At 43.1% G+C, this 569,238-nt stretch overlaps 10 protein-coding genes, 1 long non-coding RNA gene, 2 other non-coding genes and 1 pseudogene across 39 annotated transcripts; 8 read left to right on the top strand and 6 right to left on the bottom strand.

Annotated features, from left to right (window-relative positions):
- Positions 1-16,572: 16,572 nt before the first annotated feature.
- On the top strand, positions 16,573-47,396 carry LOC116938631 (E3 ubiquitin-protein ligase MARCHF9-like). 4 transcript variants are annotated; one of them, XM_032946011.2, is made up of 5 exons: positions 16,577-17,447; positions 27,877-28,032; positions 31,161-31,353; positions 38,057-38,094; positions 41,820-42,009. In XM_032946011.2, exons 1-5 carry the CDS (start codon positions 16,962-16,964, stop codon positions 41,877-41,879), a joined length of 933 nt encoding a protein of 310 aa, XP_032801902.2. In that variant the 5' UTR covers positions 16,577-16,961; the 3' UTR covers positions 41,880-42,009. The 4 variants fall into 4 exon arrangements, with proteins under 4 accessions (XP_032801898.2, XP_032801897.2, XP_032801902.2 ...); XM_032946007.2 differs by lacking the exon at positions 41,820-42,009 and having other exon boundaries at positions 16,573-17,414; positions 35,376-38,094; XM_032946006.2 differs by lacking the exon at positions 41,820-42,009 and having other exon boundaries at positions 16,573-17,447; positions 35,376-38,094.
- An 8,091-nt stretch (positions 47,397-55,487) lies between these two features.
- Positions 55,488-55,595, top strand: LOC116938898 (U6 spliceosomal RNA). The gene has a single exon (XR_004402342.2). It is a non-coding gene; the product is annotated as a U6 spliceosomal RNA (small nuclear RNA).
- Positions 55,596-82,679: 27,084 nt separating this feature from the next.
- Positions 82,680-104,629, top strand: LOC116938632 (uncharacterized). Its single transcript, XM_032946012.2, has 3 exons — positions 82,680-83,117; positions 97,208-98,548; positions 99,625-104,629. Exons 1-3 carry the CDS (start codon positions 83,075-83,077, stop codon positions 100,383-100,385), a joined length of 2,145 nt encoding a protein of 714 aa, XP_032801903.2. The 5' UTR covers positions 82,680-83,074; the 3' UTR covers positions 100,386-104,629.
- Positions 104,630-110,144: 5,515 nt separating this feature from the next.
- On the bottom strand, positions 110,145-116,074 carry TMEM169 (transmembrane protein 169). Of its 8 annotated transcripts, none has more exons than XM_032946013.2 (4): positions 115,703-116,074; positions 114,359-114,425; positions 113,535-113,863; positions 110,145-112,770 (listed from the first exon to the last, which is right to left on the bottom strand). In XM_032946013.2, the coding sequence occupies exons 3-4, from the start codon at positions 113,847-113,849 to the stop codon at positions 111,958-111,960; spliced, it is 1,128 nt and encodes a 375-aa protein (XP_032801904.1). In that variant the 5' UTR covers positions 113,850-113,863; positions 114,359-114,425; positions 115,703-116,074; the 3' UTR covers positions 110,145-111,957. The 8 variants fall into 8 exon arrangements, with proteins under 8 accessions (XP_032801904.1, XP_032801906.1, XP_032801910.1 ...); XM_032946015.2 differs by having other exon boundaries at positions 114,359-114,422; XM_032946019.2 differs by having other exon boundaries at positions 114,359-114,422; positions 115,708-116,074.
- A 3,008-nt stretch (positions 116,075-119,082) lies between these two features.
- PECR (peroxisomal trans-2-enoyl-CoA reductase) lies at positions 119,083-132,660 on the top strand. Of its 2 annotated transcripts, none has more exons than XM_032946027.2 (9): positions 119,083-119,282; positions 122,813-122,921; positions 127,406-127,539; positions 129,000-129,165; positions 129,681-129,762; positions 130,035-130,131; positions 130,802-130,912; positions 131,160-131,271; positions 131,806-132,660. In XM_032946027.2, exons 2-9 carry the CDS (start codon positions 122,819-122,821, stop codon positions 131,889-131,891), a joined length of 891 nt encoding a protein of 296 aa, XP_032801918.1. In that variant the 5' UTR covers positions 119,083-119,282; positions 122,813-122,818; the 3' UTR covers positions 131,892-132,660. The 2 variants fall into 2 exon arrangements, with proteins under 2 accessions (XP_032801918.1, XP_032801919.1); XM_032946028.2 differs by having other exon boundaries at positions 119,268-119,396.
- Positions 125,497-125,603, top strand: LOC116938896 (U6 spliceosomal RNA). Its single transcript, XR_004402340.1, has one exon. It is a non-coding gene; the product is annotated as a U6 spliceosomal RNA (small nuclear RNA).
- Positions 131,312-139,716, bottom strand: LOC116938636 (reticulophagy regulator 3-like). Of its 2 annotated transcripts, none has more exons than XM_032946025.2 (9): positions 139,246-139,716; positions 137,376-137,497; positions 137,248-137,278; positions 136,144-136,270; positions 135,968-136,052; positions 135,639-135,776; positions 135,354-135,433; positions 135,045-135,180; positions 131,312-134,702 (listed from the first exon to the last, which is right to left on the bottom strand). In XM_032946025.2, the coding sequence occupies exons 1-9, from the start codon at positions 139,419-139,421 to the stop codon at positions 133,879-133,881; spliced, it is 1,719 nt and encodes a 572-aa protein (XP_032801916.2). In that variant the 5' UTR covers positions 139,422-139,716; the 3' UTR covers positions 131,312-133,878. The 2 variants fall into 2 exon arrangements, with proteins under 2 accessions (XP_032801916.2, XP_032801917.1); XM_032946026.2 differs by lacking the exon at positions 139,246-139,716 and adding an exon at positions 137,683-139,052.
- Positions 139,717-143,920: 4,204 nt separating this feature from the next.
- LOC116938635 (unconventional myosin-X-like) lies at positions 143,921-219,584 on the bottom strand. Its single transcript, XM_032946023.2, has 41 exons — positions 219,142-219,584; positions 196,606-196,704; positions 188,840-188,998; positions 187,884-188,071; positions 184,962-185,099; positions 182,164-182,288; positions 181,596-181,609; positions 180,193-180,277; positions 179,878-179,981; positions 179,007-179,136; positions 177,758-177,876; positions 176,151-176,297; positions 175,509-175,609; positions 175,057-175,123; positions 174,438-174,530; positions 173,818-173,886; positions 172,635-172,717; positions 171,875-171,983; positions 170,803-170,883; positions 165,293-165,417; positions 164,613-164,727; positions 163,531-163,637; positions 161,983-162,216; positions 161,477-161,507; positions 160,454-161,356; positions 160,231-160,351; positions 159,432-159,675; positions 157,887-157,982; positions 157,010-157,103; positions 156,381-156,436; positions 155,211-155,353; positions 153,556-153,765; positions 152,348-152,505; positions 150,918-151,041; positions 149,941-150,238; positions 149,275-149,482; positions 148,415-148,551; positions 147,784-147,931; positions 146,712-147,317; positions 145,848-146,039; positions 143,921-145,263 (listed from the first exon to the last, which is right to left on the bottom strand). The coding sequence occupies exons 1-41, from the start codon at positions 219,160-219,162 to the stop codon at positions 145,147-145,149; spliced, it is 6,399 nt and encodes a 2,132-aa protein (XP_032801914.2). The 5' UTR covers positions 219,163-219,584; the 3' UTR covers positions 143,921-145,146.
- On the top strand, positions 145,260-147,899 carry LOC142908011 (uncharacterized). The gene is made up of 2 exons (XR_012931551.1): positions 145,260-145,892; positions 146,673-147,899. It is a non-coding gene; the product is annotated as an uncharacterized LOC142908011 (long non-coding RNA).
- Positions 219,585-222,966: 3,382 nt separating the features above from the next.
- On the bottom strand, positions 222,967-242,728 carry LOC116938639 (mitochondrial potassium channel ATP-binding subunit). Its single transcript, XM_032946037.2, has 16 exons — positions 242,120-242,728; positions 240,696-241,029; positions 240,015-240,170; positions 239,710-239,804; positions 239,325-239,430; positions 239,044-239,205; positions 238,267-238,352; positions 238,080-238,177; positions 237,811-237,916; positions 236,282-236,315; positions 235,631-235,767; positions 235,408-235,502; positions 235,136-235,269; positions 233,535-233,682; positions 232,490-232,740; positions 222,967-232,084 (listed from the first exon to the last, which is right to left on the bottom strand). The coding sequence occupies exons 1-16, from the start codon at positions 242,221-242,223 to the stop codon at positions 232,001-232,003; spliced, it is 2,130 nt and encodes a 709-aa protein (XP_032801928.1). The 5' UTR covers positions 242,224-242,728; the 3' UTR covers positions 222,967-232,000.
- A 460-nt stretch (positions 242,729-243,188) lies between these two features.
- Positions 243,189-263,618, top strand: LOC116938638 (autophagy-related protein 9A-like). Of its 6 annotated transcripts, XM_076057978.1 has the most exons (17): positions 243,192-243,780; positions 247,362-247,503; positions 249,205-249,252; positions 251,307-251,367; positions 251,480-251,629; positions 253,680-253,821; positions 255,063-255,470; positions 256,559-256,722; positions 257,329-257,505; positions 257,618-257,771; positions 257,945-258,124; positions 258,322-258,546; positions 259,064-259,353; positions 260,090-260,216; positions 260,554-260,911; positions 261,206-261,360; positions 261,626-263,618. In XM_076057978.1, the coding sequence occupies exons 2-17, from the start codon at positions 247,398-247,400 to the stop codon at positions 261,629-261,631; spliced, it is 2,751 nt and encodes a 916-aa protein (XP_075914093.1). In that variant the 5' UTR covers positions 243,192-243,780; positions 247,362-247,397; the 3' UTR covers positions 261,632-263,618. The 6 variants fall into 6 exon arrangements, with proteins under 6 accessions (XP_075914085.1, XP_075914076.1, XP_075914073.1 ...); XM_076057970.1 differs by having other exon boundaries at positions 243,189-243,372; positions 247,392-247,503; positions 261,206-263,618; XM_076057961.1 differs by having other exon boundaries at positions 243,189-243,372; positions 261,206-263,618.
- On the bottom strand, positions 262,977-285,019 carry LOC116938641 (SWI/SNF-related matrix-associated actin-dependent regulator of chromatin subfamily D member 1-like). 4 transcript variants are annotated; one of them, XM_032946049.2, is made up of 13 exons: positions 284,627-285,019; positions 274,553-274,809; positions 273,725-273,767; positions 271,697-271,819; positions 270,081-270,203; positions 269,668-269,784; positions 267,396-267,497; positions 266,495-266,656; positions 265,975-266,072; positions 265,737-265,875; positions 265,220-265,342; positions 264,818-264,919; positions 262,977-263,493 (listed from the first exon to the last, which is right to left on the bottom strand). In XM_032946049.2, exons 1-13 carry the CDS (start codon positions 284,636-284,638, stop codon positions 263,440-263,442), a joined length of 1,455 nt encoding a protein of 484 aa, XP_032801940.2. In that variant the 5' UTR covers positions 284,639-285,019; the 3' UTR covers positions 262,977-263,439. The 4 variants fall into 4 exon arrangements, with proteins under 4 accessions (XP_032801940.2, XP_032801939.2, XP_075914169.1 ...); XM_032946048.2 differs by having other exon boundaries at positions 284,917-284,973; XM_076058054.1 differs by having other exon boundaries at positions 265,737-265,872; positions 284,917-284,973.
- On the top strand, positions 283,631-559,667 carry LOC116938640 (acid-sensing ion channel 1-like). 7 transcript variants are annotated; one of them, XM_032946045.2, is made up of 11 exons: positions 283,631-283,839; positions 364,495-365,183; positions 539,653-539,803; positions 542,293-542,420; positions 546,235-546,385; positions 549,182-549,238; positions 550,033-550,186; positions 550,962-551,053; positions 551,515-551,594; positions 551,985-552,047; positions 552,830-559,667. In XM_032946045.2, the coding sequence occupies exons 2-11, from the start codon at positions 364,623-364,625 to the stop codon at positions 552,935-552,937; spliced, it is 1,545 nt and encodes a 514-aa protein (XP_032801936.1). In that variant the 5' UTR covers positions 283,631-283,839; positions 364,495-364,622; the 3' UTR covers positions 552,938-559,667. The 7 variants fall into 7 exon arrangements, with proteins under 7 accessions (XP_032801936.1, XP_032801934.1, XP_032801933.1 ...); XM_032946043.2 differs by lacking the exons at positions 283,631-283,839; positions 542,293-542,420 and adding exons at positions 341,548-341,738; positions 540,444-540,571; XM_032946042.2 differs by lacking the exon at positions 283,631-283,839 and adding an exon at positions 341,549-341,738.
- On the bottom strand, positions 422,981-423,455 carry LOC116938865 (large ribosomal subunit protein uL23 pseudogene; annotated as a pseudogene).
- Positions 559,668-569,238: the final 9,571 nt, after the last annotated feature.

The following is a 569,238-nucleotide window of genomic DNA, read 5'->3' as shown; positions in this document are numbered from 1 at the left end:
ACCGGTGGTGGGTGAGTGTAGACACCCTGCACCGGTGGTGATGTGCACGCACTCCCTACAATCATATGCATTATACCAGTGGTGAAGAGCAGACGTCGCCTGTTATGTTTCCTTTGAAGGCCACGATGTTATTGACGAACCTTTTGAGAGTTTGCTTGTGATTTGTGCTCGTGCATCTATTAACGTGGCATCACCAAATAGATTATTTTATTGTCAAACACGCTCACAATCACCACCGCGGCCCCCCCCCCCCCCTAAGCCACGTGTGCTACAGATGGACAACATATCATTATTAGGAACCTGGGCACACACGTTTTCCCATCTCGCGAATTGCCAAGCGACAACGTGAATCCGCCGAGGCCCCGTTGGCTGGAAATCACAAACATGTCTGGGTCACCACTGGGTGTCACTTGCTGCCACTTGCAAGTCAACTTTTCACTCAGCCCCTGCCGCGTAAAGTCACTTGCCGCAGAGAATTCTCCTTCGCTCAGTTATGTGTTGATGCCTATGACCGGTGGTGGACTTTGAGTGTCCTACTTGACACTTTGAGTGTCCTACTTGACAATCAAAGTGTCAAGTAGGACACTACTTGACACATAGATTCGAAGCTTTCGTGACTGTATCTTTCTGTTTGTCTATGTGTGTGTCTCTCTCTCTCTCTCTGTGTCTCTATGTGTGTCCCTCTCTGCGTGTGTGTCTGTGTATGTGTCTCCGTGTCTGTGTTATGTCTCCCTCTCAAATGTAGCAATCTTTGGAAGAACGTAATCAACCAGGTCGGGTGTTGACTGTTGTGTTAGCCGACTCTCTGTGTTGTATTGCATTTTATTTCTAACCTATTCTCATATTTTTGGTACTAGCAAAGGAGGTCCCATGACATATTTCTAAGTTTATTATGTTTGTTTTCTCATTCATTCTTACATGATGATGGTTGCTTGTGTTGCAATCGAAACGGCGTATTCTATTATTATTTAATTTATTTTCTTTCTACGTGACTTTACCGAAAGTTCCAAGGAGAAATGATCAGATAGCAAAGTATTTCAGTGTCATGATATGCAGTCGGTGAAACCTACAGCTTGCAGTGTATCACCCTGTATCAGACAACAAGATGGCATCACTAAACAATTTTAAGTAAATTTTTAGAAGTCGTTAGCCACCCTAGGGACACGCATACTGTATGTATATTCCCCGTCAAGATTGCTGTGTTGATGGCGAATGGACGCAACAATAGAGACGATCTGTAGTCCACTCTTCCCAGTGCTTTGTGCGTAACATTGACCTCTGAGGAGCACATCTTGCCTCAAGTAATCAACACATTACCCAGGCATTCAAGTACTGTAGTCTCCACGAAACCGGCGACCAAGTAGAAGACCTATGAGCAGGTAGTGAGATACTGAGGGAAGATCTTGGAGGTCCGTATATCTACCGTGTAGCAGCTGGCTGTAGAATCTGGAATCGGGTGGTAGAAAGCGTTACTGAGGTGTGGTGGTATCTCAAATGGCTTTGGCAACGAATACTTCTTAAAAGATGTCTCGTCGCATACCAATGCAACCTGACATTTTAAAATTTCAGAGCTATAATAAGCCAAATGTATGGCTGTAGAACTTTCTTTCGCACAGTACGTAGCCAACCAAGGACAACAAATGAAGTGAATACAGTAGAGTACCCACATTTAATATGATGGGGTTCACTTTACAGTCAGTGGAGGTCGGGCCTGTGGCTCCTAACTCGCAACATTTGTGAACCCATTTTAATCACAGCGCGAGCTCAGTGCCCTAACCCCAAGGCCACGGAGCCACCTCCAGATACTCAGATCTTAAATTAATTACACCATGTGGCTCGCCGCATCTGCCCGTGCGGAAATTGTGAAATGCACGATTTATTGGTCTTCCAAAATGTCCCATTCGTTCTGTTTAAACGCCAGATGTGACGATGACGATGAGAGATTTGTGGTTAAACCAGATCTGGCCTGCAGTGACGTTAAACAGTCGTGAACAGCAGGATTTGTGCTTTTGTCTTCGAGCAAAATTCACAGGCTGGAAGTTGAGTTAACCCTTTTCTGTCAGCCTCGGGGCGAGAGACCCACATCACTCGAACACTGCGATGTGTTTTCGGGTTGTACCGCGTGTTGTTTCTGCACGACGTCCGACGTTTATCGCTCAGTACCTGAAGAAGCTTCTCAGCACTTGGAAACGATACGTCGGACATCATGCTTGACAGCACGCGGTACAACCCGAAATCACATTCAAGAGCTTCACAGAACAACAGCGAGAAACTCTGCAATAGTACACATTGATCTGATAACCAACGAATTGTAAGTAAGCCGAACGTAGTATTTAATCGCAGCCTTTACAGTATGTTACATAGCCTGTAGTATACAGCATGCCAACTAGACAAGGACACCGCATTCACCCTTTCCAGTTCGCAAGGTGAAGCAAATATTGATTTTTATTCACCTAGATTTTTCATTATCATTACCATTACCGTTCACTTGTGTAAACAGATCATTTCTAGGTTGACAGAAAAAAACGTGCAGGCTTTCCGACAGTCTGATGTGGCCATTATTAACACGTACAATAAATTAAACATAGCATCTGCGTGCGATTAACTGTCAACAGGAAAACGCGAATGCACGCCTAAATAATTCAAAGGTAAATCGTGAGAAAATCATCTTATCCAGGGAAGACTACCAGTCTCAGAACTCATTTCAGGAATCTCCCAGATTGTAATATTTCCACCTCCATTAAGGAGTGTTTTAATTGATCACAGTGGGGTTAATTTCAAGTGATCAATCGAAACGACATCACATTGAGAGAGAAAGAGGATAACGTGGATCATATAATATACGTAGGCGAATGACATCATTCAAACTTTTGATTTAAAGCTTTCGTGACTGCAGAGATTCATATTCTTGGTTCTTTCGGTAAAGTCACGTAGAAGGGAAACAATAAAATAAGAAAAATATAAAACAATAAATTCTCACGACGTTTCGACTGCAAACCACAACAAGAAAATTTGAAAAAGTGAATTTTATTGTTTTATATTTTTATTATTTTATTGTTTCCCTTCTACGTGACTTTACCGAAAGAACCAAGAATATCATTCAAACTGTTAAGTAAAGTCGTTCTTTGGCAGGACACGCCAATGAACAGAGAAGGTGACTTATGGTCAAGAATAACGATGGGGAGCAGCAACCACGGAATGGAAAACTTCCGAGAGTGATGTCCACCGCGGAGATGGAGCGATGAAATGAGCTCGTGTGCGAGTGTCAGGTGGTTTGCAAGAGTTGGCGGTAGCTAGGGGAGGCTTTCCTCCAGTAGAGGCGTGACCATTTCCAATGATGATGATAATGATTATTCAAACAACTCGACATTTTAAATCATAATGGGTGTCAGTGGCCATCAACCAATTTCAAAACATTGTTCAAGTGGCTCAGGGTCCCCGAAGTTTGTGATTATATAACCGTTACACAGACACAATTCAAACCATTGCACATGAAAGCGATTGTTCTTCAGGCGTGCCTCCTCCTGCACGACATTTATACAAGGTGTAGTGTAATAGCGCCGTCTGTTGTCCAGCAATGGAACTGCGGTGGACGGAGTCGTACACACGCCGGTGACCACTTACGCGGGTGTGTCAGTAGGGCGGAGGAACTTGGGCAAGGGTCACAGAGACCCTGTCTGGAAGCCTCTGGAACCCGCTAGTGGGTTCGAGAAGGGAGGCGCGGCCAGGGCGGAGCCAGGCCGCGCTGAGTAGATTAAAAGCAGCGGAGAGCGAGAGCTCCGGGCTGCCGGATCTGGGAAGTGAACTCGTCTCGTCGTCGCTGTCGTCTTCGCCACTTTCATGGCTGCCGCCTTCGCTAGATAATTGCGTGGCCGGATAGTTGTTGGCTGTCTCGGTCGATGCCGTCAGTGTAACACGGTCAGGGTTGTGTCTAGGCTGGGCTATACGACTTGGGAGAAGCGAGGGTGAACCTGTGGAACTTAAAGAAGGTGCCTCCTCAAGAATCCTGTCTCCCGCTCCGTTGACACCACAAGCATCAAAATGCATGCTCTGGCTAAAAAAACAATGTCACTGTGTATCCGTGAATGGGTGAAATTGCGGCAGACAATAACAGCAGCGTGCTTATACAGTGATGAGCAGCCCACATATGAGCACGCTGACAGCGAGTCAGTCTCAATGGCACGGACGCTTTTTTCACTCTGTGTGGGTGCCTGGGAAGATGAGATCGCCCTCCTTCCCCAGAGATCTCTGCGGACCGTGTTGGAGATATGGCCGATAGTGTCTATGCATCTCTCCTTGTACTATATTTACCTAATCTCCACTAATCATACGAGCAAATGAGCTCACGAACCCGACCCAAGCACCATCACACTACCTTTGACTCTAATAAGCCCCCACTCTACTTTACCACTGGCTGCAACTAGCGCTACCAACACGGCTCTAGCTCTATCCCTAACCACGCTCAAAGTTATTTCCTGCTTAAATGAGCATTGAGGTGGTGCTCATACCCCGATTACAGCCCTGAGCCAATCGCGGAAATTCAAGATGCTAGAGCCATAGGACCACCACTGTTGACTTCCCCAATGAATTAGTACTCATTGCATCGACCCCAGAGGAATGATGGGCTAAATCAACCCCCCAACCAGGGTTTAAACTCGCAACCTTCCGATTGCGAGCCGCTTGCTTGACCGCTCAGTCACCTGGCCAGATCCAAACCACACGAGCCAAGCCCTAAGCATAATCACACTATCCAACTACACTATAGCTCTACCCCTAAGCATAACCACACTATCCAACCACACGCTATAGCTCTACCCCAAAGTATAATCACACTATCCAACCAGACATGAGCACTGAATCGAATTTTATACACGGTTGCGACTTTTTCAATATTTTATTCTTGATACATTTTGCTCATCGATCATGTGTCGGGCAGTAACCATTGGTGTTGTGAGTGGTGGACAATCTACATTACTTTGATGGGGCCCAGTCTGTCTGCAAAAGTTGACTCTCAATGATGCAGCCTTATTAAGTGACTCGCCTTTTATTGCTCCTGAAAGAATGTGGATGATGACAGATTATTTATTTATGATGATTTTGATCATTATTGATTATATTTATGATGGATGGGTGATTTTAGGATGATGATAATCATGATTGATTGATGGGATGTTAATGATGTATGATGTAATGAATGGATAGGGGTGATGATTATAGATAACTGCTTGATGATAATTTTTGTCTGAAAGTTAACACTAAGATATTACATTTCACTCGTGTAGGAATGTGAATAAAAGCAAGCGTTAACCAAATGCAAAACACGAAATGTTGTTCCCAAAAGTGTACTGCCATTAGCCTTGGCAAGATATATGCAATGTGTAAACTTTGGTTTATATTTAACAATAACATTAATTTACTAAGAGCAAACGTTTTAATCTACTATTTCACATGGCGAAATAAGGGTAAAATTGTCAGATTCACATCTTCATAAAAGTTGCATTTATGTCAGATTTTTTCGGGTGAAAATATGCCAATGTCTCCATGACTAACACTGGGGAAGGTCTTCTCAGCGGTGTAATGCGTTTCAGCTGTTCCACCACGTTACTATGAATGTCCTGAGCCAGGGGTAGAAAATCCTCATTCCCATGATGGGCAGGGCCATATTGAATTTGATTGGGGCCCAGAGGCTCTTATACTTTTCGGAGCCTCTTTTTGTACATTCAAATATTTTTCCCCTTTCCTCTTTTACCCCCACCCATACCTGATGCCATAAATGCCACTGCTATTCACTGTGGTTATGTAAATTGTAAAACTAAATTCAATTGTATACAAATACACCTATTTTAATGTGGGGTCATAGCTGATAGGAAACACATAATGATGAGATGGTTTTCATTACCAAGTTACCTATACGATTCACAGCGCTAAAGTATTGCGTTTCAATCATTAAAAACAGCCATACAGAATTTGGCCAGTCTCTTAAAAACGGAGGTGCTAGACTTCAACCCCTAAAAACCCTGCCCTCATCTGGCCCTGATGACGATGGGAACCAGTCTATCTATAGGACGACTTCTACCATTGATTTTGCACTAAGTGGTACTCACATAAATGACTCCAGGTGAATGATGGGCCGAGTCGTATGCCGACTGGGATTTGACCAGGACATTCTTTTTTATTGTGGTTGGAGCACTCTGATGACAGCACGCGGCTGGATATACAGACATATATTCCAAGTAGTGCTTTGTGACGATGTCGCCAATTATGAATGCACTCCAATTTGGAACAAGCGTGTGCAGCACCATTCAAACACGTTGGGAGGGAAATGTCATTTTTAAAATTGCATGTCCAGCTGCCTGCATTATTAAAACGAAAATTACTTAAATCTTTCGATATTTCAGCCTCACACCTTAAATAAAATGTTGAATTAATTGTGATGGCAGGTTATGAAAAAGCACAATTTTGGAATTACTCTCCTGCTTTCTTCTTTTTCAAACACTGTGTTTTAATGTAAAAAGACTGATAATCAAGCATTATGTGTAGGTGCTAGGTGGTTTGAGGGATGGTGATAGCTTTAATGACTCAAAAAGGGACGATAGGCTGAGTTGACCCTCAACCACGATTTTAACTCGCAAGAAGTAGTTCTATGATATCCACTTCCGTGGATACTTCGTCTCGTGCATTTGAGCTGCATGTGTCCGGGTTGGCGTCGTGGGAAAAAAAAACGTGCTCGGTACACTACATCCAGTATACGTATCACTTACAAGTCAACCGTGCCTACTCCAGGCGACCAGTGGATCCAGAAACTATTAAATTAGACATTAAGCCGTGGTCCGGTGGCATGACGCCGATAGCACAATCAATATATAATTGGGGGAAATTGTTTGAAGGATTGTAAGCCGAGTGCTCCCAACACAGCACCTCCCGACCGAATCTTACAAGATATATGTAATGGTGTAGCCCTGCAATTTCTTGTTCACGCCACGAGTGGTAGCGATATCTAGATCGTCGCTCTAAAGGATATTTGACCTACCACTGCTACACCCACACTTCACTCCACCACACGTGCCTTCAAAACGGCTAACGGTGGTGTACCCATTTATACAGCTGAGTGGACAGAGGCGGGGACATTTAAGACACTTGACCATTACATCAACTGATTTGAGATGCTTAGACAGTCCCTTTGTCGTGATAATAATGTTTTGCGCTGGGAGAAACCCTACGCAAATGATAGAATGCCACTCAACTGGTCGTAAATTGGTCAGAAACATTTTTGCATGTAAATAGGCATCTCGCTGTCTGCTGCTGAGTGTCACGCAGAGTCCCATCTCTAAGTGAACCACAAACCTCACCTCCGAGCTCACGGTGTTCAGCACGTGCTTTTTGAGCATGCGTTGTGATACGATTGCAATGCTCTGAGTGATACGTTTGTTGTGACCCAGAAATATTCGCCTCGCAAAGGCCACGACTGTGCGCAGGAAGCATAATAATCACCATCAGCCATAATCTATTTACGACTGGATGAAGGCTCCCCCACATCGTCTGCATCCCTCACGGCCAATCCATCTGGCTCGTGCTCACACGCGCCGATCTAAATCGCTTCCGTCTCGGCCGTGTGCGTTTCTCTGGCTGCCATTCCGTCATCAGCCTCGTCCATCGACCAGCATCGCTCATTGCCATTACGTGTCTCTCCCAAAGCCCACTTAAGCATCGCAGTCAATATGACGTCCATAATTCGCGTTTGTTCCCTGATCCATATGTTCCTATTTCCGTCTCGCGGTGTCATTCGAAGCGAGATATTTCCACGACGCTTCTTTGCGCACTTTGGGTGGGAATTACAGAGCCAAATTACAAATTTGGCCACACCGCAATTTAGCCAAGGCACACGGACAATGAGTGGGGCATTACAGGTGATTACGGGCTACGATTATTACACATTGACGGCTCAAAAGGACAAGGCAATTTAATCGGCGCGGTCCTATTACCCATTTACATGCAGCTGCCTCGTTTCTCGGCTGCTTTCCCCGGCCGCCTCTCATCATCCCACGCCCCCCCCCCCCACCGCCTGACTGCTCCATATAAATAGATGCCCCCCACCCCATCCTGCTGCTAGATTTATTAAGTAAATGCAGGCACGAGGACTGACGCACAGCCAGATAGACCAGAGGTGACTGCACACCAGGCGGAGGTAGATGGGGAGCTCGCCACGGTGCCCGTCAGATTTCGTCTCGTGCGCAAGGCGGGCTGGAGGGGGGGGGATTGGCTTTGATGTTCATGGTGACCCCCGCGTTCTTCGGCGATGGTCGTGAGACAGGTCGCGAGTTTTAAATCTTGGCTAGGGTCCGACCGATGGTCAGATTTCACCATCGTCGTCGTCATCTTGTTCAACATCGATGTTTTCGTCGTCGGTCGTCATCTTCTTCAACATCGATGTCGTCATCTTCAACATCGATGTCGTCGTCATCGTCTTCAACATCGATGTCGTCGTCGTGATCTTCTTCAACATCGATGTCGTCGTCATCGTCTGCAACATCGATGTCGTCGTCGTCATCTTCTTCAATCAACATCGATGTCGTCATCTTCAACATCGATGTCGTCATCTTCAACATCGATGTCGTCATCTTCAACATCGATGTCGTCGTCATCTTCAACATCGATGTCGTCGTCATCGTCTTCAACATCGATGTCGTCGTCGTCATCGTCTTCAATATCGATGTCGTCGTCATCGTCTTCAACATCGATGTCGTCGTCATCGTCTTCAACATCGATGTCGTCGTCGTGATCTTCTTCAATAAACATCGATGTCGTTGTAATCGTCTTCTTCAACATCGATGTCGTCGTCATAATCGTATTCATCATCTTTGTCGTGATCGATATCGATTATCGCAATCGTCAATTATTGGCAGGAAATCACAGTTGTGCTAAACAATTAAATGAAGGAAATTGATGAACAAATACCATTTTAGTATACTTTCAATTGTGTTGTAAGAATTATGACCCTTTTATATTTATTAGGAGCTGAATGCGAGATTATTTTTAGGGCACCGTTCTTTTTCAATGATTCCCCGGCACCTTTGAGTCTCTTGGAACCCTACACCATTGCTTGCTTTACTTAAGGCAAGTGACACCACGGGACAATTTAACCATATCGCTTCCGAGGGTGAATCGCTACATGCCCGGTGCGGATGATGGATGTCAGGGAGGAGTGGTGGATGGGAAGTTGTAGTTGAAGGATGCTTTATGGACAAACTATGTAGCAGCAACAGTGAGTCTATATAGCAACGGGGAAGGCTGCCTCCTATACCTCATCGACTTCACGCCTCCGTATGGATTAAATACGACCTAGAAAATCCATTCACCCAAACATAACCGAGCGCTCATGTGTGCATGTGTGTGTGTCATGGAGCGATAGTGTAGCGCGTTTGATTTCCGGCCAAAGAGGCTACCCATCAATGGTGATTATATTATCTGAATCGGTCGTGGGCCTCCCCTAGGTCTACTCAGCCTCGTGCGAGTACCTGGCGCAGTATGTAAACATCACCACTGGTGACACAAACGTGTGAGGCGAAAGAATAGATGCGCAGTCAACTAATGAGTGGCAATTTATCACGCTCGCCTATGCGAGCTGTGTATGCATTGATCGCAAAATGCACCAATTAAGGCGGTCGTGTGCACGCGGGATAGTCTCACGCAGGTTCTCATTACTCTCAATTAAGCCTCTGTTGTACCTGCGATGCGAGTATCGACGATGTGCGATAGGTTGCTTTCAGGAAATGGCCATTGCCCATGACGTCCCATATTTATAAATAGAGTATATTTTTAGGGCAGTGTTATTGACAAATTTGTCTTTAGTTTGTGTTATGTGTGCTTGTACAGCACAACCAACGCAGTATCGCATGTATTGTTTTATTTTAATTACGTGCGAGAATGAAAAAAGCATTTTAATATTTACATAACGCTGGTTAACACTCAGCAATATCTATCTTATGAACTAGCATACGAATTCCCGTAATCGCCCATTGTCTCTCCACTGCCGGATAAATGCCTCCCCACACATTCGCCATTCTCTCACGATCTAGTGCTGCGTCCATCAATTCCACTCGCTCCTACATACGAGCTGATCGAATCCCGCTCCAAGTCGGGCGAGAAATCTCCTTTGGCTGCCATTCCAATACCAGCCTCGATCCAGTCCTGCTATACCACCATACTGCCTGGCACATGAACGGATTACGGATTTCATCGCTCCATCGATACACCGGTCCTTCTTGGACGCGTTCTCCTCTTCGGACTGCCATTCCGCCACCAGTGTCGTTTATCGGAAATTATTACTCACGTCTAGCGACATATCCCCATGAGAATGCTGCTGTATTAAGCTTAGACACAATGTACCTAACCGCCGCCCCCCCCCCCCCCTGCCGATGGCTCGCTTTTGAAATGCAGGGATGTTCTATTAAAGTTCACGGCGGCACGGGGAACGCGCGCCGCTTTGAGAACGCCGCGTGCCTGGCACAGACGCGCAGAAGGAAACCCATTCATCATCGCGAGGACTACGAAGCTTTGCTACCACGCGGTGCGGCGGTGTTTACGCAGAGTTTGAGTTAGAATGGAGCCAATCTCGGTTGAGACTCAACTTGCGTATATGCCGTGTGTGTGTGTGCGCCAATCATTGTTGAGGCTATATCCCCAAGTAATCATTCATCTTTCAACACTAAGCACCATTAATCATCGATTTGAATATAAATCGTCAATCAAACCATCATTAACATTATCAATCGTCATAAATCATCATCAATCATTTGTCAACAAAATGTATGAATTACAATAATTAATAATTAATCGTCGTCATCATCGATTAGAAATCCATTGTCGATCCACTGCTCAATACGACTTATTTAACACTATTCGCTCACTCTTGAAGAGAGAACGACTTAAAGGCGTGAGGAATCACACACACGCGGGAAAGGCAGCCAGGCAGTGAGCCGATGCCAACAGTTGCCCAAGCTCTGCGATCCTCTACATATGAAGATGTTTTCAGCCAATTGATGAAACCGGAGCACAGTGGAAAAACTCACGAATGCGAGGGGGAAACACTATCCCATACAAATTGAACAAATAGCGTCCACATTTCTGTCCGGTACCGCCTTCTCAGGGCTCACGGGAATGGAGGTTCGAAACACGTGTGTGATCCACCAGCCCTGCCCACCAAGGTGCCGGATTACAGGCCACGTCGTGCATAGTCACAATGGTGTTTTCATTCATCACGGTCCTCCGATGCATCAACACAGCTTGCTCCTATAGGGTTCGAACCGATCTCATCGCTTCATCTCCGCGATGGGTCGCGCTTACAAGCCACAGTATTTGTATCGTTGATATAGAGTACACTTTTACACCCTCTTATGTGTGTTTTATATTGCATTAATTTGGGAATTAAAACGCTTAACTTGCGGAGATTGAGCATTCTCGACAGAAATGTTCAATTTCGTAGATGTCGATCGATATGTTTTTTATCGGATCTAAAGTATGGGCACTGTCCAAAACGTCGCCCAATATATATTTATTTAAAGGCAGTGTTATTGACGAATGTGTTGAGTTTGCTGTCAATTGATTAGCTTGAGTGTGTGACGACTGTTTAGGGAGTCATCTAAACACAAGTGTTTGATCGCAACACTTGCTGCTCCAGTTTCTGATAAAGATGCCGGGAAGGGATATCGGGGGAGGAGGCAGGGATGATGTAGGGGAGCGAGGTGGTGGGAGTTTAAGTTGGTGAAGATACCAGCTGGAGCCCACGATTGGAGTTGATTCTTGATGTGAAGTCTATCTTAACACTCTCCTACATATATCTCACAGGCGTCGACTGCTCGCCCGGGACACTGAGAATTGTGTCAATTCTGGAAATCCACAGGTCTCCTTTGCACATCCACTCTCATCATTGGCACTCTAATTGATGGGCGGATAAGGCGAATCATGATCGTCGTGACTGCTTGTGAAGTCCACTCGGCGTGGCGCTGCGTGTACCGCCTTCAGATGTCTCTAATAGACACCTCCCCTCTCCCTGTCCCCCCACCTGACACCTCATTCACTAATGCGGGGCTCGACCCCCCCCCCCACTCCCCGGGCTGATATTGAAGGCGGTAGTGCCCACGCGTGCAAGTGAGTATTATGAGGGCACAGCTGTTGAGTGTTATGCCCAATGGATTAAAGGACAATATAGAGAGAGAGTAGTAAGGGTGTTACGGAGGGAGGGGAGCGGTGGGAGAGTGCGAGGGAGAGCGGGCACCCTGTGTCGATGTGCGTAACGCCATCACCGAGGAGCGGGCACCCCAGGGTCGTTCTCTCCCAACTCCACTGCTACTGGCACCCACAGACCTCCACCCATTAACACCCTGACCCTCCCCGCCCCTACCGCCCATTGATAGTCTCGACGGTTTTAGAAAGACTGTCTCGGTGTCCTGAAACATTTCTCTAAAATCGGAACTGTCGTAGTCTTTTTTTTATGTGATGGTCTCATAGGAGCGGGGATAACCGAGTAGCAGCCGAGGTAAACAGCGTAGTGGCCGAGGCGACGTTTCGGGCAATGGCCCTTTGTCATCGAGTCGAGTTTTTATTAGTTCGTTTATGCGTGTCCTTGTGCAACAATGCCAACAACACATCATCACCAAATAGCGATTAGCGGCCAGAGAGAGAGAGAGAGAGTGACCGTCGAGACCCCTCTGTGTGGACGGGGGCTAGTGGTTCGGTGGGCGTGGTTATGTAAATGTAGGCGGGGAGGGGGAGGCGGTTGTCGGCTCACCGCCACGGGTGTCCCAGTTGAGCCCTCCCCAAGACACGTGGTCGACTTCTTACCCTGGTTCCTGTAGTACTGGACTCTAGTATTGGACTGGAGTCTCGACGAGAACCTCGCTGTGCCACTGAGCAGTGTCGCCTCCCTTCGCAACTTATGGCTAAAAAGGTGATGAAGAAAATTACACATTTTGCCTGCTTTTCAACATTGCTCCGGTTTTGCTGAAACACCAAATCAACGTGGCGTGTTTTCCCACGTGACGACTTGATTTTAATTGGCTCTGTCGGGTGGCGGAGGGTATACCCGGAAATTTACATTATACAGGGTGGGCTATAAGTAACTACCTGATTTGAACTACCGGTATTGTGTTAAATTACTTTGTAACATGTGTTTTTGTAGAAATAAAGTAGAAGCCTGGGAGTTTATGATGAACCGGTATACACCTCAGCAGCGTGCAAGAATAGTTGACATGTATTTCAGAAACAATTGTTCAATTATTTCAACACAGAGAGACTATTGCAGATATTTTAAGACCCGAACGGCTCCAACTCGGCACTGCATTGGGGCGTTGATTTGCCGATATTGGGTAACCAGGTACAACGGTGGATGCAAAGCGTTGTTGTTGGCAGACCTCGAACCGGTCGATCTCCGACTTCGCCAGCTGTTTTGAGGAGAGTGATGGAACATGCCGTTGAAAGAGCACGGATTTGTCCAACGCAACGCAGGCGGTCATTTCCAAGATATTATTTTTCACACTTAATTATATCGAATCTGCACGAATTATATATATTTATTATCATTTAGAGTTTGTGTTTTTATTGTTTGTTTTTCTAAAGTTATGGGCAAAACAAATCAGGTAGTTAATTATGGGCCACCCTGTACATAGATCTCAACCCAAAATAAACTAATCATACTCTTTGGTTCTTTCGGTAAAGTCACGTGGGTAGAAAAATAAAATAAATCACGACGTTTCGGGCGCAACACAAGCGTCCATCATCAGGTGGGAAAGCATGGTCTGCTGCTTTCAGTCTGCCTCAGCAGCAGACCATGCTTTCCCACCTGATGATGGACGCTTGTGTTGCGCCCGAAACGTCGTGATTTATTTTATTTTTCTACCCACGTGACTTTACCGAAAGAACCAAAGAGTATGGATTCCTGCAGTCACGAAAGCTTCAAATCAAGGTTAAACTATTCATGCATCGTAATATATTGGTCGTGAAATCCTACGTGGGATTTTTTTTTCCTCTGCTCAGCTCAGTTGTTTGGATGAAGGCGTGGGCGGCGGGGAGGAGAAGAGAGGGACAGGCGTGGGTAGCCTAAACACCGCCGACTCGGTACTGGAAGCCAAACTAAACCGGCAGTGTTTCACCGACACCGTGACGCGGGGGCCCGGGGCCCGGGGCGGTCGCCTCGATTCACCGTACCTGGGGGACGGCTCTGATTGGGGGGGGCGGGGGGGGGGTCTCACAGTGTGGGAGTGAGTGGGGAGCGGGGTCGAAGCAGGGCGGCTGTGAGTGCACGGCTGGTGGGGGGGTGGAGGTCGCTCTGCTCGCGCGATGCACGCGACTGTTGAATTACAGCGTGTGTTTGTGTGTGTGTGTAAACTATTGACAACGCATCCATGAGAAGAACACATGAAATGTGTGCACTGTGCGTGGAGGAGACACGCCGCCGTGTCTGTACGTGTGCGCGCGTCTGTGCTCGCGGGCTGCTGTGCTATAGGGTGTGGCAATGAGCGTAATGCTTCACGCTAGAATAACGAAGTATTCACCATTATTATCGTCGTCGTCATCATGAGTGAAACGGTTCATGCTGCAGTGATATTATACATATGCCATACGCATCACCACCATCGTAGTTATTATAATGAGTGCAATGTTTCATGCTGCAGTATGGGATATATTTGCCGTAATCCCGGTCATCACCGTCATTGCAATGGGTGTAATGTTGCTCGCTGCAGACAGGGGCATGAGATGTGATGTCGCCGCCGTCACCGCCCCTCACGTAGTCTGTAGAGAGTAGATCATCGGGGTATGGACAGTAAAAAATCATGATCATTAAAGACCCCCCCCCAACCCTCAACATACAATGCATCTTTTAATTTAAAGCTTTCGTGACTGCAGGGATTAATATTCTTGGTTCTTTCGGTAAAGTCACGTAGAAGGGAAACAATAAAATAATTAAAATATAAAACAATAAAATTCTCACGACGTTTCGACTGCAACACAAGCAATCATCATCAGGTGTGAAAACCACAACAAGAAAATTTGAAAAAAGTGGCGGTTATTTTTAACAGGAAAGCTACCCATACGGATGCTCACCTGAAACCGGATTCCCACACCACCATCCATCCCAGAATAATTCCCTCATCAATACTCTGCACCATAGAGCCCAATGCATATCCGACCAGGAACATATAGCCAGTGAACTCAAGCACGTACACCAAGCTCTTAAGGCTAATGGTTATGCCGACTACACAATCCGCAAAGCTATCACTCCAACCATGAAGAAGGACCCTCTTGATGAGCCTTTCAAAACCATCACTTTACCCTACATTGCGGGGATCACAAAAAAGATCTCCAAAATCTTGAATAAACACAAGATCCAGGTCCGATTCAACACATTGCATAAAATCCGTGATCTGGTTCCGTCTGTAAAAGATGTGATTCCGGAGATACAATACCCTGGTGTCTACAAACTATGTTGCCTCTGTGGTAGTAGTTACATTGGAGAAACCAAACGACATGTCTCGGACCGCATTCGTGAACACAAAGCAGACCTGAAACACGGTAGGACCAACACCTCGGCCGTGGCAGATCACTGTTATAATTCAGTAGGCTCACATGACATTGACTTCTCCAAGACAGAGGTTCTTTGCAAGCCATCTGGCTACCATGAGAGATTCGTTCATGAGGCTATCCACATATACAAACACAGAGACAATTTAAACCGAGAAGATGGATTCTGGTTTAGCAATCATTGGAAGGATTTGATAAACCATTTCGGGTCTTAATTGATTGATCACGATTAAGGTGGCTTTCAGACCGCATCCATTATTTTTTCGTCTCCCCCCTCCTCTTTTCCGAACATAGATGGACTCGTCCATCTGATCAAACTGCCAAATCGCTCTCCGTGGTGCTAACGTTAAAAATAACCGCCACTTTTTTCAAAATTTCTTGTTGTGGTTTTCACACCTGATGATGATTGCTTGTGTTGCAGTCGAAACGTCGTGAGAATTTTATTGTTTTATATTTTAATTATTTTATTGTTTCCCTTCTACGTGACTTTACCGAAAGAATCAAGAATATACATTGCATCATCAAAGATCCATGCTGATCGCGGGCACCTATTAAGTCCGGTATCACACCTACCCACTGCCACCGCGACTGTCATCATCCTTACCATTATTGTCAATCACCATCAATCATTAGTCGTCGCTACCATAAACACCACCTACCATATATTATGTCATCAAGTGCCAGCTAAAAATAAGAAAGTCAAGATTGAGTCTGGTAGACGTCATCACCATCGTCTTCCATCTTCAGCGACATCAGTCTTGCCCTCCATCATCACCACCACCACCACCACCGGTCGATAATCAGGAAGCAGGTGTCTTTATAGGCGGTGTGGATTGTGCGCCGTGTGTGCTCAGAACGGAAGGGGTCGTTGTGGCGGCGGGTTCAGGGATGAGTGGGGCGCGCGGTGGGTGGTGGCCCAGCATGGGAGGGTGCGAGCGAGATGGGGAGGGCAGGACGAGTGGTGGGACCCTAGATTGGGGGGGGGGGGGGGGCGAGGAATAAACACAGGAGCGGGATTCGAAGAGGAGGAGGAGTAGGAGGAAGGGGAGCGGCACGTGCCCGCAGCGGTCGGTCGCCCCAGCTCGCGGTGACGTCAGCGACGACCTGACAGAGCGTGCACGCGCGCACCACCACCACCACCACCCCCTCCGTCTCCCTCCCCCGTCTCCTCCCCGGCAATCGGCATCATCAGCGGCAGCAGCAGCAGTACCCAGCGTGGACGCAGCAGCAGCACCGGCCCCGCGCTGCCCGGCGCGAGAGAATCGGGCACACCCAGGGGTTTCTGGGATTTGGGAATTGGGATAAGGGATTGGGGGGGGGGGTAAGCGGGATACGGGAACGGCAGGGAAGGGAGATCCGGCTGGTTTAGAAGCGGCCCGCCGGTGATGCTGCGCCGTGGATACTGCGAGGACGCTGAGACTTGCTGCTGCGGCGGCGTTGGTGGGGGGGGAGGAGGAGGAGGTGGTGGTGGTGCTCTGGGCAACTTCAAGACTCTGCTGTTGCCCCCCAAGCGTTCAGTCAGCGCCGCCATGAGCGACCAGAGCGGATACGAGGACAGCGACAGCAGCAGCGTGGGGGGAGGTCGTCAGTTGACGGGAAAACAGCAGCAGCAGCAGCAAAGCCATGGTGCCGGGAGTCAGTGTGGAGCACAGGCACAGTACACAGACTACCGCGTGCAGCGTGGCGCCGAACCTGCAGCTGCTGAAGCTGCTGGACAGCAGCAAGAGGAGGAGGGCGCCACGGCCAAGGAGCGGCACGGGGATGCCGAGTCGCTCAACAGCGGCAACACGGGCACGCGCACGCCACTGTGCAGGATATGCTTCCAGGGTCCCGAGAAGGTGAGCAGCGGTGATGAGGAGACAGACAGACAGGTACACGCACGCACGCACAAACATACACGTACATAAACACACAGACAAAGATCCCCCGTATTGCCTGCCACAGACTGTTGGGGCAAGCGCCGTTTGCGACCACTTATGATGACTGGCACGGCACACAACGGCGTTGGTGACCAGCACCACGCCCGGCCGCCTTTGTCTCCCTAGTGCCAATGTTTACACATCGCACCAGGTACTCATTTGAGGCTGAGTCGATAATCTGAACCATGATCGGTTCAGATAATCATCACTGGTATTGGCCGTGAGCGGGAATCGAACTCGGGTCGCCGGTTCCAGAGCGCAGCACACTGAGCGCTGCACTACCGCTCCCCACAAAAATAGACAAGCACACATACACACGCTGCACGCACACGGACACGCACGCACATAACAAACAAAAGATCCCCGGTATAGCCTGAAACAGGCTGTAGGGGCAAGTGCTGTTAGTGAGCACCTATAAAGGCCGGCACGGCACACGAGGGGGTGGGTGACCAACACCACACCAGGCCACCTTTGTATCCCCAGTGGCGATGTTTTTACGCACTGCACCGGGTACTCATTTGAGGCTGAGTCGACCTAGGGGAGGCCCAGGACCGGTTCAGATAATCGTCACAGGTGTGGGCCGTGAGCGGGAATCGAACCCCGGTCGCCAGGTCCGTAGCGCAGCGCGTTACCGCTCCCCACACGCACACAAGTACACACACAAACACGTTCATGAACAGACACGCATCAGTGGCATAGCAGCACGGTTGGCACGGTGCAGACGACACAATGGGGCTCCCTGCCCAATAGCTCCTGCGAACCGCGTGCCCCTGTGGGCGCCATGGGCTTCGTGCGGTGCAGCGTTCGCACATCCGATAGCTACGCGACTGTCACGCGTCCACATACAAACACGCGCACACGCTCGTCACGCGCACACGCTGGTCACGCGTGCACGCCTCTCTATCGAAAATAAAAAGAGAGTCGCAAAAATGCCCCCAACGTAGTCGAGGCAAACTGTTGGGGGCAGGTGCCGTTAGCGAGCGCCTGTTACGGCCGGAAAAGGGCGCACAAGAGGAGGTGGTGTGGCCCGCACCACGCCCGGCTGCCTCTGTCTCCATACTAACCGGCGTTTATATACGTCACCAGACACTCATTTAAGGTCAAGTCGACCTAGGTGAGGTTCATATATCCCGGGCTGTGTGGGAGTCGAACTCCGGTGGCCGGATTTGTAGGGCAGTGCGCGAACCACTGTGCCACCGTTCCCCACAAATGTACATACACACAGACGGACATGCACACACAAATGATCACAATTTCAAAGATTACCTGCATAGCCTATACAGGCTGTTGGGGCAAGTGCTGTTAGGAAGCAGCTATGAAGCCCGAAACGGAGGGAGTGATTTGGCCAGGACCACGCCGAACCACCTTTGTCTCCCTAGTGATGCTTAAGCATCGCACCATGCTGAGTCCACCTAGGGGAGGCCCAGGACTGGTTCAGACAATCGTTACTGGAATTGGCCGTGACAGCACTAACTGCCCCGCCATAGAAATACCCTCGACAAAAACAAAGACGCACATGCATACGTGCGTACATACATGCAGCCACACACACGCCCACACAGAGATGCACATACGTAGGCAGTCACGTGTAAAACACACGTGTGTGTAAAACACACGTGGGCAGTCTCCCACACACCTAACGGTTCCCGCGATGTGCCATGCCGGGGTCATTGTAACTATATTTTATCGTGACCCCTACTTTAATGGCCACACAATATACAGAAAGTACGTGCCACTTATTTAGAAAACGACACGAAACAGGATGTTCCACGGGCGCTAAAATGCGACCGCATCTTACTCAAGACGCTGCGGCACAACAGAAGAACGTGCACATCCCGGGATCTTGTTGGGACGATTGTTTGATTTGATTTTGATGGAGAGGGGGGGGGGTGTTCTGGACAGGAGGGCAAGAGGGGAAGAACCAAACATCACCGCTGTGAGAGGGGAAATAGAGAGGGGAAAGAGAGACACGCAGACAGGTGGACAGGTAGACATGGTCAGGCGTGGGCAGTGTCGAGCCTGGTCTTGAAAAGGAGGTAGAGTCGAAAGGTAAGGGACTTGTGATTTAAAGATCAACCAAATGGAGTGTAAATCACACGGATTTTGTCTGCTGTTTACAATTGCCTGCAATAGTTTCCCATCGGTTTAACGGCACACGCCACGAGAGGCGAATTATTTGGTTCGCTGATGATGGGGATCTTTTATTTGGAAGTATTTAGCACAAGACTAAAAGCAATACAGAATTCGAGACTGGCCCTGTCTCATGAGTGAAACCAATACATATCCCGTGGACGTTTTGTGTGGCCCACGTTAGACATTTTTATTTTTTGGCATTTTTCAATTTGCGGTATATTCATATCGTCATCAACAGCCGTGATCAATCCACTGCTGGATGAAGACCTCCCAAATCCATCACCAACGTGACCTCAATGTAGCCCAGTATTTTAGCGTCAAGTTTAATCTTTCTAAGCCTTTTTAGAGTATCATTAGATTTATTCATCAGCCACTCACGATTGTCTGTACGAATTATATGTGAATGACGGCTGCTATACGTACATCACACGCGCATATCTCCCCAACGTAATGGTGGTTGACGGGACTGCAAGTCGCGGCAGCTTCTGGGAGAGGGGTGTTGACTTTGTATTCGATTTCCTTGGGGGATAGTGCAGCCGCTCTATAGCCCGTCCTGCACAGCACTGCACTAAAACAGCGAGCGCTTTAATGCTGGCCTACATGTATATGTAACAGATTCAATGTGTGTGTGTGTGTGTGTTTTTTATGCTGAAAGATATATGCAATACATGTGACCTGTACACCACCACGCAGGCAGGACAATAGTGTCCAAGGCTGTCCCTCGTCTAAGCATGCATTCATCAGGGCCAACACAATGATGAATGCTTACAAGGATGCACTTTAATGCTTCTCATGTGCTATATGCACATATGCTTCTTATATTTCAGGGACGCATACATACTGTACATACATGAATTAATTAATTAATGCAGACTTCACATGCTCCATGCATGCATTCATTCGTACATGAATGAATAATACATGCTCACTTTCCATCCATACATTATTTCATACATGTACTCATACAAACATGCATCTCACGTATATCCCTTACTTCCAATTTCAGGATCTCAGTCAGGAGATTTCTCTGAATGAGAACATCTAATTTCTCCCTTGCTCCGTCTGGAGAGGTCGCCTCCGCGCAGTTGACCTCTGCACTCCCTCTCTGCGCGCCCCATTCACATTCCCCGCGTCTGCTTTCGCAAGAGACGCATTTTCTGCGCGTGTTGTTTTTCAAAGTCTGGATCATGCTGTCGTCGTGTAATGGTTAGGACACTGAACTTTCCAGTAAAAATGGGCAGGCTAACTCCCACCTCTTCCAAATACTTCTGGCCAGCGTGCAAGAGTAGGCCAAGGTAATTATATTTAGTCTCTCTTCAGCTCCCTATAGTGAAGGCATTTCCGCACCTGCACATTGAGCCCGTCCAAGCCCACAGCTTGCATTGCACGCGGGTTGAACGCTCTCAGGTGCTTTCCTGGCTGATTTACGATGCTCGTGTGTGTAACGGGCATGAGCTGTGTGTGTGTGTGAGAGATGTGGTGGAGCACTGCCGTAGTGCGAAGCACGCTGTGCTACGAACCCAGCCACACATGACTTCGATTCCTGAACATAGCGAACATCAGTGGCGATTATCGGATCGGATCCGGAGCTTCCCCGAGTGTCCACCGACTTCACCCTTAAAATTAGCACCTGGTGCATGTGTGTAAACAAAGCACTGGGGAGACAAAGGCGTTCGGGCGTGATGCTTACTACACTATCCCTTCGTGCACCGTACCGGCATTAACAAGCGCTTGCTAACAGCACTTGATTTAACAGCCTCTGACGGCTATACGAGGGATCTTTGGTGAATCTTTGTTGCATGCGCGGATGATTGTCTCTCATAGGGGTCATTTCCCACAGCTTCAAAATGACATTCACGCACTACAGCTAATGTGGGCTTGGCCCTGTATTGGAGAGAGAGAGAGGCAGGGAGGGTGCCCGTTCTGGGTAAACAGCAATTTGGCACAGGAACGATTGCAGGTGTTGCATCTGCCATTAATTTCAGCCAGTTAAGCCAATAACATCAGGGGTAGAGCCTTTGACGTAACCTTGTACCAAACCAGCGAGCCTTCCCATAGTTCACGTGGCCTCAGACTGCACCTAGCCTGGCACAAGCGCCGTGGTGACGTCGACCCGGGTTGTTGCGTTTGGAGGGCAGAGATGCCAGTTGGAGCAGGCACACGGGCAGATGAGCCACGCAGCGTGAGTTCACACGTAGAGGAAGAGAGCCACGGACGCCATCGTGCACGTGGATTTGGCTGCGTCACCGAGGTGAGAGCGCCGAAAATCTCCACCTGTGAGCTGCAGATGTCACCCAGGGCGGACGCAGACTCGCAAAACAAAAAAAAGACAAAGATATCCCGTATAGTCTTTTACAGACGGTTGGGGCAAGTGCTTGTTATAGCGAGCACCGAGTAAGACCGGAACGGCACACGAGGGCGTGGGTGGCCAGCACTACGCCCGGCCGCCTTTGTCTCTCCGATGCTGATGTTTACAAACTGAATCAGGTAGGTACTCGCTTGAGGCTGAGTCGACCTAGGGGAGGCCCAGGATCGGTTTAGATATGTCACCGATGTTGGCTGTGAGTGGGAATCGATCCCGCGTCGCCAGGTGCGTAGCACAGTGCGCACACAGACACAAAGGCACACACACACACACGTACACACTGACACGCAGACACACACACGCGCACAGACAGATACAATGAAGAAAACAAAGACCGTCCATAATGCTTACATAGACGGTTGGACATGTTCTCTTGACGAGCACTTAATTAAGGCCGGAAGAGCGCACGACGTGATGGAGTGGCTAGATATACGCGCGGCCGCCTTTGTCTCCCTAAGTGTTGATGTTTATACGCCGTTGATGTTCATTATGGCGAGGCTCAGGACCGATTCAAATATCACTCACCACTGATGTTAGCAGTGGCTTCGAAATGGAATTCAGGCTGCTGGATTCGTAGCGCAGTGCGCTGACCACTGTCACCGCTTCCCATTCACTCACTCACCCAAAAGACACGGAGCCCCATTTAACCTTGCAGTGAGTTTGTTGTTGGCGATCGCCCACGGCTCACGAGCTGGGTGACGGAGCCAGCACAACACAATCGTGGCCCCCTTTGTTTCCTGACGGCTGATGGATTGTACAAAGAACACAATGCAGGCTCTCATCATATTGTGTTGTGCATTCGTGGTCGAATTGATATCGTGGAGGTGCACATCGGATTCAGATAACCAGATAACACCATAATATTAGTGCACACAGGGACAACGATCTCCACCCCCCCCCCCCCCCCGTATAACCTTAACAGACTGTTGGGGCAAGTGCCATTGGCGAGCACCTATTAAGGCCGGCACGACACACGAGGGGAGGGGGGGGGGGCGGTGGCCAGTACCAGCCCGCCGTTTACGCATCGCGCCGAGTAATAATTTAATCGGCCTCGCGGCCAGTTAAAATATTCGACACGTGTCGGTCGTGAGTGGGAATCAAACTCAGGTCGCCGGTTTCTTAGCGCAGTAAGCCGCGCACATTCGCATACACGCGCTCTCGCTGTGTAACAGGATTAGTTGATGGGATATCGGTCACTTAATCGTGTGACCCGCTGATTGACGCGGGATCACGAAATGGCTAATTATTAAAATGCCAGCCTCCTGCACTATACGCCGCATGCATTATACATGAGGCACTTAGCGCGCAAAAAAACACCACACACAGCGCGGGCAGCAGACAGCCAGACAGACAGCAGCAGCAGCGAATGGCTAATACGGTATCCGCCCCTAACCACCTGGCTATGTGAACGAGTCAATGACTTTATGCAAAATGAGACGTGGGAGAGGAGAGGGATGTGAAAATACCCGCCCGGGCTGTCCCGGCGAGCGATTTTATTTATAATTGTTGTTGTTGTTGTTGTTATAATCGCACGAAAGGTAGAAGCGCCCCGCACGCTTTGGTAGATATTGGGGTTTGTCTGCTCGGCTCTTCCAGAGACGGAGAGATGCGCCAAGCATCTCGCCTGTGCTTTTCACCGCCGGTTGCACTCGTGCGTGGCCACGTTCCGCACAGACCGGCAAAGGCGCCGCTCAGCACTGTCGAGGGGGGTTGGGGCGGGGGGGGGGTCACGCTGCCGCCTGAAAGGTCACCGTCGCTAAATTGTCAAAATCGAAGCAAAAAGTTGCTGCTGGGGCGGTGCCCGGCGTCGCAGCAGTTGGGGTGGGGCGGGGGAGGGCGCGCTGGGATGTTGAGCAGCTTGCCGAAGTGTGCAGCTACAAAGCGAATGTGAATTGGCATCGGTCGAGAGAGGCCGCATGGAGACCGATGTGACGGTGGTTTTGTGCGAGGAGACGCACCGTTGCTTGGCTGTGTGTGTGTGCCTGCACGACTGGTGCAGGCACACACACACACTCGTTTCAATGCAACTGGTGGATGAGGACCTCCGCCCACGCCATGCAGGTCGCCGGGGGTTATCTGACCATACTTGACCAAGCTGGTCAGTGTGGGTTTGGTGAAGGTGCAGGCGAGCATAGAATGTGTGGGGCATAGCAATACCGTAACATGCCGGCTGTATAAGCCCCCTGCTTATTAGAAATCATTTGCACAAGCCGCTGACCTTTTCTATGCTTGTTTATTTTCTCTCTCCCAGTTCTCCCCCCTTGAGAGACGTATGGTCTCTTGGGCTTGCACCTGGTTGTTATAAAGGACATCTGTCTTTATCACCCGTCGGGTTAAAATATATATTGAAAATCTGTACAGCTGCTTAGGCTCCTATTACTAACACAGTAATAGCTAATGAGTGACATTTATTTTGGACAGAATGTGCTGTCGTTACAATCACAGGGATTAAAGCACGTGCATTAAATGGGATTTCTCGTATAATAATATGGGCTGACATAAGTGGCACATGGCTATTTAATATAATCTGTGATACCGATACAATCATTTCGCATCATCCTTGAATCATTGACCCAACTAAAACCACATCGTATTCACTGAGCTTTATTTCTTTTACATGTTGTTAATGTGTTTAAGCACGCACCGAATAAAATGGGAGAAAATACTTATGGAAGAAGCCAAGTGATTTCTCCGGCTTGCCAATGAAGACCCGTGGAGTGACTATCAATTCATGCGTATGCCACACGTACTGCCCAAGCCACTGCTGGATGAGGGCCTCCTCACGCCGTGCAGCTCGTGACAGTTATTGTTCATTCGTCACCACTCGAGTTAGCGCGGGTTGGGCGAAGTGGGTCCAGGTCGGGAATCGAACGTAAGTGGGCCGGTTTAAATTAGCGCAGTCGCCCCTTAACCACCGCGCGCCACCGCTCCATCTCCTGTGGGATAGTACGGTACAACAATGGATGTTGTTCCATTGTCAACTGCTATTCAATGTATGCATGCTAAACAAAATTCGTTATCATTTCACTTAGCGATTCTGTACGTAGACCTGCAGGCTACAGCAGGTGCAAACAGTTCCCCCTATTACTGAAACCGATCTTACTTAACTTACATACTGTGTTTGGTCCCTGCAGCATCAATAATTCATGGCCCTTGAGCTCTGGGCGACGTTCGTGTCTCCCTGTGCTTATTACAACACCGCCTGTTAGAGCAATGTCTCTAACGCCCTTAGAGCCCGAATGAGTTGTCCATTAAGTCGCGTAGGAGAGTTCAAATTGTAATCCACTTCGTTAGTGTTTATCGATTAATCTAGCATATTTAAAACAGGGCTTCCTTGATATTCTGCCTCCCGAAAGCGGAAAACCCCGAACAAGCCACGCCCAGTGTCACGCAGCCGATCATACTGCGATGGCAACGCCAAGATCTGCCCATCACCTCCCGTCCAGCAGCACTTAGAAATCGAGCGGATACTTTTTCCCAACTATTTTAGTTTAAACCATGTATCGAGTAATCGATTGTTTAAATAATCTGACATCTCACCTCCAATTTAGCATGTAATGCCCTTGCAGCAGGAGCAGCAACTCAAAAGGTGGACCCGTGTAGCTTTGTGCCAATTATTGTTCTGTGGCAGACTGAAACCGCACCTGCTCCTTGCAGCTCTGTTCGGTACGCAGGATTTCAGCCCAGGCGAACGCGATGTCTTGGGACTAATCCAGTCGAGGTGTGTCTACCTGCTCAAACGAGCAACGGAACGTTTAGACACTCATTCACATGAGCTGCCCTGATCCAAACGTAGACATTCTACATTATCATGACGGGAGACAGTCATTCCATTGTACTCCAGCTGGAGGCTTTAAAACAATGCTGTACTCTCGGCGGAGTAGCTATCGAGCGTGCAGGCAGTGTGACTGCACTGGCCTCCACGGTTCAGAGGTGCGGGGGGAGGCCCAGACGGGGGGGGGGGGGGGTTAATTGGATAGGGCCCCCCTCTTGAATATTTGTACCACAGCCGCCGCCAGACACACTGCGTCGAGTTGATGCTCAACTGGGATTTGAATTTCGTTCACTGTGTGATTATGTACACACACACATGCGATCAATATATAGATACCCAGGTGTAATAACAAGGATATAGAAAACAACGTTTTCATTAAAAACATTTTCACGTCTCTCACCAATCTCAATACACTTGTATTGAATTTTTGAACACGCTCCCGATTCGCTTTGTCTAACATAGCCGGTCGGATTTGCTGACAGTATCCAATGGTGTGGAGGCTAATTTAAGCGATTAGTGAGTTATCTATAAATGGATCATCCTACGTGTGTATCATTGGAAGCGATCGTGCAGTGGTTAGCGCTTTACACTATGAACCCGGCGACCCGAGTTTGATTCCCGCCGACAGCTAATATTGGCGACAAATATCTGCACCGGGAAATAAGCATTACGTTGGTTGACTCAGCCTTCAATAAGCATCTACGTTTCGGTGTGTGAAACATATCAGCATTGGGGAGACAAAGGCGGCCGGGCATAGTGCTGGCCACCCACCTCCTCCATGTGCCCTGCCGGCCTTCATAGATTCTGACTAGCAGCACTTTCCCCAACAGTCTTATACGGTATATGGGGTTTCTTTGTCTTTGTGTGAATATATACTGTGTAATGAAAGTGGCTCTCAGGAGTTTTCAGGGACTCATAACGAGCTTGGGGAGCGATGGAGAGCTTCCAAATGCAGGTCATGGACGTGTTTCAGGATCCGGCTAAGGGACCTTGATCTCACTGTCTGGGGCCCGTCCACCACCACTTGTGGTTTCATCAGCCTCAATTTATCCACCATCCTTGCCAATCACCAGGAGCTCCTCACCTGTGGGCCCTGACCCAGAAAAGTGCTGAGAGGTCGAGTGCAGAGGAAGTGATGCGATTCGCTGGGAATTGAATCACCATCGTTGAGAGTAAACAAGGCGGACGATAACTTGGTAATTCATAATTGGTAGGTAATTTCAACGCTTTATGTATATTTAAAAACAATTATGCGCGGGGCGGGGGAGGTCTATGAAGGATGAGGAATGTTTTATGTGCTCTACGCTGACAATATCTTTTTTTAAATAGAGGAAATATTAATTTTGTCCATGTGTATATAGTGTACAGCACTACATCAACGCCTATGAGAAAATCGCCTGCAATGCTCCCGATCTTGTCAGATCTTGGAAGCTAAGCAGATTTAAACCTGGATCTTGCTTGAATGGGTGACTACCGTGCACAGATTGTCAAAGCGCTTTTGGGAGGCTACGTTTTGGGCAGTTGAAGGCAGTGCAGCAACAACAACAACAAAAACATTGTTGTACCGTATGTCTATGCCTTCACGTCCGTGCGTTTCACCTTTACCAACCTGCACTGACCAGCGTGGCAAAGTATGACCACAAAATAACACCCACAACCCACATGGCACGGGGAGGCCCTCATCCAGCAGTGGGTTGACAAAAGGGCTGTCATATGTACAGGTCTACAAAGACAAAGATCCACCGTATAGCCTTAAGAGACTGTTGGGGCAAGTGCTGTTAGAGAGCACCTATGAAGGCCGACAAAGGCACACGAAGGGGTGGGTGGCCAGCACCACGCCCGACCGCCTTTGTCTCCCTGGTGGTAATGTTTACACATCGCATCAGGTACTCATTTGAGGCCGAGTCGACCTAGGGGAGGGCCAGGACCGATTCAAATAATTGATCACCGTTGTTGGCCGTGAGTGGGAATCAAAACTCGTGTCGCCTGGTTCGTAGCGCAGCGCGCTTTAACCGTTGCACTACCATTCCCCCATACAGGTCTACACGCACGTGGCGAGGCTGTGCCGGAGATGTGCGCGTGATGCTGTGTGTATGTGCGACTGGCAGGGCGAGCTGCTCAATCCGTGCCGGTGCAATGGCTCTGTGCGGTGGACTCACCAGCCGTGCCTGCTCACGTGGATCAGTGAGCGCGGGTCATGGTCCTGTGAACTGTGCTACTACAAGTTCCGCGTGCGGCCCGTCAACACCAAGCACCCGACACAGGTGTGTGTTTTGCGCACACGCAGACACCTCGGTCATCGGCTTATGTGGCCCATGGAAAACCTGCTTAGGGGCCGTCCATAAATTACGTCATGCACCTCGGGGTGGGGGGGAGGGGGTCAGACATTTGTGACGATGTGTGACGATGAGGGGGGGGGGGGAGTTTGAGAAATGTGACGTCACATCAAAATGTGCAACTTTAAATAAATATAGACAACACGTTCTACTTAATTAAATGAACTTTAAAAACAAAAAAATCTCTCCTACAACATCAGAGTGCAGCGCTACATTAAATACGCACTACAATGACAATAGTTTAAAGCGATTTGAACTATGTTTATTTTTTTGGGGGGGGCAGAGCTTTGTGACGTCATATTTGAGGGGGGGTCTGAATTTTTGTGACGCCGTGTGACGAAGGGTGGGGGGGGGGGGGTCAAAAATCGTCCAAAATCGCGTTACATCGTTTATGGACGGCCCCTTAAAACATATGAAGAAAGGCTATACTTTGTTATGAAGAAGGGCTATTTCCCAAAACGTTGCATGCTATACATTTTTCCTTTTAAGGATGTGTGTTATTGACGAATGTGTTCAATGTGTTCATTCTTTTGGGGTTATTTGTGCTTGTGTACCACTGCCGACGCATTGTGACCAAATAATTTGCTTAAACAAAATGCTGCTGGCAAACATTGGTCGAGAAGGCCAAGAGGTTGATGACCCTAAAAAGTTCTTGTCACGTGGTAAAGCAGACCATTGTTTGTCCTTTTTTTCCATTTTTTATTACCCACAACCCACCAAGATGGAGCACAATAAGGTTGTGCAATGCAGGGCTCGATGAGCTGCAGGTGTGGCACGGGCACCATGGCACAGCAGAGGGCGTGTTTCTGCCCGAACACCGAATTCCGTTGACACGACGTCCCTCGTCGTTGTTTCCAGACAACCGAAAGAAACGAGCGCCGATTTTTTTAAAATATTGCTTTACGAGGCACATGAACCGGTTAATCCAGTGGCGGCGCCAAGGCTTTAGCAAACTAAGTAAGAGCTTAGGGCCCCAACAAAGCTCCATTGCAAATCTTAGCAAAGATAACCATGTAACATTACAAATGATAATTTCCGACATTACTATTTTGTCTGTCTCTCTCTCTCTAGTATCTCATCTCACTATATCCCTAGGTATTGTCTACATCTCTTCTGTTATCTCACGAATTTATAATCTATAGGGGGATGTGGGACACGCATTATTTATGCTCAGGGCCCCCAATGGGACAGCAGCATCACTCTCAGTTGAGCTGCATTACAGATCAACCAAAAAGCGTCATGTGCCCATTCATACAAAGTTTAACTACCATTGCTATAAACAATCAACTTTACACATACAGGCCCCTTTGTCAATCCACTGTTGGATCAGGGGCTTTGCCACGCCATGCAAGCAGTGAGGGTTCTTTGACCATACTTCACCACGCTGGTCAGTGTGTGATGGTGAAGGTAGTGGGGACGTGCAGAACAAGAATTCGCTGCAATGTCCTCTCCTGCCTACAATACCTATTGAACCCGTCTCTGCGCATGGTGGGCACCCACGATGCAGGTTCAACCCTGCTTCACTTCCGAGGTATGAACGAATCGTGCGCATTGTAGGTTATTTTGTCAACAGGAGAGAATAAATCATCCATTAATGGAATTGGCCAAGCATCCCGATCCAGAGCCCTCATAAAAAAAATTGGCCGAATCCACATTAGGCTTTTCTACAAAAATATTTTCTATTACATTTTATTTATTTCTGTACAAAATTAATCAGTTAAAACAATCTATAGATCCCCTCCTACGCGTAAAGTTGCCACATGGGCCACCCATTATGGCAAAACTACCGACACCCTAATTTCAACAACAAAAACTATTAAAAACAAGTGCAGCATCTTGGCTGCACTTAGCAGTCGACGTTAATTACCTACTTACCACTAAGCTTTCCCCTTGGACAATCCTGATTGTTTAGTGGACCAATTGCACACAGTACAGGGCGATTAATACTCATAAATGGTACATTCCCTTTACAAAGACACTGCGACCAATTTACGATAAAAAGACTCCAGCCTCTGAGATAACAGCTGGCACCATCACAGCAGGACATACCAGTGCACGCCTCTGATCGAGAACATTGGAGGCAAGGATTGGTGAACCACGAAGATATTTATTCGACACCCAAGCCCACTGGGCTGTGAGGATGCCTGTGGGATAGCAATACTTAGTGGGTTCCTGAACCCGTCTGTGTATATTTTGTGTGTGCATCCCCTTGTATGAACAATGGGTTTTGTCTGCGTGTCTCTGGTTTTCTACCACTTGGAACATTCCTTAAAATAGAAATTAGCCAAACATTTGAATGCAGGACCCTCCTGAAAAAAATGAGATTCTTGAGACTCATTGGTATTTTCTTTGGATAAATTGCATTGCTCTTTTATCTCTATTCATTGGTTGCATCTGTACCCAGAAAATTAAGGGGCACAAGATGTTGTAATGGCACAGTTCGTGTGGCATCACGTTACGTAGATTCTATGCCAATGGAACATGGGCATGAGCAGTCACTGCGCACAAAAATACCAAGACCAATATTCCCCATGTAGCCTTTACCAGACTTTTGGGGCAAGTGCTGTAAGTGAGCATATGTTAAGGTCTGGACGGCAACAGGACAGGATAGTGCGGCCAGGACCACACTTGGCCACATTTGATGTTTATACACCACACCAGGTACTCATTTAAGGCGAAGACAACCTATGGGAGGCTCAGAAATCTTTTAGATATCGCTCGCCACTGATTTTAGCCATGGCCAGGAATTGAACTCGGGTCACTGGGTTAATAACGTAGTGCGCTAACCACTGCACCACCACTTTCAGCATACACACCAAGTATTGCAATAACACAGCCTACAGGGGATTCCAAAGACTGTGTCTCAGGGTTCATTATTAATGCCTGTGACTCAATAAGCCAGCGTGATGTTCGAACAGCACCGGAAAGCCACCTCGAATCGTTGCTATTACGATCATCATAAACACAGCCCACCTTACCACTGATGGCCGTTTAACCCCCCCTCCCCCCATCACTTGATCCGTGACCCTTCGTGCCACCCCCGTCCCCCCCGTTAGTGGCAAGGGGTGTCGCTCTCGCCCATCGAGCGGGTTCAGGCCGCCGCGGTGTCCCTGGGGTGCCTCTTCCTGCTCGCGAGCCTCGTGTGGCTCGTGTGGTCAGGCCTGAGCCCTGCCGCTACGTGGCAGCGCCGTGACGTCCTATTCCAGATTTGCTACGCGCTCTACGGCCTCATGGACATCGTCTGCATCGGTGAGTGCCCGCACGGCCTGGCCACGAATCGGCGTTGACGGGGCGTCCCTCGTGGGTTGCTCCTCGATGGGGATGATTCATAATGGCCATGTCAGCAGCAGCACCGAGATCCTGGGTTTGAATTTGGGTTTTGGCCATATGTGATTAATCTTGGTTGTCGCGTGTAGGGTCATGGTTAGGTGATGGTCTATGTCTGTGTCCACTCATCAATGCTGGAACAACAAACTTAGCAGAATGAATACTGCCATTTGCTTTGATTGCCTAGAGATAAGCACCTCTATGGCAGGGCATGAAAATGTGCACCATACGTAGTGTGGGTAAGATATTTTGGAAGGAACCTCAAAAATGAATTAACAACGAATCACATTCATCATTCGCTCTTCCTTCCCTCCGTAGTAGTTCTGCCATGTTATCCTTCCAATGTCTATACTCTTTGGTTTTTTCGGTAAAGTCACGTAGGTAGAAAATAATAAATCACGACGTTTTGATCGCAACACAAGCAACTGTCATCAGTTGAGATCAACGCAGCTGGAGAAATTATCCTTCCGATGTCGTTCTGCAACAAGGGGTGACTTTACATTGATTTCTGCTGGAGTTACCAATAAATGTTGCTTCTTCTGGTGGACACATTTGGAGAAAAAGGGAAAACTTGTTTGCATGTAATAGAGGCTTCTATGGACCGCCAGCGGGGCAACTGATGACCCCACCTGGCTCTACCCCAGCACGTCCCCGGGTCAGGTTAACACGACGGCTCAGTTTCACTCTTGCAAGGGGGACCTGGTCAACAGTGGTTAGGTACAAGCAGTATTTATTTTTATTACAGCAATTGATTATCATCAGTAGCAGCAACAGCCATGAACTATTCACTGCTGGATGAAGGCCTCCATAAATAGTCACCATTTCAGTCTCACGATGCAACAATCCATGCATCACCTACACACAACCTGATTTCGTCACTCCATCTCCACGGTGGACATATATTTCTATTGGCTGCCACTGTCATTATTCTCGACCTTCAATCGTCATCCCCTGTAGTGATGTGACTTGGCAAAGCCCACTTGCTTTTCACAGCCAATATGATGTCTCCAACTTGTGTATGCTGTGTGTATGTTCTCTACTCCCTGTGCTACTTGCTGTTAAACGACCACGCATTGTTATTACGATAGCGTGCGCACGCTTGCGTTCATTCTCTTCACCTCATTTCCCCGGTGGGTTGTTGCAGAATGCTTTGATAGAGAGGTCGCTGTGGGGTCAGGGTCGCCGTGGTGCAGGTGGAGGTTAAAGGGAGATTAAACCGGCCACGGAAGGTCAGAGGTTCACTTGGGCGAGCCCCCCCCCACCACTCCCCCGGCGGTTGGTAATTAACGACCAGAGTCCAGCGTGTTGACGCATCATCGGAGCGATCGGCCGATAGATCTGCAGTTGTGTGTGCAACACCGAGACCATGATCATCCACACAGTGAGGTATAGGTGTATGAGGGATGAGTTTTAGATTTTACATTTTCGAATATCAAATATATTTAGGATTTGTTTGACCAAATCTGATATTTTATAGAGTATTTTAAGATTGAACTAATTTAATGTATTGTATACACTTACATAGGTGATAATTAACTTTACATATTTAACAAAGTCTCATCAGTAAAGCAATATTGTTAATATAAACATATCTATAGTCTATAGTATGTGCAAGTGAAATCGTGTTTTGTCAAATGTATGTCACGTGACATCGCTTTTTGTGGTAAAATTACATAAGTGGCGACATGTTAGGTTTTTGGATGATACGAACATTTCCCTTGGAGGTCCACTTTTCACATTTTTCCTATTAAACTGAGAATTGGGAACACATCGCTGAGGTGTGAAGCCTCGTCTACGTGAAGACTGTATAATGACCAACGGGTTATTCTTACATACTGCTCGACAAGCGCAGTTAGTGAGACTTTTAGAGTTGGCATGATACATGAGATGTTGATTTGGCCAGCAACACACCCGTTTAACCTTTGGATCCCCAGTGCTGATTACAATCTCAACTGGATTATTGCTTGAGACTGGGTCGAGCGGTGCTCAGGCAGGGTTTTTATTCCGATTGCCAATCTATGCATCATGGCACAGAATTGAACATGCATCAACAAGGTCATCGTGCATTTCTCTAAAAACACATCCACCGCATGTGGGCACAACACAGATCCCCCATGAGAGCCTCTAGGCTGCTGGGGCAAGTGCTGTTGGTGAGCACATGTGAAGGGGTGGTGTGACCAGCACCACTCTCGGCCCTCTTTATATCCCCAGTGACAATGATCATACACCACACTAGATACCAGGACCAGTTTAGATATTCGTCACTGATGTTGGCCATAAGCGGGAATCAAACTTGCATTGCTGGGTTTGCACCACAGTGGTTTAACCACTACCCCATACATACACGTAACCACACACACACACTCTCTCGTGCGTGAAATACATAATTCATCATTAGCTTTGGCTACACAGTGCAGCTGCTTTCCCTGGTCAGGTCTTGCCCTTGTGAGCATCAATGGGCATATTTTTTGCGTTTGCTGCTACACATCAAATATTTACGATAACCACTGCGGCGTACGGCTCACGGCGCATGGCTCACGTTCAGCGAAAGTCCAATCAATGGCTCGCAGCTCCGATACGCAATCGAACCAATTTCATAACACCCCTCCCCATCCCCACGGAGCCCAATTTGAAAGCGTCCCGTTTAGTATGCACTCATTTATGCATCGGAGCGCATGTTGTAATTTACCAGCTAATAACACCGCGGCTGTCCTATTAAAGCCCCTCTTTCTTATTATTTCCTGGATAAAATCCAATATTGCCCCGTCCGTGTTGCGTTCCCAGAGGCAGTGTAACTATCGACTGTGCGGTGGACTCGAAAAATGTGGATGTAAAATAATTATAAAAAAAGAGTGAGGTGAAATGCAGGTGGTATTTCACCGCTGCTTGTTCCGTTTTTTTTTCACGCCGTCTGTGGCTGTTTATGCGTAATTTGCCCCGAAGGCATCCGTGGGAAAAACTTTAATTATTCTCCACCGTTAGTGAATGATGTCGTCCACGCACACAGGCTATGTATGTACTACGTGCAGCAATTGAGCCCACCGATCGTTCATTTGACCTTAACCTTGGACCTCACGACGATGAGCTTGGATAGGAAGGCAAATCCGTTGTCTCATCTTAAACGCACAAGGCAGTTCCATTTCAGCCTCGTAAGGGATCATCAGCAGGCCAAATGCCTCTCCCAAGAACCGGTGCTCAAAGATTTGTCTGTACAATATTGGTCTGGGGAGTAAAACCTGCCCGGTAAATGCATGTTTATTATAGCTGCTCGCTCACACAACATTACCATAGCATTAACATATATTTGCTCCTTCCAAGAATACGATGCATGTTTTGTTTTAAAATACATTTTATCTCCCGTTCACAATAATCCTGTTCTGTTTATCCGGTTGTGATGGGTCATGTCTTTAATCCAGCACTCTCAAGGTAAGGTTTGGTGGTTCTTGAGATACTCCAAAGCCGACTGGGATGGTGGGATGTGAGGTGACACAAGATATTGCAGTAAAGAAAGTGGGTTCAGGATCCCGTCCGTGGGGACGTATTATTGGGAGTGTCACCACCACATACGCTTGGTTGGCTTGCTCTGCGTATTCCAGTTTAAAGCCACTACACCCAGCGCTGTGTTTCTCTAGCAACATAAAATGTCAACTCGCTTCATTCAGAAATATTGAATTATGAAATCCACGCATTGCTCGCGTCGATTCGTACCGAGATCCCCGTGTCCCAGGCTGTGCCACTCGCACTCTAGGATGTGTTGGTGAGAAAAAGCATTTTAAATCATGGTGAGGAGTGCTCCAGTGACGTTGCCTTAGCGCTCCTTCATGTGATTTTGAAGTATTCCCTCCGGGGTGGATAATACGAGTGGCTATTTTATTTTGCAAATGGACAGTGGTGGTCTTAAGAAAAGCGACATACCACACCCCCCCCCCCCCCCCCCACCATAGGAACGAGGAATTTCCCACCGCCAGTTCGGGACTTTAAAACGGAAGATGAGTGCCGCCAACACCACAGCTGCTGGCGAGAAGAGACCCAGCGCACGCACACGGCGCACGCGCTCTCAGGCCTGCACGACGAATTTCTTTCGCAAAATATTGTTGCAGCCGCAAGTTGTTTTTCATCTCGGCATGGTTATATAAGAGCCAAGTATCCACTCGTAGATGCACACATTCTCAATCATGTTCATCCCAGGAGGAGCGTGGATACAGGTGCTGTGAATTGCAATCGCTGCAGTACAGAGAACTTCTGCTGCTGTTCACATTTATTTAGAGGCTTCATCTCTCTTCCACATAAGATTACTGCAATTATTTCAGTCCGAGACCACTCGATGCACATGTATACACAAGAAGATGTCAAACGAAACAGAATAGGAAACCCAGCATGGCAAGAAAACACCACTCTTACACACTGTAATGAATGTGCCCAATATGTGGTGTCACCACAATACAAATAGCACGCTGAGATACCTTTTGCGAATTGCGTATATAACAATGCCTTTTTATAATGTTGTTTTCCTACCCTGCACACTTCCCCCAACTAGTTGTACTGGCACTTCAGTCCGAGAAAGTAGTGCACCAGTGCTGCCAATGGCTGCCCTCTTTTTTGCCAGAGTGGCACTTGCAGAACTCACGGATGACAAGACGAAGTTAAATCAATCCATCAAACATCATTTAAGTTGCACGAGAGACGTGCAACACGCACACGCCGTCTCTCCGGGCACTTTTCTCGTGCACGTGCCGAAGTCGACTTCACGAACTGACGTCTCGCCGGTTGCCCGACGCGCTTTATATCCCCGTTCGTGCCGTTATCGCACGTCGACAGTAAGCAAACGCGATCCTGTACTGACGACGCGTCGCTCAGATTACGCGGAAATTGCTCGTGCGTGGCGGGATTCGCACATTACAGCTCGCCGCCGGCACAAGCCACCCTTCCACGGCCATCCTTCGCCCCCCACCCCTACTAAGTCATAGGGCCATCATCATCATCATCACTTACCGCCGCACAACCACGCGGGGCACTCATTACTCCTCCACTGCACGAATAGTCATCTCCGTTTCCGTCGCGCATGATTAATTAACCGCCTTTGCACAGGACCATCGCCTGTCCCAGAGATGCTCGCTATTCCATGAATCAATACATCATCATCATCATCATCGGCTCGCTCGTATTTTTTTCCGCCATTAGATGTAAAGAGCATTTGTCGCTGGCTGCTTAATGCGCGGGACGAGATATTGACTCGCCAGGAACAGCCACATCCCCTCGTGCCAAGTTCCCAACCAAAGCAGTTGAGAAGCCACGAACCACACTGAACAAATAGGTCACAATCATCATTCAAAACTGCCTTGTAAACTCGGACAGTCGCTGAAAATTTACGCGATCTCTTCACATTATGGAAGCTACGCACGCTTGAGCCAGGATAGTGCTGGGATGTACGACTGCCATGTGTATAAACAGGCGTTATAGAGGCCTTCTGGGCTGTGTGGTGGGCAGTACTGAGCAGTGAAGAAACATCAACTGTTGTATTGTACTTCTATAGTTCCACATCTCTGCTCCTCGCCTTCATCGACCCACATTGATCGGCATGGTCAAGTATGGTCAAATAACCCCCACGACCCAGATAGGCATGGGGAGGCCCTCATCCACCAGTGGATTGACCAAGGGTTCTTCATGTACACACCTCTGAAAGTGTCATAGCCTGATAAAATCAGCCAATCGTAGATTATTCCGCTGTGAGGCCGAGTTTTTACTCGTGTTTTTCTCGACTGCCACCAGTTACTCAAAAGTTGTGAATTCCATTTTACCTTAACAATAAATTAAAGTATCCTTAAAACATGTCCCCCCCCCGCCCTTTGTGCTTTCATTACTTGATAATTATCAATGTGTCTCTTCGCTGCCTTGGCCCAGACTCTATCTTTGTTAATTATTCACACGTTGATTATGGAGAATGTTATTATTAACTCCCCTAGGCACGTTCATTAGGGCGGCGACGCGGCCCAGCTGCAAGCGCGTTCGCCGCCTTTTGCAGAGCTTCACGGTTCGAATCCGGTGGCCGCCCTGAGTGCAATAACCATAATAATAATAATACGACACGCCATCAGCTTTACAGTGGACGTTGAAGGTTCTGCGATGCCAGCGACATTATATATATTAAAAAATGTATTACCCGCAAATTACTCAACTAATGCCTGGCAAAATGAATGCACCGGGTCGCTCTTGAAAATGAAGCCTTCTTGATCTCTTCAGTTGTTATTTGGTTTAGCGAAATAAACTAACCGATTTGTCATGCATTCATGCAGTGCAGAATTGTACACGGGTCAGCCATCCACAAAAACAAACACGTTAAATAACGTGTCGTCACATAAAAATATACTTAAGGCCATTGGATCATTGGTTTTCCAGACCAATATTATTTTTCATAATTTATATAAGAAAACCAGCTTTGGCCCAGTTTCGACCTTGACCTTCCGTGTCCCAGGCTTGTTCAACAAATTCTGCTGGGGTACTGGATGCTCAATAATTCACATCTTCAAATATGTAGAAAAAACTATAGGATTCCCGATTTTTTATTCCGATTGTGTTACTGTCATTATGTCTCTTGATTCATATATTTCTGTTTGGATCTCTGTAGGAGCAGTGCATAACCAAGTATTTGAATGGCCCCAGAAGGTAATGTCAGATAACTACTCCTTAAATCACTTATATGAGGCACATTATCCACACTCGGAGAACACATTTGAATGCCCTGCGCATATTCTTTTGTTACCAGTCGATCATGTCTATCAAACTGAAAACCTTAAGTGTCAAAGCCACGTTAAGTGAAAAACCAAATAGAATGTTAGAGGGTTTTATTCCGTCGTCGGTCAGCAAGCCGAGACAATTAACTCGCTACGCCTGATAACTGGTTTAAATCACGCGTGGCTGTCCAGATTCAAACCCAGCATCTCAGCAGCGCTGGCTCAGTGCTGTGACCTCAGTCACCCATCCACATCTCAAATATTTGTTTTTATTTTCTGCCTTTTAAAGAGCTGAATATAAAATTGTTCCAACTGTTTGCACACATTGATGTTGATTCTAGGAGGTTGACACAAAATCGTGGGATAATCTCCGTCGCTCCACCAATGTGAGGCTGTTACCTCCGGGTATAAATCACATGTGGCAGCAGTGGAAAGCATTCGGAAACTCATTCTCGTGGTTTTGTTGTCCTTGTCAAGAGGGCTGTATTGATGCATGATAATCACGTGTCCTCTCTGGTAAACATCGTTATGATGACATCAGACCTCGAGGGCAGCCCGATGCCAACGAGGTGCGATGTATAGCTGCTGGTGTGAATCACTAATTTATTCCTCCAGAAAATGCACGCGGTGTTGTTGCTTCGCGCGTTCACATGTCAGGGACTTATTTTGGTTATTGTGTTAATTTATTATTTCCATCGGCCAGAGAGCAGACACAAGCCCACCAGCGTGACCTGGAACACGTGCAGGCATATGCACGCTCCATCGCGCCTACGCTATCTGTATTCACCGAGGTGACGAATGACAGAAGTACGAGACATTTATTTCACCCGGTAAAAGCTGCTTGGGTTGATAAAAAAACGATATTGGTCCTTTCGGTAAAATCACGTAGAAGGGAAGCAATTAAATAATAAAAATATAAAACAATAAAATTCTCACGACGTTTCGACTGCAACACAAGCAATCATCATCAGGTGTGAAAACCACAGCAAGAAAATTTGAAAAAACCCCCCTTTGTTCTGCGGGTTCCGTGATGCCGCATCGAGACCCAACGCGTGGTCGTGTTTGTACCGCAGCGGCGGAAGCGGGTTCTCACTCGCAGCGCCGTCTCCAGCCACTACTCATCACTCCTCCATGCACGTACCACCATTTTGACTTTCATTTTGCCACGTGTGAAAGTTCATTGATATTCACGAAATATCATCAACACGGGGCTCGAGTATTTGTAGTTATGCAGAGAAGAGTCTAACCCTTTATCGTTTTAAAGTCGGAGCGTATCTCCGCTGATAGTCGTGTATGTTAGAGATCCTAAGCCAGTGTAGGAAATTTCACATTACCGTGGCTAAAGTCAAGATATATAAGACGGAAACCGCTGCCACAAAGCAGAGCTATTTTTTAATTGATGGTAGTCTGATTAGTTCACCAGTCAGTATTTTAAACTTGAGGTTGAGTCAAGCGCTCGAACCACAGCGCCATTCGGCAGGCTACAACATTTATTTTAAAATTTGGGCAGTGGCAATTGACAATCGGGCAACGGCTGTGAATGACAATGCATCGATTATCTTAACGCGCGATTTTGCAGCGCAAAAATTACCGGACGGAAATAGGACTCAAACTGCAGCGCCGTGCGAATTTTGGTTTGCGGCCAATTCATCGACCTTTCCCCATTTCATCCGCCCGAGTGAACGGCGTATGTTGTGAAACGCATCGGTGAAGGATGGACCAGGAGGCTAAGGATGCGAAATATGAGAGTCCCTCGACCCATGCAGCATCATTCAATTAAACCCCCTTAGGAGGGAAGTACGCAACTCCTGTAGATAGCGAGCGAATGGGGCGATGGGAGAGGAGGGAGAGAGGTGAAGAGGGGGGAGCTTCTGTGAGCCACTGCACTCATCCTTAAACCCAAATGAACGGCTCATGCAAGGTCGAAATCAGTGCACAGTTTGTTTGCTTACACAAATGCCGATTGATGACTGGTCTGCAAAGTCAATCGGCTCACGGATCCAATTGTGTTTGTTATTTACATGGATACACAGAATGGAGATTTACTTATCTATGGTCTCTCGCGGAAGTCGATTTGTCATCCTTCGCATTTCCCCTCCTCTCCCCCAACAACAACCATCAAATATCCATTAGCACGGGGAGGTGAGTGGTGGTGGTTGGGAGGGCTGTCTCCAACCCCCAGATCGGCACGGATGCCGATGCCACCACCACGTTCTGTTTGTAATGAGTGCACCCACCGGACGCACACGCTTTCTCAAATAGGTTTCCCATTCATAAAAGACGGAGATCCCTCCATACTGCTATACAGAATACTTCATAAAATGCTCTTAGCGAGGACCTATTAATGCTGAAACACGTGGCATACGAAGGCGTAGTGGGGCGGGGGGGGCTATAACAACGATAACCTCAGCCAAGCTGAACCCGATAAGGCAAGCGGTGCCGTGTACCCGTGGTCGTGGCGGCGGCGAGAGCCGTCGAGAACCTCCATGAATCTTTAAAAATGGGCCCAGCGTCTCTGACCGATGGGGCCAAATCGTAAGCGCTGCGCTCAGCAAATCTCGCCGTGCCGATTGTGTTCAGTGGCGGGAGACTGTTGCTCTCCTTTGCGGTTTCTTGAACGGCACGGGGCACGAGGAAACGGGAAAAAAAAACCAAACCAATAGTGTAGCGGTTAGCACACTGCCTTCACAAACCCAGCGACCAGAGTTTGATTGCCACTCACAACCAAAATCAGTGACAAATATCTGAACCTGATTTGTGGGCTCCCCTAGGTCGACTCAGCCTTAAATTGATCCCTGGTGCTTTGTGTAAAACATCAGCACTGGGAGACAAAGGTGGCCGAGCGTGGTGCTGGCCTGCAGCACCGACAACATACATCTCACGCAGCCTAACACATGGCGAACCGGTTGCAAGCGGCACGAGGGGTTCTGGTTAAATAAGTTTCAAATTTCTATATGAAATGAAAGAGAAATGTCTGTAAATATTTATATTAAATAGACAAACATCCCCCCTCCCCAATAACCTACACAGGCAGCAAGTGCTGTTAGAGAGCACGGTGGGTGGCACGAGAGGACAGGTGGCCAGCACCACGCTCGGCCACCTTTGTCTCCCAGTGCTGATGTTTTACACAAAGCACCAGGGATAAATTTAAGGCTGAGTCAACCTAGGGGAGCCCACAAATCAGGTTCAGATATTCGTCGCTGATTTTGGCTGTGAGTGGCAATCAAACTCTGGTCGCCGGGTTTGTGAAGGCAGTGTGCTAACCGCTACACTATTGCTCCCTCAATGTTTTACATACATACACACTTCGGCACCATTATGCTTAAACTGTGTGGGCTTAAATAATACGGATAAATGAGAGCGTCGTGTCGCAGCGATTACGAACCCGACGACCTACGTACGCGAGTTCGATTCCCGGCCATGAATAACATCAGTGACGAGCGATATCTGAACCGTTCCTGGGTACATCCCATGCTGACTAGTGTGGCAAAGTACGGTCAAACAACCTTCACCATCGACACGGCATGAAGAGCCCTTCATCTGGCAGCAGATTAACAAAGTAGATTTTTTCGTGATTTTAAATGATGAAACTCATCCACGTACACACGTTTTTCCACCTTCCCCCCAACCTCCATCCCCCCCCACCCTTCCCCCAAGGCCTCCTGGTTCACGAAGGCCCTGCCGTGTACCGCATCCTCAAGCGGTGGCGTGCCGTGAACCAGCGCTGGCGCGTGCTCAACTACCAGAAGAACGTGGACAAGCTGGGCAAGACGGGCCCAGGCCGGGCCTCGGCTGGCTCCTCCGTGCTCTCGCCCCTGCGCTTCCACTTCGGCGTGCTGTTCCTGCACCTGCTGGATCGGTTCGGATCGGGTCAGGAGGGCACGGAGGCGGGCGGCGTCACCCCAGAGCTCGTCATGAGGGTCACGACTGTTTGAGCCGTGCAGTGCCGGGCGCACGGAGCTGGGTGGCGGTGCACCGCGAATCGTGGCTGCAGTAGGATGAGACTTCAGCGGCCAACGGAGGAGTTATTGGAAGAAAAAAAAAACTTGCGGACAGATCAACGCGGATTTTTATGAAAGTACTATTGTGATTGTTATTATTGCCATCAGGATTTTATAGGCGAGGTGGCGGACGGGCGTGCGAGTGCCGCTGGGTGGTCGGGGCGGGGGGGGGGTCATCAAAGGAACGATGAAAATTGAAAATGCGCGACCCCTTGGGCCCAGGTCTCCATGTGGTCGCGCTGTCAACAAGGCACCTTACACCTCAATCCACTGCTGGAACTCCAGGAGCGAGACCAGAGCCGCTTTGGGCTCGCTCCGCCAACCACGAGAAGGTGATTGGCTTTGACGATCGCGCACGCTCGTGGTGTCCCCAGCGGACGATTGGAGGCGACTTGAATTTTAATGTCCCGAACGCGTGCAATGGCACTTTTAAAAGCTCTCCGAATCATCCTCGCAGCAGCACCCGACGGCAGCCTCTTCTGATGTCGCGTACGACTTTACAGAGGGGGGTGGCAGGGGGCGGGGGAGGCGGTTGGTGAGACAAACAACAGCGTGCATTGCAAGTTGTGCACCGGCACTTTTCAAGTTTATATTAAATCGTGCAAGTCACGGAGAAAAGCACGCACACGCATACCACATAATATTTCATTTGCCCTTTGTTTTGTATTCTTCCACGCTACTGAATAACCAAATATTACAAACAGTATGCAACGTGTGTACACACACCGCACGTGCGTCTGATTAAGAAATTCAGATGCGCACTACCGACTATCATTTATTGATTGCACAGTTGTTGAATTTCACAGACGAGAGAAAAAACCCCCAAAGCCGATGACTCCGTCTCTTGTGCAGACAATGCTTTACCGTTGATGGTTTTGCGCAAGTCCACGCGCTAGGCAGTGGTTCTACGGGAAGGGATTACACTCATGCACCCACACGCTGAGCTGGCAGACACCGCTCTTGCTCGGGGCAGAGGCGGATGTGTGCGAAATCCATCTGTGCTTCTACACAATCCCTGGCTTTTCCTGAGTGCGGGGGAAGGGGGACCCGGAGGATGGGGCTTGCGGGGCTAAAATCTGTACGACGCGGGAAATAGATGGGGAGGGGGATAGGAGAGGAAACACCCTGGATGGTATGAGCCAGGGATTTGCGGGTTTAGGAATGGAGGGCATGGTGAACTGTTACAAATAGTGCGACACTGCGGCAGCCCAGCCGCCAAACTCATTCCTAACCCCAACCCCAGACCCCGAAACCAACCACAACACCTGTGAAACACCATCCCTTCCTCTCTCATGCCCGCTTGTGTCGTATTCATTTACACGTCAACTACCCACGCCCCAAAACCAATTCTGATAGTTTTATTTTTCACTCCGCTATAATAGCGCCCAATTGGGTACACGAACAAAATCCAAAACCATCCCGACCCAGTGTCACTCAGCCGTGGTCAGTAGCGGCAAAGTGTGATGCGGCATTAACAAATCCGTGCATCGTGCCATCTCCAATGAATACACGTGGGTGAGAGAAGGGCTCAACTGTCCCAGCTGTATTCACGTGCCACACCGCTGCCTTACAGGCCCCGGCATTGACCCTGCTGCACCAGCACTATTTCAGTCCACGACTGTATGAGGGGCCTCCCCCGCCCCCACGCCATGGTGGGTTGTGAGGTCTATTCGACCATACTTCACCACGCTGGTCGGTGCAGGCGGCGGGGGACCATTTACGTGGGAGCTACTCTCCCCATGGTGACATTGCTGCCCGGTAGCAGCCGAGAGCACCTGTGTTCTGCATGGTGGTCGCTCATCGCAAGCACGAGTCAGGGGCTCAACCCTTGCCTCGCTTTTGGACGTGTGACAAAATCGGGCAATTTGGGCAAAAGGGATGGATCGTGTGCTGATGAATTTTGCCCCCCCCCCCCCCGTTATGACAGTATAGAAATTGCTTCATATTATATTATTTATCGAATTCCCAGCATCAGCAGCTACGGCGGAGCAATGAATGTGAACGCCTGGAGACACCCCATGTTTTATTCATCGGCCGTGTGCGAATCACCGAGAAACACTCGCCGGAGATGAGTGGACACGCGGACAACCACAACTTCACATTCTCCATATTTTTATTTCAAGTAATTCCTCCGTCTCACCGAAAAAGATACCCCCCCCCCACCTTCCACCCCATGAATGAATTGTATTAGAGTGATTGGCATGGCAGTCAGAAAAATGTACAGTATATATGTATACAGTGTACGCTTATGATCAAGTGTACCTTGAATGTGCCTGATATCGTCGGATCACGGAAGCTAAGCAGGTTGGATCTGGTTAGTGGCACTTGGATGGGTGACCACCAGGGTGTGCAAGGTGTTATCGTTGGGATGCAAGGTGGCCAGGGGATGGCAGTGCCGAGTATCGCCCCAGAATTTGCGTGGCGCGGTTTCTAAAAAAGGTACTACATTTTTCTGGAGTAATTGGCCAAACATCGCATTTATAGATTTGAGACGCAGCGAGGCATTGTTGGGTAGACAATTGGATTTGGCATCGTGCAGTGAAGCATCGCCGAGTCTTAAAGCGTCTCAGAAGGGTTCCAGTCTGGATATCTGGCCAATGTATTATTGAAGGAGCGTTTAAGTTGATAACGTTCAAAATGTGCACGCAGACTCTTACTTACGGTGGACGTTTCTTCCTGCAGTTGCCACTCTGTCGTGAGGTTCTACCACTGGCCATCAATTTCTGCCGACATATCCTGCCCAAGTCCACATTTCTTAACGGACACGGGACGCATTTGAACTTGCCATTTGTTTTCTCATCCATGCATTCCTCTTCCTGCCTCTCAGTGCAAACCCAAGCGTGCACCTCTTCCATGCGCCGTTCGTGTTTAAGTCACGGCGCCAATGCCTGCGATCCACTCAATGTCCGCGCGGCTGGAATGGGTTGGTCCCCCCCCCCCGCCCTTCCCCCCGTCCTTCCCTTCTTACCTAGGCCGTCAGCGATATACGAGCGGGGGTGGGAACATGCCGCTCTGCATGCCAAGTGTTCACCCGGGGGATGCTGCCATGGAGAAATGGATACACCATAGTTACGTCGATCGGCAGGTGGCTCGTGATGGGGTGAAGAAGCGCGGGTGAGATGCAGCGTGAGTGAGAGACGACAGGGGCTGCACCTTGTATTGAGCTGTTTTTCCAGTAGAGCGTCGTTGAAGTCTGGAGATTATTCAATTGGTAGTCGGGCACGGCGTGAGTGGCCAGCACCACGCTATGCTGCCTTCGTCTCCGTAGTGGCGATGTTTACACACCGTTATAGATACTCATTTGAGGCTGTGTCGACCTAGTGGAAGCCCAAGACCCATTTAGATAATGGGCACTGGTCCAGAACACACACGCGAGGGAATGAGGCAGAAGGTATACTTCACAGACTCAGCAAATTAAAGCCGTGGGACTCATCCATCGCCGTATACTGGCATCGCTCGGCCACCGCAGCCTCATCACGCCTCCTCCGACATCCAAACACCCGCGCTCGAGTTCTCACGTAATTCATCACCCGCCCCCGCTTAAGCAACACACGATGTACGGTCGGACGCGTCGTGGTTTGCCCGCAGCGCACACGTGGAGGAGAGGGAGGAGTGGTGGGGTACGGCCACACGCTGTGCGCGATTTGAGTACAGAGCTCCCAATATTCTGTCTGTCTGCAGGCAGTTTGTCATTCGGTACACGTATTAAAGTCCTTTTGTAAATTCCACTACTGGTTGATGATCTCCACACGCTGTTCGAGCATACCGTGGTCAGTGCGATGTTGGTCGAGGCGGGGACCAGAAGTACGGTTCAGAAAAAAAATGATGCTTCAATATCTGCCACTGACCACCACGTGGCCCTGCAGCAGCCTATAACACCTGGTTACGCATGGTAGTCGCCCAGCCAATGCTCGGTTACCAACGATATCCAGGCTCACTTTAACTTCGCTTCCGATATCTGACGAGATCGGACGGATTCCTGGGGATTTTATAACAAAGGCTCTTTCACAGTGCCATTCATTAATGAATAGGAGCGTGTGAAATTGTCATTATCACGTGTAAATGGAGAACGATTCTAAACGCGCATGGGTGGATATGGGCGTTATCTGGATATTTGCGCTCAGAGCTGCCCGGATCGGGAATGGTGTCCTCAAAGCGGTTTCACACTAACTGGATAACACAAAACCATTGCAGGCATATTTGACAAGCAGATGAAAACCTAATAACATTTCAGGCCACGACACACAACACTGGCAAATTTAGTCCAATTGCTATCGTTCATGTGCGTCGTACCATTTTTCTATTCCGTACCACGGAGAATTTCGTCAGAGCCAGAGTTGCCTGAAGTAAATGCGTAGCGGGTGAAAATTGCGCTAAAATTGCCCCAGTGTATCACGGGTTGAAATACTATTAAAGGCCAAATTGGCAATTGCGTTAAAATTTGTTTTTATCGTATTGTTGTGTCCTGTTGGGTAATTCCGTTTGTGTTGACCTATATAAGTAGTTGTTTTAAATTACATTCCCAGCCCTTTTGTTAACCCATTGTTGAACGAAACCCTCCCCACGCGGTGTCAATTATGGAGGTTGTTTGACCATAACCCTTCACCGCGCTCTCCGGTGAAGGCGGCGGGTGGAAGATTGGTGGGGGGATCGAACTCAGGTATTTGGGTTCAAAGCGGAGTGCACTAACCATTGCGCCGTCACTCTGCCCCATCGTAATTCTGCACTGTAAAACCCTGTTGTCAATATACTGTTGTCAATATACTGTTGTCAATATACTGTTGTCAATATACTGTTGTATGTACGTATGTTGAACTTCTTTAGCACCGCAGGTGCTAAGCAGGTGGTGGTCAGTGCGGGCTGGTGAAGCCATGGTAAGTCATGCATAACACATCGCTGCCGTTTATGTGCAATCGGTAAACCCTTAGCGATGAAAGATTCATGCTCGTGGTAAGTTGTAGCACAAGAACCCTTCTGATTACGTTCGGTAAAAAAAAAATCCACGGATCTGCACAAGAGACAATGCCGAAACCCAGCGATTCCAATCGTCACCAAATGCAAATACTATGCCAACGTTCCTTCCCCAAACGAGTTCATTGATGACTTATTTACAATTGCTGTTATCGAATTGCCATTTCAGAGATTTGCGAGTGCTAATTACATAAGTTCTTTAATAATTCTATACATGTAAGACTCATGTGCTTTAATTATAAAAAAAAATATCTTTTCAAAACTTTGCGCGATCGATCTTCTCTGTGTGTTGATGTTGGGATGTGTGATCGTCAAATCTTCTCAACCCGGGCCAAACGAGACGGGACCGGTCCCGCCCTCCTCCGCGCTCGCCGCGGGACCCAACCTTAATTAATCAATTACCATATAAGGCAGACGAAAATTATATCGTGCGCGCGCTGGATATCATCTGCATATATATTGGAGAGACAGTGATGGATGAGGGCTTTGGCTGTGAAGCATCCGTGGGCGGGGGTAGTTGGGGGGGTGGAGGTGAGGGTGGCAAGATGGGGGGAGAGGCTGGCCCAGGCTTTACAACATTGACGAAAATGCTAAATCCCATTGGTCCATTGAAAATAATGATATTTGATAATCCTTTATCAATTCAGTTCCGGGTGAAAATCTCCCCGTGCCTTGTCAGTCACAGGGGTTGATTGAACATACTTCACGCTGGTCGGCCTAGGTTGGTAAAGGGGGAGGTTAAAACCTCGGACCCGATCGGAGATCGGTGGCGAGATAATCGAATTCAGGTAGCCGGGTTCGTAGCGCAGAGGCAAATACACTGCGCCACCGCTCCACTGATGCATCAACTGATTGTCGTTAATTCATGTTTGGTTTATTTAACTTGACTTCTAACGCTGAACGACGCCCTGCCCTAAGCAAATACGAAATTATAGGTTTGGTTTGATTTGCCAAGTTCGTGTTTCCCAGTGGTGTTGATGCCTCGACACCTCGGTGATAATATTAGTGCACACTAAATACGAATCAAATACCCAGGACAGATTCCATGTCCAACAGTGTCCTGTTCCTTTGGAATATTTGGCCAATTCCACGAGTGAGTGTTTGGATTCAAGTGGCAGGAAAGTGACGTTGCCCGGATACAATCCACGATGTATAAACGAGGCGACAGCACAGATTCAGTCCACAGACACACCTAACTCATCATTTAATATATGAGGGATCTGCGGAAGGTGGATGGGCCCATTCTTGTTCCGCTCCCTCGCGATCATATCGCAGCCCTCGCAGCCCGGTATGCAATGGTAGTCACCCAATATACAAAGCACTAACCAAGGCTCAGCCGTCCTTAGCTTCCAAGCTTTGGACGCGAATGCGCACACCGAGGGGCATGGGGGGGGGGGGGGTCTCATAAAGGAACTTATATCGCGAACATGAGCGTCGGGTAACGCTGAGCTGAGCGCAGAGAAGCCCATGGTGATTACACGGAGTAAACGCGCGGGGTGGGGAGGGGGCAATCGACCGTGGGCGCCCGCCGCTCTCCTCTCCCTCCGCGGGACCCTCTCCGCCCCCCACCGCCCCGCCTGCCCACCACCGCCCTTGCAAATCTCGGAAGTGGAATCCGCATTTCATAAAGCCGCTCGAAATTAGGTTGCCAAGTTGGGTGCACCGTCGTGAATATTAAACCATCGACATATCATACTTATTCAATTTGCGGTTCTCTCTCTCTCTCGCTCTCTCTTTAGACGGTGCCCAATTTGCTCCCAGCGTAGGGGGCGACTGCTCAATAGGAGTCGTCCCCCCCGCACCCCCGGCTCGGCACAAATGAGAGCAGTGGGACATGATGGATACACAGTGCCGATGAACCCTGGAGGCTCGTGAAGGCAAACAATGCGATTTGCCCACCTCGTCAAAACTCATGGAGAGAAGATTGTCTTCTTCCTTTCTTACTTTTACAGTCACTACCATCAACACCATCATCGTCATCGTGACCCAGCCACGCAAGCAACATTTTTTTTTATGGACAAAGCCATCTACATTCATATTCTTTGGGTCTTTCGGTAAAGCCACGTAGATAGAAAAAAAAATTTCAATCAAAATCACGACATTTCGATTGCAACACAAGCAATCGTCTTCAGGTAAAAAAGAAGACGATTGCTGTGTAGCGATCGAAACGTCGTGATTTTGATTGTATTATTTTTTCTATCTACGTGGCTTTACCGAAAGACCCAAAGAATATGAATTCCTGCAGTCTCGAAAGCTTTAAGCCATCTGCATTCCTTCATTATCACTTCATTAAAATCCTGCATCCTCATTATTACCTACATTCCTACATCATTTCATGAAAATCTTACATCACCATCACCCACATTGCTTATTTCTTGACAACTGCTTTTTGTGTTTAGTTTGTTGTCCTTCCACGGCACCCTCCGATTAGCACGTTTGGCTACATATGGTGCCAAAGATGTTCATACATCAAAATCCTACATCATTATTACCTACATTCCTACATCATACATCATTATTACCTACATTCCTACATCATCCTTGCCAACGGTGCCCCTACACATTGCTCTATCGTAATCTTTTAAACAATGATCGTCAATCTCGCGCCCAATCACGTGTGCGCGCGCGTGTCTTCGTTTCCTTTCACTGCGACGAAGCGACGCATCTCTCAGGCGGATTAGCGATATCGGTTTGCCAGCTTCCTTAATTTCAGCAGCGGCGGTGGCCACACGAGCACGGGGAGGGGAAAAACCCCGAATTGAGAAGCTTTGGGGGGGGGGGGGGGTGGGTGGAGGGTGGATGGAGCCAAGAGCGATAGAGGCCACCGCTAATGGCCAGGGCTCAGTGCGGCCTCGGGGCACGGCTCGCGTGTCGCTTGACTAATGCGCTCATTTGCGCGCAAAGCGGAGCCGGCAGACACGTTCATTAGGCGGTACACGAACCGTACTTATCGGCGTCTCGCCACCGCGACCCCTTCTCCCCCCTCCCCCTTCATTGCTGCTCCCCAGCCACCCTCTTCCCTCTGCCGCAGACCCACACGCCTCCCCCTAACTCTCCCTCGCCGAGCATCAACCTGCAGTCTCGTGGGGTCATCCTCTTGGGTGCGAAAAACCCTCCCATAGACCAGATTATTTCACGTTCGATTTTTTTTGGCGAAAATACTCCGAAAGCGGTGGAGCCGCCGTTCTGTTACTCCAGACATCAACAATGGTTTAGTCCAGCGGACCTTTTGGCTTTCCAGCCCAATATTATCCACCAACTTTTTTTTTTACACACGTGAACTCAAGTTGTGCGTTGACATTCCGGGTTTCATCAGCAGTCAAGCTTGAAAACCAATAGGTCGATGGACTAAAGCTATATTGTATTAGAATGTGGAGACAACAAAACGGGTAGATCTGTTTATATGTGTCAATATACAAGTCATTCATCCCCGAGCCATGCGGATACTGTCCTTGGTGGCCATGGGTAGTTCTCATAGCCCTCCGCTGAACCCAGGTCGGTGGACAATAAGAGGAGTTTTTTGGGGTGAGATTGCGTAGATGTGTCGTTAAACCCGCCACCACCCGACACAGGTTTGTCACGTAAAACAAAACTTGCCAATGTGGTTACTAGTTCAGCACACCGGTGTTTGAATCGAAGAACATGCATCTCTACTTACGGGCACTATTGTGAGCTAAATCATCTATTAGTTATCGATCATTGTACGCAGAGCGGGGATGCACGCCGCGTGATATTATACGATGTCTATGTCTATTTAGCATATCCCCTCCCCCCCCATTTCCAGTTCCCAGTCCTCCCTCCACCACCCACTACCACCCCCGCATATCTTTACGCGTTTCGCCGCTTCTTATGACAAATAGCCTCGCTGTGCAGTGAGCGGAGATGCCCCCGTGTCCCTGGTGGCAGGAAATCAGAGCCGGCACTCAACGCGAGCTCCGGGCACGGGCCATCACGAATACCGCCGCCGTCTCCAAGCCGTGCTGACCGATTATATTATTCATCTCGTTTTCGCCACCGTATCGTTTCTACAGGTTCTGTTTGCGCCATCATCGTCGTCGTCATTAGCCGCGGTCAATCCACTGCCGGATGCTGGCCACGCCAAGCTGTCGCCATATTCGCTTTGGTCACTCCGTTGGTCTAAACGTCACATTAACAGATCGTGTGTATAAAAAAATACAAACAATTGGGTCTTACAAGCACGGTTATACGGAGCCTAAACATCTAATCGCGAGCCTGATAATGTATGTTAATCGATGGCTGTCATCGTATCTCTATTGTTCACCTGCCAAATCCTAGGCTTTTATCCATCGAGTCACAGCAGTTGCCCTGGCGCACCTCCGATTAGCACGGTTGGCTATGTACGGTGTGAAAGAAGTTCAACATACATACTGGGTTCGCTGTAGTGGCGGCGCGAGGCATAAGCAAGCCAAGCAAAGGCTTAGGACCGCATGAGCTAATTATCATGAAAAGACAATGCATCTCCATCACGTCTGCATTTCCCTTCTCATCTCACCGAATCTCTATTGATCTCTACATTTATCTCATCTCATGGAAACCCACAATATATAATATATATCATCAATCTTCTCTGGCACCTCACTAGAATTGTGTACATTTAAAGAGTTCCACTAAAATAATTTTCTGCGGAAGGCCCCCGATGGGCCAACAGCACTGCCACCACCATCGGTTTCCTGTGAGATTTGCACTTTGCAAAAGTGACACTTTGTTCCACGATTAATAATATGATAAAATGTGAGGTTTATTCGAGTGAAAAAGTGATTTTTTTTGCTCTCGAAAAAAGGACAGATAAAAATTACTTCTTTAAAATGATGTATCTAAGAAGGACACTTACAAGGTATTACCTTTTTATGAATAAAATGTGCGATAACGAATTAAACGATAATAAGGACATTTTGTATTCGTAGTTGTGAGTCATCTCGTTCCTCTAATTGGAAACCCAATTATGACACTGCAGTTGTGCGAGGGAGCATCAACCGCTTCATGCTTTAGGAGGAGGAGGTCCACTCCCAACCACAGAAGCAGCATTTCAAGTCAATATTCACCCATCATTACCATGTCCTGTACAGCCCGGCAAAGCACCCATTGAGAGTCAAGGTCTCTTGAGGAAGAGCCCAGTTAAAAGCAAGTGCTGCTCTGTAGCACATTACACACAGGACAGCACGAAACAAGCACCACTGTGCAAGAATGAGACGCTATTGATGAACAAAAAAACACAACAAAAACACACTTTTTTATTTCAAGCTTTCGTGACTGCAGGGATTCATATTCTTGGTTCTTTGGGTAAAGTCACCACGTAGAAGGGAAACAATAAAATAATAAAAATATTTAACAAAATTCTCTCGACTTTTCGACTGCTTGCTTGTGTTGCAGTCGAAACGTCGTGAGAATTTTTTTAAAATATTTTTATTATTTTATTGTTTCCCTTCTACGTGACTTTACCGAAAGAACCAAGAATAACAGAAACACAGTTTTTTTAAAGGCATCATATTGATTACTAAGAAATAGAACGCGAAATAATAATTAGCGTCGTGGCAGAAAAGCAAAGTCACAAAATAATTAAATAAACAATAGACCTGCATATACATTAGCGCTCCCGAAAAAAGAGATTTTTGTTACACATCCCATCAGCTACGAGGCCTTCTGGGAACGCATAACTTGAACGGTTTTCATTCAAGACAAGTCAAATCGGCAGCCAGGCCTTGCTTGAACCAATGCCGGTGAACTGCCTGATGTTATTATAGTCAAGGACTGAAGTGCGAGTGAGCAGAGATGGCCTCACCAGAACGGGGCGATCACCGGTACCTACCAAGGAGATGGAGCGATGAGACCAGCTCGTGTGCAGGTGTTGGCTGGATGGATTATTACAATATGGGGAATGGTGAGGGATGGTGACAGATTGTGGAGGTCTTCATAGATCAGCGGATCTTGGCCGAGGACGATCACACAAGAAAGTACGGTATATATCTTTAGTTTAATATAGGATTTTTGAAAGCGTATACAAATCTGGCACAGCAAAATAGGCATTCTAAACATTCGCCACATTCCGAGTAAAAGATGGCACTTACAAATTCTCCCTCGATTGTCCCCCCTGATTGCCGTCTCTCTCGTCGACTGTAGTTGCTGGAGACTCACGTTGCTTGCAACCTCAATACGGGGGTTGGGGGGGGGGGGTCTCCACGCCGAGATGAAGGTCTCGGCGGGACACGGTTGAAGAACCCCGCGTGATTTATGGCGCAGGGAGCAATTTGTTTTACTTCATGTTATTTATGGTTATTAATTCCGGGCCAGGGTCAAGAAGGTGACCTTGGCCCCGCCTATTAAGAGGTTTGGTTCTTTTGCTTGCTATCGAGGCCACAGTGTTTACAAAAAACGATTAGGAAAATAACGAGAACAGAAACCAGCGAACAACCCGACAATCACTGAAGACTTAATCGGAATCATTGACGACGTAACCATCGGAACAGCAAAACGGGAAATCGGATTGAAAATTCACAATTAAGTAAGACGGTGACGGCTTGGGGAAGACTTTATTCAGCAGTGGATTGATCATGGCTGATGATGAAAATGCATAGATCCACACAGGGGCGGATGGATGATCTTAATGCATAATTTTACGAAAGAAATACACATTTATTCAACCACACGTTTCTCGTCGTCATTTTGTTGCAATGCGACATCGCGGTTTCAAGTGTTTCCGAATTGTTCCTTAAGCAGCGACATTCCTCGATTCGCGGAGGGCACGCTTTGACTCGACAAACGTACATACCCCACGGTGGCTAGGAGATGTTAACTACCTCACCTGGTATACAGGAGGTCGTGGGTTCGATCCCGACCCTGACGCCTGCTGCTGCTGCTGTATATTTGGAGTTTTCATGTTTCTCTCTCTCTCTCATCATCATCACGGTGGCTAGGAGATGTTAACTACCTCGCCTGGTACACAGGAGGTCGTGGGTTCGATCCCGACCCTGACGCCTGCTGCTGCTGTATATTTGGAGTGTTCATGTTTCTCCCCGTGGTCGCGTAGATTTTTTCCTCCGTATCTTCCGGTTTCCATCTCTACATTCAGAATCATGGCGTTTCGAGCATTTGGCTGCTATAAATTTCCACTTGATAAGCCACTTCGTTGAGCTATCATTTGTGGTCAGGTCGCATCTGAAAGAGCAATTTCGTTCGGTGGGCCTTACCTGCTGAAATAAAAAGTAGTTTTCGTTTTCAATTTCCGACAAGGGCACACGTTGCTCTGTCGTGCACGAATTATTGCAAGTGCATTTTAAGGGCTTCTAGCGTGTGCTAACGTCCGAGACCACCTTACGAGATGATTTCTTAATTCCTCCGAGCCAAGTGCGTGAGTCGCTTCCAGCGAATGCGAACTCGGTGGCATTTCGTCCCGAATGTGCGCAAGGCGGGGCACGTCGGATGGATTCGGCGTGCGGGTGGTGTTGGGGGAACACGTGTTCATTACTTACGCGTGCATCCACACGCGTACACAATTACATACGCGCGCGTAAATACGTTCGTACACACACAAAGTCACCCACACACCCATCCACACTTGCACAATCACCCACCAACATTCAATCCCCACCCACCAGCATGCATCTTCCTGTACCTATGTATATTATTGGGCCAAGTTCTATATATAAAAAAGACCGGCACGGAGCACGCAGTGGATAATGTGGCCAGTACCACGCCCGGCAGCCTTCGTTTGCCCAAGGATAATATTTACACACCGGCTTCGTAGCCGAGTGCGCCAACCAACACGCTACCGCTCCTCACCGCAAAGGCTTGCCCACATCCACACACGAGCACGCGTTTCTAACGACACATCGCACGCGTGCACACGCCGGATGATCAAGGCGACCCGGGCATGCAGAGCCATGAATCGGGATGCAAATTATTAACTTCGTGTCTCTAAATGCGAGCGAGCGTAGTGGCCGAGCAAGCCCTCCCACCCCCCTTTTGCGGCGCGCGTTCTCTGCGTTCTGCGGCTGAGGCCGGGGACTCTGGATATTGATTGACACCGTCTCCCGGACTCTCCAGCCAGGAGTCCGTCCCGAGGGAGCAATCCGCGGGCTCATTACAGGACGGAGCCATTAGCCGCATCTGCCGTGCGCCGCAGCCGAACGCCCACCCCGCGCAGTTTACGCGAAGGGCCGTGAACAAAAAAATCAAATATGCAGACATTTCCATCACGTGAACACGTTTAATCCGTTAACCTGCGGGCATTCCAGTCAACCCATGCGTTTCTTCTGTTTTTCCTTCCAGAAGTATTTAAGCAGACAAACTGTGTACAGGCTTCGATTTTTAAGACGCTAGTCAGCTGTGTCAAAATCTATTTCCTCCGGCAGTACAAATACTCAAATTGGAACGATGCAGAAAAGATGAGCATGGTTCCTGCTCAAGGACGACACGCAAACATCGTGACGTGTTAAATATTCTCACCGTACCTCCGATTAGCACAGTTGGCTACGTAGGGTGCGAAAGAAGTTCGACGAACACATTTGGGCTCCATCAGCACAGGGCAGCAAAAGTGTACACAATTTCTCACGCGTTAATACATTAACCCCCTTCCCGTAACAACGTAGCAGTGATTTTAACAATTTCACACCGACTGGCGTGATAAAGTATGGCGAAATAACCTCCGTGATTGACACGGCATGGGCAGTGCCTCCATCCAACCGCGGTCTGACAAAGGGATGGAATCATGGTGAATACACTGCGGGTGCATCAACCATGAAATACGAGTCCGTCCTTCTTCACAGTGACCTTTTAAATATCACGTGACGTCTTTCGAAGTCGGTGTGATTGTCCTCATATTATATATTTAAAAAAAATCCTCGCAATTTCATTAAGTGGAAGAAAAAACAACCTGGCAATCGTCGCCCCCTACTGCGAAAACCGAGCAGATGCCCTCCCTTAAATAGTCGATGGGTTTTTTTTCTGGGTAAATAAGTACGTATACTAAAGAACATACACTCATCAAGATCACTGTGGCCTTAATCGGAAAATATATTATAGGCGACGTTTTGGGCAATGTCCCTTCTGCACAGCACAAGGAGATGTCAGTGAATAAGAGTTGGAGAGTGGATAATAAGAGTTACACTTTATACCTTGTGGCCTGATGAAAATTAACGTTTTTTATTTTATGTAAGACCGGTTTTTAAAATTTGGTACGTGAAGTTACCTAAAATAGCACCGATTGGGCAAAAGACAACTCCTTAAATAAAAGTTATTACTCATTGATACTGAAATTCGAAAATGTTGCTATCACACGATTGTGGGAAGATTTGTTCACGCAAGCACAAGGCACACTCTCCATTTATTTAGCAATGCAATGCTGGGGACCGATAGTAAAAGCTAATAATTACTCAGATTTTTGTTACAAGTATAATTAATAACGCTTTTAATTAGTTTTGGGATCGGCTGGCGTTTAGAGCTTCATCTACAACGGTCTTTACCGGTGGTGGGCACACACATTAACACATTAAACACATCATGGGACCTTCAATGCCAGTACCAAAATATGAGAATAGGTTTTCTCCTTTTTTCACATATAAACACATTAAGACCGCAGTCACTTCCGTCTTTTGTATCCACCTTTCAGGTGATGAATATCGTTAACAGTACGCACAGACGTTACAATGCACAGCAAAAGTAAATCCAGAGAACATACTTGAGAGAATGTCATCCATGGTGAATAAATCCACGACGCACTTATTGAGCAACCTATGTACAACCACGCGACTATTATGCGTTTTGTAATATAATCGGAGCTATTTTACAAGAGGTGACCGTAAGACCGTGGGTGGAGCAACTCTCAACAATCTTACGTTGTCTTTTACACAATCTAACCTAATTATGCAAGTGTTAGACATGAATAAGCTATACCGTTGGTATAATTACGCATGTCTGTCCCATGGTCGCTATGAACTCGTACTGCGGTGAGTTTCAGTGTAGACCACTCTATCCGCACGCTACGGCTACTACTCTGGCTGCAGGCCGCTTATCTGTGGCTGCCCCGCCAAGGCCATAACTCTCACTGGCCCTGGCTAAACCATTGCGTGACCTCCGGTCATCCTTGGAGCCGCTTTTGGCTAATCATCGAACAAAGATGGGTCACTGCATCGCGCGCTTTCAGATGCGCATGTGCGCCCGTCTGGAACGTTCTTTCTTCCGATATTAGGAAGCCACTGGAGATATGCAATTTTAAATCTTGATTGAAAACGAATTTCTTTGTAACTGCTTTATGTTTAGATTGTTGTCCTTCCCCCGCACCGATTAGCACGGTTAGCTACGTACAATGCGAACGAAGTTCAACAAACAGTACCTACACAATCTCCATTTCCCGTGCCCTTTTTCTACTTTCCGCTCTCTCTCTCCTGCGCTTTCCTCTCCTTCTCTGCCACTTCTCTTGTTCTTGGCCGCTCCGATTATTGCAGTCAGTGTTCAGTACCGGTGTGTACGCACTGCCAATCTGCGTTGGACACCCGTCGCCGTACATAGCCCCGATCGCCAAAAATCCCCCCACTACCCCCGAATATGATTTGCACGTCCAAAGTGCGGCGCTTCCAAACTCACGACTCGCCGTCTCTTCAGCCAATGGTTCTCCTAGAATCTCACTCTCAGCTAAGTGGACATCCTGTGATCATACCCTGCAAACTGCAGACTTCAGTTTCCTTCTCTCTATGTTTCACAGATTTTCCCCGATTGGACGCCATTCGGATCCTGGAAATTTAACACGAGGCATTTCGCATGGTCACCTTAAACGCGTTTTAATTGGCTGCGGGATGTCCTCCCCACGCCCGCGTAACACACCAAGCACCACGTGATGAGCGCCGGACGTGAGCCCTTCAAAACGCACCGTCATCTCCCCTCGCATTAACATCCCCATTAACTCGTCATCGTGATTATCCTCGTCACAACCCTCAATTCCACCAGCGTTCAGGTTGCAGCACGTCAATATAAGAGAGTGGAGAGGCCCCTTGCAGTGCGATAAGTGGCTGAGCGAATTACAATTCAAAACAATTGTTAAATGTCGAAATAATTCCCCTCTTTTTAGTGCGGGGAAGATGGTTGTAGTGACAAATTGTCCGTTGCCATTTTTTCCAGGTGGTAGTTCTCGTAACTGTGGACTGTTCCCTTACTGCTTGAGTAAAACTATTTTTGCAAACACAATGGGCATATGTAAACACAGCACAAAGAGTCCATTCTAGACAGAACGATTTACCACCAGCCAAGATGGTATTTGGAGGCCGCTATAGGAGGGTATGAGGGTTGGAGAATCAACCAAAGGCCAATTCCATCAGGGACCCTTGGCCAGGGCCGTTAGCCCCATCCTCCCATCACCATTCGGCGCACCAATGTGCGGTGTTGTTTGTCAGGCAATCGCAGCATTACTCCACATAACACCGCAACCGTACATGTAATATTTAATCCCCGTATCACCATCATATTTTTATTCGTAAGAAAAGTCAATTTAGGGCGGCCCAGTGGGAAGGGGGGGCAAAAGGCGCAATTTGCCATGGGCCTCACAAAAGAGGACCTCACAAACAAGGTCTGTTTGTTGCTTATGAATAATGACCCTCACGTGACATTGACTGGTGCCTCAAGGGAACTTTGCTCAGTCCCGGGTTCTATTTTATCAATGATTGAACGCATCAGAACACTTGAGCGTGCGTTAAGTAACAAAAGACAACGCTCCATTCCCATATTTGCCTCTCCATATAATAGCATTCTCTACACATACCATCAGCCACACTGCCTTCTGTTATTATCTTCTCAGCAGCATTGGGTTTGATACAGGCAATATGTGGACCGTTTTTTTACACACTTATCCGAATCAAGCTTCGGATAATTAAACTAACGCTGGTGAACTTCTCAATGTTTAAAGGCAAGGACCCTTTGATAGAAATGGGTCCTAGTTTGAAGAAAAACGACATAATTCACGACATTAATTGATCGTCCTCGCGGAGAATGCTAGTACAATAAATTATGCAATGTAAGGCATTAAAGGCGTTTCAGTCGTAAACGCCACTTGCTTAAAACTGAACCGCACCTCAAGCTACGCTAATGACATCTCATTGAGACGCCCCGCTCTCCGTCAGCCCCTCGCCCCACTCCCATCTGTCAGATCCACGCTCCTTCCTCCCGTTCCCACATCTCCTCCCACCGGCTCCCTCTCTTCCCGCAATCTGCTGCGCCGCTCACGGGCAATGCACCCTGCCGTGCGCGTCTCACGAAACTCGCCGAGGACAGCAATTGCAATCAAAACCCCAAGGAGAGAATACGCACACCACGAATGCAATCTCAGCCAAGAGTTCCATAAAAAAAAAACTTGTGCACCACAAACTTAGAAAGGCATCTTACAAACAAGTGACATCGATTGAAAGACTGCACACGAATTCGAGATTGGGGCCTCATTGTGCAGGATAAAAACACATTTTTTGCAGACACCGCCAATAAAATATCGTACGGTAATAGGCGAGAGAAAACAATGTTATTTCAAGGTCTCAATCCACACGCCTCCAACCGAACTCATTGCACATTCTATTTTGTTTCGCTACTCGAAAGACAAAGGAGCCATGACTATTCACGATTTTCAACCTCTCGGCAAATCTCGACAAAAGAACGAGAGCCGCTATACATAAGTGGTGTAACGTCGTACTCAATTGGTAAATGTTGTGGATTCACTCTTCAAACACACCGGTGGGCTGAAGAAGTAACTATTTGGCGTTTTGTTTACGTGACAAATCCCTTACTGATTGGCCGTGTCGGGTGGCGGAGGGTTTCGACATTTATGCTTACGCGATCTAACCCAAAAACCTTTATTATGAATAATATTGGTCGCGAAAACCTACGTGTTAAGCTGTGTAATCGCCTTGTACGTTGAGTACCGTTTGTCAACGATCAGTCAAAATAACAAGAGTGGAACGCAATCGAGAGGACGCCAACCGAAGAGATGGAGCAAATGAATTAAAATCCAGATTTATTTTTTCCTTTTTAGAACTGAATTTTGTGTTTAGTTTGTTGGCCTTCCCCCGCACCTACGACTAGCACGGTTGTCTACGTACGGTGCGCGAAATAAATTCAACATACATACAATTGGCTCGTGCGGAGGTGCGAAAGTACATTAGTACATCGCAGGTTCGCGACAGTGGCGGCTGCTTTGAATGACCATGAATGGTGCCAACGATGAACATGTTGGAGTGTGGAGGCACAGAGAGTTGTGAGCGCCAGGATATCAATTACCACGAGAGCTTGGGGTGGTGGTGTTGGGGGAATGAATGGCGGCTGCAAATGATTAATTGCCGGTGATGTCACTGTCACGGTGGCTCAAAAAAAAGGTGTGGTAATTAGGCACTTTATAAAACGTGCAACAAAAACATTACCCGTCTCGCGGGAAACCTCGTGGGGTGTTCTAGTTAACGAGACTGGGGCTCATTCCACGATCTGTAAGTGAGCACACATTAAGGGACTGCGCTGGCAGTGTATCACAAGCACAATTAAAGTCACTTTCGGCACAACTTCCATTGTGGAAGAACATTTAGAGCTCAACTTTTTGGGCAATGGCTCTGCTTTATTCCACTCTTAAGGAGACATTGCATGAGCCGTGAGATTATTTTAAAAAAATGCCAATTGAATAAAATATTAACCCGCACCGACCAGCGGTGCCGAGGTACAGTGAGGGAAACAAATATTTGGATCCCCTGCTGATTTTGTATGTTTGCCCACTGACAAAGAAATGATCAGTCTATATTTTTAATGGTAGGTTTATTTGAACAGTGAGAGATAGAATAACAACAACAAAAATCCAGAAAAATGCATGTCAAAAATGTTATAAATTGATTTGCATTTTAATGAGGGAAATAAGTATTTGACCCCTCTGCAAAACATAACTTAGTACTTGGTGGCAAAACCCTTGTTGGAGGTCAGACGTTTCTTGTAGTTGTCCACCAGGTTTGCACACATCTCAGGAGGGATTTTGTCCCACTCCTCTCTGCAGATCTTCTCCAAGTCATTAAGGTTTCGAGGCTGACGTTTGGCAACTCGAACCTTTCAGCTCCCTCCACATATTTTCTATGGGATTAAGGTCTGGAGACTGGCTAGGCCACTCCAGGACCTTAATGTGCTTCTTCTTGAGCCACTCCTTTGTTGCCTTGGCCGTGTGTTTTGGGTCATTGTCATGCTGGAATACCCATCCACGACCCATTTTCAATGCCCTGGCTGAGGGAAGGAGGTTCTCACCCAATATTTGACGGTACATGGCCCCGTCCATCGTCCCTTTGATGCGGTGAAGTTGTCCTGTCCCCTTAGCAGAAAAACACCCCCAAAGCATAATGTTTCCACCTCCATGTTTGACGGTGGGGATGGTGTTCTTGGGGTCATAGGCAGCATTCCTCCTCCTCCTCCAAACACGGCGAGTTGAGTTGATGCCAAAGAGCTCCATTCTGGTCTCATCTCACCACAGCACTTTCACCCATTTGTCCTCTGAATAATTCAGATGGTCATTGGCAAACTTCAGACGGGCATGTATATGTGCTTTCTTTAGCAGGGGGACCTTGCGGGCGCTGCTCGATTTCAGTCCTTCACGGCGTAGTGTGTTACCAATTGTTTTCTTGGTAACTATGGTCCCAGCTGCCGTGAGATCATTGACAAGATCCTCCCGTGTAGTTTTGGGCTGATTCCTCACCGTTCTCATGATCATTGCAACTCCACGAGGTGAGATGTTGCATGGAGCCCCAGGCCGAGGGAGATTGACAGTGCTTTTGTGTTTCTTCCATTTGCGAATAATCAATCGCACCAACTGTTGTCACCTTCTCACCAAGCTGCTTGGCAATGGTCTTGTAGCCCATTACAGCCTTGTGTAGGTCTACAATCTTGTCCCTGACATCCTTGGAGAGCTCTTTGGTCTTGGCCATGGTGGAGAGTTTGGAATCTGATTGATTGATTGCTTCTGTGGACAGGTGTCTTTTATACAGGTAACACGCTGAGATTAGGAGCACTCCCTTTAAGAGTGTGCTCCTAATCTCAGCTCGTTACCTGTATAAAAAAACCTGGGAGCCAGAAATCTTTCTGATTGAGAGGGGGTCAAATACTTATTTCCCTCATTCAAATGCAAATCAATTTATAACATTTTTGACATGCGTTTTTCTGGATTGTTGTTGTTAGTCCGTCTCTCACTGTTCAAATAAACCTACCATTAAAATTATTGACTGATCATTTCTTTGTCAGTGGGCAAACGTACAAAATCAGCAGGGAATCAAATACTTTTTCTCTCACTGTAATGGTCAAACAACCCGCACGACGTACAGCCATTGGCTCAGCCTAGATCCAGCACTGGATGGAATGGCTGTACATTGAATTGGCTGCATTTTCAAATATATTATTTTTACAAAATTCATTCCGAGTAATATTAAAATATACGAGCCTGGGGCTGCTTGCATAAACTCCCTCCGGTGACACTTCGCGAAGGTTGCCATGTAAATCCGTGTGAGCAACACAGAAATTTCAAGGATGTTTATGCTTCTGGCCCACGGATCCTAAACCAGCGGTACGGATGAATAAATGTATTGCACCACCGCTCGTTCTATCGCTCAAGCGCGTAGCCAGCGAGTGGATTGGGGGATGGGTTCTCGTTGCTTGGGCCGTGCGCTGTTCTATATTCGGGAAATCGACAGCGCATTCTCGGAAAGCCTCTCACTCCGGCCGACCCATTTCCGTCCATCCGATCAATACCGACTCTGGTCGTGCGCGCGTGCGGATGTCGCTTTCATGGCCTCGACCGCCCCTGTTGGGTGGCGAATGCCGCGCGCATTGCAGAGGGCAGGGGAGGAGAGAGACGTTCTTTGAAATGTCCACTCCTCCCCCAGGACTTCCATGCACACCAATTTAACCGTGTGGTAAACACACTTTCAGTCAAGAAATACGTCGTTACCCGATTGGCTAATGTAAGGTAAAACATTTAGATGAATTTAGATTTTTTTGTTCAACATTGTCCCGTTACAAAGGCAACAATATCCCACTCGCTTTAGGAAAATCAGGGCCAAGTCACCCGGAACGCACTCCCAATCGTTCGATAATTATGATTATAATCAGACGCGAAGCAGGGTCGAGCCTGGTTGTACTAAGATTGGTGACAACCACGCACAGAAAAATAATATAACTATGCAATTAGTCTTCTCTGCACAGCCTGGTTTAGTGTGGTCAACAACCAAATAGTGAAGGGAGTCACTCATACAACAATGCATTCAGGGAACACCTGTACGTGTATTTTAAATAAAAGCACAGCTTGCATTCATAGTATACAGAATGTCTGTCCAGGTTTAAGATGGTGCCATCATTGAGAAAAAAAGGTGCCTGGAATTAAGGTTGCACAGAGCATTGTACACCCAGTAAAAAAAAAACACGGAAAGTTGGGCTTGAGGTTTAACAGCATACTAACATTTGTCCCAGTTAAACCTGCAACGATGGACCAATCGTCTTTAAAATGTCTGAATTTCCTGAATGGGGCGGTATGGTCCTCTGGGATTGCAATTTCAGTGAGCATTGGCAAAGTGTTTATTTCACTCTCTAGGTCAATGCTGCTGAAAATGTCAAACTCATTCATCCGAGAAATATTTACCTCAGAGCAATACTGCACTGGGATGTGTGGCCAAAGTATTCTGCACTTGGAGGAAACCAAAGTGCCATAGAACCGGTTGATGAACTCACTACTGTTCTAGCATCTCACCAACAAGTGCACTTAGCACGCATCTTTTATGCAAGCCCACTAATCCACACTAAAGATTTCGACATACGAACTTGCGTATTACACAACATACACAGGTTAGACAATTCCGTTACGAGAAGCCATGGCAAAGGGTTAGGGCAATGAGGGAATTTCAGCCAGAGAAGCTGGAGGGATGAAATTACTTGACATGCAGATGCTATGTGGATTATTTACATCGCAGGGTCATGGAAAAATGGTGATATTTAGAGGGTCTTCGTCCAGCAGTGGCTTGTTCAGGTCCGAATAAACACATTAAAAAACGCGTACAATATGAGTCGCTTAAATTACTTGATACACTAGTAAAGAAAACAGGTTTTACCAAAAGATATCCCGAAACTAGCTGACCATTGTTTAAATAACACTTACTTCTTATGGAGAGGTGATTTCTTTAAACAAAAGGAAGGAGCCGCAATAGGCTCTCCTTTATCTCCTGTTCTCGCAAATCTGTATATGGAAAACTTTGAAACAAGAGCACTTGCCTCAAGTACATTAAAACCATATTTTTAGTTTAGATATGTTGATGACACTTTTGTTGTCTGGCCACATGGTAAAGATGCACTTAATGATTTTTTTAAATCATCTCAATGTGCAAAACCCAGCCATCCAGTTCACCATGGAAATGGAGGTGAATAACACACTCCAGTTCCTAGATATTTTGCTTGGACATGGCCTAAACGGTAAAATAACACAGCGTTGACAGAAAGCAAACACACTGATGCCTATCTGAATGCAGATTCACATAATCACCCAGCTCAGAAATCCTCTCTTATCAAGACACTCATACGTCGGGCTAAAACAGTGTCAGATGGTGAAAGTCTAGTGAGAGATTAATAACGTTAAAGAAGCACTACGACAGAATGGCTACAATAATGCTCAAATTAACAGAGCACTGAATGCCAAATCACGATCGCAAAGCAACACTGCTGAAAGCGATCAGATTGTTAAAACTATTAAAATCCCATATATCTCTGGAGTAACTGATAAATTAGCCCGTGTTTTGCAAAAGCAAAACATTACAGTAAGATTTGGTACAGTACACAAAATTCTAAAACTAGTATCTTGCACTAAAGACGAATTGCCTAAATTACTAACAGAAGGTGTATATCGGATTGTTTATGTGGCAGATGCTATATTGGACAGACGGAACGTAACATCAGCATAAGACTAAAAGAACACCAAAAAAATATTAAATTATCTCAAACACAACTGGCGGCAGTGGCAGAGCATGCTTGTCAACAAGGACACTCAATTGATTTTGATAACGTTGAAGTGTTGTGTAAAACTAATTATTACTGGGCAAGACTAATCAGAGAATCCATTAAAATTGAGAGAAATACAAATAACTTTAATCGCTCTGACAGCCTACAGGCTTAGTGCGGCCTGGAAGCGTATTATTATTATTTTTGAAAATATTACAATTACAATTCCTTATAGGGGGAACAAATACTAATTTATAACAATTCACTGATTACTAATCTATTATATAACTACAATACCCTCCCCCTCTCCGTCTCAAATCACTGCACCAGATTGGGTTAAATGATGACGTCACGGTGCTGCTCTATTTAAGACCGGGAGCAAGTGGAGGGCTTCACCATTCTGGCAAATTGCCCGTTGATGCTGGATGTAATTACCAGCGAAACGTCGTACTCAAAATTGTAAATGATGTTGATTCACTCTTTAACACACCGGTGGGCTAAAGTATTGAACTATTTGTCTTTTGTAAGCGTGACACATTTTTTTACTGTTTCGCCGTGTCGGGTGGTGGAGGGTTACGACACATTTATAAATAACTCGATCTAACCCAAAAACCTTTATTATGAATACAAACATCCATGGAGTCGGTTACAGTGGATATTATTCTTGCATGCCAATGATAAATATAGTTTGTAAAGTTTTTTTATGCACAAGCATATTCTAATCGGATCGTAATAAATCAAATGCTTGATGCGAGGGCAAGGTGCATCTATATCGTACACGGGTTTCCTCAAAATAAGCTTCTGCTAGGAAATTCCAAAGATAGGACATGGAGGATGGGAGGCAAGGTCTGGATCACAAAGCGGACAAATGTGAGGATAAACGAATCAGAAATAGGCTTTGTTCATGGACTAACCCCATGACATTCTGCAACAGAAGATAAATTGTTGGGGAATTCTTTTCAATGCTTGTAATTTTCTTGATTGAAGATCGCCATTTCAAAATTCAATTGGGGGGGGGGGGGGGGGGGGATGGACACTTGAATTCCGAGGTATATGCTAACAGTTACTTTAGCGGAGGCGGCAAAATGCAATTCGTCAGTCCTCGCAGGGCTCCACAAGCATGTATGTTTGTCTTTTGATTTAAAGCTTTCGTGACTGCAGTGATTCATATTCTTGGTTCTTTCGGTAAAGTCACGTTGAAGGGAAACAATAAAATAATAAAATATTGTTATATATTTTATTGTTATATATTTTATCATTTTATTGTTTCCCTTCAACGTGACTTTACCGAAAGAACCAAGAATATGTATGTTTGTCGTTAATTTAGGACATTGCATGGCATTCTGCCCCAGACCTTTAGGAAATTCTGGGCAGCCCCGTGGACTCAGAATGGTGATGCATGCTCAAACATCTCCATATAGCTCAGTGGGCCTTAGCTAGTAAAATAACATTTGTTTAATTGCAAAAACGATATCCAAGGTACCATGTTGTAGTCAATTAATGTTATTTCAAGTGTTGCAATAGTACCTCCGATTAGCACGGTTGGCTATGTACGGTGCGAAAGACGTTAATACATTTAACAATTTTTAAAACACAGACCTGTTAAAAGGCAAAAAAAAATACTACAACCACTTTACAACTTTTGATTTGTCAGTTTTTTGCGATGTCTGCACATTAAAATATTATTCAGGGCATAAAAAGCAATTATATGATGCAAGAGACAGGTGACAAACACAAATAGCACACAGGAGGCGTTTTGAATAGAACGCAAATGGTAGTGGATCGCAACAAGACATTTTAAATTAGGATCCATCAAATGTGTTACAACAATTCAAGCGTGACGTCAATCCTCATGGTGAGAGATGACCTTCTGGTAAATGACGTCGTGTAGCTGGCACCGTCGAGATCAATGTTCAAATCTGCACAGCTGCCCAATTAAACAAAAAAAACTCGGTCTGACGTTGTAACAAATTAAGTCTCGGGTCTGGCCACTGCACAAACATAACCATGTGTTGGCACTTAACATTTGATTTAATTATCAAGAATTAAATTTGTGACTGCAAGGAAACACATTATATCTGTAGACGGGTCCGTGGGAAAACGCAGCTTCCAAGTGTGGATAAGAGGTCACTCGAGAATTGGATTTCATCTCTGCGACATCACCTGGAAAAAGACCACGGGGCCGTTGTAAGCGCTGAAAGAAGGTTCCGAATGGTTTCATCTCATGACAATAGTACAAACTGCAAAAAAAAGGGGCGGGGGGGGGGTAAGAAGTGAAGTTCAAGAGATTCATGGTCTTGGGTACAAGTTTATTCAATATTGTGTTGTTATTAAAGTTTCATCTTAGGTTTGCTCCACGAGGCTGAACATAGGATTTTAAAGCATAAATCATAGGTATCGTAAATACTTTGTTTCATTTAAATTACGAGCATCAACATCTGTATCGCCAAGCACATACAATACTTGCACAATGGTGGTATTCCAGTGAACATTTAATGGAATGTGACAAAACTACATTAGTAACAAAGACAAAGACAAAGATCCCCTGTATAGCCTTAACAGACTGTAGGGGCAAGTGCTGTTAGCAAGCACCTATGAAGGCCAGAACGGTACAGGAGGGGGTGGGTGGCCAGCACCACGCCCGACCACCTTAGTCTCCCCAGTGGCAATGTTTTTATCCACCGCACCAGGTACTCATTTGAGGCTGAGTCGACCTAGGGGAGGCCCAGGAGCGGTTCAGATAATCGTCACTGGTGTTGGCCGTGAGCGGGAATCGAACCCGGGTCGCCAGGTTCATAGTGCAGCGCGCTAACCGCTACACTACCGTTCCCCATAATTAGTAACAATACACATGATAACATGCATTGAAAAATATTAACCTAACACCATCTCCTAGACTCGAGGCAATACCATCGTACACACGAGAATGTGGGTGTAACATTTAAAAGGTCATTCAAGATTGAAAATATGCCTGATTTTCCAAAGATTGGCAGAAAGAGGCATTTTCACCATTTATATTAAAATTGGCCAGGTACTTCCAATTAGCAAAGACAAACCCTCTTAGAAAGTGGGTCTTAGACTCAGAGGACCGAGTTTACAGAAACATGTAATGCTGGATATTAAAGTGAAACGTCCAATGTATATAAGGGAATGCCTCGGGTAGCCACGCTTTCACTGCAGCTAGACGGCCATGAGCACAAACATTGCCCTCAACAGCAAAGTTACGGCCAAGCCAATTGAGGGGGCGATACAAAACAAAACTTATGCAACGATTTTCCTGTCCAAAATTTTTAAAGCTGATTGTGGTTGTGCACTCTTGACTGAATCCAGTGAGATTTAATGATGAATAGTAGCACCCTCTGGTGGATGCGGGAAGGGGGGGAGGGGGTCCTGTGAACCGGTCACAGACATCTTGAACTCTTTCCCACCGTACGTAGCCGCCAACTGTGCCAATTGGAGGTGCATGAAAACAAATGCGGTGATTTCTCTCCTACTGCGGTGATTTCTCTCCTACTCGCTCTCTCCTACTCGCTAACATTAGTTGCCCCGCCCATCTCTAAACGTTTATAAACAGCCTGCCTCAGCAGATTTCCCTCTCTTTCACCCGTGTTGCGATCGAAATGTCGTGATTTTGATTTGTTATTTTTTTTCTATCTACGTGGCTTTACCGAAAGACCCAAAGAATATAAAATAAATATGATTAAAATAAAACAAGTTATATTCTAAAAAACTTTACAGAATTGAAGACGCCCAAGAGAAGCGATGAAATCTCACTTGCCTGGATTGTGTACACCTAGTCTAAGAAAAGAAAACAGGGTAAGTAATTTAAGGACAAAAACTAGCATAATTTTTTTCAAGGAAACGTAAACAAATAGCATGCGTTTTTTTATTCGACTGTGACATGGAAGGAACTTGGCTGAGTGTCGTAGCTAGCAGTGGTGGTGCACATTACGGAACCCGTCTAAAAAAGATACGGATCCTATCATTAAACTATTGCAGACTTAAATCACTAACTTCCTTAATTCCATGCCAATAATCTACACATTTACAAGAACTCCCCCCCCCCACCAAGCAAAGAACTGCCCCCCCCCCATACTAATTTACTACAACGGCATGTCTTTTTTGGCCGACACAATGGGCCCAAATAGGACAAAGCCATAAAAACAGGCAGAAGTACACACCACTTCCAATATCATGACTGTTACTGCACAAAAGGCTGTGCAAAGCAGAACACCAGCGTCCGCACGCCCCGAGGCGAAAGGACGAAGTAAAGCTGACGGATACTTTAGGACAATCTGACTATAAGGGGGTGGGGGTGCAGTCCACTACCAAACGCCGATGAGAAGTTGCCAGGCCTTGTCATTACAGCGATCGAGATGGAGAGCACACACATCACCACCAAACGCTCCAGGACCGTCTCAATCGCTACACCGCACACAAAGCCACCAAAACAGCACATTGCCAACAAATTCGCGTATCTTTCAAACCTGGTTTAAAAAAATATCAGGTTGGACATCAAATACAATCAATTTCCAACGTGTAACCTAAAGACGATATAGAGATATAACAGGTGGTTTGTCAAGGAAAAAGCACTCCTTTAGGGTTTAAAAAATCGATATTGGGTAGTTCAACTTTTGACAATTGTGTTTTGGATGCGTTATATGATCGTAAAGCGATGTGTTAAACAAGTCTGCCGAAGTCGGACAAGGGTCACGCCAATTACGCAGCCGTCTTTAGGCTGGACAGAGTAGTTACACTAAACTACGATCTGCAAAATAAAAGGGTGCTCCTGATAGTGCGCTAAATGGCTACTCATGGGAAATTAAGGACTGGCAATCCTCAGCAAAAATATCCGCTGAACCAAAAACATCGACCTACATACACCCACAATTCCACCACAGCAACAAACACGTAGGCACTGGGGGGGGGGGGGGACTTAATGCCGAAAAACTTCCGGAGGCTGTTTGTGCCACGAGTGCAAAGTCAACGACGAAGATCGGCAGCCAGCGACAGTTCTACAACACGAGAGACCGCGCTCAAATCACATCAAGAAACAACGGGTGGCCTTTTCAGCGAAACCCACATGCGCTACATACAGTGAGGGAAAAAAGTATTTAATCCCCTGCTAATTTTGTACGTTTGCCCACTGACAAAGAAATGGTCATTCATAATTTTAATGGTAGGTTTATTTGAACAGTGAGAGACGGAATAACAACAACAAAAATCCAGAAAAACGCATGTCAAAAATGTTATATATTGATTTGCATTTTAATGAAGGAAATAAGTATTTGACCCCCTCTCAATCAGAAAGATTTCTAGCTCCCAGGTGTCTTTTATACAGGTAACGAGCTGAGATTAGGAGCACACTCTTAAAGGGAGTACTCCTAATCTCAGCTTGTTACCTGTATAAAAGACACCTGTCCACAGAAGCAATCAATCAATCAGATTCCAAACTCTCCACCATGGCCAAGAACAAAGAGCTCTCCAAGGATGTCAGGGACAAGATTGTAGACCTACACAAGGCTGGAATGGGCTACAAGACCATTGCCAAGCAGCTTGGTGAGAAGGTGACAACAGTTGGTGCGATGATTCGCAAATGGAAGAAACACAAAATAACTGTCAATCTCCCTCGGCCTGGTGCTCCATGCAAGATCTCACCTCGTGGAGTTGCAATGATCATGAGAACGGTGAGGAATCAGCCCAGAACTACACGGGAGGATCTTGTCAATGATCTCACGGCAGCTGGGACCATAGTCACCAAGAAAACACACTACGCCGTGAAGGACTGAAATCCTGCAGCGCCCGCAAGGTCCCCCTGCTCAAGAAAGCACATATGCATGCCCGTCTGAAGTTTGCCAATGAACATCTGATAGATTCAGAGGACAACTGGGTGAAAGTGTTGTGGTCAGATGAGACCAAAATGGAGCTCTTTGGCATCAACTCAACTCGCCGTGTTTGGAGGAGGAATGCTACCTATGACCCCAAGAACACCATCCCCACCGTCAAACATGGAGGTGGAAACATTATGCTTTGGGGGTGTTTTTCTGCTAAGGGGACAGGACAACTTCACCGCATCAAAGGGACGATGGACGGGGCCATGTACCGTCAAATCTTGGGTGAGAACTTCCTTCCCTCAGCCAAGGCATTGAAAATGGGCCGTGGATGGGTATTCCAGCATGACAATGACCCAAAACACACGGCCAAGGCAACAAAGGAGTGGCTCAAGAAGAAGCACATTAAGGTCCTGGAGTGGCCTAGCCAGTCTCCAGACCTTAATCCCATAGAAAATCTGTGGATGGAGCTGAAGGTTCGAGTTGCCAAACGTCAGCCTCGAAACCTTAATGACTTGGAGAAGACCTGCAAAGAGGAGTGGGACAAAATCCCTCCTGAGATGTGTGCAAACCTGGTGGCCAACTACAAGAAACGTCTGACCTCTGTGATTGCCAACAAGCGTTTTGCCACCAAGTACTAAGTCATGTTTTGCAGAGGGGTCAAATACTTATTTCCCTCATTAAAATGCAAATCAATTTATAACATTTTTGACATGCGTTTTTCTGGATTTTGTTGTTGTTATTCTGTCTCTCACTGTTCAAATAAACCTACCATTATAATATTAGACTGATCATTTCTTTGTCAGTGGGCAAACGTACAAAATCAGCAGGGGATCAAATACTTTTTTCCCTCACTGTAACCAACGCACGCAAGGCCAATTTGTGGCAAAGCCAATTTTGCGCAAAACCAACTGCAGTTGTTTTATAATTGCGAAAGCGCGGTCTGTAACAAGCGACGCAGTTTCTGATAAAGTTCTCGTGACCGAAAACTCATCTCGCTCTTCTTTCCTGCAGCTTGCTAGACCCCAGGGGTTGGTGGTCGAGGATTGAGCAATTACCCCCCCCCACCCCCACCAGTTGTGTAGTGTGGAGGAGCATACGCTTGGATCGTGCTGGGCTCTTCTTGGAAGCAAGTAAAACGGGGAAAAAGTTGCAGGCCGTCAACTTGGTGCCTTGTCAATAGCTGGGAACGACAATTTGTGCAGCAGTCACTTGGCAGGCAATGCAATTGTGCCATTGAGGTTATGCACCTGTAGGATTCTTTGGGTTCAATGTTATTGTCAGAGGCTTAGGGGCTCAACCAAGTTTGAGGCTTGTCTAGGTTCAGCATTAGTGTATAAACTCAAATTCAGTACAACTGTCCTGCCTAAGAAGACTCGACTTGTCTTGGATTATACATTTGAAACTAGAGCAGAATCGCTTTGCTTTTAATTTTAAAAAAATTCGGACAAAGAAAACTCAATGCTTCTGCCCCGGTTAGCATTCGCTTGGGGAAGGAGGGAGGGAAGGCAAATGACATGCAGCAAGAGGTCAACCCCAGTTGAAACTTTGTCTCAAGGTCAGCACGCTGCCAAAATGCGCTGCTTTGAATTCAAATACCCCTGATATCACATCACCCATGTCATACAAGTGGCTTTTGAGTTCGAAGTTTTTCAGGCGGCACAAAAAGCAGTTAAGTTTTTTTCTGAAAGCTTCCACATGAACTACAAAATGGCGCGTGCATGTGTGTTGTGAATGTTTGGTAAAAAAAACGTTGCATTCAGGTGGCTTTCCGTGAAGGGGTGTGGAACGACTCCAACCAAAACCTTTTTGGGAGCCGTTCCACACCCCAGCCTTTCCGGAGGAGTTGCCGCCGCAAAAATCACGTCGGAACATACGATTAGGAATTACAGAATACATGATTCAAGCTTTTGCCCTGCTATGTTTCGTTATACCACCCTCATCTATGGTGGTTCACCATCCTCTCTATTTCCTTCACAGCGGGTAGGTCACGCAATAACCAACAAAACAGAGTTCATATCACTGGCGGTCAATCTGGCCATCCTTATGGTTAATTAGGAAATGGCCAAAAAAAATCGAGTTCATAGCACAAGGTGGTCAATTTGGCCATCCTATGGGTAACCGGGAAATTGCCAGTAAATCCCGTTCATAGCACCAAGCGACCAATGTGGCAGCTTTGGAGTTCAGGAAAAGCCACATGAACATGCCAACCGGAGTGCACACGAATCAAAACAGTGGAACAAGTACTAATGCGACTATGGATACAGGTACTTGAGCTTTTAAAATACAACATTATTAAATGGTAAGATCCAGAGCTCCGAATTAAAAGCAATCCAGCGGTGCAAACACGACACTTGGTTAAGAAACAGCATGAACATGTATTAGAGGGCCTCTTTATATGATGCATGATGCCCTCAGCAGCATGCTAGCCTTGCACAACCTGCTTAGTCTTGTAAAAATACCAAGGCGAAAGATGAAAACTAAGGTGCACATTTCAAAACATGCTGCTAGATATGAGAATAGATTTTCCCCTTTTTCTAGCAACAAAACAGGTTCTCTGATAATATATGCATCGTCTCTCAAAGACAATGCATATATAATCAGAGTATGTTTTTTTGTTTGCATTTTGACCACAAGTATTGTGGTTAATGCAGACATTATTCCTTGCAAAAGGTTTCAGTTTGGTGTTTTAACATCTTAACAAAGCTGTTTTGTTGCCAAAAAAAGGGGAAAACCTCTTCTCATATTTTTGTAGTGTTCGATTTCACTCGGACAAATTTTGTCTTTCTTCGAACGCCGCTTTATTTACAACTCTCTGCATGTCCTCAATACTTCACAACATCCATGTCGCCACGGCTCGCTTGCCGTGCTTCACTCGACTCGCTCGCCACCTTTGTCTCTCCACTCCCCACTATCACTGCGCTTACTCCACCGCTAACCACTTCGTCTCCGCTCTCCGCTATCACCGTCACTATGCTCTCTCCACTGCTAACCACTTCGTCTCTGCTCTCCGCTATCACCGTCGCTATGCTCTCTCCACTGCTAACTTCTTCTCTTCTTCAGCTCCGCTATCGTTACGCTCTCTCTACTGCTAGCTGCTTCTCTTCTTCAGCTCCGCTATCGTTACGTCCTCTCTTGTTCTAACTCTGTCTCCAAACTCTCCAACCAATCAACTCCCCAGCGAACTCCGTCTACCCCTTCGTCTCTTCAGCTGCTCCACGTCTTGCCTTCTCCAGCCCCCAACTCCAACTCCCATGCAATCACACTGTTTGCACTACGCACCTTCCTAGTCCACTACATTTTGATACTGGCAAAGGAGGCCCCATGATGCTGCTAGATGGTTCACATTCACCTCCCACAACTACAGAAAGAACATTGGATGTAACCGTAAAAACCCACCACAAATGCGCACGTTAGACTGGAGTTTTTACCATTTTGGGTCTCGTAAGACAGCCCCCCCACCCCACGACCACGCCCCCGGATTCTATTTGTACAAAAATTAAGACTCCAATGGTTTCTACAAATACAAGCTGCGGACGAACGCACCAAACGAGACAAACGCGGCGAACGCTCGATGTGGCCGTCCATCCGGTAAAAAAAAAATCGGCAATGGACCAGCAAATAAATCTCATTGCACAAACGATTGGAGCAAGCCTTGCGGTTAAATCAGGCAAGCCGGATAAAACGGGCCGGAGGGGCGACGTGAGAGATTTTAAGTCCCGGCCGGCACACGCACACCCAAGACATGGACACAAAACCACACTAAAAAACAACTTACCAGAAAACGCATTAGAAGTAACGTTAGGTCGCACGAGAAATTTTCGAGTCCCCATAAAGCCCCGAGAACGGAAAGAATGTCCAGCAATACGCAAATTACATGCGCTAAATTAACTTAGCACCAAGCGTGTTCAAATGGCCATTGAAACAAGGACGGCAAGGCTGGCATGCGGCAAGAGTATTGTAGCCTGTGGAGAAGAAAATTGTTCAATGGAACAATGTAAAAAATTGGTTCATTTTAAAGTCATTGTTGATCCACCGCTGGATGAGTTTCCACACCGGCACATTTTTTAAATACCTGAAAAAAACTTGCCAAAAGTTCACATGTTAGGTTAGAGCTCATAATCTGGGGCCCCAGAATTGTCAAAGCTAAACGTTGAAGCACACTTCGGAAAACAAAAAAAAACGATGTTTGGTTCTTGTACAGAACAGTTTTAATATTTTTTTGTAGTTTGACGTCATTGCTACTCATTTTGCGATCGCATTTTTAAAAAAAGTACTCGGCACTAAGTATTTCCTTTTTTTTTGCAAATCCGTGGCTCTTGCTAAAATCAGATTTTTTTATTGCACGGTGAAGATATTTCAGGACGTTCATTTTGCGTTTGGACATTGCAGTTTATTTCGATGTCGCAGTTTCAATTCCATGGCGCTCCATCGCTTGATTTCATCACCAGGAGACAAGTTTCTATTTCAGTAAATGTTCCACCCCTCAGTTTCCGTTTGAAGCCATCAGAGCATTCGTGAATTTCGGGTCGTGTGAAAAAAAAAAGTCGAACATTGCCACCCCTTTCCAGACCCAAAAAAATATCCACCCTGCGTATCAACAGCCGTGTTAAAACAAATTACAAACGGCAAGGCGTTTACTGTTCACAGGACTCGGGGCCACGTGGTTACCAACCGCGCAGATTTCAAGCAAACGCACACGTATCTCGTTCCATTTGTGTTCAATTTTACAAAGAACACCAACAGATTCCAAAACACCCATTCCAACCGCTTACACATTTTACTCTATTCATTTACTTGCATTCAACGACTATTTTTTCTCCCCCATTGAATAGCGTGACTTCATGGATTATTCAACGAGAGAATAAAGGATTCGCAATGTACAATATTTACTTCCAACATGAAATAGATTCCTGTGAAAAATTCCTAAGCGCAATAACCTTTCCGAAGCGCATATTCGCGCGTTCAATCGGGACTTCGTCTTCGTAGAGCTGGGGAAAGCAGTTATAGTTTGATGTTAGCAATCAATTAAACGACTTCAGGGCAAGGCAGGGTTAATGGTTGCGCTGCCACAGGGAACGGATCAGGGGGACAAGCAGATCGCACATGAAACAAGTTTCACAGAACAATTAAAACCCACTCATCGCACACGCCAAATCACAAAAAGTCATTTCTTAAGATACACGGCGCGGACCGAAACAACAACGCGCACAACGGGTACAAATATCCTGGGCCGTGCTCGCTATCACGAGAGGCACGTGGTATACACAGAGGCGGCAGATTGACGATTAAGCATATGAAGTCCGCTCCATTGTGGAGCCTTAGTGTTACGCATTAGAGTGGTTTGTACGATATATCTCCTTAAATCGAGACAATGAAATTTAAGAGCGAGCGCTCAGTGTGAATGTAAACACGTATTCCCACGTTACGTTAACAGCGTCGACTGCTTAGTGCGTCACGTGGGACGTGTTGAACAATTGCATAGGGAATGCAGCGTGGAACGAGTTAATTTGTATTTGAATGGGAAGTAAATTGATGAACGGGGGGAGACGGAGCGTGTCGCGGGAGCTCGAGGTTTGGGAAGACCTGATTCGTAACGTGTCCCTATCACAAACAGGTGAATTGTCTGCAGGGTTAGTCGAGTGTACAGCGATAATGGACCCCTCGTGTTATGCGGAATATTAACCTGCTTGCATGGATGGGGGGCGTGGACTCGATAACCAGGTGAGAGCCCATTCTAGACAAAACGTCTGCGTTGCAAGGCAGAACTGCAGCGTTAACAAATAGATTCCGACGCAAAGTATAATTTCAGACAACAACAACAAAACCCCAGCGAGACGACTAAGTGCGTATGTGAAGGACGTCTTCATTTCATCAGGAGCGGAGGGGCTGGGTGCGGTCCTAAGCCGCGTTCCTCACGACCTGTGGCAGCCTCCTCACGCCCCACGCCACCCCCATGGCACGAGCGCGCTCCCCCCTCCCCCATCCCCCCCTCCCCTATCCCCCCTCCCCCATCTCCCCCTCCCCCCTTCCCCATTCCCCCCTCCCGAATCCCCCCCTCCCCCCTCCCCTATCCCCCCCTCCCCCATCTCCCCCTCCCCCCTCCCCCATCTCCCCCTCCCCCATCTCCCCCTCCCCCATTCCCCCCTCCCGAATCCCCCCCCTTCCCCCTACCCCCTCCACTATCCCCCCCTCCCCCATCTCCCCCTCCCCCCTCCCCCATCTCCCCCTCCCCCATCTCCCCCTCCCCCCTTCCCCATTCCCCCCCCTCCCGAATCCCCCCCCTTCCCCATCCCCCCTCCCCCATACCCCCCTCCCACATCCCCCCTCCCACATCCCCCCCTCCCCCCATCCCCACCTCCCCCATACCCCCCTCCCTCATCCCCCACCCTCCGTCCCTCCCCTAGCGGCGACTAAAATCGAACGGTGAACCCCCTGCAAGAGGCTCCACCGCGGTGCCGTGTCCACGCCGCCTCGGTGGATTGGACGTGGCTAATTAAATACGGAACTGAAGACATTCTCTGGGTCTGTATAAGTGGCTTTACCGAAAGACCCAAAGAATATGAATTCCTGCAGTCACGAAAGCTTTAAATCAATAATCATACTGAAGACAATAATGGTGTCTAATATTGTAAAGGGGGATAGGGGGCAGCTATGGGGCGCGTTGGTGCGGTGGAGGGGATGGGGGGGGGGGTAGCTGCGACATCAGCCACCGTGCTCGTAATCGCCACCACTTACGACTTCGGCATTGCGTCACTGCAGCTCTCCGAGTGCAGGCGACATGAAGGGCACTTGACCGATACTTCTTCGTCAGCACTGCGGTGTCGTAGGGCACTCACGCGTGCGTGGCCCCCCTCCGCGTGTTGAGAGCGAGGCCTTCACGCGTTGAGGAATCGCGCTTTGTAAGGAAGGACGCAGAAGGGTAAAACCTATTACTATAAGGACGCAGAAATTGTATACCTCCGTGACGTCACTTTGCAAGAAATAGGAGCACGTGGGGCTGAAGTAGGATTTTTAATAGTCGAATAAAAGTGAATAATCCGTCTCAACCAATAATTATACATTGCCGGTCTGATGAATAATGTGAACAGGTGACACATATTACACGTAAAAAAAACTCCATGAAAATCATCCATCCGATCCTGTGTGGTTTTATAGACTCATCCATCACGAGCCATGTTCAGTCCACTGCTGAATGCAAATCTCTCGCGATGCAACAACAATCCATGAGTGACGCCACACTGGCTGATCTCACCGCTCCATCTGCTGTGTGAAGCTCTCCCATTCTCAGGAAATCGTGGCGCGAGATGTAAGTCTATTCGCTGCTGTAATTTGCATAGCGAGTATAGGCAGCGCAGTCCGTACGTCTGTGTGTGTGTTTACCTCGTCACGAGGAGGCTCGTGGACGACGCTCCTGGGCAGTTGCAGGCAGTCGCCCTTCAACAACAGTGGAGGGCAGAGGAGCGACGCTCACAACCACGAGTGGAGCACCGTGCGTCTAAAACGCAGCAGATTGGCACAGTGGAGAGCACAGGTCGTGAATATGTCATTCATCTCAGTCAGCCCATGGCACTTGGCTTTGTCTCATAACCTCCTGCTAGCGGGGCTTCGACAATTCACGTGGCCTCAATGTGCACCGAGTCTGGCCTCAAGCGCCGTGGTGACGTCGCCACCATTTAGTGGCGAACGGCGTTTGCCGTGTATCACTGCGTTACAATTCCAATAACCTGCGTTCGATTCCAGGTCGTGGATAGACCCGATGGTCAGTGGTAATTGAGCTTGCCCTGGGCTTCTCACAGGTCGGCTCAGTCTTCAAATGAGCACCAGGTGCGGGGAGTTTGTGCATTCACGTGTGCTATCCAGTACAACGCATATTGCAAAATCGTATTAACTCCAAATGGCAAATGATCCGAATGTATTCGCCACATAACGTCAGGTCTGCCTTTAAAAAAAAGATGCTCTCAGTCCCAATTCGATTTCAGTTGGTTTAAGTTGGGGGCTCATCGTGGTCAGCTGTAGTCAATCCACTACTGGATGAAGAGACTAATGCTACTGGCTTGAAGAGGGCTTGAAGAGTCCTTTATTGACACAATGTACAATGCCATCATGGAAACCTCAACAAACGCTTAGCGCGCGCGGATTGCTTTTAATAAACTATGTTAATCCACTCCACAGCCTTATGGAAATGCGTTTGTGCTCTCCCTTTGTGCGTCCCGAGGGCTAGAGACACGCTAGCGACGATAAATCGCATTAATAGATTTAGAGCGAAGGGACTCTGTGGAGGCTGGTCCTGCGTGTCTTCTTTTTGGTTTTGCCAAAATCTATACTCATGGAGACTCATGCCACAGAGACGCCACATGCATCATTTACGGCCACTGCTAAATCCGTAGGCTTTTGCGACCAATATTATCCATAAAACAGGGGGGGGGGGGGGGGTTTGGGGTTAGATCGCGTAAATATATAAATCTGTCGTTAAACCCGCCACCACCTGACACAGCCGATTAGTAAGGTTTGTCACGTAAACAGAACATGCCAATTCGTTACTAGTAGAAGCACACCGGTGTGTTGGAGAGCAAAGACAAAACATTTACAATCTGAGTACGACGTTTCGCAAGTAATTACAACTAACTTCATCAGGCGACGCCCATTTATTTGCGTTCAATCTCAGTGTCGCGACTTCGGCAGCTGGAATGCGCATCACGTCGGGAGTGATTAGAGCAACGGCCTCCGGAAGTCAACTTCTCAGAAGTAGTTCTAATGTGGGCCGTGTCTCTAATGTGGGGTGACGCTACGCTGGTATTTTCTTTGCCAGAATTCCAAATGGTATTCATGGTTTTTCGTGTCGTAAGATGACGTAAATAACACACATGTGTATGGGACACCTGGTCCGATGGGAGAGGTAACTACAACAACACAGACGCACAGTGTAAATTTTACTATATTAGAAAAAAACAAGTTTTAATGGATGGCGGGATAGAGGGATGGACGGACGCGTCCAAAGGAAGTGCGGACTACTCGCCAGAATTATACAGAAACACTAAAGATAAAACATTATATTTGATTTATTAAAGCGGGATTTGGACATTCATAACGTTAAACCCAAACTTAAAAATATCATAATTGAGATTAAACAGGTTTTCAAACCATGTTTCACAAACGCCATCATAATGTCGAAGGTATGAGTATACAATATAGCAGGTGGTCGAGATTAACGAAGGAGTGGCAGCCAAGGAAGGGCCTCGGCCGAGAAGATGGCAATCAGTGGAGATGGAGCGGTGAATTCAGCTCTAGATGGATCGTTGCATTGCAGGGACCGTAAGGGGAAGCCTTCACACAGCAGTAGATAGACCACGAATCGTGATCATGATGATGATGAACTGTGTAGATGTCGGAAAAGACGCGGGAGTACATTGAGCGGTTTTAATAGAGGCCTGTAATTATTTCCACCCTTCCCCCTCGTCCTTTTGTGCTGCACTGTCAGTGTTACGATTCGTTATTGTGTAACAATTACAAAGTGTTCATGTGTTATGTTTCTTGAATGTGTGTTACATGCATTTAATGTCTTACGAACATGTCTGCTGGCAGTGAAAGTATACTTTGCACAACGTGTATATTCACGATTACGATCTCATAAAGGGACAGCGTGTTTATAGCCCGAATCAATTATTTGTTATGGGGGTGTTCATGTACCCCCTGCCCTGAAGAAGAACCCTTGCCCGTAACGTCGACCTGCTTAACACATCTTCTTACCAGCCGTCGCGATGGAATATGGTCAGTAAAATAATACAATCACACACATCGCTCTGTTTCACTGAGAAAAAAAAAACACATCTCATAACTTGTTGGTATATCACCATTCCGTTATTTTTGGGGCAACGATATCCACCAGAATTTGAAGATGCCGGTACAACGTTGCTGTGTTTCACTGAATGGGCCCATGGTTTTCTTGGAAAGCCTCTTGTAAATAACATCAGGCGACCCAACAGCATCTGACTAACATTGCTGATGAGACTTGGAACGTTGAAACCTGGCTCATCAACGTTTGTTTACGATGCCCATCTTTGTTCGTGACTCGGCATCAAATGGGAGAATATGGAAAGCATTGCTCCACACTTAACCAACATGTCGTTTCATTTTCACGTGACGCAACATCAGTCTGCTCACAAATGTCGTATGCACTTTCCATTATTGAATTAACATCTGTCAACTGTAACTCGGCGACCTCTAATGACGACGGCGCTCAGGTGTCCCCATTAACCAATTCTGATACTTTCTGTGAACGATGAAAAACTCACCAGAGACGAAAGTGCACATAGGCTCGACGCAAATACGAGCATTAAAACGGGCACGAGGTGCCAGATGTGCGATTGGGCCCATAAACTCGGTCCGCTCGGCATGTCGTGCATGCCGAGTGTACTGTGTTTGTTGAAGGACAATAAACTACACACAAAGAGCAGTGACATCACCATACCGTTTGTATAATTATAGTGCACAATAACAACTGCTTTTTTAGACCACCCAACAATCACTTGATGGTTTCTTCGGAGGAATCCAGATCGGAGGACGACGAGTCACAAATCTTAAGTATGCCGATTACATCATTTTGCTAGCCGGTCCGAGGTGGAGTTGCAGGAGTTGACAGATCGCTTAGATCGGGTCAGTCGCAAGTTTAACCTCCTCATCAATGTGGACAAGACCAAAGTGATGGTCAGTGATGGAGGAACCTGCAATATCTGGATACAAGGCACCCAGCTGGAGCAAGTGAACAACTTTCCATATCTTGGATCGGTCATCACTGAAGATGCAAAGTGTTCAAAATAATTTCGAGCTAAACTGAGTAGAGGTCAGGCGATTGGGTCATCCCTGAAGAAAATGTGGACAAGTCACAGCATCCCCATGGAAACGAAGATCAGGCTTCTGCATGCCCTTGTGGTGGCCAGTTGCTACGTATGGTTGTGAAAGTTGGACAATCAGGAAGAACGACGAGGCACGAATACACGCCTTTTAAATTGACTCGGGCGGATTAACACTGCATGTATCGTGGAGTGAAAAGAAAACAAATGAATGGGTTCTGGAGAAAGTTGGGGTTGAATGAAAACTTAGAGATGATGAGAAAAAATGGAACTTGTTTTGGGAAAGCAGATCATGCAAGGCACAATACCCGGTTCACGCGCGCGAGTAAGACCAACGGTGACATGGATGGATAACACCCAAAGCATGGACGAGGCTCACGCTGGAGCAGACAATGAGGATAGCAGAAGACAGAAGACAGTGGCGAAGCATTGCCCATGGTGCGGCCAGGCCTCGGATCGAGGATGGCCGAAGACAAGAACAATCAGAATTGTGACTTTTTAATTACAATCATTCTGGGAGTACACATTTTTTTGCGTGTCATAACGGTACATCTATATGTCTTGAAATGACCGTTTGCGTGCACCAGTAATCTTAAAGTGTTCTCACGCAAGACTTCCCCTGCCAACCAGTTCCGCAGGTGACCTCTCTTCGTTCCACGCGAACTCCGGGAGAGCGCTCGCAGCGTCGACGCCGAGGACAGAAAAACGCCCGGCCCGGCCCTGCCCGGCCTTGGAAGGAAGGAGTTGAGATGCAGTCCCCCCCCCTGCACTACAATGAGACATTATTCCGTGCAGCCGCTCACAAAGGGGTGCAACACCCAACCCCACTATCTCCCCTCCCTCCCTCTCTCCCCCGCTCTCCATCGCGACCAACAACCAACCAGCCAGCATCCTCCCCCACCCACCTCTTCACTCTCCCGCCACACAAAACTTAGAAGTCTTTTTTTTTTAAACTGCGACGCTTAAGTGAGCTCCAACTTGATTTGGTAGATTAAGAGGATAAATCGTTTCCCTGAGCTCCAGTGAAGGCACGACGTGGGGAGCTCGTGCCTTCAAGAGCCGAGTGTACACAGTGACATTGCGGGGTTGCGCAGCAGTTTGCGTTTGCGGAGGGTGATTGACGAAAAAGTTCGGATTGTGTCGTGCCAAGTGCGCCAACGCACACGTAGCAGCTCTCGATCCTGCAGTGGCCCTGCCTGTGCGCACTGCACCCGGGATTGGCGGTGAACCCGTCTGCTGGAGGTGCGGGGCATGCGGGATGCGTGGGAATGGGGGCCGTGGGAACGAAGCCGCGAGCCCCGAAGTCAAGAGGTGAGCGTTCTTGCACACCAGCTCGCTCGACCCACATACATACATTGCACACGCATACATTAATGAGCAAATGTAAATGTGCACATATATACGCGCACTTGCGATGCAAAAAAAAAATCTCCGTTTCGCTCTCCCGGAATGACAGCTGCAACGAGAGCCACGTCTCTGAAGTCCCCTCGCTTGTATCCACTCAGCAGTGTAAATGGATACAACCCACAACCTGTCGGCAAGCCGCGTACGGTGGGGTAAAATGTGGGTTCTCCCACCTCTTCCAAGACGTCTGGCCAGCAGCATGGAAGAGCAGGCAAAAATACCCTCTGAAAGGGTCTCTCCGGAGCTCCCTCGAGTAGAGACCCTTCCGCCAGCAGTGGCGCAAGCAAGCAATTGCAGGGCTGCTCCTTTACCTTTGCGGCGAGATAGCGAAGTCTCCGTTACCAATGAACGGAGAAGCCTTTCGAAGGCGATGCGTCACTGAACTGTGCCTTACTGACCGCTGCGCCATCAACAGCGAGGCTTTAACACAGACGCCCTATGAACCGTTTGCAATCAGTGGACATTATTCGCTCTGGCAAAACGATCCCAACTAAGGACATTGACAAAGGAGGTGATATTGAAGCGGAAGCAGCGTGGAGAGGAACGTTCTTCAAAGGAAACTGAGAGACCTGGAGATGAGCGCGTGAATCGGGGAACAAACGCAAATCAGAGACACCGGATTGACTGTTCAGAAAAGTAAGCGGGCTTGGGCAGGATGACGGCCGACGGACGAGACTGGTGACTGAGTGGTGCAGCCAAAGTAGGACGCGCGCCCGTGAGATACGACTACCGCGGAGATGGAGCGAAGAGTGAAACTCGCATGCTAGTCTAAGATACACTGTGCGTTATCGCAGAACCGCGAGAGATGGCGACGTCGCTGCGAGGTCTTCATCTAGCAGTGGATAGACCACGGCTCATGACGATAATGACGATGGACGTGAGTGGATGTCGAATGGGACAATTGCATCGTGAGAGAGAACGTAATTTATGACTTACTGTATCCAGGAAAGCTACACTTAGGACTCGTGTCCAAGAGGGTCCTGCATTGTGTGTTTATATTTTAAGATGTTTTCAGCCCATTCATGAGTGTTTATTTATACAAGTGGGAGGAAACCGGAGCACCCAGAGAAAACCCACGCGCTCAAGGGGGCAATACGACATCCCCGTACAGATGGGAACAGATGGCGATTTGTTCACTTGCTCTCCTGCCTTCTGCTGGCGAGCCAGGGTACGGCACACCGACGCACACGTGATGACAGCCTCGCAACATTTGTGCGATCCACCAACCCTCGCCTCCACAGTGCTCAATTATATACCGCACATAGCCACTACCGCCGCACAGCAAGTGCATTTATTGACGTGTGAAGGCACAGACCGGAGCACTGCTTATCCACGGCAACGCATCATGAGTGCGAGTACGAAAGGGAGGATCGAGTCTGGGGTGCGAAAGCAGCAGAGCCGTGCGGACCACCGGCCTGTCGAGACACAACCTGCCCCGCCGCGCCGCACAATAAACAGCCGTGATCGCCGGCCCGGGTTTAATTTGTCCAATAATTGATGATGGATTGACCGAGAAACATCAAGGAATTCGCCTCCCATAGACTGACTGCCCCCCCCCCCCAACCACTGCCACACACCCAACCAAAGCCGTCTGTATCCAAGGCTCACGCCCACTCACCAGCCCCACCACGCACTCTCACCCCCTCCGCACTTGCTCTCTTTAAAGTTGAATCTGCATCTCCCCTTCGACGACATCTCGCCCACCACTCTCCCCTGTACCCTTCGTTCGATCCACACCACGCTGTCGTGCATTCAATCTTCCTCTCTTGAGTCACACAACTTCTTTCTGAAACACACCACTCCCCACGCCAGCCATTCTATCTATACCATAACAACCTCTCCCACACTACTCTATCCAAGCTACACCCCCACCTCGCCACAACCTTTTATAAGCCAGCCCACCGACCCGCCCCTCCTCGTCGAAGCGTGAGACGCGAGTGAGGCGTGAGAGAGAGGAGGGCAAGAGAGGGTGAGAGACGTCCAGTTGCGAGCGGGTCACGGCCCCTTGGGAAAGTGAGCGCGCCACAGCCGGAAATTAATGAAGCCCTTCGTGTTGCTACCAGGGTTACCACCTGTCCTGGTTTTCCCAGGTATCTGTCTTGGGGAAATCGGATATATGTCATGGGACATATGTAAGTTTTCCCAGGACTTTAAAAAGGTCAGGTTTTTTGTCAGTTGAGTAATAACACACAACTCAAGACGTTGCACGTACATGTAGTTTCCCCCTCTTAATGTATTGCGGGATGGTCTTCCGTTTTTCTTTTGTGCGCCAGAGGTGGCAATCACTGGCCATAATCAGGCAGGTGTTACATAATCTTTAACCTTTTTTTTGTTGCCATTAAACAAAACACGGAAGCAATGGACTGCGTGGGCAGCAATGCACAAGCCCGTTTAAATCCCCACGTTGGCAATTAACACAAATAATTATTAAAAGGTAACGTTTCAGACAATTGCCCTTCAGAATAGAGAGAAAGGGCAGAGAGTTTGTGTGACTTGTAGTGGTGTGGTAGGATACTGCCGCCACTTGTAGATCCAAATCACCCTTGCAAACTGAACTTGGTGTCTCGGGGCGTTTGGCTGGAAACGCTATCATTGTGGTTGGACGATCACATAAGTGCATTGAACCGAATGGAAGGATTCATTAAAGCGGAATGTGAGGAACATTTGATGGGATAAATAGCGGCATTAACCTAGATGGAGAACGGATAAACCCTCTCAGATTCGCGAAATTATTACTATAGAAAGAGGACTGCAAAATAAAAGTGACGCACAGGCAATTCGCTAATCTAGAATAAATAACTGTTGGTGGATCACGACTAAAAAGCAAAGCAGGATATATGTATGATGAAAACAATAAGACTATCATATTATTATATTTTTCATCATTTGTATACTGGCAAAAAGGTCACATAGATATAACTGCTCAACTTCAGCTATTGATTCGCTGATACTTGCATTGCTTTTGTACTGTTCGCCTTTTGGCGTTTTCTGGTCAAAAACTGGTGAGACAAGGCCATACATAAGTCTATATCTGGTGTAGGCTAATCAGATTCAAAGACAATGTATACATTGCCAGAAAGGTTAAAGTCTCTTCTTATTTTTCTCATCAGAAAAAAAGTGTTCAGTTCGTGCACATTACTCGCAGTGGCGATATGTTATCTCCATCGCCTGCTATGCAGGATGTCGTGGCTTACATCTCGGCCCTGACTCCTGTATATTTGGAGTTCGCGCGTTCTTTCCCAGTGGTCGCATGGATGTTTCTCCAGGTCCTTAGGGTTTGCCCTCCACATTTATGCATTCAAATACTATAAATTCCCAAATTCAAGCCACATCCATCAGCTGTCGTGTGCGGCCAGATCGCCTCTGCAAAAGAGATAATTCTGTAGCTCAGTGGGTTTTACCTGGTAAATTAAATGGTTTAGTGTATTAAATATGGATTTAAAAAACATTGACACTGACAAAGGAAATGTAACAACAGCGAAAACGTGCACAAAAGAAACACGGAGAGATGCTAGCTGGGATTTGCACTGAGAGACGGAAAAGGAACACATTGATCAAGGAACAAAGGCACATTTTAGGACATCGTATTGGCTGGTGAAAAAAGTTCATTGGGCTTGTGAAGGACACGTCGCTTGAAAGAATTATAGCCGATGGACGAGACAGGTGATAGAATGGTAACCAAAAGAGAACATTGGCTCGAGCATACGACCACCACGGAGATGGAGCGATAAGATCAGTGAATATCAATGAGCGAGAAGGGCTGTCACCGCCAGACCGCGAGTAATGGCAATGGCGTGAAGAGGTCTTCATCTAGCCGTGGATAGACCATGGCTGCTGACGATGGGCGATGATGTGCGTCTCTTCCTGAAACAAACGGTGGAAATTTCACGTTCCTATGACGGGAGCCAGTCTCTCCAAAAGACCACCTAACTGTTGGCGTCTCACAGAGTGTGGGTTATTTATTTATTTATTTGATCAACCCCGACTCGACGACGGGCTGGGTCGACCTAAATCTACGCGAAATCATACGGAGTTGTCAGAATTTCACACATGTCTTCTTCGGAGGACGCATTCCAAATGGAAAGTGACAAAAAAAATAAACAATTGAGAATTCGGCTCCGCATGTGCTGCTCAACTATGCGTGAAGGAACGCGCGCTTGGGTCTTGCATTCAGACTGCCGCTGGAGGGTAAGGGCGGGGGAGGGACAACAGTGGGGGTGAGGAGGAGGAGGAGGAGAGGGGGTGAGAGAGTGAGTGGGTTGGGTGGGTTGAGATTGTGGGGGAAGGGGGGAGTGGGGGGGCGAGCTTCATTTAGCGAGAATAATTAGCAAGCGGCATCACGCAGGTGCGCGTATCTGACATTACGATACCCGCGGCATCGTAATGTCAGATCGTTATGTAGTCAGGTTACAATGCTGAGGTCTGGTGCATACGAAAGTGGGTGCGGTGAGAGTGCGTCCGTGAGTAACCGAGTGCCCACACGTACAGTCCGCACGAGTGTGTGGGATTCTATTTTGTATGTTTTTCTGAATTACAATGTGTTTTCCCTTCCTATTACGCGGTACAATGGGGTGGAGCGGTGGCGCAGTGGTTAGCGTGCTGCGCTGTGAAACTCGGCGTTTGATTTCCGACTACGGATGACAGGAGTGGCGAGTGATATCTGAACCGGTTCTTGGCACCCCTTTCACCAAGTCCGGTTAAAAAGAATCTCCATGACAAACGTGGCGTGGAGAGGCATTCATTAATTGGTGGATTGACAATGGCTGGAATAACAATAATATTGACAATAATATGCGCGTGTGTTGGCTCGTGGTGGGGTGCGGTGGTTAGCGCACTGTGCTATGAAGCTGGCGTACTGAGTTCGATTCCCGCTCACGGCCACCACCGGTGACGATTATCTCAACCGGCTCTGGGCATCCCCTAGGTCGACTCAGCCTCAATTGAGTACCTCGTGCTTTGTGTAAAAAAAACATTGTCACTAGGAAGACAAAGGCGGCCGGGCGTGGTGTTAGCCAACCACTCCCTCGTGTGCTGTGCCGGCCTTTATAGGTGCTCGCTAACAGCACTTTCCCCAAGAGTCTGTTAAGGCTACATGGGGGATCTTTGTCTTTTTTTATATATGAAATTGGAGTGAGCAGAGAAACTTCACGCGTACCGGGGGCTACAGCTCCAAGCTGCACACGGGTACATCAATAATACACTTTTGTTTTGACATCTCCTGGCCACCTCGCAGTCCCAAGAGTAATCAATCTCCCAACTAAATGCGAGGCAGGCTGAAAACCTGCTTAACTTCCCCGATCTGACAAGGTCGGGCGCAGTCAGTGCGGTTTGATCGTAGGCGTGACGCATGCGTATTGAAGTAAAATGAAGAGGGATTTGTTTCGGAGGGGAGGAGGTGAGAGGCAGAATGCAGAGCAGGGAGGCAGACGAGAGAGCACGCTAAAGTGAAGGTGGAAATGATGACAATTCAAAGAGACAAACAGTTAGGATAAGGCTTTGCATTTATTGTGGGCTTAGATGTCTCAGAAACTTTAAAGCGCCAACTATTTCGATTCCTTGCTGCAGTGTAGCCAAGCGGATCCACACGAGCCTCAAAACTCATTTTTCAGGAGAGTCTTGCATTAATATAAATTGCGAATTCATTTATAAAATTTGTATTGCGTTGTGTGTGGGCGGGAAACCGCAGTACCCCAAGAATACCCCACCAGTCATACGATGTGACCGTCCGAAGCGGACGGGTTTCACGAAGCCACGTGTGGCCACTACCATATCCTGGTCACCTCGCAACCCACCGGGGTTTCATAAGTTACAGAAATCTCAGTGTGATCCGCCAACCTTTGGCTCCAAAGCGCTGGATCACTGCCGAGCCCCGCTACGAATGTGACGTCCGCTTTACACGCGGTCGTGGCGCCTGGTGGAGGGCGGTGACGTCGTGAATAGCGCACAGCGCGACGAACCCGGCCACTCCTCGAGTTCGATTCCTGAACAGGGCCAACATCGGTGACTTATATCGGAGCTGGCTCTCGGTCTTCCACAGGTCAACTTAGCCTGGTGTGGTGTCGAAACATCAGAACTGGTGAGACACAGACCGCCGGTGGTGGCCACACCACCCCCTCGCGCGCCATTCCAGCCTGAACGTGGTCTTTGCTAACAACACTTGACCCAACAGTCCATTACGTCTTTATACGGGGTAGCGGTGGGGTCGAGGGCTGGCTATGTTTGTGGTCTCGCTAATGTGCCCTTAATGGAAGTGCGAATTCACACCTCACGCTGATTCTTGCGGCAGTGTTGTTAAATTTAAAACCGGGCTTCTTTCGTAATGCTCGCGACACTACACATGCGCTGCCCACACACGCAACGCGGATTTACCAATGCAATCGTGAGCGTCAGGCTTTTATTTCTAATTAAATGTGTCGAGGTGCCCCCCTCTCACACGGCGTGCATTGGGCGTAGTGGCGCACATTTAATTGAGATACAGCGCTTCGGAGGCAGGAGTTCGTGGATCACGAAGAGATGTGTGTCAAACTCCTTATCCTGCTATGAAACGAGGTGACAGAGGAGATGACAGTGCAGCTAAATCCCACTCACTCCCTGTCCCAGAACCCCACTCACTCCCTGTCCCAGAACCCCACTCACTCCCTGTCCCAGAACCCCACTCACTCCCTGTCCCAGAACCCCACTCACTCCCTCCCCTAGAACCCCACTCAATCCCTGTCCCAGAACCCCACTCACTCCCTGTCCCAGAACCCCACTCACTCCCTCCCCTAGAACCCCACTCAATCCCTGTCCCAGAACCCCACTCACTCCCTGTCCCAGAACCCCACTCACTCCCTCCCCTAGAACCCCACTCACTCCCTGTCCCAGAAGCCCACTCACTCCCTGTCCCAGAACCCCACTCACTCCCTGTCCCAGAACCCCACTCACTCCCTCCCCTAGAACCCCACTCAATCCCTGTCCCAGAACCCCACTCACTCCCTGTCCCAGAACCCCACTCACTCCCTCCCCTAGAACCCCACTCAATCCCTGTCCCAGAACCCCACTCACTCCCTGTCCCAGAACCCCACTCACTCCCTCCCCTAGAACCCCACTCACTCCCTGTCCCAGAACCCCACTCACTCCCTGTCCCAGAAGCCCACTCACTCCCTCCCCTAGAACCCCACTCACTTCCTGTCCCAGAACCCCACTCACTCCCTGTCCCAGAACCCCACTCACTCCCTCCCCTAGAACCCCACTCAATCCCTGTCCCAGAACCCCACTCACTCCCTGTCCCAGAACCCCACTCACTCCCTCCCCTAGAACCCCACTCACTCCCTGTCCCAGAAGCCCACTCACTCCCTCCCCTAGAACCCCACTCACTCCCTGTCCCAGAACCCCACTCACTCCCTCCCTGAGAACCCCACTCACTCCCTCCCCTAGAACCCCACTCACTCCCTCCCCTAGAACCCCACTCACTCCCTCTCCCAGAACCCCATTCACTCCCTGTCCCAGAAGCCCACTCACTCCCTCCCTGAGAACTCCACTCACTCCCTCCCTTAGAACCCCACTCACTCCCTGTCCCAGAACCCCACTCACTCCCTCCCTGAGAACCCCACTCACTCCCTCCCCTAGAAACCCACTCACTCCCTCCCCTAGAAACCCACTCACTCCCTCCCCCAGAACCCCATTCACTCCCTGTCCCAGAAGCCCACTCACTCCCTCCCCTAGAACCCCACTCACTCCCTCCCCTAGAACCCACTCACTCCCTCCCCTAGAAACCCACTCACTCCCTCCCCCAGAACCCCACTCACTCCCTCCCCCAGAACCCCACTCACTCCCTCCCCTAGAACCCCACTCACTCCCTCCCCCAGAACCCACTCACTCCCTCCCTGAGAACTCCACTCACTCCCTCCCCCAGAACCCCACTCACTCCCTCCCCTAGAACCCCACTGACTCCCTCCCCTAGAACCCCACTCACTCCCTCTCCCAGAACCCAACTCACTCCCTCCCTGAGAACCCCACTCACTCCCTCCCTGAGAACCCCACTCACTCCCTCCCCCAGAAACCCACTCACTCCCTCCCTCCCCTAGAACCCCACTCACTCCCTCCCCTAGAACCCCACTCACTCCCTCTCCCAGAACCCCACTCACTCCCTCCCTGAGAACCCCACTCACTCCCTCCCTGAGAACCCCACTCACTCCCTCCCCCAGAACCCCACTCACTCCCTCCCCTACAACCCCACTCACTCCCTCCCCAAGAACCCCACTCACTCCCTCTCCCAGAACCCCACTCACTCCCTCCCCCAGAACCCCACTCACTCCCTCCCCTAGAACCCCACTCACTCCCTCCCCTAGAACCCCACTCACTCCCTCCCCTAGAACCCCACTCACTCCCTCCCCCAGAACCCCACTCACTCCCTCCCCTTGAACCCCACTCACTCCCTCCCCCAGAACCCCACTCACTCTCTCCCCGAGAACCCCACTCACTCCCTGTCCCAGAACCCCACTCACTCCCTCCCCTAGAACCCCACTCACTCCCTCCCCTAGAACCCCACTTAATCCCTGTCCCAGAACCCCACTCACTCCCTGTCCCAGAACCCCACTCACTCCCTGTTCCAGAACCCCACTCACTCCCTGTACCAGAACCCCACTCACTCCCTCCCCCAGAACCCCACTCACTCCCTCCCCCAGAACCCCACTCACTCCCTCCCCTAGAACCCCACTCACTCCCTGTCCCAGAACCCCACTCACTCCCTCCCCTAGAACCCCACTTAATCCCTGTCCCAGAACCCCACTCACTCCGTGTCCCAGAACCCCACGCACTCCCTCCCCCAGAACCCCACTCACTCCCTGTCCCAGAACCCCACTCACTCCCTGCCCCAGAACCCCACTCACTCCCTCCCTGAGAACCCCATTCACTCCCTGTCCCAGAACCCCACTCACTCCCTCCCCCAGAACCCCACTCCCTCCCCCAGAACCCCACTCACTCCCTCCCCCAGAACCCCACTCACTTCCTCCCCCAGAACCCCACTCACTCCCTGTCCCAGAACCTCACTCACTCCCTGTCCCAGAACCCCACTCACTCCCTCCCCCAGAACCCCACTCACTCCCTCCCCCAGAACCCCACTCACTGCCTCCCCTAGAACCCCACTCACTCCCTCCCCTAGAACCCCACTCACTCCCTGTCCCAGAACCCCACTCACTCCCTCCCCCAGAACCCCACTCACTCCCTCCCCTAGAACCCCACTTAATCCCTGTCCCAGAACCCCACTCACTCCCTCCCCCAGAACCCCACTCACTCCCTCCCCCAGAACCCCACTCACTACCTCCCCTACAACTCCACTCACTCCCTGTCCCAGAACCCCACTCACTTCCTCCCCCAGAACCCCACTCACTCCCTCCCCCAGAACCCCACTCACTCCCTGTCCCAGAACCCCACTCACTCCCTCGCCCAGAACCCCACTCACTCCCTCCCCCAGAACCCCACTCACTCCCTCACCCAGAACCCCACTCACTCCCTCCCCTAGAACCCCACTTACTCCCTCCCCCAGAACCCCACTCACTCCCTCCCCCAGAACCCCACTCACTCCCTCCCCTAGAACCCCACTTACTCCCTCCCCCAGAACCCCACTCTCTCCCTGTCCCAGAACCCCACTGACTCCCTCCCCTAGAACCCCACTCACTCCCTGTCCCAGAACCCCACTCACTCTCTCCCCCAGAACCCCACTCACTCCCTGTCCCAGAACCCCACTCACTCCCTCCCCCAGAACCCCACTCACTCCCTGTCCCAGAACCCCACTCACTCCCTCCCCCAGAACCCCACGCACTCCCTGTCCCAAGTCTACCACTTACTCTCTGTCCCAGAACCGCACTCACTCCCTCACCCAGAACCCCACTCACTCCCTGTCCCAGAACCCCACTCACTCCCTGTTCCAGAACCCCACTCACTCCCTCCCCCAGAACCCCACTCACTCCCTGTCCCAGAACCCCACTCACTCCCTCCCCCAGAACCCCACTCACTCCCTCCCCCAGAACCCCACGCACTCCCTACCCCAAGTCTACCACTTACTCCCTCCCCCAGAACCCCACTCACTCCCTGTCCCCCAGAACCCCACGCACTCCCTCCCCCAGAACCCCACTCACTCCCTCCCCCAGAACCACACTCACTCCCTCCCCCAGAACCCCACTTACTCCCTGTCCCAGAACCCCACTCACTCCCTCCCCCAGAACCCCACTCACTCCCTCCCCCAGAACCCCACTCACTCCCTGTCCCAGAACCGCACTCACTCCCTCCTTGAGAACCCCACTCACTCTCTCCCCCAGAACCCCACGCACTCCCTGTCCCAGAACCCCACTCACTCGCTCCCCTAGAACCCCACTCACTCTCTCCCCCAGAACCCCACTCACTCACTCCCCTAGAACCCCAATCACTCCCTCTCCCAGAACCCCACTCACTCCTTCCCTGAGAACCCCACTCACTCCCTCCCCCAGAACCCCACTCACTCCCTCCCCTAGAACCCCACTCACTCCCTGTCCCAGAACCCCACTCACTCCCTCCCCCAGAACCCCATTCACTCCCTCCCCTAGAACCCCACTCACTCCCTCCCCCAGAACCCCACTCAGTCCCTCCCCTACAACCCCACTCACTCCCTCCCCTAGAACCCCACTTAATCCCTGTCCCAGAACCCCACTCACTCCCTGTCCCAGAACCCCACTCACTCCCTGTCCCAGAACCCCACTCACTCCCTGTCCCAGAACCCCACGCACTCCCTGTTCCAGAACCCCACGCACTCCCTGTCCCAGAACCCCACTCACTCCCTCCCCCAGAACCCCACTCACTCTATGCCCCAAGTCCACCACTTACTCCACCCCCTGATGGGAGACGTTATGGGATGAGGGACAAAAGAGCAGTGAGCGTTAAGATTCAGGCCGCTCTCTGGGACAGAGGAAGCTCGTTCGCTGCGTGAATGCCAATGAAGTTGGGACAGCACCGTTTGCACCCCCACCTCCAGCACCCGCCGCCTCCACCCCCAAGCCCCTGAGCGGCCCCACCTCTCTCCCTGCCTCTGCCACGAATGGGATCTCGCGCAGGCCTCTGGTGTCTGCGGAGTCCAGTGGCGCGATGTCTGCGTTCGCTTGAGAAGCGACGGCGTGATTTGCAGTTAGTAGTGTGCAACGGCGCTTCGATTTATTAACTAAACTAAGATGGCGTTGCATCGCATAAATACCGATTATTTTCACATGCTGATTGTACTCGTGCGGCTCTGTTGTTTATCCACTGTTGGATGCGGGCTCCCCATGGCAGTGCATGCTGGTCGTAGGGGTTATTCGACCATACTCCCCCACGCTGATCAGTGCGGGTTGGTGAAGACGGGCAGTATAGACGTGGGTGGGGGTCTAGGAGTACTGAACCATCACGCTGGGTGATGGTGCATTCTGCTGCTATTCACCAAGACTCTGGAGAATGTCGTGAGAAATGCATGTAATGTGTGGGCTGTTCTTTTGAAATGTCCCCTGCGAACCACTGATATTTAACTTCAACCCGGGCCAAACAGATGGGCGAGCAATAAAACATAAAGTTAATCAACCTCCTGAATTAAGTCCGAGGACTGCTGGCCATGGGGCGTCACAGTAGGGAGATGTTAACTATTCTAGATTTGAAGATGTTAACTACCTCGCCAGCGATAGAGGAGGTCCTGGGTTCGATCCCGAGACCCTGACTCCTGTATATTTGGAGTTTGCATGCTTCTCTTCCCGTGGTCGCATGAATTTGTATCTAGGTCCTGCGGTTTTCCCTTCCACATTTAGAAATACGCTTTATACATTTCCACATGATAATCCACTTCGTTGAGCTATCACTTGTGGTCAGGTCGCTTCTAAAAAAAAGCGATATGTATAGCTCAGTGGGCCCTACCTGGTGAAATAAAAATAGTAAATAAAGTCACGTGCCGTGTAGATTTATAACTATTTAGGGGGAGGGGTTATGAATGTACGTGTACTGCCCGTTCGTCAATCCACTGCTGGTTGAGGGCCTCCCAACGCCTCACGGCTCGTGAGGGTTGCTTGACCACATTTCACTATTCTCACGGCATTTCGTTGTGAGTGCATAATTTCGTCAGCATTTTTGTTCAACACAAACAAACACTGGACTGATTTTGACACACACTGTCTCATCAGCAGAGTCGGGCTGATTAGTTATGTTTGAATCCCTGCTGAGCGTCTGATGGGGTCGGGCTCATCCGAGGTGATTTGGTCACACTTAGGCTGTGGGGATGATAACATAAAATGCCCGCCCACCTATCCAGACCCCCCCTACAATGTGGAGACATTTTACGAGCACCCCTTGACTGCCGACACAATAGCGCGCCTGTCTCACAGCCCAGCGGCTGTTTTCGTGTGTGGAGGAATATAGACTCGCCGCGCTTTATGAACGTGAACCTAGCAAGCAAATGTCAATCTGTCGCCGCTCCTGCGAGCAGGCGGAGTAGTTAATGCGTCCTCTATTATTCAGCCAGGCGAAAGACCATTGAGATTTATTATCTTTTGGCTTAGGAAAACACGTGTGGAGTGATACGAGTCTATATTCAATTCAGTGGATTGACAAGGGGCTGTAAATTATTACTGTTAATTTTTACATTTTAAACGGAGCTGGCCCAGGTGGCGCTCCATCAGATCGTATTGACTCGCAAATGGGAAAATTGTGAGTTCAAACTCTCGTCGGGAGTCAACCTCAACTCAGCCCCATCATCTCTCTGTGGTCGGTAAAAAAATATATGTGCCACCTTTGGCGAGTTATAACGTGGATTTCCTATGGCTATAGTCTGGTTCCTGCCGTATGAATGCGGAATGTCCACCACCGGATCAAGACCACCAACAAACATGACCATCCCCCAAGACTCGCTTGGAAACACGAGGCCACTTTGAATTGTAAATGTTTCTCATTACGGCACGCCCCCAGTTACATGTGTTTTGCTGTTACCAGGTTGCAATGGTGTAACCAGGTCCCCGTCGATAAATAAGAATGTATTACCCAATGGGTTAAACCTGTGCCAAAATAAAACCTTCAACCCAAACGCAACGAACGATGCGTGACTCTGAACATGTCGAGGGTGCACGTCTTTCATATGCCCACTGCGTAAATGTTCCCGCATTGTCGGGGGCCCGTTTAACGCATGGAAGGCGCTATAAATATGAGCACGATTATGATGTTCAGCCAACACCGCCTGCGCTTGCATCGCATGCAACAACCAGAGCCGCCGGAGGCGTTGCGCTCACAAGACGCTCGCACTGCCGCTGTGTTTTTAGCCAATGGATCAATTGATGGCCCCGACGCCATCCGAGGAGTAACTTCTCAAAAGATGACCTTGGTGCGATTCAGCGAGGCGCGCTGTGAGTGATCGCGCCTATTGTGAGCAACTGGGACCACGAGCAGAGTTTAATCGCCCGTTACGACCATGTACCGCATCCAGCCTTGCAGACTGAGACCACGCATTAATCACCGATAGGAGGAGGGGGGGGCGAGGAAGAGAACGACGAGGAGCATTGTTGAGGTGGAGAATGTTTCCTGCATACTGGTCTATATTCTGCCTGTGACAGCTGGGGGGTGGGGGGGGGATGAGAGATTAAGGGTGGGGGGTAATGGAACGAATGAATTTAATTTCTTATGCAAATTTGAACTTCGCACTAAGCACCCGTGTAATCTGCGCACAATGTGCGCCCTGATGGGGGTCGTTTATTTTAAGCCACTTTACATGCGCGAAACGCTTCAATTGCGGATGTCGAGCGCCTGAATGGATGTAAATATCTGGCCGAGTGAAAACGGAAAAGGAGATAAAGCAGTAGAAAAGAGAACAACCAATCTACCACCTCAAATACACCTCGTGTGGTCGACTTGTGCGTGACCACGGACATGGTGAATGTGTCTCCATGAGACATCATGCCTCCACGTCTGGGAATTAGGCGTGCGCGCGTTGGCGGGTGACTTTGACGACGCCTTGCATGTCGCGTGGCTCTCGCCCACAGATTCCAGGAGGCGCAGGGACGAGGTGAGACCCCGTATCTCGGCCCCGCTGGCCTTCCTCTCCTCGCTCCCCGTGAGCGCCGAGGCCGCCCTCCTCCAAACCGCATCCCCGGGTAGTGGAGGGACCCCTCCGAGTTGCGGACCCTGCGCTCGCCCCCTGTCCACTCCCGAGCCTAGCAGCACAACTCGGGATGACTTCGACGGCGCTTATGACGGAGACGGCGACGACGATGACTGCGATGATGATGACTGTGACGATGATGACGACGACGATGATGATGATGATGAAGAAGACAGCGGTGGGGGTCCCAGATCGTTATTGGGGGACCTCCTATCCCCCACCGAGCGCATCCCAGACGTGGTGTGGACGCGCGTGTTCGCCCTCCTGCGCGCGCGCGACCTGTGCGCGTGTGCGCGCGTCTGCAGCCGCTGGCACCGCCTGGCCTGGCAGCCGGCACTGTGGTGCCACGTGGCCCTGGACGGGACCGTGCCGAATGCGGACCTGGCCCTGGAGGCCATCGCTGCGAACCTACGGGGCGCGGATGGGGAGGGCTTTGCGCCCGCGGAATCCGCTCCGCTCCCCACCCGTGGTCGAGCCGTGGTCCCGGCACCGCTGAGCGAAGCGGTGGTGGCGGCGCGTGGTGCGGGCAGGAGAGCGAGCTCCCACGACGCGTACGGAGCGGTCATCAGGGCCTGGCCCGACGAGACGCGGCGAGGGGGCCAAGGGGGGCGAGGGGAGCTGTCCCCTAACTGGAGCTCGGCGACTTTGGGCGGCTTCTACCGAAACTCGGCGCACACCCTTACCATGCCTCGCAAGAGCACCGGAGTACGGAGGAACTTCAGCCACGGGGACTTCTCTTGTTGTGGGGACCCAAGATTCAACAACAAAAGCCATGCCACCACCGGTCCGACTACTGCCACCACCGACACCATCACCACCGGCGCCTTCGCAACTGCATCCGCCACGCTGCAGGGCCGCAGGCGCCGAGTAAACCACGGAGACTCCCTCTCCCTGAGCTCCCCTCCAGCACACAGGGGCTGGGACTGTTGGACGCGGGGCAGCAGCGATCGGTGGCTTCCCCGCGTGTCCGCCCACCTCGGGGACGAGGAGGCGTGGAACGACACGGCCGCGTGGAGCGCCCGCCAAGAGCTGGCGCTGAGCGGCCCGCGGGTGCTGGTCCTCAGCGGGTGCGCGTCGCTCACGGACGCGGGGCTGCGAACCGTGGCCTCGAGGTGCAGCGACCTGCGCCGCCTGGAAGTGTCGGGCTGCGGCGGCATTACGGAGGAGGGACTGCGGGAGGTGGTGCTGCAGTGCCGGAGCCTGCACCATCTCGACGCTTCTGGTAACGGGGGATGTCGTAACTTTAATAAGTATCAGGGCTTAATTTCAGCCGGAGCTGTCCGGGGCTGAGTACCTGAAAATATTTTTGGCGAGATCCCAGGGGTGGGGGTTTGGGCTGCGGTTGTGTCACCCCAGAAATATTGCATGAGAAATGAAGTCCTGATCATCATCATTCTATCTCCCTTAACCGCAAAGGTCGTGGGGGTGCCACTGATGGCTTGTCTGTTAACTCCCTCCACTTTTTTCCTAACCTTCGCCGTCTTTGTTAGGTGCTGTGTCGACTTCTCTGTTCATGTTATCGGATTTTTTATCCAATTTAATCTATGGTGTATAGTGCAGTTTCGGACTCTCATCCTCTGTCTCTGTGGCCCCGATTTATGTGTTATGAAGGGCCATTGACCGAAACGTCGCCTATTATATATTTTCCTTTTCAGATATAGCCGTGTTATTTAGTGGCCATCTCGTAGCTCATGCCTACAATGCTTGGTATTCCCAGGAAGTTACCCATCCAAGTACAGTACTAACCAGGCTCAATCGCCTACTTAGCTTCCGAGATCTGACGAGGTCCGATGCATTAATGATCTGAATGGTTCCTACCGTGATGCGCAGAGGTGAAGAGCGGATGTTTAGGTCATCGCTTCCACACGTGGCAGGATAAACGGATACGTGTGGATGCCCTAACTGTTCGTTGCAATTAAATCATGTGTTTGCATGGGAGCTTTTACCCTGTTTATTGCACTGTGTGAATATAGAATGTGTTAGGTGAGTGAACATTTACACATTGGGAGCTGATAAAAGGCACAACGCTCCCGCTTATTTCATGATAGTGATTTAGATTAAATAAATGCATGGTATATAATAATAGAATATACATATCACTCATGCTAAATTGCTTAAACATTAATTGGCCACCTAATGGAACACTTTCCTATGAATGACACAATATCTATTTTTTGAAAGAGACATCTTGCCTCAATGGGCTCTCGCCTATGTATAGAGGTCATCTGCTTTCCTGAACAGTTTATCTATGAAGTTCGGAATCCTCTTTCGTTCGAAATCCTCTTTCATTCGCTCCAGACTGCCCTTGCGTCTGTGGCCTGGGCCTCCACACCAGGGCCGACCACATGGCTCTGAGGGCGCTGCCGGCCGTTTCCTGCGGCGCCTCCCTCTCGCTACGGCGCCTGGACCTGAGCGGCTGCCCATCCCTGGAGGCGGCTGCCCTGCGCTCCCTGGCCGTGCACTGCCCGAACCTCACGCACCTCTACGTGCGGCGGTGCCCTGCTCTGGGAGACGGTGCGCTGCGCGCACTCGCCAGGGGCTGCCCTCGCCTGCGTGCCATCAGCTTCAGCGACTGCCCTTTGCCGTCCGACCTCGGGTTGCGGGAGGTGGCTGCCGCGCTGGGCGCCCGCCTGGCTTACCTGGGCGCGGCGCACTGCGGCCGCATCACGGACGGCGGCATGCGCCACCTGGGCCAGAGGTGTCCGGCGCTGCGCTACGTGAACGTGCGCGGCTGCGAGGCGGTGACGGACGCCGGGGTGGGATCTCTGGCCCGGGGCTGCCTGGCGCTGGCCGCGCTCGACGTGGGCTCCTGTCCGCGAGTCTCCGACCTGGGGCTCGTGACGCTGGCGGCCAGGCAGCCCGGCTTGCGCTGCGTGGGTCTTCGCGGCTGCGGAGCCGTGAGCGGCGCGGGGCTGCGCGCCCTGGCCGACGGCTGCCCGCAGCTGCGGCGCCTCTCCGTGCAGGGCTGCGACGTGGCGACCGCGGAGTCGCTGCGCTACGTGCGGCGGCGGTGCCCGGCCTGCGTCATCGAGCACACGAACCCCGACTTTGAGTCGTGATGCGTGGAGGGGGAGGGAGGTTGCGTGTGGCACGGTTTGAGAGACACGGGGGTCCTGTGCCTCTCACCGCAACCCGTGTTGAGATGTTGGGATGGACTGCAGAGAGAGTGTCTGTGCCCGGTGCGTGCTGTTGGCGAGCGCGTGTTGAGGCCGTGTCGCGCGATAGGAATTCCCCCAATGGCATTTCGTCTGCCCGGATAACCTTCCCCCGCATTTTTGGCAGATCTTACTTCTCCCGCATGATTGGCTCACCATTGGTCCTGTGCGCTGATAACAATTTGGAGTGGATTGAACCCTAACTCTTGTGAGAACATGGGGACATCGAATCCTATTCCGAACCCCCCTCCCTTGGTGCTTTCATCGCACACAACTGCAAGGGACATGGGCGTTCATACGATTATGCATATAAACATCTTGGGTTGTAAAAGAGATGTCGTACTCACTGAAAAATACGTTTATTTTATAACCTATTTAACTATATTTTAAAAAATCACGTCAGTAAGCTGTTGTGGCATCATGAAGAGTCTGTGCCAGGCTAAGTGCCCTTTGAGGTTGCGTGAAATTACAAAGGCTCGCTGTCATGTGGTCACGGGATTGACCCATGCAGGTGTTAAAGAGCAACTGGCAGATGCATCACGCCTACCACACACACATTTGCATGCACACGAATATCTGCACTCACTAAACTGCACACACTCCATATTGAGGTGATGGACATAGACACGTGTAACTAACCTACTTTATATTTCAAATATCATCAAGGATACTGCCTGCTCAATATATTCTTTTCACTAAGCTCCTTTGAATTTGACAGCTGTAAATTGATATCCGACTTGAAGTAATGGGATATAATTCAGACGACACGGGCACGGGTGGGAAATGTTTTAATGTTATTTAGCATTCTGAAGTCACAAGCCGCATTCCATCTATTAATTACATCTCTTGAAAGGAAACATCCGTGATATTTTGTATGATTCTCACGAAGGATGCCTGTGGTTTTACGAGTCGCAAAACAATACTGTTAATTCTGTGCAGTATTTTAGATTAGGGTTTTATCTCAAAAGGGCCATATACTGTCGTTGTTATCCGAGGGAGATTAATGTCATTAATAATATACATGTACAAGGATCATCTTTAACATAAGATACACGTACTGTATATAATTTTCGGGTAACTTTTCAGTTGACACTAATGTTTAGGTGATATTATTATGACGTAGCTTAAACACATACAACGTTGCTCGTATGTCTTAAAATTAGATGTTACGCGTTACGAACACACGTGCGTGGGTGGCAAGCGATGTTAGTTTAAATATAACCAACTGTTGGAAGGAGGCCTCCCCACGCCGTGTGTCAGTCACGGGTCAAATTTGGCCATACTTCACCAAGCTGGTCAGCAAGGATTGCTGAAGGAAGACGCAGAACTGATTGGGCTGTCACTCGCTACTGATGATATCAGTGGAAGTTATTCATGTCAAAGCGGTTCAGTCAAATAATTGAATTAACACGTACGCTTCCGTTCGATATCTGCACGTAAAAAACGAGGTATATATTTTAGCCGATTGGCCTATTGGTCTCTCGAACTTATGTTCACGAACAGCATTTGTTTAAGCACACAATCTCTGGAGCGATACTGTTCTTCTGTGGCTTATCGGTAGAGTCAGGGGTGCTAAACAAATGCTGCTGGATGGCAGCTGAATCTGATTTATGCGTTACTTATTTATTGTATACATCATAGTTAAACAAAATCAATGTTATATGCAACACAGGCGTTTTGAATACTACACACTGCCGTATAAATAGCTAACAGTGGTACGCTGAACATGTTCCTGTTGAAAGCACCGATTACGGATGCGTATTTTATGCAGCCACCAACAATGAGATACGCAGTTTATATGTTAATGGGAACAATGCAATTCATCAGCTGGTCATATAACATTGAAGGTGTTAATTAGGGGTGTAACGATTCATTAATATAACTCCTCACCCTCGTTCGATTTAGTGTCGTCTCCTTAATATTTCTCTTAGTTGCTGTCTCGTTTGCGGTTTTACTCGCCCCATTAGCCTAAATGTAACAACGACAATTTGTTTTTGAAATCTAAAAGTATCGATTTTTGGACGTGGAGGAATTCGACGCGCGTGTCGTGAGACTTAAACGTCGCTTGTTAATCGATGATTCTTGCATTGTTACCGTTTCTCGGTGTTCGCATGAGAGAGACAACATTTGCAACAACGAGATTGCTGAGGCTTGCATCACGTGACAGTGAGGGACGTCGACGCCTTTGAGCAGGCATTCATCCAGCCGTGGATAGATAATGACTGGTGATATTTTGTGACATATATAAACAATAAAACGGCTAATCTGGTATGTGTCCGGATATCTCCTTCTACTCGACCATTGCCACCCATTTTAACCATTGAGTTATTTGAAAAGCAAATGATTTGTAGTCTTTGCTTACCGAACATTTACAATGACTCTGCGCGTGATGTTGGCAATATTTGTTTTAAACATACAACGGACAGGTGTACATACCGTTGGTGTCTCTTTTGTAATTGTTACATTGGCCTCGCGAACCTACCGTTTAACGCAATCGTGTTAGATGTGTATTATTACAGTATATTATACTCAACAAATACTGGCTCGAGTTACGTAATTAAAATTAATCAGACGTATCAACTTAAAAGCATCACATCACTGGTTAGTGAATAAACTCCCTCGAAGTAATAATGGATAACCATTTATCTCAACGGGCTGCCAACGAGTGTAATATGAATGCATAGAGGGTAATGCACATGGCAGCTTAAATGCAAATACAAGCGTCTACGGGGTCGAGCGGTGGCACAGTGGTTAGCGCACTGCACTACGAACACAGATTACCGGCTACGGATAACATCAGTGGCGTGTGATGTTTTGACTGATCCTGAGACCACTGCTTACCAGTGCGGTGAAGGAAGGTCGAAAAACGCCCGAGAGCGACATGGCGTCCAGCAATGGATTGACAAAGGACCGCACACTATTATTTGTCTTTTGATGAGCAATATACACATGACAGATGTGAGCTTTTAGCTCGTTTAAATATAGATGCACGCTTCTCCTTATCAGGCCAGACTTACAAGTGCAAATTTATGCAAAATGTATAGTGTGGGGGCTTCCTGTGGCGAGATGTTAACTCTCTACCCTACTAGACAGGAGATCGTGGTTTCGATCCAGGGCCTGACGCCTGTATATTTGGAGTTTGTATGTTCTCCCCGTGGTCGCGTGGATTTTTCTCCGGATCCTCTGGGTTTTCCCTCCAAATTTAGAATCAACATCACGCATTTAGAGTATTTGGCTGCTATTGATCTTCACATGATAAGCCACTTTGTTGAGCGATCGTTTGTTGCCAGATCGCTGCTGAAAAAATGGCTATATAGCTCAGTGTGCCTTACCTGCTAAAATAAAAAATATATAGTTTAATAGTTTATATCCGTGACCTCCTAAGTGACCCGAAGGAAATCACAATTGCCCTGTTCTCAACCACCGTGTCCCATCAAGACCCGTTCTGAACCACGCTCTCCCATCAACACAACCGTTAAAGGTCCCTCGCGAGTGGCTGACCTTATCCTTGGGCGATGTGAAGTTTTATTCGTATAATTGGACATAATAAAGCATACATCGCGCATCATATATCAAATCAGATGTGTATATTGCACACACACTGCTTGAAATGGAGGGAGGATATAATTCACAATTAGGTACATTATTGTGATTTCGTTGGGACGAACATTTGTTACTATCATCATCATCAGTCATGATCTATCTACTGTTGGATGAAGGCTTGCCCAAGCCTGTGACAAACATTTTGAGCGATGTTTACGCACCGGCCCATCTCATTTAAGGTTAATTCGACCTTGGATAGTCCCAAGAAAGGACCGGTTTGTATAATCACCGTCGCTGTGAATATAATTCAGGTCACGGGGTTCACACACACACATCGTTAAATGCGTACATGCGTGCATGCTTAAATTAGATTGTTGAATACTATGGCGGTCGGCTACGGTTCAGATCATATACATATTTAAATCTCTTTTGTAAGTGCTGCGTATTAAAAAATATTCGATAATTTAGAAAATATTTGCCTTCGTAATTGCCTTCGTAATTGCTTCATTATCTGATGCTGTTGTTAATGCATTGTACTGGGGGGTGTCCTTGTATACTATCACCACAATGCCTTAAATTTAATTAATAAATACAACCCTTATTGAGAGGAGTCTGTCGAGGAGATGGATCGATGAAATCAGCTCGTGTGCAGGTGTAATGGGGATCCTGCCATCGCAGGATCGTGACAAATGGCGACGGCTTGGTGAGGCCTACATCCAGCAGTGGATTGATCATGGCTGGTAATAATGGGACCCCTTTTAATCCTTCACGATTACGAGCGCTATCCGACATAGTATGTTAAGAGCGCTCTGTTGAGATTTTCTTGTACAAATTTAAGCAGGCGCTTTACGCGTGAATAAATTCTCGATAATGAAGGTAAATCCAGAGCATCATGTCCCTTGCTGTGTGAACCTCACAGCAGCGGTGGTAAGATGCATCTGATGAGAGCGCCACGACATACCCCCAGACGTCTAGCAATGTATGAATTGCTCTACGGTGGCGACACTTTGCTTCCACGTGCATGTGTCAGGACCACATTTTTTTATGATTATGATGATGATGTAATTGCTTTGCTCGCGCCGCTGCTGGTAGAAGGGTCCGCCACTCTAGAGACCCATATTGAGCCCCTGTAAATTATATTTGGCCTACTCTTTCACGCTCACGAGACGTCTCGGCAGAGGTGGCAGTACTCACACCTTACCGCACCACTCAAGTCGTCAAACAGCATCATATTTTTGATCAACGTCCTGGAATCTTTCACATCCGATGCATCCCAGATATGCTCTTACAGGCTCATCATCACGAAACCCAGAATCTGGCGTCAGATCTTCCTTTGGTCGCAGACCTCTGGGTGCCACTCCAGTGCTTGTCTCGTAACATAGTCCAACCACCACCCTGCACACGTGTCCCCACTCATCGCAACATCCTCTTCCTGATTACACCTCTGTTGCTTTTCTCCCACGCTCTATTTACAACTATCAAGTCGCTCCACTGTTTCTCGTATAACATCCACATAACACGCTCCGTCTGTTATGCAGTCTGCAGGTTGATTGCATGAATCGCCACAGTGGGTGATTCATGCAAGCGGAAATTGGATTTTGCTTAGATTGACAAACTAAGTGGAATGCACTTACGGTGTTTGATGCGGCGGGTATGATTTGCATCGTGTGCGTGCGGGGTTCGTCGTGGCTCATTGGTGCAGCGCATCAGGCTTTTCCTGCGGACCAGAAAATAATACGACTAACATCAAATAACTTTAAATAAATAAAAAAGCAGATGTAGATTGGGTACATTCTCAGATGCGTCCTCTGGTCTAACACCGTTTTGAGACGAGGCTTAAAAGAAAGCTGTCTCTGGTGTGGACCAATCAGTTTCAAAGACAATGCATATATTATCAGAGTATGATTTTTGTTTGCGTTCTGACCACAAGTATTGTGGTTAATGCAGACATGATTCCTTGTAAAAGGTTTCAGTTTGGCGTTTTGACATTTCAACACCTGTTTTGTTGCTAGAAAAAAAAGGGGGAAACATATTCTCACGATCAAAACAAATCAAACAATTCACGGGGACATTTTATTTTGTGCTTAGCCGAGTCGTAAGTTTAGAGGAATCTGACCTGAGTACTAGATTAATTGAGGGCTGTTTGAGTTGAGAGCTACTTCAGTTGAGGGCGAGTGGAGTTGAATGCTGGTTGAGTTGAGGGCTGGTTGAGTTGAATGCTTGTTGATTTGAATGCTGGTTGGATTGAGGGCCGGTTGGCTTGAGGACCGGTTGGGTTGATGGCTGGTCGAATTGGGTTGGCTGGTAATGTTTGTCGCGTGTTTTAACGCGCGCCGCAGCTGGGTTGCGCTGTCCTCTTCCTGCAATCCTGGCTGTGGGCGCTTTGGCCAGGAGTTGCCTTTTCACATTGGGGCCGCATTATCGTGAGCCAAGCGCCTTGGCGTTAGAGATTATTGTAAGAGATTTAGACAGAACAATGGCATTCCCCCGTAACAAACAAAGCCGCTTGTTCGTGACCCCATTTTAGTTCCATTCAGTTCCATTTATTTGGTATAGCCCTGTGAGCCATTCGGCTCTTGAAGCGGGTGCAACCGCAACAAACAAAAAACATGAACAAGAAAACATCTTAAAGTGATTATGTGACTGTGCAAACAGAAAATCCAGGAAAAAAAACATCAAAATATTCCTGAAATAGCACCGTACACCAACGCTGTGTGCAAAAATCCCAGTGGGATGCAAGTCAAACAACAACAACAACCACAAGACAACTAAGATTAAGGCCACCAGTCTAAATCCGTACTACAATAAACAAAAACATGGCCAAACCAAAAAACTTTTCAAAATCACCAAAATAAAAGACATAAATGCAATGTAACAGTGATCATAGGGACTGTGACTGAATTTTTAACAATAAACTACATAAATAACATGTAATACCAAACCTTAGAGCCATAGCTGGCTGCATGAGTCACTCCACAACAACAGGAGCATCAGTCGGAGTATCACATTTTTCAATGCACCTTTAAGATAAGCACACTAAATCAAAATACAGATAATACTTTGCAGCGGTCAGCCGGAGCGAAACATTTTATTTTAGGCCACTGAATAGCAGTGACAGCTAGGGGTGTACAACTCCTCCAGAGCAGTTTTGAGTGAAGATCTCATAGGTAGTGATTCAAGTTGCAGTTTATTGGCAATAGTATTCCAGACCCTGGGGGCATCAATAGCAAAGGCCTTTCGGTTTTTGTACGGCAATAGGAAATGTGAAGCTGGTAAATGAGCGAAGATCTGAGGTAAAATTTGTTCTTTAAAACAGAGAGGAGATCCAGTAGGTAGTCTGCGGATTTTTTTGTAAGTACATCGTGAATAAATAAGATCTGGTGCACAAGCCGTCGAACATTAAGAGATGTTAAGTTTGACCCAATGTAGAGATCACAGTGGTGAGTCCTATATGGGCAGTTCAATGCAAATCTTAAGGCAGAGTGATAGATGGAATCAAGCTTCTTCAGTACAGTACTTGGGGCTGATTTATACACGATGTCATAGTCAAGTAGAGGCAGTATGGTAGCTTATATCAATTCCAAACGGAACATTTGGGGGAAGCAGTGCTTGTGTCGATACAGAAAACCAATTTTTATTTTTGTCTTTTTACCAATATCATCAATGTGATCTTCAAAATTCAGTTTTGAAGCCAGGATGACCCCAAGATGCTTATAGATCTTGATTTGCTCTATTTGATCATTATTTAAGGAATGTAATTGGGGAAAAATAACTTCCTGCTTGAGTCCCGGTGAGAAGCATAGCACCTTGGTTTTGGAGGTATTCAGGACTAGTTTAAGAGCAACTAGCTGATGTTGTAGTTTGTTGAAATCACCCTGGAGCTTAGCAATCACGTCATCCGGAGAGCGGCCAGCAGTAATCAGTATCGTGTCATCTGGTTTAGCGCCTCGCCCACACATCTCTCGTAGCCTGTGGTGCACGCCAAAGAGGGAGGTGCATTTATTTGGTCAGTGTTATTATAATGACTCTCCTCATTACAGCTCATGAACCATTGGGATTGGTAGGTTCCACCCGGAGTGGCAAATGCTACGACTGTGTCCTTCCCCCGCACCTCCGATTAACACGGTTGGCCACATACGGTGCGAAACAAACTTACATACTGTTGTAGCCTTCACAAAAAGTCAGTTTAACACGTAGGCTTTCGCGACCAATATTATTCATAATAAAGGTTTTTGGGTTAGATCGCGTTTATTTATAAATGTGTCGTAACCCTCCACCACCCGACACGGCCAATCAGCAAAAAAAGTGTCACGTTGACAAAAGACAAATAATTCACTACTTCAGCCCACCGGTGTGTTGAAGAGTTAATCCACATTTACGCTAGCTTAAGTATCAATCTTAAGCTAGCGTATATTCTATATGTTATATAAATACTTAATTTCTACGTTAATATCCTGTAGATGTTCAATATCGCATTTCCAAACCAAAACGATACTCTCTGTCAAACGTACTGTGTGATACCCTTCTTCGACATTTTTCTCATAAGCAGCTGCCACGGTCACCATATATATTTGTGATAGAGATAAAATGCTTCAAGAAAATCATTGTTAGCATTGGCCACACTGGGTGGTACCGATAACATATTTTTACAGCAATGGCCCAATGACCTTTACCTGTACACACTTTAATTGCTCTCACCTGTACCTGGTACGGTGCTGGCTCTCTCTTCCCTATGTTTATCTTTTTCCTGAAGTTCACCATGCTATTGGTTGACTTCTCTCTTGGCCCCTGCAGCCTCTCTATATAATAATGTACGGCCCTTTGTCAATCCATTGTTGGATGAAGGCCTTGCCACGCCGATCAGGTCGTGGGGTTTTATGTGACCATACTTCACCACACTGGTCTGAACGGGTTACTATAGGAGGCAAGGGCTATACGAGCGATCAGTCGCCACATTTTATTGGACTAGGAATCGAAATTAAATTTCAAGATTGCAGTGCATTAACCACTGTGCCACCACTCGACCACCTCATTGAAAATCTTAAAATGTTTTAAGAAATAACCTCCTCTCCTCCAAACCCCCTAGGTGTCTTCCTTCTGATTTGTGGTCTGTCCTTCTGATTCGTTGTGTCTGGAGATGGGGCACATTTAGAAGCTTAATGGATACAAATTGTATTGTATAGTGTAATGTTTGTGGTCATGTGGATATCCTGGGACCTGCCGTGAGAATGCATAATATCCACCATTTTTTAAAGGTAGCCAATGGACATGGGTGTTGCACCAATGCTTATCTGAGGAAGGACACATTTTATTGCGAGAAAAACATTATTTGATGACATCAGACATAGAGATGGACATTGTTTCGAGACATATTTCATGGAGGATTGTTGGTGGCTCATTGTGGAAGGGGCCGACCAGCAAGAGCATGGAATGATTGTGGGAAATCAATAGTTGAGTGCCAAAACCCTATAATTGATTGAGAAGACATCTGAAACATCTGCTAGGATATCACTAATGTTAAGATTTAAATACATGGATTTAACATAAAAATGCAACTTATACTATAATTGTGAACGATAAAATATGCTGATTTCGTGATTGCCTGAATTGAGACAAAGCTGGTTTGGCAAGTGGAAAATGTATTGAAAAGTCATGGCTAGAAATGTCCTACAATACTGCTCACAGGTTTAAAAACTAAATAATTGCTTCATCTAAATTAACGTGTATAAAAAGGTGACTGGTAAAGTTGCGAGAAGGAATGACAGTGGAAAGTCAGTAACAATGACGGAGTGGCAGCCAAGGAATGGAATGCATATAAACGGGCGTTCGCCGAGATGAGCTACGAAATCAGGTCGTGCGCAGGTGCAAGGTGGACTATATCACAGAATTGCGAGAGATGGGGATGGCTTGGAAAGGCCTTCGTTGAGCAATGTATTGTCCATAGCTGATGATAAACTAAGCGTGAACGATTACACTTTCCATTGGTTTGAAAAATTGCCATGATTTGGTTCCTTATTCCATTCAATAATCTATTAATATATGGATTGGTAAAATTTCACAGATTCAGTGTATATAGATTACATACATATATTCATATCAAGCACAAGTACTGTACAATAATTAGGTATGTCAACAAATATTTATTTTATTGGTTCACATTGCACTGTAAACAGAACGCACATAAGGAATACTAGAAACCGACAGTTGGGTCATTAAAACAGACACCTGTGCGTAACTCAACTCAGGAGACACTGATGTAATGAAGACAGCACGCTCACGACACGAAAGCCAAAAAAGGCCATGCTAACTCCAAGCATTGGGGGGCGAGGTGACGCGGTACTTGGGTCCATTCATCAACTCGTGCACACAGCCTGTTAAATAAAATGAGGGCATTACACCATACTAATTCACTTCATCCTCGTGTATGCCCGTCCCATGCGACTTCAATTACAACCTGGATTTTTCCAATTAGGACCTCTAGTCGGCTTGTGTAGAGAAGCTTACGAAAAAAATGCAATCGGTGTATTGCACAGCACCATAAGTCTTAAAAAGCCTTTGGGTGTAAGATCCAGAATCCACCGTTGACAACGCAGCTGCAATTTTTCTAAACAAACCGAATGCCAGGTATTGTAATTTACTCTGACGTCATTACGCAGAACACTTGCTCTCGTATTTTTTTACAATAGAAGACGACTCGAGAATTAACTACGATTGCTTTGTTTTTTTTTGTCGGGAGGTATCTCAGCGCTTGCACGCTGTACCGCGAGAGAAAACGGTGGTAATTTGTATGCGGTAATATACTGATAACGTGCATTTTTGGCACAATCACAAAGTGTGAATAGATTACAAACAAGCTCTTGGGTGACGCACCGAGGACAATGACCACATTGGTACTGCAAACCACAAGAGAATTCGCAGGATCGCGGCGCCCATGACGTCAACAAAACAAACGCACTTCACAGCGCGAGTCACAAAACATAGTAGTCATATCTGGGTACAATTTGAACATAAGGCTGTACACTTTAATGTGTCAACAATATTTCTGTAAAATTTAATTTAAAAAAGCGAGTTCCAAAGCACCGCATTAAGGTATAAATATCAAATTTGTTGCCTTTGATTACAAAAATGTTCCATATTTAGAAAACATTTCTTTTCATCCTGTTTAAAGGTCGTTTTAAAAGGGTTTAGGGTTATAAATATTGCAACAGCTCCTACTTCATAAACAGGACCCTGTTTTGTTGATTAGAAGTTCATAAAAAAAGAGATCAATACAGCCCTGTGCAGAACACTCATCACACACGGCATTAGCATTAGTTAGCTTCATCTGCGCGAATCGACAGTAGTTCACGCTGGGAGGATGTACCTGTCGCTTGTGCTGGGAGTTAACTTCACTTGAAAGAGCAATTGGAAAACACGTACAAGCGCCACTTGACGAGAGGCCCTGCCAGATACTTAACACTCGCCCACAAGCGATTAAAATTAGGCTATATGACACTACAGATCGTTAAAACATGACTGTCATTAACAATGGATTAAAGAACTTAGGGCGTTTCTTTTTCCCCAATAGTATTTCTTAGTTTAGTATTTTAAAAAACACGTGAGAACCTTGCATCACACACATTTGTAAATATATTCAATTTGCTGTCCAATGTGCATTCTAGGGGTCATACCATGTTTTGTTCAGCAAGATGTCCGACATTTCACTCCGATCCACCCACAACCTGAGCTTAACTGAAACTGGAGAATCTTCAATTTAAGTTAGAGGTGAGCTCAGTTGAGTTTCTAAAGAGGCTCACAAGACACTGAGTGAGAGGTCGGACATCATGCCGAACGGCACGCGGTAGACAACCCGAAACCACACTAGAGAGCTGTACAGCACAACCGCAAAAAACCTATGCAGATGTTCCATTTGGTCACGTGTGCAAGCGCGTTTTCACACGGAAGACATTTGAATGCCTTGAGCGAACGGCCTCCGCACGGCGCCACTGTCCACGTCGCTATCGTCGCCACCGCCGCCACCGTGGCCGGACGGTGCCGCGCCGGACTCGATGAGCTCCACGATGCTGTAGGGAGCGCACTCCTCCAGGCCGAGGTGCGAGCACAGCCAACCAAAGAAGCCCTTCTCGGGGTCGCTGACGGCCCCCCACCAGGCCGTGAAGGACCATGACAGCTGCGCCACGGCCGCGTATGCCGCCAGCGAGAGACTCGTCACCGCAATGAGCAGAGGGTAGAGCAGCATCAGCAGCGGGCACAGCGTGACCTTGTGCCAGAAGGTTCGCTGCTCATTGTACACGAGGAAGACGTTGTACCAGGTGATGGTGCCGTAGTAGAAGGCCACGACCAGCGATGCGACAAAGGCGAACGGCAGGCACAGCAGGCTCCACAGGCTGGCGTGTGGCCCGTGGTTCAAGCCGCACCGGCAGCGCGAGTGGCACCTGTTCCGTTCGACCCCGTGCGTCTGAGCTGGCGTTGTCGTCGGGGCGTTTGTGCCGCTGCCACCGCTGCCTGTGACCGGCGCCTGGGGAGGTCCACAGCCCAGCTCGAGCAGCTCCTTTTCGGTAAGGCTCAGGTGGATGTCGACGAGCTGGCCTTTCTTCTTGCCGCGCGTGATGGTGCCTGTCAGCGTCACATAGTGGCCGTCGGCGCGGTCCCACGGGGCGCCGGGGACAAGCGCCGGGGGGAAGTGACGAGTTTCTCCCGCGGATTCCAAGCACACGTCCTCCACCTCGGCCCTGCCGCTCTGCTCCTGTGATGCAGGCGGACGTACGTCCCTTTGTTACAGTCATGTAGCATGTCAAAGCAACATTGAGGACAAATGGAAGAGTGATCTCAAGCAGAGTTCAGATTTTCAATTTTGTTTAATTTAATTAATGTATGTTATCTATCATGCATTGTTTTTGAACATTGTATTTAGTCTGAAATCACTTCCTTGCCGAATAATTATCCCAAATATCCTTTGTTCTGGCACTTCAAGATGTACTCCATGTAAATGACGATGGAGTTTTTTTTTCTTCAGAATGACAAGTTACGTTAATGGTTAATATACTTCAGTGGTGAACGTGGAGAGTATAGAAGTACAGTAATTGATATTCCATAATTCAGGTTTTTTTGGGTTAGATCGCGTAAATATATAAATGTGTCGTTAAACCCGCCACCATCCAACACAGTCAATTAGTAGGTTCGTCACGTAAACAGAACATGCCAATTTGTTACTACCGCACCGGTGTTTTGGAGAGCAAAGCCACATTTACAATCTGATTGATATTGCTGCACTATCCTCTGCTGCCCCCAACGTAGTCCCACAGTGGCCTACAACACCTGTTTTATGCGTGTTGGTTGCCCATCCAAATGCTGTCTCGGCTCAGCTCTCCTTAGCTTCCAAAATACAACAAAATTGGGTATAATCAGGGTGATTGTGGTCATAAGCAAACGGTGACGTACTAAAATAAGCAACACGGAAGTGGCAATCCTTCGCGAATGGCAGTTCAAACATCAAGAAGTCGCCGTCACCTGCACATTCTCGTCGCCGTTCTCCTTCTCCTCCGTGCGGAAGATGATAACCGACTCGGGCCGCGGCTCCCTTTTCTTGCGGCGCTTGCGCTTCTCGGCAGTGCTGCTCGTGCTGGCGCTCTCCCCATCGGTGCCACTGGGCACGTCGCGACTTGAAACCTCGCTTTTGTGCGCTGCCCGCCGCTTCTCCTTTGGCTGATGTTGCTTCGCCAATGCCGGCCGCTCGGACTCCCCTTGCTCCGCTCTGCCCGCCATCTCTGCCGTATGATTTTCCTCCTCCTCCTGTGCCGATGGGTGCCACCGTCGTTCCAACATGCACGCCCGTGGAGCTGCGAACACCAAAAGTGAAAAGCTAAGTAATAAGTTGTAAAAGGGAGGAAGAGCTAATTGTTACATTGTGCAGCGCACTAGCCAAGCAAATATAGGCTTTGGATAAATATAATTTGTGGGCTGGTTCTAAGTGGCAGGTCGCATGTGGCCGCAGGTTGTAGGAAATGACATTGTAGTAAATGACGTCGCATGCCATAGGCTCCCCACCACTGCGTTGGCCGAATGAGTTATCAAGCAATGATTTGCACTTCTCTGATGCAATAAATTATCACATTTCAGACCTACAATTGAATAAAAACGTTAGTAGTTTTCTACATACCATCTCATTTAAACTGTTGCACGTTATCCCTGTTCATTGAATTTGCATACACAATTGCAATAGTCGATGTAGACACTTATGATTCGATGCATGTACCGCGAGCATACGAAACGATGTTTAATTGATTAATCAGTACAACTCCATCCATAACCCAAACCTACCACTGGGTTCTCACCTTGGTACTCAGTACTCGGCAGACTCTCTCACCAGACCATTTCCTCCTCACGTTCGCCGCATCACTGCTGCCCGACAAAAAAAAAGCAGGTATAATCAACATTGTCAACCATGATCAATCCACTTCTGGATGAAGACCTCCCCAAGCCCCCTCCCATCTCTCACGAACCTTTGATGTAACAATTCCATCAAACACCTGCACAAGAACCGATTTCATCGCGGCGGACAGCCTCTCGTGCGTGTTCTGTCCCCCGGCTGCTACTCAATCCCCTCAATACACCGGCCATCAATCCCTTCTCGTAGCGCGTCCTGTCCAAGTCCACACACCTTTCTTAATAATCAATATGATGAGTCTAACTTGCGTATGTTCTCTAAATCCATGTGTTCCACTTCCCGTGTCTAATTCCAAGCGTGAACCCTCTCCATGTTGTTGTGCACACTTTGCAGCTTTTGTTTAATTTTCTCTGTTAATGTCAACGTTTCCTATGCATGTCACAGCAGGTAACCGAGTGCCTTTTGGGAAACAAAAAAGCAAACGTATTGAGACAAACAAAATATCTGTCTCTTCGCGCACACAAGCATCCCACATGAATACTCCACACAACAGCCGTTAACAAGGTAGTCGACCAATGTGCAGGAGACGTCCAGCAGCAACAGCACTGAACCGTGAGGGACGGGCGACTGCATACGGGAGGCCTTCCTTCATCCAGCAGTGGATAAGACAACGGCCGGTGATGATGGATGGCAGGCCGACATTGTTTACGTACGTATCGAACTTCTTTCGCGCCGTACGTAGCCAACCGTGCCAAATGGGTTGGCGAGCTGATGGAACACGACAACAGGACAGAGAGATGGCAGCTTCGGGAATAACCCCTGGAGAGAACGAAAATAGAACTCCCCGCAACGCCGCCTCGCCTTGCTCGGGAAACAAAGAAACGAGAAACGACGAGGAGGAGGAGACGTCAAGGAGGAGTCAAGGAGGAGGTTCCACCATTGATGTGAGGCGTCTTCACAGCGACGCTGTATTAACATGGACCCAGGCTCGTTCGCTCGTCTTTACAAAAATCACCCAAATCCGTGTTAATTATTAACACACACACACGCCCGTAACATATATTTGTTACTGTACTCTACAGTCCAACAAATCAGCACGCGCGTAGGCGGATCGTTTGCATCGCCGGATCGTGATACATTACGACGGCTTGAGGAGGGCGTCGATTGCAGCAGCGGATTGATCATGGCTGATGATGATGATAACTACAACAACGGGATCGCACGGTCCCACCCCTTCAGCCCCCTCCGCATCACCCCTGCAGATCTCCACCCTCGCTCACACGCATCATACCTCACCGCCTCCTCACCGCCTGCGAGACCGGAGCTCGGCTTGCAGCAGCAGCAGCAGACGACGACGACTGGAGAGAGCGAGGCCGACGCCGGATCGCGGGGGAGCAAGGGAGCAAGGGTCCGGTAGTCGAGGCGGAGGAAGTGGCCCCCGCGTGGCGACCCCCGGGGTCACCGAGTCCGAAGGCCGGGGGTCACCGAGTCCGAAGGCCGGGGTCACCGAGTCCGAAGGCCTGCGACCTCCCCAGCCCGGCTCGGCTTCACTGCCGGGACCCGGGCGGACCCCGTCGCTCCCGCTCCTTCCTCTTCCTCCGCACGTGCGGAGCCCTCTCGCCACACAGACACACACTGCCAGGGGCGCCCCAGTGCGCATGCGTGCCGGATGATGTAATGACACAAATGTAGCGGAGCTAGCGGACGCGTCTGGGTGGTGCGGGCGGAGTGGGTTTGGGGTCAACGCGGGTCACGTCGCGCCCTCCTCCACCCAACATCGACTCATCCCACACCGCCCAGTGCCGGATTATCCTCGTAGCAAAAGTGGCTACATATGTAGTAGTAGCTACGGGCCCCGCACTTTCAAGCTAAATGCTTTCAAGCTCTCAATTCCGGTTCAGCGATTCTGCACTTGCTCTATTACTGTAGTACTATACTGCCTTCAACTTTTATGAACGACTGGGTGTTTAAGGTTAGCGATTTGCCGTATTATCGGTCTGTATAGCAAATGAAAAAATACAATTACTTTACTATCCAAGTTAGAAATGTGTGTTAATATTTGTGTGTTTGTTTTGATTTAGGGCCTCTTTATAACATATGCTACAGGCCCCGCACTGGCTTAATCCGGCAATGACCCCCCACGATTGCAATATTGTAAGCAGTGTTCTCTCATAGCTGTCAACCCATACGGTTGACAGTTTCAAAGACAATGCATCATATTATCAGAGCATGTCTGTTTGCATGTTCTACGTGTGGTTGATGCAGAGACGATTCCTTGCAAAAAGGTTTATATTTGGTGTTTGAACATCAGTCATTGTGACCTTTTCCAGTACCAAAAATGACAATAGGTTTTCCCCTTTCTTTGGCAACAAAACAGGTGTTAAGATGTTAAAACACCAAACTGAAACCTTTTACAAGGAATCATGTCTGCATTAACCACAATACTTGTGGTCAGAATGCAAACAAAAAACGTACTCTGATAATATATGCATTGTCTTTGAAATTGATTGGTCCACACCAGAGACAGCTTTCTTTTGAGCCTCGTCTCTTTTGGCGTCCTCTGGTCTAACACCGTTTTGAGACGAGGCTCAAAAGAAAGATGTCTCTGGTGTGGGCCATTCAGTTTCAAAGACAATGCATATATTATCAGAGTATGTTTTTTGTTGCATTCTGACCACAAGTACAGTGAGGGAAAAAGTATTTGATCCCCTGCTGATTTTGTACGTTTGCCCACTGACAAAGAAATGATCAGTCTATAATTTTAATGGTAGGTTTATTTGAACAGTGAGAGACAGAACAACAACAAAAAAGTCCAGAAAAACGCATGTCAAAAATGTTATAAATTGATTTGCATTTTAATGAGGGAAATAAGTATTTGACCCCTCTGCAAAACATGACTTAGTACTTGGTGGCAAAACCCTTGTTGGCAATCACAGAGGTCAGACGTTTCTTGTAGTTGGCCACCAGGTTTGCACACATCTCAGGAGGGATTTTGTCCCACTCCTCTTTGCAGATCTTCTCCAAGTCATTAAGGTTTCGAGGCTGACGTTTGGCAACTCGAACCTTCAGCTCCCTCCACAGATTTTCTATGGGATTTAGGTCTGGAGACTGGCTAGGCCACTCCAGGACCTTAATGTGCTTTTTCTTGAGCCACTCCTTTGTTGCCTTGGCCGTGTGTTTTGGGTCATTGTCATGCTGGAATACCCATCCACGACCCATTTTCAATGCCCTGGCTGAGGGAAGGAGGTTCTCACCCAAGATTTGACGGTACATGGCCCCGTCCATCGTCCCTTTGATGCGGTGAAGTTGTCATGTCCCCTTAGCAGAAAAACACCCCCAAAGCATAATGTTTCCACTTCCATGTTTGACGGTGGGGATGGTGTTCTTGGGGTCATAGGCAGCATTCCTCCTCCTTCAAACACGGCGAGTTGAGTTGATGCCAAAGAGCTCCATTTTCGTCTCATCTGACCACAACACTTTCACCCAGTTGTCCTCTGAATCATTCAGATGTTCATTGGCAAACTTCAGACGGGCATGTATATGTGCTTTCTTGAACAGGGGGACCTTGCGGGCGCTGCAGGATTTCAGTCCTTCACGGCGTAGTGTGTTACCAATTGTTTTCTTGGTGACTATGGTCCCAGCTGCCTTGAGATCATTGACAAGATCCTCCCGTGTAGTTCTGGGCTGATTCCTTACCGTTCTCATAATCATTGCAACTCCACGAGGTGAGATCTTGCATGGAGCCCCATGCCGAGGGAGATTGACAGTTCTTTTGTGTTTCTTCCATTTGCAAATAATCCCACCAACTGTTGTCACCTTCTCACCAAGCTGCTTTGCAATGGTCTTGTAGCCCATTCCAGCCTTGTGTGGGTCTACAATCTTGTCCCTGACATCCTTGGAGAGCTCTTTGGTCTTGGCCATGGTGGAGAGTTTGGAATCTGATTGATTGATTGCTTCTGTGGACAGGTGTCTGTTATACAGGTAACAAACTGAGATTAGGAGCACTCCCTTTAAGAGTGTGCTCCTAATCTCAGCTCGTTACCTGTATAAAAGACACCTGGGAGCCAGAAATCTTTCTGATTGAGAGGGGGTCAAATACGTATTTCCCTCATTCAAATGCAAATCAATTTATAACATTTTTCACATGCGTTTTTCTGGATTTTTTGTTGTTATTCTGTCTCTCACTGTTCAAATAAACCTACCATTAAAATTATTGACTGATCATTTCTTTGTCAGTGGGCAAACGTACAAAATCAGCAGGGGATCAAATACTTTTTCCCTCACTGTATTGTGGTTAATGCAGACATGATTCCTTGTAAAAGGTTTCAGTTTGGTGTTTTAACATCTTAACACCTGTTTTGTTACCAGAAAAAAGGGGAAACCCTATTCTTCTATTATGGCCATCCTAACACCTGTTTTATTGCCAGAACGGGTGAAACCTATTATTTTTTAAACATGTTAATGTAAGATCGAGGACGTTTTCCGCGTTGCATGAAACACGGGCATTTATCACACAAGCGAATGCCATTTTAAAGGGATTTAAGGGGCACAACGTGTCTGTCTACGGGGAGTTTCATCAAGCCGCCAAACTTCCATCGATTCTCTGCTTTGACACCAGCGAGGGGCGGAACCGATGACGAGTTAGGAGTGGCTACGAGTTGGGCGGCTCGGCCACTTCCCGAGCCAAGCCACCCCCCGTGTCACTTGGTGCCCAAGCCACCCCACCGTGTCACTTGGTGCCCAAGCCACCCTCCGTGTCACTTGGTGCCCAAGCCACCCCCCCGTGTCACTTGGTGCCCAAGCCACCCCTACCCGCCCCGTGTCACTTGGTGCCCCGTGGTGGACTTTGTTCAGCGCAGTCGGGTGCCTGAGTGAGTAGTGTTTGTGTGAGGCCAGGGCTTCTGTGCTAGCGAGCAGCGTCTGAGCGCTCCGTGTTGACAGGGTGCCGTCTTGAGTTGAGTGGTGCGTCTCCGAGTGACTGTTCGGTCGGTGAGTCGGTGCTCAGTGAGCGAGTGCTGAGCGAGTGTGGTCTAAATGAGTGAGTGCTAGGTGAGTAATGAATGAGACAGTGAGTGCTTAGTGGTGTCTGAGTGCTAAGTGTCCGAGTGCGGTAAGCGAGTGCTAAGTGAGTCCTTTCTGAGTGAGTAAGCAGTGTCTGAGTGTGAAGTGGTGCCTGAGTGAGTGCTAAGTGAGTTGTGTCTGAGTGAGTGCTGAGTTAGTGGTGTCTAAGTGAGTGCTGAGTGAGTGGTGTCTAAGTGAGTGCTGAGTGAGTGGTGTCTAAGTGAGTGCTGAGTGAATGGTGTCTAAGTGAGTGCTGAGTGAGTGGTGTCTAAGTGAGTGCTGAGTGAGTGGTGTCTAAGTGAGTACTGAGTGAGTGGTGTCTAAGTGAGTGATGAGTTAGTGGTGTCTAAGTGAGTGGTGTCTAAGTGAGTGCTGAGTGTGTGGTGTCTAAGTGAGTACTGAGTGAGTGGTGTCTGAGTGAGTGCTGAGTGAGTGGTGTCTAAGTGAGTGCTGAGTGAGTGGTGTCTGAGTGAGTGCTGAGTGAGTGGTGTCTAAGTGAGTGCTAAGTGAGTTGTTTCTGAGTGAGTGGTGTCTAAGTGAGTGCTGAGTGAGTGGTGTCTAAGTGAATGCTGAGTTAGTGGTGTCTAAGTGATTGCTGAGTGAGTGGTGTCTAAGTGAGTAGTGTCTGAGTGGAGTGGTATCTAAGTGAGTGCTGAGTTAGTGGTGTCTAAGTGAGTGCTGAGTGAGTGGTGTCTAAGTGAGTGGTGTCTGAGTTAGTGGTGTCTAAGTGAGTGCTGAGTTAGTGGTGTCTAAGTGAGTGCTGAGTGAGTGATGTCTAAGTGAGTTCTGAGTGAGTGGTGTCTAAGTGAGTGCTAAGTTAGTTGTGTCTGAGTGAGTGCTGAGTGAGTGGTGTCTAAGTGAGTGCTGAGTGAGTGGTGTCTAAGTGAGTGCTGAGTTAGTGGTGTCTAAGTGAGTGCTGAGTGAGTGGTGTCTGAGTGAGTGCTGAGAGAGTGGTGTCTAAGTGAGTGCTGAGTGAGTGGTGTCTAAGTGAGTACTGAGTGAGTGGTGTCTAAGTGAGTGATGAGTTAGTGGTGTCTAAGTGAGTGGTGTCTAAGTGAGTGCTGAGTGAGTGGTGTCTAAGTGAGTACTGAGTGAGTGGTGTCTGAGTGAGTGCTGAGTGAGTGGTGTCTAAGTGAGTGCTGAGTGAGTGGTGTGAGTGCTGAGTGAGTGGTGTCTAAGTGAGTGCTGAGTGAGTGGTGTCTAAGTGAGTGCTGAGTTAGTGGTGTCTAAGTGAGTGCTGAGTGAGTGCTGAGTGAATGGTGTCTGAGTGAGTGGTGTCTGAGTGAGTGCTGAGTGAGTGGTGTCTAAGTGAGTGCTGAGTGAGTGGTGTCTAAGTGAGTGCTGAGTTAGTGGTGTCTAAGTGAGTGCTGAGTGAGTGCTGAGTGAGTGGTGTCTAAGTGAGTGGTGTCTGAGTTAGTGGTGTCTAAGTGAGTGCTGAGTTAGTGGTGTCTAAGTGAGTGCTGAGTGAGTGATGTCTAAGTGAGTTCTGAGTGAGTGGTGTCTAAGTGAGTGCTAAGTTAGTTGTGTCTGAGTGAGTGCTGAGTGAGTGGTGTCTAAGTGAGTGCTGAGTGAGTGGTGTCTAAGTGAGTGCTGAGTTAGTGGTGTCTAAGTGAGTGCTGAGTTAGTGGTGTCTAAGTGAGTGCTGAGTGAGTGGTGTCTGAGTGAGTGCTGAGAGAGTGGTGTCTAAGTGAGTGCTGAGTGAGTGGTGTCTAAGTGAGTGCTGAGTGAGTGGTGTCTAAGTGAGTGCTGAGTTAGTGGTGTCTAAGTGAGTGCTGAGTGAGTGCTGAGTGAGTGGTGTCTAAGTGAGTGGTGTCTGAGTTAGTGGTGTCTAAGTGAGTGCTGAGTTAGTGGTGTCTAAGTGAGTGCTGAGTGAGTGATGTCTAAGTGAGTTCTGAGTGAGTGGTGTCTAAGTGAGTGCTAAGTTAGTTGTGTCTGAGTGAGTGCTGAGTGAGTGGTGTCTAAGTGAGTGCTGAGTGAGTGGTGTCTAAGTGAGTGCTGAGTTAGTGGTGTCTAAGTGAGTGCTGAGTGAGTGGTGTCTGAGTGAGTGCTGAGAGAGTGGTGTCTAAGTGAGTGCTGAGTGAGTGGTGTCTAAGTGAGTACTGAGTGAGTGGTGTCTGAGTGAGTGCTGAGTGAGTGGTGTCTAAGTGAGTGCTGAGTGAGTGGTGTCTAAGTGAGTGCTGAGTTAGTGGTGTCTAAGTGAGTGCTGAGTGAGTGCTGAGTGAGTGGTGTCTGAGTGAGTGGTGTCTAAGTGAGTGCTGAGTGAGTGGTGTCTAAGTGAGTGGTGTCTGAGTGAGTGCTGAGTGAGTGGTGTCTGAGTGAGTGAAGACTAAGTGAGTGCTGAGTGAGTGGTGTCTAAGTGAGTGGTGTCTAAGTGAGTGGTGTCTGAGTGAGTGCTGAGTGAGTTGTGTCTAAGTGAGTGCTGAGTGAGTGGTGTCTGAGTGAGTGGTGTCTAAGTGAGTGCTGAGTGAGTGGTGTCTAAGTGAGTACTGAGTGAGTGGTGTCTGAGTGAGTGGTGTCTAAGTGAGTGCTGAGTGAGTGGTGTCTAAGTGAGTGCTGAGTTAGTGGTGTCTAAGTGAGTGCTGAGTGAGTGCTGAGTGAGTGGTGTCTGAGTGAGTGGTGTCTAAGTGAGTGCTGAGTGAGTGGTGTCTAAGTGAGTGGTGTCTGAGTGAGTGCTGAGTGAGTGGTGTCTGAGTGAGTGATGTCTAAGTGAGTGCTGAGTGAGTGGTGTCTAAGTGAGTGGTGTCTAAGTGAGTGGTGTCTAAGTGAGTGGTGTCTGAGTGAGTGCTGAGTGAGTGGTGTCTGAGTGAGTGCTGAGTGAGTTGTGTCTAAGTGAGTGGTGTCTGAGTTAGTGGTGTCTAAGTGAGTGGTGTCTGAGTGGTGTCTAAGTGAGTGGTGTCTGAGTGAGTGCTGAGTGAGTTGTGTCTAAGTGAGTGCTGAGTGAGTGGTGTCTGAGTGAGTGGTGTCTAAGTGAGTGGTGTCTAAGTGAGTGGTGAGTGAGTGGTGTCTAAGTGAGTGGTGTCTAAGTGAGTGCTGAGTGAGTGGTGTCTAAGTGAGTGGTGTCTGAGTTAGTGGTGTCTAAGTGAGTGCTGAGTGAGTGATGTCTGAGTGAGTGCTGAGTTAGTGGTGTCTAAGTGAGTGGTGAGTGAGTGATATCTAAGTGAGTGATGAGTGAGTGATGTCTAAGTGAGTGCTGAGTGAGTGATGTCTGAGTGAGTGCTGAGTTAGTGGTGTCTAAGTGAGTGCTGAGTTAGTGGTGTCTAAGTGAATGCTGAGTTAGTGTTGTCTGAGTGAGTGCTGAGTGAGTGGTGTCTAAGTGAGTACTGTATTGTCCTCGCTGCAGGTAACCATGTCTGTATTCCGAGCCGGGCTGTTCAGCAACAAAGTTGCGATCGTAACTGGCGGAGGAACCGGCATCGGGAAGGCGATAGCAGCTGAGCTGGTGTCCCTGGGTGAGCCTGCACGATCACCATGACAACACGTGTTTTCTATTGCACAAACCGAGCTGCTTCGGGGCCGTGCCGAGCCAGCCCAGCATGGTTGTGGAGGCAGCATGTTATTTTCCCACTAGCAGAAGCCGAGTCTCACGCACGGATTCTGAGCCCTCACAGTGGACAGACCGACAACACAACGCAATGAACGCGTCATTAGAGCCGCCCCTGATCCTACTTGGTCCCAAGCCAGATTCAGATGTACGTATTGTGAGGCTAGTGCAGCACGGTTTGGTTCCGGCTCAGCACTGGAAAACCACTCGTGTCCGCCAGGGCAACGCAATGGCTCGGCTCGGATGCGTCATTGAAAAAACCAAAAGCATGCACATGGACAATTAATCGGTTGCACCCGATTCAAAAGCCGAATGGCTCACAGGGCTATACCAAATAAATGAACTATGAACTATGAGTAACATGGACGGATATGGATGAATGGTGACGCCGCCACTGTTCACCCAGACGAGATATAATTTCACAAAGGCGATTGCCGCCACCTGCTGGGAACATCTGCTCTTGGCTCTGTGCACTGCTTGTGCATGGGCGACAATGCCCCCAAACTCCAGGAGATCAGCCACCCTTGGGAAGTTGCGGTGTGTCCTTCAAACGAATGCTTCCTCGCAGTAGCGTAGGGGCAGGGGGTGCCTTGCTCCCCCCCCCACCCTCCTGGTGGCCAAAGCTACGAGTTGGGGCCTCCTCGACAACTAACCATGAGTATGAAAAAATATATATCTAAGAATAGGTTTTACCCTTTCTGGCAATAAAACAGGCATTAAGATGTTCAAACACCAACTATAAACCTTTTGCAAGGAATCACGCCTGCATGAACCACACACAGTACTTGTGGTGAACATGCAAACAACCTATGCATTGTCTTTGAAACTGATTGGTCTACACCAGAGACAGCCGTATTTCGGGCCGAGCCTCACCGGTGTCAGACCAGAGAACGCCAAAAGGCGTTCTCATACTTTGATACTGGCAAAAAAGGTCCCATTTTGTAACTACCACGAGATACAGTGAGGGAAAAAAAGTATTTGATCCCCTGCTGATTTTGTACGTTTGCCCACTGACAAAGAAATGATCAGTCTATAATTTTAATGGTAGGCTTATTTGAACGGTGAGAGACAGAATAACAACACAAAAATCCAGAAAAGCGCATGTCAAAAATGTTATAAATTGATTTGCATTTTAATGAGGGAAATAAGTATTTGACCCCCTCTCAATCAGAAAGATTTTTGGCTCCCAGGTGTCTTTTATACAGGTAACGAGCTGAGATTAGGAGCACACTCTTGAAGGGAGTGCTCCGAATCTCAGCTTGTTACCCGTATAAAAGACACCTGTCCACAGAAACAATCAATCAATCATAATCCAAACTCCCCACCATGGCCAAGACCAAAGAGCTCTCCAAGGATGTCAGGGACAAGATTGTAGACCTACACAAGGCTGGAATGGGCTACAAGACCATTGCCAAGCAGCTTGGTGAGAAGGTGACAACAGTTGGTGCGATTATCCGCAAATGTAAGAAACACAAAAGAACTGTCAATTTTGATTTAAAGCTTTCGTGACTACAGTAATTCATATTCTTAGCTCTGTCGGTAAAGTCACGGTTTGCAAACCGACACACCTGATGACGACCGTTTGTGTTATGGTCGAAACGTCGTGATAATTTTTTTGTTTTATATATATTTTATTGTTTCCCTTCAACGTTAATTTACCGAAAGAGCTAAGAATAAGAACTGTCAATCTCCCTCGGCCTGGGGCTCCATGCAAGATCTCACCTCGTGGAGTTGCAATGATCATGAGAACGGTGAGGAATCAGCCCGGAACTACACGGGAGGATCTTGTCAATGATCTCAAGGCAGCTGGGACCATAGTCACCAAGAAAACAATTGGTAACACACTACGGTGAGGCTCGGACCTAAAGACGGCTGTCTCTGGAATTTGTATGGTATAAAACTCGACATTTAATAAACGCATTTAACGTCCTCAATTATCGATAGAATTAAATAATTTGCAATATTTCGATTTAAAGCTTTCGTGACTGCAGGGATTCATCTTCTTGGTTCTTTCGGTAAAGTCACGTGACTTTACCGAAAGAACCAATAAGATAATTTGTAATAGTTTTAACGTACGTTGGAAGGACATATTAAACTAATATAATAAACTTTTGATAATCGAGGACATTAAATCAACAGGTATTCAACTAAAGTGTACATTTATGAAACATGCCGCATTTACTGTCGATTAGCAATCGACAACAGCGCCACCTTTAGGCCATGAACGCAATCCGTCCACGTGGACCCATAATGCATTTCACTCAGCTATCGCGCAAGTTCGCAAATAAAACCCTTCAAATATTTCTCTAATAACGATTTTTTTTCGTGCACAATATTCACAGACGCTATTGCTTAACTATTATGATGTTTGTAATATTTTAACGCGTAATTGTTAATACATTAATTACTTTTGTGGGGCCCATGGTGTAAAGCACATCGCAAAAAGGTTGGTATAAATAGTGGACGTTGCCTAGTATGCTTCTGTACTTGCTCCGGCAGTACATATACTAAAATTGGAACGATACAGAGAAGATTAGCATGGCCCCTGCGCAAGGATGACACGCAAATTCGTGAAGCGTTCCATATTTTATTACCTCGTAATTCAGCCTTTGTGCACGTTTTGGTTTATTTTAATTAGATCAAAATTACATCGTATGTCCGCAATGTTGGAGAAAAACATTGCCCCACATCGTGGAATTATTTTTGGTTTGGAATGCTCATGTCATCATCATTAGTGATGATCTCTCTACTGCTGGATGAAGGTGTTTGCCCAGGCGCACCTAATTTTCTAAACAGTCCGTATTTTGTATTGTCAGGGGCCGTCTATGAATGACGTCACGCACCTATGGTGGGGGGGGGGGACATTTGTGACGATGTGTGACGAGGGGGGGTGGGTTTGAGAAATGTGACGTCACATCAAAATGCACAACTTTAAATAAAATAAATATAGACAACACGTTCTACTTATATTCTTGGTTCTTTCGGTAAAGTCACGTAGAAGGGAAACAAAAAAATAATAAAAATATAAAACAATACAATTCTCACGACGTTTCGACTGCAACACAAGCAATCATCATCAGGTGTGAAAACCACAGCGAGAAAATTTTTGAAAAAAGTGTCGGTTTAAGAATATGAATCCCTGCAGTCACGAAAGCTTTAAATCAAAACGTTCTACTTAATTAAATATACCTTTTTATCCATGTTTTCTCCTACAACATCAGAGTACATCGCTACATTAAATACGCACTACAATGACAATAGTTTAAAGCGATTTGAAGCATGTTTTATTTCAAAATGGAAATATGTTTTTTTTGGGGGGGGGGGTGCAGAGCTTTGTGACGTCATATTTGAGGGAGGGGGGGTCTGACTTTTTGTGACGCCGTGTGACGAGGGGGGGGGTCAAAAATCGTCCAAAATAGCGTGACGTCATTTATGGTCGGCCCTGAAGCCCTTCATCGACCAGTGGATTGATAACGTGTGATGATGATGATGAAAGCTCTACATACGCGCTGTGCATTAGAAATAGCGCCACCTTCAGGCCTTCTAGCACAAACCGTAATGCATTGCGACTCTGGACTGCACGGTCGTCACAGAGCGCAAATGAAACCCTTCAAACATCGTTACACGTTACCCTCTAATACCAACTTTTTTTTTAATCAGGGAAAAACGTTGAACGATAACGCTCGCATGTATAATATTTAAATCGTATCATACTGGTAGGAACGAAGTTGTAAACTGAGTGTACCAGCCTGCAATAGATTAATGTGTCCGTCCCATTTCAATACTTTAACGAAGTGAAATCTCGTGCTGTTGGGTGTAAAATCAGCAATAGACAGCGCAGAGACTTGTCCTACCAGCCCACCCTGCAGGGACCTGTTATATATGTCTGCTTTAGAGTATTTATTCGCCTGCTATAAAAAAAAAAACACGCGATAAGCCACTTCGTTGAGCTACCATTTGTGACCAGGTCGTTTCTGAGAAAGAGCTATATAGCTCATTGGGCCTTACTGGGTACAATAAAAAAAAATGTTTTGTTTAAATCGTTTTATGTACAGCCCGTTTGTCAGTCCATGATTGCTGGATGAGGGCCTCCACCCATATTATACCTTACCACGTTGGTCAGTGCAGGTTGGTGAAGATTACAGAACATCAATGGATTTTGCTGCACTACCCTCTACTGCCCCTGTTTTATGTGTATGTACATGATGATCTCTCATCTAAGCACTATCCTGACTCAACCCTGCTTAGCTTGTGACAAATGATGAAATCGGGCCACATTCCTTTATCCCCATACTATACACATCAGTATCCAGAGATATGTATACATTTTCCTGCAGTGAGCATATATTTTAAGTTTGTTGCTGTGGGTGTGCGGTGCCATGTGTTGGGCAGGATGCAGCGTCGTGATCGCGTCAAGGAAGATGGAGCGGCTGCAGAAGGCGGCACAGGAGCTCTGTGCCTGCATCCCTCCCAGCAGTCCGGCCCGTGTCACTGCCGTGCAGTGCAACATCCGTCAAGAGCAAGAGGTATTAACCAGATCCGCCAGCCAGATCCCTTAACCAAATACACCAAGCAAATCCCTCAACTAGATCATTCAAAAAAATATCCCTTCACCAATCCACCAACTAAGTCCACAACAAAATCCCACAAGCAGTTCACTTCACCAAATCCATCAATCAAATCCCCCCACAATATCCCCTGACCAGATCCCCCAACCAGATCCCCCAACCAAATCCACCAACCAGTTTCCTTAACTAGATCCCACAACCATATACGGACATATATTTATCTTATTATCAGCTATTATACATAATTTATTCAGTGATCTTGAGAACTCGCTCAAGATAACCACCATGGAAATGCAGTGAAGAGAAAACTCACGTACAAGAGCAAGATTATGGCATCCTGAGATTTGTGAGTGATGAATAGACCATGGTTACCGCTGCTGATGATGAAGTATCCCATTCTCAAATCACCTCAATTATAGCACTTCCCTGATGGCAAAACATATGTCGTGATATGCGGTCATACTGCCTGTATTTGTTCGAGGTATTGCAAATTATACCTGCAGATGTCCAATTATACTATGTAACATGATTTTTGTTCCTGGGTAGTAAGTCTTATTTTTTAATTGCTTATTCCTCAAAAGTATAGAAAATGGCTATTATTCCCCACAAACTTTGCTTTTGTGACCAGGACTTTATGTGAAGGAAAGACACAAATGCACACCACGTTTTCTCATTGAAACATAGGTACATTTAAAAACATCACTGTCCTGGTCACAAAAGCAAAGTTTTGAGGCATAAGCAATTAGGAAATAACACTTACTATCCAGGAACAAAAAAAAATGTGTTACACAGTGTTATTAATGGAGTGGATTATTAACTTTGCTTTTGTGTCCTGGTCATAAAAGCAAAGTTTGTGGGGAATAATAGCCATGTTCTGTACTTTTGAGGCATAAGCAATTAGAAAATAACACTTACTACCCAGGAACAAAAAATATATTTTTGTTACACAGTATATAATTATCATTCAGCACAGCGGCAGGTCAGGAGCAGGTGTTTTTGAACTGGAACAATTAGTCAATTAATCGAAAAAAAATTGTAATCTACAACATATTGTGGTTAATTATTCAACGCTTTATTATTGGCGGCCACCCCTATATCCAGCTTCAGGAAGGCAGGAAACCCCCGACAAGCCATGATCATCATGAAGTGGCTGGTGATGTTGATGGCATCACCAAGCCCTGCCCATTCACCTCTCTTCCAGCGGCACACATGGGAACAGAGTCGTCCGCACTTGCTTAAATAAATACACTTGAAGATATGATACTTATTTCTAGCTACTCAATTCGTCAAGTAAGCATACCCATAATCGGTAGCGCAATCGATTATTTCAATTATATGATATCCCAGCTCTCATTTGTTTTTATTGAATATGCATCTTGGCCAAGAAGTGTTAAAAATGGAACTCTCGTGACCAACAGGTACGGGGTTTGATGAGCACTACCCTGGAGAGGTATGGAAAGATCGACTTCCTGGTGAACAACGGCGGTGGGCAGTTCCCCAGTCCGGCTGAGGGCATCAGCACCAAGGGTTGGCACGCCGTCATCGAGACGAACCTCACCGGCACCTTCCTGTGCTGCCGCGAGGGTGAGCGTCGCCTCGGCCATCAGCCTCAGTTCTACAACTTCACGACAACTTCCTCTCTATATTGCGTTATTATACACAGTAGTCTCCAGCTCACCGTTTTTTTTATTGGTGGCAAGAAAAAGGGAACTCATCCAATACCAAACGAGGAAATGACCCAAGATCAATTGGAGACAATCGTGATAACATGGACATTGCAATGAAAATATCGATGTTAATACAAGGGGCATTCGAGGGCAACATATTTGTCTAGCAGAGAAGATCAATGAGCACAATAGTATAGAAGAGGTATTTATATGGTCATTCCCACTACATTGAGGAATATATTTTCCAGAAGTTTATCACTTTGGTTTCACATGAAGTTTCATCACCAACATAAGGCAAGGTTTTAGTGAACATGGCTTTCACCTAAGTCCATCATTATCCATAATTTATGTGAATGTCAACGTGTTTACAGCACTTGAACACCATTTCCTTATATTGGCTTCTCTGCTAATTTGTCGTTTTGTGTGGTGCAGTGTACAACTTGTGGATGAAAGATCACGGTGGAGTCATCGTAAATATAATTGCTGACATGTGGAGAGGGTTTCCGGGAATGTCGTGAGTGCATTTCATTCCTTGCCGATGCAGTCGTGTGTACAGGATAAATTTATTCCCACCAGTTTTAACGTTTTCTGTAACTTTCTAAAGTAATGATGCTATCTAGCCAGTAAATCTTCACCAAGTCTCATGACACTTTCAGGAGGGTGCTGCATTACCATTCTTGACCAATTCCCCGTTTCAAGGAGTGTTTTGTATTTGGGAGGAAACTTTAGTACCTGGATAAAACCCAATAGAATAACAATTAACGTGCACCACCCTCGTGCTGCCAGGCACACGGGCGCGGCACGAGCAGGGGTTGACAACCTCACAAAGAGCCTGGCCATCGAGTGGGCGAGCAGCGGCGTCCGCATCAATGCTGTTGCACCGGTACGATCACAGCCTGTTGTCATATTCTCGTGGTTCCAGCCAGCATGGTGCAGCAGTTAGAGCGGATTTTAAAAGTGTGTGGTTCAAATCCTATGGATGGAGGCTTCTCCATACCAGGTTCGTCATGGGGTATATTTGACTATATTTGACCATGGTCGTTGAAGGAGGGGAAGACAGACGTTCTGATATCACTTGCCACATATATTCACTGAGAATAAAGCTCAGGTCGCCAGGTTCTTTTCCCAGTGCACCAACCACTATGCCATTGCTGCACATTTTATCATTCCATCTCGGAAAGCAGCACCGTCTCTCAACATTCTATGTCAGGACATTCGTGCAATGGAGAGTTTAGCCAAATCCATTTAGTATTGGAATACCATTTTGTAATGTCAGCAGTGTTTGTTCTGTGGATAAACGTTCCCTTGCTATAGGAATGTGATTTCTTGGTATAGAGAAGCCTACGTAACTTTACCGAAAGAACCAGAGTAAGGAATGTGATTCTTTAACCACTGGTTTGGGAGTGCAAATGGGAGATTAGCCTACCCCATGGTAATTTTATTTTAAAACATAATTTCTTGGCCTGCCCTTCAAGCAGTATTTTATAGAAATGTTAAATTCGATGTATTATTTACATTTCCAGTAAAGTGATTGTTGTCTATTTCTCTGGCAGGGAACAATATTTTCCCAAACTGCATCTGAAAATTATAAGCATTTGTCAAAATCTCCATTTGATATGATGAAGCCAAGGATCCCTGCCAAGAGGCTTGGTTTGCCGGAGGAGGTATGTCACTAAATGAACTAATTGACAAACACGCACCTTTCAGGTTAAGTTACTTTGCTTTTAACGAAGCATATTTGAATACTGTAATGCACGTATCCAACAAGTATATCTGCTTGTAGAAGCAGGCCACCTGTACTAACTCCCAACGCATGTTCTTATTTCCTGCTTATACATTTTTGAAAAAGTATATAAAACAATTGAAAAAAACTCCGTTTTCAGAGTAGTCACAATTTGTATTCTTGGCCAGGTGTCGCCAGTCGTTTGCTTCCTGTTGTCACCTGCTGCATCCTTCATCACTGGGGAGACGGTGAAGGTGGATGCAGCACAGAGCCTATACCAGTCTCCGTGGGATATTCCAGGTGTGTGAAGGTGATATCAAACACACGCAGCTGCACAAGCTGTGGAGCAGCAAATTGCAATTTTATGTAATGAATGCTTTAACATCGCTATTTTGCTTTACATATATTTTAACCAATATTACCTGGCTGGAAATGTTATGTACATTTTATTTTAAATAAATATAGACTAAACTAAGAGGGGCTACAGAAACAAGCAATGCAACGCTTCAATGGCAATCAAGCTACCCATACACCATAAGGCAATGTTTAATAAGTCTGATTATGCTCCAGCACCACTTACAGCAAAGTTTATTTTTGCTGACTAGAAATACCTTTTCATTGACACTTATAAAACTGGACTAATTCATTTTAAGCTTTTCTTAAAGTGCAGGGTAGGCAATATAACTGAAAAAAGCAAGTCACAGGTGACAGAATAAAGCACTCGCACACAAGTCACAAACCACCATCGCAAAGCAGTAATAATCAGCAAATGCAGGCCACTGATCTTGTCCACTGCAAAACCATTGTAATGTCATATTTTTATCCCACTTACAGATCACGAGAAGATGCCCGCACCAAAAATAGATGTGTCTGCAAAGGATTCCGAGGGGCATGCGAAAGTGCCCCCATCCAAACTGTAATATTGATCTTGGGAATTGTGTGGTTAAAAGTGTCAGGCCTTGTTTTTGCTGAAGTGGACGCTATTGTGTCAATTTAGATAAAATCAGCACTGCTGTAAACCTGGCCACGCACCTGGTGCCAGATACAAGCTTAAAATACCTGCTATTTAGAATCAAAATAATAAAGCACATGGTGCCAGATACAAGCTTAAATAACTGCTAATTCGAATTTAAAATAAAGCTCATTTAAAAACACAAGTATATAAGTGTAGGTGAGAAAATGCATTATGCAGTATAGGATACGTATGCATTTACAATGCATTATGTACACATTTCAAAGAAAATTTAGTGGTTAACCTGTGAAGTTTGCAATGAACCGAGTGGATGTGTGGTACAAGTCATCATATTGTACAAGACATTGTGATGTTCGTAATTTGTTATATCATTAAACACGTATATATTCATCACGAGCAATAGTTACATCTGATTGAATTTAACCACATTATGCAACAGGGTTACATGAGGTCACGGAAAGACATGCATACACCACGCTGAAAAATTGTAATGCTCAATTATTCTGCAAGGCTATCAAAACGTGTACAGTATACGCAAAATCGCGTTCTGATAAGAATGCAATTGTTTTTAAACAAAATCAAATAGCGGCAAAATAAGCATTATGACAGAAGCACATGTGACTTGGATGTTTAATGCAATTCTCAAAGAACATACATTAACAATGGTCAAATTGACTGGGACTGTTGTTTTACAATAAATGTAACAATCACTCTTGTTTTGCTTCCTGTTACACAATGTTATTCACAATGGGCACATTGCACCACAACAAATATAATAAAAGTATGGTCTACAGGAGCGTTCTTCAACTATATCTTCGAGCGGGCCACAAAACAACTAGCATGTGCTGGCAGGCCACATGCAAATCTTATCAGTGTCACCTATACATAAATTACGATGTCACTTGGCATTGACATAATACCCATACATCAGCAATGATGTTTCTCTTGTTAGATGAAGGCCTACCCTTACACCCCCCAGACATCGCTGTCTCTTGGTCATGCAATGCAACAATCCATCTAAATCCTGAACACGAGACAATCTCATCACTCTATTTCCACGGTGGTCATGCGCTGGGGGTGTTTTCACTCCTTTGGCTGCCACTCCATCGCTACGGCCAACCACTGGCCATTAACCCTTATTGCGACATATTATGCCCAAGTCCACTTACTTTTCTTAACAGTCAATATGTAGTCTTCAACTTGCAGTCTCTCACCATTCCACGTGTTCTTTTTTTCTGTTTCTCAGTTTAATTCCCAGCATGCTTCTCAAGCTTCTTTGTGTACTTTCAGCTTTTGTTAAATTGTCTTTCGTCAGTGACCGAGTTTCTGATGTATCCTGTACTAGGGATGACTGTACCTCTGGTCTCCAGATCGATCATCTCCATCTAGTTTATCTTGCAGTCATCTCACTCAACTTATTTTTTGTCTACAGTTCTCATCTCCATCTCCTGTTTATTATTTAGCTATTATTTCACCAATTTGTGTATCCGTCTCAGCAGGCCAGAGCTCAGTGGGCCACTCCAAGAGCAATGTAGCCCGCAGATCGGCAGTTGAAGAACACTGGTCGAGTGCACCCATGAATTGCCACTATTTTAAAATAAAAATACTAGCCACTGTCAAGTGCAATGTTTTGTCCAATCGCAATTGAAAAAAATGCTATTATACACACAATTATACACAATAGATCTAAGCAATATGTTTTTGTTAATACTTTGAGCACATTAATCCAGAAACGTGTTGTCATTAATTTGTTCAGAAGCTGCATTCAAGTGAAAGGCAAGTCCAGTGATCGTGACCATTTCCACTGCTAACCTTGCAGTTGCCGATAGTGTCATGATAAAATACGGCGAGTCACAACAGAGAAAAATAAGAGATAAACAGCCTATTCTGGACTATGATGAGCAGCAGTCAACTAGCGCGGGGAACTTAGTGCCTTAATGCCGCTTGCGAAGCAGCTTGGAGAGGAAGCCTGAGCTCTGGCCGCGAGTCTGAGCACTGCCTCCCGAGGCGCGCCCTTCCCGGCCGTGCTGCCCATCCGTGTCAGAGCGATCCAGTTCTGTCTGGTCCAGTAGCTCAAACCCGTCATTTATCTCCTCCGCCTCTTCGTCCGTGTCCGCATAAAAGCTCTCTGCATCAGCGGCAGTCATGGGCACGCGCTCCGCAGCCACAGCAACTGCTGCCCGAGTGTGGTGCCGCCGGTTTCCCTTCTCAGCTCTGAGAGCGGCGGTTTGCCGAGACCTGCCTGCCGATGCCGCCTGGTTTTGGGATGTTGCCAAGCGGGAGTTGGATGAGGTTGAGTCGGATGATGTAAGTGCCGACAGGGTGTTCCTCACCATAGCCGTGAAGGCCGCATTTACAATTTCGTTCGCTAGGTTCCCGCTATTCCCACCCATAAACATTGAACTGTGCTGCTCCTCCTCACAGTCTGCCATGCTTGAACCATCGTCGGCAGGCAGGAAGACGTCCTCGGGCATCCTGTCTCCCAAAAAGTCATCGGGAGAGGGCAACCCACTCATGGACATCTCACTATTGATAGCGTCGGTGTCCGAGTCATAGAAGTCTTCGTTGTCGGCTGGGAGGCTTTGGCGTAGGGAGTTCGGGCGTGGACGACTGGGCCGTGTCTCCAGGATGCTGGGAATTCCCAAGGTGTCATCATCGTCGCTGTCCAGGCCTACGCCACCTCGCTCTGACGGGAAGGCGGCCAGGTCACGCGCAAACGTGTCTTCCAGGTCACTGTGCTGGCTGTGATGCTCCATGTCTAGAAACACCAAAATTTGGGCATGCCTTCCTTATTACATTCGTAGTTTGTCTTCTATTACATTGGTAAATGTTCTGGCCGTGACAGAAAGTTAGAAGGTTTGTTTGATCATGTGCAAAGCCCAAGCAGCAATATTTAATGTTGTTACTTATTTGATGATTATCAGTAATATTTTGTACACCTATATATAGTATGACAATTTTTTAAAGAATTTTTAAATACTTTTTGTATATTAAGCTCTTTTAAATTTGTAGGCATAACATTATACATACCATCATCTCACCATCCGCCAAAAGTGGAAATGTAAGTGTGAATATAAAATTAAACACAAAAGCTATGCACCATCCGAGCCGTCTGTAAGCTGCGGCGTTCCTCCCCTCATCAGACCCAGTCCTACGGCCTCGCGGTATGATGCCTCGTCATCCGATGGCTCAGACTCAGACAGTGCCAGCGCCTCTTCCGCTGTGGCAGGGTCCAGCTATGCTCCAGGTAGGGGTGGTACAGGAAATGCAGCACAGTAGTTACAGATAAAAGTTGGTTTCACACCTGAATGTAGTTTCAAACTCGTTTAACATTTTTCGGTTATTATTTGTATTATATTAAATGTGATTTTTATATTTGAAACAGCTAAATATCAAGTGGTGTAATTACCTTTGGGTAAAAAGCAGCCAATTCATCTTCACTGTCAGTTTCCACCTCATCTTCATCCAATGTTCCTTTTTCATCTTCTCCTTTTATTTTAAAACATAAGAGAATAAAAAAATTGCAACAATAAGTATGTAACAAAAAAGTTCCTATTGCTCCAAAGAATTCTGCGATGATTGGCATCTCATGATAGTGATTCAAGACTCCCTACCAGCAGACAGTGCTTTATATTAACAAGCAGCAACAAAAATATATGTAAACACGGAGCAGATGGTAATCATGCCAGCTCACTTCTTCCCCCTGCAGATCTACGAGCGATTAGCGCCTGTCGGCTGTAATCCAGCATGTGAAGAAGTCCATCAAACAGGTGGCGTATCTTGTGTCCTATGCCGTAGTATGAAGCCAATGGCCAGAGAAGGGCTGCCAGTACTATGCGAACAGCAAAAAAGGAACATTTGATTACAATTATCTTGCAGATGATCACAAAATATAATATGAACAGTGACATCGGTGTGTTCGTTATGGGAAACCATTTACAATTGAGCAAGGATTCCAAGTAAAAAATATTAATGGTAATATATTATTTAATGGCCTTTTGTGGTTGGTACTAGCATACTTACAGATGAGGTAGCAGACTACAATACCAGGCACACGGCGTCCAACATCAGCCAGCACAGCACAGCAGATGCAAACTATCAGGCAGAACTGTGTCAGAAAACAAAGACAGACGAAACAATCAGCATCAACTCAATTCGTTTACTATGCCAGTAGTGCGATGGGGAAAATGTGTGCTTACCTTTCCACGATTTTCTCTTTTAAAAGCGAGTATATTGTGCAGGTAGGTAAGGAGGGAGATCCAAGTCTCAGCCAGCCGACGGCACAGCTCCGGTACACTCAGCAGATCAGGGTGAACTACTGTCCAGCTGTGCGCATACAAGTGAACACACACACACATCCATCCACTCACTAAAAACTTTAACCCCTATAAGCTGGGTCACATGAGTTCTCACATCACAGGCAGTTTACCATAAGACAGGAGGCCCAACATATCACACTTTATGGTAGCTAATGGTATAAGCACAAGACTTTTATGAAAACATAAGTACCGTATGATAAAAATGTATAGGGTAAAATAATCATGAGTGCACCATCTTAAATAACTTTACATAGCAAAATAAACGTCATGCAACAGCTACAAAATATCATTGTGATGACAAATTCCGAACATCAAATTCAACAACTGTCATGTTCAAACATGTTTTTTTTCCTGCCGTGGCAGTGCTATAGTAACCATTTTTCCCACAGGTAGCAAATGCCCCCTTCTCCACCCCCAACCTCTGCGTCAGCAATGCCCGGGGCCACAATGCAACCTGATCCACATAGCACTTAGGATTCTGGAAAGCTTGCTATCAAGAGTTAAACATGAAAATATGCTCGTTATACAAATACTGCGCTTTACAAAACTGATCTCACGGGATTCTTTGAACGAAGACCTGAAACATGACCGTTTTAGCGAGCACGTGCTTAACAAATCTCTTCAACTTGCCCAGTAATGGGAGCGTTTCTTTAAATAAGTTCTGAGTATACTTTACAATATGGCAGCTAGCCAGGGTGAGAACTTGAACAACACCTGATCACATCCTCGTCTAGGCTAAAAATGACAAACAGCACAACTTAAACTGGAAGCTAATAAATCTAAAACATTAATAAGTAGTGACTACACAATTCTAAGACCTCAATTATTTTTTTCTTAAAATTAAAAGTAGAGTATTTGTGACTGACACCATAATTTAAACTTACAATGCGTATTTTGACAGCATTTCTTCTTGCGGTATTTTATTAGTTTATATTAAGTTAAGCAAGAGGTAGTTCTAAATGTGAAGTTTGCATAATTAAATACCTTTCACTTGGTGAGTCATCTCTGTGTCTCCCTGAAAAAAAGAACATGATAATATAACAAGGGAAAACAAATACGATGTGTGATATACAGGATATTTTTCATGTGACTTAACGTTACCGAGTACGTACCAAAGATGCTGGGTATTTTAAGCCACTTTCTATATTTCCATGACTCTATAGATATCAGCAGCAGCAGAAATGACGCCAGTACAAAGTATGGCCTGAATGTGAGCGTCATCTTGGATATACCCCTGGAAAATATAGAAACATCAAACATTGTGTTAATGCATAATGTCAATAACATGCACTGTCTGTGCACAGTAATTGGTCGCATTCATTTTATTCCTCCATGCAGTGACACACCCGTTAAGTGGGACTTAAATATAAATAGTTACAAACTAAATATAAATAGTTACAAACGAAAATTATAATTTACATTTGAGTGGTTAGGGGTTATTTGACCATCACTCCATGCAGGTTGAAGTGGGGGGAGAAGGTTGACCCAGGGCCCAGCTCAGATATCACTTGACACTGATGTTTGCCATCGCCTACAATGGAATTCACGTAGCAGGGTTCAGAGCACAGCACAGAATAATATTTTAAAGTTCACGGATTCAAAAAGTTCACGTGAGTCATTGTATTAAACCGTATATATATAAAGACACGTTACACTGTGCCGTCACGCCACTTCACGGTTAACTATTGACTTTCGAGAGCACCACTACAATGTACAGCCCAGGCAGGTACTTGTTCCATTGACCATACTTCTGCGCTGCCCGAGCACGTCTGAGATTCCAGCTGTGCTGCCAATGGGTTCCCAACACCGACATAAGTGGGGGTGGTTTATCATGAGACCTATCAAAGTGTCAAGTGGAACCGTGTCCTGGTTTATCGCATATCCACAGGAACTGAAGCCCAACTAGAATGCTGCGTTTCATCATCGGCCACGATCAATCCACTGCTGGACTAAGGTTTATTACTTTCGTACAACATTAAATAGTTTTTTTATGCCTAGCATAACGTTATGCGGATGGCCGAATACAACACCATATATGGTCATTTGAAGTACTGTATATTGGTATATTAAAAATATATTATTCAACCGGCCACTATGTGTGCGTTTGGAACTTTAAATGATTCATAGTAGTCTACTGTACATAATTTAATGTTATCATCACAAACCACACCGCCGCAATGACAGCGGTGTTGGTGTTTACCTGCAAAACCACTCCACCGCAATCGCTAAGCGTGTAGTAGATACCTGTCCAACCCATACGGTGTACTCCCCCATTCTTGTACAGGGAAATTGAGTGTTCAGGTTCATACGACGCAAAGCCGTTTCAATACGGGCAACAACATTTATGTTTGTCTATTTGTTTGTGTTTCTCCCTTGTGATGGGACCAATGAGGTCTGAATTTGTCCGTAATAAGGCAGGGCACTGATAAAGGGGTTGACAGGTTTGGTATTAATCAATGCGTGGGAGAAAACCTGTACCATAACGTCGCAACGCATTTATTTTATATCTAAAAAAAACAATACTACGGGGAGGTGGACGTCCCGATCGTGTCGCATTACATCATTATTCCACGTCGACAACCTCAATGTTGTTGGCCGTGCCGACACTGGCGGCACACGAAACAACCATCGTTGCTGTACAGTACACACACAAGCGCGTTGTAAAATAACCGGCTCGCGGACATCAACGGCAACCCACACTCCCCGACTCGAATACGTTCACAAGTGAAGCAAACACAACGCAACACATTGTCGTTGTCGTCCCTCACTCCAACTCGGCTTTAACCTCCACCGCCCTTAAGACAGCGGTGAGGCGAGGTGGTGTTGGGTGGTTGGGGGGGGGTGGCGTCAGGCCTAGCGCAGGCGGTCGCGGACTCACCGCGACCAAAAGCGGCAGGGCGCTCAGGAAAGCCCTCCTGACATAAAAAAAAAACACAGTCGCGTGGTGGTGGCGAGTTTGGGGAGGCCGACGGCGGGACCCACCAGAAGAGGCCGTGCAGGGCGAAGAGCAGCAGGGCGCTGTGTCGTGGCCTGTGCCACAGCAGCACGCTCTGCGCGTACAGCACCGCGCGCTCGCGTGGGCCCAGCGCGCCCAGCAGAGCCGCCTCCAGCGCCGACACGGTGGCGGGGCCCGCGGCGTCCGCTTGCTCGCTCGCCATGACGATCCTCCCCTTCTTCTGCCCTCCTCCTCCTTTCTCTCCTCGTCCTCCTGCTTCTCTCCACTCCTGACCTCCCTCCTACTCCCCTCTCCTTCTTCCTCCCAGCTCTCCTACTCCCTGCTGTCCACGCCTCGGCCCTCCTCTCCCTCTCTCTCTCCGCCCTCCTACTTCGCCGCCTCTCTCCTTCTCTGTCACCTCCCCTGTTGTTATTCTCCCCCACCCCTCACCGGGTCTGCTCCACCTCCGCCGTTCAAGTTGTCCGCCCGACTCCGGTATTCTCGGGTTCCTCCTCTCTTGTCCGCCCGCTCGGCCCCCCTCGCCCCCCGCTACATTCCGCGGTCCCCACCACCACCACCACCCAAGGACAGACGACCCAGCTTCCTACCCCGTATTGCTACTTCTTGTCCGGTCGATTAGGCCTATCGACGACGACGACGCGGTTTCGATCACTTACTGTGTCCAATCGCGGTTCGATTGCTCGTTCGCAACGATCGAATAACGCGGACGTTTAGTTTGCGGATGCGGTTACCGCACGCCCGGGGATTCGCCTCTGCGCCCACGTGTGCCGCTGGACGGGAGGTGACGGGTCGGCCGCGCCCCACCCCCCTCCTGGGCGTGGCTTTGCGGCTTGCAGGGGGTTTCCGGCCTTCAACAACAGACCACATGTGAATGCGCCCGACCGTTCGTGCTCGTGACTCAAGTGTCGAGGCCACGGAAAAAGTCGTCGATTTTAATTTTCAGTCGGTTAATCAACTTGATCGACGTAACCAACCCCCAGCTCTATAAAATAGTAATCGGAGATACGATCGAATGTTGTGTTTATTACCATGGGGGGGAGGGGGGGGTGTGTGCACCGAGGCCCATTGAAACCTCGTGAGCAGGGACATTTAAAATATATAATTGACGTCACTGGACATCAAACCCATACATTTAACAGAGTACCATCTAACATGGAATTTGGCCAAAGTTCCCGATGCAAGCTCCCTCCTTAAAAAAGTGTGGATTTCCAGGATCAATTAATTACAAAAGAAAATGACGGTACATAGGGCAATGTCTCCTGTAAGTGCTAAATCCACCCTGTTATCCAATCATTTGCACAAATAGGAAGAAACAACACGTAAATGGTGGCAAGTTCACCCTGATAGGTGAGCCTTGTCTTGAGAAATTAGCCTTGGAATGCTCAATACCTTAACCTTGAGGCTGGCTTGACATGTTATCTGGTCTCAAACCTTAACCTTACGAGTGTGGCCTCAGTCCATAGACTCGGCGGCTTAAGAGGCACTCGCCTCGACTTGGCCCTTGCCTTATGGGTCCCTGCCCTTGAATCCAATACTTAAAAAGGTATAATCTAGAAGTTGTCTTCTGGCTGCGTTAAATTAATTCTATTCTTAGTCTTCGCGAGACTAAGACGAGTGGCGCAGAAGCTGCGGCAAATTGACCGTATTCATGATTTTGGAGTAATTTTGTGCGTGATGTAAATAGAACATGCCCCTGGTGGCCCCCACAACATCAGAGACGTTTGTCTATACTTTTCAAGTACAGTGCAGTTTTGTATTGCACACATGTCAATGCATAAAGTCCGAAATTGTGCATGGTGAACACTTAATATTATACAAGCCAAACTTGATTTGAAGCTTTCGTGCCTGCAGGAATTACTTTTTGGTACTTTCGGTAAAGTCACGTAGAAAGAAAACACATTTAATAAGTCTCTGTGTTGTCTCTCTGCTTGTGTGTTTGTCTCTGTCAAATTTAGCAATCTTTGGAAGAACGTAATCAACCAGGTAAGGTGCTGACTGTGTTGGATTGCATTGTATTTCTAAGTTCACGAGGTTTCTTTTCTGATGACGATTGTATTGCAATCGAAACGTATTCTATTAATTAATTTTCTTTCTACGTGACTTTACCGAAAGAACCAAAGAGTAATTATACAAGCCATTTAAAAAAAAATCTATCGGGCAAAATCTGTTTAATCCTGATCGATATAAAAAACCCATTAATGGAATTGACCAGATACGCTAATGCAGGGCCCTCAAAAGCGCTTTGAGACTCACTTCCCTCGATGAATCTAAATCATTACTAGAGTATTATTTAAATTGTTGATTCATTCACAATTCACCATTGGATCCTCCTTTGCCAGTAGCAAAATATGATAATTGTTTTTTTTACCCTTTTATCTGGAAACAACACTGACATCTTTTGGCGTCATCTGGTCCAACACCATGTGAGACGAGGCTCTAAGAAAAGCTGTCTCGGGTGTGGACCAATCAATTTCAAGGACAGTGCATACATTAAAAGAGTTGTTTTTTGTTTGCATTCCGACCGCAGGTATTGTGGTCAATGCAAACATGACTCCTTGTAAAAAAGGTGTCAGTTTTGTTGCCAGATAAAAGGGTAAATAAACAATTATAATTTCACAATTCCTTAACAAAAGTTCCATTAAATTTTGATTTAAAGCTTTCGTGACTGCAGTAATTCATATTCTTAGTTTTTTCGGTAAAGTCACGTTGAAGAGAAACAACAAAATAACAAAATATATATAAAACAATAAAAAATTCTCACGACGTTTCGACCATAACTCAAACGGTCATCATCAGGTGTGTCGGTTTGCATAAATTTATTTTGAAAACGGCATATTTATTTATTTATTTATATAAAAAAATAACGTTTGCGTCACGCGCACCGATTGGCAGTTTGCCCAGGACTAGTCCATCTATTTTTTGAAAAGAGGAGGGGGGAGACGAAATTTGTTTTTATGTATGCTGTCTGAAAGCCACTGTAAGCGTGAACAATCAATCAAGAACTGAAATGATTTATCAAATCTTTCCAATGATTGCTAAGATAGAATCCATCTTCTTGGTTGAAATTGTCTCTGTGTTTGTATATGTGGATAGCCTCATGAACGAATCTCTCATGGAAGCCAGATGGCTTACAAAGAACCTCCGTCTTGGAAAAGTCAATGGCATGTGAGCCTACTGAATTAGAACAATGATCTGCTACGGCCGAGGTGTTGGTCCTACCGTGTTTTAGGTCTGCTTTATGTTCACGAATGCGGTCCGAGATATGGCGTTTGGTTTCTCCAATGTAACTACTACCACAGAGGCAACTTAGTTTGTAGACACCAGGGTATTGTATGTCCGGAATCACATCTTTTACAGACGGAACCAGATCACGGATTTTATGTAATGTGTTGAAACGGACCTGGATCTTGTGTTTATTCAAGATTTTGGAGATCTTTTTTGTGATCCCAGCAATGTAGGGTAAAGTGATGGTTTTGAAAGGCTCCTCAAGAGGGTTCTTCTTCATGGTTTGAGTGATAGCTTTGCGGATTGTATAGTCGGAGTAACCATTAGCCCTAAGAGCTTGGTGTACGTGCAGTAGTTCACTGCTTATGTGTTCCTGGTCGGATATGCATTGGGCTCTATGATACAGAGTCTTGATGAGAGAATTCTTCTGTGATGGATGGTGGTGGGAATCCGGTTTCAGATAAGCATCCGTATGGGTAGCTTTCCTGTAGACAGAGTGGCTCATTGAACCATCAGGTCTCTTTTTAATTAGGACATCCAAAAAAGGTATCTTTTTTGGATGACATTGGAGAAACCAAACGCCATATCTCGGACCGCATTCGTGAACATAAAGCAGACCTAAAACACGGTAGGACCAACACCTCGGCCGTAGCAGATCATTGTTCTAATTCAGTAGGCTCACATGCCATTGACTTTTCCAAGACGGAGGTTCTTTGTAAGCCATCTGGCTTCCATGAGAGATTCGTTCATGAGGCTATCCACATATACAAACACAGAGACAATTTCAACCGAGAAGATGGATTCTATCTTAGCAATCATTGGAAAGATTTGATAAATCATTTCAGTTCTTGATTGATTGTTCACGCTTACAGTGGCTTTCAGACAGCATACATAAAAACAAATTTCGTCTCCCCCCTCCTCTTTTCAAAAAATAGATGGACTAGTCCTGGGCAAACTGCCAATCGGTGCACGTGACGCAAACGTTATTTTTTTATATATAAATAAATAAATATGCCGTTTTCGAAATAAATGTATGCAAACCGACACACCTGATGATGACCGTTTGAGTTATGGTCGAAACGTCGTGAGAATTTTTTATTGTTTTATATATATTTTGTTATTTTGTTGTTTCTCTTCAACGTGACTTTACCGAAAAAACTAAGAATAAAAAAGTTCCATTGTCTGCCTTTTTGAATGGGAAATTATGCAACGTTTAAAATTTAGTGCTTTTAAAATGTAAAGTGATGGGGTGACTTTTTACAAATGCTACATTTATAGTTTTAACAACACCAAAACGATGGCTGAAAATTCATTACCACCATTATACATTAACACGGAACGCCTCATATATGGAAAATATTTAACCTCTTTCAGATTACTGAAACAGTTTTTTCTGATTGTGTTTTGAACAATTACTAAAACGGGAAAAGTGTCGAAAATATTAAAGTAAAAAAGTCACACTCATGCAACCCAAAACATCTTCAGAACTTTGTAAACTTTATTGTAATGTTTTAAAAGAGCTTAAAAAAAAACATTTGATAAATTAGTATACATAGGCAATGTACAGGTAAAATATTCACAGGTCACTCGGCGGGGATATGATGAATTCAAGTCTGTTTTGGAAATATGCGTGTAGCAGTGACCATCTTGAGTACGAGTTTGTGCTTGAAAGTAAAGAGACACGTGAAAATATACTGGCAAGTGATAACAAGTTAGGCAAATTATACGAATTCCCTTAAGCGGTAAATCATGAGAGTATGATTTTGCATAGACAACAAACTATGTTTTTTATGATTGTGTTTTATTTGAGCATAACCGCCAAAACATAATATATTACTTCCCAAAGTGTCTGCCATACTGTCTATAAAACACATTTGTCCACAGGTAGTGAATCAAGTAATTCAACTTAACATGCCTGAGGGTTTCAATTAAACATTTTGGTCATTACCCACACTCACTGCACACCGGATGAGGAATGTGCACATTGTGGTCAGTAATTAAAACAGAGCAGCGTAATATACAGTAAATAAAAACCTAAATATGATTTTCTTAAAATTATTTGAAGGAATTAAAAAGCAACCATTTGTAATGATCTCTCTACCATCGAAATTGTTTACATTAACACTGCTTGTTTTAAAAACCCGATGCTAACTTGAGTAAAAGCCGGGTCATGTATAAAAAAGTTTAAAAAAGGACATTTCTGGCTGGAAAAAAAAATTAAGATAGATATCTAAAAGTTGTGCAAATCTTAACAGCATAAAAATAACACTATATATGCAGGGTTAGCACTCACTGACAGTTTTGGGAAACTTGCACTACAGGCAGTGATAGATACTGTAAAAAGGCAATTCAAACCTTTTAATTCAAGTTAACATGTTAAACTGGGTAAGCCGCTGTAAGTTGTGTATTGCCTGTCGGAGCAGAATAACCCATGCATTTACATAAAAGACCACATAGGAATCTCAGTGTTGCCTGTACCTGTTGTAACAACCCAACAATCACTTGGCATGTGTGCTAGGGTCAATCCGTGCCTGGTGTGATGCGGACAGCAAAGAGTAAAAAAAAACGTCAGAGCACAGCCTTGGAGAGGATGTGAGTATGACACTGCATTCCAAGTACCCCCGGCCCCCTGGGATCTCTAGGATGTTTCTGAACTTCCAATCGCCCTATGGGAAACGTTCTTTCCACACACTCGGCAGGCCTCATCTTGTCCTGACGATGGGGCCTGTGCTGCTGCGGCTGCTGAGAGAGTGGCGGCTGTAGCGCTTGTGCACGATGCTGTTGATGTATGCCTTCATGAGCTTGGCGACCTCCAACACCTGTGGTGAGACAAACATCAAACGTGGAGCAGGCTCAGTGGCGACGTGACAGGAGCATCGCTAAAGTGTGACCAATTGATTGCCCGCGGTGGTTCTTTGCATATCAATGCGCTATTTAAAAACTACCACGGGCTGTGAAGCAGTTGTATAAATAATAATTAACAATCTATTTTTATGTTCCAAGGAGTCAATAAGAGTCTTGTGGATGGTGGAATTTGTTGGTGTTGTGTCTACACAGGTGTATGTACATTTGAGAGACACGAAAAACTTTTGGTGTTTTTTTTAGATGACAAGTTTAGGCACACATAGCTATATGATATATACATAAAACCCTGAACATTATTTTATCCAGCAGATTAATTCAAGGAAAGGCCATTCTTAATACATTTGGCTGGGAAGGATATTTTATTGACTTGTATTGTAGTTAAACTATGGTTGATCTCGTTAGCGATCGGAGCTAATTATTTTACATGTGTCTGTGATTTCTGCCGCACGCTTTTAGCGTTTGACAAATGAACTGCGCCGCAGAGGTGCTGCACCGACGATGGACAGATCCCCCGCTCTATGGCCAAGCGCTCACTCACCTGGATGGTCTCGAAGAGCATCTCACGGCCCTCCAGCACAATCCGGTAAGAGCTGGACTGTGGGGCCCCGAACGACAGGATCTGCTCGTAGGTGAAGGACTCCAGGGGCCGTGGCTCGCCCCTCTTGTGCACCGCCACGCCGTCCTTGCCCACGGCCAGCCACAGCTCCTTGGGGAATCCGCCCTCCTTGCTCTGCAACAAAGTGGGGGAGGGGGGAGGGGGGGGGGCGTGGAAACGCGCAGAAAAACCTGTAGATGATGCGGCTCAACCGGGTTTAAATTGCGTGTGTCTGGAAAAGGGTACCGGCAACAATTTTATTTTCAAAGAATAAAATCGTCATTTGCAACATTTTACAACGCTTTTCCAATTTCACTTGCTATTGCTGTAATTGTGTACAGTAGTTACATGTATACAATTTTATCAAAAAGGACACGTATAAATGAAAATGTTTCAACAAAAAATGGTGACCAGCCTAATTTTGTGCTTACTAAAATAAAATACAGTTTAATTATCAGCATCTATTGAAGCTTGGAATGGTGGCAAAGTGGTATGCACACTGTGCAGAAAACCGAGTTATTCGAGTTAGATTTCTGGCCATGGTTCGACGTCAGTATTGAGTGAAATCTAAACTTGGTCCTGGCCTCTCTTTTACCAACCCACACCAACTAGCTTGTGAAGTATGGTCAAACAACCACAACGACTGATGTGACATGGGGAGAATTTAATCGAAAAGTGGATTTACAAATGGCTGTTTACGATGACTAATTATCAATTAAGATCACAGTACATTTATCGTATATTAACTAGTTCTAAATTATTCCATAGGGAGCAGACCTGCATATGGAAATGAGTGGCGAGTCTCACCTCCACATCAAAGAGGGTGGAGCCGTACCCCGCCCACTCTTGGACGATGGCCATGTAGCGTGCCATAGCTTGCTCCTGCCCCAGGCCTCGCAGCTGCTGCCACTTGTCGAGGATTCCGGCACGGGCCGCCTGGATCTCCTCCTTCACCCACAGCTCCAGCAGCTGGTCCTGCCCTCCTCCAGCGCCCGGCGTGGCGTGCGATGCCCCGCCGCTGCCTGGCGACCCGCTCCCAGAACCGTCGCGCTCTTTGTCTGCCTCCACCTCGAACGACGGCGCCTTCTGCCTGCGCAGCGTCCGCCGCAGTGTGCCCTCCAGGAAGCCCGTGAGCCGCCGCTCGCCCGCTCCGCTCGAGGGCGACGCGGGGCTGCCCGGGCTGCTTGCGCCAGTGGCCAGCGGACTCGCTCCCATGCCGGCGGGCGTTTTGGTGGCAGCGGTGATACGCGAGCGAAGCCGGCCTACGGGGTAGACGCTGTCGAGTCCCGGCGGTTGGGGGAAGCTCGCTTGATTGCTGTTGTCACCGAGAATGTACTGGAGGCGCAGGGCAGCCAGCTGCTGCAAGGTCTCTTCGGGTGCCGGGAAGTGTCCTCGCACGAGACCTTCGTGCGCCTGAAAGTGGAAGGGAGTGTTTGCACAGTCACACATAGTCACTTTAAGATGTTTTCTTGTTCATGTTTTTGTTTTTTGTATGTTGCGGTTGCACCCGATTCAAGAGCCGAATGGCTCACAGGGCTATACCAAATAAAGGGAACTATGAACTATCACGGGAATCACATAACTGCGTAGCTGATTGCTCTTTTGTTAACCACCACCCTTGGTTAAGATGCGTTGTTTCAGTTGTAATTGCGGTATATTGAACACCTGTGTTAATGAGTATGGCTGTGCAATGATTTACAAGAGTAGGCCATAATGTGAGCTTGTATCAGAGTTCAAATATGAGTTTAGCTACGTTACCTCTCTGTAACCAATATTGCACATCATATTTGCTTCAGGCGTTGAACTTAAAACGAAACCACTAATTTACGCATGCGTCACATGAGGCGAGTCCCCGTGGGGTCGCTGACACCAACGTCACCTGCTCGAACATGAAGGCGAACTCGACGCTGTCGCTCGGAACGTGCCCCGTGTCCAGAAAGCAGTAGAGCTTGAAATAAAGACGCCAGGAGTTGCTGCTGCTGCCATCATCCATCATCACCTCTTCTGTCTCGTTCTCTGCTCCCATCCTGGCACACCGAGCATAAGGGGACATTATTAGCGATGATGCCACTTTCGCTTGAAAAGTACTGAAGAATGGGGTTCAGAACATCCTGCAGCATGGCCCTATTTAGAGGTATGCACACAAAAACTCGGGGGGGGGGGGGGGCACGACTCAGTCAATGATAAACTAACTTTGAACACATTTTAAATGATTAACAGAATGAGTAATGGTCCTATGTACTTTTGTTTACCTATGTATATGACAGTCTGCGACACCCATGGCTTAAATGTACTTATTTTCACTGTAACAACTTAGAAGGGGGGCTGGGTCTTAAGCACGGGGGCTCAGCCCCCTCTAACCCGCCACCCCACTACTACGGAGCTAGTTCCAGAGCTCATTCAATACAAGAAAACCTCAAATACGTTTGTCAATACCACTGCCAACGCAGCATCGCAAAGTAATTTAGTTGGGGAGTTGCTTTGCGAGATTGCTGGAGCACACAGCATACTTCTCGAACTTGGCGAGCACGTCAACCACGATGGTGCGGTTCTCCAGGGCTTTTTCCATTTTCCCTCGGCGCTCAAAGAGTGAGAATGTGTTCCTGCTGCCCTCCATGGCCAGGCCACGCATCAGCTTGGCAACCACCTGCATGGGACCACGATGGGGCGGGCAGCGATGTACGGAGATGGTTGGGGTTGGGACAGGAATAAAAATAACATTTAGTCGAACAGTAGGAAGTAAAAAAAAATTGTACAGCCAACCCATAAAGTGCCCATTTCATGAAATTATGTAATTTTAATAAAGGTAAAAGTAAATACTGATAGTTCTATATGCAACTTTTCTATAATTTCTGGGTTTAAATAGTAATTTAAGTTTAATAAGAACAAAACTATTGTTATTAATACCGGAAAATGCCCATAATATGTCAGCTTATGCCCCCCAAAAAGACTCCATTTGCACCTCCCCCCCTCATATTTCTGAGATTTTTTCCTAATTTTACCAACTGTCAGAATACTGAGGAATAAGAAGACAGTTAAGAAGTTCGTAAATCCACGTAAGATTGCCGTGGTTAATAATTTCAGTCAAAGGTCGTAGGTCACTGCACTTTACGCTCTGTAACGTAAATTAATCAAGTCAGTCCTTTTGACTTAGAAACTGACTGAGATAAACAAAGTTGTTTTTCTTTACGTGGATACCATCTATTATACGTAGGTTTTAACGGTTGTGCTGTATCGCTCTCTGATACATCTTCAAGTTTTACCCCGTCTTTGCTTGGCATGATGGTTGCCGTATTGCGCCACGTGCCAAACAATGCGTGGTACAACCCAAAAGCATTTAGACATCACGTGAACAGGCGGGTTTTCCCACCTCGCCGGCGGTGGTGTGTGAGTCGATGGTGATTTTGCAGGAGCCCCCGCCGTGGCAGTAGATGGTGGTGGTCATCTCTTGCCGGCTCACGATAGCCTGGATCTCCTCTTGTGACGGAATGAATTCCCGCAACTTTGTCTTCTTCAGCGAGTCCAGGATGAAGGAGGCGTACTGTTCAGTCTCCGTGCCGGGGAACCGATCCTTTACTCTGTGGAGACAAGGGGCTCTCTATAAGGCCGATTTATTTATTTCCCTTGGCAATGCTTAATTATCCTAGTACACAATGGATGTATACAGATATACAAGGGTATCTATTTATGATATAAAACTCAGCGCCACTGTCAGGACTAGACATTACAATAAATGTGCCTGGAGAGGATCGTGAAGCGACACAAAAGTGGGTGGAAAAAGGAGCGGGAAAGATTCAAAATCAGGTGGAGAGATGTGGCGGGAAAAGATTTAGGCGAAGAGCGCATTGATATTGGTTACAGAAAGAGAACCATGGGCGAAATTAATTCTGCCCTATTGTTGCCAACGTATGTCGATGGTGATAAGAATTTATATTGGGAGATTTGAGCCTCCAGTAAGGGTTGGAGAGGGGGGCGGGCGAGGAGGAGGAGGAGGAGGAGGGGCTCACAGCCCCCTCCGGCCGATCGCTCGCAGCACCTCTTCAGGTGGAAGCGGACGTATCGCAAGACGGCGCGGCCCGGTGGGAACGTGCAGCTCAAGCAGGCGAACAGGTGCCACGTGCGGAGGCCGCCGGTGCCGAGCGGCTGGGGCGCGAAGCTCGTCTGCTTGACGAGCTGGCAGTAGAGCTCGTCGTGCAGCGGGCGCAGGTCGTGGCACGTCTGCAGCACCCCCTGGTAGATGGGCAGCGGCTCGGGCACAGCGTCGAGGCCCTGCAGCGTGTGGAAGACGCGCACCGCCTCCTCCTGCAGCGTCGTGTAGCCGCGCTCCTTGGGCACTGCTCTCCCGCCCGCCGGGTGCGGCGCCACCGGCACACGGACACCGAGGATCAACGCGGCCGCTCATGGTTTGGTATTTTTTTAAAGCGTATTTCGTTGGGTGCATCGTCGATTTCACTGTTATTAAAATCTGGAGTCACTATATACATGCTGGATATAGTTAAAGGCATCACATTCTGGGAAAAGTAAGCCGCTTGCATTTATCATTGGTGTGGGTTTATGTACAAATTTGTAGATTCGTTTTGTTTTATACAAACTTTATCAGTAGCACCACGTGTCTAAACTAGACAGTAACGACATGTGACACAAAGTAAGGACAATCTAACAACAACAAAAACTTCCATTTTACATCACGTCTAGATGGAACCTACATCTCAAAAGCGCCTAACAACTCTGAACGAATATACAAGGGAACAAAGGAAGGTGGAGGCGGAGAGGACAGGAAACATGGCTAAGAGCAACGCGAGTGACACCGTGATACAGGTCGGGACAAGGGAACCAGAGCCCAGGATGAACCTCAAGTCCCATGATCAGCTGGGGCAGCATCACCACCCACAAGATCATAATCATCAACAACATTATCATCCAGCAGCTCGGGACACAGCTTGGTGGCACTGCACCTCTGTGGATGCTGCTTCACCAACGGCGCATTTTGAGGGTGGGGGGCCTCAAACTCACGGTTGGGGCTGACGTCGCCGTATGGCAGTGGCAGCAGCGGCGAGCGAAGCGGGTGTTGGCTGTAGCGCAGGATCGGGTTCCGCTTGTAAATCTGATCCACCACCTCTGCACTACACATGTTCTCCTGCACCAGCGGGAAGAGCGCCATTACATAACACTGCGGTGTACTGTGCATACGTGAACGTGTCTGTCAGGAGGTCATGGAACAGACCGAGGTGCCATGGGTGCCAGTCACCTCAGTCAATCAACCCACGGCACCTGGGTCTGTAACGTGACCTGCCAGGGGGGCATTTAAAGTGCACCTAGCATGGCACAAGCGCCTTTTTGACGTCACTGCCACTTAGTGGTGAACGGCGGCTTATTGTTGTGTCTGTGTAAACAAGGTGTATATATGGCTATGGATGACATCGGGGTGAGCGAGGTGCAGGGTGTATAAAACATCAGCACTGGGAGAGAAGTAGCCCATATGGCTAAATGGGGACCCCTTTGTCTTTGTATGCATATCATCTGAAGATGGCCTGGGCCCCCCGAGGTCAACTCAGCCTTAAACGGGTAACCGATTGAGCGGTGTCGTCATCTGCACTTGTGGTAAAGCACGATTGTTCTCTACAGGGAAGTAGTGCAATACAATTCAAAGCGAAACTGGTTTTCAATGTCTCTGGTTGCTATTTGTGTTAAGACACATCCTTATTTAGACTATGGGGTGTTAGGAATGGTAACAATGTCTGAGCAGCGTACAAAATGAATGTTGAATCCTTAAAAAAATAATCAGATGGAGGCTTCCCCATGGCATGGAGGTTGTTTGACCATACTTCTGGCCACAAATTATAGCTTCACGAAGTAGCTTATCATTTGGATATTTATAAGAACCAAACAATCTTAAAGTACGTTTCTAAATGTGGAGGGAAAAACCGAAGGACCCGGAGAAAAAATGCACGTGACCACGGGGAGAACATGCAAACTCCAAATATACACGCCTCAGTGTCAGGATTGAACTCACGACCTCCTGTATACCAGGAAAGGTAATTATGAACCTCTTTGCCACTTCACCACGCTGGCCAGTGTGAGTGGGTGAAGAGGAGGCATTGACCGATTTAGATATCGCTCTCTAATGACAATAGCCGTGGTTGGGAATTTAATGTTGCCAGATTTATCGTGCAGTTCTCTAACCGCTGCGTGACCACTCTGCACCCACTTCTCCCTCCCACCACCCACTACATTTTAGGCATAGCCCAACTTCCTATACAAGTAAATAAACATTTGAAAACAAACTTAAAAGCAACATAAACTTGGATGCTTACATTTGTGGTTCGACCGAAACAAAAATGCAAAAATCAATGGCAGGAAGTGCGTTGAGTTGTGGCCAAAGAAGATGGCCACGCTTTGGAGTGTGGAACATGAAGCGGAGGGGGCGTGGGGAGAGCCGCCACCTTAATGTCCTGGATGAGCTGCTGAGTGGGCGTCTCGATGGGAGTCTTGGAGTCGATGACGGTCTGCACAGCGCTCGCCCAGCGCGACGCCTCCGACAGCAGCTTTGTGTAAAGGTGGTACGAGTGCTTGCGTCCATGCACCGTAATGCTCCAGTAGCCTGGAGGAAGGACAGCATGGACAGCGGCCGTGCTCGGACATTTAAAACGACGACATTGAGATGAACCGGGCAGGGACACACGGCTAGCTTCGATGGGATCGTGGGGTTGACAAACACAGCTCTGCTCCCGGGGTAATATAGAATGTTTGTGTGCAGAGCATGTGACGGTGTTACGTGTGTCGGCAACAATGGTAAAAGAAAATCGAAGTGTAAATTTCTATTCGCACCCGATTCAGACAGATACGATTTCTAACTAAATAAAATCAGGCATGGAGTGACACTTGCTTTAGTAGCAGAAAAGCACTTCTTAATAGGCATGTAATGATGCATGGATAATCATTGATTCTTATGCTCATGATATATCTATTCAATTATGTATGTGATGATGATTTAATAAATGTCCAAATTAGAATAATTTGCTAACGTGTGTTGTGATTAAATTAATATAGGAAACAGAACTCTAAAATGAGAAGTAATAAATGTGCCACAATGCAAACTAGAAAACAAAATCGATGGGACAATAAATACTCGATTCTTAAATGTAATAGCGACCACGAATGGTGACAATACCTCGAATCACTGGGGGTGTGAACGGCCCTACCTTTCTGACACATTTAATTCCACTATAAACATCCAAAACTTTTCAGCTAATTTCCATAGCCGTCCCTTGTCATAACGTGCACAGCTCCACTGCTCCGGAGGGTTTTTCCTACAAAAAATCTTTGCCCTGTGAGCACCGCTCTGCACTGTGGTAGTGGCCGTCCACTGGTTGCGTGTCTCACGCTGTGCTTCTTAATTACAACCGGAATGGTCCAGAATGCTGTTCTGGGAATTACTTTGGCATGCCACATCTGTGTCAACTTACTTCGTACTAATTTTTTAGAATTCCGCTCACAGGATCACAGGATTACAGGACACGACAATACAGGATTATTACGGATAGGCTTACCTTGTACTCTCGTGGTGGTGCATTACGACAATGATCCGTACCCCAAGCAGAGCTCGGCAGCATTCCGGATAATATCGAGCGAAGAATCAAGCCCTACTCACCCGTTTCCTTGAAGGTCCTCTCGTCGGCCTGCGTGATGCAGCACAGGCTGTTGAGCACCAGCGTGCCCAGCTTTGTGGTGCCGCGCTCCGAACTCCGGTAGTAGTCGAGCGAGTTGTGCGTCAGCACCACCCAGCGCTTCTTAAGCCGCTGCGTGAGCGCCGACCTCACGGTGCCCTTGCTTGAGCCCTTCACCTCCTTGTGCAGCCACCCTGGTGGGGCACACACGGAACGCAGCAACCACAATGCACGTGGTTATTACGCAGCAAACTCTCCATTGTGTCGGGTAATGGGATGGAGGGGATGGCCCGGATTAAAACAAAAGCAATGACAATGTCAAATGTGTTTAGTTACTGCTATATATATAAAAAAAAAATAGTGATTGTATGCCTTTGTATCGTGCGGGTGGAGATGTAGAATGTGTTGTTCTGTTTTTCATTGCTAATGAAATGTAACCGGTTTACTTGCCAAACTGTTTGCGGTCTTTAGGGAACCAAGTCAATGACCTTCGAAAAGCGAGAAGCTGCTAATAATTATATAATAGACCCAGTGTGCACTTAACAGGTGCGAATTAGCAAGTTTAATCTGCAATCTGGATAATCCACTCACAGCTAATGGACAGTTAACTGCACTCCTTGTGCGGACACACACAAAAAGGTTCCACGTTTAGCCATATGGATGATTGTGGTAAGTGCTGTTAACGAGCACTTATTAATGCTGGCATGGTGTTTGAAGTGGTGGTGTGGTCAGCTCCATGCCTGGTTACCTAAGTTAAGGCTGTCTTGACCTAGACACGTGCTGATACTACTACTTACTACTGATCTCATCTGTGGCCGGGAATCAAACTCTGGTCACCATATTTATAGCTAAATGCGCAAGTACTATCACAAACCAACAGGAATCATACGATCGTACATTTTCCGACAATTCCTCCGTGCTTATCCATAGTTTCGTTTGGCTTTATTTCTATTCATTTTCGGAACTTAGATTGAATGTTACTCATTGGAATTTCACACGCAGCTTAGATAGCACTGGGGTAATATAAAACCAGCAGACGGGGCTCAAGAAGGCAAAAGCTTTCGCAACATGGAATACCCACACAGCTGCAGGCAGCTGTGCAAGTTGAGAATTTCAAAGAATTTCAGAAATCATTGTGAGCTATTTGAGACTTCACTTCAAGTTTTTGGCTGTTGACATTGTTGTGTGTCACTACAAAGTGTCAAGAATACCTCCCAAGAATGTTCAGGTAGGTGTGCGTGCGTGCGTGTATATGTATGCTGTGTGCATATGTATGTGTGTGCGCGTATCTTAGTGTGCATATCTGTGCATTTATGTGTATGTGTGCGTGAGAGTGTGCAAATATGTGCACGCTTCTACATGTTTATGTGTGCGTATTAGCAAGCATGCATACGTTCACGCGTGTGTATGTATACGTGTAAACATCGCCACTGGGGTAGACAAAGGCGGCCGGGCGTGGCGCTGGCCACCCACCCCCTCGTGTGCCGTTCCGGCCATCATCGGTGCTCGCTAACAGCACTTGCCCCTACAGTCTGTTAAGGCCACACGGGGGAATCTCTGTCTTTGTACGTGCGTGTATGTGCACGGATGTACGTGTCTGTGCGTGCTGCCGTGTGCGCGCGCCATTTCATCGCAACACCTCGTACGATGAACTCCTGTCCCTCGACGCGCGCATCGCCCTTGCTGCGCTGTAGCAGCGCGATCCAGTGGTGCATCTCCTCTGCCGTGTCGGTGTTGCACTGCAGCACGCGGTTCGCCGTGATGATCACAAACGAGTTTTGTCTGAATGCGCGCCACATCAGAACATCGGAGGACGATCGCAGCGTCAGAAAGTGTACTAACGAGAGGCGGCCATTCCGTACATCCAGCTCGTTACTGGCAACAAACTAGACAAGCTAGAAGGCAGCCAGAAATCGGCTCCAACAATTGCCTAAGCTCTGTGGTCTGACAGTAGGTGGTGCGGGGGGGGGGGGGGGAAGGGGATACACTGGTTCTGTGGAATCACAAATTAGTATTTATATTTCGTAAAAAAAAAAAGACATTTAAAAATTTTGGTAAATTTAGACCATGACGCGGTCAAGCAATGCTAGAGACATCAAGATTTTTTTTTTTATTTACCATCCGCTGTGAAGCAGGTTAATATACCCGCAGATACATGCAACTATAAAAGACAAAGATCCCCCGTATAGCTTGAACAGACTGTTGGGGCAGTGCTGTTAGCGAGTACCTATGAAGGCCAGCATGCCACACGAGGGGGTGGGTGGCCAGCACCGCGCCGGGCCGCCTTTGTCTCCCCAGTAGCAATGTTCACACGCCGCACCAGGTACTCATTTGAGGCGGAGTCAAACTAGGGGAAGCCCAGGACCGGTTCATATAATCGTCACTGGTGTTGGCCGTGAGCGGGAATTGAACCCGGGTCGCCAGGTTTGCAGTGCAGCGCGCTAACCACTACGCTACAGCACGCGCACACACACACACAGGCTCGATTGTACAGGTGTACATACATAAGCTCTCCAGACGGTCCATCTATGCTCCCCACCTTCACTATACTACACTGACGAGCATTGTGAAGTACGGTCAAATAACCCCCGTGACTGAGACTGCGTTGAAAATACAGCGCGTCACTGTCACTCGTGCCATTGGACTACCTGGGACACAGTCGAGGTATGTATCAAAATAAGCACAGTTTGTTTTTGGGGTAGTCTTCATTTCATATGAAACATGTCATTTATTTAATCACTACTGTGGGCAATCAGCCACAGCTATGAACTACCACCACACACTCAAGACAACAGAATATTGTACAAACCTGTCTGGATTGTCAGAGGCGCAGGCTGCATCTATTAAACCAACATCCAAGGTTCCCTGAAACATTATAGAGGACAAAGAAACAAGTGTTATTTAAGAGGCAATATGATCGTATTCAAATTCTCTTGTATCGTATTCGTTTAATAATTGATCATTGAGAAGTTCAAGTCTATTTAATTGTCAGCTGGAAGTGTGAGTGGGACAGGTGTGAGGAATAGGCAGGGCTATGGGGCTGTCAGTTGATGAAATGAGTGGCGAATACAGGCTAAGCGAGGCAGTGAGGTACTTACCAAACATGCTCATCTAAGTGGGAGCCAATATTTAAACTATTTTGCACCATACAAATTTTCAAAGCCAAACATCAAACTGTAAAAAAGTTTTTAAAAATCCACAGGCCACTACTTAAATCGGTCAGGTTGTAAAGTGTGGAAGTGTACTAGGGCTGTTTAACACGTAGGCTTATGGATGTACTGGGGCTCTCAGGCCAGAGGGGTCCATGGGCCAGGGGGGCTCGGACATTGGGTTATGAAAAGGGAGGGAGATCGGGCAGGGGAAATAACCAACTTAATTCATTGCATCAGGACCTAGAGAAACCATGCTCCACCACCACTGGCAAGGCGATGTGCTCACCACAGCGTTCTTGGGGTTGGCCATCTCGTCGTGCATGGTCTGCAGCTCCTGCTCGGAAGCGCCGTGCACGCGGCTCATAGCGCTGAACCACTCACTGTGCTCGACCGAACACACACACACAGACAGACACAGGGCCACATGGTCACGTCGTGAGACATCCAGCAGCGGCAAACAACCACAGACACATCTGGCAGTGACTCATCACAGGCAATGCCAGCAGCTGCCATGGATTTTCTGAAGACGGCATTTCTTTGAAATGAAAAAATTACATGGACAAAGGTACTCGTAGGCGGCTGGGCGTGGTGTTGGACACCCACACCTTCTTCGTGAGCCGCGCTGGCCTTCATCGATGCTCGCTGACACCACTTGCTCCTACAGTCTTGTTAAGGCTATACGGGAGATCATTATCTTTATATATATACACACACATCACCATAGGCCAATAGGTGCCTGCTAACAGCACTTGTCACAACAGTCCATTAAAGGCTCACTATTTAGCAATTGCCCAAACAGCCGAGGTAGGTTACACAGAGGATTTTCGTCTTTGTACGATGTGTATATGTGTGAAGACGAAATAGAGAAATTTAAAAAAACATTTTTGTAAGTGTTTCAAAGCTCTCTTATTATTCAATTCCACTTACATAATTGGCACTTATTATTGAAATAAAACTCATAAGTACTGCATTATATAACCAGCGGGAGCTGATTTCTTTATTACAGCACCTCATTGCATAACCTTTTTACTATGGTTGCATTTGTCTTGTAATTCTGTTCCCACAAAATAGCTCACATGCAAAGGAACACATTTACGGCATGTGTGCATGTGTCATGTGAGATATTTACATATACACTCACAACATTCCTTCCGGCGTCTCACCTGGCATCTTCAGGAGACTCGGCAATGAGGTGGTACGTCCGCTCTTTCATCACCACGTTGATTCCGTTCTCCTTGTCTGTGTTGTCAATAATTTCTCTGCCAGGGCAACAGCAGCCACAGGACGTGCAGGCAGCAATGGATATTTTTTTTACCATATTTCACCATACCGTCCATAATATAGGTTTTTTTGTGTTAGATCGCGTAAATATATGTGTCTTTAAAACCCGCCACCACCCGACACAGCCAACTAGTAAGGGTTGTCACGTAAACAGAACATCCCAATTCGTCACTAGTACAGCACACCGGTGTGTTGGAGAGCCAAGCCAAAACAAACAAAAAACTCTATTATGGATGATATAGGTCGCGAAAGCCGACGTGTTAAATTCACCATACCGGTCAGTGAAGCAAGAGGGCAGTACAGAACAATAGGTTGCAATGCACCTAACCTCTTCTGCCCACAGTGCCTATAACACCTGATTTATGCACGGTGGTCACCCATCCGAGCACTAACCAGGCTCAAAGCTGCTTGGCTTTCATTGGATGATATTGGGGTTATTTCGGGCGATGTGGTCACAGCATTAGCACGATAGACGTACATCTCCTCGCCACTGGTTTCATATCATGCACCACCGGCTCATTGTGGAAGTGGAGCACACGGGGTTTAGATCGGAATTAGAGCTCACCAAAACAATCGCTTTATCGTCGTGACCTTAAGACTGCATTGAGCTAAACTATGCTGTTCTATTCCTGAACAAAGACTTTCATACACAATGGGAGGAACGAGCCCATGCACATAATACACCCCATTTAAGGTTGACGTATGTGAGCACAAGTGGCGTGAAGAATGTGCAGGGCCACTGCGGCTGTGAGTGGAGGGAATGAGAGGCCCAGGTGAGCCAAGTGAGGTCAACGCTCACCACACCAGACCCGATACAAACCGGAATGCTCCGATTCTCACTAATCTTGTTCACATAGCCTTGAGCGCAGTGATGTAGTGGGGTTGGCATGGACTCTGGTGTAAAGAATGAAATGGCACCCCCCATCCAATTTCCCATCCTCTTCGGTTCATGGGCCCCTGTGCAGTTGCACCATCTGCACACTCGACAGCTACGCCACTGCTGGAGACGGGCCCTAAATCACTCGTCACACCCGGGTGAACTTTCCTTCTGTTCATCTCCGCTTGTTTCGCTCGACAAAACATCGTGCTATTTCGTTGGCGTTGGTGCATAGAGCCACAAACAAGAAGAGCTCGGGAAAATGGTCAACACACTTCCTAAAAGAGGGAAAGTAAACAAGTACATATAAATAAAATTGGCGACATTGCAGGAAATGTCCCTTCTCCATGGCTCTGGATCTCTGTGCTATGGGGGGTCATTTCCCCAGAACGTCACCTATTCGATACGTCTTCTTCTTTATTCCACATTTGTTTGGAGCTCTGGCCGGAGTCTGTGTGGTTCCATTTCTCCTCGTGCTCCCAACGAGCGTGGATGTTTTGTCGAGCATCAGCCCCCCCCCCCGGTGGAAACGCGGCCGAGCTGTCCTCACCTGGCCGAGCGAACGTCGAGGACGCCCTTGAGCTTCTCCTCGCTGTCGCTCTCGAAGTACATGAGCTTGGCGTCGCGCAGCACGAACCAGCGGCGCTTCCAGTTCCGGCGCGACAGCGTGGAGGTGCCGCCGCCCTTCTTGTGGAGCCAGCCGGCCTTGAGGGCCTCCTGCTTGGCGCGGAACCACATGAAGGTGTCGTCCTTGAGCACGCACCAGCGCCGCTTCCACATGTTCATCATGCCCACTGCAGGGCGGCAGCGCACGCACGTGCAAAGACAAAGATCCCCCATACTCCGATTAGCACGGTTGGCTACGTAGGGTGCGAAAGACGTTCAACGTACAGTACATGCATCTATAGCCTTAATAGACTGTTGGGGCCTGTGCTGTTATTGAGCACCTATAAAGGCCGGCACAGCACACGAGAGGGTGGTTGGTCAACACCACGCCCAGCCGCCTTTGTCTGCCGAGTGGCGATGTTTACACACAGCACCAGGTACTCATGTGAGGCTGAGTCGACCTTGGGAAGGCCCATGACCAGTTCAAATATTTTCAACTCATGGATCGTAAGCGCGACTCAAACTCGGGTGGCTGGGTTCATAGCGCAGCGCGCTAACCGCTGCACCACACACATACACACACGAACACATGCGGAAAAACACAGATGTGACCGCCACATGATCATCACAAGGATATCATGGGAGGGAGTGGAAAGAAGCAAATGTTCTTTGAGTGAGGTGAATTTTTGGTTGTATATCTTTGGAAATCCTAGCAATGTTCGTCAGCTGGTCTCGCAGCCCACCTTTGATGTGGAGGTAGCTATGGAAGTAAGGCGTGCCCAGGGAGCTGTAGATGGTTTCCCGACGGGACGCCAGATCCTCCTCATCAAACCCTCGGTCGAAATCTTCATCGCTCTCTCCCACCTGACCACAACAACAAAAACAAGACCACATCCGTGCTCACACGACCATCGTACGGAACGCAGTGCCATCGAAGGAGCAGAACGTGGCGGCGTGTGTGCTCACCGACAACTGGGGCCCGTCCAGCGAGCCGTAGGGGTAGGCCGAGCCGTTGTACGTGTTTACGGAGTAGCGGAACTCGCGCTCGGGCGACAGTGGCTGCCGGCTGGTGCGGCGCATCCTGACCGTCTCGGTGCCGGTGACGGAGGCCGTGTCCTCGCCCTCCAGGTCAAACTCCTCGAGCAGCGGAGCGTCATACACAGGCTCCTCCTGCGCCTCTGCCACGGCGGCGTCGGGCGCCGTCCTGCCCGCCAGCTGGTCCTCCTCGAACGACTCGTCGCTCGTGTGAATTCCGCTCGTGCGCTGGTCGTACGAGCCCTTGCTGCCCACGACCCCCTCGCCGCTGGTGCCGTCGCCCCCTTCGCCGAGCTCCCCGACGGCGCCGCCGGCGCCCGTGCCACGGCTGCCCGGTCGCGATGAGCCCCTGTGGTGCTCTTCGGCACCGCCGCCGACGAAGCCTTCGTCGTCCTCCTCTTCGGGCGCCTTGCCCCGACTCTCAGGCCTTGGCGGCCCCTCCAGCGAGCCGCCGCTGCTCCGGCTGAGGGCACCGCCCTCGCTGTCGTAGCCCTCGCCGAAGTCGAGCGACTCGAGGAAGTCTTGGGCGGCGCACGCGGCCTCCTGCTCCAGCCGACGGATTGCCTGCTCACGAGCCAGCCACTCGCCCTCCGCCTCGGAGCCCAGTTCTGTGGGCGATGGCCGGGCGAGCGGGTCCTTGGCCGGGGCGGCGGCATCAACCGCCGCCAGCTGCAGCTGCCGGAGCTCGTCGATCTCGCGCTCCAGCCGCTGTATCACCAGCAGCTGCTCCGTCTCCTGCATCGGGTCCGACCCCGCAGTTGTTGGGTTTTCGCCGTCGGTCGCGCCAGCGGCTGCGGCCATCGTGGCTTTTTTCCGCATTTCCTCTTCCTCCTGCTGAAGACGTAAGCATGAAGACGCATTGCACACCAGCTGTGAGTTGTGTCATGCGCTGCAAAGGCTTTAGTGTGTTTATTTTTAATGGAAAAGGTGCGAATAGGTCATGTGGATAAATACCTTCTGAGCCAGCTCTGCTTCTAGTTTTCGCCTGCAAAGTGACAAATATTTTTAGACAATGTGAATTGTGACGCATAATGTATTTCATGAGCTAAGCAATTTTAAAAACCGTCTTTAATTGTATCGATGAGCCCCCTTTGTCACGTGTTTTTTTTCTCCATTTTAATCCCTGGAGGTGTCATGTAGCGAGTTGAATACTACATTTGGATCTCTCGCAAAGCAGTGCAGCCCCTCGTTGGCGAATGGCTCACACAGTAGGGGAGTGTGGCCCGCTCTGAATACCTCTGCCACAAAAAGTCATCTTCAGCGCGAGAAAGTAAATCCAACGTTTTATTTTTGAGAGCTGGAATTTAGCCAAACCAAGTACAAAACCATAGTTCACGGGATGTTTCCTTTCTGCTTTCATTCAGTAATTTTGTCACCACGCCGAGACCATCAGCTCAACAGAACCTGGGCAGCTAAAGCCCAGACTCGAACCCCAACATCCGAGCGGTGCGAATCCTCACTGCTCCTCCTCCATCCTCCTCAGCTCCTCCTCCCTCCTCCTGCGCTCCTCCTCCTCGCGCCTACGCTTCTCCTCCAGCAGAGCCCGGTAGAGGCGGCGGGCCAGCGCGCTGCGCCGGTGCTTCTGCAGCGTGATGGCGCTCGCCCGCAGCCTGGAGAAGCGGCGCTGGCACGAGCGGCAGCGGAACCACGCCTGCACGGCCACGGCGCACGCACGCAGCCGGCGGAAACGCTTCCTGCTCCACGGCAAGCACGACACACGCACATAACACCGTGAACATTTTTTTTATTTTATTTTACCAGATAAGGCCCACTGAGCTATATAGCTCTTTTTCAGAAGCAACCTGGCCACAAATGATAGCTCAACAAAGTGGCTTACTGTGGGGATACGTATAGCAGCCAAATACTCTTAACCTGGAGTGCATGCACACCCTGGGGGTGCAAGATGCCCTTTCTTGGGGTGTGAGACATGCCAGATTTTTGTCAGAAGGTAAATCGTCTATACACAAATTAAGCACGGGCACGTAAACACAACTACTTTGTTTCATCAAACCTATGTAGTTATTGTTTTAACGATTGAGAATCAAAGGGGTGCAAGGCTGCGGTAAAGGTGAAGAACGACTGCTCTAAACGCATGTTTCTAAATGTGGAGGCAAGAACCGGAGGACCACGTGACCACGGGGAGAACATGGAAACTCCAAATATACAACAGGCGTCAGGGGTCGGCATCGATCCCATGAACTCCTGTAAACCAGGCGAGGTAGTTAACATTTCGACAACGTGGCGCCCCTTACATGATATAGAGGTTCACAATGCACGCACAACTATGCGCATGCACATTACACGTTGCACACTCACATGATCGCATGAACATAATGTGTACACTCAGATATACACGATGCACGTGTATATACACACATGCGCTTGCACATGCCAAGCACATGTAATCCACACGCTTGTATATGGTACACAAAAAATGCCCGCACATGACGTATGTTATTGCGCTGTGCTGAAATGTGCGCGTTTAAAGTTCTTTGTTTGACATTTGGGAGCTGAAGGACATGTTAAGGATGCGGCTAATCATTTAATCTTAACGTAAATATACAAAAGGTGATTTTAAAAGTCTATTCGTATCGAGGAAGTAACCATAACCACAATGCACTGCATATGGACATGTAACATCCACTAAATAGTGATAAATGCGGGGCATAAATGCCGTGACATTTTCCATTTGCTGTCGATCTATATCACATTAATCCAACATATGAACGCTCCAAGGCATTATTTACACTCGGAATTAATTTGAATTCGATAAACCTCCTCTGGACGGAGCTCCCAGCACGTGGAGAGCAATACCGCACTGTGGCGAACAATGTGCGGTTCAACATGGGAAACGCTTTGGAGTGCCGCACAGCGCAACCGAGATCCACCTGCACAGTGGAGGCAGCAGACAAGCAACAGGAAAAAAAGGCAGCGCAAACATGTTCACATGCAGCCCTGCGACTTCTATCCACTGCTGACCCCTGCCCTTTGACCTACAATCCGCTGACCTTGCGAGGTAGGCGAGCACATGCGCGCGGATGAGAGTGGCGGATTTGTGCAGCTCGGTGTCGCGCAGCTTCTCCAGGTTCTGCTCCAGCGTGTCGCGTAGGAACACCTGGCGAGACGACACGCGCACGGCTCGCGAGCGTCACCCCGTGCACCATCATGGCGGATTCCCAAAATCCCCCAGCCCCGTAATCGAGATCACGCCGCCCCAGCGCTACGCTCGCTCCGTTGGCTCCCAATCCAAATCCCAGACGCATTTCACGCTGGCAACGTCTTCAAGATCATCCATGGATGCGCCCCTGCGTACTACTCCCCCCCTCTCATCCGTCTACTCCCTTTCACGCACTCTCCTTCCTATCCCTCGCATCTCCCTAGTACTCCCGTCCATGCGCTATTATACTCGTCCCATTCTCATCTCGCTCTTCTGTCTTTTATGCACTCTCTTGCCCCGGCAACCAACGCCTGCAGTTGAAGCTCCCCGTCAATCTTCGCCCAGTGGGAGATCACTCATTCTCCTCTGCTGCCCCCAGGGTCTGGAACTCCCCAGTCATCCGTGCTGTCAAATCCCTTGCTACGATTCAAGTCCACGTTCAAGACTTTCTTGTTTTGGTTGCCTACGACTTACTGCCTCTCCCCTCATGCAATGAACGCGCCCACTGTTTCTCTACAGCGTCTGCTGCATATGCGGTCGCTTTAGATACTACGATACTATAACAGCCAGAATGCATTGCAGGGTACCTGCAATGCATTGATAAACCAGAGGTGACAGAAGAGCGCCCCCTCCTGTTTCAACGCAAGAACAGGAGCCCCAATGCCGACGAACTTCGTGCAAGTCTCAATATCTCACCCACGCATACATTACACAGGCCTAGCATTGCGGTTTTCAATGTTCCACGGATCATGTTTCATAAAATCCTCAACGTCTCCATGGAATAATGAATAATACATTAATGAACTCGGCGAAGCAAAAAAAAATGCGGCAAAGCAGCTCGTCACAGGATGTGCTCACAGTTAAATTGATGCCGTTGAAAAATACAAACAGAAAGAAGTCGGCCATCAGCGCAGCATCTCTCGTCTTACGCACCTTGGTTCTCCCGAGCTGCCAGGCAGCATTCTTCGCGTCGTACACGCGGAGGAGCGCGATGCACTTGCCCTTGGGGTCGTCGGGCACCTCGCGGTTCCCAAGCAGCACCTTGTACCTGCGGCGGCGAAGGTGCCAGGAGAGTGGGAAGCGGTAACGGAGGCAGAGAGGCGCGGGTTTGCACGACACTACACGTGCGGGCGCAGCATGGAGGTGCGATGACGATGGTGGTGCAGGAGATGGTGTTTGCATAGTGTTGGTTGTGGTGCCTCACACCTTGTCGATGCAATGCTGGTGCACCGCTGGGTGCGGTGTTAGAGATTTCATCGTTGAAATATCAGTGAGGTAGCTGGCAGCGATGTTGATGATTTTGTTCGTGCGGTGCCAGCTTGGGGTCAACGTGGCGTGAGTGCGGCGTCGACAATGGCGTTAGTGTGGTGTCGTCGACGATTTTGCCGGCGAGCGAGCGGGTATCGTCCATGTCGTGTCAGGTACTGCAATGGTGCAGTTCCGGCAATGGGCACCACTGTGGTGTCAGCGCTGCGTCCACTTGATGCGGGCCGAGCGTCAACGTGGCGGAGATTTTCTCGGTGTCGCGTCTTTGTTGCCATGTCTGTGCGATGTAGGAGTGGAACTGGCGCGGCGTCAGGCCGGTAGCGCCGTCGTGTTTTCGGCGCCGGTACCTGCTGTAGAAATCTTGGAAGGGTCGGCGCACTGGGTAGCCGGCGCGGCGAATACGTACGGTCTCCAGCATGCCCGAGTAGCGCAGCTGGTTCAGCACCACCACGTGCTCAAACCGCTGGGCCAGCTGCAGGCGGGGATCGGCGGGGCGAGACGCAAGATTGCGCACAGAAATGTTTGTTTTTATGTTTGCCTTGCTAGCAACAGCGACAATGTAATGTTATTTACAGTCCCATGCATAGAAAATATTGTCTGCTATTTGGTGTTTAAAACGATCCCAGATAAAATAGTAAGAACGTTTATTACGGCTCTCAGAAGTGCAACCTTTTAAGCGAAAGTGTTTTCTTCTAAAAAAAAACCCAGCATTTAGTTGAACAAAAAGAGCAACCGTATAATTTTAGTATTTGATTGAACACTTTTTCCAAAAACAAAGAAAGTTGCATTGTCACAAAATAAGTGGCATGCAGTTACAATAAATGCAACGGAATTAAATTCATCGAATTAAATGACAATGAATGCAAGCTATAAATACAATAGAAACACTGCATGTTGCTCTTTGTTTTTTTCGGTAAAGTCACGTAGAAATAATAAAAAATAAAATTATATAATAGCATACGACGTTTCGATCGCAACACAAGCAATCATCATCAGGTAGAGGAAACACATAACCACAGATATATATATACTTAAGTAGGGGGAATTAACACAGATATACCAGGGGATACAAAGAGACGGAACATCACACTAAATCAAACAGGGTTTAGCAAAATTTGGAAACTATATAAAGCAACACAAACGGTCGGTTAAAACACAATTAACGCATGGTTTGGTTGAATACGCTGTTTCAAAGATTGTTAAATTGTAAGTTAAGTGTGAAACTTGTTGCATTTAACATACTGAGTTCATATTGCTAAATATAAGCGCAGCACTGTGAACATTTAATAACATCGAATAAATGCTGCAATTACAACACTGATCATGTACTTTAAGACAGAAAACAGCCACGATGATGAATGAATATGAAGAGAGTCATTTCTGCCAGGACTTTTGGAATAAATCACCCACACCCAGCCCCGGCAGCCATTTCCACAGTAAGCGGCCAGGTGACTCATCGGCAGCATCTTACAGGACTTCATGTTTTTGTAATGACTCAAAACATACACTCTGCCACACAGCTTGTTCTGTGACGTGACCTACATTCGACTGGCTAAGACATAGTGCACAAAAGAACCATCTTACGCGCCATAAAATTAGAACGCACCACATATACTTGGCAAATATCAATAGCTCATTTATGATATACCGCATTTTTTTTCCTCCAGGTTATACTGTGTTTGTTATGGCATGTTGTCCGTCGTTATGCTCCACATGCTGGGGGGCTTCTTGAGGAATGGAATTCAGAAACTGAAGAAGTAGCTGAAGAAGCTACCAGCATGTGGAGCAAAACGCCGGACATCATACCGAATAGCACGAGGCACAACCCGAGAACATATCAGAGAGCTTTACAGTAAAACCGCGGTTAAAATGTCGCAGCAGATTGCAATGCGACACAAAATTAACGCGGTTAAAAACGTTCCCGTAGCTTCAGTCAGATACCTGCTGATAGTACTCAAGAACAATTACCGGCTTCTGTTTCACTCACGTAACTCGAGAACGGACACACAGCAGTCGGCGCAACTCCTGCCTGTAGCATCGGGTCGAGAGGATGCACGGCGCTGACCGTCACGCTCATGTTTATGAGCGAGAGCTTGTAAATAACTCGCGCCGCGACTTTATAGCAGCGCGGCAGAGCTGTGCACTGGCAAAAGGAGCCGTGGGGCTAGGAGGGGCGAGAGGGTGCAGTCTGAGAGCGCGGATTCATTTGCACCGCAAAACCCAGGGTTGCAATAATAATTTCAGCCAGTAACGTGCCACACGGCATTCGCTCACTCCGAAGAGAGAGGACGACTTGTGGGCATGAGGAACCACAGACAGGTGGGAAGGCCGCAAGCCAGGTGATGAGCCAGAGCCAACAATTGTCAAACTTTGTGGTCCCCTATATATTTAGATGTGTGCAGCCAATTCATGAGTGTTTACATGTGGGAGGTAACCGGAGCACTCAGAGAAAACCGACGGAAAAGGTGGAGTCCACACTTTTGCTCAACTGTCTTCTTCTAAAAAAGTCAGGGTATGGCACCTCGACGCCCACGGGAAAAGAGTTTCACAACATGTTTGATCCACCGAGCCTTCGGCCTCCACAGCGCTGGATCACAGGTGCGCGGCGCAACCTAAGCAACCTGTGCTATTTCGCCAAGAGAGCCCACATCACTCATTGCCGCGCCATTTGGTTGTTGCACGCGTGCTTGACAGGAATTGAATATGCAGCACCTGAAGATGTTCCGAGCACGTGGAGTGAAACGTGAGAAATCACGCCGGACAATAATCGGTACAACCCGAAAACACAGCTGAGAGCTGTGCGGTGCAACCGCAAATAAACAAAACCGATGCACTAAGGGAGCCCATGATGTGCAAATCTTGGTACAGTCCACAATAAAATACATTAACACATTTTGACCAGAGGGTCCCTTGCAGGAAGGCTGGCTCTGACCTCGTGCGATGCCGATCAGCACCACGCTGGGTTCTTGGCATTGCGCACTTGTGGGCGAACAAGTGCGTAATGAGCCCATGCTGTCTGAAGTAAGCAGTGATCACATGTTATTTTTTTAATTATCTATAAATGGGAAGCTGCCTTTCATTACATCAGTCTGTGTAGCAATTTCTTGCGGTTGGCTTAAAAAGAGATTAATTCATGACTCGGGTTTCACCGATGTCATTTTTCACCGACGTCAGTTCGGAAAGGGTCCACCATGAGTTGAAATTGGTTGTGCTTAAAATTGTATGGAAACTCTTACAAATACAGTTTTGTTACATTCATAACTTCCTTCAGATTTTCACATTCGGCATACTCAAATGAAACTACCACAACATGGACATGTGAGGAAAAATGACATTATTATTTTACATGACTTTTAAATGGTCATATTTCCCCCCCACAGATCAAACCAAGACTGCACATGGAAAGATCCTGTCGATACAGTATTTCATATTAAATGGGGGGGGGAGGTAATCCCCAAAATTAACCTCCAGGAAGAGAGAGAACGAATACTGAATACTGTGCAAAGAGAGAGAACAACACAGACAAGGAGGAAAGTGCAGCCACGTGGTCAGCCGGTATCAAATTCCCCCCACGGAGCTTTGCGGTCCCCTATATGAACCTTATGGCGGTAGCCCCCGGGGTATCATAGTACCCCGACTCTCGCATAATGTCCGTGATGCAGTCATTATTAGTCTGTTGATGGTCGACGATGCGGCAATCGACTCATCTCGACGAGCTGTACACGATGCACTATTCAAAGTTGCATTTTTCGATAACAGATTTTTTTTATGCTAATGTTTGGCGTTTCGACATCGCGGAGTAGCACTGATTTCAGATTGATTGGCACCCCAGTCGCGCAGTGAAGTACATCCCTGGAAAAAAAATAGTGTCCTAGAAATAAAATATTTAATTGCCTCGGCCATTTAGTATGATTTGGTACCCCGGGGTACTGCCATAAGGATCATATATTAAGGTTTTACCGGACATTGAAGAGGTGCCAGCCTACTCTTTGTTTTTTTCGGTAAAGTCACGTAGGTAAAATAAAAATAAAATAAATGAAAACAACTAAATTAAATCACGACGTTTCGGAGGCAACACAAGCTTCCGTCTTCAGGTGGAACAGTCACAGCAGAATAGCTGTATCAAGTGGAGAGCTCTGAGACAACCGAGATTATATACAGGTTAAGGGGGGGGGAGGAGCCAGAAAGGGACGTGGGTGGGGGGGAGGGCTGAGTTAAGCCGCCTTTTGTTATGCTGCAGGGGGTTCAGGGGAAGAGTTGCACAAGTACACACAACCCACTGAAAGCAATGTAAATGGCTGTACAATTATAAGGCAGCTAAAGTTTGACTTGGTTTATAAAATCTTTTCAATGGTTGCTCAATTTGAAACCATCCTCTCGGTTGAAGTTGTGTCTATGATTGTATATCTGGATCGCTTCATGGACAAATCTTTGGTAATAACCGGGAGGTTTGCAGAGCACTTTGGTATCGGAGAAAACAATGTCATGAGAACCCGCTGTGTTGAAACAATGATCAGCCACGGCCGAAGAATTCGTGCTGCCGTGTTTCAAATCTGATTTGTTCTCGCGAATTCGGTCAGAAATATGTCATTTCGTCTCCCCGATATAGCAGTCACTGCAGGTACAACTCAATTTGTAAACACCGGGGTACTGTAAGTCAGGAATGACATCCTTTACGGATGGGATCAGAGCACGGATTTTGTGTACTGTATTGAACCAGACCTGGATCTTGTGTTTGTTTAGAATTTTGGAAATCTTTTTGGTAACGCCTGCAGCCATCAACCATTGAAAAGATTACTCATTGTTTTTTTCGGTAAAGTCACGTATGTAGAAATACAATAAAATTATATTAAAACAAAAAACATTCACGACATTTCGATCACAACGCAAGCGAACTTCATCAGGTGTCAAGAACAAATCACGGAGGTAAATACAACAAAAAGATGAGAGACGAGAATTCAACAAACCTGAAAAAACATTATGTGAAGCACATCCAGTCAGGCCAACAACACAGTTAGACACTTCCTGGCGGACCACGAATTTCAGAGGAGTGTAAATTTCGTGTTCAACCTTTGGATTGCACATACCAGCATAGATAAAATGAAAAATACGAGGTACACGGTCAGTAGAAATACATATACAAGTCCACCAAGAGGTAAGGAGGAAAGACGGACAGGGAGGCAGAGAGAGAGGGGGGGGGGGGTCGGAGGGATGAACAGAAGCTTAAAAAGGAAATACGGTTGGAGGGGGGGAGGGGCCAGAGCGAGAGCGGCAGCTCAAACACGCACATCTTACACATACAAAACGGCAGCTCAAAAAAGGACCACCTCTTCTACATACGTGACTTTACCGAAAAAACCAATGAGTAATTTTATGCAGTCACGAAAGCTTTAATACTTTATCATTGAAAAGATGTTATAAACCAAGTCAAACTTTAGCTGCCTTATAATTGTACAGCCATTTCCATTGCTTTCAGTAGGTTGTATGTACTCGTGCATGTCTTCCCCCCGAACCCCCTGCAGCATAACAAAAGGCGGCTTAACTCAGCCCTCCCCCCCACCCACGTCCCTTTCTGGCTCCTCCCCCCCCCCTTAACCTGTATATAATTTTGGTTGTCTCAGAGCTCTCCACTTGATACAGCTATTCTGCTGTGACTGTTCCACCTGAAGACGGAAGCTTGTGTTGCCTCCGAAGCGTCGTGATTTAATTTATTTTTTTCATTTATTTTATTTTTATTTTACCTACGTGACTTTACCGAAAAAACCAAAGAGTATTAATCCTTGCAGTCACGAAAGCTTCAAATATATAATTAGGTGGCAGCCTCTGCGAAAAGGCACAGCCTGCCATAGAGTCTCACCTTCTTCATGTTGGGCTTTATGCAACGCACAAAGAATGGGTTGGAAGTACTCAGGCTCGCCATCAGCGAGTGCAGAGAGTCCTGGAGAAGAGGACATGCGGAGTCCGGGGCGAACGCACACAAAACATGAGCACGAGAACAGATACTCCATTTCACACTTGCAGTGGCAATAAACCATGCAGCTCCGCATGGAGACTTCCTAAGCTACTGCTGTGAGCAAGCAATCCTGAGCCGTCGTTTCGAAATAATGACCTGGCAATGATGTCACCCAGATAATAGAGGCAAGTTGGGAAATCAATTATCCAATTGTGTGCCACTGACTGTTTAATTAAAAAGCACAGCTCTACAAAGTGTTTTTTACCACTGATGTTCTTAAAGCAAAGTAATCATGTCTTATTCAAGCAGTTGCACTCATTAAAGAATTAACTCTGAGTTGGTCTTTCCTCATTTTTATACCAATTGTGTTTTCAGTGGTATCATGGCAATTAATGTTGATGGCTCGCTCACTATGTGCTCCTCATCTACCCCCGAGGGAAAATTTGCCAAGTCGAGCCGCAAGTGGGTTATAAACCTGCAACCTTCTGATTGTGAGTCAATAGTTTTAACCACAGTGTCCCCTAGGCCAGATGTACATTGAGGCAAAATTTAAACTTACTACGCTTAGAACAGAAAGAGTCGGAATTAGAATTTCAATTACCTTTTGCAGCCCACACATTAACACACACTCTCACTTAGGTCCTTGCAGTAACAGAAGCGACTGAGTGCAATCAAATTAGAAACACAGTGGTACTGATTCTTGTGGCCAACATGCTCGCAATGATGGATAAATATCGTTTGTGATCTGTTTCTAATGCACCTTATGTCGTTAATGGCCATGTAAAATGAAGTCGCAGGCTGCGTGTATGTACGCTGAACTTCTTTTGCACCGTATGTCGCCAACCGTGCTAATCGGAGGGCTGTAGGTTCTCCACGTTTGGCTTCAACGCTGCAACGAAACGCTTTAAAAACTCGTATTCGGACGGCGCTTGCAAGGCCCAAAGTTCAGCACGTAAAAAAGGGCCGTGGACATCACCTTGAACTGGGAACTGACGGTCGGCCGTCGCTGCTTGGCTCCCGCCTTCAGGGTCTCCTCGCCTCCCCCGCCGCTCACGCGCTCAAACAGGTCGTAGATGAAGTCGATTCTGCACAAAGAGGCGGCGCAGAGTGAGGAGTCGCCACACTGCCAGCCCGGCCGCCGGGCAAATTTAAACCCAAACCTGTTTGTTTTTTCTGTGTTATTATTTCCTTGGCGAGAGATTAAGAGCAAAAACGCACGGTTCACATAATCACCTACTGTACCCATGACTTCATCGTGCAGCCAAAGCACTCAAACTACTTTGTTTCCTTGCTGATACAGACTTCACTTCCAAACGCACTTAAACAATTGACAACATCAAGATTACTTTCAATTGTGCACTTATAATGATTGTACTGTTGTTATTTCCATACGTTAATTTACATCGATGGTTTAAATTAAAAGATATCAGTCCGGGTTAACGCTTAACAAAAGTACAAAACAATTTAATGCCCAGGCATGCCCGTTCAGAATAAAAGATCTGTTCAAGCTTATGGTAGTGAACCGTTTATGAAAATATAATTATTTTAATCACCACTATAATAGCAGACTCCATTCTCCACGGTTCGTGGAATTTTGAACGTTACAGCTGATGAAACTCATACTGGCAGTTAAAGGCAGTGAGATGGCCACCCTAATAAGCTAGAAGACAGGAAAGAAAGGGGAGGACAGGGTGAGCGAGGACGGAGACACGTGTTTGGCTGGGAGGGACTCTCACCCACTCTCCCGCAAGACGTTCAGGAGGTCGTCTCGGAATGTGTCTCTGTTTTTCTCCAGGAAGCCCCTCACATCATACAGCACCTTGTGACCATGAATGCAAATATACAGCGGATGAGTGAGAGATACATGACCAGCACGATCTGAGATATATGATCACCATCACGACCCAAGCTTCATTTAACCCCGCCGCTCGGTTCAAGTCAATGTTGTTTAACCCATGCGACAAATCAAGAGATCAGGAGGATTCTCATTTGCAAGTGTAACCTGGGTCACCAACATGAACAAAGAAATAATAAAAAAACTAAGCACAACAATGAAGCGAATAGAAAATCGGAGACAAAATAACCGATTATAAATTCTTGAAACAATAACTGTGTTACAGAAGAAATTGAAAACAGTGCACAAACATAATCGATATTCAGAAAAAGTATAGCAGCGAAAGTTGACATGGACAAATTACTTTAAAAAATATTCCAAGTTAATTTTTTTTAAACGAACATTAAAATGTATTTAAGGTAATTATTGCACAACTCTATCAACAGACAAGGGTATATGTCTTTTATATCATACCCCCATCACTCCTAGCGCAACAGGTCAGACCCCAACTACCAGCGCGACGGACTCATGACTATCATGTGCCACTGCAAAAGCCACCATCCCAGTGCTGCCATGAGCCGTAAGCAAAAGCTTTAGGGGCCCTGGATTCATGCAGAAAATATCCATTGATGAAATATCAGCTTGAATTCGGATACAATGAACATAAAGAAGCCAATTAACATGAGAAAGCAAGTTAACCTATCTCATATTTATCTTGTTTACAGCTCTCTTCTCTCATATTCCTATATTTGTATCTCATCTCGATCTCTCTTAACTCATCTTATTACATCGCTATCTTTTGCCCACATGTTTCTCATCTCATTGCAGATCTCTTGCCATCTCTTCCGTCATCTCACTCGGCATTTATAAAATGAAAGGGTCCCCCCCCTCCCCATCCACACATTATTGCTGCTTAGGGCCTCCTATGGGCCAGCAGCACCACTGCAACACACCTTCCTTTGTGACGTTACAAAATGAAAATTAGATCAATAACGTTTTCATGAACCAGAGCGCGGCGCGGTCACGTAGGACTCAATGAAACGCGCACGAGGCAGGCTAAGTGGCCACTGCACAAGGCGTTGTACCTCTCCGGCGTAATGCTTGATGCCGAACTGGTGGTCGGCCACTCTTGGCTTCGTGTAAAATTGGTTCGTCTATCGAGAGAGGAAAAAAAAAGATTGGCAAAATCATTACAGCGGTCCGCAATGATGAAAGTGGAAAGTGGATTTTTTCACTCATGACAAATGTAATCCGTGAAACAAAGGAAGCTGTCACACTTCTGCAAACAGCCGCAGGGGTTTGCAATGGTAGGAAAAGCCCAGCACACACATGCGTACACACGCACATAATTCGAATAACAAGAAAACAGTTTATATTTTATCATGATCATTTGCGCGAGGGGAAAGGCAAGAGTAAGAAAATGCTCGAAGGCATGGCTGTCATTTATTTTGCCCCCCCTTGAGGATTTTGACTTCAACCTTTGACCTTGCCTGTTAAAAGGGACTTTTCCAGACCCGCAGACCCACTGAAGTGGAGACTGCGGTTTCTCACCATTTTCATTCAGGACGCTATCTCCAGACATCAAATCGTAAAAGAAAGATGACCCGTGAGCCACAGGGCTTCGTTGTCTCTTGTTGGAGAACGGTTGCTGGAAAGAGAGATGAGGCTTCGGGAAATATGGAGAGAGGGGCATGTGTGACCTCACCGCGTGCTGACCGTGCAGCTTCTCCAGCATGGTGAAGTCTGTGCCCTTGGGGAAGCGGCTCTCCTCATTAATCAGTGCCAGCATGCCCAGTTTCTGTTCCGACAAGTGCAACAAAGACACAGATCGTTGCATCAAACAGTGCGGGTGTCAGATATTTCACTACCAAAGCGTTACATTATGTGGGATGTGCTTAAAATCCATTTTGACACATGGGTCAGAAACATGCACATCGGGCCTGACAAAGAAAGTATGCAAAGAAATGTCGAGAGGTGCAAGCTTAGGATTATATCGAAAGACGGAAAGAGGAACGCATGGGTCAGACAATAACTAAAATTGCAGATATTACATTAACTGTTAAAAAAATCAAGTGGACTTGGGTAAGACTCATTGCTCGAAGGGATGATGGCTGATGGACCGAGACTGGTGATGGAATGGCAGCTAAAGGAGAGAAAACACTGAAGACAGTGACCAATACAGAGATGGAGTGATGAGATGAGTTCATGTGCAGGTGTATACTGTGACCACTAAGGACCATGACGGAGAGCGACAACGTGCAAGAGGCATTAATCTACCAGTGGATAGAAAATAGTGATCATGAGTATGATCAAAGCAGTCAAACCTTTTCAATCAAATCCAGGCACTCTCCATTATCCATCCAGTTTATGTCCTCCCAAATGATCCCTTCCCTGGAACATGGCACACATTTCCCATTTAGAAAAGAAACACTTATACAGTCACGGCTCAACCTAAGTGCAAATTTCACATGCGGCATTGACTATTCCAGGTGTAGTGGTAGTTGTGATTCACCACCCTGCTCCCCTCCCCGCCGCCCCCGAAAGATTTTATGAATCGTTGCGGTGCGGTATCACGATTTGATCTGAGAATTGATTTTTATTGTTTACATTGTGACGAATGTAAGCGGCCACTAACGGCTGCCAGTGGTTACATGGCAGCCATTTTGTACAATTTTTACACATGCGATTCAGTGACCTGAATAATTGACCGACATGCACCGTTGTGCTCCCTCAGTGATTGTGTGCCAGCACACATTAGATGTGCTGGCGACTGCACCTGTTGTACTCCAGCTGCTCCAGGGAGAAAATGTGCTTGTTGAAGTACTCCTGTAGCTTCTCATTGGCGTAGTTGATGTTGAACTGCTCAAAACGATTCACCTGTCGGTGGGGAGGCACGCGAGAAGAGACAGAGCCACGCACATCGATAAGATAGAGATGTATGGACGTTGAACTTCTTTCGCATCGTACGCAGCCAATCGCGTTAACTGGAGGTGCGGGGGGAAGGACAACAAACTAACACAAAAAGCAGTTCTGAAAAAAATTAGTTTTCAATCTAGATTTAAAAGTGCATAGCTCGGTGGATTCCTAATATCGGAAGGAAGAGCATTGCAGATGGCCGCTGAGGCACATGTGAAAGCGCGCGATGCAGTGACCATGTTTGTTCAATGGCCAGCCAAAAGCCGCTGCTGTGAGGATGACCGGAGTTCACGTGATGGTTCATGCTCTTCGGAAATGTAGTGAGATAACATTTGCATTTAATTTGCATAAACAAAACATCATCATTTGCTCTCAATGCTTGCATCGTGAGCGTAAGATCCGTGAATTGATGATTCGTGACATGCGTTGGATGTCATGGCCCCCTTTGCTTGTAAACGCCTCTCACGTGCCAAGCCGTGTAACGATCTCACAGGTGTCGAACCTCAAAGTTCTCAAATCCAAAAATGTCGAGGATGCCGATGGACTTGAAGTTGTCATTGCCCTTAATGCGACCGTTGATCTTCTGGATGATCCAGGAGAAGCACTGTGAGTAAAGTGCCATGGCCATGGAGTTTCTCGAATCCTCGGCCTGCAATTCCAACAGGAATGTATGGGGAGAGGCATAAGCATACAGGGACATACCGCACAACACACACAGATGCACGATGGCGTAAGCAATGCTACCTAACCTCCTGGTGCTGGTTTGGCCAGGACAGTCCAGAAACACTGTCGCAGTCTACCGAAGCATTTACAAGAAATCACGATTTTGTCCAAGTTTAACCTTTTCTGGCTTCATGCTCGACTCACGATTTCGGGCAAAGGGGACCTATGAGCACTGAGTGGCGTCAATGGGCGAGGCTACGGATCGAGTGAGTGTGGCTATGTGAACCTGGGAGGGGCTGACAGAGGGAGTCGCTGGCGGCACACTATGTGTCCCGGTTGAGCCTCCCAGAAACACGGTAGCATCGTAGATATGATCAAGCGTGAGAAGGCCGCTGCTTGGCATTTGCTGGCTGAGCTGTTTATTTTTCATACTCTACGGATATTATGGACTGTGTTTGTAGTTTTTCTATTCATGAAAATGCTCTCTCTTGCTGTATCTTGAAATCTGCTCACTCGGCAAGGCCACATTAACCTCTTATGAAAGCCACACCCAAAGAAATCCTGAAATAGCATCCATGCAGCACATATGCCAAGATTAGAGCAGCTGGCCTTTCTTGTTAACACTTTAAGCTGAACAATTATTTATTCCGCATTAGAAAAGCTTATGGAAACAAAACGAATTCCAATAAAAAAAATCAGCATTTTAGTGGCCTGCAGATATTGTAATTTCCAGGTCACGGAGAATTGCAGCACAGCTGGAAACACAGCCGATGTCGTGTGCAACTCAAATGCGACTGGTTATGTTGTGTTTGAATGAGCTCCCCCAGTGGTGGTGCTAGCCCATTGGGGACCCCAAGTAAAAACATATTTTTTGCGGGGGAACGGGACCCTGCTTTGAATTCACAAAATCCTCGTGAGACGGCAAAAGAGAAAGACAAGAGATAGGGATTTAGTGACATAAGAGAAATTTAGTTGAACATAGAGATGTAGTGAGATAAGAGAAATTTAGCTGAACATAGAGATGTAGTGAGATAAGAGAAATTTAGTTGAATATAGAGATGTAGTGAGATAAGAGAAATTTAGCTGAACATAGAGATGTAGTGAGATAAGATAAATTTAGCTGAATATAGAGATGTAGTGATATAAGAGAAATGTAGTTGAACATAGAGATGTAGGAAGATGAGAGATGCAGACAAGCTAGGAACGAGAGATGTTAATTTGTCATTTAGGTTAATTGGCTTGTTATGCTTTTTATAATTTAAATTTCAGCTGACATGTGATCCACCCGTATTGTTTTCACGAATCCCAGACCCTCTGCACCGCTTAGTGCCAGACGCTTTTGCTTGGTTTGCTAACACAGAGCGCCGCCGCTGAAGCTCCTCCCTGGAGCAGGCATCGGCACGAGCAGCTGAGCGAGCCGCCCTCACCTGCGCGAGCCGCCCTCACCTGCTCGATGGTAAGCGGGGTGCTGATCTCCTCGCCCCGCAGGATCATGGAGCGCTGCGTCAGCACCTCGGAGAGCTGCAGCGAGTCGAGGCCGAGCAGCTCGGACACCACGCTCACCACTACGACGCCAAGTGAGCAAAACGGAAAGGCACGGTTACATTGGCGGCAGCAGCAGAAATCGCATCAGCACCACCAGGAGTATCACCAGCATCACCAGCAGCAGTGACATCGTCAGCACAAGCAGCAGTACCAGCAGCAGCAACAACAGCATTAGCACAAGCAGCAGCACCAGAATCACACGCAGCAGCAACATCAGCAGCACCAGCAGATTTAGAAGCCAGAAGCACCAACAGTAATTCGCCAGTGTCCATCACTTACACTGCACGCACACTCACATACGTAAATACAAGGATAAATAAAAAAGACACAAAGTTCCCCCTTGTAGTCAGCACTTGTTTAGGCTCAAATGGCATACAAAAAGGCAGTGTGGTGAGCACCATTACACGGCCACTTTCACCTCCCCAGGAGTCATGTTTACACCCTGCGCCAGCAAGTCACATTTAAGGCTGAGTCCACTGAGGGGAGGCTCAGGATCAGTACAGATACCACTTGGAAGTGATGTTAGCCATAACCAAAGTTAAATCACAGGGTTTGTAGCACAGTGTGCTAACCGCGACACCACAGCGACACCCCACTATATAATATATCCCTACTTTATAGAATATACATACACGTATGTTAATGTAATCATATAACAGTAATTTTATCTGTATACCGACAACTTTAACCAGGAATACAAATTACGTTGCTATGCTTGTAGCACAGCCTGCTAACCACTGCTTGCATTTGTCTCTGACAAATACAAATAAAAAGATCTCCTGCATAGCCTTAACAGTCTAGTGGGGCAAGTGTTGTTCGCAAACACCTATGAAAGCTGGCATGGCAGACGACGGGGTGGGTGGCCCAGCAACACAACTGGTCACTTTTGTCTTCCTAGTGGCGAAATTTACACATCACATCGGGTACTCATTTGAGGCCGAGTCAAACTCAGAGAAGCCCAGAACCGGTTCAGATAATCGTCATTTGCCACTAAGTGACGGTGACATCACCACAGCGCTTGTGCCATGCTATGTGCACTTTAAGGCCACGTGAAGTGTCGAACGCCCGCTGACAGGAGGTCATGGGACAGACCACCTGTGTCCCCTATTGTGCATATTACACGCAATCACGATAACCCGGCTTGTATTACCGTCCTTGTTGGAAATCTGAGCACCTCCGGCCGTCACAAACTCGATGTTTCCGAGCTGCAGCACCCCGGAGAGCAGCTTGAGCACCTCCCGCACCTCCTCCTTGACGAAGGCCATCACCTGCATGGCCGTCTGTCGGGAAACGTGCGGAGAGAAACGGGCGAATGTTGAGCGAACGTCAGCGCAGGTGGCGAGTCAAGCGCACCCCACGAGGCACGGTCCCACCAAGTTGCAGCAGCGTCACCGCCAACACCACACCGTGCTGGACATAAAGCACACACCCCCCTCCCCCCCCCCATGGGAGCAAGGCCAGCTGAGCTCATTTTCGAAGTAGTGTGCCTGTTATCAAAAGTTGTCCCTAACCTTCCTGCCAAAAGGAGTAGTGTGTGCGAGTGTGTCAGAATAAAAATATGTATTTATACTGGAGGAATCCAATGAGCTATGAAGCTCGTTTTCACAGATACTCAGTAGGGGCGGGTCAGAACGTTACTTGTTCTTAACATCAGAGCTGTGCTTATAAGAGGTGTGCTTATATCCAGCTGCCACTGTACTTAAAGTATAACCTTACACCTGGAATAAGCATCACATGAATGTAGCATGCAGTGCCCATTGTCAATACACTGGTGGGAGGAGACCTTTCTCGAGCTGTTGCCATCTCTCATGGTCTAGTTCACTTGGCGCCTGCAAAGGAGCCGGTTTCATTGCTCCATCTGCATCTCTGAGGCGGACGTTCTCCGACCTCGGTAAATGGTTACTCGCCTCAAAGAAATGGGGCACGTTTCTTAGCATGCTCTCCGGCACCGACACATTAAATGGTTTGAGGCATCCACACGCTCACACAGTGCGATGGCCAGAGTAGAGAGATTCACTCACCATGACTTTCTCAAAAGACTTCACATCATCACACGCATCGTCAGAGATGCATCCCGATTGAGCCAGGTACTTATAGCTGTTAGGCTCCGATAGGCAGAGCGATTCTGGAATCGGGGCACAAATAAACACAGGATCATACAAACAAAAACCGTGCACCGAAACATGAACTCTTCCGTTTAAGCAAATTAAATCCACTGCAAGTTTACATTCAAATGCTCGTGACTGTTTTACGAGGCAACATTAGTGCCATTACTTATTCATATATGTGCCACAGTGAAATAACTAAAAGCCCCCACTCATCATCACCATCCCCACCTTTCTGCTCAGCCGTGGTTCCCGCGAGCAGCGCATAGAAAACATGAAAATTCCTCTCCCCAGGGTTTTGCCGCACCACTCGGTTCTGTAACAACAAGCGGCACAACAACCACAACAATCGCCGTTCGTCACTAAGAGACGGTGACATCACCACGGCGCTTGTGCCAGGCTAAGTGTATTCTGAGGCCAAGTGAAGTGATGAAGACTCGCTGGCAGGAGGTCACGGAAAAGACCCAGGTGCCATGGCTTGACTGCCTGAGATGACAATGCATAATGTATGTTGGACTTCTTTCGCACCGTACGACGCCAACCGTGCTAATTGGAGGTGCGGACAAGCTGCACAGCCACACACATGTCCTTCGTACATTAACAAAGACAAAGATCCCCTGTATAGCCTTTACATACTTTTGAGGCAAGTGCTGTTCGTGAGCAACTATGAAGGCTGGCACAGCACACAAGTAGGTGGCCAGCACCACACCCAACGGCCTTTGTATCCCCATTGGTGATGTTTACATGTCACACCAGGAGTCACACAGAGCACTCACACTACAACATCTGGCCAGGTTGGCTTAGCGGTAATGTGTGCGGATTGTGAATGAAAAGTAAAAAAAAACAATGATGAAAAAAGCTCACGAGCTGATTTGGGAATGCACAACCCATTGCCACAGTGATCACTATATGGGGCAGTATGAAACTGGGGCTGTCTAGCGTCCAACGTTTTAGTGCAGCATGGAGACAGCTAACAAGCAAAGCAACATTGCTTTGCACATTGTTCTATTTTTGAGCGATTGTAATTTTCCCGTTTTTTGTCAACATTCGAAGGTCCCTAATAGACCCCTTTTAAATACGCGACACGGTATATATCAACCCACGTTATTTCGAGAACAAACTTAGTGTCCGTATGTTGTTGTGGGTGTGCTTGTGTGGGGAGCCGTGGCGCAGTGGTTGTTGAACTGTGCTACGAACCCAACGATCCGAGTTCTATTCTCGCTCATGGCCAAGATTGGTGACAATTACCTGAACCGGTGCTGGGCGTCCCCTAGTTCGACTAAGCCATCTTTGATTAACTGCTGCGGTGTGTAAATATCAGCACTGGGGAGACAAAGGTGGCCGGGTGTAGTGCTGGCCACCCATCTCCTTCGTGTGCTGTGCCAGCCTTAATAGGTGTTCGCTAATAGCACTTGCCCCAAGAGTCTGTTAAGGCTGTATGGGGGAAGTTTGTCTTTGTATAAATTCATGTAAAAGAAAATTCCTTTGTTTGCAAGACACACAGCATACTAACCTCACATGACGAGTCTCAAACATTTCAGTCAATCAATATTTGGTTAAGATTGAAGATCACTCTGGCATTTATTGTCGGCATTGGCATTCAAGTCTCATTCTGAAGGCACTTGTGATCTTACCTTCTCCAGCAAGTCTGATATATGGTCGATGTTAAAGATAGGTCAGAGGTCAGCAGAGGCACACAAATGATTTATGATATATGGTTACGTTATGTCCAGGCTTGAAATTTCTCCAATTTTTTTGTGGTCAAAATGAGCAAGGGCCAATTTGCCTTTAAAGCTATAATGGAGGACATAAGGAAGCTCAAGGTCCAATACAGCGATTTCAAAATAATGACCATATTTTACTCCCCCACCAATGGTTACTAATGAATACAACTCCTCACAAATTCTTCAAATCCACTCTTGCATTATACTCCACTGAACCACGTTATGAAAACATTTCACGCATCCACTGGTGGATGAAGGACAGCCTAAGATGAGTTTAGAGATCAGCTGCCATGAATGTCAGCAGCTTCTGTGAAGTAATCTCAGGCCGTTGGGCTCGCTTGCAGCGCAGTGCGCAAACCACTGGGCCATTCTATTTTTTCACCAATGTAATTGTATCCCTGAAAGCAGGGGGCAGGGGGCTTGTGACGGAGACTGGGTCATCATCTCGTTGCCCGGCCTCTGCACGCATAAAGGATACAGTCGAGGATGCGGCCGCCCTGGATGAAGCCCTGCTGCGAGAAGTGTAGCTGGATGAACTTGCCGAAGCGGCTCGAGTTGTTGTTGTACACGGTCTTCGCGTTGCCAAACGCCTCCATTATGGGACTGAGAGAGACAGGCAAACCAACAACAACAACAAAAATATGAGTGTATTGCATTTGAAGAGGAGAGGTTGCAAACTCACCTTGTTCAAAGCTAAACACAAACACACAATGTTACCCGGTGTTGGTCAAATATCTAAATTGTTGACAGGAAAGTCTCAATTTGGATTACACACAGCAACATTAACCCTCTTCTGTGAAGCTTTGGCGGGACCCTGCAAAAAGAGTCTTGAGAATCGGGCAGGCTTTCCTGGGTAAACAAATGTAACTGTAAAAAAACAGTAATATATCTCAAGCACACACTTATGTGTGTAGTTTTGTGTGTTAGTTTACTGACGCGTTCTCTGAGCCATGTACCTGTGCGAGGTGTGATCCACTAACAAATGATGATGATGAATAATAATTACGTCATAATAATAAAACTGTACTCCAACTATAATAAAGTAACTTATTTGAACATAACCCTGAGAATTAACGATGTTTTAAGGAGGGCTTCATCCAGTAGTGATTCAAACATGGCTGTGGTGATTATAATTCATCGACGAATGCGTCGCTGAGTCTCAAGGCTCTTTTTAGGAGGGTCCTACTGTTGAATGTTTTTTTTGTAATACACATACAAATGGGACAACATCCAAAGGATCTGTGCATACTAGCCTTTTACCCGTCCAAGGACGGGTGTATTGCAGTAAATATGAAACTTGCAAGCGAAAAGCACAGACCGCGACGTGATATTCATTGCATCAATTCGTGTGCAATTTGTAAGGGCGCGGTGACAGACTTATTTCATTTTAAGGTTATAATCCCTTGTTCATCATGACGTCCTTTTTACTTCTATGTCTCAACAGCGTCACGGAGATCGCGTGACGTGAGGGTTCTGTCTTAGTAGTGAGGGTTGTGAGTTGACGCTGAGGAGGGGGGAGGAGGCGCCTCGACCCCCCATGTGGAGTGACGTCACCCTTTAATTCTTATTAATGGAGGGGGGTGTACATTTGGAGGACCTATACCGGTTCATGATTATTAATGAGGGGGTCTGGTCGACGAGGAGTGACGTCACGCACGGGACACAAGACATTATTGGGTAAATATATTAGTAAATTCGTAAAAAAATCTACCCGCTGTGCTACCATCTCCTGGCCACCTCACAGTCCAGCAGATTTTGGAGTTTCACAAATCTATGCATAATCCACCAACCCTGTCCTCCAAAGCGCTGGATCACAGGCACGTGGCATCACGCTCAGCAACAACAACTGCGGTATCACCACCACCACCATGGCCCACCTTTGCGGCCTGCAAACCTTGTTGTTTATTTCATATCTCAATGTCCTGTTCAGGCCAAATTAAATAATGATGGAGAATAATTGGGCTGTTTATTACATCTTTCCCAAGGCCAAGATACATTATGTTGTAAAATTATTGAATAGTATATCGTTAATGAGTTTGTGATATTTTAATGCAATTCTGAAGGCAATGGGCGAATCAATCCTTAGTTTGAATTACAAAGAGCCCTTGTAGTACAGTATTGGATATCCTCGGCTTCACGTGCATGACCATCCCTCGTGCACATGGAATGAGATTGCATCTGCGTTGCATTCATCTTCCCTCACCATCGCTGTCAAATATTACTCCGATTGAACCACTAGGAAACTTGAATGCCAATATTTTATAAATTCACAATGCAGATAACTACAGTGATTACTGGAAGAATATTGCATTACTATCCCCCCTCAAATGCTTTAAAAAAAAAATAAACTGGATTAATTTATTTAGACAATTTCAATTTAGATGCTTTTGGCAATCCATTTAGCTTATCTAATATCTCTCTTCATAGTACATGTCATTGAAATCATATCCCCAATTGTTACATTCGTACCAACTCACATTTATTGCTTTAATTTAGCATTTACACGTGTTTGTGCTTCTACTTTTCGATGCACCTGCTTTTGTATGCTTTTAAAACCCAAGTCTCGCTTGAAATAGAGACCTGCAATCTCTCTAGGCTCTCACCTGGTTAGACATCCTACCTGTCTCGAGGTTGCTGTTGTAGATGAAATAATGGCCAAAGACTCGTGTCATATCGGTTATGTAATCATGTTACCTCTTAAATTGATTCAGCGATGCATCATTCCATCCCTAGAATGTACCGATGCATTCTACATAAATGAGTGCCGCTGACAGAAGCTGCCCTCACAACCGCAAAGGGGATACCCCGTCCGACGTCATTAAATGTTTCAAATCTGCAAGGAGTGACGACCATAGGTGGCAGGTTAAATTATTATTTGAAGGGGAGGGGAGGGGGGGGAATGCTAAAATACAATTTTGGAGTGCTGAAATGGATGTTTAATAAATATTTTTAAATAACGAATGAATATAAAAAAAAGTATCATGTTTTCAGACAAAACTAGTGTTCAAAAACGGGAGAGCGCACGGTTGCCATTAGTAGAGCCCCGTAGCTCTACTAACGGCAAGGGAGAGAGCGCACGCGTTCACCGATTGCATTGGTTAACCACGTGCTGTGCCGGTGGTGACCCTGCGCACTCTCTCTCTCACCGAGTCGGGCTTCCAGAGATTGAACCATATGGGGTTGTGGTTAGAACAATGCAAGCTGGCAGATAGGCTTGAGGAGCCTGGCCCTGTTAGCCCTTGGCCACAGCCGCCGCCCGTGGTCGACACGGCTTACCTGCTTTCGAGAATGGCCGTCTCCACGTTGGTGTTCGTGGGGCCAGACTGCGCCGCCTTCCCCGCTCCCTGGCTCGTCTCCGACAGGAAGTTGAGGATGAGCTTTGTGCTCTCCGTCTTCCCGGCACCACTCTCCCCACTGGAAGCAAAACGAGTTGGACGGTCATCAGCGAGATTGCTCTGGCTGCTAGCCATGCACGGGGCTAACAAAACTTAAGAGGAGACAACCCCCCCCCCCCCCCCCCATATGGGGGTGGTGGTGAGTTCACCGGCACGTGGGCGGGAGGCGCATAAACCCGCTACTAAATCGATGCCACTTTCCCTCTACCTAATTCAGCCCCAATAGGGGCAATGAGATTACACCTTCGATTAATTCCATCAATTTCTCAAAGCTAAAGATCTGCACATGGAGATTACTGGTAATTGTGACAATGACTGATATACCACCTGTACGCAAAGCTACCATTTCCCAAAGCTTTTCATTCATCGTTTGCACGTTATGTCCCCATTTGGTATGTTATAAAACATCTGGTGAACCATCAAATATTTTCCAAGGTAAGTAACATTTTTATACAAATTTCGTGTCCAATAGGATACTTCATGATGATATGTCTCCTAAAGGTGGCAATGGCACTAATGATGGTGTCAGCGCTATAGTACCATCTGTTGACATGCACCAATCACAACTCGAGCTCATTAAACTTTAACATCGCCGCACTCCTCCGGGTGCCAACTGGCCGTTGCTGCGCATCCTTTCCCTGTGCTGCCGTTAATCTCCTTAAATATTTCATGTATAAGCCCAACGTAACACAAGTGGCCCCAGAGAATTGGCTAAATCTGCTCGTAATGGATGGCAGTTTTCCTGTCTCACGCACGCACACGTGCAAGTGCATAGCTGTATCCACTCAAGCACACACATACATATACATTCTCTGGCGTTATCAGTTGTCAGAGTGGCTATTATTTCCATTAGTGGCTCTACTTTCAGATGCGCATAGACTTCACGTGTCAGAGGGTATGGGTCAGCCTCATATTAATATGTCAAACATGGACCCTAACAGCATTGCAAACAGGGGAAATGCCAATACTAGTTTTTTTGCTGTCTAATGTGATCACAAAATTACCATCAGCAAAGCAATTTTTTTAGCCAAGTGCACAATTTGCTCAACATATTATGCTCATTGTTTTAAGCAATTATGGGATTTTTTTACTTCATTCAAACGTCAAAAAATAATGACCTGTGTTTTCGGCAAAGTGAACTATGGATTATTTTTATGTGCTATGAAGAAGGTCCATTGCCTACAACGTCATCTACTATATTTTTAAGGCCACGATGTTTTTCATGAAGGAGTTTACATTGCCTTTGTGTGGGTTATTAATTAACAAAACTGTTATGTAACCTAACAAGTTTAATATACATATAACAGCCCTGGCATAAAGAGAGTGCTTTCTCTGAATTTATTAAACACAAACTTAAGTAAATTATCACGTGGTTATTTCAAAATCAACAGCATAACTGCCATACTAATCATACATCAAAACAAAGATTCCTTATATAGTCTATTAAGACTGTTGAGTCAAGGGCTGTCAGTGAGCACGTATTAAGGCCAGGATTGCACCAAAGGGCGGTCGTGTTAGTAGTATGCCTATCCACCTTTGTTTCCACAGTCCTGATATTTACACACCGAACCAGGTACTGAGTTAAGTTGACCTTGGGGAGGTCCAAGACAAGTTCTGACAGCACTCACTCATGATGTTAGCCACGGCCAGGAATTGAACTCAGGTTCCTCGGTTTGTAGCTCAGCGTGCTAACCATTAGGCTACCACTCCCTTCATCACACACTTCCACATATATACATTTCCAGAACCCTGTAATCTAAGTAATCACCAAGCTTAAGTCTAGATTAAAAATGTATGCGTACTGTGAACTGCAAACGACGTGAAATATTATTTGTAGAGAAGACAAATATAAGTGTATATTGATTAGGGCCATTAAATACCACAGTCAAATGCATTTGCACAACTTAGACCGATGCAATGCATGCACATTACACAGACATGCATAACGGAAAGTGGGAGAGTGCATACATAAGGACAATTCAAAATAGCAAGGTTGGAATGATTCACAAATTCCCATGATTCAGCGATGAGCCCATTAAGTTATCTCCAAGGACCGTCTGTTTAACACAAAATGTTACGGCAGTGGCAGGCAATATGCGCCTTTTATGGCCTGCAGTGTGGAGAGAGCAGGTGGGAGGGGTAACTGGAGGTAGCAGGTGAGCAGGTGGACGGAGCAGGGAGGAGGTGGAGTTAGCAGGTAGAGTCAGGGCTGGAAATGAGAAGAAATTAGTGGGGGATCGCGTAAATTATTCACCCCCCCACCCCCAGAAGGAGGAGCTTTGCTCCATGTGGGTCTCTGTGCGTCTGTGGGTAGCGGTAGTGTAGCGGTTAGCGCGCTGCACTACGAACCCGGTGACACGAGTTCGATTCCCACTCACGGCCAACACCAGTGACAATTATCTGAAACGGTCCTGGGCCTCCTCCCCTAGGTCGACTCAGCCTCAAATGAGTGCCTGGTGCAGTGTGTAAACATCACCACTAGCGAGACAAAGGCGATCGGGCATGGTGCTGGCCACCCACCTCCTCGTGTACCGTGCCGGCCTTCATAGGTGCTCGCTAACAGCACTTGCCCCAGCAGTCTGTTAAGGTTATACGGGGGATCTTTGTCTTTGTGTCTGGGGGGGAGGGTTCCAGTCCATTTCCACCACTGGGTAAAGTTAATCAGGTGGATTTATCAGGTAGAAGAGAGCAGGTGTAGGGAGACAGGTGGGGGAGCAGTTGGAGGTAGCACATCAGTTCAGCAGGTGGAGGGGATGCGCCGGAGGGCAGCGTGCACAATCCCCCGCCCATTTCTGCTGCCCACCTTATGAGCACGCACTGGCTGTCCAGCCGCTTCCACAGGCAGCGGTAGCACTCGTTGGCTATGGCATAGATGTGGGGTGGCAGTTCGCCCAGGAGGTTCTGGGCGTAGCGGCCCACGGCCGCCTTGTCGTAGAGGCCGTCGATCAGCCTGTACGGGTTCACCGCCGCCAGGATGGAACCAATGTACGTCTGCAGCACCGAAGAGGAGGGGCAGATGTTGGAGGCCGGAAAACAACAGTGTGCACAGAGTTGGCTTTTTTCTCTCTCTCTCTCTCCGTGGGAACCGCCTGAGTAATGAGATTAATCAGAAGGCTTAAAAAAAAGAGAGACTGATGTTCCTTCCTCATTTCGTGGGCAGCAGCGATGCTTCTCTTTCGTAATAGCGTTTGGTCATTCTTCTGTATATCGGCTATAAATCTCTGCAGTGAACTAGTGCGTACAGTTGTTTATGAGGAGTTACAAGCATCGAATTTGAAGCGCTTCTTAAATGTGCATTGCAATGAAGTGTGCATCAAGTTTAATTACCGCGTGTCTCCGATAAGTTAAGATTAGTTAACGTTCACTGCAAGCCATGTTAAAACAAGCCATGCAGTCATATCAAGGCAAACACAGGGGTGAATAACCTCTCACTCTATCAGCCAAATGAATTATTTTCTGGCTGTATTCATAATTAGTGATAATCAACTGCAGTAAAGTAACCAAAACTGGGTCACTTTAAGCCTTGGAGCATGTACGACAAAGCAACTCCAAATATCAGTCCACTGTGCTCGTGTAAACCCAGATGCTTCATTCCCTTTCTCGGCCTGTGCCTCTAAAGAAGCCCCACAGGAAATCTCAGAGCAGTTATGTCCACGAGGGGATGGATGACTATTGTGTGACTTGAGCTTTACTGGGCTTTCCAGGTATCTGGCTACTGCAGGGGGGGGGGGGGGAAGAAAAAGAGATAAAACTACATACGTAGATTTTGTTGTCGTGGAAGCGCAGGTGCAGGTTGTGCATGATGGCGCCCTCGTGCAGGTCGGCCAGGGCGCTCATGTCCTCCACGCCCTCTATGCTGCTGCTGTGCATCGGTGACACCTTGTCGTGAGACAGCGCGGCCTGCGGGAGGCAGAACGCCTGTCGGGGGGCGGGGGGGGGGAGGTCATGATGATTGGGGAAGGTCAGGGATTTACACGTTGCACAGGGAAGCGATGCTCTTAGATGTTGTTGCCGTTACCTTTTCTTACGTTGCTCATCCATGCGTGTGTGGCAAAACATTTTAGTTCCTAGATTTGAAGCTTTCGTGACTGCAAGGATCCATACTCTTTGGTTCTATTCGGTAAAGTCACTTAGGTAAAAAATAAAATAACAAAAATCACGACGTTTCGGCCACAACACAAGTGGCCTTCATCAGGTGAAGGGACCGTGCTGTCATGAGGACGCTGTCCTCACTTTACCGAATAGAACCAAAGAGTATAAAACATTTTAGCTTCCCACTAATTGCCAAAACAAAAACAACAACAACAACAACAGATAAATCAACAAAACTACCCACAATATTAAAGATATACTATATAATTGGGTTATTATGAATTCAAAGCAGCGATATCTGCTCTTAAGCAGATATATTTGCTGTGAATTCACCGCCACTGCCCGGAGCATCGACAATTGTCGATCTTTTTCCTCTCCAGGGCAGTGCTTTTGACGACTTGTGCCGAGTTCACACACGCTTGGCTCACACGGCGGACCTGCCGCTGTTCCCTCGCAACAGGGACAGACCGTCTCTCGTGCTCTGCCGTCACGTTAAAATATGCATTAAAGAGATGGTTCCAGTAAGCGTACTTTATTTGTGTAAATAAAATAACGTTGTGATATTAAAGCCACGGCTGAACAAAAAAAAGCAGCATTAAGATATGCAAGTGTCCCGCCAATTATATGATGGTATCATTCAGATATTGTTTTTGTACTGTACATAGTCAAAAGCCAGATAATTATTTAAACAACAAAAAAACCCACAGATATTTATCCATTTATTAAATACACAGGCGAGCGATGGCATAGTCGTTAGCGCACTGCACCTGGTCACCTGAGTTCGATTCCTGGCCACCGATAACATGAGCAACGACAGTGACATCTGAAGCAGTCATTTGTCTGCCCCATACGCCAACCAGCACTGGCCAATGTCAAGTTCGGGCAAATCAACTCCACAGCCGACACAATTTATGAAGCAATTAATCCACCAGGAGATTAACAAAAGGACTGTAGAATTTAAACATAGTTACATTAAAGACCACTAATAATAATTTTGCAGAAGGGTATTGTTTAACGTGTAGCTTCTATATAAAAGCAAATATGAGAGAGCTTTAATTTTGAAGTCTGCGAATGTCAGCATCAGTGCTATGGCATCTGAAGATATGAGAAGCAAGCGGCGTGAGGAGGAGGAGGAGGAAAACTGCACCGCCAGCAGAGGACAAGGTTGGCTGCTTCGCTTGCTTCGTGGTTCTTAAGCCAGCCCAGCACCCGCAGCACCTCCCTACTGGCTCCCCCGACTCCTTGGGGACTACAATCCGATCCATTAGATGGGGGATATCTCATCGCTCGTCCAAAGGTTGGGGAGGAAAGGTGAGGGATACGCAGGGCTCAATATCACTCATCTCGCAGGGGGGGAGGGGGGGGGCTCTCTCAGCAAATGTAACGGCAAGCAAAAGATAAGGCAATAAAACCAGCGCTTTGAACGTGCAACGAGCGCTCTCTCCAAACAGCCAGCCGTGGAAATGTGCCCATCGGCCCGTTGCAAGGGCAGTATGAATACAACTCACTCTGATGTAAACATTGGGTAAGGATTTACCGCGTGGCGCTACGCAACAAGTCGTACGGCTTATTTAGTTATTTCAACGGTTGTTCGCAAATCTTCAGGTCGAGGCATGAAAGCCTTTTGCGATGGAGAGCTGAGATGACAATATACACCGCAGATTACAGCAAACATAATAAAATAAGACTTGCACGTGTTAAGCATCGCAATGTATCTCACGTTGCTGCATGACAAAGGAGACATGCCTGAACGTCGTTGGTTATTTCGGACAATTATCAGCAGCAAATGAAACAAGTGGTTGGTACGCAAATTTTGAAATTGACAATAAATCATGCAGCAAAGAGCGTGGTCAGAACCGTTTAAAATATTGAATTTTGGAATAACCGATGGTAGGCGGCGCATCATTAGCGAAGGACGGGGTATTGATGCATTCATGATACATCCCATTAGGTACAGTGCATGACAGTGCCTTATTGAGCAGTGTGGCTCAGGAGACGGCTGTGGGAGGCACTCAAGGTAATCGGCCAACACCCCGCGCTGCTCTCGGTGCACAGCTGCGCTGCAGACGCTCCCAATATCCACAGCTCCCATTAAAAATTAACAGAAGAACGACACAACTAGAGGCCGCCGATTGGTGGGAAAGCAACGTGAACAAACTGCGTCACCTGTGGACAAAGCAGCTCATCTCTGCGATTGCGACTTAAACGCATCGACTGACAAGCCCTTTATTTCAATATTCCTTTATCCTTCCCGCAGTGGCCAAAACCACATATCGGGCTACAACGCAACAAGAATGGTCATCGTTGCATTGCATGGCCCCACGGGAAAAGTGCCTTACGCCCCACAGTATTCCTGAGAGCCGCACGGCGTAGAGAATGGATTGACAAAAGAACTGCATATGTAGACGTACGTATGTTGGGGGTGCAGGCCCACACCTCTCTCCCCGGGTTAATTTGACTATCGCGTGTCAGAGCCACGCTGCCATTTCAGAGGAGCTGCTGCAGGGCAGTGAACGAGTGGGCCACTGTGTATCCCGGAACTACCCTGGCGCAGGTCCACACCATCGCCAATGTGCTATTCACATGAGTCAGCCATGTGCTCTTCATGAGTCAGCCGTGCACAGGCTGCATTGGCTGCATTGGCAAGAGGTGCGATTGGATTGGCGAGTACGGGATTGATATTCCGTTGTCAATTCACTGCTGGATGTCTCTCCAGGTTGTGTTGGTCATGGGGGTGGTTTGCCCAATCTTCATCATGCTGGTTAGTACAGGCTGGTGAAAGAGGGAAGCCTAAGATTGGGTCTGGTATCACTTGCCACTGATGTTAGCCATAGCTAAGGATCTAACTGAGGTCTCAGAGTAAAAAGTGCAGTGTGCGAACCACTGCACCACCACTCCACCATGACCACTTAACCTGGGTTAAAATTATGCAGATAATTATTTTTTACACATGGTAGTTATATTTGGCTTTGAAAAATATGTTTAATGTATGTGTGCCTGTTTTCTAAACTTGAAATCCCTTTACAAAAAAAATAAAAAAAAAATTCATTAAAACAAAAAAAATGACGAGTGACATTGTTGACATCAAGAGAAATTGATGCAAAATCACGGATGAGCCAGGGAGCGATGGCTCTTGTTGGGGCAAAATTTTATTTTGTACGAAACTCTTGAGAAACACAAAGCCACATGGCTCTCAAGCACACGTGACTCGCATGCACACGATGTGACACCCGCACTTCCCAAAGACCAACGCAAATATCCCTCGTATAGCCTGATCAGACTGTTGGGGCAAGCGCTGTTATAGAACACCTATGACGGCCCGCACAGCAGACGAAGGGGTGGGTGGCCACCACCACACCCTGCTGTCTTTCTCTCCCGAGTGCTGTTCCTTTATACATCGCACCAAGTACTCATTTGAGGATGCGTCGATCTAGGGGAGGCCCAGGACCGGTTCAGATAATCGCCACTGGTGTTGTTGGCCATAGGAGGGGAATCGAACTCGGGTCGTTGAGTTTCTAGCGCTGCACGCTAGCCGCTCCCCCATTTCCCACATGCACACACACACAGGTCGCACCCACTCAAGAGCATTCACTGCGCCTGCTTGAAGGCTTCCGAATGTTTAAAGAGAGACTATAGCTGCCCCTAAAGCCCCTGGCAAGTAAAGTATTTTTGTGTAATTCCATTCCATAATTGAAACCAGAAAGCAAGACTATATATTGATTAGAGTATTGTAAAGAAGAACCAATTGTGTAAAGAGTTTAAAGCTATCCTCCGGGAGTGAGGATTCACGTTCCTTAATCAATTTAGTGATGGTAATTTTAAGTAGTGTATTGCATGAATCTCACTGCAGCATTTAGCAATGTTGGTACAGTGTATTCCTATTTCAATATTTTCACTCCCATTAAGCGTCATTATAAATTCTCGGCATTATTGATTCATTGCTTCCTCAATTATGTATGATGTATACAACTTCTATAAGGCGAATAGAATGGTCACGCAACATTTCCTTTTACGCACATGGACAGGCAGGCAAATAGACGTAACTAATGATTCCTTCCATAAATGCTGCATTAACTGTTTTTGGTTATTTTTCACTCAAGTGCCATTGCATTAAATGACAGTACCGAATATTTCAATAATGTTTAATTTGGAGACCTCAAAACCATATACACATTGAGATTAGAATAGGGCTACAAAAGAGGCTACACGTGCAGCAAACACAACGGTCTGGTTATCTTCAAAAAGACAACAGGAATCTTTGGCAGATGTGAACAGCCAAGCCCTTGCATGTGTTGAAATGTGTGGCTCAGGGTTTTGTAAACGATGACTCAGACTAGAGACGGTGCTTTCATATTATCATATCTTCGTCTTCATTATCACCATCCATAAGCAATCCACTGCTGGATGAAGGCCTCCCCAAGTGACTGCCATCAAACTTGGCTTTGCGATTTAACAATCCATCTAGCACCTCAGCTCGTGCATTATGATAAATGTATTTGTTATGATATAGGTTACATTTAAAATAAAAATAACTATAACTATCAGCCCTTCATCAATCCATTGCAAGATGAAGGCTTCCCAACACTGTGTTGATCACGGAAATTAGTTTTGACCATACTTCGCCATGTCAGTGCAGGTTTGTTAAGGGAGTGCTCAGAACCGGTTCGGACATCGCCCGTCACTCAAGGCAGCTTTTGCCAAGAATCAAACTCAGTTCACGGGGGTTCCCATTGCGGTACGCTAACTACCATGCCACATCGCTCCACCCCAGCATACATATACGTTTTCGAATAATGAGAGGGCTTCATAATTCTGGACAACGCGTGGCATTGAGATGCCCTCATGTGACTGGTCAAATGTTGCAAACAACAAAAAATAATCACAATTGTTTATTGTCCAGGAATTCCAGAGCGAGGGCCCCGAGTTGGTTTCCCATGGATGCAGAATATTGCAACTGTACATGGAACGGACGAGGAAGCTTCACCCCAGCATATCAGCCACGGTGCACTCCTGTGACCACGTGACCTGCCATGGAATTTCCGGCCACAAGCCCAGGTGGGATTGAGATCCACCATCAGCAAATCACATTTCTGTGCCGTGGTCGCAAGAGCCATATGGAATGAAAGGCAGCAGGGTTGAATGTAGAGTTCTGCAGCGGATTTCGTTCATGACCTAGGCGAATTACTAAATGATGTATGGATCAAGGATGGCCTGTGATCCCCGTTGCACGTTAAATAAAACAAGCATTTTGCTTTTTTGAATACGGTTACTCGATCAAGTCTTCCCTTACAAGAACATCCTTTATTGTTGAGGTTTCCACATGAGGCTTCTACTGGCTTTATAAACTTGAAAGCATTTATGCTCTGCATTATCCCTTGTCTACGTTGCATAAAAGGCAACATGCTACAATTGGCTGCGTGTAATTAAGCGTTTGTTTAATATCTTGAAATGTAATGTTGCAGATTATTTTGAATTAATCTCAAAATATAAAACTTCAAAAGTATTTAAAATAAACAGTTATGCAGTTATACTCTATCTTAACAATCATCTTCATATGCTCAGAATGTATTTTTCAGAACAAATATGTTCACTACCAGGAAACTGGCATCGTTTAAATCACTACACATCTGCGGCCACAGCCACCATGATACATTCCTTCTAACATTATATAAATATATCACATACTTCGTGGTTTAACCATGCATTAAATGTTAAACAAAACCCACGTTTAGAACTTTGCCGAGGCAGACTCAGATAGCACCAACTTGACTCACAATTGAGGGCACTCTTACCAAAGCACAAGCGCTGCAAAGCATTTTCAAGTACGGACAATGAGGAACGGCAATCAAACGGTAATCCACATTAGCTCAAATGACAAAAAAGTCGTTTCCGCTTGTGACTTGTGGCTTCTGGCATGGATCATCGTCCTCAAAATCAGGAGCAGGTGTCCCGCGGACCCAGACAGCATGTGTGGTTTAATCGCTCGAGTGAGACGCTGCCCGTCATTTCATCTCCCTCTACAGACACAAGATAGCAGCGCTGAAAGGCAGTAAGTGGACGGCTGCCACGCTGATATATTTCACTGTGGGAGGCGTGTGAAATGTTTTGTACGCATTGTGCTACATGACATAAATAGGCCAAAAAGGGATCTAGTTCTTTTTGAAAAAGGGAAAATTACTAAAAGTTACAACCTGCAGCTGTACGTATTCTTGGTGGCACCAATTACTGCAAAGATAAAACCAATTTTTTTTCATCGGATCCAAAAACCCACGAGTGAACTTTTTGTAATCCTCGTGTGATATTCTTTCATACAATATCCAACGAACAGAGCGAGACAAAGCTACAAGCGTGTGACTGGGTTAGTGAAAATTGTACGCGACAGACAAACACGCATTCATCATATGCATCTGCAAATGCACGAGGTGCTGTGAACGACACCCACGTCCACAGAGCCTTAACGGGGCAAGGTGGCAGAGGCTCGGGCTCATCCACCTATTACTCTCATGCATTAAGAGGTGCAGAACAATGCAGACAATTACATGGTCACAGGAGTCAGTTATAAATCTGGCACCATGCAATGATGTTGTAGCACTAGGGCACTTGTTGCTAAATTATGCTGTTTAAGAGGCTTCGTAATATTCGATGGATGTGACAAATTGGGGAGGTCTTTATGAAGCAGTGGATTCATCATAGCTGCTGATGATAATTAAAATATACATACAGCAATGAATTCACAGCGGATACAGCTGAACGTTTTAGAGTTTTCAAATAATATTAATATGTGTAATTATACACGCAAATATGCTGAAGGCACATGATGGCATCTTTATTTTTAAAAACTAAACAAAACAGATCTGCCAACGGACTTCCAGATAATTTACTTCTGCTGATTAAAACACGGGATGAACAAATGTCCTTATATCTGGGATCATTGAACCAGTCGCACAAGTTAACCCCAAAGCAAAGTGTAGTTAAAAATTCTAAACACTTAAAAAAGCAGAGCATTCTTCTACTGCCTCCAGTTAATTAAACCTGACTTAGCAGATCAGCTTTGGTGCCTAAATAGTTGCCTTAAAATGGAGACCGGAGTAAATGCGTCCTCTGTTTTTCTGTGTGCAGGACTACGTGCCTGACGTTACCATGTTGTATAAAAACAGACAATTCCAAGAGCATGAGCAGTTGACGTCATCATAATACAGTACGCTCATTTTAACACAATCATTGCCATCCATTGTCACCAGAAACTTGGTACCAGACACAAAAAGTGACAGACTCATGTACTTCCAATGAAAACAGTCTTTTTTTTAAAAAAAAAATGTGTTTTATGAACAATGATTGGTTAACAGAGCACACACCCTCAGGCAGTCAGTCATGTGACCTCTCTATCTGCGATCTCAGTTGACTTGGTGCTGGTAAGGCATTGAGGCACCCACCTGCCCATAGTCGCTGGTGAGCTCGACGGTGCCAGCTCTTGAGGGGCCCACCGTGCATGGTAGCATCTGGTCCCCGTCCCGCAGCCACACACGGGCGCCCTGGCAAGGAGATGGCACATGGGGCAAGCATGGGGTGAGCACAGGGTGAGGATGGGGGTGAGAATGTGGGACACGGCACCAGCCATTGCAGAGCACTGCTCACTTTTGGGGTGACCACTCGGGCATGATGAGAATGGATGTAACATCTATCAGATAGTGTGCATACTCCTCGGCAGTATATTGCCTCTGTTTGAGTCTTTAAATAGCTTGTACAATGTTATGCCATTGTCCCAAACACCTTTTTTTCAGGAGTTGAGACTCGGAAGTCTAGTCAAACACTTTCATGCGTGATCTTTGCCCATAGTTTAATAAATTCAAAGGTGGCAACTCTAGTTGCTCACCTTCGTTAAACTCCAACCAGGCCTCACTAATGCTGCGTCCACAGAACCGCTCTTTGTGGTAGTTAAACGTTAATTCCATGAATGTTACATCAGCTATGGCACAAACAAGCAGACGGATTGTTATCTTGTTTAAACGCATGCGGGATTTTTACGTTGCCTGCAACTGCGCCGTACATTTTTTGTTTATCTCACGAGACGATAATACGTTGGGCTGTTTTTTTTATGAGCAACATAATGCATTGGTTTATGTAATGATGCTGGGTAACACACGTTTCGCAGCGGGAGAGGGCCTTGATGTTTAATCCATTCTAATGGGCTTTATTTCTTTGTAACCTTCTGTCAATGCATGAATGGAGGAAGGCCTTCCCATGCTGTGTCGGTTGTGGAGGTTATTTGACCATACTTCACCATGCTGGTCAATGTGGGTTGTTGGTAATAGGTTGGGATGGGGCAGTGGTGGTGGGGGGGGAGGGGATGGAGGTGTGGGGGTACCAGGACCAGTTCAGATATCACTCACCAATGATGTTCGTCATGGCCGGAAATCAAACTTAGGTCGCTGGGTTCGTGACACATTGCACTAAACCACTTCGGGTACCACTCGACAATGGTTTATAGTTAATTGGACGAAACATTTTTCACTGTTATGTTTTCATTAGCATTCCCGTATATAGCAGCTAGAGTGAATGTGTGAATGACATAATATGTGAATGTCTTCAGTGCTTTCAGCCAGAACTGTGTGGGTTGGCGACCCAGAAAATATTTCCCCACCCAGCACGCCACGTGTTGCCCTCTCCCAGCCTACGAGCAACCTAGGAAACGTGCCGTGCAAAATTAACCTGCAGGTGTAGTTGTTGAATGACGGTCGTCTGACAAAATAAAATCGAGTATACAACAAACATCACACATTACATTGTTATATTACGCTTACAATAATGCGGCATCTCATAAATAAATAGCTGGTGGTGTGCATGATAACTGGACATAGCTCATCGGATTCCTCCAGTATAAATAAAGATTATGATTATATAAACATCGCACATTTATAACGGTAAGAGGTGAAGTAAAAATGTAATCCAAATGTATTTTAGACCACCGAAAAAAAAAACAAGAGCGGCCATATTATTCACGAGCCAGCACTTCTGGCAACGCTGTGTCAGAAAATATATGACGAGGCCAGCGGATGCCTCCCTCGACTGTAAGAGTCAACTCGTGCAGTGCAGAGCATTTCCCCTTCGCTGGGAGGCTGTCTCGAAGACTCGCCACCCAGAATTGTGTCACTCCAGCTAGTCTCTCTGTCATGGCAGTGACATCACTTCTGCTGTGCATTTTTGTTGCAGGAACGCTTTCTATGCTGGGTGGCAGCTGCTTGTTTCGTTAAATGTCGTGGATAAAAAAAACACTGCACGGATGGAGCAGTCAATTACATATATATGTCGCAGTCTACTCTTCCCCTACTGCCGGACGCCTTGGAATAGGTGGCGGTTACCCACACTTTACCCCACCACAAAAGACCTCCCAATCGATTAAATGCGGTATACTTATTTACACTGCTGGATGGACAGAAGCAGTGGTGGTGGTGATGGATTAAAAAAAAAATTACCATTGTAATTAAACCGATGTGCAATCACACCCCATGGCAGCATCTCAGGATCAGTCAATATATTTCAGTAGAAAAGTGTTCTGGTGAGTAACCGAGGTAGGAAACATTAGAGTGTAAAAATCGACTGCAATGGAAAGAGGATATAAGGGCATAAGGCCACGTTGCTCATTATAGTAACTGTGAACAATTAAGAGTATTAAAATACAAATAAAAAAACCAATTGCACTTCCTGCCTTTGTAGAATAATAATCGTGCAAAATGAAGTTAAAATAAACTATCATTCACACAGGGCGATTACAGTCTGTTTATGACATCAAAATAAAACAAGGAGTAATATGACAGCTAATTGCTGCTAAATTACTGATGTGTGCAAAAATTCCGAATTCGGACAATTCGTTGAGTAAAAATAAACATAATAAACACTTAATGTTATGCTCACAGAGTGCTGAATGTAATTTTCTCAGAAATGTGGCAGATTGTTTTTGGGAACCTCAGGGTGTAACTGTACAGTAATAATACAGATACGCATTATAGCAAATTATTGTATTACTGCATAGGTTACTCTGTTGCACAGTACAGCTCTCCGATGTGTTTTTGAGTTGTACCACGTGTTAGTCGAGCAGAATGAATTTCCATCTTTAGGAACTTAATTTTCTTGAAAAAGCTCCCAGCACATGGAGTGAAATGTTGGACATCATACCACGTGGTTACAACTCGAAAACACATCACAGAGCTTAGTTATTTTAACGGTGAAACTTATTTTTTTCTCTCATTTATTGTATTAGATATGTTATTGTTATTACTGAATTAGATATATATCTTAACCTCTTTGTCCAAATAAAGTAACAATAGTATTAATAATGCAATTGGAGTACAGTACTTTGAAAACATGGATTTAAACAAAAGAAGGTTTGTTGCCAAAACCACTTGAGGAAAGTTGGACGGATCCCTTTGGCTGCCTGACATCACTTTCGGAGGCAATGATAATCATAGATGCTGATAAAAGGGAGAGTTTGGGATAAAGGTGGTTTGGTTGCTCAAATGCCCATGCCAGGTACACGTTTCTCCAAATTCTTAACAAACATGCTCCGTTGGTTAGATTTAAAACTAAAGGCAACCGCCCACTATGGTATGATCCTTTGATTACAAAGCTCATGAAAACTAGGGACAAGGCTTGGGCATGTGCTCAGAAAAGTAATTTGGTAAATGACTGGCTAGAATACAGGATTTTAAGGAATAGATGCGTAAAAAAAATACGGCATGCAAAAAATGCCTATTTTTCCTCCACTCTCCTGGAATCACATGGAAATGCCAGGATTTTTTGGAAAACAATCAAATCTATCAAAAAGGCATCCAAAACAGAAAATCTGCCCGTTGAGCTTCACCGAAATGGGGAATATTTTTCAGATCCGAAAAAAATAGTTGACAATTTTAACCTTCATTTTTCTGAAGCTGGTAATCTTTTTGATAATGTATTGGGAGTCACCCCTGCTCCTGCAAATTCCTACACCCCTGTCCAAACATTAAACAAATTTAGTTTCCAACCAATCCACGAAAGTAATGTTCTGAAACAACTGTCCTACCTCAAAGGGTCCTCCTCTACCGGAGCAGATAGTTTTCCCGTCTTTGCTCTACTAACTGTTGGTCACCTAATATACAAACCTATAGCCCATATTTTCAACCTGTCCATCAAAGAAGCATCAGTTCCTCTAGAATGGCAACATTCCTATGTCCGTCCACTTCACAAAGGGGGCCCTAAAGATGATCCCAATAACTACCGACCTATCTCAATTTTGTCCCCATTGATGGAAATTTTAGAAAAATGATTGAACTACCAAATTAGCAGTTTCCTGTCCACCAACAATCTACTACATCTAAAACAATCTTGGTTCTGGAAAAAATACAGCACCACATCTGCTGCATTAGACTCTTTGAATCAAATTTACAATAGCCTTGATAATAAGCAGTACTGTGCCTGTCTTTTTCTTGACCTGTCCAAAGCTTTTGATACAGTTGACCACAACACCCTGCTTAGTAAACTAAGTTGCCTCGGTTTTTCCGAAAACACAGTACAATGGTTAAAAAATTACCTCTTTTCTCGCACCCAAACTGTATTCACAGATGGTTGGAGGTCAAACAGTGTTAAGATAACAAAAGGGGTTCCACAGGGTTCCATCCTTGGCCCCCTCTTGTTCTCTCTTTATGTCAATGACTTGGGCACTGAATTGGATCATTCCAGGGTAAATCTTTTTGCAGATGACACGATACTGATTACTGCTGGCCGCTCTCCGGATGACGTGATTGCCAAGCTCCAGGGTGATTTCAACAAACTACAACATCAGCTAGTTTATCTTAAACTAGTCCTGAATACCTCCAAAACCAAGGTGCTATGTTTCTCTCCGGGACTAAAGCAGGAAGTTATTTTTCCCCAATTACATTCCTTGAATAATTATCAAATAGAGCAAGTCAAGATCTATAAGTATCTTGGGGTCATCCTGGATTCAAAACTTAGTTTTGAAGATCACATTGATTATATTGGTAAAAAGACAAAAATAAAAATTGGTTTTCTGTATCGACACAAGCACTGCTTCCCCCCAATGTTCCGTTTGGAATTGATAAAAGCTACCATACTGCCTCTACTTGACTACTGTGACATCGTGTATAAATCAGCCCCAAGTACTGTACTGAAGAAGCTTGATTCCATCTATCACTCGGCCTTAAGATTTGCATTGAACTGCCCATATAGGACTCACCACTGTGATCTCTACATTGGGTCAAACTTAACATCTCTTAATGTTCGACGGCTTGTGCACCAGATCTTATTTATTCACGGTGTACTTACAAAAAATTCCGCAGACTACCTACTGGATCTCCTCTCTGTTTCAAAGAACAAATTTGACCTCAGGTCTTTGCTCATTTACCAGCTTCACATTCCCTATTGCCGTACAAAACTGGAGGAAGGGCCTTTGCTATTGATGCCCCCAGGGTCTGGAATGCTATTGCCAATAAACTGCAACTTGAATCACTACCTATGAGATCTTCACTCAAAACTGCTCTAGAGGAGTTGTACACCCCTAACTGCCACTGCTATTCAGTGGCCTAAAATATGGCTCTAGATTTTGGTGTTATAATTTATTTATGTAATTTATTGTTAAAAATTCGGTCACAGTCCCTATGATCACTGTTACATTGGATTTATGGCTTTTATTTTGGTGATTTCGAAAAGTTTTTTTTGTTTTGGCCATGTTTTCTTTATTGTAGTACGGAGTTAGACTGATGGCGTTAATCTTAGTTGTCTTGTGGTTGTTGTTGTTATTTGACTTGCATCCCACTGGGATTTTTGCACACAGTGTTGGTGTACGGTGCTATTTCAGGAATATTTTGATATTTTTTTCCTGTATTTTCTGTTTGCACAGTCACATAATCACTTTAAGATGTTTTCTTGTTCATGTTTTTTGTTTGTTGCGGTTGCACCCGATTCAAGAGCCGAATGGCTCACAGGGCTATACCAAATAAATGAACTATGAACTATGTCGTGGCAATGAGCCAGCAACCTCTGTGATCTTCGGTTTAGATTCAGGGAGCGAACTGTGCTTGAGCCAGGGCTATCGAGCCAGTTGATGGTCTCAGCCACCAACATTCTGGTTGTATTGATATGCTACGAAAACACCCCTTTGCTGGGCATATTAAAGGTACGCACCGATTGCTGAAGGAAAGGCCTGAGCAAAATGAATTTAGAAGTAATTCCGTGACGTCATTTTCAATCTCCGACACAAGGTTGCACAATGATAGCTGTGCCAGTTCCAAAAGTGAATTTCTTCATCTCATTACATGACACCTATAAATACAATGGGGTTTGTACAATTTGGGGGGAAAAAAACATCTATCTTTTATTGGAAGACATGGCAGTTGGAAAGAAACTTAGGTTACCAGGGCATATGACCAGGCCACGAACCCTCACTGATCGCCCTATAAAGATGTGTAGTTCAACAATGTGACATGATGTCAATGTAATGATATATCATAATACTGTGTACACAAACCTTCTTTTATATATAAATCATAGAGTTCTATGCAGTGTAAATATCGTATACAGGGCAGCTTACTATGAATGTGTTTTTATTTAAAAAAAAATATGCCAACATGTGGAAGCTGCTGCTGCTGCATGATGCGCTGGTCGTTCTGCCCTGGATTTAATGGTTCTTTCAATCCCAGTGATTATTATGGCACACAGTTTGTGTACTGCGGTGAACTAGAATAAGGTCAAAACTGCGTTAACATGTGATGATGCCTATAAGATTTACTGTATGCATGCATACATGACCATTTACAAATTGATACACAATCTGGCCAGGTAAAACACATCAATACAACACTCATTTGAATGTATACAGCATTTAAATGCCACCGCATCTCAATGCACTGTAGGAAAAGGAAGACATTTGTGTTATGAGATTGTGGGGAAGAGGAAGGGGTTTTTTTAAGTGAAAGGGGGAAGTAAGTGGGAAGACAGTACAGGGAGAGAAGAATTGTGTACGGAAAAAGATGTAAGAATATATGAAAGCAGTCATTGTTGAAGGAAAAAAGGAAGGCCTTAAGCCTGGATTTGAATGGAGGGATCGAGTCAGCAGTGTAGACAACCAGAGAGGAAGGGGCCTCCCATTGAGCAGAGGTTGGCTGGATGGATTTGACAGGAGATATTCGTTGTTGGAGTAGAGGAGATGTGGAGAATAGGGTGAGAGAAGAGGGGACAGGTGGGCAGAGTTAAATACATGGTGATTCTTCAATATGGTGATGTTGTAGTTGACTAGGGACTGAATCGGGTCTCATGAGAGGAATATGAGAACTGATGTGATCTGGTCTCGATTATGGTTGCGGGTGATACGTTTTACGGTGGAATTCTGGATAATATGGAGTTTGAAGGTGAGGAATTTGAGGAGGCTGTATGTAGTGGGGAGAGTTGCAGTAGTAAAGGAGACAGGTGATGAAGGCTTGGATAGAGCTCTTTATCTACAGAGGGAGTAAGAGAATGGTGGGTGTAGGGATATCTCACAGGTGTATAAAGTATGTTGAACATATTTCATACCGTACATAGCCAACCGTGTTAATCGGAGGTGGAGGTAAGAGGTCCTGCAGAGTTGAGTTGTGAGAGGAGAAATAGTATTCACCATTTAGGATGACACCCAGGTTTTAGAAAATTTTGGCAAGTTTAACACCAGTGTTTCGGAGGAGTACGTTGTAGGTGGAGTCTTTATTAAGGACTGATTTCCGGCCAATGATGAAGACTCGTGCTTTTGGTGCATTGAACGCGATAACGCCAGAGCTTATCCACAACGCAGTGTAAAAGAATGGACAGCGATTAGGCTGGATATGTAAAGCTGTGTGCCATCAGTATAGAAATTAGGATCAATATTACCAAACAGAAGAAAGTATGATTGAGGATATCCATATGCAAACACAGACGATCACACAACTCACATCGATGTGATTGCACACACACACCAAGGCTCACACTGACAGAAGACGTGAGAGAAGAGCCACAAGCATTTTCACAAATAGACACATTTACCCCTGTGGTCACAATTTTCAGAAATAAAAACCCCTGCTGGCAAGTAGAGGTCTAATGCAATGGACTGCAGGGCAGTGATAAGAGCCTGGATATGGTACAGTGAGGGAAAAAAGTATTTGATCCCCTGCTGATTTTGTACGTTTGCCCACTGACAAAGAAATGATCAGTCTATAATTTTAATGGTATGTTTATTTGAACAATTAGAGACAGAATAACAACACAAAAATCCAGAGAAACGCATGTCAAAAATTTTAGAAATTGATTTGCATTTTAATGAGGGAAATAAGTATTTGACCCCTCTGCAAAACATGACTTACTACTTGGTGGCAAAACCCTTGTTGGCAATCACAGAGGTCAGACGTTTCTTGTAGTTGGCCACTGGGTTTGCACACATCTCAGGAGGGATTCTGTCCCACTCCTCTTTGCAGATCTTCTCCAAGTCATTAAGGTTTCGAGGCTGACGTTTGGCAACTCGAACCTTCAGCTCCCTCCACAGATTTTCTATGGGATTAAGGTCTGGAGACTGGCTAGGCCACTCCAGGACCTTAATGTGCTTCTTCTTGAGCCACTCCTTTGTTGCCTTGGCCGTGTGTTTTGGGTCATTGTCATGCTGGAATACCCATCCACGACCCATTTTCAATGCCCTGGCTGAGGGAAGGAGGATCTCACCCAAGATTTGACGGTACATGGTCGGTCCATCGTCCCTTTGATGCGGTGAAGTTGTCCTGTCTCCTTAGCAGAAAAATACCCCCAAAGCATAATGTTTCCACCTCCATGTTTGACGGTGGGGATGGTATTCTTGGGGTCATAGGCAGTATTCCTCCTCCTCCAAACACGGCGAGTTGAGTTGATGCCAAAGAGCTCCATTTTGGTCTCATCTGACCACAACACATTCACCCAGTTGTCCTCTGAATCATTGAAATGTTCATTGGCAAACTTCAGACGGGCATGTATATGCGCTTTCTTGAGCAAGGGGACCTTGCGGGCGCTGCAGGATTTCAGTCCTTCACGGCGTAGTGTTACCAATTGTTTTCTTGGTGACTATGGTCCCAGCTGCCTTGAGATCATTGACAAGATCCTCCCGTGTAGTTCTGCGCTGATTCCTCAACGTTCTCATGATCATTGCAACTCCACGAGGTGAAATCTTGCATGGAGCCCCAGGGCAAGGGAGATTGACAGTTCTTTTGTGCTTCTTCCATTTGCGAATAATCGCACCAAATGTTGTCATCTTCTCACCAAGCTGATTGGCAATGGTCTTGTAGCCCATTCCAGCCTTGTGTAGGTCTACAATCTTGTCCCTGACATCCTTGGATAGTTCTTTGGTCTTGGCCATGGTGGAGAGTTTGGAATCTGATTGATTGATTGCTTCTGTGGACAGGTGTCTTTTATACAGGTAACAAGCTGAGATTAGGAGCACTCCCTTTAAGAGTGTGCACTCCCTTTAAGAGTGTGCTCCTAATCTCAGCTCGTTATCTGTATAAAAGACACCTGGGAGCCAGAAATCTATCCGATTGAGAGGGGGTCAAATACTTATTTCCCTCATTACAATGCAAATCAATTTATAACATTTTTGACACGCGTTTTTCTGGATTTTGTTGTTGTTATTCTGTCTCTCACTGTTCAAATAAACCTACCATTAAAATTATTGACTGATCATTTCTTTGTCAGTGGGCAAACATACAAAATCAGCAGGGGATCAAATACTGTTTTCCCTCACTGTATCTATTCCGTGCTCCGATTCATAAAAGATAACCGCAAAATAATATGCACTGTATTTGTGTTTTGATGACGTTCTGTAAATGCTGCGTTTTTATGTTATGTGCCAATCCCCTTGTGAATGTGTTTCATGTATAAATACTGTGATGAAATATTTTACTTCCATGTAAAAAATAGTCGCTTTATATGCCACTGTAGTTTGCAGTGAACATCTACCAATTAGGAACACTTGCTCAACGCACCATTCACCAAATCGTACAATATCTGTATGGGGATGGAGCTGTTGCAGAGTCGGTAGTTCACTGCACGATGAACCCGTTGAACAGAGTTCAATTCCCCCACCATGGCTAAGCATCAGTGGTGAGTGATATCTGATCCGGTCCTGGCTCCACCTTTCCCCTTCTCCAACCCGCAGACTGCTAAATTTATCCAATTAATTCCAGATCACAGCACAGTACTTACACCATCATACATATAAGGTCGTTTAACTGCGCTGAATGTGGATGTTGGTCATGTGTTTGATGTTTTCTGTAAGTTAGCTTTTATATAGATTATAAATTCATAATTGGATCACTTCCATATAAACTGAACTTTCATGTCAGAGGTAAACAGTTGAATGCGAGTCTACAATAAGAAGACTTAAAAGCAGAGAAAATGTACAATGTTATAAAAAATATATATAAGCTTCATCTAATTTTCTCCCACGAGAACTTGAGCATTTTTGTTCAGAGCAAAGTGAAGGATGCACGCCGATGTGCCGGGGAACCCGCATTCTGTGAAATCGCCAAATCCAGAAACGGCTTATATCTGCCAACCACAAGTGCAGCCAGCCTCAGCTGTTTGCGTTGATATTGCTAAACTCACAGCAACTATGGTTGACACTGATATGTCCATTTTACGGTAAAAATTGTGGGCGGGTCTTGTCACATTGGTCAGTAATTTTATTTCGGCTAAGGCCCGTTGAGCTTAAGAAGCTCTTTTCCATGGTGACCCAGCCAAAGTGGCTGAGCACGTTACACGGGAAAGAAAAGTTTACAGCGTTTTATCGAACAAACGATACAACGGTGCAAGCACATTACATGCAAAGGCAGGATTTACAGAGCTTGCATAGAATCAAAACATGGCCAGTTTATAAACAGGACTAATACATCATAAGAATAATAATAATAATAGATGATGATAATAATATAAATAAGCCAAACTATGTACATTGGAAATCTAGCATTGAGCACTGTAAGAGAGAAAAATGAAATTTTCATTCATTTGATTCTGTAAATATGTTTACATGTAACAATTGAATAATGAGCAAAAAAATGCTGCACTGACACTCGTAAGCATTTTGCGCTGATAAACAGGTAGAAAAGAGGATTTGAGTGCCTCTCACATCTGCCCAGACATTCTCAACTTATATCCAATGTCAACGCGATGCACGTCACCAACTTAACTATAAACCACGTGTTTTTTGCGCCCGTCTGGGTTTTGGCTGTGATAAGTTATAAATGCATATCAATCCACAGCCATTTCCCACCCACACCAAACCCACCGAAAGGGAAGTTGATAACACCGTATGGTGCAAAGGATAAACTGCTGTTGTTTTATGATGCCAATACAGCATAAACGATAGCTACTACTGCAATTATTATATTTTAACAGAGTAAAACAAATACAGTACATGCATTTTTACCTTTGCAAAGTGCATCGCATCATATAAAAAATACACCCAAAGAGAAACACTTTAATCTAAATTATAGATCGTTACTTAAAATTTATATTAAAGTAATTTTAGCATACAAATGTTAATTTACAGTGAAAGAGTGCAATTGGCATCCAGTGCCAACACATTTATAACAACGGTGCCATTGAACAGACACAATGTAAGTCTCGAGTCATGATGGAAAAAGGAAATCAATCTCTCCACCATTTACCACTCCATTAAAACAAATATGACAATAAAGTGTTGAACAGTAGTGGCATCCAGCGATATCCCAGGAAATTTTGCACCCCTTGCAACCAAAAGCCATTTCACCAAAATGACTGCAGTTTGTTGAATTGACAAATTATGCTTGTGGATCTTCCTTAAGGAACAAATTACTGGCTTCCAAAGTTTAACAGTTTTATATGTGTCAAAATATATATTTAGAACAATGCGTGCAAAACATATACAGTAGCTTGTAGCTGAATGTGGGCAATGCACAAGGACTTTTTGGAATTCTCCATCACGGGCACTGCACGTGATTAATAAAACATTCACAACGGTCATCTGAAAATCGAACATCCTTTACCTGGAAAAGTTTGGCATAAAAATAAAGTGCTTTGAATTAATTATGAAAGTGGGATCAGCAAACACAGCTGGGCCAGAAGGACACTGCCATGCGCATACTCAGCAGTCGTTCCTGCATTTTCAGAGCTGCTTTGAAGGGATAATATGAGCTATTAACAAAATGTATATTTTATTAAACACAAAAGAAAAAAAGATGGCAAACTCTCTCCACAATATAAACATTTATAGCACCATACTTATTATTGTTATTGGAATAAATTACCCGGAATATTCCCAATCTCCTCAAATGTCATTCCTGTACTGTACTAACATATAACCCACATATCTATGCGCCCCCACCTCCACCAACCCACACTGACCTCTGAATGCTCAAATAACCTCCATGACCAGCATGGTGTGGGGAGGCCCTCATTCAGCAGTGGATAGAATTGTACCGTTATTTCAGCTGGAGTGGTGGAGGAGTGGGCTGCGCATTTTTCTATGAACCTTGCGACGCGAGTATGGATTCCCAGCCCCTGTTAACATCGGGGCCGAGCGAAACAGTGTCTGAACTTGTCCTGGTGCCCCCCTCCATCCCCAACTAGCCATAGTGGTGAAGGTGAAACACACCTGATGGCCAACACTAGGAAAGCCTTTATCCAGTAGCAGATTTCTAATGGATATACAGTAAACGATTAGTACAGTGCAATGTGTATACGCTGCAAGCACACCTTACCATGCGCAGTTCTGATATAAGTAATACAGTACATCCTCACATTATTTCAGTGCCTCCATCTTTTTGTTATAGAGGCACCCAAAATCACCCCACTGGCCCCCACGGGTGCCACCCCCCGCCACCCATCAGCGCCACTCATGGCACTTTAAAATCTTGGGGCGTTGTTGTGTATTCTTGTGTTTTGTCGCTGCAACGTGGCACTGACGTTCCCCATGCACATTTTTAAAATGTATCATGCACGGTATCCATGTGAGGGCCTACCCCCCTACCATTTCCCAGTAGGCTATGGCCTCCCCATCTCCTGGGAGGCGTGATCCATGGGTTGAAAACCACTGCATTACACAAATGGGGTTAAAGTCAATGTTTGTATACAAGCTCACTCATAATATAAGCACACACGGCCTCGTTGCCACAGTGTGCTTATATCCAGCTTCTGCTATGGTATTTTTGTAAAATATCATTCATTTTTGTACATTGGGAACATACTACTGTGCAGTTTTACATTTCTTCCTTGGCAAGTTAGTTCTGCATGGTATAGTACTTTCATTATTGTAATGTATATGCCTTTAAAGTGTCTTGTATAACAACATCCTCTGTTTATATATATGAACTCCACATTATACATACATTTTTATTCAAAATCTATTTGTCCTACTGCTGAAAAAATGCAATGGTGGTAACATTCCATATCCAATGCTAGCAATGTAGTGTATAAAGAACAAACATTGTTTTATATCTGATATTGCACAGAGTTGTTTATAATTTAAATAACAGACGTCTTCATCCATTACAAGTGACGAGCCTATGTTAGGAGTCTGGAACCGGAACCAGCATTGTTTGGTATCCCTATCAAGAAGGAGACAAGGATCAAAACAATGTGCCAACAGCCAAAGTAGCAGCACATGGCAGCTAGCCATACAAATCAGCAGAGATAAACATAAGAGAAAGTACACACCCGGCCCTCTGTGTCAAAAAGAAAAAAAAAGCAGCTGGCTGAGCCCGGCTGCATTAAAGAAAGGAAATCTGGTTTGCCATTCCACTGGTTAAGGGCATCACTGGCGCAGCAGCAGCCCTACCACTGTGCCTGCGTGTGGCGGATGGGGGTTCATAAGAAATGCTTCACTTGGCACAATGCAAGGAGATGCGCTCCCTCTCCGATACCCAACACAACGTCTGTGTCATTTCCCCAACCCATGTTTATTTCCCCTAAAGCTCCGCAGAAAACTGCTGAAAGGAACACTGCGCAATTTGCTTAGTCTACAGGACAGTTGTTGATGATACACTTGGCAGAGCAGCAGCGTTCCAGTCATAAAATCGTCGGTTTCATTCCCGGCCGTATTGACTCAGCTCATCAACCCATGGGAGTGAATGAAATTCCCGTCATGTGGTTAGTGGACATGTGACGATGCCATAGATTAATTGGATTAAAATATATTCTTAAGATCATGACTCGTGTCTGAAATAATTTACAATGTTCAGTATGCTCATCGTTTTCTGTTACATTTAGGATAACAGTGTACAAAATAGTACAACCGAGAATAACAAATATGAGCGAGATGGGAAATATAATGTAAATAAAAGATCATTGATTTTAGTTTACTCAACTGTGACCCTGAATGATGAAAATTCATAGAACTGCTGGGAATGGAGATAGAGGAGGACGACATTTTACTTGCCTAACCATTGAAGCACTTCATATGAAATCGTGGAAGAGTTACTTGTCCCTACCAATACAAATTCAATGAATTATATGGATTCATGCGAAATAAGAGCCATTGAAAAAAATATGCATGTTAGAGATTCACCAGCAGAGCACACTTACCTGACACCCCGACAGTTAGATTAAATGTTTACAGAGCGCATTTTTTTTATTTACTCAGTGAATGATAAATCACAAAAAATCTCTCTTTAGTTTCAAGGCATTTGTGGAAATGAGAGGTTTCTATGAAAGATGTTTTTTTGCCTACCCTCTCATGTCGTTCCGCTCCCATTACAGCGACCTCGCGTTATGTTTATCCACTGACAAGGGACGCGAGTTTTTCATTCGAGATTCATTCAGCACTGGCATAAACATGACCCCGGTGGGTACCTCCCCAGTGCACGAGGCTAATTGTCTCTGGCTGACACGCTTATCAGGAGCCATGTGGCAGGAGAAATCTGAGCTGTTTGAAAAGCCACTTGGTGCATCATCATTGTTCTAGGATTTTCTCTTTTTGGCAATTAGCTGGAAGATTTTGTAACCTTTTTGTTTTGTTATAGACTATATTTTCCAAAGAAAGACAACAAAGAGTTATGCTTTTGGGGGGTAGGGGAGGTTGAGTAGTGGCAAAGCGGCGAACGCGATGCGGTATGAACCCAGAGAACTGAATTTGGTTCCCAATGGTATCTAAAATCAGTGGGGTTTGATATCTGAAATGGTCCTCCCTGGGTCCCCCCCCATTCACAAACATGCATTGACCAGCGTGGTGAAGTATGGTCAAACAACCCCCATGAATGATGCGGCATGGGGGGCCCTCATCTAGCAGTTGATCGACAAAGGGCTGGGAATTACCAACGTATTATGAAAGCGTATTTGACGCAATTTGTGATTTCACGCACGTGTTATCACGTTAAACAGAAACCTGCCTGACAAGTCCGTTAGAATAAAATTAGCGGAAAAAATTAGATTATCGACTTGTCATGATCAATATCATTCTATTGAAATAGCAATGGTTTGTGCATGGAATACAGAGCATGGAATTATTCAGCCGCTGTCACAGGTCTGCTAAGTGAATGGGGACAAAGGCCTGAGACACTCACCGGCTCTCCGAGTGAGAGCCGGTGAGCAGCCTTTTCTCCTATGAATGCTCTAAGCAAAAGCAATCGCAAACCCTGGGCAGAACTCTCATAAAACCACAACTAACTTCCCATTTTCCATAAAATAAATAGTTTTCCACAAAAACAAGGCTTGTGAAATATTAATTGTAAATATCTATTTTTTTTCTCCCACTCTAGTAAAAAAATTGCGGAATAATTTTAACATGTGACGGCGTACAAGAGTAAAATAAGAAAATAGAATATATTCCAATGCGAATAAAATTTTGAACTTGTACACCATTTGTGGGTGTGTCATATACAAGTAGTTTCTCTGTACAGTATTGTAATGTTATAATTTAAATTATTCCAAAGCATTAAAATGTATGCTTGACAATCATCATTCTCTGTGATCTATCCGCTATTGGATGAAGGTCTTGCAAAGCCGTCAGCATCCCTCAATGAAACAAAGATCTCCCGTATATCCTTAACAGACTTTCGGGGCGAAATGTTGTTAGCGAGCACCTATGAAGGCCGGGACAGTACACAGAGGGGTGGGTGGCCAGCATCACGCCTTTGTCACACACCACACCAGGTACTAATTTGAGGCTGAGTCGACATAGGGGAGACCCAGGACCGGTTCAGATAAATCGTCACTGGTGATGGCCGTGTGAATCGAACTCGGGACGCCAGGTTCGTAGTGCAGCGCGCTAACTACAACACTACCGTTCACCACCACAATCCATCTGGCTCCTGCACAGCTGATCTCGTCCTCTTGGGCATGTTCCCTCCTTTGGCTGTTATTGTAAAGCAGCGTTTTTTTTTTACAAAAGCAGCCAAAGGACTACTTTACAATACTCTCATGTAAATATTTTAGTCTGGACACAGAACATATTGTTAAGTCCTACATTCATCCTCAAATACATGCGAGTTTATTGGACCGAGCATCCGATTAACACTTTGCTTAGAGACAAGAGGCAAAACACGGGCATTTACAGCTCAAGTCAGCGGCTCACAAGTTTCCACACCGTGCCACCAAAAGGACTATCCGGAGGGGGTCTAAGTCTGGCCGTCACCTATCAATCACCCAAGGCAGCAGACGAGCATGGCTCCACACGTGGGGGCTCCCATTGAAGTGGCGGCACCACAGATGGCACGCCAAATGTCACTGGCCTCTGTGAATAAAAAAAATATAAAACAGCGCCGCTTGCTCCCTCTCTGGCCTGTTGCCAGCAGCTAATGGTTATGGACTCCTTTTCAAAGGACATTGCACCTTTTATTAAATTCCAACAAAGCTTTGTTTGCTGTTTACACAAACCCCGCTAATTTTGTTTTTGTTTCTTATATTCCCCACATTGAAACGCCAGACTCTCTGTTTTTCGGAGGTTTGCTGGAAGGAAACACCCTCAGCCTCCATCATCACCCTGCTGCTCCTCCTCAAGCAACTGTACTAACGTGGTTATTTCATTCGGCTGATCTCAGACCACCAGCTGTCGGGCTGAGAGTGCAGTCATTAAAATGAATTAGAGAGGCAGGGGCTGCACTACTGGCTTTAATCTAGTTAACAAATGGCACGGTCACAAGACTAAAGTGCAATTGCACGGCCAATGACAAAAGACAGTATATACTACAAGATCATGTGAGTATTTTGTTCATCCTTGCTACGGATACAGTCAAATTATGTTGCCAAGGGTTATAAGTTCCATTCGTGTGAATCACGGTGTCTAGCAACACCGATGTAACTTGACAGAATTTGCTTAACGCAGCATTTAAATATTATTCAACAAGAAGGAAGACCAAGCTCGTAATTTGTTTAATCATATGCAGTAATGGGTGCACCACAGTTCGTCGATCAGCAGGTCGTGTGTGGTGGGGTAAAGTGTGGGTACTCCCACCTTGCCCAAGATGTATGGTCAGCATGAAAGAGTAGGCCAAAATACCCTCTTACAGGGGGTGGGGGGCTCTCTTGACTTGACGCAAGCCATAAATTGTAGAGCTGCACTTTTACCTTAATACAGTAATCACTTTTCATTCTGTGCAAAACTAAGTTGTGATGTGGTAAAATCACCTTGTTAAAAATACTGTAAACAATATTGTGTTGACGTGTGTTTGTACGAGCGGTGCAGTTTTACTATACAGTAAGGTAAAAGGCTCTTTTTTTGGGTGACGTAATCTGCATAGACCTATTGTTCTCAATCCGGGCTGTGTTACAGAAAATGGTTGAAAGATCAAAGATCAAACACGTTTTGGTTTGCTACTGTAACGTACGCTTTTTGGGATTGTGGCTTCCGAATAACACGGATGCGATTGTCAGCCGTGATGCAATTACGCAATTACACGTGCCATTTGGGCAATGAAGCATTGGCAGCACTGATCAACGTAGAAGGGACCACATGAGTCACAAGAAAAATGGTAAAAATGTCACTTCTCAAATTACTATCCGGATGCTGATCGCAACTGGGATGCAATAAATAAATTAGGGCGTACAATCAGGCTCGGAGCAATACACTTTCACGTGAGCATGCAGATTCCCAATGTACTGTATGTGTCCTTTTCATACACATTACAAGAGGGAAAAATGTAACGATGATGCTAAATGTCGCTATACGCAGCAATAATAGTTATGTGCAAATCAATAAGATAATCCATGTGCCTTAACATTTAGGATAGAAAGCATTTAAGCATTCAAAATATGAGGCAACCATGTCGCACGAATGTAAAATCAGCATATTGCAGCTTCCCAATGCACACACATAAAGTGTTTAATTCAGTAATGGGCTGTATTTTGCAAGCTGAGAGCCCATTGAGCCAACAGTCTCATTTGCATACGCGGGGGTCTAATGACTCAAGTGTAAGACGATGCCTGCATTCCCCACATTCGCCAATGAGCCGAAGAGCATTTAAAAAAAAAACAGTGTTGGCATCTGCAAACACCAGTCAATTCCCCCATGCCCAGGGGAGTGTGGATGGAGTCGAGAGGCAGGATGGAATAAGAGGGTGGGAGGAGCAAATCAATCGAGTGCCATAAATTCTTGGTTTATATTTAAAAGCTAAAACCCAGGTTTTGGGTTAAAAAAGTCCAGAGGTGGCGGTGGGAGGCTCCCGTGTGGCCTCTCACTTGGACGCTGTTGAATTTGCGAGGCAACGCTACCGTGAATCACTGCCCACCGAAGCCTCGTTAACCAGACTCAGATGGTGCGCAGCCTCAACACTTGGCATTTGCGGAATTATATTTTCACAGAGCCCATTGGGTCCCATTAAGCAAAGCTGTGCACATTTCAATTATCTAAAGTGTATTTTTAACCCCCCCCCCCCCCCCCAGAACAGAAACGCCGGGCAGTAAAATAATGAGTACTGTTATGTTGACTTAACATAACAGTACTCATTGCAAAATGCTACATTTTGTAAATGTAATTAAAGATGTTTTCTCCGTACAGAATTATTAGTGAGTTTCAAACAAACATCCGTAAAAATATGCAGACAAAGTATGTAAGCACAGTGCTCCTATATTACTTGATTTGAATCAGTGATTGATAAAAAACGTGGTTTATAGTAAATGTAGCTTGTGCATCTCGTGATGCTACATTTTCAAAATAAAAAAATTTGGATTAATTTTTCTCCGCTCAATAATTTTCAACTAAAATGAGCACATTTGTTCAGGCATTATTCAGTCATCCGGAAAATATCCCTGCCATATAAATACATACTCTGTGGGTCTTTCGGTGAATTACTGCAGTCACGAAAGCTTTAAGTCAACATATAAATACATATAGTATTTGTCTATATTGTTTTATTACGCTTACCCATTCACACATTTCCTGCTCAGCTGTTCAAAAGAATATCCATTATGTTATAATATCAACACATGTTAGCTCATAGCAAGTTAATACATTGTAATGTGTAGATACTTGTATAAAAAAATATAGTGTACATTGCTAAGGGTGTGGAACCAGTTCCAAAGTCAATAAATCAAGACTTTTGGCCCCACTTTGTCCAGGATCCGGTAATATGGAAGGAAATGGTAGCTGATCTCAACAAAGACAGGAAAACAACTCACAGCAGCCACGGTGGATTTCAAACAACCCGCAGCAGATGCTGCAGCATGAGCTGTCAACTCCGTCATGATCCCCCCCCCACCTCGTGACGTGGCGCAAGGATAATACCGCTGCAGTGATCACGCCCGTCCGTCTGTGCGAAACCCGCGTCAATTGCGCCTTGTGTGTCTGTCTCAGTGCCAAAACGGGGACCCTGTCCTTCTGTCTGCGTCATTGCCAGCATCATCCCGGCCTCCAGTCTCCACGCCCCAACTCCCTGCCGAGTTCCAATAGCGACACCGCAATGATCGCCGTTCTCGCACCACCCACGTGCCCCCACGACTCCCGTGTTTAAAAAGTCAACAACCCAGCTGTAGTCACCAATGTCTCACCCACACTTCCTGCCTCCGGTGAGACAGCGGCTCGACCCAGACTCTCAACGCCACGCTTTCGTCTGAAATGTTAAACCCAGGCTCGCGGAAACCGTATACTTTTTTTTAGGTTCAGCCTTTCCACCCCAACCATCTAAAGTCCGCGCCAGTCAATAAGTTACTTGCTGTAACGACTGTGGGCGTTTAAATTAAGGCGGGATATGGAACACCGCGCTGTGAACACTCTTAACCGTGATGTACATTTTCGTCGTTTAATAAGTTACTCAATGATGTATACAGTTTAACACAGACTACTGTGGAAAATATGCATGTGTCTCTGTGTCCAGAGTACTATTCAAAGTGTCATAGGTAATGGTACTGAGTCAATGGTGGAAATTCCACATTCCTAAGAGGGTAAACCAGACTATCCATGAGGATCACATTGGACCCTCCACAAAGTGGAATGTAACTACAGTAATTTGAAAGAAGATGTATGAGGTATGATTGGCTGAGTAAAAATTCGACGAATACACCACAAGAATAACATGTACTGTATGTATATTGACCGATACAGGTTAGGCAATGTTAGGTATTGGATTGTGCCAATTATATTGGTTTAACACGTAGGCTTTCGCGACCAATACCATCCATAATACAGTTTTTTGGGGGTTAGATCGCGTAAGATCTCTCTGTCTCTCTCTGTGAGTCTCTCTCTCTGTGAGTCTCTCTGTGAGTCTCTCTGTAAGTCTCTCTATCCCTCAGCCTCTCGACTGCTTTCTCTCTGTGAGTCTCTCTCTGTGAGACACTCTGTGAGTCTCTCTCTGTGAGTCTCTCTGTGAGTCTCTCTCTGTGAGCCTCTCTGTGAGTCTCTCTCTGTGAGTCTCTCTGTGAGACTCTCTCTGTGAGTCTCTCTGTGAGTCTCTCTCTGTGAGTCTCTCTGTGAGTCTCTCTGTAAGTCTCTCTCTGTGAGTCTCTCTCTGTGAGTCTCTCTCTGTGAGTCTCTCTCTCTGTGAGTCTCTCTCTCTGTGAGTCTCTCTGTGAGTCTCCCTCTGTGAGTCTCTCTGTGAGTAAATTTACGCGATCTAAACCCAAAAAACGTTCATTTACGCGATCTAACCCAAAATAACGGTAGTATGGATATTATAATATTGCAGCTGTATGGTGCATATTAGTACAATATATAACTAGAAGGCGATATCAAGTTTCACCTAAGTTGATTGTCACACTCCATGGGATGCTAATCACAAAGTGCACTCAATGCACTTTATAACTTTGGACTGACCCTGCGCTGAGTGAAACCCATAACTTCCCAGCTGTAAGTTTTCGGGCCCCAAATTCCAAAATGCTGGTTCATAATTTTTCTTGCTATAGTCATGGACCCGACTTTTATTTGTGCTACATTATTTTAAGCTTTTTGCAGCCCATTTCGAGCATCATACGTATTTACATCAGTTACTCAGCCACAATTGTTTTTTTATGTATCAGATATCAATATTGCCCGAGACAAGTATGGTATATCTGTTGTAATATCCATCACAGTTACACAATGTATATCAATGCATCTACTGCGACATGGACACACTCTGGCATTGGACAAGCAACATCTTTGAATTACAGTATACAAATGTTCGTGTTGTATAGGCTAGCAGATTAGTTTAAACTTGCTTGCTATCCGCTGTCAAGATTCCTCGAGGCCATCATAATCAACCATCAATTCGCTGCTAGATGAAGGCCTCTCCACGCCGTCACAATCTCTCACAATCCTGAGATGTAATAAATCCACCGAGCCCATGCACTTCAGCTCGTCTCATCGCTCGACATTCAAGGCTGACGTCCTCTCGGAGGGTTTCAACCCCTCGGCTGCCACTACGTCATTATTCATGACCACGGCTACAATCCCTTCAAGGGATGTCCTGCCCAAGCCCATTTGCACTTCTTAACAGTTTGAAGTTTGTAATTCACCAACCATTTGTTCCCGAATTCATGCAATCCTCTTTTTGTCTCTCCGTGTATTCCCAAACAAGCACATCTCCATGCTTCTGTGCAAACTTTTTAAGTTTTTGTTCCTTGTTCTTCATTAATGACCATGTTTCGGACCCACGTCTTAGCAGGTAGTATGTATTGATTACAAACTTGAGGTCGTATACGTTCAAAATATTAAAGATAGGGCATTATATGAATTAATTGAATGAGTATCCATCATATAGAGGCGAGTATTAAATTCGGCACAAACTCTTCTACCACCCACCTTCCGTCTCCATGAGTGCTGTGTTGACTTACAATCAATCCATTGGCACTGAGCGCCACTTTTATTTAGTGCGAGACTGAAAATACAATTGGTTACATCGGTCTACATTACACGCTTGTTTGATTGAACAATCCTAACCTTAACACGATAGGCATATAGGGAAGTGGATAATATTTGAAGCATCATAAACAGTATTTTCAAGTCGAAACATCTCCTGCGATTTTGCAACCAACACCATGGCCGTCTTTGGATCACGTGTCTGCTCTTTTTAGGAAGTGAGAATCTAGATTGATCATGGTTGCTGAATATGATGATGAATCATAGCGGTAAATATGGACCTGCAGTAGATCACGAGTACTATACCATGTATGAACATAATCACTGATCTCACCGGACACAGAATGCGAGGCATTTTAGTAAGGAGGCGTTAATACACCAACGCAGCCCGGCCAACGCGTCAAGTATTCCTCGCTCGAGTAGTCACCCAACTCTATCGAACAACAGCACCTAATAAAAATCAAGTAAGACCCCCCCCCCTCCCCCCATTCATCATTAGCACTGCTTAATAAACATATACTGTATATACAACAGGCTGACGATTCTGGCAATTATCTTTCTTCAGTTCTTAATCCGGTGCACCACTACCAGCGCAGTCATTCAATTAATCGTTTCATTATCAGCAACACCAGCAGCATCAACACACAACAGCAGCCACCACGAGGAGCCGAGTGCTCTCAATCCCCAGGTGTATGTGGAAGAGGCAGCTCACCTCTCGCAAGACGCAATCCATCCCTGCGCGCTTCACCGCTCCTCCTCCACTTTACTCCGCTGGCTCACAGCGCGGACATCACCGCCGGTGCCGGCGTTTGCGTCCGCTGGATGATAACACGAGCAGCAGCAGCAGCAGATCACGCCGAGTGACGTCGAGCGGTCCAAACCCCCCCCCCTCCGAATCCTCGAACCAACCGTCCAGAGCCCAGGGAAGCTGCTCTTCTCTTCCTCTTGGTCCAGCTGTTAATCCCGATGGACGAGTGGAACAGGCAAAGGAGGATTCTCTCGTGCCGCCGGTAGCCGGCGTGTGCGCGTGTGTGGTGGGGGGGGGTATAGAGCAACGCACGCGGCTTGCGCGTTGTGGGGAAGGGCTTGGAGCGTTCTCGCCAATGGACGGGGCATTTGCCACCCACCCACCTCCTCCTCACCACATTGCACCCCGCACGCCCGCCCGCCCGCCCACTCGCTGTGACGCACGGCCCAATCCTCACACCCCCCCACCTCTCTCTCGGCCCTCGCAGCAAGACTTTTAAAACCTCACTCTGGCGTAAATCGAGAGCAAGAGGCGAGGAGAGCGGGGTAGGCGTGCGCCTTTGTGGTTTAAATTGGAAACAGCACAAGAGCACGGTCAGAATGATATTTTCCACAAAACATTTTTTTGCGGGGGTGGGTGGTGTTATTTGGCCATACTTCGCTTCGCTTGCCACGACGGGATTGGTGAAGGCAGGCAGCGTCAAGCACGCCGTCAACATTGATTTCCAGCTCAAATGAGCATTGAGGCGCTGCTCATTTCCTGTGTTTACAGCCCTGAACCAGTGGTGGAATTTCCACATTCCTGCGGCATGGGTAAACCTATACATAGGACAGCCACTCTCGAATTTCGCCAAGAAGTTGTACTTGTTTCGTTTTACTATACCCCCTCCCCCCCCGTCAATGATGATGGGCTGAGTCAACCGCCAACCACGATTTGAAGCCACAACCTTCCGATTGCGAGGTGCTCGCTCCACCGTTGAGCCACAGGGCTGCCCAAAAGCAGCCTATAACGTCTGTAATAATGCATGGTGGTCTCCCATCCAAGGACAATGCAGGCTCATCCCACTCGCCCCGGCGCTCAATCCAATCCATGGCCCCGATGAACTTTCGCGGATGACTCGACACTGACGCAACATAAGCAGATCTCTCCGTTATGTTGTCTCCACAAACATACAAACAAATGTATTTTAGTCCATTAGCCTATTGTGCTCTCCAATACCCATATCATCAGGGCAGGGAGGGGAGGCATTTGTGTGTCTTGTGTTTTAAATTGGAACCAGCGCAGCATTGGTAGCTCGGGCACAAGAATGTGAGTGCGGTTATGGGAACGCATTGCTCAATACCCGTGGGCGCTGTAAGGAGAAGACATATTGTTTCGACTACTATCGTATAACGTGCTATATTAATCATTTGCCTTTTATTTATTTTAATAACTTTTAGTCAGCAAACACTTATGGCATAACTATTCATATTTATGAACGTCGGGAAGAGCCATTGCACATTGGTCCCAATTTAATACACGGCCACGGATGATGCGTTATGGACAAGCTACCTCGTTAGGATGAATTGTGCAGCCCTTTGCAAGTCCACTGCTGGATGAAGCCACCCCACGCTGTGTCCGTCATGAGGGTTGTTTGACCATACTTCACCACGCTGGTCAATGCGTGTTGATGAAGGTACGCAACAACGTAGCCAGGCAACAGCCTATAGCACCTGCAATGCATGGTGGTTTCCCAATTCAATAACTTTTCAGGGCTCGGATAACACATGATAGGTATAATAATTACAAAGCAGTTACTGGAAGCTGACTGAATTGCAGGCAATGCTTCTCCAATTGCGTTACTTCCAGGCTCCACCATTCTGATTATAGGAGGAAGATGAAGGTTGCGAAAGAAGTTTAACACACATACGCAAACCGCATGTGCGTCAACGTAGACCTGTGGCCACAATTTCTCATCATCAGCCATGTTCACTCCACTTCTGGATGACAGCCTATGCCCTAATCAACCCGCCGCCGTCTCTCAAGATGCTGCGATGTAATAATTCACCCAAAAGTTTAAAGAGCTCCACAAAACACGAGCCGAGCGTACGTGTTTATAGTTTTTTGTTACCCAACATAAGAGAAGGAATAACTCGTTTTTTATATAGATATTTATCAACAGAAAACAACACTCAACACGCTTGTCAATAACACTGCGCTAAAATAAAACTTCCATGGTATACTGGACTGCCATGGCCAACTGAACTCCCATGGTAAACTTTATTTCCATGGTCAGGGGTCGGAAACAAAAATAACAAGAAGAGCAATTTTTTTCGAATTCGGTAACCCCCCCTCCCCCCTCAATATTTCAATAGCCGCAATGCGTGCACTTAAGGGGCCGTCCATAAATGACGTCACGCGATTTTGGACGACTTTTTAACCCCCCCCCCCTCGTCACGCGGCGTAACAAAAAGTCAGACCCCCCCTCAAATATGACGTCACAAAGCTCTGCCCCCCCCCTCCTAAAAAAATATAAAACATGCTTCAAATCGCTTTAAACTATTGTCATTGTAGTGCGTATTTAATGTGGCGCTGCACTCCGATGTTGTAGGAGAAAACATTTATTAAAAAGTCTATTTAATTAAGTAGAACGTGTTGTCTATATTTATTTAAAGTTGCGCATTATGATGTGACGTCACAATTCTCACCCCCCCCCCCTCGTCACACATCGTCACACATCGTCACAAATATCTGACCCCTCCCCCCCTCAGGTGCGTGACGTCATTTATGGACGGCCCCTCATTGCAAAAGAACCGTTTAGTTCAATGGACATGACCAGCTGAAATAAAGTATGAGTCTGAAGTGGAAGTGTTTATAGTTGTAGAAGGCCTCGCGATACATGCAAATTCCTTGCCGCTGCGATGAGAACGTGTTACATAAGAGACGCATACCCAGGAAAACCTCACGGAGAACCTACAGGAGGAACTTCCTGCTTGGGATGTAGGGGCAGTTTCTAGTTGCCAGATTGCCTATTTTACACAAATATATCATAGAACTTGTCTATACCCATATCACGCGTAATGCGTCCGAACTCGTTAGATCTCCAAAGATTATTACATCGCAGTATCTTAACAGATGACGGCGGATGGGTTAGGGCATTAGGCCCTCATCCAGAAGTAGAGTGAACATGGCTGATGATGGGAAATTGTAGCCGCAGGTCTCCGTTGACGCACATGCGGTTTGCAAGTTGGTGAGGTATGATCATGTAACCCCCCACGGCCGCACGGCATGGAGAGGCCCTCATCCACACGTGGATTGACAACGGGCGGTTCACACAGACAGACAGGAACTGGCGTCGGTGTGCTGTGTGATTAACGCGTTAATTATAACTGTAATTGGATGGAATCCGTTACGTGTGACCTACGGTACATTGACTTCAATCCCATTAATCAACATCATCGGTCACGATCTATCCACTGCAAAAGGAATGTCTTCCCTGCCCACCCCCTCCCAAGCTGTTGCCATGTGTCACACGATCTAACAAAGCAATTAAATTGAATGTTAAGAAAAGCGTGCTCGGTTGGGCAGGGCCCATTGGAAGAAGGGATAATTGCGTACGGACGAGTAAAACGACTTTGTGGCATGGCAACGAAAGAAGGGAAAACGCTCGAGAGGACGCGACATCCCCCGCGGAGATGGAACGATGAAATGAGCTCGTATGCAGCAGGGGCGAGATGGATTGTTAACTAATTCATTGCGTCCTAACACATCGCACTCGCGACAGAATACAGAGGACACGTTGCACGTTGATCATGTTCTCGAGTATTTATTGGGGAAGGGATCTGAGCATTTTATATCGGTCAATATCGATTTCCAAACCAAGTGTGTGTCGAATAAACGACATGCATTCAAACAATGCGAGACAACAGCCATTCCAGCGTATGTCTACAGAAACACTTCGCTAAATGTGCTTCTTAGGGACCGCGATGTGATCTCCTCCCAGTTGTTTGTACATCCTCCTCCATCCCCATTCCTCCCCTGCATTCGCATCAGGAGCCAACCCTTGAGCCCGGCCACACGGCGCTGGGTAATCCCTGCCCCTTAGACCAATCGCCCCATGTAATGGGCTACAGCGGTGTTCGGTTACGGGCAATCAGCGTTACCAGCAGGAATCCGCCCTTTAATCGTGTCGACTTTGGCGGGGGTGCCATGGCAACAGAGCTAATGGGTAGATTTATCTCGAGTGTAAAGACATCTTATATATTTTGTGTTTACGGACGAGCTCACTGCGGGGTGGGTTGGGTGTGGATTTGTCGCCGTTATCTTTGCATCCACGGATTAATTTCTTACGAAATGTGTTTTTTTTCCTGGTCGCTTGTTGACCTGAAGGTGGCACTTGACCAGCAGCCACAGCCGGCTATTAGCGATGTGGTGGGCCGGGTGTGGGTTTTTTGAAATGAGGAACTTATTTCGTACCGTACGTATCCAACCGTGCCAATCGGAGGTGCGGATCACCGATCCGGACCCGACATAAATGTATCACTACTGACGCCTATCGTGTGGTGGTGATGATGATGATGATAGCATCGCTTGATTGGCAGACACTGAAAGATGCTAGAGGAACTTGCTATCAGACCCTGTGAGCTGGGGCTCGGTGTTTAAAGTGACGCGTTACATTAATCAGGGCTTCAAGTGTAACATGGGCACGAAAAACAACGGACACATTCTGCCTTAAAACAGTATATAAAACGTGACCTTCTTCCCTGCAGTTTCTCGTCATGGTCCTTGCCCTAAACATCACTTTCCTACACTATATATATTATGCTATAAGGCAGTGCGAATGTCAAAATAGTTGAAGTTATGTACGTATGTGTGCCTGTGCATCGCACAAACAACGCAAGGCCGTCAGTCGTGTTTGATATTTGTGTTGCTATTGTGTTGTGCATGACAACGTTGTTTCGGTGTGCGTGGTCCTGTGGCATTAGCTACTCGTCAGTGGTGCAAGGTCTATTGTTGTTATCGCACTCCTTCTGGAGTGTGCAGGTACCAGGCTGGTCCAGATGTCTTGTGACCCCGAAATAATTGACCCCAAAACATCGTTTTTCCTCTACATATTCATTTCTGTTTTGAATACAACTTACTGTACTTTAACAATATTAAGTTCTAGAGAATGAAATGTGGGTCTCGAGACATCTAGACTACCTTTGTACATGGTGTGGATTTGTATTAGCGTGTGCATCCACCGGTTTTATCTGTGAGAGAGGCGAGGGGGGGTCTCGTGATAAGTGGGGTAGCAGGCGCAAGCCTTGGCGGGGCAGATGCGTTGAGAAGCTGTGGTCACAGCACGCGGTATGCACAATGCACGAAGCAGGGTTAGCCCCACGCAAACTCTCAATACACATCCACAGCCCTTTTTTTAATCCACTTCTGGATGAAGGCCTCCGCACATGTGAGGGTCATTGAAAGTTGTTTAGTCACAGAGTATTTCAATCTGGTCACCGCGGGTTGGTGAAGGGGTAAGTGGAGGCAGGTTGACATTTTATTCGCCACTGAGTTTAGCCGTGGCCGGGGATCGAACTCAGGTTCAGAGTGCAGTGACGCTAACCACTGGTTTGCCGATGGAGAGAAGGTTCAAGTCTCGTCCCTGCGTCGGCTAATGTCGCAAATGGGCACGGGTTCATTTTGGGTACGGGTGTATCCGCGTTCATGGAATATACAGGGTGTTTCAAATGGACGGAACCAATTTCAAAGCAGTATATTTCACGATGGCAACCTGGTACAATTACACAAAAAGTTACAAACGGTTTAATGAGTTATCAAGTTTTACTAACCATTTTATAAATGCTCTATGCGCCCTCCACCAGCTGTACGGACAACATCGAGACGATAGTTGAATTCGTCACAAACGCCTCTCTTCTCACGTTTCCCTCTAAAGTGCGTGGTCGCCCTGTGCTCTTCCCCTTACATAAACAGCCTGTTTCCTCAAATTGTCGGTACCAACGACGAATGCTCTTTGACATTGGCGGATCAATGCCAAAACGCCGTTGAAACGCACGCTGCACTACAATTACGGATTCAGTCTTTCTGAACTGCAGAACGCAAAACACCTTGTGTTGCGGGGTCACCACCTTGCAAATGACTGAGGCTAGGGGCTGTTTGTGCGCTGGGTGAGGCATCTAGCGGCAATCAATTGAAACTCTGTGGCCCGCCCTTTCAAGTGGTCAGTTTCATTCATGGGCGGTTCGTGGTTGCAGAGATATAGCGATTTCAAATCGGGTCCATCTTTTTCAAACAGCCTGTATTATTAATAACCTCTCCTCCACATACAATAGACACTGCCAGAGAGCCTGCCGCACGCCTGGATTCTCAGTCCAAGGGTGGGGTTAAAGAAAACAGGAAGGTAAGCTGTCAGTGGGAAGATGCTCATTTCTCTTGCCAGTGACCAGTGACCAAGCCATTCCGAAAATACTCGGAATTCCTTTATCTTTCTCACACACACGCGCGCTAAAACGCGGAAATGTCTTCAAGCAACCATCTCAATGGTATGTAAATACTATTCTATTTTACTGAATATATACATCTTCTGTATACTTCTTCTTACTTTTATGATAATTATTACGCTTGTAATTATTACGTTTGTAATTATTATACATGTATAACAATGTTTATTTTTGGGATGATTCAGTGGTGTAATGGACTGGACTTGCCAATTCGATCGCCTGTCGCGACAGTTGATACAATGCATGTTTTGTTAAATCCACCGGTCTGTCCACCCAGAAGTATACATGGATAGACCAGTTAATAGATCTGAAGGTCGCGTGTTGTTACGCGCAAATCTTCCAAGAGTCGGCCAAGCAACCCTCTGGAGGGGCTCTCGAGAGCTCCCTCGTTTGGAGGCCCATCCACCAGCAGTGGCATGAGCGAGCAATTGCAGGGCTGCGCCTTTGACCTTTATTATAATAATATGAAGTGGTTTTCGCATGCACTGCCGTTTTGTGATGGAATGCTTAACACTGGTCCACGGTTGAGAAAAATCATCTGAATCACGCGGCTACTTAACCCGGCCCATTCACTCAGCCAACACAATGGGAACCGCGAGTCTCTTTCCAGACACACGCACGCGTATCAATCTCGGCAGTGTTTTGGGAGTAACATCTTACGGCCAGTTATATTCATGTGTATGTGCGAATAATAACCACTTCGTGAAATGTGTGTGTGTGCGTGCTCGATGAAAGGTTGCTCTGGCACCCCGTGGCTTTACCCAGAGCTGCTTGCTGATGAAACAGCTGGGCCAAATTGATGGCGGCTTAAGATAAAGCCAGTATAAACACCACTGCTGTGGGTCTGAATTTCCATACATATTGCGTGTTATGCAATTTAAACATATTTTTGTCAAAAAAATGTGTATGGAAGGAAAAAAAACATTACACTTCGTAAATAACGGCAGTCATTTCACCGAGTTCACTGAAAAAAAACACACAAAGCTCCACGAACATGTAGCGAGTAATTACATACGTTTAAACGCATTTACAATTAAATGTCGCAGTAGGAACAACATGTTGCTTTGATTTGAAATTTTTTTAAATGAAGCCATGTATTACGGGAATTGAAACGTAAATTATTCCACACATACAGAACTTTGGAAGAAATTCGGACTTTTGAATGTAACATGTTTTAAAATATAAAAGTATAAACAAGGTTTATAGCGCACAATTATTCCTTGTTACCTTTTTAACCTATTTCTGTTTTGAAATTTAGCCATTGTTGTTACCCAATTGTATTGCAATTATGCTGTCAGCATCATGTCAGGAGACAGAATCCATTCAGAAATCCTGCAGTGTGACCACGTCAAGCAATGGCTACAGTATATATTTTTTTCAAAGGGCTTATAAATAAAAAAACTCAATTGAAGTTCCCTTTTTATAATTTACATAGTTGAGGTCACACTTTCCCACACTACTGAGAGACTGGCGGATGGGAATCAAACTGTTATATTTAATTATTATAGCGTGAAACCAAATTTTATGTTTTGTGCAGTCATTGGTGACCGGGAATAGACTATCATCTCGCTACACTTGAGTTGTCCTTCCCGAAACACCGATGAGTTCAAAGTACACATACTTGAGAGCGTCGCTTTAATCATGGGTGGCTGAAACATAGATTCGAACCCAGGTGTTGATCCAGTATTCTAACATATAAAAACTTCCAGCTTTTCTCAGAAAGTGATTCTTACATTTTTAATAAAATTGAATGTATATTTTAAAATATATACTTCCAAGTCCGGTTAGCACTAGGGGAGGGGTTCTGGGGTGGGCCCTGTCACCCCCGAATCTCCCTTTGACCCACTTTATTTTACCAGGTAAGGCCCATCGAGCTATATAGCTTTTTCAGAAGCGGCCTGGCCACATTATAACGAAGTGGCTTCTCACGTGGAAAGTTATAGCGGCCAAATACTCTAAACGCATGTTTCTAAATGTGGAGGGAAAAAACTGGACCCGGAAAAAATCCACATGACCACGGGGAGAAAGACATGCAAACTTCAAATATACAGACGTCAGGGTCGAGATCGAACCTCCAAGCTCATGCATACCAGGCGAGGTAGTTCACATCTCGCAACCGTGGCTCCCAAGTGGTGTGTCACTGTTATGGTTGCTCCACACACAACAGCTCCACTGCCCACCTCGGCATCCGAGACGAGCTGGAGCCGGGCCTGCTTCCACGTGTTTTGTAAGTAAAGCCGAGTAGATTACTTTAACAAATGCCCTTTCATGTTAAAACTACAGTACTTGGTATTTGGTGGCTTGCTGAGCCGAATGGCAACACTATGGTAAGGACACAAGTTGTGTACATTTTCAGTATGCAGTATGTGAATTAAAAACCACATGATTTGCTTTGTCAGGTCAGTTGCAGAAACAGGAAACTGAATATAAGTTCCTTCATATGCGTACGAAGCGCAACATATTACAACAGCACTGTGGTTAGGGCATGGCAAGGTCAGTCATGCCAGATGGTTGCAAACGGTTTCATATCTATACAAGTTGTTTTTGTCGCTCAGATGCTATCCAACTACTAAATGCCTGAATACAAACATTTTAGTGTCGTGCTTCCACTGAACTATATGCAATTTATTTTTTATGAAACGTTTGCTTCATCAATCACACAAGGTTTGAGATATTTTTGTAAAATAAACCCAATTCGGTACTGCGTGTTTTCCCGAATGGAATGGAGACTCAACATATTTGCAGATTGACATTGACCAACCTGTTTTGTGATCATTTTTCTTGCATGTTATATATTTGCATATGACCAAATTACCTGTAATTTGCCCTATTTCTTCAGATCTCAGGTCAGTTGATTTTAGCCTGGGCAGTACTTTAACGGGCAACCACCACACACAACAGGTTATAATATGGAAATATTGTACAGCGAATCCATTGTTGGTCCTCTTATGTTCCCCGTGTCTTATTCACCAATCCGCACAGACCAGCTTGGTTAAATAACGCCCATGGCCCAGGTAGGTCCTCATCTAGCAGTGGACTGAGAAAGAGCTGTACGAATGACTTTCATTTTCTCAACCCATGTTTATAAAACTGTTAATGGGCACTTTCCAACTGTATCCACTGCACGTGCTTTAACTGATATAATAAAAAATGTCACTCGAATGCCATCATATGAAACGCCCTTCCACATCCACCAGCTCTACAGGAATATGCTACATGAAGGAAAATGTACTTAGTTGATTAAGATAAGAGTTTTTCACTTTTAAGGAAACAACTTGGCAGTCTTCACGACATTACTATAGATACGATCTACAAGCATTTGCACAATGATATTTGACAAAGGGATGTATTTCTGATGGGCCATACGGGGAATAATTTTTTCACTTAATGATTCGAGAAAAAAACAAGCCTGGGATTTGCAGTGTTCATAAGCGATACCCCAAGTACCCCAAATACCCCAAATGTAGTAATTAATAGGGGAAACTAAATTAACACATTTAATGTAAAATCTTGTTAAGTGCCGAGGCCTATGAATCACCCAGAATTCACCCCAGTCATATCTCGGAAGCTAAGCATCGTTGAGCCTGGAAAGTGCTTTGATGGATGCCCACCATGTGCAAGATATTGGTGTAATAAGCATTATGGGCAGTAGAGAGCAGTGTAGACAAATCCATAGTTGTACTGCACTCCAGCCATCTTCGACTAACCCACACTAACCAGTGTGGTGAAGTATGGTAAAATATCTCTTACAACCTACATCCAGTAGTGGACTGGCAACACAGACTGTACATGTACATGCAATTGCAGAGACAAGAAAACGCTTAACTTCGAACAGTGATCCGAGAACACTCTATAAGAACAAGATGGCAATGAGCCCGAGCAAATAATCGAAACTACAATTGCAGGAAATACTTTTAACTCTTCTTTCAGCACACTTGAAGCATATATAGTAGAAAGAATGCACATAGCGCAGCATTAACCAGCACCGCTGCCTCATTACGTAAACCACAAATTGGCTTGGAAGCTGGGGATGGGTAGGAATGTATGTATGATAAAAAACATCTGGTAGGGAATGCATGTTAAAGTTTGAGTTGACAACCTCTTACGGGAATATTAACAGGGGTAGCAGTGAATGCTGTGTAGTGTGTACTTTTTATTTTACTTTCACAAATTACACTTATTATCATCCATTTCTAGATGTCCCACTAAAATGAGCAATTAGGAAAACAGTTTCATTTGGAAGCCTATATACGTCTTCAACAAATCTCAATCCACTTATCAAGTTCATGATGCACATAGACATGGCGCCATCGTTTCGACAATATTTCATTACTTGTTAAGAATAAAGCTCATTAGAAATCACTGGGGTATATATAAAATGGATCGCCCTGCAAGGCACCCAACCGAAATGTTTCACTGGCAAAAAAGATGTGTGCCCTCTACTGGGGGTAAGCGAGTAGAGGCGGTGAATGTTTCGGTTTCACGCTAAAACATTTCTCACAAAAAAACAGCCACAAACATCGCCGAGAGAGACACGAGCCAAAGCTCAATGGGTGAAAATTAACAGTGCCTCCCTTGTCAATATGCATGCTCGTAGGCTGGCTGGGTCACAAGACCAAATTGATTTAAAGGTGTTCAACTGTAACTATTAAATTGTTTAATTTCATTTCCGAAATTAAAAACTTTTAAACGGTGCACGCCTTTGATCATTTTATTTTCACAGTAAAACTGTTAACGTTAGCATAATAAATTGAAAAATCATATTATATTTCACCATTACACACAGACAACTAATATTTGTTGTCTCGAATGGCCACATTTTTTTCCAAGTTCGCACAATTCTTCAACACATTGTGTTGTATTAATGTCCTTAATTCAGTATTATAGTACCTCGTACATCATCTGAAATGTTGCATTGATTTTATACATATATACAGTACTAGGATGGCCATAAAAAAGGAAGAATTCCACATCATATTTGCTTATTTAAGTACAGATCAGAAACAATGTTTTCTAATTGGTCACAGTCCTGATTCCTGGTCCATGCATGTGCAAATATATCAACAGATAATTAATATGGATTGTGTCAAACAGTTCTGAAAAAAAACCCTTTTACAGTATTCCATTAAAAGTACAATTGTGGTGGCATATTCATTTCTCAAACATTGCACTGCATTCCACTGTGCTTAGGTGACTCATACAGCATCATTGTCAATCCCAGTTTTTTTTAATGGAAGACAGAAGAATTGGGTGCAAGTTGATTTGAAAGCCGACTGACAAATAAAGATTCTGATTGACGCTGGTTTAACTTAAAACAGCAATAGGACAGACACCACCACCTTCTGGTGATATGAGTGCACAGCAGCAACATTTTTCACAAGTCATTACAGAGCTCACAAATCTTGCTTTAAAGCTTTCGTGACTGCAGGAATTCATATTCTTTGGGTCTTTCGGTCAAGTCACGTAGATAGGTTCAAAGAAAATAACCCAAAAAACTACGACGTTCCCATCCTACCACCGCACCGATGTTAGTTATTTTCGGCTCTCCCGATTTTACATAGCTCTCAGGGAGAGGTTACATTTCTCACACTTACACAGCCACCTATAGGTTGCAGCTCTGCGATCTGCCATTAACATGCTTATATCTCACATTAACATAGCCACCTCAGCGCGCTCGCCGTGGAGACCGCTCACCGATCTTACATTAACATGTTGTTACCTGGCAGCCCTTAAATTGGTGGAAAAACCCACCACCGTCGCGGTCGCCGTCCACCACTACATTAACTTTAGCTGCCCCGCCCATGCTGCTGACATTTGGGCTACACCCATTTCAAACCTTTATAAACAGGTCCCTGCAGGGTGGGCTGGTAGGACAAGTCTCTGCGCTGTCTATTGCTGATTTTACACCCAACAGCACGAGATTTCACTTCGTTAAAGTATTGAAAGGGGACGGACGGACACATTAATCTATTGCAGGCTGGTACACTCAGTTTACAACTTCGTTCCTACCAGTAACAGTTTGCCTTTAGAAGCTAAACCCCTTTTCCTGATGACGACTGCTTGTGTTGCGATCGAAACGTCGTAGTTTTTTGTTATTTTCTTTGAACCTATCTACGTGACTTTACCGAAAGACCCAAATAATACAGAGCTCCTTTTACATTTAATTAAAATCAGTCTTGTAAAACATATGACCCACTCAAAAGGGTTAACATTATGGCATCCAATAGAAGTACTGCTTTTGCATTGATTTCCCTGCCAATGGCAACACAGTACCACAGTAAAAGCCATGACGCAGGCCGTGGACTTGCTGCTCCCCTTCTTCCACGGTGGAATAATCCACCACGTTACTTGTGTTGCTCCATGTTTTGTCGTCTGATGAGCTCCGCATAAAGGCCCCCTTTCTTCAGTAACTCAGCATGGGTTCCCATCTGTCAGTTACAAGACAGTCACGTTTATTTCACGGCAATTAAGTATCTACTTGATACTATCACAGGGCAATGCAACCCCACATTCGAGAGAAGTAGATATCACAGAACAACTTTGGAGATCTTTTCAAGTGACATTTGAACCAATAAATAAACATTTTCAGAGTTGGAGTATTCAGTAAAAAACTACATTTCAAGTGATTTTTACTTTACACACATTGTGAACTGCGCCGAAACCGTCAACTCACTACACTTGAAAACTCCGTTACATCGCTGACCCTTAATTCAAATGTATGAGCTCAGCGGTCAGCTCAGCCCTCCGACCCCCTGAACAACCTGACCTCTCTCCTCCAAGTGTTCCCATTTTGGAAAGAGACGGGACCACGAGCGAGACGGCCTCCTCCTCACCTCCTGCACCGTTCCACCGGCCACCACGCAGATGAGGTTGGCGCCAGCGACCGTGCTGAGGCGGTGCGCAATGACAAGCACGGTGCGGCCGTGCGCGGCACGCTCCAGCGCCTCCTGCACGGCGCCCTCGGCTTCGGCGTCCAGCGCGCTCGTTGCCTCGTCTAGCACCAGCACCGCGGGCTGCTTGATGAGCGCACGCGCGATGGCCACCCGCTGCTTCTGCCCGCCCGACAGCGTGGCGCCGCGCTCGCCTGAGAGTGGCACCGCCGCAAAACGATGGCTCGTGAGCACAATTTAGAGGAAGAGGCATTTCAAGGGATGAGCGGCCCTCATCTTATCGATACGTAATCTAAGCAGTGGGCTGTCCAACATGGGCTTGAGGCTTCGTTTATCAGAAAGGACGTCGTAGTTGCGTCATGGCCTAGCACGTTTGACACGTGTTGAAGAAGTTCGAGGTTTGAGGCGAATGGCCGCCCTGGTTAATACTGCGGATGTAATTTTACATACTCGGGCTCTACATCACTGATGGATGAAGGCCACCCCATGGCATGTCGGTCATAGTCATGGGGGTTGTCTGGCCATATTTTACCATGCTAAAGTTGTTGTCATTAACCCTCCACCTCCTGACAACATTGTCACGTACACAAAGCGGTAATATGTGCCCATGTATTGATAACATTCCAACCAATGAAGTTGGACTTTTCACTCAAACTGCTTTCAGCTTTAGCATGAAACAACCATGGGGCCTAACTACAAACTACAAAACAAATACGGATATTTGTACAGTATTGGCGAAGAAAGCCTATGTTTTAAATTCACCATGCTATTAGTGCGAGTGGGTGAATAGGGGAGGCCTCGAACTGGTTCAGATATCATTCACCACTGATGTTAGCCATGGCTGTGAATTGAACTTCGGTCACTGGGCACGTAGCCTGGTGCGCTAACCACTGTATCACCGCTCCAAGACCAGAAAAATAATACCATGTAAGCAGGCCAGATCTTTACATGTGGCAAATTCTGAAGTCATCGATCGCAGCGTTCTCACCAACAACAGTGTTGTATCCGTCAGGGAAGCTCCTGATGAAATCGTCGGCATTCGCGAGCCGAGCTGCAGCATAAACCTCATCGTCTGTGGCTCCGGGCTTCCCAAAGCGAATGTTCTCAATGATGGTCGTGCCGAACAGCACAGGCTCCTAAAGGGTGAAACATGCAAGACGACGGTCAGTCTGCTACTCTGTCAAGCAGCACAGGCGGGATGACAGTGTGCCAAACAGCAGCGGGGCTCCTGGAAAGCAAGACACATAGGACCATAGATCTGCTGCTATAGGCTCACGAAACTTCTGTCACCTTGCACACATTAAGAGTTACAAGCAAGCTGCATCAATCAGGCGTGTAATTATTTAATCCCCCAATACCGATTTTATGTACTGCCACAATCTGGGGGTCACGATTTGATTTTCAAAAATCTATTATTTAACTATACTGTCTTAATTGTACAGTCTAACCTAGACTGTCATACACTGTAGTGCCTGCATCCTTTGTATGCAACATTTCATCTCGTGTTTTGCTTTTATTGTTTAATTGTACTGTCTCTACCGTCTGATTGCGTGCTGCTGATACTGTCTCATTTGTACAGTTTCATTTATGTACCATGTCTCATTTGTTCTGTTTGTCTTGCCAAATTTGCACAGTCTGGTTTATACATGAGCAGTCTCGATTATTGATATCTTTAGCATAAAGGTAAATTCAGCAACAATGTGCATTTTAATCAATGAACCATTGCATACTTACTGTGGTGTAAATGGCCGATAACTACCTATCAGTTACATCATGGGACCTCATTTGCCAGTACCAAAATATGAGAATAGGTGTTACCCTTGTTTCTGGCAACAAAACAGGCGTTAAGATGTTAAACACCAAACTGAAACCATTTACAAGGAATCATGTCTGCATTAACCACAATACTTGTGGTCAGAATGCAAACAAAAAACGTACTCTGATAATATATGCATTGTCTTTGAAACTGATTGGTCCACACCAGGTCCACACCAGAGACAGCTTTCTTTTGAGCCTAGTCCCAAACGGTGTTAGACCAGAGGACATCAAAAGGCATACAGCACAAAGACAATGCCACTATCAGAGTAATGAGGGCTCGGGATGAGCATCTACATCATGGGACCTCCTTTGCCAGTACCAAAATATGAGAATAGGTTTTCCCCTTGTGCATATATTATCAGAGTATGTTTTTTGTTTGCATTCTAACCACAAGTATTGTGGTTAATGCAGACATGATTCCTTGTAAAAGGTTTCAGTTTGGTGTTTTAACATCCTAACACCTGTTTTGTTGCCAGAAACAAGGGGGAAACCTATTCTCATACCTATCAGGTATTTGTGCAGAATAAATAACAATGAGGTGAATATCCCATTTAACTAAGAAGGAGGAGAAAACATGTCTAAGAGGCCAACTGCCGTGTAGACAGAGCAATAAGATCAGTTCATAAGCAGAAGTGAGATTGATGGTATCTGCACTGGACCAGGACAGATTGCGATGGTGTGGAGCGCTGTTGACGCATGACGATGAATGTCCCAGCATGCATTCGTCATATCTATCCCTGGAAACTGTGGTTATATTTTTGTTGCCGTTACTTGGTTGATGAAGCCGATAACTCGGCCCCGTAACCAGGAGGGGTCGAGAGTGCGAAGGTCCTTCCCGTCCAGTGTGATCGAACCACTCGCTGGGTCGTAAAACCGCTCCAGAAGCGCTGCGACTGTCGACTTTCCTACGGTCAACGCACAAACATCACAACAATTGGCTCTGTCAAAAAACAGCGGAGCTGGGAGATTCAGCACCTCAATTATTTTTAGTCGTTTTATTTCAGCCAAAATGTACACATGCGAACACTGCGTTGATCACTCACCTCCTCCAGACAACCCCACAATGGCAATAGTCTGGGAGGGAGGAAGGTTCAGGCTGAAATTGTGCAGGACCACCTGCCCTGGCCGTGTTGGGTAGCTGTGTTCATCGCACGTAGGATGCAACAAAACCCCAAAACACTTAAGTCACACACCGTAATTTGAGGTGTGCAAGGCAGTAAATATAGGGCCGCAAGAACACGCATGCGTGTGGGTGGAAGTGCAAACCTGAACGTGACGTTGTTGAAGCGCACGTGGCCGAGGAAGGAGTGGTGGGGAATGATGCCACCACCTCGGACTGGGATGGAGGGCTCAAGCTCCATGTACTCAAACAAGCGAGCGCCTGCGCTGAGCCCTCGCACCATCTTAAAACAAACAGCCGCATAAGCCCTTCACACGATGATGGTACCACAATGACCAAAACACGCTCGGCTCCTTTTAAAGGTCAGAGCACTGAGCTGGCACCGCGGAGATCCTCCGTACACATCTGAGGAGTCGCCCATAATTAAACAAGGTTTCAAGGGTACCGAGTTTGAGGTCTCAGCCTGATGACTGCAAATAACCATCATTATAATTGGGTCTGCAATTCATTTAGCTACATTTCAGCTGTGAGAATTAAAAATATTGCTGTGACTGTCATGCAACAAATATTTATCTCTTTAACAGGGTGCATAGGAAAGTGTGTCCCCCTACTGTGTGAAACATTGGTTATTTGAAGATAAACAGGCAGCTATTTGATATCTACTTCCATGGGTTATTTTTTTCACATGAAGGATGCACTGTCCTGCGAGAGATCCAAACAAATACTTTGTCTCATGCCACAACGCCGATAGCAAAATTATGATACATAAAAAAAACACATGTTATGTTGACACATACCTGTCCAAAGAGAATGGATACGCTAGCCATTGACCTGCAAATAAAACAATCTATTTAGCAATGGGGGTTGAAGTAAATACTATATCACTCTACCAAAAGGTAAATGCATGAATCGCTTAAAACTTTCGTGACTGCAGGAATTCATATTCTTTGGTTCTTTCGGTAAAGTCACGTAGATAGAAAAATAATAAAAATAAAGTGAATAAAAATATTAACATTGACAGAAAAAATTTCTACATCTGATTGGGAACAAGTAGATAACATGTCAGCTAAATGTAAAGATAACCTGATTTCCAAGTTCAACCTCCATTGCAAGAAGAAGCCAGATCCACACATTTAAAAGTTAGACGTTGACAAGATTGTTATTAATCCGAGTAATAGCCCAATTTCCGATGGTCTAAAGTCGGTTTTGGCTAAAGGGTTGAACTTCACAGTCACCCCCAAACACATACCGTTATTGCCCAGGTCGATGTAGCTCTTAAGGGTTTGGGACACATCGCTGCAGACGTGAAATGATCTGAAATCGCTGCAACCCTCAAAAGCGCTAATATACCAGTCAGCAAAATCAGTAAGGATGAGCGTTTTGAGTTCTCATTTGAAAAAAGAGGGGTGATATCGTCATCCTCTCAGCCGACAAGGGCAATGCCATGGTCATCATGGACAAAACCGTGCACAATCACAAAATTCAGGACCTACTTAATGATGGTAGCTACACAAAAATTAAAAGAGATCCTACCAACAGCCTCGTTACAAAAACGAACAGTATCATCACTGAATTGGCTTCATTAATTGAACAGACCAAACGGTTTTCCTTAAAACCTTCTGCTGCTCGACCACCCAGATTATATGGCTTACCAAAAATCCATAAAGAATTACAATACCCCCCCCTCCGCCTCTGGTCTCTGCACCTGATTGGGTTAAATGATGACGTCACCCTGCTGCTCTACTTAAAACCAGGATCAAGTGGAGGGCTTCACTATTCTGTCAAATTGCCCGATGATGCTAGATGTAATTACAAGCAAAAACGTCGTACTCAAAAATAGTAAATGTTGTGGATTCACTCTTCAACACATCGGTGGGCTAAAGTAGTAAACTATTTGTCTTTTGTCAAAGTGACACATTTTTTACTTTATTGGCCGTGTCGGGTGGTGGAGGGTTACGACACATTAAAAAAGTAACGCGAACCCACAAACCGTTATTATGAATAATATTGGTGGCGAAAGCCTACGTGCTAAACTTAATAACCATTGCTATAGTGTACATTATAGACTGCCAGTACACTCACCAAACTTAATAACCAGGCTACAGTCCACATTAGAGATTGCCAGTACACTCACTCTGATTAAGAACCAGGCTACAGCCTACATTAGTGTTTTTTAATATTTTAAAAATGTATTTTAATAATTTTATTCACATTATTTTTATTATAATTTTTCTATCTACGTGACTTTACCGAAAGAACCAAAGAATATACATTAATCACAACTGTGAAATATATCGATAAAAAATATAAAGAGATTACAAGGTACCGTTGCACAGTCTGGGAAGCAACCAAAAACGACATGAGTTCTCCAGGAGAGAGCTCCTCTCCAGCCATGAGTGAGCCACCAACAAAAATGGTGCCCAGTACAATGCCTGACGAAGCATGGAAGTTTTACAAAGTGTGTTACTGAAAACAAACACATTAGTGGTGCAAAAAAAAAAATTGCATAACATTAAGTTCAACTTCTTTCGCACCACATGTAGCCAACCCCCCCCCCCCCAACATTAATTGTCTGGTGTGCTACAATATACTCACAATTAAGAACAATATTGGAGAGGCCTTGAAATATTGCTATTCCAATCCCTAAATCCTCATTCATTTTGCATGATTTATCCACTTCAACTGCATACTGCCTACAAAGACAAATGGAGACAAGTGAGCATATGAAATTTGAAGATGGTTAAAAAAATGTTAATGCTGAGGAACAAACAGCAAGCCTTACTCAGACTTGCTATCTTCCATAGCAAAGGCTCTCACAGTCCGCACATTGCCCAAGGTTTCATCTGCTACTCCAGTTGCCTTGGAAATCTGCAACACAGTAGAAGAAAATTACCTGTACGCAGATTATAACATGTACTGCTAATTTAGTGCACACAAAGGACAGGAGGTACAAGAATAATATGCATGCATAATTTGCGTTGATTACCATATTAATAACCCACCAGCCAATGGATACTCATTGTCATTTATATGCATTCATTAATCGCATGTGAAAGGGCTTACAAATTTGGCTGTCCACCTGATGATGCTGGTTGTAATTACTGGCGAAACGTCATACTCAGATTATAAATGTTGTGGATTTGCACTCCAACACACCGGTGTGCTGTACTCGTAAAGAATTGACATGTTCTGTTTTCGTGACAAAACCTTACTAATTGCCTGTGTCGGGTGGTGGCAGGTTTAACAACACATTTATATTACCGCGACCTAACCCAAAAAACCTATATTATGGACAGTACAAGAAACATGCAATAATTTGCAACTACAAACAATAAAAAAACGTGACTTATTATATTGACATACGCTAATAACATTTTAATGTATGTATTTATGGGGTAGAGCCTCACTAAGCTTCAAGACTCTTATATTATATGCGAGCATCACACTGCTCAGAATCCCAGCAAGGACTATAGGAAGAACACAAACTCAAATTTACGGGAAGCACCATATTTAAAAATGTGTATTTAATCTGTTGTAAATACATTTTGTTAATACAGACCTGTTCTTGTGCTCGCCTGGAGAGTTTACGCAGGAATGAACCAATTAAAGCTCCACCACCAACCATCGCTGTCATCACCACCACCATTAAGCCCGTGAGCTTGGGGGAGATCAGATACAATGAGGCCACGCAGCCAACAGTCTGTGTCACACTGCGGAGACCCTATAGGAGACAGATGCAACAGAAAGCATGACATCAAACAGTACACACGAGTCCCATAAAACTGCAATTAGAAAGTAAGACAAGTCATGAATGCAAAAGTACAATTAAGCAGACTTTACTTGGGAAATGACAAGTTTGAAGGATGACTTAAACTCTTGGACATCCGAGGTGAGTCGGTTTACAAGGTGGCCTGTCCGGTTAGCATCGAAAAATGCCACATCCTGCCTGCAAAATCAAACATTCGCTCATTCAAAACCTTTATAAAATGAGATATTACAAACATAATACAATAGCGTTGCTCTAAAAGTAATTCCTGAAAATCAATGAAGAAAATCAAACAAGTTACGAGCGTGGCGTACGTAAAACATGGTCATTGAAACATTGGTGATATAGCAGTGGCTGTAGTGTATGCATTCAAATGTTAATCACAGGTGTCCAAAACAAAAAGTAACATTGTGAGAGACAGCTTATGTTAACAATAAGTAAATAGATAAACAAACACACCTGATAAGTGCCTCAAATAGGCTTTTCCTCATAGAGGCTGCAATCCTCTCACCAACTTGGGAGAGCAGTGCAATGTATCCAAAGGTCAGTGCTCCCTATATGCAACAGACATGAATCTGTCATATAAAGGGACTGCAAACAACATTTCCTGACAACGTATAATTAGAAACATTACACAAATTTGATTAAAGAGTGAATATATCATCTAACCAACTGCACGGCATTTTGTACACAAGTGCAGAGCCGATAATGTTTTATTACCACATGTATATCCCGATTGTTGCTAATACAATTCAAGCATTTACCTGGAAGCCGTACATGACCAGAAGGCGAGTGGCTGGCAGCCTCATGTCTGCGAGGTAGTCCCCTGCTTGCTCCTGCACGTAACGAGACACCACGTTCACCAGCTCCCCCAGCAGCATGGGGATCTTAATGTTCAAAATGGCAGCACCAAATGCCAGCTGAAAAAAAACACATAAACATGATTAAAATCAAATAATAATAGAATACGACGTTTCGGTTGCAACACAAGCAACCATCATCAGGTAAGAATGAATGACAAAACACAGACACGGGGAATAGGATAGGCAGACACATGCAGAGAGAGACACACACAAAGAGACACACTGTCACTCTGTGTGTGCCTATGCTGTTCCCCGTGTCTGTGTTTTATCATTCATTCCTACCTGATGGTTGCTTGTGTTGCAACTGAAACGTAGTACTCTATTATTAGATTTTATTTTCTACGTGCCTTTACCGAAAGAACCAAAGAGTCATTCCTGCAGTCACGAAAGCTTCGAATCTAGTATAAACATTATTCTCATTGTATTGAAATGTTTCATTCCTATTGCAAAACGAGTACATGAATGACATTGCTAATAACATATTTTCCTTAATTTGTGTTCAATCTGTTCACCATTGGCTTGGGGCACTTCGCTTTATTATAAGGAAATAATTAGCAATACATGTTTTGCAAAACTACTCACCACAACAGCTAAAGCCAATGCCAGTATCTCCTTATTCAAGAACTTCCAGAAGAGTTTCCAGTTGAAGGATGGCTCGCTGTTGTTATTCACATGTATGTTGCTCTTGTTATTGTTAATGTCCACATCACAGTGAACTGTGCGACCACACAGTCTCAGCCCCACTACAAGCGAAGCACTCCCAGTGAAAAACACGGCCCGATAGGAAGATGATACCGCAGAGCGCCCGGCAGCTCTGCCCACTCTGGCCACACTTGTCCCCAACAATCGGCTCCAGGTGCGTATGGCACTGTCCAACGTGCCATTCTTGCCTAAGGCAGAGGAGCCCAGAGGCCATCTGAAAAGCGAGTTGCGGGACAACACAGCAAATTAAATTTCGTACATTCACGTGCGTGTATTTAAGTACAAAAGCATGCAAGTTATGTCAATAACAAATGGCAGATGGTCAACAATAGTGAAGTGGCAGCCAAGGAATGGAATGCATCCACGAGAAAATTAAGTGATGAAATCAGTGTGTGCAGGTGTTAGATGGATTATTGTGTCACTGAAGAGTGGAAGATGGAGAAGCCTTAGGGAGGCATCCATCCGGAATTGGATTGATGACCATGACCTTTATTTATCAAAATGGGGCCAATTGAGATCAAGTTATTTTAAAAGGAGAGCTGCCTCTTAAAATAGCAAAATAGATACAAGTTACAATAATGTATTAGTTGCTATATACCACGAGAAAACGCCAACATTAAGAGCAATTAAAACAACAATTACGTTGATATGAATTGTTGCAAAGTTGGATTACATTCTACCAGTGTTGAAGCATTGGGCTGAAAGCTCTCTTTTAACTTACTCGACCTCAGCATCGGCACGTAGGGGCTGTTCCTGGTGCTGAAAGGGAGCGCTTTTGAGTGCCATTGTTGCTGAAACGCCACTTACGTTATTACCAGTTGTGACAAAACGGAATGCTTTCGCAAGTCTTAATTTCCTCTCCATTAACATGGGAAGTGCCATGGCTTAGTGGTCGCGCACTTGCCGTTTTTTACGGAAGATAACGCTTCTATTCCAGCGACCGCCCTGGTTATTACTGCGGGTGTTAATAAGCATAAAACATGCGCACCATCTGCTTCACGGTGGACGTTAATAATCCCATGATGTAATTCGCAAAAGTAGGCTATTGTGTGCCGGCGTCATGGTCCAAGTTTGAAAAAAAAAAATACTCGAAAATTACTCAATCGGAATTATGCACAGCAATCATTGCAAAAAATTGGCAGGGCCTTCCTGAAAATTAGTCATGAGGCTCAATGGGACTTTTCTAGGTAAATAAAAGCATTATAAAAACATAAACATCAAGCCATACATCTTTGCGCTGTGGCTAATTCTACAACAGATTTAAACGACTGCCTAGGGGTGAAGGGGGAGGGGGGACATCTCACCGGTGAGCGACAGCGCCTCCTCGAGCCGCCCCACGGGCTGTCAGCTGTGCGGCCCCGCGAAGGGTGGAGACGCTCGCGCGCAACGTTGCTGTCAAAAGGTACATCGCGTCCGCTGGAACCCAATTAAACCTTCACCGATGACATTGGCAGGACAGTAATATAGTAACACTACCCTGGTTTCAGTGACCCCTTCAAGTGCTCCAATGGGGGCTATTCATGCTGTGCTTTCCAAGCCTATTGGGACCCAGTCCAAAAACCTCACGCACTAAAGTTTCAGTCTCTAATACGTTAACAATAAAATAACCCCCCCCCCCACACACAACTACAAAGCAAGTTTTAAACTTCAGCCGTCATTCATCACTGAGGCGACGGTGTGTGTGCCACCACTGCCAGCGGCTTTGTGCACTTCAACGAGTGCACATGTTTCGAACACACACACACTGCACGCGTATGGCGTCTAAATAAACGAGAGAGAGCTCAGCAAACGCAGCAGCGACAATGACTCCTCCAACAACCTCACCGCGCGCACATGGGCGCGGCCATGTTCGTGACAGTGAGGGGTGGGGTGGAGGTAGCTGGCGATGGACGTCACGTCCGGTACGAGGGGGTTGGGATAGCCGGTGATGGACGTCACGTCCGGGAGAGAGGAAGGGTTGGAGCCGGCGATGGACGTCATTTCCGGTAAGAGGGAGTGTGGGGGGTGGTAGCCGACGATGGACGTCACATCGGGTACGTGGGGGGGGGGGTGGTGGGAAGCCGGTGAAGGACGTCATGTCCGGTACGAGGGGGGGGATGGTCGCCGGGGTAACCGGCGGTGTGCGTCACGTCCGGTACGGTCGGGGTTGATAAATTTGTTTTCATATTCTTTGGGTTTTTCGGTAAAGCCACATAGATAGAAAAATAATAATAGAAATATCCCGACGTTTCGATGGCAACACGAGCAATCGTCGTGAGGTGAAAAAAAAAATCTAGCGGGGAGAGCTGCTGAAGCAGGGACGTTATTGTACAGGTCTTGTTGTGGCGACAAACGCGCGCGCGTAGTGACGTCACGTCCGACTGTGTGACGTCACGGGTAGGCGGGCTCTCCGCGTCAGTTCGCGGCCGTCTGTTTACCGGACCGCTCGCTGCTCTGTGACGGCGGCAGCGGCGGCGGCGGCGGCTTCTCGCAATTCGCCGCGCGTTTAAATAAAAAAAATATATAACAACGCACGAAGCCAATCTAGACGGACTCCTAATGCGTTTTAAAACAACAGGTACATACAACAGAAATGTACGAAATACCACGTAGCGTTTAGAGTCATCGATGAAGCCGAGTAGTTTCGTCGAAGGGAAGAGAGGCGGCGGCTGCTGCTGTGTTTTTTTGACAGCTTGACGCGGTGTCGAGGTTTAAGAAGGGGGTGGGGGGGGTATCGGGACGACCGTCATCGGCCGCGTAGGAATCGCGAGCGCTCGCCTCATTGTTTAGTGCGGAGCGCGCGTGGTTGACGACAGCGGCGGCGGTGGTGGCCTCCCCTACGGGCTGACGCTGCGGGGAGGGTTGAGTTATAGTGGCCGTGCGTGCGGTCGGCTCCCGTGTTTTTTGTAGTTTTCCGGTGGCAGTCGTCTTGACGTCAGCGGGTTTCTGCGAGCAAAGTCAACTCCATGGCCGTTGCCTGACCCAGGTGAGTTGTGTGTCTGTACTGGTACAGTAATTAATTTGGCAAGGTCTCTTTAACAGGGTGATGAGAGAGGAAGGTGCCTGACGTGCCGCTATTTTGCCAGGGTGAGAGATAGATCCATTTGCTGGGTTTGTTGAAGGGATTTTAGGGGACCGTGGCCAGGGACCGGTCGATATCTCACTCGCAACAGATGTTCGCCTTGGCTGGTTACGAACTTGGGTTTCAGGGCTCGTAGGACATTGTGCTCACCACCGCGACGCCGCTCCACTCCTCTGCCCTCCCCCCATCGTTTGTGGTCTTGTTTTTTAAGCGGATAAGAGGGATGAGGAAGGGGTATTACATACAGTCTTTATTCAACCAGTTGCTGAGAGGTTAATCCTAACGCTTGTCTAACCAGGTGTGAGGTGGAATATTGATGGCGCTTGCCTACGTAGTTAATAGAGGACATCCGTTTACATTAGGCCCTTTTTTTAATTGTGTGAGGAAATACATTGTCATGGCACTCGTCTGATCCTATGAGAGTTAAGGCCCGGAGGCATATGTCTTAGCAAGCTGAGCGGTAGAATCAATTGGTTCTGGTAATCGTAGACTTAATTGATATGTATTGTGCATTGTTCATATGTAACTATGTGGCAGGTGAGGCAACGATGCCATTTGTCTTACCAGACGAGAGGGGGCATGTTTATGGCTCTCTTTGTTTGACAAAGACGCAAGGCCAAAAACAAATTGTTTTCATTCCGTAGATGTGTATTTAGGCTATGTGTCCGAGACTGACACAAATTTGAAGCTTTGTTTAACAAAAACACACCCAACGTATTGTCTGTTGTGGTCCCATAACGTTCTCGTCATACAATTTCAGTTATGTATTCGGGAGTGACGTTGCATTGTCATGATTATAGTGCTATGAAAGCACATGTGACGTAATTTTCCATAGCAAACCTTCAAATGCGTACCTGGCAGCCCACAACACACATCCTAGGTAGACATCTACAAGCTAAGAGCTGTTTGGTGTTGTGTATGCTTCGAAGGAGGTAAGGTTGGTGAAACATTTACTATCTAGGCCTTTGTTCATGTGAGTGTTGGGTGGCACACACTGGCCCAGCTCGCCACTATCCTTTCACCGGGCAAAGAGAGCCCATTGATGTGGTCACTCTTGTAAGGGAAACCTGAGTGACTTGTTAGGCAGGGAGATTTGTGTGAATCTGTATAGCGTAGCTATTGGCCATCTGCTGTGCCCAAAAGCCGACACTGGCTGACTAAGCTTGTAAGCTAATTGTTTTTGGCCGCGGCAGTCTCATTTCATTGGCCCCTCCAGCTGATGGACAACACGACAGCGTAAAAATACCGTACAACCACCTCACTCTGACAGTACAGTATGTGACGGACAGTGAGAGTGCTGTATTGCTCTTGAGTCTTCGTTCGCTAAAATGTGGGCGTTGACCTGGAAGGAAGCACAGGACTTTGGTATGCCTGCTAATGTCCGAATGGTCAAACAAAGTTGACGGTTTTGGGGTCATGGTAATGGGAACAGCTTCCTGTGGCTGCAGGTCTGCCGCCTGTCAGAAGGTTACTCTGGTAGCAGCTCGACCAGCGACTCTTCTTTGTCACTGAAAGGCCGCTACGACTATTCTTAGTCACTGTAACAAACCGAAACAATGGACTTGTGGTCAACGCTTCCCTTTTTAAAAGTACAGTTTTTTCCCATTGATAACTACGAGAGGTTTTTCTTAGACAAAAGTTGATGCTGGTAGATCGCAATCCCAACGTGTAATTCGTAAAGTCATGATGCTCAATTTCGTTTGTTGGAAAGGTGACGAGGTTTAGAAATGGAATGTGGCTGTCTTGCAACCCTGTACAGAAGAGGTGGAATCCTCTCCTCAAGCGTCTGTCTCTTGTCTTGTACAGAAGAGGTGGAATCCTCTCCTAAAGCGTCTGTCTCTTGTCTTGTACAGAAGAGGTGGAATCCTCTCCTCAAGCGTCTGTCTCTTGTCTTGTACAGAAGAGGTGGAATCCTCTCCTAAAGCGTTTGTCTCTTGTCTTGTACAGAAGAGGTGGAATCCTCTCCTAAAGCGTCTGTCTCTTGTCTTGTACAGAAGAGGTGGAATCCTCTCCTCAAGCGTCTGTCTCTTGTCTTGTACAGAAGAGGTGGAATCCTCTCCTAAAGCGTTTGGCTCTTGCCTCGTGGCGTAAACACTGTAGAACAAAACGTCACCTTCCTGTTTACGTTCGCACCCCATATAGTGAGCAGTGTAAATGTGTGCTTTACAGCAGGCTGGAAAACCGGAGAGCTGACATTTGAGTCACGCAGCTAATGTGAAAGCCATACCAGGGTTAATGGTTTTGTTGAGAGAGTATAAACGACCTTAAAAAGCATTTGTTATTACGTGTACAGTATACGAAGTGTATATATTTACTTGCAGAGTTTTGATGCCAATGAAGGATAATGCATGACTGTTTTCATATGTTTTAAAATATATATACATTTCTGTGCAGTGAACCATTTTAACGATGAATTATTTCGAATTTAAAATGTGGGCTTATTTACATAATGGGTTACACAAACTAGGCAAGTTTGTCAAGTGTTGCGGTGATTCATAGCCTGCGAGTGGAGCAGTGCCACAGTGTTTAACGCATTGTACAGTGCTATGAGTCCGGGTCTCTTTGAGTGTGGTTCCCTGCCTTGGCCAACAGTGGCGAGAGAGAGAGAGTCGAACTGTTCCTGACCCCCGCTTCACCAAATTGCTCTGACAATCGTGAAGTATGGTAAAATACCCCCCCATGAATGACAGCGGTAGCGGCCTTCATCCAGCATCTGATTTGCATTTCTTCCTTCATTGGGCCCTGTCACGCCAAAATCGGGTTGCTGTTTGTGGAGTTTCTGTTTCCCCGCCGTTGTCATCGGCGTCTTGTTCCGAGCTCGCGTTGAGTTGTAATAAAAATACAAAAAACATATTAATTGTAAGATGAAGTGAACAAAAATGATTGAGAAAATAAGTTTATCAGCATTCCACCTAATACATCTGATAAATTATTGGTTTGTTGGTAATAATAACCAGGGTATAGAATCACGCTTATTTTGTCTTATAAATTTAAGATGTTTCCATAAAGTTTCAAATGTATGACCTGTGGATTTAAAAAAAATTTGGGATAGTAATAGCACATGAGCTAAAAAAAGTTTAATATGGCATGTAGAGCAACTTTAATATGTAAATATGTAGTAATGTTTACCGCTTCTTGTCATTCCATTTCTGAATGAAGACCTCCCCCACGCCGTGTCGGTCATAGGGTTGTTTCACCATACTTCGTCATGCTCGTTTCTGCGGGTTAGTCAAGGAGGCCCTTAGGACCGGTTCATATATCATCTCGCCACTGATGTCAGCTGTGTCCAAGAATCAAACTCGGGTTCGCGGGTTCAGAACGCATTGTACTAACCATTGTAAGTTGGTATGTAAAGCATAGCATATATATCTATGAAAGCATCTATTAAATGAAGTAAACATGTCATGCAAAAATAGCAATGCAGTAATGGAATACGAGCGATATTAATATGTGCAGGGTTATGCACCGACCGGCATCTGCTGTAGACATGTAAAGACGCGCGCTGATCGATCCAGACAGAGATGGCGGAAGCGGAAACAGGCTATCGCAGGCTGGACTCTTACGATGATGAAGAGTCCCCGAACCATGAGCGGGAGGTTCTCGTGCACGTTCCCGAGGGCAGCAAAGGTACACGTTTTTCACTCGCTGTTTAATTGCCTGATTGAATTGAGTTAATGCTTTGTTTTAACGTGAATGTTTTTTTTTAAACTTGAAAGGAAACGGAGATGTAAAATACTTACAAACATGTGTTCCTGGCTTGCTGCCTCACTTGCACTGTCCCTTAGACTTATGGCTCAGGTCGTATTGTAAAGTTAACGTTTTTGAGAAATGTGTTAGCTGTTTTGTATTTTACGGTGCACATAATAGACGATGCCAAGAGATGCACCATTTGGTGACTTGACTAACGAGATAAAACACATGTCATACAAAACCCGAGCTTACTCAGTGTTTTGAACCTACATTTTCAGATTGTATTCATAATTATTTACTTCAGAAGTATAAAACTGTAGTCATGTGGTTTCTTGTGCCCCTGAAGGTCAACATGTGTTTTTTTGTCACTGCTTCGTATTCATCTGCAAGGATTAAAAGCCCCATAATGATATGCGGTACAAACATAACGAGAAATATCACCCTGAATGTTGTAGCTTATGATAAACATTGTTACGTACCCTGATGTCATTTAGAAAGCTATTGATTTAATGGAAATTTGTACAGTAGCTTTGCTTACATAGAACATTGGGTTCTAAAAAAAATATTTTTAAAAGTGATGCGTGTCATGTGAGTGGTGTCCTGTTATGTGCTATTTTAAGGAAGTAATCTATAAGGAGGTGACTTTGTAAACGGCATGGTAGGGAAATTTTAGTAACTGTCTTACATTTACATTTTAATGCAGGTGTCCCTCGCATAAAGCGTGACACGCATTCCTGAAAAACGGCACGTTAGTCAAATCGCGCTGGATGAAGCCTATTTTTCCATGTGAAAACGGGGGGTGTGTTACCAAAAATATAATTTAATTATTTTACCCCTGAATTTACCACGCACGTATACATTTAATACGTAATAATAATATAAAAAAATACTTAAGAAGTTTATAACAAATAAGATTAAAAAGGTTACTTATTATAAAAGTTACTGAACGCTTCTGTGAGCAGCAGACAATGCAAACAAAGTTAGCAAATTTAAAATGGCTATGCCCAGCCCTGTGACGTGATGACGCCATCAGAAATATATTTTTTTACCTTGAAATTTTCTAATTGAAACTATATATTGTTATATTAAATTAACATTTTTTTGAGCATATAACTATGAAAACGCATCGCGTAAGTATGTGAAGTATGACCCTAATAGATGAATTGCGTACCTGCGAAATTTGCGCTATTGGGGGAGCGTGTTACGCAAGTAACGCCTATGTAATTGCTGTGGAAAATTATTTGTTTGTTTTTAAATAACTGCTTGTTTCATGTGTATGTTTATATTAATGTTAGCTGGTTTTTTATTATATTCTTTGGGTCTTTCGGTAAAGTCACGTAGATAGGTTCAAAGAAATTTTTTAAAAAATATTAATGTTTATATGAGATTAATGTTATCTGGATGAGTAATTAGACGTTCTGCTTGGCTGTATACTGATATTCTGCTTCTAAGCGTAAAATGTCAGATATATTATCGAAGCACATTCATGAACTTAACCTTTATCTACTAAAATGCACTCTAAATAGTAATTTAATAAATTGGAATTATATATAGCAATGATATGACTTTGTTTTTAAAAGTTGATAAATGTAATATATATTAATAATGCTCTAAAAGTATATATTTTTATTATTTCAGCCCGGTGGAACCACATTGAAAACTTGGACTACTTCTTCACAAGAATATCCTTTTTATGTGGCGGAATTCTAATATTTAAGTGTTTTTAATCTTTCAGGAATGGTGTCATGTAAGGATGATAGGACCAGCAATCTTTTAGAATGTAATTCATTGATCCCTATTGCTTTGTCTTTTAACTGCATTAAAACCTTCTGGCAGCTGGGGATGTACATTATGTCAACTACTGGAAAACGAGGTCACATCCTCCTGTTGTTATGCCCCTAAAGGTCTGGTTCTCTGAACAACCTGTGCATTTGACAATTGCCACTTGTCTGCTGTATTAGAAACAAATACGGTGAATTGCAGTGTTACCATGAGGGCACTCGTGATTTGTATGTGTCGGCAGCGGTGGTGACTCCTTTATTAAAATACATTGAATCTGGAATTATATAGCATCTCCATGTAATTGTACCTCAAGATGGCATTATTGAATGCTTTGCATGGGGGTGAGAACTAACAAGCTGTTTGTTGCAATTTTTAAAATATATATTTATGTTGTCGCTAATGTAAATCTTATGTAGCTCATAATCATTTTCCTTAAGAATGCCAGGCCAGTTTTCTGACACACTGAGATCTCGCTTTCCTCTTAGTGACAGTAGAGAAACGTGTTGATATATTTGTTTTTGCCTGTTCTTTTTTATCCACAATGTTATCAAGTAATTTATCAACAATGTTATATAAATATATGAAAATGTTGAGATATTTTACATTTATAAATACTATATAAAATATATACATTTTCCCATTGGTGAGGCTGATTTTAATTTCTCAGCTAATATATTATTTTTATTTGGGAATGTAGTGAATATGTACTTTTTGTTGTTGCAACATTTAACTTTTTCAATTAATACTACTTTGGTATACGAATAATAGCCTTTTACACATAATCATTTAAAATGGTGCAGGCTTCCCAATTTTTGACTTAACTTTCGTGACTGCAGGAATTCATATTCTTGGTTCTTTCGGTGAAGTCACGTAGATAAAAAAATAAAAATAATAAAATTAAGAATACAAATAAATTGAAAATAATAAAAGCAAAAAAATCCACGACGTTTCGATCGCAACACAAGCGGTCTTCATCAGGCGGAAAAAGACCGCTTGTGTTGCGATCGAAACGTCGTGGGTTTTTCGCGTTTGTTATTTTCAATTTATTTTTAATTTGAATTTTATTTTATTCTTTTTATTTTCTATCTACGTGACATTACCGAAAGAACCAAGAATAAGACTTCCCAATGTTGCCGTTTCTGGAAAACCTTGTGGTAGTTGTGAGTATCATATGTACAATCTCTTCCAGGAAATGTCCTAAATTGTTTGTAGGTCACTGAACTCCCAACCTTCCGAATTTTTTCAAAGGTTTGCAGTTACTCTCTAACCAGCTATTGTAATTGGATCCCGATTTTTGAGCCTGTGTATACATCGAAATGCAAATTTGCACATTGATGTTTATGTTTGTGAAGATGATTATCTTACGTTTTGGCACTGCTGACTGTACAGTAATTTTTCCATCGTCACGTGTAGAAATGTAATATATTCCACACCATTTTATCTTTGTTTTACCTCCATTGAGATAGTTGTTTAGTTCGGCACATTTCCTAGAAGAGATTTGTTTGGGTTTTGGGAGCTTCCCATCAGGTATGACATTCAGGGCTCTGTTTAAAACAACTACTGTTTTACTTCACAGTAACTTTCGTTCAATGTTATATACACTGTCAGACTCACTCTGAAAATGTAGTTTTTTGGGCAAATAAATCAGTATAATGTCTAGTGACAAAATCAGATATATCTAGCATTCTGACCTTGTACTTTTTGCTCAAACAATTAATCATTAAACATTATTGATAGAGCATAGTATTTATAATAAAGTTATCATCCATAAAGGGGGGATAGTATGATGACTTATAACCCCTGTTCACATTTGATGGTTAAACAGTAAACCATGAAAGGCTGTTATGGTGACACGTTTGTTAATTTTATTGCTGAAGCTTTTGTGTTGAACTCTTAACTTTAACTTGACAACACATTGATTGTTCCCCTCCTTTTCCTTAATTAAATGTATTACATATATCATTTCCACCAGAAACATGGTTTTGCCTGCATGATGCTAGCAGAATTCTTTGAATTGGTGTAAGTATATATTTTTTCAAAATTATTTCGTTGATACAAATGTGAATACTGTGTTAAGCATATATAGTCTTTCCTGTTGATCTCACGTCTGGATCACACATTTGTTTTACAGACAATTCCTCTTTGTTGTGACCTTCACCACGTTTCTGATCAACTGTGTGGACTACGATATCCTCTTTGCCAATAAGCAAGTACATCCACAACCCAGCAGAAAAGTGACTCTCTACGATGCTTTGCTTTCCAGTGAAAAATGTACCGAGAGGTAGGAATGTCTATTTAAAGTCTTGACCTTCACACATGCTTTCAGTACAATTCAGGTTTGCCAAGAGCTCAAATCGAGTGGCCAAGTATAATGATGTACGTATAATGTAAACTTCTGAATGATTCAATGCTCTGACTAATACTAAAGACAGGTACTCTGAGATGTGTTTCCAAGAAAGGTGCTGAACATAAGTCCTTATTGTATTGTATGTTAATTAAGGGAATATACACAATTAAGTGGTGAGTGATAAACTGCATGATTTACAATACTTTTAATACACAGTCTTATACCTTTGAAACATTGCTCTTGATTATAGTGTATTATATGACACATTACTATTACGTGAATGAGTCCATCAAAACCACATGACATTTTGTGAACCACTGTGCCAAAATAATTGGCAGCTGTGTTTTGAATATGCTTTTTTTTCTTGAACTTGGGTTGGTATACCTGTGGTATTTACAAAACTATTCTTCTGTCTTTTAGCATTGCCTACAGTTTAATACTTATTTCTACCCGGGGGGGGAAGTTTTTTTTTGAAAGACCATTCACTTAAAGATATTTTGTTTCTGGCGCACAATCGCTCTGTTCAGATGGCAATTATCAGGCTGTCACATTCACAACAATATTACAAAGTATTATATTGCCTTCAGATAAAAGCGTTATTCAACCAAAAATACAAACACTCTTCATGCATTGAATCAATGCTAAAACTGAAATTTGTGCTCTGCCTCATAATTTGAAGGTTTGCATTCGAAGTTAATCTTTCGAATCTGCTCATGAAAGTGTGAAATTACCTTTGTGAAGTAGATTAAATGTATCTCAGTGTGTAGCACATTTCACGTTCTGAAAAGGAAATAATTTGCACTAATGTATTAATTAGCCAAACGTTGTTTGTAAGTGGAGTTTGAGAATGTAAGTTGGTGACTGTTGTGTTGTTATTTTCATGCCTTTCATTATTTTTTGCTAAAATATATTTTTGTCATTGTGAGATGAACAGCATGAACTACATCGTTCTCAGTTGTTTGTTGCCAGTTGGTTTATTGATTCAGAGGGCATCCAATATTTGGTAAAAAAATGTCTGAAAGTACTTTTGAACTATTTCACATTTAAAACATGCTAATATTTTTTCATTACGAAAATATATTCAACTAAATGAAGGATTTTATAATTTGTGCATTGCCAAGTTGGACTGAAGTATCTCCGTTTCACACCAGTCAAGATGTGTATTCTTGGTGCCACCAGTTAGGTGACAGCCACTATGAGGATATGTGCGAGCAATTATGAACTAGCACCTGTTTTGACCTGGGGGGGGGGAGGGAGCGTGGGGTAAATTCTAGCCCCTGCGTCAATTTATATTGAGAAAAGCACAGACAGGCTGTTGCCATGCGTTGGTCACATTTTGTTTTGAAAATGTGTGTGCGTGGCAAGGACAAAATTAGGAGTGAGTCACATGCTTTGCTCACGTGTTTCATTTTCCCAGTGCAAACCTTGGGACATACACAGGTGCTGTTAACACCATATGGTGTTAATGTTTACAGAATTGTCATCAGTATTAGATGCGTGGAATTAAGTATGCAGTTATAATTTCTAAACAGCTATTTCAAATAATTTTAACATGAACAAAGTCTGGAACCCATGACACTGAGTAAGCACTGTACACAATCTGTTATTCATTAAAGATAGATTTGGCACATGTTTATTTATGTGTAACATCACATATGTGTGTTTTTTATACTATGTTAGGTAAGGGATAATTGTACTAATTGTCAGCTCTAATTGGTGTTGACATATAAAAAAAAATGTTTTATAAACTGCTAAAAGTATGGCAGTTTATGAAGTGGATACCTTTTATAATATAGAATCATTCAATGGGAGCTAGATATGTATATCTGTAATTACATGTGTTTTGGTCTTTAACGAAGGGATTCAATAATACTGTTGATGAAAAACAACTCCAAATCTTAAACTGCTTTGCAGTTGTAAACACATAAAAACCTGCACATGTCAAGAGGCGGTAATCTGCTCCCTTCGTCTGATGCATGAGCAGGATTCGTGGAAACAGTTGGATCATCTTCCTGATAGTGATGGCAGGGACATTCTGGCTGTATCGTCTCATCAAGGTCATCTACAACTTCTCCAGCTATTTAGAGATCCGTGCTTTCTACATTAACGCTCTCAAGATCCCCATGGTTAGTGGGCACATGCAGTGGGTGCCTTGAGAAAATGTGTGGAACACCTGTGACACTTTTCACCGTGTATATATTGTTTATGTATGTACGTTGCTATGAGCTGACTTGTTTTAAAAGTTATAATAGAAATGACAATGAGACGAAACTGATATATTGCATATGCCTTTAACATTTTTAGATAATGTGGTGCAGTATAAACATGGTTTTGGTATTTGTTTTTGGTCATGGCATTTAAAGTAATATATTTTGGATATTTATTACATTCCCATAGTGTAACTTTGGTAAGATCAGGCATATTTAATATAGAGAGCAATATGTATAAATGGAACAAGAGGGTATGTTTTAAACTGAATAGATCTGAGGATTTCCCTAAAAGAACACGATGCCACTTTATTATGTGTTGTGTATGGCAACCATGTAGCTCATTGATGAAGCATATATTTATGACCTCTATTTGACAATACCTGAGTTTAACACGTAGGCTTTCGCGGCCAATATCCATAATACAAATCTTTTTTTTGGGTCAGATCGTGTAAATATGTGTCATTAAACCGCCACCACCTGACAGTTAACTAGTAAGGTTTGTCATGTAAACAGAACATGCCAATTCATTACTAGTACAGCACACCGGTGTGTTGGAGAGCAAAGCAATAAAACCTGTATTATGAATATCTGAAAGGTTCCACCTCTTACCCAGAAATACTGTATTGTGATTGCACTTATTTACAGTGGTAAAAACATGAAAATACCCACTGAACACGAAAGCAGATCATTTTGATTTCCAATAAGCTTGGAAACATCAAGGCTCATGCTTAGTCCACCCCCTACTGGCAAGATTTGGAAATGTTTTTAAAGATAATTTGCAAACGTGGATTAATGAAGGTGAACGTTCGGTGGCACAGTAGTTAATTCATTGCACTAGGAACTTAGCATCCTGAGTTTGGTTCCCAGCCATGGCAAACATGAGTGACGATGTATAGCTGAACTTCATTAACCTACACTGACGCATGATTAAGTATGGTAATACAACCCCTGTGATTGACACAGCGTTGGAGGGGCCTTCCGGTATTGAAATGACCAAAGGCTGAATATCTATCCTAAGGATCTCTACCATCCAGATTTTTGCTACTACACACTGAATTTGTGAGACGTTACACAAAATTCCCTTCACCATGAAATCACCAGAGAAGAATTGTCATGTAAATATGGAGTTGTGCATTTTCGTGTGGTGGCGCGTACAGGCAGAGCTTCAGAACTTCTCGTGGCAGGAGGTTCAGGAGCGTGTGCTGGCAGTGCAGAAAGAGCAGCAAATGTGCATCCACAAGCGCGAGCTCACCGAGCTCGACATGCACCATCGTATCCTGCGCTTCAAGAACTATCTGGTGGCCATGGTCAACAAATCGCTGCTGCCCGTGCGTGTCCGCGTGCCCTTCGCCGGCGAGAGCGCCCTCCTCACGCAGGGCCTCAAATACAACCTGGAAATGCTGCTCTTCTGGGGCCCTGGCGCGCCATTCCAGAGTGCCTGGAGCCTTCGGCCCGAGTACAAGCGGGCTGGCTGCCGGCTGGAGCTGGCTGAGCGACTAGGCCGCACTATCTTGCTCGTTGGCCTTGCCAACCTCGTCCTCTGCCCCTTAGTCGTCGTCTGGCAGGTACCGTGAGTGCGACATTCCATATAGTGCGCTGCCAGTGCTGTAGTCGCACGTCAGAAATGCATTTTCCACAAACACTGCCCATTAAAAAGATTGTAAGCCAACACTTTTGCAAATGCAAAACGTTGCATGAATATCAGAACGCCTGATAAATTAATACAGTAGACTCTCAATTATCCACGTGCGGGTTTATCTGATTTGTGGATTAACCGCCGCACTTCAGATTTTGGCATGAATGACTCGTGGATTTTCCCTCAAGCCCAAATTAATAATCTAAAAACAGTTATACATTGTTAGTCTTAGAAATGTTGTTTACACGTGACATGCTTAAACTAAACAAATATGTGCTCCGGTTAAAACGAAAATTCACGTGATCGCCTCTGCAGTACAATAGTTGCATATCTTTACAAGTGGAGGGAGTTTTATTTTTATTGCCGTGGCACTGCTATCGCTGAGTACGCGCATCGATCGCTCGATTTTTTTGCCAATTTTAGTTTTATATTCTTGGTTCTTTCGGTAAAGTCACGTAGAAGGGAAACAATAAAATAATAAAAATATAAAACAATAAAATTCTCACGACGTTTCGACTGCAACACAAGCAATCATCATCAGGTGTGAAAACCACAGCAAGAAAATGTTCTTGCTGTGGTTTTACCGAAAGAACCAAGAATATGAATCCCTGCAGTCACGAAAGCTTTAAATAAAATTTTTAGTTTTGTTCATTAACAAGCAAAATTTTCTTAACTTAAACATAATTTAGACCAATATTAGTGTTTTTTGGCGTAGAGATCTGCGGAAATTTTCTATTTTTAGATTATCCGCATTTTTTTATTTCTGCGGCAGTCCTCTCCATCATTGGTGCGAATAATCGAGAGTCGACTGTGATCATATTGCCAATTTCATATAATCCGTTTTTTTGCAAGCGATCTTTTTAACTGCATTTATATAATTTTTCATTGAAATCATGTTCTGGAAAAATGTATCAATGTAAGATTATTGAACATATTTTAATTATTCACTGCTGTATATGAGGTTCTTTGTGTACAGTATATGGAATCTATCATTTATGAATGGGGTTCTCTGGCCAGGTGTTGCATGCCTTCTTCCGGTATGCGGAAGTGCTGAAGCGCGAGCCCGGTAGCCTGGGTGCGCGCCGCTGGTCCCTGTATGGGCAGCTCTACCTGCGCCACCTCAATGAGCTGGACCACGAGCTGCGTGCGCGGCTGGGACGTGGATACCGCCACGCCGCCAGGTGCTTGTGCCGCACGTTAACCACATACCTGTTAACCCATACGATTTGCCCGTGTTCGTGTACAGGGAAATTTGAGTTTTCAGGTTCATACGGCGTACAGCCGTTGCAATATGGGCAACATTTTTTTTGCCTTTTGTGTTTCTCCCTTGTGATTGGACTTTGTAGGATGAACGTTGAGATTTATAAGGGCACGGGGTGACCAATAAGATCTGAATTGGTCTGTAAATAAGGTAGGCACTGATAAGGGGTTGACAGTTATGGAACCACTACTGCGCTGAAGTCGGATAGTAAGGGCTCCCTACAGCTCTTCGCATTCTTAAAGCAGGATACAGCTGCGGGTTTTGAATTGTGGCAGTAAAGGATGCAAATGCTAGTGGGTGTTTGGGATACTTGCAGTGCCTGCAATTGATAGGTTATTTATGCATGACAGGCCAGCATCCTTGAGCTAAATATTTTGTGTAATCCATGAGGATTCAATGAAATTCTTGCACTGTTAATCAAGTTCGGTAATTGCCTTGTTAATAAAATTGTCTCACTGCTTATTGTAAAGTTTAAAGTGCAGAATCCTTCCGTTCAAGGGGCTTCTCTCTTGATGTGTGGGGATAGGTACATGGACTCGTTTACGGCACCTATGATGGCTGTGCTTGCCAAGAACGTGACGTTTTTTGCCGGCTCATTATTGGCTGTGCTGCTGGCGCTTACGGTGTATGATGAGGATGTGCTGTCCGTGGAACACGTGTTGACCGCTATCACGGCACTGGGTGTACTGCTCACCGTCTGCCGGTAAGTGAGCACGATTTCTTCCCAAATGTGATCCCTCATTTTTTTCCGTATCTAGACAATTAGAATATTTTTCTAACCACCCCCTCGATATGTTCTGTGATCCTTTCCAAAGGGCATTTATTCCAGATGAACACCTGGTGTGGAACCCTGAACACCTGCTACAGGCAGTTCTTGCTCACATCCACTATATGCCCGAGCACTGGAAGGGCATAGCCCACAAGACAGAAACCAGAGATGAGTTTTCTCAACTTTTCCAGTACAAGGCAGTAAGTACTACAAGAGCCACAATGCATGTTTATGTATACCCTGATGTGTATATAGCGTGTTTTTATTTCCCTGATTGCTATGGTTATATTTTACAGTGAGTAAACAATTAACAACAAGAGTAAACAATTATGGCTGGTAATTGAGAAACTTTTTGCGTCCAAAATGCTAATAGGCATTCATCATGGAAGAGCTGCTGAGCCCCATCATCACACCCTTCATCCTCATATTTGGTGTGAGGCCAAAGGCCCTGGAGATTGTCGACTTCTTCCGAAACTTCACTGTGGAGGTGGTGGGCGTGGGCGATGTCTGCTCCTTTGCACAGATGGACATCCGCCGGCATGGCAACCCCACGGTCTGTGGATTCATCCTTGTCCTTTGTCGTCGTGTGATAATTACCCAATTTTATCTTTTTCATATGAATGCTAAACTTTAATTAATTTAAGTGGCTTAACAATTTTAGAGTCTCAGAATTAATTAATAAGCCAAATATCAATCCATTGCGTTAACTTAACTTGGTAATTACATTTTTCTCTCCCTTTTAAAATACAGTGGATGTCAGCAGGGCAGACAGAAGCATCCTATTATCAACAAGCCGAAGACGGGAAGACGGAGCTCTCTCTTGTTCACTTCGCTATCTCGAATCCCCGCTGGCGCCCACCACGGGGCAGCAATGTGTATCTCAACCAGCTGAGAGAGCAAGTGCAGCGTGACAGCACTGCCAATCCGCAGCCCCTGCTTTTCAGCTCATTGCAAACTATCGAGTCGCAATCAGGGGTCAGTAACATTTGAAACGGTGCATGCACAACAAGATAATGCTTTAGTGCTATGTTTTGCTGCCTTAGGTGGTATACATTTCTGCTTTGACCCATGGACTGTCTTTTCTTCTTTGGTGACCGCTGTTATTAATCTTGATGACGGACCATTATCCAAAAATTTTGACATTGCTTGTTAAGAAAAGTGGGCTTGGGCAGGCCGCATTACAAGATTTGGTAGCCGATAGATGAAACTGATGGAACACTTGTAATACTAAAAGTACAGGTTTTTTTTCTGCATGAGGTTTTTTCAGTGTTAAAGAGAACTTTATAATCACCAGCATAATCTGCTTTATGTGCACTCTCAAGTTACTGTGCAAATCAGATTGAACACGTGGTGTGGCTTTATCAGTTTGGGGTCATGGTGTACTTTAAAGTATTTCTATTCCGTGTCTTATTACTTAGTTTTTACTGCATTCATGATTGAATTCAAGTCGGGAACATTGTGCTTCTCTTTTACGTTTCGGTGTTCTGTGCAGCCATACGGCTTGCTGGGCAGCATGTTGGGAGGCCCTTCCTCGCTGACGGCATACCGATCGACACGCGACGCCACCTGCAGTCTTCCTGAAATGTCTGCGGCTACGGCTGCTGCCACAGCACTTATGTCGCTCTCCATGCCATCTGCGTCCCTCACTCCGGGGCCCAGGGAGGAGCTCGCCGAGATGCCAGATTCCACCCCTGGAAATACCACTGTGACCGCACGCCCCGGCTCATCCACTGGCGCTGTGGGGGGCATGTCCATGAGCACCGGTGGTAGAGGAAAAGTCAGGTATACAGCATAGTTTCATAATGAAAACTTTATCACGGTAGTAAATGTCCGGTATCAGTTTTAGATTTGACAGGTCCTTATCTTCATGTGAATATAATGCAGACTGCTTTGACAGAGACCAACCTTGTCATAAGACATCAGCTCTTGTTTGAACCTTAGTATTGTCCAACAAAAAAACATGCTCTGGTAGTATACGCACTCTCTCTGGTGTGGACCAATCAGTTTCAAAGACAATGCATATACTACCAGAGCATGTTTTTTTTGTTTGCATGTTCACCACAAGTATATGTGGTTAATGCAGACATGATTCCTTGCAAAAGGTTTCAGTTTCGTGTTTTAACATCTTAACACCTGTTTCATTGCCAGTAAGGGTAAAAGCCTATTGTTATATGTTGATACTGGAAAGAGGTCCCAAGATTAATGGTAAAAATTTGGAAAAACTCAAATGTACCCACAAATTGGGATTACACATAGCAATCAAAGCCCCCTGCTGGCAGACTAATGCCGTTTTTAGGCCAAGTGCCTCAGCAACCTTGTCACTTGGGGTGCACTTTCAAATATTTGAGATTGCATGCAAATTCTTTCTCGCTTGTATAGTGTTCCAAAATATGCCATTGTGTAAAGAGCACCCCATGAAAAACAAATACACTCAGAATTGTAGGAAAATGTTTCATAGTCGTGTCTCATGTATCATCAATGCATTGTTGAATTTAATGTGTTTTGGACACTGTTGCAGTTTCGGAGGAACGGATTTCCGTTCCAGCAGTGTAGGCAGCAGCTTCAGGGAAGGTCCTTCACAAAGCAGCATATTATCAGAGTTTGCTTCGGCCGAAATGAGCCTGCACGCGATCTACATGCATGAGGTATCTTACTAGATTTTGTGCCATACAATATCCATACCTTTATTAGACATGGGGCATTTAAACGAAAAGCATATTTGAGTAATTACGTTTTGTTAAATTATTTTGTGCAAACGTTGAAATGATAAAGTAACACAAACTGCTATATATGTATTATGTTCCCAAGAAAGTTTGTATGTTAAACAGTATTCCTTTGAATAAATGTGTAAACAACAAAGTTTGGTATATTGAACAATAATAAAATGGGTTTCCAACATTTTTGACAGAAATAGTTATGCTTATCAGGATGCTAGTATTGACGTATTTGCTGAAAACTGTCTCATGGTGTTTCTGTAACCAGGCACGTAGGAATTATGCGACAAGCGACGCCCAGGCTCGGTACCACTGGCAGCAGCCTGAGAACAATGGAGACGATGACACAATGGACGAGGTCAACGCCCTGTCTGGTTTCAGGGAGTCAAGTTTGCAGCTGCACAACACTGGCTCGAACTCTGGTTCGCACTCAAGCTCAGTTTTGGGCTCGGGCCAAAGAGAGACGTATGTGTCTCCTTCTGCAAGCATAGGCCACTCTGGGGACTATATGCCACCCAACATTGGCTCCTTGCAGGACACTCACGGCGACAGCCTGGGGCTAATGGTGACAAGAGAGAACACAGAACTAGGTGCGTTCCCCTTTCGGCACTACGGTGGCACATCAGGTGAGCACTCGAAACTTCACCCGTTGTCTTTTTCCAAGAATGACCAGTACTAATAAAAAAATCTTTGAATACATTAGAATTCCATTACAGTATCATGCAACACCTTTCGTTTAACAATTTTGAGTGCCTTATTCTTACGTGGTAAAATAACTTAAACCATATTTTGGAAAACATTGTTACTGACGGAATTGTCTTTTTGCCTAAATTTATTGAGAAATGTGCAAACCAATGCTAGTTTTCTTCATGGTTGTGTCAATGGCTTGTGCTGCTACACTTTCATGTTGACCCCTAAAGCATCGGAAAATATGCTGCAGCCCGAGCAAGGCTCTCCCAGGTTTGGGTTAATGCCCATGGGCGGCTGGCAGGAGGACATGGCTGGATTGGGGACCATTGACCCACATGGGGGTGTGCCCAGCTGCATGTCTCCCAACCCGCAACAGATCAACGAGGTTGCTTACACTTTCCACTCGCTGTTCCTTAACACTTGATATGAGTTTATAGTTCATTACTAATGCAGGTAACAAAGTATATAAGGATAAACATGTCTTGCCTGTATAAAAACTTTGCATTAAAAATTTAAAACCAGGTACGTTTTTTTATTCCTTTGTTAAAAAAGTAGAGGTTTTGTCAACGTTGACCTTTTTTTGCATATTTAGTTTCTCAAAGCAATATTTTAACTTTGAAATGACATGAACCAATGTCTTTCCATCACAGAATTAAATGAACGGCTGCTCCTGGAAAAAATGGAAGTGAGCTCTACAATTACTGGCATCTCATTTGGCCAGCAGTGGCAAAAGGGTGTGTGCATCCTGTGCAATGGTGATTGTGCTCAATGTAACAAAACAAGTACTGCATGTACTGTGTTTAATTTAAATGGAAATGTCTGCATCATTTACTGCAATTGATGTCCACTGTGTAATTGAAAAAAATGACTGTGTTCCTTAGAGCTTTAAAAACACATCTCTTTAACCTGCGTAGGCATTTAACTTTTCTTACGTACTTTAATTTGTTGATATGAAAATGTATTAAAACATTAATGCATGCTTAGATTGCAAGTTTATATTGAAAACTTAACAGTTTTTGAATCGGTGGTCAAAAGCCACATTCTCTACATTAATGCTGCAGTAAAAGGTAAAAACACGGTTGTGAATTTACCGATAGACAAATGTGGTAACAGATGCTGCAGCATTTTCTTCCTGGCAAAAACTGGCCAACAAACATATTTTATAAATGTAACCATTGAAACCTAGGTTATTACCCGAGCTGTAAATAATTACCGCTTAGATGTTAACTATTCGAATGTAAGTCTCACGCATCCACTTTTTACTTTCTGCAAGTATACCGAGAACAACATGGTCATTATTTTAATTGTATTTTTTTTAACAGTTTTAATACTTAAGTGTTAAGATGTGTTGTGCTATGTACAACATACACAAATACAACGATGGTGTAATACTAATACATGCAATCTGAAAAGAAATTATTTTCTGAAAGTTACCTATTAATGATATATTTATGGTGCTCATATGCTAAGCTTAAAACCGTTTCTGATCTCTGTTCAGTTGTAAGACAGCACTTCCCCAAAAGCTCATCCCACCGGGTGGCGGTGTTTGACCTTTAAGCCGTCTGATCCATGCCATTGCTTATGAATACATGTACTTTGTGCGTGCGTGTGTTTAAAAGGACAAGTTACCCAGGTAATGAAAAGTTATAATGATGAATATGTAAAATACGTGTGTAAAAATTACTCTGCGTATGCAAGTTATGGTGGAAGCTTGCATACACTGCCATGTAGTGGAATTTTAAGGCTGTTATTCCACTGCCTGTAAACATGGGCTCAGTTTGACACTTTTTTTAATTGTACAAGAAACGCTAATATAAGAATGTAATATAAACATTTTCAAATAGATTTTTTTTCATAGCGATGCACTGTTAAATTGTAAGATATTTAATAAATTAATATAAAACCATTGCCCGTTTTGTAAACTTGACTGCAAATGACGTGTTCATGTTTTGTTGATGCAAGAAAATAATAATTTTATTCTTCACTTTCTGAACACCTGTGGACATTAAAAAAAGCTTTATTTCCATCAGTTTATCGGCATTCAAAGTGCACCACAAATATTGTGCCTTGGTCCCTTAACGTCAGATAAAAAACACTGATTTAAACATAGATGCGCTATTATAAAGATATTGCAAATGGCTTGCAAAAAGCTCACAGAGGCTACACAATACAAATGTTATAAAGCAGTACAAACTTTACGGCAGTTAAAGCAGTGCATGTTTTCAAGCAGATATACACTACACGGATGCTGTTAATAATTACTATATTAAAATAAATCACATTACTTTTTTTGAGTGAAAAAAAATCATCCCGAAGCTTTGCTTGGGAGGCTCAATATTAATACTAGGTTTCACGTTTTAAATGTAATAAGCAATTTGGTTTTTAACCACGTGTGGGCATACGCGCATGTGCATTGGACGAATACTGTGCAGGGAATGGCTGTGGCTGGCCAAACTTGATGCAGTTAGGTGTTACGGATGCCAAGGGCTTGTTCCAGCTCCTGTCTGCGCTGCTGCACCTATAAGTACAACACATGCAAGCAACAAATTGTGCACCTAAGGACATTCAAGTACATTGTATATGATCTTGCATTATGGTTCCAACTCGTGTATTCGTGAATAAATGTGCTGCCAGTTACAAATACTTCCAAGTGTTAATGGCAATTATTCTGAATACTTGGACCAATGACATTGAGCGTAATGTTAGTCTATATGTTATAAATCATTAACACTTATATCTGTAAACCTTCGAAGTTGTGAAAATGCTGTTTGCCGCAAGACTGCACGAAATTAGATGAGCGGGTTAATGTTTTAAGTGAAGAACAATTTGGGCGGGAGGGAGTAGGATGGTTTTGGCTACCCATTTCCAGGAAATAATTTGCAGCAATGTCTAGTAGCATGAATGCAGCAGTTTACATTGTATTGTCTGCCATTTAAACAGCGACACCATAGACTACTGGTAACTTAATCACGAATTAACATCATTCCACAAACAATATAATGCAGCATGTCATGCTTTGCAGACTATTAAACATAAAATTGAAACATTTAATGTGACTCATGTCAGCCAATTCAAGGATAACATGAAATGTGCACCTTACCTCAAGACGGTTTATAATAGTGTGAATCATTTCACCATTGTTATTTAAAAGACAACATGTTTACTCGCATGCTTTGAGTTAATAAAGCAAGATCTGGAATCGTATATTTTCACATTACAAAATTATAAATGAACAAATAATAGCAACTGAAGGCTATTAAAATGGCTTATTATTAGGTATACTATTCATGGCAAGGAAATATTAACTTGGAACATTGATACAGCCTGATATTGTCAATATGAGATGAACAAATGCTGCAGACATGCAGAAATGCATTGAATAAGGTTGGATATTTGGGGAAATCCTTTTTGCTAAATTAGATTGTTTTTATTCCATTACAATGATGGGAGATTTAAAGAACAAACGCATATTTACTTATTCACAAGTGAGTAATTGTGGGTTAGGTTTATTTGATCTGCCACAGTCATCAAGGAAGATGAGTTTAACCCAGTAATACATTGACATGTTTGGACCACAAATTTACTGGACTGGCCATGTAATTATGTTTTAAGGTAACATCATGCAGGACAGCTTTCTGAAGTAGAATCTGTTTAAATACAATTAAATTCATGAAGATTGTTGGCTGTAGGTTGCCTTTAAGGGGATCAAGCTGCTGGCGATTATGATTAAAGTGATGAGAAGGCATCTAATATTGCCTTGTCAATAACAGCATTGATTTAAATTATTAAACAGGCAAGCTGAATTGAAAGTGAATTTCACTGTAGGCAGAATCATGTTTAACCTTGGAATAGAAGTAGCGACAGACAGCCTCCTGCGACCACGGCTGAAAGTAAAACTCAGCACGCCGTTCCTCCTCAGGGTTCCCCACAACATCTGTCATAGTCTGCAGGAGGAATATAAAACAGGAAGTAAAATTGCAATGCACAAACAGACAATCAGCACTCCATCAGATGGGAGGCACAGCCTGCTGCTTCTGCAAATACCCTCGTACATTTGCATTTTATTGTTCTACATTATTAAATATGGAATTTTCAAAGTAGAAGAAATGCAATGTTAATAATACTTTTGTAGCAATGTTAATTATTTTAAAAAGGAACACTTGGATACAATCATTACTACAGCAGGTGCACTGTTAATCCTGTTTTATTATGAACTGTTTCATGTGAGCCAAGAGGGCTCCTACTTTGAGGTCGCGGCTCTGTGACTGCAGCCAGTCGTTGATGAAACCCTGTGGGTCTTGTGCGAAGCCAAGCATGAACTCGCGATGGATCTTGAGCTGATTGATCGTTTCAATTGTCTCGTGGATCTGCAGAAGCAACACATGAGCAGGCCGTACACATCGGCTGATCTTGTCTGGAACAAAGAATTCATTATTGTGATTCTGAAATTTTCAATGGCTGCTTTTTCATAAAAAAAAAAATTAGAGACTTTAGGCAATGTGTGGAAAGTGAAAATATGCCAATTAGAAAAACATGCTATTTCAATAGTACACTCTAAACTGTTCCATTAATTTCAGTAAAATCAACATGAAAACATGTATGACTTTATTTTGACTTATACAAAACTGGTGCTAAAATATGGAAATGAAACAATACTTATGGATTCATTAAGAAAGGGAAAGCATGGAGGATGATAAAAGCCATAATAATCTGCAAGGTGGCTAGGCACGTTCATGCTGGGCAAGTGCAGTTGGTTGATACCTTGTTATCAAGGGCGGCGATCTCCTGCTGGCTTGCTGTCGACAGCAAAAATGAGTTCATCTGAGCCTTCAGCATGTCATCCACCTCCACATCCACGTCATAACATGCTGTCTTCTTCTGGTCATTCGGGTCAACACTGCTGACAATATCGCATCATACATTTAGAATCGACTTGTTATATCAATGTAAATGCAGTATACCTGATACTATCAAGTTCGGGACCTGACTCGCGCACTACCTGATTGTGTGGTTGATGACAATGGGATCTGGAGGCATCAGGAGTCCATGAAGCCGTTGAGGAATCTCAGAGAATTTCATCCTCGGACAGTCAAAAATCTGGGCAGTGTACAATTTTTTAGAAACAAGTTAATTCAACTTACAATTTACACCCAGCCATCGTCCTCTGATCTTCCATGAACATGCTAATTTATCTCACATTAACATCAATAGCCCCGCCCACTTTGTTTATGGCCCTTCGGCTACACCCATTTCAAACCTTTAAAACAGTCTGCCTCAGCAGCTTTCCTCTGTTTTTTTCAGCTTGATGACTGCTTGCATTGCGATTGAAACATAGTTTTTGGTATTTTTTATTATTTTCTTTGAACCTATCTACGTGACTTTACCGAAATACCCAAAGAATACAATTTTACACCTGTAAGTAAATGCACACCACTTTGTAATGTTATTACGTGGCAGTGGGCACTATATCGATGCAGCATGTGGTGAGATGGGCACCATTGGGGTTCCCGGTTGCAGACCTGCTGGAAGTAGGAGTCACAGTTGATGTACTCGCGCTCATGAGAGTCCTGCAGGCGATGTGTCTTAATATACTGCCACAGTGCCTGGATGATGGCGGGCCGAGTCTGGGTGTGGATGCCCAGCAAGCGAGCCAGGTGTGAGTTTAGCTTAAACTGTGGGGGCTGTGGAACACGGCAGTGGAGACAAGCAAAGTTCATTTGCAATACACTGAAAAAACAAACATTCGGTATGGATTACATTAAGAAATTACAAGACTTTTTCACAATAAAATCAGGACAGTAGATTGGTACAATGTTGCACTTAAATGCACCCTTTGTGACATGCACTTTTAGCTTGCTTTTAAGTACACCACATTAACTGTTTAAGACAACATAAAAGGTTTACATTTTCATTCAACCTATATTTTACCAGCAACCATGTCCACAAACTATCCAACTTGGAGGCAGTTCAACACTGTTGATTGTAATTTTAAGTTGTCATCACTGACATAAAAATTGTACATATACAGTATCAAAATGCTACGAATGCATTTTTAGATGCCATACAGGGTAAATGTCTCAAAAGCCAATGAAAAATATTAACGAAAAAAACGAAAAACGCAGGTTGGGAAGACTGAGCAGTGGTATGACACTGCACAAAATCAATCTCAACCACCATAATCCCACGCAGATTGTGAATTGGACTGAAACATCATTAGAGATTGATGCAACATCTCTTATGCTACCAGGAGAAGGAAATGGGTGGGGCAAAGGGTGGGAGAAATTACAAATGCCATTATGTAACCATTGAACTTAAAACGCGGGGAGGGAAATCAGCATGACCCAATATGAGAATCAGAATCAAGGGTAGCAGAGGAGAAGGAGCAACCTCTCAATGTTATAATCAGACTCCTGGCCATACCTGATAATCCAGCATGAGAAGCACTTTGCAACGAACGTTGACGTCACCTGGACGCTTCACCTGGAATCCGTCTGTCTCCTGGGTGGAGGATGTGCGGTGCCACTGGAACAGAGGAACAGTTAAAAAATCATACATCTCCCACCACAACACAAACCATTAATATCTGCTGGAAATTATAATTTAGTTTTCAGCATATGTATATGTCCAAACTTACGGTAATGTGTACCCAAGATTAGACTGCAAGTACTGTGAATGGACCTGTTGCAGAGGTCCACTGTTTGAATCCAGCAGGCCGCCCTGGTTATTACTGAGTGTACGGACTATAAAATGTGCTTTCTGGTTCAAAATTGACGTTAAAGATCTCCTGGCATCATTTGGAATGAGTAGACCATTGTGTGCTGGAATCATGGTCCAAATAAAAAGTATATACAAATTTACAATTACACATTGCAATCAACGCCCCAATTGGCAGACTAATGCAGGCCAGGTGCATTAGTCTGCCAATAGTGCCTTTTAAACTACTTGCATCACAATAATTCATATTATAAAACGCAGTGTGTGCACGTCTTGATTTTAATGTTTTTTTTCACACAAGATCTGTGCGTTATTCCGCCTATAGGGAAACATCAATAGCAGGAGTATTGTGGAGGCTTTGGCAGTAAGATGCAGTGTGCTTTCAAAGGAGTTATGCAAAACTATCACTGTTACTACTACCACTGTTGCTACAATAACGATTGCTGCTGCAGAATCTTGTGCAATGAACAAAACTATTCAGTATATAAAAACAGGAAGTCACTGCACCACAAACAGTTATTCTGCTGTCAGTTGACTGGTATTTTACTAAATCTGCTATTAATAACATACTAAATTATATATTAAATTACAAGAACACAATGGGTATACGCTGCAAAGCTTAGCAGTGTTCATTGGAGCGCTGTCTTTCTGACAGTTCTGTTTCTTCACCTGAGGAAGGCTACTCGTGTTGTGGCCAAAACGTCGTGAGAATTTAATTTGTATTATTTTATTATTTCCCTTCTACGTGACTTTACCGAAAGAACCAAGAAGATAGTTACTACTGGCCAAGACTAAGATAACCTATCGAAATTAAGAGAAATTAAAATTGTAACGTTTGGATAGCTACAGGCTTAGTGCTGCTTGGAAGCAAATAATCAAATAATACATTGTGCGAATGCATGCCTATACAGCTCGGCAGACATCAATGGGGATTACCTGTACGGAATCACAGGTACTGCTATTTTAATGCATGCAAACGACAGGAGGTACAAGAGCAATGTGCATGCATAATGTACGTGGATTACCATATGAATAACCCAACGGCAATGGATACCCATTGTAATTTATATCCACTCATTAACCCCCCCCCCCCCATTCGCACGTGAAAGGCTCACAAGTGACGTCCTCACATCTATCCCTCTATTTAAGGAACAAAACAGGAGGATTTCTCCACAAATCTGGTTGTCCCCCTAATTGTTGTAATTGCTGGCGAAATTTTGTACTCCGATTGTAAATTGTGAATTTGCTCTCCAACACACCAGTGGGCTGTACTAGTAACGAATTGGCATATTCTGTTTATGTGACAAACCTTACTAATTGGCTGTGTCGGGTGGAGGCGGATTTAATGAAATTTATGCGATCTAACCCAAAAAACTATATCATGTTGTGCAGTGTTATATATCTTGGGAATGCTGTGCCTATGAATGTTCCTGACAATCTAATAATTGACTTAACTCGCATTCGTCAATAACACTACATTAAAAAGTAAAAACGTATTATTAAATATATACAAAAATATACGATTTGGAAATGGTCATTCTTCACACTATGAAGGGTTATTTTCCAAAACATTGCCAATTATATATTCTTCCTTTTTAAGGCAACGATGTGCATCACTTCCAATGCAGTATCACCAAATAATTTTCTGAACAATTAACTTCAGTTCCTCATATAAAAAAACAAATCCAAGATGTTCATTCTAGTTGTATCATCCTTCAGAGACGCCGCGATGGTACCAAATCACACGGCAGTACAAATGGAATGAATAAATGCATCAGCTTCCCAGTAAAACCATGGATGAAAAACATGTCTGAAAAGAACATTTTTGCAATCGTGTGTGCAGCTGGCTGAAGCACCCACGTAATTGCATGGCACAATTTCGAACAAGAGAAAGGCATTTGTAACAGACAGGTGCTGTGTGGTGGAATGGTTCGATTCAGTAGGTGTCATGTCCCATCACACTACAGAAAATGTTTACCTCCACCAGATGGTTGTCAGGTCCATAAAGGTCTTTGTCTAGCTCAATAACTAGACTCTTGAAGAAAGATGAGAATTTTCTCTTCTGCTTGTTGGCATCAAACTTGGAAGAGGCAGGCTGACAGCAGAAATATGCAACACAATGCAATGAATGCATGACACATTTTACAATTCAAGCAATAGAAAGTGTATTATTAAATCAGCACAGAGCTTGAGGGCACAATGATGCAATATGAATTGCAGTAATGTATTTAAATTCTTATTGCATTTTTCCAGTGTGTTCTTCTGCTTGTTGGCATGTTTACAACAAAAAATACCTTGACAAATTATAAATATGCAACAATTGGCCTTATAAATGTAATAAAGTTTGTCTCATATAGTTCAATTTTTAATGAAACAAGCAATAACCCTCACATCATCCAGCAGTCGTCCTTCCACACGTAGTTCCCATGATGCCACACTGCCTTCCTCATCGTCTGCATCTGGCTTAGCTGGGTTGAACGTGTTCGAGATGAAAACCCGCAGCTTGCGCTTTTGCTGCCAACACAATACACACATGTCAGAATCATCACCCCTCTCTTGCTTTAGTCCCACCTTTTGCTGTAGCGGAAACCTTCCCGATTAGTTTGCATCAGAAAGGAAATCCTGGAACACTCGGCAGGTGAGCAAACTCAATATTTCACACATTCCTCTTTAAAATTACTCATGTAATTTGGAATTATTGCTTGGTTCAGTGGCTGAACTAGTTTATGCAATATTATCTCCCTTAATGTATACTGTTTAAAATTATTTTCAAAAGTGAAAATTTAAAACGATATCCTGGCCAAAAGGAAGCAGTGCCACACATCACCCTGTGACTGCAGCTGAATATAAGTTATTATAACCAGTGCTCACCTGAGAATTGCTTTAGAGAATAGGCTATAACTAGATAGATTAAAATGACAAGACATGCTGCCAACAAAGCTGGAAAACATACGTAATAAACAAAAGTTATTTCAGAAATGCCTTTATTTTCACGAGCAAACTCGAGCATTTTCTGAATCCCAATCCTTTTTAATAATAACAATTTTAAATACAAGGCATACATTAGGGAAAAGCGTTTACAATTTATATATTTTTTAAATATTAAAATTAACAGGAATTGAGTGTGGGTAATAAAGTTTTAGGATTTAATAAAGTCAAAATACATTAGCCCTCGGACCTGAAGAGAAACCTAAATACATTGCAATATAAATATACATTTTCCAGAGTCTACATATTTCGACCGGATGAAGAATGGGTTAAGGACCTCACACTCGTGCCGTTTTTTTGTTGAAAATTTAATTTGCCGCTCAGCTGCCAGACAACGGGGACCGTTTTATAAAATCTCCTTATAGGCAGGGAGAATGGTGCAGGCGGTGGGGCGGTGAGGGAGATGGGGGGGGGGGCGCCCGTATGTGACGAAGCGCTTGAGTGGGAAGGCGAGCGAGCGAGCGTGCGCACACTAGCGCCACTGGGCCACGACGCGGCGGTGCGAGCTGTCAGGGAGATAGATGGCAGCTCCATCATACATCTGCCAGTGGGACTGCGCATCTCCCTTTATACACCCACCCGGATAAACAACAACAAGCGTGCCCGCCCATCCTGCGCAGCCGCCCGCATCTGCCGCATATGGCACCCGCAGCCACGCTCTATTTCTACACCTTTCAAAGCACCGCGTTGAGGTGAAAGCATCCACCAGTGCCATACGACTTTCCACGCCAATCACGACACTTTTGTATTCGTGGAGCAATTTCACTCAGTGTAAAGCAGTCTGTAAGGACAGCAGGACTTTGTGGAACTTTTCAAAAATAACAATTCTGCATTTTGTTTAAAGCTGATGGGATTAAGAACACAATATAAAACTTTTGGACCTTACACAATTGCATTCTTTTTTACTTTGTATACAAACGTGTTATGAAATGAAAAAAAATCGTAATTCCATTTCACATACCATGCAGCACAATAATAAAAAGCAAGAAGCATGGGCAATTTCATATCCAAGGCAACACCTTCATTGGCCTCTTGAGAGCTTCCTGGATGTCCAGACGTTTGCGCATGATGGTCTGGTCCAGCTTGCGCTCAAAAGCCAGCAGGTCCATGTAAGCCTGTGACTCGGGAACAAGCTCCCGCACCTGGATGTGGATGCGCACATGCCCGCCCACGCACTCAACCGGGCTCGCCGATGAAAACATCTGCCGCGCTAAATGCATATTTTATTAATTGTTCTGGTAATATTTTGAAAATGGCTACTATATAAGCTATCAATACGTTGCACGTATCTGCTTAAGGTCAGCTCACAAAATGGTCAGCAAAGAGAACCATGTTTGTTAAGTGCAAGACATTTGGTTATTTATTAAGAGGGCTTCCAATTACCATCTTGCTTTTCATACGAGCAAGTTAGATATTTAAATTATTATATTCCATGCCGAGTTTGTATTAAACATTTTTTTGTTTAGAGAAATTTAAAATATATACTTTTTTCTACACAGACCTCCAGGTGTTGTCAGCTATGTGAATTAATCTGTATTCTCAACCTGTTATTTTAAGTAAGCGGCTACAGAAATAAGGTGCACGAGGCAAATCCTTAACAAACTTTTGGATGAATGAAGCTCATTGAGCTCCCATGATTGCACAAGAGTTGAGGGGCGCACGGGAAAACATTCCAGTTATTATTCCAAGGGCGCTCTCTATTGAAAAGCTCAGAAATCTTTTATAACGTGTATCGAATTAACTTGAATAGTAGCAGAAGAAGAGGGATTGAATAATGAATTTTAAAGGGAAAAGCAGAGCTCAGGAATGTAAAGATATCTACTTTCTCAGCGCACGGACCACACAGTGTGCAAAAAAAAATCTTTTATTCCTCTTTCTCAGAACTGAAATCGTCTGCAGACACTGCTGCCATGCATGCTCATACTGAAAAACCCACAAAGAAAAAAGGTTTTATTTATTCAACAGCTCTGTGGACGGCTCCTCTGGAATAACCAAATCCGAGGGACCATCCCCTGTCACCACACTCCTTTAATCGGATACGCATTTCACTGGCTTGCTTTTCACTGCAGCAATCAGCAACGTTAAGTCTCTTTGGATGGTGGAGAATTTCATTTTTCCCAAGTCACGATCTCATCCCAGCTAGTTACCCGCCCTTCCCCCCCCCCCACAGCTCCTCACCACAAGCCAAAGCCAACCCAACCCGTGCTTATAAGATTGTAACACTCGGCTGCCCCAGTCGCCTTCATCTCGGTCTGCGTGTAATCGTGCCGACAATGTGATGAACTGCAGCACCGGTCCCAGCCGCATCGCCGACAGCCTGAGAATTTTCTGGTCCTTAAGAAGCTGGCAATTTTTTTTCCTTTTCCTCCCCTTCCCATCCATCCAACCCACCCCTCTTCCCGTGGCCGGAGGATTTCAGGCTCTGTGAAGTGCAGCTTCTGAGCTCAGATTACGCAGACGATTTGCATAATCAATGCACTTTAACTCCAAGGCTGTAGAGGTGTTTATTTAAATTTTGTGAAATGCCCTTAAAACCAAAAAGTAATCTTTGCTATATTGCACCCGTAAAATAATTGTGCAGTGGAAAATCTTATTTAATATTTACAAGTGCACATTTAGTTTTACCTTTGTCATTTTTCATCACCGATAAAAATACGGAAAATATTTGGGGTTTTTTTTTTGCATATAAAAACGTGTTTATTTCACATAAACTGTGAAAACACCTCTGGATATAAAGGTTACGGGAGCTTTGCTTCAGTAAGCCACGTTCTGAACATTTCAGAGTTTCAGAATATTACTTATTGTTATTTAAGGTTTCTTTTTTTTTTGAGCCTCAGACTTGAGCGGCCAGGTTCCAAAAAGGACATCTTCTTGAGGAATGTAGAAATAAACTCAGAATGCCACAGAGCAAAAGGGACCACTGTTTGTGCTGCCATTCGGGAGCTGGACAGGCTCTCGTTATGAATAGGGGGCGAGTATATTTATAGTGAGTCGTAAAGAAAATGGAGGTGGTGGGGTGTACAGTAGGTGGGAAAAGCCGACCTTACCCTCTGCGGCAGAATCTTATCAGCCATCTTTTTCTTCTTGGTGCTGAGAAAAAGGAAAAAAAACGGTAGGAACAGGGAGAAAATATCAGTCACCACGGCAACCACAGAGCAGACACGAGCCATCCATCTGCTAAATTTTAGTCGACACATTTTGTGCAATTCTGCTTCTCCCCACCCATTGCCCCAACCCTCTGCCCAAAACCCTCCCCTCGCCCCCCTGCAACAATCTTCCTTTATACAGCAAAGAAATGTAGCTAGTCACGCACTGCAGAGACAAAAATAATGAGCTTTAGCTCCTTGTGCTAGCGAAGCTGCATCAGAGTAAAGAAAACCTGCAAAAGATGCATTTTTCGGGTAAACCTGTTCCAATTTTGTGCTGGAAATTACATAACACTACTCCGCAGTAATTTTCTACCTGCTGTGCGCTTTTTGAAAGACCCACCAAAGTGAAGCACACAGGCAAATTGCAGCGGCAATTTTTTTTTCCAGCATCCGATCGCAATACGTGGATACAATATTTTATCAAACTGTTCCACCATTCACGCAGTGATGGAGTTGCTATATTTATAGAGAACAGAACGCACACACACTTCTTGATAGTAATGGGATTCATTTCAGGTAAAGCACAGGCAGTTGCCAGTGGGAAAAAAACAAACTAATTGATCAACCCATAATATAGAACACAAAACACCTCAAAATTTAATGTCCCTATGGTGCATTCATAAATACATTTATTCTTGAATAACAAACACATGTATAAAAAGATAATCATAACAATAGCACTGATATAAGCACATCACATTGTAAAATTATTTATCGAGGCTTTACCTGCGGCTGCGGCTCTGTGCCTGTTGCTGCTGCTGCTGCTGCTGCGACTGCTGCTGCTGCGATTGCTGCTGCTGCTGGGACTGCTGTCCCGGCTGCTGCGTGAGCGGCTGAGTAGCCGGCCGCTTGCGAGAGGGCTCCATGACGGACTGAAGCATGCCCGTGCGCACCGCCCCACTCCCTCCGTATGGGGGGCCTGACGGAGGACCCATAGGTGTCCCCTGAGGAGCCAGCCGGCTGCCTGCCGGCATCCCCGCCCGCTTGTGAAGGTTGAGCACGTGCGCACGCACCCAACCACATGCACACACGCACGCAGACACACATACGGAGGGAAAAAAAGCAATAAATACATGTGATGCACAGCTGCACTGCACTCAGTGTGGCTTGGCATATTAACACTGCAAATAACCAAGCGAAATGCCTCTAGATGTTTTTTTCATATATTAAATTCCCTACAACAACATGTTTTTCCTGCATTTCTTAGGTATGGAATTGCCCAGACTCTTTCTACTCTTTGCCGCAAAGCAAAACAAACACCTTATTCAAACAAGCAGAGCTATACAGCATGACTTTCATTCCAAAGCCTCTTGACATAAAACGTGCATGCAAACCCACATTTTCTGCCCCCATAGATGAGAACAGATGATTATGAATGTGATTTTTCAAAATACTTTCAATGACAACCGTTACTTATATTTATCACAGAAATGAATTAAAATGGCATAAGTGCAAGCACCTTTATAATGGCAAATGGAGAAGACAGCTGTTGGGACCGTAATTGCTTTAATGTCAAGTTTGGTTTACTCCAAGCATCTAACAAATTCATCAACAGGGTAAAACCAACACTTTAGGAGTATTAAAAAAATTATGGAAGATGGTCACATCGCAGTTATCCATATCCCATTTCGTTCAGCCTCACTTTCAAATTACAATGTACCTTCATGGGCTCAGATTGCTCTGCATCACAGCGCAGTAGATACCATACAGGGCACAAAGCCTATTCAAAATTTTGACCCATAACTCGTAACCTGAGCAGGTGGCCGAGCCACTGTAGGATTTGTAAACCTCAAATCACTGAGTACCAAGCAGAGGGACAGCTGGCATGCAATTATTTTAAGTGCCTGCTTCATCACTAGCCAGGCAACCAAACGCCTAACAAACTGAGCGTGGCACTCAAAACACAAAACCACTGCGCCCTACAGACTCGGCCGACATATTCGGTAATTCCAAGACAAGAGAAGTGCCTCTTGTGCACGACGACAATGTGCTACACATCGACAGTTGAATGAATAAATTATTTAAACCTCTCTATTCTTTATGCAAGCATGGCAACAGAATATGCAGTGTGTTACCGGAGCATGCAAAGGGAAGTTAATGGGTATGGGGGTTGGGTTGGGGGTAACAAGGGCAGATTTTTTTTTGGAGGAATGAATTAAAGCGGAGGTAATTGTGGTCAGTTCGTCGACAGTCAATGAAAGCGGTACGCATCCCTCCCAATCGCTTTGGCTGTAGACTTGGAGCGAATCCAAACATCAGAAAAAGGGGGTATTGGGGGAGGCAGTAAGAATGGCTTGCACAAAAAAATAGGGCCGGGCATCACAATGCATCTAAAACCCTTCCCAAAAGAGGGTAATAAATGAAACCGAAAGCTCTCCGTGGGATTTATCCCAAGTTTGTTCTGGCCTCCCATGTACTTACGTGATGAGGTTTTGTAATCAAGAAAGTGTTATTTTTTAAAAATAATTTTCCAAACTACTTGAGAAGCCCCATTAATGTAAATCTGCATTACTTTTAAGCAAAGGAAAAACTTTCGACATCTCGTCACTTCCATGGAGAAACTCCTGTTTAGCTGGGAAAGCTGCAATGCTACACAGTCACTTTAAAAGCAGCTTTGCCGTGTTTCACTCTTCCCTCAGTGTAATATGGCAACTGTAAACATGGTGCGAATTGGCAAAAATAATTTACATTCCCAATGGTAATTAGCAATGCGTTTATCCAATTATTTTTCAAATTAGTGGCTTCTTTAACACCTGCCCAGCTGCAGTCTGCCTATCGCAGTCCATCAGGCATATGCTTACATCGGCTCCTACTGTACATGTGCCTAATCTCTGCAGGCAGGCTCCCATGGGAATGGGATGGCGGCAAAGCCATTATGGAAAGCTGCCGCCACCCCACAGGGCTCTGCCTGGGACTTAAATTGGATTCTCCGTATTGATAGATTGCCCGGCCATCAATTGTGGCCGCCTGGGACCAGCCACCTGCACTTGGCTTTAAAAAAACCCTGAAATGAAATTCTTACAGTAAAATCCTGCCAATCGTGACGATGAGCAATTCTTACCACTTTACGTTTGTGGCAGAGGCGGCGAATACTTTTCTGAAGTGTTGTGAACACAGATGTGTGGGACATCTGAAATGCCACAAGGCTTGGTTGATCCATAGCAGCTTGCATTTGTTTTTGTGAAAATTGCTTTTTTGTAAAAGTAGTTTCAAAAGTTAGAATTTCAGACACAGTTACAATGCATTTCTCAAACTGCACAATGTATTTGGGTAGATGCAGAGTTATGCAGGCCTGATGTCAAGATTTTATTACATTTCATCCATTTTGAAACTACTTTTTCATTATCACCACATTATTACTTTTTACAGTTTACATAATTTACGAAACACTAATGGCACATTTTTATTTTAGTGCAATATGTTACATACATAGCACCAGAAGGCATAGTAATTTAAGGTGAGCAGCACAACTGCTGACAGAATTTTTATGAAACTTTAATGGACACACTATACCTCAAATGGCAGTGGCTGTAATGTCCGCATTGGAATTCCACATGCATCTGATTCCAACTGCACACATTTTTATTTCACATCTTATATTCCTGCTGAGCCGCGGAATGCTATTTCTATCCATTTATATTAGCATTCATTTTAGTACGATTCTCCTTCCTATTATTACTTATACTTAGTTCCTATGGCAACCTGTGCGTCATTACTTCTCAAAAGGGCAATTTTGCACCAGATTCCCATTTCTTTCCAGCCCATTACTGTGTCTCGAACACTGTACATTAGTGTGCGTGCATGTAGCGCCGTACAGCTGCAGTGCTCCCATTCAGTGGCGCGTCCCGCACGCGGGTGCGCTTCGACACAAGTGCACGTGCAGGGGAGGCTCATGCGCACGTGAAGCAAAATAACGAAAAGGCAAAATTTCGGGTTTCCACGGAGTCATCTACCTTCTATTAAATGTGCGCAACAGACAAGACAACGGACACTTGGGTTGAGGGCTCGCTCACAAACGTCGCAGCGAATGCCAGCTCAAATGCAAAGCCATCATGATATTAAAAGTGCCCCGCTCCTACACCGTCCCCACATCTACTGTTTTACGCACAAAGAGAAAGGATTAATTTGAATTACTGTACAGTATATTGCATCGCTTTCACTCACTACGCGCTTGCCAGCGACGAAAGAGCATTAGGGCTGGGGTAGCGGTAAAAATATAGATCTGCATATTCATGACAAGAAAGCTATGCCTAATAGAAATACATCACAGTTCTGTATTTCATCTCAGCAGTATAAATGTAATTTTCTCAATACATTTTGGCGAGCATGTGGGCCTTGTTATTTATTTAATGTAACACTTTATTACCAGTGGCTGAGGCATTTAGAAACACCAGAGCAGCCTTGACATACCCTATTAATACTGTTATGCAGAAGCCCAAACTTACAACGCAGCTGGCATTTTAATTTGCTCACTCGCACGTAATAAGCTCTACGATCATAAAGTGGACTCGTAACAAAAATAATCAGAAATCAGCCATACGTGAAAATTAACTTTTTAGAATGACATTGCCGCTTTGAATACTCAATGTGCGCACATTTACAGACATGGTTTTATAATTCCCAGTGCTCCCAAGTGCCAATGAGAATCGCTGGGATTACAAAGCCCCATTTCATTGCCGTGAATTTCACGTGTCAATACGAAAACGACCTCACGTGGCAGCTACAGAAACTGGAAGGGTACAGTGTAAATTACAAAGCTACACAGACAACGGCAAACCTGAATCAAGCACTTTACTGTACATGTGAACAAATCTGCAGCGACCTGAATTGACCACGGATGGCCAATTAAGGTGTACTAGTAGTTGTATGTCCCCGCTGGGGTTAAACAGCTTCAGCAATGCACTCGTAACACTTCAAATGCAAGTGTGCATACGGTGCACAGTATGTCAACATTGTGAAGTGGAGCACGCTTTGAAAAGGGGTTTTGGTCGACGGGGAAACATACGTGCAATTATAACCTTTTTCACGGAATTGAAGTTCATAAGCCACTTTGATGAGTTGCCTGCCAAAAAAAAGTGACAAAAAGTGACCCGATTGAGCAGAATTATTAAATAAACTTTTGAGCAAAATGACAGCTTTCTTAGATTAACGGTTCAGGGTATTGAAATAAATCTAAACACGTTTTATTGATTGGTAATGAGTACTCTTGCAAACATTGACATAATAATCTGAAATCATTGTTGCCACGCAAATGGTATTTTACTTTGAAAAATATGTTAAAAGCTGAATGTGTGCGAGTGCACGAGTCATATGCAACGGAATTTGTTTTTTTAAGCCCAATGAGGTTTGCATACTTTTATTTATACTGTGCTGTATTCTGCTTGGAGATTGTGTTTTTTCCCCCTTATATATAGTTTAATGGTGCAGTATTTATAAATGTTTCAGATTAATATTGAGGCATACATGAGGCCAATTGCAGAAACGAGGCTCCTGACCTATTTAAAGGATTACAGACATTGCCAGAATGTGATTACTGTACTCAGAATTTCAAGCCGAGTGCATCAGACATTGCATTGGAGGCTCTGTATTATAGCTTTGCCTAAAAAAATACAATTCAGGACACAAAAGCTCTAAGCTTTAGCAGCATTTAAATGTAACTAAAGCAGCATTGTGACCTGACAGCCACATTACCATCTCCTTTGTTGACATCCTTTCCAATAGCTATAGCCCAGTTGTCAGGAAAGAACCTTTACCCCCAGCACATTTGCATTTCCAGCAGCCAAGAAAACATTAAAAAAGTACTTTTTCGCATAACAGTGTGAATGAAACATGAGGGTTATAAACTGGCCTTTTATTTTCAAACAACTTATATGTAGTAATATGAATCATGCTGCCGAGAACAAAGAGATTCTCGATTCAAATTCAATTGTGAAGGCTCTAGGTCAGCAGTTCCAAACCTGTGGTCCGCGGACCCCTGGTGGACACGCGAAGCTACTACAGGGGGTCTGCGGAAAAGAAGACAAATAATAACATCCTCACCACCAAGGGAGATGTACAATTTCAAATAACTAGCAGAATGCGGTGGTCCGTGAAATCTTTGTAGGGGTTACAAAGGTGTGCGCAAACTCTAACAACCGATGCTCTGGGTGGGTAATGGAACCGCCTCGCGTGTCCACCAGAGGGCGCCGATGAACGGTCCTGGGCTTAACACAGCCTTTTACCAAACAATTGATGAATTCGGAGGCTTTGTTGCAGGGCACGGGTTTTTCTATGCATTTTTGATGAGTCACATGCATGCTACCCCATTATGTAGTGCAATACGCCTAGTTATGACATGACCACAATGTCCTGCTTGTGAGCAAGACGAGTATAATGTGCACTTTTTTTCTGTGAAAGGCAGAGAGCCGACCACATGTTAAAGCAGCTTACAAAGCTACATTTTAACTTTTGCACAACTCAATGAAAACGATTATCATTTGCTCTTACCCTGGTGCTGTGGGCAGTTACAACTCCTTATTTAGGAGTTAGTACCGCAGGTACAGAACAGTGTAGCACTCCACATGTAACATGCAACTGGTATCAGGCTCGCAGAGTTGGCGAGAAAAAAATTACACGAACAGGACTTCCTGCCTGCCAGGTCATTTCAGACGGCCGTTTTTCCAAAAGCCAATCTAAAAAAGGGGCCAGAACAGGGATTGTACAGCGCAAATAAAATTTTAGCTGTTTAACGTGAATTTTACAGACGGTCAAGTTAATCTATAATGCAAAGCCCTTTTTCACATGCTATTGCTTAACACTGTAATGCACCTTTTCCCGGTCCATATTCCAGCCCCCTACAAGGCTAATAATTATATGAACCAATGCCAAGCTTATATTTACGTATGAACGTGCTCACAAACCTTTTGCAAGCTTAAGCAAACAAACTGCAGAAACCTAAATAGACGAGCAATAGGAATAAACAATGGCTGTCCGAAGTACAGTATTGTATGTCAAATTTGGCACGTGACCAGAAACCATGCATACCATATGGCTGTTTGGTCAGTTATATATGTGTAATTTCACGTGACTATACAGTCGTTCCAGTGAACATTAAAACAATCAATATTTTGACACGATAACCCTTATACCGTACTTTTTCCCACTGGAAATGACAAATTTTCATGGAATTATCCTTAAATATCGTGATGTTAATCCTATTTGTATTGCACATGATTGTAAAAACATCAGCCAAGATATAGTTATGTAATTAAACATGAGCAACCTGACTGAAAGTAAGCTTTGTAATTGGCCAGTTCCACAAATTAGGCAACCTCAATCACCATTTTAAAATAATCTAATGCATATTGGATGTAATTTTTAAGGCAATTATCTACAGCTTTATACAATATTTTGGAATAAATCAATGGTTTGTCACATGCAGTATGTGAAATTGAATGCACCATCACCATCTCAGTGTGGATAATAGATCAGTCAGTTCGTTGCAGTCCATCCGACACCATCATGTTTTTATGAGAGTTTCTCCCTTTATTTGTGTGGACAAGTTACAATATACTTTGCCCAAATAAAACAGCACTTGATTATATTCATGATTACTCACATCTATAAAGTGCCCACAATAAATGCTTTAAATTGTGGAACAGCCCAATTGTTATGTATGTGGCTAACAGAATGTGAAAAAATTGTCGTCTAAAATGGTACATTAAAAGTTATTCCTGAGAGGATAATTTTTAAAATGCTCAATACAGTTCAGGTATCTGATAATCTTGGGTTAGCAATCTCATGAGTCCAATCGATTGGCTGCTTGTGGTCACTTGATCAGATTACTGAAGGAGGCAACTTTAAAATGTTTTCCATTGAGATGGTCAGGTGGCTCAGAGGTCAAAGGTCAGAGCACTGAGCTGACACTACTCAGATCCTGGGTTTCAATCCAGGCAGCCAGCTATGATTAAAATGGGTTCTCAATAATAGAGGTGATGGTCTCAGCCGGTCACCAATGGCTGTATGAAAATAAAACCGATCACATTAAATTTGCTTGTGTACATATTCTGGCTAAATTCCAGCTGGCAAACATGATTACAGTATTTTATGGGCGAGTGACAAAGTGCTGTTTCTCATGTCTGGACCAGAGGTCACATGAGACTTCAGAGGTACCTCTGTGGTATCTGCTTCTGTGGGTCATTCTCTAACATTAAGGGTTACACTGTTTTGCGAGAGCTCAATATTGTGCCATCGGTATCATGGATATAACATCAACATGACATCGATAGCACAATTGTGGAAAAAGAAATGGCAAAATTTGCAAATCTATCAATTTGTACAATGGTTCACATTACCTGTTTTAAAGTTGTGTAAATGTACCACACTAATCGTTATATCACGAATATAATCCATTTGTAACACAGTAATGCAGTATCTCATTCTCAGACTAAAAATATGCAGCGTGTCGCCGACTTTACTGCAGACAGGTATTGTTATATGCAAAGTGCAATATTGCTATAAACCATATTTCCTGCCGCAAGTGCATCCACGTGTTCTCCATACTTTGCTGTAGAAAATAAGTCGCAGCTTACTTGACAACTTCTATGGTAACTATGAAGGGCAATGGTATGCCTGTAACTAATGTTCAAATCCGACAATGACAGCATCATTTAAGGGGCCGTTCATAAATGACGTCACGCGATTTTGGACGATTTTTGCTCCCCCCCCCCTTCATCACACGACGTCACAAAAAGTCAGACCCCCCCCTCAAATATGACGTCACAAAGCTCTGCCCCCCCCAAAAAAACATGCTTCAAATCGCTTTAAACTATGTGCGTATTTAATGTGGCGCTGCACTCTGATGTAGGAGAAAAAAAATATTAAAAAGTCTATTTCATTAAGTAGAACGTGTTGTCTATATTTATTTAAAGTTGCGCATTTTGATGTGACGTCACATTTCTCACCCCCCCCCCCGTCACACATCGTCACAAATGTCTGACCCCCCCCCCCCCCAGGTGCGTGACGTCATTTATGGACGGCCCCTAATGTCATTACGTTATAAATATCATTTTTGTAAATAAGCTACCCTATAATACAGCAAAGTACAGTAGGACCAAGGATTGTGCAGACTCTGCATAGACACACTTATCTAAATTAAAAGTCTAGTAATATATACCGAATGTCTTTGCAATCAGAATACAAGTTGACACTGGGCCTTAATAGGGGGATTGAACTGCATGCCATTGATGGTAAATGGTGACAAATCAGCACCGTAATAATGACCACAGTAAAAAAAACTGGCGACACCAATGCCTAAATTAACAATAAACCCAACAAAGGCAAGCATTTACAACCCATTAATGCTCCGACGTAAAAACAAAAAAACCCATCACCCCACATAAAACAGCAATTCCCGTAACCAATGCCGCACACCCAAATGACAAGGTCTATATAAGAGTAGCCCACATACACACAAATAACCCAGCTGATGTGGCCTGTGGGCATCAAGCGCTACTTGATGCCAATCACACGTGGTGGTTTGATAGGGGAGGGGGGGGGGTCGTGATTGCGTCACAGAGGAAGCTTCCTCACGTCACACACAACCCGCTGGTTCCGCACAAACCCCCCACCCCCCCTGCATGCACACATGCTCAAAAGCAAACCATTTTGAGAGGAAGTTATTTACACGATTTAACAACAGCCAAAATATGCGAATTGTCACATTTGAGAATTTTTTTGGGGGGGGGGGGGGGGTGGTGGTGGCGGGGGGCACGTTCAGCGCCGCCTTCCGTTTTCATTCCACGTAGACAAATCCACGACGATATTGTGTGGGCCAAGGCAAGCGCAGCTACAGCTCACCAACACGTGGGGGCTGTAATCACGAAGAGGTGGAGCCGCGGGCACACATCTCACATTATCATCATCATCACCACCATCACGCCACGTCCTTAACCCCCACTGTACTGGCCACTGTACACCCGGTGGGTCACCGACGTCCTCATCCTCACAACGCGGCAATCCCCACCACCAAATCGGTACGAATCGCAGCGACAGCCCCCCCCCACCACCTCCGGCACCCCCAAAACAACACTAATAATAATAGACTGTAACATAATGGTATCGTTATTTGTGAATTACACCCGTCGTGCGATTCGGTGGGATGCAACAACGTGGACATTGCCCTGCTGCACCACGCATAACCGCAATAACACGGCGTACTATATGATTACAGCGTACGCGTTATTAGATGAATCACACAGTAGTACAAAGTCTCAACTCCACGCAGTCAACGCTATCCGCGAAACAGCTACAAACGAGGAGTTTCGCGTGCGGCGAACACCACCACCAACACCACCACCACCAACACCACCACCAACAACACCACCAACACCACCACTAACAACACCACCACTAACAACAACACCACCACCAACAACACCACCACACCGCCACCACCACTAACAACACCACCAACACTACCACCACCACACCACCACCACTAACAACACCAACACCACCACCAACACTACCACCACACCACCACCACCAACAACACCACCACCACCACTAACAACACCACCAACACTACCACCACCACCACCAACAACACTACCACTAACACCACCACTACTACCACTACGGCACAACGCGTGCGGGCGTACGAAATGTGTGGCTGCCTCTGGAATTTCTATTGTGTAGCAAGGATGTATATATAACTGCGTTGCTGCATATAGCAGCAGCATCAACACAAATGAACACACACTCACACACACGGTGACAATAAGCCTGCCCTCCATCATCCAGCAGCGCCGTGCCCGTTACCTTTTTCTCCATGGGGGGGGTGGTAACGCCGGGGGGGCCACCTCGCTCGGCCCGTGTTTTAATCGGCGAGGGGAGGACGGTGCTGGGGGTGGGAGAACATCACAGGGAAAGGATGGAGGGAGAAAGGAGGAGGTGGTGGTGGTGGATGGGGAGGCGATATACTGCGCTAAGGAGACGGAGGAGAGGGGAGGCGGGGAGGGTTGTGGGTGGGGGGGGGTAAAAAAACCCAGACGAAACGGGAGAGAAAGACGGAGCCACTAGCGACGCCACTACCACTGAACTGTCATCACCATCATCATCAGCACCACCACCACCATCAGCACCACCACCATCAGCAGCAGCAGCACGAGCAGCAGCAGCAGCCACGGCTCCCTGCCCCTTTCTCTCAATGCGCAAGGGGCTCTCACGCAACGCTCACGTGTGCGCCTGCGTCGTAGCAGAAGAGAAAAAAAAGTACTACATATACAGTAGTGTGTGTGTGGGGGGGTGAGGCAGGATGGTTGAGGGTGACCGTGGTGAATGAAATGAGGTGGGGGGGGGAAGAGAGATTTTCCAAACGCTTACACCCCCCCCCTCTCTCTCTTTAGCTTCCAAACCACGAACCTTGCGAATAAAAACACACCAACCACCAAAGTGCGCCGACTTCAAGGCAATCGATGTGCTTGGCGTCGTGTAAATATGATGATGAACCGGGAGCAACATCGATTAATCGGGCTCTATCGTTATTGGGGTAACGGGTTGTTGTACACGTGTGTACACGTGTGTGTGTGTACACGTGTGTGTGTGTGTACACGTGTGTGTGTGTGTACACGTGTGTATGTGTGTACACGTGTGTATGTGTGTACACGTGTGTATGTGTGTACACGTGTGTATGTGTGTACACGTGTGTATGTGTGTACACGTGTGTATGTGTGTACACGTGTGTATGTGTGTACACGTGTGTGTGTGTGTACACGTGTGTATGTGTGTGTGTACACGTGTGTATGTGTGTGTGTACACGTGTGTATGTGTGTGTGTACACGTGTGTATGTGTGTGTGTACACGTGTGTATGTGTGTGTGTACACGTGTGTATGTGTGTGTGTACACGTGTGTATGTGTGTGTGTACACGTGTGTATGTGTGTGTGTACACGTGTGTATGTGTGTGTGTACACGTGTGTATGTGTGTGTGTACACGTGTGTATGTGTGTGTGTACACGTGTGTATGTGTGTGTGTACACGTGTGTGTTGTTGTACCCTCGCTGTGTCCACGTCGTCGCACAATGGCAACAACCGCACCGCGTAGCAATGCGCAGGGAATATGAAGAAGCAAAAGAAACACAACCGAGGTTTTGAATCGGCTCTTTGTTTTCAGTTAATATTCTTTACTGTAACGGTGTCGGCGAATAGCGGTGAGTGGCAGCAACGGATATGGTTAATAACACTGTAGGCAATGTATACTGTAGGATCATTACGGGGGGTTACGTTGCGATAGGCCCCAAGCCCACACGTTGTCCAAGGCCCCGTATTGCAATGCCCGCGTAGTTTGACTCTCAATCGAAAGTATTTCTACTTGTTCTTGCCGAGTGTGTGTACGTGTGTACGTGTGTGTTCGCATTGTGTGCACATGCCGCGGCGAGTGTACAGAGAGGAGGGCCTCGGGAGGGGTGGTGGTGGTGGTGGAGGGGTGCCTTTAAGACGACTCGCAAAGCCACGGGTTACATTGCATCGCACAATCTCTCTCTCTCGCTGTCTTCACGACATCTAATATTGATATTAGAACGCAGATTTTGTTTTTAAACACAACAAAAAACCCGTAACAAACGCGAGAGGGTTATAAGAGAGGAGTGTGGGATGAAGATCGAGACACATAACAACAACAAAACTCCGCCGACAGCAGCAGCAGCAGCACCTCCTCCTCCTCCCTCCCCCATCCACGGTTCAGCATTCCCCGCACATCCACGCAATGGTCGTGGGGGGGGTTACCATGGCGAAAGTTGACACACAGGAAGGTGGGAAAAGTTGAGAGGAGCGGGGAGGGCGCGCGACTCACGGGGTAGGCGGCGGCGGCAGCGGCGGCAGGGGGCGCGGGGCCGGGCGACCGCTACAGAGGCTGGGGGCCCAGGAGCGGACTCGCCGGGTGGCTGTGGCCGCTCACCGCGGGGCTCGTCGCAAAGCCACGCGTCGCCATTTTTCAGAAACACAACAACAACAAAAACACCAGCACCACGATGGCGTGGTCCAGCACAACACGGTTCAGCCAGACACACACACACACCACAGGGCCAGCCAGCCACACACACCACAGGGCCAGCCAGCCACACACACACACACCACAGGGCCAGCCAGCCACACACACCACAGGGCCAGCCACACACACCACAGGGCCAGCCAGCCAGCCACACACACCACAGGGCCAGCCACACACACACACCACAGGGCCAGCCAGCCACACACACACACCACAGGGCCAGCCAGCCAGACACACACCACAGGGCCAGCCAGCCACACACACCACAGGGCCAGCCAGCCACACACACCACAGGGCCAGCCAGCCACACACACCACAGGGCCAGCCAGCCACACACACCACAGGGCCAGCCAGCCACACACACCACAGGGCCAGCCAGCCACACACACACCACAGGGCCAGCCAGCCACACACCACAGGGCCAGCCAGCCACACACACCACAGGGCCAGCCAGCCACACACACACACACCACAGGGCCAGCCATCCACACACACACCACAGGGCCAGCTAGCCAGCCACAGCCCAACCTACTGTCTTGCACGCTTGTCCAGACTGCTGATGATCATGCAAATTATAACCCCTCCGACCCCCCCCCCCGGCTGGTAATTTGTAATTAATATGGACGGGTTTTAATTTGTATTAATATGACTGACGAGTTGTAATGAAAGTGATTGGTGGGAGGGTGCATGGGTTTGGGAGGGGGGGGGATGTTGGGGAGGAAATCAAAATGGGCATAAATTAAGATATGTGGAGGTTTATGACGTTGGAGCAGATATGTGTGGAGTGGGATGTGATGTTTATTGGAGGTGACTTATTTGGTACGAGCCGTGTGTGGGATTATTTAGAGGTAGAGTATTTGCCAACTGTGCCTTTTTTTGCAACCGATTTCAGCAAGGGCTGGTTCAAGCCAAGCCCTATTGCCCATGGAAGCCATTTGGTACTGTAATCTAGTCCTATACATATAATAGCAGGCTAATACGCCTATATTTAATATCCTACACCAAGTGTGGCGGTAAAAGCTCGGCTTATTATTTCCACTGGGTTGTATTGTTTGTTGTACAATAACCACTGCAGTTGAAATTACAAGTCTCAAAATTACAATTACATTGCGACATAATTCCATTCCCACGCATCACCCCTCATCCTAGTTGGCTGCTGTGTGCCTTCAAACATCGTGAATGGTGCTTTATAACTGAATTGGGTCGTATCAATAAAGTGGTGGATCACATTTGATTTTGTTTCCAAAAAATGTGGACATGACTAGTTTATTCTGTGCTCTGATTTTCGACAAGTCACATGTTGACATCTGGAATTTGATGGCTGTCGTGATTTATTTTTCCAAATGTCCATTCTGAATTTAAACAATCCACAGAAATGAATTTTTTTGTTATCATAACCATGTTAAGATGAAACGTAACGAAATATATACATAAATGCTTCTGTAAGAAAACATTGTTGTGGCACAGTGCTGTTAAGCCACATATGTGGGAGATTAAAACACCCCACTGTGAGAAAATATCTTAAGATATTACTGAAATTCTATATTTGCAGGATAAAGCCAATTGTAGACAAAACTATTTTATTTGTAACTACTGTACTGTACAGTATTCGGAGATGTAGGTATTTTCTAAATAAGACCGTATCCATGATATGTAAAGCTTATATTGAAGCTCAATTTTATATACAGTATTGTGGCATATTTCAACACTTTAGTTCTACATTGCACTACAGCATGTTGGGTGGTTTGTATTGAAAACGTATAACAGGAAGTGAATCATTGTTCTCTGGATGTCAGTGCCTATGTTGATTGAACATTTTTAATTAATTTTATGAGTAGAGAATGTCTCGTTTAACTGTATATTTTGGTTTACATGCAGTTTTCGATATTCGCCATGGTAAATATTTCTTTCCATGGCTTGCCCATAAGCCAGAGGAGCTTGTGGTTATATAAGCTTGTTGCTTATAACCACATTTTGTTGTAAACATTCTGAGCCTGCAGGACTGGGGCGTCCTCTGCTGTCAATTGTTGTGTTCTTAGCTGGATAAAACGGAGTTCAGGTGAAGTGGAAAATCAAGAAAATAATTCCCTCAGGATCAATGATAAGTACAGTACTGTATTATAGTTAACGAATCAAGTTCCGTGGTATTGTTGATGTTCAGGTATACATTTAAAAAAGCTATCTATCTGTAAGCACAATACTGTATGGCCATTTTACATGATGGAAGCCCATGGACTATATTTCAAAACTATTCGATTACAATGAGTTTGCAATAAATTAACTGGATACACAGACATATAGATACTCATAATAAAGGTTTTTGGGTTAGATCGCGTTATTTATAAATGTGTCGTAACTCTCCACCACCCGACACGGCCAATCAGCAAAAAAAGTGTCACGTTGACAAAAGACAAATAATTCACTACTTTAGCCCACCGGTGTGTTGAAGAGTGAATCCACAACATTTACAGTTTGAGTACGACGATATAGATACTATTGACATTAATAGGGCTGCTCTTAAGAATGAGACATCCACGCTTTTACCATCCTCATACACTATCCACAGCTGCAATTAAAAAAGGAAGCCTCGAATTTGCATATGTTCTCTGATCCACGTATTCCACTTTCAGTCTCTCGGTTTAATTCCCAGAATGCATCTCCACGTTTCTTTACGTACTTTTCTAATGTTTTTTTATGTTCATCAGAGTCCACGTTTCCTATCCATATGTCATGCCAGGAAATATGCACTGACTGCACACTTTATTTTATTTATTTTGGTACACTGTATTGGTATGTTTCTTTTCATGATCAAATTATGATAATCCAGGTTCACTTTCAATAATTCACCAAGACATGATATTTATCTCGAGCCTTCTATGTAATGTTTTTAATTATACCGTGTAGCTTATTATCATTGCTTGTTATAATGGTTGTCTTCAGCGAATCACTACAGGTATGCGTTCTTAAAAAAAACACATGTTAAATGAAATTTCGTAAATCAGAATGGCTTTTCCCATTAATTTAATTAAAAAAAATCATCAGGGAAGTGTTTTAAATAGTCATTCCAACTATACTCCTAACCTAACAAATATACACCTATATCACTTTTGACAATACAGAAATGAAAATAAATAACATAAGTCATGTAAAATCAGTGAATACACAATACATTTAATAAGTAGGTTATTTTGAATATGTATTTACAAAATACATCATCAATGTACATTGTCATTTCATATTGTTTGCTGATATTTTGTTCCACTGTATGTGCAATATTGTTTGGTGATGGTCTGAGAATGCTATGCTTGTCATGGGCAGAATATGTAAAATAATATGTATTACGTGCCCATATTTTATTCAACAAATGTGTTATGTATGCATGAATTAATATTGCATAACATTCCACTCTATATTGATTCCCTTCTCTGACAATTCAATAAATAGTTGCAATGAAAAAATCTATGACTTAAAGCTTTCGTGACTGCAGAAATCTATGTTTTACATTGCAGTGGGTTTCGCGGCCTCTAGTGGCAAGAACGGTTATTCAAACCCATTACATACAACATACAAAATATGAACATAAAATTTCATTTTTTATAACGAGTTGCGGATCTAAATGTATTTAATTGATTAATCAATGCCTTGTTGCAACCTCACTAACTATATGTTGTATGGCATGGCTGACTGAAAAGCAAATATTCCAAAATACAAGTCAACACGGTACCATTGTAAAAGTAAGTTATTGTTACCGAAACATTTTCTGGATTCACTTGTTTATTTGCCAAGAACATGGAGAGATAGTTGGTGGCTAAAACCAAGACTGCGCTCTAAAAAGTAATTCCAGTATTGTAGGTTCCACTGCCAATATACCATGCATCTATCACTTGCAGTCGCCTCCCAAGGGCCTCTGGAAATACATTATCTTGATCTTCATGGTCTCCATCTGCACGGATAGTCACACCCAGAAAGTAAGACTTTCATGTGCAAAGGTTTTCTGTGGATGTGCTGGGCTGCCAGGTGGTGCAAAGGCCGAGTTATCAATGAATACATTTGACCGTATATCCGAATTAGCAGCATAAAATTGTTAATTTATAAATATACTGCACAAGTGGTATGTGGTTATGGCTACCACATTTCTGGGAGGCTCAACAGGGACATTTAGTGGGCTGACAGCCTCTCCCACTGTCAGACCCACTTATGTTTACATAGCCATGCCCACTAAATAATTAGCCTTATCTACCCACGCAGTGAGTGACCTCACTCGTTATGACCCTGTCCCCACCTACTGCTCGACCCCGTCCACGACTCAGGTAGTCCCGGCTTTTTGTTCGCATCATGAGTAAAGTATGAGGATATACACTGTAGTGGTAATGTAGCTATTAGCTCACCAACCTGCTCCAGTTCTGTTGACAGCTTTGTTTCTTGTCACATGTTAGCGTGCAAAAAAATTGTCATGTATCACTATTGCCAACGTGTTATATATGGCTCAGGCAGGGATAGCAAAAGTTACTCGTGAAATTTCTACCTGGGCACTTCAATGGTTTTGGATGTATATTTTAGGCACATCTAAGATGTAGATAATCGTTAGTACTGCACTGTATACTTATGAAATGGCTTTTTATTCCGGGATAGTATGATAACCATTCGCATAGAATCAAATTATATACGTTTAAATTCACCTTTCCTGATAAGGAAGAAATGCTATGGTGTCGGACATACTGTACAGTACTCCAATTAACTGATGATTTCAACCAAGCTGGAATGATGGTGCATTCAGTTTCATGAATGTCAACCCAATTTTGTATTCCATATGTTTCCTAAAACTAGATACATAAAAATTACAGACAATCCCCGGGTTACGGAAGGATTCGTTTCCCGAGAACGATCCGTAACCCGGATTTTCCTTACGTCGGACACTGAACAATTTTACTCCCCAAATCAAGATAAATTCCATTCACCTTAATCCTAGTGAAACTCGAGTGAGACTTAAGGCTGCCCTCCTTACACTTCGCTCCAGGGTATCCCTCCGCGACCTCACCGCGCTGCACTACTCGCGTGTACGTAACGCAAACAAAAATTCCATGTATTGATTTTTTTGTAACATGATATATGGGAGGACTTCCTTAAGTCGGGTCTCGCGCAACCCGGAGACTGTCTGCATACCCCAGATGCATTGTTTGGATGAGTTTGAAATGTTTACTGCTGTGAGTGATGGGAAGTCATGGGAAAATGTTTTTTTTGGGGCAAAAAAACGGCAATGTAACGAAATATCGTACAGCAAATATAGTACAACAATCTTCTATGGGCAGCTGAAGAAAGGACACCTAAGATTGCAATCAGTGTGGGAAACTGATGTCTGAATTCGGTGGTTGGCCCTCAGCATGCAGATATGCTGATTAAATGTCAACTTCATTTATTGCCCTATATTTAGAAAATCAATACAACACCCCTTGCTATGTGCTTCATGATTTAGAGGTGCACGTGGGAATGCTACATTGAACTTCAAAATACATTAATTCTGCGTTTCTTATTAAAGCAACATATTACATTATGGTGGCATTTTAAAATGTATCACGTAATATTTAGAATATATGCAGGATTTGCTATCACTAACAGTTCCATCACATGTGCAGTTACTTTGATGTATATGTAATATACATTTACATGTACATTACTTATACATATTTTTTTGTAAAAAAAACAGTAAGATTAATTATATAACCTTGTAAATACAGTATTACACACAATATTCTACATAAAGTTAAATTAAAATGATAACGCATGCTTGTATGGTTATGTGATAGACTAATGGAGTAAAAAAGTGATATGTAGAAACGTTACATTAATTTAAGTCAAATAAATATTTCACCAATCTATGTTAAATGTATATGTTGCGTATAAAACAATATAATGCATAATGTGCAGAACAAAGTGATACCAAATGCGCAATACTGTAATGGCAAACACAGCAACAGTTACTAAGCTTCCCACCAGATGGAGATACTGTCCCACATCTCATCGGTCGCGTGGTTATTCAATCCGATTTCTGAAAAAATAGCACCATTAAGCATCAAGCAGTACACATCATTTCCGTTATTGGCCAGGATGTGGTTGAATGTGAAATGTTCTATTCACCATAATCATGATGATAATCTCATCATAATTTGCCTTGAACTAAATGACCCTGCATGTACCAGCTGATGTCATGTCTCGCACATCTGATTTGCACGTTGGCTATGTACGGTGCAAAAGAAGTTCAACATACATCTCAGAAGCCAAACAGGGTTTTCAGGGCTAGTAATTGATTGGGAGTCTTCCTGGTAATATCAGGTTTTGGCCTGAGAGGTGACCAGAAGAACATTGGATTCTTACATCTAGGCCCGGTTTTGAGTGTTCCCCCCTCTGTCTTCCTATTTCACACCTGTATCTTCGTCTGTCCCCGTGTCTGACCTGTGTCTGTGTGTATCCCAGTTTTTTCCATGTCTCAATCTGAATTTGACACGTATTCTTTTTTTAATTACACAGTAGTACAATAGTCAACCTGTATCTAATTCGTAATTATGTTGCTTAATCTTTTTATATTTATGCTGTGATCATTCTCAATATAAACTGCCCGAGCCGAGTTGCGCTGCAGGGAATTTAGTGTTCAACTTGAATGTCCAATTCGATTCATCATGTGACACCGTTGTTTTGATTTGTATTCACTTCATTGTTGTAATTTATTTCATTTACTTTACTTTGATAATTTTGGTGACCCAAGGTCGCTCTTGCAAATGAGACTATCCTGATCTCTTGAGTTATCACGTATGTGGGCTGTTCTCTAACACAAATGGGTTCACCGCTCTGTAAGATATACCAAATATCATTTTGTCACATGACATGACGTTGATTGAAAATATTGAATACAATTGATTTTAAACCAAATCAGTTGTTTATGGTGAATCATTACTATCACATTTCACCTTCCTTCAGTGGCACGTGGCCTGACTGCATATCATTTGGCAATTTAAAGTATTGTACCGAAAACAAAATGCACGACAGTAATTCAAATACATATTGCATAGAATAAAAAAGATCGGTTTGTTGATAATTTTTGAACAGAAAAAGTAAGATTAATTCATTATGGCAACTTAATTAATTAGTTCCCCCCATTATTTGGAGAATTGCAGACTGGTAGTCATTTTTATAATGGATTAATGTGATCTAATTTACTGCTTAAGCACACCTTTGTGCAATGATATCAGACTGATGTTATGGGTGAGTCGTGTTGAGCTGTCTGGGTGAGAAATCCCGCTTACTCTAAAACATGCAGACATTATTCACGTTGAACAGGTTGCAGTGAAATCTATGTTAGGCATTTACCTGTTAACCGTATGCCTAATAACTCTTCCTTTTTATTCGTCTTGGGTTGCAGGTGCACCTGGATGTATACGTATAACATGTATATATTCATGTTATTTTTACCAAGGCTGAATGTAACATCATTACAATCCAGATGCCACCGGTTTGATTCCATCTCCCCAGTGCAGCAGTTGAAACAGGGGAGTAAGTTCCTAAAACACCCATGCCTCTGGCCACACACCAGTAGCTATCAGTACACCACAGTTTAACTGGCAGTCACATGTGGTGGGGGTAAAGTGTGTGTAAGCCCACCTCTTCCAAGAGGTCTGGTCAACGTGGAAGAATAAACCAAATACCCTCTAGAGTTCCCTCTAGTGGAGGCCTTTCCCTACCGTAGTGGCACATGCAAGCAAATGCAGGGTTTGTGCATTTACCCTTTAGTTGAGAAACAAGGGCGAATGTGACGGGAGGCCGTCGTTCTGTGTGTATATTCATGCATGCCGGTTAAGGCATTCGTTACTTAATTCCACTGGAAATTATGCTCGTTTCCTGACTTTCAGAACCAGTAATTGATTCTGAAAACAGTTCCCACTTTACCAGTTATCGTTAAACATTTTAACGCATACTCTTTGGTTCTTTCGGCAAAGTCACGTAGGTATAAAATAAAATAAATCACGACGTTTCGGGCGCAACACAAGCGTCCGTCATCAGGTGTGATGACGGACGCCCGAAACGTCGCGGCCTATTTATTTATTTATTTTCTACCTACGTGACTTTACTGAAAGAACCAAAGAGTATGGATTCCTGCAGTCACGAAAGCTTCAAATAATTTTAACGCAATTACTGTTACAGAATAACTCCTCTTATCTCCAGCTCCGAAACTGTAGGGTCCGAGAACACTTGTATTGACTTTACCATAAAGTAGTACTCTACATACTGTATCCTCCCAAGAGGGATGAAGAGTCAAGTCGACCAGGGGCCAGAATTAGAACTCGGAACAACTGGAAAGATTAGTTGGTGAGTCGCTAATTAAAATCAACTACCGTATTTTCCCGCATATAACCCGCAGAGGCATATACCCCGCAAAAATAGCGTTTTGTGTAAAACAAATTTCAGATAGCCCGCACCTCCATATACCCCGCATGCATTCATATATGTAACGTCGTTACCGCAGCTTAATTCCATCATATTCATACGAAGTTTACATTTGTAATACATTCCACTATCAATTGTTAACATTAAAATCATAACGTGCACAAAGAAAACAAACTAACCGGAAATGAGTGAACTTAAAACAGTAAATAAGTAATAAAAGTAAATATCCAATAAATAAGTAACAGAACTGGTAGATAAGTACAGTTCTAGCACTGGTAGAGTGCGCACTGCGCAGATAAAAAGCGGCATTACGGTAACGCCGTCGCCTCGCCCCCCCACCTCTCCCTCCCCCCTAGCCCGCACCTCCATATACCCCGCAGGGTCTTGTTTTGTTTGTAAAAAATGGTATACCCCGCGGGTTATATGCGGGAAAATACGGTACTTTTATTGTGGATTACTCAGACCGCTTTAAAAATTCCGGCTGTCCCATATTTTGCCTCCCGAAGGTGGAAACCCCCTACAAACCACGCCCAGAGCGACGGGGATTACGATGACCCACATCTAAAAACACAGTTATACTTTTTTTACAACTATTATACGTTCCTGTTATCCGATGAGTAGAATAATCGAACCGGTGTTTTGTAGAGGAATCAATAGTCATATCCCAATTCCACTCATAGCCTTTTGCAAGCCACCCACTCTACCGCTGCGCCACCTGGTGGATACAATAACAACTACAACATCAATACAATTATTTAATTCTAGATTTAAAGCTTTCGTGAGTGCAAGGATCCATACTCTTTGGTTCTATTGGGTAAAGTCACGTAGGTAAAAAATAAAATAACAAAAATCACGACGTTTCGGCCACAACACAAGCGGCCTTCATCAGGTGAAGGGACGAGACTGTCTGGAGGACAGCGCTGGAGTGAAAAAAGCCACGCTCAGATCACGACCTTTAAGCTGTGTGAGAAGAAACAAAGCGCCTTGACAAAGGAATTAGCATATAATTTAGCATTGAAATGGCTGAGTGATTAGCTTGTGACTGGTCACAGAAATGGCTATGTTAAAGTTAAAGCATACACCTCCGCAGAGGCACCCCTTGACAAAGGAATTTGCATAGAATTTAGCATTGAAATAGCTGAGTGATTAGCTTGTAACTGGTCACAGAAATAGCTATGTTAAAGTCAGAGCATATACATTCACCGAGGCACCTAGTACAAATCAAACAGGAGAATTTAGCGAAACACAACCACGCTCAGACCGCGGGCCTTTAAGCTGTGTGCGAGCAAACAAGGTGTCCTGACAAAGAAATTAGCATAAAAATTAGCATTTGATTGGCCGATTTTAGAAAAGAGGTGGTGTATGTGCCGGTGGACTTGCCGTTTAGCGCGGGGAGGGGGGGTGGGAGTTTACCTATTGATGGTGTGAAAAGGGAATTTATAAGAGCTCCGAAAGTTTGGGGTACCACTACTTGAAAAATATACTGTACCATTGAAATTAGTTTAATGTCTAGTTCGATTTAGAACATCTTTCCAATGGTTGCTTAATTTGAAACCATCTTCTCGGTTGAAATTGTGTCTGTGTTTGTAGATCTGAATTGCCTCGTGAACAAATCTCTGATAAAAACCCGTGGGTTTGCAAAGAACCTTGGTATCGGAGAAAATTATATCGTGATCACCCACAGCGTTGTAACAGTGATCAGCCACGGCAGAAGAATTCGTTTTGCCGTGTTTCAAATCTGATTTGTGCTCGCGAATTCGGTCAGAGACATGTCGCTTTGTCTCCCCGATATAGCAATCACCGCAGGTACAACTCAATTTGTAAACCCCCGGGTACTGTAAGTTAGGAATGACATCCTTCATGGATGGGATCAGATCACGAATTTTGTGTACTGTATTGAACCGGACCTGGATCTTGTGTGTGTTTAGAATTTTGGAAATCTTTTTAGTAACGCCTGCTATATATGGTAGTGTGATGGTTTTGACCGGAGTATCAAGTGGTTGTTTCTGTATGGAGGGAGAAACAGCTTGGCGGATGGTACGGTCAGAGTAACTCTGCCTTTTGAGGGCCAGGTGTACATGTTTTAATTCACTGGTCAGGTGGTGTTGGTCCGAAATGCAATGTGCCCTATGGTATACAGTTTTGATGAGAGAATTCTTTTGGGCTGGGTGGTGGGAATCAGGTTTCAAGTAGGAATCTGTGTAGGTCGGTTTCCTGTAGACAGAATGCCCCAATGAGCCATCAGGTCTCCTCTCAAACAGAACATCTAAGAATGGTAGCTTGCCATTTTTCTCCACTTCCATGGTGAATTTGATGGCAGGATGTCTGGAATTGATGTGGTGTAGGAAAAGGTTCAGAGTTGGGAGGCCATGTGGCCAAATGACGAAAGTGTCATCCACATATCTCTTCCACAGCATATTCTTGGTTCTTTCGGTAAAATCACGTCGATATAAGATATTAAATAAATAAACACATTTCATCTAAAATAATAAAAGCAAAAAAATTATGCTATTTTTTGAAAATAAAGTATTTCCCCCCAAGCAATTCGCACCAAGTATTTTACCACACAAGCTTGACCCTTGCCTACCTTGTTTCCAAAAGTTCAGTGAGATTAGCATCGGAAATTTCTTCCATTCAGCTTCAAGACCAAGCAGAAAAAATGTGTTCCATCTACATTGTATAAAGTACCTATGGCATTCTTTGACGAGAGAATGCAAAGATAGCTTTTGACCTTGGTTACAATGAAAGACTGCATCGGGAAAAAATATTTTCAATAAAACCACAATGTGTTGTGCAGTTTCCTTTTGATATGTTTTGTCCATAAGTGGCTTGCATTGTTGGTCTATGTGTTATGATGAGTATGGATGTTTCAATGGTTTTCCCAGGTGTAGGAAAGGCCATTTGTATGAAAATGGTTACAGGACGTTTTGTTTTCTTCAATTGCAAGCGATGGCTAATGCACTGCACTGTGAACTCAACTAGTCAAGTTTTATTCCTGGCCGTTGCTACCGCTGCGATAACCATTGGATAATTATTGTCTGTTTAGAATAGTTCTAAGTAAAATTAAGTGCCATTGAGGCTTTTAAAATCTAATTATGGCATCAAACCAAAAACTATTTAGTTCAACTCAACCTGAAGTATGTGTGTTCATTAAATGGCGTTAAAATAAAAATTGGGTCTTGTGCTTAAACGTGCCAATTGTATAACTGGCCTCAAGGCGCAGTGTTTTGTATAACACAGCAGGGTGTACCATCTGGTTAAAGCAATCCGTGACCAGAATTTCTTTCCTGTCTTGTGCCATATCTCCACGCCTGACCCAGTGGTTAAGTCAAGTGAACCTAAGTTCACACGTTGCTTGTTAAGCAAACAATATAGTAGATGAGCGCGATATAATCTTTCTAATACCCTTGCCCTACGCGCAGCTTTGTCAAAATTCAATTCCAGCAATAATGGGTATGATATTAAATTGTGAAGACAAGTTTTCGAGGAACAAAATAGATTATATTTCTTTGTGAAATGCTTGGCATCTTTTGCTAAAATCACAACTTATAGTAAAAAAAAAACTATTTTCATACTTTTTTATTGTTTTGATTACTAGAAATTTTAATAGACATATGTAGAAGTAATACTGTATGAACACCATGTCAGTATTACGTTTAATTTTAATCATACATATGCATTCATTTACCGATAATAGCTGCTCTTGATACTCAGCAGGAAGATAAAACGTGTCAAGATATACATCTCAAATTATAATTAATCTCATTATCATTATACTCTTTGGTTCTTTCGGTAAAGTCACGTAGGTCGACAAAATAATAGATCGCGACGTTTCGATCGCCACATAAGCAATCGTCCTCAGGTGGGATAGAGAAACAGGCTGCTGAAACAAGTCCTTATATTTTTATTTAAAGCTTTCGTGACTGCAGTAATTCATATTCTTAGCTCTTTCAGTAAAGCCACGTTGAAGGGAAACAATAAAATAATAAAATATGTATAAAACAATAAAAATTCTCACGACGTTTCGACCATAACACAAACGGGTCATCATCCGTTGGTTTTTCACACCTGATGATGACCGTTTGTGTTATGGTCGAAACGTCGTGAGAATTTTTTTTATTGTTTTATATATATACTTTATTATTTTATTGTTTCCCTTCAACGTGACTTTACCGAAAGAGCTAAGAATAAGTCCTTATATATATAGAGAGCCGAGAAGGGGGGGGGGGGGGGGGTAGGAGTTGCCGCATCTGGCAAGAGGGTGGGGGCTAGAGATTGTGCCTAAGCGAGTGAGAAATCCAAAGATGAGAACCGAGATGGGAAGGGGGGGGGGGGCTGATGCGAGAGCTGCGAGAGCCGAGGGGGTGCCCGTTGTCTCGTGACAGATTCGCATGTCAATGTTAAACGAACCAACGGCAACGGCGGCTTAGCTAGTGAGACATCCAACGGCACTTCGTGTGAATGTTCTCTCGTCGTTAAGTAGATGGCCCTGCTTGGGGGATCGAGATCAGGCGACACGGAGCTGCTGGCCGTGCGAGAAGACCGCCGTCTGCAGATCGATACCAACGTGATCGAACGTCTGTCCGTGCGCCTCCGTCGTTCATGCAGGGGGCACGTGGAGGTCTGCAGCGCCCCCTGCATGAAAACGACGGAAAGTGCAGCGTTCGTCACAGATAAAGTTGTGAACTTGTGAATATTCAGTTTCATTTATTTGGTATAGCCCTGTGAGCCATTCGGCTCTTGAATCGGGTGCAACCGCAACAAACAAAAAACATGAACAAGAAAACATCTTAAAGTGACTATGCGCAAACAGAAAAATCCAGGGAAAAAAACAGCAAAATATTCCTGAAAAAGCACTGTACACCAACGCTGTGTGCAAAAAATCCCAGTGGGACGCAAGTCAGACAACAACAACAACAACCACAAGACAACTTAAATTAAAGCCATCAGTCTAACTCCGTACTACAACAAACATGGCCAAACCAAAAAACGTTTTCGAAATCACCAACAGTGTAAAGCCATAAAAGCAATGTAAGTGATCATAGGAACTGTGACCGAAATTTCACAATAAACGACATAAACAACATGTACCACCAAACCCTGTAGCCACAGCTGGCTGCATGAGTCACTCCACAACAGCAGGAGCATCAGTAGGAGTATCAAACATTTTTCAATGCACCTTTAAAGATCAGCACACTAAATCAAAACACAAGAGCATACTTTGCAGCGGTCATCCGGAGCGAAACTATATGTCTGTTCGAAAAGTTTAGCATACTTCCCGACATGCCACAAACTTGAAATTTTGCATGTGGGTAGCTTCCAGACTGTACACAATGCAAAAAAAAAAATATAAAAAATACTTTTGTATTTTGGGGGGGGGGGGGGGTGCAATAATGGATATATTTAGCACGGAAAGTGAGCGTTGACGTCACGCAGTGTGCCTGCTGACGCCACGTCACCCCCCCCACCCTCCGCGTAGGCCGTGTATCAATCCAAGACAAGGATCCAAGATCTTGGGCGAAGCCGGGTAGTAAAGCGAGTAAGAGTTTATATATATTACTACTCGGAGCCAAGAATGTGTGTGTCCCGCCTTTGTGACGTCATTCCACATGAGGCCCACCCCCCTCATTAATATTCATGAGTGGGTGGATTTTTACACGAACGCAGAGGAAGTTCGAGCTGAATTAAATAATTTATTACGCAAAGTCGCTTCAAATATGACGTTTCTTTACAGAAAGTGACGGTAAAAAATAAATATACGCAGCACAGTGCTACATCCGTGCGTGACGTCACTGCAAAAGAGCCCCCCCCCCCCTTCATTAATATTCATGCCCGCGTGTAAATTTACACCAACGCACAAGAAGGTCGCGCACTCCACATGCCGCGCCCCTCCACAATAACCATGAGGGGGTGACGTCACTCCACATGCCGCACCCCTCCACAATAACCATAAGGGGGTGACGTCACTCCACATGCCGCACCCCTCCACAATAGTCATGAGGGGGTGACGTCACTCCACATGCCGCACCCCTCCACAATAACCATGAGGGGGTGACGTCACTCCACATGCCGCACCCCTCCACAATAACCATGAGGGGGTGACGTCACTCCACATGCCGCACCCCTCCACAATAACCATGAGGGGGTGACGTCACTCCACATGCCACACCCCTCTACAATAACCATGAGGGGGTGACGTCACTCCACATGCCGCACCCCTCTACAATAACCATGAGGGGGTGACGTCACTCCACATGCCGTACCCCTCCACAATAACCATGAGGGGTGACGTCACTCCACATGCCGCACCCCTCCACAATAACCATGAGGGGGTGACGTCACTCCACATGCCGCACCCCTCCACAATAACCATGAGGGGGTGACGTCACTCCACATGCCGCACCCCTCCACAATAACCATGAGGGGGTGACGTCACTCCACATGCCGCACCCCTCCACAATAACAATGAGGGGTTGACGTCACTCCACATGCCGCACCCCTCCACAATAACCATGAGGGGGTGACGTCACTCCAAATGCCGCACCCCTCCACAATAACCATGAGGGGGTGACGTCACTCCAAATGCCGCACCCCTCCACAATAACCATGAGGGGGTGACGTCACTCCACATGGGGCAAACCCCCCCCCCCCCTCATTAATAATCATGAGCTGAACAATTTTTCTATTGAACAATTCACATTTACTGCAATATAATATTGGTCGCGAAAGCCTACGTGTTAAACTATACTGTATTTATTTAACATTTAAAATAGATGAGTTAAATATTGCTTTCTAACTTTCCTTTTCACATTACAAACAGGTCGACAAAGTAATATATGTGTGTCCTTGATCAATACAGCAAGTACCACAAAAATAGCCTATTTTGCATTATAATATTTATGCTATTATGTGATGTGATCACGTAATACCTGGCTAAGCACTTTTCCTACAATGGTTAATGTTAGCACAACATTAATTCTAATTACGTGATGTAATCACGTAGTGAATCTCGATTGAAAACTCATTTCTTTAGAAGTGCTTTTTGGCTTTAGTTTGTTATCCTCTCTCACCTCCGATTAGCACGGTTGGCTACATACGGTGCTAAAGAAGTTCAACATAATACCTAATGACCTTTAACATCAAATTTAGGAGGCATTGCCCACAATAAAAGTACTGTACATTGATTTAGAATCTACAGTGACAAAAGCATCAGTTTCACCATTAAGATATGATGCTGATTTTCCTTATATAAGTTTTTGAGAGCCACACGTAAACTCTAATGATACTACTAAATACGGGTTGTTTTCTTTTTACCATATCCATTATTTTGTGCTCATGAACTGATACTTTTTAGCCATTGTCCGGTTACTTGAAATTCCCTGGCTTGCATTGGATCATAATGATTTAGATTTCATCACTGTTGAATTGGCTTCCCTTTGTTTTTAGGCATTACACATTTCTTAAATGATGAAAATTGTATCCCTTAAGTTTTGTTAAAATTATAACTAAAATGTGTTTCTCAGAAGAAATTATAGAAATAAATGTCAGCTTAAATCATGTTTTTGGGTAAAATCAAGATTTGAAAAAGTTAATTGTTGAACCATATAGGCTGCTCAAATATACAGTATTGATTGACGAATGAGATTGCATCGAGTCTCCTGGGATATACTGGGAATCGTGGGTAGCCAGTGCATTCACGTGCCATGTAAACACCATCTTGGCGCTGAGATGTCCACAATTAGATGTGACATTGTGACCATTTAATTCAGTGATTACACAAATAAAGAGTGCTTTTAAGACCAAAACTGCATTGAATTTGAAATTTGTAGGAGGTAATGAGATTGTGTTATTGTGATGCATGAAAAGTAGTGTTTTTGTAATGTCAGTCCCAAACACAATTCGCGTTTTACACGTGCAAAATTATGTTACATACACCACTACATAGCAGATATATCCAAACACCACTCCCATGAGATTTTGTTTTGGATACATTCCAACACACTTAAATTGGTATGCCAATTTGTAATAACAGGTGAATTGTTATTTTTTCATATTGAACTCAGGTAAAATCTCTATCTGCTTGGCTTGGGGCAGGATGTGTGTTTCCCATTAATTCCTGATAGCTTCCGACACAGCATTAACACGACATCCTTCGTGCCAGTACAGCTAAGCTCAAGCACCATAGTATAGCAAGTCAGTAACTCTTACACTGGCTTGTCCAGAATATAAATAGGATTGCTTAAATTGAGGATATGAGAACCACCATTCTCACATAAAATAAATACAAATAAGGTTTCGAGACACGTATCCTCTCACCTTTGTGAGTTACTTTTGTTCAAGCTTGACATTTTGCAAAAAAGGTAAATTAACAATTAAATTCCTGGCAGTTGTGAGCTTGAAAATACACATTCAAGAATGTAGGTGTATCGTAAAGTTCAAACCAGGGGTGTGCTTTGTTACAATTATTGTTAAAGGCCACATTCCCACGTCCATTCTGCCTTTGTATATTCTTGAGAGCCTTTCAAGTGGCCACATTTGGAATTCAAATGCACACTGGGTTGCATTTACTAACCCATATATTCCTTATATTTATCATTGTCATTGAATGCATGTGGAATCAACTCAGAAAGCTGATACAGCAGTCTGAATTGGAATTTCTCTTATCACTGAGATGTCAAAGGCTGGACTGATAAAAAAGTACACAATTTATTAAATAAATAACACAAAATTGCACAGAATGATTTTAAACTGCAATCCACCTGCCACCATGCATTTACATTCCATTCATTTGGGCCCTCTTGTTGGTTTTGTACTTTTGTACATTATGGACCTCAGAGGTAGGCGACTGATTTCCATCCAGTAGCAGAGTGCGGTTAGCATAGGCCCTCATGCAAGGAATGAAATGGGGTCCCCTGTCCAATTTCCTACCTCTTCATAGCTGGCGACTGGGCCTCTCTGGCCAGAGGCCCTGGTCAAATGTACCACCTGTAAACTCGATAGCTATACCGCTGGGCAAGTCGTGTATGGTTGGGAACAGTTAGATGAAGTGTGTGCAATTTTATGAAAGGATCTGCATGTCTGCCAGCATGGCTATATTTCATCGCAGGCACCCACCGCAGGCACCCACACCTTAATTTACAATGTACAAGCATTTGATGACATTTGCAAGTACATTCATAAATAACGATATACCGTATTTCACAAAGAACATTAATTGAAGAGATGTCAAAAATCTGTAATAGCTAGGGATGCTCATGCATACACTGGCATGTGTGCGTGCATTGTGAAAAAACACTGGCTACACCTCTGGGAAGCAATTGTGGCCTGGAAAACATGTCTTTATCTGCCTAGCAAAATGTAATTCACTGTGTCGTCAGATAAATATGTTTTGTGTTTAAAGGAATATGCAAATCATCTTTACCTTAGGCAATTTTCAACATGAACGCATGCATTATAAAAAAAAACTTCCGAAAAATACAATTTTCTGCTAGAAAAAATATACAAATCTCTCAAAAACGGACTGAAGAGTATTGTGGGATAACTTTAAGCAGAAACCATTTTGATTAAGCCATATTCTCAGGGTTTAAGGGCATGGTTTAAAATGTCTGCAAATTATCTTGTGAAAAAAGCGAGCCATACTTTATTACAGTGCAGTAGAATGGCAAAAACCTTAGCGACATGCAGTTCCATTCCCTTGAGGATTTCTTTAAAACGAAGCCAACCAAGTAAAACAGTTTTCTAATAACCACAGATTCCCTAAACAAAAAAAATAATTTCGCAAAATGTTCTGTACCAATGAAGCATCATGCTGAAATTGATTAAAATTCCGCTTCCACCATTTGCAACACCCACACGTGATATTGCTGATGTTTTTCGCATGATATGCACAGAATATCCAAAAGATTGCTTGAATATGTAACATAGATGATAAAATTGGCTGGGAGAGCATTTTATTAATAATTTTTAAATTCATCATTCCTCTTGTAAAGTAAAAAATTATATTGTAATAAATGTTTGGTTAACATACCATTATCACTCAATCTTATACCTTGTTTTAATTTGCAGGGGGACTAAATGGCACTTACGTGGATGTTGAATGCAGGAGGGAAAGGAAAAAGCTTATTCAGAATTTTTGCCACACCAATGCAATGCCAACTGCTCATGGTTTGTCCGTAAAGTTATTCTATTCTTGCATATGGTAGCAATATGTTCAGGAGCTAAATATACATGTCCATGTCTGATATTAATGACAAGGCTTAAGGAGAGAGTTCATGTAGTTTTGCTATTCCTCCTCATTTGAAGGAGCGCAGACTGCAGTGGTTTACTAGATGGTCCATAGTAATTTAAAGTAATTTAAGAGTAAGCATACATGAGGAATTTTCTTCTGCAAGAGGGTGCCTATTTATTCCACAATTATCTGTATTTTTTTTTACAGCAGTGTTCATTCCCTTAAAGCTGCCTTGCAGTTAATAAGCCTTAGGACTACAACATAATATATGACTCTTGTACCAGTATAAGGGCACTAAACCTTTTGGATGTCAGACATTTGGAAATCATGATTACTGATATGTAATTTATATTGTCTTTTAATAGTGGTTAGGACACTGCACTACAAAGCTGGCGAGTGATATTTTAAACCTGGCGAGTGATATTTTAAAACCAGTCTCTGATAAAACCCTCGTGATTGACATGGTGTGGGGAGGTTTTTATCCAGCAGTGGACTAATAATATAAATTAATGTAATAATTACATTCGAATAAAGGATATCCTACAAATGAGGGAGGGGTTAGCATTTATTGATGCATTTAGCTTACTACATTTAATATGCAGTGTTTGGAAATTTAAGTGCAACATATTTTGGTACTTGGCAATGCCGCCCAGAAGGACCTTGCACAAAAGAGGGCGCTATACCGAGCCTGGTTTTTGTTGTTGCTATGAATAAGGGGGCTCCTCGTGGCATCTTTTCTGGGCCATCAGCTCCAAGCTTTACGGTACCCTCTTGGCGGTCCTGGTACTGGGATCCTATATTATCCACCACTTACTAGCTTGTGAACCTTCATCATTCGATGAGTAAGATGGCACATCTGAGCACGCATTAATATTAATGGTAAAGACTTTTTTTAAAAAAACTCAAATTTCCAAGCTAAAGCCCAGTGAACTATTAGCTCGGTTTCAGAGCTGACCTGGCTAAACATGATAACTCATCGAAGTGGCTTATATCATTTGTGCCGATTTATAATGGCCAAATAATAGAAACACATTTATACATGTGGAGGGTAAAACGAGAGAACCCAGAGAAAAATCCATATGACCATGGGGAGAGAATACACGAACTTCAAATACAGGCGTCAGTGTCAGGATCAAAACCATGCACTCCTCCATACCAGATGGCGGAGAGACCATCGTGCCACTTTGGCACCACCACGGTAAAAGTGCATCTCTGCAATTTCTCGTTCATGCCACTGCTCATGGAAGGGCCTCCACTCGAGGGAGCTCTGGAGATCCCCTTCTGGAGGGTATTTTGTCTATCCTTCCACTCTTGCCAAACGCCTTGGAAGAGATGGAAGTACTCACACTTTATTCCACCATATGTGACCTGCCAATTGATGAACTTTCATGATATGTACCGTGCTTTTTACTTTGCGACTTGAAAGGCAAATATCATGCAGGGTGATGGCTTCATTTATAGTGAAGATGAATCTATTAATCGCACTTTGGATAATTTTCACCTCAATAATTGCACCGATGCTTGCTCATTACTAGATCTATATTACAGTTTGAGGATTCATAGTACGTTGTTTTGGGTCACGTGATTCTGCGTGTCAATTTTTCATGGTGCAGTGTGCTTTTGTAAGTTTTGTTGATGTGAAGTGCTCCATGAATATCATCTGATGAAGAAGGCGTTGCGGTTTTTAAAAGCCAGGCTGAAAGACACGTATTGTTTTTATAATCTCTTTGATCAACGTTGAACTAATGTGTATGCTTCGTATTGTTTCGTGTAACTTACATTTAAAAAAAAATAATGTAAAATTTTACTTGCATAATATCGAATAACGTTTAACTAATTGATTTATTGACAAATGGCTTCCTAATCTGTCTAATTATATGTTTTAAAAGGTAAAGGGGCAGCCATGAATTTTCTTAATCATGCCACTGCCTGTAGAAGGGCCTCGACTAGAAGTTACCAGAGAACCCATCTATGAGGTATTTTGGCCGATTCCTCAATGGCAATTATCGACTATAAATACTCCGAATAGCCTTACAATAATATTAATTTCCCATGCCGTGTTGGTCATGGTGGTTGTTTTTTTTCCACCACGCTGGCTCGTGCAGTTTGGTGAAGTAGGAGGCGAGGCCCGTTTCACATATCACTCGCCACGGATGCTCGCCATGACCGAGAATCAAATATATTGCGGTGCAATAACTGCCCCACCCATAAATAAATTGAATAAAATATATGTATACTAATACTTCCAGTGGCTGTACATAAAGGTGGACTGCTTGATTAATGAGATGTCAATGCTACACGGGATGCATTTTTTTTTTTCAAACTTCAAACATATCTGTCTGGTATTTTTAGGACTTTGCTGTACATATTTTATTTGAAACATGGTTGTGTATAACAAACTTTGACTCTGACATAGCCTTTAGCAAAACAAATGTATCCGTTTTTTCCAATTAAATTATTCCTTTTCAACATTCCCAAATAAAGGTTTGATGACACTCAACTATTAAGATGTATTTTTTAGGTAATTTAAGTGGTAATAACTAGATAGGCATGTAATGATATATAAAGTCAAGAATAAAAATTCGATTATAATATCCTTTGGTTCTTTCGGTAAAGTCATGTAGTTAGAAGAAAAATAATAATAAAAAATAAAGTGAATACAAATAAATGTATTTTTTAATTAAAAATAATAAAGAAAACCCACTAATGTAGACTGTAGCCTGGTTCTTAATCGGAGTGAGTGTACTGGTAGTCTATAATGTAGACTGTAGCCTGGTTTTTAAGCTGGTGAGTGCATTGGCAGTCTATGATGTAGACTGTAGCAATGGTTATTAAACTGAGTGAGCGTACTGGCAGTCTATAATGTAGACTGTAGCCTGGTTCTTAACCTGAATGAGCGTACTGGCAGTCTATATTGTAGACTTATTCTTGGTTCTTTCAGTAATTTTAATATATTAAAACATATATTAATAAAAACAAAAACCACGACGTTTCTATCGCAACACGAGCGGTCGTCATCAGGAAAAGGGGGGTTAGCCTCTAAAGGCAAACTGTTTATGAGGGTTTAGAGATGGGTGTAGCCCAAATGTGTCAGCAGCATGGGCGGGCAGCTAATGTTAATGTAGGAGAAAGCAATGCCAACGCAGTGGGTCTACACCAGACATTGGCAGAGTATGGTCCCCGGGCCGCATACGGCCCGTTGGGCTTTTTAATCCGGCCCGCCAAACTTGCCCAAATATTATTATTAAATTACATTTTACCTTTCTCCTGTAATGCCCCCATTTCCCCATTAGATGGCGCACTTTGACCGGGAGTGTGGTGTATAGGGCTCGAAAGGGCACATGATCTCGCAATGCATTGTGGGCCGTCAGCGCCATTTTCAGGGTTTGTTTACATTGCTGAGTTAGATACGGTGCTCCCTTCACTTTTTCGCTGTGCCCTGTGAGCCCTTCTGTAAAATGAGCAGATCAAGGAAACAAAAAGTGGACAATGAGTGCTGAGTGTTTAACACGGAGTGGACAACAAAATACTTTTTCACTGAAGTCCAATCGAAGGCTGTATGCCTGATATGCCGAGAAACTGTCGTAGTCTTCAAGGAGTACAACATCAGCCGTCACTTTGCTACGAAACATGCTAACTACGCTAGCAAGCAGTCAACGCAAGAACGGGCGGCTATCGCTCAGAGGTTGGCGGCTAATTTACAGACTCATCAACATTTTTTTCACCGACAAACTGCGATTCAAGAGTCAACTACCAAGGCAAGTTTTTTGGTGGCATTCGAAATAGCAAAGGCTAGCAAGCCTTTCTCCGAAGGCGAGTTTGTAAAAGAATGCATGGTACAAACATCAGACATCTTGTGTCGGGAGATCAAAAGCAAATTTGAAAAAGTCAGTTTATCACGCAGGACTGTGACTGCCGTGTGGAACTGATTGATGAAAATATAGCCAGCCAATTAAACAAAAAGTCTGATTCCTTTGAGTTATATTCACTAGCACTGGATGAAAGTATGGACGTAAAAGACACTGCTCAGCTCCTCATTTTTATCCGAGGCATTGACGACAGTTTTGCGATAACAGAGGAGTTTTTGACCATGGATTCCCTGAAAGGAACAACACGGGGCGAGGACTTGTATAACCAGGTGTCTGCTGTCATAGAAAGAATAAAGCTACCTTGGAGTAAACTTGTCAATGTCACAACGGATGGATCGCCAAATTTAACTGGAAAAAATGTTGGGCTGCTGAAAAGAATCCAGAATAAAGTGAAAGAGGAAAACCCTGACCAGGATCTTATTTTCCTTCACTGCATCATCCATCAGGAATCCCTGTGTAAGTCTGTATTGCAGCTTAATCATGTCGTGAATCCAGCAGTAAAACTTGTAAGCTTTATACGAGCAAGGGGACTTCAGCACCGTCAGTTTATTACGTTCCTGGAGGAAACTGATGCGGATCATCAGGACTTGCTGTACCACTCTCGTGTCCGCTGGTTAAGTTTTGGGGAAAGTGTTACAACGAGTGTGGGAGCTGAAAGAGGACATCATCGTATTTTTGGAGTTGATGGGGAAATTTGACGAATTCCCTGAGCTAAGCGACATGAACTGGCTTTGTGACTTTGCATTTGTTGTGGACATATTTTCACACATGAATGAGCTGAATGTGAAACTGCAGGGGAAAGATCAGTTTGTTCACGACACGTACAAACATGTGAAACCCTTCAAATCCAAGCTCACTTTGTTCTCCAGACAAATTGCGAACAAATCTTTCGCTCATTTCCCCACACTTGCCATGCAGGAAGAGGCACCACAATACGCAAAAAAATACAGCAAATCACTTGAGGACCTGCACGGAGAATTCTGCCGTAGGTTCTCTGATTTCGAAAACATTGAACAGTCACTTCAGCTGGTGTCCTGTCCCCTGTCACAAGACTCTGAAACAGTACCACAGGAGCTGCAGTTGGAACTGATAGATCTTCAGTATGACTCCGTCCTAAAGGAGAAGTTCAACTCTGTTAAACTGAATTACTTTTATGCTTTACTTAACAGAGCCACGTTTCCAAACCTCCGGAGGACTGCACAGAAGATGCTGACTTTGTTTGGCTCGACTTATGTGTGTGAGCAGACATTCAGCGTTATGAAGGCCAACAAAGCCCGTCACAGATCAAACTTAACGGATCAGCACCTCAGATCTATCCTGAGAATTGCCACAACCAAAATAACTCCAGACTTGGATGCACTGGCAAAAATGGGAGATCAACAACACTGTTCCCACTGAAACTGAAAGTGATGATGTGTTGCTGCAGTGAGGTTGGAGCCAAATCTCCGACACACAGCCTGCGTGGCTACTCTAACCTGTTAATGTAGATAATAAAGAAGTTCAAGTGAGGTCATTGGTTTGGGCGCAGGCCACAGATGTTTTCATGATGTTTGATCAGTAACGTTACGACATGTTTTTTTATTGTTCATGTTTGTGCAATTTGTTAAAATGCCTTGCAAATAAATGCTTTGCTACCTGTAAAAGGCCAAATCCTTTAATGTAATGATTTTTACACGTCATTTATATTAGTTCACACATACACTCCATCCATCTGTTCCTGGCCCGGCCCCTCTGTCAAATTTTAGAACCCATTGTGGCCCACGAGTCAAAAAATTTGCCCACCCCTGGTCTACACCAAAGGGCCGCCAGGCAATCATTGCGCCTCGCTCCACATACCCACACTGCTGATGGTGGAGGTTGACAAGAAAATACAACTGAAGTCATGACCCAAAGTGGTTGATGACATCTTTCCAATGATTGCTGAGTTTATAACCATCCTCTCGGTTGAAATTGTGTCTGTGTCTGTATATATGGATGGCTTCATGAACGAATCTTTGTTAATAACCAGTAGGCTTGCAAAGTACCATCATCGTCTTAGAGAAATCAATTTGTGTGAGACAGCCGCATTAAAATAATGATCAGCCACGGTAGAAGTATTGGTCCTACCGTGTTACAAATCTGCCTTATGCTCACGAACACGGTCCGAGACATGTCACTTAGTTTTCCCAATGTAACTTGTGAACATAATGTTCACAAGACTTGCATCAGATTTTGCATGCAAGAATGTATTCTGTAAATGCCATGCTAACTATATGTACATGTTGTGTTATAGGCTATTGGAACGAACAAGACAAGGCAAATCAAACAAACAAGTATGAATTACACGCAAAATACAATTCTTGAGTGGAAGCTTGTCCCCAAATTGTGACAATCGTATTGTATGTAGCGGGAAGTGGGGGTGGGGTCAGTGAGATTGGGGGGAGGGGTGAATTCTTACAAGTCAAGCCATAATAGCAAACTCGACCATTTTTATGATATTGAGTACGGCAAAAAAATGCATATTTATTACACTGATGTTAGTGTTTGGAGTAATGTTAGTGGTAGGAATAATGGTATATTAATTTGCCATTTTTGTTATTACGAAACGTAATTCGTTTTTTTACGTTACGAAACGGCTTTCCCAGCGAAATGCAACAAATTTTACATATTGAATAGATGTATGTTGTATTTCTTTTGCATACGCGTATAAAGTTACACGTGTAAAAGTCAAAATGAAGGACTACCATGAAATGACAGTACTTGCTCATGCCACTATGGGAAGGAAAGGCCTCCACAATAGAGAGCTCTAGAGAACCTCTCTAGAGGGCATTTTGGGATACTCTTCCACGCTGGCCCTGGCGTCTGTGAAGAGGTGGGAGCTGCCACACTTTGCCCTACCACACGCGACCTGCTGGCGATGGACTGTGGCGTAAGCATTTATACTGGCTGGCTGGACAAAGACGGGGAGATTAAAGAAACTGCCCATTGTTTCAACTGCCACATCAGGAGACTGCAAGTCGAGCGTGTGAACCATTTCACCATGGCAGCATAGCACGTGTGTACGTATTGTTAATTAACTTTGACCCTTGAATTAAATTACTCACTCATTATTTTCTGACGTTATTTTTTTATGAACAATGCATGTGTATGTGCTCTAAGTTATATAACATTTTATTATTATCACCGCCAGTGGCATATACAATTAGTGCACGAGCTAGCTATCAATTGCTTTCAGTGTCAGACCCACAGTGGATCCCGTCATCGAAATTAAATGGTTGCAATGATCTGATAATTCACATTTTATCATGATTATGTGCATGAACAATTTATATATGTACGATAAGTCTCATGAGTCTGTCATTTTTCAGTGACATTTTAACAAGATTTGGAAAAGGAAAAAATATTCCTCGGTCGATTCGGAAGACACACATTGTGCATTGCATACACACATTGTGCATTGCATACACATTTAGTTAATAGGTCCACTATTTTTGTTTGCACAATTGCTCCTGCTCAAAGTTATACAAATATGGATTTTTTCTCATTATTTAAAAAAAAGGTTTTAATCTTGGAATGCTTTATTTGTATCTGCTGTATGCAAATGTGTATAAAGTGACTAATGTGTCTAAAGTGGATGATTTCAAAGCAGTGTACAGTACTTGTTATGATGTATTGATCATAAACATGGACTGTGACAGAGAAAATATAACAACTGCTGAAAATGGACAAAGAAGTATGGCGAGGTGTATGTTTGGAATTGCAATGAGTGGCAGAAAGAGGTAAACATGAATCTGAGAACATACATAACCTCAAGACACCATATAAGACTGTTAAGAAGGTAAGTGGGCTTGGGTAGGTCATGTCACTAAAAGGGATGATGTCCGGTGGTCGAGACGAATGATGGAGTGGCAGCCAAAGGAAGCAACATGATGGAGTTATGAGATTAGCTCGTGTGAAGGAGCTAGATGTATCGTTTCATCACATGACTGTGAGAGATGGATGTGGCTTAGGGAATTATTCATTCAGCAGTAGATAGATCAAGGCTGATGATGATAAAAAAAATAAACAAACTTTACTACATTATCCATTAACTCCAGAAATTTTAGAAATGTTTTATTTCTTGGATATTTTGAATTTCAACATAGCCCAGACCTTCATTATTTAAAAAGTCATTTATAGCGTGATATCTATGTTGTATAAAAGAGACTATAAATAATTGAAGATGCATACAGAGACTGACACCAAATTCATAATTCTGTGCCTTGATCTGGAATGACCAAACCACAGTGCAGACGGGATTTTTTGCAGGGTTTGAGATGAGTGTCTCTAGGCTTTGTAAAAGCTTCCCAGAGGAAATCCTTGTGGTGGCCATCACTGCAGCGTTGGTGTACCCATGCTTTCCTGCTATTATTGATTTTCACTCAAAACATCCATTGACATTAATCCACGTGGACACAAGGAAACCACGTTCAAACAGAGCCTGCCACTCCTCTTGAAAAAACATTTATTGGATCTCTTTACATGCTATCGCACCTCCGATTAGCACGGTTGGCTACGTATGGTGCGAAAGAAGTTCAACATATATACACATACATACTTCTGACACTGAGCATGATAGAGAACTTGCAGGTAGGAAACATGGCAATGTTGTTTCTGTTGAGGAGTCATTCCGAAGACAGAGCACTTTAACATTCACAACTGGCAGTGGTGATGCACATTTCCATCCTCAGATTCAGGACAGCTGTCGTTTTAAGAATCAGTTATTTATTGCACAGGGCATAGTTTTCGCCAAACAGCAGTTCTGATAATATGTTTGCATCGCCTTATTTGAAAAATTTCAAAGGCAAATGCATTAATAATTAAATATAAATATAAATGGTTAACTGGACTCTTTGAAGTATGTTATCCATGTGAGTTAAGAATTTTCAACCTGGGAATGTGTGAGGTTTGAATGATTACATTGGGTTCAGGTCAGGGTGACCACTATTGCCATTTTAAACTCAAGGTCCCTTGAGTGAGGTGTGGTGGCAATGTACTCCTGTCATCCAATAGTTTTGGATGCATGGGTTTGGTGGATCCGATAGTCCACCTGTGTGAAACCTTGATTGTTATCCCCTGTAATGTGTCAGTTTTCGCTGGGTACTCTGGTTTCCTTTCACCTTGCCCTCATCTTCCTTTTATGTTATAATTTCCCATCTTATATATCACAATCCAATATCGAAACATATAATATGATGACTCTACTCTTTGGTTCTTTTGGTAAAGTCACGTAGAAAATAAAATCAAATAATAATAGAATACGACGTTTCGGTTGCAACACAAGCAACCATCATCAGGTAAGAAATGAATGGTGAAACACAAACACGGAAACAACACAGGCAGACACACATGCAGAGAGAGGCACACACAAAGACACACCGAGCGAGACACACACCAAGGCAAACAGAAGGACAACGACTCTGTGGCGAGGCCTTAAATAGAGAGAGGGGTGGGGGGCCGGGGCAGAGAGAGGACTGCAGAGGCGGACACACAAGGGGACCAGCAGACAAACGAGAGGAGCAGCGTGGAATTCCGGACCACAGTAGCCAGAGGAGAGACAATGGTTTAGAGCAAGAAAATCGAAAGTTTGAAAAAGCAAATTTAGTCAAATTAGAGAGTGTAATGTAATGCAACACAGAGGGTCGGTTAGCACACAGTTAACGCATAGCCTGGTTGATGAACGTTCTTCCAAAGATTGTTAAATTAGAATTAAAGTGTGAGTTGTGAGTGGTAAAGTGTGAGTTGTGAGTAACAAAGTGTGAGTTGTGAGTAAACCCTCCGAGTAGAGGTGGTTCAATATAGATTCGAAGCTTTCGTGACTGCAAGAATTACTCTTTGGTTCTTTCGGGAAAGTCAGGTAGAAAATAAAATCTAATAATAGAATACGACGTTTTGGTTGCAACACAAGTAGTTTGTCTTGGTGTGTGTCTCGCTCTTTGTGTCTTTGTGTGTGCCTCTTTCTGCATGTGTGTCTGCCTATGTTGTTTCCATGTTTGTGTTTCATCATTCATCCTTACCTGATGATGGTTGCTTGTGTTGCAACCGAAACGTCGTATTCTATTATTGTTTGATTTTATTTTCTACGTGACTTTACCGAAAGAACCAAAGAGTAGAGTCATCATATTATATGTTTCGATATTGGATTGTGATATATAAGATGGGAAATTATAACATAAAAGGAAGATGAGGGCAAGGTGAAAGGAAACCAGAGTACCCAGCGAAAACTGACACATTAAAGGGGATAATACTCAAGGTTTCACACAGGCGGACTCACAACCCATTTTCTATACTAACATCTGCTAAGACGAAGGTACTTTGCAAGCCCACTGGCAATCAACAAAGATTAGTTCATGAAACCATCCATTGAAATGGGCGTAAAGTTTGAAAGGGGCGTAACGCACAACTAACATCGGAAGGTGGTAGGATGGGATCATAGCTAATTATGACTTAAACTGGTTGATAACGTCCTTCCAATGATTGCTCAGTTTATACCCATCTTCTCGGTTGACATTGTGTCTGTGTCTATATATAAATGGATGGCTTCATGAACGATTTTTTGTTGATAGCCAGTGGGCTTGCAAAGTACCTTTGTCTTAGAGAAATCAATTTCGTGAGCCCACCACATTAAAACAATGATCAACCATGGCCGAGGTATTGGTCCTACCGTGTTTCAGATCTGCCTTATGTTCACGAACATGGTCCGAGACATTTTGCTTAGTTTCCCCAATGTAACTACTGCCGCAGACACAGCTTAGTTTGTAGACGCCGGGTGTTGCATGTCAGGGATCACATCCTTCACAGATGGGATCAGATCACGAATTTTAAGTACTATGTTAAATCGAACCTGGATCTTATGTTTGCTCATGATTTTGGAAATATTTTTAGTGACCCCTGCTATATATGGCAAGGTGATGGTTTTGATTGGGTCCTCAGATTGTTGTTTCCCAACAGTTGGGGTGATAGCTTTACGGATTGTGTAGTCTGAATATCGATTCATCTTGAGAGCTTGGTGTACATGTTCCAGTTCACTGGCTAGGTGATGACGGTCGGAAATACATCAAGCTCTATGGTGTAGAGTTTTAAAGAAGGAATTCTTCTGGGATGGATGGTGGTGGGAGTCAGGTTTTAGGTAGGCATCCGTATGGGTGGCTTTCCTGTAGACAGAATGTTCCATTGAGCCATCTGGTCTCTTTTCAATTAAAACATCCAAGAATGGTAACTTGCCATCCTTTTCCACCTCCATGGTGAATTTGATGGCTGGGTGTATGGAATTGATGTGGTTGAGGAATTGGTTCAGAGCTGGTCGACCATGTGACGAACGTGTCATCTACGTACCTCTTCTCTTTCACAAGCACGGACGTAGAGTGGATGCCTGGATGGCATCTGTCTCAACATTTTCCATGAAAACAGTTTCCCTTGGAAGCTAACCCCCCCCTTTTACTGAAGACGATCGCTTGCGTTGCGATCGAAACGTCGTAGTTTTCTGTTATTTTCTTTGAACCTATCTACGTGAGTTTAGAGAACGACTCAAGAATATGAATATATAATATGATGTCCACTCAATATTTTACTCTAACACAGCTGATAGGGAGTATAACGTGAAGGTGCAGCCCTGTCATCACTTTGCTTGGTTACGGTACTCACACCACTGTTGGCAGACCGGCCTCCACTAGAAAGCGCTATAGAGTGTATTTGATCTATTCTTACACGTGTTGAGGAGTAGCCTGATGACGTCATGGGGTAGTGGGATGACGTCATTTGACAGGGATTGTAAAGGGGTACTTAAGGGGGACCCCTTGACGTCTGCGGCGGCGGTCGTCGTGGGAGCCCGGGCTGTGGAGCGGCTGAGGCAGGTCTCTCCCGCTCGTGACCGGACGGAGTTGGCTGAACCCCCGTCCGGGTTGTACGAGTGGGAGAGCCGTACGAGATAGCCGATGGGTAAAGGCTCGAGAAAGTCCGTGAGAGCCGGCTAGGGAGAAGTGGGGTGCTGCTGCTCTAACTCGGTCGGGCGGTGATGGCTGAACCCCCGCCCAGACTCGAGTGAGGGAGCCCAAGGGAATAGCCGAGGCTTAGGGACAGGAGTCGAGCCGAGGTCCAAGGGAAGGGCCGAGTGTAGTGTGCACCTACCACTGGTGTGAGTTAGTGTGATTATTAACAGTGTTAATAAACCGGCGTAAGCCCTTGCAAGAAACTCCGAGTCCGCGTGGTTCTACACCTCAACGCATGCTGATGAGAGGCGTATTTTGCATGCGATGGGCATACACACATGATACCCAACCACACGGCATTTGCCAATCAACGAAACTAAGGTGTACCGATTATACTTACAGGGAGTGTGTGAACGTGAATAACGGGTGCCACGGTAGCGAGATGTTGACTATCTCACCTGATTTCCAGGGGTCGTAGGTTCAATCCCGATTCTGACAGCTGTATATATGGAGCTTGCACATTCTCCCTGTCCTCGAGTGGACTTTTCTCCGGATCCTCCGGTTTTTCCTCTCCACATTTAGAAACATGCGTTTAGAGTATTTGCTATAAATTTCCACGTGATAGGCCACTTCGTTGAGCTATCATTTGTGGCCACGTCGCTTTTAAAAAAAAGAGCTATATTGCTCATTGGGCCTTACTTGGTAATTAAAAAAAATTTGTTTAGTTTAGTTTACAAGTCGTATGTGTGTGTGTTGTGGGAGAAAAAGGTGGCCGGGTGTGGTGTTGGCAACACCAACCCCCTGTTCACCGTGCAGGCCATTATAGGTGTTTGCTAACAGCACTTGTACCAACCGTCTGGTAAAGGCTATACGGGGGGGATCTTTGTATAGGTGTGAATGTTGATACAGTTGTATTTTTTTTGTTTACAGATGCTGAATAAAAAATAGCGAACATTAAAATGGTACAGTTTTTTAAAAGTGTGGTATGTGTACTTAGCGCCTGAAAAAAACACTACAAATAAAGTTTGTTAAAGCATACATAGTTATTCATATAAAAGTATACGATTGAAGAAACATTATTTAACATATTCGTTCCCCCCAACAAATTATCACTGAGTGTGCTTCATCTGCAGTAGAAATGCCATCTCATTAGAAAATGTTGTTGCAATTCACCAAGAATTATGTACGATGAAACGATATTTCATGGGCAACATGAGAATATGAAAATTATTTAGCTGCCTCGTAAATTACATTATGGGGGAAAAGTGAATATACACTTCACGTGCATTGTATTACTTGCGCATCCTCTACTTCCAATCACAAAGATGTCAAAATGCGCAGGTGTCTCATCAAAATACAGGCTATTAACGATATTGGAATTCTAAGACTACAACATAACATCGCCTTCTGTCTGATGGACGGGCGGTCGTGCAATAAAGTATAATTCTTCCCACTTATGAGGGCCTCAAGTCACAGCGATTTGATGGATTAGGCAAGGTGACCGCTTGTATAATGAGATGTTCTCTAGACAGTAACACAAAGGAAATGATTAGCCACTCAAATCCTTGCTTGTCAAATGAGCTGGACTGGCGTGCGTGCCCCGAAGAAGGACAAAGCAGGTATTGCTATTTCTTATTAACCTTTGAACTACCAATGCCTACCACAATATGCGCTGCTTGGGATTCCTCTGCCAACTTTACGATGACATACAAAACCCATGCCTTTGAGTGAAACCCAAAGATATGATTTCAGTAATTATTTGTGGGAGCTGCATGCAGATTAAAAAAATACATTCCATTGCATTAGCACCATTGTCGTCTGTAATGGAAATAAGCTGATTGCGAGCATTATTAGAATGGCTCATGAAAACCATTTCTAAATTCTGTATCATATTTTTCCTTAGAAATGTGACCTGTGTGGAATTGAATATTTTTTGTCAAGTTTGAACAGGTTTTATAAATGTTAAAATGTGCAGATTTAATTTTCACAAAATTTCTGCCGGTGTGAAGACTGCCAAATGTTAGAGTGTAGCAAATTCATGAATAGTCACAAATGAAATATTTGAGATTTGTGACCTCACGACCATCATTATTGTCACATGCAAACATGTGTCATGTCTAATATGTGTACACTGAAAAATAAAATGTGGAGTGTGTAATAAGGGTAATGATGCAAATTATTTACCTAGGAATAACTACCTGAGTTTCAAGAAGATTATTTCAGGAAGGTCTTGCATTGTGATGTGTGGCTGATGATTGAGTTATTTAAGTAAATCCTCCTACCGAAAACACTGAAAATGGCATAATAATACTTAACAATGTAGTATGTTAAATTTCGATTTAAAGCTTTCGTGACTGCAGGTATTCATATTTTTGGTTCTTTCGGTAAAGTCACGTAGAAGGGAAACAGTGTTTTATATTTTTATTATTTTATTGTTTCCCTTCTACGTGACTTTACCGAAAGAACCAAGAATATAATGTAGTATTTTATCTGAACATAAATAAATGGTTAGATGAGTGTTGGGGTTAGCCTTTGTTAATAAACCATATACAATGCATTGTTTAAATGTCATTATTTACTTACACATGAAGACAAAGACCTACCATTAGCCTGCAATGTGTTGCTGCTTGAATATATAAAGAAAATACATGTACTGTATATATATGCCCCAGAATGTTTTTAATGATATTTTTTTCGTAAATTAAACCTAACTTAAAAGATCTGTCAAAGTCATAGCAATTGCATGCAAGTAATTTTCATGGTTAAAGGGGTTACAATATGACAGTCACTGCATATTGAGGTTCTTAAAGGGTCAGATGAACCATTATTGTGAAAGTAGTTTTATGACATGTCAGATGATCTCATTTATGAAATCCTGTGTAGGTAAAGATATTGTGTGGTAGTTGCACCCACAGCAATTGATCATGTATGACAGTTAATGCAGCGACTTCTCATAAGGCTCCACTTTAAGCTAAGAATATGCTCTGCTTATCAAAACTAAGCCATGGTATTTCAATACCTGTAATAAAACTAGAGCCGGAGCTTATACTGGGGGTTGACGTTAGATTATTGTCTTTGAATTTTTTTCCCACCTGGCATATTCTTATTTTCTCTTCATTACAGTCATTAATGTCACATAATAGTTATTCATTTTCCTATGCAGAGGATATTTGGGTTAAAATAATGTTAAGTAAAATCAATCACTCAATGACTTCAAACAATATTTTAAGTAATCAAATACTTTATCTACAATACATTTTCTCTTAAAGGGGTGCTTGGTTAAAACAGTAAAAAGAAAATGCCTTTGGAATATGTAATGAAATATTTAAGAAAAAAATGTTGTCTTATTCACAGCATCGCCATGTGCATGTCCCCCCAGGTTCAGTGTATGAGGACGCACACACGGATACGTAGAATGTAATTTCAGAGGAAACTAATACAAATCAGACAAAAAACATTGACCGTTAAGGAAAGACAATGGGCTTGAACAGGATACACTGCTAGAATGGATAATAGCTGATGGAAGACACTGGGGACGGAATGGCAGCCAAAGGAGGGAATGTACCCGAGAGGGTGAACGCTGTGGGACATGGAGCGACGTGATCAGCTCATGTGCAGACGCTAGATAGATTGTGGCATCACGTGATCATGAAGGGTAGTGGTGGTGTGTGCAGACCTTTATCCAGCAGTGGACAGACAATATCCGATAATGATGAAGCAGATATGCATTGGTTTATTTATTGAAATGTATCAAACATAACCTATACGCTTCAGTATTGCAAGTTATGTAATTGAAGCCCCCTCACTGTTCATGTATTTGTTCATGTACATACATTCGTTCATTTTAAACATGTGGTAAGCATTTGTTAACTAATTCTCACCAGGTTGTGTTTACACTGACAAAGTGCCCCGTGCTGTGTTGAGTATTTCCTGGTGCGTGTGAAATACTGCATTTTCCAGCTTCTGAACCTGGCTGGCGCCTCGAGGGTGGATACGAAATCAATGTTGAATTGGGAATGATTTACAGTGATTCATAACCACTAATTAAAAAAAACATTTGAAACCTAACAATCACACTCTTGAACCGTTATAATTAGCTCATTCTGCTGGAAGAATGTGACACGTGCATGTTGTTGGCAGCAAGAGTATGACTTGCGCTGTGAGATGACGGACTGAAATGATCCTGGCAGAGAACCCCTAACACCCTCCATTGGCTGCAGGCATTTAGCCACTCCGCCTCAGTTGGTAGCCGGCGTTTCATAAATTCTGCAGCTTCTTGCGGCTTTGTTGTGGTGGTGAACGATGGCTTTGCCGCAAGAGTTAAAATCATGTCGTTTTGTTGCTTTTGGAGAAAATCGAGGTTTTTGGAAGGCCTTTAGGATTCCAACAAAGAGGAATTGATCTTACCCAGGGCATCAAGGAGGCTTCGCACACCGGGGGGCATGGTCGTGTTTGAGCACTCGGTGAGATCATGAAATGTGTACTGTATGAAAACGTGTGCTTGCATGCTGAAACAGGTTGGGGCATGTAATCAGGTATTACAAAAGGGCACATTAGTGGGTGTGATTAGTAGGTTTACCACATCAATGTTTGTGACTGTGTAATGGTTCAGTTTCACTCATATCGGCACAACCAGAGGTGTGTGCATGATTTACCACGTCATTCCATTATCATTTCATGTTTTAGTCCCAGCAATGTACTCAACATATTTTAATTAGTACCACATTCAAGTTCGATAAATATATTTTGTTGGTAATGTTTATTATTATTGTTATTATTAAGAGTCTCAAGACTCTATTTAAGAAGGGTCCTGCTAAGTTTGTACAGTGCCAGGTTGATGTTGCTATGCATGATCCCAATTAAGTAATTTTGCAATAATTATTTGAGCATTGGGATGTTTGGCCAATACCAGTTACATTTTTTTTACTTTTGGAGGAAACCGGAGGACAGGAATCTCAGTCGGGAGTCGAACTCAGATGCTTCTTGCTCGAGGCACAAATGTAACCCACCGCACCACCCTTTCTGACATGGTTTCCAAAAAGCGCCTTGAAGGATTGGTATGCCATCATTTTTCTTGCTCTTTTTAATAAGCGCTCCCTAAATAGACACTAAGCACACGCCGTTCAGGTGAAGCCATGCTTGATGCTTTTTCTCATTATAGCTCAGATCAGGTTCCCTTTGCGCTGTGCGGTCAAAGCGTCACGCTGTTCATGAATGTCTTCCTGAGATGGAACATTGAATGCACCTTTGGATACCATTTAAACATTTTTTGTGCCTGCCTCAGTAGTGTACTAATGCTGCAAGATATTGAACATGCATGATATAGCCACGAGTAAGCCACTTGTGAGTTTTATTCATGCTGCTTATCACATGCAACTGTTTTATGTAAATTGCTATCATCGTCATGTGCAGCAATGCCTCTCATTAGTCTAATAACAATTATAGCCCTTTGTTAATTCCCTTTGAGATGAAGGCCTCCCCATGTTAGATCACAGGGGTTGTTTTACCATACTTCACCACGCTGGTTGGTATGGATTGAAGCAAGGGTGTGCGCAGGACCGGTTCAGATATCGCCTGCAGTGCCTACACCACTGGACCACTGCTCAACCCCTGCAAAGGGCTGACCCGTCTTAGATATGCTCTGTGTCCGTCGCAAGTGTCATGCCTTGAATACGTCAGATCAGGCCACTTGTCGGCATTGGGCCGTGTCTAACTACTAATGCCACATTTAACTCCTCCATCACTGTCGATGCTTTGCCAGTTCCCAAAAACCGATCTGGTTTCTCCAGATTTTGTTATCCCGTGTGGTTATAATCCCGCCATGCCCAAGTCTTTTCTCCAGGCGGTCTCTCCAGCTTATGTTTGGTCAACCGCTCGATGTTTTGGCTCAGGAGATACCACTTGTATATTCACTTTGCCAATCTATCTTCCATCCGTAATACATGGCCTGCCCACTTCATCCATCTTTTCCTGATGGCACTGCTTAGCTGTGCTTGCTAAGTAATTTTTTGCCTGATTGTAGTATTTGCGCCTTTTCCTTTGTGTGTTATTCGTCAAATTCACCAAAGCCCATTTGTTTTCACACAAATGCAATCATTTTTCATTGGGTGTTAGGCTCCATAATCCACTGCCATATATATTAATACGAGTACAACAGATGCTTTATGTATTCACAATTTTACATCTAAATTCACATTTTAGCATGTAGTACTGAGGTATTTAAACAAAAACATCTTCATTGGTGGATCTCCCTCTCTTTCTTTTTGGGTAGCTCTGGACGACATGTGATATGTGAGATAAGTAAATATCCACATACAATTTGTCGTGCATATTTGCGCCCTGCTTAAATTGCACTTTCTTGTACTTTGCATCGAGGTTCTTGGCTCTGGCCGTCAAGTATGCTAGCTACACTAAGAATTCGTTAATGACATTGAGTGATGAATTACTGCATTTACATGAAATATTAAAAAGAAAATCACCTCATGTGCAGAATTGAAAACTTTGCCTTTTAATTTGAATTTTGCCTTCTCTTCTGGAAATCTTTCATATCATATCAAGCATATTTACTTTTGTTATCTTGTTCCATTTAACCTTTTCCACCACCTTCACTTTGTCCTCATTCTGTCTTTTACAGTAATTCAAATATTTCTGCTCGAAGCCAGCGCGTCTGGCTGCGTTCGCATGCGCAAGCCCCATTACGTAGTTCAATGTCCCCTTTTGTTGACTCCGCTAACGTATGTTTCCATTTGGGATTCGTTATTTGGAATCGCAAGCAATAGCACGCCCGGGGTGAGCAATGGCAGTGAGGAACCGAGAGGTCCTCTGTAGCTGAAATGCCAGTTATCTTTCCGGCGCAGGTGTGCATGCGGCACACAAGGCTGGTGGTGGACGATGCTGCGAAGCCACGGCGCTTCCTTCACCGTTGCCCTCACAGCGAGACATGGTTTGATGACACAGGCGAAGGTGGGTGGATTAACATGTAGCCCGGGCAGCCTGCCGGACAGAATCTGCTCTATGGGATAAGAGCTCATTCCCTTTGGGAGGATGAAAGCAGTGTTACATCTTGGCACAGGAATATAGGATTAAGAGATTTTAGGAAACCAATTATAGTTCTGTTACAAGTTAAGGTTTCTTAACATGGTCAGTTGGTCATTGTAAACATGACAATGTGAGGTACTGAACTTTACACAGTAGCATATTTTTTTCTGAATGTTAGCAACTTAATACCAGCATACTCGATTATATTGATTTCCTGTTTGTCTCATTGCAGGTTATTATGCAACGCTTCTATTTATTTGTTTATTATTTTAATGTGCTGCATTCAAATGTGTTTGTGAGAATTGCGCGCATGCAATATGTACAGAGAAGACTGACAACATGTGCATTTATTTTTCATTCGTGCTTTCGATTGAATGCAGTAGACAATTCCCCCAACCACCCTGCAATTTATTTATGTCTGACATTTTCAACTAACGTGTGTTTACCCAAGAAAGTGTGCGGAGAGCTTTGAGCAGGAAGGTGGTTGAAACACAATGGCTTCTCAGCTTGCACCAATATTGGAGGGGAGGCTTCTAAATGTTGTTTTGTTGGAATTTTTACTCCCAGAAGTGGTGGCCGGGTGCACATATGAGTATCAGTTTAACACGTAGGCTTTCGCGACCAATATTATTCATAATAAAGGTTTTTGGGTTAGATCGCGTTATTTATAAATGTGTCGTAACCCTCCACATTACAATTCCTTATAGGGGAAACACATACTAATAAACGGATTACTAACATAGCATATAATAATCACTAACACACATTACAACTAATTACTAATCTACAACTCATTACTAATCATAACCATTGACTGATTACTAATCGGTTATATAATTACAATACCCCCCCTCCGCCTCTAATCACTGCACCTGATATGAGTTAAAATGATGACGTCACCCTGCTGCTCTATTTAAGACCGGGAGCAAGCGAGGGCTTTACCATTCTGGCGAATTGCCCGATGATGCTGGATGTAATTACCAGCGAAACGTCGTACTCAAACTGTAAATGTTGTGGATTCACTCTTCAACACACCGGTGGGCTAAAGTAGTGAATTATTTGTCTTTTGTCAACGTGACACTTTTTTTTGCTGATTGGCCGTGTCGGGTGGTGGAGGGTTACGACACATTTATAAATAACGCGATCTAACCCAAAAACCTTTATTATGAACATATGAGTATCGTTTGTTATATTTTACTTTCACAGTAATTTATGTGATATTGTAAACAAATGCTTTTATTTACACACGACTACAGATTATTTTGATCGGCAATCATCCAGGAAACACAATGCATCTATTTTTTTAAACACAAAGGGTGGAAATTACATGAGCGATTGGTAACGTCCACATGTTACCACAGCCGAGTACAGAATAGATGTTGAGCGAGATTGCATCGCCATCATTATCAGCAACCATGATCCGCTGCTAGTTGAAGGCTGCCTCGCATAACTTCGTTTGGTGACGTGTCCCGCCCAAGCCCGTAGTAGATTTGATGTCTCTAACTCTGCATTTGCAAAACATCTACCGATATCTGATCAATAATTGTGTTCTCCTTGTTCGCAATAATGTACTCCCTGCTTTTTTTTTATTTAAAGCTTTCGTGACTGCAGGGATTCATATTCTTGGTTCTTTTGGTAAAGTCACGTAGAAGGGAAACAATAAAATAATAAAAATATAAAACAATGAATGTTGTCTGATGTTTTATATTTTTATTATTTTATTGTTTCCCTTCTACGTAACTTTACCGAAAGAACCAAGAATATGAATCCCTGCAGTCACGAAAGCTCTAAATCAAAAATGAATGTGTTGTCTGTATTTTTTAATTGAAACTCAGCTTGATAAAAAAAATAGAATGTAATGTGTATTTTAATTATATAGTTTGAGCAGTTGCTCCGCACAGACCCATATGTCTTAATTATCATAATCATCACACTCCATATATCCAGGAATTGCCGAAGTTTATTGATACACATCTCACCATACTTTCCAATGTTCCTGTCTCTTCTCTGTCTCCATCACTTTCCACTTCTGTCCCTTTTTTACTAGAATGTTGATACTCCTACTGATGCTCCTGCTGTTGTGGAGTGACTCATGCAGCCAGCTATGGCTCCAGGGTTTTAGTGATACATGTTATGTCGTTTATTGTGAAATTTCGGTCACAGTTCCTATGATCACTGTTACATTGCTTTTATGGCTTTATTTTGGTGATTTCGAAAAGTTGTTTGGTTTGGCCATGTTTGTTTGTTTTAGTACGGAGTTAGACTGATGGCTTTAATCTAAGTTGTCTTGTGGTTGTTGTTTGAGTTGCATTCCACTGGGATTTTTGCACACAGCGTTGGTGTACGGTGCTTTTTCTGGAAGATTTTTGCTTTTTTTCCTGGATTTTTCTGTTTGCGCATAGTCACTTTAAGATGTTTTCTTGTGCATGTTTTTGTTTGTTGCGGTTGCACCCGATTCAAGAGCCGAATGGCTCACAGGGCTATACCAAATGAATGAAACTGAAATAAATGAAACTGAGGCCTTTATAACATTGCCTTCTCACCTCCTTCTTGGCCCTACCTCTTGGTACTTTCCCCTCTGTCCACGTCTCAAGAGATGATGATCTCACAAATCGGTTTCCGCCATGTACTCGTGTGACCGCATTGCTCTAGCCTAACCTATTCCATCCTGCCTTCACACATGTTGTCGATCTGTTTGTTCCTCACGTTGAATCGTCCGGATTTTGCCACAACGTCTATGAGGAATCACATTTCAGCCGCTGTTTTTTGACTCTTCTCTCTCCGGTCTGAAAGTCTAACAGCAAAACAACATTATTTAAACAGCTGCACCCATCAGTCTTTAATATCAAGCTTCTTTTCAAACACTGGATGCCTGAAAATGTGCTTGCACATGGCCAAAAGTATTCTTGGTGCACCTGCTGTTTTTGCAAATATTGTTACAAGTATCAAGGTGTGTTTCATCTCTACAAAAATACAAATCGCTTTACTGTTCTTTGAGCTCAATATATGTCAATAGTGTAAGTGCAAACCAAATATTTGAGGTATATCACTAATGGTATGGAATAAATATAACTTTCCACATATAAACATGAATAAAATTCAGGGCAGTGATTTAATGTCATAGAAAAATAAATACAGTTTGAATATTCTTCTCTCTTGTTTACCATTGCAGGATGAAGATGCCTTTGGTCCAATAAAGCATAAACACACATTTTTTTTACAAAAGTGATTTTATTTTTCATACATTTAAATGAAATGATTTGTTAACTGGACAAAACTGACAGCTGCTGTTTTAGATATGGAAATTATTTTCCTTTACTGTCTTGCTACTCGATTAGAATTTCAAATGGCATCCTATCTCTGCCGTAGATGCTGTTTAGGGCCTACAATGCACTTTTTGTGAACAGGACATGGCCAATGTGAGCAGCTGCTCTTGCCACAATATTGATAACTGCTATTTCCTTAATTAAAACAGTGCAGAGTGCATGGCGACTTACCTTGCATGAATGCACTGTATATAGTGTTACGAAAGAGCATGATGGAAAATGGCTTTCATAATGCGGTGTTTAAGGTTAATACAATTTGTGTGCATTGAGCAGCGCTCCACAATGCGTTCATAAATATACAACTAATTTACAAAATTGACTGCAATAGTGTGTTTAATTTTAATACTTTTCTATATGTGTGACAAAGTAGAACATACTGATTGTTTTTTTCGGTAAAGTCACGTATGTAGAAATACCATAAAATTATATTAAAATAAATCAATCACGACGTTTCGACCTCAACACAAGCGATCTTTATCAGGTGTAAAAAACAAGAAGCACATAGGGTGACATCAACGCAACACGTAGAGAGTGTTAAACTGCACGGAGGTAAATACAACAAGAAGATGAGAGACGACAATTCAACAAACCTAAGAAAAAATTTACGTGACGCAAAACCAGTCGGCCAACGACACAGTTAAGACACTTGCCTGGCGGACCACGAATTTCAGAAGAGTGCTAAATTTCGTGTTCATCCTCTGGGTTGAACACACCAGCATAGACAGAGTGAACAAATACGAGGTACAAGATAGCAGAAATACATATACAGGGACACCAAGAGGCAAGAAGAGGAAAGACGGACAGAGAAGCAAAGGGGGCCGGAGAGGGATGAACAGACAGAGGCTTAAAATAAGCAGTAGAGGTGGGGGGAGGGGCCGCAGAAAGCAAGGGGCGTGGCAGCAGCAGAAGAGGGGGGAGGGGCAGGAAAATGTAAGTAGAACATGTGGAAAGCAGGACTTCAAGAAAAACTTAATGAGTTGGCTGCTATAGCTCATCATAAGTAGATGCTAATTGGCAGTGCTTTATCGACATCAATCCGTATTTTTATGACTGCATACAATTATCAGCGAATATATCACTTTCCTCTTGATGACATTGCTTGTCCACCAAAGATTGAATACATAACACATGTAAAAAAAAGTATCCTTTGTGAGGAGTTAGAAGAGGTATATTTGCTAGTTTATGCACAAATGACTGAAGCCTAAAATTCCTACATGTAAATTATATAGATTTAAATTATAAGTAATAACGTGGCAGTACATCACATCAATTGATGACGTTGTGGTGCTTTTTGACATGTGGCTGACAATGTTAATTGCTATGTTTGTTGCTGAAACAACAGGCTTGTAAATTTGAATGTAAATTGAAAATCTATGTTGCTGTGACTGCTTGCAATTATAGCCGCATTAGGGCTTGACACATGTGGCAGGCACAGATTTAGACTGAGGGTTGAGGTTTGTCATTGTCTCTCATTAGATCAGGCCAAAGGCTGTGTCCTTCATGTTATTTCACGCAGACGTTTTGAAATATCAATTTACCATTTTTGTGAAAACTCAGAAACACGGATTCCCGAATTGTAAATGCTATAAAAATTAATTTCCAAATGCTAAAGGGGAATAATGACACTTCACTTAATCGTTTTTGGAAAGATTCTCCTTTAGTTATATTGCTGGCTAAATACTGGGTGTTTTAAAAAAATTACCCAATTTCAAAGCAGTATATTTCACGATGGCAACATGTTACAATTACACAAAAAGTTACAAACGGTTTAGTGAGTTATCAAATTTACTAACCATTTTATAAATGCTCTATGTGCCCTCTATCTGCTGTACAGACAACATTGAGACGATAGTTGAATTCGTCACAAACGTCTCTCTTCTCACGTTTTCCTCTGTGGGTGCGTGGTCGCCCTGTGCTCTTCCCCTTACATAAACAGCAGCCCGTTTCCTCAAATTGTCAGTACCAACGACGAATGCTCTTTGACATTGGCGGATCAATGCCAAAACGCCGTTGAAACGCACGCTGCACCACAATTACGGATTCAGTCTTGCTGAACTGCAGAACGCAAAACACCTTGTGTTGCGGGGTCACCACCTTGCAAATGACTGAGGCGAGGGGCTGTTTGTGCGCTGGGAGAGGCATCTAGCGGCAATCAATTGAAACTCTGTGGCCCGCCCTTTCAAGTGGTCAGAGTTTCATTCATGGGCGGTTCGTGGTTGCAAAGATATAGCGATTTCAAATCGAGTCCAACTGTTTTAAAACACCCTGTACTTCCTTCAGTGGAAAAACTAAATGTAATTACTGAGGGTGATGTACCTTGCATTACAGGAAATGAGTGTTGGACATCATTTTAAATGGTTATACATAATTTGTAAAAATGTATTCAGAGTGTAAATGCTGACCTGTGGACACAGTCATGTTAAACTATGCATACAATACATGTCTGGTTACATCGTCCTTGCTACAATAGAGGCATTCTCACATGTTAATAGCAATCGGTGGTTTATGGGCTATTGATGGATTGGCAAGGAACTATTTTGTCGGATGAATGAAAGCCCTATATGAATACATTTAGAAACAGCACACTATAATAGGCTATAGCACACAGAACAAAAGTGGAAGTATCTAAAATGACCTCGAAGAAAAATTCTACGGAGCAATGAATGTTAATGTTATTTAGCTGATTTAGACCATCAATGGTGTTAACAAAACATTGCATGTCTAAAATAAAAGTGGGGAATAGTGTAATATAATTTTAGCTTAGCTATCCATATTCACACTAAGTATTTAGTCCAAGGTCATGGCATGCAGAACTTTGTGCATCTTCAAAATGCTTTACAATTCTCTGGCTTAGAGCAATGGTGCATTGCACTATAAATGCGGTCATCTGAATTATATTCCTGGCCATGGCTAAAACCAGTGGCGCATGGGATCTGAACGACCTGCACTTGGGCATCCTTCCATTCACCATCCTGTATTGATCAGCGTGGTGAAGTATGACCACTTCCCACAATTCGTGCCGGATTGTGGTCTGTTCGGTGAGTTTTGCTTCACGTACCTTCCATTTGAAGCATCAACAAAAGTCCTCGCTCTTCATATGGCCAAAGAAATGAATACGTAAATACACTTTAAAATTGGTAGTTCATAAGTATATATATATTTCCCATTACAAAGTCATACACGACTATCTGTTGCCTCGTAGGGGGTAAGTAAACTATCTGATCTTGGGCCCATGGGCCAAGACCTGAGTCCCATTTACCTTCTGGGATTTATTTCACTGCCTTTTTCACCAAATCACTCAGAATGCACCCGACCTTGTCAAATCTCAGAAGTGAATCAGGGCTGAGCCTGGATAGTGCTTGGATGGATGGCCACAGTGCACACATTGTCATAGCACTTTGCGGGGGGGTGGTACGGTGGTGGGCATCAGAGGGCAGTGCAGCAACATCTATTATTGTGCTGTACCTCTATGCAACAATGTCCATGCTCCCTGCACTTCACCAACTTTCTCTGACCAGTGCAGTGAAGTATGGTCAAATCACAACTTAGACTCGCATGGCGTAGGGAGGCGCTCATCCAGCAGTTACTTCATAAAAGGGATGTACATGTACATGGTTGTTTGGTACATCGATTTACGGATAACAAAGTGCACTGAAAAGATAATTTACCTATGTATTACATATCTATTAATCTTGGTTAATCAGGTATTTGCTGCCAATGCTAAAATATGGTTGGTTTCATAACCGGGGCTTAATATACGGACACATTTTGTGCGGTTTTATGTTGTCACACATGCCCATAAATGCTCCCACCAATTAAAATATAATTAAGGATGGTCTTGAAATGCAACACTGCATTTCATACATTATAACTAGCATTTTACGAATTTTAAGGAATAAAAATTCCCAACAGGAAGTGATTAGTTCACGAGCTAAGATTGTCACGTGATGCATGCCAATCTTATCTTTTTAAAATAAAATCCCATGTGCATTTGGTATTACAGTTAAGACTAGACCTGAGTATATTCGCAGCAGGCACCAATAAGATCAACAATAAACATACTAGGACTAACATACTCTTCGTTCAATTTCTATTTTTTTCACACCTAAAACTTGGTGCCCATTTATACACATGTGTGCTGTAGTCGAAGCAGACCCAGTATTTATGACAATAGGGATTTAGGGAGAGGTGTATTTTATGAATGCTCCAGTTTTACGCCTTGGGCTGCAGCAAAACGGGTGTCTTACAGAAAATCGAGCCGTTACTGAGAAAAAGAGCTGAGAATGGAAAACTTGACGTCTAACTGCAATCCCTGGACCTGAGAGTAAGTAGCATGTGGTGGAGCCATTCACAAGCTTTCCGTGAGCAGGATAAGGTTGTGAATGTTATTAGTTTCACAGTGACGCAACCAATGACAATGATACGTTGTTGTTGATGGCATCAAAACAGAAATTACACACGTAGACATTTCCTGACTGTAAAGTATTTCCTGGTTGTGGAGTTTTAGTGATGACAAGACATCCTAGGCCTTGGCTACCATAGTATATATCATGGGTAGCCAAACTTCCTGACTCTGAGCCACATACCAAACACTTCATATGGCAAAAGCCACAAAGCACACACACTCGTGTACACGTGCATCTCGGGTCACATGGGGTGGACACACGACCAGGATAACTCATGCTGACTAGTTGTGGATTGTTTTCAAATTTAGAAATCTGCAGGAGCGCCCTGGGAGTATTCATGTCTGGTTTGAGCTTCACTTTAACTTCCCGGGAGCTACATGAGTCTGATTGAGCCATAGTTTAGCCAACCCTAGTATATACTATACATAGCCAACTCCATGGTAATGGAATTACAGAGACACAGAACGTCATCATTGCAAAATTCAACATTCACGTCATTTTGGCTTTCAGAGTTTCTAAATGTTGCACAATAGGTTGGGGTGCGGTACAAACGTTTAGTAAAGAGCCAGTTTAATTTCCATGTCTAACATGTCCTTTCTTGACCATCCATCAACAAACACTGTACAGCAATGTCTTCAGTTAGAGGCCTCTTTGTGGCAATCGTCTGGTTCAGGACAAAAACGAAGAGATCTGACACTATATTGTAGGGACTCTTCCCTTAGGGCATTTATGTCAAATAAATAAAGTATGTTGGCATCCATATATGATGGGGCATCCCATGGAAATAATGCACATCTCTTTGATGTTCGAAAACACACACTGGGATGCATTTAATTATGTATTGCTTTTTACACTTTCATGCTGGAAAAAGTCGCTGATGTCAATGTGTAACATTTTTTACCTTCAATGAAGAAAGAAGATTATATTTTGAATTATGAAGGCCAGGCAAGGGACTCTATAAACCTAAATATTGTTTTGAGACGTTTTCCTCTTTTGTTTCGACAAATAGTGCGTTTGGACCGGTGGTGGGTCATCGCAACTTCCACAACAGTTGACCTTGTATGTATGTTGAACTTATTTTGCACCGTACGTAGCCAACCGTGCTAATAGGAGGTGCAGGGGAAGGACAACAAACTAAACACAAAAAGCAGTGAAAAAGAAATGAGTTCTAAATCTAGATTTAAATGTGGATAGCTCCAGTGACTTCTTAATATTGGAAGGAAGAGCGTTCCAGATGGCCGCAGAAGCACATCTGAAAGCACGCGATGCAGTGACCGTCTTTGTTTGATGGCCAGCCAAAGGCAGCTGAGACGACTACCGGAGTTTGCCTGATGGTTTATGCTCCTTGACGAGATCAGCAAGGTATTGTGGTTCATTTGTGGCAAGCACTTGATTTCGAATGAGTGCGACCTTATAATGTATTAGTTCGGCAACCAGAAGCGAATGTAGGTCTGCGAGCACTGGACGGACATAGTCGGATCTTGCACTACTCGTCACGACACGTGGTGCCAGAGAATTTTGTACACGCTGCAGCTTGGTGATGGTTTTTTTCTAGACGTTCCGTATCATAGTGAGTTGCAATAATCGAGCCTAGTCAATATTATGCTACACGCCGCCGTGTTTGGCTTTGTCACCTTGAGCTCCAGGCCCCATGAAGCCTATGGCTCTTAAACCCGAATTAGTCCTGATCTGCTACAACCAGGTATGCCTCTTCCAGGTTCATTCCAGCTTCATTCTGCGGTTCATTCGAATAGCAAACAAAAAAACCCGGGTGTAGCCGGAGCCAGATCATTCAGCAGGTAGACATAGCTCGTCAGGTTCCTCCAGTCTAAATAAAGATTCTGATTCTGATGCTCGAAAAGCGAGTGACGTCTTCTCACCATTACAGTTCCAGTACAGCAACTGCCTCAAAGTCGAGTTTTATGTCAGAAGGTCGTCACGGCCATTGCCGTTGATACAGCCATACATCACCATCACTTCCTTCTGGTATGGATGCATAATACCTTCGTCCGCCTGATGACGATTGCTTGCGTTGCGATCGAAGCGACGTTATATTTTTATTTTTATTTCTATCTACGTGACTTTACCGAAAGACCCAAAGAATATGAATATAGACAAGGCCTTTGTAATAAAGATGTATGAAAGGATATTTCAAACATTACAGTTCCCTTTCAGATGATGCAGCTTTTAAGTAAAAATAAAATATATTCTCTACAAAGCATACAACCAAACATCTTGTTGAGACATGATATATATCCTCTCTGGTGATTTTTTTTTTATCTAGGTGTTGTCCAAGCTGATTTAAATTAAACTTTTGATGTCTGAAAATATTATATTTTAAGGTGGTATACCTGCAATGTGACGATAATTTAATTGCTAATGATGTAAACGTTTATATAATGCAACAGAGCGTGGCACAAAGTGGATACTATTTTATCAAGCTTATGTCTGACAACCTCTGTACCCATAAGATTAATGACCAAACATTTACTGGCAGCATGCTCAAAATTTATACATTAAACAATGCTGTCAGAATCCCAGTAATTGAGACCGTTAGCAAAATCTTCCACAATTCCTTTTGGTTATCATATGTTAGGGCTGACTGGACTTCTGTTTGTTGACGTCTTGGTCTCAACCTTGGGCTGGACACATATATTCAATCGTCATCACCCAACTTAGTGAAGAATAGGATTTGCCGTATGACAGGTCCCTCCAATAAAATTCCAAAAGCACCTTCACTAACATTGCCTTCCTTAATGATGGGTGCTATGGTGACAGGTCTAAAGATGATAATACATCAACAGTGACTGACAGTGGGTTGGTTTTGATTATTACTCTTTACGCAAGGGTGCAGCCCTGCAATTGATTGCTCACGCCACTGCTGGAAGCAGGGTCTCTATTCGAGGGAGCTCTCGGAAGCCCCTCTGGAGGGAATTTGGCCTACTCTTTCATTGTGTACAAACATCCTAGAAGAGGTGGGAGTACCCACACGCTTACCCTCATGACACACAACCTGCTGAAGGACGAATTATGGTGCACACGTATTGCGAGGTTCGACAAGAGGCAGAGGGATTTGGGAAACGTGCGCGTTGTTTAAACGGGGCATGTTATATAGTACTGTAATACAAAAGTAATTCGACTTTACTCGAAAAGAAACGTCAAAGTATGCATAACTTTACTGGTGTTGAACTCACATGGCATGCATGTTGGTAAAATAAAAATCGCAATTAGACATTCAATGTTCATTTCCTTTTACCAGGTAAGAGCGTATCAAGATGGAGTTTCTCCTTAGCCAGGATACCTGCGCAATCTATACAAGGAATAGATCGCTATTTGCTAAGTAGTTGCTAAGTTGTGGGGTTTTCTTTTTGTATTATCTGTGTACGGAACTTGATCATTGATGTGCATCGTTGTGTGATGCAAATGCATGAATAATGCTATGTACAATTTAATTATTATTTATTTTCAAATGTATAGTTTGGGCAATACTACCTTGACCAACAATACAGTCGTAGGTCTTCAACTGTCCACTTTATCGCAGATGGTGTGCTTTACTCATATCCTGCAGAAATACTTGAGTGGGATCATGAATTGGACCACTGCGTGAGTAAAAACGACCCTTTTGAAACTATGCTCATCACTAAGCTATCTGGTCACGATCACATACCTGTCAACCCCTTATCAGTGCCTAGCTTATTACAGACCAATTCAGACTTTATTGGTTACCCCGTGCCCTTATAAATCTCAACGTTCGTCCTACAAAGTCCCATCACAAGGGAGAAACACAAATAAATAGACTTTTTTTTTGCCCGTATTGAAACGGCTATACGCCGTATGGACCTGAACACTCAATTTCCCTGGACAATAATACGAGTAAACCGTATGGGTTGACAGGTATGCTACTAACGCGTAGGCAAACAATCGTTTACCTGTGTCTCCTTGATTGTGCAGCACAGCTCAACAAAGCTCCTGTATCCAGGAACAAAGAAGGAAGGTTCTAAAGTGTGAACACTATTAAGCCGGAAGACTGGAAGTTTGGACCCTATCTCTGCAACGTTAAACACACTGACAGCATGACCTTTGTTTTGTGGTAATGTTTATTCAAAGCCCTCATGCGGATTAACTACAGTCTTAAATGGAAAAAACCCACCCCTGGTTAGAGTGGAATGATGATGTGGAGTAGTAGATGAGAGGCTGAAATGTCATGACCCCATTATATAAAAAAAATCAACCCGAAATTTAACCATTGACGGCCTGGACATCTGGAGTGCCGTCAGATAACATAACATAACCCTTTATACATTTTCTTTTTAAAACCAAGACTGACTGATGCTTACACATTTACATTCAAGATTTGAAAAAATACTTACAGGGTGAAAATGTTAATATCAAATTGTCAGTATGGGCAGTAAAGGCGTACAGATGCATTCATTCACTGATTATTTTGCATTATTATTCTCACGATACATGCATTGCATCACATACGAATCTATGTTTTTTTCCCCATTTGCATTGTATGTAATGGCATCACATGATTCCAGTGGCCACCAGCTGCTGCTAAATTTTAGCAACGTAAAAATATGTCATACCCTTCAATAAAATGTTTCCATGAATCGTGAGAACTCGTTGAATTGTTGTGGGTTGGGGTATATGCGTATGCATATACGGTATCTTGCATATGTTTTCCATTCATTCTTGCGGTCATACAGTCAAATGTGTCTAGTTTGCGTTACATTGTTATCTTCAAATTGAGTTCTACATTGTTTCTTTTAATCATACCAGAGCCATATGCATTTACGTCCTCCGCTGAGCGGACAAACCGCCACTCTATTTAATTCCGCTCATGTCGCGTTGAATCTCCCACCACGCGAGCACGGCACGTAGAGGGCTCTAGTTCAGAGTGGTCCCCTACTGCAGGTAATGTTCGCTCTAATAAGGTTAGTCATTCTTAAGGGACCTTTAAAGACAGTTTCGTGCTTGAAGAATAACTTTATACATGTACAGCTGTCATGTCAATCCACTGCTGGATGAGGGCCTCCTCACGTGGTGCAGGTTGCGGTGGTTATTGGACCATACTTCCCCACGCGAAAAGCAGTAGAAGGTACAATACAGTACAAAACATTATTTTTTATTTACTCCTTCTGCTGCCCACCACATGGCCCTGCAGTTACCCATGCCAACCTAGCATCATTCTTGGTGGTCACCCATCCAAGCACTATCCGAACTCAACCCTCCTGCTTAGCTTCTGAAATCTGGACTGGAAGTAATTTACAATGCATACTTCTGTGTTTAAGATCTGTTAGCTTTCGTAAATGTAGGACAACCACAAACCTAAACAAATACATTTCATATGTGACGTGCACAAAACCAGCAAGAAGTGTCATTTAATGATATGCATTGCTCAAGAAAGGTTCCATTTGTGTAGGTTCATAAATGCTGTGTCTGTGGTCAGAAAGCTTAAAAATTGTGCACACAGCACGCGGAGAAGAACTCGATATAAAATGTATGCTCTCACACACGGTTGAGCCTTGCATGGCCGATGATGCATTACATTTTAGAAGCGAACATTTCATGCAATAAGCGTGCGTGGATTTCCTTTGTTTGAACATTACTGTGAAGCACTCAATTTGTTGCTGTTGGGTTTAAGAAGTCTGTATTTGATTTCGTGATATTACATATCTCCTGGAACAGTTTTTTTTAAAAATATGCATGTAGTAACATATAATGGGTCACTACGGCGCCGAGCGCCAGTTACTGATAGAGGGGAACTGGAAGTGTAGTAGCCCTCTTTGCCAGCAGGGTACGCTATGTCATGGAAAGGGTCCCTAGGGGAGCATGGTTCTGGTGGCTGGCAGAGAGGGGGCATCTGAGGACGTAGCAGCCCGGTTGGCTGGCAAGGGCACGTGACAAGACAGGGTAAGGATGTGGGCCAAAGGTGACAGAAGGGACGCGAAGTGTAGGGCCCAGAACCTTCTGGTGAGTTCCAGAAGGGGGCGTGGCCGAGGGCGGAGCCAGGCCACGCTGGGGGGCATAAAAGGGAGGTCCCGGGGTCCCATCGGGGCTGTCTGCTGGAATGGAACCTGCTGTGCTTCGTCTTCTCCTCGGTCTATGGTCTTCGTGCTCGGCATCGTGGGTCAGGCAGTGTGTCGACTGACCTGACCCGGTTATATAGTTACCCCGTGGTGGTTACCGGTTATGTAGTTATCCCGTTGTGGTTACTGGTTATGAAGTTACCCTGTTGTGGTCGTAGAATAAACGTGTTGCCTCCTGAATTAGTGTGTCTCTCAAGTGAGCCCACTACATATAGCTTGATTGCATTTATGCCGAGTTTTACCAATCATTATTTGTGTATTTCCTATTCATATCAATGACTAATCCCATCTGTGTTGCTTTGAATGGCAAACAGCTAGTTGTGTGTATAGGGCAAACAATTGCATTGACAGTGTAACTTTTATTTTATTTATAATAATTTATTCTCCACGCAATATTTCACGGACAAATAACTGTGATTCTGCGTTCAGTGTTACTCGAAAAGCCAGGTGAAAGAGGAGGGCCTTAAGTGTCTCTTCAGATGAGATATAGATTGAATGCCGTAAATGTACGGTGGGACGGCGTTGTAGAAAGTGGGGTTGTCACGGAGATACGGCGCCTGGTGGTTGATGGTCTTGGTCTTTGATATATATAACTACATCACCTAGTTGCTCTTAAACTAATCCTGAATACCTCGAAAACCAAGGTGCTATGCTTCTCACCAGGACTAAAGCAGGAAGTTATTTTTTCCCCAATTACATTCCTTAAATAATTTTCAAATAGAGCAAGTCAAGATCTACAAGTATTTTGGGGTCATCCTGGATTCAAAACTGAAATTTGAAGTTCACATTGATTATATTGGTAAAAAGACAAAAATAAAAATTGTTTTTCTGTATCGACACAAGCACTGCTTCCCTCCTATATTCCGTTTGGAATTGATATAAGCTACCATACTGCCTCTACTTGATTACTGTGACATCGTGGATAAATCAGCCCCAAGTACTGTACTGAAGAAGCTTGACTCAATTTATCACTCGGCCTTAAGATTTGCATTGAACTGCCCATATAGGACTCACCACTGTGATCTCTACATTGGGTCAAACTTAACATTTCTTAATGTTCGACGGCTTGTGCACCATATCTTATTTATTCACGATGTACTTACAAAAAAATCCGCAGACTACCTGCTGGATCTCCTCTCTGTTTCAAAGAACAAATTTGACCTAAGGTCGTCGCTCATTTACCAGCTTCACATTCCCTATTGCCGTACAAATACTGGAGGAAGGGCCTTTGCTATTAATGCCCCCAGGGTCTGGAATGCTATTGCCAATAAACTGCAACTTGAATCACTACCTATGAGATCTTCACTCAAAACTGCTCTAGAGGAGTTGTACACCCCTAGCTGCCACTGCTATTCAGTGGCCTAAAATAAAATAAAATGATTCGCTCCGGATGACCGCTGCAAAGTATGATCTGTATTTTGATTTAGTGTGCTTATCTTAAAGGTGCATTGAAAAATGTGATACTCCTACTGATGCTCCTGCTGTTGTGGAGTGACTCATGCAGCCAGCTATGGCTGCAGGGTTTGGTGGTACATGTTGTTTATGTCGTTTATTCTGAAATTTCGGTCACAGTTCCTATGATCACTGTTACATTGCTTTTATGGCTTTGTAGTACGGAGTTAGACTGATGGCCTTAATCTAAGTTGTCTTGTGGTTGTTGTTGTTGTTTGACTTGCATCCTACTGGGATTTTTGCACACAGCGTTGGTGTACGGTTCTTTTTCTGGAATAGTTTGCTGTTTTTTTCCTGGATTTTCTGTTTCCACAGTCACATAGTCACTTTAAGATGTTTTCTTGTTCATATTTTTGTCTTTTGTTTGTTGCGGTTGCACCCGATTCAAGAGCCGAATGGTTCACAGAGCTATACCAAAATAAATGAAAAACTGAAAGAAAACAAAAACTGAGAGGGGGTTGTGAGTCACACTGTGGAGAGTTCTTAGATGAGCTGTAGTGCGGTGGCGATAGAAGCCGATGAAAGATGCAGTCAACTATTGGCAATAGAGAAGTCAGTGGAGGGAGCAGAGGGAGGTGACGGAATCCAGACGAGAGTGATAGGCTCTGCGGACGATGCGGGCAAGAGATGTTTTGCAACCTTTGGAGTTTGTTGAGGTGACTTGGTAAGTACTATTTTGCCCTCCCTTTGATGTTTCCACTGTATTCTTTACTCTTGAAAAAAACATGCTTTTAAAAAATAAAGAGAACGAACAAGGACCGAGTCAAAGTAGGCGAGATCTGACTGTGCTTCATGCGAGGGTGTTGGCAATGTCAGTGACGATGGGTGGAAGTAAATTTGCACAGGTCCATGAGGTGGTAGTTGGAAGATCTGTTGTGGTTAGCTGACGAATGATAAGGTGGTGTTGAGAGTGACGCCCAGAATCTTGATGTGGTGAAAGGGAGCGTGGACATGGTGAGATGATGTCTGATGACGACCAGGGTGGCTTGGATTGGAAGCATTCAAGGAGATGTCGTGAGCTGAGGAGCATTGCTGCCGGAGTGGTGGTGCACTCCAAGAGCCTCTCGAATCCAGAGGCATCATTGGAATCAATGGAGAAGAGCAGGGTGTCATCTGCATAGAATTTTTTTCATTTTTGATTATATGCCAGGTAACCTTTGATAGTTTGTATTCTTACGAACAACAATATAAAAATGATGGAAATGTAAAGGTTTTTTGCGTATATTTCTCGGTCATCAGCCACAAAGGACGCATAATCTTATATTTTCACTATTGTATTCTATCTTTACTGGCAACAATAGTGAGCTGAGAGTGAATAGATGATTTGAAGGGGTCAGTGCGGTGGGGATTTCTACGTGGGAGTTGTATCACAGGCCTGGGAACCAATGATAAATCTAGAAATGTCAATGGTACATCGCGAACAAGATGTGTAGGAGGGTCTGTTACCAGGACAAGCTTTAGAATGTTCTCCAAGAGTCCGGTGACCAAAGGAATGACCTAAGAGCAGTTGGTGGGATCTTGTGCGGGCAGATCTTGGAGGTCGCGTGTCTACTGTGCAACGGCTACGGAATCTGACAGAGGCTGTAAAGTGTTTGGCAAAGAGGTGCAGTGGTGGCATCAGTGGCTTTGGCCACGGTGACTTCCCGATCTCGGTCGCGTGCGTGTATTCATAGCGACACTTGGTGGCATACGCGCACGTGCGCAGTGTGTTCACGACGCCACTGTGGTCAGGGAGCAGCATCGCCGCAGCTGCTGCCGCCGCTGCAAATCCCATATCTCGCTCGCAGCTTTGGTTGCTGTTTTGGATTCTGGAGAGCCAGCGCAGGACCCAGTTAGCCCAAGGGGGAGGACGGGAGGGGCGTGGGGGGAGGGGCAGGGGGAAGACATGTGGGGAGGGTTTCGTGGGGGTGGCGCGGTGTTGAATGCTGATGGGGTTGCCGGCGGGTATTGATCTTAATCCACTGTGTGGTGGTAAATGAGTGCGGGCGTGCTGCGTGCTCTCGCTGGTGCCTGCTGGACAGACCGACCGGCGGAAGCTCGCAAACTGTTCCGCACAGCGCAAGTCTCCGGGATCCTGCCCCCATAACCTTGTACGTATGCGGAGGAGCTTGCATTTCTTATGCATACATATATATATTTTTAATGTGTGTACATATATATAAAAAATAACCTATTTCTGTGATTTGTAAAAAGGAGTATTTTTTGTGGTCGATGCACGCGTTATCAACCACAAAAGGGAGTAAAATAGTAGATGCTGCGTCACGGCTCACACTTCAGCTGCCCGCTGTTGGACAGCACTTTGCATGCGCGGTTTCACAGAGCTTGTTGTTACTCCCATCAGTGTTACCTCCTTGTCCGACTCGTGATTGTGCGCACATCTATTAAAGGAGGTACATATGCGGAGTGTAGTTATTTGTATACAAAGAGACGATTTAAGAGGTGTCCTTTTTTTGTGCGCAGATCTTTACATTACCAAGACAGAATATGAAAAGTAGGCGGGCTAAGGTTGTATTTCATGCCATTTGCGCGTACTTTACTTGATATACCGCGAGCTTGATGCGAGACACGTGTAGGGACCGTTGCATATTCACGCAAGTTGTGTCTTTTTCTCCTCTCAAGGGCAACAAATATTCCCAATGAGTATGTGCCCACCTGCGTGAGAGTAATCTGAAAGGGACTGCTATGTGTTTAATAATGCATGCAAGTTTCACTCCGTGCCATCATACCTGTGGCCACAGGGTCGCCTCTTTCCGCGCCAGAGTTCCATTTGTCCACCACTGCCGTGTCATCATTCCTTTGGTCACCGGACTCTTGGAGAACATCACGCCAGTTGTGCACCTGTCAGTGTAAAGGGGCCACGCTGATGCCAAAGAAAAACGAAGCGTTTTTGTTCAACACGTTGACCCTTGCTCCCGGTCTGCATATAAATTGTATGAAGACGTACGAACAACTGTTCAAAGGGCATAACCGCACTCCACGATCGTGCGGTATATATCGGTTACATTTTTTTAATGCAGATTAGCACGGTTGGCTACGTACTGTGTGAAAGAAGTTCAACGTAGATATGCACACGCACGTGTGAAGTAACTGTAACTATTTTGATGGAAATTAAATAGTTTATATAAAATAACATCTTAAAACCTTTTTTTCAAACTGCATTTGATCAGCGTGGTGAAGTATGGTTAAACAACCCCCCATTACTGACACGGTTTTGGGAGGCTTTCATTCGAATGTGGCTTGACAATGGCCTGATATATGTCTTGTATTGATGTCTTTAAATATTCATTCTAGCATTGTAACTACACAACATATTGTATGTTAAACAAAAATATCAGTGGTACAATGCTCAAACAAGCATTGGCTGTAGCTCATATCCATTGATCGTTCGGAAGCAGTAAACAGAAACTCGACAATAGTAAAGCAGGGATCAGTCTCTCCACAGGAAAACACTGTTGAATCCCTACTCAGTGGTGCAGACCCCAGCAGATATGTGGGTCGAGTTGACCTTGGTCAGGATTTAAACCTCGCAACCTACCAAGATACAGTGAGGAAAAAAAGTATTTGATCCCCTGCTGATTTTGTACGTTTGCCCACTGACAAGGAAATGATCAGTCTATAATTTTAATGGTAGGTTTATTTGAACAGTGAGAGACAGAATAACAACAACAAAATCCAGAAAAACGCATATCAAAATGTTATAAATTGATTTGCATTTTAATGAGGGAAATAAGTATTTGACCCCTTTGCAAAACATGACTTAGTACTTGGTGGCAAAACCCTTGTTGGCAATCACAGAGGTCAGACGTTTCTTGTAGTTGGCCACCAGGTTTGCACACATCTCAGGAGGGATTTTGTCTCACGCCTCTTTGCAGATCTTCTCCAAGTCATTAAGGTTTCGAGGCTGACGTTTGGCAACTTGAACCTTCAGCTCCCTCCACAGATTTTCTATGGGATTAAGGTCTGGAGACTGGCTAGGCCACTCCAGGACCTTAATGTGCTTCTTCTTGAGCCACTCCTTTGTTGCCTTGGCCGTGTGTTTTGGCTTATTGTCATGCTGGAATACCCATCCACGACCCATTTTCAATGCCCTGGCTGAGGGAAAGAGGTTCTCACCCAAGATTTGACGGTACATGGCCCCGTCCATCGTCCCTTTGATGCGGTGAAGTTGTCCTGTCCCCTTAGCAGAAAAACACCCCCAAAGCATAATGTTTCCACCTCCATGTTTGACGGTGGGGATGGTGTTCTTGGTGTCATAGGCAGCATTCCTCCTCCTCCTCTAAACACGGCGAGTTGAGTTGATGCCAAAGAGCTCCATTTTGGTCTCATCCGACCACAACACTTTCACCCAGATGTCCTCTGAATCATTCAGATGTTCATTGGCAAACTTCAGACGGGCATGTATATGTGCTTTCTTGAGCAGGGGGACCTTGCGGGTGCTGCAGGATTTCAGTCCTTCACGGCGTAGTGTGTTACCAATTGTTTTAGTGGTGACTATGGTCCCAGCTGCCTTGAGATCATTGACAATATCCTCCCGTGTAGTTCTGGGCTGATTCCTCACCGTTCGCATGATCATTGCAACTCCACGAGGTGAGATCTTGCATAGAGCCCCAGGCCGAGAGAGATTGACAGTTCTTTTGTGTTTCTTCCATTTGCGAATAATCGCACCAACTGTTGTTACCTTCTCACCAAGCTGCTTGGAAATGGTCTTGTAGCCCATTCCAGCCTTGTGTAGGTCTACAATCTTGTCCCTCCATCCTTGGAGAGCTCTTTTGTCTTGGGCATGGTGGAGAGTTTGGAATCTGATTGATTGCTTCTGTGGACAGGTGTCTTTTATACAGGTAACAAGCTGAGATTAGGAGTACTCCCTTTAAGAGTGTGCTCCTAATCTCAGCTCGTTACCTGTATAAAAGACACCTGGGAGCCAGAAATCGTTCTGATTGAGAGGGGGTCAAATACTTATTTCCCTCATTAAAATGCAAATCTATTTATAACATTTTTAACATGCTTTTTTCTGGATTTTTTGGTTGTTATTCTGTCTCTCACTGTTCAAATAAACCTACCATTAAAATTATAGACTGATCATTTCTTTGTCAGTAGGCAAACGTACAAAATCAGCAGGGGATCAAATACTTTTTTCCCTCACTGTAGCTATATCGTGGCCATATATTGTGTACGGTCGTGTGCGGATTATGCTATTTAATATTGACGATGCGTAACCTGACATAAACACTGATGTCTACTAACACTGACATGAACACTGTGTGAAAGTCACACACACACGTTTGCCGCTGTAACAAGAGTAGAGCTTTCAAAGTGTGGCTCTTGGATGTTGAGAATTGAGCACAGCACCTCTAAGTCAAGACTGTCCATTTGGATAGGGTGTGTACACCTGAACAGGAACATTTTAACACAATAATGGAAGAGGAAGTTCCATCCTTTTCCCCAAATTTGTTACACAACCACTGCAATCAGGTAAAAGAGCTGTTCGTTGTTGTTGTTTTACATGAATAAGGTGCTGTATGTGTTATATTTGATAATATGCATTATAATGATGCAGCCACCACAAAATGGGTTTTGTCACAGATTAAAACATCAATAGTATGAATGAAAAAGAAAGAATACCTTCAAATGTATTCGCTCAAATGTATGATTAGCTCTGGCCTCATGGTCCATAGAAAAGAAGCGGTATTGTTGCTGCTATTATGGTCCTATGCGAAAAATTAGTTGATAATGGATTATGGGCAGCCTCTCCATGAAAAGGAATTGTTAATAAAAAAATTCGAAAATATATTACTTATATTTTTGCAATAGCCGAAGATACATGACCACGCTGAGCAAAATGTTTGGTGACAAGTTCATGTTGCGTTCCACTCTACAAGCATTGTAGTTTCTCAAATACACAGTCGTGAAGATGAAGATGTCTGCTTTGGAGGTGGCCCGTCACGTCCAAATGATCTGTATATTTCAAGATTTAGCGAGATGAACATTAGCGGACGTGATATACGGTACGGTTTGTCCCTCTTTGAGAATAATGAGATTGCAAAGCGCTCATGCATCCATACAATTTGTGGTTCAAACACCTATTGTGTCTTACTCACTTAGTAATTTTATTGCACAAACTATTCTCAAAATACATTAAGCTTGGAAGGGATGATTTGAGAACACATTATGTTTTTCACAGAATAAAAAACAAACTATGATTTAAATGCACATAAAAAGTACAATTGATTATTTTCAAGGGAAAAATTTTATGAGATGAACCCAGGTTATAAATGTGAAATTTGCATATAACTTTATTAAATGGTGAAAATAAATCAGAGATTTGCACGAACGTTTTCCAGCAATTCAATAAATCTTCTGGAGCACATGGTGGAATTGTAAATCGTATTACCATTCCTGAATTCCTCTATTGAATATTGTTTAATATGTTAACCCTGAGTGTGTATTTGTATGTATTGTGTAATTTCTGTGGGGAGCGGTGGTGCAGCGGTTAGCACGCTGCGCTATGAACCGGCGATCCGGGTTCGATTCCTACTCACGGTGAACCCCGGTGAACCGGTAATGGGTCTCCCCAAGGTCGATTTAGCCTGAAATAAGTACCTGGTGCGGTGTGTAAACATTGCCATAATGGAGACAACTGCGGCCGTCCATGGTGATAGCCACCCACCCTTTCGTGTGCCATTACGGCCTTCATAGGTGCTCGTATGAAAGAAGTTAAACATATGCACATTATTTCTTTAGAACTGCTTTTCGTGTTTAGTTCGTTGTCCTTCCCCTGCACCTCCTATCACCGCTATTGGCTACGTACGGTGCAAAAATAAGTTCACCATACATACATACATGCTCAACAGCACTTGATCCTACAGTTTGTTAAGGCTATACCGGGGATGTTTGTTGTTGTTGTGTCGTTTCTCAAGATAAGTTACATTCCCTCGTTGTAATATTCTACCGAGTTAAGGCATCCTTATTTGAACATTTTTAATTGGTACATTTTTGTTCTGTCAATGTCAAATGTATGCTTGGGCATCTATCGTGTATAGAAACATAAACACGCCATGGTGTATGAATAAGCATGCCCTATGTCGTGCATTGCGTTCCTAGATGTTTGATGCCTTGTGCGTTTGAGGTCCTCTTGCCTCCTGTTAGCACATGGGTCAGTAGGCACATTGTTTGAGTAACCATGCCTGGAGAGGGATATCTGTGATTCACACTTCAATACCGAGCACATGCTATTGCTTCCTGCTGTTTTTGTGAGTATAGCCTTTCGGAAACATTGATTTAGAATTTCATAGACTATGATCTTGTGTTGGATTAAAATTCCGTTTTTAGCGTAAGGCTGTACAAACATCTGGATTCATAAGGAACTTTGGTTGATATCAGTCAAACATTTTCCAACAATTCAAGACATTGTTACGACGTATTTGATCAAAAACAGGGCAATTTAAAATATGGTGCCAATTTGCATCATGTCACACTAACCCAACACTAACATTGTACTGATTGGAGATGTTTTGAATGTCTTTTTTTAAGTTGTAGTGTTCTTTACTCCAATTAAAGCCTTCTTTCCCAGTTCATGAAGTTATTGGTCAATCATACATTCTGATTACATTTGCAACAGACATTAAACTAAAGGTAGTAATTTAGTTTTCCTATAATTCTACAGTTCATTATAATTTTTTCAGCCCTCTGCATATCTACACTGGAGGGCTTTTCTCTCCATGTTGTGTCAGCCTCAAATTAATTGAATTCTGCATTTAACAAAATGGTATTTTTCAAGAGCCAAGGAAAAAAAACCCCTTCATAAATAACATTAAAATTAACTGTGAAACAATCAAGGCAGCATTTTTTTTGGAAATGTCACTTTATAATTTTATATCAAATTAATCAATCAACATCGCTTGCATTTTTACAAGGAATTTTAAATCACTTAAAACTTAATTTGCCTTCAGAGATGTCTGAAACCAAATATAGCTTAGCGGCGTGTGCATCTCCGAACCGGAATGTTCTGTCTTGCCTTCCATTGTTGAAACCTCCAGCACATTCAGTAAAATACCATCACCTTTCTACCTGGATGGTGGCAAGTGTGATGGCATTTTGATATGACGTGCAATATAGTACATGACTAAAGAATGGCATATTAAAACAATATTTGACATTCAGTGTCTCTTCTTGTTGTGTTCAATATACGTACGACACATTGAACGGTGGTCATGATTTGCTGTTCTTTTTTAGAATGTCTTAAGCGGGCTTTTGTAAATTGTTACAAAAGCTAACATTAATTAGAAATGTTCATTTATAATCAAAGAGAACAAAACTAATGCATGCGAGATAACTGTGTGTGCGATCCCTAGCTTCCCTGAAAGAGGCACTATCCTATGTCAACGTGTAATGTGCTTCGTATTTGCTCAGTCCCGAAGAGAGAATAACTCGGAGGCGCGAGGTACCACAGACAAGTGGGAAAGGCAGCCAGGCGGTGAACCGGTACCAACAATTACCCATGCTCTGTGGTCCCATATATAATAATATATTTTCAGACACATAATGAGTATTTACATGTGGGAGGAAACCGGAGCACCTGGATAAAACTGCCATGTCCGAAGGGGCAACACTCTATCACATACATAAGGAACAGGTGGAGTCCACATTTTTGCTGTTCTGCTTTCTCGTGACAAGCTCGGGTAGGAACGGAGTTTCACAACATTATGCGATCCAACCATACCCTCGCCTCCACATTGCCGGATTACGGGCGTGTGCCACGGCCGCCCGGCTATCCTGGTGTGGTGCATAGGCAGTGCGAGGTGGTGATGTCATCTTGGCAGATGCAGCCGTCGCTCCGCGATAGGTCGAGGATATTCTGCACAGGCTGTGTGCCCTTCTAATTGGGGACCACTCGCCCGCCCATCGCATTGCACATCTCGCTTGATGGCCAACTCGGAAGAGGTCACAGGATTTTTTGAGTTCACTCAGGAAGCGCTTTGGCCTCACCTACATAAGCACCCACACAAGGCAGATTGACAAATAAGAGAATGTGGTGCATGCAGGTGACGGTTCACTAGACTGGGACAGAATATATAACAGTATATTCTGTGTAGTGTAGCATTCCATTCACCCCATATGCTTAGTGATTTGTATATGCGAATCTTCACCTTCATCTTGAAATTAAAGTACATGTGGTAATAATTAATTGTTTCACAAAAACAAGGAAATAAGCCATTAGACTCCAAGCTGTGAAAATGAATTCCTGACTATTTTTTTTCCCCTAAACATTCTAAGATGATACTTTTTTTTGTTATTTCAAATACAATTTCACGACAATATACTGTCAAGTAAGCGACATTATATGAACTATATGCTGTAGACCTGTATACTGTTGCACATAATGGATGTAGATATTCAACATTCTAGTTAGACCTTTTTGGTGTGATTTATGACTCGCACTTTAAGACCACTTTTTAAAAACTTATATTCAAGTAGACTTTAGGTCACGTAAAGCGGCTGTTTCGTCATCATTGATCTACTTTCGGATGAAGGCTTCTCGATGACGGCACCAGAATCCATATCTCGCTCTTGCACACGAGGCCGAACTCACCAGGCAATCTTCCTGGTCTTCCTCTCGGGGTGGTTCCTTCTTCCGGTTGTCATTCCATCAGCAAGCGTCATCCCTCCCACCGTCTTCCCTTCTCGCAATCTGTGTCCTGCCCTAGTCCACTTATTTTTCACAAGTCATCACGATGTCCCTAATTTGTTTTTTGTGATATACGAGTAAAATTTTATGTTTCAGTGTCATTCCAAACACGCCTCGCTCCATACTTCTTTTCAGCTTTAGTTCAATGTGTTTTTTTAATGTCAATTGTCTCTTGTTTTATCCATGCCACAGTAGTTAATATGCACTGATTGAAAACTGTATTCTTTAGGCGCATTGGCATCTTTGATTTTCATTGTTAAATGAAGTTTTCCAAAACACACCGCCACCATGAACTTACTTGCCTCTGCATCTCTTCAATTTAATCATGGTAGTCTTCAATAATTGCCTTAGGTATACATTGTGTTGTGTTTACCAATTATGTTACTCCAAAAAATGCTTTTGCTTTGCTCATCTTTATCTTTAGACCAACTACAGGCATGTTGCTGAGTTCTGCTATAATTTCCTGTAGTTCATATCCACGAGTTGCTATAATGATCTTATCAGAAAATCTGCTGATGATTAAATGTGTTTCGTTCATGTTTATGTCTTTATTTATAAGATAACATTTTCAAAGAATACCTTCAAAATATGACTGTCAATGGCCTTGGTGAAATCTGATGTTTTGATGAGTATGGTATAGCCAGACCCTTCTTATGATTGCATTTTGTTACTTTTTCATGCAGTTTAAAGTATAGCTTTTCCATCTTTACTATAAATTAATGTAATTTATATATTGTGCTTAAACCATGGCTTTAGCTTACGAGAGCTTTGAGGACTTCATCATTTTCCACTGCATGAAATGTCTTTCATGGTACATGAAAGCCAGGCATAATGGTATTTTTAAAATTTAAAATATTTTCTAGAGTCGATGGCAGAAGCACCTTTTCAAAATCCAGCTTGTTTGCTTGGCCTATAAATTGTCCTCTGTTTCGCTACAGATATTTGTAAACAAATTATTTGAAAGGCTAATGGATATTTAATTATTGAAGTTAGTCTTATCGCCCTCCTATTGAATATAATGATCACAGCTTCATTCCACAATCGAAGTATTCAATTTTACGTAAACATTGAGGAAATAGTTCTGCCAATTTTGTTTCAACGATTGTCCCCACATCTTTGATGATGTCTAGCGTTATTTCATCTCATCCAGGAGTTTTCCTTTTTCATACTATTACGGTCAGTGGTTACCTCTTCAAGTGTGACATCTGGAACATTCTCTACATCTGAAAAATAAGTAATATTAAAAAAAAATCTTTTTTTTAAAACACGCTTTTATGAAATGTACTAGTAATGGCAGAACTCCACGACTCCAGGAAGTGGCCCCAGAGCTTGCCATAACGTAAGGGAACGTGGCCAATTAAGCCAACATCAGTTGAACGTGGACAATTAGACCCAAGCTGAAACATAACATATAAAAAATAATGTTAAAACATATTTTTTTATTTTGTATGATAGAATATAGTATTGTCATCAGTATGACATAAGTATACCACGTTTGCAGTCGATACCACATTGGGAAGTGGGTTAAAATTGAGTTGCAAGATTTGAGGATACAACAACGACAACGACGACAACAACCACAACAGAGTGAGTTCAATGAAAGCGTGTAAAAACTATTTATTCCATTTGAGTATATGCAGATTTTTTTTTCTGTATAGATATACATAATATTATGAAGATGTTATAACAAGAAATGGGAGCCTAATCGGAAGAAAAATGGAAATCAATTTTTGATAATTCCCAAATTATTGCCCTTAGAGAACGAGCTGGAACCATAACGTGTGATAGAGACAGAATCATGAGGCTATCCAGGCGCTTAAACACCCGATCTAATGTGACTGGTCACAGACGATAGATTTTTGTGATGCTTTGCTTGCTCGCTGTGTCAACTCTGAGGTTCATCCCCATCCACCAGTGTGACACGAGGTCGGCTTTAATCAGACCTGCAGCACAGACTGGAGATTGGCCCACCCCATCTCCTTACAGTTCATGCACCCTGGGATTCTCCATCCTTCTACCCTCAGTCTCCAGGAAGTACCAGCGAAATTGTCCCGCAAAGTAATTTTTTTCTTTTCATGATTGTAATATTCAGACATTAATGCATACTATCCAATGCCATTGATCACACAAAACTAGCCCGTATTTATATTTGTGAGTGACACACTGATATAAAATGATTTTCCCGATTAAATTTATTAATGCTAAAGACTGATTGAAATTCACTTATATGTCCTTCATTGGACAATAACAATAACATTACTGTTTGCATATTCTTGGTTCTATCAGTAAAGTCAAACCGATTTTAAAGACTGATTGAAATTCACTTATATGTCCTTCATTGGACAATAACAATGACATTACTGTTTGTATATTCTTGGTTCTATCAGTAAAGTAAAACCGATTTTACTGACTTTGCCGAAATAATATGAATTCCTGCAGTCACGAAAGTTTTAAGTCAAAATTACTGTTTGCACTTGCAAAAAGCGCAGATTAGAAATGTAATTTTGCGAGTGTTTAAAAAAAATCACATTGAGTAAATCAAAGTATGCTATGCTGGTACTTTGATAAACATGCAGTATAGATTTATGAACCTATTATTACATTTGTTTACCCAGAAAGGCCCCGCAAAAAGAGACTGCGTCTCCAGAGACTGCGTCCTACCAAGTGTTTTTCTCTTTGTAAGGGACAACAATGTCTACGTATAATCCAAATTGAGTAATTTTCGGGTATTTTTGTGGATTTGGCATCGCAAATTTGGACAACATTAATGGTGAGGAAAATGAACATGAGGCGGAATAAATACCAATATGCACTTTCGAAGCTATTTTCCTCCATTCAATTCTACTTGCATTCTCCTGTCATTAGATAATATGGGGTTTATAAAAAGGCCACGGTAGGATGATCAGTAATTAACAGACTTATTGGGTTTCTTCTGACAGTAAATCATTAGGATCACATCTTTTGTGAGGTCACCTTCTGTGGTATCGACATTTTAAAAGGCTTATCAGCATATGGAGAAAACAAAGTGATTTTAATATGCAGAACGCCATGCAGAATATAGATACGTACTGTGCAAATGAAATCCGGTACTTTCTGGAGCATCTTATAATCCAGAGAATATGGTACGTTTATAACCGATTCATGTGCAGATTTTTTAAAATAAAAAAATAGGCCTCGGACATGATTTGATTTAATCTCCAGATCTTCCTGCTGGAAAGCTAATACTCATGGACCTCTGCACTCCTGCATTGAACGTTATGTAATGCCGAGCTGGTCATCTCTCTGCTGGAGGTCACATCCATGAAATTGCTACTTAGTATCAAGCAAAGTAATACAATGGACACGTGTCTCATACCAATTAATCCATATGTAGCAGTCATCTTTTGGCCGATTCGAAACATGATTTGTGAATCATGTGTAATGGTAATAACGACCACAGTTCTGACACCGTAAGGGGCCATCCATTTTGGTGAGTACGCAAAAATCTGTCAAAACTTGACCCCTCCCCCCCTCCCTGTACGCACGCGGACTTTTTACCCCCCCTGCTACCTGCGTACGCACGCTTGACGCACCCCCCCCCCCGCGAATCCTATAGAACGGCCGATATTTAATCCACGCACAAACGATCAAAGATTCATATTAACTTGTTTAAGCAAACAGTCCACCGCCGGAATATCAAACTCATTTGAAGTTCAATGTAGACAAATTATCGAGGCTTCACCCCCCCCCCCGTATCCTATGCGTACGTGCTGTACATTGTCAGTCGACCCCCCCCCATACGCAAGCGTGTAAAATTTGGGTTATCCCCTCTCCCCGTACATGCGTAGGAACTAAACGGATGGCCCCAAAAGTCGCAGGTCTCTTGATATCCAGTGATAGAACCTGCTTAGGTGTGAATTCCAAATTGTATCACGTTTTTGAAACAAGGCCCATTTGTAAGTAATTGTGTACAGACTAACCTGAATAAATAATATATGTTGTCTGAAATTACAAGCCTCCATGAAAATTTAATCTCACTGTTCCCAAAGGGAAACTAGTCGTCATTGCAGTCAGAAGTCAGATTTGAATTCATTTTGCAATGGCAATGGAAACCATCTGAATGGGGTTATGAATTAACAAAATTAAAGTTTATTATAGCCTTTCGTCTTTAGCTACATTTTTGTATGGAAAATATGTGCACATGTAATGCAGGATTGACTACATGAAACATTTTTATGTTTATTTTCAGCGTTGTTAAACTTGGCTTCCACATATACACATTTGTATTGCATAATTTGAGTATCTTTCATATATTCCATTCAACTTAATGTGATCAAGGAGTTACTAGGAACTGTCAACTATCATTTTATATGCTATAAGTATACGTGCAGCATATATTGATTATGTGCAGCTTCATTTACATTTTTTAGAATTGCATATGAGTGGAATATTTATAGAAATGTATGAACCATAGCAAAATAAATCAAGGCTTCTCTTGGACCTTGAAGAAAATGTGTTTTGATGAGCCATTCCAAATTACAGTAAAAGGGACTTAATCTCCAATAGCACCGATGCAATTCGCTTGGTAATGGAAATATGGATTAAGAGGTGGAATACACAACAACAAAAGCTTAAAGTAAAACATTCTGGGTTTTTCTCCTAGAGTTGAGTGATGGTCTTATAATCAACTGCAGGGGAAAAATATACATTTATTAATTTGTATTCACTGCATGCATATTAATTTAAAGAAATGCAAATCATACACATGCTATGGTTGGGTAACCTGTAAATGAAAATCTTTAAATATTTTAGCAATGTTGTTCAATACCAGAAAGGGCATTATGTAAAGGATGTTACAACAGTATTGAACTCTTTATTAATTTGACAGTGAAGAAAAACGTTAGATTACAACTATAAACTAACAGTAATTTATGATAATTTTCCAATGCATGATTGATAAAATTAGGACGTTATGTTAAATAAAATAATCTAAAAACATGCAGTAATTATTTATACTCATCAAAATAATGTTTGCTCAGTTTAATTTTCCATCCATATGGACTGAATTAAGTGTCCAATGTGGCACATAAATCATTGAATCAATTACAAAATAATTTCGATATCCGTGGGTTTTGTGAATCTTAGTTGTTTTCTAGTGAGATGGATATAAGAAGTGAAATGTAATAATGCCCCTTTAATGCAATGACCGTTATACAGTATGCTTTTCTGATACATGTCTTGCATTAACTTATGTCTGTAAATTATGGTCACACTGATTTAGATGTTTCCACATTCTCATGAGTCGCTTCAGATACACACAGTATGCATAAAACGGATAGGTGTATGTTATAATTATACATGAATTCGAATTTAAAATAACTCTTACATTGTTGCTATTTATGATAAGAGTTTTATTAATGATTGCGAATACATTTCACAGGAAAAGATGTGTTGACTTCAGATGGTTTTAGAATAAATAGACCACCAAATTGATTGGAAGCATTTCAATTTAAAGCTTTCGTGACTGCAGGGATTCCTATTATTGGTTCTTTCGGTAAAGTCACGTAGAAGGGAAATAATAAAATAATAAAAATAAACCAAGAATATTTATTGTAAGCATTTTATATGTACAGCTCTTTTGTCAATCTACTGCTGGTTAAGGCCTTCTCCATGCCATGCAGGCCATTAGGGTTATTTGACCATACTTTACCACGGTGGTCGTGCGAGTCAGTGAAGGCAAGGAGCATAGACATTGGAGCATAGTACAGTGCAGTTATTGATGTATCTGCATTGCTGTTTGCTGACAGTGTAGCCCTGTAGCTGCCTATATAAGTCATCTTTTTAATGCATGGTTCTTTCCCATCCAAAACACTAGTCTCATACCCGCTGATCTTCCTAGATCTGACGAGACTGGGCACATTCTGGGTACGTTTGTCATAGCAGTGTGATAATAGTAATCAAAATGTGATAATAGTCATGAAACTTATCTACAAAAATCCATTTTGCCAATAATGATTATTATTAAAAAATATATTCATCTGTGTCCTCATCTGCCTTGATCAATCCACTGTTGGATGAAGGCCTATCCAGGTCACCACCATCCTGCATGGTCTCATTGCCACAGTTATATTGTGATGTGACCTGCCCAAGCCCACTTTCCATTCCATAATCATATGAAAATAATGAAATAAAATGGCAGATGAGAATAGGTTGGAGCTGAACTAAATAATGAAAATAAAAGATGTCTTGAGAGGAATGTTTTAATCAGTATTACCTGCAATAACCAATACATTGACATGTAGAGGAACAGCTCAAGTGTACAAAAACAAGCATGCCTCAACTTACACAGAGACAGAAAGAGGAACACGTGCATTAGAGAACATATGCAGGTTAACGACGTAATTTTAACTGTCAAGAAATATAAGTAGGATTGGGCAGGACACATCTGAAACGGTTATGGGCTTTTATGGGATGCAAATTAATGAGACCCATAGCATAAAAAAAACATTCCGTAGCAGGAGATCATATGAGACCTGAAAAAATAATGGATAGTTTAATACGTAGGCTTTTGCGACCAATATGCGCAAGGTTTTTTGTTTGTTATATCGCGTAAATATATAAAGTGTCGTTAAACCCGCCACCACCCGACACAGCCAATTAATAAGGTTTGCCACCTAAACAGAACGTGCCAATTTGTCACTAGTCCAGCACACCGGTGTGTTGGAGAGCCAAGCCACAACATTTACAATCTGAGTACGACGTTTCTCCAGTAATTTGAAGCTAGTTATAAATACTGGCGAAAACCTGTATTATGGAAAATAATGCATGGTCATCATCCGAGAAGTGTGTCTGCTCAGGATAACTACGCTAGCTGGTGGATACGGTCTGGGTATTACTAGAGCATAGTTATACCTGGGCGGTCATCTCTAACAAAGTAAAACACACGTGTCCGTATGTAAAGTAAAACACACGTGTCCGTATGCTCCTTCAATGGCTTCAGCCGTGTGACGTACTGTATGGAGCACAGGGCCATTTAAATAACAGCCATCGCATGACCGCAAGTTGATGTAAGGGGCCATCCATTTAGTACGTAAGCATGGAGGGGAGAGGGGGGGTTAACCCAAATGAGTACGCTTGTGTATGGGGGAGGGGGGGTTACTGACAATGTACGTATGTATAGGAAACGGGGGGGGGGGGGGGGGGTGAAGCCTCGATAATAACATGTAACACGATTTTTGTTCCTGGGTAGTAAGTGTTATTTTCTAATTGCTTATGCCTAAAAAGTATATAAAATGGCTATTATTCCCCACAAACTTTGCTTTTGTGACCAGGACTTTATGTCAAGGTTTTACACAAATGCACACCACGTTTTCTCATTGAAATTAGGTACATTTAAAAATATCACTGTCCTGGTCACAAAAGCAAAGTTTGTGGGGGAATAGCCATTTTCTGTACTTTTAAGACATAAGCAATTAGGAACTAACACTACCCAGGAACAAAATAATATTACAGTGTAATTTGTCTACATTAGCCTTCAAATGAATTATATAGTCCAGCGGTGGACTATCTGTTTGCTTAAACACGTTCATATTATTAATAATCCTTGATCGTTTCAGCGTGGATTAAATATCGGCCGTTCTATAGGATTCGGGGGGGGGGGGGGGGTGTAAAAAGTCCACGTGCGTACAGGGAGGGGGGAGGGGTCAAGTTTTTGACAGATTTTTGCATGCCTGCTAAGTGGATGGCCCCTAATCTGTTTTAAAGATTAATGGTCACACTGAATTTAATAGAAAAAATGACAATGTGCAATATATTTATATACATTGTGTCATGGACACAAAAAAAATACCTCACACGTATTGTTTATGGGAGAATCCAGGTACTCCCATTGCATACGTGAATGTCTAACATCCAGATACGGGTATATAGGTCAGGAAAAGTACTCATAAATGATGCAAAATTGTCCAGACATGAAATGAAGCATGGAAATGTATGGAAAAGCCTAATGTTTTATCCCTTCAACAATAACATAAAGTGCAATGCATCCCCGGTACTTGTCCTATTCAGCACATATATTACTCTGTTGTCAGTATATGGACGCTTCGCATGATAATCAGCTGCGATCAATCCACTGCTTGATGATTGCCTGCTCCCCACCCGGCTCATCTAATCGCTCTGCACATCACGAGGACAACCGCCTTCTCAGACAAGCTCCATTCCTTGGCATTGGCATCGATGAAACCCATTTCCGTTCACGATATTTAGCAAATATCGCTATCATAAATATGAAGGAATGCGGACAAAAATAAAACCAGATTGTCTTCTTTAGCAACACATGCGTTATATGCTGGACGTGGTACCTTAAAAACGCAAAGGTGCCTCCCTTTCTCCAAAACCTATTTCTCTCTGCAGCTCCCATTAATCTTGGCGCAGTCGAAGGTTAATCCCTCTTCTCCGCAGCTTCTACAGGACGACGATGATGATAATAATACATGAAATACATCAGCTGCCGCTGTGTGCCTCAGCATGTTTGACCATTACCCGTGTCGCGATTCATCGAATGAAGGAAAAATTGCGACGGCTCGTGATGCACACAACGTCGCATGCAACGCATCACTTCGCGAGTGATGGAATGAGACCGCGCGTGCAGGCATTGTTGATGCCACACCTCGCAGTTGTGCACGGAACGCACGTTTTGCATTCACTGAAATGAGTGGCGTTCATAAATGGCGTTACGTTTTAATGAAATAACGGAAAGAATACAAACATTCAATCGCGTGTACACGCAGTGAACACGGCAAATAATTTGATAACAATGAACTATATATATTTACCAAATTTACCGACACTTTAATGACACTTTAAACAATCTATACCGTACATTAATTGGAGTCGGTTATACCATCGCCATGAAACAGCGGTGGAAGCTCGAAGGCTCACGTGATACGAAAGGCAGAATAGATTTTTCTGACGCACCGGAATAAGTAAATTGTAATATAAAATGTGATAAATGAGAGCGAGAGATAAAGAGAGAGAGAGACCAGGCACCATTATAGCACGTGGATAGCGGATGCTTCCCATGCGTTCGCCACATTGCGTACACCAGATGAGTGCATCGTCTGAGAATGAGCACCGCGACACTGCACGCACAGTCACCCTGCGTGATCATTCCCCCACGTAGCCGCCACCGTCAGGCGAATTGCCTCGTGGTGCACCCCCAGAAGGTGTCACGCGTACCATACACCAGGGGTGTGCACACCACGACGTGACAACATTCACTGCTCTGGAGTAATAGAATGCGACTCCATTCGCAAACATTACCGGTAGTGTAATGGGCATGGGGCTACATTGTTTGCAAACCTTACCTTTAAAGCAGTAGAATGAGACATTGCAGGACAGCATTGTAAACTTCACGACTCTAAAATGTGTTACCTCTACATTCCTCGAGCTTTCATTTGCTTGTTGTGATGGCTTCAGTAATTCTTACTGTGGTGTCTTTAATGCGTGTGTGCGTTGAATTCTCAAATGTATTCTCTCGTTCTTTACCTACTCGTTTTACAGAGTCTTGTGGATTCGATCTTTAGTGTTATCGTCTCTCGATCTCTGCCCTCTTCCCCAGCATGTATCTTCTGGTTTCATGTAATTTGTATTGCTATGTAACCTTTAAAACCACTTTAAATGTACTAAATATCACTGCACTAGGCATTGCATTAAAGAGGCATTGCCCATTTATAATACTGCTCCTCTGAGCATTTGAATCTATTCTCGAGAATAGGTTTTCCCCTTTTATCTGGCAACAAAACAGGTGTTAAGTTCAATCTTGATTTGAAGCTTTCGTGACTGCAGGAATCCATACTCTTTGGTTCTTTCGGGTAAAGTCACGTAGGAAAGCACCTGATGATGGACGCTCGTGTTGCGCCCGAAACGTCGTGATTTCATTTTATACCCACGTGACTTTACCGAAAGAACCAAAGAGTACGGGTGTTAAGATGTTAAAACACCAAACTGAAACATTTTACAAGGAATCATGTCTGCATTGACCACAATACTTGTGGTCAAAATGCAAACAAAAACCGCTGATAATATATGCATTGTCTTTCAAACTGATTGGTCCACACCAGAACGTGCATTCCGTGGACAATTGATAAGTGTGGTATGCGATACTCAACGCCTGCACGCGCAGTCTAATTCCATCACTCGCGACGTGATGTTGGCATGCGACGTTGTGCTTCACGAGCGTCGGAATTTGCCTTCACTCTATTCTAGAGTTTTACCTGCGATGACAAACAGATCAGAAACATGGACATTGATAAATAAATTGAAACAAACGTTTCAACGTGTACAACGAAGCACGGGGGGGGGGGGGGGGGTGGGGGGGGGGCATTCTTGGAATCACAATGAGGGACAGAAATAAGAAAACATGGATCAGAAAACATACACATCTTAGAGACATCACATTGACTTAAGCAATGTGGGTTTGGGCAAGACACGTAACTAGAAGCGTTGCTGGCCGGTGCATGAAACGAAGAACGGAGTGGCAGCTAAAGGAGGAACACGCCGATGCAGATGTCCACCACAGAGATGGTGTCATGAAATCAACTCAGGTGGAGAACCTAAACAGATGCTTGCAACGACCATACCGTGAGAGATGGTGATGGCTTGGGAAGGCCTTCATCCAGCAGATATGGTGATGGCGACTGTTACTGAGCACACAGTATGTACACATGTACACACGATGTTAAAGAATCACAGGCAGCATTTAACAATTGTTTGGCGGGGAAAAGATTGAACAAGCATTGTCTTTGGTTACAGGGTGCCGATTAAAATCCTATCACGTGGAGGAATGAATTCCCTGGAAAATAGACATTATATGCAAACTCCCATTAAAGGTAAAAAAAAATATCTTATGCACAACGTCATAGCTCTTCTCTTAATGAAATGAGAGTGGATGACAATTATGCTTGGCTGTACAACAAAAGTCAAGCTAGCAGGAGGCAATGATTAGACGGATGTATCATTCTTATCCTGTCAAAAGTATCTCAGCAGCTCACACTAATCAGAGGACTTGTATGGGCATAATACTAAATGTAAGGAGTCAAACTACCAATGGCACTAGCAGTGCCTGCAGTGTATTATCACTCAGTCTCCCTGAGAGTCATGGAGTTCAGGAAAAACAATGTTGTCCATGCCCCTTACATATTGTCACCCAGTTGGTATGACTTAAAAGCATTTAGTTCATGCTGGTAGATGTTTTCCTCCATATGGTGTCTGCAATGATCATTGGGCCCTGCGCCAGTCATATAAATTGGCTGATATTGCTGTGAAACAGACGGTGGTATTTTGTGCAGAATAGCTGGGGGCAGAGTCCTTTTTTAACGTGCTTTAAACATCAGCCTATTTACCAAAACATGCCACTTTAGTTCCTGAAATAGGATTTCTGTTGAATTTAGAAGTCATTACGATGTCACTTACCTTATCATGCCGCACTGCTCAAGTTGTATAAAAGTTAAGCTGGGCTTTGAATTTGAAGATCGCTGAACGGGTAACGTGTGCGATGAGGGTATCGTCCACAATATGATTTTCCACATACTATCTGAGCCAAACCATAAGGTTGACAGAAAGAACATGCGTTCTTACTCCCATTTAAAATCTCTATACAGTATGTTACATACATAAGCGTTTTGTGGATTATGTACTGCATAGGTTACATGTTTTTCCCTCGAAAGAACATGGTATAAAACACATGCCCTGCAGATTATCATCATCATCATCATTGTCATCAGCGGCCATGATCAATCCACTGCTGGATGAAGGACTCCCCAGCCCATCTTGGTGGACATCCGCTTTGGCTGCCGCTCCTATGTTAGTCTCAACCATGGGATAGCGTCCATTCGAGTGGTGTCCTACCCACGCTCGTGTCTCCAACTTCCGGTCTCTCGTTTTAATCCTAGGCATGCACCTCTTCCTGATTCTTTGGGCACTTTTCAGTTGCACCCTATTCAAGAGCCGAATGGCTCACAGGGCTATACCAAGTAAATAAATAAATAAACCGGTTTCTGTTCCATTTTCTTGGTCAATGTCAATTTTTCTCATCCATATGTCACAACAAGTAATATACTGTACATTGATTAAAACATTTCCTCTTTAGGCACATTGGTAGTCTGTATTAAGCACATTTTCACAAAAGCATTCCTACCTGCTCTTGTCCTCTCTATTTCAATGTTTTGATCCCCGTCTACCTTCAATATCTGCCATAGATATACTTTATTTATTTTTCTCCAGTTGTGCTCCTCCTGCAGTTATCTTCAGTGTTTTCGATACATTCTTGCACGTGACTTTTGTTTAGCTTATACCTATTCTGAGTCTAACTTAGCAGCCTTTTTTAAAAATTACGTTATTCAATCATTTTGCGTACTTAATTTTAATTGGTAGTCATCATGACTACCATGGGCAAATCCGAGATGTTTAATATTTCATCCATTTACTCGTGTGTCTACCCAATACTGTTTTCGGACATCCTCTCATGTTCCTGTGTACAACTTTGGTGGAGGCGTCTTTCCTTGTCTGACTCCCCCTTCTAAATGTATTTACATAGTTAGTTTCTTCACACAATATTACTGCGGCTGTTGATTTGTTGCAAATGGGTTTAATTTCTGTATTTCTAAATATTTGTTTTATTTAGGTCTTTGTGTGCACTTCAATGAATGCATCAGAATTTAGAATCAGAATCTTTATTTCTCCTGGAGAAATCCGATGAGCTATGAAGCTCTTTTTTTTCCAGATGTCCAGTAGGGGCGGGTCAGATAGTTACAACAAACAATACAAAAAAAACGATAGGAGTGCAGTCTAAGATAAATAAGCAAATCACTCGAAATAAGTAGAATAAACGAAACAATTTTTATTTTACAAGGTAAAGCCCATTAAGCTGTGCGTTATTTTCAGAAGCGACCTGGCCACATATGATAGCTTGACGAAGTGGCTTATCATGTGGAAATATATAGCATCAATTTACACCCAGTCAATGTATTTTTATAGTCTACAAAGGCTAAGTATAATGCTACAATATTTGTTATTCATTCATCACTTCGACAATCAGATTGCTATATCAGTATAGTATTTTGCATTATATACGTATATTTGAGTAATATTTTGTACATAAAGCATACATTTATATAGCTACTGTATCCTGTGTTTTCCCTGGGTTTTATCTCACCAGGGATGCTCTGGTGTAATGGTAAGCGGACTGGGCTTACAATCCAGAGGTCACCGGTTCAGTATCTTGGCGTAGCAGATGAAACAATGGCAACTTGTATTAAATCCCCCACCTCTGTCTACTCAGCTGTAAAAAGAATAGTACACCATAGTTAGTCTATCGACAGGTCGTGATTGGTGGGGTAAAGTGTGAGTACGCCCATCTTTTTCAGGACTTATGACCAACTTGGAAGAGTAGACCAAAATTCCTCCTAGATGGGCTTTCTAGTGTTCCTTCTTGGGAGCCCCATCTGGCAGCAGTGGCACGAGGAAGTAACTGCAGGGCTGCTGCGCCTTTACGGTTTTATCTCATTAAAAAAAAATCACTTTCAATATGTGTAGCCATGGCAGTTTACGAGGTGTCTTTTTTTATTTTACAAAAATTTGCCAGAGATTACAATGTACCCTGATGTGTTTTTTTGTCAAAATCATCATGGGGAGCGTGAATACATGTCCCATGTCTCCTTGGCAGTTGGGAGAAGAAGTTTCAGTGGGTTCCATTGTATTGGATACAAATAAACCAACAGCTTTCATATGAAAATTAACGCACATCACCTCAGTGGTACAGGTGAGAGGTTGAGTTACAAAAAATATTTGGTTCACAACTAAAAAATACGAGATGATTTAATTTTGCAGCATAGCAATGGTAGTACCATAATCTTTGTGTTGTCCTTTTGGAATCGGTAAAAATGGCACAGCGTACACAAATTATTCTCGGGAATTTGGTTCTTTTTACGCTCCGCTGCAATATCAGAGGTGGCTTTGCATCTGATGCGACTGGTTAGTGGGAAGATTGGATTGTAGCCAAATAGCAATGGAAATGTGCATGGCTGCTTTTGTTGGTCTGGCTCCCGAGCACCTTTGGGATGTCAAGCAAATGTTAAGGTTGCTGTATGTGTTATACACTTCAGGCATATAATTATTGTGAGAATGTTTTCCCCTTTTTTCTGGCAACAAAATAGGTGTTAAGATGTTAAAGCACCAAACTGAAACCTTCTACAAGGAATCATGTCTGCATTTACCACAATACTTGTGGTCAGAATGCAAACAAAAAATGTACTCTGATAATATTGGCATTGTCTTTGAAACTGATTGGTCCGCACAAGAGACAGCTTTCTTTTGAGCCTAGTCTCAAAACGGTGTTAGACCAAGCCCTCATTACTCTGATCGTGCATTGTCTTTGTGCTGTACGCCTTTTGGCATCCTCTGGTCTATCACCGTTTGACACTAGGCTTGAAAGAAAGCTGTCTCTGGTGTGGACCAATCAGTTTCAAAGACAATGCATATATTATCAGAGTATGTTTTTTGTTTGCATTCTGACCACAAGTATTGTGGTTAATTCAGACATGATTCCTTGTAAAAGGTTTCAGTTTGGTGTTTTAACATCTTAACACCTGTTTTATTGCAAGAAAAAAGGGGAAAACCTATTCTCATATTTTGGTACTGGCAAAGGAGGTCCCATGACATATAATTATTGTTGGGCCATTGTACCACACAGTTACATTTTAAATGCAGTATGTAAAAAACAATTTAAGGACGCTTTCAAATATTATTTCTACTTGCACATAACCATCACTTCAGCCTGAGGCTAAATGGAATTTAATGCGGCTGCTGCACAGCATATGAGGACAAAAACATCACTGATAAAGGAATCATGTATTGCGCATTCCAGATTGCCTGTTGCTGTGCTATATTTGTTAACAATTTAAAATTCCTTTAAATACATTCTTTAGATTGCTTTGCAGTCATTTATGATGATGTTGTGGCTGCCGCAGATTATAATGAACCGATTTTACTCACGTTTCCACATTAAGTGCTTGAAAAGTACTTTTACTTAAAAGGGTATTACCACTGCAGCATAGTCTTCTGGCTGGAGTAGCATATTTGTATTGAAATGTATTCTAACACATTTTTTTATTGTTGTGTGCAAGGCTTGAAAACGAAAAGACAAGACATCGTTCGTTCAAAGGTCACCACAGTCTGACACCTGCAAATCATTTGGTGGCAGAGTGTATGACTTTTCATCAATAACTGGAAGAGTACAAAGTAACCTTAAGAGATGGATCTAAAAGTTGGCTCAGAGGACAGCATTGACAGTCTTCCGCCGTCCAACCTGCAGGCATTTGCAAACAGCTCCACGCTCCATGGCATCAACCACATCTTCGTGTTCGGGCGCCTGTCAGTGCGTCGCGCCATCTGGACTCTCGCCTTCTTGGGTTCGCTGGGCCTTCTGCTGCTCGAGTGCGCCGAGCGCGTGCAGTACTTCTTCGAGTACCCGCACGTGACTGCGCTCGACGAGGTGGCTGCCCGTCGCATGAACTTCCCCGCCGTCACGTTTTGCAACCTCAACGAGTTTCGCTTCTCCCGCATGACGCGCAACGACCTGTACCATGCCGGCTGGTTTCTGGCTCTCCTCAACGAGCGCCTAGAGGTGCCCGACCCAGACCTGGTGGATCCCCACATCCTGGCGCAGTTGCGGGAGCGAGCCGACTTCAGGAACTTCAAGTCTCGTCCGTTCAGCATGCGGGAATTCTATGAGCGCACGGGCCACGAGCTCAAAGACATGATGCTCAACTGCAAGTTTCGAGGAGTGACCTGCACGCCCAGTAACTTCACAACTGTGAGTTGCATATCACACAATAAAACAATATAGTAATGATAAACAAATTTAGGTGTTCAAATTTCAATATTGTTGACCTTGGACTTGGCAGAGATAGTTTTTTTGAAATGCCATGCTCTCTGCAATTGCAAGCACAGTCAAGTAACTTCCTTTCCTTTCATAACCTTTCGAAATGCCTGTTTATACATCCAAATGCCCAATTATACTTGGTATGCTGGCGAATTGCTTGGAGGTCTAGTGCATTGATATTTAGAATCAAGGCTAGAATAACATCTGCTTTGTTCACATATTGCTCACGGCGTGCTTGAAGCACAATATTTTCGTGCCTAATTAAACATCTTAACCTACCAAGATCTCGAATGAGATTTATGAAGGTCTCTAATGTCTAATTGTGCATTTTTCAAACAAACTGACAGACCTACATATTACAACACAGTCTACACTAATATAACGAAACATTGATTCTTTAAGCTCTCAATACTCGCATGATATTCATATCAGAATCGATGTTTATTTTTTACGTTTGCTTTTCTCGTGTAATAGGCTCACGTGATCCCTGCAGCCACCAGAGGCTGCTACATTCACTAGAATGTAAAAAAAAAATTATGACCATGAATCAGGACAATGAAGCGAATCGCCGGGGCATGAATCGTTAACAACCCTCGCAAGAGTGTTGCAATAGTTGTAAACTTGTTTAGCAAGACAAAGGCAAGTTACAAGTTCTTGCTCAACTTCTCAGTGCATAATGTAAGATGTACATTTTAGTAAATGTAATTTTCAAGTGCTACAATACAGCTGATGATGTAAGATGCAGACACTATTGGTTGAAATTGGTATAATTGACAGTATTGAATGTTTTTAAATTTCACTTTTAAAGTAGAAATGTGTTAAGGTGCTATTTACTTATTAGTTGAAGTGGAAACACGGGTAACATGAAATATTTAGTAAAATTGACAATTACATCTGAAAAACACAGGTTTTGAAAATTATATACAGTACTGAAAAAACACACCAATATAATGCTTGGATAATGTAGAAGTTGCTGTGTGCCATTGCACCAGTAAAATCATGATAGGTTTTTTTTGTATTAACATAAAGGCCAAGAGCAAGAGGACATACATAACCAATTAAGATTGTTTTGAAATTTACATGCGGGAATCTCATATATGTAATGCCTTCCTTTTTTACACATCGGCAAATAGATTTTGTTTTAAGTTCACTGAATCCTTGCCATATTTACGTGAAAATTGTGCAAATCAGTTGGCTACGCAGGGTGCTAAAAGAAGTTCAACATACATTTTAACAAATTCTATGGCAACAACACAACTTCACAAGTGGTTCTCATCTTGTCAGTATATTCTACATTTCTGTGGGACTGTGGATGCTGCGTCATCTGTCGTAGAGAAACAGCTGACGTCTAAATGCTTGGCTTTTTGGGGCTTTTTAGGGCTTTTTAGACATGCATGTTGACCATCGATTCAGAATCCTCTGAGGCACAGTGAAAAATCAACCAAGCACACGTCCCTGCCGCTGGAAGGTTTAAGGCGTGACCTAATTGCTAGAGTCTGAAAAGACTCAGCTATAAAATGATGGATAGGTGAATGTTATTACCGTGATGAAATAAAACAGAGCAAATGCGACTGTCATTTCCTGAAACACATGCATAGCAATTTTCATAGCATATGGCAGCTCATCATAATTTTGGGAAATGCACCCGGATACAGAATATCAACTTCGATCTCTATCGAATGTCCCATCTAGGTTTCAAGTAAATGAGCTCATGGAATAGCTCAGTAAAAACAATATTAACTCAGCTGAGTGGTAGCTGGCTTAAGACATGAAGAAAAGAAAACCCCCATAGAGAATCTCTGTGACTCTCGTATCTACTACAGGGGCTTGGTAGGATACGAAACATGAGAGTCAAAGCAAACGTTTGCAAATTAAAAAGTAAGTCTAAGACAATATGTACTGTAGCATAATGTGACAGACTCAGCGCAAACTATTTTCCTCTGCACCTGATTAAAAAAAAACAATAAACCAATGCCAAAATGGCAAAATATCCACACGGTCACAGTCTAATATCACCTGCTTTGCACGCAAGTGTTGGTTGATATTTTCAGGAATTACTTTTGCTCTATGGGAAATACACACGTATTAAACTCTCCAATTCCCTTAAAAGCTGTCCTCTACAGGGATCCTGTCATAAAAAAGTAATCATCACGTAGAACCAAATTCATGCATATGGAGATGCAGGAATCACCATCAAAATGAATGATCCGAGGAGTCAATGGTGATTTATGTATCTCCATTTAAAGAATTGGTATTCCATGAGAGTCCAAAGAATTGTCGCCTCGAATCCCAATTCATATCAATAACAATTCCAGGAATCTTCATCGAAATGAGTGGTGATTGTTTTAAAGAATATAAATCATCCAGTAGAACCCTTATTAATTTTAATAGCAATAATATAAGGCCAGCCAGACAACATGAGCCTCCTTTCTTGCCTAAAATTCCACACCAAGATTACGGTGAATTTGGGCCAATTCTATGCACTAGGCATCAGGCATACATTTCAATGCAAATATCGTCAATATAGGCTGGTTGGTATTGACCAGAATCTGGTCGATACCGGCCAGTTAGACCAAGTCAGGCCCCATGGGTCCTCCCTTCTTGGCTGAACAGCACGCAGGACTATGTGTTGGCCGTGCCTCCCGCACAACGATTCCAATATTCCACTGCTCCCCCCCAAAAAACCTGTTCGGAATTGTATTCGATTCTAAGAATACGGTAGTGACAATTTTAGCCTTGGATTCTGGGAAATTGCCCAGCTCTATTTGCTAGATATGTGTAATCCAGCTAAACGTATGCCCTCTTTGGTTAATGTACACGAACGTGAATTGGGTGAAATATCAAATGCGGTAAACAAGAAGATACATAAGTAATGGCTACGTTGCCTCTTAGACTGAGATGATTCTGGAAGTGCGTGTCATGAAGGCTCTTGTTATCTCACAGACACAAAGTCTTTTACTCTTCGACAAAAAAAGGTAAATTCCAGATCTAATGGTGGATGTGTTTACAACAAACCATTTAAAGGAAATAACGCAAAAACTGTTTCCTATATTGAAAAAATGCTCTATTTCAATCAATTGCCACAACATTTCTTTTCAACTGTCAAATTGGTCTAGTAACGTTTCTAAATAGTCCATCTGCTTGGCTTTAATGCTTTGCTAAATTGTGTGCAGTGTGCAAAAAAGATAGAGCCTTGCCCTTGGCCACAGCAAATTATTTTACTTTGATGGTCATAAGAACCAGAAAGCTGCCCTTGACCTCGGAAGAGCATTTGTGCTTTATGTTCAAACCTGGGCGTCTATCATATATCCTTAGGTTATTAACTTTTTTAACACTAAGGTGATTAAAAACGATTGTGGCTAACCAATTTTGACTTACCATGCTTTTTAACGAATCTTTAATTGGAAGGTTTAACGAAGTACATATTACCTAAGTTTATTTTGCGTGTAAATAACTTATCAAAAATTGATGTTTCGGATATTGTGAATACAATGACTTGCTTAATTTGACAACATAAACATAATGAATAATTTAGTCTGGTGCAGGCTGAGTAGGGATTTCAAATATAGGGCACAAAGAAAGATATATCGCTAATTGTCACCTGCATGCCTTCACAATTGAGAATGTGGGTAACGGAGCAGTAATTGATAAAATGGGTAGAAATGGCATTACAGGAATTATTCAGAAATCTTGCAGACATTCCCCTAATCTCGTAAGGGTTAATAATTGCCAGATTAAAACCCATGGATTAATTTCAGCCACGTCTGGGTCTGCGATGTGGATAATAATTCTCGACATGGCGCACAATATCCACTGAACTTAGACTCTGGCTCTGGATATTAGTCTACCAGTGACTCAATATATATTCAGTGATAAATTTAGTGCCGTTTAAAGTTCAAATTAACTGGTAAAACACATTAATTATTAACATTTTAAGTCATAGTGCTGTCATTACGATTTTGGAAATGTTTACATGAAGTACTGTGTTGGAAATACACAGATGGTTAATATTGGTCCGATGAAAACGTGTGTTTTGATCAGTGGAACAAAAATAATTTTCCACATAAATCCTTGACAGATGTTGTTAAAAATCATGTATCACATCGTGTTGAATACGGTATTGCTATGTTTATCACAGGGGAGATGTAAACCGCACCTGGGATATCGGATAAGAGGCATTAGTGAATTGTTGATGTTTGGCTTTTTGTGAGAAAGCAGGTGAGAAACGGCAGCAGCTGTCCTGTGTTTCAGCCAGTCTGTTATTGTTCTAATTTATCGAAAGGCACATCACGTATATTTTACCCGACAAATGTGATAAGGTTATCCGCACATGTTGTGTTAACTTTTACTTTTCTCCTTGAGAAGTGGAAGAGAATAGAGTTGACACGGCTGATGTCTGTGCAACTTTTCACCTGGAAGATTTATATTGATTGCAGCGCCGAGTTTGTTACAACCCAGCAGGCTGGTGGGTGGGGGACATCTCACGAAATCCCAGCAGTACATGTCGTGTCTAAACTTTTCTTTTTATACATATGACTGGGCTGTATACAGATAAAAAACACAGGGTGTTATAGAATACATTACTGTATATGTTTGTATACATTAAAGTAGTTGTATATATTATATATGTTGTACCAGGGTGGAATGATGGTGCAGTTAGTCGGGTTGCTAAACCGTTAACGGATATCAGAATTGATAACTGGTTCTGAAAGTGAGGAATTCGTAATATGGGGGATCTTTGTCTCCATGGAAATATATGCAAATGTGTGCATGTTTGTTTCATGTTTATTTTGTACATTTTTTTTATTTATAGGCAATGTCTCAGAATTTTTCAGAAATAATGTATATGAAGTCAGGCACCTGATATGAGAAATATGATTGTAGAATCAACAGAACATGTTATTATGATCAATTTGTTACTAATTCAGCATACCGGTGTACTGAAATAATATCGAAATGGCATGTTTTGTTTACGTGACAAACCTTACTAATTAGTTGTGTCGGGTGGTCGCGGGTTTAACGACACTTATAGTTAAGCGATCTAACCTAAAAAAACTCTATAATGGACAATTAAGTTATGATGACTTAAGTTATTACATTCATTGTTTTTGTTAGGCCGTAACGTCACTGCCAAATCTATGCAGCTTGATATTAGAACCCGGGAATCCGAGTTCAATTCCCAACTATGGCTTACATCAGCAGTGAGTAGAGTAATCGTCTTAGGTCCTTGGCACTCGTTCTCACCAACTCGCACTGGCCAGATTGGTAATGTATGGTCAAACAACCCACATGACTAATCCATCTACATTAAAAAAAAACTGTCTCTTTACTTATTATTTCTTTTTATTTACGAATTACCTTTCTTATGCTATTCGCTATGCAGGGTTGCACTTTATTTTGCGCGCGGTTGAAATTTACTTTGCTCAGTCGGTGTTAGCCACCGAGGTCGTGACGGGTCTCTTTTTTCATTCCTGTTGCTCGGTGCCCCCTGTACCATTCACATTCCGTTGTAATGTGCACTGGTGCATACTTTATTGAGGGCAATATTGGCACGTAAAATAAAGATTTATTTATTGATTGAGTGTAGGCTGACAAAAGGGTTGTAAATTATCATCATCAGCCGTGATCTATTCACTGCTGGATGAAGCCTTCTCCAAGCCTTTGCCATCTTGCATGATTTAGTGATGCAACAATCAATTGAGCTCGTATACATGGGCTGATCTCATCGCATCTCCACGGTGGATGTTCTTCCAGGGCTATTCTCTCCTTTTGCTGTCACTCCACCATGAATCTCAACCACCAGCCATCATCCCCATATAGCGACTTGTCCTGCCCATGTCCACTTATGCATCTGAACAGTTAATACTGTCCCAGTTATGCATCTGAACAGTTAATACTGTCTATATATTACGTATGTTGTCTGATCAATGTTTTCCTCGTTCTGTGTCAGTGTAAGTACAAGCATGTACCTTCCCATTATTCTTTGTGCGCCTTTTAGCTGTTGTTCCTTTTTCGATGGCAATGTCCTCATCCATTTTGTAGCAGGCAATGTGCAATGATGATCACTTTCTGTGTCAGGCCCATTGGTATGCTGCTTTTCACGATAAAATTCATTCAGTGTTCCAAGAGCACTGCAGCCAGCTCCACCTCTTTATTGCATCTTTTGATCCCAGTCTGCCTTCAATAACTAACTAGCTTCAGTATTTACACTCTGATATGTTTTGCAATGCGTTTCAGGTATTCGTGATTGAAAAGTAATGCAGGTAACGCTAAAAAAATCTCTAAAAACAACAACAAAAATCCTGCGCATTTATTTTAAGAGACAAAACATAACAAAACATGAGCATATGTAACGGAAATCATAACACTACAAATACAACCGAAACTATATTAATAATCCTCATATGTAAAAACGCGGGTTTACAAAAAATAATGTTCAGTCTTCTTTTCTTGAAAAATCTCCACTCGAAACATTTTTTTCATTCAGCAGAGCACCGTGCAAAAGGTGAATGCACGTTGCTGTTCAAGGGGAAGGTTGCTTTAGTCCGACCTGCGTTAATACCTCAAGTCGGTAACACTGACAGGCTCTTGTAAGACTGACCTACATTACAATGTACACATGTAAAAAAAATTCAGCTTTAAAATCATGCTATTAATACATAGCTATCAACCCATACGGTTTACCCCGTATTCTTGTACAGGAAAATTTCGTTTTCAGGTGCATGCGTCGTTACAGCCGCTTCAATACGACAACAACATTTATTGTTGTCGATTTGTTTGTGTTTCTCCCTTATGATGGGACTTTGTAGGATAAATGTTGAGATTTATAAGGCCACGGGGTGACCAATAAGGTCTGATTTGGTCTGTAATAAGGTAGGCACTGATAAGGAGTTGACAGGTATGTCAATACAGTACAGTTAAATGAATATACAGTGATGTTAAGAGGCCTTCAGCAGTGGATAGATAAAATAATGGTTGATATACAGCATATACATTAATAACCCCAATAACATGGCCGAATTAAAGTTCTTGTAGGTCCTAGGCACGTCTGTTTCGTCGACCTTCAGTGATAACTTCAGTTCGTACTACTGCTGCTCATGTCATTACCGCCGCTGTCACTTGCTAGTTTCACGCATACTTCATCTCGAGGATAACAACGCTCGTCTTCCCTCGCACTACTTTCTATTGGGAATGAGAGTGTGCGAAAAACACCATTTGAAGATGTTATTGCTAATTTTGCAATACACACTCGAAAAGTTAATCTTCGGCGTTAATTTCTCACCTTATGAAAAGAAAAAACGATTGACATTGACGTGCCTATCCTTGCTATATACATCTATTAAGAACATATCTTGGTAAATTTTTTGTTTATCATAGACAAAAAAAAACATGGTAATTTTTTTTGTTCGTAGACCCTTTAGTTTGCATAGGCCCGAAGCACAGTGCCTACTATTCCTTTTGCATAATACGGGCCTGCCCAGTAAACATTGAACGTTGGGCTAACATTGGGCCAACAGTTCCATCCACATGCCAACGTTGGGCCGACTCTGCACGGGACAGTCTATATATTGCATGTGTAGCATTAGCATCTACTATACTATATACTGCACATGTATTACATATACATTGTGTATATTGTGTCTTTACATGTGTAGAGGAGTAGAGTGAGCAACCATGAGAGGGTGTACACAGGGAGGTGCGAGCGAGTTGACAGCGGAGAATGACGTCATGTCACGGGTGCTGTAAGGGGGTACCTTTGGGAACAAAGGTGGGTTCGAGCTAGGGGGAGGAGCCACCAAGGGGTACTTAAGGGGGACCCCGTGACGACGGTGTGGTCGCTGTAGGGAGAGTGAAGTCGTCGCCGTTGGGAGAGGAACGAGAGCCTGCGTAGACAACATCCCAGCCGTCGCCAAAGAAGGGCTAGAGATGTAGAGGTCTCACCTCGTTGCCGGGCGGTGATGGATGATCCCCCGCCCAGGCAGACGAGGGGGTAAACAAAGGGGAGCCATACCGGGGCGTAGATAGCTGAAGGGATGTCCACGTGAAGGACAGAGTTCTGACATGCGCTATAACGAGTGTAAAAGTCGAGTGCAGAGAATGTAACAACCAGTGAGTGTACAGTGGACAGAGTGTGTAAGAGTGTGAATAAACGGCAATCAGCCTTAAGTAAGAATCCTCGTCTCCATCTGGTTCTACAAGTCCCCTGGGTGTCAACACATGTGTAGTGTGCTAATTCACACACTAGTAGGAGGTACTCTCTTTTATTCCGGCCTTCACAGCCTTAGGGGATAACTATATACCGGGTCGGGACAGCCAACATGCTGCCAGACCCACAGCTTGCAGAGGGCGACGATCACGACAACGACGGCATGACGAGTTCCACTCCAGATCGCAGCAGCCCCGACTGTGAGTTGGAGCTCGCCTTAGAGAGAGAGAGAGGAGTGGGGATAGAGACAGATTCAAGGAGTCGAAGAACAGGTTTAGCAAAGCGGTGAGAGAGGCTAAACGACTGTACTCAGAGAGACTAAAACACCAGTTCTCTACAAACGACGCTGCTTCTGTCTGGAGAGGGCTCAGGCAGATCACCAACTACAAACCCAGAGCCCCCCACACCACTAACGACTCCCGCCTAGCCAACGACCTGAACGAGTTCTACTGTAGATTTGAAAGACAATTGGACTGTTCTGAACCACCCCTTCCGACCCAAGAGGCCCCATCCCCCACCAATACTACAGAGACGACTATCTCCTTTCAGGAGGGAGAAGTTAATAGACTTTTCAAGAGGCAGAATCCACGCAAAGCAGCCGGGCCGGACTCTGTCTCTCCAGCCACCCTCAGGCACTGCGCTGACCAGCTGTCTCCGGTGTTCACCAACATCTTTAACACCTCCCTGGAGACATGCCATGTACCAGCCTGTCTCAAGTCCTCCACCATCATCCCTGTGCCCAAAAAGCTAAGGCCAACAGGACTAAATGATTACAGACCGGTCGCCCTTACATCTGCGGTAATGAAGTCTTTTGAGCGCCTGGTCCTGGCACACCTCAAAGCCATCACAGACCCTCTCCTGGACCCCCTTCAGTTTGCCTACAGAGCAAACAGGTCTGTGGACGATGCAGTTAACATGGCCCACCACTTCACCCTACAGCAACTGGACGCCCCAGCATCCTACGCCAGGATCCTGTTTGTGGACTTCAGCTCTGCCTTCAACAACCATCATCCCTGCCGTGCTTCAGGACAAGCTCATTCCAGCTGAACGTGCCATACACCACCTGTAAATGGATCACAGACTTCCTGTCTGACAGGAAGCAGTGCGTTAAGCTGGGAACACAAGTCTCTGACTCCAGGTTCATCAGCACCGGAACTCCTCAGGGCTGCGTCCTTTCCCCTGTGCTCTTCTCCCTGTACACCAACAGCTGCACCGCCAATCATCTGTCCGTCAAACTATTGAAGTTTGCGGATGACACCACCCTCATTGGGCTGATCTCTGGTGGGGATGAGTCTGACTATAGGTGGGAAGCTGACAATCTGGTGACCTGGTGTAGCCAGAACAACTTAGAGCTAAATGCTCTAAAGACAGTTGAGATGGTTGTGGACTTCAGGAAGAATACAGCACCACTCACCCCCATCACCCTGTTAGACTCCCCAGTCAAAATTGTAGAGTCCTTCCGCTTCCTGGGCACTATTCTCTCCCGGGACCTCAAGTGGGAATTGAACATCAGCTCCCTCACCAAGAAAGCTCAACAGAGGATGTACTTTCTACGGCAGCTGAAGAAATTCAACCTGCCAACGACAATGATGGTGCAATTCTATACAGCGATCATTGAATCCATCCTCACCTCCTCCATAACCGTCTGGTACGCTGCTGCCACTGCCAAGGACAAGAGCAGACAGCAGCGTATCATCCACACTGCTGAGAAGGTAATTGCCTGCAATCTACCAACCCTCGAGGACCTGCACACGACAAGGTCCATGAGGCGAGCGAGGAAGATTATGGCCGATTTCTCCCACCCTGGACACTCTCTGTTTCAGCTACTCCCCTCCGGCAGAAGGCTTCGGCCCATCAGGACCAAAACCTCACGCCATAAAAACAGTTTCTTCCCATCTGCTGCAGGCCTGTTAAACAAGGCCAAGGGCTAACACTGTTTTTAACATTTGATCTACAGAACGACACCTTACCGATATTAACTATGTTACCCTATTTGTATTTTATATTTTTAAATTATATCTTAAAGCTATTTTATATTCGATATTTATTTAATTTTATATACTTCAGCCCCTTGGTGTTAGACTTTTAACCCTTATTATAGTAAGACTTGTTTAAAACTTATTTAAGATTTTAGATTCCTATATGTTGAATGTATGCACCATCCTGCCAAAGTAAATTCCGTGTCGGTGTGAACTTACATGGCGAATAAAACCCTTTCTGATTCTGATTCTGATATCCTGAACAGCGTGGCCAGGCTCTGCCGTCGGCCCCGCACCCCTCTAGATCCCCCAGAGGGCTCCGTGCCTTGCCCACAGGTGCAACTAGTAGAATGGGCAGTCCCGGCTGACCGCCATACATCGCATAGCGGGACAATGAACAATGCAATATCCACGCAACATTTGCAATGCATGTCAACAATCCAGCCCCAAAAATAACAGCAATCCAATGACGAGTAGGGGTGGTCATCTGAACCGAAATGTCTTGGAAAGGGTCCTTGTCGCCAGTCCCTCATATGCGGCCGGCATGGGTCCCCTAGGGACCCCGGGGGTGACTCGCAGCTGGCTCAATGGGCGCAGTCTCCCCCAGGACGAAGATGGAGGAGAGGAAGAAGCGGGTGGCGGTTGTACCATCCACCCTGGTCTGCCTGTGGGCGGCACCACCGGTGGTTCCATGGGCGTCAAGCCCTGGGATCCTGCGGATGGAGGAATTCTACACAACCCTTGAGCACGTTGTGAATGTCCTCTGCCATCCCAGGCCAAAAGAAGTCCTGCTTCAACGTAGACAACGTTTTCTGCATCCCTAGGTGCATCAATCGCACATGGGCAGCTCAAGTTACTCTATTCCGCAGAGCAGATGGTACAACGATACAGTACCGCTGTACCTCCGTATCCCAGCGCATAAGTAGCCCATATCGGAGGACCATGGGGGACATACCTTCTGGACCCTTCCTACGGCGCCGTAACTTTAGTAAGGAGGCGTCCTCCGCTTGGAGGCGCCCCCATTCCTCGTGCGCAAGACCAATAGTATTATCGCACGCCACCCCCGGTACGGGTGGCAGAGCATCCACCGATGCTACCACGGCACCCGGCTCTCCCGCATCCACCTGCTTACAACAGCTGGCACCCATCAAACACGCACTGGCTCTTTGGCGATAACCATGACAGAGCGTCCGCGTTTCAGTGGCGCAACCCTTTCCTCTCGGTGATTTCGAATGGCTGGTCAACGCATAGCACGTATTGCAAAGCCGCGTGATCTGTGCGTACCACAAACCACCTACCATAGAGGTACGGGCGGTACTGCTGTACAAAGTGTACGATAGCCAACAACTCGCGTTGCGTAACACAATAGCGCTGCTCTGCAGGGGACAGCACCCAGCTACCATAAGCGACCATGCTCTTCACCCTGTTCTCCACCTGCGACAACACGGCGCCGATCCCGCTATCACTGGCGTCTGTATCCAACATAAATGGCAATGAGAAATTGGGGTATCAAGGGGGGTGTGCGTTCACGAGGCCGTCGCGCAGCGCAACAAATGCGGCCTCCTCCTCCGACCCCCACCGAAACCTCTGGCCCTTTGCCGTGAGAGCATGGAGCGGCTTCGCAATTGTCGCAAACCCGGGCACGAAGCGGCGGTAATATGACACGAACCCCACAAAACTGCGGACCTCAGTCACCGATGTGGGGGTCGGCCATTTACGCACGCACTCTTATCAGGTCCGTGGCGATGCCGGACTTGCTAACAATGTGCCCCAGGTATTGAACCGATTTTTGCAAGAGATAACATTTCTGTGGCTTGAATTTCAAATTAGCTGCCTGCATTTGAACAAATACCACACGCAACCGCTGCAGATGTTCCTGTAACATGCGGCAAAAGACAATCACGTCATCCAAATAGATCAGACATTACTCCGATTGGAGCTCCGACAGTACCAACTCCATAAGTCGCTGGAACGTGGCCGGAGCCGAGTGAATCCCCATCGGAAGCACGTTAAATTGAAACAGCCCTTGCAGTGTCCGGAACGTGGTTTTTAACTTTCATCCAGGGGCAACGGCCAAAACCCTGACAATAGATCCAGAAAAACCGCGCCCCTGACAGGGCATCCAACTAATCGTCCATCCATGGGAGCGAATACGTATGAATATGGTTATCCTTACTAAATACATCAGAGAATTCCCGAAGTAATGCCCGCAACTTGCCCCTCTGCTCCCACGACAAATTTGGATTACCCATGCACAACGGATCCATCCATGAGTCATCCAACACCGCTTCCTGTTGAACCGTGGCGATGACCCGAGTGATTACATCATCCGTTTCTTCACAACACGCAGCCGTCGTGTGGGCCAATACCGTACCAGCCTGTATGACCGCGGTATCTAACCCAGCATTTAATACTTGTAGGAAGGGCTACTGATCCCCTCTCACTATCATCTGAGCCCCTATTAAAGTGAGCTCACGAACTGCTCTATTCGAAGGGGTTAAAAGAACCCCACCCCCAGTGATTTTCTGGTCGAGCCACTTCCGCAGCCTCAAGGGTACGAGCATCTGTGCACCCGGAGGAACCCTAACAGTTTCACGCACCAGGGCCCGAAACACAGTGTTAGCCATACACCACCCAGTAGGGGACTCTAAAAACCTCAACCGATGCCCTGATGGTAACTCCACACAACCCCGGTCAATTACAATCCGGAGGGGCATCCTCTTCAAAAAATCCATCCCCAATAAACAAGGCACCGCCAATGACCTTGAAACCAACATCGGGCTCATCCTTTCAATATCGCCAATCCGTATCGATGCCTAAACTCATGCCATTAGCGGCAACACACGGATTATCTACAGGACTAAGGCAACCCACCATCGATGGCAGGGTCCTAAAATCAAACTCGGAAACCATGGTGGCGGATGCCCCCATATCTATGAGCATCCGCACCTCAACACCCTGCACAAATCCACATACCATGGATGATCCCGCTCCCGCTGCCATGACACAGTGTGCCAGTGCGGTCCATTGCCTGGACCCCCGGGGCCAACCATCATGCACCGAAACACCACCTTCGTACCCCGTATCCCTATGAGGGGCGATGGTATGTGCACCCAACACCGACTGCAATGAGGATGCATGAGGTGGCTGTGTCGGCCGGGTGTGTGACATATCGCGACCTGCCTTTGGACCCAGAGGAGCGGAGGCTGGCAGGGCGGAGGATGGCGAAGCCGGGAAAAACTGCCCCAAATCAGCACGGCAGCCCCTGGAGATGTGGCCCGGCAGGCCACACCTGAAGCAGGTAACAGGGCCCCGCCATAGCAGAGGCAAGGTCCCCCCCCCCCCCGCTGGTCCCGTCGTTCTGTCCGCCTCGGGAATGGAAAAAAACGCAGCCAAGGCTATGTCGTCCAGCGTGATGGGAAGAATACGTAGCACCTCCGCATCGGACCACCCCGCGAGCTCGCAAGTGGCGGCGAACCGCCGCCGGAAGGACACCCAATTACCCCCCACAGCTGAAAACTCTTTGAGAAGCGGCAGCCGCTGCGTGAGGGAAGGTGCCCCCGGATGAGCTGTCGGCGGCAGGTTAAATTCGGCGGGACCCGATTTCTGCCCTTGGTCGGCAGTGACGGCGGAGTCGCCCGCTCGCTGCCCCCGAACCGCAGCCCCTTGCTTCGGCTCTTCCCTACCCAGCTGCCCCACCAGCGTTGACACCGTGGAGAGCAGCCCCACGATGCGCGTGCTGAGTGCCCACAGCCCTCCTTCAGCCGGCGGCGGCATGGAACCGTCGTCCTTTGCCCGCTGCCCCGCTGGGATCGCCACTCCTGGGCCCCCCACAGGGGTCCCGGCTGCCGGCCCCGCCCGGGAATCCTCATCGCCCGAGGATATGCGGGTGAGAGCCTTCCTCTTCGCGGGTTTCGGCATAGTCTATTTCCGCCTCAAGGATTCGAAAGGAAAAAAATAAAATTCCAAACAACCCTACAATATTTCGATTTAAAGCTTTCGTGACTGCAATGATTCATCTTCTTTGGTTCTTTCGGTAAAGTCACGTAGAATGAGAATAAAATAATAAATTGATAAAATAAAAGAACACAATAATATTCTCACGACGTTTCGGCCACAACACAAGCGGCCTTCATCATGAACCAAAGAAGATGAACCCTACAATATATTGATTTAAAGCTTTCGTGACTGCAGGGATTCATATTCTTGGTTCTTTCGGTAAAGTCACGTAGAAGGGAAACAATAAAATAATATTGTCTTTTTTATTATTTTATTGTTTCCCTTCTACGTGACTTTACCGAAAGAACCAAGAATATGAACCCTACAATATATATAAAAAAATATTTTTATTGTTAACACTACTGACACCAAATGTAGTGTGCTAGTTCGCAGACACTAGTAGGAGGTACTCTCTCTTTTATTCCGGCCTTCACAGCCTTAGGGGATAACTATATACCGGGTCGGAATAGCCAACAATGCTGCCAGACCTACAGCTTGCAGAGGGTGAAGATCACGACGAGGACGGCACGACAAGTTCCACTCCAGATCGCTGCAGCCCCGACTGTGAATCGGAGCTCGCCTTATATCCTGAACAGCATGGCCAGGCTCTGCCCTCGGCCCTGCACCCCTATGGATCCCCCAGAGGGCTCCGTGCCTTACCCACAGGTTCAACTGGTAGAACGGGTTGTTACCCCTAATTATATTGTCTACCAATCTCCCAGCGGCATGCGCTACCAGTGACTCATTCAATGTCACTACACATGTATCTCCTCTATATACATGCTTCTCACGTGCTCCGTGTAATCATTATCACCGTAAATCACATTCAATTCTGGCCGCGAGATCTGTACGCACGGTACTGCACACATTGAATTCGTTTGCATCGTGTTAGGCAACCGTGCTATTCGGAGGTGCGGCACCGCAATATTGATAACCGATGTCCATGCGAGTCTCTTCATGTCAAGTGCTTAGGGGCCATCCATTTAGTACGTATGCATGGAGGGGGTAACCCAAATGCCAAATGCCTACGCTTTCGTATGGGGGGTCTACTGACAATGTACGTGTAGTGGGTATAAACGGGAGGAACCTTTCTTTGAGGCAACACGTTTATTATAACATTAACAACTATATAACACAAAGGGGTAACTGCCCCTTCCACCCGATATGCTAGGGAGGTATCTCCTCCGGGCTAGAGTGTCTTTCTCTGGCTACGTTCTAACCCTACACTGGTGAAGCTTGAGCCGACCCTAGCCAGGGGTTCGGCTCTGCCCCTTAGGCTCTTCTCTTCGAGTCTTCAGGAGGCTCTTCAACTTCAGGCGGACGACGACTGCCGGGACCGTTCAGAGGTCCGGCTACAGAGCCGTGGCTTACTCCGCCCACGGCCACACCTTTCTTCTCGATCCTTCCAGCAGGTCCTGGGGGTGACGTCATCCCCCAGCCCCCTCTTGGGGTCTGCACCACTGGGCATGCCGTTCCTTTGGGTTTCCGTTGGGTCCCGTGGGCCATCGTCCCTTCACGCTGGGGCTCAGCCCCTAATCCGCCCCCTATTGACACTCAGCCGGTGCTACCGGCTGAGTGTATTGGAGATGGCGCATCGCGCCCAATGATACATACGTATGCATAGGAAACGGCGGGGCAGGGGGGGAGGTGAAGCCTCGATAATAATTTGTCTACATTGGCCTTCAAATGAGCCACAGTTTAGTTTCTTCAGCTGTCAGACAACTACTACCGGGAGAAGTGGGACTGTGGGAGAGGTGTCACTTAAATGTCACCGTACCCCTGACTGCTCGCTAGCACGCAGCTCAGCAAAATAAAGTAGCGAAGGTACGTTAATGCAGCCGGCGGTGGACTATCTGTTTGCTTAAACACGTTAATATTATTACTCCTTTATCGTTTCGGCGTAGATTAAATATCGGCCATTGGATAGGATTCTGGGGGGTGGGGGTGCGTCAAGCGTGCGTACGCAGGTGGTGGGTGGGGGGGGTAAGAAGTCCACGTGCGTACAGGGAGGTGGGGGGAGGGGTCAAGTTTTGACAGATTTTTGCGTACCTACTCAATGGATGGCCCCTTAAGTCGCCATCGGCTGTTGTCCACTCTATTTCCTCTCCACCCGCGCGAGTAGGCAGACCGGCTGACGAATCCCCACCCCCCCCCACCGCCACCCCCAGTTTTATGTCGACGTTAAAGAAGCTGCGCTCGTGAAGCGCCCCAACGTCGGAACCTTTCACATTTTCGGCGGAGGTCATTTATCTGTTGCCCGAAGAAGGAGGAGTGGATCCGTGCCGCAGGCGGTTTGGCACTGTAATGGAACCATTTGACCGAATCGCCTAAGGAGCACGCTGCCTGAGTCTCTCTGCATTCTGCTGCCAGGCGTCCCCGCTGAGCGGGCTGACAGCCCCGTGCACTCTTCCTCGGCGGCGCACTCAGTCAATCACCCACACCACCCAGACCAAAATGCCATGAAATAATTGATGGATCGTGTGGTCTCGATCAGACAGGTCATGCTCAGCGTGCTGTGTGGCGTCAGTTGAGGCTCAGCTTGAGCACAGACCTACAGAAAGTTTACTTTGCATTCGTGTAAGTCGCTCTTTCTCTATGAAAAGCAAGGCGGCATGCCAATGCATTGTCTGGTGTTTATATTAACAAATATAACAGTATTTCGTGACTGCAGGGATTCATATTCTTGGTTCTTTCGGTAAAATCACCACGTAGAAAGGAAACAATAAAAAACGCCACTTTTTTCAAAATTTCTTGCTGTGGTTTTCACACCTGAAACGTCGTGAGAATTTTATTGTTTTATATTTTTATTATTTTATTGTTTCCCTTCTACGTGGTTTTACCGAAAGAACCAAGAATACAAAAAAATACGTGAAATGCATAATTTATTCTCGCACAAATGTGCACAAAAGGGAGATGCTCATCTCTCTTGGTGGTCCTGAAGTACTGGTGGAAATTCTACATTTCCATAGTAAGATACAGCTTACAAAGTGGTTTTAATTTTATTGACCCCGGAGATGTAATAAGTTTGGCTCTCCGATGCTATTTTCGGGTTGCACTGCGCGTTCTGCGCCATGATGTCCGACGTTTCTCTCTACATTGAACACCATTGAGCTCATGGTACAACCTGAAAACAGCACAACCGTGAACGCTGACGCAGTTGTAATAAGCTCAGTTGATGCCCTAACACAGTGCCTCCCTGCGATATAAATAAATATCTTACGTTAAATATTCAAATTTGGAACTGTATTAAAATTGTCAATGATTTTAATATCGTATTTCATCTCTTTAATAAAAAATCCAGTTCTAATTTGTTCTTATAATTATAATTAGAGTTTGAAAGTCTCAATAATAACCAATGTAACTTGTAACACCAACCAATGTACAGTGAGGGAAAAAAATATTTGATTCCCTGCTGATTTTGTACCTTTTCCCACTGACGAAGAAATGATCAGTCTATAATTTTAATGGTAGGTTTATTTTAGAGACAGAATAACAACAAGAACATCCAGAAAAACGCATGTCAAAAATGTTATAAATTGATTTGCATATTAATGAGAGAAATAAGTATTTGACCCCCTCTCAATCAGAAAGATTTCGGGCTCCCAGGTGTCTTTTATATACGTAACGAGCTGAGATTAGGAGCACACTCTTAAAGGGAGTGCTCCTAATGTCAGCTTGTTACCTGTATAAAAGACACCTGTCCACAGAAGCAATCAATCAATCAATCAGATTCCAAACTCTCCACCATGGCCAAGACCAAAGAGCTCTCCAAGTATGTCAGGGACAAGATTGTAGACCTACACAAGGCTGGAATGGGCTTCAAGACCATTGCCAAGCAGCTTGGTGAGAAGGTGACAACAGTTGGTGCGATTATTCGCAAATAGAAGAAACACAAAAGAACTGTCAATCTCCCTCGGCCTGGGGCTCCATGCAAGATCTCACCTCGTGGAGTTGCAATGATCATGAGAACGGTGAAGAATCAGGCCAGAACTACACGGGAGGATCTTGTCAATGATCTCAAGGCAGCTGGGACCATAGTCACCAAGAAAACAATTGGTAACACACTACGCCATGAAGGACTGAAATCCTGCAGTGCCCGCAAGGTCCCCCTGCTCAAGAAAGCACATATACATGCCCGTCTGAAGTTTGCCAATGAGCATTTGAATGATTCAGAGGACAACTGGGTGAAAGTGTTGTGGTCAGATGAGACCAAAATGGAGCTCTTTGGCATCAACTCAACTCGCCATGTTTGGAGGAGGAGGAATGCTGCCTATGACCCCAAGAACACCATCCCCACCATCAAACATGGAGGTGGAAACATGCTTTGGGGGTGTTTTCTGCTAAAGGGACAGGACAACTTCACCGCATCAAAGGGATGATGGACGGGGCCATGTACCGTCAAATCTTGGGTGAGAACCTCCTTCCCTCAGCCAAGGCATTGAAAATGGGTCGTGGATGGGTATTCCAGCATGACAATGACCCAAAACACACGGCCAAGGCAGCAAAGGAGTGCCTCAAGAAGAAGCACATTATGGTCCTGGAGTGGCCTAGCCAGTCTCCAGACCTTAATCCCATAGAAAATCTGTGGAGGGAGCTGAAGGTTCGAGTTGCCAAACGTCAGCCTCAAAACCTTAAGGACTTGGAAAAGATCTGCAAAAGGAGTGGGACAAAATCCCTCCTGAGATGTGTACAAACCTGGTGGCCAACTACAAGAAACGTCTGACCTCTGTGATTGCCAACAAGGGTTTTGCCACCAAGTACTAAGTCATGTTTTGCAAAGGGGTCAAATACTTATTTCCCTCATTAAAATGCAAATCAATTTATGACATTTTTGACATGCGTTTTTCCCGATTTTTTGTTGTTATTCTGTCTCTCACTGTTCAAATAAACATACCATTAAAATTATAGACTGATCATTTCTTTGTCAGTGGGCAAACGTACAAAATCAGCAGGGGATCAAATACTTTTTTCCCTCACTGTAGGTTTTTACACTGATTATAGCATTTTTGTAGGTTGATAAAGGGCTGTAAAACCATATCAGTTGTGTTGCCTTCTGTCAATAATCGGGTTTGTAATTAGTAAATCCCTTAAAATATGCCAATAATTAAATGAATAACATATGCGTCATTCCCTGGCCGCTTCCTTTCAACGCCTTTGCCATCCAAGCCAACTGCTTCGTCCAGCTGCCGAAAGACTTGTTTCCACGAGGGATGTGATTGACACCAGAGCTTCATTTCTAGCCAAAGCAAGGGTCACCAAGGTTGACGATAAGAAAATGGGAACTGAGGAATGGTACAGACGTGATGAATGGTAAAAAGGTAATCTACCACTGCATGGAACCGTGGTGCATGATGCTTGCATAACATATATGAAGGGTTTTTGTTAATAATTTAGCTGATAGAATTACAATTTTAGCACCAAGGATTGTGCTAATATTCTTCTTTCGTATGGCTGATGTAGATGCAGAGCAACATCTACAATTTCACATTCAGGTGGTCAAGCCAGATAACTGCGTCAGGAGCAGCAGAGTGTATCGCTGTAATGTCTCCTTCGTGTTTTTAGATCGTACATTGTATGGTATTATCTTGTATGGTCTGTTCTGGATGACCACAGTCACACACTAGAGACTTTGTAATTTTCCATATTACAGATTTTTTTGTTAATTTTACATTTTTCATTTGTGCATCAGGTATCCACATCTGCCATGCTTTGTGCGGATGCGGTTTAGGGTGGACCATGAGCTTCTTGGAAGATAAAACCCAGGGATCTTCTGCATTGGGTCTTTCACTGTGCTAATTAGGGTCACTATTTGGTTTACAGGCCTGTTCATGTTAATACTGTGTGGAGTATAAGATACACTTATAATGGGGAATCAAAAATATTTGAAAATGGGGTTGTACAAGTATGCACTGTTCATTGTTGATTCTTGTTTTAAAAGGTGCTTTGGTAACATAAAAGTGAGTATACATTTTATCGAATAGCATTGCTGCGGTTCAAATGGATGGGGTTTGTAAGCTTTTAAAGTTAATATTATTGCAGTAACATTTTGTTAAAATTGAAAATTGGATATTTTGTAGACTGCCGCATCAATTTGCTTGGCGCAAAGGCAAATGTCAGGAGGGAAGCTAAAAATGCTGATCCTGCATATCAGTTAGATTAGACAAAAAATAAGATGTGAGACACATTGTTTGCTTTATTACTGTCCTCTCGAGGAAATTGACCAGTCAGGAAATTTGAGGGTGTCCATGTTTGGTATGGCCAACATATGCAATATTGATTGCATAGGCGACAGCCATTAATTTGTCAGCAAGAAGCACCCATGTGGTCAATTTGCTGCAAGATGGACACTGGAAAGAGCTTCAGTGTCATTCGCCATTTTACCCAAGAACTGGTGTAGGACAAATATTTGGCCAAAACATCGAAAAGAAACCAATGAATGAGGTCAGTGAGAATTGTGCTAGATTATTAGCAGTAAGTTGTTTTAATTTTGCATTTACAATAATGGCGTAGTACTATCAGTTTATCTTATAATAAAATGGTGCCATTTTGGTCCATGATTGACATCCATGAATATGCTAAACATCGGTTATTACGTGTAAAATAATACGAAAAAATATATATCATTTTATTTAAATATTCTTATAAGCATTATGAAGAGCCCTTCAAGTGAAAAGCTAAAATTCAATGATACAATTACAACGTCTGAATATCTATTTTGGTACGGTTTTTTTTAAAAAATCAGTACTGTTCATATAACGTTGTTTTATGTTGGATAATGTCAGATGTAGAATGATTGTTCATGAAAAAAAGCAATCAAATGCATTTCAGATTAGAATTATATATGCAAATAGAACCACAGCTTAGAACGTTGCACAATGTGGTTAAATTAGAAGCAAACATTTAAGCGGTATTGATAAGGAAGAGGCTGGCATACAAAATGTTCGTTAACAGTCCTTTGTCAATGCATTGGTGGTTACAGGCTTTCCCATACCCTTCAGTTGTGTGGGCCGTTTGACCATACTTCACCACGCTGGTCAATACAAGTTGGTGTAGGCGGTGGTGCGTGTGGACAGGCAGGTGGTAGCTGGACTGGTTCAGATATCATTCATCACTTGAGTTAGCCGTGGCCAATGATCGAACTCAGATGGCCGAGTCCGTAGTGCAGTATGTCACTGCACTGCACGAACACTGTGCCACTGCATGACAATACACATTGTTTGTTGAATGCATATTTATCTATTGTAGACCCACTTCTTGGGGTCAGAGACCCCCTTTGGTGGCACATTTTTTTATTATTTTTATTTTTTTATAGTCAATTAAATTATATTTGTGTATATGGCACTGTATTCACAGTAATTTCAATTGAATACTACGGTGTTGTGAACAGTTCAACAAAAGGCATGCAATATTTACCCTCGTGTGTGTAATATTGGTAATCCGAGCACAGTATGACCAGTGCAGATATACCAACAAAATAGTATTTTTTCTTATTGTTGAAAAAAATGTCATCTTGCCTTCACAACATTAATCAGATGAAGCAAGGCATGCAGCAGGGATGCAGAGGGATATGAATGGACGTTGGCTTCAACAATCGACCTTGTGGTGCCCCTCACGTGCCTCATCCCCCCTCTCCCCTCCTCGCAATGTGTGGCTGGAGAGCGCTTGGCATGCAGATTAGCGGCCTAATGATGCCATTTGACATCTGGTGTAGGGACAGTTGTCATTGCACACAAAAAGGATTACATTTTTGAAGGGACTTCTCCTGCTGTTACTGGCAGTTTAATGAGCACTTGGCACACTCCATGCTCACGATTCTCCCGAGTATACCGCCCTAACTTGCTACCACTGCTGGAAAGCTATAGGTTGCAGGGCTTTGTGACTCAGTAATAAATCATGCAGTCTTCTCCGGCAATGCTTTGGGCATAAGCGCGTGTAAATAAAGGGCAAGAGTTCACATGCTTTAACGGTGTTTGTGGAAATGCAGCAAACTTTTCTCTCCTTTGCAGCTCATTATAAATGGAGGAGGCTATATAGCGTCCCTCACAGCAGCATGCCACTTGCACTGGCAAAACGAAATAGTGCTTCAGACAGGCACGTGGAGAGTGTGTAGGTGTATTCTAAATTGAGTGAAATGTAATGCCAAAAGAGGTCTCCAATTAAACACTACGTGAAACTTTTTAGGAACCGCGAGAGATAATAATGCAATTTAGAATGAGCACATTATTTGACAGTCATAAATGACCAATTAAAATACTCCATTCGCCACTAAGCGACGGTGACCTCACCACGGCGCCTGTGCCCGGCCATGTGCGCTTTGAGGCCACGTGAAGTGTCGAAGGTTCGTTGAGAGGAGGTCTCGGAACAGGCCCAGGTGCTATGGGTCGCCTGACTGAGATGACAGATAACCGTGGCTCTTCTGAGGTGCATATCCAAGCTCAGTGTAGCTCAACATCCAGGCGAAAGAGGTGGGCAATTAAAGTAGGTGTAGATTGAATGCTGCGAATTTTCAGCGGGATGGCGTTCCATAAGGCGTGGGGGCTGCCCCGGGTAAATGATACCCAATGGTGATAACGACTTTGGGGTGCCTTTATCCAGCAGTGGATTGATTATGGCTGATGATGATGACTCTTTGGATGGGTTGTGGTATAAATCAAGTCCTCAGAGCAACATTATGAATTTATTATCTCTGTTTAAAATATATATCGGATGCATTTTCTGCCTATTATCTGTGGAGCAAAAAAAACAACCTTTCTTCTTATCTGCAAATATCATTCATGGTAATAGAATGCATTTAGCACAAGGTAGAGTACCATGACTATTATCCTCCAGAATGAAAGATAAGGTGATTTTGCTGCACAGTTATCCGTGATAAGTGATGGGTAACATAGATGATGATGATGCAGAACATTGCAGTGTAGGTTATGGGCAAGCTGAGTGCAGTGTAGCATCCATTGTTGTACTGTACCAGCGTGGTGTACTTTGGTCAAACATGCCCCCACGACCGACACGGCATGGGGAGGCCGTCATCCAGCAGTGGATTGACAAAGGGCTGTGCATGTACATATGTAAATATACAGCAAGGTGTACTTATCAGCTTTAGTGACATTGGGACATCCTCAAATTTGTCAAGCATAATCATCAATCATATTCATCCATCATCTTCACCAGCCCCTGTATCAATGAGCAAATAGTAGGAATTAGCTAGAGTACTCTCACAGGTGCAATGGCATCGGCATTGATAGTGACTGGAGCTGGCAGCGGAGATGATGACATCCTCAATACCATCAAACTCATCATTGTTCAGTATCCTCTTCATCCTCCTGCAGTGTTCTTGCTGATATGGAGAGGTCTACTCCCAATTCATCATACATGCTACCCAATCATGTTGAATTTCAGGAGCTAAGCATCATTGTACCTGGTTAGTAGATGGGAGACCGGCTAAGGGAACACCAGGTGACTGCGAGGTGGCCAAGAGACAGCGCGACATCAAGGGATTAAATCTGTGCCGAGACGCGTGGGGTTTCTCTGCCTCCTCTGGTTATCCCCCTACATAAAACCAAACACTCAATAATAGAAATGGCCACACATCCCCATGCAGGTACCTCCCAAAATGTCATGAGGCTTAGTGAGGTTTTCCTGGGTAAATAAAAGGCATTATTTATTTGCTGTATCTCCACCCCCATCGTGTCTGTGAATTTGCCGCTTCAGCACCTGTCTTTGGTAAGCCACCTCATATTCAGTGACTAATGATGGCGACAACGATGATCAAGCACCACCATCATCATCACAATCATCACCAGCCATTTACAGCGGTGATAGTTAATAACGATGGAGCCGACACCTACAAATAGTATTGTCTTTATCGATCAGCCTGTTATGATGTGATGGAATTTAGACACTTTTAATACATTGTCATTATAGTCATTGCCATTGTCGTTATCCACCGTCCATCATCATAATCTATAATTACGAACAATATTTTGACTTTACCAACTCTTTGTACATGCTTTTCATATTATCTGGAGAAAAAAAAACAATAAGGTCGATCGGTTTGATAACAGGAAGGCTGGTGGATTCAGAATGTTTATTTAGACCGGAGGAATCCAATGAGCTCTGAAGTTATATGTCACAGATGTTCACAGATAACGGGGAACAGGGGATAAGAGGGCTGCAGATTGGAGGTTTCTCGTACACGAGAAGACCCTTTGAAGTTGTGGGAATGCTGTGATAAGCTGATGTATACTGTAACTTTCAAGTTAGGTGAACACAAACCTGCAATTGTTCACACTCTCTGGCTTTTATTTAAAATGTGTAACTGAGATTTATCCTTTGCTAATTACATTATTTACGTGTCCTTTTTTTAGCTTATAAGCACATTTTATTTTATAGGGTAAAATAAAGTTCTGTATTCAATTAAAGTATAAATTAAAGTATGATGTAGATTTGGAAAATGCTTGAACGTTTTCCAAAATGTAAAAATGAAGTGCAAATGTAATCATCTTATTATTAAAGTAGCTTTTTTGCCTGTCCAAGGGCGGGTGTATATTGCAGTAAATGTGAAATATTCAATAGGAAAATTCTTCAGCTCATGATTATTAATGAGGGGGGGGGTTGTCCCATGTGGAGTGACGTCACCCCCTCATGGTTATTGTGGAGGGGTGCGGCATGTGGAGTGACGTCACCCCCTCATGGTTATTGTGGAGCGGTGCGGCATGTGGAGTGACGTCACTCCCTCATTATTAATGAGGGGAGGGATACGGCATGTCGAGTGACGTCACCCGTTCATGATTATTGATGAGGGGAGGGGCGCGGCATGTGGAGTGCGCGACCTTCTTGTGCGTTCGTGTAAATTTCCACGTGGGCATGAATATTAATAAAGGGGGGGGGGCTCTTTTGCAGTGACGTCACGCTCGGATGTAGCACTGTGCTGCGTAGATTTATTTTTTACCGTCACTTTCTGTAAAGAAACGTCATATTTGAAGCGACTTTGCGTAATAAATTATTTAATTCAGCTCGAACTTCCTCTGCGTTAGTGTAAAAATCCACCCACTCATGAATATTAATGAGGGGGGGTGGGCCTCATGTGGAGTGACGTCACGCGGGGGGTGGGCCTCATGTGGAGTGACGTCACGTGCGGGGCGGACAGACATTTCTTGGTGATTATAGTAGGTAATTACCTTAGTACTACATCCAAAGGTAATGGATGAGTAAAACTGTCTGTCGAGAAAGGCACTTCCACTGGTAAAAGGTACAAACAGAAGTGTGACCATTGATAGGATGCTAAGAGAAGACACGTTGTGCGTTGCAGCATTGTGTAAGGGATAGTTTACTTCGCAAATAAATCACAAACTATTACCAGAATGACAAATGTTTATAATGAATCAAAATATTACAGTACATTGGTAAAAGTAATACACGAGTACGTTATGGAGATGCACGTTGAGGCCACTCATAACTTTGAGAATGCATTTAAGAAAACGAACCAACTAAATGTTGTGCTGTGATTGTAGCTCACCTGGATATCGCACTTTTCCATATGATTAACAGCACCCTCACAAGAAAGCAATATTATAATTCTAGATTTAAAGCTTTCGTGACTGCTAGGATCCATACTCTTTGGTTCTATTGGGTAAAGTCACGTAGGTGAAAATAAAATAACAAAAAATCACAACGTTTCGGCCACAACACAAGCGGCCTTCATCAGGTGAAGGGACGAGACTGTCTGGAGGACAGCGCTGGAGTGGAAGAAGCCACGGATCACGACATTTAAGTTGTGTGCAAACCCACGGGCTTTTATCAGAGATTTGTTCATGAAGCAATTCAGATCTACAAACACAGACACAATTTCAACCGAGAGGATGGTTTCAAATTAAGCAACCATTGGAAAGATGTTCTAAATCGAACTAAACATTAAACTAATTTCAATGGTACAGTATATTTTTCAAGTAGTGGCACCCAAAACTTTCGCAGCTCTTATAAATTCCCCCTTTTCACACCATCAATAGGTAAACTCCCCCTCCCCCCTTCCCCCCGCGCCAAACTGCAAGTCCACCGGCACGTACACCACCTCTTTCCTAAAATCCGCCAATCAAATGCTAATTTTTATGCTAATTTCTTTGTCAGAACACCTTGTTTGCTCGCACACAGGTCCGATGTCTGAGCGTGGTTGTGTTTCGCTAAATTCTCCTGTTTGATGAGTACTAGGTGCCTCGGTGAATGTATATGCTCTAACTTTAACATAGCTATTTCTGTGACCAGTTACAAGCTAATCACTCAGCTATTTCAATGCTAAATTCGATGCTAATTCCTTTGTCAAGGGGTACCTCTGCGGATGTGTATACTTTAACTTAGCTATTTCAATGAGTCATTTCAATGCTAAATTATATGCTAATTCCTTTGTCAAGGCGCTTGGTCTTTTTCTTCTCACACAGCTTAAAGGTCGTGATCTAAGCGTGGCTTCTTCCACTCCAGCGCTAATTGCTTTGTCAAGGGGTACTTCTGTGGATGTGTATACTTTAACTTAGCTATTTCAATGAGCCATTTCAATGCTAAATTATATGCTAATTCCTTTGTCAAGGCGCTTGGTCTTTTTCTTCTCACACAGCTTAAAGGTCGTGATCTAAGCGTGGCTTCTTCCACTCCAGCGCTGTCCTCCAGACAGTCTCGTCCCTTCACCTGATGAAGGCCGCTTGTGTTGTGGCTGAAACGTCGTGATTTTTTGTTATTTTATTTTCACCTACGTGACTTTACCCAATAGAACCAAAGAGCAATATTATAATCTTTCACCATAAATCTTATAATAGATTATGCAAGAATTTAGATATAATTCTATACATTTTTGCATACAAGGAATTAGTCGTAATACAATACACACTTAATTACTGTTATTGTAAATTGTCTTTGAGACTTTGGTAATTTAATACAATACATTTAAATACATTTTATATTACAGCATATTAAAATCACTGTATTCATAGGATTGCTAAAACAAATTAGCTTGAAAACTTTAGCATGAAATACAGTTCTTAGCATTAAATACAAATTGGCATTGAACTAGAAAATGTCAAATGGTATTGAAGGACAATCTGTCATTGTTGCAGTGTTAAGTATGAAATATACGATGGAGGGTTTTGGGAAATGAATGGATGAATGTGTCAGTGTGTTAAGCAGAATGTAAAATTAGGTTTCCAGCCAAATTGATGCAGAACTCTGTTGCATGTGAGCTATCGGGATGACATTTTATGCTGTCGACCTCACTTGTGTTATTACTGTTCATGCAAAATAAATATATTTGGTCATAATCGAATTATGGTTAACAGCCATTTGCCATTCCACTGCTGGTCATGGGTGTTGGGCATACTGGACGTGATCTAATTTTGCATGCTACCAAACATGGTGCACCTCAACCTTACGAGTCAAGAGTAAAGACAAATTGAGTTAATTGAATGTTAACTAGAATATATTATTGAACCCCTTCAGCTGTTAAACATACGGCACACTTGCCCACGTATGCACTTGCACACACCCAAAGAGAGGGCAAAGAAAAAAGATCTCCCGATAGCTGTACAGACTGTTTGGGAATTGCTGCTAGGGATAATGTATAAAGTCTGGCACAGCACTCGACCAGGTGATGTGGCCTGAACACAGAGAGTACGTAAAAAGAAAAAGATTCCCCGTATAGCCTTAACATGCTGTTTGGGGCAAGTGCTGTTAGTGACCACTTATGAAGACTGGCAGGGCATACGAGGAGGTGGGTGGCCAGCACCATGCCCGGCCGCCTTTTTCTCCCCAATGGCGATGTTTACACATCGCACCAACTACTGAGTCGAGGCTGAGTCAAACTCAGGGAGGCCCAGAATCGACTAATCCTTATTGGTGTTGGCCGTGGGCGGAAATCGAGCTCGGGTCACCGCTCCCCAAACGAGCACACACACGTATACACGGACCAACAACATGATCATGTCAGTCGTGGAAGAGTGACGAAGTTAAGCAATGAAAGAATTTTTTTTAAAAAAAAATCGCAATTTAACCCAAGACTAAATCATACAATATACAAACATGTTTACAATTCCAGAGCCATGGAAGGATACAGAACTGAACAGGAGTAAAATGAAGAACTCCCTCCCCCCCCCCCCCCCCCCCCATATGACTGTGCTCCCTGCTGGAACAACAGCTCATTGTTAAATAGTGCTGGAGCCAACACGTGCGTAGGTGTTGGAGTAAGGCTTGCATCCCGGAGAAGTACAATGCATTCACGCACTGCGATGGCTTCTTATTTTGAAGAGGTGGTCGTTGTGCTGCATATATATTTTGCATTCCTCGACCTCACATTGTTTCTTTGGGAATTAAAGTATTTTGAGTACACTTTGTGACAGCGGGGTGTATTTTTATTTATTTCATTATACATCTTATGGTGAAGAGGACATGTATTTGTGGAGGGGAGAGTAACTTAGTATCATGCTGTATTTAGAAAATACATGCCAATGATTATTTTTCGAAGTGGTTATCTATTAAATTAATCAGAAAGGAATCAGAATCAGAAAGGGGTTTTATTTGCCATGAAAGTTCACACAGACAAGGAATTTACTTTGGCAGGAAGGTGCGTACATTCAACATATAGTAAACTTAAATCTAAAATAAGTGGTATACAAGTCTAAACTATACTAAAGGTACAAAGTCTAACTAACACTAAGGGGCTAAAGTACGTAAAATTTTGAATAAATATTGAATTTTGAATAAATATTGAATATAAGATACAATCTAAAAATACAAAAAATACAAATAGGGTAACATAGTGTAAATATGGCAAGGTGTCATTTTGTAGATAAAATGTAAAGTAAGTGTAAGCCCTTGGCCTTGTTGAAGAGGCCAGCAGCGGATGGGAAGAAACTGTTTTTGTGGCGTGAGGTTTTGGTCCTGCTGGACCACAGCCTTCTGCCGGAGGGGAGTAGCTGGAACAGAGAGTGTCCAGGGTGGGAGGAATCGGCCACAATCTTCCTCGCTCGCCTCATGGTCCTCGAGGTGTGCAGGTCCTCGAGGGTTGGTAGATTGCAGGCAATCACCTTCTTAACAGTGTGGATGATACGTTGCAGTCTGCTCTTGTCCTTGGCAGTGGCAGCAGCGTACCAGACGGTTACGGAGGAGGTGAGGATGGATTCAATGATTGCTGTATAGAAGTGCACCATCATTGTCTTTGGCAGGTTGAATTTCTTCAGCTGCCGTAGGAAGTACATCCTCTGTTGAGCTCTCTTGATGAGGGAGTTGATGTTCAGTTCCCACTTGAAGTCCCGGGAGAGAATAGTGCCCGGGAAGCGGAAGGACTCTACAGTTTTGACTGGGGAGTCGCACAGGGTGATGGGGTGAGTGGGGCTGTATTCTTCCTGAAGTCCACAACCATCTCAACTGTCTTTAGAGCATTTAGCTCTAAGTTGTTCTGGCAACACCAGGTCACCAGGTTGTCAGCTTCCCACCTATAGTCAGACTCATCCCCACCAGAGATCAGCCCAATGAGGGTGGTGTCATCTGCAAACTTCAAGAGTTTGACGGACAGATGGTTGGAGGTGCAGCTGTTGGTGTACAGGGAGAAGAGCAGTGGGGAAAGGACGTAGCCCTGAGGAGTTTCCGGTGCTGATGGACCTGGAGTCAGAGACTTGTGTTCCCAGCTTAACACACTGCTTCCTGTCAGACAGGAAGTCTGTGATCCACCTGCAGGTGGAGTCGGGCACGTTCAGCTGGAAGAGCTTGGCCTAAAGCAGGGCAGGGATGATGGTGTTGAAGGCAGAGCTGAAGTCCACAAACAGGATCCTGGCGTAGGATGCTGGCGAGTCCAGATGCTGTAGGGTGAAGTGGAGGGCCATGTTAACTGCGTCGTCCACTGACCTGTTGGCTGTAGGCAAACTGAAGGGGGTCCAGGAGAGGGTCTGTGATGGCTTTGAGGTGTGCCAGAACCAGGTGCTTAAAGACTTCATTACCACAGAGGTAAGGGCGACCGGTCTATAATCATTTAGTGCTGTTGGCCTTAGATTTTTGGGCACAGGGATGATGGTGGAGGACTTGAGACAGTCTGGTACATGGCATGTCTCCAGGGAGGTGTTAAAGATGTTGGTGAACACCGGAGACAGCTGGTCAGCGCAGTTCCTGAGGGTGGCTGGAGAGACAGAGTCCGGCCCAGCTGCTTTGCGTGGGTTCTGCCTCTTGAAAAGTCTATTAACTTCTCCCTCCTTAACGGAGAGAGTCATCTCTGTAGTATGGGCGGGGGATGGGGCCTCTTGGGTGGGAAGGGGTAGTTCAGGACAGTCCAATTGTCTTTCAAATCTGCAGTAGAACTCGTTCAGGTCGTTGGCCAGGCGGGAGTCGTTAGTGGTGTGGGGGGCTCTGGGCTTGTTGTTGGTGATCTGCCTGAGCCCTCTCCAGACAGAAGCAGAGTGGTTAGCAAAGAACTGGTGTTTTAGTCTCTTTGAGTACAGTCGTTTAGCCTCTCTCACCGTCTTGCTAAACCTGTTCTTCGACTCCTTGAATCTGTCTCTATCCCCACTCCTAAACGCTTCCTCCTTCTCCAACCTCAACCTTCTGAGCTTTGCTGAGAACCAGGGCTTGTTGTTGTTGAAGTTCACCCTGGTACGTGTTGGAATACAGTAGTCCTCACAGAAGCTGATGAGTTCATCCAGACTATTGGTAGCAGCCGTGAACATATCCCAGTCAGTACAGTCCAAGCACGCCCGCAAATCCTCCACAGCCTCATTGGTCCACTGTTTAGATGTCCTCACAGCAGGTTTACAGAGCTTTAGTTTCTGCCTGTATGCAGGAATCAGGTGGACCATGGCATGGTCTGAGTGTCCCAGTGCTGCTCGGGGGACGGCGTGGTAGGCTCTACTGACTGTAGTGTAGCAGTTATCCAGAGTGTTCCCTTCTCTGGTAGGGCATTTAATGAATTGTATGTACTTGGGGAGTTCGTGGCTGAGATGACCTTTGTTAAAGTCACCAAATACGATAACCAGCGAATCTGGATTTGCTCGCTCCACACTCAGAATCTGGTCGGCTAGCATGCGTTGGGCCTCTTTAACCTGAGGACCCGGCGGCAAGTAAACTCCGACCAAAATCAGCGACGCGAACTCGCGAGGCGAGTAGAAAGGTTTACAGTTCATAAAAAAATGATTCAAGGAGCAGAGAACAATGTTGCAGAATCACTGTGACATCTACACACCAGCCACTGTTCATGTAAAAACAAATACCACCGCCTTTCGTCTTGCCGGAGAGTGCTATGTCACGATCCGATCTTACAAGATGGAATCCTGCCAGTTGTAGTGCAGTGTCCGGAATCAAATCACACAGCCATGTCTCCATGAAGCACAAAAGAGAAGCTGAAAGAAAGTCTCTGTTTTTCACCATCAGTAGCTGAAGTTCGTCCATTTTTTTGCACAGTGAACGTACGTTGGAGAGAAAAAAGCTCGGAAGCACTGTTCGGATCCCGCGTCTGCATAGCCGTACAAGAGCCCCCGACCGTTTACCCCTTGGGCGGCGTTTCGCTGCTTGAGCAAAGCCTAGCGTGGTTTTGACTAGAATGCCCACTAATTCTGCCGCAGGAAGGAGAAAAGTGGAAAATAAATCCACAGGAGTTGTTTCCCTGATGTTTAAAAGTTCGTCTCTTGTTAGGGAACTCCGAAAATCTTGGCAAAACACTGAATTAACAGATAAAACAAGACAAAATAGGGCGCACCAACCGGCTGAGGCTACCATCATCGGCCCCATCTTCTCACCAGTACGGATGTGCTGAACAGCAGGCCTCTCTCACCAGCACGGGTGTGCTGAACAGCAGGCCTCTCTCACCAGCACGGGTGTGCTGAACAGCAGACCCCTCTCACCAGCACAGGTGTGCTGAACAGCAGGCCTCTCTCGCTAACACCGGTGTGCTGAACAGCAGTCCCCTCTCACCAGCACGAGTGTGCTGAACAGCAGTCCCCTCTCACCAGCACGGGTGTGCTGAACAGCAGTCCCCTCTCACCAGCACGAGTGTGCTGAACAGCAGGCCCCTCTCACCAGCACAGGTGTGCTGAACAGCAGGCCCCTCTCACCAACACGTTTGTGCTGAACAGCAGGCCTCTCTCACCAACACGTTTGTGCTGAACAGCAGGCCCCTCTCACCAGCACGGGTGTGCTGAACAGCAGTCCCCTCTCACCAGCACGAGTGTGCTGAACAGCAGGCCCCTCTCACCAGCACAGGTGTGCTGAACAGAAGGCCCCTCTCACCAACACGTTTGTGCTGAACAGCAGGCCCCTCTCACCAATACGTTTGTGCTGAACAGCAGACCCCTCTCACCAGCACAGGTGTGCTGAACAGCAGGCCCCTCTCACCAGCACGGGTGTGCTGAACAGCAGGCCTCTCTCACCAGCACGAGTGTGCTGAAGAGCAGGCCCCTCTCACCAGCACAGGTGTGCTGAACAGCAGGCCCCTCTCACCAACACGTTTGTGCTGAACAGCAGGCCCCTCTCACCAGCACAGGTGTGCTGAACAGCAGGCCCCTCTCACCAGCACGGGTGTGCTGAACAGCAGGCCACTCTCACCAGCACAGGTGTGCTAAACAGCACGCCTCTCTCACCAGCACAGGTGTGCTGAACAGCAGGCCTCTCTTACCAGCACGGGTGTGCTAAACAGCAGGCCTCTCTCACCAGCACAGGTGTGCTGAACAGCAGGCCTCTCTCACCAGCACGGGTGTGCTAAACAGCAGACCCCTCTCACCAGCACAGGTGTGCTGAACAGCAGGCCTCTCTCACCAGCACAGGTGTGCTGAACAGCAGGCCTCTCTCACCAGCACAGGTGTGCTAAACAGCAGGCCTCTCTCACCAGCACAGGTGTGCTGAACAGCAGGCCTCTCTCACCAACACGGGTGTGCTAAACAGCAGGCCCCTCTCACCAGCCCGGGTGTGATGAACAGCAGGCCCCTCTTACCAACACGTTTGTGCTGAACAGCAGGCCCCTCTCACCAGCACAGGTGTGCTAAACAGCACGCCTCTCTCACCAGCACAGGTGTGCTGAACAGCAGGCCTCTCTCACCAGCACGGGTGTGCTAAACAGCAGGCCTCTCTCACCAGCACAGGTGTGCTGAACAGCAGGCCTCTCTCACGAGCACAGGTGTGCTGAACAGCAGGCCTCTCTCACCAGCACGGGTGTGCTAAACAGCAGGCCTCTCTCACCAGCACAGGTGTGCTAAACAGCAGGCCTCTCTCACCAGCACAGGTGTGCTGAACAGCAGGCCTCTCTCACCAACACGGGTGTGCTAAACAGCAGGCCCCTCTCACCAGTACGGGTGTGCTGAACAGCAGGCCCCTCTCACCAGCACAGGTGTGCTGAACAGCAGGCCACTCTCACCAGCACGGGTGTGCTAAACAGCAGGCCTCTCCCTCTCTCACCAGCACAGGTGTACTGAACAGCAGGCCTCTCTCACCAGCACAGGTGATCAAGCAAAACAAGACAAAACCGGACAAAACAGGGCGCACCAACCGGCCGAGGCTGCCATCATCGGCGCCACCCAGTGTAGTGGGGTTTGTGTAGGTATGTATTTTTTTTACTATAACCCAACATCACCTGACAGTCAATAAAATCAAGTTTTCACGTGGGCAAATATGCCAATTGATTTGGGTTTTCAGGAAATCGGAACGTTGAAATGTGAGCAAAATGTTTAAATTTTTACGATCTTTCGCTCGAGATTACACCCAGCATCATCTGGTGCTTAACAAAAGCTCAGCTGCTGTCTGAAAGCTTCCTGATCCGTGTCCTTAAGTAGGTGCAATGACATCATCAGGACAGCAATGCAGGTGAAGCAGTTTAATAATTAGAGTTGGTTGCTGGTTGGTTGGTTTTGATTGACAGATTAGGTTAGTATAATACTGTGAATCCAGCTTGTGGTTGGTGAAAATATGCTTTCTTTAAATTGTTAAGGTATATTATGTGAGTTAAAGCTGGTGTTTTAATGCTGTTATGATTCAAGTTAAGCGTTAATTAGGTTAATTAAATTTGTATTATGGGGGATTAGCATCGAGGAATTATTGGTAAAGGTTCATTAAATAGATTGTTGGTGTTACATTATAATAATAATTAATTAATTTGATATCAATTCCAAGTGTTGTTTAATTTGGTTAAGTGTTAGGACAGCACTATGCGAGGTAGTAGTTATGAACCATTTATCTCTGAAATGTTTATTTATCAAGAGATGTGCAAACTAATCTTACTCGAGAAATTGGCACTCTGGTTCATTCGGGATGCACCAGCGTGTTTTCAAGGTAGATGTCGAAGCATGTTTGCTCGAGTGACTTTTACTCGGGGTACACGAGGGTACAACGTGAAGAGCGCTAAGCTCGTGGGGCAGCTGCATGAGCATAGCCACGACGGTGCTCTTTTGCAGCATCTTCCCACTTCTCATTGTCAGCTGTGACGAAATTATCTTCATTATTGTAGTGTTCAATTTGCATTCATGCTTATGGCCATTTTCTTTGCATGAGTATGTTGGAAAAACCATGTCGGATGAAGATACACTATTTTATATCGATCCTTGGTGTGTAATTATCAAAATAATTACGCGCTGGATATGCAATTACATGGATATAACCACATTTTATTTAGGTACATATAGTTGAAATGAAACAAAAAATAAAGCATGCACGTGGATTATGTACCATTTGACAAAATTCGTTTGTCCTCGGAAGTGTTTAATTAGCCATATGTGTAACCTCACAAGGTGTCACAATTGATGAATAATAATTTTAGTATTGTTTTTTATGGCAAAGTTTTGGGAAATCCTTTTATAATTTTGTCTGGTTTTCTCTTCGGTAAGTCACTCATAGCGGTACCACTATATTAAATCTAATTGATATTTTATTATATTTATGAGAGTTATCTTCTGTCTGCCAACCTGGCGAGACAGACGGTCAGAGCTTATGTATTAATGCTTTTAACCTCAGTTGGCAATCAAACAAAAAAAGCTGAATATTCTTTTGTCACAATAATGTTTTTTACTTACTCTTTGGTTCTTTCGGTTTTAAAAGATAACAAAACTGTAAAGGTGACCTTCATCTCCATATGACTAAGCGAATATGTACAGATAACCTCAACAATGTGCACAATCTGTCCTTACCAATGTTTTCCTGAAAAATACAAAAAAAATCTAACACTTTTGAGAGTGGCGGTGAAGTTCAAGATTTACAGGCACTTTCACACTGAGAATAAATGTCTTTTGTTGAATGTTGCAGTGCTTGTCATCAGATAATCTGTTTTCTTTTTTATATACACAATGCACACGGTTTTTATTTGGTCTATTATGGTTAGAAATTATGGTTCGAAAAGTATCTGCTTCGAACAAGCAATGGAGATAGCACTCATGTCTACCTTTCCATGACGGGGGTCAGTGTTTATGATGAGCACTGTTGAATTCCCACGAAGTGTTGTTTATTTTGTTCTCGCTGGCGACTAGATAGGAATATCATCGAGATGATCGATGACTGATACTTTGACTTGCAATTTGCTGAATGTGAGTTGTGTGCTCCAACCACACGCCAGTTATATGACTTGAACTTGCTATGGTATAATGGCACTTGAACGTCCTCTGTTTTATAAATGGTAATCTAGTGAGATATTAGTAAGATACATAACACATCAAATAGATTGACTACATCTCGAACAGATCCTGTAATATATTTCAATCACATCACAAAGTATTTCAGCATCACTCTGTGTTCATATTGCAATCATAACAACTTAATTTTAATATCCAAAGAAAACTTTCGATTCAATACAGTATTTTCAATCAATCTAAGTTAGTTTGTAAACAGCCCTGAAAACCAACTACAGGGTATAATGAAATGTATTACAATGCAAATTACCACGAGCATAAAAAAATCCCAAAACAACCGTTCATTTAATTTGGTCTAATCATTCATCAGCTATAAACATTGTAATATTTTTTTCGATGTTAAGTATTGAATGTTTGAATTCTCCAAATAGCTTTTAAAAAAATACATGTCTGCCTTGGAGCATTTAATCGTCTTTAGTCCTGATTCAATATCGTATTACAACATTGTGGATGGATTTAACAACAGTTGAATATTTTGGAAGACATGGGGGGAGGGTGGAGAATAGTGGTGAAGTGGTTACATTCTGTACACTTTGAAGCGAGCCACATGAGTAACATTCTTAACCATGGTAACCGCAGTGGCAAATTACACCTCAATCGGTCATGCCCTCCACCCCAACTTCACCAGCCAGCACCGACCAGCGTGGTGGAATTGTGGTCAAACAACCCTCGCAAGTCACGTAGAGTGTGAAGGGCCTCATCCAGTAGGGATAGAAGGATAACTCTAAATGATCAGTATTCTTCTGGCTATCAATAAAATGTGCTCCTTGTTTGGATGATTTCTATAATAACATTAAGGAATTTTGAGAGATCCACCATACTGTACATGTTTGGTGCCAGGATAAATTAAGTGTTCTATATATATTACCCTATATTTTATGAGAAAGAGATGGGAAACGCTATATATAGTGATATTAATTTGCATGAATAGTTATACTCATGTCCAATTGCTTATGAAAATGGACAAAATTAACCCTGTTCATGTATTAATGCTTTAATAAACTTCATTTAGATGTCTGCTTTGTAATCAATGGTTATGGGTACAATTGTATTACAACTAAACACATATTTCATGTTTTCCATTTGTAGTAATATACATGTAAATAGAGTAGATGGGGTTATGAAATCAGCTTTTTGTGTAGGTGCTACGTGGACTATTACATCGCAGGATTGTGAGAGATGGTGGTGGCTTGTGGAGGCCCACATTCAACAGTTGATTGACCAGAGTTGATGTATAAAAACCTTAGCATCCAGTCACCTTAGAGTGAAACCAACTTTTAACATCCTATTTGTAATTTTTAAACCACTATGTATAATGTTCACAGTATTCGGTCATGCCTTGACCAAGCCACCACTTATATTCTTACTCGCCTTACCTGAAGTGTTGAAATGTTGCCACTTTTTATATTTCAGACGAAGCTGTGCATACCAGGCCTGCAACTGTTCACACTCATCGCCACACTCAGCGATTTGAGGACGCAAATCCAAATGCAATCTCAATCAAATGTTTGCCTCTTTCTTTTGGTCTCGTTTATACGGTTTTTAATCAGTCCATTAACCAATGGAAATATAACATTTACATATCATTTTAATACATTCGAAATAATGTATTGTACTCATGCACATGATTTGATGCATATGTCGATAGTGTAAGAGTACATTTTAGCCCATGAAGCGACACGTGGATACGTGTCTGCTGCGTATGCTGCATCAAGTTCACAATGAAACAGCTTAAGTCTGAACACAAGCCAGGCTGTTTAGCGCTAATTTATATGAGCGTGAAAAAACTATGAGACAAAAACTGCAAAAAAGCCCTCCTTTTGACATGTAACCATGGAAATCCATGCACATTTAATCAGAAATGTCATCACTCAATCTCTTGAACCGCCCTCCACTTTCATTGGACAGCGCGGCCGTGAACTTGGTGAGGCAACGGGATGTCGAGGATGCAAGTCTTATTTTTGGTCGTTAATATGAGATCCAAACATATTTACAAGTAAGCTCCAGCTATGCACAATAAAACACTGTATACGGTCAAACCAGCTGCACAAGTCCCCAGCAAACAGCGCCTAGCAGTATCCTACTGGCTTATACTGAAAAGAGCTGGCAGTGAATTTAATTTACAATCTGGCAGCGGCTTTCTCTTATCAAGCTGATGTGCCAAGGTGCTTCAGCACACCTAGAGTAGTTGCTTGCTTCTCTACTGGATGGATCTGAGGCCTTCTAAAAATGTACAGCCCGTTATCAAATGCAATGTTGGGCAAATGCCTCTCCACGATGAAGCACAAGGGTTATCTAACCTTTCTTCACCTTGTTGATCAGTGCAGGTTGCTGAAGGATAATGTCCAGGACTGGTCCAGATGTCACTCGTCACGATATAGGCATGGCCGGGAAATTAACTCAAGTCACCGGGTTCATAACACAGGAGCTAACCACTAAGCCACCACTCTCTCCAAGAGTTATTTAAGTGACCTTCCCCAACGTATAAGGATGCAAATTGAATGCCTCAACCGATCTTCCTTGCAGACATTCTTTGTGATGGCCATTATTTATTTAATATGCTTAATTTACTTTTTTACTGGTTCACACTGTGTGAAAGCCCTTAATCAATAGTTATTTTATAGGCAATTTAAAATAACCAACAGGGAAAAAATGGGCAACATAAAATACTGGAGCAGCAAACAAAGTGGCAAGCCTAGAATAATGATGCCTTTTTTCCAGACTGTATTCATCTATCTTGATGCTTTAAATAACCATATAGCAGCATTGTTCAGTAAATGAAGACACGCTGCAAAAAAAATGTGAATTGGTCATCCATTACCCTTTTTTAAAATGGCAATTAAAGGGCAGACACTACCCTCGCCAATGCTGCTGCAATGTAATGGGAAGCTTTTATTTTGGGGGAATTATGAAATCGGTGTCTAGGGTTGGCTGGAATTCAGTTAACCTTTGTAACTTTATCAACATGACTTGATACTTTATACTTGGCCAGGTTTGGGATGCATCCATCAAAGGCAGAAGCTTAAATGTGGCCACGGCCACCATTCAGGATTATCAAACCTGATACTTATTCTTAGCTCTTTCGGTAAAGTCACGTTGAAGGGAAACAATAAATAATAAAAAAAATATAAAACAATAAAATTATCACGACGTTTCGACCATAAAACAAACGGTCATCATCAGGTGTGAAAACCAACGGCAAGAAACATTTGAAAGAAGTGGCGGTCCGTATTGATTTATTTTTAAACGGTGTATTTATTTATTTTTAAAAAACGTTAGCGCCACGGGCAGCGATTTGGCAGTTTATTTAGAAGGACGAGTCAATCTATGTTCTGAAAAGAGGAGGGGGGAGACGAAAAATTAATGTATGCTGTTTGAAAGCCACCGTAAGCGTGAACAATCAATTAAGACCTGAAATGGTTTATCAAATCCTTCCAATGATTGCTAAGCCAGAATCCATCTTCTCGGTTGAAATTGTCTCTGTGCTTGTATATGTGGATAGCCTCATGAACGAATCTCTCAGAGTAGCCAGATGGCTTACAAAGAACCTCTGTCTTGGAGAAGTCAATGTCATGTGAGCCTACTGAATTATAACAATGATCTGCTATGGCTGAGGTATATATAACATCTAGAAATAGACCACTACTCAATTTCTCGGGGTTTAAATCAGAAAATGGGAAAGTGGAGGAAAGTGACCCACTTTGCAGGTTGTAGTTACTGTATTGTATTTAAAGATTGGTTGCATCTATAAAACATTGAGTTTATTACAAGCTTGGAATGCTTACTGCTTGTTAAAATGAGTTCAATTGCAGGCCCATTCTATTATCAGTGATACTACCTCGTTATACACAAACACATTCACCCATACTCAAATACGATTCACTGTAATAATTAATTACTGTAACTTGTTTATGCATTCTTTTATCTTCTATTCATTACACTTGCTCTTTTTATTATTGGGACAAAATACATTCAATGGGTCAGGACTATGAAAGCAGCGCTTGTGCACAGCATGACATGAAAGCAGGCCAAATTCATATGTTTGCGATTTAGTATTTAAATTGGCCAGTGGTAGTGCGTTCGGCGCTTGTTGCAGATAAATGTTTGGGGCTGTACTACGACAGGCCACCGCCCTGGTTAGAATTGCAAGGGTACAACCATGAAATGCATGTGGTAGCTTCACAGTAAACGCTAAAAATCCAATGATGTAATTTTACGAAGAGTGGGCCATTGTGTACTGGTGTTATGGTTCAGGTTTGAGAACATACTAACAAAAAAACTTAATTCGTAATACATAGCGATCATCGCCCCTTTCTGTGAAAACTAAGCAGGACCCTACTGAAAGAGAGTCTTCGAACTTAGTGAGGCTTTCCTGGGTAAATAGTTACTAAAAATAAGAAATGTTGAAGCTCGAGATCACAGACAAACAAAACAACATTTGTGTGTGGATAGTTGATATTTGCTTAAGTTTGTCACACGTATGCGTCAATGTGATAAAGTAACAATTAAGTACATTGTATAAAATCCCCTTTTATATGATACATATTAATCAACAGATCATGTATAATTTTTTTTACCGATGGTGTTAAACTGCTGCTTCTTTCATTTCTCAAAAAAAATTACTCTATGAATATGAATTGTCAGCACCCCAATTGCATAGTGGCAATCAGCATTGGGCCTTCGTTCAATTGCTCACCGTGGTTGGTGTGTGCACTCGTGAAAATAATTAAATGGGGCCCCCTATCCGCCTTGGCACCGAACCCATGGGGTCCCGATGCACTTCCACTGCCTGTGCACTCCATTGCTACACCACTGACTTCAAAGCCCTGATGAAAATTTGACAACCAAAGTGTACAGTATTCATATTTAGAGCAAATTATTATGCTGTTATGTCAGATTTATAAATACAATAGAGTACTTGATTTTCACCACAATATACCATTTGCATATTTTGTTTACGCCTTTGTAATAAGTCTGCTGCGTAGCGCAGGTTTTCGAGCGCTGTATTCAGGCACCTGTATCATTCCGTTTTCCCATCAGCCAGTATTTTACATTTGTATGGAAATGAAGTGTTCATTCATATGCAAAATAAGCAATATTCTTTGCTAACAGATGTTCGTATGATCACACTAAAATCTGGGCTATAGTTGGCCCTGGCAAATGGAGAATGAGTTTTTTTTTTACTATAGATCTCAAATTTAAGCAGCTAGGCTATTTTGTCATCACAGTCATTCCCACAGAGCATGCTTGCAAAGTGTCCACGGTTTGATTTGTGCAGGTTTCCTGAAATACCTGCAAGGCGTGACAATCCTAAAATGTCAGATAATGTATAATACAATTTGGATGTAATTAATGAAAATAGGTATTTTTGTGTGAGTGTTATTCGTTAAAATCCAAAGCTAAATATCATAATCAGCTCTGATCTCTCCACTGCTGAATGAAGACCTCCCCAAGCCATTGCCAATCCTCAAAGTCATTTGATACAAAAAGCCATCTAGCTGCTGCACACGAGCTCATCTTATTGTTCCATATCCGAGGCTGACATCCTCTTGGAGATATTCACTCCTATTCGGTATCACTTCGTCGGAAGTCTTTTAATCTGTGTATTAATTACCCTGACATAGATCACAAACGTGGACATTGACAATAAAATTGCAGAGGTGCATGCTGGGAAATATGCCAAGAGACGTAAATCGATGGATTCGAGAACAAACACATGTTAGAGTTGATTTGAAGCTTTCGTGACTGCAGGAATCCATACTCTTTGGTTCTTTCGGTAAAGTCACGTAGGTATAAAATAAAATAAATCACGACGTTTCGGGCTCAACTCAAGCGTCCGTCATCAGGTGGGAAAGCATGGTCTGCTGCTGAGGAGGCCACTCTTCTATCTTACAGTTACATGCAAATTTATCACATTAACATCGCTAGCCCCGCCCACTTCTTTATGACCTTTGGGCCACACCCATTTCAAACATTTTAAAACAGTCTGCCTCAGCAGCAGACCATCGCTTTCCCACCTGATGACGGACGCTTGTGTTGCGCCCGAAACATGATTTATTTTATTTTATACCTACGTGACTTTACCGAAAGAACCAAGAATATGAATCCCTGCAGTCACGAAAGCTTTAAATCAAAATGTATACAGTACATGTTGGAGATATCACACTGACTCTTAAGAAAAGCAAGTAAGCTTGCAAAGATTAGGTTGCAAGAAGGGATAATATCCGGTGGTCAAAAACTAAAAATACACACAACTAAATGATGAATAACTAATATAATTAATCCCCAGCTCCCTTGCAAAAAATAATTATAATATTTACGTTTATAATCTCTCGAATAGTTAAGACTACATTAAATTACATTGGATCCCATTTAATAGAGTAAGGGATAATTACGTACTGTACTTATACGGTGTGACTGCCACACAATGGCTTAGTTGTAATCTGTGCTACATGACGACGTGATCATCAACCATTGTTTGAAATGAAGTTCCTACACTTAGTAAATATATATGAGAAACAGAACATATGCACCATATATACATACTTTTGACTGTTAGGCGAACACTTAACTGTAAGAGATAGATAGCTTAATGAGAGAGAGATTGTATTTCTGCAGGAAAGTCCAATTGTACTGTTAGGCTCAACTTCACGGACGTCCTGCGATCATGGCCTATGCGTGATAATAACGATGGAGTCACAGTCAAGAGAGAGATTACACCCGCGTAGACGTCCACGCAAGAGATCAAGCATTGAAATCAGCCCATGTGCAGGTGTCAATCCACTGCTGTTAATCGTGGTGGTTTGTTTAACCACATTTCACGATGGTCAGTATGGTTTGGTGAAGGGGGTCCAAAACCGGTTCAGATATCACCACTGATGTCAGCAATGGCTGGGAATCGAACTCAAAGGATTGACAGTCCAGTGCCCTAACTACAGTGCCGCCACTCCCCATATACAGAAATACAAAGCATACTAGAACATTAACAACGTGTCAAATGCGTTTCGGCATGCGGACTGTACTGGCAAGAAGACGCTGTGGCAACACCGAGGGAGTTGGACGAAGCCATTGGCTTCTACTCCCCCCCCCACCCCTTTAGGTTTCTGTTGTTTGCAGAAGATTGTTTCAAAGGCTAAGACAATGGACAAAAGAGGTAGTGAGGCATGGCCTTTTTAATTACTTGTTATGTTTTCTGTTTATGACGTGGTCAATACTGCACATTGTGTAGCTGGACCTCAAGGACCAGGTAACTGGTTTGGAAGTGATTTTACCTCTGTATATTGGCTGATAGTCAATATGTGAATACATCAAATGAATGCGCACATACACACATGGTTGCATGTGACCTAAGGTGGAACAGACATTTGAACCTGAACTGGTTTTCTGGTAAATGGTTTGAATGCTATATGAGCACAATGACCGCTTCTCATTACAGTAGTCACTGAGATTCATCGACTGGCTTAATGTACGTAGATCCTATTTCATTGGATGTTTTTTTGGTATCGATTTTGCTTTAATAAAACTCTGGATGTACATACAAAATAGTAGCACTGTCTGATTCAACAATTGGAGATTGCCATGAATGCTCCAACGGTTTCACCCAATTACCATTACAATATGGTGGAGCTAAATTTATCTCTAAGATTTGAGAGTTCTTGCACGACTGACCATCCATATGTGTGTATATATATTTAATCACTGTTCCAGAGCACAGGCCCAATCGCACAAGCAGCCAGCAACATACCATCGCTGTAGAGTTGGAGTAGATAAAAGTTAATACATTTCTTGAGCTCATATTCAGCACCAAATTTTTTTTTAAAAGCATAGGAGACTCAAGTACGCTCCACTGTTATGTGAATACAACATGGCATGAGTGCTTTTTTATATGCGCAAGTGAAATCAAGGTCTTGCCGTGTAACATCTTACAGTAAGAGTGAAAATGGACGCGTGCACGAATACAATTTATTTGCTGGCCGCACATTGTTCTGCAGACCTGCATTGCAGTCATATATTGGGAATGCCTCCTGGCAAGGAACTCTGGGATTTGGAGTACCTCCAAGAAAATGCACCCATTGTGACTGTCAGGTGGTCAGTGCTCACAGATGTCTAGCAAGCCTTTGATGGCACAGGTTTATTAAGTATTTTACAGATGTTCAAATCCAAAATGGAGGGTGATAAAGAAAACGAGAAAAAAATGATTATTTAAAATTTACTAAGGTCACCTTTTATTTATTCCATGAAGGAGCATTTTGCTTCTCCATAGGAGAATGGAGAAGGGTACATTTTTTTTTAAAATGTGAATGATTGTTTATATATATGTTTTATATATATTTTATTATTTTATTGTTTCCCTTCAACGTGACTTTACCGAAAGAGCTAAGAATATTAATGATTGTTATTAAACATTTTGATTGTAATGATTATACCAGGGCTTTTCATTCTGTGGAATGAATATATGATTGTTATAATTGTACTCTCCATTTTGCTTCGTTCTACTACAAAGTTTCAAGTATGTTTTTATAGTTATAATTACTTTTAATATTTTATAATTATAAGATAATTTCAATATAATATTTCTGAACATCTGCAGTTTTAGTTAGACGTTGAATATTTTTAAGTAAAATTTATGCTAAATTAAAGTTTTCCAACGCCTCCTTTTTAATACGTGTTTTCTCCTACAACATCAGAGTGCAGCGCCACATTAAATACGCACTACAATGACAATAGTTTAAAGCGATTTGAAGCATGTTTTATTTTCAAAATGGAAATATGGTTTGGGGGGGGGCAGAGCTTTGTGACGTCGTCATATTTGAGGGGGGTCTGACTTTTTGTGACGCCGTGTGATGAGGGGGGGGGGGGTAAAAAATCGTCCAAAATCGCGTGACGTCATTTATGGACGGCCCCATAGGTAAAACAATTATAAGCATTTGCTGAAGTTATTTGCCTCGTAGCTAGAGCTCCCATGGAAAACATGCAAATACTAAAGAGGATTTTTCTTAAAACAAACACAAACATAATGGCCCTTAATAGCTTGAAATTAAGGAACTCTATCTAGACTTACTACCTAACACGCGTTGTCAGTCTCACCTCACCATACTTTATGCATGTGGCAGAGTTTGCTGTTGTTTAAGTTATCGTTGCTTTGCTATTTTATGGATGGGTATAAACACAAGCCAACAAATTTTATTGACTTGCCTCTGGCGTTCATCTGGAAACCTTATTGAGTGATACAGACCAAATCCAAGCTATTTCTCAGCCAAGAGTTTATCCCATGGGCACTAAGGCTTTGTGCACAAGGTCTTGTGACCATGTGGTTCTAGTCCTACTTTGTACATTCTCTCAGAGCAATTCGACTGTGCACAGTTGTGAAACACCATTAATTTCCAATTGGACCATGTCAAGAGGGAGCAAAAGGGAGCAGTAGGGGCAGGAATACCACGTAATTATGTTAAAAGAGAACCTGTGAATGCAATAATTGTCTCCAATTATGACCTTACCAAATCATTACGATATTAAACATGAACGTAAGAAACGTAGACAATGCTGTATTGATAATCCCTCACATTAGTAAAGCTGTTATTCAGCTACAATAGTTACATGTCACAAATATCCAGTCGTGATGCTGGCAGTAATATGTTATTGCCTATACGTGGCAATAATTTTTTACTATCCCAGATTATCTTTTTTTAAATATTACAAACCCTTGTGCATTTATACCTTTTGCATCGATAGTTACATATTAATGAAGACAATTATGAGTGGCCTTTCTTCGAATTTTGTATCTATTACACATATATTGTGAATTTATGTCACTATTCATAATGCAGAGTTATTTAGAATATTGTATGTTGAACTTCTTTCGCACAGTACGTAGCCAACCGTGCTAAATGGGGGTGCAAATTTTTTTACATTTTTAATAATTCCACCAGTTTGTAGACTTTGGATTCTTTTTTTTGAATATAGTCTCCTATGTTAGAGATTGCATATATTCAGTGTTGTTTTTTTGTCTGTCATTAATCTTAATTACAAAAACAATTTACAATCCTTTGTCAAGGGGAAGCTTAGGACCTGATCAGAAATAATGTGCCACTGAGAGTAGTAATGTTTAGCAATTGCACTCATGTCCATAGCGCAGTCCACCTACCACAGCTTTTCCCCTTATTGCCCTCAGTATTATAAACACAAATGTTACATATTACAGCAAAGAAAAAGTGCAATCATGTTCAAATATATTGTTGTTTAGTATTACGTATAATTTGTATTATTCATGAAATGTCAGTTTAACATGTAGGCTTTCACAACCAATATTATCCATAATCGAGTTGTTTTGGGTTAGATTGCATACATTTAAATGTGTCGTTAAACTCGCCACCACACAACAAAGCCAATTAGTAATGTTTGTCACTTAAAAAATGAAATATATTTGAAATATACACTTAAATGTCAGGATAGCTCAATATGAATAATCAAAAGCCACGTACGATGTGCACACATATGTGGTGCATACGTAGTGACATAGAATTAGTCACTAAGCAGCATAGCGCTGGCTGCTGGCAGGGAAGGGGATCTGCAGCTTGTAGCAGCAGCCCTGACTGACAGCAGGCCACGTGATAGACCCGAGAGGGATCTAGGGTAAACGTTACGGAAGGGACACGTCGAGAGCCCGCTAGTAGGTTCCAGAAGGGGGGCGTGGCCAGGGCGGAGCGGGGCCACGCTAACAGGATAAAAGGGACCCCGAGCCGCAGCTCGGGGCTGTCGTTTGGAGTGGGATCCCTGTCGTCGTCATTGCTGTTGAAGATCGTCGCCATCGTCACTGTCGTCTCCACTTGATAATTGTGCTGCTAGACGTTATTGGCTGTCTCGGTTCAGCGCCGTCAGTGTCAGACGGCTAGCGTTGTGTGTAGGCTAGTAACCAGTGTAGAGTTGCGTACAAGCGAGAGACAGAGAGTGGATAACAGTGTAGGGTGTATTGTATAAAGTGTACAAAGTGTGCTCGGTGTTTAATTAAATAATTGCCTCCAAGAAATTACGTCTCCAAGTCAGTCACTACACATACATCATTTAAGTGTGGTTCATCAAATGACATTGTGCTTTTTAAACTGAAATTAAGGTATTGTCTCAGCTAGAATGTTGAATTGTGATTCTATAAATGTGTAATAGTTCCCCGTAACAGTCCCCACAACATTGGCATTCCTTACCCCTTACATGCTGATGTTAATCCATGCAACTAGTTGACCAGGAGTAATTCCAAGGTATGAAGAAGGGGGATTGGTTGCTGGAGACGAGGAGATATGGTCCGTGGTGTGAAGAAAGATTGATGGCTGGGAATGAGGAGACAGGGATGAGGGGAGGAAATAGTAGAAGGGGCCATGTGGATAAGGGAGGGATGTCGGAAAGAGTGACGGGGGAGAGAGAGCTGTGGATGAAGAAGGAAGCTCTGTGTGGTTAGGAAGGTAAAATAAAAGGACTGGAACCCTTATCTGTCTTCACATGGTGGTAAGGAGAATGCATACTACAAATATATACAAATTACAAACACTCTACTTAAATTAATAGTTGTATTGAAGGTACCTGTTTCAACTGTATAACAAGTAAGGGAGGCAAATCACAATTCAGACCTACAGTACCTGATTGATGTGGTTATTTTCCTCAGCATTCCGCCACATGTTGGTGCAACGATGGTCTTTTTGCTTGAAAAATGGCCTTCATTCCACCCAACAGTGGCCAATTTACACAAATTACAACTTACGTGTGGCTGTATAAAAGCATGAATTCAACCAATTTGAATGCTACGATTGTAGAATTGCCCAAAGTAGGTGGGGTTAGGGCAGGGCCAACGGTGGTGAGTAAAATTTGCATCGTGTACAAATCTAAATATGAATACTTTGGGGGCATGGCTTTTTCTGGGAGCTGAGATGGCATTATGGCCCATTCTACAAAAATCCTTGTGGATATTTGATAACTACGTTGTAAAGCTTTCTCCCCCTACTTTTCGATGTAATGTTTAGAGCAAGTTTTTGACTAAAAACCTTTTGAAAGGGTCACCGTGCCCTCCCATCGCTTTCAGCAAATCATAGTTCATTTAGTTCATAGTTCATTTATTTGGTATAGCCCTGTGAGCCATTCGGCTCTTGAATTGGGTGCAACCGCAACAAACAAAAACATGAACAAGAAAACATCTTAAAGTGATTATGTGACTGCCCCTAAAGCATTCCAGACTATTTATGAATGGCAGGTGTAAGAGGCATGGTGCTCTAAACTTTGAAGAATGGAAGTGCAAAGACAAAGACACACGCATGCATGCATGAATATGACAATCATGATCAAGATGGAGAAGATGCTGATAATGTTATTTGTGATAATGATATTGCTATTTCTGTTATTGCTGCTGCTTATGTTGCTTGTGCCTTCAATTAGTACCTGGTATGGTGGTGCTTTAGTGGTAAAGATTGGTGGACTGTCACAGGATCGTCTTCATTTATCATCATTTATCATTACCATTATCTTCACCTATTATCGTCATGCGTTATTACCATCATCTTTACTTAAAAGCATTTATCAGAATCATCATCTTCACCGATTATCATCATAATTTATTATGACCATAATCTTAATTTACCATACTAATTTATCATTAGACCACTATGAGTTCCAACTTTATCATTATCATTGTCTTCCTCTTCATGATTCATCCAAGCCAACTTTGGCTGAGTGTGACAATTCTTTGCTTAAGCGAAGTACAGAGAAGGTCTCACACGGACGATGCCTAATTGGTTGCCTCAGGCCATTGGCAGGGTAAGCATGCTGATGAATCCCATGACCACTGCCCTGGCCACTGATCGGCTGTGTGGTTTTGTGTGGAGTGCAGCTATAACCATTCCACAAGGAAATTTCAGTCTCATGAGTAAGATTTGCAAACAAACTCGAGCCCCACGAATCAGCAAGGAAGAGGTGCTTGAGACTAGGTGGTAAAGAATGGACTTTCAGTGGTTGATTGCTAGTCGTAGTTGCTACTGACTACAAATGGACTATCTGTGAAAAACAGGTGTCTGAGGCATGGCTCTACATCCCAAATGGAAGAACAAAATAATTGTGCAGGATTGTGCATTCATATGCAGCCCTGTGTGATGGTGCTGTGACTCTTGGGAATAAGCTGCAATAATCACATTATCTGCAGAGAGATTCAGAGGTCAAAGCCAAGCTGGTATGTTCTGTCCTTGCATGCATGGTTTCTGTAAACATTAATGTGCATGCATATGATATGGGCACATTTAGTACATTTTCCGTCATTAAAATGTACATTCACACTGGAGATTATCCTAAATTAGCATATTGTGTTGGAAAAGGTACATTTCTTCCCACTCACCATTCTATTTGCCACTCAACATTCCATTTGATGAATTCTGTCTTTTCCAAAAAAAACTACAAGTCATATCTTACAAAATAAATCATCACCAATTTTGTTTTCACACTTACCCTATGCATCCATTCACGGACATTCACACAACACACATGATCAACCAGTGTGCGCGACTCAACCATAAACCCTCACGTGCGATGACTGGTGTTGATGACTGGTGTCAGCTGACCTCGGATGAATTATAATTACAATTGCGGGAGCATTGTCAGCTGAAATTACAATGACACTGTGATTGCAATTCAATACATGTTACACAATTGTAATTATACACTGGGTGTCAGTGTCGGGTTTAACGAAGCTCGTTGCACAATTCTTCACCATGGTCTTGGCGACAACATGCCGTGTCGTTGCCATTGCGGCACGGCCGTGTTTGTTGTTATTCAGAGTTTGTGTTGGTTGTGTGCACTTTTGTTGAAATTTTATTTGCACCATACGTAGCCAACCACGTTAATCAGAGGTGCAGAGGAAGGACAACGAACTTAACAGAAAAAGCAGTTCCAAAAATAAATAATCTTTCAATCTAGATTTAAAAGTGCATAGCTTCAGTGGCTTCCTAATATCGGAAGGAAGAGCATTCCAGACGGCCACAGAAGCGCATCTGAAAGCACAGAGAATATTTTACGTGCCTCGGTGTGTGGTTAGACTTTCGCTGGAAAGGTGGGATTCCCTCACAAGGCCTGTACACCCTGCTTTGCAATAACTTTCCTTCAGAAAGGCATATCCGATAGCTCTCAGTGGATCTGCCAGCTGCTTGGTTGAAGAGATGGATTACCATGTGTTATCGTGACTCAGGTCGGTGGTGCTCGAGAAAAATGCACCCTCACGTAACCGATAGTGATGGTGACAATGGACCTCCAATGATGGCCATTGGTCAATTGGCCACAGAGAGTACCCTGGGTTACTTTATCCGGCACTATAGGCTGGACACGTTGGCCTCCGCTGATGTCGCTTTTTGGTAGGGGTGTTCTCTCCGCCGCTGTGTAATTGATCAACGTGGGTTCCCACCTCCTCAGTTTCATCTCTGGCAAAGGTTAATCATATGGAATGGTGAGGGTGGCGGTGACACTGGGAAGAAAGGTATTTTTAGGACTAATGTAAAAAAAACGCATACATGTCACCGCCACTCCAGTTCCCTCCCACCTCCCCTGTGGATTGTCTGATCATAGGTATTCAAGAGCTGTAGGAGGACATTCAGAGTCAAGGGCGTTGATAGCTGTGAAGTTCTCCATTACAAGTTGCCACCTATGGGATTTCCGAGTCATAGGAGACTGATAGCAGCCAGCGGTGATATCACTTCAAAAAGGGCTGGATGAGTCCATATCCGCATGTCATTGGGTATAGATCACTGCAAGGTGGCCTGTACCATTCAAAGTTTAGTTGAGTTGCACACACATGTTACATGAGTCGAATGGTGGATACATGATGCATTTGTGAGATGTGCCTGATAGTGTGGCCGAGTAGACAAAGTTAATCATATGTAATAGCAAAAATGGTGGTGATGTGAATGAGATATTAGTTTTAACGTAGGTCCTAAAAAAACCTTATTAAAGAAAATGGGGAGAGGAATTCTCAGAATATGTCTTGAGTGAGTACTTGTTTAAAGGATAAACGAGCTACGTTAGTCATCTTACCGAATGACAAACGGGAATGGTCACCAGTTTTTGGGAACATAATGAGGCGATTCGCCTGTATAATCAATCTTTAAAAAAATTGGGAGGGCAAATGTGTCAGTGGGAATATTTTGCTGTATTTAAAAAAATGTTGACAAAGTAAATATTTTATACAACATATGCAGTGCTACAAAATTGAGCCATTTTTAAACGCTGTAAAAATAATTGACTTTTCTGATTAAATGCATGTTGGGGCATTGCACTAACATATGCTGTTATAAGCAAATATCAAATTACTTTCACAGTGAATACTTCTACATGTGCATAAAAAAATGGATTTACGAACAAAATTAATGTGATATTTTTCCTCCGTATTTAACCCAGCTACAGTTTATTAAATAAACATGTAGTATTCTTTGGGTCTTTCGGTAAAGTCACGTAGAACATTTTTTTGTTTTACAAAAAACTACGATGTTTCGATCGCAACACAAGCAATCGTCATCAGGAGAAAAAAAGAGCGGGAAAGCTGCTGAGGCAGGCTGTTTTAAAGGTTTGAAATGGGTGTAGCCCAAGGGTCATAAACGAAGTGGGCGGGGCTATTTATGTTAATGTGAGAAATTAGCATGTTAATGTATGATCGGAGAGCTACCTTCACGACGACGGCGTGGAGGTGGCCATTGTATTGTGAGAGATTAGCATGTCAATGTAAGATCGTAGAGCCACCGCCACTTCGAGGACACGAGCAACGGCGGCTGTGTGTGAGACATTTAACCTGTTAATGTAAAACGAGAGAGTCGAATATAACTACTAACATCGGAAGGTAGGATGGAAACATCACAGCCAGTTATGATTTAAACTGGTTAATGACGTCCTTCCAATTATTGCTCAGTTTGTACTCATCTTCTCGGTTGAAATTGTGTCTGTGTCTATATATCTGGATGGCTTCATGAACAAATCTTTGTTGATAGCCAGTGGATTTGCAGAGTACCTCCATCTTGGAGAAATCAATTTCATGTGAGCCCATCGCATTAAAACAATGATCAGCCACGTCCGAGGTATTGGTTCACCGTGTTTCAGATCTGCCTTATGTTTACGAACACGGCCCGAGACATGTCGCTTAGTTTCCCCAATATAACTACTGCCGCAGACACAGCTTAGTTTGTAGACGCCGGGGTATTGCATGTCAGGGATCACATCCTTCACAGGTCTCCTGATGACGGTTGCTTGTGTTGCGATCGAAACGTCGTAGTTTTTTGTAAGAAAAAAAATTGTCCTATGTAACTTGACCGAAAGACCCAAAGAATATGAACTCCTGCAGTCACAAAAGTTTTAAGTCAAGATTTAAACATGTAGTATTAACCATTTATATAATTTGCACACAGTGAGTCTGAAGTCTTGCATTGATTTTACAACTTTTTCTAGAAATTAAAAGTGCTTTGTAACTATTAATTATACATTGCTATTTATACTCTTTGAGAAGTATTTTCAAATGTCATTGATTTCACGAGTGGCTTCACCGTTGGAGACGCTTCAAGTGGGAGCCTTTGGTGAGATCCCCAACCACTTATGAACCAGGGCTGGTGAAACCAATTTCAACCACCCCCCTATGGACAGAAACTAGGGGGACATTTGATTGATCCAAATGAAAGCGATCAATGACAGCAGATTTTCTTTTAAAATTAAAGCAAGCGTCCCAAGTTAGGTGCACTGAAGGGGAGGATGGATTTTAGTGATTTGAATATATAGTTAAAGAGTGGAGTGGCCATGATAATATGCAGGGGTAAAGGGCATGTGAATGACAGACATGAAAGGGTAGTGGGACCACTGCTAGATTTAGTTATTCACTGAGTGCAGACTTTCATGGGAATAAATGTGCATCTCCCATAGTCGGATGTGATCTAACAGCAATCCTACTTGCCAAATCTCATATCTCTGGATACATCACTCAACATTGAGTGCTCCTGCAATGGCACATGGTTGAGTTCTAACACATCTGTAAACTCTACCTTGATTGGACTATTCATACTCTTGGGCTTGGGAATGTTTCATCCTTTGGCTGCCATTCCATCACCAGTCTCATCCATCAACCATCATCCTTTCTTGCGATGTGTACTTCCCAATCCCCCTTACTTTACTCAAAACTATATTTGATGCCTCAATGTGTTTCATGACTAATGTTTATCAGTGTAGCTGCCAGAATGCACCACAGCATACTTTTCAACTGTAGTTACGTTATTTTAGAGTCCGTGTTTCTGATCCGTGTCACAGTGGATGATATTGCACTGATTGAAAACGTTCTCCTGCAGCACATTGCTCTGTTATATTTATGATAAAATTGTTTTTTCTAAAGCACCCCTCTTTACTTCATAACTTTGATCCCTGTCTGCCTTCATTAATTGCCCAAGGTATACATTTTAGGCTGTTGTTTTTCAGTTGTGTCCTCAAATGGCTGTTTTAATTTGTACAAACTTTAAGATGTGACTTTTTTGCTCTTTATCTTGAGCTCAACTTTGCAGCTTTTTTTCTATTATTCAACCATTTTTTATCGTTCATGTTTATTATTTGTTTTAGTGTTATTAGCAAATGTCAGATGGTGAATATTTTCTCCATTTTAATGTATGATTTGATTTATTCACTCAAATTTTCGGGAACATATCTTCTAATTATTCTATGAGCAGCCTTGTATATTGTTTCCTGACTCCTCTACTCATTTGTTACACACAATATAATTGTAGCTGTTAAATATTTTATATGGTTTTGATCTTGTATCTCTGATTAGGACCTTCGTTAATGAGAGCTTGGATGACTGCTTCGGTTTCAAATGAATCAAATGCGCTTTCCTAGTCTATGTATGTATGTTTAACTTATTTTGCACCATCTGCCACATCCTCTTGAGCCTTCTGCTAATCCTTCCAGCACCATGAGTGGTAACCTTCATATCCCTGTTGGCTGTGAACTCTAATATATGTTTTCCTCTGTTTTTCCTGTCTCTGATGTAATAATTACCAATCTTCCTACCTCTGCTCCTTACCCCTCACGATGCATTGAAGTCTCCCAACGTGATGGTGTTGTGTGTTTTGCCCATTTACAAGTTGGTTAATTTCTTCAAACATTCGGAATGCTATATCGGCATGATTTACTGTTGGGGCCTACGTATACAATACATTAATGTTGTAGTGGTTTGAGAGCTTTAATATTAACTAAACAACTCAGAAATTTTGATTTAAAGCTTTCGTGACTGCAGTGATTCATATTCTTGGTTCTTTCGGTAAAGTCACGTTGAAGGGGAACAATAAAATAATAATAATATATATTTATTACGATTGAATTCTAAAATGCCATATTTGATTCACAGAAACGCTAAGAAATCCACACCTCCATAATTGCTGTCATGTCACCCTCTGCAATAGATAACGTTACTATTGGCATATATGGAATGTGCTCATTTCTCCTCACCTCAATTAATTTTTACGTCCGAATTAATTTCCCCCATTTTTGTCTTCCGTTCAGCAAGGTTTGATTCTGAAGAGGAGTATGCGTGTTTTACGTATCATCTTAATCATCATCATCTTCAGTCGCTTGGCCTTGGCCAAAGTGCAGTGGTCCCAACAAGATGCCTCTAGATGACCCTATCCTGAGCACACCACCACGCTGAGCACAGTCCAAGACGGTGATGTTTGAAGTCAGTCTCAACAGTGCGCGTCCACGTCAATTGTGGTCTGCCCAGAGGTCAGCTCCAGTCTCACGATAGGCTGTTGATGATGCGGGGCTCTGGTGCGATCAGCCCGAGGCATTCACCCGCACAAACCACAGTCGATGCTGTTCAACGATGAACCTCAGCGTTGGTGATGTGCTCACTGAAGTGGATGCAGACACCACTGTTTTCCTCCGTAGCCACGCTGTCATTGACCACGTCCCTGAGCCATACAGCAGTACGGGGAGGATGTACACTTTGTAGAGGTGGATCTTTGTTGTCGTTATAATGCTGGAGCACCAGATGTATCTGTCGAGCGTGGCAATAGTCAAATACAGAAGTATATAGTCAGTGGTTGAAAAAAAAATCCAGCATGCTCATAAAATGTCTCGGTGATTATTAGCACCACCTGCTCCTTCACCTCCCCAGCCAAAGTTATGGCTAGTGCATCCAGAGCTGCTGGAGGCTGTTGGGATCTGTCAAGTTATGGGTGCTGCTTCACAATACAGCACATTACCATTCAGGGCAGTACTTGTTGAATAAGGGAGCACATTATGTTTCACCTTTCACTGATTATAATCGAACCAGTGGGGGTAGCCCTGTCCAGTATAGCTCCTCAGATCTTAAAGCAGAGATGGGGAACCTCTTCATTGTGTGATTAACATTATTCAAACATTAACCAATGCCGTAAAAAAAATAGGGCTCACCATTAGTGCAATATTGCAATGCCTGTGCCTGTTTTCCTCCCACTAAACATATCGATGTCAGGTCACATTTTCGAAATGGACACACAGCTGAGATGCTTGCAGTGATGAAAACATATACTTCGTCGGCCATTGAGAAGTGGTGCGCCTCACGTGCCTGCAGGCTATACGAGACAAAGTCATAGCCCATCGACCCCGCGTGCTTCTTCACCCCATTAAGACAATGACCCATCGTCACTGAAAAAGAGCTTTGTTAGCTCAGTGAGCCCTACCTGAAATAAACTGACTGACTGACAATTGCCCTTGGATAGGAGGGGAGGTGGAGATTAATCGGAATTATATCAAGCTCACACGGTAAGGCAGTTCATCCATTTAAAGCGTAGTGCTTATGTACATTTCCATCTCGATTGCTGACTAAGGCACCTTCCTATCTATTGTAATTATGGAGAAATTACCATTTCAAAGGTGCTTGGGATTTTTGTTTGTTTACAAAATTAGGCGTCTAGTGAAGTTACACTTTTAAGGAATAACAATGAATATATTTAAGGTTATATAAGCTTACCATTTTGGTAAAATAAAAACTCACATGCGTCAATAACACTGCCTTATAAAGAAAACGTATGCTGTAAAGTATTACACGTGATGTTTTGGGCGAAGGACGTTCTTTACAGCCACAGAGAGTGCAGCTCATGGGCACTATTTTCGTTATTTGTGCATCACTGCCAACATAGTATCACCAAATAAGTGGTTTCATTTTAATTGACTTAATTTGTACATTTAATTGCTCCAAAATTAAGAATCTAATTTAATTATTTACAGGGCACATCTTTTTTATATCGCTATTCACAGTTTACTATATTGTTTTGTACAAATACTACATTCATGTGGTGAAATTGGTTAAATTGAGGTTGACTCAAACGGGGTGTGATATTATTTTGCCATTGGCTATAGGATGGTATATGAGGTGCTGGCTGTCATCACAAGTTAAGCTGCATTTTTTTACCATAAGATATACTGTGCAGCGGCACACATCCACAGTTTACAAACCGCTTAAAAATTCGGGTGTGATGTATACTCCTTAAATATATTTGCCTTTGAATAAATGTTGTTTTGAAATACGTGGTTTTCTCAGTGATCCATAACCTTTTGAAATGTCTTGTGGATTATTTAAGAATGTGGCAGGTTGCATGTTGTAAGGAGTCATATTCCATACCAGTAGATTTACGTGAACTTGAAGGCCGTCGAACAGACACTAACATTTAATGCAAGATTTTTAAAATAAACTATTCAGAAACTGTTTTAACCTGAATGCAGTATCATTTTTTGGCCGAATGTTCAAAAGCACATTCAATACGGTGTTTAGTGGAGGAGTATCTTTCCATTTACTTCAAGAATATTTAGATACCAGCAGAAGTACTCCGTCGCTGAGCGATGTACCTCCAACATTCCCATCTCCCAACCCCCTGGTGCCCCCCCCCACCCCTCATATGTGACAACCCCATAATATGTTGTATTTTCACTCTTGTGTTGTAAAGCAAAAACAAAGTTGGAGCGTTTTACATGGGAAGTAGTTGAGTTTTTTTTACTTAAATTTATACTTTTAATTCATAACACCCTGGGAAATATAATTACCGTAAACGCGTAACAGAAATGTTGCACACTCGAAATGAAGGACATGGGCAGGTGCTCCAAATCGAGGGCAAACACATTTATTGTGGTTAATCTGTAAGATGCAACAGTACGTGTGTCACACACAGCAATCTTCAACCGAGTAACCATTAACCATGTGACTGGTGTACAAGTGCGGTTCATCAATAACCCTGCCAGCCCCCTACAGGCCCAACTCAGTTATCGCATGCTGGTGTACACACGTGCATTGATGTATTGCACAGCACATAAGGACTTTCACAAAACCACACTTTACTCCCTTGTTGCACGAGGAAATAATTAAAAGAGTTGTCCATTCCTAATGTGCCACACTCTCCCCCACAGAATGAGTGTCGATTCGACACTCCATTTTCCCCCTTGCAACCTTTTGCAGTCTTTTTCCTTAAACTGGTCATGAAAGGAGTTTATGAAATCGTGAAAACAATTTCTCTAGGGATCGTATCCCTTCCAAGATAATGCCACTCCATAAGCTCTCTTTTTTGGGTGAGCTCCAACTCTTTGTGCACGAAGAGACGGGAGCCCAAGCATTGGATTATGCTTTTAGAATTACCAGACACTCTGGTAATAATAAACCATGCTTCACATTTTACTGACCAGAAATAGTTAGGATTCTTTTCCCAGTACCTGTTAAGATAAAATCCTTTAGAGCTTGTCAATGCCCTGTGGAATTGAGTTCTTTGGTACTTACGTATCGGCCTACCAACATACTTGAAACCTTTTCCTCACCATTTTTTTTCATCTTAAGCAATAACGCCTTCTTAACATATTAAACACAACACTAACAAAAAAATATCTTCAACAACTTAACAAGCATATGACCACAGCTTATATTTTGTCTTGATCACCCATGTTATAGGGCTTCTTCACTGCCAGCTTGGTCTGGTTCTTGTTGGTGCGCACGTCTGTGCTGAACACCGGCGTGTTGTCCTCGATCTTCTTCATCGCCACCTCAGTCGTCAGCGGGAACTTGATGATGGCGTAGTGGTCCATCTTGTTGCGCGTGGGCGCGCTCTTGCGCGGGTACTTGGGTTGCCGCTGCAGCCACAGCATGTAAGGCTTTGGAGAACGTTGGGAAGGTGTGCACCTTGCGGTGGCGCACCGCGTGCACCCTGAGCAGCACGGACTTCTTGGCCTTCAGTGCCTTGGCCCTCGCCTCGCCCTTGGGCCGCGCCTCGGCCCCGCGGGCCTTGCGGCCCTCGGCCCCGCGGGCCTTGCGGCCCTCAGGATGCCCCTTGCCTTTGACCCCCTCGGGCTTGGCCGGAGCCGCGGCCGCTGCTTCCTTGCGGGGCTTGGGCACCATGATGTGAAGACCGTTCAGATCCTTGCACGACTGTCTTTACATATGGTGCCCGTACAATTTCTTGGTCCGTCTCGTTGGAAGAGTTGATCCCCATCAGTGAACTCTGGGAAACTATCCTGCCAGGCTCGCCATTATATGTTGCACACTCGAAATGAAGGACGTGGGCAGGTGCTCCAAATTGAGGGCGAACACATTTATTGTGGTTAATCTGTAAAATGCAACAGCACGTGTGTCACACACAGCAATCTTCAACCGAGTCGCCATTAACCATGTGACTGGTGTAAAAGTGCGGTTAATCAATCACCCTGCCAGCTCCCGACAGGCCCAATTCTGTCATCGCATGCTGGTGTACACACATGCATCGATGTACTGCACAGCACGTAAGAACTTTCACAAAACCACACTTTACTCCCTTGCTGCACGAGGAAATCATTAAAAGAGTGGTGTATTCCGAATGTGCCACAGAAATATAACTGAGTACTGGGAAGTTGAATAAATCAGCAAGCAATTAACATGTTTGAACTGTGACGGTTTCTTCGTAGATCATTTTACAAGTCAGGAATATCTCGGTCATACATGATGGTATGTTTAGTGTAGCCATGTTTTTTCACGCAGACAATGGCGGAGCCAGAATTTTCAGGTGGGGGGGGGAGGCGGCAACCCCTCCAGCAATGAAAAATGATAGGAGTTGTTAGTCCTGTCATGTGATCTCAATGTGCTTGGTTAAAATGTAGCAACCCAAGAAGGAACATTTGTAAATTTACTTCCTGCTGATAATACAAAAACGAATCCATTAAAAGTTTGATTCACTTTGAGATTGTGCTAGAAAACAATCGTAAATTGCATAGCATTCAAAATGTAGTAAAAATTGGTCGATGATAACCAATTGTCTTTGTGATTAACAGGATGTACTGCCCAAATTATGTTGAGGTTGAAAGTCACTGTTGACTGTCACGAGGGCCATATAAACTACAGCACCACCAAAGCAGGACTTGCAGTCTCAGGATTGCCAAGGACAGGTGGTGATGTCCTCTCAGACAGCTGGGACCATAATGCCATGTTATGAAGCAAATACTGTAACCCATTTGTTTAGAGTAGGGGCACACCGCATAGCACTTTTTATGCTTTGCTCATATTGTGAATACGAATTAAAAATTAAAATAGTATTTTTTATGGTTTTGTTGCAATTCGCTAGCAAGTCCCTTTGTCTCCCTATGCCACCCTGTCTTTTCCCCTGTCTATGCATATTTCTGTTGTCTTTCTCTCTGGTCTCTGCCTCTGTATCTGACCTTCACAGTGGGGGTTGTTAAAATTGTAGAAGGAATTCATTTTCAATTGTAGATTTAAAAATAACGAGTAAAGTCTCCCTCCCCACACACTTTTCTACTCTGAATACATTTTTATTTTATTTAATCATGCTTTTGAGATGCTTTATTTGCATTCCATCGATGTTTTATCGTCTTTATGATACAAAATTTTAAATGCCATAATTGTCATCTGGTTTATGATCAAATCACCACAAAAATGCGCAATCCTGTCAGATCACGCAAGGAGGTTTTACATCTGTACTTGAATGGGTGACCGGCAAGGCTTGGCAGTAGGTGTGAGCATGGGGTAGCACGTGGTGTACAGGAGATGGTAATGCTGGGCATCACCCCCTTCCTCTGCGTGGATTTTCTCAGGTTTCCTCCCCACGTCAAGTCACGCATTGATGGTGTTGGCCCAACATCCCAATATAGGGCCCCCATGAAAAAAAAAACGAATCTTGAGACTTTTCTCCATAAATCATTGGCAAATTGTGTATTATTGTTTAAAAAAAAAATGTATAATGCACCGCTAAAATATATTTTTATCCTGAGATTCCACGGTGTACAGTACAATCTACCCCATAATTAACATGACTGTAATTATTAACATCCTTTAATAGGGATGCAGACCAGCCCAGTCGGTGGTATGTGCAATATTCCATTTGGTGATAATTTGTACTTGCAGTTTTACACCTGCAGACACCCTGGCAGTTTTGCCCCCACTGTGATGTCCTACGCATTATGCTTGATGCGAGCAGCTGTGTATAAACACCGTCTGTGAGCTTCGCAGTGATCCTGCGCTTGTGGGTATTATCAAGGGACATTGGACAAAGACTACACATTACATTTTATAACTCTTCTATTCGTATAATGTGTTCAGTGTGTTTACCTTCTCAGCCGGTGCATACACAGTTTGGAATCCAATGGAACATTCTCACCAAGTTATATATGTACTGTACAGCTGCTAGTAAACATTATCATCATCGTCCAAGTTAAGGTGAAGTCTACTGCAATAAAACGTCCCATTGCGAGCAAAGTCATCGATAGTTATGATGAAATTGGTTTCCTATGCAACATACACGCTCGTAGTGTGTACATGCTTTTATTGACGAAGGTTGCGTTTATTGTGATTTGCTCCGGTGTCTACTCGAGATACGAATCACGTTTTCCGTTGCCATTATTTCAAAAAGTTAAATCCATAAATGATATCCGTGCACTATCTGTCTTACCCCAGAACAACATGACTGGTGTTGTAATGCCATGCTTGTTTCATTCTCAGTATATTATAGGCACGATGCTCATCATGTATAGATGGCTGGAGGTGAAAACAAATAAGTAATGCCACGGACCTGGCATCCTAACAATCTATATCACCCAATATTAACTTCCCCAATAATTCGTGAATAATTGAGTTTATGGAAAACATTAAAAGTATACAGCATTGCTTAATTTTCAAAGGAGAAATTGAAGTCCCAAAGTGCTTTGGATAGAGTTTAAATTATTAACGTTTTCATAATAATTGTGCATTTCTTTGATAAAATTCAAACGGACTGAGTTGACAGAACATTCCCAGTTGATTAAAATTTGTTTTTGGTAATTACTCGACACTATTCGCTGATGGCATTACATTGGGTTACATTCATGTAAATCAGTTTTTTTTATCAGGATGATTTGTGAGTTTTTTTTTAATTGGCGAATTATTGTAGCTCTTTTTTATATTCTATGGATGCAGCAGGACTGTAGATACTGCAATATAATATATATTCGTTTTATTCTGATAAGTTACAGAGATAGGAAATATGTGCACACTGAGATAATAAAAATGATTATTTATTTAGATGTTCAGTGTGCTTACAAAATAATGTATGATTTGGGTTAAATATTGTATTTAAGTTAACTCTACTTTAAGTGCATGGAGCATTGGCTTCTTTACAGAAAAAATATGAATGTTATGGCTTCTGCTTAACATTCCATTGCATGGCAATTTCAATGCCTGCTTATTATATGCACTCACCATTACCAGACATTAAACTGCATCAAAAGATAATAATAGTGAGGTAATTAATTTTATTACGTCAATTTTAAGCGGACTAAAAATATATATCCAACCATAATAGTTTCAGTAAGCTATTGTATTTTCGTGTCATGGGTAAATACCGGGTGAAATTTGGCATATCTTGGTTGCAAACATGAATGTACAACTAGCTGACTGGCATTTGCCTGGAGTAGATGCAAAATGATAAATACATTGTACAACAAATATAGTATTGGAGGCCTGTATAAGCACACATGCAGTTACAATAGCCATCACATGGAACATACACAAGCAGTTTCAGTCAAATACATGTACAGACACATTCATGCACAAAAACACACACGGGGACGTACATACATAAATATTCAGTCGAATTCGAGAGTACACGCTGCTGCATGCACTTGCACTCTTCTCAGAAGCAAACGAATGTACACAATTGCTCAAACGCTCAATACATACGTACCAGATTTGAAGCTTTCGTGACTGCAAGGATCCATACTCTTTGGTTCTATTCGGTAAAGTCACGTAGGTAAAAAATAAAACAACAAAAATCACGACGTTTCGGCCACAACAGGTGAAGGGACCGGACTGTCCAGAGGACAGCGTTGGAGTGAAGACAGCCAAGCCCAGGTCACGTCCTTTAAGCTGCAAACCCACGGGTTTTTATCAGAGATTTGTCCACGAGGCATTTCAGATTTACAAACACAGACACAATTTCAACCGAGAGCATGGTTTCAAATTAAGCAATCATTGGAAAGATGTTCTAAATCATACCAAACATTCAACTATTTTTCAATTGTGCAGTATATTTATTCAAGTAGTGGTATCCCAAACTTTCACAGCAGCTTATTTCCCTTCACACTAACATTATGTAAACTCCCCCCCCCCCCCGTGCCGGTCCAGTATATAATTTCATGCTACATCATTTTATGCTAATTCCTTTGTCAAGGCGTTTTTTGTTTCCTCCCACACAGCTTAAAGGACGCGACCTGGGCTTGGCTGTGTTCACTCCAACGCTGTCCTCTGGACAGTCCGGTCCCTTCACCTGATGAAGGCCACTTGTGTTGTGGCCGAAACGTCGTGATTTTTGTTGTTTTATTTTTTACCTACGTGACTTTACCGAATAGAACCAAAGAGTATACATACGTACCATAGACGCAATAAAAAAAAAATACGTCTTAATGCATTCATATAAAGCCCTCCTTGTCAATAAACTGCTGGGTGAGGGCTATCCCATGCCGTGCGAGTTGTGGGGATATTTGACCATACTTTAACACAGTGGTCAGCGTTGGTGATAACATAGTTCAGTACAACAATACATTTTTCTGGATTCAGCCATAGCCTCAGCCACAGCGGCCTGTTTTTATTAATGGTGGTCGCTCATGCAATGACTATCCAGACTCAGCCTTACTTTTATTCTGGGAAATCATGAAGTCAGGCACATTCCAGGTGATTTGGCCAAGGACCTTCATACTTGCTTGGAACTATTAAATGACAGCTATCTGCTAGATTGAGATTTTTAAACGTACACATAGATTGACTATTTAAAATGGTATAAAAAAAATATCTGAGAAAGCACAATGGTTCGTCAATATAGTTATCTGTAGTCATGAAGTGTATGTCAAATACATATTCATGTGTTGACGTTGGAAAGGTGACCTCTTGATCAGGCTACATTGTTAAAGGAGATAAAATATCAATGAAAAATGTGTTCCTTTCTATTTTATAAAGCCATTTCATGTAATAGTTGATAAAAACATGTTGGTACTCGTTTTATGGTAAAACGTGTTTTTCTTTCTTCCATTGGACTCATTCAAAATCAGTGTAGCCACCATCCTAATTAAACTTTTTTGTCGATCAAAAATACTTGTATATTTAAAATATACATTTATCAACAGAAAATGTTGTTGGAATTAGCAAAGGAAAGGTCACGAGTAGGGAAAACGTGGTGTTGGTATCCCACTTTGATGCACACTGGCTGTGTTGGTCAATGACCAAGCCACGCGTGAAAAAAAATCTGGCAACAATGTGCTTGTTGCCAGCAGTCGAGCCAAGCAAATGATATTTGACATGCAATTAGAGAAATGCACAGTGAGAATTCCCTAGCATTACACTTGATTTATCATGCCACATGGGCACAGATTATCCCAGAGGTACAATGGGCGACCGAAAGACGTTTTCTTGATTGATTGTTGTTGTTTTTGTCTGCGCAAACCTACGGCTTATTTTTCAGACTTAAATGTTGTGGATCCATTGCTATCTCTAGCAATCAGGCACAGATGCAGGCTGTCACACACAAAGTCATGCTTGCTCACATGCATTGACACTCAGACACATTCGTGCACGGACAGGCACACGAGGGACCTAACTGAACAACTTGGCAAACCACCCCTGAGCCCTTTAACCCTTCCTGCTTCCCGCAAGCCACTGACTAAATCCATAAACTACAAATTCAAGCACAGCTAGAGAAGGTGTGTTTCACTGCATACACGTGTCGTTTTAAAGTCAAACTGCATTCATGCAGCTATATTTCATATTGTAACATGTTATACTGTGTGTCTTGTTAACATAAACAATACTGTAAACTAATATTTTAAAGGAAGAATTATATTATTTGATGTAAAGCTTTCGTGACTGCAGTAATTCATATTCTTAGCTCTTTCGGTAAAGTCACGTTGAAGGAAAACAATAAAATAATAAAAAATATATAAATAAAACAATAAAGTTTATATATTTTTGTTCTATATATATGTTATTATTTTATTGTTTTCCTTCAACGTGACTTTACCGAAAGAGCTAAGAATAGGAAGAATTATATTATGAACACCTATCACATACAAGGCAAGTGCATACTATTTCTTGCTGTGTCAAATAAAGGTGTGGTAATAAGAAATTACAAACCTGTAGTAGATTTAACAACACCTATCTGACATTGGTGACCGATCTTATACCTTACAACACGTGTGTCGCATGGGTAACGGCACAAATAATATTTGTGCCATACTTCCTAAGAAAAGCTCCTTCAAATCCTATTTTTTATTGGCTGTGTAATTTAGGCCAGTGTGGTCTGGCTTTACTCCTCGTGAAGAGTCATGCAGTTCCCCCAAGTCACTAAAATTCAATTCCAAACAGCTGTAATGTTTACTTCAGGGTAATTTGCTCACCAAAATGGGTCGTGTTCTCAGTGAGGATGAACACGTGCATGTCAATGGCCCCGTGTACACTGTTTCACGGTGATAATTTTTGACGTACCCAGTCACTCACACATTCCTCGAATTGGCCTCGCTCAAAAGCCCTGGTAATCTGTGCCTAAACTATTGCTGTTCGTAAAACTAATTCATTCAAATTACAGATGCTACAGAATGATTGTCAAGTCACTTAGACTGTCTAAATCTGGGACTGGGCTCTTTTCCCCTGATCCATTGAGAAAATAAATTATCTCCAGCTCAGCGGTATGGGGGGAAAATGTGCTGGAGATGTGTTTATAAAATGGTTTATGGAAAAATGTATCAAGCCTCATTACAAATAGGTGAAAATGTCTTGGAAAGCATTTGACTCTTGAATTATATATATATTTATCTTGTTTCTCTACATATAAACCCATAATTAAACAATACATTTTTTATATTCGGGTAAGAGTGTAAAGTGTACTTTTAAATGTGATTATTCAAATATACAACCTGTATATATAAATTATCAGCAATTTTCACGGGATTACAAACAATAAATGATTACTTGAATGCTTCTCTGTGGTTGTTCAGACTGGCTGAGATCCTCTTTTAGTATTCAGCAGTTGAAGAGACTTGAGGTTGTTCAGTGACCACAATTTGAATGTTACTAATAGACATGAATACGGCTGGTTCAACTCAGATAAAAAAAAATTGAAGCTTAAAATCTAACAACCATTATGAGCCATGCACAATAAACTTAATGGAGATACTGTGCGGGCAGTGCAGAAAACATCCATGATTGTGCTCTACTGCTATGCTCCCCACATATATGCTCGCTGCCTTTGTCAACCCACACTCACCAGCGTGCTCAAATAACTCCCACTCCCTACATGGTGGAGAGATGCCCTTAAACCAATAGTGAATTGACATTTATACTGCAGCAGATTCACTGATTTGGTGTGAGTGAAGCTTCGGGGCATATGCATTTCCTAGAATTGCAGCGGTGTCACTGGAGAAAGGTGTGCGGTGTGAAGGAGATGCTATACTGTACATCTTGCTTTATGGGTAATCACTTTATTGCAGTGGTAGCAAAAACATTCAGATATTATGGTTCAAACCACAAAATCAGCACGTTTCCTCCGTAGGGTGGACCGATATAGAGTTATATTATGACCAGCAATAACGTAGTGGGAGTTGCTCTCGCAATAACTTGCTTCGTGTCATATTTGTTAGAGAAGAGCTTCAATAAACACTTATTCAAAAATCGTACGTCTAGTCTACTTGAATTAACGTATTTACCTTTTAAAATTTTTAAGTGAATGTCACAAACTGTATATACAGTATATACAACAGAAATGTATTAGTATAAATCACAACATACGTACATTTTTTTAAATACTGTCTTATTGTAGACTGAAATGCAATCATTTATTAATATTGTGGTGAAATTATTTATATACCTTGGCAGATGGCCCTACGACTTTATGTTTTCATCACATAATGGTACTTAAAGAAATGGAAAGATAATAATGTTTTGTAACCCTGGAGGGAAGTTAATTACCTCGGACACAGACTGAAAGCAGTCATAGGTTGTACAATATTACGAACATTTATCACAGCGAAAAGCCAATGTTTGTACTATATTATTTATGTAACAATTTTAGGAGTAAGTGAGGGTCAGGCCCTCACTCTGCTAATGAGTGGTGGACCCTGGCAGTGTGAAAATACAAATGCGTTTTTTGAACACCAGGTCCTCTGAGAGGCAATTACTTTCTCAAATGAGACATGTCCCTATCACGGTTGTTTATATTCTACTCTGGTAGTGATAACAAGCATTAACGCTTTCCTTACTGATGACCGCAGGAATTTCACCAGTTTTTGCTGCAATGTGCAGGACAAACAGATACATACTTTTATATTAAAAACTATCAAACGCTACTTCAAATCCAAATTTTGCCTGCAGTCTTTCATTGATTTCTTATGTAACCAGATTATATAATTATTTCACCATTAAAGCATAATTTCATTAAATTGTTTTAAAGTAACTTATTACACAAATATCATCAGCAGCCTTGTTCTATCCATCGCTGGATGAAGGCCTTCCCACATCTATTCCATCCTTCATGTAAATGTAACAATCCATCTAGCTCCTGCACATGGCATTTTATCTTCTTTAGCTGCCGTCTCATCAGCAGTATTGTCCATTTGCAATTCCTCCTGTCCACACCCACCTCCCTTTATTAAGCCAACATGACATCAGTTAATTTGTGTTTTCTCTGTTATTCATGCTATCTTTTCCCTGTCTTTCAGTGCAGTTCCCAGCATGCATCTCTCCATGCTTTGCATACATTTCAGGTTATGCTCCAAGTTTTCAGTGCATATTTCCAATCAATTCGCTATTGAAGGCAATATCCACTGATCGATAGGTTTTTATTACACTTCAATATTGCCGAACAGTGGATAAATCTAATCACGGGCAAAAACATGACGTCAAAATCTAGTGCGTGACACAAGTAATATTATATTGAATCTAAGCAGAATCATAACATCTTTCGAGATGGGAAATGTTAAAATGAATGTCACCGTTAAAAAGTATTAAATAGCTAACATTGATTTTAATGGCCAGTGCACTGACAGTGAGGGGGCAAAATTAAATAAAAACAGAAGAAACGACTGAAACTACAATATGCACGTTGACAAAAAGAGAAAAATACCAAAAGGGATTTAAAGGTCAAATGAGAGAATATACATAAATCTGTAAATCCTTAAGGAAAAGAATGAGAACACAATTTAGAGGAAAGCGCCATACAAAAGTTATTAAATATGTAATAACACGAAGTAGCAAAAAAAGAGGCTAAGAGCTAGATGTAACTGTGACAACATCCATGGAAACAGTCATAAAAAAATAGTGGCAGAATTATATAAGACCAAAATTACAATACCCAGAAAAGAAAATTATGTTTCAGGTGAGAAGGGTGTTTTTCATTGCACACCGGAAGAGGCAAACACTGTCCAGCACAAACTGTAATGGAGATAAAGCTCCTGGAGCAGAAGGAATTAAAGTAGACATCGTTCAAGAAGCTCAAGTAACTTATGGATCAAAATTTTTAAACTTTTATTTTTACAAAATGTGATTCATATAAATTAAGTACCTCAATTATTCAGTGATATCTCTATCATTCCTCTGTGAATAAATGGAGACAAAACAGATTTGTAGAATATAAGACCCACTTGTCTATCATGATATATACAACCGTTTTACTAAGGTCACGGATAACCTAATCACAATCAGTGTAGTGGCTAATTAGTCACAAGAGCGAACCTATTTTCTAAAATGGTTTTCTATAATTTATAACATGGTACTGTCCTATCAATCAAATCAAAGACAGGACAAATCAGTTGGAAATGCTGCAGAGCCATGGAAAATTTACTTTAGAAACCCATTGTCTGTTTTAATGCTTCAGTTTCCACTGAATAAAAGGACATGATGCAGTCTTCCAAGGTCTCAAAAACCAATGCCTTAATAAAAATATATAAAAATGATCAAAACCAGGCAAGGAGATATCCTCTCGCCAAGACTATTCACAGGGACAATCGAAGATATTTTCTCATAACTGGATTGAAGATATAAAACATAGCCAGCAATGGAGCAAGTATGAATCATCTCAGATGCAGTGACGACATAGTCATTGTAACAACCAATGGTAATATACTACAGGAAAAGATGGGAATACCTTAACACAGAAAGCTATGAATTAGGGCTACATATAAACGTCGTGATTTAAAAATTATTTTTATTCTGTCTACGTGGCTTTACCGAAAGACCCAAAGAATATGAATTCCTGCAGTCACAACAGTTTTAAGTCAAGAGTAAAACTAAAGTGAAATACAAATTAGTGTTTAACGGACACCATTGGAAAACACACCAGAGTAGAGTATGTATGTATATCTAGGGTATCCATACTCTTTGGTTCTTTCGGTAAAGTCACATAGGTATATATATATAAAAAAAAAATATCACGACGTTTCCGGCGCAACACAAGCATCCGTCATCAGGTGGGACAACCACAGCAAGAAACAATTGCTGAAGTGGGCAAAAGAGCTGCTGTAACAAGAGGCTATATAGGTAAGAGAGGGGGGGGGGGGTGCCAGGGAGGAGAGATAGAGAGGGTGGGGGTGTGGGGTAGGGGGAGTGGAGTGCTGCAAGCTAAGACACGCGCACGACACAATGGCGGGGAGGGAGGGGAAGCGAGCGGGGCTGGGAGTGGGAGGTTGAAGAAACTGGAGATGCGGATATGAAGGCAAACCATAAAGCAGTTAAGGTTTTACCTGGTTAATAACATCCTTCCAATGATTGCTCAATTTGTATCCATCTTCCCGGTTGAAGTTATGTCTATGTTTATATATCTGGATGGCTTCATGAACAAACCTTTGATAGTAGCCCAAAGGTTTGCAGACCACTTTGGTTTCGGAAAAAAACAATATCATGAGAGCCCACAGCGTTATAGCAATGGTCAGCCACGGTGGAGATATTAGTTATTCCGTGTTTCAGATCTGACTTGTGCTCACGAACACGGTCCGAGATATGTCGTTTCGTTTCCCCAATGTAACACTCACCACACGTGCAACTTAGTTTGTAGACTCCAGGATATTGCATTTCAGGAATGACATCCTTCACAGATGGGATTATATCACGGATTTTGTGTACTGTACTGAATATCTAGGGTAGTTATTGAGGGTGGATAGAGAAAGATGCCGATGGAGTGATTTTGGAACATTTAAATACGATGACGAAAAGGGACATCCCAATGTGCCGAGAGAAGAAGGTTAGAGTATCCTGTGCATGTGAAAGATTTTTGCAGGCACTCACAAATCGTGTAAATAAAGATTGTGAGTATGGATAAAATCCAGAAGCAGTATAACGCTCTTATAGACGTAAACAATTATTGTGCATGAAAGTTTATCTGAACACTGTTAATGGAGTTTGAGAACCCCCAATTGTATCCATGCGATGTCATTTAAGCAGACTTGAAAATCCAAGTGCACAATCTCAGGAAGCATTTATGTTGATAATTTATTTATCTGTGAGGTTGTTTTTGTTTCAATCATTTGTTCCTATAGGTGATGTTGATGTCGAGCAACAACTTTCATTTTAAACTTAGGTGGTTGAGACAGATGATTGTATCAGAAGGAGCGACGTATATAGCTTCGTACTCATTGGTTCTTTCGGTAAAGTCACGTACGTATCTACCGAGTATGGATCCCTGCAGTCAAATCTAGATTATATAGCTTTGTATTTGTGAATTTGGTGTTGAGTCGTTTTATGTCCATGGTCTGTTCTGGGTGACCACAGTCGCACACCGGACATTCTTTTTTATTTTCCTTTTGTGCATCAAGTAACCGCATCTGTCTTGGTTTGTGCGGATGAATAGCAAAGTCAATGAGCTTTCCTTAAATTAAATGGACAATTTATTTTGTGATGCTGATTATGTAAGCATTAAATATTGATTTAAAGCTTTCGTGACTGCAGTAATTCATATTCTTAGCTCTTTCGGTAAAGTCACGTTGAAGGGAAACAATAAAATAATAAATATATAAAACAATAAAAATTCTCACAACGTTTCGACCATAACACAAACGGTCGTCATCAGGTGTGTCGTCACACCTGATGATGTCATGTAAACAAAACATGCCCATTCATTAATCGGACAGCACAGCAGTGTGAATTGGTGTGCTATATTAGTAACGAATTGGCATATTTTTTTACGTGACAAACCTTACAAATTGGCTGTGTCGGGTGGTGGCGGGTTTAACGCCGCATTTATATTAACGCGATCTAACCCCAAAAAACCTGTATTGTGGAGAATATTGGTCGTGAAAGCCTACGTTTTAAAGTGAATGTTATTATTACAAATATACTGTACGTATATTCCTACCATTTTAAAACAAATTACAATTTTCCATAGTGGCTTTTGTTGTGATTTATGTTTGTGATTTATTGTCCTTTTCCAATGTACTTTGACAGACAGCCACACAATTTTATTTTGCCATTACAATCACTTAAAATGAAAATGAATAACCTAAAATGAAGTCTGAAAGTAATTATAGTAGCTTCAAACCAAATCTAATCTAAGAAAATGTATTGATATTTATATATACAATTGTATTAAAATAAGAGACAAAAGTAACTGAACCTCATGTATCAGCATGCCTATTGATGAGTTCAAATAGAGGCATGCAGGTTGAATATACGACGAGTAACCAACTGTAATAACACATCAAACATTGTAACGGTTAACTCACTCACATTATTGAGTGGTGTATGCACGAGTATTTAAGCATGCATGTAAATTACATCTTCATTTACTTGCACTTCCTTCACCACTGCCGTAGCGTCTTTCCGTCGCCTCTTGGGGTCGTGTGATGAATCTGATCTCTCGAGCTCATGGAATGATCCGGAAGACAGTGTTCCAAGACCACGGAGTTATGGGACGTGGCTTCTGATGACGACCCCAAAGGCTTGGATGTTCGAGGGTGAAGGTGATTGAGCCCAGGTGTATTTGCCGAATTAATCTCAAGTGTTGCCTTGATTTAATGGCAGAACTGTTCCGTTAACTCTCAATTATCCATGGGTGGACTATATCTGGTTTGTGGATTGATCGTGCCTGCCGAATAAATGAAATATTTTACATGCATGCTGGTTTAATTAGACGCAGTGGCTCACTGCCCACATGCCCGCAGGCGTCCACAGGTACACTGATTTAAGTAAGCAATAAGAACAGACAACATGTTCTCCATGTTCACCACACTATACATAGGTGAACGATACATACGTTTCCGTACGCTGATCTGTGTATAATTTGCAAGTATCCGTGTTTTTTATTTGTTTAATCCAGACCACTCCTATGACCAACACGGTGTGAGGAGAGGCCTTCATCAAACAGTTTCCTCTTTTCCTGGAGAGACATTAATAATATTCCTCCATGACGTTTATGATTCTGTCTCAATAAGATGCCAAATCTTACATTTGAAACGATCAGAAAAGGTGTGAGATTTACAATTAAATTAAGAAATATCATAAATGACGATGGCAAGAGGGGGGGGGGGGGGGGACATTTACTCTATTTAAGATCTAGGTGTGCCACTACATGTTTATTTAACATTTTTATCGGGTATCTAATACTGACAGCTACAATTCACCATCTCGGCAGCTTTTTGGCTTCCTCTAGCCTTCAAATTGGGCTTTGTGAGCATGGTTATATAGGACAGCAAACAAGGAGCAATAATTTTAAATGCATGACAAGATAATAACTGGAAATGTGCACATCAACATACATCAGAATATTGTAAAGAGTGGATTCAATATACATGCTTAAATTGAGCAATGTTCGCAGCTTTAGCATAGCTGCAGTAATGCACAAACTAATTGTACTAACGAGCCATTTGTTACTCAACACCTTCTGCAAGCATAACATTGGAATCCATATTTTTACATCCATTGAAAGAAGGGTATTGTGGCCGTAAATGTCTACTTTACGAATCTGGCCATGGAGTTCGAATAAGAATTAAGATGTTCTCTGAAAAAAGCACATTAAATGGGACTTTCAAACAAGTTAATAAACGAAGCTCGTTTCATAGCGATGCCTATGAGCTGAAGCACTGTCTCAGCATCCAAGGTCTCTTCTGGAATGGTCTAAAAGAAAATGAATGGAAATTGTTTTTGGGCTTACATTAATTCACGGAGACTGGTTCAACAAATTAATTAACATAGTTGGCTGTAAATCCGCTAATAGGTAGGCAATTAACCATCAATATTTAAACATTAGTTTTAGTATTTCCTTTGGTACCATGTCCATTGGTGCCATATTATACAAGCTGCTGGTTTTCGTGATATCGTCAGAGACTAAGGAAATGGCCTGTTGATGTCACTCTTAATGTCATAAGATGTTTATTTAGAGCAGACAATGTTACACCATCTGTTGTAATTTTGTGCACTGTGTGTTGTTGCAACTCTTATCTTTCTGGCCTGCACTAATTTCTCTGTTTTGATGGGAATTCTCATCATTTAATTTTTTTATTATCAGATTTGTATCTATAATACCTCATACCTCGTATGAAAACACTAAATTTTGACAGTGTGGCAATGCTATTTATCGCTTTTGTGCTATTAATCACTTTTGTGATTAATCACTTTTGTGATTAATAGCATAATAATGCTATTCATTGGAGAGCTTACCGTTGGGTAGTTTCCATTAAAATGGCTGCATAGCCAGATGGCAATTGTCTGAGTGCACGTGGAGGCAGAGTGACTGAGAGTCTGGGCTTGGGCACATTGTGCCCACCCAAGGTAAACAAGTCTGTATTTCTCATGTGCAGCGAGTTCACTGATCTCATGACGTTCATCGTGATGGCACAAACAAATCCCTTTTAAAAGTTGCATAATTCCATGGTATTTGATTCTGTACAGCGAAGCCCCAAGGAACTGTTGTCAACTGCAAAATGACAGTCGAGTGGTTGCTGTTGTTGGTTACGTTGATACTCATTATTTTCGCAGTGTTTTATATGCAGTTCACAATGAGTGAATAACATAAGGATTGATGTGATCAAGAATACAAACTTGAGTACAAAAATATTTTTTAGGAGCCAACGTACTTTCTGTATGTTGCCTTCTGAATCGGATTTTGTGAAACAATTCTGATCTTTGGTATTCATTATATTGCATACCTAAAGATGCCTTTTTGCATGTAATGATGTTGTGATAATTGTCGCAGCTCCTAGTTAACTGATCATTTATTATATTCTTAGTTTTTTCGGTAAAGTCACGTTGAAGAGAAACAACAAAATAACAAAATATATATAAAACAATAAAAAATTCTCACGACGTTTCGACCATAACTCAAACGGTCATCATCAGGTGTGTCGGTTTGCATAAATTTATTTAGAAAACGTCATATTTATTTATTTATTTAAAAATAACGTTTGCGTCACGCGCAACGATTGGCAGTTTGCCCAGGACTAGTCCATCTATTTTTTTTTAAAAGAGGAGGGGGGAGACGAAATTTGTTTTTATGTATGCTGTCTGAAAGCCACTGTAAGCGTGAACAATCAATCAAGAACTGAAATGATTTATCAAATCTTTCCAATGATTGCTAAGATAGAATCCATCTTCTCGGTTGAAATTGTCTCTGTGCTTGTATATGTGGATAGCCTCATGAACGAATCTCTCATGGAAGCCAGATGGCTTACAAAGAACCTCCGTCTTGGAAAAGTCAATGGCATGTGAGCCTACTGAATTAGAACAATGATCTGCTACGGCCGAGGTGTTGGTCCTACCGTGTTTAAGGTCTGCTTTATGTTCACGAATGCGGTCCGAGATATGGCGTTTGGTTTCTCCAATGTAACTACTACCACAGAGGCAACTTAGTTTGTAGACACCAGGGTATTGTATGTCCGGAATCACATCTTTTACAGACGGAACCAGATCACGGATTTTATGTAATGTGTTGAAACAGACCTGGATCTTGTGTTTATTCAAGATTTTGGAGATCTTTTTTGTGATCCCAGCAATGTAGGGTAAAGTGATGGTTTTGAAAGGCTCCTCAAGAGGGTTCTTCTTCATGGTTTGAGTGATAGCTTTGCGGATTGTATAGTCGGAGTAACCATTAGCCCTAAGAGCTTGGTGTACGTGCTTGAGTTCACTGCTTATGTGTTCCTGGTCGGATATGCATTGGGCTCTATGATACAGAGTCTTGATGAGAGAATTCTTCTGTGATGGATGGTGGTGGGAATCCGGTTTCAGATAAGCATCTGTATGGGTAGCTTTCCTGTAGACAGAGTGGCTCATTGAACCATCAGGTCTCTTTTTAATTAGGACATCCAAAAAAGGTATCTTGCCATCTATTTCGACTTCCATGGTAAATCTGATGGCTGGGTGTATGGAATTGATGTGGTCGAAGAATTGGTCTAGAGCAGGCCGGCCATGTGGCCAGATGACAAAAGTGTCATCCACGTACCTCTTCCATAAGGTTGGGCGCAGAGTGGCAGTCTGGATGGCGTCAGTCTCAAATTTCTCCATGAAAATGTTAGCTATAACTGGAGAAAGGGGGGAGCCCATTGGGGTGCCCTCAGTTTGTTTGTAGAAAGTTCCATTCCAAGTGAAGTATGTATTGGTTAAACAGTGTCTCACCAGGGGGGGTACCTCAGTGTTTAGTCCTTGATGAACCAAGTCTTCAATGATTGCAATGGTGTCAGGTACAGGAACCTTGGTGAATAAGGAAACTACATCAAAACTGACAAGCAGGTCGTCTGGGGACAGGGAAATACCCTTGATTGTTGATACCAGGTGAGTAGAATTTTGTACCGCAGAGGTGGTCTTTCCAGTGAAAGGACGCAGGATTTCAGACAAAAAACGAGCTAGTTTGTAGGTGGGGGAGCTGATAGTAGAGACTATGGGACGAAGAGGTGTATCAACTTTATGTATTTTTGGTAAGCCGTATAATCTTGGTGGCCTGGCAGCAGAAGGTTTCAACGAAAACTGTTTAGATTGATCAATTAATGCGGTTGAATCAGAAATTATTTTGTTGGTTTGTGTGACGAGGCTGTTGGTGGGATCTCTTTTTATTTTTGTATAACTACCATCGTCGAGTAATTCTTTAATTTTGTTGTTGTATTCTATTTTATCCATGATGACAGTAGCATTGCCTTTGTCAGCTGAGAGAACTACAATATCATTCCTCTTTTTTAATTTATATAATTCAAAACGCTCATCTTTGCTGAGGTTGCTAGCTGGCATCTTAGCGTTTTTGAGGGTTGCAGCGATTTCAGATCTTGCTACATCTGCAGCGATGTGACCCAGGCCCCTGAGAGCAGACCTTAAACACGGTAGGACCAACACCTCGGCCGTAGCAGATCATTGTTCTAATTCAGTAGGCTCACATGCCATTGACTTTTCCAAGACGGAGGTTCTTTGTAAGCCATCTGGCTTCCATGAGAGATTCGTTCATGAGGCTATCCACATATACAAGCACAGAGACAATTTCAACCGAGAAGATGGATTCTATCTTAGCAATCATTGGAAAGATTTGATAAATCATTTCAGTTCTTGCTTGATTGTTCACGCTTACAGTGGCTTTCAGACAGCATACATAAAAACAAATTTCGTCTCCCCCCTCCTCTTTTAAAAAAAAAATAGATGGACTAGTCCTGGGCAAACTGCCAATCGTTGCGCGTGACGCAAACGTTATTTTTAAATAAATAAATAAATATGCCGTTTTCAAAATAAATTTATGCAAACCGACACACCTGATGATGACCGTTTGAGTTATGGTCGAAACGTCGTGAGAATTTTTTATTGTTTTATATATATTTTGTTATTTTGTTGTTTCTCTTCAATGTGACTTTACCGAAAAAACTAAGAATATGAATTACTGCAGTCACGAAAGCTTTAAATCAAAATTTGATCCTTTATTCTTTGGGTCTTTCGGTAAAGCCACGTAGATAGAAGCAAATAATATAAATATCACAACGTTTTGATCGCAACACAAGCAATCATCATCAGGTGAAAAAATAGCGGGAGAGCTGCTGAGGCAGGATGTTATAAAGATTTGAGATGGGTGTAGCCCAAGGGTCATAAGCAAAGTGGGCGGGGTTAGTGATGAAATTTGCATGTCAAAGTAAGATCAGAAAGCTGAGCTCCCTCCACGACGACGAAGCTGTGGAGGTGGCCATTGTATTGTGTATAAGCAAAGTGGGCGGGGCTAGTGATTAAATTTGCATGTCAATGTAAGATCGAGTAAATCGGAGAGCCACCTCCACGACGACGAAGCTGCGGAGGTGGCCATTGTATTGTGAGAGATTAGCATGTCAATGTAAGATCATAGAGCCACTGCCAGATTTTCTATTTACTTGGCTTTACCGAAAGACCAAACGAATATGAATTCCTGCAGTCATGAAAGCTTTAAGTCAAGATTTAACTCATCCTTAATTTACAGATTTAAAGCCTTCACTGTTTGTATGGATGCCATGTTATGAATAAAATAACACAGATTCTGACACATGCTATGAATAACATGTATTGTGTGCTCAGGGATCAATTTTAATCGATTGAACAATTCATTTGTAGTGTACTAATTCACATACACTAGTAGGAGGTACTCTCTCTCTCTCTTTTATTCCGGCCTTCACTGCTTTAGGGGATAACTATATACCGGGTCGGGACAGCCAACATGCTGCCAGACCCACAGCTTGCAGAAGGCGAAGATCACGATGACGACGGCACGACGAGTTCCATTACAGATCGCAGCAGCCCCAACTGAGTCGGAGCTCGCCTTTTATCCTGCCCAGCGTGGCCAGGCTCCGCCCTCGGCCCCGCACCCCTCTGGATCTCCCAGAGGGCTCCGTGCCTTGCCCACAGGTCCAATTGGTAGAACGGGCTGCTACCCCTAATTCCATTGTCTACCAATCTTCTAGCGGCATGCGCTACAGTGACTCGTTCAATGTTACTACACATTGTTAAACTCCTAGAATGATCACTGTATTTTGGTTCACTAATAAAAACGCTGGCTGCGGCAACGGTAACACAGTGGTTAGTGCACTGCGCTATGAAGTGGACGTCCTGAGTTTGATTCCTGTCCATGGCCAACACGAGTGGTGGGTTGTGTCACCTGAACTAGTTCTGGGCCTTTCCCCCCGTCCCTCCTTTTCACCAACCCCAGTGACCAGCGTGGTGAAGTATGAGCAAACAACCCTCACGATATCTATGCCGTGGGGAAGCCTTCAACCAGTAGTGGAGGGACAAAAGGCTGTGAATTATCAAGACTCTTGTGTTTGTTTTCTAGCAGACTCTACTTTTGTTCATCACTGCTTCTTCTTTCCAGTGGACCTCCCCCCATTTCATGGCAATGGAAACCATATTATGTGATCAAACATTCTGCCCATAATTTTATTTCTAAAGCAAACAAAATTATTTAGTCATGCTGCATTGGCAGTGGTGTACAAGTACAAAAAAACATTCCTCAATAACTTTGCCTTAAAAGGAACAAAAATCGGTGACGTTCCGAGCAATGGCCCTTTTCCACAGCACATTCTTATTATGCTTCTTGAATCATTTTTACTTGTTACTCAAATATTGGTCATCTGAAATATATTTCTGTGAATTTACCTCTTTTAATCAATTATGTACAAAAGCACCGAGCTTCACTCTTGCTAATAATTCATATCAACATTTTAGTATCTACTTACTGTACAATATTCACCGTTAATAGTTGTAGTAATTTTAAATGTTTCTTGTAAATTATATTGTACTTTTGAACTAATATTCTTTTCAAAACCATAACAGCGTTTATGAATGTCCTTCGCTACATTCCGAATACGTGCTGACATTCTGAATAAAATGAGTAATTCCCTTTTGAAAATTTGCATCCCAAAGATATACTGGAGGCTGGACGGCATGTTTTCCCCCCAGTGGGTTCATGCTGGGTGATTAGGAACTACATCAAAGAGGCCAGGCTGAGGACAATAGCGTGTTTAAAAGAGAATAAGTGCGTATAACTAAGTTACAGTTTCACGTTTCATTGCCTGAACTTCAGTGACTGCTTTCATTTGTTTATTGTTAGATTTCGCTTAGTTCGTGATTTTCTCAAATAGAGAAATCACGATCAACAATACCATATTTTATATATTGTATATGAAACCTATATTGTATATGACACCTTTATAACCAGGTAAAAGCCTGTTGAGACAGCGTTTATTTTGTAAGGGAGACTTTCTGAAACTACTTAGTAGAACATTCTTAGCTCTTTCGGTAAAGTCACGTTGAAGGGAAACAATAACGTGACTTTACCAAAAGAGCTAAGAATATGAATTACTGCAGTCACGAAAGCTTTAAATCAAAATTTACTTAGTAGAAGATGAAAAAAACCCCTATCAATATTTAGTATTACGTAAGCAATTTGGTATAACAGAAAAACTGCATTTTGACTTGCTCCTAATGTTCCCACTACACATAGTTTTACATTTTGACATTTTCCAGCAGTCCGTGATTATTACCATTACGAATTCACAAGGCCTCCTTTCCATGCAAGCTTCTCACGCAAACTTTAAAGATTTTCGAACTGTGTGCAAGATAATTATTTGGGGACCGTGGGTGTCTACATTGACTTTGCACTATGCTGGTAATATAAAAAAAATCAGATGCAGTGAAGAAGTGAGGATAGAGGTCATAATTTTTTATAAGTTAACAGACAATTTTTTGGGGAAATGGATCTGTAGTGGCACATCAATATTAAAATGATAATTTTAACAGCGTGCTTTTGCACATGCTGCTCGGCATAAGTCCCTTGTTGAGAGAGATAATAATGTGTTAGAATAAATTCTTAGGTAGTGGTTATACAGTCTTTGGTGTGATATTCACGTCGCTGGTGATTGTTTTTCAGATGGAGAAATCCCAACACTGGTACCCCCTGAGTGTTTTTGCTATTAATGTGTGGTAATTGCAGAACTCAAGTGTTCTTCAGGAAATGAGAAAATGTAATAACTTAGAGGTTTTTTTTGTGAACAACAACAAGAGGGGAGGTGTTACGCAAATTATTCGTCATATCTGTTAAGTAAATGGCTAATCGGTATGCATGTGTTTTATGCTCCACCAATTTCAATGAATGAGGTGTCAGTTGAAAGCTTATGATATGTCCGTAGGTCGTGGCACGCGCCTGTAATCCAGCACTCTGGAGGCAAGGATGGTGGATCACATGAATGTTGTGAAACTCTCTTCCCTTGGCCGTCGAGGTGCCATACCCTGGCTTGTCAGAAGAAGGCAGGACTGCAAGTGAACTAATCCCCATGTGCTTCCACCTGTACAGGGACACAGTATTTCCCCCTAATGTGTGTGGGTTTTTTTTTCTGGGCACTCCGGTTTCCTCCAACTTGTTTAGAGACTCATGAGTTGGCTGAAAACATCATGAAATACTAACTCAATGCAGGTCATTCCTAAAAAAAGAGTCATTGGGCTCTGTTCGGTTTTCCTGGATAAATTTTTAATTAATTACCGTTATAAAATATTATTCAGCTGATCAGTCCTGGTTTTGCTTTATAGCTGTACCATTTACAGTAGCATGGTGGATCACATTTCAAAACCATACAAATAGATAGTTTTTGTTACTGTTACCTCACGAACCTAGGGTGAGTGGTTGGCGTGAGTTCGTGGTATATGAGTGGCGGTGGTTGGGTGGCATGGGTCTGTGGTGATGTGGGTTGGTGGAAATCGGTGGTGGTGGCAGTTATGTGGGCTATTTGTTGGTGGTGGGTCGTGGTTGGGGAGGTTGGTTGTTGGTGGTGTTCCAGGTTTGGTGTAATCTCTGGTGGTGGTGGTTGTTTGGAGTGCTGGGATGGTGGTCATTATGTCCCGTCGTGTTGCTGGACTCTTCAAAGTGACTGTGCGTGCCGAGTGTGTCTGTGTACGGGTCACCGTTTATTCTGGGGTTTCATTGTTTTCTTGTTCTCCCTTCCCCCTTGTTTAATTTTCCATCTTTACTCGTTACACAGAATATCTCATTAAGCCAGATACCCAGCTTGTTTACAAGGGAGATCCGCAGTGGATTAGCACAAAATAAGAATAACATCTAATTAATACTTACGGAGGAACAAGGCAACATCAGAAGACTGTGTCGGAGGTTTTTATCCTGGTGATATAGTATTTTCCTTGATTGTGCTTTGTCAAGTGCTTTCGATTGTTGTAAATAACTGCAAAACCTTATACTTAAGTAAAATGTACTGTATATTAAAATCTATATTTTGTCTGTTTCATATGCAGTACTGTAAACTATCTATTTTGTATACAAAATATCAACGTCTTTTTTAAAACCATATATCCATACATTGAATATTATTGCAATCGGAACGTGATTGGTCAAATGAGAAATGATGGTAAGTCAGTGAAATAAATATAAAGGATTCGTTTACTAATGGAATACATATCTTTACAATGCACACTCGTATTGGTACTTGTACTGGTTATGGTCTCCACTTTGACAGCTGCTCCCGCACAGCTGGAGAGGAAGGTGAATGTGGAAAAGGAAAAATCCTTGGCATTAAATTGCATGCTGGGAATTACACGGAGAGATAGAAAGAGGAACACATGGATCACGGAACAAACGAAAATTACAGGCATCATGCCGACTCAATAAAAATGGTCTTTGGCAGGACACATTGACCGGTGGTGCAGTGGCAGCCAGAGGAGGGATTACAACTCAAACAATTTTCACCACAGAGATGGAGCAATGAAATTTGCTCATGTGTGGATAGAACATGGCCCATGATGATAAGATCACATAATAAATGAGCTGTGTAGAAGTTAATCGCTTGAATTATGTGGTAAAATGTTAATAAAGTACTACGTTTGCTTTACATTTTTGTTACAAGATTTAGTTGTGTGTAATTTACTGTTATTAGCTTTAGAGGTTAAGCACACATGCAGCAGTAATACTCATTTATTAGTTGTATTAATTTACTTAAAATGTATTGCTCCTAGTTAATGGATTATGTATTACATTAGAAATTATTTCTGCAAGCATCTAATGAAAATGGATTGTAAGGCACTTCAAACGAGAGATATTGTCCCTTGTGTTGTTTTAAATACTGCACTTGGGTATTAATTGCAGTAAATCCTGTACTCACCTTCCAGTTGGTAGGTAAATTAAAGCTCAAAGCAAATAGAGTTAAATAAATAAAAACTACCAGGCCACAATTATTCCAGAGTACAAGAGTTTGACGCGCTCAATATTGTATGTGTCCATTTATCGTGCTCTCTTTTTCATGACTTGCACTTTTTTTTCATAGGATTGTCAGATTTTATGTAGATTACATATTTTCTACATGGTTTACTATTTGGTGGTGTTGTTTTTTTGTTCTTGTCCTTATTATACACTATCCCCGACAAAGATGAAGATCCCAATTCAGCATATTGTCTTGTTGGTGTAAGCGCTGTCAGTAAGCCCCTCGTGAGCCTGATATCACACTCGCAGGGGTTGTGTCCCGCATCACATTTCAGCTGTCTTCATCTCCCTCGTGCTGCTATTGCTGCTTTGTATCAAATACTTAATTTAGGCTGAGTTGGGCGTGGGGAAACCACAAGCTAGGTTAAAATACCGATTATTTTTGGTGTTGTGGATGGCCAGGAATCAAACAAGGGCCACTGGGAGTGCTACGCCATCATTCCAGCTTACACACACACACAACCACAACACTACAAAAACCAGAGCCACAAACATGCACACACAAACTGCACCAAAAAAAAATCACAATTGAAGAATCAGAATCTTTATTTATACCGGAGGAATCTGATGAGCGATACAGCTCTTGTTCACATATGTCCAGTACGGGCGGGTCAGCGAGTTGCAACAACAAATAGTACAAAAACCCGGCAGGAGTATTAAATAGAGAAAAGGAAAGCAAGTCACTACCTCGCTTGTGCCAGACTTTGTGCACTTTGAGGACATTTATCATCTTGCAAAGCTGGGAGAAGGTCACAGGACAGGGCGAGGTGTTATGGATTAACTGATTGAGATCACAACCGCACACACACACATGCAACTACATCAAGACACAAAATAATATTGCTTTGCCATTATAAACATCGCCTTGACATATGTGCACCCTAACTAACCTGTCTCCCACAAGGAGATAGTGGAGGATGGTGTGCACATGATTAGTTGATTTAGAAGATGAAGTTCCCTCTTAGAGCTGCATCACGCCCACTGACTCGAGCGCCTTGCTGTGTTTGCCTCCTTTGGGAGAGATTATTGTGCCCACAACAACTGCAAACTGTTTGAACAGCTAAGCTTGTTCTCGCAAACATGCTATATTGGAGCATAAATCATGCATGTTTGTTGTCCAAGCTCTCTCATGTACCACTTGCTTTTGATTTATTTCAGAGAACTGATATATCGCTATAATTTAAAAAAAACTCTGGGCCAATTAGTTAAGATATCCAATGAAACTGAAAATGCAAGCTTATGACTTTGAGAGTGCAGGGTTGTTGTTTTTATGTGAATTGTTTGATACATTGTAATATTCAGGGGCTTTGAAGAATTCAAATGTGTTTGTGCCTGTGTAGCCAAAGTTGTTTAAGAGGGATACAGTGAGGAAAAAAAGTATTTGATCCCCTGCTGATTTTGTACGTTTGCCCACTGACAAGGAAATGATCAGTCTTTAATTTTAATGGTAGGTTTATTTGAACAGTGGGAGACAATAACAACATCAAAATCCAGAAAAATGTATGTCAAAAAATGTTATAAATTCATTTGCATTTTAATGAGGGAAATAAGTATTTGACCCCCTCTCAATCAGAAAAATGTCTGGCTCCCTTTAAGAGTGTGCTCCTAATCTCAGCTCGTTACCTGTATAAAAGACACCTGTCCACAGAAGCAATCAATCAAGCAGATTCGAAACTCTCCACCATTGCCAAGACCAAAGAGCTGTCCAAGGATGTCAGGGACAAGATTGTAGACCTACACAAGGCTGGAATGGGCTACAAGACCATTGCCAAGCAGCTTGGTGAGAAGGTGACAACAGTTGGTGCGATTATTCGCAAATGGAAGAAACACAAAAGAACTGTCAATCTCTCTCGGCCTGGGGCTCCATTCAAGATCTCACCTCGTGGAGTTGCAATGATCATGAGAACGGTGAGGAATCAGCCCAGAACTTCACGGGAGGATCTTGTCAATGATATCAAGGCAGCTGAGACCATAGTCACTAAGAAAACAATTGGCAACACACTCTGCCGTGAAGGACTGAAATCCTGCAACGCCCGCAAGGTCCGCCTGCTCAAGAAAGCACGTATACATGCCCGTCTGAAGTTTGCCAATGAACATCTGAATGATTCAGAGGACAACTGGGTGAAAATGTTGTGGTCAGATGAGACCAAAATGGAGCTCTTTGGCATCAACTCAACTCACCGTGTTTGGAGGAGGAGGAATGCTGCCTATGACCTCAAAAACACCATCCCCACCGTCAAACATGGAGGTGGAAACATGCTTTGGGGGTGTTTTTCTGCTAAGGGGACAGGACAACTTCACCGCATCAAAGGGACGATGGACGGGGCCATGTACCGTCAAATCTTGGTGAGAACCTCCTTCCCTCAGCCAGGGCATTGAAAATGGGTCGTGGATGGGTATTCCAGCATGACAATGACCCAAAACACACGGCCAAGGCAACAAAGGAGTGGCTCAAGAAGAAGCACATTAAGGTCCTGGAGTGGCCTAGCCAGTCTCCAGACCTTAATCCCATAGAAAATCTGTGGAGGGAGCTGAAGGTTCGAGTTGCCAAACGTCAGCCTCGAAACCTTAATGACTTGGAGAAGATCTGCAAAGAGGAGTGGGACAAAATCCCTTCTGAGATGTGTGCAAACCTGGTGGCCAACTACAAGAAACGTCTGACCTCTGTGATTGCCAACAACGGTTTTGCCACCAAGTACTAAGTCATGTTTTGCAGAGGGGTCAAATACTTATTTCTCTCATTAAAATGCAAATCAATTTATAACATTTTTGACATGCGTTTTCTGGATGTTTTTGTTATTGTCTCTCACTGTTCAAATAAACCTATCATTAAAATTATAGACTGATCATTTCTTTGTCAGTGGGCAAACGTACAAAATCAGCAGGAGATTAAATACTTTTTTCCTTCACTGTAAGTATATAAGCCAGCTTAAAATTGTTTTTAATTGCAGGTCTATCTGTTTCTGAGGTAATTTATATATTTATATTAAGGACAATATTTGTAAATGACAGGGGATATAAAAGATGTAAAGTTGTGAGCTTGAAAAAGGCCTTACGAATTTTAATCCATTTTACACCACCGCTTTCTGTTGTAACATTATCCTGCAATTCAACATATACACTTCACGTACAGTAAAATATTATCTTGTTTTTTAGGATTTGTTACATTCAATAAAACATATTTTGGGATCTCTAATGCTTTTCTATGCATAGAGTCATTACACACCTTTATTTGCTCAGATTATGTCTTCGACGGGAGAAACTATGGAATTATAATAAATATTTGCAAATGTTTAGCGTTGCAAATCTTAGGTGGCAGGGTGGCTGAGGAGTCAAGAACATTTAACTGGCACCATTGTGACAAATATTTCTGCAGAAAGACACGTGTGAATGGGACAGCAGCCCTCGGTGTCAATAACAAGTCTCTTTAAGTGATCTCAGAAGTAGTTCTGCATTTTGTGCTTCAGCGGGTCATTCTCTATCCGGGTAATATGCACCGCTCTGTGAGAGTTCCAAATAGATATCCCTTCATCTCATGTCGTTGCGTCAATATAGCAATAGGAATAGAATTGCTGGAAAGACTTTTTTATATTTTTTATTAAATTCACTTTCAGGAGGTCTTCCTGGGATGATTTTAGGTGACCCGTATCCTATATTGCTCACCCAGCCCAGTGGTAGCGTAAGCAGCTCAAAATCAGAGTTCAAATCATGATCAGGATCGTTGACACAAGCCTTTGTTGTTAACTCAGCGCTTTATTGACTCAAAGATTGATCCATTCAGAGTCAATACAATGAGTATCTCTTTGTGGAAAAGTCAGCAGTGGTTATAATATTTAAAGATTCGTCCCCACCATAGGAATGTGACATTTTCACCACTGCCGCAGGCCTGTAAAAAGAAAGTGAAGTGACTGAGTGGGAAACAGAGTTTAAATTCTGTTGCTAAATGGCGTTTTTCTACAATTTCGCAATTAAAATGTGTTGCCGAATGCACGTATTCGGGGAGATTTAGTAGTTTCTCAGATACATTAATTTATTACCAGAAAATCTAAAATGTCTTTATCGTAAAATGTTAATAATCCATGTTGACGTAATTGTTGATCCCTTAAACCGTGGGAGATGTTCAAATTCGCGCCACCGCAGTAATTTGTGGATTTCAGGAGTTTTTAGAAGTGTGACTGCAAATCCCCAGGAGAAACACGGAGTGCAGGAGAAGCATGACACGTAACTACCGACTCCAATATATAATCTGCAGGAAAAAAAGAAGTGGACTAAAGGAGTTTCACCATGTTTTCCTTAAACGCAAACGGAGCAAATCTGCCAAATTGGTCTGCGTTAAGTAGCAAAAATCATATAACTACTCAACTGATTACACCAGCACAGCTAGCCTGTGCAACGTAACCAAAATAAAATAAAAATTGTCTGCAGCGTACCTCGCTTTTGTATCTCTTGAGCTCATTCTGTCTAACTGCATCTCCCTCTCTGTGTTCCTCACGTAACACGCAGAAAGACGTGTTTATAATTCACAAAGAGAATGGTTTGTTTTAAGTGTGAGGCTGCTTTTAAGCTAGGCACGCTTAAACAAAGTCAGCTCTGCACACTTCAAATAATCTGGTGGATTATATTATTGAAGTTCAACTGCAATTGCCTTAGAACCAATCACACGTATGCATACACTCTTTATGCGGCATAACACATCAGTGTTGTAGATGTGAGGTTCATAAACATATTAACAAGGCATGTCTCTCTATGTGAGATTTATTTTTTATATATGCAAACGTATGCAGCAATTGATAACATCTATCCGAAGTCTTGACTTAACAACAGATAACTAGGACGTTTCGATCGCAATGCAAGCGGTCGTCTTCAGGAAAAGGAGCCCCCCTTTTCTTGAAGACGACCCCCCCCCCTTTTCCTGAAGACGACCGCTTGCGTTGCGATCGAAAAGTCGTAGTTTTATGTTATTTTTGATAATTTTGTTTGAACCTATCAACGTGACTTTACCGAAAGACCCAAGAATATCTATCCGGAGCTCTTTACATTTGGCCCAATATGTAAAGAATGGGCCATTAAGTAAGGTAATAGTAAAACCATTAAATTATATAAGTGTATCGTTATCAATACAAAGACCTAGTGTCAATTTTCTTAATTTCTCCTCCATTTTCAATTTAAAATATTAAACTTTTCACTTTGGTTGTAGTTCCAGAAATAACAAGTTATTGTAGTTGTATTTTAATGAATGTATTTCAAAATTACATTAAAACTGAAGAAATAATATATTTCACTGCATGGTGATCTGCATATTTGAAAGGTGAAGGTACATACTCTTTGGTTCTATTGGGTAAAGTCACGTAGGTAAAAAATTAAATAGCAAAAATCACGACGTTTCGGCCACAACACAAGCGGCCTTCATCAGGTGAAGGGACGAGACTGTCTGGAGGACAGTGCTGGAGTGAAAAAATCCACGCTCAGATCACAACCTTTAAGCTGTGTGAGAAGAAACAAAGCGCCTTGATAAAGGAATTAGCATATAATTTAGCATTGAAATGGCTCATTGAAATAGCTAAGTTAAAGTATACACATCCGCAGAGGCACCCCTTGACAAAGGAATTAGCAGAGAATTTAGCATTGAAATAGCTGAGTGATTAGCTTGTAACTGGTCACAGAAATAGCTATGTTAAAGTCAGAGCATATACATTCACCGAGGCACCTAGTACAAATCAAACAGGAGAATTTAGCGAAACACAACCACGCCCAGACCGCGGACCTTTAAACTGTGTGCGAGCTAACAAGGTGTCCTGACAAAGAAATTAGCATAAAAATTAGCATTTGATTGGCCGATTTTAGAAAAGAGGTGGTGTACGTGCCGGTGGACTTGCCGTTTGTCGCGGGGGGGGGGGGGGGGTGAGGGGGAGTTTACCTATTGATGGTGTGAAAAGGGAATTTATAAGAGCTGCAAAAGTTTGGGGTACCACTACTTGAAAAATATACTGTACCATTGAAATTAGTTTAAGGTTTAGTTCGATTTAGAACATCTTTCCAATGGTTGCTTAATTTGAAACCATCTTCTCGGTTGAAATTGTGTCTGTGTTTGTAGATCTGAATTGCCTCGTGAACAAATCTCTGATAAAAACTCGTGGGTTTGCAAAGAACCTTGGTATCGGAGAAAATTATACCGTGATCACCCACAGCGTTGTAACAGTGATCAGCCACGGCAGAAGAATTCGTTTTGCCGTGTTTCAAATCTGATTTGTGCTCGCGAATTCGGTCAGAGACATGTCGCTTTGTCTCCCCGATATAGCAATCACTGCAGGTACAACTCAATTTGTAAACCCTGGGGTACTGTAAGTCAGGAATGACATCCTTCACGGATGGGATCAGATCACGAATTTTGTGTACTGTATTGAACCGGACCTGGATCTTTTGTTTGTTTAGAATTTTGGAAATCTTTTTTTATTAACGCCTGCTATATATGTACACCACCTCTTTTCTGAAATCGGCCAATCAAATGCTAATTTTTATGCTAATTTCTTTGTCAGGACACCTTGTTTGCTCGCACACAGTTTAAAGGTCCGCGGTCTGAGCGTGGTTGTGTTTCGCTAAATTCTCCTGTTTGATTTGTACTAGGTGCCTCGGTGAATGTATATGCTCTGACTTTAACATAGCTATTTCTGTGACCAGTTACAACCTAATCACTCAGCTATTTCAATGCTCAATTCTATGCTAATTCCTTTGTCAAGGTGTGCCTCTGCAGATGTGTATACTTTAACTTAGCTATTTCAATGAGCCATTTCAATGCTAAATTATATGCTAATTCCTTTGTCAAGGCGCTTTGTTTCTTCTCACACAGCTTAAAGGTCGTGATCTGAGCGTGGCTTTTTTCACTCCAGCGCTGTCCTCCAGACAGTCTCGTCCCTTCACCTGATGAAGGCCGCTTGTGTTGTGGCCGAAACGTCGTGATTTTTGTTATTTTATTATTTACCTACGTGACTTTACCCAATAGAACCAAAGAGTATGGATCCTAGCAGTCACGAAAGCTTTAAATCTAGACGTGAAGGTACAGCCATGATGGATTGGCTTCTGCTGTCAGAAGGGGCCTCTATTGGAGGGTGCTCAAGAAGCCCCGCCCCCCTCGACAGGGCACTCAGCCGACCCTTTCACACTGGGCTAACGTCTTGGAAGCGGTGGCAGTTGTCCACGCTCGACCCCACCGTGCACGATCTACACACATCGACTGACCCTGGTCTACCCATTACAGTGCAAAAATGTAAAATAATATACTGTACTTTTAAGATGTTTTACGTGATGGAACTTTAAAGGCATCTTATTGATAAACAATTAGTTACCTGTTATACTCTTTGGTTCTTTCGGTAAAGTCACGTAGGTATAAAAATAAAACAAAAAAATTGGTTATTGCAATGCTTATATTTTTAGTTTTATTTTAATTTTTACGCCTATGTGACTTTACCAAAAGAACCAAAGAGTATGGATTCCTGCAGTCACGAAAGCTTCAAATCAAGATGGGTTACCTTTTACTTTGGATAAGTAAATGTAGCATGCAAATTCTGTGGCATTGTTATCCGCATCTTTGTAATTTCATGAACATTAATAATTACGTGAAGTGGTGGTGCAGTGGTTAGCAATAAGAACCAAGCAATCTGCGTTGGAGCGCTGCCCTTGGCTGGCATCAGTGGAGATTAATATCTAATCTGGTTCTGGGCACCCCTATCACCAATCTGCACTGACATCCATCGTGAAGCATCGTCAAACAACCCTCATTACCGACACAGTATGGGAAAGCCTTTATATAGCAATTAATAAATGAAGCAACCTACAAAAGGATGCTCTTTTTGAACAGCACAATGAAAAACAATGAGGATATTCAATGGCCCGTGTCTCCACTTGCACCATAGCTGGATGATTTCATTATGCAGGAAAATATTAATCGATAAAGAAAGGTGACGTCTTAATCTATTCAATAGTTTTATTTTTCTAAGCAGAGCAGCCCTTTACATTAAATATTTATATTCTGAGACATCCGATATACGACTGCCGAGCTGCCAGCACACGAACGCACCCTTTATGAAGAAAGCATAATTTCCAGTAAGTGCACCTTCGTGAATTCCAATTTAATCCAGTACAGAGTGTGCGGTTACTTAATATAAAATGTATACCCGTGGAGTAACGGTGAGTAAACAGGACTGGGTCCCCTGGCACGACAGTTGAAACAATGGGCACGCTTCTTAAAATCCACACCAGTAGAATCGTATAGGTTATTCGCAACTCTGTTACTTGAGTAAGCAGAGTACTGTCAAAGAGTAGTGCCTTGTTCAAGCTGATATATATTTAGCATTTTTTAAAAACAATTTAACAGCATAAATGAGATCGTTCAAACAAAAAAAATTCCTGGCCTCTTGCACGCACCCGAAAACATGATTTCACCTGCACGTTTCATGATTGTGCACATTCATTCACTATATCTCTGGTCTCTCGACGTGAAGAAGGGCTATTGCCCAAATATTCACCACCAATATACTTTTTTCAGGCAGTGTTATTGACAAATATGAGGGGGTTTGTTTTGTTATTTGTACGTGTGTCCCACAGCCAATGCATTGATATCTTAGTTTGAAATAAGGTTTACCTGCGTGAAGTTTATTAGCCAAGTTGCAAAATTAGAATACGTCCATACGAGTCACTCCTGTTGGGCCAGCGGAAAATCATACGACGCTGTCTGCATCTTAATCGTGAGTGATACAGAAAGCATTCTTATTCAGCCACAGCTGTCTAACACATGTGCTTTTTGAGTTAATCCTGAGCAATGCTGTAACGTATATTGCTCGTGGTACCTTTATATTTATATGTGATGTGGAGCATCCATTGTAGAATATGTACCACCCCACACGGAATACGTACACATATTTTAGAATTATCATTAGAATTATCATTATTATCGTTTTTTAATACATGTATGATGAGAATAACAACTATAAAACACCTACCTGGAAGTCAACACTGAATAATAAATATACTCTGAAGTGCAACAATGCATCGATCCATCGATGCTCACGAAACATACATCAAATTGCATATGTAACAAAAATCAAGGATTTTATATTCATGTAAAGTGTTGTTGTAATTGGTTAATGAGATCCTTGCAGCTACTAGACACCGCTACATTCACCACATTGTTAGAATATATACTTGATGATTGAATCGTGGCCGTCTATCACAGCAGTTAATCAAATGCTGTGGTGTAATATTTAGAGAGTAGACGTCATTGAATAGCAATGGCTCGTAAGGAATATTGAAATAAATGTTATTTTTAAAATTCCTTTCCATGAATCTTAAATGTTGCGCATTATGCTAATATTTACAGTTCACAGTTTAAGCCGTTTAAGTTTGGTCCACGAGATACATTTGGTCCACTCACTGGATCGAGTCTGCCTGTGGATTGAATCCATCTGTGCTGAACATTTGTGTTACCCTTTCCTGTATAGATAGGTTTACTTCAAGTATTGTACTCTGGAACTGGACTCTCTTTAAAAAGAGTTGTGAGGCTCAGCGAGGCTTTACCGTGGAAATTATAGGCATTATAGTAATTGTAAAATAGAAATACACATTTATTTAAACATCTATGTAATCCAACATGGGCTTTTAAATGTCAGAAATACAACATTGTGTTTTATTTTAACATTTTCCTCACATATAACGTTTCACTTAATAGTTTCAGTGATAATTCATTTTCACAATTGTATGTAAAATGTGTTCACGTTGCGAGTTCAGATGTTATCGCATACTATGTATGGAGTCAATGGCATTGGGGACTAAGGAAGGTCTTTATGCTGCTGCTGGCTTGTGGATGCACATTCCAAGTCGTTTATGGATATTTTTACTCCAGTGTCCGTCACGGATGAATGCTCTTTCCTAATTAACGCGAGCTGCCACTAACTGTCTGTGGCCCCTCTGTTTCCTTTCTGTCATTGCACTCATAAAAAATAGCAGCTAGCAGCTGTTCATCTCGGAGTTTCGCTCTTCTCAGGTGCTGTGTTTAATAAATTGACTGTGTATTTATGCAGTGAACTGATTATTTTCGCTTAGAGTTTTACCCCAGGCTTCGAGGAGACATGGATGACACTGATTTAAAATTCCAACGCCATCTCCCATCGACTCAGCAACTATATCCCCCCACCCCATTCTTTATTCTAGTACAAGAGCTGCAAGATTACTATATGGCATGCAGACAAATTGCTACATTAATTATGTAAGGGCTTGTGATGACTTCACGCTGATCACTGGATTTTCGAATGGCAAACCCAAACAAAGTCTCAGAGAGGTCCAACGGTTGGAATTAATTATTTGCTTCCTGGCAAAGATGGATTTTAACTCATTCCAAACACTGTACACGGCTTTGATTTATCTTCCTGCCTTACCCTTTGTACAATTTCTTATATTTTTTTATTCTGCGTTTCTACAGCATATTAGTTTGCAATGTTATTTCGTCAATGCTTGTAAGTATTGTGCTCGAATAATTGTGTACATGAGTACAAGTACCAAACTAATGAAAGGTGTGACGCGTGAATTGATGCATTTTGAAAAATTATTTAAAATGAGCTTAACGTCTCGCAAAAGATAAAATAAATATTTGCATTTGATATTGTGATTGGAATAACCATACATACTGTATATATGTTTTATTGTTTATGTTATATTGGTATTCAACATAAATGGCACCAACATTAAATAGTGCACATTGCCAACTAAAGGCACATGTGTTTAAATTATTCTTTCAAATTTAAACGCTTGAGTACGCAACGAGCCATTTCCTCTAAAGTGTATATTCAGCGGTATGTTGTGCTTTTTCGGACTTTGCACTTTGAAATAAAGTGCGTTGTGTAACATCACATGGTAAACATCTGTACAGAATAACGTGAAATCTGCAGTGTTAAATTTGTCAAGGTAGAAGTACAATTCATGCAGTAGTTAGAACCAAATAAATAAATTTATAAGACTGTAGAATCATATTTACCTATTAAATAAGCCTTGTTCAGATATATTACATTTACATACAGCACGATGCATGTACATGCATCTTATGCACCTTTATAGACTGGTTTTAAAAACAAAGAAAAATACTGTAACAATAAGATACTCACCTTAGTCTATCCACTGTTAGATTAAGGGCTCCCCATGGTGTGTCAGTCATCAGGGGTTATTGGCCATACTTCATCACATTGGTCAGTGTGGGTTGATGAAGAACCGATTCAGATATCACTTGCCTCTGATGGTAGCCGTCCCTGGGAAACGAACTCAGGGTTCTGGGTTTCTAGTGTGTGTATGTATGTTGTATGTAGCCAACCGTGCTAATCCCAGGTGTGGGTGGAAGGACAACAAGTTAAACACAAATAGCCGTTTTCAAGAAACGAGTTAATGTAGTGCACTCATTCCTAACCCATCTCTTTATTATCTCTGGAAAAAAATATATATAGTGAGTTTAAGCAATTACTGCACATGCAATTTAAAATGCTGTAATCCTTCAAGTCTAGGGCAACACAGATGATACCAGTGACATCGTAGCTGGAACATTTTGAGATGCAGTCTGTGCCAGTGTCACAGGAGAGGCTTTCATGGTGAAGTCCTGTCTGAGGGAAGATTTAACAACTGTCTGTGGGATTGCAAATAACAAAATCCCATTCTATACAATACTTTGTTTAAAACCGCGACGTTAAAACTGTCTTTATATTTAAATGATCAAACATTCCTGTTACCAGAATACCTGGACCAAAAAGTCAATAAGTAAGAGGTATCATTAAGTATGGGGTGGGGGGGGCAAGCAATCTGAATATCCCCCTCTAAAAATCACAACTGCACATTAAACTAAAAAGCTTGGATAACTAATTTCCCATTAAAAGTTTTTTTTTTTTTAAACTGATCGTGATGTGTGTGCATCGCAGTGATCGGTATATATTAAACAGCAGTCACATAAACGATCAAGTGCAGAGTACATCACTGAAAACAAATAACCACAAAATATATTATTCCTCAAAACTGAACCTTGAACCGATATTGATTTTGCATTGTGTATTGCATTGTGAGTTTTTGACCTTAGCAATGGGAACAAAAAAAGTGATTTCCTCTACAATATAGCAATCCGATAGGCTGCACACAAATGCAATGTTCCTTGAAAAGATCTGTACTCATTTTATGCAGCCAAGAAGCCTTCTATCTGCAACAGTTGTATGAGTTCTCAAACAATTTCCTCACTCAATACAGGGCTCGAGCTCTGCTTCAACAGAACCATTTTTGTCATTATAATCTAAAATAAGTGTTCAGAAAGATCAAAAGAGCAGTGTGATATTATATCTTGACAATTGACGTAGCTATGGTTTTTGCTCTGTCTCAATTAATCATGAAGAGCCTTGAATTGGGGGCATAATTGTTCAAATGTCTGTTGTGGCACTATTGCTTTTCCAGCCGGGTGGCACTGCAGTTTGAGCACTTGGCTCGCAATTGGAAGGTCGCAGGTTCAAATCGCGTTTGAGGCTTGTATAAATCCTGTATTTTCCTCTGGAGGCCCAAAGATTAATAACCACTTTGTGGAAAGTCAGCGATGACTGATAAGACTGACGAATGCCGTGAGAACGTGAAAATTCCACCGTAGGAAGGGAGTGTCCCACAAAAAGGAGTAGCGTCCCATTACCCATTCGAGCAAGGAGATGCTGTGATTTTTTAAAATATTGTATAAAATCTTTATGATTTATACAGTACTCTGTTTTACAAGTAAATTATTTAAACATGTAACATGTACCGCCTCTACTGTACTGTACTTCTACTGCTTTTTCAGCTCTTGCATACTGAATATCTGCTTGCAATTTATTTGAATAATCCAAGTAGATCATCACTAAAGGACAGGTTTTTTCTCTTTAAATGAAACAACATCTGCTGACAATCACGTGCTACATTACATAATTACAGAAGCATTATTGTACATTAATCTCTAACATTCAAGATGAAGTCAGAAGAAAAATGCATTTAGCTTACCGATGCACGTTCTCCCTGTAATATTCCTGATGCGCTGACATATAATAACTGGTATGTGATCATGGAATTGACTGTAATGACTCGTGAAGGTGTCATTGTTTTGAATTGATCACATTCTTCGGCTTAATTGCTTCAGCAGGTAGTTGTATTTACGTACTGATCCAGGTATTTTGTAAACAATTGCCTGACCATTAAAGGCTTTGACTGGTTTATCTCTAGAAGAATAATGCCCCTTGAAGGTTTGGTGAAAAGATGGGGGAGTGGTTTGAGAAGCTTGAGGGGAAAATGTATAGAGAGGTTGGGGGGGAGGTGGGTAAGAAGTGTATTTGGCAATGTTCAAAATAAATATTAGCTGCCCTTATTTTTAGTCTGAATGGCATTATATTATCATTACTTTTTTCAATTTGAGTGTTTAATGTTAGCCTTTGCTTAATTGACCAAATGATTTAAACTATTTCAATATTATTGTTCTGGGGACATACACTCTTTGATATATGCAATGTTAAAAACTTTATTCTAAAAACATGACAATCATTTACCAACCTTCTGGCTTTCCATTTGTACTTTTGCAGAAATAAATACAGTACTTTCAACTTAATATGAAATGGAATATTATTGCACATAATATACAGGTCTGCTAGATATCATGATGGATGCATTTGACATTTTATAACAGGACTTGCATGATATATTTTCTTCTTCTGCGAAGATAGCTATTTGCAAATTGGAACAAACAGTCTTCTTGGCTCATCTGTCAATGTCTCATGTCCACACCTATCAGTTTAATGACACAAGAGAAGATGTATGGCTAACACATAGTTCAAACTCAAAAGGTTTACAAGAGATTTCACATGCAGCTGACATCTAAATATTACACGCCAAAAACAATCAATAACCATGAGATACAACTGTGCTGGCAGCGATATGCTTTTACGTGTCATCGTTGGTAAAAAGCAATATTAATTTTCAAAAAAAGAAATTTAAGTACAGTATTTGCATGTAAGCCAGAAGGGTGATTGGAAGAAATGTTTTCTTGATCATTGATTAAGTTTCACAACAATTGAAATATAATTTATGCTTCACTGTTTTCATATTGTAAACATCGAGTATACTCTATGGTTCTTTCGGTAAAGTCACGTAGAAAGAAAATAAATTAAATTATATAATACGACATTTCGATTGCAACAAGCAATCGTCATCAGGTAGAAAACAAACTGAGTAAACTTAGAAATACAATGCAATACAACACAGAGAGTCGGCTAACACAACAGTCAACACCCTACCTGGTTGATTACGTTCTTACAAAGATTGCTAAATTTGAGAGAGACAAAAAAGAGACACGGAGACACACAGACAGACACACAAGCAGAGAGACAACACAGAGACACACACACAGACACACAGAGACACAACGCCTCTGTGTCGTGGCCTTAAATAGAGAGAGAGGGGGGGGGGGCAGAGAGAGAGGTGGGGGTGCTGGAGCAGAGAAATTAACATGTCAATGAGAAAGTTGTGTGGAAATCCACCCCACGGCAGCCGGGGGAGAGAAAGACCCATAGAAGCCTGGTAAATTTCGATTTAAAGCTTTCGTGACTGCAAGGATTAATCTTCTTTGGTTCTTTCGGTAACGTCACGTAGAATGAGAATAAAATAATGAATTGATAAAATAAAATAACACAATAATATTCTCACGACGTTTCGGCCACAACACAAGCGGCCTTCATCAGGTGAAGGGACGAGACTGTCTGGAGGACAGCGCTGGAGTGAAAAAGCCACGCTCAGATCGCGACCTTTAAGCTGTGTGAGAAAAAACAAAGCGCCTTGACAAAGGAATTTGCATTGAATTTAGCATTGTAATGGCTGAGTGATTAGCTTGTGACTGGTCACAGAAATGGCTATATTAAAGTTAAAGCATACACATCCGCAAAGGCACCCCTTGACAAAGGAATTAGCATAGAATTTAGCATTGAAATAGCTGAGTGATTAGCTTGTAACTGGTCACAGAAATAGCTATGTTAAAGTCAGAGCATACACATTCACAGATGCACCTAGTACAAATCAAACAGGAGAATTTAGCTTTTGATTTAAAGCTTTCGTGACTGCAAGGATTAATCTTCTTTGGTTCTTTCGGTAAAGTCACGTAGAATGATAATAAAATAATAAATTGATAAAATAAAATAACACAATAATATTCTCACGACGTTTCAGCCACAACACAAGCGGCCTTCATCAGGTGAAGGGGACGAGACTGTCTGGAGGACAGCGCTGGAGTGAGAAAGCCACGCTGAGATCACGACCTTTAAGCTGTGTGAGAAGAAACAAAGCGCCTTGACAAAGGAATTAGCATATAATTTAGCATTGAAATGGCTGAGTGATTAGCTTGTGACTGGTCACAGAAAAGGCTATATTAAAGTTAAAGCATACACATCCGCAAAGGCACCCCTTGACAAAGGAATTAGCATAGAATTTAGCATTTAAATAGCTGAGTGATTAGCTTGTAACTGGTCACAGAAATAGCTATGTTAAAGTCAGAGCATATACATTCACCGAGGTAACTAGTACAAATCAAACATGAGAATTTAGCATTGAAATAACTAGGCGAATTTAGCATTGGAATAACTGAGTGATTAGCTTGTGACTGGTCACAGAAATGGCTTTGTTGAAGTTAAGGCCTACACATCTGAGCTATTCACAGTAACTGGGTATACAATACAATATATAATGAATACTATTTAGTGAACCAATAAAAAATACTAAAATATAAATAACCTCAATGTTATCAATAAACTCTATATTCTCCAATCAGCTAAGCTACCAACAATAAGTCGTTATATATCACAATGCTATATGGCGAAAAATGGGTGGATTCTTACCCTCAACTTTAGCACCACAGATAGCTACGGGCCCCGTTCAGACGGACGAGTTCATCCATGGTCGGAACAGAGGAGGGGGAGAGAGACAGCTGCGAGGCGCTGTTATACTCCATGTTGTAAACCATACCATTAACCGTGGTGTGAGAGGTATTAAGAGTCAATGCCAGCGAAAGAGCTGCAGTCATTGACTCTTAATACCTCTCACACCACGGTTAATGGTATGGTTTACAACATGGAGTATAACAGCGCCTCGCAGCTGTCTTTCCCCCTCCTCTGTTCTGACCATGAATGAACTCGTCCGCCTAAACGGGGCCCGTAGCTATCTGTGTTGCTAAAGTTGAGGGTAAGAATCCACCCCTTTTTTCGCCATATAGCATTGTGATATATAACGACTTATTATTGGTAGCTTAGCTGATTGGAGAATATATATAGTTTATTGATAACATTGAGGTAATTTAAATTTTAGTTTTTATTAGTTCACTATATAGTATTCATTATATATTGTAGTGTATACCCAGTTACTGTGAATAGCTCAGATGTGTAGGCCTTGACTTCAACATAGCCATTTCTGTGACCAGTCACAAGCTAATCACTCAGTTATTTCAATGCTAAATTCTCCTGTTTAATTTGTACTAGGTGCATCTGTGAATGTGTATGCTCTGACTTTAACATAGCTATTTCTGTGACCAGTTACAAGCTAATCACTCAGCTATTTCAATGCTAAATTCTATGATAATTCCTTTGTCAAGGGGTGCCTCTGCGGATGTGTATGCTTTAACTTAGCTATTTCAAAGCTAAATTCTATGCTAATTCCTTTGTCAAGGGGTGCCTCTGCAGATGTGTATGCTTTAACTTTAACATAGCCATTTCTGTGACCAGTCACAAGCTAATCACACAGCCATTTCAATGCTAAATTCAATGCTAATTCCTTTGTCAAGGCACTTTGTTTCTTCTCACACAACTTAAAGGTCGTGATCTGAGGGTGGCTTTTTCACTCCAGCGCTGTCCTCCAGACAGTCTCGTCCCTTCACCTGATGAAGGCCGCTTGTGTTGTGGCCGAAACGTCGTGAGAATATTATTGTGTTATTTTATTTTATCAATTTATTATTTTATTCTCATTCTACGTGACTTTACCGAAAGAACCAAAGAAGATGAAGCCTGGTAAATTATAGAGAGAGTTGCGTGGAAATCCACCCCGTGGCAACCGGGGGAGAGAAAGACCCATAGAAGCCTGGTAAATTTTAGAGAGAGTTGTGTGGAAATCCACCCCGCGGCGACAGGAGGAGAGAAAGACCCATAGAAGCCTGGTAAATTTTAGAGAGAGCTGTGTGGAAATCCACCCCATGGCGGCCGGGGGAGAGAAAGACCCATAGAAGCCTGGTAAATTTGAGAGAGAGCTGTGTGGAAATCCACCCCGCGGCGACAGGAGGAGAGAAAGACCCATAGAAGCCTGGTAAATTTTAGAGAGAGTTGTGTGGAAATCCACTCCGCAGCGACTGGAGGAGAGAAAGACCCATAGAAGTCTGGTAAATTTTAGAGGGAGTTGTGTGGAAATCCACGCCACGGCGGCCGGGGGAGAGAAAGACCCATAGAAGCCTGGTAAATTTTAGAGGGAGTTGTGTGGAAATCCACCCCACGGCGACCGGAGGAGAGAAAGACCCATAGAAACCTGGTAAATTTTAGAGAGAGCTGTGTGGAAATCCACCCCACGGCGGCCGGGGGAGAGAAAGACCCATAGAAGCCTGGTAAATTTGAGAGAGAGCTGTGTGGAAATCCACCCCGCGGCGACAGGAGGAGAGAAAGACCCATAGAAGCCTGGTAAATTTTAGAGAGAGTTGTGTGGAAATCCACTCCGCAGCGACTGGAGGAGAGAAAGACCCATAGAAGCCTGGTAAATTTTAGAGATAGTTGTGTGGAAACCCACCCCGCAGCGACTAGAGGAGAGAAAGACCCATAGAAGCCTGGTAAATTTTAGAGAGAGTTATGTGGAAATCCACCCCGCAGCGACTGGAGGAGAGAAAGACCCATAGAAGCCTGGTAAATTTTAGAGATAGTTGTGTGGAAATCCACTCCGCAGCGACTGGAGGAGAGAAAGACCCATAGAAGCCTGGTAAATTTTAGAGAGAGTTATGTGGAAATCCACCCCGCAGCGACCGGAGGAGAGAAATAAATACCCATAGAAGCCTGGTAAATTTTAGAGAGCGTTGTGTGGAAATCCACCCCACGGCGACCGGAGGAGAGAAAGACCCATAGAAGCCTGGTAAATTTTAGAGAGAGCTGTGTGGAAATCCATCCCACGGTGGCCGGGGGAGAGAAAGACCCATAGAAGCCTGGTAAATTTTAGAGAGAGCTGTGTGGAAATCCACCCCACGGTGGCCGGGGGAGAGAAAGACCCATAGAAGCCTGGTAAATTTTAGAGAGAGTTATGTGGAAATCCACCCCGCAGCGACCGGAGGAGAGAAAGACCCATAGAAGCCTGGTAAATTTGAGAGAGCGTTGTGTGGAAATCCACCCCACGGCGGCCGGGGGAGAGAAAGACCCATAGAAGCCTGGTAAATTTTAGAGAGCGTTGTGTGGAAACCCACCCCGCAGCGACTGGAGGAGAGAAAGACCCATAGAAGCCTGGTAAATTTTAGAGAGAGCTGTGTGGAAATCCACCCCACGGTGGCCGGGGGAGAGAAAGACCCATAGAAGCCTGGTAAATTTTAGAGAGAGTTATGTGGAAATCCACCCCGCAGCGACCGGAGGAGAGAAAGACCCATAGAAGCCTGGTAAATTTTAGAGAGCGTTGTGTGGAAATCCACCCCACGGCGGCCGGGGGAGAGAAAGACCCATAGAAGCCTGGTAAATTTTAGAGAGCGTTGTGTGGAAACCCACCCCGCAGCGACTGGAGGAGAGAAAGACCCATAGAAGCCTGGTAAATTTTAGAGAGAGCTGTGTGGAAATCCACCCCACGGCGGCCGGGGGAGAGAAAGACCCATAGAAGCCTGGTAAATTTTAGAGAGAGCTGTGTGGAAATCCACCCCGCAGCGACCGGAGGAGAGAAAGACCCATAGAAGCCTGGTAAATTTTAGAGAGCGTTGTGTGGAAATCCACCCCGCAGCGACCGGAGGAGAGAAAGACTCAATCCACCCCGCAGCGACCGGGGGGGTGGGGGGGGAGAGCAAATGAACCAATGAAAGCCTAGTAAATTCATTAGAGAGAAATAGGAAGTTTGACAAATCGAACTTAGTATACTCCAATGAGGCTATAATAACGCATGGAGACCGTTCACTAACATCCTTGGAAAATCGTTAGAGAACAAATTATCATTGCACAAGCATAGCCCTATACTATAACTAGCTAACACTAGTTACCAATGGTGCTACCTCTTCCCGCTTATACCATCCCTTGACAATTTCATAGATCCGTTTTCATAGAACACACAAAGAGGCTAAAGCTTCATTAGATACTATATGAATGCAATTGGATGACATTTTCTTTGAAATTACGTCACTAATAATGTATTCTTTCTCAATGCAATATGCATTGCCGAATTCTTTATCTTGTTGTAAAAACGTGAGCATATACGTATACTATCTAGTATACCATATGCTTCATAAACATGGTCATTAAATAAAACATAGAGCAAAAATCTGAACATTGTTCAAAGAAGCATGGAGAGATGTGTGCTTGGAATCACATTGAAAGACATAAAAACACGTGGTTCAAGAAACAAATTATCCTTCTGGCGGTACCCAGGGGTACCAAATAATACAGAATGGCCGAGGTAATTAAATATTTTATTTCTGGGACACTATTTTTTCCAGCGGTGTACTTAACTCCACGACTTGAGTACCAATCAATCCGAAATCAGTGCTACTCCGTGATGTCGAAACGCAGCGAGGACGATTGCGCTGAAACCCTGAACGCTCGCGGCACGCACCATCAACAGACTAACAATGACTGCATCACGGAGGCATTGTGCGAGAGCCGGGGTACTCTGTGTACTCTGGCACCCCGGGGTACAGCCATACGGTTCATATGCAAGTCAATGACATGCTTTTAAACTTTGTGGGTTTGGCCAGGACACTTCCTGTGAAGGGATGATAGGTGACGGTAGAGAATAGTAACGGAGTGGCAGCCAGGGAATGGAATGCACTCGAGAGGAAGTCCAGCGAGGCGATAGAGTCATGAAATCAGCTTGTGCACAAGTGCTGGGTGGATTATTATATTGCAGGATTGTGAGAGATGGCGGTGGTTTGGGGAAGCCTTTTCCCAGCAGTGGCTTGCCCATGGCCGAAGATGATGATACTCATCAATTTAACCAATGGTCCAGATATTTAATTGTATTAAATGAAGTAATGAAGATCCTATTAATGAAACTGCAGTGAGAGTAATTCATTATGCTTTATTTAAATACTATGTTTTTTTTTAAATATATACAGGGTGTTTTAAAACGATGGACCCAATTTCAAAGCAGTATATTTCACGATGGCAACATGTTACAATTACAGAAAAAGTTACAAACGGTTTAATGAGTTATCAAGTTCTACCAACCTTTTTATAAATGCTCTATGTGCCCTCCACCTGCTATACGGACAACATCGAGACGATAGTTGAATTTGTCCCAAACGCCTCTCAAAGTGTCTTCTTCCACTGAAATCACTGCTGCCGTGATTCTGTTTTTGAGGTCATCCAGATTAGTCGCTAATGGTGGTACAAAACACGTTCTTTGACGTATCCCCACAAGAAAAAGTCGCAGGGTGTGATGTCTGGGGATCTTGGGGACCACGAGTGTTGCGCCAAGTCTTTGGGTCCCGTGCCACCTATCCAACGTTGAGGCAGTGTTGTCTTGCGAATGACCGAGGCTAGGGGCTGTTTGTGCGCTGGGAGAGGCATCTAGCGGTTATCATTTGCAACTCTATGCCCTGCCCTTTCAAGTGGTAAGAGTTTCATTCATGGGCGGTTCGTGGTTGCAGAGATATAGCGATTTCAAATCGGGTCCATCTTTTGAAACACCCTGTATAACACTATATGAATAACCATTGTCCATACAGCTACATGCCATGAGCAGGATACACGTGTTGGCTTTCATATTTGTGCGGTGCAGCTGTCCATTGTTTTGCTAGGTTGTACTGGGTGTTATTTAGTAAAATGCCCGACGTTTTGCTCCACATGCCAAACAAACCGTGCCAGAACCTGAAAACATATTAGATTGAGAACACAAACTATTTCTGATTCGTAAGTTGGATATAGTTCAATACATGTGAATTATTGAAATAGCTATATATAAAACACCAAACCGTTTATTTTGCTTTGTTGCCCCAAAAAAGCATGCATAAGCATTGTATTCAGAGGTGTCACTGTTCAGGTGCATGATAAAAATATGTTTCAGAACACGAAGCTCATGAGGGCTTATCAAAGCACAGCGTATTCACAAATGGCCAAATACAATTCAAAAGCAGGATCGTTCAAATATGTATGCTGATGCCTTATCTAATCCCATAATGTACTATGTGTGTGTGTCTTGCAAAATGTCAAAGATTAGCATCTCGAGAAGAGTTCTTTGGTTTCATGTTAAAACTGTAAGTTTAGATTTTAAAAATGTTGATAGTTTTTATAATTTTTCAAGTACCATATATTAATAGGGTAAATGGTATCTTTTGGTAAAACTATCGATTAAACTCTACATTTAAAGAGCCACGTGGGACCAAACAAGACTTTTTCGATCAATGCATACACTCTATGCTTGTCCTTATAGATAAGGACAAACAGTAGGGTTTTCTTTAGAATACAAACACATATTCCTGCACAATGTTTTTTTACGGTCAAGCATGTTCATCGATGTAAACAATAATGTAGGAATACGGCACCAAGTTAATACATTATTTTTGTAAAAGTTATGTAAGCACCACAATGTCATCTCTGCTATGAACAATGGCCATTCCTCAAAACATTGCCGATTAAAAAAAAATATCTTTAGGGCAATGCCAATGATGAACATGTTGATTTTAAAAAATATCTAAAATTTTTGCTTGTGAGCCACTGCCAATGCCAGTAACACATTTTTTTTTTACCGCCAATGTCAAATCTGTGATGACTCCTTGTTTAAAAAAATGACCAAAGATTGCCACACTGTGGATTATCCCACTGGGCTTTCCATCAAGGTTTTGAGATAAAACTATCAGGCACGATGCTCACTGGCTTCGGCGGTGGCTTTGATTGCCATGACGAGGAGTGGGTCTGACAGTTTGGTCCCATTTTGGGGCTGGCTGTTCAGCATGACGGATGGCTATGAATTCTTTATTGCTGTCGAGTGGGTGGATATCTTTTTGGCTCATCCTCATCTACCTACACTCTAATGACCCTGAATGTCAGCGCCAGCATGCGAAATTGGAAGAAAATGGCAGGTCAGCTGATAAACTACACCTTTGTGCGTACCTATCATAGAAACCCGGGGTCTCGCAGGCCCTCTCACAGCTTCCCTTTTTACAATGTACATTTCTTTGGTAAGGAAAATACAGCATGAATGATTACAACATACTACAATGAATTAGTTACGTTATAAATGTATAACTTAGATGTCAACATTTCATACGTACAGATATCTAAGATTAACCGTCTTGTACAGAAAAACACATTGGTGCTTATAACATTATAATCGTATTTTATAAAGTTATGTCCATCCTTTACAATTAAGGATGTAGGCTAGCTCACAATCTCGTAATTTATGCCTCCGTGTAGAGAAGGAGTATCTATTCACTTCCGAATACACCGTCTATATGCATATCCCAACAAAGTGAACATATATTATTTGTTGTCGGCTATAAATTATTTATCATTACCTTGTAATGCGACTGATATAGCATGCCTCTCTATGACCCAAGGCTAATTCAATGTGAAACCATTTCCAAACTCATTTCCTAACCCACCAAGTTTTTCTCCTTTCCCCAAACATCCTACCATAATCTTTTATTACAGACATGCCTGATATAAGTTGGCCAGTGGCGATGGTCTTTGATTTCCCTTTTGTTAAATCTACGTCTTCAAAATCCACTTAAAATATATATTATAGAATTGTATTTTTGTTCTGCATAACTCTCAGAAATCAGATCAAGGAAACTGTTAAACACACTTCATTAACTCTCCATACTGCTACATTAAAGGACTCTGCCACCTGTTAAAATTGCACCCCATTGTATGTGTGTTCAGCTTAATTTGTGGATCAATCAAACATAACTGTGTTGAGAGGGCACTGTTTGGCCATTTTCTTGAGTAAATGTTTGTTCTAATCACCTTAGGTGACTCTAGGTTAAAGAGATTATTCACTTGAAAGCACTGTGTCATGGTATCATGTAAAGGTAATTGCCTGAAAATCTAAAAAGAATGCAAGTTCGCCTTATTGGAATTGAAACCGACAATGTGTATAAGTTATCACACAGGCGTCATACATTATTGAAGGGTACAGTTATCATCGAATTTGATGTGCATTGTTATTTTGAAGGTTTGTGACATTGAAAGCTACGGACAAATTAGGTTCAGTAATAATGGTCTGTGGCTGTGCTACAGAAACTAACTTCAAGTACAAACATAATACCACAGATGCAAATCCACGAACAAGCAATTTCCAGTGCAGATTTAATTTACATAATAATACTCTATACGTGCATTTTAATCGGATAACCACAGTTGATGCCTCACAAAGTGGTACCCGTTTTATCTACCTTCGTGGGGATGAGACTAGGATTTTCATTTGCAAACTTTCGAACGTTGATCAAGTATTATAGCCACGTTGCCCCCTGCCAGTATATTGGGATGTTACATTTGCTCGTACATGATACTTTTGACGATTATAAATATTTTTGTGGTTGTGCCATGGACACACGATCCACATGTATTCTCCATTAAATGGATTTGAAAAAATATGGCTGTTGAAAAAAGCACTTTCATTGCCGCCTGCTCTACTCAATTTTCTCCACTAAAAAACTATCCGTGCAAAATTGTAGTAAATGCTCAATAACAGCTACGTTTATTCTAACTAATGAACTAGATAAAAAAAAAACATATTTTAATGGATGTGATTTCGCATGAATGCTCTAATGCTCTTTTATGTCAATTTACATTATGCTCTTTTTAGTAGATAACCTTCAATTTCTCGTGAAAATTAAATTGTAAAACATGAATTACGTCTTTTAAATTTTGATTTAAAGCTTTCGTGACTGCAGTAATTCATATTCTTAGTTTTTTCGGTAAAGTCACGTTGAAGAGAAACAACAAAATAACAAAATATATATAAAACAATAAAAAAAAAAATTCTCACGACGTTTCGACCATAACTCAAATGGTCATCATCAGGTGTGTCGGTTTGCATAAATTTATTTTGAAAACGGCATATTTATTTATATATATATATAAAAAAATAACGTTTGCGTCACGCGCAACGATTGGCAGTTTGCCCAGGACTAGTCCATCTATTTTTTGAAAAGAGGAGGGGGGAGACGAAATTTGTTTTTATGTATGCTGTCTGAAAGCCACTGTAAGCGTGAACAATCAATCAAGAACTGAAATGATTTATCAAATCTTTCCAATGATTGCTAAGATAGAATCCATCTTCTCGGTTGAAATTGTCTCTGTGCTTGTATATGTGGATAGCCTCATGAACGAATCTCTCATGGAAGCCAGATGGCTTACAAAGAACCTCCGTCTTGGAAAAGTCAATGGCATGTGAGCCTACTGAATTAGAACAATGATCTGCTACGGCCGAGGTGTTGGTCCTACCGTGTTTAAGGTCTGCTTTATGTTCACGAATGCGGTCCGAGATATGGCGTTTGGTTTCTCCAATGTAACTACTACCACAGAGGCAACTTAGTTTGTAGACACCAGGGTATTGTATGTCCGGAATCACATCTTTTTACAGACGGAACCAGATCACGGATTTTATGTAATGTGTTGAAACGAACCTGGATCTTGTGTTTATTCAAGATTTTGGAGATCTTTTTTGTGATCCCAGCAATGTAGGGTAAAGTGATGGTTTTGAAAGGCTCCTCAAGAGGGTTCTTCTTCACTCAAACCATGAAGAAGAACCCTCTTGAGGACTTTTCCAAGACGGAGGTTCTTTGTAAGCCATCTGGCTTCCATGAGAGATTCGTTCATGAGGCTATCCACATATACAAGCACAGAGACAATTTCAACCGAGAAGATGGATTCTATCTTAGCAATCATTGGAAAGATTTGATAAATCATTTCAGTTCTTGATTGATTGTTCACGCTTACAGTGGCTTTCAGACAGCATACATAAAAACAAATTTCGTCTCCCCCCTCCTCTTTTCAAAAAATAGATGGACTAGTCCTGGGCAAACTGCCAATCGTTGCGCGTGACGCAAACGTTATTTTTTTATATATATAAATAAATATGCCGTTTTCAAAATAAATTTATGCAAACCGACACACCTGATGATGACCGTTTGAGTTATGGTCGAAACGTCGTGAGAATTTTTTATTGTTTTATATATATTTTGTTATTTTGTTGTTTCTCTTCAACGTGACTTTACCGAAAAAACTAAGAATATGAATTACGTCGTTTAACAACAACAGGCACGTAATTACTCTTTGGTTCTATTGGGTAAAGTCACGTAGGTAAATAATAAAATAACAAAAATCACGACGTTTCGGCCACAACACAAGCGGCCTTCATCAGATGAAGGGACGAGACTGTCTGGAGGACAGCGCTGGAGTGACAAAAGCCACGTTCAGATCACGACCTTTAAGCTGTGTGAGAAGAAACAAAGCGCCTTGACAAAGGAATTAGCATATAATTTAGCATTGAAATGGCTGAATGATTAGCTTGTGACTGGTTACAGAAATGGCTATGTTAAAGTTAAAGCAGACACATCCGCAAAGGCACCCCTTGACAAAGGAATTAGCATAGAATTTAGCATTGAAATAGCTAAGTTAAAGTATACACATCCGCAGAGGCACCCCTTGACAAAGGAATTAGCATAGAATTTAGCATTGAAATAGCTGAGTGATTAGTGATTAGCTTGTAACTGGTCACAGAAATAGCTATGTTAACGTCAGAGTATATACATTCACCGAGTCACCTAGTAATTGTGATTCAAAATGAGCCACTGATGATAAATAATACAGATGAGATTCATATCCCAGAGAGAGAAGCTCTTTTAATCAGTGTAATACCACCACAGATCAAAACTTTGACAATATCCACTTATCCTCATACAAAATAAAGTAAACATCAAGTAACTTGTGATATACAGTAACATCTCAAAACGGAGTGCATCAGATTAACATTCTTTCGGAACAGTGTATTATCTACACATTGACGGAAGATTTACGACAAATAGCATTGAAACATTACGCAATAATGTACTCATGTTAGGAGTTCTGGTAGTTTTTTTTTTACTTAGCATCACAATGTTTTTCTCCCACCTTCTTACCAGCATAGACATGTTTTAGGTTTGTGAATGGTATTCTCATAATTTGCAGATTTGAATGAGAATGGTAATGCAGTCAATGGAAGAAAGCAATAGCTTCATGACCACGGGCTGTGACAATGACACGAGTGTAATATCAGCCAAACGAGCATGTGTCGCTCTATGATGTCATAGCTAGTTGCGAGTAGCCGTGACGTCACAGAACAAATAAAATAGCGACACGCGTTGATTTGGTTGCCATAGTCTGTGCGGCTCTCTATTGGAAAGAGGTTAGTATGGTTGCGTATGTTACTGTATTACATTTCCACTTTAAATAAATGGTAAAAACGTGTCAATATATCAGACGAAGGTAGTGTTTTTATTCCGCTTTAGCTTATTGATAGAAGGCAAAATGATATATGCACTGCACAAACGTGCACTTTATACTTGTGCAGTGTATTGTAATTTCACATGAAATAATTTGTCATTATAAAGTTTCAAAGTACATGGTCCCTATATGTGTTGTAATAGACTACTGTAAGTACAGCACTGCCAATATTGATTTAAACAAAATATCGTGTTTATTTCGTTGTATTTTAGTTTCAATTGCAAGACATCAATACGAAATATAATGACAATTTATCATTACTCTACTGGAGTATGTCTAAATTTCTCATTGGGAATTATCCTGGATTTTTTTTAAAAGATGATTATAATAATGCATTGCATTCACAATACTATTGCAGTGTTGTCCGCACACTCTCCACAGTAGCTCAACCTAGCTTGTATACAACACTAGCAGTCTAACACTGACGGCGCTGACTGAGATAGCCAACTGCTCTCCTTCGTAGAGCAATGTCCAGCGGAGACGTTTAGCGACGACGGCGACGAGACGACAGCGACGACGAGACGAGTCCACTCCCAGCACCGACAGCCTCGAGCTCCCCGCTCTCGGCTCCTTTTATGCTCCCAGCGCGGCCTGGCCCCGCCCTGACCGCGCCTCCCTTCTCGAACCCGCCAGCAGGTTCCAGGGGCCTCCAGATGGGGTCCTCCGTGACCCTTGCCCCAGTTCCTCCTCCCTGCCCACACACCGTGCACGCCCTCACCGGCACGTGTGCTGTCTGTCCACCACAGTTGCCACTGCGGTCCACCAGCCAGCGCTATTACACTACACTCTTACACCTAAAGGTAACCCATGCAAAAAATTTAAGTACTTTCACCTTAATACAAAGTTCCAACAATTTAATAATAAAGGTTTTTGTGTCATATCGTGGAAGGAGAAATGTTTCGTACCCCTACAACACCCGACGCAGCCAGTAAGGTTTATCACCAATTCGTTACTATCTTCAGCCCACCGGTGTGTTGGAGAATAAATCCACAACATTTACAATTTGAATACGACGTTTCGCTGGTAAGTACATCCAGCATCATCGGGCGATTTGCCAGAATAGTGAAGCCATCCATCCACCTGCTTCTGGTCTTAAATAGAGCAAGACGAGGTCATCACTGAAGACTTAACTTGAATATACATTTGTTTGTTCTATATCCCCATGTACGGGAGACAGAACAGAACATTACAAAAACATAATGTGTTTAAAGGGAGGAACGTATTGTGACAAGACCATGAAGCACAGTGAGTAATGCCCTGAACTGCCTTGCAGGCATCCCAATGATACCAAGAGCACTTGATTGGAGACTTATGTTACAGTACTACCACAAATGGCCCACAGGACAACGTGAATATATTACTGATGTCATCTGATACTTGAAGTGGCTAATGAAGTATGCTCCGACGAGGCAGTGAAAAATATTGAAGTCTGCATTGTATCTTGCTTTATTTAAATGTACGTATATACATACTGCATACGAGTTTAATAAAAAAAATAAATGTGTGCCATGTTCCTGCAACACTTTATGTTTGTTTTGCTTTAAGTTGATTTTACAATATTACTCTTTCATCCAAATATGTAAAACTGACAAGTAAAACAGTGAATTAACTCCTCTCATCAACCGGTTTATTGTTCACTACGCAATAATGTACATATTTGTAAAATAACATAGTTTATCTGGCAATTCTGTAAGTCTTCAAGTCAATAATGTGCGATTTTATAATATCTACATAATTGTCGTTGAGAAAATACATTATTTGTGTGAGTGGAAAATAATAGTTAGCATTATTAACTTTAATGAAAAAGCGCATGGTAAGACCAGGTAAACTGCAATGTGTACAGAGGAAATCCATTACATAGAGGCTGGTAAACTACTCTCAAAGGTTACGTAAAAAATGTATTTTTTGGGAATTGAACAGCAGATTTGTACCACAGAACTACCTCTGGATTTAACAATGTGGATTTTGGTAAGTGCACTTTCTTGTAATTTTAAAGGAAAAGCCAGTGCTTGGAGTAATTTTCATGAGGGATAATGTGATCGCTCAGTCTGCGAGAATTTTTATCCAAGGCTTTACCTTTTTACTCTGACTCAGGTGAACATCCTCAGTGCTGTCAAAATGTCCCAGCCAAACCATACCCCAGTGAAAGAAAACTTATGTGTACTTGCCAGTCTAAGAGTTTTGATTTTATTAATTCAACTTAGTATGAATTACTGTGGCTGTGCTGTTTAAGATTCAAGATGATGCATGTCTATTGGTAGAGTGAATTGCGCAGAAATCTCATGGAAAATGTTTTTCACAAAGTCAGTCTACTGCTGCAAATATGCTAATACGAAGATGTTTGATGCCGGCTGCCCGCAGTACAACAACAAAGAGGATTTGAAAATCCTCACAGGGCCACAGTGCACTCCTAACACCCAGTGCACTGGGGACGAGTGAGGCTACAGAAGGACGAGAAAGATAATTTCCCTGGCCAATGCAGCTGTCTGAGACTCCCTTGGATTGCAAATAGAATGTGACATTCATAAGCACCTGGCCACAGTGGCAAAAAAATCACAACTGGCGGTGTGGCCTCCGGAGCCTGTAATTGCTCATTTGCCGCAGGGGTGATGTAATGGACACGAATATCGATAGCCATATATTTAATGGAACATACATATTGTGAAATATACACCAACACAGCATGCACAATGTATTATGCAAATGTAATGTAGCACTCAGAGACGCTGTCTTCTTAAGTTATATATATATTTATTGTACAATACAGTCAACCCGATTTGATGACAGGTTATCAGATGGATGCAGGTTGAATCATTTTAAACTGGGTGACTTCTATGTAACTGCTACACAACGCTCACTACACAGCTGACTGACTATATCGGAGCCATCGACGTAGATGCTACGGCGTAAATATATAACTCCCTTCGCAAATATATAACTCCCTTCGCTGGTCTTCCAAGACGATGAGGACGATTCACAGCGATGACAGAGACGACAGTCTGGACTCCGACTCCCTCACGGCAGCCTCGAGCCCCGCTCCGCGCTGCCTTTTATCTCACCTCGGCTCCGCCACGCTCCCGAACTCTCTCCTGTCGGAGACTTCCTTAGCCTCACTATAACACCTCGTGGGTTCTACCCCTCCCCCTGCGGTAACTCCTCACCCAGTTACCTCACTTGACCCTGCCTGTCCTCATCGCTGCAATCCTTATTTGCGGCCATTAGGACCCCGTACTGTCCTTACACAAATACAATGGCGTTACAATATTTGTGTAGGCCACCTCGTCACACCTCTTTCAGGGAAGATGCCACTAACTAGTACCTCTATTTCAAAGCACCTGCTTTGAAATTGAGGTATAATCTGTTTGGGATGCCACCAGAGGTCATCCTGAACATTTTCATGGACCGGTGCCAAAAGTTACTTCAATGAACTTTCAAAATTTGTGTCAGGTTAGCACCTCCAATTAGCACGGCTGGCTAGGTACGGTGCAAAAGGATTTCAACACATATATAGGTTGTAATTTGCACTAAACCGTCAAGGGGTTTGATATTGACAGCAGTCAGGGTTCACAAACGTGCTCTTAAACACTGAAGAGCACACGATTGAGCTTTGTATGCTGGAAGTGCTTGAACTACTTAGTGTTATTGGCAAATTGTGGTGTCCACAAGAAGACATGCTTATTTCACTGGCATTTTTTTTACTCAGCAGGTAGCCAGCCATAGGCCATGTCACCTCTGACCATTGCAAATGTTACGTACAACAACACTTCCTCACCTTGCTGTCCTCCATCCCCTTGGGCTGATGCCTCATAACCGCACTGGAACCCACACTACGAGCGGGCCAATACTTCACGCAATGGCAGGAGACCCAAGAGCACAGTTACGATCAGCACAGAGGAATTTTGTCAACACGTTTTTTTATCTTCGGGCATGTCGCATAATTTTAAGAGATTCCACGATATGTATTTTGTTTTAATCAAGAAACAATAATCCATCATTTCAATATCCATATGTCGCATGTGAAACCAATGTATAGAAAGCGTAAAAAAACCCCACCTTAGTGTGAGATGTTAGACGACGCGAATGCTCTCCAGAGAGAAGCTTTCATAAATAACCTTTCAAGCGTGTGCTTCTGTCGGTGGAACCTTGCTTCGTTCAAACAGCATCTGGAGAAAGAAAACACTCCCATGTGACTTCATTTCTCCTTCGTCATACACTCACAAGGCAGGTGACTAGAGCCTGTCAATCTGAAGAATTCAAGTAGGGATATCTGTTAGGCGCTGATTGTAATGCTCCGATGACATTTAGAAACTGCCAAAGCAAGATGTGTCTCTGCAAATATTATTTCATGGTACTACCTTGTTAAGGAACAGTTTATATTTATTTAGGTTGTATGATGACATTTCCGGATATCTATGTTTAGTTCACTGGCACCTAACTTACTGCACTTATGTAAACCTTGGCATTTGTTAGATGTATTATCACTGCCAATATTACACGTATCCAATTGGTCATGTATCATCAGTCTCTTCCTCCACAGAGCACCATGGATGAAAAGATACTTGCTCCTTCTATATAGTGACGTGACCTTCTGTAGGCTTCCATGAACTGCTGTGCTTTAAGGTATCTTACCATTGTTAAATCCCCAGTGAGTTCCCTAGGAATTGGTATAATGTAACTCAGGGATGGCGTGACCTCAGATGTCATCTTGTTTTATGTTGCCTTTGGGAATTGTGAAAGCTAGTCAGACACTTGAAATACATAAGCTGAATAATGTAACACATAGTACCGTATTATTTCTTGATTGGCACTTGGTTTTGTTGATTTAAAACCTGGCCACGGAATTGGGCATGATAAAGTGGTTCATATAAACAGCGTAGTCGATGACACCCATATGGGGTACTGCAAGCATTATATTCAGGTTGTAAAACATCCAACTTAATAATGATTATTTTACCACCAAAGATAAATAATTAAAAATGAAGGCATTATGTTCTCCATGTTAGGCCATTTAAAACTGCTTCTCTTTATACAGGAGAAAGATGCAATTTAATAATTTCCCTTCTGAACCTAATGTGAATCAGCAGAGGAAGAGATACATTTCTTCCCTTACCAAATACAATATTCTCAGCCTGTTATCATCTTCACATCTTAGGATTTTTATTTGAAGCATATAAATGGCAAAATATATGTATGTATCATGGGACCTCTTTTGCCAGCACCAAAATATTAAAATAGGTTTTCCCCCTTTTTTCTGGCAACAAAAGAGGTGTGGACCAATCAATTGCAAGGACAATGCATCCAAATCAAGTTTGACAATGCCAATATATTATCCGAGTATGTTTTTTTTGCATTCTGACCATAAGTATTGTGGTTAATGCAGACATGATTCCTTGTAAAAGGTTTCAGTTTGGTGTTTTAACATCTTAACACCTGTTTTGTTGCCATAAAAAAGGGGAAAACCTATTCTCATATATATGTTCATATTGGAATAATGTCGCAGATTGGCATACCGTACCTCTGTGAAACTTTAACAAAAAAAGATGTATACTGTAAAATAGAAACAAATGCACACAGTGATCTATAAAGACCTCTGGCATTATAACATACGCCACTATGTCAGGAGTTGTGGCACTGTTTGTTCTGCCAAGGTGAAACGGAGGCCACTTTGTTATTAAGGCACATCACGGTTACCGTCTCAGACTTCTTAAGGCTGAGCAGTTTCCCACACCTTTCGTAGTCATGATGCATGTCTGCGCAATAGGAAGTGGTGAACATTTAATGCAAGGCATTATTGACATAGACACCAATTAACACCGACTGGGAGCTCCCTGAATTAGTATTCATGTGGCACAAATAGTGGTTAGAAAATAACATTGAAACAATGATGAGCGTTTTATTGGAAATACAATATCAGGTACTCAGGATGTTTTTTTTTTCGAATCCTGGTTTGTTGAAACCTAAACGACTGCACCTCAGAGGCTTTGCCATTATTCTTTGGGTCTTTCGATAAAGTCACGTAGATAGGTTCAAATAAAATAACAAAAACTAACAAAAAAACTACGACGTTTCGATCGCAACACAAGCGTCCGTCATCAGGAAGAGGGGGGAGGTTAGCTTCTAAAGGTAAACTGTTTATAAAGGTTTGAAATGGGCGTAGTCCAAGTATTCTTATTTCTATTTTTGTAAGGTAAGTTTACATTAATTAGTCGTATCCACAACCCTGCTTGTCCTGTGGTTGGTTGGCCTCCACATTTTTTTTTAGCAATCTTTCTGTTCCCAATGGTCTTTGTGAACAATTTCGATGCGTGCAATAAGAGGCCGTTGAGTCTCTAGATTCTAAAGTCTTGGTTTTCACCATTTCTTTACTGGAAGGTTATTGAAGCATTATTCCATGATTGTGGTGTTTCTTTCTGTGTCAACATTCAGCAAACAAGTCCACCCACCCATCTTGTTCCAAAATTTGGTCCCGCTTGTTGCTGTCTTGTCCAGGAGTTTCTCCCTGGCCTTTGTCACACTGCAAATGCGAGAATTTACTCCTTCACGTTTGACATCGGGAGCCTCATTTCCTTCATCTGAGTAACATTTTCATTCCTGTGATATTTAATTTCCGTAAGAGATCAGCATACACGTGGAATATATTAAAAAAAACAATTGATTGGAGAAACAAATTCATACTTTATTAATGGAGAGAGCATTAACTCTTCAATTTTCCAACGGCATAGGCATTGTGAGATATAGTGGCTATGACTGACAGGAAATATTAGAGGAGCTGAGAAAAAAAACCAAGGTCACATACAACAGGTTCGCTAAACTATTGTAGATATCTGTCAGAAGGACACAAATAGAAAATGGCAGAATTTTACCTCGGATAGCTGTTGAAAAGAGTGGGATGCGAGTGGGTTGGAGTGGTATTGGAAAGATGAACTTGAAGGAATTGCAAACTATCAACATGTCTAAAGAAAAAGAAAGTGTTTAATGATTGCATGCTACTTGCTATGCAATATGGATCAGAAACATGGTCATTAAGACAATGGAACAAAAACTTAAATCGTGCAATAAACGATTAGATTTAGAGAACGAATGCAAATTAGAGACATCATCCTGGCTGTTGAGAGGAATAATTGAGCTCAGACAGGATATATCACTAGAAGCGATGATGGCCGGCGGTCGAGAATAATGGTGGCAGCCAGGGAAGGGAGCACACCAAAGAGTTCATCCATCAAAGGAGATGGAGCGATGAAATCAGCTCGTTCGAAGGTGCTCGGTGGACTGTTGCATCCCAGAACCACGATGGATGACAGCGGCCTGTGGATACCTTCATCCAGCAGTGGATCGGTCATGGCAGTTGATGCTGATGAAACTACTCTACGGTAATCATTTTAGATGTGGCAGAGGTGAAATCAGGCAGGCTTAGAACTACTAAATAATGGGGTTCTATAATTTGTGCATGGAGTATTTTCTGCTTGACTGCTAGATTTGCTTATTCGCTGTTTGTCATTTCCATTTCAAGGAGCTTATTCCTTCTCAGTCTTCTCCAAGTTGGTTTAGTTCTACTGTCTTCTTTATATTATTACTTTCACAATACATCATTATCTCCTGCACCGTAAACATGCGGTATAACATTTAGACAGTTGCAAATAATGACTACTAATTTATTACAATTTCAATGGTACACATCTAATATTCATGATTACGGATTTTATTTAAAAGCAACAAAAGCAGTTTAATTATCAATGTACTTTTTTTTATAAAGCTGGTGCACACGTGCATTCCAACATTTGTCTTCACCCACTATTCTAATCATGTTAATGACAAAATATTGCATTAATTTATTATGATTGTTTTTGAACAGAGTTTAATTAGCTCGCGTTTAGCTGCTTAATTGTGTTTTATGGTTCAGTAGTTAAATTGGTGAATATTTTTTTACTTTTATCATGCATAAAGCATGCTTTGTATTCTGAATAATTACACTGATGTGCTGCTTTTTCTAAAGATTTTGTCTAATTATGCAATCAGTTTATAGAAAACAAATTACAAAGAAATACGTCTAAGGATAAAATAACGTAGAATATTCGAGCATAATTATAAAAAAAATTATCCTGAAATAGATGGACATCTTCTATACAGTATTTAGAAACAATATCTTTGTTAATGGTGTATATACCATATTACAAATTGGTCATTTTACTGCATCAATATGGATGCTATCCTCGGCAATGTAAATGGAAAATACAGTATCTAAAAGATTTGGATATGAGTGGAGTTAAATAAGGTATTTATACATTCATAACAAACTTTCTTTAAAAAAAAAGCTTTTACTCTGATTGTGTTGGCCTTGGGTGGTACCAAACAATGTATGTTATGCACTATCAGATAAATTCTAAAATATGCAGTCAGCAGTGGATAAAATTTAGATGGTGCTCTTGAGGACTGGAGTGTCCGATTGCTGCAAGAGAGTGGCATCCCATTGTAAAGAAGCTCAGGTTCCATTTTTCAGGGGAATGAAGTTTATTTTCCGAGAACATATTTACAAAGGCGAGAGTACGACTATATTAACTCACGACGGCTATGACTATCTGCAGCCCCGTTGGTTCTCACTGGATTAACTTAAACAGTCTTTATAGATGTTTTCCACGATGTATATCTTGAGTAGTCTTCTCTGATGTCGTCCACCTCCAGTCGTCAATCGGTCCCCGAGCAAGCGCCCCGACCGCGGGCCTCGCTCCCCCTTATATACCCGCTCGGCCACGCTGTTCTCAAGCCCTGGTAACTTCCAGCACTTTCTCCGGTAGATCCTTTCAGCAGTCTCTACCATCTTCTACTTCCCTTCTCGAACCTTCCCCCGTACAGTACCCTGCACCTGTTTCCACCTATCTCCACTCACCACACTATATCCGTTGTCAGTTACAGCAGTCACGTGCGGTCAGGGGAGGCAGAGCATCACCTGTCATACTCCAATGAAAATGGCTGTTATGAAAAGTATTTTTTTTTAATATTAAGATTTTTCCACGGAATATGTGTTATGAATGTCATTTCCATATTATTCCAATCATATTTCTAGTCAAAACGCCAAATTTGCGGAGCTCCGCTGCAAATACAGTGAGAGACGAGAAGTGAGGCAGCGACGAGCTCAGCCTCCCTTCTCTTTGCGCAAACCCTCAGAAACTGTATGGAGCGCGGGCAATACGCGCGTGCCTGATACTATCTCTCCGTATGTCACCAATGTAACATTTGTAGACCCCTTCATTTCATGTCCTCGCCTTCCATAGTCCAGGTAACTTATTTCACGTATGTGTATAAATATATTTAGGCTCGCTGGTCTCGTCATAAAACTGCAATGAAAAAGCACCAGGGGAGGCAGCTATCACATCTGCCTCACTTAGGGGGGCGTGTCTTAGCCAGTGCCTCCCCAGCCATTGCCATCACTGATGTACAGTACCCTACATCACCCCCCCCCCTCACCCCGTAAAAAATCTAATCTTATAATAGGGGACTGTATGTGGGCAATAATGGGATCACAAGGGATTCAACCCTGGGGGCATGGAGTACATAACATTTAACCTCTGGGTTAATGCATAACATAGGCCCTTGAATCAAGGGCGGAAGGCATTACAACCCAACTTAACCGTTCCGTACCATAATTAAACACTTCCGTGGGTTACCCTGTTAAGAGTGTACGTTATAAATTTTGATTTAAAGCTTTCGTGACTACAGTAATTCATATTCTTAGCTCTTTCGGTAAAGTCACGTTGAAGGGAAACAATAAAATAATAAAATATATATGAAACAATAAAAATTCTCACGACATTTCGACCATAACACAAACGGTCGTCATCAGGTGTGTCGGTTTGCATCAATGTATTTATAATTAAACGTCGTCTTTATTTATTTATATAAAAAACTATTTCGAAATAAATAAATTAATGCAAAACGACACACCTGATGACGACCGTTTGTGTTATGGTCAAAACGTCATGATAATTTTTATTGTTTTATATATTTTATTGTTTCCCTTCAACGTGACTTTACCGAAAGAGCTAAGAATATAGGCAAGCAATACACAACATCGTCAGCCATACATTTAGAGCAAGCCGTTAATATCTATGTGGTCAAGCAGGACATTCAACCCGGTGAATCTCCTTCTCGGCGCCTCTCTCGATGACTCCGTTGGTCCCCCTCATCGCGGCAATCCTCATTCCGGTCGTTCCTGAGAAGATGGAAAGAGAGCGCGGGAGCAATATTTTCTCGAGAAGGGTGCCAACCTCCATGGCATTTGTCACGATGCCCCCGGACCCAGCCTTTCAGAAATTGAACGACCTTTTGTGTTGGTGGTTCTGTATATGGTTTAAGACGGCTCGGATGAACCACCCATTGTCGGCGTCCCATTTCGATGTGAACACTTTGTGGGCGGAGGATTTTGACAATTTCCACTGGGCCTTGCCAGGGACTAATGTGCCACCCCGGACCTGGGAACAGTTTAACCATGTTCAATCGCCCGGCTCATAGGGTAGAGGCATCTCCGTTCTATTCTGCAACCATTTGTTCACTGTTTGCGATCTGCCCGTCTCCGCTATCGTGGCTTCGCGAGCTTCACGGAGCCGTTTTAGTGGCAGCGTGAGGGAGGCTGGCCACGAAACAGCTTTAGCAGTGAGAGTCATCAGTTGATCCTCAATAGGTGGCGCAGGGTCTCTCTCGTACATCAAAAAGGGGGAGAGCTCGGTTGATGCATGTGACGCTCTGCGATATGCCCCTAGGTCCCCTGGGATGTGCAAGTCCCAGTTCATCTGATCATCATTGACAACATGGCACAACATTGGGGACAGCGTACAGTTAAGCCTCTCTACTTGTCCATCACACTGTCGGTGGTACGGTGACATTCGAATTTTCGTAGTGCCCATGATATCACGGACATCTCGCAACAGTTTAGCAGAAAAATTCCAACCCTGTCCAATACATAGCCATAGAGAAAAGCTTCTGCTATGGTCGCAGCCGTTTGGTCTGGTATCGACCATACAACGAGCCAGCGTGTGCAATACTCGATCCCCACGAGCAAATATTTATTTCCCCTTGCTGTTTTAGGAAATGGACCCAGGATATCCAATGCCACTTGCTCGTTTACCCTTGACACTGCGATCGACTGCAGTGGAGGCTGTATGGGTTGGGGAGGAGGTTTCCTTTTTGCACACTCCTGGCAACAGTTTAACCACTTGCGTACATCCTTCATCATCCCTGGCCAAGAAAATTGAGCCTGCAGCGTGAGCAATGTTTTCCGGTGGCCCAAGTGCATTAGTTGTTTGGCGTGCACTTCTAGTAGCAATTGTTACCGCAAGGGTTTTGGCACCACTCGGCAACGATGCTGCATCTTCGCATCCCACCGCATCAGGAGTCCTTGCCATGTGATAAATGGCGCCCCTTTTGACCATTTTGAGCATATTCAGCTGCCTGTGCAGCAAAGGACTCTTTCATACTTTCAATCAGTTATTATCAGCCCGAGATCATGATCTGTGGGCAGTAAACTATTTTCTATTGTTGCTGCATTTATCAACGTCGCCTGTCTCGGCAAGTCAGGGAGGGTCGGTTTCCACTGTGCTGCTCCTGTAGCACATGCACAGGGGTCTTTGCATGGCAATCTCGATAAAGCGTCCACATTACAATGACGAGTACCCTTCCTATGTGTCACATCGTAAGAGTACTCCTGGAGTTTTTCAATCCACCTCGCCATTTGTCCCGAGGGTTTATCCATTTTAAGTAGAATGATCGGTTCTAAACCGGCGGCCGTATAGGTAGGGCCGCAACAATGTGACAAAATTAACTACTGCCAGGAGTTATCTACGAGTGACGGAAGAAAGCACGTGACTATCATATGCAATTACAACTTCCATTTTCCCCTGTATCTATGATAGGACCGCACCTATACCAACATCACTCTCATCTGTATCAAGGATGAACTGTAGCGAGAAATCCGGATATGCTAGTGTGGGAGCATTAGCTAACCGCGAACTAAGCGCTTTGAATGCTGATTCCTCCTCTTCCCCCCACTGAAATTGCACCCCTTTTGGTGTGAGGGCTTGCAAGGGTTTTTGCTACTGTTGCGAACTGAGGAACAAATCTTCAATAATAAGAGACAAATTCTAGGAATTTCCGCACCTCCTGTACCGAAGTGGGCATTGGCCAAGTTTTCATGGCCGACGTTTTGTCAGGGTCCGTTGCTACCCCTTTATCACTGACCACATGACCCAAATATTTAACGGAACCCTGCACAAAATGACACTTAGATGGCATCAATTTAAGTTTAGCGGCTCACACTTTCAAGAAAACCTGTCGCAGTCTTATCAGACGTTTGTCAAATTACCTGCTAAAAACAATGACATCGTCTAAATAAATCAAACAAATGTCCCATTGTAGGCCCAACAGTACAAGTTCCATCAGGTATTGGAAGGTTGCTGGCACAGTGATCAATCCCATGGGGAGTGTATTACATTGTTACAATCCCTGCAGTGTTCAAAAATCAGTTTTTAATTTAGATTCAGTATTCAGGGGAACCTGCCAAAACCCTGATGATAGGTCTAAAGTCGTAAAATATTTTTCTCCTGCTAATTCATTTCGCGAATCAACAATGCGCGGAAATGGATTATTGTCCACAATTGTAACCTTATTTAGTCGTCGGAAAGACACACAAAACCTCATGGAACCATCTGGCTTTTTAACCAGTACTACTGGTGCTCCCCAGGAGCTGGTTGGAGAAATTATTTCTGCTCTCAACATCTAGTCTGTAGCGCTATGAACCAGCTCTTTTTCTGCTGGTCCTACTCTATATGAGTTCTGTCTCACAGGTTGAGCAATCCCCGTTTCAATATGGTGCTGCATCAAGTGTGTGCAATCCAGATCATATGGGCCCTTACTGAAAACCTCTTTAAATTCTAGGAGACGTTTAAGTCGATCTCTTTGACCTTGAGTTAGTTCAGGGTTCCACCAAACGATTTCCTCTGCCTAGGGAGACTCTACTTCCTCCTTTATTTCCTGTATCCCCACTACTCTATCCTCTTGAATCTCACTCGCTGGGGAAATCTGCTCAATTACTGTCCCTTCCCACAGTGTAATCACCCATTCCAACGTGTTTTAAACCTGCATACAAAGCAGCTGGTTACGTCTTAGAATGGTGTCTGCCACCACTAGCGAATGTTGAGCAGGTGAGGTGATTAACAGCACTTGATATCTCAAAGGAACCAACACCTGTGCCAGTGGCGGAATCATCATCAATTCCTCAACCAGGACATGAACGCTGGCATCCTTTCCTATATCCATATCACGCCGCAAAAATATATTAGTTTTCCTGAAGGCGTCTCAATATATCCTTGGTCCATGATTATCTTAATGAGTAGCCGACTTAAATAATCGGTACCCAGTAGACATGGTACGTCTAGGGAAGAGGAGACCAAAACGGGGCCCGTGAAACACATTTCCCCTATACGGATTTCTGTAATGACTTTCCCGACGATTCACAGACTACTGCCATTAGCTGCCACAAATTTGTTATTAACCGATTTGAGCCAATGTTTATTCGTGGGTAGCATATCAAAACGAGTGCATAAATGATGGTTACTTAAGCTCCCGTGTCCACCAACACCCTCACGAGATTTCCCTCTATCTCTCCCGCCAAAACCGATGTTCCTGTGGCTGCTGCTACCACCCATCTCCCTAACTTTTTCCACTTAGCCCGAGACATTGGCCCAATTTGCCCTGTTGTATCGCTCTGGGTCGCCACAATCCAGTGGTATGCTGGTGATGATGGCGATGAGGGTTTTGATAATGAGGTGTATGTGTGGTCTGGACAGGGTGTCACAGCTAGCCTGGGTCTTTCTTGGAAAGTCCCGTGATGTTGTCTGGAGCTGGCTTTGTTTGTCTCGGGTCGACTTCCTCTCGGCATCCTGTCGTGATGTGGCCCGGCCTCCCGCAGCGGTAGCATTGGATCACCGCACAGTCCTGGATTCTTCCGCAGTTCTGCCATGCCGCTACTGCTGTAGTTGGTGCCTTGGATCGTTGAACCCCTGGATGGCCGCTGCCATCTCCTCCAAGTCCGCCTGAAGATCATCCTCCGCGCTGGGCTTGGTGGCAGTCCCCGCTGTCGCTGCTACCGTTGGCTCCACGGGTCCTCTTACTCTGTTCTCCGTCGTCCTTGACACCTGCACCACTATTTCACATGGCACCCTGGCTTCTTGGTGCTCCCAGAGACATCTAGCGAACCACATTGACATTTGGTCGCTCTCTGGCATGATCGGCAATATATTGCTGTTCTGATGGAGAAGGCTTCGCAGCTGCTCCACCACCAGCGTGTCCCGGGCCGCCTCATCCATCTTCACGTACGCCACAACTGCAAGCGCTAACAAGGCGCTTCTTTAAGCCATCGGTGGCTCATTCTCTCCCCTTCTACGGGCTGAAAATTGCTGCCTTGCGCTAGATGGAGGGCAGAAAATCTCGGCCATCCCTTCACAAGCCTGTCATAGTGTAGCGCATTGATTTTCCAGGATCGTAAAGAAGGTCGTTAGTGCTCTGTCATCTAACACCGTAGGCAGCGCTCGTAGAGCTTCTTTGTCACTCCATTGGCTAACTCTCACAGCTGTTTCAAATATTTTGATGAACACCGTACAATCGACTCCCATTGCTGTAAATAATTGTTTGGGTCCCAGCCTCCTCGTATTCTCCTTCAAGGTGGTCGAGGTCTGCAGCGCAGCTTCCAGTTGCGGTTGAACCGAATGATCGGTTTCTCCCTGCTGCTCACTGAGGGGAAGTGGTGACTGCCGCCCTTTGGCGGTTTCTCCTCGCCCCAGGGTCCATGGTGGCGGCAGCTCCGTCTCAAGCTATGCAGCACCCACTCCCTCCTCCTCTCTTCTCTTCAGGATCGCCGTACATCCGTTGATCCATCCTGGAGATAAGGTGGTCTCCAATCTCTCAGACAGCTCCATCATGAACCTGGCCGCCAATGGGGTCCGGCTCTCATTCCCGCCACATTCCGGGTCTCAGGAAACTAGGGCGCTTAGGGTTAACGACTCATCTTCAATAGAAGCTCCTTGGTGGGTCTTCCTCCTTAAACTTGTTGACGAGATCCTACCGCTGCCACCAGTGTAAAGAAGCTCCTTCGCAGCTTCCATTTTTCAGAGGAATGATGTTTATTTCCCGAGAACGTGTTTACAAAGGCGAGAGTGCAACTGTATTAACTCGCGATGGCTATAACTATCTGCAGCCCCATTGGTTCTCACTGGATTAACTTAAACAGTCTTTCTAGATGTTTTCCACGATGTAAATCTTGAGTAGTCAGCCCGATGGTTTCCACAATGTAGATCTTGAGTAGTCAGCTTCGATATCATCCACCTCCAGTCGTCGATCAGTCCCCGAGCAAGCACCCCGACTGCGGGCCTCGCTCCCCCTTATATACCCCGCATGGCCATGTCCTTCTCGAGCCCTGGTAACTTCCAGCACTTTCCCCGATAGATCCTTCCAGCAGTCTCTACCATCTTCTACTTCCCTTCTCGAACCTTCCCTCGTACAGTACTCTGCACCTGTTTCCACCCATCTCCACTAACCGAATTATAACCTTTCCCATGTACAGTACCCAACACCATGGTCTTTCTTGCCAGATGGATATTAGCTGACGTCCCCCAGGGGTGCAGTTCTTCAAATAAGTAAAACCAAGTTCTTTCCGATAATGTATTGTAAGGCAACCAATGTTTAAACTTGGATTTATAAGGGGGGAGGGGGGGGGGTGAAGACCATAGCATTTAAAGAGCATTTCTGGCTTGCCAATATTTTAATTCACTGATTTATAAAATCACAGGGTTTCCATCAAGGTAACATTAATTATCTGAGAATTATCATGGTTGAATATTGAGGTTGCATGCTTGGCAACCCCCCCCCCCCCTCCAAAAAAAGCTTATATAATCTTCAACAAATACAACATAAAATAATCTTAAGCACCCTCTTCTTCTGTCAGTCCAATTCTAAGTGTGCACCTCTGCATGCTTCTTTTGCCACTTTTCTGTCTTTGTTCCATTCTGTTTGTCAACATCCAATGTTTGCGAATCATGTCATGCTAGTTAACCTACACCAATTAGGAAACTTTATTTTCTACGAACACTGATATGTTGCTTCTCATTACGTGTTCATAAATAAATCCACCCTCCTCTCGTTTGTCTCTTTAGTTCATTATTTTGATCCTGGTCCGTCTTTAATAGCTGCCCCAGATATAAATGCTCTGATGTGTTTTCCAGTTGTATCCTTCTGACAGATATCTTTGAATGTTTATTGAATTTGCTATCCATGACTTCTGTGTTGTTCATTCATCTTAATTCCCACTTTGCAGCTTATTGTTTTATTACGTTGAAACGTTTAAGAGTTATTTATTAAGTTCTTAAATCATATCCTGTAGTTCATTTCTGCAATGGGTTAGTTTTACAAAATGTCTTTTGTGCAGCCCTGGCTGACGTCATGGGGAGCCTGGGTTAGGTACAATACGGGTTGGGCTATATTTAATAATGCAATTAAATTGTTTAATTAATATAAATACTGAATTTGTGTTAAAATATAGCATTTGTCCCGACAGTAGCCTTTGTCATTAAAAATGAGTACCAGTAGTGGGAAAATATGTTCTTATGCAAAATACTTCAGTTAATGTTGTACTAGATTACTATGAATCCATTGTGAGCATTGTGGTCACAAACATAACCCTTTTCTTTGCAATGCATTTAATAAAAGCAATGAATCTTACGTCCAGAGCTCTTTAGCTGTTAAAAGTAGAATGTTACCATCGGTTTTTTCAGATATAATTAAGTTCATAAATCAACATGTCAAAAACATGAAATGGCGCAATAACAATTATAAATACAAATGTGTTTGAGCAATCTCTTGTGAGAAGACATAATAACAATTCAAAGATAGTGCTTTGATATTTGTTTTTATATTTGTATCAAATCATCTTTTTTTAAAATTCTTTTGATCGGCTGGTAATTGAAGCAATTTATCTTACAAATTGCAAAGTGTGAGAGATACGGGGGTGAAATTTGATTTTCGACTGCTGTTCAATAACAACTGTAGGCGGTTCTCTTTTGTCTTTACAACCACAGAGTGATTGTCGTGAAGGTCACAGTGCGGTGGTACTGTGAACTAGTCGGTTGTTTTCTTCTGAAGATATTTTTTTCTTTCAGTCATCGGTGCTCAATCCTGTGGGGCAAAACCCACTAAGCTTGGCGTAAACATTCGGGATCAACCTTCTTTGGTTCTTTCGGTAGAGTCACGTACAATGAGAATTAAATAAGAAATTAATAAAATAACACAATCAAATTCTCACAAGTGGCCTTCTTCAGGTGAAAGGAACAAACCTGTCGGGATGACAGAGCTTCAATGAAGCTCTGTCGTCCCAACAGGTTTGTTCCTTTCAATGAAGCTCTGTCGTCCCGACAGGTTTGTTCCTTTCGCCTGAAGAAGGCCATTTGTGTTGTGGCCGAAACGTCGTGAGAATTTTATTGTGTTATTTTATTTTATTAATTTATTATTTTATTCTCATTCTACGTGACTTTACCGAAAGACCCAAAGAAGACGAATCCTTGCAGTCACGAAAGCTTTAAATCGAAATTTAAATTCGGGATCAAATATTACGAAAACACAGCGTGAAAAGTGTTTAGTGGTTGAAAATCTTAAACACCAATGCACTCGGCGTAAATAAGTCACAAAATCCCATTTACGTTACATAAGTCTTTGTGTAGCTACAACACAAATTACATTGTTGGATGCGATAACTTAATCATTACTACTGATACTCAAACCCTTAGGAGTACATTACTCTTCAGCTGTTGGAATATATATTAGTATGGCCTTATTTAGAGAGATTGTGAAGAAGAAATGCTATTACAATCCATACTTATATTCTATGAGCTATACATTCTGTATGCTCTTCAATATAACTCATTAAGTCATACAACTGCGTAGGCGTTTGCTTTTTGTGTTGTGCCATGTGTTGCTCGGCACGATGTCTGTCGTTTCGCTCCACGTGCTGGACGATTCTGCCATTGTTTTACTTGTACACCAGGCAGCAAAAGTAGTGACTTTGTTCCTACACTTCTGATGTTCTGGGCTTGCTTTTCTCAACGAAAACATTGCACGAAACACTATAACATTATATTAATAATACAATTTTATATTATGTCATTGCATCCCACAACGCTGCACATCAATTATCCAGTTCCGTACACAGATATAATAAAAAAATAAAACCCCAGTACTTATGAAAAATAAATGAATAAATAAATAACGAGAGAAAAATACACATATTATTGCAATTTAGACGTCACTAAGCTGCAAATTCTGTTAATCCGATGAAAATAATACCATTTAGCGTTGAGGAAATAACAAAATGGTTCAATTATGTCATCTCTCAGTTGCTTAAAATGTAGTGTGTGTGCTATAGTGGAAATATATTATATGCACATTCTCTGAATTCTATACATAACAGAAAGAGTGGGCCCAAGTCCTTCACTGACTAACACATGCTTTGTGTGGTGATGTTGTTGTACATTATTTACAGTCGACATCCTGTGTTATGCTTGAGGTATGTATTAGTACCCTTGAGGGGTATTTAGTCATAGACTTCACATGTTAAAAGTGCCAATAAAAGCCGTTTGATCAGTGGGAATTTCTTGCTGAATGTACTTAAAGACTATTAGGCTGCTAATAACGTTCTACAATTTTGAAGAAAAATCGCTTCCATTGCCAGTGCAAGGATACCGTGTAGTGTGGTAAACATGTTCATTAAGAACACTTGTCTTGTTTTGGTTAAAAGCGTTATATAAACAACATTCTTGAAAAAATAAAAATAAAACATATTTTTGATGCTCGTGATTTTCGTTTTCAATTTGGTAATTAAACCAACATCAATCAGGCACATCCAGAGTACACATTGACTCATGCATAATTCACACTCACCAAAAGAGTGAGGCGTATCTCTACTGCAGTGCGAGATTATTTACAGCAAGATAAAAATTATCACTGTGACATTAAAATTATCAGTTTTTATTCCATTCGTTAGAATGGTATTTACCGTTCAAAATTATTTTACATAATTTTTCAGAACGTTCAAAATTAATTAAGTATGCAATACTTTAAGAGACTGCTCGGCATTCAGGAATTTACCTGAAATATAAGGTGGAATAATTGTTTTATATCAAACACGGTAGTAATACAGTATACTTTTGTTTGTTCTAAAATCTGTTTTCAAAGAAGTCATGCTTTAAAACACGACACGAATTGCCAGGATAGTTGATAATTTTGCATGTACTCTATTTTCGTACACTATTTTTTATTGCTTTATTGAAACAGCTACTTTTATACATCATTAAAATAACGCAGTAATGTAGCCATATAGACGAAAATGCATTAAGTCCGGTGCATTTGCATGAAATATTATTGTTAGAGATATAGTAATTTTGCATGTTTGCTTTGCATACTTGGCATTTACAAATATAAAAAAACACGTGGGAACACGTAACAATGAGAGTGGAGAGTGGTGTATCCATTACTGTGTAATGACTGTACAGTATTGGACAAATCTAAGCCGAATATATCTGCTGTGATGAAATCACACAGCTATGACCATGATATGGTATTGCTCATCAATTTTACCAACAAACTGCCCAGATCTACAATCGGAGCAACTATTTTGCCTGCAGATATTTGACTATAAATTCCACAATTTACATATATTAAGCAAAATACAAAAAGTCGAAACGGAGAGTAAATATTGATCGTAAGCCTCATTGCAAATGTGTTTCCCTATTCTGTTTGATTACGTAAAAAAAAACATAGTTGATCACCCAACAAGATTGACAACACATCCTTGCCTTCTCACTGTTTTTAATGAGCTCTGCTGTATATAATGTTGGGGATAGAGCGGTGGCGCATTGGTCAGTTCACTGTGCGATGAACCTGGAGACTTGAGTTAATCACCCGGTCACAGCTAACATCAGTGGCAAGTGGTGCCTAAACCGAACCCGGGTGCAACTATCACCAAGCTGCGCAAAGCGGCTTGCTAAAGTATGGTCAAGGAACTCCCATTTACTGCCGCAGCATGGGTAGGGGCCTACATTTGGTAGTGGATTGAGAATTGACTGTAAACGATAAATATTGTCATTCATCTGGTACTCTATTTATTGTGTAGACGTAAAATGGTGTACGTTTAAAAAAAAAGGATCTCTTTTGAATGTAATATTTGAACACTTTAAACCATCTGCTCGTGACCTCTTCCTGTTAAGAGGACCAAGTCAAGTGTTTATGTTTATTCTGCAAATATTTGAAGCTGCTATAGAAGGGATCCTTAGCGCGTGTGCTAAGCTGACAGCTCAAAATGAAAAATGTTTTACATTTCCAATTTGTACCGTGACAAGAAGCACCTAATTTGTCCCAAGGAGAATGGCTCTGTCCCATATGAATTCAACGAAAAGATTAATATTGCATGTCCTTCTCGTTAGAAACAAGTCAAGTTCTCTCTTGTGTGTGTCTCGAAATGTTTTATGTACAATTTGAAGCGTTCATTAGTACCCTATTAGACTGTTATCTTAAAAAATCTGGTTATTTTAATGTTAACTGGTAGCTTTGTTTTTAACATATTCAACATATATTATAAATGCACGTAACCCAATACAATTTTAGCACTATATTCTTAGCTCTTTCGGTAAAGTCACGTTGAAGGGAATATGAATTACTGCAGTCACGAAAGCTTTAAATCAAAATTTTAGCACTGTTTCGTCACAGTGCTACTCTTCTAATATGTATAATCTACTTCATCAGTTTATAATATATAGGCATTTCCTTTGAACAATTAAATAATGCATTAAACTGGGTATTAGGTAATACTTGCGTAAATAATTAAAGCAGAACATTTTCTGTAAACCGTTGCAAAGTGTGAGATGCTGACATTTATGGGATCTTATACAAATGGGCCACACTTTCCCATTTAGGCTCAATAAGTATTGCACATGTTTAGTTAAATTAAAATGCTGTAAAGCAACTCTCTATGCATATTTTTACCACATTGTTGTAAAACCCCACGTACAATTTTGTTTCACAGACTATATCAATTCGGTACTGCATAAATGTATTTACTAAACGCTGATTACCCTGTCGTTTTTTTTTTACTCTCTTCTATGCCACTTCGTATGAACAGAGCAAAAACATCCACAACGAGTATAGGTCAAGCACAATCAGTCATGTGCATGAGAGGACAGATGGATCTACAATTTCGATTGAAGGAGTCGGAGGAGAGTCGGGCGTGCGCAACAATAGGACGGTTACACTAATCAAAAATTAAATTAAATCCTTCAGTCCCGAAAGGCCATATGTAAATCAGATAACATTAGTCATGTGCTGTTCTCTATTGTGAAACGTGTGTGTTTCACATTATGCACTATTTTATAGGCAGTGATGGCCATTCTTTTGTGTCTGTAGAAACATTCAAAATTTGAAGCTATGCACAAAACTCATATATTGTGTACAGTATATTACATATCACTGTCCTGCAGTCAACGATTTACACGGCAGAATATTGCTAGAAGCTGGGGATTTTAAAACCTCCCCTATTGTCAAAATGCAGAGGTATAAAAAAAACTCTTGTGTATTAATACTATTTTCTGATGGTGACATTCACCATTAATTACATAACATAAGTAAAATCATGACATTTAGTTGAATAAAGTGTACTTTTAGATACCTTTTGTCCTAGACGATGACCCGTTGTGAAAGCAGTAATGGATCCCTTAACCACTGAACCTCCCCCCCAGAGGCTGTATCGTGATCCTGAAAGAGTAAGAGTCAATACATTTTTACATGCGCATGTAATTGTAGTCACGTTCAATTATGCATTACGTTTCATACCGTTTTAAATCCAATGAAATTGTGAGTACTGACTGGACAGTACTACCGTTGTTTATAAGGTAAAATATGGTGATTGTGCAGCTCTACAATGTGCTTGGTAACGTCACTGCTAGCACAAGGGCCTTCCCTAAGATGTACCTCAAGAGAGCCCCTCCATATAGGGTGTTTTGGTCTATTCTTCTATACTGGCAAGACATCTTATAAGAGGTGGGGGTACCCACACCTTACCACACACGACCTGCCGATCGACTGTGTTGTATCCGTTTATACTTCTGGGTGGACAGAGGTGGGAAGATTTAAGAAAGGTGGCCATTGTTTCATCTGCCACACCGACGACCCCTAGATGGAAAATCAAATGCCCGAACCATTGTAATTGTACCGTTGCAGCGTTGTTTACATGATGTAAATGTAATCTCTAAGAGTAATAGACTTTGCAACCTACAGGGTTTGGTCTTGTGCTCACGGTACATTTATTTTACATGATGGTTAGAAGTTCTGTAGGTAATTGCTTTAACTATCTATTATCTACGTATCAGATCTAACTCTGTGAAAATACAATAAACAACATTCAAACCAAATGGCGTTACTGCGAAAATTCTGAAATTCAGTGAGAACAAAATTCGCACAATACGTGCTCAAGAGAATCACTAGACATTAATTTAATTTGTTGCTTATTTGTATTCCTTTATCAATCCACAGCTGGATATAGGCATTCCCCACACTGTGTCTGTCATAGGGGTTGTTTGAACATACTTCACCATGCTGGTCAGTGTAGGTTGCTGAAGGGGGCACACAGACCGGTGGCTCAGACCTTATGATGCTAGCGAGTGCTTCACCCCTGATACTCCTGCTGTTATGGAGTGACTCATGCTGCCAGCTATGGCTGCAAAGTTTGGTCGTACATGTTATGTATATTGTTTATTGTTAAATTTGAATGACAGTTCCTATGATCACTGTTACATTGTTTTTATAGCTTTATTTTGGTGATTTCGAAAACGTTTTGGTTTAGCCATATTTGTTTGTTGTAGCACAGAGTTAGACTGATAACTTTAATCTAAATTGTCTTATAGTTATTTTTGACTTGCATCCCACTGGGATTTTTGTACACAGCGTAGAAATACGGTGCTTTTTCTGGAAGATTTTGCTGCTTTTTTCTGAATTTTTCTGTTGCACGTAGTCACTTTAAGATGTTCCTTGTTCATGTTTTATGTTTGTTGTGGTTGCACCCGAGTCAAGAGCCGCATGGCTCACAGGGCTATACCTAATAAATGAAAAAAACCTCCTGAGTTATTCGGGAACTTTTATTCGTCCACTCCTCTTCACCAACTCACACTGACCAGCATGGTCCAGCTGTGGATTGACAAAAGGCTGTATATTATAACAGACAGTAGATTCATCGTCAGTGGTATTATCATGGCCATATAACATAAGTGCCCCAGGTTAGTCCTTTTAATGTCTTGCACTTCTCTCTTTTATAAAAGCCATACTTCAAGTAGCTTTCATTACACTGTTATGGTCGTCGTCAAAGCTTCTGCCTGGAATGTCAATGCAGGTGAGCTTCCTCTTATAGGCGAACCTTGTAACTCATTTGGATGCATTCATTGTCATCTTCTCGAGTCTTTTTTTTATTCAAGGGGATACATTTGACACAAAAAGGAAGATAGTGCCCTATGCCTCATCTAATTAAGGCTTATAAAAGGCAAAGACTAAATAATGCCATGTGAACGGGACAAGTGGTCTACCACATCTGAACAGATTGTCTTTAAAAATCAGATTGTCTTGGAAAAACATGAATTAAACAGACTTGAAATATTAACAACCAAATTGCAGGCTTAGCTATGGCTGTACAGCATGTGACTTAAGTTGTTATTTTTTTAAATCATAATTTATAAGCTCGCTCATCAGACTGGGACATACATTTTCCATTTTCATGTTGAATTATATCTTAATTGACCACATTTTTTTAAAAGAATTTTTTTCATTGTTTGTATGCCAATAATTTACAAAGATGTAAGATCAATAAAACGTGACATTTCTCCACATAACTTGGGTCACTTTGAGAATGGGCTTCTAAAAAGGTATTGTCATACACCTATTTTTCTGAATATTTTACAATAGAAAATTGCAAACATTCACCTTTCTCTGTGAGCTTACTCGAATGTAGAGTCAACAGAAATTACCACATTTCCTCTTAAGTATCTTTAATGTCTTTAAATAATTGTATACATTTCAAAGATGTCATGCAACTCTTTAATTTAAAGTGATTTTTGCCAAAGCATGCAATTTTCTCCAATAGCGAAGATCTTATATTTTTATTGCAACATTGCATGACATTGAGCCTATTTTATCAACGCGACAATGATGTGTATTATTTATTTGCGAATAATTTGCAGTTTTTAAAAGGTTTGCTATCCAATTATTGTAGATAATAACTGACTGTTTAATAACCTATACCTCATAATTAATGGGAGTTGATTGGACCAGGATATATCACAATTTAGGTTTTATTCAGTCATCGTTACTAGAGCTGCGTGAATGTCATATTTGACTATGATATGCTTTTGAGGGGGGTATAGAATGACACTGAGGCAATCAACACTTACAACTGAATAACAGGCTCTACAATAATTAATATCGATTAATCAGCAACTTTATATGAACACGTGAAAATGCTTCACCTGTTTCATTCGGGGGAAATTTTATTTTTCCTACTTAACTTTGTTGGTGCGTATCATGTGAAAAACTGCGCTTCATTAAAATAGTAATTTTCACTTGAATTCAAAATACATAAAACCTAACAATGTATGGGAGAGCATAAACTCACACTAGTCAATCGTTTTTTAACCATACTTAATCATGCTGGTCAGTGGATTATCACAAATGGGGTGCTCATGATTGGTTCAGACATCATGTGCCATGGATGTTCACCGTGGCTGGGAATTGAACTCGGGTTGTTGGGTTCATAACCGCTTACTGTTCCTACCTCTCCAAACACCCTATATTTTTGTCACAATCTAATATATCTCCTAAAACACCAATTGCATATAAGTGTTTGAATAGAGTTTGTAGCTAGTAGCTAATATCTAATGTGCTAAAAGAGATCACTGATAAGACATGATTACTTCATGCTGAAGTGCATAGGTGGAATAAATGCATTTTTAAGTATTGCATTTGTCTAAGAACATACATGAACGACAATAGCTTCCAAAGAGTACACATTTTCATTTTAAATGTATCTCTATATTACCAAGGTAAATTTATCACGTCATATGGCTCCGTTCAAATATTTAGCACTCATATTGTGTGTTCTATTATTGATATTTGGATAAAGTATGTTTATGGCAGCAATAGTCTGAAACCCTGCCTCAGAATACTCACAGCGGTACTTTAGGTATGTTTTCCAAGTCTGCACCAGAACCACCCCTGCTGGTCTGCTTACGACAGGTAATTGAATGTTTCATAAAACAAAGCATTGTCTGTGTAACACAACATTGAATGTATTGTAGATAACTGTTGTCAATACACTGCTGGATGAAGGCTTCCCCATGCGGTATCAGTCATGAGGTTTGTTGTTTTTTCATACTTCACCACGCTGGTCAGTGCGCATTGGCGGAGGAGGGTAGCCCAGGACCAATGTAGATGTCACAATTGGATATCACTTACCACTGTTGATAACTGATAGCCGTAGCCCGTCAGACAACATGGCACCATTTAAATAGTACACCGAATGTAAAAGTAAAAATAAATGCATATGGTGTCCTGCTGTAGACAATGTGAATCTTGTGGAAATTATTCCTCTCCTGCTGGTGGCTCACTGCCAGGCTGTGGAGGGAACAGGGGGATACCATTTATGGCTCTGTAGCTCATTCAACACCACTCAGAACTGTCAGAGAGGAAAACACCCTGTAAATGAAAGCAGAGTGTATCTATATGTCCCAATAAAAAGTGCATAATACATCGATATTTTGTAAACTTTTGCAAACCTTTTAGGATTTTGCCTTAAACTATGCTGTGAGTTGTCCGTTTATTTGATCTCCCTTTATTGTTTGGCTTTGCGAGTTACATTAAAGGAAGATGCACCCCAGATATAAATACATACCAATGCTGCGTCCACCAACTATCGGACATGAGTTTAGAAGTTTATTATTCAATTTAAAATCAATCAGGAGTGCTCTATTGTAGTTGCTGAGCAATACAAATGAATCAACTAAACAATAATACTGCATCCAACTCTTTTAAATCAAATATTATACTAATAAATTCAAACACATGATTAATTGAAATAGGGATAAGCCATTTTGCTATAATAACAATATTGAAACAATTTTATGTTTTAAAACTTTAGTCCATTCAATTAAATTTTGATGTGGGCATCATTAACTGAGCAAATTATTAATTTCGAGGGTGAAGGAGTGATAGTCAGATTATAAATAGGCAAATTTATATAACAGAAGTTGAATGTTCATTCTTGAAAAATAAAACGTGTGTCATGGTGATTAAACAACACATAATTTGCATACATTATTAGACGTGGAAATGACTTTTATTTCATTCCGGTAGGAAGAGACTGTTGGCATTAGCTCGAAAGTAATTATTTCTGATGGCAAAAAAACCCTGCAAGGTACTAGAAAGCAGAAATAAAATTATTCCCTCAAGCAACGCTGTACAAGTAAAACAGTGAGGTGGTTTGAAATTTCATTCGCACTTCAAGTGTTGGAAATAAGAAGACCCCCAAGTCTTTAAGGTCGATTATATGTGTTCTGCGTTATAAATTATTAAAGGACAGTCCATTAAGGCAAGTAAGCTCACCTCCCTCCAAGCAGGGAGGGTTTCCACAGACGATAATTCTCTGTCTACATCGCTGCACAAAACTGCTGTCACCCTCGCAGGAACCTTGTAATTACTACAGCGTCCACTATAGGCGCGTCCGCGTTTCAAGCTGCCTCTTTGCTAGAATTCAACTGTACAATTTCAGCTTTTGAAGTGGATTCAACGAGGATATTTCTGAGCCAGATTCAGTTGAGATACTGGAGCAGTATACATATTTTTTTTTGTGTTCGGTACATTCATTTTTTTTTTTGGAATGCCAATAAATATAATTTGCACCATCCCTTTGCCTCTTGAGGAGGATAGTAAGCTAGGTATTAAAGAGCGGGGAAAATCAGGGCAGGACTTAAAAGACATGCATTCTATTGAGGAAGATGGTCAGCCACAAGCCTCGGCAATCACAGAGTTTGCGAGCGAGAGCACTCTGCATGGTATCAACCATATATTTGCGCCGGGTGAGTTTTCACTTCGGCGCGCTATCTGGGCTTGTGCTTTCCTTGCTTCATTGGGCATGTTTCTCTACCAATCTGCTGACCGCATTGTTTTTTACCTGGAACACCACCATGTCACGCAGCTAGATGAGCAAGAGAGCCACCTCATGCTGTTCCCAGCCATTACCCTTTGTAACTTCAACAGTTTCCGGCGCTCAAAAGTGACACCCGTCGACAAGCATTATGCAGGTCCCATCCTGGGCATCCCAGACAACGACCCTGATTTAGCCACCGTCGATGTTCGCTTGCTACGTGCCTGGAGCCGCTACAGCACATATGAGTTTTATGACCGTGCCGGTCACACCATGGATGAAATGCTGCTGCGTTGTCGTTACCGTGACAGAGAGTGTGGACCCACAAATTTTACTACCGTGAGTAACTTTAAGCTCCTTATTTTACACTTTGCTTGCTCGCGATGCGGTCACCGTTTTTTTTGTTTGTTTGTTTGCTAAGCGGAATGATCGCTTTCATTATTTATAAAGTGTTGAGATTATACGAAATGCTTTAAGCCGTAGCTTATATTTCGGATATGCTACCGTTTCAAATTGTAAGTGTAAATTTTGTAACAATTAAACAGTGATAATGTAAATCATAATAATTATAATTTACAGCTCTTTGTCAATCTACTGCTAGATTAAGGCCTATCCTTACGTTTCACTTGTTTAACCATACTTCTCCAGGCTGATTAGTATGCTTTGGTTCAGATAATCCCCGTCACAAGCTGTTAGCTATTGTCAGGAGTCAAACAATGCAAAAAATATTTATTGAATATAAAACCAAGCGTAGGTGTCTTTACGAGCAGAGATTGTCACCATAGAGGTGGAAAGGATGGACTTGTGCCTTAATAATAATTATAGCTTAAAAGCACCTTTAATTAAATCCCAAAGTGCACCATCTGTGCTTGTTGCAAAGCAACGTTAACATTGAGTACCTAAGTTGCCCTCATAAATGATCACAAAACAGTACGTTATTTTAAATATTATAAATCCTAGTAGGAATTTAAGCATTCACTTATTGATCGTAGCCAAGTAAAATGGTAATAAATCACCTTTAAATTGGTGCAGATTTGTAATAGTGTACGGCAGAAATGTAACATTCTTCTGCACATTATGTACATTTACAAAGACACTTAGAGAAAGACTACGTAAACATTGTGCATTAAAGCTCCATAAAGGAATGTTGGCATTTAGAGTTTTACAACTTGGCGATGTCAATGCATATTAATAAGGAAAAAAATAATGATGAGAATGTGTTGTCGGTGAAGACAGATAGTGTGTCCTTGTGAATTTACACAATGCATATAAATGAATACATTATTTCAGCAACGTTGAAAAAATCCATATATCTAGCAACTTTATTTAACAAATTACAGATATATGAAATCAGTCAAGCTGATTTCTTGTCTATACATCTTGATAATTAAGCTAAATTTTCCTTTGATGTGACTGTTTTACATCAACGCTTCATTATAGTTCTTTAGTAGTTACAATTTATTTTTATGATTGAAATAAATGTGTTGAGTACGTGGTTGAAGATAATACAATTTTACAGAATATGTTTACGTTGACAATGATCAGTAAAATTCCTGTTTTAATGTATTGCACAATTATACAACATATTATTTTTATATGGGCAACATTAAATTACGGCATGTTACATGTATTTTATTAATTGACTGGCTTGGTTAATAAGTTGGGATTGTGGTCGGGGATATAAGATAATGGAGTAAATTCTCTATTGTGATAACTCTTTAGCCGTTTGTGCCTTTTGTTTTTGTGCAATTTCTTTATTTACTTTTTGGTTCTTTCGGTAAAGTCACGTAGAAATAAAATAAATAAAATAATAGAATACGACGTTTCGATTGCAACACAAGCAACCGTCATCAGGCATTACTACATTTGAGAGAGAGAGACAAAACACAGACACGGAGACACAGACAGACACACAAGCAGAGAGAGACAACACAGAAACACACACAGAGAGAGACACACAACATAGACACACAGACAGACACACAAGCAGAGAGAGACAACACAGAGACACACACAGAGAGAGACACACAACATAGACACACAGACAGACACACAAGCAGAGAGAGACAACACAGAGACACACACAGAGAGAGAGACACAACATAGACACACAGACAGACACACAAGCAGAGAGAGACAACACAGAGACACACAGAGAGAGACACAACATAGACACACAGACAGAGACACAAGCAGAGAGAGATAACACAGAGACACACACAGAGAGAGAGACACAACATAGACACACAGACAGACACACAAGCAGAGAGAGAAAACACAGAGACACACAGAGAGAGACACACAACATAGACACACAGACAGACACACAAGCAGAGAGAGACAACACAGAGACACACACAGAGAGAGACACACAACATAGATACACAGACAGACACACAAGCAGAGAGAGACAACACAGAGACACACACACAGAGAGACACAACATAGACACACAGACAGACACACAAGCAGAGAGAGACAACACAGAGACACACAGAGAGAGAGACACACAACATAAACACACAGACAGACACACAAGCAGAGAGAGACAACACAGAGACACACAGAGAGAGACACACAACATAGACACACAGACAGACACACAAGCAGAGAGAGACAACACAGAGACACACACACAGAGAGACACAACATAGACACACAGACAGACATACAAGCAGAGAGAGACAACACAGAGACACACAGAGAGAGACACACAACATAGACACACAGACAGACACACAAGCAGAGAGAGACAACACAGAGACACACAGAGAGAGACACACAACATAGACACACAGACAGACACACAAGCAGAGAGAGACAACACAGAGACACACAGAGAGAGAGACACACAACATAAACACACAGACAGACACACAAGCAGAGAGAGACAACACAGAGACACACAGAGAGAGACACACAACATAGACACACAGACAGACACACAAGCAGAGAGAGACAACACAGAGACACACACACAGAGAGACACAACATAGACACACAGACAGACATACAAGCAGAGAAAGACAACACAGAGACACACAGAGAGAGACACACAACATAGACACACAGACAGACACACAAGCAGAGAGAGAAAACACAGAGACACACAGAGAGAGACACACAACATAGACACACAGACAGACACACAAGCAGAGAGAGACAACACAGAGACACACAGAGAGAGAGAGAGACACAGCATAGACACACAGACAGACACACAAGCAGAGAGAGACAACACAGAGACACACACAGAGAGAGACACACAACATAGACACACAGACAGACACACAAGCAGAGAGAGACAACACAGAGACACACAGAGAGAGACACACAACATAGACACATAGACAGACACACAAGCAGAGAGAGACAACACAGAGACACACACAGAGAGAGACACACAACATAGACACACAGACAGACACACAAGCAGAGAGAGACAACACAGAGACACACAGAGAGAGACACACAACATAGACACACAGATAGACATACAAGCAGAGAGAGACAACACAGAGACACAGAGAGAGACACACAACATAGACACACAGACAGACATACAAGCAGAGAGAGACAACACAGAGACACACAGAGAGAGACACACAACATAGACACACAGACAGACACACAAGCAGAGAGAGACAACACAGAGACACACACAGAGACACACAACATAGACACACAGACAGACACACAAGCAGAGAGAGACAACACAGAGACACAGAGAGAGACACACAACATAGACACACAGACAGACATACAAGCAGAGAGAGACAACACAGAGACACACAGAGAGAGACACACAACATAGACACACAGAGACCCAATGCCTCTGTGTCACGACACAGAGGCATTCTACCTGATGACGGTTGCTTGTGTTGCAATCGAAACGTCGTATTCTATTATTTTATTTATTGTATTTCTACGTGACTTTACCGAAAGAACCAAAGAGTTATTCCTGCAGTCACAAAAGCTTCGAATCAAAATTCTTTTTTTTGCTTGGTAGTAGGGTTTTGATTTGCTTGATAATAGCTGTGAAGAGGATTTGGTCTTCATATTTAATTAGTGTACAGCGTTATGGGATGCAATTAGCTTCAATGACGCGATATAAATTTTAAGTATTATTTTTTAAAGTATTAATAACTTAATTTACAAAATTTATGTTTCTAATTCTTGATCAAAATGTATTTATGCATAATTACGCATTGGTGTATCAGTGTGTTTCCTAAATGCAGTAAGAGAACATAATTAAGACTTCTTAAGTGGCTAAACACTAAAAGATACAAATGGTGCTATCAGTTATTTTAATTAACTATTGTCAGATATCTATGTTATCACTGCTAGGCAAAATCATAGATACGCTGTTGCTCAAAGTCACAATGACGTCCTTATGGGTACGAATAAGATGAAAATTACTTCTGTAGTTTACCTTTATTTATCAGCAGCATTTTACACTATATACCATGGTACGCTGTGTCAAACTCTTAATTGGCAAGTTGTAATTACAGGTTCAGTTCATTATTACCCGAGTTAATCTTGTGTATTGGGAAAAATATGATTCCAACAAATGGTTATCCTTTACTGGTGTACTACGGAGCTCGGTATATGGCCCTATACTGTGAAATATTATTTTCTACCACCCCATTGCTGAATGGACTTCCTGACCATATCATTGCATCAACGAGCTTGAATCAATTCAAGAACAGACTCTAGACTTACTGTTTATCAAATTACAAATGAAAAGTAGCTCATGTGCATTTTATGAGCAGATGGGTATTGAATGTTTATTTTGTTATATGGTATTTATTTGTATCTTTATTTATACAGTAATTGGATGTTGTATAAATTTGTGAACATTTGGTGCATATGAAACCATTTTAAATGTTTTTTGAGATTCAATGACAATTATCGTCTTTGCAAACATCAGGCAATCTTTCTTCACCAACATGCACATCACAATAATTTAAACGAGGAAATATTTCGAAAAATATTTGTTTCCCGAGTATACTTTATTTTTTTTTACCAAAAATAGAATTGATATTATAAGTATAGCAAACACAACATAATGGCAGAAATGTGGCTTAGGCGAAGCCATTCGATTTAAAGACGGAGCAGACAAAAAGTTAAAGTCAGTTTTGCTTGCAAAGAGGATGAATATTAATTAATTTAAAAAAATCATCAATGCCCGATATACAATTATCCATAGGACAAGGCTACGGTACATACAAATTCGTTTTCAGACACATTGGTATATTGGCAAATGTGATAAATGATCAAGCTATATACTGTGGAATTACTTGATTTTACAATTTGTAATAAAAACAATGTGCATTGTTTTTATGTGCATTGTTTTTATTAATGTGTAGACTGGTGGGGCAGTAATTTGGGCACTTCGCTATGAACCTGGTGACATGAGGTCGATTAACGGCCACAGCTATTTATTATGAGTCATGTCTGGGTCTCTCTCTTCACTAACCCACTCTGGTCAGCAAAACAGTATGATCAAACAACCCCCAAGATTTTACACATGGCATGGAGAGGCCATCATCCAGGAATCGACTGACAAATGGAATGTAAAATACGATTATAACATTTATATTTAATTTGTTCTGAAAAATAATATTTAAAGCAGTATGTGATTAAAGCTGCCAAATATCTATTTTTTTCCAAAATAGTCCCGATTTCAGAAAGGCCATCTCGGTGTGCTGAAGCTGTTGTTAAAATTCGGATTTTAGCCCTATTTTACTCGAGTCTCATGATCGACTCATGACAAGCCCAAAGGGTGAGGCTCCCTGAGAAGTGGGCCAGGTTGGCTGGGGAGGAGGTGGGGGCTCGGACTTGCGTGGGCCTGGCTACAAAAAATTGTGCAGGGTTGCTGATGACATTAACACAGATGCCAGGCCGCTCATTTTATGTTTTGTTTCCCTCTGGGGGGCCAAACCGATTTTAAGTATCAATTTCTCTGTATATGCACGACCATGAATACACTAATAGTGGCTAAGATCGTAGCACAATGCATTAGCCGCTGTACTGCTTAAATGTTGTTGACCTATTTTGAGATATTTGTGAGTTGAATTACCATGTATTGCAATATATTTCAAAGTCAATGCATGTATATCGTGTGTCATCTAAATCCGTATTAGTCACAGTTACTTTAATTACATTATATTCCTCATAAATTACATGTTGTTTTAGGACTGTAATAAATGTGTATTTTAAACTGCAACTGATCATGACTAAATCACCCAGAATGTTCACTAAATCCCATTAAAACTTAGGGTAGAGCCTAGGTAGTACCTGGAAAGTGACCACCATGCACAACACAGATGTAGGAAGCATTGTGGGTAGTAGATGGTAGTACAGCAAATTCCATTGTTCTGTACCATATTCCTCATACTCTCACCAAGAACACAATATATAATAGGTGACGTTTCTGACAATGGCTATTCTCCATAGTACATAAATAAAAACTGGCCTCTGTCCGAAGCACTGCCTATCAGAAGCTTTTCCTTTTTAGGCAGTGCTGTTGACGAATGTGTTAAGTTTTATTGTTTCTTGTGGTTGTGCACCACTGCCAATGTAGCATCACCAAATGCTATGTGCCAATACAATGTTTCCTTTTCACAGTGGTACATTCTGTAAATAGTGCCTTTTCCACCTCTCTACACATCACGCATCCAATACTGGAAAATAGCCAATGGTTTGGATGCATTAGAAAAAAAACGTTAATGACCTAACGTAATTTAATTTGGAATAGTGGCAAATACACTTTGGGCTTTTTCACTTTATTTAGTGTTCACTCGTTGCTTACCATTCTTAGTACCCTGTATGTAACAGCTAAATGTTACATATTATGTACGGCTATAGCGCACTGCCTTGAACTGTATATATCTTTGAGAAATGTTCTGCAAAGTTACTCTTTTCGGACTGTGCAAGTGTGCATACTCCACGTCTCCACCACACTGCCTGAAAATACCTCCAACGTGTAAGGTAAAACGTCATGAAGAAGGGAGCAGCACTCGCCACTGCTATCATGGAAGAGTAACGTTTAAGATAATTTCTCATTTCTAGATTTGAAGCTTTCGTGACTGCAAGGATCCATACTCTTTGGTTCTATTCGGTAAAGTCACATGTTTTAATTTTTTTTACCTACGTGACTTTACCGAATAGAACCAAAGAGTACAATTTCTCATACATCGAGTCGTGAAAAACTAAAGCAATTTATAAGTCTTAGTTACTTCAGTTAACCGATTGCTGCATACATGTTTGAGAGTTGCCCACTGCACATACGTTCGTGAGTTAAAGCAGTATTTCCTTATTGAAGGCAATAACACAACCATTGCAATGTCCCTGCTGCTTGATTAAATTAATACACCATTAGGATTTGGGGGTTTAGGCATTTTGTTCCTGTATATGTTTCAAAAGCCGCTCCAGGCATTCAAGGTGTGATCATCTCTGATAACACCCATTAATCGAGCTGTCGCTCGTGTTTCCCAAAAAAAAAAATGGCCACAAAAACCTATCGAGGGTTATTGCTGGATGTTGTTTTCTTTATGGGAAGGATTTGTCAAGCATAATTAAACCATTTGTAGAAAGATATTGGAACATAAATATAAACTGTCGCCTCGTGTCACTGTGTAGAGCATACAGAAACCCTTGTATATATTTTATATGTTCGTGTTGAGTTTTATGACCAGTGAGCCGGTTGAAATGCTGCATTGTACTGCACACGTTGGATAAGCACTTGCGTGGCGTATATTTGTTTAGAGGATATCTGTGACATGTCTATAAAGATACGTCAAAGTGTATTTCAGACTTCTCTCTTTGTTTGTCATGGCTAGCGCAATTAAATCCGTTCCTTTTTACTCTCCAAATAAAATGGCAAGGAAGGTGTCATCAGTGCTGTAAAAGCACAGATAAAAAATGCGTTATGGCCATAATCGTTAACTAATGTTGCTTCACGCAACTCTTAAGTTAACTCGAGCGAGGGAAGGAAATACTCCATACGCGGTAAGGGGCCGTCCATAAATGACGTCACGCAGCTGGGGGGGGGGGGTTCCATAGTTCCATAGTTCATTTATTAGGTATAGCCCTGTGAGCCATTCGGCTCTTGAATCGGGTGCAACCGCAACAAACAAAAACATGAACATGAAAACATCTTAAAGTGACTATGTGACTGTGCAATATAGCACCGTACACCAACGCTGTATGCAAAAATCCCAGTGGGATGCAAGTCAAATAACAACAACAACAACCACAAGACAACTAAGATTAAGGCCATCAGTCTAACTCCGTACTACAATAAACAAAAACATGGCCAAAAAAACGTTTTCGAAATCACCAAAATAAAAGCCATAAATGCAATGTAACAGTGATCATAGGGACTGTGACCGAATTTTTAACAATAAACTACACAAATAAATTATAACACCAAAATCAGACATTTGTGAGGATGTGTGACAAGGGGGGGGGGGGGGGGGGGGTTTGAGAAATGTGACGTCACATCAAAATGCGCAACTTTAAATAAATATAAACACGTTCTACTTCATTAAAGGACTTTTTAATATTCTCCTACAACATCAGAGTGCAGCGTCACATTAAATATGCACTACAATGACAATAGTTTAAAGCTATTTGAAGCATGATTTATATATATTTGGGGGGGGGGGGCAGAGCTTTGTGACGTCATATTTGAGGGGGGTCTGACTTTTTGTGACGCCGCGTGACGAGGGGGGGGGGGGTCAAAAATCGTCCAAAATCGCGTGACGTCATTTATGGACGTTCCCCTAATTTGTCTCGGATTACGAGCCCTCTACCCTGCAGCTTGCACACGCGAGCAAGTATCAATAACGAAACATGAAATCCTGTAACTGAAAGGAAACACACGCGGCAGGAGTGACGATATCGAAATATTAAATGCGGTACTTAAAACAGCCCACACGACACGCATCTCAGTATATGAACACTAAATACGGTGCTTAAAAAACAGTCCACACTATGCCACACTATGCCACAGCAATGAAAGACAACTTGTGTTTGTTTTCATCACCTGCATGGGGAGGGGAAAACTCGCGCACCAAAGGGGTAAGTCACCCCCCACCCCACCAGCACTACGTCCAGGTCGCTGGCATTGGTATGGCCCCCCACTCCATGCCGCACACCCCAGGGTGCTGGAGGGGGGGGGGGGGCTCTGTGGCACCGGCCTGGAGTTCCCCGGCCCCGCCACTAGGCGGGGAGCGTTCCGCCTCTTCAGCCGGTGAACGTTGACCACCCTCAGGCGAAGAGCTATCTCTTTGCAGCTCATATATACACATGTATTTATATCTCACATAAAGAACCCGAACGGAAGTGGATACCCAGAGTCATTTATGTGCGTTCATTAATTTCACCCCCCCCCCCACCCCCACTTCGCCTCCATTTAAGAAACGAAACAGGATTTCTCCACAAATCTGGCTGTCGCCTGATGAAGCTAGTTGTAATTACTGGCGAAACGTCGTACTCAGATTGTAAATGTTGTAGCTTTGCTCTCCAACACACCGGTGTGCTGTATAAGTAACGAATTGCCATGTTCTGTTTACGTGACAAACCTTACTCATTGGCTGTGTCGGGTGGTGGCGGGTTTAACGACACATTTATATATTTACGCAATCAAACCCCCAAAAAACCTGTATTATGAATGATATTCGTCGCGAAAGCCTACATGTTAAACTGAGCTGTGTATGTTCCCCTTATCTCCATGGCCCATGCCAGGCCCGAAACAACTTTCCCAGTAGAGAGCCATACCTTAGACCCACAGTCGTAGTGAAGGGGGCTCTACCCAGGTCTAGATTTGAAGCTTTCGTGACTGCAAGGATCCATACTCTTTGGTTCTATTCGGTAAAGTCACATAGGTAAAAAAATAAAACAACAAAAATCACGACGATGAAGGCCGTTTGTGTTGTGGCCGAAACGTCGTGATTTTTGTTTAATTTTTTTAACTACGTAACTTTACCGAATAGAACCAAAGAGTATCTACCCAGGTCCTCATACGTTTGCTGGGTCGAGAAATGTGGGATGGTGCGGTATGCGAACAGCGCATATGGAAGGTGTCGATCCCAGTCCCTCTGATTGGCCCCAACCATATGGGACAGCTTGGTGGCCTCGGTTGAACCACTCCACCATCTCGTTAGTCTGTGGATGGTAGGCGGTGGTCCGCAGCTTGGTGATCTCCAAGCACTGACACAACGACTGGAACAGTGGTCTCGAGATCTGTGCTCTGGTTCGTAATGAGACGTCCGGGGATCCCGTGCGTGCATACTTAGTAAGTGGTGAACACCTCTGCCACTGTTTCTGCACGCTTTTCTGGGATGGCCACAGCCAATAGCTAGTGTGTAAAGTACTCCATGGCCACCATGATTTAATTGTTCCATGCCTCAGTCGCCAGGAGCAGCCCCATCAGGTCCAGTGACACCGGGTAGTGCTCTGGCTTCCGACTTTGCCACTGGCAGTCCAGGTACCCGTGGACCCATGGCGTGACGTCCTCAGCTAGCTTTGGCCACATATCCACAGTCTCCCTCCATCCACTTGGGCCGCCGCTTGCACTATGCCATCGCGTAGCACCAGTCTTGGAAAGAGTTCTCATTTTTGCCTGGAACGCCTGGTGGACCTCCATCAATTTGGCTTCCTTCTGTTGTTCCTGGTGGAGCAAATCAGCCATCAGTCCCGGGAAGATGCACCCGATGTCCTCCATGATCCGGTCCTCATTCTCTCCCTCTGATTCTCCGTTCTTCTTGTCCAGGGCTGCAATACAGGCCCTGCACACATGCACTTTGGGGGTAAGGTTGGGTTTGTGTATTATACTCACCCGTGGTTTAGTAGTGGAGACTGGCCTGTTTTTCAGGTTCGCCTGGCACCGCCCTCCCCTGAAGCACGGGCAAGTGTCCCCAATCGGGGTGTTGGGGTCAATGGGGGTCCACCGTTTCAGCGTATTAGCATTGCTGTGCGTCCTTCCTTCTTGATACTGGAGCTGGAGGCCATACTTCTGGATCTGGGTGAGTCACCGAGCCAACTGCCCCCAATGTTCCTGGAAATTCATCAGAAAATGTAGGGCATAATGGTCGGTGCGAACCTGGCGAACCATACAAGTAAGGGCGGAACTGTTTGCACACAAACACCACCGTGCAACGGAGTCTACAGCTGACATACCTCCCCTTCCTGTCCCTGAGACAATACAGCCCCCAATCCACAACGGTAAAGTATAGGCAAAAATCGGGGTAGGCTAGGATGGGGGTATGGGTCAGTCGGCGTTTCAGTGATGGTGAAAGCTTCCTGGCACGCCTTGGACCATGAGGGCGTGGGCAACGCCACTAAATCCCTGCACACATGGTTGGTAATAGGAACGATCTCACCTCCATGATGTTATTTGGGCGTGGTCACTTAACCACAGCCCGTACCTTCTTCAGGCCGGTCCTTATCCGTTCGGTGCTCACCTGGTGGCCCAGGTATGCAATCTCTTGACTTACGAGGAAACATTTTCTTGGCTTCAGGCTAAGATGAGCTGCCCGGAGTCGCCCAAACACTGCTCGTAAACTGGACAGATGCTCTGACAAAGTGCTACCAAACACAATCACATAATTCAGGTAAATGAGGCACTATTCCCACTGCAATCCTCCCATAACGAGTTCTCAGTCACTGAAACGTGGTTGGTGCATTTGTCAATAAGAAGGGCATGACCGAGAACCAAAAGAATCCCTTTGGAGTGGAGAAGGAAGTCTTGGGTCAGTCGTCAGGGGCCATCTCGACCTGCCAAAACCCAGAGGCAAGGTCTAGGATGGAAAAATACCTGGCCCCCACAAGACTGTCAAATATCTCGTCGATTTGTGGTATCGGGAAGGCATCTGCTGGGTCATGGTGTTCCGCTTCTGGTAGTCCACACAGAATCGCATTGACCCATCCTTAGTCACGCATACCACTGGGGCCAGCCAGGGTCTGCTGGAGGAAACAATAATACGATCACTCAACATACCGTCGACGGCCTCGTTAATCTGGGCTCACTCTGGGGCACCCACGTGGTACGCGGGAATCGTCATGGGCCGCATTGTCCCAGTGTCTGTGTGTGTTTCACCCGAACGGTGCGCCCCACATCTGCACCATGACGACTGAAGGCGTCCTCGTACTCAGTCAGCAGAGCCTCTATGTGGCCCAGCTCCCCTGGGGCTGGGCCACATACAGAGGAGCTGCACCACATCGTGGAGCGGTATTGTCTGGCTCGCCCTCACCTGCCCATACCTCGATCTCCTTCGCTCGTCGGGTCATCTGCCAACAAGGCAAATACAGATGCTGCATGATGCTTCGCATGGCCAATACTGACCACTCTGGCGTACACTAAATAAAACACATGTGGGTGTCTCAGACGATGCAGTTTCTGAAAAGGGAATGTGAACAAACGGCAATGTACTTGAAATATAGTATGGCCAGGCGAAACGGTGAGTGTATGCATAAAAACGCATTAATTGCTTTATACTGCTTGTTAAGCGATCCTCTGATACATATTTTTTGCAAGTGCAGCTCTTGTTTTTCCGTGTGGAAATAGCTGTGCAATTTAGAGTGTTGATTTTCAGTTGATGAGCCATTTACCAAATCTCCATGCAGTTGTTATTTTCATATTTTTGTCCTTCCCCCCCAAACTATTCCAATTGTGCTATCCGTTGTCATGTCATGAGAAAAAGAATAATTTTACATTAGAGAATGGCTGCAGAATAGACTTATGGAATAACGATTTACATTTATTGGACTCTAAAATGCCCCAACATCTCAAAGTACCTTATATCACATCTGATCTCCATCTTTCCAATACACAACTGTAGTATTGTCTCAATTTTAGCTGTTGCTGTTGGTTATACCAATTGAGTAATTTGCAAATCATTTTTCAAATTTATAATATTTTGACAACAATTCCAGCACAAAACTTCGTTCAACAAATCCTTCAGATGGCATCTTTATCTTCATATAGTTGAGGTCTCATTTTATGCTAAGAGATTGTTTAGCTGAATCAAGTATTGTGCAGTCTTTGGTGACTGGGCTGAGCCTATCGACTCTCTATACTCGAGAACCTGGCTTTATCAAGGATTTAAACCCAGAATCTCAAAAGTGGCTGCCTCCACATTTCTGATCTCTGAACCACCTGGCCACTTAATGTAGTTGTTTATTATAATTAGTTGTTTATTACATCATATTAGCAACTTTATAATAAAAAGGGCTGATTATCATTCCATGTCTGCATGAATATGGACTACAGTTCTTAGAAAAAGTGTGTGAACCCCTTAGGATTTTCACATATTTCAAATCTAAAATGTTAACAGATCTTAATATGTCCTGATTCAACAAATGACACAAAAACATGATACTCTTTTAACATCTATTCATCAAATTATTCTAAATTCAGTCATTGGTGACACCCCCTTGAGCAGTAATGACTGCAACTAAGCGTTTCCTGTAACCCTTGGTCAGTCTCTCACATCAGATTTGAGGAATTTTGTCCCATTCCTCTTTACGGAACTCCGTGAACTCGGTGACATGTGAGGGTTGCGTTGCATGGACAGCCCGCTTCCTGCCACAATATGTCAATGGGGTTTAGGTCCGGACTTTTACTAGACATTGTAAAACGCGGAATTTCTTCTTCTGCAGCGATTATTGTGTAGATCTGCTTGTATGTTTAGGATTATTGTTTTGCTGCAAGACCTACTATTGGTTCAGCCTCAGCTCACGGACGAATGGCCTGCCATTGTCCTCTAGAGTCTTCTGATACAATGCAGAATCCATGGTTGTGTTAATGATGGCAAGCTATCCACGACCTGAGGCAGCAAAGCAGCCCTAAACCATTACATTCTCACCACCATGCTTGACTATTGGGATGAGGTTATTCTGTTCAAAAGCAGTGTTTAAATTTTGATTTAAAGCTTTCGTGACTGCAGTAATTCATATTCTTAGCTCTTTCGGTAAAGTCACGTTGAAGGGAAACAATAAAATAATAATATATATTTTATTATTGTTTCCCTTCAACGTGACTTTACCGAAAGAGCTAAGAATAAGCAGTGTTTAGTTTTTTCGCCAAACATAACGTTTCTACATGGAGGCCAAAAAGTTATGTCTTTGACTCGTCTGTCCAGAGAACAGAAGTCTTTTGAATCATCGATGTGCTCTTTGGCGAACTTCAGACGGGCAGCAATGTTCTTTCTGGAGAGCTATCCTTCCATGAACACCACGCTCGTTCAGTCTTTTTATGATAGTGGAGTCATGAACACTCACATTAGCCAAGGCGATAGTGGCCTGCAGATCCTTGGACGTTTCCCGGGGGTTCTTTGTGACTTCCTTGATGATTTTCCGGTTTGTTCTTAGAGACATTTTGGTAAGGCAACCGCTCCTGGGTGGAGTGACTGTGGTCTTGAACTTTCTCCATTTGTAGACTGTCTGTCTGACAGTGGATTGGTGGAGCCCGAAATCCTGCGAAATGGTTTTGTAACTCTTTCCGAACTGATGAGCATCAATAACACATTTATTTTTAGGTCTTCAGATATGTATTTTGATCGTGGCATACCTTATTTATACACACCTGTATGGTGAAGACCAAACTCACAAAGTTTCTGATCTTTTTATAGTGTGGGGCCTCCCAAAGATATCCCTGAAGATCTACCCAACTATTTACACACCTGATTCTAATTATTCCCTTAAGCTAATGAAACTTAACTACTTTTTCACATACCCTGAACCTTAATTCCGCATTGTTTGTTTAATTCATACGTAATTTTGTTTCAAAATACGTGGAATTGGTTAATATAAACCCAATTGGATATTTAGGAAAATGCCGGTTTTGATTCATGAGGGCTTTTGTGGTAAAACTATGGAATTTCCATAATTATCATTGGGTTTGACAAACTTTTTCTCAGCACTGTACCTGTAAAATGCAGGTCGTCATGTGCATGCGTATTCCTTACAGTCACTGCACAATGCTCAGTGATATTTATTGTTCATTACAATCAGCACAATTTAACACTGATTGCCACTGAGATCATATTACATGGATTACATTTGTTTCCTTCTTTTGACATTTGTAGGCTTTAGACATCCAGATGGGCTGCCTAATAAGACAGAATGACATGGGCTTTGTATCGCATGTTGAACAAGTTTTGGGCTGCTGTTTCGTAACGGTTTAGTTCCAGCTGTGCTTGTTGCATTTTAAAGTGTTCAGTGAAATGCTTGAGTGAACTGTGATTGCTTTGAGATTCTTGTGCTAATTTGCTATTTATAGCTTTCTTTTGCCTTCTCATAATCGTAAATGTGTGAAGAAATATAATTACATAAGTAAATAAATTCCACATTGCCATGACATTGCTCCTTTAACAGCTACTGCTATCAATGTTTCACACCATTGGACAGTATTGCAATATTCCGAGCTTTACATCTGGAACATACTCTCATGGACTGTGGCATGTAGAAGCCTGTACATGCCAGATTACTGACACTGTTCATCTGGGAGGCATCCTGTATTTTGTGCGTTGTCATATTTTAGTACAGCTTGTACGAATGTATTCTAGTGCTTCATTATATATTTAAAACCACATTGAGCTAAAGCACATACCACGAAGTGGCCAATGAAGCAAAAGCTAGAATAATAATAGTCGACAAGAGTGAATAAGCACCTTGAAATGATTTGGATTATATAAGGCTGGATAAACAGCAGGGCTAATAGCCATCAAACTAATTCCTGCCAGACACTTTGAAACAGTTAATCTCGGAATCAGACTATGTATTTATACTGGAGGAATCTGATGAGCGAGTACGCTCTTCTTAACAGATTTCGAGTTGGGGAGAGTCATAAAAACAAAAAAACACGAAGGGAGTGCAAAGTATAGGAAAGGTAAACAAATCACTTAAAAAATATACAAATAAAAATAAACTATATTTTTTATCTTAACCAGGTAAATCCACTGAGTTATTAACTTATATTTCAGAAGCAACCTGGCCATCGTATTGGTTTTTGCAGCAATTTTTTTATTCAGTCACAATAATCAGATTTAGTAGGCATCCCAAAAAAGTATTCTTGGAATCATGATCAGTCATTGGGCTCGCTCATTTGGGGCCCTCAAGCAGATTCGTCTTTAAGTGCGGCACGCGACTACAAACATATTATGGACAAGCTCCATAGCTTCATAATATAATAGTTGCTTTAAATACTGACGTAATTATAGTTTAACTTATTTTAAGAGTGTAAGCTAGAATGTAGGTGTTATTTTTTTTTAAGGAGCTTTGGTATAACTTGTTTTTTTCAACCATGAATCTGGGGCCCGTTGAGCTGCTTGGGGTCCTGAACTCTTGCTTCGCTGTTCTTCTGCCCAGCGCCTCCACTGATTACAGCAACAACAATTAAATTCCTGACACGTAAGTGTTTAACTAACTCCATTAATAATTTACCTATTTTCATTATGTTAAAAAAATAAACGATCACTTTCAGTTTCCCCCACAAGACTTTATTGACTTGAGTGTGTAATTGCCCCCCTGCGTTACATTTGACTCTACTTCTGCTTGCATTGTAATGGCTTTACAATTTATAGCAGCTTAGCTGCTAATGCAATGTCTTCAGCGGGGAGCTTTTCAGAGTGATTCATATGTGACACTGAGCCAATGAAATGCCCTGTGGTTTACATGGCAGGGCACTTTGAAAAGTAGATGTATGGAAAGAACAAAACAACAGTGTCCTTTCATTGTCGTCTGTTGAGGAATGTATTGCTGTACCTTCACATAGGAAGGTTTTACTGAGTGATCATCGGCATTTTACATTATACCATATGACTGTGAAGGTATTTGTTGTTGATAACAACATTTAACGATATTACTGCACGGTATTTGCTTTTTTAGTTTTTAACTTTAGTTGCTCTCCGACGTTTTTTTCGGGTTGTGCCGCGTGCTGTTCAGAATGATGTGTGACGTTTTGCTCCATGTGCTGGAAGCTTCTTTAGGAACTGAATTAGACATGCCGAACAACACATGCTAGAACCAGAATACAGATCTGAAAATTATAAGCTGAACTGCAAATACCTACACAGTGGAATTACCTTTGTGATTTGATTTGAAAATGTGTCCACGTACTAATCTAGTAAGTTTGTTATTCTTCTCCCCCACACCTCCGATTAGCATGGTTGGCTATGTATTGTGGCGAATGTTCAACATTACATACATTTTAATGATTGAAAATGTTTAGCACTTTCTCAATTAGTCTGTTCGTTCATTCACTGATTGACAAAAACTTGTAATGCTAATTAATAACAATGACTCATCATAAACAGCAGATATGGCTAATCCACTGCTAGATTAAGGCTTCACACAAGTCGTCATCTCTTATGGTCTGTTTTCCACTTTTTTTAAAACATTGTTTGAGTTCAACCAGGCCATCGAGACCAAGACTGTGACACAGCAAAGTGCGGCAGTTGTATGATTATATTTTAAATATTTACGTCTGTTTTTACTGATTTTATCTCGACAGAACCCATATTTTAAAGAGTTACATTTATTTTATCAACTGCAAAATGATTTTAAGCTGAGATTTTGTTGAAACATAAGTAAGAATATGTCGCTGAATATTAATAGTAAACACAAGAAGCATTTCCACTTGAGTCATTTAATAGCGACGCAGTAGAACGCTCCATTGATCAACAACTCTAGACTAGCACCTTACACAATTACGACTCTTAAATAGCAAGAACAGACTCCTCAAAATAAAATCTAAGAGGTATTGGTGCATGCCATATTGTTAACTGAAAACCAAGACGAGGGTAGATTTCAATACACTAAAATATTCATGAGCACATAATACCTTACCCCAGAGGCTTACAGTCTCCTGAATGCTGATAGAGATTATTATCACGGCAATGACCTACACATTTTTCATAATTTTGTCTTACTAATATTTAATAACATCGGTTAGTTTATGAGTATCCTCTTAGGGAGTATACAATATTACAAAGAAGTGAAGTTGTTAGCAATCTATACGACTATAAATGGTTCGGGTGATGTATTGTTCATGTAATTACCAAACTTAAAGATATGTAACTGAAATTATAATTGCAGTAGTCCATCATGATTTACAGACGCCTGAGAAAATTGAAAATGGAATTTATTTTAGTTTGATAAGCTTAATTACACTGTGGTCAAGCGCTGAATGCATAAATGCAGGGGACTTCCATGGCGTACGTAAAATGCCGTGGGCAATGTCAGCGAGGTACTGATCTTGGAATGTAATTTATTTTTCTATTAAATAGCTGATGTATATTGCCACCTGCTGTCCAATATGTATCGCACCAGGGCATAGCACTCGGGCCAATACTGGCAAACCTGACATTTTTAAAAGGTAGTCATTCTAACATGCTCGTTAAACGACAGCCACTAAACCGGTGACTTTTCCGAATGGAGTATTGGTTGTCAAAGTAACCGTTTCCAGTGACATTTTTTTTTAGTAAAGAATACAACCGAGTTTCAAACGTGAACGTACCAGCCACACTTTTCTCAGTTAAACAGCTAAAAAAGTTAATTGTTACTCGACATTTCTGGATGTGCAGAAAACCAATTACCGTTTTAACCCTTTTTAATTTGGTTACCGTAACGCAAAAACACAATTTAACAGTACGATATCAGATCTATTTTAATTTAACAGTACGATATCAGATCTATTTCGAACTCCAGCACTGTATCTAATAACATGAATAATTGTGAACATGAACCTGATTGGTGGTGATATAACTTTTTTTATATATATAAACCTTTATAAGATGTATTGCCCTGTATATGTTACTCTGTCTCTGTCTAGTGCCTTATAATTATTTTAAGTAATCTCATTTAATTGCAAATTTATATTTCCATTTCTCTTCCTGTTTCTTGCCTCAAACGGCTTGGGAATTCCCTTCACATTGTCTATTTTCCAACAAAGCTCTAATAATCAATGATGTTTTGTCACGGCTAGATCGCGTAAATATTAATGAGTCGTTAAACCCGCCGCCACCCAGCACAGCCAATCAATAAGTTTTTTGACATAAACAAAACATGCCAATTCGTTACCAGTTCAGCACACGGAGCGTAAACACACAACATTTACAATTCGACAGCCACCTTTGGCTGCCGCCTGATGAGGCTCGTTGTAATTCCTGGCGAAACGTCGTACTCGAATTGTAAATGTTGTGGGTTTTGTTTACGTGACAAACCTTACCAGTTAACCGTGTCGGGTGGTGCCGCGTTTAACCACACATTTATATTTACACGATCTAACCCCCCAAACAAAAACTCTTATGGGTAATATTGGTCGCGAAATCCGATATGTTAAAGCTCTTATAACCTTGCTTTATTCAAGAAACATGTTAACTCTTATCTATTATAACTTTTACGGTGCTGATTTAAAGCTTTCGTGACTGCAGGGATTCATATTCTTGGTTCTTTCTTCTACGTGACTTTACCGAAAGAACCAATAATTTTTTATGGTGCTGTTCGTTACTGGCCTTTTGACGTTTTGGTCACGTGGACCTGTGCTCAACGACTGTAATTGGAACCGATTTTTCTACGGTGAATCACCAGGATAAATGCAATACGATTTTGAAGCGACACGTTTAATAAGCGCCACACATGTGCACGAACGGGTCACGACGATTTTAATGCATTTCGTTCTTTCTGTTCACCAGTTTCTCTTATACATTACTGGAGTGGGAAATTACTCATTTTGAGCCCGTGGATATATATTTTATCTGTATCCATTTCTCTGCAACCTACAGGCTCGACACCACCCACGATGTGTGGCTGTGAAGTTAAAGGCAAGACTGACCTTATCAACTGCACATTTGTTAAAATTGTCAATCATTGTAGCTTTCCCGGAACAATTGTTAGGCCCTCCTGTCCTGTACCCCCCTCGAACTGAGACCTGCAAGAAAGGGTGAGGGCGGGGGGGTTACTGGGGGGGGGGGGGGGGTAATGGGAGGGGGTAATGACTGATTCAGATATCACATCCCGGAGGGAAATCAAATTTAGGTTGGTCGCCCCAAATTGACCATGTTTACAATTCTTAAGATGTACAGTGAGGGAAAAAAGTATTTGATCCCGTGCTGATTTTGTACGTTTGCCCACTGCTCAAAGAAATGATCAGTCTATAATTTTAATGGTAGGTTTATTTGAACAGTGAGAGACAGAATAACAACAACAAAATCCAGAAAAACGCATGTCATAAATGTTATAATTTTATTTGCATTTTAATGAGGGAAATAAGTATTTGACCCCCTCTCAATCAGAAAGATTTGTAGCTCCCAGGTGTCTTTTATACATGTAACGAGCTGAGATTAGGAGCACACTCTTAAATGGAGTGCTCCTAATCTCAGCTTGTTACCTGTATAAAAGACACCTGTCCACAGAAGCAATCAATCAATCAGATTCCAAACTCTCCACCATGGCCAAGACCGAAGAGCTCTCCAAGGATGTCAGGGACAAGATTGTAGACCTACACAAGGCTAGAATAGGCTACAACAAGACCATTGCCAAGCAGCTTGGTGAGAAGGTGACAACAGTTGGTGCGATTATTCGCAAATGGAAGAAACACAAAAGAACTGTCAATCTCCCTCGGCCTGGGGCTCCATGCAAGATCTCACCTCGTGGAGTTGCAATGATCATGAGAACGGTGAGGAATCAGCCCAGAACTACACGGGAGGATCTTGTCAATGATCTCAAGGCAGCTGAGCCCATAGTCACCAAGAAAACAATTGGCAACACACTCCGCCGTGAAGGACTGAAATCCTGCAGCGCCCGCAAGGTCCCCCTGCTCAAGAAAGCACATATACATGCCCGTCTGAAGTTTGCCAATGAACATCTGAATGATTCAGAGAACAACTGGGTGAAAATGTTGTGGTCAGATGAGACCAAAATGGAGCTCTTTGGCATCAACTCAACTCGCCGTGTTTGGAGAAGGAGGAATGCTACCTATGACCCCAAGAACACCATCCCCACCGTCAAACATGGAGGTGGAAACATGATGCTTTGGGGGTGCTTTTCTGCTAAGGGGACAGGACAACTTCACCGCATCGAAGGGACGATGGACGGGGCCATGTACCGTCAAATCTTGGGTGAGAACCTCCTTCCCTCAGCCAGGGCATTGAAAATGGGTCGTGGATGGGTATTCCAGCATGACAATGACCCAAAATACACGCCCAAGGCAACAAAGGAGTGGCTCAAGAAGAAGCACATTAAGGTCCTGGAGTGGCCTAGCAAGTCTCCAGACCTTAATCCCATAGAAAATCTGTGGAGGGAGCTGAAGGTTCGAGTTGCCAAACGTCAGCCTTGAGACCTTAATGACCTGGAGAAGATCTGCAAAGTGGAGTGGGACAAAATCCCTCCTGAGATGTGTGCAAACCTGGTGGCCAACTACAAGAAACGTCTGACCTCTGTGATTGCCAACAAGGGTTTTGCCACCACGTACTAAGGCATGTTTTGCAGTGGGGTAAAATACTTATTTCCTTAATTAAAATGCAAATCAATTCATAACATTTTTGACATGCTTTTTTCTGGATTTTGTTGTTGTTATTCTGTTTCTCACTGTTCAAATAAACCTACCATTAAAATTATAGACTAAGCATTTCTTTGTCAGTGGGCAAACGTACAAAATCAGCAGGGGATCAAATACTTTTTTCCCTCACTGTAGCCAAACAAAATCATCTCATCAGAGGTCCTAAGGGTGGGTCGGGGAAGAAATATTTGTACAGGTTTGTTCACTACATGCATTTATAACTGATCTATTCTCACGCATGAGTATGAATGTTTCATAAGCATCATATTTTATTTTAATCAGTTAATCTATACATTGTGTGGTAACTTTAATATTTCATTCATTTACAATTTACACTGTATCTAGAGAATGGTGGTATCCTGTACACAGTTCTGTATGCGGTGTATACTAAGCCTTATTTCAAAAGTAGAATTCCTATTATCCCACAGATGTCATGCATAGCCTGTATCAGACGTGGCTTTGATTCAGCCATATTAATGGTACCACCTAGTGGACATGTTGTGTCATTATATAGCACTGAACGGTGGTGACCATGAATCATTATTCTAAAAAAGAAAAAATGGTTTATATGTAAAAAAAAAGTATTGAGACGTTTTAATTTAAAGCTTTCGTGACTGCAGGGATTCATATTCTTGTTCTTTCGGTAAAGTCACGTAGAAGGGAAACAATAAATTAATAAAAATATAAAACAATATTATCACAACGTTTCGACTGCAACACAAGCAATCATCATCAGGTGTGAAAACCAAAGCAAGAAAAAAAACGCCACTTTTTCAAATGTTCTTGCTTTGGTTTTCACACCTGATGATGATTGCTTGTGTTGCAGTCGAAACGTTGTGATGATTTTATTGTTTTATATTTTGATAATTTTATTGTTTCCCTTCTACGTGACTTTACCGAAAGAACCAAGAATGTGAATCCCTGCAGTCACGAAAGCTTTAAATCAAAACGTCTCAATACTTTTTTTTACATATAAACCATTTTTTCCTTTTTTAGAATAATGATTCATGGTCACCACCGTTCAGTCTTATATAATGACGCAACATGTCCACTAGGTGGTACCATTAATATGGCATGGATAATTAAGAGTTTATGACATGAATGGAAATTGCCTTTTGTGTGAAAGCAGTGGTGTATTGTATGTAATAGTCGACAATAATATCCTTATAATAATAACCTTAGAACTTTCCTAAAATGTTCAGGTGGATAGCCAGATGTAATACTGTACGGTATTTCACGAAGCCAATGCTGTTCTTCAAGAAACATTCATTACCCTACATTAAATGTCCTTTATATTTCTAGATTTTACAAATGTAATTGCGAACATTAAATATTTACAGCAGTGTAAATTTCACAACCTAACAACTACTCTCGTTGCTTCCAGATTTTTTTCCAGAAGCAATGCATTACTCCAACTGGAGAAGGCACCACATTCAGTCCCTTCTATTCCATTTCAAGGTTATGGTTACTTGAAATCAATAAATGAACTGATTGAGTAGTTTATTGAAATACCAGGGAGCTTCATTAGAGCTTTGTTCCACAAGACCAGCTTCATTGAAAGCTGGGGTGCTCGCGGATTGTCCAGCCACCACGTTCGTGAGAAAGCTCACGGCTGGCATATTTACTGGCCCGTTAGTATTTGTTTGAAATGGGACGATAGGGCATGCGTTTCTGGCATGTATAGTTCATCTTGGATGTTTCCAACCCAGGCTCTGTTATATAGAATACATGGCCTGCATGCTTACATATGCTGAAAAGCATGCACAACAATCGCAATCTACAGACTATAGCACACTCTTTGGGAAGACCTGATAGTGTATTATGCTGTATACAAGAAAATCTGTGGCAAATGTGCATGGTGAGAGCATATTTTCATACACATTAAAAAAACATCATTTTAAGCAATCTTATTTGGCAGGTCTTTTATATTTTCTATCTGACCAATTTTCAAAATACGTTGTATCTGCCGTATCCGAATGCAAATGAAAGTGCATTTTTTTTTTAGAAACCGGTTCTCAATTGGGAAAGTAAGAGCCAAATAAAACAAGGCGGCTTTTTGTTCAATAGCTGTGTTAAAATTAGGGGAAAAGAGCTTGTGTGATGAGCGGCAAAAAAGCGCTCCTTATACATACATTCACTGGTTAAGAGTGTTTGGATTAACCACTTTAATTTGACAAAGCACTTTACATTAATTTATGCAATGCTCATTACATCTATCCACCCGCAATATATTTTTACCCATAAATTAGCAAATACCGTATATGACGCATTGTTCTTGCAGTCAGGACGGCCGTGGAACAAATTCCTCTTTGCTTAAATGTTTACATTGGTTTTGAAACCTTACGTGCAATGCCTTGCTTTTCCAATGAGTGTCATTGGTCGTCCAGTGTTGCCAAACAAATGGAACGTCAAATCCTCATCCCCCCAGCTTTAGGATTAAAATGTGAAGCTTCTCCAGCCACACATTACCAGAGCTGGAATTGTTACTGACCTGGAAACCTTGTGACCAATTCTCATTGCCGAGATCAATTCCAATCAGTAAAGATGTTGATCTTTTTCAATCAGTTGTACGGAGTGAAGGCTTCATAATAGATGTCGACTGCTTGGACAAATGCTATCACATCTTCTAATGACTCATCGTAAAGCTAAGTGTTAAGCGGACGCCTGCTGCAGTGCCGTTACAATTTTTTGAACACGGTTGTATGTTCCGATTGACTATGCTTAAAGTATTTGTCATGAATTGCTGGGCTGTGTCAGCATATTATTTAGGTTCTTCAGCTATATTTTTACATACAGCATATTTGTGGCTATTATGTAGAGTGTATATGGAGATCAATCTTAATTCTTAAAAAATATATACACTCGAAATGTTTGTGCGGATGGGGAATTCCCTTTCGTAAATGTGCTGTCTCATGTGTGACTGTGTCAAGCAGTTTGTGATAAGTCTGAGTTCATGTAACCAAGTTGTTTTATTTTGCCATAGTTGAAATTTTAACGATAGTTTTCAGTTGCTACCTCCCAATTTTCTGGGGCTCAAAATAAAAAATGTGGGATAGAATATTTTTCTAGTTAAAACCATAGACTCAACTCTATTTTTACCAAAATTACAGCTCTTCATGTCTTCTAGGACATCTTCAGACTTTCCATCAGCCAGTCACTCAGTTATTCCCTAATAATCACCCATAATCTATCCACTGCTGGATAAAGGCTTTCCAAAGTGGTCGCTATTCCTCATGGTCTCATGATGAAATGATCCATCTACTCCTGCACGTGACCTGCCTTGTCGCTCCATTCTATCAATCTCAACCATCAGTCTTCATCCCTTCCAGAGACATATTCTGCCCAAGCCAAATTGTCTACTAGGTAATTTGATGTGTGAAATTTGTGAAAGTTATACATATATATGTTAAATTTCAACAGTCTTTGTTAATGCGGATGTTTTATTGTATCATTGCATCTGCAATTGTTTAAGTTGACCAATGATTACGTGTTCAAATCCACATTTCATCGAGACCTTGCCGGGTCTATCCTATAAACATTAATGGACACTAAATTTATGGAATGTAAAACAAAAAACAATAAAAAGGCATTGACTGTGACTGCTGCAAATGTAATAGAACATCCATCATCAGGTGATGCCTATTGATCATTCGTCTGTGAAATAAGTTGAACACTAATCACCTTTTGGGTCACAATTAATTACGTTTTAACTATGAGTTTCAAATTTATCAAGGACAGTTACTGGAATTTGTTTCAGGGCAGGTGGGTAATAATTGTGTAATTCTCCGCAGTTTTGTGCTACGGTATATGCACATCATCTGTGGAGTGATAAGTGTATCCTGAGAATCTGTGAAGAGACGGAAGAGGGCAGCATTCACTGATGGGACTGCTTGCAACATAAATAATTAACCAAATAGTGACTCGTCTGTCATGCGCTTTTATTTATGTATTTTCTCCAAAATGCATTCGTGTTTGCATACTCCAGCGAAGGTTTATGTTTATAGTCTATTCATATAGCCCAGAACTAAGTAGATTGCATGGACATGCCTAAAGGCACCTTTTAGATCTATTGATGTTTGCAATGGCCAAATTTGTTGCAATTTTTGTATTATAAATTTCCTTAACTTGACTACTTGTAAATGCATCTATGGCATACATTTATACATTGTTATATACGTACATACACTGTTTCGTGATGCATATGTTCATAATTGGGATCGTCATCTTGGTAAACTAAAGAAAACCTAGAATGTAGACAATTTGACAATGCTGTTAGACGTGCGTTACAAAAAAAACCCGTTGTGTGGTATCCCTTTAGTATTTGGATAATTTCCAAAAGAGTTCAGTGTGGTTGTAAGGCGGGGTGTGTCTCTCTGACATTTGGTGTGCTGTAAAACATCAGTTAAACCTTGTGAGGGCAGTGTGCATCCCACTGTCGATAGCAATACAATTCCAGGCTCTGTTGTTGCTTGTATAAAAAAAAACACTCGCAGCGTGAAGTCACCGTTATCAGAACATCGACTCGGTGAGCTTCTGTGTTGGAGGCTGTCTGCTCACTGGGTGGTTCATCAGCTGACACGTCACATCTCTGGATATGCGCTGGCGTGAAATCTGACAAGGAATATCATTCGCGCCTGTGGAAAAGGTCATTGGAGCGTATTTTGCCGGTAACACGGTGGTCAAGAGTGCTGCTGTGTTTGGAATTTGAAAGGAAATCGGAAAAAACGTGGAAACTGCTGTGTTAGCGAAATGGAATACTCAATGTAAGAGCTGAATGAATTGAAGATCAAGTTCCCGTCAGTGAGTTCATGATTCTGCCGATGGGAAGTACAGTATTTTTTCACATTTGTTATTGCATTATGCTTGTCTTGAATATATAAACGAAAGCATTCTAATTTAATACGTGTTTATAATAGGATAAATATTACATTTTCATATACTTTTACTTTAATAATGTATATAAAACACATTTATTGAATGTTAAATATTCAACCATCCTTGCTTATAATCAATACACTTAGGGCAAATAATAATAATAGTATGTGCACATCCAGAAACTAAATCCGCATTGTTAAAACAGCCAGCTTGCTTTCATACATTCTTGGAGAGTTGTATTGTTTTGTAACATCTTGAGAGTTATTTTTGCTGGTATTCTATTTTAATGTTCGGCCAACCTTGCCATGATTGAACTGGAAGAAACAGAGCGTGACCAAGAGCCAGAAACTATTACGAGGGAACAGAATGCATTACCCTGCCGACCGAGGTTGCAAACCCATCATCACTTTGCCTACAACACCAAGTTACACGGTGTGAAGTACATCTTCCTTAGCCGTCATTGGTTTTTGTGGCTCCTGGCTGTCTTGACATCAGTGAGCCTCCTACTCACTTGGTCCAATAACCGAGTGCACTACCTATTGTCCCATCCAGTACACACTAATATGCAAATGATCTTTGTTCACAACCTCACCTTTCCGACCGTTACCTTCTGCAACAATAACTTGCTACGTTTCTACAAGATGACACGGCAGGACCTGCACTTGGCAGGCAACTGGCTGGGTCTGTTGACCGATAATGGCACAGCCAGGCCGGAGGTGCTGGATTTTCTGGAGGACACTGGTAGAAAAACCTGGTTCAAGAAGTTTGCAAACTTTTCCATGTTCCTGCCGGCACCCGTCTCCAATTGGGAAATGCTCCATTTGATTAACCGGTCAGGCCACCAACTGGATGAAATGCTCCTAGACTGCAAGTTCCGTGGGAGACATTGTACCCTGAACAACTTCTCCACAGTGAGTTGACATTTCATTTCCATGACCACTGTGCCATGTTTTGTTTTTGCTATAAATCTGTATAAATGAGCCATTAAAAATTCACCAATAAGTTATGAAACGTACAGTTTTAGCAACACGGATATTAAACCTCTGTTAGATGTCCCTCGTTAAAGCTGAGGAAATTTTAAGGGAAATCATAATAATTGTAGGAGATGCTTCTCATGGGATGAAACGTGACAGTTTTGTTTTTGTGCCATCGTTGGTCTTTGTTCTGGTGAAAATACAGTACTTTATAACACTGTAATGCTGATTGGTATTTATATTCGTGTAAAATATTAATTTTGGCATGTAGTCATGATCTAGTTTTAATAAAAGATTACAGATGCTTAATCATTAGCGATACATGGAATTTATTTTATATTATGTATATTGTGTACTTCATATGTATGGATACTGATGCCAATATATTTTCTTAATTATTCAAGCATTTTCTTCCTTACATAGTTTGTTTCTTAATAAAACAATACAATGTGGATCTTGACTTAAAGCTTTCGTGACTGCAGGAATTCATACTCTTTGGCTTTCAGTCAAGTCACGTAAATAAAAAATAATAGATCACGACATTTCGATCGCAACACAAGCAATCGTCTTCAGGTGAGAAAGAGAGAAAGCTGCTGAGACAAGGTCTTATATAGGCCTGAGATGGATGCATCCAGGTAGGTGGGTGTAGCTAGAGATGGTCCAACCAACGGAGGCTGGGGCAGCGGCCTCTGTATTGTGAGAGATTAGCCTGTCCTGAGAAGGGTGCATCAAGGTAGGAGGGTGGAGCTAGAGATGGTCCAACCACAGAGGCTGAGGCAGTGGACACCCAGCCTGTCAATACAAAGACATCCAACCTAGTAATGAAACTCACAGAGTCAGTTAACATCGGTAGAAAGGATGGAAACATCATAGCAAGTTAAGACTTTACCTGGTTAATCACATTCTTCCAATGATTGCTCAATTCGTACCCATCTTATCGGTTTAAGTTGTATCTGTTTATATATCTGGATGGCTTCATGAACAAATATTTGATGATAGCCAGTGGGTTTGCAGAGTACCTTCGTCTTGGAAAAAATCAATATCGTGTGAGTCTACAGCGTTAAAACAATGATCAGCCACGGCCGAGGTATTGGTCCTGCCGTATTTCAGATCCACCTTGTGTTCACGAACACGGTCCGAGACATGTCGTTTAGTTTCCCCAATGTAACTACTGCCACAGACACAACTTAGTTTGTAGAAACCGGGGTATTGCATGTCAGGGATCACATCCTTCACAGATGGGATCAGATCATGAATTGTATGTACTGCGTTGAATCGAACCTGGATCTTGTGTTTGTTCATGATTTTTGAAATATTTTTGGTGACCCCTGCTATGTATGGCAAGGTGATGGTTTTGATTGGGTCCTCAGATGTTTTTTTTCCCCACGGTTGGGGTGACAGCTTTGCGGATTGTACCGTCCAAATATCCATTCATCCTGAGGGCTTGGTGTACGTGCTCCAGTTCATTGGCTAGGTGGTGCTGGTCGGAGATGCAACGGGCCCTATGGTGTAGGGTTTTGATGAGGGAATTCTTCTTGGCTGGATGGTGGTGGGAGTGAGGTTTTAGATAGGCATCCTTGTGGGTGGCTTTCCTGTAGACAGAGTGTCCCAATGAGCCATCTGGTCTCTTTTCGATTAAACATCCAAGAATGGTAACTTGAAATCCTTTACCACTTCCATGGTGAATTTAATGGCTGGGTGTATGGAATTTATGTGGTTGAAGAATTGGTTCAGTGTTAGCAGGCCATGTGACCAGATGACGAACGTATCATATATATCTCTTCCACAAGGACGTAGGGTGGATGCCTGGATGGCATCGTCTCAATTTTTTGCATGAAAACATTGGCTACCACTGGCGATAAGGGAGAACCCATTGGGGTACCTTCATCTTGTTTGTAGAATGTACCATTCCAGGTGAAGTAAGTGTTGGTAAGACAGTGTCTCACCAGGGTTGGTACATCAGCATTCAGTACTTGTTGGACCAAATCTTCAATGATTGCAATGGTGTCAGGCACATGAACTTTGGTGAAAAGAGAGACCACATCGAAACAAGCAAATTACCTGGAGATAGTGAGATGTCTTTAATTAGAGAAACCAAATGAGCTGAATTAAGTAAGCTGAGGTGGCCTTGCCAGTGAATGGAAGCAAGGTCTCAAACAGAAATCGGGCCAGTTTGTACGTGGGTGAGTCAATAATACAATGTGGGTTTATCTTACCTATATAAATGTAAATGCACGTGTTGTATTATAATTACGAGCTGTATTTTCCATTAACGAATTCGTAACAGAATTTAGAATATGCGAATATGATTAAAACAAGTTTGCCGATTTAAAAAGTGATATCACGAATATAAAAAAAAGATTCAATGATGAGAATAATCGTAGTGCAACATGAAGTTAATATCACTGCCAGTTCAAATCACTATATGTCACGATATATCACATGCCACGATGTAAGCAGGTACACGTGTATTTAAATAATGTAATCATGGAATTAAAAAAAAGTGTTACACTGCAATCATAAAACATGCGCATTTTGCTTTATATGCTGTCAACATCGGACACTCAGGAGCGGGATCCATACGATGCTTCGGCAAAGGCCAATGTGTTAGAATGCATGCAGTGTACATTGTGCATAGCAACCACATCACCTAGCTCATGCAGACCTCATTTGTATCATGTTGAGTGGCTTGTTTCGAATCATAACCAGACGTTTATTGGGGGGTGGGGGAAGAAGTTGCTTGTTATGATACATAATCTAACCATCAATTTCTTTGGTTCTTTCGGTAAAGTCACGTAGAATGAGAATAAAATAATAAATTGATAAAATAAAATAACACGATATTCTCACGACGTTTCGGCCACAACTTTACCGAAAGAACCAAAGAAGATGAATCCTTGCAGTCACGAAAGCTTTAAATCGAAATTTAACCATCATTATTTAGAAGAGTTAGCTTGAATTTAATGTTAAAAGCTTAAAATGTAACTGCTGTGTACCATCATTTGTTTATGCTACACAAAACCTTTCATATGAAATTGTTAATCAAATATTAATAGTATTCATATTAAAACACTTATTTTAAGTTTTTACTCATTTTAGGTATGTATAATCATTCCTATTAAACACTATCCTATTAGTAGCCACTCTTGCGGGATGCACGTGAAATTGATATTATTTGCGGCCTAATATTATTTTTTTTATTCATTTTAGGTATGTATAATCATTCCTATTAAACACTATCCTATTAGTAGCCACTCTTGCGGGATGCACGTGAAATTTATATTATCTGCGGCCTAATACTTTTTTTATTTCTATTATCTGCATTTTCCCTTATTGCTTTGTAGAATGTCTTCCTATTATCCGATTTTATTTTCATGGATAGGAGTCCCCCACAGCACAGTGAATGATCATATTATCCGTGATTATCCGCAATGTTTCCCCCTGCAGATAATTGAAGCAAATCTGTGGATAACTGCCAGACATCATAGGATCTGCCACATTGGTCACCCACATCACTCTTTGGCTTAGAGAGGCTCTACTGTGCGTTAAAAGCTATTAATAAAACTATTATAATTTTACATAAATTATGAAAGTCACTATGTTTTACGTGATCTAAATAAAGGGGATTCTGGATAACATTTTTGTCCGGACACAATTGACAATGACACACCGATGAGCAAGGTTGTAGCCACACACAGAATACAATTTGGACTTAGCGAGGATATTAATGTGGTTGTATCTGAAGACATGCTATTCAAATAGGGCAGACGGAGATTATAGTGTGGTAAGGTGCTGTTGAAATCAATTCAAAGTGAAGCGGCAGTCCGTAATAGGCAGAGGATATGAGAATAATTTTGAGTCTGTACTCGAACAAGGTAAGGGAAGATATCGCATTTCAATTGCTACCCAGATAGATGAAAAAGAAAGACTACTTTATGAAATAAAAAATACGATCGTGGAATTTTGATTGAGGGTGGTGTTCACTAAACACGTTACCTTCATGGAATGATATGGTCCACATTGAATGCAATTGTGGATAGAATTTAAATGTGCGAGTGCCCAGTTTGGATTATAAATTAATAGAGTTCTCGACATTTATAGCTACAGAAATTAACACGAGTTACACATGAGGTAAATTATGCGATTTATAATGGCGTGTACTTTAAAGTATTCTGTTTTGTGTTATAATTATTTAACATTTTCCATCATGGATAATTGTTTAATTGTGAAAAAAGTATATTGCTAAATATATGCTTTATTTTATGGCTCAAATCTATTATGATTGTAATACGCTGTTGATGATCTACGTGAGGGAAAAAAGTATTTGATCCCCTGCTGATTTTGTACGTTTGCCTACTGACGAAGAAATGATCAGCCTATAATTTTAATGGTATGTTTATTTGAACAGTGAGAGACTGAATAACAACAACAAAATCCAGAAAAACGCATGGTTATATGCTAATATTGCTCATACATTCCCCTGAGCAATACTGTTGCAAGTTAGAGTGACAATTGTGACCATGTACTTACAACAATCAGATTTTCAGCTACAAGGATGCAATGTGCAGCAATATTTTAAGTAATGTGCAAAAAATGTGCAACAATATTCAATGAAATTTAATTATTCAATGATTGACATTTCAGAACTCTTGTGAAATATACCTGTTCCTGATGTCGACGGCTTGTGTTGCGATTGAAATGTCGTGATATGACTTCACCGAAAGAACCATAGAATATAAATATCTGGATATTTCAGTACAATATGATTAATGCATGCTGAGGGGTCTGTTGCTCAAATGGGCACATGTAAGTGGTTTTTGTAAGACAGCCAATAGGCCAATTTTTCTATGCTCATTATATATTAAGCCCGTCTGCCAGTCTGTCCATGCAAGAACACTAAATCAATGAAACCACACAGTGATAATATTTTTTAATACGTATTTTATATATATGTGCATTAGAATGTGTACAAAGGTGTAAGTGCAGGCGTCTAACATTTGTACGTTGGTTAGCGTGTCTATATGGGCACATTTCCGTGTGCAATCGAATCGGCCAAACAATGATGGAAACGTCATTAGAGGGCAGGATTTTGCCAGCCTTTTTGCAAATGGAAAAGAAAAATGGTGATTCGTCTCATGTGTAATTATTGTCCTCTCACCTTAACTTCATTAACATCCAAAGAGATGGAATCTATCATAGACTATCAGCTCCATAAATTGTAATCGTCATAACCATTTATTGGTTCTGTTAAGATGTATCTACAGGTAACCTGTTAACTTATGTAATTCATATTTCGGGCTCAAGCCTGTCATTGGTGAAATGACAGTAGACGTTATTCATTGTACTAATTTAAATCACAAACTAAAAGTATGAGACATTTAGCTGCCCGATGTGCAGATAATTCACTGTCAGTTACTAACTGACTGGAATACAACTCTTGAGTGGGGTGGCAAAAACCTGGTAACGTGCAACTAATAAATACTCAGTCAATGATAAAATCAAGTAAGGCTGGCAATCCCATAGTTTCTCCCATAATAAACAATAATATTCTTATCCATAGCAAACTATTAATCTGATTGACACAACAATCTGATCTGGCTTGCCATGGAATGGCTATCTTACTAATCTGGCGAAAGAGGCATCGAAGAAGCTTGTTTTTATTTTTTGTATCAAACATTCTTTCACTCCGAACAACTACTATACAAGCACAAATTTGGCCCAATTTGAAATCTTGTTGTCATATCTAGGGTGGAGCACTCAGTTCTTACATCAGTACAATTGATAGTTGCCGATGGGAAGCAGTCAGGGTGATTGATGATCCAACACTCACCAATTCCCTCCAGTCAATCGCTCACTGGCAGTCAATTGCCAACCTTATTTCTCTTTTATCAACCATAGTTAATGTTTTCATGAACTGCACTCATTGATTCCTCTGCCCAGACTGATCCTTTTATCTCATCCACAGTGTTCAACCAACACACAGCAGGTTACAATACTTGTCTCTCTGTTTCTTCCCTTGCACTGCTCCACTTTAGAATTCCCTCCCATAGTCTCTTTTTCCAAAGCTTTATAATATTGTACAATTCCAGAAGGGAGTTAACTCTTATATAATACAACTTATTTTGCATGTTTGTTGAACTTCTTACGTACGTAGCCAAACGTGCTAATCGGTGTTGCTGGCCATTCATATGCTGGGCCTTTGGCCCTGTGTGGAACAAAATGTCTTTTTTATATATATAAAAATAGTTTCCATAATAATACAAAACATAACACAACATAATAAGCAGCTTGCTTCCTTCATAGGTGCATTCACTAGTGGGTGTGCCAATTGTGGGTGCCTACTATTGCACTTGATTTGGCACTAGTAAGTGCCAGCAAGCAGACTTGCAATATTCACTATAATTGCTCTCTAGAGGTCTGAAATAAAGAGCAGAGTGCTTTGTCTGTGGCAGGGTGTTATGGAGGTATTGTAAATCATGTCTGCAGAGTATACATATGTCCCCTACAGCAATACATCCAGAAAAACGGAATACCTTTTCACCTGGACTCTTCGGGCAAGTGCTGTTTGTAAGAATCACTGCCATTCTTCATACGTGCACACAACAGCGATTCCCTTATAGTCATAGAGACTGTTGAAGAAGGAAGTGTTCTTTGTGAGCACCTATTGGCAGGAAAAGCACACAATGGGGTGATGTGGCCAGCACCATGCCTAGCCACCTTTGTCTCCCAAGTGCTGTGATGTTCACACACCGCTCCTCATTGAATCATGCCCAGGCATGATTCATATATCATTCGCCACTGACATTGGCAGTGAGTGGGGCAATGCTCCAATCATTTCACCACCACTGATGCATGCACATACACACAAGCAAGTCCTTTATTTAATCACTTCAATAAACACCAAATATGGCTGTCTTTCTCATGGCTTTCTTCCACATTTTAATGCCCTACCATATACCGTACCTACTATATATAATTTATTCAAATCTTTAATTGATTTGCCTCAGATAAGTATCGCTCCATTACTATTAATTATTATTCCTTTATTATATGTTATTGCATATTTCGCACGAAAGTATTTTTTGTAACGTCTTCTAAATTGTCTTTGCTTATCTGTGTTGTATCAAACAAGCAATACAAGTAATACAAATGTAAGTAGTATTACACTTGTGTTGTGCATATTACAGTTCTAATAATTTACAGCCATTTTGTTAATACTCTGCTCTATGCGGACATCTCCATGATATGTCAATAATGGGGATTGGTTTGTTTTCCATATCATACTTCACTATGCTAGTCAGTGAAGGTTTTTGTAAGGAGTGGTTCAGGAACAGTTCAAGATATCACTTATCACTAATGTTATATGTGCTGTGAATCGAAATTAGCCTCATAACGCACTGCACCACTGCTCTGCTTTTGTATAATATGTACATTGCTGTTCATACCCTGTAGGGATGTGTTCTTGGTTTTTTTATTCATATATAATATTGTGAAAACTAGGCCTACTCTATAAGCGAAATTTCGCATGATCCAAAAAAAATCGTTTCAGAATTTTCCTACATTATAAATATAATTGCAGACAGGAATATTTATCACTAAGAGTAGCAGTCCGAGTGTTTAACGGGATCATTCATTTTCAGCACTGAATATCTGTTAAGTTGTGAGAAAAAAAAATCCACCCGCTTTTGCAATTTTTGCACATTCACTAAAGGTGGAACAGTTTTAAAGTTTTAAATTGTGAAGTTAAAAAAATTGAATGTTAGTAGAAAATAAAGTGTTTTTTTTAGTCATTGTGGTTTTGAGTTGAAGTGCACTTACACCTAATTAAACATGTTTTAAATGTCTCCATTATCCACTCGTTTTACTTTTAAGAGCAAGTCCTCGTGGGTTCCAAGATAATTTATTGAGAGTCGGTGCATTGCCATTCGCATAAAAAAATGGTGGGTGAATCATTTTGATACATTGTGAGTAAACACACGTTTCATAGCTTGATTTAATTACAGCATTTGCACTATTGAATTCGGTCGTGAAATATGAAGAAGGCCCCAAATGTGAGTCGTGTCTCACTGCTAATTATATAAATAATGTAGTCGACGACTGTTCAAAGGGAGGCCCTCCATTTTGAAGGTCCATCAATCTGCCAAACGCCATTGTTTCCCCCTGTTCAGTAGCAATACTGAACTTTTTGTTTATTATCAGAGAAGATACTTTTACTTTAATACTGTACCATTTTCTAAAATGTAAGCGCTGTATTCTGAGTAAGCGCTGTATTCTGAGTAATGGCCAAAGCCAGGTTCATAAATGACGTCACGCACCTGGGGGGGGGGTGAGAAATGTGACGTCACATCAAAAGGCGCAACTTTAAATAAATATAGCCAACACGTTCTACTTAATTAAATAGACTTCTTAATACATGTTTTATCCTACAACAGCAGAGTGCAGCGGCACAATACGCACTACAATGACAATAGTTTAAAGCGATTTGAAGCATGTTTTATTTTGGGGTGGGGGGGTAGAGCTTTGTGACGTCATACTTGAGGGGGGGGTCTGACTTTTGTGACGCCGTGTGACCAGGGGAGGGGGTCAAAAATCGTCCAAAATCGCGTGACGTCATTTATGGACGGCCCTTAATGGCAATACTTACATTTATCAAATTATGTGCAAAGCATAACACATTTTTCACTTTTGAATGGATGTGAATTTTGCAAATGAGATTATGCACGACAACTTTTTTTCTCCCACAGACTTATTCAAAAGACATTGCACTTTTTTTCTCATGAGTTAAATAAAACAAGGTTTGGTGTAGCGAGTTGAGGAGAAAAGTTACGTGTAAATGCCCAGCCGGTTGACAAGAAACATGGTTTTATATACATATATATGTATAGTCATCGTAATATGAGCTCTCAGAGCCAGTTTAGATAAAGGCTTCCAAAATGTGTATGTATAGCTATTGTTTAGTTGTTGGCCTTACCGGCCTACCGAAATGTGGGAAATTGCATGGTCAAACATGACAAGCATGTGAGTGGGCCTCATTGATCTTGTATTTTGTCAACTGATGCTATGTTAATTTACAGCTTTTTGTCAACCCAGTATTCATTGAAGACCTCCCTATGCTCTTAACAGTCATGTGGGTTGTTTGACCATACTTCACAACGCTGGTCAATGTGGTTTAGTGAAGGGTGTCTCGAACAAGTTCAGTTATCACTCGTCACTGATGTTAGTCATCGCTGTAAATCGAACTCTGGGTTCACAGCGCGGTGTGCCACCACTCCACCCCAACGCGATGTGATGCAGTGTATGTGATTTTTATGAACAACGCTGGTGTTCGTTGAAGGTCTTTGATTTCCCAAAGACACTCAACAAACCGGGATAAATCACTTTGATCCTGTAATCTAATAAAGTCGGGTTGAAAAAATGCAGTAGTGCCTCCGATTGGAAAGCATTCATCATGTCTAAAAGAAAAGTGGAAGTTACAAAACAGTCGACAATATAGACATCTACAGTGTATTATGCAATGCCTATGTGTTTATGAAGGATTGAGCACTCAAAAAGAATGTTCTAATTCATAACTTTGATTTAATAAAAAATAAATATGTCTAACTACTGTGGTGTATTTAATGAATTATAGAATCTTGGAAATTGCAGCTTGATGATAAAAACTCAAACGAATCTCAAAATCTTCTTGGTTCTTTCGGTAAAGTCACGTAGAATGGAAATAAAATAATAAAAATAATACATAATAAAATAAGATTTTTTTTATATTTTTTTTATTTTATTATGTTTTAGGTTTTATTATTTTATTATTTCCCTTCTACGTGACTTTACCGAAAGAACCAAGAAGATGAATCCCTGCAGTCACGAAAGCTTTAAATCGAAAGAATCTAAAAATATTTTCTGGTTCGGTATATTTTGGAAAGAAAATATTTTCATAGTATTAGATTTCTAGTGGAGTGACTGACGTGTGTGTGTGCAGTTTTAATTCTGATAGTTTTGATTCGTTAATTTTGATACATCTTGGAAAAACCCAATACATTTAAATATTGCTAAGTAAGCAACACAAATTTAGCACGAACAAATTTTGCAATGTTTAAAAGTGATCTTCAGCATCCAGTGCACTGAATTATTTTTTTTTTAACAGATACAGAACGCGAGGTAAATATTGAGGGCAGATATAAACAACTGCAGGACACATTGTGAACTAAAAATGATAGAACATATTTATTTTTTGGAGACTTATGATGCAGCACATTATTTGCATATTTTTTCTCACCTGGGTATTTATTATTTTTTACATATAATTTTTTATGCTTTATATTCGTTATGTTGCATAACAAATACACTTGTTGAGATTCAATGGTAATACATTACCTGAGGGAGCTTATATCCCCCCCCCCGACACCGGCAAATCAACAAATGAAATTGTATTCATGATATTTGCACGATAAAACAATAACAATTGCTATTATTGTTGTCCGTTTTAGTTCACAAAACACATTGTGAACTAAAAATGATAGAACATATTTATTTTTTGGAGACTTATGATGCAGCACATTATTTGCATATTTTTTCTCACCTGGGTATTTATTATTTTTTACATATTATTTTTTATGCTTTATATTCGTTACGTTGCATAACAAATACACTTGTTGAGATTCAATGGTAATACATTACCTGAGGGAGCTTATATCCCCCCCCCCGACACCGGCAAATCAACAAATGAAATTGTATTCATGATATTTGCACGATAAAACAATAACAATTGCTATTATTGTTGTCCGTCAATCGCACCTCCGATAACCACGGGTTGGCTACATACGGTGCGATCGAAGTTCAACATACAATAATAGGATTACACAATATTTACACATTATTTATCCCAGTAATGTTTAAAAGTAGGTTCGTGAGGTGAATGATTTAAATGTAATGTTAATTGCTGTTGATAGCCATATATATACTGATATGGATGTACAGGGTATGCCGATCCAAAATAATCCTATGTTATTTTACCCAATATTCTATAATCTTATGAACACGTTTTCAAAAAAATGTTGACAAAATAAGTCGAGATGGATTTGGCGTGCCAAAATAATTCCTGCAACAGCGCTGTGACAAAATAAACAACCGTGATTACAATGTAAGCCAAGACCATTTATGCAAACTAAAGTCAGAAATGTAAAACAAGGGTTACTAATCCTGATTTGAAGCTTTCGTGGCTGCAGGAATCCATACTCTTTGGTTCTTTCGGTAAAGTCACGTAGGTATAAAATAAAACGAATCACGACGTTTCGGGCGCAACACAAGCGTCCATCATCAGGTGGGAAAGCATGATCTGCAGATGATGGACCTACGTGACTTTACCGAAATAACCAAAGAGTAAGGGTTACTAAATGGACAGTAAACTTGCAACGAATGGCTTCTTAAGTTATCCTTCGTGTTCTGCAGTGTACATTCTCTCTTTTTGCAGCCATGTTTTCCAATGAGCGGAACTCACATCATTGGCGCCTAACCTGTTATTTTCCCTCTCGCAAGGTGTTCACGCGCTATGGCAAGTGCTACATGTTCAACTCGGGCAAGGGTGGGCGACCGCTGCTCACGACGCTGAAGGGCGGCACGGGGAACGGCCTGGAGATGATGCTGGACATTCAGCAGGACGAGTATCTGCCCGTGTGGGGCGAGACCGGTGAGATGGCTCCGAGACGAAGGGGGGCATCATGCCGGACAGGCGTTGAGTGGCAGGAGGCAGGAAGAGGGGACGATTCATGGGATTAATTACTTGAATTGTTTTTGGTAATTAAGTGCTTTAAATTAGTTCACAAATTGGAAAGTACTCAGTAAAGCCAATCAATTTTCGAGATCTTATATATTTGATTATGAGCTTTCAAATTCTTCCCATATAACTGAACTCTGTATTCCCTCCAACCTCCACATGCACTATCTTCTGCACTGAGAGCTCTTCTCATCCACTGCTTTAAGAGGCAGTTGCATATTTTCGAAGTAACATTTTATTGTAAGCTAAATTGTATTGATGTCTCTCCTAACAAACATTGTTTACTTTAGTTATTTAAAAATAAATAACAAATATTAAAATTTGGAAACACATTCCAATTAATTATTATTCACATTAGCCCGACAAACGGAACTGTCTATACACCTGCATAGCTTTTTATACCATTGTGAATTCTCTGCTGTCACATTACTATGGATGATGCGCTTTCCTTCACTTGTTTTAACCACTCGTTTTAGCATTATTCACAGTCTCCACACTTAGTGACTCTGTGCTGCTTGTCAGCTGGAAACACCCCTTTACCGTTTACTTTCAGATGAGATCTCCTTGGAAGCAGGTGTTAAAGTACAGATACATAGCCAAGACGAGCCTCCGTTCGTGCACCAGCTGGGCTTTGGTGTGGCACCCGGATTTCAGACTTTTGTTTCCTGTCAGGAACAGCGGGTATCTTGACAAAAAAAATTATAATAAAATTGAAATCGAGAAAAGAGCCCTCAGTGATGGAGGAAGTAAATACTGACTACTCATGAAATAATTAAACGTAGCCTCCACAGATGTTTGCCTTATTGGAGGTTTCTTTCTGCAAAATACGATATAGATGTTTTAAAGGAATTTACGTAAAATAATTTACATTTTGTAGCAGTGTAATATTTTTATATATATTTTTAAAATTATTCAACCATTAAACTGAGGTCTCTTTTACTATGTAATCGCAGTTTAAAGTCAATCAGCACTGACCATTTAAAAAATTGTTGCAGCTACAGACGTTCTACCACCAAATTGTATTTTTTTTAGTCAATAAATATCCTTACTGACTAACCTGCAGAGTAAGGCACATTTAGGCTAGGGAAAGGTAAAAAGCTATGAAGTAAAAGAACACGTAATTACAGTGAAGGTTAAATTTTGATTTAAAGCTTTCGTGACTACAGTAATTCATATTCTTAGCTCTTTCGGTAAAGTCACGTTGAAGGGAAACACTAAAATAATAAAATATATGTAAACAATAAAATTCTCACGACGTTTCGACCATAACACAAACTGTCATCATCAGGTGTGAAAACCAATGGCAAGAAACATTTGAAAGAAGTGGCTGTCCGTATTTATTTTTAAACGGTGTTTGTATTTTTTTTAAAACCGTCAGCACCACGGACAGCTATTTGGCAGTTTGTTTAGAAGGACGAGTCCATCTATGTTCTGAAAAGAGGAGGGGGGAGACGAAAAATTAATGTATGCTGTCTGAAAGCCACCGTAAGCGTGAACAATCAAGACCTGAAATGGTTTATCAAATCCTTCCAATGATTGCTAAGCCAGAATCCATCTTCTCTTGGATAGCCTCATTAACGAATCTCTCATGGTAGCCAGATGGCTTACAAATAACCTCTGTCTTGGAGAAGTCAATGTCATGTGAGCCTACTGAATTATAACAGTGATCTGCCACGTGAACACAAAGCATACTTTAAACACGGTAGGACCAACACCTCGGCCGTGGCAGATCACTGTTATAATTCAGTAGGCTCACATGACATTGACTTCTCCAAGACAGAGGTTATTTGTAAGCCATCTGGCTACCATGAGAGATTCGTTCATGAGGCTATCCACATATACAAGCACAGAGACAATTTCAACCGAGAAGATGGATTCTGGCTTAGCAATCATCGGAAGGATTTGATAAACCATTTCAGGTCTTAATTGATTGTTCACGCTTACGGTGGCTTTCAGACAGCATCCATTAATGTTTCGTCTCCCCCCTCCTCTTTTCAGAACATAGATGGACTCGTCCTTCTAAATAAACTGTCAAATCGCTATCCGTGGTGCTAACGTTTTTTTAAATAAATACAAACACCGTTTAAAAATAAATAAATACAAACCGCCACTACTTTAAAATGTTTCTTGCCGTTGGTTTTCACACCTGATGACGACCGTTTGTGTTATGGTCGAAACGTCGTGAGAATTTTATTGTTTTATATATTTTTTATTAATTTATTGTTTCCCTTCAACGTGACTTCACCGAAAGAGCTAAGAATACAGTGAAGGTTATAATATAGATGTGTTTTAAGTATGTAACATCTGTTGTAAATGGTCAGTGTGGGATTGATAATGCCGCAACTTTGTTTGGTTTCTTTTCGGTCCTGTTTCACCTCATCTCACTGTGTCCACATGACAAGACGAAACCTCGTTCGAGGCCGGTGTTAGGGTGCAGATTCACAGTCAGAGTGAGCCGCCCTTCATTCACGAGCTTGGATTTGGAGTTGCTCCCGGCTTCCAGACTTTTGTTTCCACTCAAGAACAGCGGGTAGAGTCAGCCGGGACTTGCTGCCTGCATCTCTTGCTTCCCTGCATGCTTCAGTGTGCTTTTTGTTTGTTTGTTTCAAAATGCTTATTGGCATGCTGACAATGCATGTTACTGAGGCAATCAGTGCTGGCCCAGCCTCATGCAATTTGTATGACAGCTACCGGCTCAGTGCGGCCTGGAAGCGTATTATTAAATAATACACATTACATTTTGATTGAAAGAATTACTAATCTACAACTCATTACTAATCATAACCAATGACTGATTACTAATCGATTATATAATTACATTACCCCCCCCTCCGCCTCTAATCACTGCACCTGATGAGTTAAGTGATGACGTCACTCTTCTGCTCTATATAAAACCGGGAGCAAGCGAGGGCTTTACCATTCTGGCGAATTGCCCGATGATGCTGGAAGTATTTACCAGCGAAACGTCGTACTCAAACTGTAAATGTGGATTAATTCTTCAACACACCGGTGGGCTGAAGTAGTGAATTATTTGTCTTTTGTCAACGTGACACTTTTCTTTGCTGATTGGCCGTGTCGGGTGGTGGAGGGTTACGACACATTTATAAATAAACGCGATCTAACCCAAAAACCTTTATTATGAATAATATTGGTCGCGAAAGCCTACGTGTTAAACCAAATTAGATTGTACAAATTATTTCTGTTGAACGTTTCCTGTATAATAGATTAGAGTATGTTCATATTTGTCATGCAGAATTGTGCCATAGAGTAAACATACATAATCTCAAATTGTAATCTTTTTTTTCAATTTGTAATCACCAAATGTGTTACATAGAAAGGATTTTGCTCATAGAAATTCAGGTGCGGGACGCATCACCACATGAGGTCTTTTAAAGGCAACCATTTTCATACTCAACTACAAATTAGGGAAAACTGCTGTTCACATAATTTCCATAATGCTGTCCTTATTCAGCGAGTGTAAATTTAAATAACTGCACTCAAGCAAAGCTAACTGTACTCAAACCCAAAGCAAGCAATGACATGTTTTTCTTCTTTGGTTCTTTCGGTAAAGTCACGTAGAATGAGAATAAAATAATAAATTGATAAAATAAAATAACACAATAATATTCTCACGACGTTTCGGCCACAACACAAGCGGCCTTCATCAGGTGAAGGGGACCAGACTGTCAATTTATTATTTTATTCTCATTCTACGTGACTTTACCGAAAGAACCAAAGAAGATGAATCCTTGCAGTCACGAAAGCTTTAAATCGAGACATGTTTTTCATCAAGTGATGTGTATTTCATCCTCGATTATGTAAATGTAATGATAGATGTGATAAATGCATGCTATATACATAATGCACAGTTTTCTATGAAATATTATGCATAATTCATCATAGAACAAAGCAGATTTTTAAAATATAAATTTCAGATGTGGACCACCACTACAGATAATGGTTGGTGGGTTGTGTAAAAAAATAATTTTCTGAGACTCCTGATCTTTGGAGTAAAATAAAAAGTTAATCATATTTTGCAAAACATTGAGGTAAATTCCAGAAAAACCTTCCCTGACTGAGCACCCTACCACGATCCGTGCTTGAAAACCCGCCAGTGGCATTTTTACAGGCTGATGCATGTTTGATTTTGAATGCGGTAACAAATATTTTACAGATATTTAAAGTAAGTATGGTCCCGATAACACATAGGCTTTTGCAACCAATTTTACGATTCATTATAGATTTTTTTGTCAGATCGTGTAAGCAAAATGTGTGTCATAAGCCCACCTCCACCAGAGACAGATATTTAATAAAGTTGTCACGTGAACAATCGTCTCAGTGTATTACTGCTTCAGCACACCGGTATGTTGGAGAGCAATCACACACCATTGAACAATTGGGTACCACGTTTTGCGGATAGTAACAACCAGCATCATCAGGGAGTTACCAGAATTGTGGAAATACAGTTGATCATCGATTATCCGGCACGCGATTATTCGGCTTCCAACATTATCTGGGGTTTTGGGCCGATCCGGCACCATGTGCATGACAAAAAAAGTAGCTATGCTTGATTTCAGTGTCAAATTACACGATACATACAACAACTTAATGAAAACACTGCACGTATATCGATTTTTCGCGACTAATAACTTTAGTAATAAAAAAACAAAATATGCAGTTCGAGCCGGCGAAAAGTGGGTAGAATTCAGTTAGCCGCAGTACTGGTCTAAATACTACATCAGTCTGGCGATCGTCAAACACATAGTTGTTGAAACAAGAGCATCGTAGTAAATACATCACCCTATGCAGACAAAATGGGACCTTTTTACCAGTATCAAAGTATGACGAAATAGGATGACGGTTAACTTTTCACAGTAGGACATTTATTTTTGCCTATTTGTATGTTTATTTATGGAAAGTTCGTATCGTAAACAGGTTTAAAACATAAGAATAGTTTTCCCCTTTTTTCTGTCAGAAAATGGAAAAACCTATTTTTATATTTTGGTACTGGCAAAGGAGGTCCCATGAGGTTTAAAACACTCAAATAGTATATATACACACACAATACCTGAAAAAACAATGTTATGCACGAATGTGCAAAAATAAGCTATTTTAAATAATGTGATTATTCGGCTTTTTTAATTGATGATCAACTGCATCCTCCAGTTTTGGGCTTTAAATAGAGAAGGAGGTGATACCGTAAGCCTCATGAATCCACGTCAATTATATTACCTTTAGCCCATAATAAATTATGTTGGCATGTTTGTTCATGGGACGCTATGAATTGGCTGTGTTGGGCAGAGGAGGGTTTTACGACACACATTCTACTCACGCGATCTGACCCGAAAATCAATGTACAGTCCAATTGATTATCATTAATCACGAATGATGGTACAGCAAGCAGTAGCTGGATATAAACACACCCCGTGAGAGTAAGGCCAGTGTGCTTGTATAAAAGTTTCCCTTTGCACTGATATCCAGCTTCTACTGCATTCATGTATTTTTTTTCACCTGAATCCTAATGTATACGTTTATTCACGTTGTTTAGCAAATGGTATTGGAATGAACATGGTATGGCATTATTGTTGCTGTTTGAGTTTTTGTTTGATTTTCCACAATGTATTTAGTGTATATTATCGGCAACATTAAATAAGGTATATACTATGTTGATAATTGAGGATGTAATGAATACATTTTTTAAGTACATTACTGGATTTCAAACCTTTATAACTCATCAATCAGTACAACGAAGAGCATACGATATTTAGCTGCACGTGGTTTGCCAGACCAGAGCAATCTATCTCGCACACTATCCAACCAGAATTGAACTTATAGAATATCAGCACAAGCAGTAGAAAACTGACAACATTGAAATGCAGCAAATATATGTTTGATAATTAAACGTGTTTAATACATCTTCATTCCATGTTGTCGATGATTGAGGATACATTAAATACGTTATTTAATAATTGAAGATATACTATTACACTTTTTTCAATAACGGAAAATCGAACAGAGATATAAAATCCAACACAGCAACAAATATCATGCCATAACATAGCCTGTCATATGACAGTGGTAAGCATCATGTTTTTTTATAATTTGCATGCACGTTTTTTGTGGATGTAACACTGATTTTCATGTAATTGCTTCATATGAGTGTGTGTGCAACATACAGCATACAAATGGTACGATCGTAAATCCGAACCATGTGTATGTATTTTTTTCTTCCCTTATTCAAACAAAGCAAATAAATTTGTGAAGCTGAACTTTGAATATTTTGTTCACGTAGGGGAGACAAAAACCCGTCTCAGCCACTTTCTTCCGTGACGTGTTCTCCTCAGCTCATCTACTTGCCGTCCCCATGGGGCGACTGCAAGGCTGACCCCATCAATTCAGACTTCTTCGACACCTACAGCATCACGGCTTGCCGCATCGACTGCGAGACGCGTTACGTGGTCGAGAACTGCAACTGCCGCATGGTGCACATGCCAGGTCTGCCACGCGCGTTATTGTTTGCTAATTAAGGGAAACGCGCTGTGTGTTAAAACAAAAATCCCACTTTGTCCGTACAACTACATGCTCTATATGTTTGGGGTTGTGCTGTGTCTAGCTCTCCGATGTCTGTTTGGGTTGTACCGCCTGCTTTCCAGCTCCAACGTGCTGGAACTGTTGTGTGCTTGTTGATTTTACGCACAAGTGCGTTGGTGCTTGATCACTCCAAGCAAAATTGTGTATGTATTTCTCGAACGATAGTTTTCTTCAAACTGTGCTGTTTGCCTCTTACAGGTGTGGAATTTCCCATATAAGGGCCAGATGGTGCATTGCCTTTATGAAACAGAAATAACTATTTTGATATCTGCTGGTACATTCTAAAATGTACACCTCTAGATCTAACATTAAAAATTAATGAATGTATTTTTAAGTTAGAAATACTACTGGTACATACATTTATTCTTATGGTTGCCAGGACACAAGATTTGTTTTTTTTTTTCAAAATACAAAATTACTTGGCTTGCACCAAACTACAACTCTTGGTGGACCTGTATGCTTCGCTTAATCTAATTACATAGATGGTTTCACATGGCAGCCAGCGTATACATATATCCTTCCAACAATCCTTAATCGGCAGCACGCACTACAACACTTGGCACCTGCTAAGTGTGGGTTTGTGCATTGAATCATATATCTTGAAATATCAGTACACCAAAAGGTGCAGGTTCATTTCTTGTTATAAATTATATTCATGAAAATAGTTTGCTGCTAACTTTGATTCTTTGGAGAATGATTATGCGAGCCATCCATATACAGTGTATTGAAATTTTAATGTATGATATCTATAATAATGATTAAACAATTGTAGTACCGTATGAGGTAGCTAAAATGCTTGTGAATGCAGAAGGCTGTTATCACTGGTGGTAATGTGTCATAGTGACCATTATTGGCATAGTGGAACAAACATCTAAAGTAGGTTCCTTCCCACGTGCACAAGCAAGAATGTGACAGCCCTCTTCTCCTGTTTACAGCCCAGAGAAAATAGTAGACATTCTACAATGCGAAGACAGGAGAAAATCCATCAATAGGAACATCAATTTTGCTCAATATTTCTTTCTTTCTAAATTACTCCAAAAAATATACACAATAATGAAGCAATATTCTTGATATTAAATAGCATGTTATGCAGATGCATGCTTGCAGGGTTGCATAGGTTGCTTATGTAAGCAGTTAAACATTATAACTCCGAAAGTGTTTTCCAGTCAGAAATTATGATGTAAAGGCCATTTATGTGCTTGTACTGTAGTGGAATTCATGACCGTGTTAAGAAAAAAGAACATTTATACCAAGTACTCCAATCAGAGCATTTCAATTCAAGACTGTGCTCTTGGAACTGTTGTTTCCACATTGAAATGTTGAATTGTTGCTTAGCCAAAGTCCAGAGTTTACGAAGGATACCGTCATTATTTAGCAGATAGTGTTTTTTTCCCTCCTCTGATCAATTTCCTTTAAGTCTTCTAAACAAGCTTAACAGGAAACGAGTGCAGCTTTTAAGAGCATATTCTTAAAACATTCAGACGTCCAAATTGTGTGTTCATGTATCAAGTGTAAGCTGTCAATAGTATCCTGAATAGTGCAGTACATTACTTTGGTATTGTACCAAATAAAATTGCATATTCACTGAACACAGTTAAAATTGAAGGTGGTCGTGAAAGGGTCTTTCACATGAAAAACACTGTTCTTGGTTCTTTCGGTAAAGTCACGTAGAATGAGAATAAAACAATAAAACAAAATAAGACAATACAAATTCTCACGACGTTTCGGCCACAACACAAGTAGCCTTCTTCAGGTGAAGGACCAGAACTGTCGGGACGACAGCGCTTCAATGTCGTCCCGACAGTTCTGTTCCTTCACCTGAAGAAGGCTACTTGTGTTGTGGCCGAAACGTCGTGAGAATTTGAATTGTCTTATTTTGTTCTATTGTTGTATTCTCATTCTACGTGACTTTACCGAAAGAACCAAGAAGATGAATCCTTGCAGTCACGAAAGCTTTAAATCGAAAAATGAAAAACACTGGTTAATTAAATGTTGGAGAATGTTTGAAATAAGAAATATAAAAGGACGGCTGTGTCTGCGAAGCATAAAAACCATGACGTGGGATGGAAACGTAAAATTACTTTGGGTTTAGAGTATTGATTGACTTCACTTAATTTTATGTGGCCACAAATTCGCGGTTGATTTTATTAAATGTCTGAACGGAAAATGTATCACTGTCCTTAAAGTGGCCTTGAAGCTAGTCAACCAAACGTGTTCGTGTTTGCAACATAATCACGTATGTAAGATTACAAACACATAAGCGTTTGATTAGATCGTTCGATTTACCATGTAAATGTATGCAGACATGTTAATTATTCTGGTGCTTTATTATTTTATTTAAAAATTTGATCGATGTTTCGAATGTCTTCTCATGTTTAGCCTCTTCAAAGTCATATACAATTACAGGGAAATATATTATCACACGATAACAAGTATGCCTTGAACACCCTAATTGTTATTTTTGCTACTATTTATTTGAAGGTTTTTTTTAGATCATTTGTCCCCACTGTTAATTTATTAAAATGTATTTTAGTTTATGTAAAAAAGAAACATAACATAATTTCCATCTATCTTTTATGAGATTGTATTTACCTTCCAGAAATAAATTACATTTAAAACAAGGCTGTACCTGCATTGATGTGAAAGGGTGCCTCTTCTTGACTGGAGTTTATCATGTGTGTTGTTGGTCAAATCGTGCAGGCGATGCACCATACTGCACACCGGAGCAGTACAAAGAGTGTGCAGACCCAGCCTTGGGTAAGCATCTTGCTCTGATGCAGCGAGAGAGTTCTCTCCTCGTGTTCCACTGTTTTGGTCATGCAGCATCCCTTTTTGAAACAGTCTGACCTGTTTCACCCCCCCCCCCCCGCCGAGTGTTTGAGATTGTGTGCTGCTCTTTGCGGATTTTGATGATGCTTGAACGCTTTTTGTTGAGAAGGGTACCGCTGTCAGTGTTAAATCATAACAAATTACTTTGTTACCGCACTGGGAAAGGGCATCACTGATCATTGCCGTGATATTTCCTGGTTTTGTCCAGTGTCACCGGAAATGCAGTGAATTCGCCGTAGATTTACACTTTCATCAATAAAACATGATTTATAATCAGGAGATCGGTTGGTTTGAAATGTCAAAAATAATATCCAGGGTGATGTGTATAATGACATCCCATGCAAAACAATACGGAAAAATTGAGAATTTTTTATTTATTTCAAAGCCTCCACATTTCTCCCACCAATCTCAATTAACTTGTTCAATCTTTTAACACTCTCATCTATAAGATAACGAGCCAATACATTAATTATATTAAATCACCTCTTGATAAGAAAGTACTGTAAATGAATCTGTATAACAAATGCCCGTTAATTACATTGTAACAATATTTAATGTCTTATAATCAATGTCATATTATAATATTCAATTACAAAGGTGTCCTAACACATTAACAATTTTGTTTCATAGAAATCATTGAGAAATTATTTTTTTAAGTACGTACAAAGGCTGTCCGCTTTCCGTGTTCTCAGCTTTGTGCTTTCGACTGAATATCCTCATAGACTTTCTAGTGGAGAAGGACAACAACTACTGTGTCTGCGACACACCATGCAACACCACACGCTACGGAAAGGAGCTCTCCATGGTGAAAATCCCAAGCAAGGCTTCGGCAAAGTATCTCGCCAAGAAGTATAACAAGACCGAAGATTACATCCGGTGAGATGATCAACTTACCCAGAATGTGAACCAATTAGGGCTTGAGCCTAGATAGTGCTTTGATGAGTTACCACCAATCACAAAACAGGTGTAGTAGGCTTTTTGGGGTAACAGAGAGCAGCGAAGTAAAACATCCATTGTTCTGTACTTTCACCCCCACCTTCATCAACCCACGCTGAGTAGCATGCAGAAGTATGTTCAATGAACCCTTCCTGCATGCACGGCATAGGGAGGCCCTCATCCAGAAGTGGATTGACACACTGGCCGTATATTTACCAAAATACTTAGCACCGTGTTAATGTACTGCCATAACGTGTCGGTCATGGGTTGTTTTCACTATACTTCACCGTGCTCGTCATTGCAGGTTGGTGTTTGGGTGGGGTTAGGGATTTTGTTTTTGTAAACTGAACAAGAAAAAAAAATACCCCCACAATGCATATTACCATCAGCCGTGATCAATCCACTGCCATGTTACAATCCATCTCGTGCCCGCAGATGAGCTGATTTAATCACTCACAACCCCACAGTGGATGCCCTAGTGGGCTAAATTCTCTTCATTGGATGTCACTGTCATTCTACTCCATCACCGACCACAATCCTTTCTAGCGTAATGTTATACGGAAGATGCATATAAATAGCGAATAAATGTTTGGCTCACGTAAGAAATGTCCTATATATAAAAAAAAAACATGTGTGTTTTTTTTATTCCATCACGCAGGGAGAAGGTGTTGGTTCTTGACATATTTTTGTGTGTTTTTTTTATTCCATCACGCAGGGAGAATGTGTTGGTTCTTGACATATTTTTCGAGGCTCTCAACTATGAAACGATTGAGCAGAAGAAAGCGTACGAAGTTGCTGGCCTCCTAGGTAAGGGATTATGCAATTCATTTATTCACATGTGGGTGACTTTTTGCCAAGCACACATGATTCGAATGTGTAAATACATTGGTCACTGTTTGCTTCCAAGTTTTTATTCAGGGGAAAAAGAAAACTGAACAAAAAACAATTGCAAGAAATATATATTCTGAAACGTTATCTTGTGTCAGCTTTATACTTTTCGCAGGGAGCTACACATGCATAACCAACCTCCTTAATGATTTCACGTTTACACGTAAAGCCAGGATACAAAATTATAATGGACATCTGTCATTCATAAATGACGCGCAGAGACTATTGCGTTTTAATATTTATAGTTTTTTTCAAACGTATTTAAGCACAGCTGGCTGGGACCTTGCAGTGCAAATAAGTAAATGTACCCAAGAGTGATACTCGTTGCTCGTAAAAGCTCTACAGTGCAATGCATTGAGCCTGATGTGTGTTGGATGCAGGCGACATCGGTGGTCAAATGGGTCTGTTCATTGGAGCAAGCATCTTGACCATTCTGGAAATATTTGACTACCTTTATGAGGTGATATGAACATAACGTACATTTATTTATTGTCACGTAACTTTAATCTCATTGTATATAACGTTTATATTAAATGCGGTACTCATAGTCCTTAAGGTAGATTTTTTTTATTTATGAAAATTATTTTGTTATGTTCATCGTTACATCAAGTGTCATTGTTCTTGCAAACACATTTCTGCTATTTTATTGTTTTATTTAATGCCTAACTCCATACAATTCACAACGTTTGCAGTTGTTTCTTTTTTCCCTTATTGAGGGTCATTGCATTCACATTGAACGTTTAATTATATTTTTAAGGTTCTAAATTATAAGTGTAATGATTTTGGACAGCACTGTAAATTAAATAATACAGGATTATAATTATATTCGCGATGCTTGTTTGTTAACTAGGTATTAAAGGACAAGGTTTGCAAGTGCCGCAAGAAACACAACAAGAAAAGAAGTGAAAATATGGTAAGTCTTAGCTGCACAATTAATAAAATACATCTGTATGATGTTGGTATTTAGTCATCTACGTATCATGCATGCCATTTCTTTCTTCAACATGGTAACCCATGACAGTTATTATTTTAATGATGTAAAAAATATGACCATCATACATTCCCTTGTGTTTGGTTGACATTGTGTAGTATTTTGTTAAATATGTTGCATGTAAATAATGCTAAACATTGTGAAAATGTTTAAACCAAGATTTACTATATATCCTGTGTAAGATGTGATAATTGATACATACGTATTAAGGTTATAATTTGTCATGGGATAAAGTTTATTTTGCACCTTTATGAAAATAAAAGTACATGTTGATTAATGGTGCGCTTTAAGTATGGCATTTTAGATATTTTTGTTAGAGAATTGCTCTTAATTTCATATCCTATTCTGGTTTCTCTTTTTCAAATATAAATCTATTCTTTTGCTACCACATCCTGTGTACATTATTTTTGCTCTCTCTTAGCATCTGGTGTGACATCCAAGGCTTTAATATTTCACTCACTATTTTCTGGATCACTGGTAGACTGGCGTAGAGTCGTGACGAGTAGTCACAGCAATCAGGAGAGAGTAGACTGGATCTGGTGTGCCGGTGCAGAACTATTTTCTGGATCACTGGTAGACTGGAATAGGCACGTTGTCGAGGAGCCATAGCCATTGCGCAAAGTATACTAGAATTGGTGTGGCAGCTGAAGTGAATCCGTGGTGACAACAGAACTCGTGTTGTGTTCCCCTCTGCTGTGTTGTAGACACCGTGCGAGACCCTCCGGAGTCACCACTCACAAGACGTGCACTTCAACAGTAGCATTCTACCTCATCACACCGTCAGAGGGACGTTTGAGGATTTTGCGTGCTAATGGCTTATATTAATCTCCTACATGTATTTACAAACATTTAGTGGTTGAGTTAGCGATCTCCAATAAGATGAGGAAACACAACAAACAATTTTAAAAAATCCGTTCCACTAGGTACAGAGTTTTGTAAAATAAACTCTCGATTATTCAGGGTAATGGAAAGGAAGGGGTAGCACGGATAAAACAAAAACACGGGCAACGCAAAACGTACGTGATTCAGCCAATGGAAACTAGTTAATTGCTTACCCAGGTACAATGGGGGAAAAGACGAAAACTGTGCCATTTTTATTCTTCCTTAAATTAATAGGTTTATTTGCCGACATGTTGCAATCACGTGGCTACTGAGTCATTGACCCTCTCGAATGAGAAGTCGGTAAGAACTAAAGCAGCCCATGTAAAGATTTACATATTTATTTTGGAAGCTGAAGCATGGCCAATCCGCAACCCATGTAATCCACCCACGGATAATTGAGAGTGAACGTAAGTAATACATCCATAGTCCTAAGTGATTTTTTGCAAACATTTGCACACATGACTGCCAAAGCCTAACCAGCCACATATTTCCTCTTCAGTCACATCATTATTGTAAGGTAGGCCAATATCAATTGAGTTTAACACGTAGGCTTTCGCGACGAATATTAATTAAGTGAATGAAATATTGAAATACACTGTTTTAAACAGCTAATTATGGTACTTTTATGAGTCAAGGTAAATCAAATCTGTTTAACACGTAGGCTTTCACGATCTCTATCATCCATAATAGAGATTTTTTTGGGTTAGATTCGTGTAAATATATACAGCACACCGGTGTGTTGGAGAGCTAAGCCATGTACTCAGATTGTAAATGTTGTGGCTTGGCTCTCCAACACGCCGGTGTGCTGTACTAGTGACGAATTGGCCACGTTCTGTTTACGTGACAACCCTTACTGGTTGGCTGTGTCAGGTGGTGGCGGGATTTAACGACACATTTATACATTTACGCGATCTAACCCAAAACAGCCTCTATTATAAATCAAATCTGCTGTATTGAAATATACATAATCATATATATAATACTTTTAATTGCGGTAATGAAATTTTCAGCTTAGGTTTAAAGAACAAACATGAATGTAATGGTATTAACAGTTTTTGTTTCATCACATGACAAAACACACAGTGGGCGAATATGAAAATAGATAAGTGCTAAGGCAAATATCCAACCATAAGTGATAATTTTTGGTCATTGTATAATGAGCACTTTTTCAATAATAACAGATTTATACTACTGTACTTCTTTAAGTAGTATGTAATAACTATTAAGCCGGAAAAAAATGTTTGTTCAGATAACAGGGTTATGATTATGTACGTAAGGTTTGAGAAAAAATGTTAACATAAGTATATAAATGTACGTGTTCACTTTTGGCGCACATATTTACTGATAAAACTTTAGACTTCACGTGAACAATCCTATACACCATTTAAAAATACAATGAGACAATTTGGGGGTTTCTCTTTCAAATGTGCTACCCATTTGTGCTTTCATATATAATAAAACAAACCGGTAATGACATGCCAATAGCATTGTAGCAATCTGACTAATGTAAACATGTTGTGGGACTGCATGGACAGTGGTGCACAAAAAATACAAAAACTCAACACATAAGTCAATAAGACTGCCGTAGAGAGGAATAATTTTATGATAAGCGACGTTTCTGGCAATGGCACTTCTTCGTAGCAGAGAGATCAAGCAGATATTCATGTTATGTAGAAGAGTCATTGCCCAATATGTTGGCTATTATTTGCCCTCTTAAGGGCAGAGTTATTGATGAATGTGTTGTATCATTATTGTTTAGCTAATGCAGTAACTCTTGCAGCTCCCCGCAGGAGCTTTCAACCACGGATAGCACACAATAGGTATGACTTGATTTTATTCAATTTCTTTGTGAGTAATTTACATTTTATTTTCGGACCATGCCACCAGCAAATAATGGCCCATACATACAGCATACGTGTTCTTGTAAAACACATTTTCTTTCATCAACAATTGTTAGTTTTTTTAAGCTTAATATTAAAAAAAATACAAATTCATAATTAAAGAGTACTTAATTTTGGTAAATAAACGTTGCTTGTAAAGATTTTTTTCTGGACATTTATATCGCATGTATCTGTGTTATTTTCCCAAACTGATTTGTAGCCATGCTTGTATTGTCATTTATACGTAGCATTTGAAATGTTATACAATATTCATAGATTAGGTAACGGTGAGCATAGATATACACATTATAATTGTATTTTTGTGCCGAAATTATGCTATACATTATATATTTACTGTTTGGATTTAATATTCCTAAGATTGCTTATTGTTATGTTTTGTGACAAATATATGCCTTTAAGCGTTTTAATTTTTAAAGTTTAACATAAAAGAGGAATTATAAGATTCCTTTATCTCCATATCTTGTGCTATTTATGTTTTAATTACAAACAAAAGCATCAATACATTTACAATGAAAGAAGGTGGTACATGTTTTGGAGTATACATTGGAGGGGGAAAAAAACTATATTTTATTCTATTTTCAAAATTTAGTTCAGCAGGTGCCTCCCGCATCTATTAAATTAATCTTGCAGCCTTAAACAGAAATCAGTCAACTCGACACCTATTTTGATTGCTCAGAGGGTTCATTTAAATCAAATACGCAAACACAAACCGTCCTAAGTGGCATTTTTTAGTGATTTACGAGAATACAATACGGTATAATTATACAGAGAGCAATTTAGGCATTTATTACCGAAGTATTCCACTTCATTTAAGTGTAGGTGATGCACAGGGACTACGGTACTCAAAATTATTTAATAAAAAAAGTTTTTTCTTCACACTTTTGCGTCTTCATAACACAAAACCCTTCAATGAATTGTTAATAACGAATAGACTTTATCCTTTCTGGAAATAATACAGGTGTTATGATGGTCAAATGCCAAATAGATATATATTGCAAGGTATTACGTCTGCATTAACCACATGCTTGTGGTAAACATGCAAAAAAACGTACTTTTATAACACTATGTAACACAATTTTTGTTCCTGCTTTTGTGACCAGGACTTTATGTGACTGAAAGACACAAATGCACACCACGTTTTCTCATTGAAAATATGTAAATTTCTAAATATCATTGTCCTGGTCACAAAAGCAAAGTTTCTGGGGAATAATAGCCATTTCTGTACTTTTGAAGCATAAGCAATTAGGAAATAACACTTACGACCCAGGAACAAAAATTATTTTTCTGTTACACAGTGTAATCTATGCATTGTCCTTGAAACTGATTGGCTTACACCAGAGACAGCCTCCTTTATGGTATTATTTAATCGGTGTTAGACTAGAGAATGCCAAAAGGTGAACAGCACAAAGGCAATGCAAATATCAAAACATTCACCAGTATCAAGACTATGAAAATAGGGTACCATAGATATAACTGCTCAACCCTTCAATATGTGCTTACATTTTTGCAAATAGGGACATTTATCCTCGTTGTATGTGGTTATTTAGTATTTTTTTGCGTTGTAATACGAGTACATTTGCTATTGTCAATACCATTTTCATAATGTCAATTTGGAGAAGTTGGAATTTTGTAGTGAAATTTCCATCATATCCACTGGCTTAAACATGTGAAGACGTAAAAGCACAAAAATGGCCGATACTATGGAATGGTGAATTACTTAAATGCATCAGCTGTTTTACGCTGATGTTCATACTTGTTTGGCGCCTTACTCATACTTTATTGCCACATTATTGAATACCTAAATTATCATCGAGTTGTAAACATGTACATGAGTCAAAACAATCAAAATAACCCTTCTGATTGTGTTTCTCTAAGGCTACTTTAAAATATCTAGCATCTGTCCAAACGTATTCAAGTTGAACACATAGCTTTCAGGTTAAAATATACTTTCATATGAAAATAATGTTGGAAATATGAAAAACCATACATTGTATTTCAAATATGAATGTGAGAGCATTCCTGATTATATACTGACGAGAGTTAAATTCAGTCTGCCGTTTCGTTCAGTGAAAATGTGGGGTTATGATTTGTAATGCTTCTTACAATGTTCGCTACGTAAAATCCAATAAAACACTTGTACAGCACATAACTGCACTTGCATATTAATATAACCTTTAGCAGCAGTATACGGTGTACGTGAAGACTACATTCTTCAATGCATTGAAATTGTGCTTTTAAAATACTGTACTGTAGTATGTTTTTTTTACAATGATATGTATTATTTATATCAATATACAGAAGCAAATAATGCATATGGCAATGAATTAATCGACTCTGTGGGATAATTCGTATCGTAGCTTCTTGTCTTCATTCTATAAACAATAGCTAACACGGTATGTGCCATTTTGAGCTTTTAATGAGCAACGTATTGTTCGATGTGGCAGAGTTAAAACATTGGAACCAATACACTCGAATATACGATTGATTTGTCTGACATTCTTCAGTAATTAAACAAAGAAACAGCTCCGATCATTCATGTTTGCTTTGGATTGACGTGTATTTAATGCATATACCTGTTGTGTAACTGAAAACTACTTTTTCTCCCAACAAAAAAAACGGACAGCATGCAATGACACATGATTATGAACATTTCTTATTGGTGTTAGAGATTCACATCCATTGATTGAAGGCGTTTGTTCTCTTCTACTGCTGTAACTACATGGATGTATATGAAAGTCTCGTCATGCGAATGTCATCGAGTGAAATATGTATCGTAAAATGCAGGCCTTTATCAATCCACTGCTGGATGAAGAAGGCCCCCCACCACAGACATGCAGTCGTGTCGGTTGTTGGACCCTACTTCACCAAGTTGGTCAGTACGGGTTGATGAAGGGGGTGCCCAAGACTGGTTCATATATCACTCGCCACTGATGTTGGCCGTGGCCAGGGGAAACCACTGCGTAATTAGTAAACCTGTCAACCCATTATCAGTGCCTACCTTATTACAGACCATTTCAGACCTTATTGGTCACCCCGTGCCCTTATAAATCTCAACGTTCATCCTACAAAGTCCCATTACAATAGAGAAACACAAATAGTTTTTTTGCCCGTATTGAAACTGCTCTATGCCGTATGGACCTGAAAACTCAATTTCCCTGTACAAGAATACGGGTAAACCGTATGGGTTGACAGGTATGAATTCGCATAATACGCTAACCACTACATCTCCGCTCTACGGCATCTAGTGCAACCCTGAATATCTGTATATTCTCAGCCAAACTCTCTAAGATTGATTGATTTATGGATATGGTAGCTTGGGTGCTTTTATACTTATTTTGATAAAGAGAACATGGTTAAAGAGACATTTTATGCAGTGTGATATATGCTTTTTAATATAACTGGTTTTCATGTTAATGCGTTGCATGGGTTATTCATGTAAAATTGTTAATTATACGATGTCATGCGAATATCAGTAAATATACCGCATGCTTATGATGTTCCATCTAACTTTGATGTTATGCAAAGTTGCATGGTTTAGCAACCTACCATTGACAATTGAAAAATAACCCATTGGACAAGTCATTGCAAGTGCATAACTCACATCCCCTCTGAAGCCAATACATTATTAAATACACAAAAACTGACAATAATGCAGTTGTATCATATATTAAATATGATTTACCCTCTTTATGTATGATGTTGAGTTGTGCATTTTGATCAATGTCAGATTTATACCTCCATTCCTGCTAAACCCAAAGTTGAGGTGGCGTATTACAAAAATACAACACAGTAATGTTAATACTGTAGTAATAACCAAGTTCTAGCGCACGTGCACACAAACACGCACAGAGGGACAGCATCGGGTTTTTTCTTCCAGATGAGCTCTGTTATGAGCAGTTTCGGAATGGGATTTCGATCAAGTAACCTCAAAATTAGCTGCAGAAAAACAGCACTGCTGCAGTCGCCACCGGGATTACAAGAACACGAATCTAAAGTGACTCGTACGAACGTACACACCGTTGTTTTTCTTACGCTTCATCGCCTCTCATTCATTTGTTTACCTCTCCTTCAAGTACAGAACAGGGCTACAGCAGTAATAGTCACGTGGTCAGAGCTGCTGTGGGGTATTTCATTTTTTTTAAGTAGATCCCTCTGGCTGTGCTAATAGATGGCAAATGTACAGCTACTATGTACATGTTTGAAAGTGGGAAGGTGGGAGCAGAGAAAGTGAGAGCAGGAGTGATGTTTAAAAACAAAAGTGTTAAATTAAAGTTTTTTAGTACTGTATACCTCTGTAACAAGTACATTAATATTGTGTTATTTTGATGTTTCAACATATTTTAAAAGTATACATGTGATTTGTGTGTATAAAATGCCTTATTATGATCATGGCCGTGACACTGATTATTGTTTAATGTTTAATAAGTGTATACAGCTTCAATGTAATGTTGCCTTGTGTGATTGTAAACGTTAGAACGGAGCTACCATGGGAGATTGATGGGACAATGTAAATGTGCCACACACCAAGGGAAGGTTGAGGATTTCTCTTGCAGCTCTGTCTATGGATAGTGCCAATCGTGTCTCTGAGTACAAGTGTAGTGATGAGACCTCTTCAGGTGGTATCTGTAGCAGACTAGCTTGCATCTGTCAAAAGGACATTTTCTCCTCCAACTCTGTGTTCTGCTGTTTAAATGGGCGTGCACGTTTCACTGCATACATGTAATATCAAATGGAACAATAAAATGCATTATTCATACAATGTTATCTGAGTCGTTGTACACACCTGGCTCTGTTGTCACGAAGTATCATTGCTTTTATCTAAGTATTTAACTCGGCACAGATGCTGCCGCGGTGTATAATGGCTCGCACACGAGACTTTTCCAATTCGTTTTAATCCGGGCAGTTGAAACAATGTGCACATTTCTTAAATCCAGTTCGTCCATCACCAGGTCGCATGCGGTGGGGTAAAGTGTGGGTAACTCCGATCTCTTCCAAGACGTCCGATCAGCATGGGAGAGTAAGCCCAAATGCCATCTGGTGGGACCCACTAGAGCTCCTTCCAGTAGAGGCATTTCTGCCAGTAGCAAAGAATATGAATTACTGCAGTCACGAAAGCTTTAAGTCAAAAAGTAAATCAAAGTTATGTTTGCGTTCATGAAATAGCTCGCGTAATTTATTTACTGTATTTAGTTTTCCTTTGAAATTTGGTTTTATGTCATCATGCTACAAAAGAGCTGAGAAAACCGTGATCTGTCGATCCATTTAAGATATACAGTGAGGGAAAAAAGTATTTGATCCCCTGCTGATTTTGTACGTTTGCCCACTGACAAAGAAATGATCAGTCTATAATTTTTAATGGTAGGTTCATTTGAACAGTGAGAGACAGAATAACAAAAAAATCCAGAAAAACGCATGTCAAAAATGTTATAAATTGATTTGCATTTTAATGAGGGAAATAAGTATTTGACCCCTCTGCAAAACATGACTTAGTACTTGGTGGCAAAACCCTTGTTAGCAATCACAGAGGTCAGACGTTTCTTGTAGTTGGCCACCAGGTTTGTACACATCTCAGGAGGGGTTTGCTCCCACTCCTCTTTGCAGATCTTCTCCAAGCCATTAAGGTTTTGAAGCTGACGTTTGGCAACTCGAACCTTCAGCTCCCTCCACAGATTTTCTATGGGATTAAGGTCTGGAGACTGGCTAGGCCACTCCAAGACCTTAATGTGCTTCTTCTTGATCCACTCCTTTGTTGCCTTGGCCGTGTGTTTTGGGTCATTGTCATGCTGGAATACCCATCCGCGACCCATTTTCAATGCCCTGGCTGAGGGAAGGAGGTTCTCACCCAAGATTTGACGGTACATGGCCCTGTCCACCGTCCCTTTGATGCGGTGAAGTTGTCCTGTCCCCTTAGCAGAAAAACACCCCCAAAGCATAATGTTTCCACCTACATGTTTGACGGTGGGGATGGTGTTCTTGGGGTCATAGGCAGCATTCCTCCTCCTCCAAACACGGCGAGTTGAGTTGATGCCAAAGAGTTCCATTTTGGTCTCATCTGACCACAACACTTTCACCCAGTTGTCCTCTGAATCATTCAGATGTTCATTGGTAAACTTCAGACGGGCATGTATATGTGCTTTCTTGAGCAGGGGGACCTTGCGGGCGCTGCAGGATTTCAGTCCTTTTCACGGTGTAGTGTGTTACCAATAGTTTTCTTGGTGACTATGGTCCCAGCTGCCTTGAGATCATTGACAAGATCCTTCCCTGTAGGTCTGGGCTGATTTCTCACCGTTCTCATGATCATTACAACCCCACGAGGTGAGATCTTGCATGGAGCCCCAGGCCGAGGGAGATTGACAGTTCTTTTGTGTTTCTTCCATTTGCGAATAATCGCACCAACTGTTGTCACCTTCTCACCAAGCTGCTTGACAATGGTCTTGCAGCCCATTCCAGCCTTGTGTAGGTCTACAATCTTGTCCCTGAAATCCTTGGAGAGCTCTTTGGTCTTGGCCATGGTGGAGAGTTTGGAATCTAATTGATTGCTTCTGTGGACGGGTGTCTTTTATACAGGTAACAAGCTGAGATTAGGAGAGAGTGTGCTCCTAATCTCAGCTCGTTACCTGTATAAAAGACACCTGGGAGCTAGAAATCTTTCTGATTGAGATGGGGTAAAATACTTATTTCCCTCATTAAAATGCAAATCGATTTATAACATTTTTGACATGCGTTTTTCTGGATTTTGTTGTTGTTGTTATTCTGTCTCTCACTGTTCAAATAAACCTACCATTAAAATGATAGACTGATAATTTCTTTGTCAGTGGGCAAACGTACAAAATCAGCAGGGGATCAAATACTTTTTTCCCTCACTGTATAGCAATTCATTGTGATTATCTCCCATCTATTTCTTCTCGATTCATACGTGATCCTAGATATGAAATAGATTTGCCTTTAGAATATAAATTACACTGACCTACAAAACAGTGCTCACAGCTCCAGGTTGCAATTTTCGTGCAGTGCTGTCACACACCGTTTTGGATCTTTAAAACAAAAAAAAACTATTGTATTACTTCAGGCAGGCACAACTTCACTTTAAAAACAGCATGTTAAAAGATTTACCCATAATCATGATAATGGAAAAAAAAACAATTAAATTTCACTTCTCACATTGTCATGTATACATTTGTCAGATTATTGAAGGTTTAAAAAAGCAGCCTCATAAAATGTAGTACATGGTATGCAACACGTGTATTTAAACATCAATAATTTTCCAGGAAAGCCTAAAAAATGAGTTTTAAAAACTTTTCAGAAGGGTCCTGCACAAGAAAGTTCGGTAAATACCATTTGTGAATATTCGCCATATGGGAGTGAACTGGAGTACCCACAGACAGCCCATGCATACGAGGAGATACCACTCACAGCTCCACACAGATGCATTCAATCGAATGACATTAAATCCAGTGTGTGAATCAAATCACACTTTGGAACACACCCAATGCTGTACTACCATATAGCATTACTGTATATATATACCGTTAGCACACTTGTGGTCACCCATCCAAGTATGGAACACGCCCGACTGCCTTCTACCATTCGGTGCATTTATGGTAAATTGAGTTATGGACATACATATACACTTTACATGGGCAGTTCTACGAATTAGGAAACCTCTGTAAACATTTCTAAAATAATCTAATAATGTATATGGAGTGCCAATTTGAAGGCGACTGTCAATCATTTCTATGGACCCTGTTGAATTCTGTATTTTTTTCATTTACAAATAAATTTTTCAGGCAAAGTCTAATTACGTCAAACAAAACTCATGAAATACCCATTTGTGTGCAGAGATGAGGCTCCCTGTGACCAACAACATCTATCGTGATGCCAAAATTATTTGTTTATTTTTTACTGGAACCATCTTTGCTGATGCCTTTAGAAACATCAATACGTTGAGGTCAATGGCTCCATTGGGAGTTGATCCAGAAGAGGTTGCTATTACAAAAAGATTGGAAATCAGCCCCTGCAGCCAGCATCACATGCATTATTGACATTGCCAATTAAAATATATCAAATATTTCCTCACAGCCTACAGAATTGTCATGCAATGTTGTACAAAACTAATGCATGGACGAGGAATTATTACGATTTTATGCAGTTTTTTCTGGTAAAGATTTTTCACTTCAGCATGAAATAATACAACTGTCTGTCTAGTCCCTTCAAAATAATGTGACATCTGTTAAGTTGTATTTTAAATCACGGTAGGTCTCGCCTCATTGCGAACATTTCAGGAAAAAGGCAATAACATTTGTGATATCTACCATTTTGTAAACAATGCAATCCCAGACATGAGATGAACTCCCTTAGTTTTGCTAAACTATCTTCCTTTGTCGTTCTTCACACCTAGGAATATGTTAACAGTGACACGCGAATATTTGAATGCCCTGTATTCGAAAGTATGACCTGCAAATATTGCAAACTTGTTTCAAAGTACTTTTTCTCTTGTCATCTCTTTTATACAGTCATCTCGAACATGCCAGCAATGCATCATCATGCTCAATAGAAAATGGGTAATGCGAGTCACTAAAGTCAATAGTTTAACTCCACTGGGAATACAGACCGTCCCATTTTCAGAAGGACTCGTATTCATCACATCTATAAAGCATTGATATACACTGTTTCTGTAAATCACAACCACGGACAAAATACGTTGTGATTGTGAAATAAATGAGTGTCTGAAAGTGAGATGACCCGGGCTTAATAGCTCTGGAGATAACCATGGAGACAGAGAATGGCTTCGTGTCGAGTGGGAGCATGTTTAAGAGTGGGGAAATTAAAGACTCTCATAACATTTAATGTTTGTTGTTCCTAGCAACACTGAACATCGACCTGCAAACTATATCCAATTATATTTTAGAGAGGAACACAACATAGTCACATTCTCATAAATCGGTGTTCCCTGAAATATACATGTAGTGAGTCACTTCGGAGACACAACGTTTATTTTACACTACATAACACCGTTATACATGGGACCACAATACACCTAACTTACACACTCGTTACACACGGGACTATAACACGCCTATCTCTTGCGCACACGGGATAACTATAACCGGGTCAGAACAGCCAACGTGCTGTCTGACCCACGACGTCGGAGACGAAGACGTAGCACTTGAGTTCCACTTCACCTGCAGACAGCCCCGATATGCGATCGGGGTTTCCCTTTTATCCCTCTCGGCGCGGCCTGGCTCCACCCTCGGCCGCGCCTCCCTCTGGAACATTCCCGAGGGTTCCAGACGACCTTGCGCCTGCCACCTGCCCGGCTCCGCCCATAACCACGCCCCCTTCGGGAACTCTCTAGACGATTCCTGGATACACTTCCCGTGTCCCCTCGGTCACCTTTTCCCCACATTCCTCACCCCGGCCCATCACGTGCTTCACCCGATGCCGGAGTGACTCGTCCTCATATGTCCCCTTCCGCCAGCAGCCCCCACCACGCTCCCCAGTGACCAATTACGTGGCAATTACTCGCTGCGCTGGCGGAGTGGCTGCTGTCCCTTACTTGTCGGTAGGACTAATTTGCGTCTCTCTGCAAGCACCCGGTACCACGCCCCTAGTGACCCACTGTATGGTACTGCACGGTGTGCGAGCCTCTGCACCCATATGTCCTTGCCTGCAGCACTTAGCGCTACGCGCCGGAGTGATCCATTTCACATCACTACATATATATGATCTCATTCTTACATTCATTGGTAAACCTTTCATTCTTAGAGCGTGGCTTCAAACACATCTAACAAGGCACACAACTTAAGAAGGAATTTGCCAACACTAATTGTGATTTTGTTTTTAATGAGCATATATGAATTACTTATTTAATCACGTTTGAATGTGTTTGATCTCATTACAAAAAAATATAACATCGTGATTAAAATAATAAGAGTTTACAGCCCTTTGTCAACCAACTCGTTGATGAAGGCCTCCCCATGCCCTGTCAAGCATTGGGCTTCTTTGACAATACAGTACAACACAGTACAAATTGTAAATGTTGTGGGTTTACTCTCCAATAAACCGGTGTTGGAGAATTTATTGATAATTTATTTTTATTGTCAATCAGCTGGAGCAACTATGTCATCCTGTGCTTTCCAATAAGACTTCCATCCCTATTGAGTAAAGCAGTATGCTGGTCCTTATTTGTAAATCCATAAGGCATTGTTGCTTTGACATTTTCAATCCCCATTCTGTGAATGTTCCTCAGGAGGCATCAGCATCAGCTGTTTTTTTATGGTGACACTGATGCATTATGAGCCAGAGGAGTATACCACAGGTCAGGACAAATTGACCAAAAGCATGAAACTAATGTCTGCCGAGTCAGCCGTGCGAATCTGATTGTCTTGAAAATGAATGTTCGCCACGGTGGCGAGATGTTAACTACCTCACCTGGAATACAGAAGGACGTGGGTTCGATCCTGACCCTGACACCAATATATTTGGAGTTTGCATGTTCTTCCTGCGGTCGCGTTGATTTTTCTCTGGGTCCTCGAGTTTTTCCCTCCACATTTAGAAACATGCATTTGGAGCATTTGGCTGCTATACATTTCCACGTGATAAGTCACTTTGTTGAGCTATAATTTGTGGTCAGATTGCTTCTGAAAAAGAGCTATAGATCTCAGTGGGCCTTACTTGGTAAAAAAAATAGTTTAGTTTATAGTTTAGTGTGAAATGTGTATCATGCCAAAGAAATTTTACATGTATTATGCTGTACATTATTTACGGAGCCTTCATGTACGTGAAATATTCAAATATATGCTTAGTATAATTTCAAGAATAATTTAAATATACTATTTGTTTCCTTTTGATTTAAAGCTTTCGTGACTGCAGGGATACATATTGTTGGTTCTTTCGGTAAAGTCACTTAGAAGGGAAACAATAAAATAATAAAAATATAAAACAATAAAATTATCACGACGTTTCGACTGCAACACAAGCAATCATCATCAGGTGTGAAAACCACAACAAGAAAATTTGATTTTATTGTTTCCCTTCTACGTGACTTTACCGAAAGAACCAAGAATATATTTGTTTACTGTTGCAATTATTAATTACAAATATATTATATCACCATGAGACCATATACTCTCAGATCACAATTACCAAATATTCAGTCCATTTAACACAAGAAGAAAAATCATACACATGCATGGATTCTATGCTTTCCAACATGATTTTGTCTTCACAAGTATTTCATTATTAGACCTCCTTTGCCAGTACCAAAATGTGATAATAGGGTTTTCCCCCTTTTTTCTGGCAACAAAACTGAAACCGTTTTTTTACAAGGATTCATGTCTGCATTAACCACAATACCTGCAGTCAGAATGCAAACAAAAAACATACTATGATAATATATGCATTGTCCTTGAAACTGATTGGTCCACACCAGGCGTACGCCTTTTGGCGTCATCTGGTCGAGCACCAATTGGGTCGAGGCTCAAAAGAAAGCCGTCCATTACATCCCAAGCCCCAAAGCGAGGTAATGTGACATTGGAAGATTATGCCATCATCTCGCGATGCCATGCGCAATGATGATGTATTAACCTAGGATGGCAAGGCAACTCTTTTAAAGCGCTGGTTTTTATTACCATGTTTCATCAAATGGTCAGTTTTCTCTACAGCATAGGCTCCCAACCTGTGTTTCTCGGAACACTGGTCTCTGCAAGACCCTGGGAAAGTATTGCAGTGGTCCAGAAAGATTGGGAACTACTGCTCTAGAGTAGGTTCCAATAAATTTCGATTTAAAGCTTTCGTGACTGCAATGATTCATCTTCTTTGGCTCTTTCGGTAAAGTCACGTAGAATGAGAATAAAATAATACATTGATAAAATAAAATAACACAATAATATCCTCACGACGTTTCGGCCACAACACAAGCGGCCTTCATCAGGTGAAGGGACGAGACTGTCACGAAACGTCGTGAGAATATTATTGTGTTATTTTATTTTATCAATTTATTATTTTATTCTCATTCTACGTGACTTTACCGAAAGAACCAAAGAAGAGGTTCCAAATAGATAAAATTATGTTCATAATGCATTATATTTGCGGGAGTTCTTGTGATTCCCCATCACAGATAGGTGGACAGATGGGCAGAGATAGCACATTAAAACTTAATTTAGCTACGCTAATTACTTGTGAAACTATAAGTTGGCATATAAACTCAACCACTGCATTTCATAAATTATGAGCAGACATTTATAATTTGTTTTTTAAATAGACGATTATTTTATAATTAGAATAGAACTATCGGTGAAAAGTTATTTTACCATTTATATTTTAGCCGAGTGAAAGCATACATTTGTAATTGTGGAAAATATTCGCTATACAGTATCTGTAATCTATCCAAGGGATATATGATGCTTAATCAATGATAATGTCATAACGTACATAGTAAATCGCATACGAATATGTATTAAAAATGCTTGCATCTCTTGATAAAGATTAATATGTGCAGTAGAGTATTGACATAAAAAAAATCGATAACCTGCTAATTCCAGACTATACCTTAATACAATTTAACCTGCTGAAATAATAAAAATAAATTATGTTGCAAACATTACTCTTAGGCAACAGCATGGTGCCGCGTTGATCTGCTTTTCCTTAATATACAATCAATACATTTTGGAAATGTTGCACCGTAACAAAATGTTCTTTCAAACATTCCTGCATATCGCCAAAGCATAAAACGCATTAGAGGAGCAATACTAATCACGAATGGATTAAAAGGTAAAAAATACAAAACAAGCAATATTTATTATCCTTGGCACTTAATTCGGGTGGGAGTGATCTTTCATAACCTGCACTAATTGTGTGCGCCAAATCACATTAGAGGGGCAGACTGCTTCGTATAAAAAACACATACATTCCCCGAGCAGTATGGATTTTTTTTATTGTTGCTGTCAACAAGCATTGCCTTGAACGGGACTGTAAATTTCAATTTTATTAAGAGGTAATATGTCACTGTGGCTTACCGCAGCAGTCAGACATATCAAGAGGCTGCTATAGTTCCATGAACTGAGAAAGTGCAATGTCGGGATTTGCACATCCAGAGCAGCAGCATTGGCTGCTCTTCCTGCAGTCAAGAGTCTCCGGATACAAAGAAAGCTTAAACAGTTGCTTGCTATGTGCGTGGACTTTTTATTATTACAGCTCCTTCTCTCTGGATAACATCTGCACAAATTCAAACAAATGATTTCGTGAAGCTGGTGCTGCACTGGCTGTGATGTACAAGCACAACTACAAAAAAAATCAACAAATTTGTCAACAGCAGTGTTAGCTTGTAAGGTAAATTTGATAATAGGCGACATTTTCAGCAATGGCACTTTTTCATAGCACACAAGTTAAATAATAAACTTGCTTTAAGAACATTTCTGGAATGTGCAAAACATATTTTTTATTCCATTACTTAATCAGTATAAAATAAAACATGTGTGACATACCGTACGTCTCTCAGCAATTCTTTGGGTTAACAAGTGGAATACATAAATACAGTAACAACAAAACCTGTGTGTACAATTCTACACATGAAGCATTGCAAAATGTTGCAGCGCTTGGACAAGGATGAAAAATCACGCATACGCATGGATCTTGCATACACGTCACTTCTCAAGGATTACCTGAAATGGGGATTGTAGCATTGACTCAATGATCAACCCTTGAGACTCGCAGTTTATCTCTCGGTGTCTTAGGTATCACTGACTGTACTGGGCATCTGCTTCTGTTTTTTTTCCAAGGTGTTGCCGTGGTGGGGGGCGGGGGGGGGGGTCTCAGTAATTTGAACTATAGGCCTCAATGAGAGAACGGGGCTCGGATAGCAGCTCTGCTTTGGCCAGCAGGGTTGGTTTGGCGAAGTGAGGAAGGTGGCATTGACTCACTCATATTACACCTTGTTGTTGTGAGGAAGTATTATTATAGCTCGTGTGCAGAAGCGAGATGAATTGTGGTATTGCCAGATACTAAGGGATGGTGACAATGTGGAGAAGCCTTCATCCAGCACCGCATACATTGTGGCTGATGACGTATAAGGCGGTATTATTGGCAATATGAACCCTTTTAGAACTGATCATGATTTTTGACAAGTGTTGAGTAACCGTTTGATCAATGTGGCTATTTTTCTATGAGGTAAGTCCATAATAGCAACACAACGCTATATTAGTTTTGTTAATTTTAGATCACTTTTACGACAGTTGAGTCATTTTGAAGACATTCCAAATTAATGAAGGTAAAATAAATTATAACCTATGAGCCTTTATGATCAATGTTGTCTCATGGCAACACATTCACCG

The sequence above is a fragment of the Petromyzon marinus genome, chromosome 4 (genome assembly GCF_048934315.1).
Source record: "Petromyzon marinus isolate PM22_M1 ecotype Great Lakes invasive population chromosome 4, UKy_Petmar_22M1.pri1.0, whole genome shotgun sequence".
Lineage (NCBI taxonomy): Eukaryota > Metazoa > Chordata > Hyperoartia > Petromyzontiformes > Petromyzontidae > Petromyzon > Petromyzon marinus.
The sequence above is the reverse complement of the archived record's forward strand: the minus strand, read 5'-3'. Positions and strand labels throughout refer to the sequence as shown.

Excerpts from the sequence above, each read along its gene's own strand:
- LOC116938635 (XM_032946023.2), bottom strand. The coding sequence starts at position 219,162 with ATGGATTGCGTCTTGCGAGAG. Across the intron at positions 160,352-160,453 it reads TGGACGGGCCCCAGTTGTCG|GTGGGAGAGAGCGATGAAGA; the intron begins GTGAGCACACAC and ends TGTTGTGGTCAG. Across the intron at positions 150,239-150,917 it reads CGGCGACGTCAGCCCCAACC|TGCCCAAGGAGCGCGGCTAC; the intron begins GTGAGTTTGAGG and ends GCGGGAGAGCAG.
- LOC116938639 (XM_032946037.2), bottom strand. The coding sequence starts at position 242,223 with ATGTACCTTTTGACAGCAACGTTGCGCGCGAGCGTCTCCACCCTTCGC. Across the intron at positions 239,206-239,324 it reads TCAAACTTGTCATTTCCCAA|GGTCTCCGCAGTGTGACACA; the intron begins GTAAAGTCTGCT and ends TGTCTCCTATAG. Across the intron at positions 235,503-235,630 it reads TTCAACAACGTCACGTTCAG|CTACCCAACACGGCCAGGGC; the intron begins GTTTGCACTTCC and ends CGATGAACACAG.
- LOC116938640 (XM_032946040.2), top strand. The coding sequence starts at position 500,440 with ATGCCAATAAATATAATTTGCACCATCCCTTTGCCTCTTGAGGAGGAT. Across the intron at positions 546,386-549,181 it reads CCGCATGGTGCACATGCCAG|GCGATGCACCATACTGCACA; the intron begins GTCTGCCACGCG and ends CAAATCGTGCAG. Across the intron at positions 552,048-552,829 it reads AGAAAAGAAGTGAAAATATG|ACACCGTGCGAGACCCTCCG; the intron begins GTAAGTCTTAGC and ends GCTGTGTTGTAG.
- LOC116938638 (XM_076057970.1), top strand. The coding sequence starts at position 247,398 with ATGGCGGAAGCGGAAACAGGCTATCGCAGGCTGGACTCTTACGATGAT. Across the intron at positions 257,772-257,944 it reads AACTTTTCCAGTACAAGGCA|GCATTCATCATGGAAGAGCT; the intron begins GTAAGTACTACA and ends AAATGCTAATAG. Across the intron at positions 260,912-261,205 it reads GCACTACGGTGGCACATCAG|CATCGGAAAATATGCTGCAG; the intron begins GTGAGCACTCGA and ends TGACCCCTAAAG.
- LOC116938631 (XM_032946006.2), top strand. The coding sequence starts at position 16,962 with ATGCTGCGCCGTGGATACTGCGAGGACGCTGAGACTTGCTGCTGCGGC. Across the intron at positions 17,448-27,876 it reads ATGAGGAGACAGACAGACAG|GGCGAGCTGCTCAATCCGTG; the intron begins GTACACGCACGC and ends TGCGACTGGCAG. Across the intron at positions 28,033-31,160 it reads ACACCAAGCACCCGACACAG|TGGCAAGGGGTGTCGCTCTC; the intron begins GTGTGTGTTTTG and ends CCCCCCCGTTAG.
- LOC116938636 (XM_032946025.2), bottom strand. The coding sequence starts at position 139,421 with ATGGCGAGCGAGCAAGCGGACGCCGCGGGCCCCGCCACCGTGTCGGCG. Across the intron at positions 136,053-136,143 it reads AAAGAGAAAATCGTGGAAAG|TTCTGCCTGATAGTTTGCAT; the intron begins GTAAGCACACAT and ends TTTCTGACACAG. Across the intron at positions 134,703-135,044 it reads GCTTACAGACGGCTCGGATG|ACATGGAGCATCACAGCCAG; the intron begins GTGCATAGCTTT and ends TGGTGTTTCTAG.
- LOC116938641 (XM_032946048.2), bottom strand. The coding sequence starts at position 284,958 with ATGGTGGTGGTGCTGATGGTGGTGGTGGTGCTGATGATGATG. Across the intron at positions 271,820-273,724 it reads ATAAGATTCTGCCGCAGAGG|GTGCGGGAGCTTGTTCCCGA; the intron begins GTAAGGTCGGCT and ends ATCCACATCCAG. Across the intron at positions 265,343-265,736 it reads TCGCCGCCCTTGATAACAAG|ATCCACGAGACAATTGAAAC; the intron begins GTATCAACCAAC and ends TTGCTTCTGCAG.
- TMEM169 (XM_032946013.2), bottom strand. The coding sequence starts at position 113,849 with ATGTTGGAACGACGGTGGCACCCATCGGCACAGGAGGAGGAGGAAAAT. Across the intron at positions 112,771-113,534 it reads ACGGCGACGAGAATGTGCAG|GAGCAGAGCGGCAGGGCCGA; the intron begins GTGACGGCGACT and ends CCTGCATCACAG.
- LOC116938632 (XM_032946012.2), top strand. The coding sequence starts at position 83,075 with ATGGGGGCCGTGGGAACGAAGCCGCGAGCCCCGAAGTCAAGAG. Across the intron at positions 83,118-97,207 it reads GCGAGCCCCGAAGTCAAGAG|ATTCCAGGAGGCGCAGGGAC; the intron begins GTGAGCGTTCTT and ends TCTCGCCCACAG. Across the intron at positions 98,549-99,624 it reads GCACCATCTCGACGCTTCTG|ACTGCCCTTGCGTCTGTGGC; the intron begins GTAACGGGGGAT and ends CATTCGCTCCAG.
- PECR (XM_032946027.2), top strand. The coding sequence starts at position 122,819 with ATGTCTGTATTCCGAGCCGGGCTGTTCAGCAACAAAGTTGCGATCGTA. Across the intron at positions 129,763-130,034 it reads AGAGGGTTTCCGGGAATGTC|GCACACGGGCGCGGCACGAG; the intron begins GTGAGTGCATTT and ends TCGTGCTGCCAG. Across the intron at positions 130,913-131,159 it reads GGCTTGGTTTGCCGGAGGAG|GTGTCGCCAGTCGTTTGCTT; the intron begins GTATGTCACTAA and ends ATTCTTGGCCAG.